Below are 550,393 nucleotides of genomic sequence, written 5' to 3'. Positions count from 1 at the left end.
CAGCAGGGCAGGGGCCGGGTCTCGTGGTGAGGAGGCCAAGGCAGGGAGGTTTCTGCAAGAGGCAGACGCCTGGAGCGGAGAGATGGTCTGTGCAGAGTACATTCGTGGCAAACGAATGCCTGGCGCCTGCTGAGAGTTGGCAGGGTGCGGTCCCTTCACACGCCACGGTCGGGCATTGCCGGCCCCTGCACATGGGGCGATGGTCCCTGCCCCTCCTCGTCCAGTCAGCACTGCAGGGCATGGCAGCCCAGTCGCATGGCTTAGGCTCAGACCCAGAGGGCCAGTAGGGATTTGCCTAAAAAAGAAGTGCAAAAGTTGGTCTAGTCTGTGCCAAGAGGCTGCTGCAGACTGGAAAGAAAGTGCATTTGCAGGTCTCCTCACTCTGAGGGAACAGCTGGGGGGAGGAAGCCGTACACAAGAACCGTGCAGAGTTATCATTGCTTCTGTCTGGGGAAATCTCTCGTGCAGCTACAGCCCCCTTGCCAGGCTGACAGGGACGGGGCAGGAGGAGTACAGTTATTAGGGAGGTTTAATCAGAGTCCCAGCGTTCAGACTAATCAGGTGTTTGCCCAGCACCTGGCCCTACCGTGTGCTGCAAATCGAGACCCCTCAGCACCTCCCAGGACTGAGCCCAGAGGATCAGTGTTCTCTCTCCCTCGTTCCTGTGGTTGATCCAGCTAAACGCGATAAATCACAGTGAACAAGGCCGACCCACTCTGCACCGGGCTCTGCCTTCTCCGTGTGAGAGAATGGCTGATCGCTCCCGCCAGAAGAAAGTCTCCAGCCGCGCGCCCTCGTGACACACGTTGTGGGAGGCAGCTCTCGCGGCATGGGAAACGGTGAGCAAGTGCCCGTGTCAGAGCACAACACGGTGTAATTCAGAACCACCTCCTTACATCGTTATTGGTGGTGCAAATCCAAGCTGGCCCCAGGAGAACAGAGCAACACGTCCCAGCTGGGAGTCCCCACTCCTGACTGACTGGTGCGGGGGATACCCATCCTGGCTGCCAGGGGCTGCACATGGACACAGCACAGGCCAGGGGCTCATTCCAGGAGGAAAGAGAAAAGTCAGTCATCCCAGCTGCACAGATCATTGCACAGAGCACCCCTCCAGAGCATCACATGCATCGTCCATCGTGGCCCCCACATGGTAAAGGAGACGAGTATTGGACAGTGCACTAAAATCATTGCCCTGGAACTACTTTTTAAATAGAGCAATTGAATTGTTTTGGGTTTTTTTAATGTAAATGTGCAGGAGGTGAGGTAATAATCATGGGTTTAGAGCAAGGCAGCTTGTAAAACTAAGCAGTGACTTATAGGAAGTTGGTGTATTTAAGTGGGTTGGGACTGAATGGGCACGTCTACATGAGACTCCAAATGCGCAGTAAACTAATTCATCATGGCAAAAGGCGTGTTAGTCTACTCTGCATTACCATCGTTTAAAAGGCATGCGCCAGGGCCACTGCGCAGCAGCGCTGGTTACTGCACATGGATTTAGTACCTGGTAATACAGGTACTTAAACTCAATGCACCGTAACTCTGGTGCATTAATGAATGTGTAGACATGCCCAATGAGGAGTCAGGGATCCTAGATCTGCCTGCAGTCTGATCTCTCCCTGGGCAGATCACAGCATTGCCTTGTGCCCCAGCTTCTGCAGCACTGAGATGGGGATAATACTGACCTCTCTCTGTGAAGGGATGTGAGATACGCAGATGAAAAGCACTATGAGACACTAATGAATGGGTTTTTGAACACACATGCATGCCCACTGTGTTTAAAAAAACAGACATAGATTCCCAGAGGGAAAATGTTGTCAATTTGAAGCTAGGACTATAAATATGTCAGTAATTTAAGGGCTGTGCAGCATTTAAAAACCCAACTTTGAACTGAAACGTGATGTTTGGATGCCTGCTAACCCAAGGGATGTTCAAAGGTGAAAATCCTTGTTGTGTGTTGGGACTGCTGTAGTGACTAGCATGGGGCAGCAGGACACTGTACGAGCCACCCAAAAGTACTGGCGGTGCCTGGAATAGGGATAGGGTGCAGTTTTCAGGATGCTGCTGTCACAGAGTCACCCTTTCTGTTACCTTGGTTTACTCCTGTTGTAACAGTGCTTTGGGGTCAGGGTCTTGGTTTGCTTTTACACTGTGCAAAAATTGTTTCTTGACATCTCATCGATAGTTATTAAATGCATAGGAGAAGGTATATTAAAAAAACCCAAAAAATATTTGAACTCCCAAAATCAAGCATGCTCTGCTTTTAATGATTTCCCTTGTTCAGTCTCTTTGCCTCTCTTGTCTGAAGGTTTTTAAAGAGGAAAACCACTTGCATGAAAGTCTCACAGAACAAACTGTTCTTGTGAAGGGAGAGAGTCAACTTCAGTAGGTAATGATCAGGGCAGAAGGGAGTCATGGGTGCCCGGCACTTCCGAAAATTGGGTCATTTATTTTAGAGGTCTGAATGTGGAGCGAGATGTTTAACTTTCAGGTTTGAACACACTGGCCTTAATTGTTTTTAAATGAAAGTTTAGATTCTGCAGAAGCGGGTGGCTCTTTCTGAGGAAAGCTTCCTTTCCCATCTGTCCCTGTTGCAGTGAGCAAGGTTTTTTCCCAGTCTCTGTTTAAAACCCCAGAACCAAACACTGAAGAGCATAGCATGCTATGTTGCTGCTCATGGATATGTTAAACCTTGACTACTTGAGCAACTCTGCCAAGGATCCTTGCAGGAGGGGTTAGCCAGGCAGCTGGTGATGTTTTAAGTTAGGTCCATTGCGGTCTGTGCAGAAGAGTACAGGCTGCTAAATGCAAAGGTGATCTTGGTGTGAGGTATCTGCAAATTGCAGGTGGCTCTCCATAGTACAAAGCTTACCAGGTTTTAAAATCTCCAGTTTCCACCTTGAAGGCTGGATCCTGGGAGAGCTAGGGACACTGGAGGGGTCTGCTATTATTTATCTGTAGTGTGAAAATGCCTTGGGGGCTACCCACGGACCTGGACCCTTGTGTGCTGGGTGCTGGGCAAAGCTGGACCAAGAGGTCTGTCCCCTGGAGCTTGCAGTGTTTGGGTGCATGTACCAAGCATCACAGGAACATGGAGATTTGTCTGCCTTGTCAAGGGAAGGGGACAGGAGGACAGTCCTGGGTGGTCCCCCAGCTGTGCTTCCAGGTGCTCAGACCGTGGACACCTGTTCAAGCCCTGTTCAGCACTTTGCAGAGGTTTGCAGAGATGAAATCCTGGTGTGGCAATTCTCCTGTAGCACTTCCCACGTGATCTCTCTGACATTTCCAGCCTTGCAGAGGCATGGCAGTGGATGCGTGACTTGGCCATGAGCCCCCTTTGGGGTCACTGAGGTCAGGGAAGGTTGCACGTGATTTTGCAGTCAACCTGATGGCATTTGGAACAATGCATTTACTGTTGGGAGTCAGGTTCACCCTTTTATCTGTGGCAAATACTTGTAAAAGAACTTCAGCCTGTGGATCACTGTTTTCATACAAAAAGGTAAAGGCAAATGGTGTTTTCCTGACCAGTCCAGTCATAGTGTAGGGTTCCCTTCCTAGTGCTTTTCCAGGCTTATAAATTCCTTATTGTTTGGAAAAATATTTGGATATTCCACTTAGCTTTTCATCCCTTTCTCCCTAGTCCAAGCTTGGAATTCCTAAGCTATCCCCCCCACCATTTGGAAGCAGCGCCCCTCAAATAGTGGCCACCCCTCCTAGCTTCTCAAGCTGTGATTTTGGGAGATTGCACAGGCAACAAAAGGCAGCTCCAGAAAGAGGCAAGTGGACCGGGTTCCCACAATAGTCTCTGGCCCTCCCTCTTGAAAAGTGAAGAACTAGAGGGAAGACCAAAGGCATGATGCAATGCGGAGTCTTATAAGAAGCCCCAAAATTCAGGAGAGCATCTCTGTGCCAAGGTGGTGGGCTCCATAGAGCAGGGACCACTTCTATTTGTACAGCCCCAAGCACAGTGCCTGGGCTCAGCAAAGAATAATAATGTGATGCAGCATTTTAGGTGGAAGAGATCGGGGAGTCCCATTGAGTGTCTCCTGAATGCACCCCTCTTCCTCTGGATTTCCTGCATGGGATCACGCTCTGCTCCTGCGGCATGCCTTACTTACAGTTCCCCAAGGAATCAGGAGCATAGTTAATTTGCCAGCATGCTTCCGCTGCCCAGGCAAAAATAAAGACATTGCCTCCCCTCCCCCTGCCCTGGAGGGCTCAGTGCCTGTGTTTGCAATTGCTTTTGTTTTTAGGTTCCCTTCCTGGTCTTGGGCGCCTCAGCTCTCTGAGAAAGGCAGGCAACCTACAAGCATGGGGTTCTCTTCACATGGAAAACCAGGACACGTGTCCAGATACCTCTCCTGTAATAGTCAGCTTCGGGAACAGCTCCCAGCAGGAAGCAAATGGGAATTTCCTGGACTGAAGTCCTTCTGGCCATATGTGACTTTTTTAAAGCAGCCACTCGCACATTCATGTTCTTCTGGGTCCCATCTGGAGCCTAAGTGGAAAATTGTGCTCCCAGCCGTACTTTCAGACATGAAAATCAATAGCGTGGAATGGCAGGGAAGGATACTCCGTGCACGGCGTGGAGCAGCGCGGCGAGCAGGCGAGACAAAGGGTGTCCTGAGGGCTTTAGGGCTGCGCAGGCGCTGTGCGGTTTGTGGGCTGTTAGTAACACAGCAAAGAGGCCGTGGTGGGCTGTGCGGGGACAGAAGCTGGATGAGCTTCTGTGGCTTCCCCCAGCAGAACCCAAAGGCATCGATCGGGCGAAGCGAGGTAGTGATTGTCGTTTGCTAAACTGTCCCCCGCAGGGAACCGCATTCACCGTTGGCTCTTCTGCGTTCTGCCCACCCGAAATGGCCTTTGCCACTCCCGGCTCCTGAGAAGTTTTGGCCCTTCGTGGGTTTGTAACCACGAGCTACAAAACTCTTTCTTTTTTGCCAGGAATGTGAGATGTCCTCCCAGAATGGGACTGGCCTTGGCCCGGGATATGCAGTGCCTAGCCTGGCCCAGTGCCCAGTTCAGTGTTTCCTATCTCACAGCTGATCCGGCTACCTCGAGGAGCTTCATACAGCCAAAAAGGAGAGGTGCCCAGCTTGACACCGGGCGCTCCCAGGACCTTACCGCTGTAATACTCTTCTTCTTCCATGTGCGGGAGGAGTTTTGCAGGAGCATTTGCAAATGGCCCTGTTTGCCGGAGCCATTGGAATTAGCTTGCATAAAAAGCCATTGTTTTGCAGCAAATAGTCATGGCTGCAGGAGAGATCAGAAAGCATCTGAAAAAATCTAATTAACTCCCTCCTGCTTCGTTCTCATGATCAGAGCCTTCCAGAGTCAGACCAGCGTCTCGGTCCTTTTGATTAAGTGCAAACAAGGAGTTAGACGTTCAGAAACGACAGAAATGCCACACGAAAACGTAGGAGCAGCCGTTAGGGATCTCGCTAATGCTGCTGCCTCTGACAGTGGCCACTACAGAGCCGGCTGCTTCAAAGGAAAGTACAAGAAACTCTGAAGTGCACAGCAGAGTGATCATACGTCCCTCGGGAACGTAGATTCATAGGTTTAGGCCAGAAGAGAATATTTTGACGATTTAGTCTGACCTCCTGCGTAGCGCAGGCCAGGCAACATTACCCAGCCATTTTGGTAATAGTCCATAATTCAGCAGGAAATCCCACCAAGCCCCCACCATGACAGGTTTCTGATGCCCTGAGGCAGATTTGATGTCCCTTCCTTCCAAAACCCTTGTTTCTTTTTTAAATATTTACTGTTGTTCACGCAGGCATGGGAGCCATGTTTTAAATCCTGCTAAACTCGTGGCCTTGCTGCTACCTTGTGGCGACGAGCGTCATGCAGTTGTGCACGCTGAAAAGTAATGTTCTTTACCCGTTTTGTATTTGTGACCTTTCGCATCTCGTTGAATGTTCCTTTGTTCCTGCATTGTGGAAACGGGTGAATGTGAGTGTTATGAAAACATGTTTCCAGTCTCCCTGCTCCCGGCCATTCATTGCTTTGCAGGGTTGATGCTGAGAGGGGAGGATCATTTCCATTCTTACTGAACCTGTCGCTTTGGAAGAAGTGGGGTGAAGGCAACCCATTCTTGGGGGCGCGGTGTCCAAGGGGAGACTAACGATGTGGTGGAAACAAATGTGCAAAAGCTGTGTTTGAAGACAGCAGCAAGGGGGGCCTGGTAGAGTAGGCGTATTGTCCTGTGCACGGGACCAGCATCAAGGCCAGAGGGGTTGCACAGGGCTCGAACTTGGGAGGAACTTTCCGAACTCTGTCCTTTGGTTAAAACAGGACATGTTTTGTGAGGAGAGTGGTCTTGTGGGAAACACCTATTGTCCCTTTTACTGCTACCTAGTCCCAATCAAACCAGCTTGTCTTACTGGAAGCAAAGGCACACACGTGCTCTTCAGAGAACCCCCCAGCCTGTTTGTGGCCAGGACATACTGGGCAGGTGGGGGGCAGGGAGGTGAGGGGGCAGATGGGTCTGGCTAACAGTGGTCATTGCAGCGAGGCCTCCCCGTGCCAGGTCACATAGCCCCTGAGACACTGGAGATGTCCGAGCTGGGGGTGGCAGGGCATGGCCTTGTCTGTGGCTCTCTGGGCCTCACCATGGGAAACGCTGTCACATCGCCAGCAAATTCATTCTCTTGGGGGTGTTTGGCAGATTTTTGTGACCGGGTGCATGCAAGAAGAGCATGTTGCAGAGCTGCTTTTGCAACCTCTTCCCCGGCAGGCATGGCAGAGGGCCTGGGTGAGAGCGGCAGGGCCTCGGGCACGACCACTCCTCCCAGGCTGGGGTCATGGCCGCCCCGCTCCTGCTGGACAGCTCCCCACCGGCCTCGCTCTGGCCCCGCGCTGCCGCTCCGGCCCCTCGGACGGACGAGAGGTCCCGGGGACGGACGGGAGCCGACAGCGCAGGGGCTGCTCCCTGCGCTCGCTCCGGTTTCGTCGTCTGGACTCTGAGCCGAGAGCAGAGCCCCGGTGATTCCCTGAGACAGCGAGTGCAGGAGCTGGAAAAGACCGTCCTGGCCCGGCGCAGTCGCTGGGTCAAGATCTTCCACCTGGGCCTGCTCCCGTTCACCGCCTGGACGTTGCGGGGCATCGTCTCCCAGGCGCTCACTTCTCCCCTCGGTGCTTCTCTCTCCCCCCTGGGCCCTGCCCTGCCCAGGGACGCCGCTGGGCCGCCCCTCGTCGCTCTTACTGATCGCACCCTGCCCGCATTCGCGCCCGGGGGCTCGTGCCCGTCTGCGCTGGCCGCGTCTGGCAGCGCGTTCCCCAAGCTGTGGTTTCTGAAGGCAGCGACGGGCAAAGCAGCTGCACTGGCCACAGCCATCTCCCACCCAGCGTCTGGACCGGCCCTGCCTCCCTCCTCCAGCTTGCGTGGCGAGACGTGACTCGGTCCGGCCGCGTGCCAGCAGCCGAGGGTGCCTGGGGAAGGGAGCTGCGTGGTGGAAATCAGAGAAGCTGTTTGTTTGAGGGGAAAGGAGAGGGCTGGGAAGGGGCCAGGTGGCAGAGACAGCTCGAAAGCAGGCGCAGGAACCAAGCGGGACCCGCTCGGACAGTGCAGCCGTGGGAAAGAGCGGGGCTTTGCAGTGCCTGGGGAGACGGAGAGGCCTGTGGTCCTGAGGGGACTGAGCATGGCCGCAGTTGGGATGCTGCACCTGGGGCTCGCCCAGCTGGGACACGCTGCAGGCTGGGCAATAGCAGCTCTGGGCCATGTCCCCGACCTCCGGGATACTGCGGCCTGGTGCCAGCCTCGCCCGTGCAATGGTGCTGAGGAGCAAGGGAGAGGCCATCTCTCCGCATGCTCACATGGGCCATGCACGCGTCAGGGGACTGATGCTTGCAGCTCCCTTTCCCCAGAGTCTGGGGACCGGCCCCACCGCCCCCACCACCATTTCCCAAGGAGAAGAAGCTTGGGCAGGTCACAGCAGACGTCCCTCATGGAGCCGGGCCTGGGTCGCACAGCGGCTCGCTTGTGAGCTCTGGTTGCTGGACCGTGCGATGGTGCTGCCTCTCACCATCTGTTGCTAGCTCCTTTCTCTCTCTCCTGTCTGCCAGGCTCGCTGTAGCCTGGGTTTCAGCTAAGATACCTGTCTTGATGCTGGCACAGGTCCTGGAGAGCATCCTTCCCTTCCTCCCTTGCTTTCCCACAGCCTCAAGGCTCCCCGTGACACCAGCAGTGGCTTGGCCCTGCCCATAGAAATCTTGCCAGGTCTGGGGGAGATGCCGTGCCCACACGTCAGGGGCTGCGAGGAGCATCCATCCAAGGGGAGTGGGAGCCCAGGTACAGGGATGGTGCCTCTCTTATTTCCCTGAGCCATCGTTGTGGAGCTAATTTCACAATCAGCTGGGTTTCTGGCAGGCGAGTCTTGAGGAGAGTGGCGGGGGGCTTTGCAGCTCTGTGTCCCGGTGTCCAGATGTGTGACACTCCGGTTTTTGTCTCCATGTCTCACACAGGCCAACCCCGCTCCCATTATTGTGAACACGGACTCGCTGGAACAAGGGCTCTCGGTAAGTCTCCTGCTTTCCTTTGATCTTCATTTTCTTGTGCAAAAACGGTGGGTTAACTCTTCCTGACCCAACAGCAGAAACACTTCTGTGTCAGGAGGAAGTGTCAGCCAAGCCATTGGAGGGGACTCAGTGGAGTGAAGGTGGGCAGGGGGTGGAGAGGACCGAGCGCTCCCCCCGGCAGGTTGAGCACGCCTGGTGGGCAGCGCAGCATCGGGTCTCAGGTGCAGGAGCTGGGGCCTGGGAACCCACGGGGCTGTGTCCTTGCTCACCCCCATTGTGTGGAAGGGTTTGGCTGGAACCTCCCCCACATTTATCCTGGCTGGCCGTGCCCCCCCCAGGGCTTCACGTCACTCCACGCTCCTGGCCCCTGGCAGAAGGGCCTGTGCCCCTCAGGACAGCGGCCGTGCCCACCCAGGCATTTTGCACTGTAACCGGAGCTGGGCTTGGACTGAAGCCCTGCGTGGCCCGGTGGGGCGGCAGAGCTCGTGAGACGCGGCTTCTGTCTGAACAAATAACGTCAGGCAGCCAGAGTCGGAGGCGAGTGTGAGCGTTTACAAGCACAAAGCATTTGGCACTTTTCATTCTGCTTAAAGATACCCCTCGTGGGTTTGTTGCAGTGACAGATCATGAGCTGCGGCAGCCCTCTCCGTGTGCTTCCACGCGGGCCCCTGAAGGAGAGGGAGAAGGGTGGGCTGCTGCGAGCACCTGGATTTCTGCAGTGCCGGTTGCCTCGGCACGGGGCGCTCGCGTCTTGCCCAGCTGGATGCTGTGCCGACACTGCCGGCAGTGTGGAAGCTGTGCCTATTTCTCCTGGGGTCCAGCAATGTGCACCCAGCATCATCCTGGGTGCTGGGAGAGCCCGTGCACACGGCAGGGCACGGTAGTGCTGGGGCCCGAGGGGAGGGTAGCTTGCACGCTGCACATAGGTATCTCACATGCCTGCCCTGCTTGGTGGCACCAAGTATTCCAAGGTCACACTCAAAGGATTTCTGTGTCCAGGCCTTGCAGTGCCAGCCAGGGCCTGCGAGCATCCCCAGCTCATCGGGGGAAAGCTGAACAAGAGCTGCCCACCCAGCTGTGCGGCCTCTTGCTCTCAAGCCCCTCCACAGACATCACATAAGAGTCTTCCTGTAAGGTGCACTCCTGCCAGGGGACCACCGCGTCCTCACACCTCACACAAGTGAGGACAGTTGTCCTCATACAAGTCTCTCTCAACCCTGCTAGCCTGGGGTAATCCTTTTAGAGGGAGCCGCTTGGGACACGCTGCATCCATGCAGCACCATCAAAGCAGCAATATTCTCCCAGAGCCTCAAAATGGCTTTTCATGTTGCCATTAAACTAATTATAATCCAAGTCCCGTTCCTGAAGGCGCGTGTCCAGCCAGCAGCACATTTTGAGGGTCCAAAGCTGGTAGAGCCATTACCTCCAATGTGAGCACGATTTGTCCATCTTCTCTCATTCAGTATCCTAATGCTGAGGAAGGTCCAAACTCCTCACCTGAAGAGGTTAGAGTCCTTTGTGCACAAGCGTAACAACTCCTGCATGGGCCGGTGTCTTTCATACACTACGCACAAGAGTCATGAACTGTGCAGCTCACACATAGAGATGTTTTGTGTCCCTATTCTCTGGGGGTGCAGCTCCATTGCTGCCCAGCACAAGAAATCAGTGTGAAATTAGCTCCACAACCCAGACGACGGCTCATGGAGCACTTGGCGGGTGCCGTACTGACACCAAGCTGGTTGCAAGGCGCTGGCTGAGAGGACAGGACTGTTTAGGATATGAGAAGAGGAATTTGTTTGTGCTGCTTCCCTTGTTCCCTTATTTGACTTACTGAATTACATTAAAAGACAGCTCCAGATACTTTATGTATTTTCCAGCTGGTGCTGTAGTGTCCGTGTAAGCCCCGGCTGTGGTGGGCACTAGCACAAAGCTGCTGTGTGTGACTGGGAGCAGGGAGGGCTCAGGGACAGTCGCCCGAGAGAGGCATCACCCACTCTGCGAGTTGCGGGGGTCCTCTCTTGAAGGTGGTCACCCATGAGCAGAGGCGAGGAGGGCTGCAGAATATGTTGTGTGCAGTAAGGTCAGTTCTGGCTCTTGAGGTGACATCTTATGGTACGCCCATGAGCATTTAACAGCATTGGGAATTGCACTGAAACTCTCAAGCTTGTTTCACGTGTATAACAAAGGGACTGGCCTATGAGTCAAACGCTGTCCTATTGTCCCAGCTACGGAGGAGTGAACACCTTGGCTCGTAATTAATGCCCTTTGGTAAACTGCCCTGAGTAAGCTCCCTTACTGGAGCCTGAAACAGGGCTATAAATATAGCATTTCCTTGCCTTGTGTATAAGGCCAAATATGAGGTGTGGAGCATGCAGTGTAACAGGGAGAGAACATGTGACTGCAGATGAGTCGGTGGGTTTTGGTAACACATCGGGAAGCTTTATTTCCAAAGCACAGGTGAAGAGAGAACACACTTGATCAACCTTATATGGGACCCCAGATGCCCCCTCCTCGACGGAGCAAAGGCCTGGCTTGACCCTACAGCTGATAACCCAGCCTTTGGTTTCGGACCAGAAACTCAGTGGCTCCAGCCACAAACCTACCTGGTGAGGCAGAATGGGTACTTGGAAGTCAAGGCTGTGCATGTGACGTGCCTGTCCTTCATTCCCCAGCCTCAGTGCCCACACGGGTTTCAAGCTCACAGGAAATTATAACACAGTACGATATTATAGCAAAGGAAGAGCCTGCAACTGGATCATTTTCTTCCTAGCAGCATTATAGAGACAGGCTCATCTAAAGAGGCATGGGAGGCCTTTTCCTTAGAGCCTGCCCCCAAGTTTGTTTGAGTCGTCCCTCGTGCCTGTGCTCCTGGGGAAGAGGAGAAAGCAACCCGCGTCCTGTTTAGAAATGTGGTGCGTGCGATTCCTGGTGAGACTCTGCCTGGAAGCACCTCCCGGTGTGGCAGAGCTGCCCCGGGTGACACTGCAGTGGTCTCTGTATGTAGCATTAATTTCCTCAGCAAGTACTTTCACTTGCCGACATTCACCACCCCTCATGTTGCTTAATCAGTTGGCATGTTTAGTGGGGAATCGAAATGTCCCATTTTTGGCTTCAGAGAAGAAAAGCCAGCCTGGTCATGTGCTTTCTCGGATCAAGCCTGCAGACCCGATGAAAAGCACTGTTACCTGCCAAAGCTGAGACAAGGCTTATCATTTCAGTCTGGGTGTTTGTCCACACCTTAAAATGATGGCACAGTCCGGAGCACATGCTTACACTTTCACACTCCCAGGTGAGTCCCCAGGCTGGAGCAGCAGCCTGGTGCTAGGGATTGGGCTCCAGATGCCTGGCTCAGCAGAGCTCCCGAATCTGCACTCCCTTTACAAACGGTCCTTGCTCTAGCCCTGATTGTGGCAAAGAAAACCGTGCCACATGTGAACAGAGGGTACCTGATGTAGTGACGTCCATCTCGGTTCACGTAGAGCTTGCAACAGCTCTGAAAAGTAGATTCACGCACAGCCTGTCCTGTTTGCTCTGCAGCCACATGATGGGCATTTGAGTGTCATTTTAGATGACATTTATCAGGGGAGGACAGCAGGGAATTGGGGATGCACCCCAGGGAGTAGCTAGGAATAATGAGTGCAAACTAGTGGAGAGTAGACGTAGGTTAGACATTAGGAAGGAATTTTTTACAATGGGGTGGCCAGAGTCTGGAACGGGCTGCCAAGAGAGGTGGTGCCGTTACCTAGCATGGAGGTCTTCAATAACCTGGCTGGGGTCGTCTGACCTCGGTCCTCTTTCCTGCCGGGGCAGAGGGTCAGACACGGTGATCCATTGGGTCCCTTCTGACTCTACAGTCTATGAATCTATGACTCTAAGTGTTTCTTCAACCCAAGCGTGTAAGAAGGAGAGGGATGATCATGTTATGCAAAGCTGGTCAGTCTCTTGTGAGCGGGCGCTTGTTTTGATGCCTCAGCTGGGTAAGGCTTGATGTCCAGGTGGAGCTGGGGAGAGTTGACCCTGGGTTGGGACTAGGGTGGCAGCAGACAGCTGTTATACGTGGGGACCCTGGGGAAGGATGGGATGCGCCTGGAGTCACAGCACAAAGTCAGCGACAGAGCTCAGGAGTTACGTCTCCTGGGAAACAGCAACACTAAAGGAGACTTGAAGGTGAAATCAAATAGCGTATCAGACCTGAGTGTGCCAGTCAGCATGGCACCAGGCGCTCGTTAGGCTGTGCTCGTGGAGGGATTGGACGAGGATGGTGGAGTGGCCCTCTACCAGCTCTGCTGTGACTGCACCTGGGACACAAGGTCCTGGTATTAGCACCTTGTTCCCAGGGCGGTCCGATGGATGAGACCAAGTCTCTTGTGAGCCAGATCCCCTCTGCCCCTTGGCAAGCGCGGCTGCTGACTCCAGGATGAGCCTGGCCATGGGCACCAGCTAGCGACGCCGGGGCCAAGCATGAACACAAAGGAAGGAAAGGAAAGTCATCATGTCAAACAAGGGGGTAGCAAATGGAGCAGACAGTTTCGTTCTCCACCCACTGCCTGGCTAACCCAAGTGCTAGGTGCTGTGTGCTTCCCACAGATGGATTTTGCCCTGGCCGAAGAGCTGGAGAATCAGTCTTCCTGCCTCCAAACGTGTGTTTCGGTGGTCTGTTGTCTTAGTTACGTGGCTCGTTCTCCGTGCCCATACAGCTGCCTTATGCAATTACTTGACATGCTATCATGTGAATTTGGGATGTACGGTCAAAGCTGAAGTAAAGCTTCTGGGAAATATCCCAGTGTCTGGGCATGATGGGGATGTTTGAGATGCACTGGGAGCTGGGAAAGCTCAAGCGTTACACCATTTCCAAGAGGGAACAGCCCTGGACTCGTGGGCCCGGCAATCACGTTTGAATTAGCCAGAGCATGTGTCCGCTGCAAGGAGGAGGAGGAGGAAGAGGAGGAGGAGTGCCATGGAACTGAAGTAGGAAAAGATGAGGTTGAACATCAGGGAAAGGCTCAAGAGCACGACATGTATGAGGCCTCGGCAGCCTCCCCCAGGGAAGGGGAGCGAGCCCCACAGCTTGTGGCATTTAGTACTGGAATGAGCAAAGCGCAGCAGGAGAGGGAGGGTGGCCTTGCATTCTCTGTGCCCTGCAGCAGTCGGGGAAGTGTGCGTCTGTCCTTTCTATGCTGCCTCCCACGCAGCTCTGCCCATGCGGCCTGAGGCAGTGGCAGAAGAGCAGCTCCCGTGCACAAAGCAGGAGTGGATGGTGGGGAGTGCCGGCAGAGGGACAGAGGCAAAGCCGGCTCTACGAAGGTTTGCCTGCAGAGCTGCATCAGCTCGGGGTATGCAGCGATTATACTCGCTTGCTGAAACAGCTGCATTGGCAACCCCCAGTATAGATGCAGCTGTGGTGGCACAAGGGCTCTTGTGTCGGCTTGGCTGCTTTTGTCTGGGGAGGCAGCATAGCTTTGCCAGCAGAAAGCTCCCTTTGGGCCACGTGCTGCATCTGCACGAGGGGATCTTCTGGGGGGGCTCCAGCAACAGAGACGCTGCAGAGCGAACAGTGTCCTGTGCTGCGCTGTGTACCTGTGCGGGCGGTTTCCTATGCGGGAGACCGCTGCACTTCATCTGGGAGCTGTTCATCTCCCCAGCATTGCTTCTCCCTGGGGAGCTTTTGTTCCCCTTGTTCTCAGGGTCAAGAGTTGATTGTCTGGAAAGGCTCATGGTCACTTCATTAGTGCGAAGCGTCTCCCTCCTCTGCTTGGTTTCTTGTTTCGTGTGTTCCCTGTTATTGTCCTGCCCACCCCCTAACATTTGCATGTCCTTTGCTAGCACCAAGCTGCTCCGACTGTCTGATCTCCTGTGAGAGTCTGTCCTTGCCATGAAGTCTGTCCTTCCGTAGGCTTCATCCTGAGGGCTAGAAGGGGTATGTATGTCTCTTCCTGAGGAGTAGGTTTCTTTCTGATTGCCCGTGGCCTGTGTGCCCGAGCTCTGTGCCCGTGACCTAGCTATTGAGCTCTATCACATGGCAAGCAAGCCCTTTTGCAGTGGGCTCTCCAGGAGCGTTTGCCATCGTTAGTCTATGAAAACAAAGGTTATTGGTCTCTGCTTGGTCTGTATGCCACTGACTCACAATGCAGCTGAGGGGTTGGCAGAGGTTTCTGCACGCCCGGGTGGTAGCTGCAGCTACGTGGCATGTCTGTGTGATCGGGGGTCTGCATGCTGCTTGCCTCTGGGATGCTGACATTTAATGCTGCGCAGTGCCAGCAGACGCGCTGGGGAGAAGGGCAGAGGAAAAGGCATGTGGAAACTCAGGTGACCGGGCAGCGAGCCGTGAGGGAGTTGAGATGTCGTGGGCTAGGAGGAGAGGTCACCGCAGTCCAGAAACTTAATCATGCTGGTGATGGGGGAGCCAGTCTGTGAAGGAGGAGCAGAACAAAGAGCTGACACCAGTTTCTGGATTTTGCATTAGTCAGTGTGGTGGGAGTGGGAGGAGGAGAAGGGAAACGATGTTAGTCGGAGAGGCCACAGAAGGGGAGATGATGATCTCACATTCAGAAGGAGCCTTTAGTGCTTGGATTCACCCATGCACTGGAACCGCTTCCCCCGTGAGCGCTGTGCCGCCCTGCCTGTAATGCAAGGAGGCAGCTGCGCAACAGCTGCACGGCGGTTCAGAGGAGGAGCTGAAACTGCAGCGGGGCAAGGAAGCCAGTCCAGCCGCAGTCCTGGGCTGGCGTCTGCACGAGCACCTCCGCTCCATTCGGGAGCCTGCCCTTTCCTTAGAGGTCTCCGTTCAGAACCTGGTCCAGCCCCAGTCTGTTGCGCGAGTGGGATTAGCAGGGTTCATCGCTGCAGATAAAGGAGCCAACGAGCTGGTGACCACAGGCAGAGCTGCGGATGGCAGCACAGATGGGCATTGTATACGCCGCATCTCGCCCTGTGTGATGCAAGGAGGTCCGGGAGCACCAAGGAAGTTGCTGCAGCATTCCCAGCTCTGAAATGAGTACAGTGTACCCTAGAGCAAGGGGTAGGTTTCACTAGCCATGATAGCCATCACCATATTTCCCCAAGCCATGCTCCAAAATGCCTCTGATGGCATAAACACGACCCGCAGTAAGCTGTGGCAGCACCTGGCCAGGATGGGGCCACCCACAGCTAATGGGTCCCCCAGGTACACATGGCCCTGGACGGAGCTGGGGAGGTTGATGAGGCTGTAAATAGCCTCTGAGCGTATGCTTGAACCAGATGAAGTCTGCAAAGCCTGGACATGCCATTGCTGAAGCCTGGAACCGACGTGTTCAGAGCTACAGATAATGGGGTATTAAGTTCCTATTTCCTGTCCTGCTTCCAGACTAGGCAGAGTGCAGAGGCATGCACAGGTCTCTGAGGCAAGTGTGCAGGCCTTGGGGGCCACAGGAATCTGCAGGGATCCATCTGGCGGGAATTTGGGATATGCAGCCCAGGATATGAATTGAGCTGTTCAGGGATCTCATGAAGTGCACTGAGGCCCTCCAACACAGAGGAGAAAGTGCAGCTTGCTCAGAGGGTGAGCTCCCCCATCCCTCTCTCCAAAGACAAAGAAACCTGCATGCTCCTGAGGAGCATGCTCGGGCTGCAGGAATGGCAGCTCAGATGTCCTGGAAGTACCAACCCCTCCAGATGCCCCAGCGGGGAAGCCCTGCTAACCCTGCAGAGACCTTCTTTAGATCTGGAAGAATTCCCCACTGTTCCCACCAAGGGAGCCGTCACTGACATCCATCGGGGTGCTGAGGCAGGTCCTCAGATCCTGCGATGAAGGGGTCCGGTTAGCTCAGGCTCTCTGCAGTTACCCTGCCGCATAACAAGAATAGGGGCCTGATTGCAAGGTGCCGCTTCGGGGGTGCAGCCTTATAGTCACTGCAAGGGCAGCGAGTATCCTTGGCCTCTCAGAGGGCTGGGGGAAACTTTCATCTCCAGCTTCAAATCCCTTTGGTCCATGCCCTTCTACGGGTCCACAAGAGCCATCACCTGCTTGAGCTGCTGGGGATGGGCCTGGAAATAAGGAGCATCACCCATGTGGATCTCACTTGGGATCTGCATGCTCAGGCTTCCTTCACCTCCTCCTCTTTACACAGCATTTCCACCAGGATGTGACTCTGAGAACGGCTGCGACAGGCAGTACTCACATGAAGGACCCAGTACTTGACATTCAGCAACCTTCAGGAATCAGTAGATTAGGAAAGAGGGACGCTCCTAGAATTGGATTTTTTTTTTTTATCAAAAAGCAAAAAGCAATGCAAAAAGCCTAACACTAGGATTTTCTGTCTCTAAGGCAGCTGATGAATTCTCATTCGTCTCCGCTTGCTCGGATCCTAGCTCTCTCACCATGGCTTCTGCTACAGGAAAGCCAAAAGTGGCCTAGCCCTCTCTGTGCCGTCAGACAGAAACCAGGCAATGCTGGAAGAAAATGTTCATCACTCACATCTGACATTTCAGGCACAAACGCTGCTGGTCATGTCCGGCTGCCACTGTTGCTTGTGAGAGAGGATGGCAGTTTGAGCCCAGCCTTACCCGCAAGCAGAGGCAGCCAACTCAAACACTGAATAACAAGCTAATTGGTGGTTGAGTGCGGTGCCAAGGCTCCTGCAGTTCATCGGGTGAGTTTTCTAGAGCAGCTCAAGCGGCCCAGAGACCTCAGCTTGAGCCCCGGGCATGCCAGGGAGGGGGCTGTTTAGGAGGTGGCAAGAGCCACGGGTCTCCCCAGTTTCAGGCCGTGATGGAAGTTGAGCAAGAGCCCCCAACACAGGGGTGCAGGCTCAGCTCTCCGAAGCCCTGGAGCGTATAGAAACCAGACATCTGCAGAAGGATCGACCCTCACCTCCTCTGAGCAGCAAGAGTGAGGGGACCATGCCATGGGGAACCAGCCATGAGCCTCTTCTGCTGCTGCATCCTCTGCCAAGCAGTTGCACAGAGAAGATTTAAGGCAGGCGAAGAGCGGCGCTGCCAAGGGAATGGAAATGATGCCTTGCTTCTGTGAACCTGCAGTTCTGCACATAAATTACCCCCCTGCTTTCCCTCTGCTCCAGCACGGCTGGTACCAGGCAATTACCATTATTATCTCCAAGAGCAGCACGGCACAGTGACAGCAGCCAGAACCCGCTCCTTCCTCTTCTGCTATCACGGCCATCCTCCTCCTCGCGCTGCTGGACCTGCCAAGTCCCACACGACAGGCAGACTGTGAAGGTGAGGACCTGGCACAAGGCAGATGAGAAAAGGAGCCGTGGAAGGAAGTAGGAATAGCCTGAAGGTTATTCCCTTAGTATAAATAACATTTGCTGCTCCCCAGTTTTCATGGTTCAAGCTTTCGTATTTTTTGACCGTGAACTGGACCTAAGACAAGCCGTGTTCGGGGTGAGTCTGAATGCCGCTCCCTCTAAAATGTGCCTCTGAGGACTGATAGCTCATAGCCCCTTATCAATGAGTTTTATTCTTATTCCAGTTACATCGTGGAGTTGGGCCAACCCTGCAGGACAAGTCGTGTGGCTCTTTGGGTGCCTCATTCAGTAACTTTGCTTTGGCTGCGTTCACAGCCGCTTTGTGTTTGCTTGCCATGAGACTTCTATTGAGGAAGTTTTTTGGCAAAAATGTCCAAGAAGCAGTGAATCTGATGTGAATATTACAGAGTAGTTGCATTTAAAGTTAAGCTGTGGCTATTCACATGTACCCAATCAGAGCGCAGAATCAGCACAGTGCAAGCTCTGTATCCAATCGAAATGACCAGCACATCTCCCATTTTGGGCTCCAGAGCGCTTGCACTACGCTTTTTGCATGCAGCCTATAGAGCGTCCACTAATGGCCCCTGAAATACAAGTGTTCACCAATGCATAAGCTGCACGTGGGCCATTACTGAACGGAGAAAGCAGCTTGGGACAGAGGAACCGCACATCTGGATTGATTCAAGGTCCACCTGGTCCAAGACCCTGCCTGAGAATTGCCAGCAACAGTTATTTCAAGAAGTAAGAACCCCAAAGTAGAGGAATGCGGGATATGCCTACGTAAGCCCAATGCTGGTCTCTAATAGGAAGAGAAAAGCCAGGCCCCTGAAGTTTAGGGTGTAATCCCTTCCAAAACTGTTGTCAGAGTCATTTCTGGTAACTCTAGATATCCTCAGTGTCCGTACTTATGTTGAATCCCTTCAGGGACTGTGCTAAAACCTTGGCCTCAACAGCATGAGGATCACAGTATCCTGTGATACCGGGAACATCATGCGGCAATGACTTCCACGTTGCAGCTGCGGTGTGTAAGAACAGACTCTGTTTATCATTACAATTCACTGATTTCCCCTTGTTCTGGAGTTATGGGCCTGATGATCACTTCTCTGTACCACCCAGTATTGCATAGACTGATTGCATCCCCTTGTAACCTCGCTCTCTCCTTTCCAGGTAAACAGTCCTAGTCATCTGAATCTCTCTTCCTGTTATATCCATCCAGGCCCTCAGCATTTTTACTGCCCTCCTCCAATCCTGCAATATTGTTGTGGAGGTGCAGCAATTGGTATGGCACTCGGTAACCAGATGGGGCTGAACTGTGCATTTATATAGTGTCATTATAATAGTTTCCCTACTATTCTCCATCCTGTTCCTTGTGCTTCCTAATATCCTGTTTGCTTTTGTGGCCAGCTAATTTAGTGGAATAAATTATACTCTAAAGTATTCAGTCACCAGAAGAAGTTCATGTTACTAAAGCAGTTGGAAGATGTGAGCTGTTAGAGACATGCTAAGTGTTGTTGTGTATAGGTCTTTTTACAATTCACTGTACCATTTGATTTACTTCAATAGTATCATGCAGCAGGGAATTCCAGAGGTTAATTATATGCTGTATAACAAAGGCATGTCCTTTTGTGTGGTTTAATTGTACTCCTTTTAAGTCATATGAAAGAAACGAGGGTAAAGGGTCTAATCTAAGGTGCATTAAAGCCAGTGTGTCCTGCCATTGCTTTCTGTGGGCTTTGAATCAGGCCCAAAGAATGACACAGAGCATTTAATTTGAGGGATGCAAGTGGAGGATCGCACTCGAGGGTTTCCGTTATGAAGCCAAGGACGCTGGGCCTGATTCCCTCTTGCTCGTGGCCAGGACTGACCTGTGAGCTGGGCAGAGGTTTAACTCCCCGTCTCTCTCTCGCCAGGTGAATGGCAGCGATGGGATGTTTAAGTACGAGGAGATCGTCCTGGAAAGGGTAAGTGAGACGCCGGTGTTTTCCGACGCGCATTGCTCTGAGCCACGCTCTTTGTGCCGAGCATGTGGGTTTCCTTCTGCAGGAGAGCAGAGCGTCAGCACAGGCTGAAAAGCAGCCTTTTGACTGTGCGCTGCGTGTTTCCCACAGCGATCTCCCACTCACCCGCCCACCCGCACAGCTGGCCTCCTGACACATGCATGCATGCACACAGGATGCATGGGGTTTCTCGCATGCTCGCACATGCTCACACACGAGTAGGCAATGTCTCTCTCCCCCTCTCTCTTCCACACCCACACGCTCCATATGATGGAAGATAGGTGGGTCTCTTTCACACTCACCCCGCACATACACGCCCCCAGCACGGCTGAGGGAGGTGGGGCTGCTCTGTCTCCCGCACGTGCTCAGCTACAGGATGGAGAGTAGGGGGGTCTGAAGATCAGCAAACAGGCCCACGGAGTTGGCCGTGCTCTCTTCCAGCCTGTTAGCCCGCTGTGTATCACGTCTAGGTATGCAGCACGGTGATCCTGAACTGCAGAGACAGGCTTTCTAGTAACTGGGTCGGAACAAGGGGAATCTCTGCTTGGGCCTTTTCCTTGTCTCTCTGAGATACCGCCAAAGTAGGGCTGATGGCATGCACTGTACAGACAAAGACTAAAATTAGCTCCCACATAGGAGCTTGTACGAGGACGAGCTGGAGGTTTCAGCAGAATGTGTCTCTCTGCCACATGCTAATCCCGTACGTCTTCTGCCCGGCTGAGTCAGGCTTGCTACTGGTCCTGAGTGGGAGAGCAGGCACGGAGGCATGGACCTGAGCTCCTGTCAGGTGGGGAGAGGATGAGCAGGAGTGGCTAAGGGAGACTGTCCTCGTGCAAGCCAGGGATGGGCCTGGGTGGGCTCTCGGGGCCAGGCGACCGTCACAGAGGGGTGGGAGATTTGACTCCAGCCGGTCACGCAGGAGGCCTGAGTCTGCCTGCAGATATGCAGCAGCTTTGCAGAAGCCAGAGGGCTCTGGCCTCATGCCCTGAAGCAGGACGGTGCATAAGTGCAGCAGGGCTGCGCCCCAACAGAACAACACAGGGCTGGAGGCAGGCTGGCAGGTTATTTGGCACGTGCTTTTGGAGCGCCTGCCAGATTTGGTGTGCACAGGGCTCTCTGCTCCTAACTTATGGGGGGCTGGGAGTCTTTCTGGGCTTGTGGTGCACCACAGGAGCGTGCTTGTGGGCACTTGTAGGTTTGACCTCTATTGTGTGACTGCGATGGTGGGGGCTGCACTCCATGGCCCACCTGGTCTGAGCCATCCCCGTTTCTTCTAACCACCCTGTTTGCAGGCGGCTCTGAGGCTGGGCAAGGCTGGTTTCTGCTTGGTTTTGATGCAGCATCGTGGCGCTCCTGGGCCTGGCAGAAAGGGTGGCACGCGGCAGGCCGGTCCCAATGCCAGGCTGGCCAGAACAGCGCCAACTTTCCAGCTGTTGCTAGATGTGTGCTGTGTCTTCCAGGGAGGTGGCACAATCTGGGTTTTGTCCCCAGGGCTCTGACTGTCGCAGTGAACTCTAGGGTTGTTGGTTGTAGCCGTGTTGGTCTAAGGACACAGGCAGACAAGTCTCTTTAGGTAAATGTCATTTCTTTTATTAGACCAACTAAATAGGTGGGGAAATTGTTCTTTGCTATTTCGTTGGTCTAATATGCAGTGAACTCTGGTGCTCCGGTTTATCTGAGGGTTAAGCCTTTATAGGCAAAGGACAGAGAGGTTTCCTTGTACGGGAGCGTCCAAATCAGAGACCCATAGGGAAGGGGGCTGGAGGGACTGAACCCTCCAAAGTGAAGTCGCGCTCCCTGGTTATTCCCCATAGACAGCCCCTGGCCCTGTTGGTCTGAGGGGCTGTTCGTAGATGGAGCCTTCAGCCTGCACCTTCCCGCTGACTTTATGATTTGAGATGCGGCCGTGTGGCGTTAGGTCGCATCCCTGCTGTTAGGCTTCAAAATGGAGCCACGTGCAATAACTGGGATGGGCTAGAGGTGATGCTGCCCTGACAGCTGCCCCTGTTTGCCTTTGGCTGAGAACCCACCAATGCACTGGTCTAGAAAGCACCCAGCCCTATGGTGAGGGACAAGAAGGCCCTCAGGAGCTCAGCGGGACCCTTCCCAGACCCCGAGGGCCCCAGGCCTAGACCAGGACCCCCCAGCGCCGTGCGCCAGACCGTTACAGAACAAGACAGTCCCTGCCTCAAAGAGCTTACAATCCAAGCAGGAGACAAGAGGCAGCAGATGGACAGACAGATGGAGAAGCTCTGTGTTGCAGGCCCATGGTGCCTGAGCCCTCACGTGGATCAGCAGTTGTTAGATTTCTGGTGTGATTTTTTCTGTCAGGCAAGGCACATTGGCTGTCAGATCCTCAGGGTAGATGTAGATTTATGGAGCACAAGAAATTCCCCTTTTCTCCCTGCTTCCTCCCAGCCAAGCTCAGAAAACAAGACTCAGCCCCCACGCGTTTCAGAGCCTTTCCACCGCTTTTGGCCCAGCTGACCCTGGGAAGCCACTGTCACACCCCAGAGACGTTGCAGGATCACACTTAGATTGCATCAGTTGTTCCTCCTCAATTGCACTGAGAAACAGAAAGGCACCTGCTGCTTCATGTCCTGGGCAGAGACTGTGAAACAGGCTGGACTAAGATGCCAGCCGTGCAGCGGGGACATCCTGCTCTGCACCTCCTGCACTTCACGTTCCTGTCGCCCTCTTTCAGCTCTCCAGCCAAATAACCAAGGCAGTGACAACCCACCCTCTTTTCCCCTGTAGCCAGTGAGAAGGGGTCCCCTTTCTGCCAGACACAGATTTAGCCACAGCATCCCATGCACTATAAGCCTAAAAGACTGGTCATTGTAATTGCGGCCTCCTTGCAAAGGCTGCGGTTGGATCACAAGGCAGCAGTGTGCAAGTTCCCCCATGGGCTCTGGGGCCAGAATTTACTGTGTTGTCGCGTACCATTCAGCCTCGCGGTTAGGAAATCCCTGGAACGGTGTTATAAGAAAACATCCAAGTGGTGCTGCAGCTCTTCAAACAACAGCCAAGGAAGCCCTTCCCACGTAGAAAGCCTGGTTGCTGTCAGGGCCTGTGTCTGCTCAGGCTCGGAAAGGAGGCTGTGGGAGCAGCACCTTCCACTTGCCTTTTGTCTGCCCAAAGGAAGCCAAATGGTTCGGCTGACAACATTTGTCAGCTCACATCAAGAGTTGCCCCAGCACAGCCAAACAGAGCTAATGACTGGAGTGCTGGGACATCATGTCTGAGTCGAAGAGCAACCTGCTTCTTCGCTGGCACAAGATTACCAGGGGAACATGCGTGAGCTAGCAATGGAGGTGTCTCCAAGTGACAGCAAATAGCTTTCTCCAGGCTGAACATAAAGCAGCGTGAATCCACCGAGAGAATAACCTCAGGTCAGGACAACGAGCTTGTATCATCCGGTGCCTTCTCGCCACGTGCCAGACATGGGCCCCAGCCCACAGAGCCTCACCGAGTGCAGCAAGGAGGCACGTTTCCGTGCTTCCTGGGATGTCTTATTTATTTATAGGGTGGCATCCTAGAAATGGCTGGAAATCATAAGCAGTGTTATCTCTTAGAAATCAGCTGCTCCCCTTTCCTCAACTCTCTGTGAGTGCAAAGAAAAAGCACTTTTTCAATCAGTCCAGAAAATCTGCCATGTCTGGAAGAGATTAACCCTTTCCTAGGGAAATAAAGATTTTACCAGCTCTGATCTCAATGTATTATGACACCCACATGAACAAGAGGACTTAATTCATGTCTGGGTTTATCTCCATCAAACAGAAGTACAAGGCAAAGCTACACTGAAATGAACAGTGTTGGTTTTATAATCCCCAAGATGGCAATTAAAGATCACCTCTCATTCATAGATTTCATACCTCGATGCTGCCTGCTGATGTCATCTGCCTTCTAGTCATGTCAGCCTGTCCAGGTTTTCTATCCAGAATGTGTTTGCAACTTCTTTAGTATCTCATGCTGCTTTCAGACTGCCTTATTGAGCAAGCTGGACAAATTCACTTCATTTCTCTGTGATTCAGTTCCTGCCTCTGGAAAATGGGATAATGATGATAAGATACTTGCCTACCTCACAAGGCTGTTGTGAGACCGTGTCTCACAAGATGCATAATATCATGGCTTTGTCATAGAGCTCACTCCGCCGTCTGAAGAGGTGGGGCACGTGCTGAGCTTAGTTCTGTATCGTGGTGAGACGTAGACGAGTCCCAGGGGATGCAAAAGAGAAGGCATTACAGTGCACATGTCCTCTTCTGGAGGAGGCGCTGCTGGGCGCTGCTTGCATTCAGATAAAGCCTCTGACTTTATTAATTTGTTAGATTTATAAGGGCGGCTTACAGTAAAAAGGAACATAATGTATAAAAGCAAATAACGTATACAATAACATCTAAACTTCTACAACAGAAACCCCCAGACAATGTGCCCCTGTTTATTTTACCTGACCACGTCACAGGAGGCTGCCCAAGCACAGCCTTGTTAAGGGAAACTCTAGCAAGCCTCCATATCCTGTTGAGGGGAGAGCTTGTGCTCCTCTCCTGTCCGAGCCACGCACCTCGGGCCAAGCCCAGATGCTGCAGCAGCTACGGTGCCCCAAGGAGAGACCATGCAAGGGGGCCTGCTCTCCCCAGGAGGTGGATGATGCTCTAACACTAGGTAGCAGTGAGAGCCACCGCTGCAGCCTTCAGCTCAGGGGATGCACGAGCCACCATGGAGCAAATTTCTTTGTGTTTTGTTTTTCCCCAGGGTAACTCCGGCCTTGGCTTCAGCATTGCAGGAGGTATCGACAACCCTCATATTCCAGATGATCCAGGTATTTTCATCACCAAAATCATCCCTGGTGGAGCTGCAGCTATGGACGGCCGTCTAGGGTGAGTGTCCAGGGACAGGTCAGGACCGATGGGCAACAGTGCAGCTCTGTGGGGCAAAGGGATGGGATTGGGAGGTGGGCTGCGTGCGAGACCAGGGCCGGAGCAACAAGAGGGCGGCAGGTGGGGATGGAAGAGCGTGGGGCGATGCCAGCGTGCGGGCAGGACTCCACATCTGAGAGGCCAGGGCAAGGCTGGGGAACAAGCTCAGGGGCTGGCAGCCTCCCAGGAGAACGGTGCAGCGCGGTCAGCAGGGAGGAGAGCCATGAACAGAGCATCTTTGCCCGTTGTTAGTCCCGCTTCACCAGGAATAGGAGATCCAGCCCCACTGCTGCCAGGGCTGGGGTCCAGCCCTCTTTCACCTCTCTGCCTGTCAGGGATCAGTGCCCTGCCCCTGGTGAGGGGTGGCCCCTCTCCGTCACACGCCTACCCCTTGCAGTTGCACTTGGGGTCTGGGTGCCTTCCACACGGCAGCCCTACCCACAGATGCAGCATCAGGGTGCAGCATGCTTGTGCTGCGCCTTGGCTCAGAGAGAGCAGGGAGGTCTGTGTTGAGAGCGCAGTTCCCTGTGGGCCTGCAAAGAGCTTTGTGGCCCTGACTCAGAGCAGCTGGGGAGGCCATGGGGTCCCTGGGATTCCCAAGGGGAGGCTGCAGATGCCCTAGGAGGGGCGCACTGGACGTGGGGGCTCACCAGCAACCTGCCCACCGCTGCAGGGTGAACGACTGTGTCCTGAGAGTGAATGATGTGGACGTCTCCGAGGTGGTGCACAGCAAAGCCGTGGAGGCGCTGAAGGAGGCCGGCCCCGTGGTCCGGCTCGTGGTGCGGCGGAGGCAGCCCCCACCAGAGACCATCATGGAGGTTAACCTGATGAAAGGACCCAAAGGTGAAACCTCTTCCATTGGCCCTGTAATGAGATCGGCCCCCGGCAGCCTGGGCTGAGAGAGTGCAGCTCTGACCGCGGCGCGGCCACATTGCCGGGGGGGTGAGGGAGCCTTGCAGCTCCCTCGCACCACCTGAACAGCCCGTGGGTCCAGCCATGCACGAGGGCACACAGGCACCTCTGGACACCCCCGTGCACCGGGGCCAGACCTCCCCAGCTTCTCCCATGCCTGCATCCCAGGACCCCTGGGTCTCTCCCCAAACCCAGGTCATGCCACTCGTCAGCTTCTCTGTGGGCCTGGAGCCCACTGGCCTTGCCCTGTGCCCAGGGTAGGAGCTCTTACCAGCCCCAGCCTGCAGCCGGGATATGGGGGCTGCTGGCTCCTCTCTGAGCACGTCCCTGTCCCCAGGCCGGAGGAAGAGCCTGATGATGTGAAAGGAGGGGCCGAGGGAAAGGAGCCCATCGGGGGTGTACGGCACCCCTGGTCCTCACTGTCAGGTAGCTCTTGCTCCCTGCACACTTCCTCTGGCCTGGCTTTCTTTGCTCTCCCCTCATCCCCTCTTGCTTCCCCCGCAGGACTAGGCTTCAGCATCGCGGGTGGAATTGGGAACCAGCACATCCCAGGAGACAACAGCATCTACATCACCAAGATCATCGAGGGAGGGGCTGCCCAGAAGGACGGCCGGCTGCAGATCGGGGACCGGCTGCTTGCGGTGAGCACACACCCCTTCACGCGGGCTCTGGAAGCCAGCCACAGGCAGCAAAGACGCCAGGGAGTGCTGTGAGCATGGGAGGCACCGCCTGGCACCGGCCCTGGTTCCCTGTGCTGCCTGGGCTGCCCATTGCTCCAGTGCCCCTTCCCACCATCTGGGAAGCATTAGCTCTTCCTTTCTATGGCCAGGGTCCTGTCTCTTCCATTGCAAGGGTATGGAGGGGATGTGGGGAAGGAGTGGGAGGGTAGTTCATGCTCCCTGCAGCTAGACTGTCGGTGGGACAGAGGACTGCTACCGCGGAGCCCATCAGAGCAGGGCAGCGGGGATGAAGGACCGGCAAAAGCTGCTTCACAACACTGGAGCAGCACGGAGGAGCTGCTCCTGGCTACAGAGCCTGGAATTGCTGGCTGTCAATGCCACTGCTATTTGTGCTGGGCCTTCGCAGGCCAGGGTGATTTGTTGACAGGCCTGGTGCCACAGACACCAAGCCCTTTGCTACTGGGACATGATGGTCAAGATCTGACGTGCAGCAGAGCCAGGGATCCCCCAGCTCCCTTGGGCTGGGAAGGGCCCACGCTTTGGGCCCTGAACAACCAGGCTGGCTTGAGGATGATGGTGTTTCTGTGCTGTGGGATAGCACCTGCATGCTGCACCGAGCTGACCACGTGCATGCTTGGGGTGGCCCCGGGAGGAGTTTCTACGGTGTGAAGACAAATAAGTACCTGGCGTTTGAAAGGACATTGAATATGACATTCTTGTGGGATGCTGCTGAGGAAACAGACCCCAGCTGTCTCTGGAGCTCGGACGCGCCCAGGATATGTCGTTTAACTTCCACTCAGGACCGTGTCACCTCTCATTTCACCGGGATCTATTCATGAAGCAAAGAGGGAATGTATTAAATCAGTTCCCTGGCCCCCCGTAGTGCAGACCAGGGGGATTAGGTAGCATGTGTTATGCAGACAAGGGTGTACTAGTCCCATTGAAGAAGGCATTGGAAAGACCCCTTTAGGACACTGTAATGTTCAAGCAGATAAGCTGGAACGGGGTCACCGAAGGGCCATGAAGATGGTGAAGGGAAAGGAGACTTTTTCTGATGAAAGAAGATTAAAGGAGCTGGGCTTGTTGAGCTCCGCAGAAGAGAGGTCAGAAGGGAATGTGCTTACCCCATACGAGTACTCCCGGGCACAGACAGGGAAGGAGAAGAGCTCTTTAGGGTAGAAAAAAGCCCTGGCTACAAACCAGGTACAGACAAATTCAGACAGGAATTGGGAAAAGGTTTCTAAGTGTCAGGTGTGACATTTCAGAAGCGCCCTCCAAGCACAGTGCTGGGCAAGGAGCCAAAGTCGCATCCCTTGCACACACTTCCAGGTGTGTGCAAGGGATGAAGCAATGGTGCAGGAGGTTGTGGGGGTGGGATGGTGCGGTAGCAATCCCGTGGGTGTGGGGAGCAGGGCCTGTCTTGCCCCTTGGTAAACTGTTGCAGGGGATGGACTCGATGGCCAGGCTTGCGTTCCTCTGCCCCGGTGCCTCTGTCCCGTCTCCTTGCCCCTCCTCACACCCCTCCCACCGCGTCTCTCCTGCAGGTGAATAACACAAACCTGCAAGATGTGCGGCATGAGGAGGCGGTGGCCGCCTTGAAAAACACTTCGGACATGGTGTACCTGAAAGTGGCCAAGCCCGGCAACGTCCACCTCAACGACATGTATGCGCCCCCCGACTACGCCAGCAGTACGTAGTCCGCAGCCAGGCCTGCCCAGCCAAGAAGCCAAGCCTGGCCACAGCCACGGGAGGGGAAGGCCAGGGAGCCCGCGGGGGGCGGGGGGCGTGGCTGGCGGCTGGCAAGGAGGATGCAGTGGCGCAAAGGGAGAGCGGCACATGGGATCCGGGAAGGGGGGCCGGGCTTCGCAGCGAGAGCCCCGGGAGGTGGGGGGCTGAGCCCAAGCACCCAGTTGTGTCGGGGCCACCTGTAGTTTTGCTATGTAGAGGTTAGATAACGGGGGTCTATAGGATGGCTCAGTGGGGCTGATCCTGCCTCCGGCAGGGGCGGCACTGGATGACCCCTGCGGGTCCCTTGCAGCCGCACGGACCTGGCACTTCATGAAAGGTGCACTAGCGACGGGGGCTCAGGGAGCTTGCTCTCTCGGTCCCAGGCCAGCACCGCTGGGTGGGCTCTGGGATTTCAGCTCCTGATTTTGTCTTTTCCTTTCCCTGCAGCCTTCTCAGCCCTGGCCGATAACCACATAAGCCATAACTCCAGTCTGGGTTACCTGGGCGGCGTTGAGAACAAGCCTGCCTACCCAGCCCCCCCGCAGGTGACCCCATCCAGGTACTCGCCCATCCCTCGACACATGATTGGGGAGGAGGACTTCACCAGGTGAGTTGGGGCCACAGGGCGCTAAGCTTTCTCGCCCAGCACAAAGCCCCTGTTTATCTTCAAATGTCCGTGGGACAGCTGCAGCTCCCTTAGGCTACGCACGGCTCTCTCCATGGAGCTCAGTGCCCCTATACCAAGCGAGATGCAGGGTCAGCGGAGGCAGCCGTGCAGGGGTCCTGATCACTCCGTTTCCCCCCTCTTTCCCATTCCCTCTTTTCCCCGTGCTCCTCTCTTTCTCTTTGAACTGTCCTGGGACTTGCGCGCCCACATGTTCCTGCTTCTGGATTTTTCATTTACTTCTTTTGAAATCTGAGTTGCTTTGTGCTCTCATGGTGGTGCCCAGCAAAGGTGACAGACCTGCCTCCCGCTCTGCCATGGGGCCAGCGCTGGATCCCCTGGAGGTGATACTATGGTCCTTGGTGATGTTAGTGGTGGAGAAGCACTGGCAGCCTGTGTGCACCTCTTCTTCCTGGGCCATGCGTGCACTTCTGCTCTGTGAGCCCTGATTTTAAGGAATCCTTTATGGAATCAGCTGCCTGAATTCATTTCAGGGGGTTCATGGAGTGGGGGCTCAGGCAAAGCACATCTCTTTATTGACTTGTATTGCCCTGGCATCTGAAACCCAACTGGTATGGGGGCTGTGCTGTGCCTTGTGCGACCTTTGCTGGGGCCTGTCACTACTGGAGTGGTTGCAGCAGCCAAGGCTCAGGTTATTGCAAGCTGTTTCCTGCTTTCTGTCTTCTCCACGAGTAGCAGCTCCTACGTTCTCAGGCCAATGATGGCAGCTTCAAAACCATACGATGCTTATGGCTTTCAGATCATGCAGTGATGTTCTGCCCTTGGCTCTGCCAAGGTAATTGCAGTCCCTGTAGTGAGAGTACAGCAGCACCCACTCCCCATGCGGCTGAAAGCTGCAATTTTGGGGTGTCCATTACCAGCGGCACAGTCAGGTTGTTTTATCGGGGCAGGTTGCTCTCATCGCCACCTGGGCTGTGTGTGCATCAGCTGCTGTCATTTGGGGGAACAGAAAGAGGCTAAATCAGCCTCTCTGCTCCTCTCCACCCTCCTCCCCTCTGCCCCTGAGCACAACAGGCAAGAGACACGTGCGGGGTCTGGCTGCCGGCATGGTGCTGTGCCGGTTCCTGGCCGCTAGAGGATGTTACTACATTCTTCAGAGGATGTTGGGCGAGAGCACAGACATGCGAGAGGCTCTGGGGATGCCCTGATGGAGAAACACTGAGCGAGAGTGACACGCCAGTGCCGGCTGCTGCTTCCCAGGCCTGGCCCAGATTCTCCAAGCTTTGATCCGCAGCATGTTGCTGTGTTCCGGGCTCTGCCTAAGCGAGCCGCCTCCCTGGGCTGTGCCAGTTTCTCTCCATCTCTGTGAGCCAGCCTTCAGCGCTGGCAGCCCCCACGTCCCTCTCAGCAACCCTCGGAGCACCCGCATCATGCCCCTGCTCTGCAGCACTGTGCACGGCTTCTTCCTCACCTCCTCTAGCAGGAAGGGAAGGCAACATCGCCAAATGCACACTGTGTGTGCATGAAACCTGCGGGCAGCGAGAGCACCCTGCGGCACCCAACGTCTGCACAGAGGCCAGTGCAGTCTTCGAGGGCACTTCACAGCTGCATGACAAGACATCGCCTCTCCACCAAACAGCAGTGTCAGAAGAGGATTGCTAGCCCTTTCCTGCCAGCCATCGGGGTCTGAGTCAGCCCTGACCGCGTGGCCCAGGCTGGGGCTGGGGCGCAGCCCTGCAGCAAGTGGCACCGCTCCAGTCGAGTTAGAAATGACCCTTAGAGCCCACCGTGCTGCTAGAGGCATCTCTGCCCCGACCCCTTGTAGGTATTAATGATCCCCTTGTATCATCTTGAATGTGAGGCTGTAACGTCATACTGAGAATCCACCCCCAGGGGTAGCTTCCTGCCCCTCCCCCAGGGGTGTAAGAGAAGATTCCTGATCATCATTCTGGCCTGTTGCACTGAACAAAAGACATCCTTCCTTATCCTCCTTTTCTGAACTCTTGTCTGAGTCCTTATAGCGTGGCCACAGCCAGAGCATCCTGCACCTTCCTTGCAAGCATCTGGTACCAGCCATCGTGTGAGCGGATGCTGGACTCATCACCGGGCTCTGGGCTAAGGCAGAACAGCCATTTGTTTGTTCCTGTTTTCATTTTCTCATGCACGGGGAGCAGTGCAGCCAGCCCAGGCTGCCATCTGCTCACAGGCCTGGCACTGCAGTTCAGAGATCTGGTCTGCTCCTGGTCACTTGGAGAGCTACCATCCGAAGGTGACTCCCAGGGCACACAACGCTTCATACTGGGATCAGCGGCGGACCACCAGCAGCGCTGTCCTGCAGAAGCAGTGACCATCATCCAGTGAGTTGCACTGGAGATGGGGGCTCTGAGGAGACAAGGAACAGAATGAAGAGGCCTTTCCAGCCCCCAGAGAAGAAATGGACTCTGATGGCATGGAAAATCCTGAAAGAGTTTTCCTTTCTAATGCTGGTGAGCAAGACACAAGGCAGGGCTGCGGTGACATGGCCAGATCTCCACTTGCAGCTTATCGTCTGCAGCACGATCTCCCTGGCAAGCCAGCCTCCAATGAGCAGGAGAAACAGCTTTTGTATGTACCATTGCAGAAAGTCTTGTGGCCTGAAGCCTAGTGCAGGGGTCAGTTCAGAGCTGCTCTTTGCACTGCATAGACAAAAAACTAGAGAAGACCCAGATGGGGAAGGCACCAGTTTGTTCTGGGGAGCAGTCTCCTTCCTGCAAGCTGAGCACGTGGCTAGGGATTAAGGCTGCTGCCGCTTGGAGCTGTGGGGCAAGTCTCCTTCCCAGTGGCTCCACAGCAGCAAGGGACCCCCTGGCTTCTGCAGCACCCGCTGCCTCTGGGGGCCAGGGCAAATGGGGCCAGAGCCACCCCTCCCTTCTCCCAGGCAAAGCCTCCAGGCCTGGGAGGGAGGATACTGGAGTGTCTGGGGACTGTGGTCCCTGCACCTGCAAAGGCAGCTCAGGGCAGGCACTGCCTTGCTTAGCAGTTGTTTTGCCCCACCCATGCTCTCTGCCCAGCTCCCCATGGGCAGCCTCGCTGCCTTCCAGCTCCTCCACACTCATTTCCAGCAGGCCTCAGGCTCGGCCCCTCCATGCTGATGAGTTCCCCAGGGCCCCTACTTGCCAGCACAGAGCTGGACGTCAGAGGAAGGGGACTGGGGCAAGCCGTGCAGGCTGGGGTGGAGCGAGAGTGCAGATGGCAGGCTGGGGGGCACCGGTTGACGGCGATGCCGTTAGACATTGCAGGCGTAGTGTGTCTATCTGCGAGCACATGCACCCGACGGCTCCTTTGAAAGCTCCTTGGGTGTCATGCGCTGGCAGACTGGTCCCTGCAGCAGGCACGAGGCTGCCCTGACAGACACCCTCAGCATGTGGTGCTCACCGCTATTGGCCAGGCCAGAGGACAGAGGCTGATGCACCATCCTCCTGCTTTGCCTGGGCAGACAGCTGTGCAAGAGCCCCAGCAGAGCACTTCAGAGTGCCGTTATTTGCCCCTTGAGTGACTTCATGAGCAGCCTGGTGGGTGCAGAGCCCCAGACTGCGTGCACCAGTCTGCACAGGCAGTGTGAGCCAAGGCACCTTTGGCCAGTGAGCTGCAGCCTGCACGTGGAGCTTCAGCCGGACGCACCTGTCGTCCTGGGGGTGCAGGTGGTGCTTTGTCGCCCCGCCGTTCTGTGTGTCAGAGAGGGGCTACAAAGCTGCCGGCGAGTCCGTGCTGGCAGCAGGGACTAGGAGAGTGGGGCCATCATCTCGGGGTGCTCCGAGTCCATCCGGCCTTCCCTCTGCAGCCCCTCGCTTCGGCTCAAACGACGTTGGCTTTGCCTGCCAGGGAGGAACGAGTTAAGCCTGTGAGGCCTCGGCGGAGTGAAGTGCGTGCTGAAGTCTGCGTCCTCTCCGCGCTTCTATAAAAAAGCTGGAGCCAGGCTGAAGACGCTGAGTGCCCTGTGCACCACCGGGAGAGACGGCAGAGATAAACAGAGCTGGGGGAGCAAAGCCGAGAGCATTCAGGACATTCCTCTCTGCACTTCCCCGCGAGGAACAGCAGCCAGGCCGCGAGCCGTGAGCAGAGCGGGTAGCTCTGCAATGTTCACCGTCAATGTCTCGTCGTCCATGCCCTGCAAGGGACACCCAGCATCCTTCTCTCCCTCCAGACAGCAGCCAGACCCCCGGAGGCACTGTGACCAGAGGTACCGTACCGCCGTGCCGCTATGTTAGCTCCGGTACAGCTGCGGGCAGGGAGAAGGGACCGGGGGTCTGGCAGCGAGCAGTGGGGAGGTTTCTGCACCTTTGTGCATGGCGGAGGTGACTCTGGCACTGGCCAGAAGTCCTTGCTGTCCGGGCTTGAGATGGTCCAGGGTGCTCGCTGTGACCTCTGGGCTCGTATTTAAGGGCAGAGAGGGTGTGTGCTGTTCGCATTCACCCCCATGGGCTGGAACTGGGCACGGATGTTTGTGTCATGGTGGTGCAAGGTCTCTGTGTCCCGGAGCAGGCGTCTGCAGCTCTGGGCCCTGGTGGGGAGCTTCATGGCACTGAGGAGCCCTCGCTGCAGCTGAGACCATGGTGCCTACTTGTCTGGTGTAAAGCCGTGGTGCACAGGGCTGCCAGGCTGCAGGTTCAGCCATCAGAAGGGGTAAATGCTTGAGTGGACATGCTTGTTTAGCTGCCACAGCCAGAGCTCGTAGCCATACGGCGAAGCCATATGTAGCCGAGACTGGAGGAAGGCAGCCTGACCCCCTCTGTGCAGGCCTGGGATGAGAGGGGCAAAGCCGGGAGAGCCAGACTTTCCTATGGGGCACCCAGCACTTTCTGCTTCTCTCCTCCTCCTCTTGCTCTTCTATAAGGCCCCTCTCACTGAGTAGCGCTCACCCCAAGGGACCAAGGAAGCTCTTTCAGCTGGTGGTCCGTGCCCCTTGCTGCACATTGCTGCCAGGACGCCCGTATCAGTGACGGGGCTACAACCTGTCCCAGGTGCATCTGTCCTGTGGGGCTCATGCAAGAGCTTCTCTGCAATGCTGCCTCCCAGCCGCCCTAGCCGCATGGCGGGTTGCCCAAGCTGCAACTGTCCGTGATCCCAGCGTAGTTCCCAGCCCAAATTCTTCCCTTCCCCAGCTGCGAATAAGTCTGTGAATACCCACGCTTAGAATAAAAAAGGGGTCCGCACTTCCATTTGAAAAATGTTAGGGGTCCATCACAGGCAACTAGTAGGGTGGTCAGCGGGGGCACATGCCCCACTGAGATCGGCCCCCAACTCGGCGTTGCTCAGGACGGGGCAGTTTTTTTGCTGCGTGGGCCAGCAGTGTGTTGGGGGGGGCACTAAGCCATGGCACAGAAATATAGGAGTGGATATAGGGCTTTTGGCTAGGCCCCAGGCCCACCCACAAATTGTGCCCCCCCAGACTCCGGAAGCACCAGTTGCCCCTGGGGTCCGCACATGCATAAAGGTTGAAAAGCACTGGGGCAGTTGAACTCTGACACATCTCGGCATTTGCTGTACAGTCATTCCAGTTAATGCCTAGTATTTTCATGGGTGTTTGAAGTTATTTAGACATCTGTATCTTTTGGTGAGTTGCCAGCTTTCACGTCCACATATTCAAGTAGAAATAGCATTTGGACTGAGATGTGGAGTTTGGCCTTTCTAAAGTAGACGTTCAGAGGCCAAATCTTGTTTAAGCTGATCACCCGGCCAAGTCGTGACGTAATTGCCTCCTAGACATCCCCGCAGGGTTGCATGTTGTTGCCAAGGTATATTAATCGACTTACCACGTGTATTCCTCTGCCTTTGAACGCAGGGCTGGAGTTGGAACAGGCAGGCGTTCTCATTAGGCTTGATTTCTTTTCGCCCCTGTATTTTCGTGATGCTGGACAGGTTTTTCATTCTGGCGGTTTAAACTGTAACTTAGAAGCACCGTTTCATCAGCAAACAATCAAGATCTTGTAGCATGCTGTTTTAAAGCCATGAGACAGCACTTTCTCTTGCTGTGACATCAGTGACAGGCAAACAGAAATGGCCAAAGGGAGCATCCCTGTTTGGCACAAGTGCTTGTGCCCAGGTCTGTGCATGCTCTAAGTGTGCAAACAGTGCCCTGATGATAGGAATTGTTACTGCTGGTTCACTATCAGGCCTCCAGGCACTCGTGAGTGGCTGTGCTGGAGGCTGTCACATGCTGTCTTCAAAAATGCAAAGTGTACTGTGCGGGTCACCTCACCTGATGCTGTCTTTAACGATTACTCCTAGTCTGATGACCTCCCTGCCTCCCCGCTCGCTCGCTGCCAGCCAGGAGCACGTTGCCCAGGCTACAGCTTTTGCTGAGCCCTATTGCAGAGCGCTGCTCTGGAGGCAAAGTCCTTCCTCCCCAGCGCCGTCCCTCTGCGCACAAAGAGGCCTGTTCAGCCAGTCACTGAGCTCCACATTCCTCCAGCCTTTTGCCCAGGTCTCGTGACCTGGGCTGGTGCAACTCCCAGCACCTGCTCTGTGATTCGTCAACCTCCTTGTTACTGGCTGACAAGCGAGCGAGTGGCGAGAGGCTGAGCTCAGGATGCAGGAGGAGATTCCAGCCCTGCCGGATTCCAGGTGTGGCAGAAAGCTCCCTGCCTCCTGCACACCTGGAGAGCACTGCAGCCAGGGCACTGCGCGCAGCTTCCCTGGACTCTAAATGTCTGATGTCTCTTCACCCAGAGAGCCCCGGAAAATCATCCTGCACAAAGGCTCCACGGGACTGGGCTTCAACATCGTTGGTGGCGAGGATGGAGAGGGGATCTTTGTCTCCTTTATCCTGGCCGGAGGCCCTGCCGACCTCAGTGGGGAGCTGCGGAGAGGAGACCGCATCCTTTCGGTGAGTCCCATCGCTGCTGGGGGCCCTCAGCCAGCTGCAGAGCTCATGTGTTGAGGCTGCAGTCACCTGTCCAACAGCAAATGGCCCTGCTGGCATTTGTAGGGCCCCTGTCCCCTCAGGTCACCTCCTGTAGGGTGAGTCCCTAGTAACAACCAAGTTCTCACCAGTGTGGGCACAAACCTGTCTGGCTTTTTCCACAGCAAAATGAGACTGGGCCCACACTGGATGTCACCCCCGTTTCCCTGCTCACACGGGTGTCACCCCGGCTGTAGCAGTACCTCGCCGCCCTGGTGCAGAGCTAGGGCAGGGCGACTCAGCTACCAGGCTGTGCTGTTATAATCCCAGTGGCCAAGCAGGACAGAAGAAAGCAAAGCGCTGCCGAAACCTCTGAAAACAGGCCTGGCGGGGTCACCACATGTGCGTTTTTCATTCCCCAGCCCTTTGGGTGCACATGGGGCTTGCACCATGAAGACAAAGCGAGCGGGCCAGCAGAACCAAAGTGCTTGTCAGAGCTGCAAGTCAGAGGAGCCAGGCACAGCCCGCTGCACAGTGCGCAGCAGCATGGGGAGTCCTGAGTTTAGTTTGCTTATGCCCTTGCCTGCTGGCATGTCTTCCTTCCAGGGGCCAAATGCTGAGCTCTTGCTAAATTAATCTAGCCGGGCTGGATTTAGCTGAAGAGCGTTTCAGTTTCAGGCATAAGGAGTTAATGCTTGAGCGCAGGTGAACAGACTGGTCTGGGTTGGCCCAGGGTGGTTGCTGCTTCCTTTGACTTTAACACTTTGTCACCAGAGAAATGTTCATCTCAAGTTCTGACGTGAACAGACTTAGATCAAAAGTTACTGATTTGCCCATGGCTAAGGAAGGATTTTATTCCTTTTCAATTCACGGGCAGATTTGCTAGGCAAGAACATTTTACCTCTAGAGACCTGGGTTCAAACCCAGATGGAGTCTCAGGAGAAAGCAGCTTTTAATGAAGTCCCGAGTGCACACTTGTTCATAGGATACAATCACAGTAACTGGCACGAGTGGAACTGGCCCCAGGCTGGAGTAGATGGGGACCTGCAGGTCAGGACTGAAGGGCATCAGCACAGGTGGAAACGGGGCCCCAGAGAGGAGCAGCAAAGGATACCTCAGCAGTGCCAGGAGCGAGAAAGCTCTCGCTCGGGCTATGCTAGCTATTACTGATTTTCTAGCTCGGCTGGATTTCGAACTGCTGGGAGCCCTTGGGAGATGCCGTGGAGTCAGGCTGGAAAGCCACAGTGCCAGATTCAGAGACATTTAACTGTGCAGCTGCCAAGGTTCATCTGGAGCTTGTCTTAGTGCCAGAAAGATAACCCGATGCAGCTGAGAGCTCGGCATGGTCCAAAGGGTGACTCCATCTCATTGCCTGGACTGTGTGGTCAGCCTCCGACGAAGGAGGGCTGGTACCTCCTCCTGGGCAGCACATGGGGATGAGGTGGAGGCCCCGAATCACCTGGTGTAGCAGACTGTGAGCATACCCAGAGCCGAGCCAGTGCGTGTGCAGTCTCCGCAGGGGCTATTTGCAGCAGTTGCCTCTTCAATTCCTGCCAGGAGAAGGTGGCGGAAAGAAGGACCAGTGGATCCTTCATGCAGGCATGCGCCCCTGGCTGTGCAGGGCAGTGTCTTCCCCATGCACCTTTCTCCACTATCAGTCTGCTCATGGAGGGTCCGAGCGTGGCTGGTGATCCTGGCTGGGATGAGCTCTGGGGCAATATATAAATAGGAAGGCATTGCAAAGGGCAAGACACGAACTGGGATCCTAGCACCTCTGGGCAGCATCAGCTTGAGGGAAGGGGCCTCTGAGCATGCAACAGCCAGGGCAGAGGCTGGAAGTGGAGGGGGAAGGGGGCTGGGCTGGTGAACTAAAGCCCAATGCTGTCGCTTTGTTTCTGGTCAGGTAAACGGGGTGAACCTCCGCAATGCGACTCATGAGCAGGCGGCCGCAGCCCTGAAGCGGGCGGGACAGACGGTGACCATCATCGCCCAGTACAGGCCTGAAGGTAGGAGACAGCTGAAACCAGCCCCTCCAGGCACCTCTTCCTGCCCTGCCCCAGCCATGGCCTCATATCTCCCCATGGGATGCTCACTGCACCTGCCTCCTCCTCGTCACCTTATTGTGGCTCTCGCTGTTGGACATGGAGCCTGGGATCCTGGATCTAACAGCTCCTTGGCTGAACAGATCCGCGCTCGGGGAGCCGGGGCAAGGCTAGCGGAGCCCGTGTAGCTCCCCGCTGCCTCACTGCCACCCTAGTGGGAGGCGGACACTGCGCTCACACAGACGCTCCCCAAGCCCCGTCCTTTCCCCCACAGAGCAGCAGTTCCCAATCCACAGTACGCAGGCAGCCTGTCAGTGGTCCACGTTCACAGATTTATTATAATGACTTTATATGACAAAAAATCGCTGGTGGTACTTAAGGTTGTATCGTTGTAAAGTGGTGGTGCGCAATTGTCTTGAGTTTGGGAACTGCTGCCGTAGAGGGACCCAGCAGCCTGCTCAAGCGCTGGCTGCTCGTATCTGCACCCGCCGCCCTCGGTGCCTCGGACAAACTGCGGCAGACCCGGGGAGAGAGGCCAGCCCTGGAGCGGTGCTGTGCGCTGGCTGGGGCTGGGGGGAGGGTTGTCTGTGGCAGTCCCGCTCCTCGGGAAACTTTCATGGGATACCACGGGGGATGTTTGCGGGACTCCTTGCAACTCTTTGACTGCTCTTTCAGCTCCCCAGCAAGTGGGCAGATAAAAGGGAGTCAACAATAAATCCCTGTTGACTTTCTCTTCACCGTCTAGGGATGTACTTGGTAGCCGTGTTGGTCGGAGGCAAAAAGAAATGCAAAACCCTAGAACCCTTGGATATCTTTTATTAGACCAACTGAGAAACTGCAAAAAAAAAGATATTTTTCTGCAAGCTTTTGGGCTCACACGCCCTTCCTCAGGCTGAGGGAAAGCTAAGGATGGTAAAAAGTCCCCAGGACGGATTTCCAGCTTCAGCTTCCTCTGTGCAAAAATGAAGTTTATTTCTTTCATATGGGGACTTTATACCATCTTTAACTTTCTGTGACCTTTCTTGAAAGCTTGCAGAAAAATATCATTTTCTTTGCAGTTTCTCAGTTGGCCTAATAAAAGGTATCATCTCTGAACCAAGAGGTCTAGATTTTTGCATTTCTTCACCATTTAGTATTTTGTAATGCTTCTCCTGCCCCCTCTCAAGCGTCTCTCTTCTGAGCTGAACAGGCTGGCCTGGCTGGGAAGCCCCCTCCGCACCCTATCATCCTTGCTGTTCTTCTGTGCACCCCCAGCTCATCTGTGTCCTGGTGAGGTGTGGGACCGGAGCTGGGCATGGGACTCGAGGCATGGACGCACCATGGATTTATCAGGGGCATCGTGGCGCAGTCGTTGTGTGTATAGACGGTGTCCATAAATGCTGGGCTAAGCCCCCGGGGGGAGAGTGCTGCTGCAGCCGGGACAGCCCAGGAACTGTGCCAGGGCCAGGATTTCTTCTGGTGACACCTGGCCTAGAGGAGGAGGCCTGGCACAGGACCCGGCGTACGCACCCCCCTCGGGGAATCGCTCTGGTGCGTCCCCGAGATGGTGCCAAGACCCCGGTGGACAACTGCAGTCGCGCTCTGGGGATGTGAAGCATGGGGGATCTCCGAGCCCAGAGGGGCCTAGCTGGGCGATGTAGACGCAGCGGTCCCCGTGGACTGGGTGCTGCACGGCTCCCTGCTGAAGCCTGCCGCGAGGCCTGGGGGGCAGTGTCGCGGGGATGTCCCGAGGGCAGAGCAACCAGATGCCGGCTGTGTCCAGACCTGCTTGGAGGGAGAGCGCAGGGGGACAGGGCCCAGGCTGCAGACAGAGCGCGAGCAATGGGTCGGGCTGCAGCAGGGAAAGTTGAGGCAGCATGGGCGGGAGCGCGCACGGAGTACCCTAGGGCAGCGTGCGCATGAATGGCCTGGGGGCGGGGCTTGGCATGCAAACGACGTGGACGCGGATAGGCCGAGCGCGGGCGGGGCGGGGCGCGGGCCCCGATTGGCGCGCGGGGCGGGGCCGGCGCCCGGATTGGCTGGGGCGGCGCCGGGGTGGGGCCTGCTGCTCCCGCCCGTCCGGCTACACCGCTTTGTGTGCGGGGTGGGGGCGTCGCGGGGCAACGTGCAGGTGAGGGGGGGGCGTCGCGGGGCAACGCGCAGGTGAGGCGGGGGGGCGTCGTGGGGCAACGCGTAGGTGGGGGACGGGGCGGGGAAACGCACAGGTGGGCGGGCGGGGCCCCCCCCGACCCGGGCCTGCGGCCACAGGCCCCACGTCGCCCCGGCGCGGGGAGCGGCCCAGCACTGTGACCAGGGCCGCGAGGTGCCACTGCAGCCGAGGTGACACCCGGGGTGGGCGAGCGTGGGGAAACGGGGGTGACACGCGGGGTGGGCGAGCGTGGGGAAATGAGGGTGACACCTGGGGTGGGCAGGGAAACGGGGGTGACACCCGGGGTGGGCGAGCGTGGGGAAACGGGGGTGACACCCGGGGTGGGCGAGCGTGGGGAAACGGGGGTGACACCCGGGGTGGGCGAGCGTGGGGAAATGAGGGTGACACCTGGGGTGGGCAGGGAAACGGGGGTGACACCCGGGGTGGGCGAGCGTGGGGAAACGGGGGTGACACCCGGGGTGGGCGAGCGTGGGGAAATGAGGGTGACACCTGGGGTGGGCAGGGAAACGGGGGTGACACCCGGGGTGGGCGAGTGTGCGCCTGCGCCCTGGCAAGCAAGGGTCGTGCATGTGAGCAAGTGTGCAACGGCTGCCTGGGGAGAGCACGTGCGGTGGCACGGTCAGCGTGGCAGGCGGGTGGGCGGACCTGACCCTGATCCGGATTGGTGCTGCGGCACCGCACAAGGCACTGTCCTGCTTGGCGCCGGCGCGCTCGTCCCTTGTGGCCAAGAGCACTTCCCCGGTAGCCCGTGAGCTCTGCGCGGCGTTGCCCGCCATGTCGGGCAGGAGCCGCCCTGGGCAGTGCGTCCGGTTGCCAGGAAGTGGCTCGCGGGTTTGTTTCGGGAGGTGGCGACAGCGCTGCCGGAGGTGGCGCGGTGGGGCTTGCCCTGGTGTGGCAGAGGGAGGTCGGCGCCATGCCCCTCCACCCCTCGCTGTCTCTTCTCTGTCGGTGCAGTCATGCCGCAGCGTGGCCGTGTATGGACTCCCCGTGCGTGTCAGGTGTGACCAGGCGTGCTCGCGCCTCTCCCTGGCCCTGCGCTGCCAGGTGAGAGCGTGCCAGAGCCCTCAGGTCTGGGTGGTGCCTAGTCTTGTGGGGTAACCCAGCGTCCCCGCCTGGCGTGGAGAATTAGGCCTGAGGCTCACGACGCCCTGTGCAGATGAAGGGTCTTTCTGAGAGGGGGCAGCGGGTGTGGGATTTGCAAGCTGTGAGCAGCTGTCACCCTGCGGAGCTGGGTGTGGACAGGGCCTGTGTTTCGAGAGGGGTGGTGCAGGCATCCCCTGCTCTCGAGCCGGGTGCCAGAGCTGTGCGGAGCAAAGAGAAGGGGTTGCAGGTGTCACTGACCCCTCCTCCACCCCCCAAACCATTGCGGACTCTGGTGGTAGGGCGGGCTGGCGGCCGCGGTGAAATCTGGGGCCTGTGTGCTGGGGCTTCTTCGTATCTGACTGACGTGGAGATCCTGTCCGGGTTGGCCCTTGCTGCCTTGATTGGAAGCAGAGTCTGCCTGTCGGAGACCGAGTCGGGCTGCCCCAGGCTTGTTCCTGTGATGGAAGCAATCAAGTTGATGCGTGCTGGAGCCAGCTGCAGGTCGGCTGCCGGGTCCTGTGCAGAGGTGACGCTGCCGGGGGGGGCGTGCACACAGGGGAGGAGCGGGACCTGCTGAGTGTGGGGCTGCAGGGCTTGGTGACAGGCTTGCCAGGGAATCATCCTCCAGGCTGCCGGAGTCGGGGGTCCGCGGTGCAGCTCCGCTGGGTTCTTGTCTGCAGGCAGCTCCCAAGGGGAAAGCCTTTGGGAAGGCATGGGTTGCAGGGATGGGGCAGATGTCTTGATGTCTTGCAAAGGGCCCCAGGAGGCTGCAGGACTGCGCCTTGCACAGCTTCAGCAGCATCCTTGGAAGATGCTAATTAAACCTTGTTTTTAAAAGGCACAGATTTGCCTTTAATTGCCTTGCAAAGGTATTAGCAGCTAGCCTGTACTGCCTCAGCCTCTCCTGTGCCAGGCTGCGTAGCACCTCTTTGCCAAAGCCACTCATCCAGCATCCCTGCAGATGGGGAACGAGGAGGCTTTGCACATCCCTAGGAAAGGCAGGTGTTTAGTTTCCTACCCACATGTTCCTTGGGGTCTGGGGCTTAAATATTGACCCGCTGGACAGAGTTGGAGCTCTTCTGCAGCAGCTCACATGCGGTCTGCCCCAGAAGCAGGCCACCCTGACTGACGGTCGTGCTGGTCTCAGGTGTGTAGGCTCTTGGCGTTTGTGGCCCTTTGGGCAGCGTTGCCCCGCTCTGTGTTGTGACTTCAGGATGCAGATTCCTATCCTCAGTTTACACGTTGTTCCCTGTCCTTGACTCCTTGTGTTGCATTGTGCCTGAGGATGAATGGGAGCACTCGCTCTCTCTGGCCTCTCTCTTCGTGGTGAAAGCTTTCAGCCTTCCCTAGACCTTGTCTTTTTCTTAATATGTCTTTGTCCAGGTGAGCACCCTGCCAGTCCTTCACATGCTCTTGCTTCTCCCCCTACCAGGCCCAGCTGCGAGGGAGGTGGACGGCTGTTTTAGGGGTGTGCGTCCAGGAGTCGTCTGTGTTCCTGTATTTCAGGCTCCATTTGTAAAGCAAGTTTGACAGAAATGAGCAGTGTGGGCTGAGCATTTCTTGCATGTAGCAAAAGGCAGAGAGCAGTCTCTTGACCTCTTTTTGCCTTTGGCTCAGAAATCACTGGGGTTCATAGCACGTGGAGTTCCTGTGCTGTCACGTGACTTCATAGCATGATGGCTTCAGGCGCACGTGTGCCTTAACGCCCGTTTGACTGATCTGAAGTCGTCATGGCAAGAAGCTGTGGCATTCTCGGAGCAAATATAGTGCCCGGCATTGAAGGGGCGAACAAAGCGCTGGGGAAGGTGGACAGTTGCGATGAACCTGTACATTGAATGCAGTAGGTACGCGTTTAACCTGGTAGTGCATGTCCATGAAAGGAACTGGCAGAAATTAATTATTAGTTAAGAGGTGAAAGCTGCAAATGTAGCCTGGGCATATCAGCTGCTTGTTATTGCCAGATAGAAGTGCACGTCAGCTCCACAGCATGCCCTTGTGTGCGGAAGCTCGGCCATCAGCAGGGGCGGTGTAGGTCTCATCTAGGAGCACGGGTTTATGGATTGTTAACATGGAGAAGCTGGTGCATGGCAAATCCCCACCCCTTTTACCTTGCGATTGCTAATTTGAGTGCTTGTGCTCTTATCTGCCCAGCCCTTGTGAATAAAGGAGAGGCTTTTTGCTGGGGCTCTGATAAATCAGTGCATGCTGTTTAATAGTGCTCAGGCTGGCTCCCAGAAGCTTCTGGGTCAGAGTGGAGACTTAGTGACTTGCCTGAATCTCCACAGCTTCTGCCCTCTTAATATCTTCCACATAGTCAGGGGAGAGAAGCCAAGATAAACTGAGAAAGAATAGCAGCCATGTTAGTCTGAAGTCAGAAGGCAGGGCAGGGTGGCACCTTAGAAACTAATTCAGAAAGGCATACATTTCCATAGGCAACAGCGTCTTTCATCAGGTGCTAACAGGTGTTAGCACAGACTAGGTAGGCTGCTGCCTACTTTCAAAGCTTACGCCTTTCTGAATAAGATAGTCTCTGAGGTGCCACCCCATCCCGCCTTCTGCACGAAGGAGTGGCAAGGCAGATGGACTGGTACCAGTTCCTTCTCCCTCCTGGGCACCAGCTGGCCTGGCGCAGAGGTTTCTGCAAGCCGTCTAAGCAAAAGCAGCCCTTCCCTGCAGTGGTCTGTGTTGACCTGAGTCCCTTGTTTCAGTTTCTTGTCTGGTGAGCGTTGCCATCCACTGGCACCAGCACCGTGATTTTGATGATGGCATAAGCTTCCAGGAAGGGGCAGGGTGCCCTCTTCTCTGTCATCATTCTTCTGGCTGATCTCAGCAGGGAAACCTGAAGGGCTGTTGTGACTTTTAAGAAAGTTGCACAGCTGGATCCAGGCTCCTCTGCCCACGCCCAGGGAGCAGAGGCGTGCCGTGGGTTGAAGCAGGGAGGGAGTGACTGCAGTGAACTAAGGTGCCTTGAAACCAAGGACATCCTGGTAGTGCGAGGCAGAGAGATTCCTTCTGGAGTGGCTCCTTCAGCCCTCGTGGGGAGCCCGCGGGTCCCTGCTCCCAAAGCAGGCGTTCCTTCGGCAGAGCTGGCTGCGCTGCTCTCTGCAAGCCCCTGCCACTTTCCCAAGCAGGTCCCCCTGCTGTCCCCACCATACTTGGTGCTGTCTGTTAGAAACTGGCACTGGGGACCTCTCGGGTATTGTGACTTGGGATGATTTGCAGTCACGTTCTTCCACTGGATCTTGGGCCTTCGGAGCACGACCCATGGTGCAGGGCTCCCTTCCAGTTCCTGATGCCGCGGCCCAGAAGCACCCTTCCCCTGTGCTCACCTCCCTCTTTGATGGTTGCTTTCTCTCCTTTGGCTGGAGAAAGCCATCCGAGGCTTCCTTTCCAGTGACCCTAGCAAACCCCCAAGACAGGGGCTAGAGCAAGAAAGTAGCCCCTGTTTGGTGGCAGATGCCTTTGGGGTTTAGCAGAGAGGCCTGGTTTGTCAGGTCCAAGGGGCCCTCTCTTGCCTGACCAGTCCCAAGGTTACAAAGCACAGCACTGTCAATCCAGAGTGGGCAGCAGGGTGGAGATCCTGGCTCCGTCACCGTCTCACGGCTGGCTGTGTCCAGAGGCACAGCTGACCGCCACCTCCGTGCCACCTGCAGCTGGACCACGGGATGCTCGGCAAAGCATTTGGCAGATCTGACTCTGAGCAGGCAGGACTCGTACTCGGCCTTTGCAGCCAGCAGGCCACGTAGGCTCCTGCCCCGGCTCCATGCACCAGGAGCAGGGCCTCTCATAGTCACAACTCCTGCAAGGGCGTGGGGCAGTTGTGTGCTGGGGATCGCTCTTTCCGGGGCTGTTGGGTTACTACCCAGCTGCCTTCTGCCTCGGTTGACTGCGTGCCTTTACCATAGAAAGAGCAACTGGCTCGGGGCACGGGGCTCACAATAAACACAAGCCTAGGAGGAATTATTTCACTGTGAGGCCGGCAAGGCAGATGCAGACAATAGCCTCTTGGATCCGAGAGCTTCGCCGTCTCGGCACCCAAATCCATTTGGTTTCTGCAGAGAGTTCAAAGCTCAGGGATTTCTTGGACGGTGGCAGGTCAGGGGAGTGCTCCTCCATGTCGTTGTGAGACCCGTGGCAGCATCTGGCATGACCCCTGGCTTCCCTGCTCCTGGCAGAGGGAATGATCACCGGGCAGAAGTGCTTTTCTGTGGTGATGGGCTAGTGGAAATAATGAGCTGCAGCCTCTGAGCCCAGGGCATGGGACCCAGCTCCCAAACAACACAGTCCATGCAGCTGTCCCACCACAGCACTGAGGTAGAGGTAACATTTGCCCTGCTCAGAGGAGACGGGGACTTGAGCAGAGGTGGATCTGACCTCTCCAGAGCTTACCTGCCAACAACAGGTGAAAGGAGACCCTGACTGCAGGCACCCCGTGTGCCCTTCCTGCTGTGCCATGCCAGCCATATTCTCCCCACAGAGGGACACAGCCCCCATCTGCCTCTTGGCTTCCAGCGCTCTTCATAGCCCAAGCAAAACTTCCCAGGGAAGTCCTGGGGTTGGAGCAGATTGGTGGTTGCAGCAGGAATGCCAGGCTCTGCTGGGCTGGGTGACCCGGGCCTTGCGGGGAGTCAGCAGCTCTGGCCCGGCATGCCCTGCTGTTCTGCTGGCTCAGCTGTGTCAGCCGGGTGTGCCTCCTGCCCTCCGCCCAGGCAGCACAGCCCCTGCCGCCAGAGCCGGGTACAGACCCTGTGCTCACACAGCTCCCTCCCCTCGAGGCACTGGCTCCGACCATCCCAGCAAAAGGCCAATGCCTGATGGGAGTCTCTGCAGCACCTGCTCTGGTCTTGCTCCAAGCGTAGGCAACATCTCGTGTCTCTCGAGGAGAGGCCAGCTCCCAGTGTGTCCGGAGCAGCCGCGGTGCCCACGTGCTCCGGGGGAAGGCACATGGGGTGTGTGGGTCTGCAGGGGGACAGTGGCTGCCTGCCCCTGGGAGAAGGAGTTGGTGATCCCCACCCCTGCTAACGAGCTGCTCCCTGCTGCTGGTGGTTAAACTTAAACCTGCTCCCATTCCTCCAACCTTTTCTTGCTGCAGGTGCCGGGAGCTCAGCTTCTCTCCAGCTGAGATCGGTTGGCGGGGAGAGGGCATTTGTTCCAGGAAGGGACCCTTGGGCATCTTGGGACAGCCTGTGCGATAGGCAGGTGCTGGACTCCTCCAATAACGCCAGCCGTGATCTAGCCAGAGGCATCTCCTCTGAGATGAAGGAGGATCCCATTTCATCCCGCACTCCAAACGGCGCCAGGCTGAGCGGCCAGAGGGGTGCCAGCTGGGGACTGGACTGGGAGGCCACGTGCAACCTGCAGGTTGTGTCCAGCCGGTGCAGCCAGGGCCTCTCACATGCTGGGTCAGGGGTGCTGCTACCTCACATGAAAGGCTCTCATGCAGAGAACGCTTCCCACTGCCACCTTGTTTGTATTGGTGTAGCTCAGTGGTGCTCAGCCTCTAGCCTGCGGGCCTCATCCAGCCCTCAGAGCTCCCTGTGGGTCCAGAAATCTGGCAGGGGTGAGGAGACAATTAACACTGCCACCACTCCCTCACTGCTGAATTTCCAAACCCGTGGGCCAGCTGGCACGGTCCTACACACAGGGCCGGGGCTGCAGCCAGAGCTGCGCTGGCCCATGTGCCAGCTTGGACCCACAGCCCCTTTCCTCTTGCACCTCTGTTGTCTGTAGCTGAGTGAAAACCGTCTGTCTGGGGAGAATCTCGTTTCCTTTGTCCCATCGGTTCCTGCCCAGCTGTTGCTGAGATAGGGGCTATTTAAAAATTGTGGTTTTCATTCTTGCATCCTTTCCTAAGGAAACTGTGGTTGCCTTTTAAAGGCACTGCACAAGAACGGTCTCCCCTACAGCAGCAGGGCATGCCGGATGGGGCTGCCAGACTGCTAGCTGAGCACGCGGGCAGGTTTTGACCCCAGTCATCTCCTTTTGGGCATCACACAGGGAAGAGCGACCCAACTGGGGCTCCCTGCCCCACTTGGACCTAGCACTGCCTATTTCCCTCCCCTTCCCCGCTGCCAAGAGCAGTCTGGTGCGGCAGCTAACGTGGTCGCTGGCTGCGATCTGCACAGGTGTGCACGGCGTTCAGCCCCACTGACAACGTGGGCTGGGAGGTTGTTACAGGTGCAAGAAACATGTTTCTTGTTTTTAAAACCCGAGCAGCTGAGGAGCTGTTCAGAGAGCGTGGTTTCAGTGGTGAGCACACACGCTTGAACTATAAGTGACGCTAGCTGTGGCCCTATGTACCGGCATGTTGGGGCGTGCTCTCTGATTACATGCTCATGGGCTGCTTTTTTCTACCAGGACCTCATCTCATGGCACCCACCTGGTGCTTCTCTGCCAAGTGCTGGACCTTGCAACTGCAGTGCCACATTTTCCAGGACCCTGCGTCTTTGGGGGGTGTTCATCTAACATACAAACTCTGAGACTTCAAACCAGTGGAGCCGGGGGCGTGGGAAGGTGATGGGATAAAGGGCAGGAAATGGTTTCTGTCTTCAGCTCTTGAAAGTTTTGTGCCCGACTTTTGCACATCTCTGCAGCTGACATGGCTGGCAGTTGAAAGCTGATTTTTGGCAGGAAAATAGCTCTCGCTGAGGAGAGGTATTGTGGAGCCTTCTGACGACAATTGAGCTTGATTTGCTTGAGTGAGGTGTCTTTAGAAAGTGCCTGCTGTACACACCAAGCCTGTTCACATGGGGCTCTTGGTGAGGCGTGGAGTGCGCAGCAGAGGAGAGCAGCTTTGTGCCGCGGCGGGGGCATTGGCTGCCAGCTGGAGAGGTGAGCCACGGCCGTGGGCTTGGACCGAAGGCAGGGAGGGGCAGAGGGAAGCTGTTCCTGGCTATACGGGAGAGGATCTTCTTCGTGCGGGTTTCTGAGGCGGGCAGGGCCGGTGGTCAGCTGATGCCTGGTCTGAACAGTGGAGTTTGGAGGCACCATAGTTGTGGCTTTGGGAGCCTCCAGTCAGCTTGAGGCCTGCACTGTGAGGCACACTTCGGCTCCTTTCTGTGACTTTTGGTTTAGGAAAAGCCACTCTGGAAATGCAGCACAAGGACACTTAGGAGCAAAGGCTGCACAGTTAACTTGGGCATTTCCTGACTTTCCAGCACTTCAGGTTGTGTCATTCCAGCCCTGGGGTTTTGTGAAATGCAGCACACCATGCCTTTGCCGGCAACCTTTGCTACATGCACATAGTGTCTCCGCTCTGTGCGCCAGCCCGTCCATCCACAGAAGCTTTTTGTAGGAAAGAGTGGCCCGTTCCTCCCAGCGTTGTGCAGCGTTCCTGGCGCTGAGTGCAGATTCGGGGCCCAGGGACTCCCCAGAGCCGTGCTAGTTGCCCACCCGTACAGCTCAGCTTGGGAAGATGTCATGAGTGATGGGAGCAAAAACCGTGGACAAATGTCCCCATCCTCAGCCTGCTTCCTGTGTGTGACAGCTTGTCGCCTCACACGTTCCAGTTTCCCCTGCACAGTCATTTTCTCCTGCTGCCTGCGCAGGGGCCTCACGGCAGAGGCGAGAGATGAGCCTTTTCAATAGGGGAATCATCTGTAAAAGCTGAGGGGGCCGGGGGCTCTCTTGGGACCTGCTGTGCCTGTGGAGTCTGTCTTTGCTAAGAGAAGGGGGCGATGCCCAGGTCTGGAGCTGGAGATGTGTTGCAACAGGGTGCCTCAGTGATGGATGCAAATCCAGGGATTTTGGGAGCACGGATAGATCCAAGTGGGGATGACCTGACCTTTGGCTCTTCCTGACTCGTGAGTGTTTAATTGTCTGGTGGCTGCTGCTTTCTGCCAGGACCGTGGTGCTTGTAAGAAGGAAGCCCTCATAGCGAAAGTGAAGCTTGTCAGGCATGCAGTAGCATCCAGGCTGAATGCTGGCTCCCCAGGCTTCTCACATACTGTCTTTGCGCCACAAGCTGCCAGTGGGATAGGTGCCAGCCAGGCAGGTGGGCAGTGGGTCGGCTCTTGTGACCTCCGGGCACTCGGGCCAAAGGAACATCCTTGCTCTTGGTGATCGGTTCGCTCCCGCCGAGCCCTGCCCCCAGCCCTTGCACCCCATCTGCAGAGGGATGTGGCTCATGTGGAAGCGGTGAGGATAGGAAGCTGCATTTGGTGGCAGCCTTTTTGGGGAGACAGGAGCAAGTGTCACTTGTTTGGCCTCTCCCTGGGCCTGTTGCTGAGGAGCCGGTGACTGCAACAGTCCAGGCCAGGGAGCAGAGCTGGGTCCAGGAATGCGGTGGGCATGTGCCCTTGCCCCGCGTGCACCTCTCCCAAAAGGTGTGTGAGGCCCCAGGCTCCCCCCGTACCCACGTGGAGCTCACCTCGCCTGCTGCACTTCACAGGCAGCTTGGCAGCACATTGGGCCTGGTTGTGCCAAGGCAGTGTCTCGCTCCTCCTCCCCGGATCCGCTTCCTGCCCGGAGGCGCAGCTGTCGTGCATGTCAGCCTGCATTGGCGGTGCACGGTAATGGGGCAGGCGGGTGGGGGCCTTGGGAAGCAAGAGCAGGGCTTGCTGTGGCCGGCATATCCCCTGTCCGCTGGAGCACCCGCTGGGCCAGGGCCGAGCTTGCCTGAGTGCGTGCATGTCCCTGCTGCCTGCCTGGGGGTGCAATTTTGTGTCTGCTCTGTTACCCCGGGGTCAGTGATCTCCTGTCCTTATTGCCCAGGGAGATATGCCCCTTGCCCCCCTTGCCACAGAGCTGGAGCCATGGCTCTAGGGCTCCCTGCCGTCTCGGGCACCAGCTCAGTGCAGCCATTTGTTTTGCAGCAGAGAAAGCAGCACCCGAGCAAACTTTCTCCCAGCTGCTTCTAATAATCGAAAACTGTCCCCACCCTCTGCCTTTGTCCCCAACCTTTCCACCCAGCTGAAGGTCAGGCGAGGGAGCTGGGAGGAGCTCCAGGTGCTGGAAACTCCCCACTCCGTGGGATGCTGCCTGCAGCTCGCTGCAGGGTCCGAGCTGCCGGGTCTCGCTGGCTTCCCTGGAGCTTCCCTCCACCAGCGAGGGGCTATTCAGCTTGCTGCACAGCTTTTGGGGTGCACAACGCACGGCAAAGCTTCCAGGTCCTTCCTGCTGCCTCCTCAGAGCCCAGCCTTGCCTCTGTTGTTCCTGAGCCCCTTCCGCACCCACCCTGCATGTCCTTCCATGCACGGATCAGGCTGAGGGGCGGCTTTCAGCACCTGTGAGGCCCTTGGAGCTACCAAAGAGCCCAGCTCCCTGCTCGTGTATATGCTGAAGCTCAGGGAGCTCACCAGGCCCTCTGGCCACAGTTCCTTTTGTCTCGGCGCCTTGGTATCCGTGCACTTCTGTGAGCTGGAAGCGCGTTGCTCCTCTTCCCTCTTAAAGGCTCTGGTAAAGGACCCTTGTTGCTGCTGGGCAGGAGGGTGGTGAGAGTGTGGGAGGAGATGGGCTGGGCTGGTGCTGCCTTGCGGAGAGGACTGTGCTGCCCCCAGCTCTGGCACCACGGGCTGACTCCCCAGGACATCCACTTCAGAAGGCTTGCTCCCCTCAACACAGCGCCCCACACCGAAGAAGCACCCAGTGTGCAGAGCCTGCGGCACCCGGTCTGGGAGCAGTCCAGCTTGTGCACACGTGGGCACTGGCTGGCAGCTCTGAGCAGAGTAGCCGTGCAGGGCAGCAGTGCGTGGGCACAGGGTGGTTTCCCTCCTGTCACTGAGGGGGAGCGCACAAGGTGTAGGGCTCTTTCCCCTGCCTGAAGAGCTCTTTGCCACAGTAGCTGGAGTGCAGTGGTGCCGAGCCCTGCTCTGCACCCAACCCGGCACTTCAAGCCCCGTATCAAAGCAGGTCAGTGGCTGTGGCTCAGTCTGCTGCACCATCCAGTGAGGGGGTCACAGGCGCATTGGCTGTTTGGTGAAGCCAGGATGTAACAGCCTGTGATATGGGGTTGTCAGGCCTGCCCCTGCCCTCTGCTAACCACCTGTCTCTCTGCAGAGTACAGCCGCTTCGAGTCAAAGATCCACGACCTGCGAGAACAAATGATGAACAGCAGCATGAGCTCTGGCTCCGGCTCACTCCGGACCAGTGAGAAGAGATCCCTCTACGTCCGGTAAGGCACATCTTTCCCCTCCCCGTGGGTTCCTCTGCCTCTGCTAAGCTGGGGGTGGCCAGGGGTCCCCTTGACTGCAGGGAGGGGAGGGTCTCACCCCGAGATTTTCCATTGAGCACCCCCACACTGCAGCTGACCCCTCCAGTGACATGGGGCCCATCTCTTCCTTTTTACAGCTGAATTTTGCTCTGCCTACACTCTGGGAACACGTTGCAGGTGGGGGCACCTCTCCAGTACAAACATGTGTACACACGTGTGCAAGGCCCCTGCCAGGATGGGCTTGTGCTGGGCAGAGGTCCTCCCAGACTGAGCCTCCACCTGGGAGCACTTATCCCAGGGCCACCTCTGAGCAGAACATCTTTGCCTTGCTCCCCCCACCATAGGGAGCATTTGGAAATAAAAGGGCCACCAGGGGATGGGGAATTTGCCATCAAGACTGCCTGGGACCAGCAATGCCCTAAGCAGGGAGGATCAGGAACTTTGTGGTAGGGACGTGTGGTCAGGCACCTCGTGGCTGCACCTTCCCAGAGCTGTGGTCAGGTGCAGGGCTGTCTGAGCTGGCTCCTATCTCCCTCTCCAAGCCCCTGAGGCTGGGTCCGGCTAGAGGGGAGACGAGCTCTGCTGGATTATTGTTTCAGTCCTGGGCCAGGCCCACGGGTCAGAGCCATGCTGGGGTCCCCACTGGTCAGAGCAAGGCAGTGATGAAGCTGCATCCGATGTCCAGGGATCCTTGCCTTGCTGCTTCAGCCCCTTCCTTCCCCGCCCCACACAGATCCTCCCCCACTTCCACTCCAACCCCTGTGTGCCAGTACCGGTCCTTGCTGTACTGGGTACCGGGCCATGCAGGTACTGGGTGCTTTCTCCTCAGCCAGCAGCTGCGTGTGTAGCTAAGAAGTGATTGCAACTTGCTAATTAAAATGAGTCACGGGGTAGGGGGGTGGGCAAGCGTCCCAGCAGGGCGGCTGACAGCTGTGTACTGAAAGCTGCCTGGAGAGGGACAAGATTGCAAGGCCTTTTTTTTTCTTGGCTCTGTCCGCGTCCTGCACCAGAAGAGGCCCCTGCAAAGGGAACCCAGGGCCAGGGCTGCTAGGTTGTGCTCTGATGTCCATGTTTTTGGTGGGCTCCGGCACTGGAGCTCTGCTGTGGGCCCTGCGTGTGGCCCTGTGTCAGCCTCTCGTCAGCGTGCCCCATGCCCTCATCTGACATCCCACAAACAAACTTCCAAGTGGAGGAGCACAGGTGGCCCCAGGTGGATCTGACTCTGGTCCCTAAATCCAGCCTTGCTGGGCTGGCTCCTTGCAGACTCCCTGCACCACTGGGCATTTCTGTGTACTGTGTAATGCAGAACGGGCCTGGCAGGGGCCAGGCAGTGGAGATGCCCCTGTTGATGCTGCCATCAGATGGCCTGGGGGTCGGGCTTCAGGGCTGGGCTGGGCTGGGCTGCACAGGCCTTCAGGAGCCCAGGTATGTCTGGTCACTGCAGGGAGCTGCTCTCATGAGCAGATGGTAAGAGCTGGTGCTTTGACAGGATCCTATGCTTGTTGGTACCAGAGGTGCTTCTTTCTGCCCCCAGAGCTGAGGAGCTCCCTCCCCTTCCATGGCAGGCACCTGCCTCTGGTGGGCGTGGGGCTGACATTTGCACCACATCCGCTCACGTTGCCTGGCTCGTGCCCTCCGCACGCTCTCGCGCAGGGACATGTCACTGAACCAGGCCCATCCCTCTGCTTTAACAGTGCTCTGGGCACAGCAGCTCTTCAGAGCCTGTCCAAAAATCCCTTCCAGCCCAGCTGCCCCGTCAGGCCCTCTCCTGCCTGCCATTCACCAGCCCCACCCCCTTCAAGCCCTAGTCTGTGACAGGGCTCCTGTGGCCCAGGACCATGCTCCAGAGCCACCTTGCACCTATCTTGGAGAGCTCCGCCCCGGGCTTGTGGGGTGGGGTAGTTTCGAGCACAATTTAGCTGAAACTGGTTGAGCTGTTCTGGGGACGGGACAGCAATTGCCGGGCTCGCTGCCAAGCTGCCTTAGTCAGTCCTCCAGGCAGGCACACGACTGTGACGTCAGGTGGGGAGCCCCTGCCAGCAGGAAGCAAGTGCCTGCCCCAGGGCTGGGCACGCCTGCATTTTTTTGGCTGCCAGATGCTGCTGGTCGCCTGTGCACCAGTGACCACTCTCTCCAGAGCTTGTCCGGACACGCCGCAGTGTAACACATGCTGCAGGCCCTCCTGTTCCTGCCCCAACTCAGGGCACCGTCCCCCCTGCTGTGACAAGTCTCCCAGGCCTGGCCAGTCCGGGGACCCTGCTGTGTGCAAGGCTCCCTCCCTCCTCCTTTTCTCCGAGTGCTGCTGAGAAAGCTCTCGCCTCCCTGCAGCAGTGGGCTGTGGCCTGGCTTGTAGCCACAGCACCCTTCCTGTGTCTAGACTCCAAGAGCCCGCGAGGTGGCTGCTGTTAGCCACCAGCAGCACAGCCCCTGTTCCATGTCCAGTCTGGTGGTGACAGGCATGCTCTGTTTGCAGCCTCTTCCAGCAGCCAGCGCTGAGCCCTGATCCACACCCCAAGTTGCCAAGAGGAGTTCCTGCAGGCCCCGTACAGCTGTGCGGACCCAGCCTGGAGCGTGGTCCTCTGCCGTGGCCTCGCTGTCAGGGTGCAGGCGTGTTGTTTCTTTGGCTTCCCAGGGTCATATGCAGCACAGGATGGTTGTTGGATCTCAAGGGCACTTGGAGCTAGATGCTGTGGTGACAAACAGGAGCAGTGCAGGGAGGGAGTTGAACATGGAGCGGGTCTCTGAGGACCTCGGGATGCTGCTTGTGGCAAGCCGGCAGGTGTAGGTCCCCAGGAGCTCTGTGCCATAGAGAGCTGCCTGGCAAGGTGCTCGTAGCTGCTCATCTGGAGGCTTGTCGGAGCATCCAACCCAGTGTGGGCATGGTCAGAGAGTCGGATCCCAGGAGCCATTCTTCACACGGGCCTGGCTTCAGGCTGGGCTTCTGCGGTGTGGCCGCCTTTCCAGCACCAGTGCTAGGAGAGAGGGACAGTTCAGTCCCGGGGCTGGGGAGGCTTCCACTTAGTTAGTGGGCATTGGGAACCAGTGGATCAAGGCTAGGCTGGCACACAGAGCCAGCCCTGTGCCCCCACGCCTCTGCTGGGCTGTGGCTTGTGCGCAGTGAACCAAGCCGCATGGCAGACTGGAGCTAAGCACTGCTGAGGCCTGTGCTTGCTTTGGAGTAAACCTGCTTGACCAGTTCCCTTGGTGCCTGCCGCATCTTCCTGTTCCTGGCGGCTCTGCTCGCTCTGCCGCGCTGGCTTCAGTGAAGCGGGTGCAGAAAGGCCCTGTGGAGTCAAGGCTCCAGCACGGAGCTGTTGGGAGAGAGTTGTACAGCTGAGAGCTGAGCAGGCTCTGAGCTGCTGGTGCTTCGGCACTGTCAGGAGTGAGGATGCCGCAGTTCAGTCTTGGCTCATGGTGCCAGGCGAGCCAGTGGCTTTCTCCCTTGCAGCCATGCTGGCGCAGCTGGGGGCTGCCCTCCTGGCCACCGCCGTGTTGGAATCATCATCGTCGCGGGGTCCCACCTTGTTGCAGCCAACCTGGGGCCACAGCTTGGATGCAGACGGGCTCTTCGGGGCTGCGGTCTATGCAGGAACAGGGCAGACATCTCCATCCAAACCAGGAAACAAACTTCCAAGCCAGTGTTGTACGAGAGGATGGTGAAGATGCTGCTGTGCTGGTTGCAGAGCCACAATTAGAGGGACTTCATCAGCTTAAAAATGGGTAACATCTGCCCTTACTGTTGCAAAGGTCCCTTCTCAGCAGCGACGAGATGGGACAGAGAATTTCTCTCTGCAGCAGCTTGTCTGTGCGGGATGGCTGCAGCCTCCAGCCCCAGTCATGCCTTCTCCATTCAGTCGGTTTCTCTTGCAAGTCCCCTGCATGGAGAAGAGGCACGGGGGCAGGTTGGCTGGACCGGGAGCTCTGAAACAGACCCCACTTCAAGCTGCTGCTGTCCTTCAGTGGCTTTGCTGGAAGCCCCTGGTTTCAGCCCCCATTACCTGAAGGATGAGAGAGTTTCTTCAGAGCCTGGAGGTGATGGCTCGCACAGTCGAAAGTGCCTTCCTCTGCCCCAAGCAGGCTCGTGGCCGCTTTGCCGGTCCCTCGGGGCTAGTTCAGACCAGGTGCGCTGGAGCAGAGCTGTTGCTGGCTGAGCACCGTTCGTGCGGGGCACTAGGGCTCTGTGCTGCCTCCTCGCTTCTGCAAACCCGGCTCCGTGGGTCAGTCAGTCAGCAAGAGAAGCAGCGAGTGGCCCTGAGATGCCGCGTAGAGACGGCCTGAGGGGAAGCTGAGCAGAGCAAAGTGTCTGCGGGGCAGCCGCTGCAGAGCGGGTCTGCCTTGCAGCCCAGGGTGCTGCTACAGGCGGGAGGGAGTCTGCAGGCCCTGGGCAGTGTGTGTGTCGGGGGATTGCATATAAGGGTCTTAGAATTGATGTTAACCAGCTTCCCTGAGCTAGGGTGATGGAGGGCGGTGCTGTGGGCACTCAGCACGCTGTCTCTGCTCTGCCATGGTACATGGTGCTTTTGGTCGCTGTTTCCTCGCCATGAATTTGTTGCAAAGGGACATTTCCTTGCAGCGAACACAGGTCTCGCTGCTTTTACATTTGAGGTCATTTAAAGCCCAGCGGTATATGGAGCTGCTCCACAGATAAGGCTGCAGCTCGTGTGCTATTAAAAGCCTCCTGTTCAGCTGCCTCACAGCTTGCCGGAAGCTTGTGATTCCTCTCCTTTAGAAGAAAATTTACAGACAAGTCTGTGGTGCATTGAAGTTTATGGTGACAGATGTCATGAAAGACAAAGTTACTCCTGTACTGTAAATTGAATTGTAATGTAAACTGTGAGCAGGAGAAGCAACAGCTATGGGCCAGGGGCTTAAACATTCAGATACATTCTCAGTTTACAGTGTCTGAAATAAAACCCGTGTGTGCACAAAGTATCACGGTGTAAGCACTAAACATGGCCTCTGCTCTGTGTCGGCGGAGCTGCCTGCTGGCCAGCCCCAGGGAGCAAGGTTGTAGTTCAGCCACGTCACTAGAAACATTTTAAATCACTGCCAACCGGTGTCATGTTAATCCAGTCTGCAGCCCTAGTAATCCCATCTCCCTTCCTGGCTGGATAAGAAACCTGTTAGCCTGGCCTGATGAGCAGCGCTGCTCTGCACTCTCGCCCCCATGTAGGCAGTGCATTGGGGGCACTTGGCCTGGAAGGCAAGGCGCCGACTCCTGTGCAGGGGGCAGATCAGGAAAGGACACTGGCATTTTCCTGTCTGCCCAGCTGTTGACCTGCTGCCTCCTCATGGGCTGCAGGGAGGAAGACTGCAACGTTTCAGGAAGGCATGTGCGGACTGGCATGGAGGGTGTATCTGGGTGGTCGTGGGTACAGTGAGCCGTGGGACTGTGGGGGCTGTGTGTAGAGGGAGGGTGGTGGATGGAGGCAGCCTGGACTGGAAATGTTCAGGGTGCAGATTTGCTGCCTGAGCGGTGACAGCAGGTCAGCAGCAAAGGGCACTCGCAGGTGACAGCCTGCAGCAGTGTCCCGGCTGTCCTGTGAATGGCAGCCGCTGACTGTAGCACGTGCACGAGCTGCAGCCAACAGGGCCGGGCATGCACGTTTGGTCTGCTAGGGTGGGGCTCAGGGAGTGCAGAGGCTGCCACACTAGAGACCCGCTTCCCACAGAACCCAGGACTAGGGGTCTGGGAAGCCATGGGGCATTTGGGATCTAATCCTTCTCATCCATCTCTGGGCCTCATCCCCTGCTGTATAGGGAGGACACAGTATTGGTGAGACCATTTTGGATTATGCTAGAGCGAAGGGGTTATTGCAGCCTCCAGCTGGGTGGTGCAGGGGCAGTGGACGTGGCTCTCTGCAGGGGCTGGTGGCACACTGGGCTGGTCCCTCAGGTGGGAGGGGACTTGCAGCAGACAAGAGGACCTGAGCCAGGCACGTGGCTCCCCCCGGCCAGGTCCCCTGCAGGCACGTGGCCCAGCCTTGGCAGGATAGTGGGATGCGTTGTTGCCTGCCTGGCTGCCCTGCTCTGACCCACCTTCCCCCCTGGCTGTGTCCAGCAAAGCTACTTCTCACATCCCTGTTTTCTGCTCCTTTGCAGAGCGCTGTTTGACTACGACCGGACCCGGGACAGCTGCCTGCCCAGCCAGGGGCTCAGCTTCTCCTATGGGGACATTCTGCACGTCATCAATGCCTCTGACGATGAGTGGTGGCAGGCGAGACTAGTGACGCCGCATGGGGAGAGCGAGCAGATTGGGGTCATCCCCAGCAAGAAGAGGTGAGTGTCCAGACCCCGCTCCTAACCCTGGCCATGCTCCAGGGTTTGGCTTGACAGCAGGGCCTGGTAGTGAGAGCCGTCCGTACCAGCGGTTCCATTAACAGCCCCAACTTGCAGGTGTGAGCGCAAGAGCCCCAGCTCGCCTTGAAGGAAGCTGGGTCCACCCCCCCGCCTGGGTGCAGGGTCACAGGAGTAGAGTAGGAAGGCTGTTCATAGGGTTCCTGCAGCAAGACCCTCCTGAACAGAAAGGGGTAGTGGGCCACCCCAGAGCCCCGCTCGCTGGGGCAGGAGCACACAGGCCTATTCCAGCAGGCACATGTCCAGCTCTGGGGGTGAAAATCAGCACAGCCCATTCCCTGCCCCTTGTGCTGCCCAGGACTGTCTGTGTCTGCCAGCCAAGCCCCGTTGAGCACAAAACTTCAGACCTCGGGGAAAAGAGGAACCAGCCGACCACAAGCTGTGTCTGTGGGTTCTGCGGGTTTTGTGTTGAAGCAGAAGCAGATTCTGGGCACGTGAGAAGGGAGCAGGCACTTCCCTCCCATCCGCCACCTGGCCCGTGCTTCGGTACCTGCAGGGCCGATGTGGGCACAGGTGGTCTCTGCTGCAGCAGGAGCTGGCCAGGTTTGGAGGGAGATGGGCAGGATCCTTCCAGGCTGGGGATGTTTGGGAACAGTGACGTGCAGGCCTGAAAGTAGCTTCATCCCAGTGGAGTTGGTTCCCTTGGGCTCCAGCTGGGGAAAGGCTTCTGCGTCCTCACCTGACCCCTCCTAGAGGGGCCAAGTTTTCTGTGCTCCCTGCAACATGCCTGTCCCTCCCGCCTCATGCCTGCCCTACGCTCTGGCAGGGCTTGTGCCAGACCCGCTCTTAGGGCTGCTAGGGCCAGTGAGGCTCTTGGCATTGGTTGCAAACCTGCAACAGGCCAGTTGTTCTAATCCATCTCTGACTGCAGGCCCCAGGGCCTCCAGCGCTGTGTCCCTGCCTGCAGGTCTGTCTCCTGGGAACTCTGGGCCGCAGGGCTGGCTGTGACCCCAGCGGTACAGAGGCGACTCTTTGCAGGCTCGCACGGAGCACGGCAAGGTGAGGAGCTGCTGTGCAGGCACTAGCAGGTTTTCTTTCTCAACTTTTAACCAGGGTGGAAAAGAAGGAGAGGGCGCGATTGAAAACGGTCAAGTTCCACGCCCGGACCGGGATGATCGAGTCCAACAGGGTAAGCGCCAGAGCCGGGTGGGGGGCGGGCGGGCTGGGCTGAGGCTGTTCCGAGAAGGGCAGGCAGAGTCAAGCCCAGTGCTGTAATGCTCCCCGCTTGGGCATTGCAGCCAGCAAGAGCAGTTGTGTGTGAGGTGGACCCATTGCGGCAGAGCCCCTCCCTGCGCGCTGGGTCTGAGTGAAGATCTACGAGACGGCAGTTAGGAGCAGCCTGACGGGGTCGCGCAACACTGGCGCTTGCAGCAGACTTCCCTGCCGTGCTGCCGGTGACCCCGCCGGCGGGTGGTGAGGGCCTGGGTCGTGAGGGAGCACGGCCCTCTGCAGACCCTGGCTGGTGGGAGCCGGCCTCACGCAGCGTGTACAGGCAGCTTGAACTGGGCTGACGTGGAAGACCCAAGCCGTGCTGGCTCCCCCTGTGGCAGGCAGGGCATGGGCTCCCCGTGCGGACTGGACGGTCGACTACCCTACATCCCTGCAACACATTTTTTTCTCTGCACTTAATTTTTCTCCTGCATTATAGTCTCCATGTAATCTCCATGATTTCATTTGCGGGGCATGGCCCCAACCCCCAGCTCCTCATCGTCTCTTCATTTTTAATTTCCCTTGCATGCGTTAAACGCCATTGTTTTTTCTGTCCTCCCTTCCATCTCCATGTTCTTCACAGTCGATCAAAACGAAACGTAAAAAGAGTTTCCGCCTCTCACGAAAGTTCCCATTTTACAAGAGCAAAGAGAACCTGGCCCAGGAGAGCAGCGGACAGGAACGTAAGTAGCAGCCGGCCAGACAGGAGCAGCCGGCCGCACTGCCCCGATTTCCGGGGCCTGCTCACAGCAGACACGGTGCATGGCTTCGGCCTGCAGTCCCCTGCGCCAGGCTGAGCCCAGCCATCAGACAGCACTCACCTGGGCTTTCTTGCGCACGGGACCTGTCTGAGACTGCTTCTCTGCCTCTGACTGCACCTCCCCCAGTCCCCCGGGCTTCCCGCTACGTGCAAGCGGCTCCTTGAGCACAGGAGAGCCCAGGCTGGAGCATTGCCCGTTGTTCTCGGGAACCCTGCCCTCTCCTCCACAGCCGGGCAGGCCCTGGGAGGGCAGTGCGCAGGGCAGGCTTGGCCTGCTGCCACCAAGGATGATGTTAGGGATAGGTTGGAAACCCAAGCGTTCAGGGCAAGGAGAAGCCCCTTGAAGCTCAGCCAGTGTCCTCCTCACCGCTCCTCTCTGCCTACCTCATCCCTCCACTGCTGCTAACCTCCCCGCCGCAGAGTGGGCTGCCCCAGTCGTGTCTGTCCAGCCCCAGCTCTCGTGTGTGTGGTGTTTTCATCCTTTCACTGCTCTCAGCCCTCGCCTCCATTCTGCTCTGCTTTCCTCTGCTCCTCCCTGACGTGCCCTGGGCTCTGCCTTCCTCCGGTGCCCCAGGCTGCCGCCTCCGCAGAACACGGAGCAGGGCGTGCGGATGCCCCAGGGAGCCCAGCTGCGTGTCCCTGCCACCTCGCTCTGAGCAGCCCGCTGCCACAGCACATCTTGGGGCTTCTTGGCTCGGGTGCATGACCCTGGTTGCAGGCAGGGGAGAGGTCCCGCTGCTAGCAGCAGCATCGGGCTCCCGGTTGGAGGGGTTTGTGCTAGGCTGAGAGGGCAGCTGCTCTTCCCCCTCCCACTCGCTCCGTGGCGCAGGAGCTGGGCCATGAGCTGCTTGAGGTCCCAGCAACTAAGGGGCTGAGCCGTGGTCCAGAGATGGAGCCTACTGAGAGCCGTGGAGGGGGTGCCTGGGCTGGGCTGGGGTCCAAGGAGCCTGACCAGACCACAGGGGCCTGTGAATGCTGTGGGTGCCAGCCTATGCTCGTGGACAGACAGGTGCCCCGGTCGTGGAGTGAGCTCAGTAGCCACCCTGCGGGTGGTGTCTGATGCTGGACAATTGCAGTGCTCCCAGGTCTGGCATCAGGGCTACGAACCGTAGAGATGCCTCTGAGCAAAGCAGCTGTTGCCGGCTCCTGGCAGACCCCTGTGTGGGGCTGCTTGCAGTGCCGTAGTGAGGGCACAGACCCCGGTTTCCAGGCTCTGTCTCGGGCTGCAACCAGTGGGCTGCAGACCCAGTGCCATCTGCCAAGGGTGTGCACTGCCTGTGCGCCAGCACGGCTGTCTGGTACCGAGCTCCGCGTCTGGCTGTGGCCGCAGCCTGCAGGAGCGTTTGCTGCAGGAGCCAAAGGGATGGGACTTCTGCCTTCCCATGGCAAGGGGGAGGGAGAGGAGGGGCAGCTGCTGAACCAGGGCACTGCACACCTGGGGTTTGCTCGCTGCCCAGTCCGGGTCTCACCAGCATGCGGCGCTGAGCCAGGAGCAGGGTCTGGGCTGCCGTCTCGTTGCCTGTGCGGGGCTGGGGATGGAGCCGTGTGGAGTGGGAGAGCTTTCCTCGCAGGCCTTACGTGGCGTTCAGGGCCGGGGCAGGCCCCACACGGGCGCAGCGGTCCTGGTGCTCCTGCTCCAGGCCGGGGACTTGGGCTGTGGCCCGTGGGGAGGCCCCGAGGCTGCCGTGGCCAAGAGAGGGCACTTGTGGGGCCGGACGCCTGTGGACAGGGGTTTGTCACTTCACTTGCAGCTGCGGCTCTCGACTGCCCTGTCACTAATGCTCACTTGGCTCTGTCTTCTTCCTCTCCCTGTCTCTGCCTCCCTTGCCTCCCCCTCTCTGTTTCTCTTCCCCCCTTCTTGCTGTCTGTGAAATCAGGACTTCCCTGGGTTAAGTGACGATTATTATGGAGCAAAGAACCTGAGTAAGTCCCCTTTGCGTGCGCATGGCCCGTCATGGTCCCCGTCCGGCCGTGTCCCGGGGAGGTAGGGCTCCCGACTTTGCTCCGGCTCCGAGGCTTCTCCGCCTGGGGCGTTAGGGGAGGGGGAACGGCCCTCCACCTGCTCAGCAGGAGAGCGGGAGTCCCCTCGCCGGAGGCCAGGTCCTGCCCAGGCCCTTCCCCCTTCAGGGCTCCAGGCTGAGCCTCACTGGCCCCTCAGGCTCAGAGCTGGCATGGACCTGGCTGGCTGTGCCAGCGCAGAGGCCTCCCCATGCTGCCCATATCATGGCAGATGCTGCCCTGTGATCGAGGCCGACCCCCCCCCCAAGCTATGGCTCCCAGGGCTTGGCTGTGACGCTTTGACGCCAGCCGGGCGGAGGCGTGCAGCCCTGCGCTGTGGGACCTCTGCAAAGCGCGTGTAGCGAGGCTGCTGGCTGGCGAGGCTTGTGCAGCCTCTGGACTGCAGCTCCCAGGTGGCAAGGGCCCACATGCCCAGGCTCTGTGCACATCTTGCTGGGCACTGGAGGCAGCGGCCAACTTGATACGGCCGTTCCTGCGCACCCCAAGACCTTGGGAGCAGGCCACAGGGGGAACAGCCCCGTAGGGAGCAGGGCGCCACAGTGCTGGAAACGGTGTAAAGGAGCCATGCCCTGAACTCTGCCGCGTCCTGTCAGTGTCTCCGTCCGTCTCCCCTGTCCATTATGTCTGCCCTCAGCAGGTCACGCTGCCCTCGCTCCGGCCTCCCACACGGTGCCCGCATGGGGCGAATCCCTCACGGGGCCACAGCCACGGCCACTGCTGGCACCCTGTTCCCGGTGCAGATATTCTGTCCCTGGCACGGCGCCGGCGGAGGCCACCCACGGCAGGGGTGGAGCCTGGAGCTGAGCTCTCCCTCGTCCCGTGTCCTGTCCCCCGGTCTCCCCACAGGTTCTGCCTGGGCAAGGGCTGGGCTGGGGCTGCTGGCTTGGCCAGGGCTCTGCCCCGTCATGCTCCTTGCTAGGGATAGACGAGCAGGGGCTGCCCCAGGGCTGCAGAGGGAGGGAGCCTGCCCCAGCCCCGTGAAGCAGGGCATGCACGAGCCTCGTCCTGCGCAGGCCCAGCATGCTGTGGGAGGTTTGTGCAGCGCCTGTGTCCTGCAGCCACGAGCCCTCAGTGGTGGTCTGTCCCCTCCTGGCCACCTCCCGGGGAGCTCCTGGCCCTGCTGGTTCTGACCCAGGTCTCTTGTTGGTTTGCAGAGGGTGTGACGTCCAACACCAGTGACAGTGAGAGCAGCTCCAGTAAGTGTCCATCTTCTCCGTGCCGACTGTTTCCCTCCCTCCTGTCCCACTGGCATGTCCTGCTCAGAATTCAACGCCTCTGGGGCCTACAAGGCTGGGCAGTGCTGTGGCCAGCTCCCTCCGGCACGTGCTGTCTGCCAGCCTTGGCCCAAGGGGCCTCAGCGAGTGCTGTGACCTGGTTTCCCCCTGGCTCTTCCCCAGCAGCAGGACCCCACCCAGGGCTCTGACTGCCAGAGCTGCGCTGGCTTCTCCTGACCTCAAGCAGCTCCTGCCAGGTCTCGGCATGCATGCTGCTGAAGAAAGGAGTCGTGACTCCTGCGAATCCTTGGCTGCCCCTAGAGCAGAGGCCTCAGCTGTGGCCTGGGGCTGCTGTGCCAGCAGCATTTGGGCACCTGATGGTTGCATCCCACTCATGTCCCTGGTCTGACTGCATCCTGGGTGGACACAAGCGCGCGGGCTGGGGCTGGACGGGAGAGCGTGGAACCCGCAGCACTCCTTGCACCACTGGAGGCTGCAGGTGCCAGGCAAGGCAGTGCCCGCTCTGGAGCGCGCGTGTGATGGGCAGGAGCAAAGCTAACTGGCTGTCCACATGGGCAGCACATGGCTGGCTGTGGGAGAGCCCTGATGGGTGCATGGGGGTGCGAGTGGCTCGTGGGCCAGCCGTGGTGATGCAGCCTGCGGGGCAGCCCTTTAGGGGTGGGGTGCTGCTTTAAGCTGGGACGCAGCCTCTGGCTCCACTGTGCCCAGGCTCTGCCAGCCGGGAGGGGCAGCCCCGACTGCTCGCAGCGCTGGGGTGTCTGGTAGCCCAGGCTGGAGCGGTGGAAGGGCAGGCGTTCACCTGCTTCCCCCGGTCTGTTGCAGAAGGACAAGAGGACACGATTCTGTCGTACGAACCAGTGACGCGGCAAGAAAGTAAGTGCAGGAGGCAGTGTTGCCATGCCATGTCCACGGCACCTCCCCCCGCCACAAACCCTGCACTCCCTATGTGAGCTGGAGCCTGCCAGGCTGCTGCTCCCTGCCCAGCCCAGCCGGTGCCCACCAAAAGCCAGCGTGCCTGGCTGCCTGCTCCCACACAGGCTGCTGGCGGGGAAGGAGGCCCTGCCAAAGCTGCCAGTGGTTCCTGTCCCCCCTGGTTGTGGCTGAGTCTTGTCCCCAGCCTGTGAAATGAGGGCTGAAGCTGTAACCCCAGGCCTGTGGCACCTTCACCTGCCCGGCCCCCACACACTTCCCCCAGCTTCCTCCTGCACCAAGCTGCTTCCCTGGCCTCAGTCTGCCCATCTGTCCCAGTCTCCAGTCCTTGCCCCTGCATGCTCATGCCCGACAGGTCCCTGGATGGGACTGCAACTTCCTTCCTGGCCAAGCACTGTTGCGTTGCTGGTGCTTGGTTTAAAGGACATTCCAGGTGGTTTCCCCGAGCTCCCGGCTGGTTCCTCCTCCAGCTGCAGCATGTCACAGCCTCAGAGCCACAGCCCGGGAAGGGGCATTGCTCCCACGAGCCCTGGTGCAACATGCATAGATGCTGCAGCCAGGAGACCAGGCCCCAGCCCTTGGCCAGGGCTATGGCTTTGGCAGCGTGTGGAGAGGGGGCACCACCTCCAAACCTGAGTGGCTCACACCCACGAGTGTCCTGCAGCCCCTCATGCCCGTGTCAGTGGCAGGTGCCCCGAACCCAGAAGCCGCAGCCTGGCCCCTTGCACATCCAGGCATGGCCGTGGGCAGCTCCTGGGTCCATCAGCAGGGCTCAGGGTGTGGGTTTTGCTCCCAGTTCATTACGCGCGGCCAGTGATCATCCTGGGGCCGACGAAGGACCGGATCAACGATGACCTCATCTCTGAGTTCCCGCACAAGTTTGGCTCCTGCGTGCCGCGTGAGTCAGGGGTCTTCCTTGTGGGGTGGGAGGGACATTTGGAAGGGGCCTGCCTGTGGCCCCAGCAGCCAGGTGGTGGTGGTGATGAAGCCTGCCCTCTCTTCCAGACACCACCAGGCCGCGGCGCGAGAACGAGGTGGACGGGCAGGACTATCACTTCGTCGTGTCCCGGGAGCAGATGGAGAAGGACATTCAGGACAACAAGTTCATCGAAGCCGGGCAGTTCAACGACAACCTCTACGGGACCAGCATCCAGTCGGTGCGGGCCGTGGCAGAGAGAGTGAGTGAAACGCCCTCTGGCACGAGAGCCCCACGGTCCCTTCTCTGCAGCAGTCCCCGCTGCGTGGAGAGACCAGCCTGCCTGCTGGCCACGTGGCTGAAGCAGAGCCCTCTTGCTGCTCAGTGCCTGCCTGCGGCTCCCTCCACGGGCACAAGGCCAGCTGCCAAGCCACTGGGCCTCTCGAGCCACCGTCAGCAGCCTCAGCCCAGTCTTCCCTGGGCAGTGGGGCACAGCTGCTTGCCCAGTGAAGACAGGAGCAGACGTTTTGTGTGCCCAGAGCACGGCAGAGCCTGGGTAGTGGAGATGGCTGCAGTCCTTTGCCTCGGGCACTGCCACGGTACCCCATTGGCACAGATGCCACGTCCTGTCCCCTAGCCCTGGCCCCGTCCCCATCCCCTGGAGAAGTGAGCAAGGTCAAACGTGGGGGATTGACCCAGGCCTCTTTCACCCTTGCAGGGAAAGCACTGCATCCTGGATGTGTCTGGCAATGCCATCAAGAGGTTGCAGCAAGCACAGCTTTATCCTATTGCCATTTTCATCAAGCCAAAATCCATTGAAGCGCTCATGTAAGTGAAGCCACCTGTCAGCCACCTCCCCTCTGTGACCGTGAGGTCCTGCATCCCTGCCTCTCCAGCTTAGAAAGTGGTGTCGCTGTTGCTCCAGCATCAGCTCTTGGGTCTCATGACTTTTGGTGCGGGTGCCTCCCCTTCCCCACATGCAGCTGTGGTCGTGTGGAAAGGGCCAGGCCTGGATGACATTGTCTCCTCTTGTTGTGATCTTGGGCCCTGATCCGTGTGCTTCTGAGGGCTCAGGGCCTGCAGTCGGGGAAGCCACCACTGGGGAATGGATCTGTCAGGCAGGGAATAGATCAGGACAGGCATATTGAGCACAGGCAAGAAGCCTCCTGCGTGCCTGTCGGAGACCCTGCATGGCACTGGCCAAGCAGGAGGTTCTGGCTAGAGATGAGACTGGAGCTCAAGAGCTCTTGAAGTCGGGGTGGTCGCTCCAGACTGCTATGTGACACTGTCTAGGGCAGTCCCAGTTCCTGCAGCTGGGTTGGGTGGCTCAGGGCAGCAGGAAGTGCAGGGCGCAGATTCATCATCTTGCCTCCTGCCCCGACGGGGTGAGCCCATGTGACGTGGGGCTGGGCTGGAGTGGGGGGCAGGCAGTTCGTTGTTTTGCCTGCTTTAAATGAAAGAGTTTGTGGCTCTTCCTTCCCTGTCACTAGGGAGATGAACCGGAGGCAGACGTACGAGCAAGCCAACAAGGTCTTTGACAAAGCCATGAAACTGGAGCAGGAGTTCGGGGAGTATTTCACAGGTGAGAGCTCCTGGGCCAGCTCTTCCCCCTCCTGCACCGGCAGTGCTGACTACACCCATGTGCTTTGGTGTTGTGGGAAACCATCCACCCGCATGGAAACAAAAGCAGTCAGAAGGGGAGTCTGTCACCATGCATCACGGCTGGGCGCTCCAGGGATTTGGGATAAGGGTGATCTGCCCGGAGAGGAGGGGGCAGCCAGGCAGGGCTTCGAGTGCAAGGAGGCTGCACAGGGAAGGGCAACAGAGAAGTGAAAGCATGTTGGTGCGCAGAGGGCTTCCTTCGGCTGTCTCACCGGGCCAGGGCCAGGCCATGCCCAAAGGAGAGGGTGACTTCAGAGAGAGGCTCTGGCTGTAACTGGTGACTCCAGTGGCTGTGTTTCTGAAGAGCCCTTGTGGGCAGCGTGGCTGATATAAGCAGCCTCCTGCCTCCACCCCTGGACAGGGGTGGCTGTCCATATGGCTCAGGGCTGGGAGCAGGCACCCGTGAGGATTTGGGACTTGGCAGTGCTCACCGCAGTGCATAGTCTGGAAAGCTGCAGGCAGGTGCGATGGCACGGACACAGAGCTGGCCTCCTTCAAAGGAAAGGGAAGCAGCGCTGCACAGCCGTCCCCGCTGCCCCAGGCCCTCTGCCAGGCAAGGCAGGGGCCAAGTTGTGGCACAGCAGGAGCAGGAGAGCAAAAACATTGTTCCCTGGAGGTGAAGGGAACTGGGCTTGCTTTGTCCGTGGAGTGGCCATGAGCTGCCCAAGGAAGCTGAAGCACACCAGGCCTTCAGCGATGCAGCTGATTCTGTTGGTCCTGGGTGGGTAACGGAGTCTGCCTGGCCTGGGAGACCCGAGACACGGGTGGGAGCTGGGGGACTAGGGTGGGAAATAACCTGTGGGAGGCGGAAAGCAAGGAGCACCCAAAGGGGCAAGCACTGCTGAGGCCTGTTGGGGAGGGAGCCTCATTCGCCAGGCGGCAATAGCAGGAGGCCTGGAGCGTGTGGGGCCAGCAGGGCGGGGTCTGGGGCTCTGCTGCAGGGTCAGTGCCTGGGAGCCAGGAGGAGATGGGCAGGTTCAAAGAGAAGCAGCAAAGCGGTCCAAGGGCCTGAGCAGCTCAGCTTCAGGGAGATTGACTGAGCTGAGCGTGCCCAGCCGAGCCTGGAGACAGAGCAGCTCTCCAGCCAGCAGAGGCAGAGGGAAAGGGGCCGACTGGGTGGGGAGAAGGGCCCAGTTGAGGACTCCTGTAGCAGGAAGCAGTGGGAGCTGGAAACCAGAGCCTGCTGTGACTAGAGCTCCAAACCCGAGACTGGAGCAGGCTGCCTGGAGACAGGGAGGAGCCTCCAGCCCTGGGAATGCTCCGGAGCTGGTTGGACGGACTGCGGTGGGCTGGGGTGGCCGGGGACGGCCCTGTTGTGAGCGCTAGGCAACCTGGAGAGGGTCCCTTCCAGCCCAGCTCTCCCAGGGTCCTGTAGCATGTGTTCAGGACCCAGGGCCTGGCTGGGGGGGGGCAACAGGTGACTGACCAAGTGTGCCCAGCCTGCCCCCAGCCTCTGGCAGTGGTGCCCTGATGCTGGGGAAACTCAGTGTGGCATCAGCCAGAGGCCACGGGGTCGTGGCTGGTCCCTTGCAGCCTGTGCAACTCCCACGCCCTCCCCAGGCATGAAGTTATCTCCGGGGTCTCGCTGGGCTCCACAAGAAGAGCTCTTGACCAAAGCGAGCTGAAAAGCCGATGAGCTAGTTCCTTGGCGAGAGTCAAGCCAGGGCCTGGTGCATGCGCGATCTCGCCACCTGAGCTCTGCCTGGTTCTCACCCTCCGCCTCCCGAGAGCGCCTACGTGCTCTAACCTGCCTTGGGCTAGTCGACAGCTCCATGGGCTGCTGGTGCCCATGCCCCGGCCCTGCCCTTCTCCTCCGGCTGTCCCACTCCAGTAGCTGGCGAAGGCCCTGAGCCGGCCTGTGGCCGGTGCGGCGTGGCACTGCCCGGCGCTCACAGGCTTCTTCTTTCCTCTTCCAGCCATCGTACAGGGAGACTCTCTCGAGGAGATTTACAACAAAATCAAACAGATCATTGAGGACCAGTCTGGGCACTACATCTGGGTCCCATCCCCTGAGAAACTTTGAAGACTTCCCCCATCTCCTTCCTTGTAAGCAGAAGATCTCTGAAATCCCACCCCCGCCCACGCCCTCTGCCCCATGGGGGGGACACGAATACTCCTCCTGCCCCTTTTTTAGATCGTCGCAAAATTGAGTTTTCTAGTCCTGTTTCTTTTTGTTGGGATGAAGTGATCTCATTCATCATGTGACTGTTCCCACCATCCCTGCATGGACCTCCCCACTGCGCCATTAGAGACGGATGAGAACCCATTCAAGAATGGTTTTTTTATTCTTATTACTATTATTATTAATGAAACCAAGCAGCGAGATGGGCCAAGGAGGCTGAGGACTAATGTAAAGAACGACCGAAACCGGGCTGCGGCACTGAGAGAGGAGTGGAGCTTCCCGGGCATTTCTCCATGTGCGTCTGTCACTGTCGTGCAGCCCTGACCAGCGCAACACAAAGGCAACAGAAAGCATTTTATTTATCTGTATATGTAATTTATATATAATATATAGAGAGATATTATATATATATTATATATATGTGGACTAGCAAACAGGAGGGACCTCCTAAATGGTACTGTTTTATTGCTAGGATGCATCCAGTTGTCCCAGGCACTGCGTAAGGGAGTCCGCTCTGGTCAGGAAGAGATTGAACCGGGACCAGGTGCTCTGAATGATTCTCACATCGGGTCCGTCTTTCACGAGCCAGTGCCCAGGGCTGGAGGGCAGGGCAGAGACGAGGATGTGTGCGCAGAGGGGGCCACAGGTCTAGAACCACATGAGCATCAGTGGCTGATCTGAGACTGGGAGAGAAGACTAAGCAAGAGGCTGCTGAGCGAAAGTGTGGATGCTAGTACATATTAAATTGCACATTGTTTTACAGGCCACCTGATGATGTGTTTGCATGAGAGGTTTCCTTTTTGTTCTATTTTTTTAAGCGGATGTTAAACCAAAACCATGTTGTGTTGCTGTGTCGGCTTTTTCATGACTGAGTTTCTCATGTTAATAATGAACTGAACGGGTATAAAGTCCATTTTTTAACTTATTTTTTAAGATGGCTCCACTGTAAATAGAACCTGGGCCCAGGCCATCGCAGGCCAGGAGCTCTCTGCAGCTCACGTGAGATGGACTGGCCGACTGCTCCGTGCCCCTTGGGGAACGCCTGGCACCTCGGGCAGACCCTGGCCCGGGGGCAGCAGGCAGGCAGGCTGGCCCGCTGTCCTTCGCGGGGGGCACTTGAACCCCTGGGAGTTAGGAGCAGGCCCCAGCTGTGCCTGGGACATGCTCAGAGCTCCTCAGGTCTGTCCAGGGATTCAAAGCAGCCTAAATTCTAGAAGCAACTGAAAACCTCCCTCCCTCCCTGCCTGCCACAGCCTAGAGTCAGGGCTGTTTCTCCTGAAGGCAGCGGTGACCTTCATGGAACCGCCACCTTTGTGGTAGCGCAGCCGTATCCCCTCTGCGCCCCTGGGACTCGGGCCGCGGCAGCTATGCAGGCGTTCACCCCTCGTCCCTCTCAAAGCCTCTCTGCCTACGTCCTGGTTCTCCAAGTAGGATCCCGCCCTCCCTAGCCATGCTTTCTAAAACCAGATGCAGGAGTTGGAGTGTAAGCAGGGAAACATCCACTGCCACAGGCGTGAAACCTGGCACGAGGAGCAAGGAACAGGTGCTGCTGAGGAAGCTCAGGCATCTGTTTGAACGTGGCTCCATCAGAGGAGAATATGCCAGCTCATCCAAGGGGAAACCCCACAAAGCACTTGGGAACAGTCTGCACTGTTCACATCTCGGCAGTGCAAGGTCCCCTTTGGTAGGGAAACTGTAAATACTTTTTTCACAGCCACATGCCCCAGCAGGACAAAGACAGTCACCCACCACAGCATTGGCAGGTATGTTCCTCTTCCCCAGGTAGGGGCAGGTGGAGCCAGTTCCTTGCCTAGCCAGTAGGGTTGGCCAGGGGTGGCTTCCACATAGCACCAAGAGGACACCGTCCACCTGTGCCCAGCGCCAGCTGCGTCACTCACTGCCGGGCCTCTGCAGGGTGCAGGCACACCGCAGTGAGCGAGAAGCACCTGCTTGTGTGGCAGTCATCTGTGTCGTGAGAGGAGTTCGGATGGGCTTCAGCCACCAGCTGAGACTGGAAGCACAACTGTGCAGACTGCACCAGCAGTGTCATGGTGGCAGAGGCAAAGCAGCGGTGCCTGCTGTCAAGCTGGAGTCTCCCCATGGAGCGAGCCTGGGCAGGGGCCTGGCGTTTGCTCTTCCTGGGCTCTGCTCCAGTGGCCCCACACTGGATGCCACCAGCCTCACACCAGAGACAGGGAGGTGGTGAAGCAGCAGACGCTCTCCAGGGCTAGTCTCACAGGTCTAGCTCCTTTTCTTTTTCTGATAGCCTGTGTCCCTCTCCTCTAGTCCCATGGAGAGATAGCTGAAAGTATCCGATCAATCATGACAACACTAGTTGGTTGCCAGTGTTTCTTCCAAGGAGACGTATATTTTTAATAAACAGAGTTACAAAGACGTCCGTCTCAGAGCCCTTCTTGCAGAAATCGCACGGCATACCAGCTCCTGTCCTGCCCTGGGCTCCTCCTAGCAACTGAAGGGTTAAAATCAGGTGCCGTAGTGGAAGGTGGGCACTGAAGACCACCCCTTGCACCTCTGGGTGTCTGGTGCCCTCGTAACCAGGCCCTGGCACTCCCTGGGTTAGTGGTTGCAGGCCTTGCAAACATGGGGGTGGTTAGGGATTGTACCGAGCAGCTACAGTGGCCCAGTGAGCTTGCCATGGTGAGCCGCAGCGGCCTGCAGGCTGGGTGACCAGGAGATGCAACTGTCCTATGCCCAGGGGAGGGATTGAGGACTCCAATGGCGTATGCTGTCAGCCTAGCAGGAAAGAGCCTGGGTCTTTGCCTAACAGGAATGTGAGGCAGGGGCAGGTAGGGCTTACATGCTTGTTTGTACAGTATGTGGGGGACAGGAAATTGCAGCAAAAGTTTTCTTTTGCTCAGAGATGGGGGGGGGGTGCAACATTTCCCTCCTGTGACACATAGGGCCCTGCCCAATGCTGCAAGAGTTTGCATCTCTAATCTTCTGTAACGCAGGGCTGCTTGGTCCTCCAAGCAGCCTCCAAGTGTGCCGTGCTGCATTGCCCTTCACCCCCACTGGTGGGACTGACCACTCTGCTGTGGAGCCAGAACTCTACTATTCCTCCACCCTCTGGTTGGCACTTCATATCAATGCACCCTTGGACTTGGGGTGACAGTGGACAAGAAGCTGGATAGGAGCCAGCAGTGTGCCCATGTTGCCCATCGGTAGGAGCACTGCCAGATCGAGGGCAGTGATTCTTCCCTCTATTCTGCACAGGGGAGGCCACATCTGGAGTCTTGTGTCCAGCTGTGGGCCCCACTACAGAAAGGATGTGGACACATTGGAGAGAGTCCAGTGGAGGGCAGTGAAAATGGTTGTGGGGCTGGGGGACAGGACTGGTGAGGAAAGGCTGAGGGGACTGGGCTGATTGAATCTGGAGAAGAGAAGACCCAGGGGGATTGAAGAGCAGCCGTCACCTCCCTGCACGGGGGCTGCAAAGAGGATGGAGCTAGACTGTTCTCAGTGGGAGCAGGTGACAGGACAAGGAGCAATGGGCTCAGGCTGCAGCAAGGGAAGTTGAGGTTGGATATACGGAAAACCTCTCTCACGAGTAGGGTAGTAAAACACTAGAATGGGTTACCTAAATTGGTAGTGGTGTCTCCATCCTTGGAGATTTTGAAGACCTGGGTAGACAAAGCCTGGCTGGGATGATGTAGTTGGGGCTGGTCTCGGTGTGAGCAGGGGGCTGGATAGATGTGACCTCCTGAGCTCCCTTCCCACCCTCACTGTCTATGACTCTGATTCTGTATGTCCAATAGACACATCTAACAACCAGCTGCACCCTTGCTTCCCCCACACCCCACCCACAACACAGCCCGCAGTCCCTCACCTTCCGTCCAGAAAGCCTGCTCGGAGCCGTCCCCCGACCCCTCTCAAATCAGTGACACGCTGCAGAGGTCCAGCCCCTGCAGGTGATTGACATTTCCTGAGAAAAGGGAAATCAGAAAGTGTTTCCTGCTTCCCCAAAAACCCCTTCCTAGAGGCTGGGTGCTAGCACTGCCCCCCAACATGGTTGCACACCAGGTCCCAGTGATGTTAGGCAACAGTTCAACTCTGATGTGCAGTTTAGCCATGAAGCAGACCCCTACAGGCCTCTTCAACTGGGACAAAAGCGTGCGTGGAACAGCAAGGACCATGTCTTGCGCCAGGTCAGTGCTAAACACTCTGTGACACAGGCAGGCTGGCTCCTCCAAGCATCGCACACTGCATTGCTCCCTGCCACCAGCACATGCTGCTGCACAGGCCACTCTGGTACCTAGCCAGAACACTAGTCCCTGCTCCCCATTTTTCCTTTTTGTTGGCATTTTTTTTATATTGGTGCGCTCCCTTGCACTGCTTGGGCAAGAAAAGCAGCCATGCCAACCACCATCCATGCCCTCACTCCTGCCCTGACTGCAAGCCAGGATCATCTCAAGAAAGCATAGCTCCAAGTACTCTGCTCTCTACCTACCACCCCCTCCCCTTCCAGTCTGGCACACCATAGTCCTCAGGCACTTGCAGGCTGTTAAAGCTGCTTGAACACAGGCTGCAGAAAGCGGAAAAGTGACCATGGCTCAACCACAGCTCCAGTGCTTAGGTGCACATAATAGCATAGCTGGGTTGGGGGAATCACTGTAAATGCAGAGGCGACTGAGACTCAGGCAGATGCTGTCTGCCCATTTAACCCACTGGCTGCACAGCATGGAAATCCAGATTTTCATGTGCCAAGGCATGTTGGTAAACGCTGTCCTAGAAGGCAGGCACATGTGCACAACATGGCAAAGGGCTGCAACTGCACCTGGGCTGGCCTGTGCAATGCAGAACAACATTTAGGGCACTAAGATGACCGCAGCACACTGTGGAAGTGGGTTGCAAAGAGCCCAAAGACAGCTCCAAACCTGCATCATGCTTTCCTTAGCCTATGCACAAACCACCAGGTCCCAGGTTAGGCACCCTCTTAAAGCCAGCCGAGGGACCTGTGTGGGGCCAGGGAGAGAGTCACATGGCTTGTCTCCTGAGTGCTGTGCTCTAAAGAAACAGGTCCTGCATTCCAGTCCTGCCACTTCCTAGTGCCTGAACTGAAAGACAGAAGAGCTCTGCCACTACTCCTGTCCTGCTGCTGCCTCGGGACAAAGCCAAGTCCAGCACTGTGCACAAGCACCGGGAACTGCAGCTACAAAGCTCTGTCACCACTGCTGAGGCACCAGCAACTCTCAGCAGCTGGCTGCCACCTGTTCAACTGCTACATTCGGTTGCAGGCTGAATCTCCCCACTTGTGTTTCTATCTAGGCCTGTCTGGGCTTCAGTGTTGCAAGCAGTGACTACTTTAGCACATTATATTCAGTGCCCCCACAGCAGCACTCACTGGTACTTCAGCTGCTTGAGTGCAAGAGAAGGAGCACCTGTTCTCTCCTGGAATGAAGTGATTGATCATGGCTATCTTGGCAGAGTGCCAGCATTCCTCACTGCACTGAAATGGACTGAAAAACTAAACAATCCAGCAAGCATTAATACAGAGACAACGGCAGCAGCCAGTGGACATGTATGGTCTTAGAACTCTTTTATTGCTCACAGTGTCACCTCCTATGGAAATCAGACGTTTGAACTACCCCTCTTCTCTAAAACAGCAACCCCACCTCATAAAGAATGCATACGTCTACTTCCTCTTACTCAGCAGCTCTAAAAAGGTGCTCAAGTGATGGAGAAAAAACATTGCATTTCTCCAGAAGACATGCCCCAAAACCATACACAACTTAGAAACAGCCAGTGGAAAGGCCTCAATCCTGTGCCCAGAACTCACGTGCCATCACAGAGCTGGCAGCCACCAGCCAGGAGACTCTTCCGATGATGCTGGTGCCCTCATCTGCCAGGGTTGTGGTGGGCATCATTCTTCATTTGGAAGAAACCCCTTTGCTCTGTCCAACTTATCCAGCACCTCGCTGTAGAGACCAATCATCTGGAGGACACAACCATTGACAGACCTCTGAGCACAGAAGGAAGCAAGAAACTCAGGCACTCAATTAGGAAAGAAGAGTTGTGCGAGGAGCAGGCAAACTACAGCGTGTTCCAGATTGGAAATCCATGCTGCTCTATGCAGTCTGTGACAATTAAAGCCTGCTGTCACTCTAATGCTGCACCCACTCGTGTCAGTGCATCTGTGCAGAGATAAGGTGCTTCCTTCCCCATAGCTCACAGGTGCATCCACTCTGAAGGGCCTCACTGGTGTAACTTCCAGTCCCTAAATCAACCAGCCCCTGCCTGAAGCCACTGTGGGGCTGCACATTGTCTGACTGTATGTACCAACAAGGACAGATCCTGGTGCAGCAGGGACAGGCAGCTCCGTGGGTGTCAGGCCCAAGCAGGAGCATGGCAGCCCAGAAGGGGTTGGTCACATGAAGGGCAAAGAACAGCCATGTTCCTCTGTGCAGAGATGCCAGTAGGGCTGAAGCAGGCCTGGTCTCTGCCTGGCAGCTGTACTGGTTTCACTAGGCGTGGGTTGTTTGAAATGATCTTGGTCATGTCTGTCGCTTGTTGTTAGCAGCCAGATTTAAGCCAGCGTAAGAGTGCCTGCACCAGCAGTGCTCACACTGCCCTTCCTGAGCCACAATTATCAAAGGGTTGGGGGTTTCTGAGAGCCTTGGGCATGTCCTTCCTGCATCATGAAAACGCAGCACAGCTCTGCACTGTGGCTTTTCCTCTTGAACAGGACCGTGTTTGCCGTGATCCACAGAGGCTGCATAGGCTGCAGTGGTGATGCTCGGTTATCACTGAGTGCTTGCTCATGCAGCTCCTGAGGCAGTCAGGACTGAGCATCCCTTGACTACAGTCACACTGGCTTAATTAAAGCAATGTGACATTGCACCTTAAGCAAAACATGCCAATTCTGTGTTTCAAAGAGCCCTATGCTTTCCTCTTAACTGTTCAGTGTCTGCACTCAGTGCAGAACAGCCCCCCCACCCATCTCTTCCAGGTAGAGGTGCGGTGCCTCTTATGAGTGTGAGGGTAGGAAGTGAGCAGTATTTCCCACAGCTGCCTGCTATGGCTAGAAAGCGCTCATTAGCGGGCTGAGATGTTCAGATAAGTGACGGGCAATTTTCTTAGAACTGGAGAGGCTTTGGGAAGCAGGCTCCCAGTCTCAGCAGGCAGGCAGTGGTTGGGGGAAAGGGCAGTTGTGTCAAGTTCAAACTGTGTCTTTCAGACTCCATAGGGACCTGTATTGTGGGACCAGAAGGGACACTGCTATCCTGTAGCACACTGCCAGAGAAGGTCATTTTCATGCATCTTCTTTGCCCAAACTCCCTCCCCAGATCAGTTTCTGGCCTGCCAGAGAAGTGCAAGGCTCCTCATGCTGAGGACAACTCTTCAGCATGGCCACACAAACCACCTGTGCCAGAGCAGAGGGCAGCTGTCCTCACGGATGTGGTGGTGTGCCTGCAGAGCATCACCTGAGCAGGCAGCCATAGCACAGCCTCCATGGCATGACCAATGTGGGACCCTGAGGCCTCGGACAAGAGGTGTGCAGAGACCAATGCTTCTTCAGAAACAGCCACGCCCACCACGATCGCTGAGTGGCCATCTGCACAGGATGACCAGGACTTCCAGCTCTTCTTTCTGCCTAAACCCCCCATCCATCACTGCTCCACCTCCTCTTGGGTTTGAAAGCTGGGGCAGCTGCTCTGAATCATACTGCCAAACTTACATCCATAAAACCCATGCTGTTAAGCAGCGAGACCCAGACCTGCAAAGGTATTTAGGTGCCTCATCTATCCATTACACTCTGTAGAAGTTAGGTGCCTAAATGCTCTTGAGAATCTGGGCCCCTGCCTCCTTCAGCTTGTCCAGTCCTTTTGGAAAAGCTCTTTCCACAACACCCTCATCCTTCTGCAGCTCAGCTCTGCCTTATGCTTGTACTCACTTACATTGCTCTCATAGCTGCTCTTCAGGGATCCCAAGTGATGGAGGAAGCGCATTCCCAGCCCACACCACTGCTCAGCTTCCTTGTATTTACCACTGCTGTACTGAAATATCCCTGTATTCCAGGCTCTGGTCATCAGCCAAAGGATCTCCACCTCAGGGTAATTGTCCTGAAGAAGCGAGAGAAAGAAGCAAGGCGGAGAATTAGGAGAGCTGTCACTACAAACCTGCCTGAAGCAGTTACCTGAGCTCCCTTCCCCTGGACAGCCAAATGCCAGAATGCCCCCTGCTTGCCCCATAGCTCACCATTCATCCACACCACATCCAAGCTGCTGGCTGCCAGCACGGAGGCAGAAGGATTTATTTGGGCACTGCTAGCGCACACCCTGGGAGAAAGACTTGACAAGAGACCTGCAAAGTACCTGCGCTGAATACACAGTAGGGTATTTGGTGGGGGCTGGCAGGAGTGAGGCTGCATGCTTCAAATCATTTGCAGAAGGAAAGAAAATTTCACTCTTGACTAAGGGATTTTCCACCTTTGGGAGGATGCTGTGATGCTGAACAAGGAGAATATTGTGCAATTTGTTTTCACTCATGGAACTGTAAGGACAAATCCTGAGTCAGTTCCTCAGTTTCAACTGTCTGCCCTATCCAAGAAATACTTCAGGTCTGCCAGGAAAGGACAGACCGTGGTGGGGGGAAACAAGGCCTGAGCTAAAGAAAGACTTCACTCTCCAGTAGACCAGTCCCCATGGAAACACGACACAAAAGACTAAAGGCAGTGCAGCAAGGATAGACAGCAGGGAGACCTAGTTTCAGGTCATTTAAAAATACAGTAATTTAATAAACACACAAAGAAATTTAACAAACAGAGCTGACTCAAGAACAACACTGCAAGCCAAATTTCACTCAGCTTCAAACTGATCTGGCATGACAAGCTGCATCTGCAAAGGCAGATGGTGCTTTAAGCACAGGAGAGGAATACTCTGGCTCTGAAAATGTCTAAAGCCCTGAAAATTTGGCCTTAGGAGTCCAAGAAGCCCCTTGACAAAAAAATTCACAGCCATCCAAAAAGCTGGTGGCTTTGAGGTGCTCACACAGCATCCATCTGCAAAAATGTCTGACCCGTATCAGAGCCACAGCACACTCAGGTGAGTCTGATGACTGCTCTCATTCTGGTGAGGATTTTTAAGGGCACTCAAGTTCATGCCTAATCTCTTGTTTTTCTGTTCAACTTACTGTGCTGCTTACAGTGCTCAGCGCATCTTCAAAGTAACCCCATGCCTCTTCCAGTATACAAGCATCTGCATCTATCACTCCAGATGGCAGAGAAAGGTGAATCAAACTGTGCAAACATTTGCTGGGAATAAAAGCAGACCAAAAGAGGAAACGTATTCAGTGCCATATGAAAAACACATCTTTGATTGATCTGTAAAGCAACCGTGAACAGAACAAATAGCTGAGTTTTGACATCAGCAATGCTACAAGCCATCTCTATGGTTACCAATCTGGCGTCTGCGCTCCACTGCAATGCACCCTACCCATTCCTGAAATCAAAAAGAGATTCTCCGGTGTCTGATCTCATCTCTGCTGCCTATGTGGGGTGGGTGGGGGTACATCAGAGGCAGCAACTACTGGCCTGTGACTCGTTTTCTAGGCTCCAGGGTAATACAGCTAAGTAAATAATGTATTTTTAGGCGATGCCACAACTAAAAGCAAGGGAAGAGCTACTCCAGCCTACTACATGGGAATAACCATATAGGGTCCTGCCTGTCTTCCTATCCTTTAAAATGAAGGAAAACAGCAGCACCCGTGCACGATGAAGCTGTTTTTCCTCCTCAGTGAGAAGGGAAAAGGCAGCTTCTCAATGGTAACTCAACCTTGAGATTGGCAGTGAGCGACTCAGAGCATTGCCAGGCAGTTCAGAACAGGGATTCCACTTACAGGGACATGTGCACAGCAAGGATACCAGGAGGTATTTCAGATTTCATATGCAGCAGCTACTATGGAGCCAGGGGCTCACTAACACTGTGCCATGCGTGTGTGTGGTCTTCTTTTGGCAATCCCTCACAGTCAAGGATGATTGCTTTCCATGACTGTCTTATCTCTGGGTCGGAAGACGGCTGACAATGCCAATCTGAGATGGACAGACTCCATTGCAAGTCAGGCACGTGTTTCCATGCAGGGTGGGTGGCTCTGGATTCTTGAAGCAAAGTGGTATGTATGACAACTAACTCCCAGCATTTGAAGCCTTCCTCCGAGCTCAGATTTTTTTTCCCCCACAGCTCATGTGCTGAAGAGTGACCTCTGGAAAGCAGTCTCATCACAGGATAAAGCCAGAGTGGTAACTTGTTCCTATCTGTACCCAATATTCCTCAAAGGCTTAATCTCCACTGTGAACATCAGTCATGTTAGGAAGCAAGTTACCTAAACAGACTTTAACAACCACAGTGATACTTGCTGCTACTGCATTATCCATCTGCAGTAGCAAATTTTGGGCCCTGGCTGTTTTGTACTGGCAGACAATTCAATGACATGGAGTTAAGATATTTTCTACGGTAATTGACTGATTTATAAAATGGGTGCAAACTCTGCTCCTCTTGAGCTGAAGTAGCCAAAACTGCAACTACCTCAAGCATTTCGTTGTTGCCCTGCCACCAACCAGAAGCTCCTGGCTTACATCTTGCCTGGTCATTACAGACTAGACTTTTAGGATGTAGGTGCCTAATGCACTTGTGATTTCAGTGAGAGTAAGGCATAAAAAACCTTCATAAATTCAGCACAGCCTGTCCTCTTCCTGCCAAGGTCCACGGCTTTTTTCATTTCTTTTTTTTCTTGAAATCTGGAACATCTTTAGTCCGAAGCTTATCATCCTGAATTGCATGATCTAACATGGAGGGGCAGGCATCATCTCTCCTACAACTAAGGAACCACCAAGAGGTCTGAATGGAACAAGCCACTTACCAGTCCCCTTCCAAGAGCCTCTTAGGCCAACCCCAACCCACTGACACCTTTTTAAAGTGCAGCTGGGCTACCAGTCACCTAGGCTACCAGTCAAATAGCATTTAGCAACATGTTAAGAGACTTCAGCCTATTACCATAGTTACCATATTTTTTTTATAAGACTAGATCCCAACCTAGACAAAGCTAAATGGGAGATTCCCTCTCTGCCTGCTGTAGGCCTGCAGCACAGGAACCAGACCTCCCCAGGTAGCATCACAGTGCTGAGTTCAACCTACCCACTGAACACACAGGCTTAATCACTCAATCGTCAGCATTTCCTATAATCCCCATGTGCCCCAAATTATAGATGTTCTCCCACAATTCACTGGGACATAAATAAGCAGCAGTGCATATTCCCGAAGCACCAAGAGCTATGAGATGCACCATTAACACATATGGTGAATGCAGCAAAAGTGAGAACACCATCACTTGAGTGTGGCTCTGCACTGTGGCAACTCATTAGGCTAACCCACCTGCTGATCACCAGAGCTAGCTCTGCCAGCAGACAGTGTGCTGAGGACCTAAGCCTGAACCCCTTGGTAATGCAAACACCTTCTCTGAAGTCAGAATAAACTAAGACATAATCACTGTGCTTGTTGTTCCTAATCCAGTACTGAAAGCAGTGCCAGGTACCTCACAGGCATAGTAAAAACACGCCCCAACCTTACAAGACTAAAAGTAGAGAGACCAGGGAAAGGGATCTAACATGCAGTTATGATGACTGAGTCCCACCTGTCTTTCTTCCTGCCAGACCCTTGTGAATATGGTCTGACACGCATCAGCACATTCCCAGCCTCAAACAGACACAGCAATTCCTGTGAACACTCACCTGATTCTCACACCATCCACAGCTTCTTGTTTCTTATGTATGCTCAGCGCATTCTTGAGGGCCTTCTTGCACACCGAGGGATAATGAGCTGGCGGCTCCATTGCTAAAGCTTGGAAAACAAAAGGATACAGAAAAGCAGAGAGAAATCACCAAAGCCAGACCTCCGTCACAAGCCACTGCAAAGCTACAATAGCCTCCCTTACGATAAATACAGCAACATGGAAACTGTTCCCGTCCCAGAGGCCTGATCTGTGCTGATGATTGCAAGTGCAGGGCACAAGACAGATGGTTTTACCGAGTTCTGGTCATAAGCAAGATCAGTGATGGTTGCAGAGCTTAAGAAAACAGGTTAAATAATTAATGAGTGCTCCCACGACAATCTGCTTGTGCAGCCACACACAAAATATCAGAGGGTCCAACAAATAAGATCAACTCTCTGTTGCTTTTGTTGCATGTATTTGACAACGCTGGACAGCACAGGACCAGATTCACAAGGGGAACAACATTTAGATGCCCAAAGCCAGGCCCCTTAAGGGTTAGGCCCCTAACTTGAGGCTGGAGGGAGGTGCCCATCTCCACAGCCATGAGCCTTGCTCCAAAGGTACACACTAACCACCCCAGGATAGTACTTTCTTTCTAACAAGAAAAAAATGAAAACGCTTTGCCCTCATAAAGCAGCTGGGTTTGGGACATCTGCCTGAGCTATGGGAAACTGAGTTTCACATCCTTCCTCTGCCTCCTCCAAAGGTTTCCCATCTCCAAGAGCATCCCAACCACTGGTTACAGGGTTTTCTAAGGCAAGCCTTTCTCAGCCTCTTCTCTGAAGCTGCTGTCCTTCGTATCAATACTCAGTCAGGTGACTCCCTGGCATGCTGGCTGGCACACTCACCTGGGAGATGCACGTTCCAGTCCCTGTTACAATGAACAGCTTCAGCAGGGGGATTCTAAGTGTCCCACCTGGGAATGCCCATGAAGCAGCTCCTTGAGCACTCTGCTAGCAGGGCAGAGACCTGGGGTCAAAGCACTGCCCCAGGTTAGGCAGAGGGGATTGGAGCTTGGTTCTCCAAGTCCAGATGCCCGGGTATGAAGTGCTGGCATGACAACCTTGCTGCATCCAGACCAGTGATGTATCATTGTGGCTCTAAATTTCTTTCACCTTCCTCACAGCTCATTCCAGATGTTCAGTCTAGAGAAGCGGTGGCTGGAGGTTTCTGGTGAGGCCTTGGTGAACTACAGAAAATTCCATTCATCAGCTGCTCCACAACTTTAATCTTCACGAGGCTGAATGTCTGTCTTAAGTGTTTGCACTAACTCAACCACAAATTGTTCGACTGGATGCAGGAATCGCTAGGAAACATCTTCTGGCCTGTGTTAGGCCCTAATGTCCCCTTCCTACCTTATAATCTAGGGAAAGGCCTCAGGTTCCTGAGGTAAAAGGAGTCCCTAAGGACAGTGTCACCCCCATATACAGCACTCAATGCTGACATATCCAAATACAAAGATTTCTGGCTACTCCTGAGTCCCCAAAAATACCTCCCCACCCAGGACAAGTTACATCGTTACATCCAGATTTTACTCGGCACAAGAGATCCTACCCACTACAAATTACAACATAAAACACAACCATGACCAAGTTCTTTAAAATGACCCTAAGAACTGTGAAAGAACAAGCATGGCCCTTACAAGCAATGGTTTCCAGCGTCTTGCTCTCTACTTGCGGCAGGTCCCACACAGATTCCAGAAGGCTCTCCAGGGCTGGATCATTCAGTTTGGCTCTTGCTTCAAACTCATAAAGGAGAAGCAATGTGTCAGTTGGGTCTTTGGAGAAATCTCCTAGAGGAGAGACAGCACTGCCTATAATTACTCATTTCATTAAAGCCAGCTGATGAAACTGAAAGGGACAGCTTCGCCTTTGGTTCACACAAGAGCCCTAAATCAAGGCACCAGAACTTAGTATTAAGGAACATAAACTATGTGGTTTACAGGTCATGTAGAACTATGTGAGTATTTGTAATACACAGACTAAACTCCTGAAATCTTTTTCAGCATAATGCAGGGTGGATTCTTTGGGAACCCGATTGTCTGTAGCTGTTTCAAAGTCCAGGGCAGAAATCTCAAGTGGATAATCCTCAGGAAGTTGCCAAGTACACAATCATTTCACAGGCAGAAAACGCCTTACTGACAGGTAAGTGACATTTAATTTTGATATGCTGACAGGATGCGATTGTGAAACAGGTTCTTTCATGCTTTCACAAAAGGAAGAACTTTGATAAATGGATTCTGTCCTAAAAGATGCATGTACTAATCTCATAAACAGCAGATTTTTTACCCAAGATTAAGCATTAAGCAGTACAATTCTTCCACTTGTGAAATGGGTTTTGGAGTAGGCAGGAGTGAGAGATGGCCTTTGAACAAGGGCTCTCTAACTACTGCTCCTATGAAAAATGTTGTTCTTAAGTAGGGAAATAGGTCAGGAATGCCCTTCTACATTAAAAAAGTCATCGTCTGTCAGAGAGTTCATAGCTTACACAACAGATGTTGCACTGAGCAAATTAATGAGCGCTTCAAAATACTGTTCTACATTTTGAGAGAGTAATATACAGGCATACCTCGGAGATATTGTGGGTTCGGTTCCAGACCACCGCAATAAAGCGAATATCGCAATAAAGCGAGTCACGCAAATTTTTTGGTTTCCCAGTGCATATAAAAGTTATGTTTACACTATACTGTAGTCTATTAAGTGTGCAATAGCATTATGTCTAAAAAAAGCAATGTACATACCTTAATTAAAAAATACTTTATTGCTAAAAAATGCTAACCATCATCTGAGCCTTCAGCGAGTCGTAATCTTTTTGCTGGTGGAGGGTCACTTGAACACTTAGAGGCCATTGTAGGGTTATTAATTGGCCTAATTTCAATATTGTTGCGTCTCAGGGAATAGGGAGGCCCGAGGAGAGGGAGAGAGACGGGGGAATGGCCGGTCGGTGGAGCAGTCAGAACACACACAACATTTATCGATTAAGTTCGCCGTCTTATATGGGCGCGGTTCGTGGCGCCCCAAAACAATTACAATAGTAACATCAAAGAACACAGATCACCATAACAAATATAATAATAATGAAAAAGTTTGAAATATTGCGAGAATTACCAAAATGTGACACAGACACACGAAGCGAGCAAATGCTGTTGGAAAAATGGCACCAATAGACTTGCTTGATGCAGGGTTGCCACAAACCTTCAATTTGTAAAAAACGCAGTATCTGCGAAGCGCAATAAAACGAGGTATGCCTGTACTAGCAAAAAGGCCTCTAAATAGTAAGAAAAGGAAAGTGAGAGGAAGGCTAGCAGCACCTTCCTTAGACTCTGTTGCCAGGATACCACAACCTTATGAAGAAAACTGAAAAATAGATTGCTGTTTGCATATTTAATGTAATTAGACTGAAGATTTATCTAACAGCAGCACAGAGCAGAGGACAGGAACCATCTTTCCTGGCTGGGACAGGCAGCACAACATTGGTGGTGAGATTACCCTCCCTACATGGCCCTCCAGAACTATTCAGACATGGCATCCTGCTTGATCCCCTGCTCCTCAGCATGGCATTTCCTGGCAGAGGGCCTCATTAGGCCTGGCAGCAGGCCTTGCCCTGTAGGCAAGTGAGATTATATAGCAGTGCTCCTGGGGGCTATACACTGAATTCAAAATAGCAGTACTGTGAAAATGGACAAAAGTCTCCAGAACAAACATGCCCATGTCCCTCTGGAGAGGGAGTTGGGAGCGGGGCTTAGGAGTCTGGGAGCTCAGGTGGTGTTTTCGTCTATCCTCCCAGTCTCGGGCTATGGGCTGAGGAGGGAGAGGAGGATCCACGTAGTGAACCAAAGACTGCGGAGCTGGTGTCATCGGGAAGGCTTTGGCTTCCATGACCACAGCCCGCTCTTTGGAGAGAGGCAGCGAGCTGCTGGGAAGAGATGGCCTCCACTTCTCCCCCCTGGGGAGGAGGCTCTTCTCAGCCAGGCTGGCTGACCTGCTCCACCGGGCTTTAAACTAAGCCCGCTGGGGGATAGGGGGACTGCTGCCCCTGCTGGCCCGCTGAGCAACCCTTGCAAAGCCAACAGACCAAGGCACTTAAGGGAGCCCACGCCTGCTCCAGCCCTGGCACAATCTGTGGGCAAGGCAAGAGCCCCCAAGGGCACACTTGCCTGCCTGTACACTAATGCCAGGAGCCTGGGTAACAACCAGGACAAGCTCGTCCTCCTGCTCAGTGCAAAGAAATATGATGTCATTGGGATAACGAAGACCTGGTGGGACTCCACCCATGACTGGACCACGGGTATAGAGGGCTATACCCTGTACAGGAGGGATCGTGTTGACAAAAAGGGTGGGGGTGTAGCTCTCTATGTGAAGGAAAGCTACATGTCCCTGCAAGCTGATGTTGGCGACCAGCATGGACACCCTCTGGGTAAAAATTCGTGGGGAATTCGGCACAAGGGACACAACGGTGGGAGTCTACTACAGACCTCCCACTCAAAGTCCCGAGCTTGACCAGGAGTTCGCCCGGGAACTGACTGAGGCCGCTTGCTCCAGGACCTTGGTTGTCATGGGTGACTTCAATTACCCGGACATCTCGTGGGAAGATCACTCAGCTAAATCTGAGCGGGCGCAAAGCTTTCTCTCGTGCGTGGATGACCTCTACCTGACTCAAGAAGTCTATGGGACAACGAGAGGCAAAGCGCTGCTTGACCTGGTACTGGCTACGGGGGACGACCTAATCGGCGACCTAGTGATCCATGGGAAGCTGGGTGACAGCGACCACGAGCCGATCACCTTCACCATCCGCCGTAAAGCTGGCAAGTCAGTCAGCAACACAGAAGTGCTTGACTTCAGAAAAGCCGACTTTGACAAGCTCAAGAGGCTAGTCGGTCAGGCCCTCAGGGACCATGACCCCAGGGAGATGGGAGTTCAAGAAGAGTGGTTGCTTCTCAAGGAAGCGATCCTCAGTGCACAAGCTAAATCTATTCCAACACAGAGGATAGGCAGCAAGAAGGCACAGCAGCCCCCCTGGCTCTCCAGGGACCTAGTGGACCTCCTGCGGCTAATAAGGAAAGCCTACAAGGATGGAGGACAGGATTCACCTCCAAGGAGGATTATTCTGCACTGGTCCGGTCCTGCAGGGAGCAAACCAGGAAAGCCAAGGCTGCAACTGAACTCCAATTAGCTTCAAGCATCAAAGACAACAAAAAGTCCTTTTTCAGATATGTGGGGAGCCAGAGGAAAAGCAAGGGCAATGTTGGACCCCTGCTAAACCAGATGGGGCAACTGGCAACTGACGCCTAGGAAAAAGCCAACCTATTAAATGGGTACTTTGCGTCAGTCTTTCATCAGTCCCATGGGACGCCCATGCCTGCTATGGGACAGGGAAATCTGGGTGAGGGGGATCCCCTACCCTCCATAAATGCTGACCTCATGAAGGAACACCTTGAGAAGCTGGATACCTTCAAGTCAGCCGGCCCTGACAACCTGCACCCCAGGGTACTCAAGGAGCTGGCGAGCGTCATAGCCCAGCCCCTGGCACGGGTCTTTGAAAACTCCTGGCGCTCTGGTGTAGTGCCCGAAGACGGGAAGAAGGCCAATGTGGTGCCGATCTTCAAGAAAGGGAGGAGAGTGGATCCGGCTAACTACAGGCCCACTAGCCTGACTTCTATCCTGGGGAAGATCTTAGAAAAGTTTATTAAGGAGGCCATCCTTGATGGACTGGCCCAGGCTAACATCCTAAGGGATAGACAGCATGGGTTTGTTGCGGGTAGGTCTTGTTTCACCAATCTCATTTCCTTCTATGACCAGGTGACCTATCACCTGGACGAGGGAGAAGAGATTGATGTCATATATCTTGACTTCAAAAAAGCTTTTGATCTGGTATCCCACGATCACCTCTTGGCCAAACTGGCCAGTTGTGGCCTTGGCTCCACCACGATCCGCTGGCTGGGAAATTGCCTCTGTGGTCGGACCCAGAGGGTTGTGATGGATGGCAGTCACTCATCGTGGTGCCCTGTGACCAGTGGGGTCCCTCAAGGCTCTGTCCTGGGACCCATCCTGTTCAACATCTTCATTAACGATGTGGACATTGGAGTTAGGAGTGGACTGGCCAAGTTCACCGATGACACCAAACTTTGGGGCAAAGCATCCATGCCAGAAGATAGGCGGGTGATCCAGGCTGACCTGGACAAGCTCAGCAAATGGGCAGATGAGAACCTGATGGTGTTTAACACCAAAAAATGCAAGGTTCTCCACCTTGGGAGGAAAAACCTGCAGCAGCCTTATAGGCTCGGCAGTGCTACGTTGCATAGCACTACAGAAGAAAGAGACTTGGGGGTCATCATTGACCACAAGATGAACATGAGCCTCCAATGCGATGCTGCAGCTAATAAAGTGACCAAAACGCTGGCTTGCATCCATAGATGCTTCTCGAGCAAATCCCGGGACGTCATTCTCCCCTTGTACTCGGCCTTGGTGAGGCCGCAGCTGGAGTACTGCCTCCAGTTTTGGGCTCCACAATTCAAAAAGGATGTGGAGAAGCTTGAGAGAGTCCAGAGGAGAGCCACGCGCATGATCAGAGGTCAGGAAAACAGATCTTACGATGACAGAGCTGAGAGCCATGGGACTCTTTAGCCTGGAAAAGCGCAGGCTCGGGGTGATCTGATGGCCACCTATAGGTTTATCAGGGGTGACCACCAGGATCTGGGGGAACGTTTGTTCACCAGAGCGCCCCAAGGGATGATGAGGTTGAACGGTCACAAACTCTTGCAAGACCATTTCAGGCTGGACATAAGGAAGAATTTCTTTACTGTCCGAGCCCCCAAGGTCTGGAACAGTCTGCCCAGCGGAGGTGGTTCAAGCACCCACATTGAACACCTTCAAGAGTAAATTGGATGCTTATCTTGCTGGGATCCTATGACCCCAGCTGACTTCCTGCCCTTTGGGCAGGGGGCTGGACTCGATCTCCTGAGGTCTCTTCCAGCCCTGATGTCTATGAAATCTATGAAAGGGAGAACGGTCACCATCCCAGAGGTAACAGGATTGCTAGCACTGGCCACTGATCTGAGTGCATTTTTTTTTTTTTAAATGTGATCTAATCTTTCCCTCCTGCAAAAGGCTGTTCTGCCATCAGTTCTAATCACTCTCATTTCACTCACTCCAGAACTGGCTGCTAGCTTCAAGGATCTCTCATCCCTTTAGAGCAGGGCTCTGAGACAGAAACAGGGCTGCAGCCCTTCAATGAAAGGCTGCCTGAGTCATCCGAGCGCGCTCTTGTCCATCCTGCTAGACTGCAGCTTTCTGTATGCCAATGAACCACTTACGCACAGCACAAAACCCCACTGAGGGAACATGCACACACGGGCACGTACCTGCTCTCACGGCTCTCTACTGGTTTTATTTCAATCCCCGTCTCCAGTTCAAGCTTCTTACCTGCCTGGAAGGGTCAACACAATCCCCCTTGGCTGCGTTTCAGACTTTCAGCCTCACTGGGAACACTCCTCTCTTTTTCCAGCTCTATCACTCATCTTTTTTCTTTCCTCTATGCCTGAAAAAACACTCCTAACATCACCACACTAGGCATCCTCCATCTAAATCACCCAACCCCCATCCTAAAATTCACTTCTGACACAGCACAGCACTCTACCCATAGAGACCAGCTGTACCACCACACACTTGCAGCTGACAACATATACAAATGGACATTGTGCTTTTAACTTCCCTCCGGACCCTAGCACAAGTTTGTGGTGTTATTTTGCTCCTTCACTGAGGATGAATTCCAAGAGACAGGGCCCAAATGCTGTTGTTCTGCACAAGGTGCAGCACAAAGATTGTATATGCATTATTTTGGGATGCTTTGGACAGGAATGGTCCTGCCTTGAGCAGGGGGCTGGGCTAGATGATGTCATGAGATCCCTTCCAGTCCTACTTTTCTAGGATTTATTTCTTTTCTACACCATCCTCTTCAGAAAAGGCTCAGGGCTGTTTACAGTAAAGAGAAATCATAAAATTAATAAGGAGAAGCAGTAACATTTTCAAGCCAAGGAAGGTACTCCACCTGAGTTGTATTCTCCTCCTCCTGCTGCTTCTTTCTGAGGCTTAGTTATGATGCAGAATCACCTGATCTCCACTAAGCTTTCTGCAGACTCTCTCCAGAACAACAAGCATAATAATAATAATAATAATAATAATAATAATAATAATATTACCTAGCATTTAAGTAGTGCGTGCTTACAGCACTTTGCACCAATTAATACATATCACCATCACTATTTTACAGATGGGAAACTAAAGCAAGAAGTGATGGTGTAACACATCCAAGCTCACACAGCGAGTCAGCAGTGGAATAGACTACCCGGGGAAGCATGTAATCTCCATCATTGGAGGCTTTCAAGAAGAGACTGGAGTAGCAATCCATAAGGAATGATAGAGCCTCATGGAATCATAGAAAAGTACAGCTGGAAGGGACCTCCAGGGGCAGGATCAACCCCCTGCCAGAGGCACAATCAGCCCTATCCAAACCATCCTATACAATCCATAATCTAAACTGTACGTAAGACAACCCTCAATTCTGGCCAACACAGACCTAACACCCTAACCTACCACAGGTAAAGCAGGGGAGCCATGGCAGTCAATGTCCTGCTTCTATGAAATGCTGACAATATATGCTTAAGATATCTCAGGTAGACACCAACTCTCTCCTACAGAAGGTATAACCTCCCACAATCCATACCAGTCTGACCATGGGGTAAAATTCTTTCCCGACTCTGATGGTGATTAGTCTGACCCTGAGCAGAGGAGTAAGATCATCTAGCCAGGAGCTTCCACCTTTGGTCCCAGCAGGAACATTGGCACACCCCAGTCAAAGTCCCCAACCTTGGCTCTAGCCAAGACCCAATGCCTCTGAGAGCAACTTAAAAACACCCTGACACCTGTAGCAGAAAAGGGAGGGCAAGAGCAACCAGCAAAGCACAGCACTATGGGAAAGCCCCATGGCTACCACTATGGGTAGGACATAGGCATCACTACACCTAGATCCTCCCCAACCAGTGGCTGGCCAACCTCTTCTTAATCACCTCCAGTGATGGAAAGTCCACAGCTTCCCCAGCATCTAGTCCGATGCCTCACTATTCCCACAGCGAAGAAGTTTTTTCCAGATACCCAATCTAAACTTATTTGCATCACCTTCAAGCCATTGGTCTGCATTCTCCTCTCTGCAGCAAGAGAGAAAAGGTGCTTTCCCTCCTCTCTATGGCAGCCTTTCAAGTATTTGAAGACTGATGTCATGTCCCCTCTTAAGTGCCTTTTCTGCAAGCTGAACATACCCAGCTCCTTCAGCCTCTTCTCAAAGGATTCACCTTCCAAGCCTCTGATCATCTTTGCTGCTGCCTCTGGATGCTTTCAACTTCTCCATATCCATTTTAAAATGTGGAACCCAGAACTGTGCATTGTATCCAGGTGAGGCCTAACCAATGCCAAGCAGAGAGGCATGATCACCTCCCATGTCCTGCACCTGATGCTTCTATTGATGCAGCCCAAAACCACATTCACCTTTTGTGTGGCTGCGTCACACTGCAAATTCCTATTCAGTCTGTGATCTACCAAGACTCCCAAGTCCTTTTCCACAGAGCTGCCATCCATCCAGGTGTCCCCCATTTTGTATTTGTGTTTTTGCTTATTCTTGCCACAATGCAGCACCTTGCATTTATCCACCTTGAACTTCATCCTGTTAGCTCCAGTGTCAAGATCTGTCTGAACTGCACTCACATCCTCCAACATGTTCACAATCTTTCCCAGCTTTGTGTCATCCACAGGCTTGCTCAAGAAGCTTCCTATGCCAGCATACAAATCGTTAACAGACATGTTGAATGGCACCAGGTCAAGGACAGGCCCCTGTGGAACTCCACTTGAAACCTCCTGCCATTCTGTCATGGACCACTAATAATTACCCTTTGCTTGCAGCTATTGAGCCAGTTATCTATGAACCTTGTAGCAGTTTTGTCCATCCCACATTTCTCCAGTTTGTTTGTGAGAAGGTCACGAGGGACCTTGTCAAAAGCTTGGCTGAAGTCCAGATGCAAGATATCCACAACATGCCCTTCATCCACCCAAGCAGCTACTTTGTCAAAGAAGGAGATCGGGTTTGTCTGACATGAATTGTTTTTCATAAATCCATGCTGGCTGCCTGTAATCAGCCCTTCCTCCTCCAGATGCTTGCAAATGGTCTTCCTTAGGATCTGCTCCAGTAATTTCCCAGATACTGAGGTGAGGCTAACTAGTCTGTAGTTCCCTGGGTTCTCCTCCTCACCTTTTTTTTAGCGAGGGGCACCATGATGGCACTTTTCCAGTCCTCTAATAATCTTGTCCATCTCCCAGTACTACATGAAGATCTCCTCTGCCAATTCCTTTAGAACCCTGGGATGAAGTTCAGCTGGAGATCAGGAGAAATGCTCCGCAGTCCAGAGGAGGCAGAAACTGGAGAATTAAGCAGGACTCTACAACTGGCTTGGCTCTGATGGATTAAAAGAGCTGGGATAAGTTTATGGAGGGTATAGGATGACAAAGGGGAATTCTGGCTTTCTGATGGGTCACATGTGGAGTTGTGTTTACAGTCCCCATGCTGCAGTGCAGAGTGGAGGGTGTTTGGTTTTCCCAGGTTTCTGGGCTTTGTTGGTTGCCACCTGGGACCAAGAAAATATGTTTCTCTTGTTGCTAAAAATGTCATGGGGCTTATTCCATCTTCCTCAGAAGTACTGGTTGCTGGGTACAGATAAGGATGAGTATTTTAATTGGGGTGTGTCAATGGCCCTGTTTGTTAATTTATTTGCATACGCATGCGCACACATGTGTTTGTATGTATGTGATTTACATGCTGTTTTTCCAAACAAAGGCTTGGGGAGGCTTACAGCTAGGGAAACAGAACAGCTTTAAAAGATAACTAAAGTAAATAAAACAAAATAACAGAGCAGAGACCCACTAAACAACAGCTGGACCCAATTCTGGTTGCTAAATGCCAGCCCAAATAGAAAAGTCTTGAAGTGCTTTTGAAAAATGTCCAGCCTGAGGCTCTGGTGAGGCTCAAGAGGGAAGGGAGGGATTTCCAGTTCCAGTTCTGTTAGGACTGAAAAACCAGGAGGCTCCTGGCTAAAGGCTCTTGCCCATCTGTTCAGCAGTGCAGTGCAGGAAGCAGAGGGTGTCTGGGGCTATGCTTGGGCACAATGCATCAGCAGGGGGCAGGGTGGCCATGGTGCAGCAGTGTGGGGATTCACAGGCACAAATTTCAGTGGCAGGGGCAGCTGCACAGGTGTGCAATACAGTGGTGGAGGTGGATATATAGTGCAGTGATGTGGACAAGCAATGCAGCACCAGGGGCAGACATATGGGTGTGCAGTAGAGCAGTGGGGGCACTTGTGCAGTGTACGGAGTGGAGGCCCAGAGCTCACCCTGGTGTGACCTGTGTGGCCCTTGCTGGTGCAGCCTGCAGGGAGTGGAAGTTAGACAGCCCTGAGTTAGAAAGGGACAATCCTGCCATGAGCTGGGGGCTGGACTCGATGACTTCTGCAGACCCTCTCAGCCTGACTTTCCAAGATTCCAACACCTGAGCAGGGAGCAGGAAGCAAACAGGATTTCCTCTAACGCAAAGCTGAGCTTGCAGACACTTAAACAGGGAAACTTCCAGTCAGTAGAGCAAAGTCTAGAGGACACTGTCCAGAGATGGTTTTAAAATGAACATTACAACAGCCTAGTGGTCCCACTGTATTTCTGGGGTACCAATACTTACAACCATTTTGAATAGAAGCCTCAGCAGGAATCTGCCAAGTTGGAGAGTCTGAAGTAGAAAGCTGGCTATATTTCAGGGTGGTGCAGGACCCATTAATTAGAGCACCGAAGAATATGACTGGGTTTTGTAGAATGCCTGTCCTTAGACATGAAAAAATAATCTTGAAGACTTTCAGAGAAAAGAGGACATTTCAATGCACAACACCAAAAATCTATTCTTCAGTGCTCTTCAGGTAAGAGGCATTAAACAGAAGGAGCCAAAATCAGCTGTGACAGAAGCAGGTAACATTCACAGTGCTGCAACTACAGTTCTGTGCATGCATGCTAGCAAAAGATGTCATTGCGAACAATGCCACCGATTGTTACAGCTTAATACACAGGAAGCCATTTTACTTAAGGCATCTGCGAGCCTAGACAAATGTTTGCTTTCTTGGTACGGCAAAAAATTATACTGGAACCAAAGACTGGAAGGGACCTCCTGGGTCAATGCTATTGTAGACAACCATATCACATAATCCCTTATGCAAACTGATCCAGCTCCATTTTAAATGTAATTAGGGGCTTTTTGCCCCCACCCCGCCCCATGCTTTTTTTGGGAAACTGTTTCAGAAAGTCATTAATTTGATGATTAGAAACCTCCTGTTAAATTTCCTCTCGGCCAGTTTATATACATTTGTTCTTGTGACAATGCTCCCCTTTAGCTTAAATAGTACTTTTCCCTCCCAGGTGTTTACTTCTTGATGTATTTATGGATAGCAATGATATTTCCTCTCAATCTTCAGTTTGCAACACAAACTGGATCCAGCAAAGGATCCAAGAGTACAAAGACTGAGTTTGTACCTGTTGAGACACCTGAACCCAAAGCAATTAGTCAACCATGAATCAGTGAATTTGAAACCCCGGCCTTTCTAGGTGTGTAGCTATGACCATTGAACACTTGGCCTATTGTGCCATTAGCTAAACCAGGAAATCTGGGTCTCTTTTCTCCTGTTAAACGGAACAGTGCATGAATCAGCGAATCATAGAATGGATTGTAGGAAGGCAGAGAATCATAGGAAGGCAGAGTGGACCTTGTTTTTGAAACCTGGGCCTTTTTGTGCAGAGTCATCTTTTAGAACTCTGTTTGGGTTTAAATAGGATTAAGTGACATCCAGACGATGAAAAAGCAACAAAGATGCTCTAAGAACTGCTACTCCAATATACTTGAAAGCATTTGTTTCTTTGCTCACCTGTTGGCTTCAGAGCTTTCCAGATATCCCTGCATGCCTGGATGTGCTGAAGAGCCTGAGTCAGAAGCTCAATCTACTTTGCAAAATTAATACATTGTTTTTAGGTCATGTTTTCTGAAAGGCAACATGCACATTACTCCACAGTGAAGTGCAGTACAGTAGGCCTCAAGAGTAAATTATCAGTGGAGAATCAGGCTAATCCTAACGCACCATCTGCTGCCAGATTTCTTTTCCTCTTCTTTTTTTTTTTAAAGATCTCTACACCTGAGTCAAAGCTTCAGGTTTCCTTCATGCTTAAGGGTCTAGCAGTCTAGGCACAGAGAAGACAGACTTTGTTGGATGTAACTTATTTTAACCATGAGCCACAAAATGTTGCTATCAAATGCCGCAAGGCACTTAATCTTATAAAAAGCTAAACTGTCTGTGCAATGCTCTGCAGACTGACTGTCTAGAAAGCAAGAGACTGGTACAAGCTTCATATCAGAAACTGAACCAACATCTCTGGCACAGCACTAGCACAACATCTCAACATCTCTGGCACCGTCATTTTCATTGGAACCAGAAACTAAATCAAGGGCATAGCAAGTAACATAGGCCATTATCATCTACAGTTGTACCAGAAATCAAACCCAGAATTCAGGGTGGTAACACAAAGGCAAAAGGTATCTGGCACCAAACAGACATACTAAAGAAAGAAAAGGGTACAAGCTGAAGACCAGGGAAGGCAACTGGCAGCTCTGGTTGTCCTGCATGGCTGGTCTCTCAATCCTTATGACAGAAACACAAGATTGTAGAGATGTCAGCTAGGGGCAATGCTCGCAACAGAGATGTGGTTTTTAAGAAAGCAACACATCTCTGCACACTGTTCTCAAAGGAAGAGAGCAGTCCCCCACCTTTCCTCCACAACATTCGCCTGAAGGGTGTGTATATGTATCAGGAAAAAAAATAATGAAATATCTGTGCCCTTTCTGACATGCATATGACTAACCTCAAGTTCAGCAACTACATAACCCTATTGTCAAAGTCCCTGTCTGCCAGTCGCACCTCCTTCACAATCCTTCAATAATTTACTGTAGATTACAATTTTTTGGGCAATGACACTGGCCTACACTTTCAGCTGGTGTAAATCCATTTAGCTCTGCTGAAGTCAATGTGACCAATTATCTCCAGTCCAGGATCTTGTATTTGTCTGCAAAGCCCCATATGTATTTGTTTTAATTACACTGTGAAAAAATCCCAGGCCTATATTTTCAAGCTCAGTTCCTAAGGGAAACAACTGAGATTTTACCACCAAAAGAAGCAGTACAACTGAAAATCATTTGTACACACGACCCATCTTTACAGGATATAAAAACAGCTAGTGCAGCCTCTCTACCTGTTCAGCAAGTGCTGTGTTTTGTCTCCCCATTTCCAAACCAATTGCAGCAGCCATTAGCAGACATGTCTTCTGGGCAATCAGAACAGCTTTATCAGGATGGCAGAACTGAGAAAACTGAAACACAAATGAACAGTGAGAATTCTGCCCGGTCACTACCAGTAAGCAGCAAAAGAAAGTATTTCCTATTGCAGGGGTGAAGAGAGACGTTTATTTATCATTTCTATGTTTCCTTCAGTTGCAAGTTTTCCAGGGGCTTAACTACCACTTCCTTCCCCCCTACTCTTATTTTATTTATTTACAGTAAATTATTTTATTCCACTTGGAGAGCATGGATTATGTCACCACTATGTTGGAGCTGATCTTTCTGTGGCTTTGCGTTTAGTCCCAGGTTTGTACTGCAGCAGTAGCAGAAACAGTGACAGTACAGTTAAAGAACACGTTAGAAGTATGCTTAATCATTTGTGTGTTCTTTCTGTACTGTTAACTCTCTCCTTTTCTCACGGACAGACACCAATTGTCCCACTGCTCTAAAAAGAACTGAAATTATTACCACTGCTGCTTGTTTTACAGGAGCACTGCACAAGCTTCAAATATTCTACTGCCTTGTGAAAGTGGCAGCCATTATTTTAAACATATCTCAAATCTGCAAAATCCTTGCTCCCAAAAGCTGATAGTTCAAGTCTGCCAAGTCTCACGCTTCCCAGGGGTGACTCCTTGATATTAAGACAGTTTTAAGTTTTAAGACCTGTCTGCTTCAAGTACCAGGGACCATACTTTGATTTGCCTTCCTAATATAAGCACAGAACACGTTATGTATATAACAACTTTAAATACTTAAAAAAATATCAATAATCCTGAACAAAAACTCCCTTCTTTGGAAAGGGCAACACAGAAAGAACAAACCCCACAGGACAGGGGATAATCACATGGCTTAATGTGATTCCAGAAGGTGGTCATTACTACCATGATCAGGGCCACATAAGAACCTAACAAAAACAGAATTCAAACATGTGATCCACTGAGTATTTTGAAATCTTCCTAAATTAATCCCAGCCTGCTGTCCCTACAAGTGAAAGCTAGGGTATGGGAAAACAAACACAGGACAGTTACTTAAAAGAGGATGAGTTTCTACTGAGCTTCTGTTACTCCGCAGTAATTGCCCATGTGCCCACTCTAACCCAGTAAGTGGAAGCTAAGCCGTGGTCAGCTGCTCATATTCCTTGGATGGTCAAGCTACCACAATTCAGTTACCAACAACTGCAAGTAGCAGGGGCCAGTAGTGATTGCTCTGGAGCAGCTGACATGCAGAAAATCATCCTCCCCTTTAACTCACTGTCATGTGTTCATTTTTAAATATCCAGTGGCTTTTAAATATCCAATGAAAACTAAAGTCTGTGGGGGCTCTGTCAATTATGTCCCCAACAGGGACTTGTGATCAGAGCTTCCATAGCTCATGTCTGGGTGCCCTGCCATCTAATGGACTCTGCAAACCTGAGCTACCTCTTTCCTGATTAATGCATGGGGAGACTTAGATGCATAAAACAGGACCCTGGCATGGCAGCAGGACCCTGCATACCAGATCCAACCACAGCATGACATCACTTGCCAAATACAGCCCCAGTGAGACCCCTTACCAGTGCAGTCTTGCAGGCATGGCCATGTCATCTAGACAAGTGGTTTCCAAAGTGGGGTGCACAAGATGATCCAGTGGGATGCAGGAAGAAAATATTAGAACGTCTATTTATATAGGCAGGGGTGCGCGATCAAAAAAGTTTGGAGACCACTAATCTAGACCATGGGGCTCCCTGTGCATCTAGGCATCTGGCAGCAGGGAAGCAGTGGACCTGAGGGAAGCCCTATAGGCCAGATGACATGGCTCCCACAGCCAGAGGTTAAGCACCACTGATTTAAAATGACATTGAAAATGAGGTTTAATGACTCTGGAGTCCCGCTACTATGAAGGAGTATAAAATGCACAATGTTATAGGAATTCTGCGTGCAGGTGCAGTAGGGGCAGTTTCCTATGTAACAACGTTGCATCAACTCCAAACTAACCAAATATCAGTAATCAACTGATTTTAAAAAAATGCCCTTCGGTTCCAAGTTTTTCATCCCACATTTTAAATGACTGTTTTAAAGTATGACAGTAATTCTTAAACCATGCACTGTGGCCAATCCAAAGTGAAGGTCTTTAAAGAAACACCATACATATCTGGCTGGAGCTTGCAACAAAACCAGTTGCACTATACCATCCCTCATACCACAGGCAACATCAGGAAAAAAAATGCATACCTTGAAAGACAGTATGAAGAAATCTCTCATTGTTCCTGGGCAGTTCTTGAACTGTACAGCCAAGTTCCAAGCTCATAAAATGAATAAACAGGAGAAGAGAATAAAGAACTTCAACTTGCTATAGGCTATGCCCATAAAACCTCAAGGAGGAGGCAGTTAAGGTTCACTGTTAAGTTTTAAACAATGTAACTATCAAGGGCTCATTTAATACCAGCTGAGAATACTGTTTGCGCTTTCCTATTAATACAAGTTATTCATGCTGTCAAAACCTTTATTTCAGTAAGTAATTATTCCTTTGCTATATCTATTCACACCAAGACAAAGGGTGAGGAGCCAGATTTCAGCCTAAATCATGATGGTTTAAAGTCAGAATAACTTCTTCAACTTTAAAAACCTTGTATAAAGTTGTAAATAAGATGACAATAAAGTTTACAATACCATTAAAGATGACTACTTCAGACCAGTCTCCACAGTTTCTGCTTTGATAGGTTCACTCAGAGAAGAATTAGGCACACAACTCTCATTAGTATTAATTAGTGATATATGCCTCTAGATGGTTATGTAGTACCCATCACTGTGGAATTTTAATATCTAAGGGCTCATCTACACATCACCCTATAGTGACAGTGACACACTACAATTGACGTATGGCATGCTCTGGCCAGCTACATCGTTGTAGTGGCGCACTCCCCAGGTATAGCATGCTGCTACAGCGCTGTAGCAGTGAAATTTACAAAAGCACTGTGCTTTAGTACTTCCAAAACCATGGCGCCATAGCAATGTCGCCATACGACGATGTGTAGATGCACCCTAAGTGGTCTAATTAGGAGCTCAGGTTCTACAACAATTTTTCAGATTCTGCCCTACATGCTACGTCCTTCCCTGGGATATGCTTTCTCAGTATGCATAAGAAGCTTGTCCTGTGAGCCAAAACTTTGCTGCAGGAAAATTCAGATATCACCAAAGGCCGGTTACCTCCATATTTGAGCCTTCTATTCCCAACTTCTGTTTCTCCCCTTCTATTATGTAACATCTTGTAATACGACCACAGTAAGGATGGCCATACCTATGAAGGTCAGTGCATCACAGGTGACTTATACACCTGATTTGGAACATATTCTTCTGGCATGTGCCCTGAAACGAAGTACAGCTCTGAAAACCTATTTCATTGCATGAGCATAGGGTTTTCTTTATACCTGTAAACAATATATGCCAATCCTCCCATCTCCAAATAGGCCAAATAAAGGCAGCATCTTACTGCTAAATCAAACGATACACATTTTACTACTAACTGTTGTTATTACTCTAGATTAGAGGCACCTTATTACCTGCAGACAACTCTGGACACACTAAGAAGTATGCTAGGAATGAAGTTCCAGAGACACAATGTGAATAGGGCTTGTAAAAATTACATGTGAGGTGTACTTTCCATTGGAAAGAGCTTTATTTGTTAAGACTTTCAATTTCTTTTTAAGTTTCACTTCCCAGGGTTAAAGAAGAATCCTAATCTAGGGCTCCTGATTTAAGGGTATGAGCAAGATAATTCCTATGGTCAACAGAGATAAGATCTCCTCTGTATGCCATACAAGAACATGCATTTCAGCTGCATAATCTGCTCTTGTCCAGCTTGCACTTGACAGTGCTCCACTTCTGAGTATACAAACTAACTCATTCAGTTGAAGCAGCAGCAACTACTATTCCTGTCCTGTCCTCCTGACCTAGGAGCAGTGTTGCTGTGGTACAGGATCTTAATAGTGAAAAAAGTTAAATAAGAACAAAAGCAGGGACTATTCAGAGCTCTGTCAGGGACAGAATATTCTTGGGGTTGGTGGGAATAATTATATTGGTTCTTACCTACTGGATGACATTGTTTTTGTGCCATTCTTCTCCTGATAATTATCACCATACAACCCAGACATGACTGCCTGACAGTATCTGAATAAACTGTATGCAGAAGGGGAATTTCAGGAACAGGTTGGAAAGGGAATTCCGAAAGGCACTGGAGAGTAATCAAATCTATCCCATCATTTCCTTCTCTCTTTGTGTCTAACAGAGATGGGTCCAGTGGCTCTGTTTAGCCTTTGGGTATGTCACTTACCCACTTTTCTAAACCAGTGAGTGACCTGGGTCCTTAGTTCCAGTGTCAGGTGGCTCCCTTCTGTGAAAGGCTCAGCAAGCTTCTGATGTGCTGCAGAAATGTGGCATTAAATACATAAGCAGCTCTTCCTGAGCAGAACAAATGTATTTCCTACATCCTACATTAACAGTAACACACAACATGCGTTTCCAAATGGCTGACATAACACAGGATGGGAGGTGGCACTTACTACCTTGACCTAAGATACTTGAATGACTAGAGAGATCTTATAGAAAACATTAAAATGTGCCCAAAGTAGCATCTGCAGTTGAATATGTAGGGCTGTTACAGAGGACTGATAAACAAGATGCAACAACCTCCTTTACATTAAGGCTGAATGCAGTTGGGATCAATCTAATGGGGTAAGAAAATGCTACCTTCAGCCTTCTGGGATATTGTTCTTGTTCCTCTTAACAGAGCTCTTCATTCTTTTCCCTACCATTTCCCTTCCCAGGCACTACAAGAGTAAAGGCTGGCTCTCATGAGCTTCTTTATCCAAGACAGAAAAAGAAGATTGAAAGCAACATAGTACAAGTAAATTGCTGTCCCCTGGAGAAGAGTGTTTTGAAAACAAGCAACAAAAACATTCTAGTGCAGGAAGCAAGGGATTCACATTTGCTTAAGAGGTAGGAAAGGGGAGTATATATTGGAAGTGAGCATTAACTTCCAATTTCTCATAGCAATTTTCCTTTTTCCTTCTGTGGAAGCTCCTGCTTTCCTATGAAAGATGCTGTTTTGGCTCCTGCTAATGCAAAGTGAGCAGAGAACTGCTACTTCAAGCTATCTCAGTCTGGAGACCCTGGCCCTGTCAGTATTATTGGGCCCCAAGCAGCTGCTTTGACTATATGTATAATTCTTGCTTCCTAAAGGGAACTGCTTAGAAGGAGGGAGCCTTCTGTCTGAGGAAAGCAGCTAACACTGTACAGGTGCTAAGTGAAGATTTTTCAGTACTACCCTGCAAGCTTTCCAGAGTGGAAGCCCACAGCACTAACTGTACATGTTCACAGATGAACACAAAGCAGAAAGTGTAAATTAAACAGCTACCTACCCAAGGTCAAATAAGTCAGAAGTGTGTCCAGATCTTTAATTCTAGAATGGAGGAAAAACCAGATTTATAGAAATGCAAGACTCTAGAACTCTTGGTTCAGGGACGATACCTTTTATTTTGGTTCAGAGATGATAGGATGTTATAGAACACTTGTCTACTTGGTCTAATATAACAGAATACAGTAACTCCCAGTTTTGTTAAAACCCACAGAGTTGCAAGCTGTGGAGTAGGAGTGCTGCAGCCCTCATTGTGCTGTATATTTGCAGCACTGTAGGCCCATGGTAGAAGCACTGCAACACACCCTTAGCAGATAGGCTGCAGACTCAACTCACAGTGTCACTGGCAGAGTCTTGTTTCAGTGCTGCACCAAAAGTAATGTGTATGCCATTAACACCTCCTTTGGTGCAGAGCAAACAAATGAGCCCAGTCTAAGTAGGCCCATGGGCCAAGCTTAGTGTGGCCATCATAGAGGACATTCCAGTTTTCTGCTACTCTGTCCTCTACTGATATAAAACTGAACACCTTTATGTCCTCTATTTTTCTCTTGGGTTTTAACAAGAGCGTCCAGTTTTGTATCAGTAGAGGACAGAGGACAACCGGGCTGTTCTCTATGATGGTCACCCTAATCAAGCCCCACAGCTGGGACTCTTCAGTTCTTGAGCTTATGAGAACACAGCATCCAAATGTGAAGTGCCTGGAGTCTACCATAGAAGGCTACATTGTTCCCATCCTAGCATCAACTTGAGACACCAGCAGCCTCAGAGGAGCTCCCTGATTCACATTCCTTGCTGAGGACTAACTTAATGCTCAGTTGGCATTCAGCTAACGGGACAGAGCAGTATCTGGGGGACAAGTTACAAAAGATCAAGGCAAGGTCACACCTGAGGCCAGCGGTTCAAGTCTAGAAGTTTAGCTTGAATAAGGACATGTTGTAAGAAAATAAACACCACATAGCCCTCATACTAAGCGGCTAGCTGCAGCAGGGAAATGTACTGGCAAATGGACTCACCTCTTCTCTTCAGGCTCTGCTATGACCTTTGACAAGACAAGACGAATCAAACACCTACATGAAGAATACAGAAAATAAAACTTAAAAATTACATCTCCATGAAAATCATCTGCCCTAAAGGTCCAAGGGATCCCAGGCCATCAGTCCAAGACACCCACTGATAAAAACAGGCGATCTGACTAGGATTAAGATTTCATAGATTTCATAGACATTAGGGCTGGAAGGGACCTCGGGAGATCATCGAGTCCAGCCCCCTGCCCAAAGGGCAGGAAGTCAGCTGGGGTCATACGATCCCAGCAAGATAAGCATCCAATTTACTCTTGAAGGTGTTCAATGTAGGTGCTTGAACCACCTCCGCTGGCAGACTGTTCCAGACCTTGGGGGATCGGACAGGAAAGAAATTCTTCCTTATGTCCAGCCTGAAACGGTCTTGCAGGAGTTTGTGACCGTTCGACCTCGTCATCCCTTGGGGCGCTCTGGTGAACAGACGTTCCTCCAGATCCTGGTGGTCACCCCTGATAAACTTATAGGTGGCCATCAAATCACCCCTGAGCCTACGCTTTTCCAGGCTAAAGAGTCCCATGGCTCTCAGCCTGTCATCGTAAGATCTGTTTTCCTGACCTCTGGTCATGCGCGTGGCTCTCCTCCGGACTCTCTCAAGCTTCTCCACATCCTTTTTGAATTGTGGAGCCCAAAACTGGAGGCAGTACTCCAGCTGCGGCCTCACCAAGGCCGAGTACAAGGGGAGAATGACGTCCCGGGATTTGCTCGAGAAGCATCTATGGATGCAAGCCAGCGTTTTGGTCGCTTTACTAGCCGCAGCATCGCATTGGAGGCTCATGTTCATCTTGTGGTCAATGATGACCCCCAAGTCTCTTTCTTCTGTAGTGCTATGCAACGTAGCACTGCCGAGCCTATAAGGCTGCTGCAGGTTTTTCCTCCCAAGGTGGAGAACCTTGCATTTTTCGGTGTTAAACACCATCAGGTTTTCATCCGCCCATTTGCTGAGCTTGTCCAGGTCAGCCTGGATCACCCGCCTATCTTCTGGCGTGGATGCTTTGCCCCAAAGTTTTGGTGTCATCGGCAAACTTGGCCAGTCCACTCCTGACTCCAATGTCCACATCGTTAATGAAGATGTTGAATAGGATAGGTCCCAGGACAGAGCCTTGAGGGACCCCACTGGTCACAGGGCACCACGATGAGTGACTGCCATCCATCACAACACTCTGGGTCCGACCACGGAGCCAGTTTCCCAGCCAGCGGATCGTGGTGGAGCCAAGGCCACAGCCAGTTTGGCCAAGAGGTGATCGTGGGATACCAGATCAAAGGCTTTTTTGAAGTCAAGATATATGACATCAATCTCTTCTCCCTTGTCCAGGTGATAGGTCACCTGGTCATAGAAGGAAATGAGATTGGTGAAACAAGACCTACGCGCAACAAACCCATGCTGGCTATCCCTTAGGATGTTAGCCTGGGCCAGTCCATCAAGGATGGCCTCCTTAATAAACTTTTCTAAGATCTTCCCCAGGATAGAAGTCAGGCTGATGGGCCTGTAGTTAGCCAGATCCACTCTCCTCCCTTTCTTGAAGATCGGCACCACATTGGCCTTCTTCCAGTCTTCGGGCACTACACCAGAGCGCCAGGAGTTTTCAAAGATCTGTGCCAGGGGCTGGGCTATGATGCTCGCCAGCTCCTTGAGTACCCTGGGGTGCAGATTGTCAGGGCCGGCTGACTTGAAGGTATCCAGCTTCTCAAGGTGTTCCTTCACGACGTCAGCGTTGATGGAGGGTACGGGATCCCCCTCACCCAGATCTCCCTGTCCCATAGCTGGCATGGGCGTCCCATGGGACTGATGAAAGACTGACGCAAAGTACCTATTTAATAGGTTGGCTTTTTCCTGGGCGTCAGTTGTCAGTTGCCCCATCTGGTTTAGCAGGGGTCCAACATTGCCCTTGCTTTTCCTCTGGCTCCCCACATATCTGAAAAAGGACTTTTTGTTGTCCTTGATGCTTGAAGCTAGTTGGAGTTCAGTTGCAGCCTTGGCTTTCCTGGTTTGCTCCCTGCAGCACTGGACCAGTGCAGAATAATCCTCCTTGGAGGTGAATCCCGTCCTCCATCCTTTGTAGGCTTTCCTTTTTAGCCACAGGAGGTTTGCTAGGTCCCTAGAGAGCCAGGGGGGCTGCTGTGCCTTCTTGCTGCCTTTCCTCCATGTTGGAACAGATTTAGCTTGTGCATTGAGGATCGCTTCCTTGAGAAGCAACCACTCTTCTTGAACTCCCATCTCCCTGGGGTCACGGTCCCTGAGGGCCTAACCGACAAGCCTCTTGAGCTTGTCAAAGTCGGCTTTTCTGAAGTCAAAGACTTCTGTGTTGCTGACTGACTTGCCAGCTTTACGGCGGATGGTGAAGGTGATCGGCTCGTGGTCGCTGTCACCCAGCTTCCCATCAATCACTAGGTCGCCAATTAGGTCTTCCCCCGCAGCCAGTACCAGGTCGAGCAGCACTTTGCCTCTCCTTGTCCCAAAGACTTCTTGAGTCAGGTAGAGGTCATCCACGCACGAGAGAAAGCTTTGCGACCGCTCGGATTTTGCTGAGTGATCTTCCCAGGAGATGTCCGGGTAATTGAAGTCACCCAATCAACAAATCTCACGTCTCAAACTAAATCAGGGCTAAGCTGGCTTAAGTAAACAGAAAAGGAAATATGTTCATCTTATTATTTATTCTACTCTGCTTGAATAATGCATTTCAATGACACATTACTTAGTCATTTAAAGCCCAGGTTCAGGGGCTAAAAATCAGAGAGGCTTCATCATGAACTGGGCCTTTTCACCTGTGGGGATCATGAGCTGCAAGTCAAATGCATTTGTTGCACTTTCATTAATGTTGCTGGTCATTCATCCACATCATCATGAATCCAGAGCAACTGACAGCTTCTGCTTAGGACAGGTCTCAGACAAGCCCAGCTGAAAGTGCCATAGTTCAAAACAGGGCTACAGCTGCAGAATCACGAAGTGGCCAGGACTGTGCAAGCAGACGAGCTGCTGCCTAGCCCTGAGGTGTTGATATTTGGGTAACTGCATACATCTCCCACTCCTTTCTTCACTTTATCAACACACTTTATCATGGACATCCGATGTAACACAGAAATACAGTATGAATCCCCCACCCTTATGGATAGGTTAGTACCTCAAGTACTTACTTTAAAGCTATAAACACTTGCTGGCAGTCTTGTGAGTTCTGAGATAAATACTCCAAAGCTTTTATAGCAGCAGCATGTTGTTCATTCTGAAAACAAGAAGCAGATTTTCTAAAAGCTTTGCTAACCCTTAGACTACCTCCCTCACCAGGAAATGTCAGCTGGGCTGCTGTGGTCTTTACATGGAGGAAAGGCAAAAGGACTCTGCAGCAGAAACACTCTCAGATGCAAGGAAAAATCCCCTTGTGAAAAGTCCTGAGTCCCACACACAATCACTGCATGGACAGAACAGGATCCACAGTCTGATGAAGCCATCAGTACCTGGAATGCTGTGAACAAAGTCCCAGCAGACAAGCAACAAGAGCCAATAACTGTTCATTTAGAGCATGCACTAGTCAGTCACTACCTATAAACAACCAAAAGAGACAAGAGACTTATCATAGTCTTTCAGTCTTGCCCAGTCCAGTCTGACTTCTTTAAGCACTATGGCTGCTAACAGACACAGAAAAAAAACCCCAAAAAAGTGCTTTACTTTCAGCTCAGCGTCTCCCCGCACCAAGTGCAGAACATGCCCAGAAGAGGCATCATGTTAGTCTGACCAGGCTCACCCACAGTCTATGTAGCTCACATGCTTCACTGGGGCTTTGGGGTGCTTTTATCGAATAGCTGATTGAATCAGCTATTAAATAAAAGTGCCAGAAAGTCCCACTGAAGCATGCAAGGTATATGGTCACAGGGTCAAACTGACGTGCCTCATCTGGAAAGGAGCTGGGTTTTTATTTTTCTATGTCTGTGAGTACCCTATGAGTAGGAAGTTTCCCCTTCTAAATCTAACATCTTCATTAATCAAGATGCAATAGCCCCCCAAAATTAAAAAATCTGTAGCCAGTAGCTGACACAATTCCTAAGAAAGCACCTGATTACAATTTCTAAATACTAACATCTGTACCTTAAAAAAAATCTTTGTAAGGTTTTTTTTTAATTTTTCTTTAGTGGAAAAAACTTCCACTCCATTTTATCTGGTATACTCATGCCCATGCTGTGAGGTCTTCTTTACTGTATCACAGAGCAAAAAGAGACTATAAATAGAACAGGCTGCAACTACTGCACTTATACGCAAATAAAGCATAAAAACTAGGAGAAAGCTATGCTCTAACTACCTCTAATGCAATCTGGGCAGCTAAACTCAAAAGGCTGGTTGCTGTACTTCCATCTGCCAACAGCTTGTCTTCGTGCTGGGCTGGCTCTTCTGCTAGCTTCCCCATTGAAACAATTGCCTCCACCGCTGAAATATACACAAAGAAAAATGGTGAGTAGGATTTCTCACAGAAGCTGAGGTGATGGCTGTACTCTGCTGTTTTAACATTAATATTGTATCAGCTGATTATCATGAGACCACCCAGGAATAGTAGTACAAGGTCTGATAGCTGGGGATGACCAGTCCTTGTAAGTTTGCATGCTGGGGAAGCACACACTGCTTCTGTAAGATTTGCTGCAGAGTTCATTGCTCTGTGGGGCCCTCCTAGAGAGAACCGATGGTCCCCAGACTCTGCCCCTTTTGTCTCTACAGACAACATCCTGATTTTTAACATTTCCTCCAACTATTTCTGTTCTTTTATATTTTGTGTTGAAGTAGTAGAATGACACCCCCACTATCCTGAGTATTGTACTAATATGTAGTAAGAGACTACTAAAGCCTCATGTATTTCACACTCTAAGACAAGTTAAGATGAAACATGGGGGTAACAAACAGACAGCCAGTAAAACAGGGACAGCATCACATGGCTGTGTGGAAGTTGCATGCACAATCTGTAAAACAAAGGATCATTCGTTTCTTAGGTAAAGCTATAAAAATAATAAATGTTAACAGTGACCTGCTGGCACCTGCTTAGCCATTATTGGGGCACAGGCCCAACTGAGAAAAATGGTGCAGGTGTCAACCATGAGAGAGAGAAGAGATGTCAGGAACCAAGCAGGAGGTTGAGCAGGTCAGTTTTGGCTATATTGACACAAAACATCCAAAAGAAGATATTAGAGACAGGACAAGATATCATCAGACAGGAGAAAACAAATCAAAGGCAGAGGGACAAATACATAAATCAAAATCAAGATGGTAGCTCAATCTACGTGAATGGATGACATCCTCTAAAGTCATCTGCCAGAAGACCTCTTCAGAATAGCAGGAGAGGAAAAAATGAAAATATCAAAATAATTGCCAGAGAGGTACAAAGAGAATCACATAAGACTAGAATAGCTATCAAGAAAAGAGAGAATAATCAATTGTTTCAAAAGTAACAGAGAGATCAAGGAAGACAGAGAGACAACAGAGAAGTCGACATTTGGCCAAACTGAAGTGATCACACTTTGGTAAAAGCCATGTCAATGGAGTAAAGGAAAACAGTCTGGTTGGAGAGGATCGTGGATGAAGCAGGACAGAAGGTCACAGTAAGAGATACAGACAGCATATCCAGGGATGAAGGAAACTGGGAGACAACTGAAGAAGCACGGTAAAACTAATGCCCATTTTCCTCAGTGGGGCCTGTGCTCTGATAATGGCTAAGAAGGTGCCAGCAGGTCACTGTTAACATTATTTTTATAGCTTTACCTAAGAAACAAATGATCCTTTGTTCTGAGAGACCAAAGCAGTAAAACTGCAAAATAATCAATTGTTCATATTTACATAGGACAATTAAACCTGATTATTTCTACCTTTGTCAGCGTTACCCTCCAAGACTGCAATCTTATACACATTGAACTGAGTAAAGATGCTCCTAGGATCACACTTCTCTGCTTCCTTCACTGCCTCTTTAGCCTGTTCACAGAAAAGAATAGCAAGACTTTTCTTCAGTTATGACAAATCACTAACACATTGTAGGAAGGGTGAACTGAACAGAGATAGCACATTCCTAATGATTATACTGTGGTTACTTGTATAGTTCCCCAGCTGAGCTTGGTGCATGGGAAGTTATTTTAACAGTTAACTGCAAGTTTTTAACCATGAAGGTCTTGTTTCTGACTGGAATTTAACTTCAAGCTTCCAGTCACTGAAGCTTGTTATGTGCCTTGCTTGAACAGCATGTTTACAGCACAATTCTGACTGCCATTGCACAATGTTTTAAAGAGCTGTTGTTAAAATGTCTTAGAAATGTGTGAGGTATTAATTTTCAAATTTTCCCAATTCAGCCAAATCAAAACTAGTTATAACTGGAAACTGGCAAGGTAGCTCTTCTAAGTCATGGCTGTGTCCCTGCCAAATGTCCTATTTCCCTCAGATACTCTGGCTAAAAAAGAAGCAGGAAGAAAATATACGTTTTTCTCTTCCCTTCTTCACAAACAGTCAAATGGTTTTTTGCCTGAACTTTCACTTTCAAGCAGGGATCAGATCTTAAACGTGATTGTTGTGGGGAACTCAAAACCAGTTTAAAATGTAAACAACGTAGCAATTTTACTAGTAGTTGGCACTATGCTCTAGCTCTAATAAACTGGCTCTGCACACTGTGTTTAACAAATTTACAGTACAATTTTTAAAACAGCAGTTTTTTTCAATCCAAATTTAGTGGTGCAATTAAGCCAGCATTTCACATATACAATTCCCACTTGTAGCTCTCCCCAAATCAGAGGCCAGGGATTCCAGTACACTCTTAATTATTTTCCCAGCATCTTAACTCTTTCAGTTTCAATCAATTCTTAGATCTTAGATCTATGGATTTAACTTCACAGGCCACCACTGACCGCACCTCAGAGCACCATCTGCTCCTTCATAATTGGCTCTATTAACCACCAAGAGTTAACAGAGGACAAACAGAACTTCCAGCCCCATCTAGTGGCTTTGTAAAGCAAGTGCCCAAGATGGTGTGTGAAGTTAGAAAAAAATGGGGTTGGTTTTATGACCTGCATATTTGGAGTTTAAAGATTTTTAGGTTTGGATGAAGATACTAGCTGGGAGTCTCCCGAGTCTTGCTAGCTGTTACGCCAAGAGGCACTCATTTCATTTGCTTTTCTTGGTCTTTACAGTGGTCTCTACTATGCAAACTTCAGTTCAATCATTTTGTTATTGAAATTGCTTGTAATTAAGAGGTCTGATGACCGGCTTTACATAAAACAATCTATTCGCAACTAACTCCAAGGTGGCCTTGCTATAACAATAGCTTTTCCACCATATTAGGCTCAATCCTTTTGCTCTTTGAAGCCCCCCTCTACCTGCCCATTCGCATTGCTTCCTGACTGAATGCTGTCAATGATGCAGTCAGGATGTTTAATCTTTCTAACAGTAGCCTCTTTGAAAAAATATTCTATCACAATGCCCTCAATAAATGATCTAACAAATAATAGCCAGGGCAAGTAGCAACTGGGATACTTGTGCTCTTCTATTTTAAATGTGTTTTAGTATCAAAAACACTGTATGATCAAGATATAGCCAGCCTCCACTTTTACCACTTTATTTATCTGCTGGATACCTTCTACTTCCTCAATCCTTTGCCTAGCTAGACTGGAAACTATTAATGACAGAAGCCATGCTTTCCTTTTATCAGTATAGCACCCAGCAGCAGCCATGCAAAGGCATGTAAAAGAAAAGTACATTTGTTCCTTGAAGACAGACTTGAAGTAACTGAATCATGGAAAGTTATATGAAAGTCAGAAAAAGTTAAAAATGGAATTAATCCAAGCAAAAATGCCTAAGGATAATACCCAAATACTGTACTGAGATCATGGCTGGTAAACAAAGAATGCACCTTCCTCTCACCCACAGCCCGATAACTTCAGAGGACAGTCCCTTAACTCTTCACTGAGCTCTGTCTTGTGCTTCAGCATTTATAATCTGTAGATTTTCACCATACAGTACCATTGTTATGTCATCTAGCCAGAGGAGCATGGTCTGCCTCTTGTTCTGCTGCCCTCTACCAGGCTGAGCACAACCTTTAGCAGGTGATCATCTCCATCTGGCAGATGTCACAAAACAGCCAGAGCTGCTTCTTCATTGTTGTGTCCTCAAATGTCTCTTTTGCACTGATTCTTTGTGATCATCTAATTTCTGACATGTTCCCGCTAGCTGACCACAAACAATAGTACATAAAATTTCACTTCAAAGGTCAGCATCTTCATGTGTGGGTCTCCTTGATGATCCATGCCTTTGCCACATACAGCAGAAGTGCAAACATGTACAGCTTGAACAGCTGGATTTCTATGCCATGGGAGAGTCTGCTGTCCCTCCAACCAGTATCAGGCCATCTAAGGTACCCTGAACCAGAAATATTGTCCTAACTGCTGTTCCAGCTGATGTGGATTCCCAGGTAAATGGAGTTGTCCATGATGACACCTTGCACCTACCTATTTTAATGCCTGCATAAGTCTCTTCCCTTCTCCTGTAGCAGACAGCTGATTCAGTCCTCCTATGAAGGGCATCCACCTGGTTCTAAAAACCCTTATTCTCTGCATCCAGCAGATCAGCGTTATCAGTGAACTTCAGGTTGTTGACCCCCTAGCTAAGTACCTTTACCCTGAGGCTTTCAGTCATTGTGATTACATTAAGTCAAGACAAGAAATCAATGGATCAAAATTGGTGAGTCATAAGCTTGACTGAGCTAGTGAGCAAAATACTGAGAGAATGGGCTGTTCTACCCCTCACTTTTTTGCGGTTCAGCAATTGATAGGACACAGGAGAATAAGTCCATTGGAAGGAGAGAGGTCTACTACCACAGCTACCACCCACACTGTGTCCTGAGCACTGGGGACCCACCACAACACCACTGGGCCACATCCAGACAGCTCCTGAAGAGATGGACAAGACAAAGAGAACACTGATGACATTGCCAACTGCATCAGCTCTGGCTGAGCCCAGAAAACAACCAGGAAAGTGAAACTTGCATTCCTGCTGTTACCTCCTCCCTCAGGCCTCCTTTTCCTTCCCTACCTTATTTCTTCTATCTCTTCTTTTTTTCCTTCTGCTTAACAAGATATTGACTTAGACAAAACTGCATATTTTGCAATGTAGGGCTGAGCCAATGACCAGCAAGAAAGCAAAGAACAATACCTTAAGCAACCTGACCCTGCTACAAGCTTGTCAAGTTTTAGAATAGCTGATAAGACTTTGCATAGACTATCCTTCTCCAACAGGGAGGTTTGCAAGTGGGAGTCAGCCCCAGAAACAGAACCTAGGTTTTCTATCCTTGCTGCGTTTCCATGCTCTTCCCCCCTCGTGTTTTTCTTGTTCTGTCTTCCACAAAGCAGGATGAGAGTCCTACAACAGTTCCCATCTCAACCAACTTTCTCATTCCCTAAAAAGGACTGTTTATGACACCTTTAATACCATCTATCAGAAATGCAGATTTCCCTATAAAGAAAAGGGGCAAAGGGGACGATGTTAAAATGAAAGCCTTATAGTATACTTTATTTCAAATGCTTTACTTATTCTTCCTTCCTTCTGTATTTTTAATGAAAGGTTACAAAGATTTTAATGATGATTGCTTATCCATGACTAAGCAGGCTGAGGGCTCTCTACTCCAGTTCCCAAACCTTGAGGAACTGTTTAACACTGTAAAATGAATGGGTCACATGGGCCCACTTAGTCCACTGAAAGAAGAGTCCAAGAAGAGTGGTTGTTCCTTAAGGAGACGATCCTCCAAGCCCAAAGGGAGGTAATCCCAATGCAGATCAAACAGGGCAGGAGGGCACAAAAGCCCCCAGGGCTCACCAAAAGCACACAGGAACATCTTCTGGCTAAAAGGGAGGTGGCCATCACCAGGGAGGACTATACCGCAGTTGCTCGGGGCTGAAGGGGGGCAGTCAGGAAGGCCAAGGTGGAGATGGAACTGGGACTAGCAACCCGGACCAAGGACAACAAGAAGTCCTTTTTTAAATACATAGGGGTTAAAAAGAAGGTACCAGGTAACATGGGGCCTCTGCAAGACACGCTAGGAAATCTGGTCATCTGGAGGGACTGGATGTATTCAAGTCAGCTGGTCTGGACGATCTCCACCCTAGAGTACTAAGGGAATTGGCTGAGGTCATTGCAGGACCCCTGGCATGGCTTTACGAGCACTGGTGGTGCTCTGGTGTGGTGCCAGAGGACTGGAAGAGGGCCAACGTAGTTCCCGTCTTCAAAAAGTGGAAGAAGGAGAACCCAGGAGACTATAGGCCAGTTAGTCTTACCTCGATCCTGGGCAAGCTTTTTGAGAAAATTATTCTGGCGCATATCCACGAGGGGCCAGCAGGGGAGGTCATGCTTAGGGGCAACCGACACAGGTTCATTAGTGGCAGGTCCTGTCAGACCAACCTGGTGGTCTTCTATGACCAGGTCACAAAATCCTTAGACACAGGTGTAGCAGTGGACGTAGTCTTCCTGGACTTTAGGAAGGCCATCGACACTGTCTCTCACCCCGTTCTCATTAAAAAACTAGGGGACTGTAGCATCTACACCTACACAGTCAAATGGGTCACTAACTGGCTGGAGGGAGCACCTAGAGAGTGGTGGTAGACGGGTCATTTTCGACCTGGAGGGATGTAGGCAGTGAGGTTCCACAGGACTCAGTCCTTGGGCCCGCACTGTTCAACATCTTCATCAGCAACTTGGACAAGGGGGTAAAAAGCACCCTGCTCAAATTTGTTGATGACACTAAGATGTGGGGGGAAGTGGGCACGTTAGAAGGGAGGAATAGGCTGCAATTGGACCTAGACAGGTTACAGGGGTGGGCGGATGAGAACAGGATGGGTTTCAACACTGACAAGTGGGGAGGAAAAACCAACAGCAGACCTACACGCTGGGGAACTCCCTTCTCACCAGTGCAGAGGCAAAAAAGGATCTTGGAGTCATCATCGATGCCAAAATGAACATGGACCGACAGTGTGGGGATGCAGTCAGGAGGGCCAACCACACCTTGTCATGCATCCACAGATGCATCTCGAGCAGGTCCAAGGAGGTGATCCTCCCCCTCTATGTGACACTGGTCAGGCCGCAGCTGAAGTACTGCATCCAGTTCTGGGCACCGCACTTCAGGAGGGATATGGGCAACATGGAGAGGGTCCAAAGGAGGGCCACTCACATGATCAGGGGGGCAGCAGGGCAGACCCTATAAGAAGAGGCTACAGGACCTGAACCTGTTCAGCCTCCACAAGAGAGGGCTGAGGGGGGGATCTAGTGGCCTATTACAAACTAGTCAGGGGGGACCAGCAGGCATTGAGGGAGTCCCTGTTTCCCCAAGCACTCCCAGGAGTGACTAGAAATAATGGTCACAAGCTGGCAGAGGGTAGATTCAGACTAGACATCAGGAGGCATTACTTCACTGTCAGGGCGGCTAGGATCTGGAACCAACTTCCAAGAGAAGTGGTGCTGGCTCCTACCCTGGGGGTCTTTAAGAGGAGGCTAGATGTACACCTTGCTGGGGTCATTTGACCCCAGTACTCTTTCCTGCCATGGCAGGGGGTCAGACTTGATGATCTGCTTAGGTCCCTTCCGACCCTACAAACTATGAAACTCTGAAACTATAATACAAAACTTTATTTTAAAACATTAGCATTGACTGCTGGGGTAATCCTGCACCTCTGGAAATGACTTCGCCCTTTCAGAATTTTTAATCAAGGCCCAATGGCACTGCTATATGAATGAATGAATAAATGAATGAAGTACCTGCTCAAGTTGTTTCAGATGAAGATAGCAGGAAGCTATGTTCCTCTGCAGCTTAGCCAAATTCTGATCTATCTGCCCAGATGAATAGAAGCTGAGAGAATAGTTGTACCACTGAAGAGCTTCAGGGTAGTTTTTTGCCTAGAAAATTAAAAACAAACAAAAAAGCCCAATGATGTCTAAATTATATTTTCCTAAGCTAAATTACAGACTTCAGAGGGACCAAAATATTCAGATAATCATACGTTAAATATAACCACCATTTCTAATGTAACCTTTTCCACTCAAACAGCACCAAATGATCCAGTAAAAAGATGGGTTCATTTGTAGAGAGTTGACACAAATAGGAAACAGAATCAGTGCCTCAAGAAAGAAATGGTCCCCTTATGATGCACAGCAAGTAATGGAATGGGAGGTAAAGGCAACTTTTGCCCAATAAAGAATTGCCCCTGTATTTCACTAGAAGTGGGTGGCTGTCCAGTGTACTTGAGGCAGCAGCTGGTAACATGCAGTTCTTTTTGGGGTACTGTGTTCATCACAAACATCCTTGTGCAAGAAAATAAATAGTTCTGGCCACTCCAACCAATCCTCAGTTTTTTTGCCATCACAATCTTGACAATACTATGTGCCACAGTAGTAGGGTCATGGAATATGCGTGTGCATAATACACCTTAAAGAACTATAATTTGAATATAGGTAAGTAACAGTTTTTCCTTCTGTACATGCCTGTTCATCTATATTAAGTAATTCCTAAACAATGCTCCTCAGGCAGTGGGAATTTAGTGTCCTCGTAAATGACTGAATTGTCTTTCCACAGTTTGTTTGAGGCACAGTGTTGAACAAACATATGATCAGGGGATCATTTAGCTGTTCTGAAAATCCCCATAATTGGAACATTCCTCAGGAAGGTCACACAGCTACCTAAGCTCTAATGGAATGAACAACAGTTTTTTTCTTCCTGGAGCTGCTATATTTACCACTATGTTACAGCATTTCGTTACTAAGTAAATCCAATTTGAAATAATTTTGGGTTGAAGCACCTTGTCTTTTCCTCATTTCTTCAGGTTTAAACTGCCAGAGGACAGAGAAGGGAGGGACTGAGCAGATAAGGAACAAAGGCAGAACAGAGTGACTGGGCAAGAAGAGTAGAACTAGATGTGGACTCAGGAGGGTAAGAAACCAGGAATGGAGAAGAAAACTAGAACTTAAACCAAGCATGGAGAAGGCCTGCTGAGCAAGCAGACAGGAACTAGAATAAGAAGCCAAGAACTAGAAACTGGGTCTAGGTAGACAAGAACAGGACTGGGTCCATGAGCCAAGTGTGAGGAAGAGATGGGACTGGACCAGAATCAGATTGGAGGAGATGGGGAAGAAGGGCTCAAACTCTGGGTAAGAGGCAGAAGAATCTGTGCTTATTAGAATACAGACCCCTCTAGATCCTGAGAGGGACCTAGAGTCTGCAGTCTCACAAGTCAGCTAAATGATCCCCTGATCATATGTTTGTTCAACAGTTTCACAGACCCTACCAACTATGAAACTATGAAGTTTCTGCTTCTGCAAACAGCTGTAAAATCCACTGGCAAGGTAAATGTACCATCCCCCTCATGCTAGTCCACAGAAAAGGATGAAACCTGCTACTGATGTGAGTTACTCTATTACTTCAAGTGGCAGGAACTTGTGTGATGAATCTGAGGATTCCAGTCTTGTTAACAGCCCATCTTATATCATCCTGAAGCTACATGATGGAATTTTTGCATTCTTCAGTTTGTTTTTTTACAAGCCTTGAAAATGACATAAGATGCTATCTTACAAAACGTTTTCATGATTGCAAAGTCAAGAAACTAAGTTTCCTCATGTAATATGATCAGAGCCATCAATTATATGACTGACTGCTCCTTCTTAATTACACAGATATATATGCAGTAGGACCCTGCCTCATTCACTGCTCAGAACAGACCTGCTTTGAAATTAATCAGGGTTTACAGGTTGGGTGACTTGTCTGCAGGACCCCTCTGCCTCTTCTGTGTTGAATGGAAGCCAATGTGTCGTAACTTAACCCCCAGTGAAAGAGGGGTTAGCTGCCACAATTTCACTTTCATTCACCACAGAGTAAGTATGGACACATGTGCAGTTCCAGAGAGCAGTTGACAAGCTGACAATCCTTGGTTATTTCATGATAACTCTCTGGGCTGCACAGGCATTATTAAAAAATCCATTTTCACCTGTCCCTGTAATGTTCTGTTTCTAAAAGTGGGGTTTAAAGAATTATGAGCCCTTTAAAATTCACTTAAACTCAGGGACACAAACAAAACTTCTACCTTCTTGCACAAAAATGAATGCACCTGTCAGAAGTATCATCTGGGAAGCTGAGGCACTGAGCAAAAAAGGCAGCAGATGCCCAGGCTGCTAAAGGAAAAATATTTCTCTGCATAGCCTATAATTAATCAAAGGAATTCAATGCCACAAAACATCACTAAGTCCAAGAGTTTTTTACAATTCAAAAAAAGAATTGGATATTTATATGACTAATGCAAACATCCACCATTACCTTACATAAGCTAAAGGAAAAAAATCCTCATTAGTCCGTCACCAACTGATAGGGGTTAGGAAAGTGACTATCCACAGGCAGATTATTTGATAAGTGAATTATTTATTATAAGGTTCCTATACCCTCTTCTGAATCATCAGGTAGTGATGGACTTATCAGCTAAATTTCACAGGACAGTAATACTCCTGAGCAAAATTCCTAAAACAAGACCCCACTCCGGTTGCTAAATGTGATGTAAAAGAGTAAGCTGCTACCTAGAAATAAAGCAAACTCCAGTTGGAGCAGAAAATTTAGGATTATTTATCTCCAACCAGGAACAGACACAACACACAAGAAACAAGCCAAGAAAAGTAACCCACTTGTCTTTAAGAAAAGAACAAAGTTCCCATCTAGACCCAAACCTCATAGTTCTTGGCAGCTCTGTCCCACAGAATGATGTGCAGCTGGTTCAGTGTTTCAGCTGACAGTTGTTTTCCTGTGTAGTGACCTGAAAAGAGCGAGAGACACCTTAGAATTATCTGAGGACGACAGCCCATGCTGACAGCTACACTCACAAACAATGTGGGCAAACATGTAGCAAGAGCTCCAGCCAAGGAGGTAGTGACTTGTAGCTCTGCCATCTCTGAGAGCAGTGGTCTCCAAAGTGGGATGCACGCACCCCAGGGAGTGCACAAGACGATCCACTGGGGTGCAGGAAGAAAATATTAGAACTTCTATTTCTATAAATATACATATATTGGGGGTGCATGCTCAACATTTTTTTTTTTTTTACTGATAGGGGGTGTGCGCTCAAAAATTTTTTACTGATAGGGGTGCACGATCAAAAAAGTTTGGAGACCACTGTCCTAGAGCATGGGTGGGCAAAATATGGCCTGCAGGCCAGATTTATCCCAGGAGGCCCTTCTATCCAGCCCATGGGGACCCTCAAAAAAACTACTACCAGCCCCTCTGAAAGCTGACAGGAAGTGGGCTTTCAGAGGTCATGCACCATCAGACCAGATGGGCTCTGTGCTTTCACCTCCATGGGCTTCCAGCATTCCAGCTGGGACCCCCATGGGGATGCACTGAGCGTGATGGCGTGTGAATGGACAGTTGGTGAGTGGGGAGGGGAGCTCCTGCCTGCAGGAGGGAGCGGGCGCGTGTCAGGTGTGTAGGTGGATGTGGGGATGTGTGTGGGACCAGACCGGGTTGGCTCCATGCCTCTACATGGGGATGCCAGCACTCTAGCAGGGAGCCATATGAGGTAGCCTGGAGCTCACCTGGCCAAATGGCACACAGCTCCCTGTAGCACCCAGTCTGTACACCATCAGGCCAGGCAGGCTCTGTGCCTCCAAATGTGGCTCCCTGCTGGAGTCCTGAAAGCCCCACATGGAGGCAGGGGGTGAAAACAGCCCAATGGCATGCAGCTCCCACCTGCAGTGCTGGGAACACCACATGCTGGCATGCAGCCAGCCTGGTCTGGTTTGAAGGTGCGCACTAGTCGGCCAGGTGGGCTCCATGCTGCCATGTGTAGTTGCTGGGACTCAGCCAGAGCCACATGCCACCAGCAGGCTTTGCCTGGCACAGGCCATGAGCACCCCAAGGGCCCACCGCCTGCTGTTCCTCCTGCTGCCGCCAGAAGCAGCTGTGCATCATGGGGGGCAGAGGCCCACACACAACCCCACACCCACTTACACCCATAAACCATTCCCCCACAAATCCCACACACACAAATACCCCACACTCCCATAAACCCCCCCCCACAATATATAAGACTTTATTTTGAGCTATTAAGAGACTTTATTTTGAGCTATAACGCAATCACCTCTATAAACTATGCAAACACATATAAATCAGGATATATATATATATATATTCTAATAAAATTAAATTATGCTATAGTGGATGTTTGATTTTTAGTATATGATCTTTTGGGGGTTTCAAGATGGCAAACACTTTTGGAGCACTTTTGGGGGCAAGGGAGGGAACGTCTAGTGGCAAAGGTCAGAGATTAGGGGTGGGACTTCCAGTCCCAAGATGGCAATCAGGGGGCAGGGAACCTGTCAAGGGGCGGGGCTACCCTTGTGGCCCTGACAGCTCACCAAAACTCGCTAAGTGGCCCTCCAGACAAAATAACTGCCCACCCCTGTTTCAGAGGAAAAACACAGCATCTCGCACACACGTATTACCATTTTTTAACTTAAAACCCCAAATTAAGCTCCTAACATTGTAGTTAGGCCTCTAAATAAAAAGTGACTTCCTTCTCTACAGTGGTGAACAGTCAAAGAGAATAATGGGAGATACAGATGCTAAGTACATGTATTCAGGTTCATTATGGTGTCTAACAAGGATTTGCACTCCATGCATTTTAACAAATAAAGGTCTAGTCTGTGACACATGCCTCCACACTGCGCAGAAATGTCAGTATGTCCTTTCTCTCTTACTAGTCATCCTCACTACAGATGGACTTAACAACTGCACTGATATCAATAGCTTCAAGTTGCAGTGTTTTAACTAACTTGTGTCACAGCAGGATTGTGGAAACAACAGTCAGCTTGTAACTGTGCTGCTCACTACCTAGCAGCAGTGTCCCCCGCCCTTTTAAATCAGCTAAAATGTATGTTTGCCCCCAGCCTAAATCATGGAGAAGGGCCTGTGCTAGAAATAAATCTAGTCCTGTTATTGTTGCTATTCTTTACAAGTCAGAGACAGCCTGCGAGAGAGAAAGTAAGAGAAACAGGGAATAAAGGATGGAGGAAAGTAGGGGGTAATGAGAGGGAAGAGAGAGATTCAATATTTAAGCCAGTTCATCCCTGTCTTCAGCAAATGACAGCAGGCAGTGGACAGACACAAACCAGTAATGAGGTCTTCGATCTTTTGCTTGGCAAGTGGCTCCCTCATTCTTTGCAACAGGAACTCGATGTGGAGCAGGATGACCTTTTCAAGGTCAGGCGAGGATTCGAATCGCCCAGCAACGGACTTCAGAAAATCAAAACCCACCAACTCCCTGTTCACAAAGATGCATTTATGAAAGAGCTATTAGCTTTCTCCTCTGGGAACTAACATATACACCCACAGAATACATTTCTCACTCAGATTACTTCTCACAAAAAAGAATCCAGATATCCTAACTCAATTGTTCTCCAGTTCTTTAATTCTGTGGAGCAACTAATTAGAGAAAGATACCCTTCCTACGTCAAGTATCCCATGCCACCTGCCTGACTGAAAATACTCCCTTTTGAAGATGACAAGGAAAGAGACCACACACCCCACATGTTCCACAGATCAGTGTGAGAACTGGCTCTTTAACCAGTAACCATTCATTTGGCCCCAGGATAAATCTGTTGTGTTAAACCATGTGTTAAACCATGAACACATACATTTAAAAAATATTCAAAGACTAATTAAAGCCCACAAAATAATGAAAGCTAGAAGTAAAGTTAAAACACTATTCTGAATAGCTTTATATATTCACAACCAGAAACAAAAAGTGAAAATAGAGGAAACGGAGCTTCCTGACTTGCAGCCATTTCTTATCATCCAGACACTTACATTTTTTGTTTCCAAAGCTGTATGCAGCAAGATCAGTATTTCAAAACCTTCAGTTTTTTATTTAGACCATTGGGAATCTTATTTGCAACTCTGCTATCACATGTGGACTCAGAGTTTAGCCCTGTGCTCAGTACATCATCGGAAGGAACTAGAAGCACTATGTGGTAATGTGCTCAAACCCTGAAAGAAGGGAGCAGTTTGCAACACCCGCATAAGAATCATGCCTGTTGTCACAGGGCCCATTAAGGCAAATGCCAAAAGATATAGCCTTGCAGACTAAGTGCTAATCCCTAGTGAGGCCCTTAATAGAGTGGCTAGACAGTGACCAACTGCTCAGGTCCACAAGTTAATACTGAACTGGTTACAACATAGAGTTGGAGGCTGCTGAGTAATTCCAGCCAAGGATTTTGTTTTGTTCCTGGCTGACAACCAAACCTGGGCAACCTGCTTTGTGCCCCACCTGCTCAGCTATCAATTGCAACAACGCAGCAACAGGAGCCAACAAGACAACGTCATTGGTGCATCTGAGATCTCAAAGCAGAACAGTGTTTGACGTAACATCACCAACACCCACGTCTCTTAGCACAGGTGTGGCCAACCCAAGGCATGCGTGTGTGGTACATGGCAGATCAGGAAGGGGATGGGCAGCATAGCTACAGATCAGGCAGGAAGCAAGGAGAGCAGCAGACTGGGCAGGGGACACAGGGCAGGAAGCAGAACAGCAGATTGGGCATGGGAAGGAGACTGAAGTAGCACTCTGGGAGGAATTTGTGATGCATCTGCTGAAAAGGCCAACCCCCAACGTTGTAGCTTATCCTTCAATCAGTCTCAATATTAAACAGTGACACTGGTGAGATACAGCCTTGCTGAACTCCTGTGGAAATAGAATCATGCCTTGTATCGACTACCTCAAACAGACCTTTTCTATCAACAGCATCATCTTTCCAGGGACACTGTCACCGCATCATATTCCACAAGCTCTCCCTATACCACTGATTCTCAACCAGGGTGCCAGGGTACCCTGAAGTGTTACCAGATACTTGAAGGGTGTCATGGGGTATGAGATAAACAGATAAGCCAGACTCAGACTTGCCTATGCCTGGATGATCCCCCACCCCTACTGCCCACCGGCCTGAGTAAGGAGGTAAGCACTGCAATGTATAAATTATTTTTTGAAATTGGGTGCCACTCAATTCACAGAAGTTATGGAAGTGTGCCTTGAGTCCAAAAAAGGTTGAGAACCACTATTCTATACACTGAATCAAAGATCTGAAAAAGGTCTATAAAAAGTGTTGTGGGTTGCTTATATAAAATTCAGCCAGCTACTCAGATAACTGCACCCTGTCATGCACCTACAGATGCACTGCAAGCAGGTCCATGGAGGTGACCCTTCCCCTCTGTGCGGCACTGGTCAGGCCGCAGTAAGAGTATTGCATCCAGTTCTGGGCACCGCACTTCAAGAGGGATGTGGCTAGCATCAAGAGGGTCCAGAGGAGGGCCACTCACATGCAGTTTGTGTAGTAATGTTGTAGAAGTGCATTTCACTGTGACTTAAATATAAATGTTATACTGACTTCTGTTCTCCTAGCCAACATTTGTAGCCCAGTATCTCAGATAAAGTAGGGATTTCAGTTTTGTTTTGAATTGAGACAGGCTTTACCATGCAGCAGGAAAGAAGAACATAGCAGAAAATGATGGATTTCTCAATACTGTGAACCTTCACAGACAGGTTAAGAAATGTAAAATTGAATGAAGCTATCAGGCCATTATCCTCATGTGCTGAAGGCCAAGTTTCATGTTTGTTTGGAGTAGTTGCTTCGACAGGTTACAGGGGTGGGTGGATGACAATAGAATGGGATTCAACACAGACAAGTGCAAGGTGATGCACCTGGGGAGGAACAACCGGCACCATACCTACAGGTTTGGGAACTCCCTTCTCGTCAGTACAGAGGCAGAAAAGGATCCTGGAGTCGTCATTGATTCCAAGATGAACATGAGCCGGCAGTGTGGGGATGCAGTCAGGAAGGCCAACCGCACCTTGTCATACATCCACAGATGCATCTGAAATAGGTCCAAGGAGGTGATACTCCCCCCTCTATGTGGCACTGGTCAGGCTGCGGCTAGAGTACTGTGTCCAGTTCTGGGCGCCGCACTTCAAGAGGGATGTGGACAACACGGAGAGGGTCCAGAGGAGGGCCACTTGCATGATCAGGGGGCAGCAAGGCAGACCCTATGAGAAGAGGCTACAGGACCTGAACCTGTTCAGCCTCCACAAGAGAAGGCCGAGGAGGGATCTTGTGGCCTGTTATAAACTAGTCAGGGGGGATCAGCAGGCACTGGGGAAGTCCCTGTTCCCCCATGCACTACCAGGAGTGACCAGGAATAACGGTCACAAGCTGGCAGAGGGTAGATTTAGGCTAGATATCAGGAGGCGCGACTTCATTGTGAGGGTGGCTAGGATCTGGAACCAACTTCCAAGAGAAGTGGTGCTGGCTCCTACCCTGGGGGTCTTTAAGAGGAGGTTAGATGTACTTGCTGGGGTCATTTGACCCCAGTACTCCTTCCTGCCATGGCAGGGGGTCAGACTTGATGATCTGCTCAGGTCCCTTCCGACCCTAGAAACTATGAAACATAGTTAAAGGGCAGTTGGTCAGGCCCTACAAAGAAAGGCTAAAGGGCCTGAATCTATTCAGCCTCGACAAGAGAAGGCTGAGAGGGGATCTGGTGGCCGTTTACAAACTCACCAAGAGGGAACCAGTGGGAATTGGGGGAGGCTCTGTTCCCCCAGGCACCACCCAGGGTTATTAGGAATAATGGCCACGAATTGTTAGAGAAAAGGTTCAGGTTGGACATCAGGAGGCATTACTTTACGGTTAGGGCTGCCAGGCTCTGAAATGGACTCCCAATGGAGGTGGTACTCTCTCCTAGCTTGGGGGTCTTCAAGAGGAGGCTGGATAGATATTTGGCTAGGGTATTATGACCCCAGCAGTCATTCCTGGCTGGGACAGGGGGTCGGACCTGATGATCTGTTTAGGTCCCTTCCAACCCTAAGCACTATGAACTAAGTGTATCAAGATAAAGATCCAGCCGACAGCAGGAGAGGGTCTAAAGCTGTACACAGTATCTTGGCTATTGTCATGGAATGCATCACAGATTCAGGATATGAATCTAGAAGTGATACCACGTGCACTCGAATACAAGACAGCCCTGGATATAGGACGGCCCCCAATAATTAGATTCTATATATGGAAAATGTATAAATTTGTTATAATTTCCAGGTATAGAATCTAAGTACTGGAGGATTGTCTTGAATCCCCTCTCCCACTGCTAAAGCAGGGAAAGCAGTGGCTGAGAGTGGGAGAGAAGTATGTGTGTGGGGGGGGTCAGGTGGCCCCTTTGCCCTCTGCCCCACCCACTTTTCCCCCTGCAGCCTTTCTGCCCCCACCAGCCACCTGTACCCCCCACCCCCAGCTCCGCAGTCTCTGCCTCTTCCCCCCCTGCTCCCCTCATTCTGCCCTTTGTCCCCCTGCTCTCTGCAGTTTCTGCCTCTTCCCTTCTCCCTGCTCCCCTTTCTCATCAGACTCAGGCTGTGTCTGGGAGCACTGCACGTGGAAGCTCAGCCCTTGTCCTGCTATGCAGCAGTGTTGTGTTGGCAATGCTACTTCATCCTGGGAAAGACCCCAGCCCAAGCTGGAGACAAGAAGCTGCAGAAGGTAAGCGGAGTGAGGACAGGAGGCTGCTGTGGATCCAACCTGGGCTCAGGGCCAGACTCAGATCCACAGTAGCTGCCTGCTCTCCCCTCTGCTTTGTAGATGAATATAAGACAATGGACTTTTTTCCCTACTCTAATTGTGAGGGTTGTCTTATATTTGAGTAAAAATTAAAATGTCCTCAAGCTGACACAGCTCAGAGAACAGTATAAAGAGATTGGAAGAACTGTCCCAAAAAGCCTTTGTTAGTCCATCTTAGCTTTTTTGCTGTCTGCCAGAGGTCTACCTCTGGCCCTGCTTTTTCAGGCATGCTTTCAATGAACAGCTGGGAAAACAAGCGAAACAAATGCCAGACATAACCTTCAAACATAAGCTTCAAGTTTCATAATTTGAACACAATAAAATATCACCCTACTCTTCTGAGCCACCAATACACCCCATCAGTGTCTGAAGACATGTGCCAGATGAGCAACAAACGCAAGTTATTGTAAACCAAAATATCCCGCAGTCCATTGCACAATAGTGCTGCCAAATCTGAGAAGTAGGCAGACTTGACAAGAGAAATTTGTAAAGAAAATTTAAAGCAGGCCCTAAACAAGAGTATCACATCACCTGAAAAAGCCCCCATCATTACAGGGGCTTGGATTGCTCGCTCTTTCTGAGCAGCGGTTGGACAACTTGGAGGGAAACTGGTAGGCAGCCAGTCACAGTCTCATAATTCAAATCCTGCTGACACCCACCAGCACAAGCTACAGCTAAATGGAGAGAATCATATTCATGCCAACAGAAAACAAGACATACCATGTCTCCCTCCCAGGACGCTCCATGGCATGGCATGCTCTTGACATGCACGGCCCTAACCCACCTATGCTGGGAAGTAGGGTGGCTGGCTGGTACAGGAGATGGCACACCCTGCTCTACCAGTTTCCACTAGCAAAAAGTTCTCTTGCCTGTGAAAAACTCTCCAGTGGCTTTGTCTGGCAGTTAGTGCACAGTGCAAAGAGACTTTAACAAACCAGAGAATACCACCCATCTCTCCATATACATAAAATATTTTAAAGTTTTTTAAAAAAAGCTAAAAATCACAGTGAATAACCTCTCCATCTCTAAAAGGAGATGTGGTTCTAAAGACTTGTAAATTGCAAGTTTTTCATAAACTAGCCTTAATGCTTTATATTGTTTGAAAATTTCAGTCATGGCACCTCTTTACTTGTTCACTGTTATTTGATGGTAAACATTATTTCAAATAGCGTGTTATTTCAATGTGTTTTCCCTCTGATACAGGGGATAAGAAGGTTCCGCTACCTGTTGTGTTCTAGCAGCATCTTAGCAGTGTTCAAGCAGAAATCTAAAGATACCTCATGATGTATAATTTCAGCAACAGCTAGAAAGAGGGAACAGTAAAGATTACTGACACACCAAGGAAAATGAACTGCTCACTCATGTCCCTTGCCTTCTCATTCTTCATGTTTTCACTTTTGTTTCTAATTTGGTACTAAATGAAGAGTTTCAAGCTGACAGCTCTGGGACATAAATCCTCAGTCTACTCAGAACGAGAGCAGAACAGGCAGCAATAGTGTAAGCTTCCTCTTTATGTTTCTCCCTGAAACTGTGCCTCATCCTTTACCAGGAAGGACTATTTTAGTAACTGACACCAGGTTCACTCTTCACTGCTTACACTGCTGCATCTGTCCTATCTCTTAGTTCTCACAAGCTCTAGGGTTTGTCCTCCCTGGAGAAACGCGTTTACACTCTCAATCGACTACAAAATACGTTTTTCTTCCAACTCAAAATTTCATTGCAGCAATGTTCCCATGATGCTATAGTAATATCGAACAGATTTCCACATCACACATACCCTAAAACCAAACTGTGACATTCGGCAAATTAAGTCCCTTTCACCTGAAGTAGACTGTGCGGTGATTTTGCTCCTGCCCTAACAACATTTAGCTTTGTTTCTTGGGCATGGAATATTACAATCCTGTTCTGAATCAAACACAGAACTGTGATACCTGTACTGAGGTCTTCATCAGCTGCTCCACTTTTCAGAAGGATTTGAATTTTCAAGAAAAACCCAGCTGGATGCAAATTCTCCTGCACTTTAAGAAACAAAAGCATTATTTTGGACAGCCAAATTGTTTATGAACTCAAAGAACAATTTTAGCTAGATCCTATTAGAGTCCTCGCAACATATAGTACTGTCCAGTCTAAGCTTAAGTTTCTGAAGTGATAGGGCCATAAATAATAAGTGTAACCTTTCCTCCTAGAAGGTGATAATTACTCATGACAAACTGGATGTCTATATTTTTATTCTGTTTCTTAATTTTATGCTACCAAAAAGATTCTGAGGACAACTCAAAATCAAAACACAAATCTGATGTAGCTGGATCCACTCAAACATCTTCAAGCACTTCCAAACAGCAGCAGAGAGGGCCTGAAAGTCTGCAGTGAAGCCAAACTAGCTTGTCCCCGCCTGTGCTTTAAGTCAGGTCTTCTGATGCTCAGTCCTGTGCCTTTTTCCACTATGTCAAGCTCCCTCCAACCAATTAGTAATTCTGACTCTAACATGCTTACAGAACCAGACAGCTCAAACAACAATGACAGAATGTGCATGAAATGACTTTGGAACACTGGGGAGGATTATTATTTTCACAAGAGTTGCAAAATGCCACAGCTTCACTAGTACTCAGAGCTGCCATAATTCATAAGCCCGGTGAAATATTCTGTGAAAATAGTAAACGCGACTAAATCCGAAATACTCAGTGATGATGTTGGGATTTTGGTGCCATGCAATTTTAATCATAATGAAGGAATTACAGAAATTCCCTTAACACTGTAATGCACAGAAACAGTGAAAACAGTATCCTACAGTCCTGTGCAATTCAGAAGCCAACATAAAATTTCCTTCATAGTTTTCCACATCATTGATAATACACTCAGAAAAGGATGGACAGGGGCACTAGTCAGAATGGCAGATTCAAATCCATGCTCCTCCACAGATTTCCTGAAGTAAGTCACTTAGTCTTTTTCTGTGCCTCTGTAAGATGAAGATGAAGAGTACTTCCCTTCCTCACTAAAGTGTTGTAAGGGAGGGAAGACTGTACGGAAGACTGAAAAGCACTCAGTACTATGGTAATAAGTACCATATGAAAACCTAAATAGAGCACTCACCACCTTGATCTTTCCAGAATATTCGCTCACAACAAACTTGGATTTCAGATTTTAGTTACAATCAAAAGCACTTTAAACTTATAAATCCTTTTTTAAGCAAAAGATAATGAAAATGATGGTTTAATGGTAAATGATAGTTAACCAAAGACAAATGCTACCATGATTTAATTTGTACCAATTAATCTGATGGGACAGAAGCATGAAATTAACTGACAAAGAGAATTTCTACAAGTCCAATGTTTTATTGTTTCCCAGTCTGGCATCTGAAAAGCCAGGTTTCCAAATCTCACATGAACCGCTACTGAAGTCCACTTAACACATGCAGCTTTCTTGGGTATATGCCAGAAAAATGCCAGCCACATCATCATCAACAGGAGTCCATTACAGATGGAAATACACAGCAGGAACAGATGCATAACTTGTAAACTCAGCAGTGCTGCTTTATAGCAAGAGCCACCAGCACAATATGAGCTTGTGAATATGGCAACTGATGTAAAGAAAATACAGCTATTACTCAATGTCAAAGCTACCTCTGATGCAACTCCCCCGATTTCAACTGAGACACTCTAGTGATTAATTTATCACATTCCATTATTAGGCAAACAGACCAGAAAGAGGTTAGCTATTGTGTGGATTAGACATTACAGGAAGTTACGACCTTGTTAGCCAAGCTTATAGCCTGCAGAGCCTTGTCTTGATACACCTTGCAATCCCATTCCAAGTAGACAGTGGCTAATAAACGCAGCACTTTAGCCTAGAAAAAAGGACAAAATGTATATTTAAGCAGAATAACCATGAATGGCACCTGAATACTGCACAAAGGGCTGAAAAATGAGAAGCTGGAACATAAATGTTTGGACAAGAAGTTCTATAGGCCAAAGGCCTGCCCTTTTACTAATTGGCTGTATAACGTATTGTTCCTTGATTGAGGATGATAAGGACTACATAAATAATTGCATCCATGTATTTTCCCAGGCTGTCTTGACAAGGGATGCTGGTGGCTAAGTCTGACCTACACTTGACCTTTTTCCTAGTGAAGATTCAGAGAACCTTTAGCTCAATTTACTTGGTCAAGTTCTGTGTTGATCTGCCCTAAGGAAAAGGCTGAATTTAGGTCAGGCTCTGCTAATACATATTCACAATATCTGACTTTCCATGACCACTTTTCCCAGTAAACACAAAGCTTCTTGGTGTCATAGAAAAAGGCTAACGGCCAAATGGCAAAAAAATTAGTACATCATTGAATCTGACCTCCTGTATACCAAGTACCATTAAGTTTCATGCAGCTCCTCCTATAGTGAGCCCAATCCCTCTAGTTATTTAAACCAATTCAATCCTCAGAAAAAAAAAATTCTGTGCATGACAGGCAGAGAAGAGGAGAACTGGGTACGTGTTTACACGTGCTGATTTAAGGCATATTAGCCATTTTTAAGGCTCATTAAGGGCACGGGTCTAAACATGCACACCCTTAAGGCACCTTAAAATCACAATTTTAGGCTATTCACACCTAAATTTGATACCTGCAAAAGCAGGTATCAAATTTAAGCACAAATAACTAAAGCACCTTAATGTACATGGAGCTGCACTAAGGCACATTAATGCTCTGTATGTCAAATGATTTGGGATTAACTTTAGTTCCAAGTCAGTCCACACACCTCATTAATATGCCTTAGTGTGTGCAGGTATAGATGCATGTCTAAATCGCCTTGATGTGCATTAGACAAATGCATATTAAGTTTAGGTGCACATAAAAGCATGTGTAGACATGTCCTGGGTGAAATATACCCAGATAATCCTAGCCAGCAAATCAAGCCTTTATATTTCGGAAGAACTGGGAAAATGCAAAAGTCTCCATGTATGGGACCTGCAGGGAACTTCAACCCTGGCCCCAAATCTGGTTATCAGAATGATGCTGAACACCTGAGCAAAATACACCAGGTAGGCATCTGAAAAAAACAATTCACCCTGGAGCATCAGTCCATCCCATCCAATATTCTAATCTCCTATGTGGCTGACCTCACTCCCCACTACACACATACATACACACACACGCATGTGCACACACTGAATTTTGCCAACTGGGCAACAAGGGAGATAATTCTTCCTGACCCCTGCATACAAGTAGTCAAAACCCTGAGCATAATATGTAGTTATAATCATTGCCTTTATGCCAAGCCTCAAATCTTAAGTATGTTGATGGAAATACAGGAAACCCTGCTCTCCGCAAGGCCCATGACTCACAGATTCCAGAGCCAAATGGACAACCATGGCTATGCATCCCCAGTTCTCACATAAAAAGGCCTTAATGTTTGTCCCAGAAATTAAATTAAAGCATCTCATGTAGAAATGCATATGCTTTTATCTTACAAACTGTAAGCAGTGGTAGTTCACCATCTTCCCTGGTATCCAGTTTTAGAGCTACCCTCATTTCTGGGAAACACGTTCTGATATTACACTTGAATTTGCTGCACTTTATCTTCCCACCACTGGCATTTGTTATGCTTTTGTCAGCAATTTTGTCAGCAAGGCTGAAAAGTCCTCCTCTATCATCCCTTTCCATACGCAGTTCCAATACACAATACAGGTCATCAAGTAACCTCCCAAATGTCTCTCCAATAACAAAAATAAGTTGAACTTTAAGCTTTATCCTATAAAGGCTTGCTTTCTAGGACAGGGTCCATTTTTATGGCTCTCCTTTGATGTCCCCATTATTTCCAGATTCTTCCTGAAGTGTGGATACCACAGCTGGACACAGTACTCTAATAGCAGTCATACAAGTGCTCTGGGTTCTGCTGTAATTCTTCTCCAAAGATGCTAGCTGGTATAGAGTGTCAATGTACTAACATTTTATCTGTATAAAAACCTGAATGCAAATATGATTAAGGCTGTAATTTCAATTTCTGCTCTCTCTGACTGCACCTGGGATCTGATGAAGTATCAATTGAAAGATGCTTCAATACTGCAGACTAGCTATCAGGAATTTTTGAAAATCATGACTGAGATCCTCTGGTGCAGTTGTGCACGCTCCAGACAGGCTTTGTGGAGACAATGTGTGCTACACAGTAAGGTTAAAATGATGACAGTATTTACATCTTCCTACTGATACGTTAGTAGTTCAGAAGCTTCTAACTATATATATGTCTCACCTGCATTTTTTGCCCAGTAGAGTATCTCTTATCCATCTTCCCAATTTCATAGCTCTGGCTACCATTGATAAAGGAAAACTAGAATCAGAAAAAATCAGGCAGCAATGGGGCTAGATGATATGGTTCCATATCTCTGACACCCCTAATATATTACAGACATACAAAAAAATTACCATGACTAAGAAAGAGTGGGCCTTTACTGCAGGTCAGCTGTACTCCAGTAACTGCCCACTTGCATGATCTTGCCTGGCAGCACTTGGAAACTAACTCATGGTAGCCTACTGACTTAATGAAAGAGGAGGAAGCTATCATGGTTTTTGCTTTTACATACCATACAGTAAGAATGTGCACAAGGGCATCTACTACAGACTAGGCATTTTGTGGTAAAGCCCTGTGACTTAAATCAGTCTTTGTGGACCTTTATACTCCAATTTTAGTTAAGTTCCAAATATTGCCTGAACCGCTTCCCACTTTTAAGGTAGGTAAAGACAGCCATTCTGACTTGACAGATGAAAAAACTAAGACACAGAGGATCAAGTAATATTGGCCAAGATTACAGTTAAGTCAGCAGCAGAGCCAGAAACAGAACCTAGAATACTTGATTCCCAGTATTTTCCAAAAATCCTAAACACAGCACAGAAGGGCTTGGAGATTAACACCAGAGAAGTAAAGCTCCATTCAAGTGGTACATGAATGGTACAAAGAGAGAACTAGGGATTTAAAAACAAAAACAGTCCTGCTGGGAATCTGTTTCCAGATCTGATAGTATTCTCATTATGAGATAACTTTATCCCCACTAGAGGGTGCCAAATCGTTCTATCCAGAAAATGTTAGTATTTTGTGGAAGACTGATTTCATACTCAGATTTTCTCAGGGGCATTTTTCTGCACTCAGCGCCCCTTCTATTGCAAGAAAGAGAACAAGCAGTGCTCAAACCATCGGCCTTAATTAAGACTGTACACTGCTACATACCTTCCCTGATTCCACATATACAGCTTTAATGTTTGGGACTAGAAGGAACACCATCAACTCGAGTTTCTAATTTTCTGAGGAAGATTTTTCCTATTAGCCTGAATTTTCCTTTTCTTCTTTAATCTTCATACATTACTTCCCTGCACCTTAACTTACCCACTTCTGAAACCTCCTTTCCCACCACAGAGTTTACATACCATAAGTATTTGTAGGTAGTTAGCATGTTTTCATTTAGCCACAATAGACAGATGTAACTCACTTAATCTTTCATCCCAATAAATCCAGTTCCTTAATAATTTTTGTTGCTATTTTCTGGATCTTCTCTAGTTTGTCAACAATGTGATAACTCAAAGTCACTTGTGACAGCAGGTGGGCAGAAAAGGTATCCAAGCCTGCTATGGAGCTGCTCTGTGCCAGTGAATGTGACAGAGCTCTAGAGCAAGGAGAACTAACACATGAAACAAGGTAACTTTCACCAATAACATAATTAGGGCTTATGGTTAGGCATCTCCTTTCAAAAAAAAAAATCAAAGACTATTTACAGCAAATAGATGTAATACTGGCAAAACAGAAATTTTCAGCATTTTTTCAACACTTTCATTTCCCTTCAAATGTATGTAATACCATTGCATTATGAAAGGCACAATAGCTGGAAACAGTCCTCCTGCATCAGGTTCTCTTTGCATCTCTAAGCAGTCTGCTTGCAACTAAGAAGAACAATTAATATAACTTCTACATGCAACGAGGCCCCTTTTAGAAACATGAAAATCCATGTGAAGCAGTGGCCTGCAAGTAAGGCAACAGAATATAAATTTAAGAATGTGCCTGTAAATGGAGAGTTACCAGCATAAAGCTCTGCTTTGACTGGCACCTAGAGTGTTAAACTAATTAATTTCATACCAGAGCTGGTTGAAAATTCTCAATTTTTGTGAATTTTTTTTTTTAATGAGAATTTTTATTTTTAAAAAGTTTTTCATTGTTTTCCATTTTTTATTAAATCCCAAAACTAAAAATATTTTGGGTTTCCCTTTTTCTACTCTTCAGCCACATTTTTTTTTCTTCTCAGAAATAGGCCTTTCACATAGTTTTTCTTTTCACATTACCTGAGCCAGAAGGAGCTCTGTTCATATCTCTTCTGCTCATATGTTTCCACTCCAAAGTTATAGCAAAGGATGGACAGGTAACAAGTCTGCAAATAAAAACTATGTTTTTTCTGTTCTTGAAGGAGCTTATTGAGATCTATGGCAGCTCAGTTGCAGACACAGTTAAAACACCTTTTATATCAAAGCTATATCCACTACTGTTGGAGCGGATTTTGTAGGTAGGTGAAGGAACACGACTAAAATTGGAGTCTTGATCTATGAAAAAATAAAAGCAACATAAATAAGTCTCCCAAGGTCATACAGAACAGCAGAACTGGTCAAGCATACTGTAGCTCACATGCATCATTGAAAAAGAACTGGAAAGAAATAAGAGAGAAAATTAGGATACAAAAGGAAAAAATGGAGAACTAGAAGTGAATTTTAAAAAAATAACAAAACCTGTCCAAAAGCATGGCACAAGAATGTCCCGAAGCCAAAAGAGGTGTTTTTAAAAGACTGAATGAAGAAGGCAACAACTCCTCCACAATATCCACAATAGTTTTTTGGTTTTTTTCAGAACTAGGAAGGACGGGGGAGGCAGAGTATAAAGGAGGAAGAAAGGGGGTGATTTTCTTTTGGATTAAAGCAGGAACCATTGTTCTGCATGATTTAGGGAGATACAGTCTTATGTGATTACTCAGACCACTGCTGCTTCACCAGCTTCTTTGTGAGGAAGGTGCCTGTCCACGAAAATCTCTCCTCAGTATTATCTGCACATGTTATCAGCTAATCAGAGTGAGAACAAAAAATCAAGTGCAAATAAACTGTTAGCATTTGCAAAACTTCATTTTTGGAATAACTTCTTCTCCCAGCTTTAAACACTGCCTCTTGTAAGTGCTATGTAGGAACCCAAAGGAATCTCTCCAGTGAAGCCAACAGCACCACCATATAAAATCCTATCCTGCTACACACAAATCTCTTTCTGATCTCCCTGCACCCAGGCATGAAAAGTACAGGTCACCTACCAATGTACAAGTAGAGAATGGTCACTTATGGAAGCAGACTCCAAAATGCTTCACAACATTCAGGAAAACTGTGATTTTCAGCCTCAAAAGATAATTTAACTTGTTGAGAACCCCGCAGGTACAGTGTCCAGCAAGGTAGGATCCCTCATGTAACCCTAAAGCAGTGGTTCTCAAGCATTTCCTACTCAATGCACCCCATAGAAAATGCCAGCTTTTAGTTTTCATTTTTGTTTTCACTACAGAAAAATAATTGAAAAAATATTCTGTTGCAAATAACTCAGAAAGATCATAGGTGAGAATGTTTTCAATACTACAGATTCCTATGTGGAACCTCTCGGTTTATCTTGAGAGACAGAAGACACGGTACACCTACATCTTACAAACTAAATTATAGATGTATTGCATTCGGTATATTAGCATGCAATTATATATTATACAAGCGTTATATATGAGAAATACTAGCACTTACTCTACAAGGTACAAATCTACCTGCCTTCTATCTTACCTCAGACTAACGTGGCTACTTACCTCTCTTTATCTTGTGAACAGTGTTTACACACCTAACAGTACTAACACCACATGGTGCCCTGCAGCACCCCTGAAAGGATTTCAAGGTACCCCAGGGTGTCACAACACCTGGTTGAAAAATCACTGCTCTGGAGGCATACATCTTCTCCACTAACATGCTTGGAACAGAGAAGTTGCAAGCATTAATTAAAAGCTGCTTCTCAGATGAATGGCTGAATAGTTGGCTGGCTATATCAGCCATATCACTAGCTCTTCCCACCAGCAACAATCCTCTAAACTACAAGTGATTGATGCACTCCTGAGATTTCATCCTGTAGGTCAAAATAACAGCTTGCTCCTTCTTTCTCTCTCATCCGTCCAATTACTATTATTTCCTACTTAAAATAAATGCAAATCACATCTTTTATGAAGAGAAACTCTTTTCCTCTCTGCTTCAATGCCTGTGGTTTGTGAATTGTGAATTCCTCAGACACCAGGTTTAACATTATTTAATGGAGGAGTTTAGTTGGAAAGCATGCAACTCATTTCAAATGAAATGAATAGTAGCAACACAAAGACCCTAGTGAGTCATGGTAACAATTCAGCCAAGGACTGCAGCTTTGCCTTTGCTATAAGAATGAAAGTAGAACCTCCTCAAGTGAGTTACCAGCACTCAGATACTCTGACTGGGTTGGGGTGAAGACTGCAGAAACCAATTAAATCCTAGCCAATTACAATATGTACAATACTGCATTTCACTTCCCAATGTTTTATTTCAGCTTTCTCCCATCACTTCAGACTTTATCACCTACTTAATAAAAAGGAACAAAACATCACAAATGTATTTCAAATATGGAATTAAGAAAGGGTACTGCTAAAATACACAAAAGTAAAAAGAACAATCACGGTATGAAACAATCTGATGTCAACCAACTAGGGTTCTACCTCTGCAAAGAAACTATAAAATAAAGAAGAACATTGCTGCATATAAACAAGCTCCAATTAGATATTTGTCTGTGCCATAAGAACACCGCAGAAAAAACAACTCGATACATATGAAAGTGGAGGGTGCAGATCAGGACTGAAAGTTGGGGCATGCAAACAAACTAACCTGAAGTAAACTAGAATGCAAATATATGGGGCATGACCTAAGATACAGAAGCTGCTGGCATGTGTATTATCTTACACTAGCCAAATGTGAGCTAGTTCACCCCAGGTCTTGAATAGCCTGCCATCGGAAGTGGTTCAAGCACCTGCACTGAACGCCTTCAAGAGAAAATTGGATGCTTATCTTGCTGGGATCCTATGACCCCAGCTCACTTCCTGCCCTTCAGGCAAGGGGCTGGACTCGATCTTCCAAGGTCCTTTCCAGCCCTAATGTCTATGAAATCTATGTCCGCTGATGGGCCAGCTACCTTACAATTACAATGGGGAAGAAGCATGCAACTCTGGCAGCTACTACGGTAGCTGACATGCTGTAAGGTCATACCTTAGCTTACATTATATTTAGAAGCATTTCTGCCTCTGCTATCTAATTTGTCTTCATTCCTTATTAACAAGGTAATTTGCAAAAAAATAGGATTATAGCAGACTAGAAGTTTGCCTGGTCCTGCTTCTTATTCCTCACCTAATTTATAACTGTGTTGGACATCACAATTTGTTGCTGAAGAAGTAACTGTAATATCAGGTGAGAGATAAGCAGCAAGAGCCCTTATTCTCCTGTTTTATGACCAGTGGAATTGTGTAACATGAAAATGGTCAGGATTATTTGCATATTTTCTATTTTATTTATAAAATAAGCAGCAGGGGCTCAGAGGGAGCCAGTCCCAATGCAAACCAAAGGGTGCAAGAGTGCTAAAAAGGTCCCTTGGCTCAGTAACGGCATCCAGGAGGCCCTGAGGGCAAAAACAGTGGCATACAATCAGTGGAAGCAAGGGGCTATCACCAAGGAAGATTATACCTCTGTTGCTCGTGATTGCAGGGAGGCGGTTAGGAAGGCCAAGGCAGAGACAAAGCTAGGGCTGGCGACCAGAATTAAGGATAACAAAAAGTCCTTTTTCAACTACAAAGGGAGTAAGAAGAAGGCACCAAGTAATGTGGGGCCCCTACAGGACAGGCTTGGCAATCCAGCTATTGCAGTAAAGGAAAAAGCTGATCTCTTCAACAAGTTCTTTGCCTCCATATTTCTGAGCATTCTGAGCACGGACCGGGACAACTCCCCCACTAGGATTACGGACAGGCGCAGGGGACACAACGCCATGCCTAGGGCCAGGGATGATCTAGTTAGGGAACTTCTGGAGGGGCTGGACATGTTTAAATCAGCAGGTCTGGATGCTCTTCATCCGAGGGCACTGAGGGAATTGGCAGAGTTCATAGCAGGACCCCTGGCATGGCTGTATGAGTGATCGTGGTGCTCTGGCCAGGTACCAGAGGACTGGAAAAGGGCCAATGTGGTCTCCATTTGCAAGACGGGGAGAAAGGAGGACCTGGGTAACTACAGGCCAGTTCGTTTCACCTCAGTCCTTGGGAAGACCTTTGAGAAAATTATCAAAGAGCACATCTGCAGGGGCCCAGCATGGGACATAATTCTCAAGAGCAACCAATACGGGTTCACTGCAGGCAGATCCTGCCTGACTAACCTTGTTTCCTTTTACGACCAGGTCAACAAGTCCTCGGCTGCAGGCATCGAGGTGGATGCTGTCTATCTGTAGTGGCTGAATAGATTCACCTATTCAGCCTCCACAAGAGAAGACTGAGAGGGGATCTGATGGCCATCTATAAACTCACCAGGGGGGACCAGCGGAAAGTAGGTGAGGTTCTGTTCCCCTGGGCACCACTGGGGATAACAAGAAAAAATGGCTACAAATTGATTGAGAGTAGGTTCAGGCTTGATATCAGGAGGCATTACTTTATGGTTAGGGCTGCCAGGCTCTGGAATGGGCTCCCAAGGGAGGTGGTGCTCTCCCCTACCTTGGGGGTCTTCAGGAGGAGGTTGGATAGATATCTGGCTGGGGTATTATGATCCCAGCATGCGTTCCTACCCAGGGTAGGGGTCGGACTTGATGATCTGTTCAGGTCCCTTCCAACCCTAGAAACTATGAAACTATATTTAGAGAAAATAAAGCTGGTATTTTCATGTACATATCTTTAACAATGCATAACAAACAAGGAAGAGGCACAGAATAGATGCACATGGAACAGTCTCACAGTGGTTTTCAGAAGTTCACACAGCATCAGTTGCTTGGTAATACATTAAACAAGAAATGAGACATTTTCAAACTTTTGGAAAGGCACAGGAAAAGTGATTTTACTGACCTCTTTTGGCAGCCTCATTAACATGTCCTTGCAGCGCTGCACACACATCACTGACTTTTGAAAATCCCCTTGAGCAATAGCCTAAGAAAGCAACAGATGTGCCAACAAACTGTTAAACAATTTGTCTTCAAAAATCATTTAGTACATATCCTGCTTCTCTAAGAAAGTGTATCATGAGAAAACTTTACTTAACATCCTGCTAGCAAGTTTTCTTATATAGTAGCACAAGGTCATTTTATAAAAACATGAAGAGACACTCTCCTACCCCAAGATTAGTGTGAACAGCAAGGACTAACATGATAATTTCCTTCAAATGCTAAAACTGCATTTTTGATGCAAAAATATCCAGACAAATCTGCGCAAAATCATTATTAGATTGCTTTATAAATCACAAGATTTTTCTATGTATATTTGGGATGTCTCATTTGCTTTTCACTCTTTAGAGTACATTCATGACTAATTTTAATGTTTTTCTCTTTAAAAGATTTTTTTTAATTAAAGCTGATTCTCACCTCTTTGAGAACACCATAAAAATATCATGAGACTCAGATTATATGCCATCTTCCTCACAAGGTCTCAGGGCATCTTACAGAAGACAGCAAATTTATAAACCAGATGAAGAAAACAAAGCAGGAAAAACAAAATAACTTGTAAAAGTAACAGGTTATTAAGATAATTTATAAAACAAAAACCTAAACAATAATCCAGTTTAGCCTTGCTTGCTAAACACCTGCTCAGACAGTACAGTCTTACAGCACTTCCTGAAGATGTCCGGGCTCAGGCTCTGGTAAGCTGCAAAAGGATGGGGTTCCAGAGCTGAGGGGCAACTATCAAAAACAACCTCCCACTTGTTTGTGAACTTGGCACATTCATGGTACTTGCAGAAGGATGTCCTTACCTGACTGTTGGGATTACGATATGCCATAAGGGAGAAGGTAGTCCCTTAGGTACACAAGCCACTTAAGGCCTTGTCAATCAAAACCAGCACATTGAATTACATCCAGAAAGCTGCTGGGAGTCAATGCAGACTCTGAAGCACTGGAGTTATGGGCTCCCAGTGACCCACCCCACCATCAGAAGGTAGGCTGCTATATTCTGTACCAGCTGCACCTTACAGGCACTCATCAAGGACAGGCCCACATATATGCCATAACTGATAAAATGATGAGAGTTAGCAACATTGCTGTTAAAAGCCTTACACTACAACACCATGTGTGCATGTGCCTAAATGCAAAACATTTATTTCAAGATCACCATCTAATGAATGCATGAGTGGGCAAACTGTGGCACAGGTGCCACAAATGACATGGGCACTGACCAAATGACATCAGGGAGGGGACGGGCAATGCTGTGGCAGAAAAGGCAGAAAGCAAAGCAGCAAATCAAGCAGGGAGTACAGGGAAAGAGAGAGGAAAGTAGAGGACCGGATCAGGCAAGGAGCACAGAACTGGGAGAAGAAACTAGAGCAGAAAATCAGGCAGGGGAAGAGGACTGGAGTGGCACTTAGGAGGATGCAGGGTTAATCTGTGGCATGCCTGCCAAAATGGTTTGCCCCCATTGGTCTAGTGGTTTGTAAGAGTACTAGAATTTGTTGTAATGTTCATGAGTTTGTAGGTTCAATCAAATTATTATGCACTGCAAATGCCTTCCTGTGTACAGCTTTTTATCAGTCACCTCTTAAATAATGGTACTTCAGTATTATTCAGCTACTCCTTAGATAGTGGTACTTGAGCTGCAGAATACTGGCACAAAGATGAATAGCTGTGAACTAACCAATATTCATAAAAATATGCTGTTCGACCATGGATTCTAGGGGACCCAGGTTCCAAAGTAACCTCACATATCTTGCTTCTTCAGATAATGCAACACAGAGCTTCGTTGAGTATACTTAATTTAAGACTCAAAAAGATAAAAAGATAAAGACCCCCTGCTAGCCAAATCAAAGAGAAACAAGTTTTTAAGAGAATATCTAAACAATACTGCAGAGAAGATTATGATAAATTAGCAGAGATACCCATCTAAAGGGAACATTAAGAATATTTACATAATTGCAACATTAAGGGCACAGATCAAATCTGGGACTTTACAGCAAAGCAAAGCTAAGAAAACTTTTTTTTTCATTTGATGACTAGAGTTCACACTGCTAACAAGTGGGTCAGAGCTCTCCTTTCACCATCCAATCACTCCAAGGCTGGTGACACACACAAAAAACCGGTCAGGACACGTACTGATTCAGCCTGGTAAGACAGCACTTTGAACAGGTCCTTCTCCACATCAGCTTTGTGCACATGTATATCCGCTTCCCCATTACTCCTCTTCACTAATCTGGTGTACAGGTTTTCTATACTCTGGAAAACAAAGCAATCATCCAGGGAGCTGTTACTCACCTGTGAAACGTACAAACAGGCACATTTGCAAGAGACTGAAAATAGGCAGAAACTTACTTTTATAGCAATCTCAAGAAAACCGTCACCAAGGACAGCTTTTCCAATATCCACCCACCCTTTTCCTGTCTTCATGGTCATCTAAAAAATAAAAATAAAATATGTCTTCTGAAAATTCATCAACTTCCAAACCAGTTGATGCTGGCTGTCATCATGTCCGTACGTGTACTTAATGCTGAGGCCTTTACAATTAATTTAACAATTGCCTCTCTTTGTATACAGTTCCATTCATTTTGATGCTACACAAGAAGATTTACAGATTTCATTAGGATGCTGAAACAAAATGTCAATTAACTTTTTAACATTTTATTGGACTGATACCAGAAAGGTAGTGCAAGACCTGATATGTGCAAGACCTCAGAAGCTCCTTTTCACACTACAGGATGAACTGTTCATTATGGGTTTACTAAAGAAGGCAAAATTCATAACAGCATTCCTAAAAACTCCTCGCCGTGGTGGGAGAACCAGATGTCCTTACGATGATATAAGCCCACCCCTAGCATTTCCTCAGAAATTCAAGGTATGTATTTCACTCATTTTCCTGAATGACACTACTACCTGCAAATACCATTCCAAGATTTCCATTTGTGATCCACTGCTCTACTTATGTTCATATTATTTAGCTACTTACCAGGATCTGCCTTCGCACAGTTTCTTCCGAGGAACTGTTATCTTCACACAGCAATGCTAGCCTACAAGCAACATGGCGCACTGCAAGAAAACAATGTATACACATAACTGGCAGGGGCACTTATCCCCTTTCAGTCCTTATGAAGGTAAAAACTAAGAGAAGTTACTTCTTCACCAATAAGAAGTGATAATTTATTGGCAAACGTAACCTACCAAAAGCCTACCTACCTAAGCAATGTTGTGTGTGTCGACTGTTCTACATAACTACAGTAAACTGGAAGTCAGCACAAGAGCTTAGTATTGACATTCTCGAGCGCAGGTCTCTGAGTGTAAATCTGCTATGGATTACCAGTTCCACTCCAGGCAACATCCAAGACCAAACCTGTATGGAAGTGCGCTACTGACAACAACCACCTGTAAAAATTTATCCTCTGCAAACTATGTAAAGTAATATTTGTTCATGCCATATGAGACTTGAGCCTGTTCCAACTACAGTCAACACACATTTCACCCTTCACTTCCATGAGGGTAGAATTAGACTCCATGTATGCAAGACCAGAAGACCCCAGCCCCTACATGGGTATAAACTCTGGAGAAGACTTCATTGAAGTTGAAGTCTTCTGGAGAACACTTCAACCTCATTCTGCATTGGATGCAGAACATTCTGATGGCCACGAGGCTTGTGCTGTAAAGCAGCCCCAACCTTAGTTATGCCAAAAGTACCATCAGAAGACAGTGCAGACCATACCTAGAACAGGAAACTATCCATAACAGTGGACACTGAATTACACCACAATTGTATCTGTTATTATTATTATTGCTAAAAGTAGCAGCATGTTTTGCAATGTATCAAACACATGAAAACACAACATCTGCTGATTAGAGCTTAGTAACTATGAGTATGTAGGACCTGTTCTGCCTCAGTTAGAAGGTGGCCAAATCTAGAACAGCATATACTAGTGCAATACTGGAGCATTGGTTCAGTACTGACCAGACAAATGTGTTACTTACCAAATTACATAGATTCCTGCACCACTAATTCTCTGGGTAGGTCTCCCCATTCAAGGGCTGACCCTGATTAAAGGAGACCTACAAAAATAGGATTGGTACACTTTTTGTTTCTTTATGACGTAAAAAAAAGCCTGAAAGTTCTTTATTTATTTTTCTTATATTTATATAATAGTTTCAGGTCTTATCTATCATGTGAGACTTTTGTAGTACCTGGAAAATTTATGATATTATAATATTGTAAGAGATACAAGATAGAAAACTTCACCAGCAAAGACAGTATGTGAATTTTAGCCAGGCTGTTTAAAGCTGCACTTAAAATGTATTTTTCTTAATACTTTCTTATAAAAAAAATGATTAATGACCACTTGGGATTTTAGTGACAATGCAAGTGCTTAAATTAACTCATCCTGAAAATTCCAAAATCCCCTCCAGCTAAACAAAAGCAGACAAGATTAGCATCCTTTATATTTCTGAAGTGAAAAGATGCTCTGTTTATTTTTACATCTTTCTATATGAGAAAGAAGTAATGAAAAAAATGACAACTCAATTTTTTTTTTTAATATTTTGAAGGTCTCCCTTAACTATGATACAAGATCTGAGGAAAATATATCTTGCACCAGTCACAAATTTTATGCAAAGCTCCTTCCCTCCCCTTTGCCTTGGACCATCCCTCCCTGTAGTATGTTTACAACTCATAGTCTAAAAGTAAAGCTCCTAGGGCAGAAACAGTGGAACAGATAGAATCACAGAGCTGGAAGGGACCTCAAGGGTTATCTAATGTGCAAATTCAGGATTCACCATTCCTAAAATATCCTAGACAGATCCAGCTTCTTCCTAAAAAACCCCAAGGAAAGAGATATTACCACAGATCCAGCTTCTTCCTAAAAAACCCCAAGGAAGGAGATATTACCACTTCCCTGGGCAGTTTGTTCCATCTTTCTACTGCTGTACAGTCAGGGTTTTATTTTCCCTTGATGTTTAATTTAAACGTTTTGCTGCAGTTTTAAAAAAATTACTGCCTTGAACCATTTTTCTCCATCTTCTTTATGGCATGCTTTCATATATTTGAAAACTGCTATCATGACCTTTGCTCGATCTCCTTTTCCCCAAATTAACCATACACCTAGTTCCCTCATTCATCATAGGGCTTGCTTCCAATCCCTTTATTATCCTCATCATTCCACTCTGAATCTTCTTTGGTTTCTCTACATTTTTTCGTAAATCTGAACACAGTTCTCTAGCTGAAGCCTAACCAATGCTGAGTAAAACAGCACTTCTTGTGTCTGGCACACAATTCCTCTGTTAATGCAACCCAAAATGGCATTATTTTTTTTTTTTTGCAACAGTATCATATTGCTGATTCTTGTTGAATTTGTGATCCAAGACCATCCCCAGCTCTTTCCTGATACAGCTACTGGCAAGCCAGTTATCCCCATTCTGGACGTGGGTGTTTGTTTTTTCTTCCTAGGTGTAGCATCTGACATCTGCCTTTGATGCATTTCATTTTGTCGTCTATAACTCATCGATTTGAATTTTAATCCTATCTTCCAAAGTGTCCACAACCCCTTCCAGTTTTATGACATCTGAAAATTTGATCTGTATTCTCTCTACTCATTAATCCAAGTTGCTAAACAAAACGTTAAAATAACAATACTCAAAAAAGGTCCCTATGAAAGCCCACCTGAGACCTCCTACCAGTCTAACATGGGATTAATTCAACATTTGCTTGCAGTTATTCAACCAGTTATAAACCCACTTAACATGAATTCTGTCTAGCGTACATTTCTCCAGCTTATCAAAATGGCACGTGGGACTGTCTCAAAAGGCTTATCCACTAAACCTCTTTCCCCTGCTAAAGAAATGAAACATTTTGATTTGGCAGGATTTGTTCTTAAAAAAAACCATGTTTGCTTTGATTTGCTAGCACCCCTTCATTCTCCAAACATTTACAAATTAAATATTTTATAATTTCCTATACTAATTGAAATAAGGCTAACTACAGAGCCTTCTGGTCTCCCCTTTTAAAGACAGTCAATATGATAGCCTTTCGCTAGCTATCTTAAGACCTCACGTCATCTTCACGTTCGCAAATATTATTGCCAATGGCCTTAAGAAATCGCCATCTAGTTTCTCCAGCAACCTGTGGTCCCAAATACCAGCATAGAAAGCAGGAGAGGATGGGGGTACCAAGAGAGTTTAAAGCCTACTTCTCCTGCCTGCCAGTACTGGTGCTATTATAGGACAGGGCCATTAGCTCACATCAAGTAAGAGCAAAATATCCTTAGGGTTTGCTTAAACAATTTTTACTATACTAGTTTGTATCAATATACCTCCACAGTCTAGATGTTTATCCTGGTATGAATTATTTCCAGAAACAAAGCCACTGCTTAACAGAGCATGGGACAGTGCAGATCACAGCTTCTTTCCTCTGGTCATAGCTGATAACAGCTTCTTTCCTTTTTACCAGCAGCAAGGAAGAAGGCTAATATAAGAGCTGGAATATGAACTCTGTATCACCAGTGAAACATTCTTGAAGTGAAATTATCCTTCTTGAACTGATTACCTAAAATAGCTGCATGGTGCCTTGCCTATTCTTGTCAGAAAAGATACATGCATGTTTATTACATAAAAAGTTAAGGACAAGTACCATCAGAAAGCTTTTTCATTTCACTCTGGACTATAAAAGAACTGAAGTCTAAGACATACATACATACATTTAGCTCTTTGCTCATCATTGATAACTGATCCCATTCGCTTGGTCACAGCCCAGTTCCACAGGTTTACTGAACATTCTTCAACCTAGGAGAGGAAGGAAAATTCACTCAGAATAGAATTCACTTTTGGTCTGCTTTTAAGGCTTACTTGAATTTACTGTTAGAAACACAGCCATCTTTCCTGTATGACATCTCAAAGAATCTGTGTAAGTATGTATGTTTATTTATTTTAAAGCAGAGGCAAAAGCTAAGAGACTCTTGAGAAACTATTACATGAACTAACTGGCTCCAGAAATGAATCTACAATAGTGATTTGAATAAAACAGGCATAAGATATGGACAACATGAACTCTATTGTGCTAAAAACAAGGATGATACTGTATAATTATGATAATTTCAGATTTTCAGCTAGCATGAGTTACACATTCTAGTTTCAAAAGTATTTCATAGCATGTTAAGATACTAGTTCACATCTGAGCTTTTGTGGGCTTTTCTATAATAAAATAAATTAGGTAAATATTTATGCCTAAATAAATCAGAAGAGTGTTATGACTAGAAACTAAAATGATCTAATCAGACATATGATAGATGGCAGCATACCCTATCACTACATATGCCTTCTTTTCATCAGTGCTTTCAGTCACAATTTAAAATTGTACAGAATATGAAATTCTGTATGTGAAATGCTAGACATGAGAAACATTCAAAGTCCTTGTTTTGTTTCATTAAAGCATCTTCTTGAAAAGATTTCTTTTCATCTGTCACTTCACTCAATTGTCTTTACATGCATTTCTGACAAGTCCTTTCCTGACCCTCTCAATCTACGACTTGACCTGACCCATCTGTCTAGGCTGAAATCTCACAAGCGGGTAAGATGTGTGCAATAGCACATTCACTGCTACTGACAAACAACTAACTTACTGGGATCTTTCAAAGCCTAATAAGGATGTTAAAAAAATTGCAAAGGGTTTAAGAAAGCTCCAAAAATGACTTCGGGTCTAAAGACCTGCCTTATAATTCAAAGCTCAAGGATGTTAATTTATTTACCAGTAGTTTATACAAAAGAAGATTAAAAGCCAACTTCACTGGGGTATGCAAGTTCCTCCATGGAAGGTTTCCAACAGTACAGGATTCTTTTAACCTAGCACAGGGAACAGTAGCTTGTAGCCTGCGGGCCAGGTCTCATTTGGCAGTAGGGGCTCTCCCTGTGCTGTGCCACAGTTGGCTGGCAGGAAGAAGTGGCAGAGGCAGTCTGGTCCTAAAGCTCACACACTTAAGCGGAGTCATTCCAGTCCACTGGAAAACATTTCCAACCCCTGATCTAGCAGGCAAAGCTAAGACAAGAGACAACAGCTAAAAACTGAACCTAGACAAATTCAGACTTGAAGCATGGTGCAAATTCCAAAGGGGGAAAAAAACCCTTGGAACAGCATAGCAGGAAATGTGACGGATTTCCATCATTTTGAGTCTTGAACTCGAGAGTGGGCATTTTCCTAAAAACATGGTTTAGCACAACCAGGAGTTACAGTCTCGATACAATAGCTGGGTAAAATTGTATGGCACATGTTATGTAAGAGGTCAGGTTACATGGGGGATAATAACGGTTCCTTCTGGCTTTGGATTATAGAAATCTATGAACCTAACAGGAAAAACATATTTATATAAAATATTTCTGAAGCAAAAGTTTCACTAGCAGCTTGCTTAGGTAACAGGCATCCAAAAGATAGCATGTTATAAGAAGGAGCAGAGCTGCAGCTGGAAACAACCAAGATGCCTTCACCTCCCTTATGTACATCATTGCAAAATAGGGCTGGAGGAGTTTGCAAGGGTCAACCTCTACATGTAAGAGGTTGACCCATGAATGCTACTCCTGAATCATGTATATCTGATGCTTATCCAATTTCTTGAGAACTTCCAATGAAGAAGTTCACAAAATCTTTGTGTGCTAACATTCCCAGCAAGATTTTGACAGGGATATTTAAAAATGGAAGAAGTTTGAATCTTTATTTGTAAATCATCCTTAAGTGGGATTTTGGAGGAGGGGAAAAGCCAAGACCTAAATGTATAAGCTTTTACACAATTATCTCCTTTATTTCGATTAGGTGTGAACTATAAGTAATCAAAAAGCCAAGACTCCAAAAGTATTAACTCATTTACAATGCATCTACAGTTTATCATTTAGGTGGAGATTTAAACTTATGACTAGTAATCACTAATCAATGTGAAGCACGGAAAAGATTTTTACTAAGAAAACTTCAGTGTTTTTATATTGCGATTTTGGAGTGTTTGTATTTACAATTTTAACATTTTCATTAGTCTTTTCTACATTTACTTTAATATTGTGCTTTTTTTAGTCTTTTTGCAGTGTTAGATTCAAAAGTAAAGAGTCACAGCATTTCATTCATGTGTCAGTAATGTGGAAATTTAAATAATGACATTTTGCCTCAGAATTTAAAAAAAAAATACGTGTAATTTTGAAGGACAGGTGGAATCCCCCACTTGCCAGTTGCTAATGTTTACTATTTTAACATTTACATTATTTTTTTTAGAAACACCTCTACTTTCTTCAAATGTGCTAATGGAAAAATAGAAATGTTATAATGTAAGCTCTATAGTTATACAAAACATAAGTAAAACATGCAAAAATGTAAGTGTTCTCACTGATTCTCAGTACTATGATGACTCATTATCTGCACCAGCCAATGAGCATTCAAACTGCAGTAAGTACTGCTCGCCCCCACCTTGGCTGTAAGAATAGACTGTTTTTAAATATCCAGCTTTGGGATCCAACAGTCCCTGGCCTTCTACCTCAGCCTTCTGAATCTCATCCTCTGCCTCCTTATCCACGTTTTCTATTTCAGAGAATAGTTTGTCAATGATCTCAGGAACGTTGGATGGGGCATCTCTCTTCAACAGCTCTTGAACAAGCTCTGAAAAATAAGGCACATGAGGCAGAAACTGAGTGAGCACCTTACAAATGTTACGAGTAGCACATCATCTCTGAACAAGTCTGTACAAGCAAAACCCATCGGTTTACATTTTCTCCATATTTTCCTGTCTAATAAAAAAGCACAAAATGAAGGAGCCCAAGAGAAGTTGAACAAAGTAACTCCTGAGAAACAACTCTATCCTAAATAAAATTTATTTTAGCTAAGGCATAAGGCTATATTCTGCTAAACTGCAGCAGTGAAATCTACATTTGTCAAAGGAACTAAACATAAGCACAAGAGTGCAAAATGTGGCACATCTTATCTGCGAATAAAATGTCTGCTTCCCCCAAATCTTTTGTTCCCTCTTAAACAACTTTTATTCTTGGGCCCTCTGAAAGTATAATGTACAAAACCTGTATACAGGAACTTTGATACTGGTAAGTCAATGCCAGTGCTTCCTTTGAGGATAAAAGAACAACCTGCCACCACAGATTCTAGAATCCTAAAGCCCCCATGCAACTTTATAAAAACAGAGAAAACTGCTAAATCTTTAAATTCCTGCCCTCAGCTTAAAAGGAAAAAGTCGGACTTGATGAGGTGCTCTCTTAACCACTCACAGCATGTGGACGGAATGAGGTTGCTTTAGTGAGTTTAGTGGGTACAGCCCTTACAACGGCAGCTGGAAACTCCTCCTCAGAGCAGTTTAGGGGACCAAATAAAACCTTTTTGCCCTCCCTTGTCTCAAATTCCATAGTTTTTCACATGCTAGCTTAAATATCTACCCTCAGTTGGGCAGCCAGTAGCAGCACTACACAGTACAGACATAAGAGCCCAGCACCTTGCTAACAAAAACCCTGACTCAGGTTCAGGACCAAAATGAATCCCTCCCACACCTCTGCCCTATTCACTAAGGATGTTTGTTTTACTCAAGTCAGTGGAAAGCTCCCTGTAATCTCTGGCAAGAGAGAATAGTTTTAAGTTCCAAAAACATCAAAAACAATACCTTAAAAAGACAAAACAAGTTTTGTCCAAGTCTCTTAACTGATGAACTCAGGAACATACACGGCTCTGCAGCCATTCTGTGAGTTTCACAGGTTAACGTATTACATATTGTCCTAACAAAAATGAATCTGTGGACTACATTTCCTTTCCTGTAATTCTAGCACGCCAGAACTAATCAAGCATTACTTTTAATTGCAAGTTACGTAACATAACGTGCCTTTTTCCTTGATCTGGAACAAGTTATCAAGTACAGGCATACCGCGGAGATATTGCAGGTTCAGTTCCAGACCACCGCAATAAAGCGAGTCACACAAATTTTTTGGTTTCCCAGTGCATATAAAAGTTATGTTTACACTATACTGTAGTCTATTAAGTGTGCAATAGCATTATATCTAAAAAAAACAATGTACATACCTTAATTAAAAAATACTTTATTGCTAAAAAATGCTAACCATCATCTGAGCCTTCAGCGAGTCGTAATCTTTTTGCTGGTGGAGGGTCACTTGAACACTTAGAGGCCATTGTAGGGTTATTAATTGGCCTAATTTCAATATTGTTGTGTCTCAGGGAATAAGGAGGCCCGAGGAGAGGGAGAGAGACGGGGGAACGGCCGGTCGGTGGAGCAGTCAGAACACACACAACATTTATCGATTAAGTTCGCCGTCTTATATGGGCGCGGTTCGTGGCGCCCCAAAACAATTACAACAGTAACATCAAAGATCACAGATCACCATAACAAATATAATAATAATGAAAAAGTTTGAAATATTGCAAGAATTACCAAAATGTGACACAGAGACACGAAGCGAGCAAATGCTGTTGGAAAAATGGCACCGATCGACTTGCTCGACGCAGGGTTGCCACAAACCTTCAATTTATAAAAAACGCAATATCTGCGAAGCGCAATAAAGCGAAGCGCAATAAAACGAGGTATGCCTGTACCTATTTTAGCCTACAAAACCAAAACAAATACAAGTTGCTATTTCCTCTGCAGCCCTGTGCTCAGCTCTACTGGGTACAGGGCTAGACACGGCCTTCACGTCCAATGTTATGCGTTGGTCGCTAAGCTTTTGGTTTAGGGCCAGAAATATTTCACCCGGGGCCCTGGTAGTCGGAGACATCCCACTTCATGGCTCATCTGCCCCTGACGACTCATTCTCTTCCTGGTGGCCCAGCTCCAAGGCAAAGCAGCTCGGCACCACTGAACAGCCAAACTTCCCAGACTGTAGCCATTGCACAACACGGATGTGCGCCATGTTTGTTGAGGAGGCTGCTGACTCTATCAGATCCGGCCTACTCTCAGGAAGGCCACCACGCCCAGTACAGCGACTTCAGGGAGATAGATGCACGTTACTGTGACACTGAAAAACCCCACAGGCCTCCTGTCTAAACCAGATGCAACTTTTAATACTGATTATAACAAGCACCTGATTGTTCATTTCCCGGGCAACTCTCCTGGACGCTTGTATCATAGTTTGTAAGGTCAGAAGGGACCTGAGCAGATCATCAAGTCCAACCCCCTGCCATGGCAGGAAAGAGTACTGGGGTCAAATGACCCCAGCAAGGTGTACATCTAGCCTCCTCTTAAAGACCCCCAGGGTAGGAGCCAGCACCACTTCTCTTGGAAGTTAGTTCCAGATCCTAGCCGCCCTGACAGTCAAGTAGCGCCTCCTAATGTCTAGTCTGAATCTGCCCTCTGCCAGCTTGTGACCGTTATTCCTGGTCACTCCTGGCGGTGCTCGGGGGAACAGGGACTCCCCCAGTGCCTGCTGGTCCCCCCTGACTAGTTTGTAACAGGCCACAAGATCCCCCTCAGCCTTCTCTTATGGAGGCTGAACAGGCTCAGGACCCGTCGCCTCTCCTCGTAGGGCCTGCCCTGCTGCCCCCTGATCATGCGAGCGGCCTCCTCTGGACCCTCTTCATGTTGTCCACATTCCTCCTGAAGTGCGGCGCCCAGAACTGGACGCGGTACTCCAACTGCAGCCTGACCAGTGTCACATATCGAATTCGAGGCAATCCTGGAGCACAAAGCTGCGGTGGCACAGGAGCGTCACTGGAGCAGAGACAACGCAGGAGGTGCAGGAGTGTTTCTCAGGGGAGCTCTTGCTTTTCTCGGAGGCAGGAGGCGGGGCGGGCAAGGCCGCGGGCACAGCACAGGGCAGAGCAGCGCTGCGCTGGCTGGCGAAGAGGGGCAAGGTGGAGAAGTGGGGTGGGAAGAGCCTGCAGCAGACCAGCCCATCCCACTGCCCTCAGCGAGCAGGGCCCCTCACCCCACCATACCAGGCCACAAACCCTCACCAGGGAAGGGCAGGGAGGCACTACCTTGCAGGGCAAGGAGGCACGGGGCACCCGCCATGCCGCAGCACCAGGCTGCTCGGGCCTGCCCCACGCAAGAGGCAGCTCCTGGGCTTGCGCCTGCCACACCAAACCTCGCACCTCAGCAGCTGGGCGCGCAGGGCATGCCGGGACGGTAGCCTGACTTTCCCGCCTGGCGCAAAACTACAGCTCCCAACGCCCGCCGCGGCCTCGCACGCCCACTTCCGGCGTGGCGGAGCAGAGCCCTGTGCGGCGATTGGTTGGCGGGCAGGACCTTCCTCCAATGGGGGCGCCGCCCCGCCTCTCCCCAGGGAGTGGCGGACGCTGAGCCCAATGGGGTCGGCGTGCGGGCGAGCGGGGGAGGGGTGGTTCCGGCGGCACCGCGCCGGGGCTAGAAGGGCGGGGGGAGTCGGCGCGTGCGGCGGCGCCATGTCGGGGCTGCTGAGCACTTCGCTGGGTGGCCTTAGCAGTGATTCCTACTGTGACATCAGCCAATACCGCGACCAGCACTTCCGGGTGCGCCCGGGGGGACGTGGGGCCTGGATTGGGGGCTGTGGGCGAGGGGTTAGAGTATGGGTGGGGGATGGGGGGTAGCCGGCCCGCGCTGACGCCCGCTGTGCCCTCAGGGGAGCCGGTACCTGCAGGAGAAATCGCTGAAGGCGTCGTCGACACTGTACGTGGGGAACCTGTCCTTCTACACCACGGAGGAGCAGATCCAGGAGCTCTTCTCCAAGTGCGGTGATGTCAAGCGCATCGTCATGGGTCTGGACAAGATCAAGAAGACGCCATGCGGCTTCTGCTTCGTGGAGTATCCTGCAGTCACCACGTGGGGGGCTTCGAGGGCACAGTGCTGAGGCGCTGTCTCCACAGTCACGCAGTGCCGCTGCGCGGTGCCCTCTTCTAGGGGCTTCTCGGCGGGCCCTTGTTTCCCCTCTTTGGTGTCTTGGCCCTTTCTGTGTACATTGGGGCTAGATGGGACTGCTGCGATATCCATGTGGGTTCCTTGCCGGTGTGGTCTGTGACTGACTGGGCCAGTGGAGGGACCCGTGGTGTTGCTCCCAGGCCTGGCAGGCAGCTGTCATAGTAGTGCCCGTGCATGGCACGCATCGCAGTGCGTGTAATCACCAAGCCATGCAATAGCGTCTTCAGCAGCCGCATGCGGCTCCCGTGGCACACGGGGAGGTAAACTAGGAGCCTCATACAAACGGCTCAGAGCGGGTCTGATGCAGCTTGAAGTCCTGTGTACAAATTCAGCACACACTGTCCCAGAAACGAGTACATCTAGCACCCTGAGGGCAGGTTTGACCTGCTGATATGGCCTTTGCCTGAATCAGGGGACCGCTTGCTGTTTCTTTCACTGCACCAGAGCTGAGACACAAAAGTGCAGCCTCTTGCTGCACTGGGAGGGAACTAGAACCGGTCATGTTTGGGTCTTGAGTTGAAAGTCAGGGTTCCTCCATGTTGAATAAAATTACTCTCTACCTCCCTACCCAGCAGAACAGCATCTTGTATTTTCCTTATAAGTTATTCCAGGTATTACACAAGAGTGGAAGCTGAACATGCAATGAGATTTATTAATGGCACACGTCTGGATGACCGCATTATCCGGACAGACTGGGACGCAGGGTTTAAGGAGGGCCGGCAGTATGGGAGAGGAAAAACGGGAGGACAGGTAAGCAACAGACCAACTTCAGTCTAGTACATGGCTCCCCGGGGCTCAGTTGGGTGCTGCTCACAATGACTGAGCCAACACAAAGCAAGAGTAATGCAGTGTAGACCCAATAACTGGATTAAAGCCAGTCAAACTGGTTTAGTACCTGATGCTGGACTGGAGAAAGTGATTGACAGTTGCTGCTGCTGAAGAGCTGGGTTCCTGGCTCCTGATGGCACAAAGTGAATGTTGCTCTGCTCTCAATAAGATACAGATGAACCTACCTCAAGCAGGGGGCTTGCCCTAGGTATGGACCCCCCTGATGGTCTTGCCAGCCCTGTGTTTTTGTTGTGCGGTTGCAAGGGCAGTCTTGTCCGAGGAAATGTGCCACTGGGAAGATGACATTCATTCCCAAATTTCAGAGGGTTCAACCTTGACAACCAATAAAGCCAGACTGCAAAGCCAAACTGAACAGTGTTTGGGCTGTTTTGTATTGCTTTGACATTCAAAACAGCCCCACATTTGTCCTGTCCCTGCTGTGATGGGTTGTTATCAAGCTGGTTGAAAGACATGCACTTGCACTCTGCCTTTCAGCCCACCAACTGCTGGAGTGAAGTGGAGAGGAAGCTGGCTCCTAAAACTGTTGTGACATGTAAATAGGTACAGGATGTTAATGCCTCCTCTTGCTCTGCCCCCAGGTGCGAGATGAGTACCGGACAGACTACGACGTGGGAAGAGGTGGCTTTGGCAAAATCATCCAGATGCAAAAGGCGAATCAGCAGACTATGATCTACTAAGTGCTTCATCTGTCCTAGCACAGAGAAGGGCACTATTCCTCCATAGATAACCCTGTCCTTTCCCTGTGGACTGGGGTGGGGAGCAAGGTCCAGGTTCCAGGACGAAGTGATCGTCCTTAGACTGGCTGTCTACATTTGCTCATTCCCTTTCCCTTTGGGATAGAGAGGCTGTTCCCCGCTGATGCAGGGCAGCAAGGGAATAGTGTGGCCAGCTCTGCAGGATTCTCTTTAAGGATAAGTGCAGCATGGCACCCAGACCCTGGCAGCAACTCACTCCTCATGCTCTCTCTGACACAGCTGGCTGCCTCCAAGCTGTTCTTCCAGCCACTGTTGTTTCCCTAAAGTTCAAGCTTTGAGAACTCATCAGCCATCAAAGCTGTCTCACCTGCCCGTGCACGGGCAGGAGTTTCAAGTCTACCGTTTACATTGTCTCCTGCTGTTTTAAAGCACTGTTGCTGGCTTGGGTTAGAGAAGCACAATCAGACTGTACTGGCCAATGCAAGTGGTGCCTGCACTTCTAGCCCTGGGCTCAGTCAGACCTGCAGAGTCCCTGTCCTTGCCATGCCCTTGGCACTGCCTAGGTGGGGCACAGTCTCCCAGTTACTGTGTGGTTTTTGTTTAAGTGTCTTTTGGGTTTTTTAAATAAACGTTTAGTCCTGTCACTGCAGTCTGTGCTCTGGTGCTGTTGTACCTGTGATGGGGGGTGGGGGACACACATCCTGCATGGTAAGGGATGGATACCTGCATTTGTCTGCTGCCTCCATCCAGTTCTTCCTGCTTCGTGCCCTGGTCAGATGCAACAGGCAGGGAGCACAGATGCAGACTGTGGAGGATGCTGCCCTCCAGCACCAGGCTGTCTGGGCCCAAATGCTGGCTGCAGGGCAGGGAAGGCAGGAATGCACAGTAAGAACAAGCGTGGGGTTGTGTTGTGGGGAAGGGGGTCAGTCTGTCCAGCCTGGTCAGAGCAGACTGCAGAGGAAGTGCTTGGGAAGGTGCACCTGGGTGAAAGCAAAAAATAGACTGGGCTGAGGGAGTGTGAGAGAAGGAGTGAATCAGCTGGGACAGAGCTATGTGACACATGTTGCTCTTCCCACCTTGTCCCACTGTGCTGTGGGAGATTTCTTCTCCAAGCAGAGGTGTGGGCCAGCTCAGTGCCGGGGCAAAGACCTGCATCTCTCGGATGAGCTTCCAGAGCAGGGCCCAACTGCGTTGTCTGCCTGGTAGCTGGTGCTGGTACTTCTAGTTGTGTTAGCCTGTAGTCATGCTAAGCTAGAGAAAAGCAGGATGGGAGAAAGAGGCCTCACAACCACTGGAGGATCCAATGAGGAAGGAACAAAATAAACACTAACGAGAGAAAAGACACTGAAGGGAGCACGAAAACAGCAGCTAAAAACTGGAGGACAAATGTAAAAAGTAAGAACTCACTCATGAGACCAACTAAACCAAAGTGCAGGGGAAAACCCAAGGGGAGATGAATATCTCCACAATGAGATGCAAACGGCGGGAAACAGGGTTGTGCCCATGTAAGCAGGGCTTGGGAGATTGAGGGGAGCGGGAACAAAGTAACGTGTCTCTACCCATCGAGGACAAGCTTCATGAAGCTGGTCTCACCATTCATCGGACCGTATGGGCCCTGTCTGCGGACAATAAACCCTTCTGCACTTCTGGCACTGGACGCAGATCAGTCATTTTTTTCCACGCTGCCAGCGGAACCTGGGAGATGGTTCCGGGTGCCAGCCCTCCAGAAGGAGAGCCCCGCAGCGGGCACATCAACCGCAGCTGCAACCAGGCGCCCCCGAGAAAACACTCCACACGCAGTAGGATGGGGCTGGGGGGGCTGAGCCGTGTCCAGACTGGGCAGTGGGGCTGACAGCCCCCTGGCTTCTCTGGGAGAACAGGTCCCTGCCAGCAGACCAACGCTCGCCTCCTGCGTGACCCGGGCCCAAGTGGCTTGCTCTGCTATGCATTAGCCTTAGGGACCTTCTCAGGCAGCGAGCTGGTAGCTGGAGCCTGTGGGCCCAGTCGGTGTTGGGGCGCCAGCAGGGAGCAGGGCTGCGGCCCAGCTCTGCCTCCCCCTCCCCAGCCCGTGCAGGCAGCGCCGTCTCAGAGCCTGGCGCAGCCAGGGGACATTCTGTGCCCAGAGACGCCCGTCTCCAGGGCTGCCATTCAGACACTGCTCGCCCCACATAATGCACTGGAGCATAGGAAGCCCTTTGTCCCCGCAGGGCAGGGCCTGCCAAGGCTGGGCGGTGCAGGCACCGGGCCCCGGACACAGTCAGTGCAGCTCAGCAGCGGGCATGCAGGCCGGACGGGGTGCACGGAGCAACACGGGGTCCCTTCTCCAAGGCTGAGGGCCAGGCACTGTTCGAAGATGCTTGGTGCCTGCTACCTTCAGCCAGGGGCAAAGTCTCCATCCAGACCCCAGGGGAGCAGAGTCCTGGCATTGCCTCAGCCAGCAAAGTGCTCACATGGCAAAGCTGGCTGAGCGCCGCAGGCTGCAGAGATGGCTGGGCCCCAAGGTCATGTTCCCATGGCCAAGAGGAGAGGAGGTACAGCCTGCTGTTTGCTGCTGCCCTCTGGCCAGCGTCTCCTGGGCTGGATCCCTGGCACCTACAGGCCCTGCTCCCCGAGGCACTTGCCAAGGAGGGACAAAGCACAACAGCGCAGCAGCCTAACGGGCACAATATGGGCAGCAAAGTGGAGCCTCTTCCCTGCCACATATTGGCATGGGTAGGGCTAGCATGGCTCCATTAGGGCTAGTCCTAGAGCCTGTCCCTTACCGCAGGGCCACAAGGCCAGCCCCTGGGCTCCAGCGAGCACCTCACTCATGCCCAGCGCCTCAGCAGCTGCCCCAGCTCCATGGTCCAGTGAGCATGTGCTGTCCGGACACTGTCCATGTAGGCCAGGGAGACCTGGGCAGAAGTATCAAAGGGGGAGCCCAGCAGGAAGCAGGGCCCATGGCAAGAGAACTGCCCAGGCCAGGTCACACCTGAGGCACAAGCTCCCAGTGCTGGTTCCCTTTCTCCCGCCTCTGAATGCCTCTGCCATCATCTCAGAGGGAAGGCAGTGAGCAGAGCAACCTCCCTGGGCAGAAGCGAGCATCTCACAGGCCCCTTGGAGATGTGATCCAACCGGCACCTGCCCCTGCCTCCTGCCTGGGGCCAGGGACTGAATAGGGGCTTGAGTGGACCTGGGGGCCTGCGCCTGCCTCTCCCCAGGGGCCGTGTCCTGAACAAGGCTGCACCAGAACCCATCTCCCACCCCACCGGACGAGCTTCCTGCCATGCTGCTCCCTGCACACGGCTCCCCCCTGCCCAGCGGCCTCTGCCCAAGAGGAGGTGGCACAGAAGTAGGAACCGAGGTTTACAAAAAAACAAAAACAAAAAAGTCAAATTTATTTGTACAAAGGCTGACAAATGCACAGATTCTACCAAGGATGTAGGACGCGGAAGGGCTGCTGTCCGCGCCGGAGGTAGGTTGGGGAGGTCCAGCACCTAGTAGCTGATCCACGACAAGACTCACACCGAGCAAGGCAGCCCCTAGCCACGCATCAGACAATAAATTAACTATGCTATGTACAGAGGGTCCGAGCAGAAAGAAGCGGCACTCTGGGCAGAGGCGGACAGGTGTGTCAGCACCCCAGGCAGGGGAGGCTGACAGGCCACAGGCCTGGGTACTGGCCCTTCCCGTCCCGCTCCTCAGCCACAGCAGAAACACCTCCATTGCCGTCCTTTTCCTTGAGGGAAGCATGAGCGTCCCAGAGTTGTGCTTCCCTGGCTGTGGACTGGCCAGGCCGAGCAGGGCCCAGGAGCATCACCAGCTTGGCACCCTGCACGGTAGGGAGGAGGCGGGGAGGGCGAGGGTCTATAGAGTCCAGAGGAAGACTGGGACACCCCGAACCTCCCTGTAGTTCAGACCGTGTGGTCCAGAGACTTCTCTGTGCTGGAGGTGCCAGTACCATGGGAAGAGGCCTGGTGTACCCTGTGCGCCTCGACACTGTTCCGAATGCCGTAGCTGAAATAGATGGCAAAGCCTGCAAGAGAGAACGGCGGCCCTGAACAGCAGCCCGCAGGGATCGCGATGGCAGCTGCAGCCCATGCGCCCAGTGCTCACTTCCTACCCCCAAGCACAACTCCTGCCTGCAGGAATCTGCCATCCATGGCACGGGCACATACAAGAGCAGTCCATGAGCTCCCAGCCCGGGGCTCAGGAGGGGCTGGTGAAGCACAGAGGACCCAGCCAGGGATGCCCAGCCTCACCCCTGGGGACCCAGATCTCTGCCCCCACCAGGCTCTCCAGAAGCAGGGCCCCTCCAGGCACCTGAGCAAAGCACAGCCCCAGCAGCTCCTCGGTGCTGGGGCACAATGTCAAGACTAGCATCAGCTGCCCAGGCCTCACCTATGAGCATCCAGACACCGAAGCGGGCCCAGGTCCCAGGGCTCAGCTGCATCATGAGATACACGTTGATGAAGATGCTGAAGAGCGGGAGGAGCGGCAGGCCAGGCACCTGGGGGGAAGAGGCCAGGTCAGTGGGGGTGGGGGCTGGACACCTGCCCTTGCCGTGCTACAAGGCAGAGGGAGCCCCAGCACAGCCATCCGGGAGGACAACTTTAGGAGAGGCCCCGGGACCCAGCCACCAACAGAACATGGCACAGCCCCAGCTGTTCTTGCTGCAGCACCTGCAGCTCCCAGGCAGACCCAGCTCCTGTGCTTACTTTGAAGGTGAGCCGGGCGTCGCTCTCTGGCTGCCTCCAGATGATGATGGTGGGGACCAGAATGATGGCGACAAGGACGACGCAGACTGTGATCCAGATCACACTGCCGCTCAGTAGCAAGTCCATGGTCTGGGCCAGGACCACGCAGAGGATGGTGATCAGCACAGCTGCAAGAGACACGGCAGAAGTTGTTGAGCTGTCGGTCACTGCCTGCTCCTGCAGCCCGTGGACAGAGCCACAGCAGTGGGCAGGCCCATGATCTTCCCTGCTGGATTTCACGGGGCCACGTGCCCGTGTGCAGCCCCTGATGGCAGCCGGACCCCCTCAGAACAGGCCAGCTGCAGAGCCCGGGGAGCCGCGGCCACCTGCATGCCAGCTCCCTTCTCACACCGAGACAGAGCCCCTTCCTCCCAGAGCCAGGCTGGGCCCCCTCCCATTTCCCATTCCCCCTCCCGGGTGCTGCTGGATGCAGCTCCCGGCGTCCTCACCAATGACCGACGTGCTGATGTAGACGATCTGCCCAGACAGTTTGGTGGGTGTCCTGCAGTGGGGGCTGATGAGGCTGCGCAGGCTGCACTCCTCGCTCAGGTCAGTAGAGCTCATGTCCGGGTCCATCATCACCTTCTCCTCCTCCTGCTTGTGCAGCTCCACCATCTCCAGGCTCTTTGAGGAGCTCAGCTGGTTCGGCTGGTACCTGGACAGGACGCACACCAGTGGGTGGCTGTGTCTTGGGGCAGACCCCACAGCACAGACTTGGGTGGGCAGTGCCAGGTGGGTGTGGGCACATGGGGGCCCACTGGGGAACCAAGAGCCCCACAGTTCACGCTACAGCCCACCCCAACACAGGGTAGCCCCAGCCTGTTGTTCTCGGGCTGCCTGCCCCAGCACTGCTCTCACGGGTGCAGGGGGAATTCATGCGAGGGGGATGTTACTAGTCCGAATCTATCCAGCCTCACCCACGATACCAGCACACAGCCCCCAGCCCTCCTCTCCGAGTGACAGCTGGGGGCACCCAAACCTCAGCTGCAACATTACTGGGGATGGTGAGCCCACTCCTACCTTGCGGCAGGGCCAACCCCAGCTGTTATAATCCACCCCAGCATCGTCCTCCGTCTGATGGGAGCCCCTACACCCGGCCCTGCCCCCCCAGGACCCTCAGGGCCATTCATTTCTAGGCACATGGCTTCCACATACCCAGGCCACGAGGCTGGAGCGCAGGGCCACGCACCGCGCGCAGAAGGGGAGCACTGTAGGCAGGCACCTACCTGAGGATGAGCACACACACGGCAACCAGGGAGTAGGCCAGCAGCGTGCCGATTGACATGAGGTCCACCAGGTCCTTCAGCTCAAACAGGAAGGCCATCAGAGCTGCACACACAGGACATGGTGTAAGCCCACAACCAGTCTCACCCTCAAAAGGGGGGTGAGGTGCAGGCAGGGGCTGGGAGGAGACAGAGCCGCTTACCAGCAACGATCCCCGACACGACAGTGGCCATCAGGGGTGTTTTTGTCCGTGGGTGCACCTTGGAGAGGAACCGGAACAGCAGCCTGTCCTCGGCCATGGCATAGATCACCCGTGGCATGGGGAACATGGAGCCCAGCAGGCTGCGGGAAGGAGAGGGGGTTGCCTCTGTCAGTCGCCAGCCCTGCACCAACCTGTCGCTGACCTGCCTGCAGCCTCCGAGGCTGCGATGTAAAAGATTGGCCGATCCTCTATCCCCAGGGGCATCAACACCACAATTTCCATGGGGAAGCACCTTGGACCTGCCACAAGCACTCAGTAGCTCCTGATGTCCTTATCCTCCAAGGACGTGTCCAACCCCTTGGTGAACCTGGCTGAACTCTCAGCTCCTGGTGGCCACGAGTCCACCCTTGAATGCTAAGGTGAAAAAGCTTCCTTGCTAGAGAGGAGGCCACTGCTGCCCCGTTGCAAGGTCTCTCTCCCCTCCAGGGAGCTCTGGGAGCCAGGGCACGTCCAGGCCAGGCCTGCATGTGCCAGCTGACCCTCTGTGGAGTCAGATCTGACTCCTGCCCACAATGCACATGGTAACAAGAGGCTCCCACCAAACATGAGCTTTGAGCCGCTGGGCCGGCTGTGGGTGCCCAGGCCCTGCCGTGGTGCTGGCAGGAACATAGGAGCTCTGGCCGTGGGTCCATCTCGAACGAGGGGCCAGCCAGGGATAGGAGGAGTGGGCAGTTCCTCCTGGAGCACAGGGCTGACAAGCACACCCAGCGCCCGATAGCACTGGCACGGGCCTGGGGCCCAGCACCGCGTCACACGAAGGCGTGACCTTGGGGGCTAGCGCTCCAGCGGGGAGGCATGCACACTGCACGTGCCGCTCCCCACGTGGCTGGCTGCCTGCTCTCCCCCGCTAGGGCCACAGCAAGAGTCGTGGGGGCCGCAGGTACTGCTTTTAGGGCCACGGTTGGTCTAACCGAGTCGGGTGCAATTGCTTTTGGACCATGGGAGGAAGCTTCTCCCTAGCCAGCCAGCCAGCCCTCCCATGGATCCGCACTGGCCTGGCACAAGCAGCCCCATGCACCCCCCCGCCCAGCAGGGCTCTAGTGGCCAAGCCCCGGCCTCACCTGGTGGAGAGTGCACAGAGGGACCCGACGGCGACAACGTAGCGGGCCGGCTCCCAGCCCACGGCTTTGAAGGCTTCCGGCAGGGGACTTTCCTTGTTGAGGAGGTAGTAGGGCACCATGAGGGTCAGAGCAGCAGAGACCCCGAAGTAGGCCACAAAGCAGATCAGCAGGGACACGATGATCCCGATGGGGATGGACCGCTGCGGGTTCTTGGCCTCCTCGCCTGCGGAGGGGAGCGGGGGAAGTGTCAGCCCAGCCTGGCCCTGCCTCGCACCCCCAGGGCCGGGTGGCAGGGCCCAAAACCAGGGCCAGGAGCTCCAGGTGAGCAGGTTCCTCTGGAGCTTGGCAGTGGCATTGTCATTTAGACGCCATCTGGGTGGGAAAGCAGACTCCAGCTCCCACCAAGTGGCGGGACACCAAGCAGGCAGAGGCCACTCCTGGGTGGAGGATGTCACCCCCTGGGGAGCTCCCCATGTTTGGTGCTTCGTGGACTGTGGGCAGTGCAGGGAAGACCCCTCACCCAGGCTCCCGGCAGAGCCTCCGCGACGCTGCTTTACCTGTCGTGGCGATGCAGTCGAAGCCCACGAAGGCATAGAAGCACGTGGCGGCTCCAGCGAGGATCCCTTGGAACCCAAAGGGCATGAACCCCCCCAAGCCCGGGGGGCCAATGCTGAAAGGGAAACAGCCTGGTCAGTGCCGCAGCATCAACCCTGTCCGTCTGCAGGGGTAGGACCAGCCCAAGGCCCACCTGCACCCATGCCACCATCGAGAGTATTTGGCTAGTGCCAGCATCTGCACGCAGCCACGTTGCTGGCAGCGGGCAGGCGCCAGGCAGCGCTGCTGTCCAGAGCAGACAGGCCACGCTGCCCCAGCCCCAGGGCTCAGGACCCGGGTGTGAGATGGGCAGCTCCGAGCAAAGCCGGCCCCGTACCCTGGTCGAGGCCAGCTGTGGCGAGGCCGGGCAGGCAGTCCCTGTAGGACGGGGCACGGGCAGAGCGCTCCTCACCTGGCATCCTCATTGCTGGCTTTGACACTGTCATTAAGATAGTTCTTCTCGGAGAGTTGCCAGTTCTTGACATCCCCCTTCACGAAGCCGGAGATGATGACGAAGCTCAGGACCACCAGGTTCACGGCAGTGAAAATTTTATTCACCAGAGCCGACTCGCTCACCCCAAACGCCAGCAGGCCTGAGGAAGCGAGACACAGAGCTGGCACCAGAGGGACAAGGCTGCCCCTACCCCCTCGCCCAGGCGCCCGCCAGCTCCGGCACTCACCCGTGAGCAGGAAGACCAGGATCAAGGCAAAGAAGTCTGGGTGCTCCGAGAAGACGCCCCCCACACTGCCCATGGAGGTGCGGTTCTTGAAAAAGATGGAGATGTGGTTGCCGATGATGTTGTCGAAAGCAGAGCTCCACGCTCGGGCTACGCTGGCCGTTCCTGGGGACCGAGAGGGAAGTCGCCATCAGTCAGGAAGTCTGCCCCCTTCCCCCGGGGCAGGTCCCGCAGCTCCCTCGCACTGCGCTGCCCCCGGACCTGGAGACTGCAAGTGCCACCCGCAGCCCTTGCCCCGCACAGCCCCATGCCACCCCCGTGGTGCAGCCCAGAGCTGGGCTGCAGCGCACGCACCGATGACGTAGGAGAGAATGAGGTTCCAGCCGGTCGTGAAGGCCCAGATCTCCCCCACAGTGACGAAGCTGTAGAGATAGGCAGAGCCCGTCTTCGGCACCCGGGCCCCGAACTCCGCATAGCAGAGCCCGGCCAGCACAGACGACAGTGCCGCGACGAGGAAGCAGAGGACGATGGAGGGGCCGGCCTTCTCCTTGGCCACCTCCCCGGCCAGCACGTACACCCCGGCGCCCAGCGTGCTGCCTACGCCCAGGGCGATCAGGTCCAGGGTGGAGAGGCAGCGGGCAAACCGCGTCTCCTCGGAGCTGAGATCCAGGGCGCGGCGGCGGATCAGCTTCTTCCCGAAACTGGCCATTTTTGTCTGAAACATCTTCTCCACTGGCAGGAGGCGTCAGACTACTCGCAGCACCTGGAAGACAGGCAAACGCAGCCTTGTCAGGACAGCCTGGGTCCACCTAGAGACCGCAGGGAGCTCGCGAGCCAGGCAAGGCAAGGGAGCGAAGAGCACCCGGGGGCCCGGGACAGCTACTGCCCAGCAAGGAAAGCCCCAGGCTCTGCGAGAGCCCACTGAGCTGAGAGCTACCTGGCTGCCAGGGCAGGGCAGAGCAGAGCAGTCCGCTTTCCAGCTCTCCACCCACCACCGGCATTCCCTGCACGGCGCGGGCGAAGAGCCCCAAGCAGTCTGTGATGTGCGATTCCTGGGAAGACGAGCCCAGCGCTGTTTGCTATGGCAACCCGAGTCTCCGCACCCCACCCCGCTCGGGGCTGCAGGGAGGTGCTGGGACCTGCTCGCCATCCGACACGTCCTACGCAGCCAGGTGCAACTTGGCCCGGACTCGACTCCGTGCCGACTCTTACGGCGCTTTGGGGCAAGAACATCCCAGGGTGTTCTGCCAGGTCGGACAGATAATTGGCGTGGGTGAGTCACCAGGTAGCAGAGGCGCCCGGACCTGCATCGGCGCCTGCATCCCATTCCCAAGACACTGCGCACACAAGTGCAGCATGTGAACACGTGCTACAGGCATGGGGACACGGCGCCACGTTGCCTGCCTGCTCACGCGTCGGGCCTGGGCAGCTCCCGGCCTGCACGGCAGCCCCAAGTGCCCAGAGCTCGCTTGCCAGGCCTTGCTCCGCACGGAGACCGCCCGGATGCTGGCGGTGGATGCCGATCTGGCCGGGGGGGTCAGCTGCGTGCAAGCGGGGCATGCAGTGGGCAGGAGACCCATGGCTGGAGAAAGCCGACAGCAGAGTTCAGTCCCTTTCCTGCACGCTCCGAACAGTCTCTGCCTTTTCTCCTCTTGCTCCAGGGGCAGCAAGACACGCGGCGCTTCGGGACTCCACGCGGCCGGGCGGAGGTGCCTGGCTCCAGCTGCCAGTTTTGTACCCCGGTTCCCCTACCACAGGGCGTGGTAGGGACCTAGCACTGACAAGCCAGACGGCCTGAGCGATGCCTCCAAGCAGACTGCAAGCCTGTCCCTGGACATGCGCACCCCTCCCCCAAACACCAATGCCCCCCCGCAGCTCTCAAACCACCTCCCACAGGGATTCAAAGCTTCCCACACGGCACTGAGCAGATGTTTTATGGAGAGCAGGTTTCCAAACAACTCCACCCGCTTAGCAATGGCAGGACACGCCGAACTACCACCCCGAGAGGCTGCTTTCCCCCAGCCGTGTCACCGCAGCTCGCCAGTCCAGCTGGATCGAGAGCCGGAGACAGACACTGCCATGAGCTCACTGCCGCTCCCAGCCCAGCCGCTGCAAAGCCTGCCGTGCACCAGCGCTAGCTCCCCCACCCAACCCCACCCCGCTGCACGTCCTCGGCTCCACACCTGCCGTCTGGAGAAGTGGACGCAAGTGCCTCCAGCTCCCCCGTCACAGGCACGTCCACTGCGTTGTCTAGGGCACGCAAAAAAGCCCAATCATTTGCTGCCTCTCCAGGGCACTCCAGATGTGCAAGAGTTGTTCTGGTACGATATGGGGCCAGCCAGATGCCAACTAGGCTCATACCCTTGCCTCCACGCATGGGGATGCTGACGGGCAGTACAGCTGGGACCCTCAGCTAGGTCGCTCTCAGCTGCCAAGCCACCAGCGAAGCCAGTGCCCAGGACGAATCCCAGCAGCGACCCCCAGCACTACAGATTCACCCCAGGCTCGATGTTTGCTGCTGGGCCCTGGGTAAAGGTGCGTCCATTTTGCACTACTGGCCGAGCCCTGTGGAGCAGCAGAAGCCAGGCGTTACAGCCTGGAGGTGCATTGCTGGGACCAGGGTATAAAGGAGCTGGTTAAAGCTTCGAGGGCTGATTTGTGTCTGGCAGAGCTAAGCTAACCCAACCCAGCCCCACTACAGCCGGCGTGCCAGGGAACGGCTCTGGGCACCGCATGGCCCGTGTAGTGGGGAATCCAACCCTAGCCCGGGAAGGGCTGATGCCGCGTGCCGAGGGGCACCCCTGGAGCGTGCCCGAGGGGAGCCCTCTTGGCAGTGCCACGGGGAGCAAGGAGGCACATTCTGGGCAAGTTTTGCCCTCCGCTGCGAAGAGACATGCCATTCAGACAGTCCCAAGCACGCCCTGCTCAGTAGCTTCCACCCACGCGGAAGAAGTCCTGTCTAGACACTACAGCAACAGCTCGGCTGGCGTTCTGCTGTGCGAACTGCTGGCTTGTGGCTGGTGGCTTGCAGGCCTGGAGCCCCCTGTCTCTGGAGCAGGCCACTGAGGACAGGAACAAAGCCATCCTCCCCTCTGCCCTGCCGAAATCCGCTGCCCCCTGCGATCAGGTGGGCCGCGTGCCGGCAGCCCCCCTCCTGGAGCGCACAGGCAGAACCCACATCCAGTGCCACGTAGCGAAAGCAGCCAGAAAGCCCCTCCCCGGCCCCGGGCTGCCAGCAAGAGCCGGGCCAGGAAACGTTGCAGCAGTGTAAGAGGCTCAGGAGGTCTTAGTGTGCCGGAATAGGAAGCTTTACACAAAGCCTACGCCTGACGCAGCACACAGGGGCCTTCGACAACCCGGCACAGGTCTGGGCAGAGAAGTCTCCAGGTCGCCCCCCAAAGCTGGCAGCATCTGCCCGGGCCAGACGGGACCGGACCGGACCGGACTGTCCGGCCATTAGCTCCCCCCGACCCCAGCGCCGGCCCTGCCGCCCGCTCGGGAGAAGCTTGTGCAGAAACCCGCGGAGAGCACCGGGGTCCCTGGCATCCGTCCTGCCCCCGGGCCAGGGCAGCGGGGGTGCAGGCGAGAGCGCTGCTCCCTGGGCAATGAATCGAGCAGACCCGCTCTTCGCAGGAAGCGCGGCTGCTCCCTCAGACCGGCACTTTCTATTAAGAGCCAGTAAACGGCTCCCGGGGCCCGGGGAGAAGGTCCGGTGGGTTCGCCCCTCTCCTCCGGCGACAGCCCGAGGGCGGGAGCACGGGACAAGCCCCCCGCCGCCAGGCGCGGCAGCACCGTCACGGCTCCTGCCCGCGCGCGCAGGGACCGCGGTGCCCCCGGCAGCCCGCCGCGGCTGCTGGCCGGCCTCCGGCTCCCGACGGGGTCCGCGACGGAGCGCCGCGCGGGCCAGGCGCGCCCGCAGCTGGGGCGCGGAGGCGCGACGCACGCGCCGCGGCGGGCCGAGGGCAGCGGCTGGAGGCCCCTCTGGCGCCCGTGACGACCCGTGCGGGCTCCGTCCCCGGCCGCGCAGCCCCGACGTGGGGCAGGGCCGGGGCCGCGCGGCGCGGCGCGGGGAGACGGGGCGGCTCTGGCGGGCAGCGCTCGGCCCCGGCGCGGACACACGTGGCCGGCCCCGCCCTCCGCGGCTGGCTGATGCAACCGCGAGTCCCGCTTGCGCGTCCGGCCCGAGCCCCGGCCCGGCCCCCCGCGCCCCAGCCCGCGGGCACTCACCGCGTGCGGCCGGGTCTCGTCGCGCGGGCCGGGGCTGTGCGGGCCGGGGCTGTGCGGGCGGCGGCGGCGGCGCTGGCGGGAGATGAATGAAGCGGCTCCCGCGCGCGCGGATCTTGTACGGGAAGAGCCAGGCCCCGCCCCCCGGCCCCGCCTTCCCCTGGGGCCGAGCCCCGCCCCGCCCCGCTCCGCCCCGGCTTGGCCCCAGCGGCCGCGGCGCGACGCCCGGGCCGGGCGGGACAGCGGGCGGGCCCGCAGCGAGCAGGGCGCCTGCCGGGCACCGGAGCCGAGGGGCGGGCGAGGCGCGCTGGGGCGCAGGGGCACGCGAGCTGCCGGGCCGCACGGGGCCGCGCAGCCGGGGCCCGGCCCGGGCACCTCCGGAGCGACGGCACGCGGAGCCCGGGACGCCGCAACTCGCGGCATTTCCCGCTCGCGACACTGCGCGGGGGCTGCGCAGGGCACAGGAAGAGCCTGCAACCCCGGGCAGTCTGGGCCCTGACTCAAGCAGACGAGGACACAGGGCGCAGCCCCCCCTGCCACAGCCCGGAAAGTCCACACTGAGCAAGAGGCTCACGCGGCTCCCGAGGGATTGCGCCAGGCCTGGCCCGGTGCCCAGCCCACCAGCCCAGTGCAAGCAGCGTCCTGGTGCCGTCACCCCGCGGGGCAGGGCAGCCTGTCTGGAGCCCAGCCAGCAGCCGTGGGCCAGATGCTGGCCCTTCCCTGCAGCTCCAGCGCTGGGTCGCGGGGCTGGCCCGTGGGGGCCAGCGCCGGGCCTGCAGGAAGCAGAAGCAGAAGCAGGGGAGCCGTGCGGTGCGGAAGCGCGGGCCGGCTTCCAGCAAAGGAAGCGCGTCCGTCCCCACGCGGCCGGCACACGGAAACTCCGCGGCGCAGCCCGGGCGGTGACGCAGGCTCGCTCTCGCGCTGCGGGGGAGGCACGGGTGACGAAAGCCTGGCCTGGCCCCAGGAGGCCTCGCTCACAGCGCCCGGGAAGGACGCCGGCCAGAGCCCTGGGCCGCGCCGCAGCTGGGCACGCAGTGCTGGAAGGGCCCACCCTGCCAGGGTCCAGAAGCGGAGCACCGGGCTGGGCAGTGGCGCCTGGAAAGAGGCACACGGACGTGGTGCAAAGTGCCCTGGGCTAGGCCTGCCCAGCGTCCCCCTCTCCCAGCTCAGCACCCCTGGCTGCGGGTGGGGGTGGGGGTGGGCAGAGGGGGCCGCGGCTCCCAGCCCAGCACAGGGCGCGCTGCACCGGGTGCTGCACACGTCTGCGCAGGGGGCGGCAGTCCCTGCGCCCCTCCCCCCCGCACCCGGCTCCCCTCTCCCCCAGACACGTTGGAGCCGCTCAGCGAAGCTGTAGACACAAGACCAGCCAAGGGGCCCATAAACCAAGCTGGAAACAACCGGCTGCAGACCAGCGCTGCTCGGAGATGGCCAAGGATGGAGGCAAGGATCCTCCTGTCCGAAAGCTTCCTCTTCCGAGGACGCCAGCACTCGGTGCCCGGCAGCCCTGGGGCGGGGGGAGCTGGGCTAGCCCCGCTGAGCTACAGGAAGCTAAAGGCACCACGGGGAGAGCAGTGCCGGAGCAAGCCCTTGGTCGCGGTGGGCCGGGGCCAGGAGAGTCAGGAGGCTCAGCACCCCGGTGCCTGCTCCCCTCTCCTCCCGCCACGTCCCCCGGTGCAGGGGACCGCTGTGCCGCGCTGTCGAGTAGCTGTCGGGCTGGGGCTGGCGGGTCACTTTGGGGCCTCTCACTGACCAGCACCTGGGCGGCAGCCCCACGGCCCGGGAGCGTGGTGCTGCACACGGGGGAGCACAGATGCTCCCGCCTCGCGTTCCTGCCCCGCCCCGAGGGGCATCCGGCTGGTGGGGGCAGCAGCCCAGGGAGAGATGCACCAAATAGACCAAGAGGCATGAACTGTCCTGAGCCACAGCTCAGCGCCGAGCGAGCCAGCGCAGCCCTGACCCGCAGGCTCGTTACAGCAGCCGGGGCCAGTTCTCACCCGAGCTTCTCCTTGGGGAAGGCTGCGAGTCCTGGCAGGAGCCGTGGAGCAGCTCTCAGACGCGGCGGGGCCCCTTGCTTCACAGCAGCTGTTACCAGGCTGAGGCCTCGTCCCTGCCAGGAGGGAGGAACGGGCAGCGGCCAGCAGTGCAGCCAGGGTGGCTTCCAGCCCAGGAGAGGACGAAGCTCTGTGGTCAAGGAAGCGGGACTGGGCCTAGTTTGGGATTTCCCCGGATGCAGCAGCGCTGGCCCAGAGCTGCCTGGCACGCACCCCTGGATTGCCCCATCCCTGCTTCTCTGCTAATTACCAGCCACTGTCCCGACCAGCCTCCCAGAACGGGCTGCACTGACGAACCAGATGGCAAACAAGCACTCCAGGTCAGTGTGGCAGACAAAGGACCCTCAAAGGACTTGACGGGCTGAGCCCAACGCTGGGAGGCGAGAGCAGGGTCCAGAGCTCTCCCAGGCTGCTCAGTCTTCCACGGGCCACGCAGGAACCGGCTGCAGGGTCTGCCAGGGCCCAAGCCAGACACGCCGCTCCCTCGGACAGTGCAAGTGGCCTGGCACAGCGGTCACGCAGCCCTGGACTTGCAACAAGCACAGCGACATGGGGGGAGGAAGTTACGGCTGGCGGGAAGCCTTTTCCTGGCATTCTTGCACCTCCGTCTCGGTCTTTCAAGTGCTGTTTGCTCACGCCCATGTCTGCAGGCTCCCTGGCACTCGGACTCCGTGGAAGTGGAGCTGCTCGGCGGGGGACTGACCCGTGCAGCGGGCTGCTGGCTGCTGATCAACCATTCCCCGCCCCGGCCACAGCCCTGTCCCCCACTGGGGAGGAGACGCCAGGTCAGCCAGCGCTGGGGCAGGGTCCTCGCCCCTTCCCGCAGCCCCAGGGAGCCCGGGCCAGGCCCAGCAGCTGGGGGAGGCTGGAGCCCTGGCTCAGGGACGCGTCCCCAGGGAGGCGCCCCGTCCGTCCCCAGAGGCAGGGCCCGGCGGGCTCCAGGGGCCCCGGCTGCCAGCAGCGCATTGCACAGCCCGCAGCTCTGTTGCCATGGCAGCCGCAGGGATGCCAGGCGGTGCAGCTGCTGCCCTGGCACTGGGGAGGAGCTGCGCCTTGCTCCAGGTGATGACGGTGGGGACCAGAGTAGGCGCGAGCGAGCCCTGGCCACAGGCCCCGTGGCTTTGAGCAGCTGGGGTCACCTCGGTTCCCCAGCCTGCCATTGACAACGTGGTTATTGAAGGCACCAGGGACCCTGGCCATGGCCCTGCAGGCACGCCGCGCAAGCCCGGAGATGCCTTCAGCTGCAAGACTGCACCTGTCGCCGTGCGCTGCGACTACAGCCAGGTTTCTGCAGAGGTGCCAGCTGGAGAAATCCCTTTATTTGACCAGCTTCAGGGCGCGCCAAGCTCCCGCATTTCCAAAAACCACGTGTTTGGCCAAGCACGTGGGACATGGGGACAGAGGGCAGTGGAGGGAAAACCCCAGCCCAGGCCCCGGCAGAGGCTCCACAATGCTGCTAAGCCCGTCGTGGCGATGCAGTCGAAGCCCACGTGGGTGTAGAAGCCAAAGGGCCCGAACTCCCCAAGCCCAGGGAGCCGAGGCTGAAAGGGAAAGGGCCTGGTCAGTGTCACAGCATCTCTGCCAGCATCAGCCCCATCCGCCCACAGAGGTGGGAGCAGCCCACAGCGTCCTGCCCAACGCCACCGTCGAGTGTCTTTGGCTCCTGCAAGCATCAGCGTGCGGCTGCACTGCTCCTGGCAGACGCACCTGGCAACACCGCCGTGCGGAGCAGGCAGGCCGCGTTCCCCCAGTCGCAGGGCTCGGCCCTGGGTGCGAACGGTTGCTTCAGCCTTTCCCCACAACAACGTGCTGTCACACGCGCAGAGGAAATACCAGATGTAGGTGCTTCCTCTCCCAGCCCCAGGTGCTGCAGGAGGCGGGAAATGGGGCTGGGCGCTCCACCACGCCAGCAGCGATGGAACGAAATCAAACGGCGCAGCCCAGGCACCAGTCCAGGACGCCCTGGGGAGGGACGGCTCCCCGCGGAGAAGGGGAAGCGGCTGCTGCAGGCAGCGTCGGGCTGCTGTGATGTAGCTTCGCCCACGTGCTGGGCCCATCCTGTGCCTGCCTCCATAGACGGGAACCCGGCTAGATCCTGGCGGACGCAGGAGGCATCCCCACAATGGCCATGTGGCCCCAGGGACGGCTCTCCGGGCTGCAGCCAGTCACTACAGCTGCCACCAGCACACTTGCCCAGCACCCTGGGGAGCATGGGCACCCAGGCCCTGGAGGTGGCAGGAGGGGCAGGGTCCCCACGGAGCTTGTTGTGCCCTGCCACAGCGCCTGGGCCCATGGCTGCTGCCCTGCAGGGCCTGTCATGGGTGGCCAATGCTGCTGGCAGCTGGGGTCAGAGAACAGCTGCGGTGCCACAGCCTCTGCCAGCATCAGCCCCATCTGTCCATGGGGGTGGGAGCAGCCCCCGGCACCGTGGTGCTCTGCTCCGTCTGTGTCTTCCTGTGGTCTTGTGGAGCACAGCGCAGCTGGACAGAGCTCAGGCTAGTGACCTGGTGCACAGGAAGCCTGGCCTTACAGGGGGAGGAAGCAGAGAGGGAACTTGGCCTGCAGCCCGCAGGGAGACATCCTTGAACAAGAGAGAAGGGAGCTGCAGAAGTGCTGCACAGGATGCCAGGGAGTGAAGGGGAGGGCACTCACACAAGATGTAGTAAGAGTGTGCATGCACACGCACCCACATGCATACACTTTTCATATTTAACCCATTTTGCAAAAAGACTAAACATTACGAAGCTGATTTAAGTAAAGCAGGAGCTATTAGGGAAACACAGGCAAGTTATAATAAAAGAAAACAAGATCAAAAAAGCCCCAAGCCCAAAATCAAACAAAACATTTCTTAAGCAGCACTTGGAGGCGAGCGAGAAGCGCCCTCCTGGTCTGTGTGCAGGCAGGACGGAGACGCTCCGGCGCTCTGGGGCCAGGGCACAAGGCTGATGCTGCAGGACCCGTCCCGTTCGGCCCCCACGCTCCTCACGCTTACTCTGACATGTCCCACCCCTCGCTCGGCCCACAGCTCCCGGCGGCTCCAGCCACGGCAGCACCACGTCCAGACCGGAACAAGCATCCGAAGAGCTGGAGAGCAAAAGCTGCTGCATTGCTTCCCTGTGGCTGGTGCAGCCACGTTGCTGGGCCCACCGCCGCTTCTAGGAGTCTCCTCCACTTCAGCACAGGGTCTGATCTGGGCCCCTAGTTTTAGGAGCCATTTCACCACCTCCTCTCTCTCCCTGCTCCTGGGTAACAGCCAGCATCCTTCGCTATGGCCACAGCTCCTCAAGTAATGTCCCCTCCAGAAGCACGCCTGATGCTGCCAACCTGCACTGACAGGTACCTGCACCCCAGAGATGACCATAGCCCGGCGCCCCCAAACCATCTGCCCTGCAGAACGGGCAGGACACTCGAAACCAGCCGTGACACCCCACATTCCCGTTTGCAGGTCCCGGTGCTGGGTCTGCAACAGCCCGTTGTGCTGGAGCGACTCCAGCCCCTCAGCGCTCGGCCCAGGACCCGTCGCGCCAGCACTGTGCTCTTGTCCTTGTCGGGGGAGCCCAGGGCAGCGAGGCAGCAGGCCTGGAGCCTTGTGCGCTGCTGCAGCCCCGCTGTGACCCAACCGGGACCGAAAGCAGATAATGCTCAATTCCTGCCAGCCTCGGTGCAAAAGATGTGAATGTCAAGGATCCTGGCCCCCAAGCCCTGCCCTGTGCCCAGCCTGACACCTCTCTAGAGACCTTCCTGGGGGCTGCGCCGCCCCCCTCCACTCACTTGGGGCACTTTTGCCAAGTGTCCAGCCAGGCCGTGGGAGTTGGCATTGAGTGGAGCCCACCGGTAAGTCAGCAAGCCAGTCCCACACTGAAGTCAGAGCCAGCAGCTCCTTATGGCACTGCTCCGAACTTGTGCCTGGACATGGAAACAGCAGTGCCAGGAGCCGGACTCTGTGAGTCACTCCCTCAGTGCGAAGCTGGTGAGGTGCCCGCAGACAGGAGCGGAAACCCCCACGTCTGCACTGCCCTGGATTCCCATCAAGAGCTGCTTGGAAAGGCCCAGACTTGGCCCAGACGCCCCACCCTGGTGCCGCGCGGTGAAGGCGCTCCCTGCGGCCTCACTTCTCCTGCCAGGGAGGCACTACCCCCTCCTCCTGCACTGCAATCAGGGCTCTGGGCCAGCCAGGCCCCCCAGGCTCAGCCCTGCCCCTCATGCCCAGCACGGCCCACCCCACAGCCAGCTCGCGGGCGCTCCATCCCGCACCCCAGCCCACCGTCTTCCAGCAAACGCTTGCGCTGCTGTGACCCAGCACCCGTGCCTGGGGCTCTGCCCTGCACCTGGGCAGCAGACACAGGTACTGCAGACCCTTTGGGCTGGTCCCTGTGCCAGGCAGCAGCAGCAGCACAGCCTTGCTGGGATGCACCCAAGCCAGCTCCCTCAGGGCAGGAGCCAGGCCACGCACCAGCTGCCACCGCTGTGGGAGAGGGGAGCACCCTGGGGCCCACACCGGCACAGGCCCATGGCTCTGCAGCAGACACCACGTGCGCAGGGCTGCAGGCGCTTCCCAGGGCAGGCCTCCGTGACCACCGCACACCCCCCCTGCAGCCAGCATGCAGCAGACGAGGGCTGGAGGAGCTGCCTCCAGCTAGGACCGGGGGCAGCTGGTGGGGAAGACCGCACCCAGCCCCATCCCTGCACCTGCAGCAGTGCCCAGAGGCACAACCGCAGCCCCAGGGGTTGCAGCCTTGCCCCACATGGGCCCCAACTGGACAGCACTGGCAGAGGCAAGGTGACCAGGGGGCAGGAGGAAGAGACATTAATCTTTATTAAATATGACCAATAAAAGCAGTTCCCAGGCCCTGCACAGGATGCAAGGCCTGCACTGAGGCTGTCCCATGGGCAAGGGGCAGCAGCAGCTGCTGGCAGGTGAAAGCACTGGGCAGAGCCCTCCGGCCACTGTCGTTCCACCGCGACTCCATCACGCCTCGAGCCTGCATCCTTCAGCCACAGAGCCTGGAGCCAGCACAGGCATCAGACATGGGAAGCCCTGGAAGGAGCCCCCCCATGTGCCTGGGCCATAGGAGGGGCACCACCCCCCACCCAGGGACACAGGCAGGAGGCCACACAGCACAACACAACACTGTGACCTCCCCCCACACGGGGCTCAGCACCTGCAGGGATAGGGACAAGGAAGGCGTAAAACCCCAGTGCCACCGCCTGCCCCAGGGGCCACGTAGCTTGGTCCGAGCAGGCCCATGTCTGTCTGCGTAGGCAGGCAGGCAGGCACGGCCAGGGGAGGCAGTGTGCCTGGGGCATGGTCTGGGGGTCGGGAGGGGCTCAGAGGGAAGGCCTCAGGGAACACCTGGCTACAGCAACAGGCAGCGCGGTGGGTCTGGCTCTGCCCCAGCCCTGGCTGAGCCAGTCTCAAGCCCAGCCTGGGCCCTCGGAGGCTCTGGAGGAGGTGGGAGTGCAGCCCTGGAGCACCCAGGACAGGCTCCCTGCCACACCAGGGCCACCTACCTGCTGCTCCCAGCTGAGCTTGGAGGTCGGCAATGACCCTACGATAGGCCTGGCACTGGGCATCCTTCTCCGCTGCGGAAGGAGCAGGAGGTCAGCCCGTGCTCGGGTGCCGGTTTGCAGCTCATCCCACAGGGCCAGCGACAGCAACGTACCTAGCTCAGTCCTGGCTCCTTCTAGCTCCCTCTGGACCCTCTGCAGCTCGCTCCGTGCCAGCTCCAGTTCATTCTGTGCTTGCTCCAGCTCTCGGTGTAGCAGGTTGCCTGGGGACTGACAGGGGCGCACTGAGACCCTGGCAGGCTGGGGGCTTGCCAGGGGCTCATGCAGGGCTGCACGTGGGCCACAGCCCTGCTGAGACAGACCCAGGCAGCTTTGCAGCCACTGGCCACTGCAGGCTGGGTCCTGGGGCCCCAGCACCTCCCGCCCCAAGCCTGGAGGCACCGCCATTACCTGCATGGGGGCAGCTGCGCCCATGCCCCGAGGAGCCGCATGGGGAGAGCTGCGGAGCACAGCCACGGGACCCCTGCACGTGGGGCCCTGGGCAGCATCACCTAGGAAGAGACACGCAGTGTGGGGCTGAGGGCCCCGGGCTGGGGCTGCCCTACACCCCCTGCTCCAGCCACATCCCCAGGCGCTGCTCCCGCCTCCCCTGCACATGGGCACGTAGGGGAGGGGTCCCAGGTCCAGGCCCCACATGGGTCATGGCTGCACACGCAGGTTGGACATGCCTGTGGAGGTGCTGCCCCCTGCTGGGGAGTGGCTGCCTCCGCACCACCTCTTCCTCTCCCCCGCGGGTCAGGCCCAGAGCCAGGGAGCCCCAGGCCCGCCGAGCGGGGAGCAGCGACCCCGCACTCACCCATGTTGGAAGAGGCCTCTGCTGCCCCGGGCCCAGAGCTGCCATCTGCAAGCGCAGGCTCCTGCTGGGCCCCACAGCCTTGCGCCTCTGTGCCCGCACAAGCATTTAGGAAGAGAAAGTGAAGGGCGTCAGGGGGTCACCAGGCAGAGACAGACCAGGAAGGGGACTCCAGGCAGCCCCAGGCTGTGCAGCCCAGGGCCTGGCTGCTCCCCCCGACACCGCAGGAGGCTGGGACCCAGGCCTGGCTCCCCAGCTGCAGCACCTCCCCACCCCAGCCCCAGGCTCCCACTGGCCCTGCCTGGCACGGGAGCAACAGGTGCCAGGAAGCCCCCAAGGACGCAGAGACGGGGAGCAGAGCTCTGCCACCCACCTTCGCCCAGCCGGACTCGCTTGCAAGGAGGCAGGCTCCTGGGGGAGGCGCTGGCTTTGGCAGGCGGCCGCAGTCGGGAGCGCGGTGCCACAGCTGTGGCCGGCACAGGCCCAGCGACAGCCCTCCGCGGAGGCAGCCTGCTCCGGGCAGCCTTGGCAGCGGCTGAGAAAACAGGAGCAAGCACTGGGCCAGGGAAGACCCAGCTGGCCAGCAGGGCATGTGCCTGGCGCCCCAGCTGGGGCCAACCACCCCCCCAGACGCACCTTGCACGTGGCTGGCAGAGTATGTGGTGTTGATTCCTGGAGCTTTGTCTTGGGGGCTGGATGTGGCCCCCAGGGGTGGGGGGGCTCCAGCAGCGAGCGGCGGGTTGCCGGGGCCTGGCTTCATGAGCTGCCGCTTGCTACCTGGGGGAGGAGACGAGAACTTCACAGCCCCGAGGGCAGCGGCTGCCTGAGCCAACAGGCCTTGGGCACAGCCGGAGCCGGCTCACCTGGGCGAGGTGGGAGTCCAGTCCCAGGAGCCCTGGCCCCTTTGCTGGATCCAGGTAGCTCCATCCCCGTGGGAGCCTGCAAGCCCCCGGGGCCAGCTCTGCTACCGCCCAGCCCCGGGAGCCTGGAGGGGGGCCGCAGGCCCGTGGAACACTTCCCAACGCCGAGCAGCCTGGCACTGCTCTGCTTCGCCGCGGTGCCAGCCGGGACCTGCAGCCGGAGATGAAGCACCTGGGTCAGAACCTGCTGCAGGACCTAGACTCCTGCTCCAGGATGCGACTGGGATTTTAGGGATGCTCAGCGCCCCCAAGCCCGTGCCCCGTCTCTGCCAAGGAAAGCTGGCAGCCGCGCAGCATCCTGGGCAAGGGGCGCATGCTGCAGCCGCCGGCCCCTCTCACCTGCACAGGAGGCTGGGCCTCGGTCTGCGATCCCAGAGGCACGTCCCTAGTGCCAACTGGCTGCTGCAGCGAGAGCCGGAGGCTGCTCAGGGACACACGGCTCAGGTACCCACGGCTCAGGTACCCTGCCAAGGCACAGCCTCTGCCCGCAGGGGCCCTGCGGGAGCTGCAGGATGCGGGGGCCAGGGCCTGCAGCGCTGTCGGGATGCTGCAAGCCACAACTCTCAGCCTGGCTGGAGCTGCACCCTTGGCAGTGTCGTTACTGCCAGCAGGCTCCTTCCCCCTGGGGGAGGCAGGAGGTGCAGGCAGGTGCTCGGGCCCTGCTGTGCTGTGGGTGCTGTCGGCTGGGCCGGGTTGCACTGGGTCACCCAGGACAGCGGTGGTGGAGCCACGCGGGTCCCTCAGCTCCGAGTCGTCCCCGAGCACGCTGCCCTGGGCTGCATCCAGGACAGCAGCAGTGGAGCTACGCGGGCCCCTGGGCTCTGGGTCGTCCCCAGGCAGGCTGCACTGGGCTGTGTCCAAGACAGCGGTGGTGGAGCCGTGTGGGTCCCCCAGCTCCGAGTCATCCCCGAGCACGCTGCCCTGGGCTGCATCCAGGACAGCGGTGGTGGAGCTGCTTGGGTCCCTGGGCTCTGGGTCATCCCTGAGCACGCTGCGCTGAGCTACATCCAGGAAGAAGGTGGTGGAGCCATGGGGGTCCCTCAGCGAGCTGCCCTGGGCTGCGCCTGGGTCAGCAGCAGTGGAGCCACAGGGCTCCCTGGGCCCCAGGTAGTCTGCAAGCAGGCTGCATCGAGCCATGCCTGGGACAGCAGTGGTGGAGCTGCATGGGTCCCCGGGCTCTGGGTTGTCCCCGAGCAGGCTGCCTTGGGCTGCATCCAGAAAGAAGGTGGTGGAGCCGTGGGGGTCTCTCAGCTCCAAGTCGTCCCTCCGCAGGCTGCCCTGGGCTGCGCCTGGGACAGCGGTGGTGGAGCCGCGCGGGTCCCTGGGCCCCGGGCCGTCCGCGAGCAGGCTGCGCCGAGCCGCATCCAGGAAGAAGGTGGCAGAGCTGCGCAGGTCCCCAGGCTGCGGGCCGGCTGCGAGCAGGCTGCGCGGGGCCAGGGCGCGGGCGAAGGTGAAGCGCGCGGGCGGCGTCAGGGGGGTGGAGGTGAGGAAGGAGCTGGAGCACAGGGACAGGCAGCTCGAGGTCTCGTCGGGCGCGGCCCCCGCGCTGCGCTCCAGCTCGCCCGGGCCGGGGCCTAGCAGCATCCAGGGGGAGCCCGGCGGGGTGCGGGGGCCGGGCGCGGCGGGCTCGGGCCCGGCGCGCGGCAGCACGAAGGTGAGGTCGGGGGCCGGCGCCTGCGGGCTGTGGGGCCCGGGGCGGACGAGGCTGGGGCTGGCGGGCGGCGGCGGCTCCGCCTCGATGGTGGACACGTCGCGGCCCCGCAGGAGCGCGCGGACCTCGGCCGCGAAGAAGCTGCGGAACAGCGGCGGCGGCGGCTCCTCCCGCGACCCGGCCATGGCGCCCGGCGGCCGCCCGCACTCCTGCACGCTGCGTGCGGGTAGGCGCCGGCGGCCCCGCCTCGCTTTCATACGCCGCTCGCGCCGCCATTGGCCGCTCGCTCACCAATCAGCGGCCTGGGTCCCCCTGTACCAACGCGACTCCGGCGCTCGCACAGGGGGTTGGCCAATGAGGACGCGAGCTGGCTCCTGGCCAATGGGAGCGCCGGGCTCCTCCCCACCCGGAAGTGGGCGCCCGGCGCCGCAGCGCGCGGGCGCTGTCCACGCCGGGGGCGGGTGTTTCCCGCGGCCGCGAGGCCCCGGCCCGCGACGGGGGCGCCCAGCCCCTTCCCCAGCCGGGCGCTACTCCCGCCTGGCCGCGCAAGCCGGGTGGCTAGAGCCTGCGGAGCAGGGGCCGGGAGGTAGCGCTGCTTCTTCCCGTGCCGTTATCGCCCGTCCCGCCGGGGACTCAGACCCCCGCCGGTCCCGAGCCGGATAGACCCTGTAGCGACCCCGCGCTTATTTTTTTCACGCGGTAACTTCACACGTTTGTTTTATAACATGCAAATAAGCACAGTTCGGCCCCTCCCCCCCCTCCATGCCTGCGCGTTACTCCGGCCCTGCCGGGGGACTCTCATGCCAGCCAGTTCCCCATGCCTGCTCCCGGCTAGCTCGGGCAGCCTGCGGGGCGTTGCAGCACAGCCGTTCACAGGACAGACTGCCCAATCCGCCGCGCCCCAGCACGTGCACCTCCCAGCACCCCTGCCTTCGTGAGAACCCCTCAGGGACGGACGTACGCAGCATGGCTTCACAGTGGTTTAATATGAACAGAACTCAGACATGACAGCAGACAGTAGATTGAAGACAGTTGCTGAATTAAAGCCCCGCAGCAGGATATATACACAGAAGAAAGAGCCTTCAATCTCCCAGCACTTGTGCATGGACGAGGGAGTTTAGAAACATGACCGATGGGGAAGGCAGCAGGTTGCTTCCAACAGCGAGCAAGGACAGGCTGGAAACGCGACTCCATCCCAAAGCAGCACCTGGGCAGGGCGGAGGGGAGCACAGCCTCAGTCAGCCTCAGCCTCGGACCCCTCCTCGGCCTGTGTCAGTCGGAGCCACTCCTGGCTGCCAGGACTGGACTCCTGCCATGCTGCATCCGCAACAGCCCAGGGAGCCGCTCCCACCGGCCTGTGTCAGCGACACTCCGGGTTCCCGGCCCTGCCCCCCCGACTGCACCAGAATTCCTGCCCCGGTCCCACCACCACACCCCAGGAAGGGGGGCCCTGGGTGAACAGCTCAGCGGATGAGCTCCCCAGCAGGAGCCTGGGCATCCCCACGGCCAGGTCAGGTCACTGCAGATCAGTACAAAAGGCAGAAGCCTCCTCTGTCCAGAGCCAAGATACCCGCTGCCCCTCCAGGTCCCCCTCTGCACAAGGGTCCCCCATCCACAGCAAGCAACTGACTTTGGAGAGCAGAGGCAAGTACACCAAGAAGCAAATCCATGAAGGGACCGGCTCGCAGCCTTCTCTACCCTCTGAGGAAAGTGCTTTTAAAGAGCTGCCTGAATAGTCCATGTCTTTGTGCTCACACTAGTAAGTGCCTGGCCTCAAAGCTATCGCAGGGTGGGGGAGCAGCAGCGAGCCACAGGGAGGGGCAACAACCTGGGTACCTTGCAACTGGTAGCACTTCTAGTGCTAATTTGGATCCAGCAACTCCTGCCCCAGACTGACTGCAAGAACGTTCCCGAGGGGGGCAAGCAACAGTCAGCACCACTTAGTCTGGGAGTAGCAGTGCCCCACTCACCCTGCCAGGCCCCCCACCCCCCAAGAAGTGCAAGGAAGAAGCCAAGCCTGAGGCAATCAATGCAAGAAGCAGCCAAGACAAGTCTGCTGACCGAGTGCTGCAAAGCCTGACTAGACCCCCCCTGCACCGGGCCAAGCCTCGGCACGCTCTCAACTCCTTAGCTACACGTGCGTGCAGCCTCAGCAGCCCAGGCCCAGCCCAACCCCTTTCCAAACATACTGGACTGCTCCATGAGAGCTCAGATGATGGAGACATCCCCAAAGCTGCCAGCAGCGTAGGAGAGCGCACGGGGTGGGGGAGGGATGAGCCCCGCTGTGCTGAGCAGGCCTGCGAGGCAGGAGACCTGGAGCAGGGAGTAGTGCAGAATCCTGGGCCTCAGGACTCCTGGGCAGCGGAAGAGGGAGGGTTCATGCAGGAGAGGAGGCATGGGATGGGCAAGGACCAGCTGCCTGCCCCAGCACCGGTGTTTCCGGGTAAGCTTTACTAACTCCCCAGCGCCTGCTGCCACGGCTGACCGGTGACAATCACTGTTCTGCTCAGTTTCCTTTACAAATGCTCAGGGCTGCGTGGACAGGGAGGCGAAGGTCACTTTGGAGCCTTCTGTGAGGGGAGAGGGGCAGCTTCCGTACACCGCAATAACACCTCTTGCCAGTCCCGTCACACACCTACTCGCTCCTGCCACCACAGATGCACTGCATGCGTCTTCACACCTTCAGGCCCAAATCAAAGCCCAGCAGGTCGACACTGCTGCCAGATACGAAAAAGAGAAAAAAAATACTGGAGAAACTGGGAAGAGGTTCAGAGAGAAGCTGGGTCAGAGGAGACAGATTTAGTGTAAAAATAAATGTCATTTCTGCAGGAGGGAAGGTGGAATGGAGGAAGACAGATTGCCAGGCTCTCCTACTGACGGACTTTCCCTGGGACGTAGTTCCTGTCGATGGTCTCCTCCTGCAGGAACATGTGTAAGCAGCGCTCGTTCTGTGCCAGAGGGTGTCCGGCGATTCTGCAAGGGAACCGGGAGCGGAGGTTAGTGCCTGCCCAGCCCAGGCCTCATCCCATGCTGTGGGAAGCAAGGACGCACTTGCCGCCTTTGCCTGCAAGGGAGGAGGTCCCACTCCCATCTTGTTAGGGAGGGGGGAGATGCAAAACAGAGCCTCGCTGTGGGTCTGATCCTACCCACACGGACGCAGCACCCAGTCAGTCATGCCAGGGCCCTGCGCCACGTTCCAGCTCCTCCTTCCCCTCCCTGCAGCCTCAGCGCCAGCACAAGAGGCAGAAAGGCCCAGGGGCCTGCGTTGCTCAGCGCCCCGCTGGAGCCGGGCGCCAGGTCCCAGCCAGCAGCTCATGCTCCAGTGGCATGCAACGCAGCCCCCAACACAGGGAAGGGGCAATAAGCAGCAGTAATCCCTTCAGAGCTGCGCTGCAGCGAGGGCAGAAGGTCACGACCCCCGCAGCAGCAGACCCCAGCCACATCCCCTGCTGGCTCGTGATGCTTACTTGTTAATAAACTGTTCTAGGCCCTGCCTCCTCTCCTCGATGAAAGACTCCTCAAAGATCCCCTCGTCACCCCGGAACGGGAGCTGTCGTTTCAAGGCTTTCCCAGGCAGCGGGGGCACTACAATCTGGAAGCACGCGCCCACGTCAGCGACGGCCGAGCCCGCGCCCGCAGGAGGCAGCCCGAGGCCGGCGGCTACCCCGCGGGCCAGGGAACCCCTCCGCAGCCCAGAGGAGGATGGCCGGGCGGGGCACTCACCTTGCTGTCTCGCTCTAGCTCGTTCTTCAGCCACTCGAAGTCGCTGTATCGCCTCCGCACGCACGACTCCTTCAGCTTGAAGATGGGCAGGTTTGTCTGCAAGGCAGAGGCACGGTTACCGGCGCCAGGGCCCCGGGCTGCAGGCGGGTGCCGGCACAGGGCCTGCTGCAGCCCGGGAGCAGGAAGCGGCCGCCCCGGCCGGGTCTGCACCGGCTCAGACCGCCCGGCCTGTCGGGAGGCACCTGGCGGCGCCGGCCTCGGCGCTGAGGGGGTGCGCGGGGGCAGCTCGGCCCCGCGAGCGGCCCCGGCCGTGCTCCGCGCGCCCACAGCGCCCGGCGACCGAGCGAGCAGCCCCCGGCCCCGGCCCCGGCCCCGGCCCCGGCGCGGCGCGGCCCGCACCCACCCGCATGCGCAGCTCGTAGCTGGTGTAGCGCGCGCGGCCCACGCCCACGGTCTGCGGGTTGAAAATGTCGATCTCGAGGAAGTTGCTGGGCGGCCCGTAGGCGTCCGTCAGGTCCTGCGGCTTCGCGTTCAGGCGCCGGGTGTCGGCCACCGCCGCCTCCGACATGGTGCCGCCGCCGCCGCCGCCGCACAGCCCCGCCCCGCCCCGCGCCGCCCCGCCCCGCGACCCGCCGCGCCGCCCAGGCAGGTTCCGGGGCGCCCGGCGCCGGCCCCGCAACGCGCATGGCTGCGCCCCGCCCGGCCCCGCACAACCGCCGCCCGCATTCAGCGGCCGGGGCGCCGAGCGCCGCCGCCCCGGAACCTGCGCGCGGCCCGGCCCGGCCCGAGCCAGCGGCACTTGCGCGCCAGCACCGCGGCGTGCCCGGCCCGGCCCGCTTCACCCGCCGCCCCGGAACGTGGGTAGCGAAGAGGGGGGTGTGTACATACACCCCGCCCCGCCCCGCCCGGCGCTGGGACCCCATGACAGGGTGGGGCCTTGCACTCGCTGCACAGCGCGGTGATACAGGCACAGAGAAGCCCGACAGCGGCATCGCTTTGGTGCGTTCCTGGTTTGGACGCTCTTGGCACAGCACGGCCCCGTGCCAGTCCCCACCTCCCTAGACTGGCGGGCAGGCAAGGACAGGGAGCGCCCTCATGCTCCTATGAACCTTCCAGGCGGAAGCGCCATCAGTCCAAACCGTGCACAGCTGGGTTACCGGGCGCCTGTACTGGCTGAGCCTAGCAGCAAGCAGGCAGGGAGGAAAACCAGAAGGAAGGAAGAAGAAAGGCTCCGTTTAAAGCAGCCTTTAGCAAACACTGGAGCACCCTTACAGAAGAATGGCAGGGTTGGCCTGGCTCCCTGTGCAACCTCCCGGACCAGTGGTGGCAGGCAGAGGCCTGGGAACCGGCAGCCAACCGGGCTGTGGTGGCATAGGAAGTTGTGCTCTTTTTCTGGGGGAAAAGGGAATGGTTGGGGAACCAGACAGACACTGGGATGCACTGAGACCGTCTGAAGGATTTGCAAACCCCTTGCCAGAGGTCAGGCCTGATGGACATGAATGGACACTGTTGTTGTAAAGCCTTTCCTCTCCAGGCTCTGTGAGAAGTGGGAATAAACAGGGCTTTGGGTCTAAGGCAGCTCTGTGGTCACAGGCTTCTGCAGGAGGAACTTCAGGCATTGAAAACAGCTGGGTGGGGGCGAGGGGAGCGAGTCTGATGGGCACAGAGGATGCCCCAGCCCAAGGCACAGCCTGGGAGTGCGAGACATGTGGAATCCCACCCTGGACGGGGAATGACCTTGGGGGGTTGGCGGGGAAGAGGTGCAGGTGCTCCTGGAGCTGAATGGTTATGAAGTGTCTTCAGTCTTCCAGGCAGCAATTGTGCAGAGGGACATAGTGCTGCACAAGGAGCAGGACTGTGCCTTGGACAGACACAAGCCTGGAACAGTCCCCTTCACTGGCTTTCAAAGGTCTCTGGACCCACGCATGTGACATGGCTGCAGAGCACACGTAAAAACATAGGTGGGTTCCATCCGGAACAGCACAGCCTGCAGCCCCTAAGAACCGGCCATCTCTGGGCTGTGCTGCCCAGCTCCTTTTCCAATGCTCCCCCACATCTGCAGGGAGGCTCCGCGGCGCCTGGGGAAGCTGCAGTTTCCAGACCTCCAGGGGTTGGTTTTCCTCACTGCTGCTGCTAATACTGTTATTACTTGCTGTTTCTATAGTAACGTGTACATCAGGGCGGAAGACTCCTACAAAAGGCAACCGGTCTCATGCATCCTCATGCTGTCCTCAAAAGAGCAGAAAGCGGGAATGAGGCCCCTAATCTGTGAGGTATTTTGAACAGCAATCATGGTTTTTTTGCATACTCTCCTCAGCTTCTAGTTCTCCTCCTTCCCTGCCACTGTGTACAGGGGTGGCATTTGGAGTCTGAATGATAATCCGTCTTTCAACATGGGCAGCTCAGGAGGGAGCGGAGGATGTGGTTATGGAGCCTCCATTTCCTCTCTGCTCCCCTCCAGAGAGGGACTTGCCATGCACTTCCTGTGGCTGCCTCATCCTCCTCATCTCTACCTGCCATATGGTTTTGCAGCTGGAACAAACAACAGGCCTGCGGGAAGCCTGGTGCGTGCCACGTCATGGTGTGTACCGCTTTCCCGGTGCTGTGATGAGGACTGAGCCGCTCAGTGCAGGGCATGCCCTGACTCAGTGGTGGTGTCACGCAGCCCCTGCACATGCTTTGGGCACAAGTAACATGAGTTGCACACGCCAGGCCTCACACAAGGTCTGAAAAGCATTGCCCAGCTTCGAGCACACATTTGGTCTCTGTTTAAGGAAGAACAACACTGATAAAAGCCTTCCCGTTCAAAAACCTCGCGTTTTAGGCTGTATTTGGCGACGTTGTTAAAATGTGTTGAGACCCCCGGATATCACTGTTCTACAACCACTGCCGGCCCCCGTAGGGCCCTCGCCTGCCCGTAGTCATGGCGGCACCGGGCTGGCTTCATCCGGCCAACTGCAGCAGGCGCCAGCCATATTGGATACGGGCAGGCTGGTGGGGGCGGGCCTCGCTGCATTTTGGGGCGGCGAGTGCAGACGTCTCCAAGGCGCGGAGGCGCGCAGGAAGCGCAGCCAGCGGAGCGAGGCAGCTCGGCCTTGGGCGCAGCCTACTGGGGGGGAAAGGGTGAGTGACGCAACGCCTGTTTGGGAGGAAGTCGGGGGTGTTATGTAAGGCACGCATCCGGCACCCGCCGCGGAGCATCCCGGGAGCTGTAGTCCCCCTCCACACCAACCCTGCCACGATGCCTTTCCGTGCCCCCGCCTCGCCCCGCCCCCTTTGCCGCGTGGGGGCCGACGGGAAGCCGAGTCCTGGTGTCAGCGCGGCGAGAGGGGCCTGGCGCGTTGGGAACTTCCCGTCCCAGCATGCCCTGCGCACGCATGCGCAGACGCCGCGGGCCGTGGTAAACAGAGCCGTGAGGCGACGGCGGCCGGGCCGCGACGGGCATGAGGCGGCGTTGAGGGGCCATGGCGGCGGCGGGGCTGGACCTCGAGCTCGACCCCGACTTTGCGCCGCAGACCCGGCCGCGCTCCTGCACCTGGCCCCTGCCGCGGCCCGAGCTCGCGGGCGCGCAGCCTGCGGCCGAGCCCGAGCCCGAGGCGGCGGGGCCCGGGGCGGCGGCGGCGGCGGCGGCGGGGCCCGGGGAGGCGGCGGCGGCGGCGGCGGCGGGGCCCGGGGCGGCGGCGGGGCCCGGGCGGGCCGAGGCGGCGCGGGCGGCGCGCAAGGGCGGCTCTCGCCGCAACGCGTGGGGCAACCAGTCGTACGCCGAGCTGATCAGCCAAGCCATCGACAGCGCGCCCGACAAGCGCCTCACGCTGGCGCAGATCTACGAGTGGATGGTGCGCTCCGTGCCCTACTTCAAGGACAAGGGCGACAGCAACAGCTCGGCCGGCTGGAAGGTACAGCAGGCGAGCAGGCTGCCCCCTGCCTCACACCGGGGCTCCCCGCCCGGGGCTGTTCTGCGCTGGAGCCCTTCCCAGGGTGCAGCCTGGCTGGCCGTTCTGGGAGCAGGGCCTGGGACCTGACGGGGTCAGCATTGCGGGGCGAGTCCCCAGTGCTCGGTGCCTGTGCTCCCGGGATGCCTGGGGCTGGTGCTTGTTTGCAGTCAGATGGCATGTCTTGTCCTGCAACAGGAGATGGGCACAGCTGTGCTAGGTGCGGCGTGGGCTTGCGGTGCTTGTGCTGCCCACAGCAGCCCCTGCTCTGAGTACTGGCACAGCAAGGTCGGGCCGACAGACAGTTGTGCCCAAGGCACGGCCTGCTGCAGTGGCTTCCCCAGGAGCCAGGGCAGTGGCGAGAGGTTTGCCATTCTGCAGGGCCTTGTGGCTGGTTGTGCCTGCTCAGATACCCTGTGGATAGGCACGGACGAGCCCTGGAGAGGATGAGGCAGCTCTTACTGCTGCAGGGAAGAGCAGGGTTTTGCAGCTGTGCTCCTGGCAGCATGTGGAGCAGGTCTGAACTCTTTCCCGTGCGGTTGGTGCTGTTGTGCTGTTCTGTTTGTCCCCTTCCCCAGGTGTGTAGTGGCTGGCTGGAGAGGCCAAGTAGCTTAACTGAAAACCAGGAATTCCCCCTGTGAGTGTTTTCAATCCTAGCAGAATCAAATTGGCACATAGCTGTTGTGGGAGGTTTGGCCAGCATGTGTTGCTGTGCACACCTGGACATGTTTCCTCTCCCTCGGGTAGCTTGGGTTCATCTGAAGGGAAGTTTTTCAGCCCCCATAGTAAAGGCAGGGTGTCCTGACCTACCCCCCGGCTGCAGCAAACTACATGCAGTCATTTTGGCTAATAGCGGTGGAGCTGATGATGGTGATTCCCTGCTCTCGGTGTTGCCCATTGGACAAAGAGTGTCTGCGTGTTCTGTAGGCAGTGACCAACAGGATTTTGTATGGAGCAGAGTCCCATCAAGTTCTCCACCAGATGTAACTTTAAAGCAATTTTCTTGGCCTCTGGCTAATTGTGAAAGAGAAACATCTGCACTGCAACCTTTTCAGCCAGCTGCATCCAAGTCTTGGAGTAAATAGGTGAAGCTCGCAGACAGAGTAACATGGGACGAGGCATTTTGAAGTCTTGTACAAGGCATGTGCTGCCCTGGTGTATAGTGTCGAGAGTGGGCCCTCAGTAGCTGTTCCACTGCTCTATTTGGAGGCAGCTGGCAACACTTCCACTTAAAAGGTACTGGGGAGATTGAAGTCTAATGAAAAATTGTGACTTCAGCCACTCGTTAGGTAATGGAATCCTACAAGGGAAGCAGGCTGTGTTAGTGGGGTGGCAGACAGATTCATGCATGTCACGTGAATGGGTCTGGGAACAAGCAGAGGTCTCCTTGCTGCCCTGGCGTTGCCGCTGTGGATCTTGGGGGCAGCTCCCTTTCCAGCACTGCTGCCTGTGAATGAGCCAATTCAGATGGGCTTCTTACTGGTCCGGACTCCAGCAGGGTCAAAGCAGGAACTTCCTGGGGGAGTTGTGGGTTACCACAGCTTGGACTGATTGAAATCATCGGTTTGAATCTTGGCTGGAGCTTTGTACCCTTTGGGTGCATTCTCCTAAAGAGAGAGTTAGTCTTGTGCAGTGCAGTGACCTGGGGGGCAGGCTGTAACTGCATTTTGCTCAGCTAGTAATTGTTGAACTTACAGTTGCTCAGGTTCTTATTTATTGCTAGACTATGGCGAATGGCATTTTTCTCGTTTACTATCTGTCTAGCTATGTTTAAAGGCAGGTGAAATTTAAATAAATTCACAAACGTTGGAAGAGTAAATTTATCAAAGCATGTTTAGCATTTACAGCTAAGCAATTAAACCAAGGAAATATTAGTGGCAATTGGGTGATTGATCGGGTCATATGTCCTTCAGATTTTTTAGAACGAGTGGATCTCGGGGTCTTGTTACCTTGCTCTTCATAGGGTGAAATAAACATACGTTACTACTTTTTGCACTTCTAAACTTGGTATTGAACAGAACTGATTGAATAAACTAAATGACGGAAAGTGTCCTCTGGGGCAACAGACAAGGCCACTGTTGGTAGAGCTGTGTAGGCACTTTTAACCAACACTGGTCAAGGTGCTCAGCCAAAAACTTTGGTAAGTTCAGTCATTTCCTTTAAAGGTTGGGCAGAACTATGCTGCTAAAATACTTTTATTTAATAGCTTATTAAATCTTGTCTGTAACATTGGCTCTCAGTTTCCAATTGAAAGTACATTTTGTATTCTTAAAGTAAAAGTTGATTTTTTTTTTTAAGTTAGCCTGCGTAACAATGATAACACTTCATAATCTTTCATTGTTACATCATAATCTCTTAGTACCTGTTTTATGGCACCATACAGTTGAGAGCAATTATAGATGTTCCATGCGGTGAGGGTGTAACTCGTGTGAATTCTGGTGAATATAAGCTTTTTGGGGGAGGGAGGAGGTACTCCTTGCTCTTGAGTGGCTTTGAAATGAGATGGATTTGCTGGCTGTGCAGTTTGCCTTGTCTCTACAATAATCCAGCTCTAATGTTAAGAATTAACTGAGGTGAAAAGGTAGGAGCGTTCCAGCAGGGTGGGTGTCAGTGGAGTTCTCTATAGTTCTCTCCTCAGCACTTTACAAGCTGCTTTATAGTCTGGGAATCAGTTTTTCTGGCTGCAGATGGTTTATCAGGATTAAGGCCCTTGGATAAGACTATTCTCTATTCAGTAGAAATGGGTAAGCACCCTTGAGGGACTCCATGGCAGGGGTGTGAGGCCGCTGAGAGCTGTCTCCTTCACTGTGCACAAGACGGGTGATGTCAGGGAGGTGCAGGGGTCCCATCATTCCTGGGCAAAACACTCAGTGTATTCCCCCCAGAAAGACTTTTGAGATGCTTCCTGATAGTCCTAGAATACACTTTGACAGTGCTCAGAGACTTCCCTGGGAGCAAGAAACAGGCCTCTTCCCTTCCCTGTTGTGTGTGGAATCGCTCAGTCCTTGTCAGTAAGGACCCTGTTTCTTATGCGCAAAGCCAAACGACGCCGTGTGCTGCTGTTGTCATAGACCAACTGAGTCCAAATGACAAGCTGTTCCAAGCATTGTTTGATGCTCCTGTGCTGCCAATCCAGATGGGTTGATCTTAATGCCCCAGTGCGATATTTGAGATTTTTTTGTAAAATAAAAATCACTGGATGCACCCCTGCCTGAGGTGAGATCCTGGGAAGATGGGTAGGTGGCTCTTATACCCCCAAGGGATGACAAAATCGAACGGTCGCAAACTCCGCCACGACCGATTCAGGCTGGATATAAGGAAGAACTTCTTTACTGTCTGAGCCCCCATGGTTTGGAGTAGACTGCCACTAGAGGTGTTCATGCACCCACTTTGAATGCCTTCAAGACACATTTGGATGCTTATCTTGCTGGGATCCTCTGATCCCTGCTGACTTTCTGCCCCTGGGGCAGGGGGCTGGACTCTGATCCTCCAGGGTCCCTTCCAGCCCTAATATCTGTGAAATCTATGATACTTACTGCAGCGGTTCTCAGCCCTGTTAGACTTGAGCCCTGCTCGGAACATACAAGCTCCTGGCTTTCACTCTTTTTTTGACTACAGAAAAATAATAGAGCAATTCTGCTGCTGCAGTTAGCTCTGACTGCAGCTGGTCAGAATATTTTTGATACTGTGGGTTCCTAATAGAAATCTCTGGGTTTCTTCTGAATCTCATCTGGGTGGGTAGGTGTTTGCACATTTAACAGTGCTATTCTGGTGTGGCCCCCTGAAAAGGATGCTCTGGCACCGTGTCTGAGGATCACTGTCTTAGTGACTTGTGCCTGTTATTAGTCAGCATCTTACTATGAAGTGTCACATTCAGTCCTGCAAGCATGCATTGCACTGTATAACCTGAGGTAGGTGGTAGCTGGTAACTGGGTTCCCAGGTGACCTGGGAGGTAGGCTGTCATAATGTTGTGCCCAGTGCCTGTGACTGGAGCTGGCTTCCATCCCCATAGTGTCTAAGCCCCTGTGAAGTGGGAGGAGAGACTTGCCCCTCTTAGAACGGAGAGTGGCTGATGTGAAGGATGACCGATGTGTGCCTGCCCTTGTGTCAGAGTGCTGGGCAGCTTGGCTTTCCTGTGGCCATCTGGTGCTTCTTTCTGAAAGGAAACTTGCTTCTTCCTCTATAGTTTCCTGCTGTAGATGAGAGCTGGGGTGTCAGTTGTGCAGGGCACCCTTACAAGTGACTTCCAGTTTGGTGAACGTAAGATGTAGGTTTATCTTGGTACAGCCGGAAAGCTCCCTCAGCCTGCTGAGGATCGACCGGATATCTTCTGTTAGCGCAGGGTGCCGAGGGAGAACAATTGTCTTGGGCCGTGGACATGTTCATACTGTGCAGTAAAGAGGATTCGTGCAGCCTTGTTCATCAGGTTCCTGAGCTGCCAAGTCAGGCTGGTAGAATAGCACTGCTTCTGGGGAGTGCTGGTCAAGGCCCAAGGTAGTAGGAAGGGCTTGGACAGGAGTTGGTTTGCTCCAGCATGGGGACATCTCTTGGTGGGAAGACTTTGCCTGTATGTTGAATCCTGGCCTCTGATGATGCTAGTTTCATGGCCTCGTTGGGAACAAGCTAGAAATGCTTCTCAGCCTCCATCCGCTGAGGCATAGCTCACAAAGGACCAAAGGAACATAGCCACATAGCCGAAGGAAATGGAAACTTAAATGCTGCTTTTGTGCTGAGCAAAGCTTAATTTTGGCTGACTTTGAGCCCAGATTTATACGTTGGGGTTAGGGTGGAAGAAGGTGCCTCAGCCAGGGCTTGAGCCCATTCAGGCAGCCGGGAATCACTGGCACCCAAGGCGGAAGGGGCCTTGCTCTGGTTTGAGGCTTCTGTCAATAAGAGCCTGGGCTGTCTGAATGCCCAGCAGCTCTAAGGTACAGGGTGTAGCCAAGTCCCTGTTGAACCTTCCTGTCAACAGAGTGAAGCACTGCATGTTCTACATGAAGTCAGCCCTGCTTTTTGCTGTACCTTGGAAGTGTTGTTTAATGGACAGAGCCGGAGAAAGTGGCCAGCTCCCAGCCAGCCACTGTTCCCTGTCCTCAGCATTCCAATACCTGCCTGTGAACTCAAGTAGTTGTTGCCTTTTTGGGTCTGCAGGTGGACAGTGTTGTGTGTCATGCTGCTAAAAGGTGTTTTCTAGAAGAATGAGGCATGGCTGAAGAGCTCTGCGGGAAGTGATCCATCTATTTCTGTCTCTTGCAGCTGTCCTGGGCTAAGTTGCTGGGATTTTGTTCTCCTGTCCCCTGCATTTCCAAATGCATTGTTTGTGCAAGCTGGAGGCAGGAGCAGGGCTGGCTGCTCCAGTGAACCTACTGCCTAGATGGATAACTTGGAGGTAGTAATCAACAAAACCCACATGACTGTTTCTTGCCTGCCATAAGGCAGGGGGCAGTGAAAGAACTCAAGAGGACATGTTCTTCCATGCTGATTTGGCTGGCTGACAGCTTTTCACCCCTCCCCGTGACTTGGAGGAGGGGACTAAGATGAAAGACATTGAGAGATGTAACTTATAAGGGGAGTGGGTAGTGGAAGCTGGTTAGGGCAGGCTTGTGGGGTGGGAGAAAGGCAAGTGGGTGGGGAAGTAATGGAGGGAGGGGACAGATTTGCAAGTATAGAACAAGCCAGTATCTCTTGAGCCCATCTGGGAGGGAGTGCTTTCCCACCACTGTGAGCAGCACTGGTGCAGAGATGTTGGTGTCGCTTCTGTGTCTCCTACTTTGCTTGTGAAAGAAGCTGCTTCTCTGGAAGGAGGGCAGAGTCTAGACTGCCCCTGAGAGGCTGGTGCTGTCCATCCCAGTGGTCGGTGCCTGCCCAGCCTCACTGGCTTTTTGGGAAGCACTTAAAATTCCTCTCGCTCTCCCCTACAGCAGGCAAGATCATCAGGCACAGCATCATGGTGAATCCCGTAGCTGCTGTGCCTGTCCTGGGGGAGAGGGCTCCTGGGTAGCACATTAGAGTCGTGCCTCTGGAGCAGGGACACCTGTTTGCTCTGCGCAACGTAACTGACTCTGCAGAATCTCTCCACGCAAGCTGCCGTCCCCAGAGCTTCGGCAACTGGTGACTGGCCAAGACAGACGCTGGCAGGTGTGTGCAAGGAAGGTGTCCTCTCTGCACAGCCCCTTGAGGAATGCCTCTGCAAACTGGAAATGCAGCATGCACGGGGGTCCCTTCTGGGCTTGCTGGGGGGCAGCAAGGAGTCACAGGGGGAGCATCAGTGGTCTGAGTGGCCAGTGTTTTCAGTTGGCAGAAGTCCTTAAGCGGGCCAGTTGGCCTCTGTAGTTTGCAGCAAGAATTTGGGATTTCCCAGGAGAAAGATCCTGGAGTTGGGAGCTGCTCTTGCCAGTCCCAGTTCAGAGCCAGGCAAGTACAGAGCTGTGCAGATAACTGTTCCCTGTTTGTCTTGCTCTGTACAACTTGTTCTTGGCTTGTCCCCGAATGCTTCATTAGCACAGGGCATGCCTTGCTGCAGAGCTGTACAGCTGCTTCAGACTGGGCACAGAGTCTCTGCTCCTCCCTAATTGCAGTGCACTGACTTGGGGAAAGGCCTGCTGGGTGTGGGCTTGCTGCTCTTGGCTGGTGACGGTTCTGTGCCCTTCGTAACCCTGACTTCGCCCCAGACGCTCAGTGTTGAATGCGCTGTCCTGCCTGGATGGACCTCAGGTCTACTATGGCAGCCCCGGGTTTCAGCTGTGTGGTCTCATGGCTCTCTGCTTGAGAAATGAAACTGCTCTTGCATCTGGAATTGCCCCATCCTGCCACCCATTCTTGTGGTTGATCTGTCTGCTCGTGTACTCAAGGGGGGTGCTGTGCTGTGAAGTCCCAGGGATCAGAGCCTGACTGGGGCATGTGTCAGTCCCAGCTATAGACAGAGTTGTCTGTCTTGTACAACAACATGTGGATTCATGCAGTGTCACAGCCTTCACGTTCTTTTCAGTGCTTTAGAGTGGGAAATCCCTGAGCTGTGGTTGCCTCTGCCACCTTTGCACTGTCCTCTGCAGGTGTCAGTCATTCAGGTTTCTGTGTCCAGAGAGCTGGGGTAGGCACTGGAGACGTCATATCTAGGAAGTGACACAGCACAAGGGACCCGCTTTAATCTTGCTACTTGCCTAGTGTGGCAAGTTAGTAACAGTGAGCTTTCACCCTACTGATAGCCAGTGGGGAGCACCCACCTCAAAGCAAATGCTCCTGCCCCCCACCAGAACCCTGCACTGAGCTCTGAGTTCCTCTGTGCTTCCAGTGTCCTATGGGCAGATCACTTACTGGCTGCCACGGGGGATTGCCCAGAGCCCTTGGTGGGGTGTGGTTTTCAGAAGTGGGGAGGGTACTTTGCCACTCAGGGCACCCACCTGGTCTATCCATTCTGTCTGTCAGCTCCATCTCTCTTACTATAGGAGTAAAACAGCTGTAACTTTTAAATCCGTCTCATTCAAGCTAGGAAGAGGCATTGTATTTGTCCCTGGATAAGTTGTGCCTATTTTAGCCCAGAATTAAAATATCCTGGAATTTGTGTGTACACGCATCACCCTTCTAATTGGGTTCAGTGAGCAGCTGAATGTAGCATTGCCATTAACTAAGCAATGCAATCCCAGGATAATTGTATAGATGTACTTTGTAATATCCCTGGATAAACAAATACTTCCTCTTATCAGGGAAACTTTTTTAGGATTTATCCTGGGACAAATGTAATGTCTGTTTGTAGCTCCAGACTTAAATTTCCAACAGCGAAGATATATTTATACCAGCATAGGAGCATGCAAAACACCCAAACCTTGTTGTATCTAAGCAGCTTAAACCAATATAACTGTAATGTCGAGCTATACCTTAAATCCAGATCATTGATGCAGAGTCTGGTCGGTCAGAGTTTGCTTAGGACAGAACTTCAGCATGTGGATCATCATGACTGTGAAGCATGAGCAATTGCTGAGCTTCTGGGAAGGCTGCTCTGGGTAGAGGCCAAGTCTTGGAGGAGAGTGGGGTCCTGCCCCTTGCAGTATGGTCCTCTGTTATGTTTGGTCCCATGTCTGCCTCACTTTGGGGTGCAGCAGGGGGCTGAGGGGAGATTTGTGCATGGGGCAGAACTTTCCCAGAACCCAGCCTGGCTGGGAGGCATCTGAGGAGGTTGACCTAGAACTGGGAGGAAAGAGAAGGAACCATGCTGGGAGGTGGGGTGATGAAAGGGATAAGAGGAGCACTGCTAGCTCTGTTCCAAGGGCCTGGTTATGTAGTTATAGCAAAGGGCTGGTGTATTTTGCTCTAGCTGCAGGCAGCTAGGGGTGCCCTTAGAGCTCCACCTGGGTTCCTGGCAGACCGATGAATGAATGCCAGACTCCTGTAGGGAAGGATGGGGCTGTGAGTGGAAATGCTGCTGACACTGTCCCTTCTTTCTTTCAGAACTCCATCAGACACAACCTCTCCCTGCACAGCAAGTTCATTAAAGTGCATAATGAAGCCACGGGGAAGAGTTCTTGGTGGATGCTTAATCCAGAAGGTGGCAAAAGTGGGAAGGCTCCGAGGAGGAGAGCTGCCTCCATGGACAACAGCACCAAACTGTCCAAGGTTAGAGGCAAGAAGAAGGCCTCAGTGCAAACAGCTCCAGAGACTACTGCTGAGAGTCCTAGCTCCCAGTTCCCAAAGTGGCCTGGAAGCCCCTCAAGGAGTAATGAGGACTCTGATGTATGGACCAGTTTCCGGCCTCGAACCAGCTCGAATGCAAGCACCGCTAGTACCAGGCGCTCTCCTATCCTGCCTGAGCGGGACGATCTCCCGGACGAGGAGCTTCTTCCATCTCTAGTGTTCTCCAGTGCATCCAGCAACGTCCCGCCCACCGTGACTGAGGAGCTCGAACTCATTGATGGGTTAAACCTGATATCACCCAGTTCTTCCATGCTGCCCACCCAGCAGTCTGTCTCGAGTGGTCCGATCCAAAGAGATTCCAGTTTCTCTCTACGGACTCGGAATACAGTTGGCCCAGCCTCTACTTTTGGCAACTCTCTGTTTAACCCTGTTGATGTATCTCTGCAGAGTCCTGTGAGCCGCTTCTCCGGCCCTCAGACCCTGGAAGCTCTCCTGACATCCAACTCTCCACCTCCCAGTGATGTGATGATGACTCAGGTGGATCCAATACTCCCTCAGACCGGAAGCAGGCTGAACAACCCGACTCTCCTGCTTCTAGGCGGACAGGCCACCCAGAACAAGATGGGCCCGGTCGACCCACGAGGAAAGCCTTCAGAGCAACAGCCAGAGTCTGGTGCTGGTGCTCTGACACCCACACTTCCCATGGTAGCATGTCCTGAGACCACAGCCAACTTGGCAACTTTGAAGGCTCCTGCCCAGCTGGGCACTCCACCACTTCTCCCTTCTGGTAGCCCTGCCCCCTTGGGAGCGACCCAGGACAGGCTGCCCACCGACCTGGACCTTGACATGTACATGGAGAACCTTGAATGTGACATGGATTACATAATCAACAGTGACCTCATGGATGGAGAGGGCTTGGACTTTAACTTTGAACCCATTCTGTCTACTCCCAGCTACCCCAGCACCTCGCAGGCCTCCAACCATACTTGGGTACCAAGTTAACTTCAGGAGTACAAAAAGGTAGGTGAGCTCCCCTGCTTGCTTTGTAGGGGCACAGCATGCTGCACCAGCTTGAATATACCATTCCCTTTTCAGCTCCTGACTGGTGAAGTGTAGGCACAAAGTGCCAGGACCCTGTTTAATTGCCATGCTGTCAACTGTCTCAGTGAAGCACGGTAATGATTGAATTCATGGAGAGCCCTTTGTTACTAGAGGCAGCTACCTTCAGACAGCAGCCTAACCCTGAGTACAAATGCAGAACCCTCCTGTGTGGGGAAGGTGACACTGTAGGCAAGGAGTGGTGTCAGAGCCAGTCCCACTGAAGTTCCAGTTCTGCAAAAGTCTGAAGAGGTATGTGATCCTGTCCCTCCCTCTATCATGCTGGGGTATTAGCTCTAGAATGCACATTGTTCCATCACTGATACCTTCAGCAGATGGAACAGGAGAGAAGGGAAGAGTTGGGAGTTACAGCAGGGAAGACGGTACAAAGAAAAAGTGGAGAGTAAGTGCAGACGAGGGGAAGAGGTAGGTGAACCCTGAGCACAGTGTGCCTGGGTGGGTGCGTATCTTCCTGCTGAGCTGCTCCCCAGCTGAAAGCAAACATCCAGTGCTGTGAGATAGGAAGATGAGAATGCAGGAATGTGACCAATCTCTTGCAGGTCTGGACATTTGGCAGCAAGCAAACAGCATTAATGATGCCACTGCTCCCCTTCCACCAGATTAGAGACCTGTGGGGAGCCCCATGGGCCAGAGGACACAGCTTCATGAATTGGAGTTTGAGCCCCACTGATTTAAAGCTCCAAAGCAAGGCTTTGTGCAGACTGACTGGCCCCAGCCCCTTTGTATATCTCCTGCCCTGTCAAGTCCTGCTCATGGCCCCTCCCTGCTGGTCTGCACTTCTCTCCTTGTTGTTCGTACACAGGCTGGGTTTGGATTTCCTGGAGCGGTCTGCAGCCGCCAGGGGAAGTCTCCTGTCCCTCTGTGTAGCGGTTGTCCCTGCCTGGCAGAGTTCTCCCAGTCTTTGAGTTCTCCCCGCACCACTGGCCCCTGTGGCTCAAAGGAGTCCCAAGCACACAGTGGAGGTGTGTGGCTCACTCTCCTGAGCTGCCTCTGCTCCCATGGCTGCCAGCAGGCTGGCACTCTGAGTGGTGCTTGAGGAAGCGTTTCCTGTAAGACTTAATGAGGAATACGCAATCAAACACATCCACTTACTTGTATCATGTGCAAAGAAGGCTCCTTGGTGTAGCTGAGCAGGCTCTGTCCAGTGCCCTAGTGCCTGCCAACTTGTTCTCAGTCCAGCAGGCTTCTCCACCTGTACTTTGTCTTGGTGCTGCCTGATGGAACAGCAGTTTCCTTCTTCCTGCTGTCTCCCCCAGGAGCATTCTCCCATCTGTCTGCCCTGCCATGGGGCCTCTTCCTTCTGCTCCTTTGCAAGCACAAGACCCCAGGTGGCTCTTTTGTCATCTTGTCTTGCACTTGCCCATGTGGAGAAGGCAGTCAGGCAGGCTCTTTCCCTTTCCTCCTCCTGCCCCCAGTGTGGAGAGGGCAGATGGGTGGGCTTCTGCCCTGCCAAGTATCCTTTGACTCATCCAGAGACCCACACATTCCATCTCGCGCTGCTTGCGGCTCCATTTTCCTGACCATTGTTCTCAGATCTGTGCCCAGAGGCTCCCTCAGGCCCAGAACTAACCACTTGCTTTGCTTTTCTTCCTAGTGTCCTTCAGGGTTTGACTGTTGGGTTCTGACTTCGCTTCCCACCCCCAGCAGAGTCTGAAAAGAATGGAACGCATTGGAGACGCATTCCTGCGCACTGCCCCAGGCAGAAAGGGCTGCCTGCTGGGTGCCAGGGGCAACAGGAAGAGTTCTAGCAAATCCTGTCATGTGCCACTTCTTCCAAAATCCTGCCCCTGCCCTGGTCCTTCTGCAGAAGAGGAGTCCTGGGAAGAACCTTGGCCGGAGGCCTTTGTGCCAGACTGCAACGTTTCCCATGCAGAAGGTGGGGTTTGCTGGAGGCACATACCAGTGACTGCCTTAACTCTGCCACGGTGGCAGGTCAGTGGGGCCTGCTCTGTCCTCACCTTGCCTTTGGGGTGGAGTAACTGGACTCTTTCCCTCAGCCACTGGCCCACACTTGGTACCCCATAGACTTGCAGAGAAATTGGAAGGTGCTGCAGGGTGGGAAAAGGGCATGTTGGATGTGTTGGAAATTGCTTCGGTGTGACCCACTTCCCTCTGCACCCTGTTATGCTTTGGAAGGGACAGGGCCCTGCAGGGAGGGGTGCTCTCCTTCGTGCACCTGTACAGAATTGAGGCATGCCAGTTTATTTTCACTGTGCCAACTGGCCCCTATTGAATGAGTAGCGTGGTCTAGAGAAGTTGCTCTGTCCTCAGCGCTGAGTAGATACATGGGTGCTAATAGTCACTGCTGGAACACCAAACATCTTGAGTCTGTTCCTGGGCTGCCTTGTTACAGCAGCCAGAATTTGAAGCCTGGGTGTGGCCTTAACAGAGCCCTGGTTGCTTTTCAGAAGGGCATTTTCTATAGATGACATATTTTTTTACTAATCTGGGGGCTTTCTATGACAAATTTTAGGCCAATATAAGTGTCTCCATTAGGCACGTTGGTCATCTCTCTCCCTGATGGAAGGGGCCGACTGCAGATTTGCCTTTCAGAGCTGTGCTGAGAACACACTTTTGACATTTGATCATGTGTGTAACTGGGTGGAAAGGAACTGGCAGACCCATGCTGTCTGGAACCGCTGGGGGGGCATTGTACATTACTTGTGATCCATGTGCAAAACTGCCTGCAGATTGATTAGAAGCTTTTCTAAACCTTTTTACACTCTCTCTTTTTCTCTCTCTCTCTCTCTCTCTCTCTAACTGAGGAATCATGCAATTATTGGGTAAAACCATGCTTTATCCCATGGATATTAGATGAACACTACAGAGGGGTGGAGACAAGCCTGCTGTGGCTGGGCCACAGCTGAGCATCCAGTGGAAGGTGAGGGTGGCAGGTTGCCGCAGTGCATGTGGGAGTTGCCACGTACCCACAAACATGCTCTGAATGTGGCTGCAGCAGGCCAGCCTCTTGGGGTGCTTGGTCACTCCCACCTTAGCCTTTCTTAAACTTGTGTGCTTGGCTGAGCCTTGGTGGGGATTAAGCCCTAGAGTAGCAGGGTGGCAGCTGAGGTCTCAGGCTTAGGTTCCCTGCCCCGCTGATGAGGAGGGCTGGGCTAGGCCAGGCCCCTTGTCCTCACCGATGTCCTGTCTTGTGCTTGTGGCCTGGTTGTTGTGGTTCCCATTGCTTTCTCCTCGTGTTGCTGAAGTTGTGCTCCTGCTTGCCCATGCTCACCTCCTAGGCAGATCTCTGGGATGTGACAGGGCTGTGCCCCATCTTGTCCTTGTGCGTGTGGGGGAAGGAGCTGAGGAGCCAGAGGGATGAGGTGTGCTATCCAATGGCTTCCCATCGGGCTTTGGGTGGTGCAGTGGCAGGAGTGGAGGGGGGTGTTTCTTTGCTGGGTCTGTCAAGCTTGTTCATGGGGACAGTCAGTGACCTCCTTTGGTGTGTGGCTAATGGGTGCTCCCGCCAGGAGGTGCTGTGAGGTTGTTCCACATTCCCTTCTCGTCTGCTATGTGCACTTTCAAGGGCCCCTCTGGTACTCCTGGGGACCAGAGCAGCACAGTATGGTCAGGTGCCTGAGACGAGGCCCCTCCAACCGACTGCCTTTACCTTCTCCAGCATAAGGTGCTGAGGTGGCAGTCCAGAAACTGCATGCTGGTGCCATCTGCACTCCACACTTGGGTTCACCTGCAGAACCTGTCCGTGTGCCCCTGACTATCCTCTTGTGGGATGCAGGCCTGGCCCCTGGGCAGCTGCCCCAAACCTGCAGCTAGAACAGCTGGTGAATGGGGATCCCTTCCTGCTGGCACCTGTCCTCTGGGCAAGCCAGCAGCTGAGGCCCTAGTTGCAAAGGCAAGTGGGTCCTGTGGTGTTGCTTGTACCAGCATGCCAGATGTAGTGCAGGCTAGGCCGTGAGTAGCCAGGTCTGCAGTGTCTGCTTCCAGCCTCTCAGCCTGGCCCAATCCTTGTGCAGGAGCGTGGTGGTGCCCAACTGCTCTGTGGGCCCAGGCCAATGTGTACAGCTCGGGGTAGACCTCAGCCACTGGCGCTCAGGTTCACCCAGGGGGCTGCCGGTATGTGCCTGTGCACTTGTGTGTCTGGCCCATCCCTAGCAGGGCCCTCGCTTTCCCTCCCTGCAGCAGTGCTGGAGAGGAGAGCTTTGCATCAGAGCCCTGAATGCTCCCTTTCCCAGAGGCAGTGGAAGTGCCGCCAAGTTGCAGATGCTCTAGGGTTGGCTGCTGGCACCGCCCCCTTCCACAGTCCAAAAACCAATCTCCAGGCTGCTCCACTGAGGGCTGGCAGTGCTACTGCAGCCCTGCCTGTGCTGTCACATCTGGCACGGCGCAGACACCTCCCCAAGACATGTTCCTACACCTGTCTTAGCAGAGGTCCTGGGCAGCCTGGGTCTCTGGGGCAGAGGATTGTTCAGGGTTTGCTTGTCACCTCCTTGGGGTAATGCTGCAGGGAAATGGAAAGTAAGGGCGCAGGCTCTGCACCACCAAGCTGATGATTCAGCCAGGCCACCTGCCTCCTGTGCTGGCAGGAAGAGATGGGCAGACTGGGATAGGTCCACGGTGGGTGGAAAGGAGGAGGTGAGGGTGCAGCTTGATCCCACACTGCCCCTGTGCTTTGGTGTGAGGTGGGGAAGGGGGGCAGTGGCTCTGGAGGGGGCTGGGGGGAACTCCAGACATGAGGAGTTGTACCGTCCAGCTGTGCATTTCCTCTGCCTTGGCCAGGTTGGGCTCTGGTGGGGCACTGATTACTCCAAGCCTGGTGGTGTGGAACATGGTGCCTGCACCATGCCAACCGTGTGCTGTCTGCCTGCAGAGCTCGTGAGAGTCCAACCCATGGCCTTTGCATGCACCTGGGTTGATCTGGGTGTGGGGGCAGCTGCCTGGGGCCATCAGTGGCCCCTGTCTCACAGGAGAGGAGCAGCCAAAGTTGGTTGGGGTTCCATGGATATGTGGAAGTGCACAGCGCCCCTTTGTCCCCGCTTGCGTGTAGAGCAGCGGCCAAGCCATTGTGACAGCAGGGGAGCGTTCTGGAGCCTGGGTGCAGCCCTTAGTGATGTGCATGCTGGAATAGGTCGTGCTAATCAGCTGTTCCAAAGGAAATGCCTAGAAAGCTCTTATTTAGGTCACCGCTCCTTTGTTTTCTTATTTAGTTGCTTATTTATAGTACTGCTGGAATGCTGCTGGGTGGGGGTGGCTGGAGGGGGCCTGGGACAGCTGGCGTGCCCTGCTAGTGGCCACAGCAGCTGGGGCCTGAGCCTCAGGCACTTCTTCCTGATCATGGGGCAGTGTGGGGTTGGACCCAAGCCAGGGGCCAGAGTGCAGATGTCATGGGGTCCTGTCCTCATTCAGCTGTGGAGGGATGCTTTGCAAGTCTGATGTCAGCTAGAAGACATGACTTCCCATGGGTGGGGAGGCCCCCTGAGCAGGGCAGCCCAGCACCACCCCTCGCCCACGGTGCCCAGGGCTGTAGGAAGCAAGGGCCTCTCTGGAGCTGAGTGCGTTCTAACCCGGGGGAGAAAGTCCAGGCAGTCTGGCTCGGTCCTTGCGCTTGTGGCCATGGTGGGGGTTGAGAGAGGTGCTGCCATGGGGCTGAGGGAGCAGAGAGGTGCAAGGGGAAAGCTGCTTCCTGCAGGGTGGTGGTCACAGTGCTAGACATGTCTCCATGAGGCCTGGGGCCCCTTGCTGGTGCTCAGTCTCCAGGTGCAGTTCTAGGTGGGGCAGAGGCTGGGCCTGGTGTCCTGGGAGGGAGTTGGGAGATGGTCCTGTGAACTGGCTGTTGCTGTGGCACAGCCCACACCCAATCCCCATGGCCCTGGCTGGCTTTCCTTGCTGGTGTGGGGCCAATGGCACTTGCTGGCACAGGTCTCTCACCCACCCATTCCTCAGAGTTCCTCCTGTCCCACCAGCTTTGTTCGCTCTCACGGTGTAACCGAATGTCACTGCGCTTTGTTACCACCGGTGCTACAAGGCTGTAGAACATGCTAGACTAGGGCAGGAACGTCTGACAAATAAACCTGTAATCCTCTGCTCCATGTCCCGTGTGTTTGTGCCCAACGCAGCTTCCAGCCTGCAGCCAGGGCTATCCATCGCCTTCCCCCCCACCAGGCCAGGCTCCAGTAGCTCCCGTGTGTGTCTGCATCTCCAGAGGCTTTACCCTGTTGGAGCTCAAGAGGTGCTTATCCAGTCAGCCTTTCCATGACACAACCTGCCAGCAGCCCCTGTGCGCTGTGGTCCTCTCTTCTGGCGCAGCCTGCATTAACAGGGGAAATGCAGTGGTAGGAGCAGAGAGGGGCTGTACACAGCAGCTGCCATTTGCTGGGGCTGCATCCTGCTTGTGTATTTGGGCTCAGAAACTTCAGCAAAGGAAACAAGAACCTGGCTGTGGGGTAAGCAGTGAGTAGAAGTACCTGGTGCAGATGAGGGGGGGGCCCTATGGGAAACCACCTCCCTGGTCATGGGCCCTTGGCGGGGTGCTGCAGGCTATGGGTTGTGGCATTTCTAGGAAGGCAAGCATATTGCAGGTGAGGGGCTGCACAGCCTAGCTAAGGGGAGCTTGCACCAGGGGACTGCAAGCACTGGGGTCACCAGGTTAGAAGGGAGGTGAGCTGTGGGGGAATGCATCAGCACGTAAATAACTGCTGCATGAGAGGGGAGAGGAAAACCCCGGGGGTTGTGGAGTGTAAGATAAGGAAGAGCAAGACAGGAGAAGGAAATGTTTAATTTGTGGCTGGTGGGCAGGGGGTCTTGTGGCCGCATGGCATGATCCAGGCCAAGAACCGTGCCCTGTCCCACTGCTGATGGGATTGTTTGGTGTTGTGAGTTGAGGCCACAGCATCCTGCCTCAGCCCAAGCCTCATTGCAGTTCAGGGTCATCCAGGAGTCCTTGGAGCAAGTGGTCCCATGTACACTGCTGCAGTGTCGTGCTGCTGTTCTCGAGCACTGGAGAAAGACTGGCCTGGACCACCTAGGGACTTGCCAAAGCCAGCAGAGCTGTTGTGCCTGATGCCTGAGGGTATGTGGAGACCTGCCTTCCCTCTAGCACCTCACCTGGGGCTGGGGCCTCTGCATCCAAGCTTTGTCCCAGGTTCAAGAGCAAGCCGTGGCTTGGGAGGTGGACCCCGGCTCTGGGGGGCAGCTGCCTTCTGTCCCAGCCACTGGGCAGTCTGCCCCAGACGGTGGCCTTCACAGGTGCCTGGAATGGGAGACCCTTGCTCCCGCTAACCAGTAACATTGCTGGTGGGGGGAGGCTCTGGCATTGGGCCCTGTGGCTGCAGCTCCTGGGGGGCAGCAGGGCTGGAGGTGCTGTAACACAACCCCCAGGATGCACACAGGGGGAGGCCGTTGCTTCCCGCAAAAGTGGGATGTGTAGTTCCCTCCCATGGCAGGCAGGGCAGGCTCCTGAGGCCAATGCCAGGTCCCTGCAGGAGGCGATGGCCTGTTCAGTCCTGGATGTTCCTGTACAGTTGATGCTTGTTCTGGGCACTGGAGCGAGACCCTCCCAAGCTGGCCAGGCCCTGCCAAGAGCACGGGACCCAAGTGTGGGCCTGGAGCCGGGGTTGAATCCACCATGCTGCTGCCCCAGACCACAAGCTGTCGCTCTGTGGACCAACGCAGCTGCAGAGGGGATGTGGTGTCCATCACCTTGAGTGGGAGAGCCAGCTGCCCTGTCACACCTTGCTGTAGCTAGCAGCATGTGTAGCCCAGGAGACTGCTGGTAAAGCCAGGGCCTGGCAAGCAGCCCTGGCACTGCCTTCTGGGGAGGGTTGGGGCATGCCAAGCCATGTACCCCTGCCCTACAGGGCAGCAGCGCACCATTCTCCCTGGGCCCATCTGTCTGGTCCCAACTCAGGAAAGTAGGCAACTAGCAGCTGGGGCTGGAGGGGGTAGGGAGCACTTGCCCCGGTCCCAGAGACCTGCTGTGGCTCTGCCCACAAGTGTCAGCCCCCTGGTTCTGGGCAAGGCCTGACTGGGCACAGACCAGCACCAGCCTAATCTATGCAGTACCCAAACCGATGCCCATAAAGTAGGATGAGAGGGGACTGGATCCTGCAGTGCTTTTCATCTCTGCATGCACAGAGGCCGAGAGCAGGTGTTTCCTGCTGCACCAGGCTTGCTGGCTCGTGTTGTGGGGGGGTGGGGGGTGGCTCTCTTGCCTGCTCTGTGAGCCAGGAAACTGCAGGACGATGCCTGCTCCAGTTGCTTGCTGCTGCAGGAACCAGCCAGGGCTGTCTGGGGCAGGAAGGGGACTGGGCTCCAGCCAGGTGAGTGAACGCTGGCAGACCAGGCTGAGGCCAGCCTGGAGCTGCTGTAGGTAAGTGGCTGCTATGCCCCCAGCCCCCTGGTACCAAGCAGAGGGGCCAAACTGCCCCAAGAAGGCAGCAAGGCCACAGCCCATGTCAAACATAATGATATTTATAGCAAAAATAGGCTTTTTCTGTAGCTTCCAGACACGCAGTTTTCTTCACACACGTACGCAGTAAACAGGTTGACTGAAGCAGCGTGCAGGCAGGCCTTGCCGCCCTCCCTCACAGTCCAGGGGCAGGACCTGGCCAGTGCCCCTGGAGCCAAGCTGGGGGCCCAGAGCAGCACCTGACCGAAGAGGGGACATGCCTGTGGCAGAGGGGCTGGACAGCTCTGGGCTGCCCTGCACCGCCCCTGGCTGGTGGTCCCACTTGCCTCAGCTCTCAGGGCTCGTCCAGGCAGGAGCAGGCCTCACTGGCATGGAGCAGCCAGCCAGGCCCGGGCCCAGCTCCCAGGAGAATGTGCCCTCCCTGATCCTGCACTCACCCTCTGCCTCTCAGCACCAAGGAAGCGCAGCAGAAACCTGCAGAAGGGACCTCAGTTTCCCCCCCTGCTACAGCCTCCACCAGGAACCGCAGCCACCCTCCCTGCCTGCCCTGGGACTAGGCAGTGCCGGCCACCCCCCAGCCACGGGCTCAGTGTGGAGTAGGCCCAGCCAGCAGCTCCCTCTGCCCCAAGAAGGGTTTGGCACAGGAGTGAGGGCAGGGGGCTGCACTGGCAGGGGAGGGAGGGGGCAGCCTGCCACCCAGCCCAAGGCTTGGGAGGGGCTGAGCTCCCCGAAGCAGATTGGAGCCAGCCTCTCCCCTGCCACCGGCCGCAGCGTGCCTATTGCTTGGCCCTGCGCCCACGATGTTCTGCAGGAAGAAGCTTCATCCCCAGGGAGGCACCAGATCAGCACAGTGGGAGGGCCTAGGCTCATGGCTTGGCCTGTTGCTGCCCATCGGAGCTGGCTCCAGCAGCCCTGGAGGATGGGGTGCAGCTTTGGCATCCCTCCCTGCCACAGCCAGGACTCTCCTCACAGCTTGGTCATTGCACATCACGGGCCATGCACTGTGGCCCACAGGGAAAAGGAAAGTCAGTCTGGTAACCGGAGCAGACAGTGCGCCCTGCCCCGCGCTGGCCAGCCGTTTGCGCGGGCGGGCGCCGGTCCAGCTAGATCATGTACTGGGTGATGGCGCGCAGCGCATACAGCAGCTCCGCCTGCATCCGGGCTTCCAGGATGAGCAGGTTCACATGGACCTGTGGAGGCAAGACAGCCTGAACCCCAGCAGCAGGTGACCCCAATCATGCGCCCTGGACTGTGGCTCCCCCCAGCCTGCTCCAGCATCCACGACCTTCCCCAGGAAGCTTTGTCACCAGGGAGGCGCCAGGCCAGCATCTTCCTAGACTGCACAGACATTCAGGCTGGAAGGGACCTTGTAAGATCATCAGGTCCAGCCTCCTGCCCCAGAGGCAGGAAGTCAGCTGGGGTCAAAGGATCTTAGCAAGGTAAACATCCAAATGTTTCTTGGGTCCCTGATGCCAGAAAGCTCCTGCCTGCTGGAGGGCTGTGTGGCCTAGGCCTGCGCCACACACCGCTTGCCCCAGGGAAGTGGTGGTGGGGAGGCAAGGAGCCAGCCCTGCTGCCCAGAGACTGTTTGCTGGCCAAGGTTGCATGTGCTCCCCCCTGCCCGCACCTTCTCACTGTGCTTGAACTGCTTCCAGAAGCGGTCAAACGTCTCAGGATTTGTCTTCTCGGGGTAGCACGTCACAGTTTTGATGTACACCTTGAGCGCCCGCTCCAGGAGCTGGTTCACTTCGGCATAGTCGTAGTCATCGTACCTGCAGGAAGCCGGGGTACGTCAGAGGCAGCTCCTGCCCAGCCCCGGATGCCATGGTCACACAGGGCAAACGCCCTTACCCTGGGCACGAGCGGTGTGAGCTGGGGGCAGCAGCGGTTGTTAAAGGTGCTACCAGCAGCTGGTGCCACCCACTTGGGCTCGTGATGCTGATGCAGCAAAGTGACCCCTGTGTGGGGAGAGCAATGGGGTGCCTAGCTGCTTCACCAGCCAACTCAGGGCAAGCCTGATCATGCTCCAAGCCTGTCTCTGACATCTGGGCAGGGCTTTGCTGGCCCCAGGAATCAGGCCAGACTCCTGCAGCACATCATCATGCCCAGGCTTGTTCCCCAGTCCATGGACCCCCTCCCTCCCCTCAATCTGGGCAGGGCCAGGCCAGGCTACCTAATCCCGAACATGCAGTGAATGTAGTTCCAGATGCCACGCTTGAAGGCCGACGGCTCGCAGCCCTGCCGCTTGGCCACGACACTGCCGCGCAGCCCATCTACGGTGCGGAACTTCTCGTCCAGGAGGTGCCCGATGTCGGAGTAGAGCCTGTTCACCAGTGAGAAGCCGTGGTCCTCCCAGGAGTAGTCCTGCCCCCAAGTGACATGCGTCAGCCCCAGGGAGACCCTGGCCAGGGCCCACCTGCTCCAGCTCCAGCTCCCGCTCCCCACAGCCTGGGAGCCTTCCCACGCCCAGCAGCTGCTGCTGCCTTCAGGGAGGTGCCTGGACACGGCAGCCTGATCCCGCTGCTGGCGCGTGGCTCTGGCCTGCAGGGCCCAGGAGCAGGACTCCAGCACCAGGGCCGGTCACTCCAACTCGCTCCTTGCCTGACCCTGTGACACGGGGAGGCCTTTCTGGTGACTGCTGCACAGCCCAGGGCCTGATGCCACCTCCTGCTGCCACACACAGCCCTCCCTGCCCTAGCGCTCACCTGGACTCTGAAGATCTGTGTGTGATCCTCATCGCGCCGGGCAAAGTCCTGGTACGCGAAGTCGGGGTCCTGCAGGTAGCAGGAGAGGTCTGAGGTGCTGACAGCTTCCCCGTGCAAGTCTGAGGGAGACAGAGACCCAGGCACATTGGGACGGAGCTGCTGCCAGGCCAGGCTGTAGTGACCTCTCGACCCTCCACTGCCACTGGACAGAAGCAGAGCCCGTGGCTCCCAGGGCACTGGGCCGTGGCAGTGTCGCACTGGCGCAGGCCTGTGCCCAGCCTGTTCTCGGGGGCTTCCAGCATGTGGATTTTGCAGCAAGCGAGCCCTCCCTGTTGTGGGGGGCAGGCAGGGGGCCGCACGTGTGGGCTGCTCCCAGGATTCCCTGCTGCTGGGCTCTGGCCTGCCCCCTCTCACCTTCCTCCCTGTCTGGCTGGGGCAGCCTCGTCTCCTCCCTGCCCTCGGCCTCTGGGTGGATCTTCTGGGCACGGTCCCGCAGCGACCCCAGCTCCACGCAGGAGTCCAGGGACTGCGCGGGGGGAGACAGAGTGGAATCAGCGCAGCTCCATGGATACCCAGGCCCCTGGCATGGTCATGGGGGGGGTGGGTGCAGGGGGCTGCCCAGGGCTCACCCGCTTGCGGTTGATGCGCAACAGCTCCTGGCTGCAGCCATTGCCACTGCCAGCCTCGCAGAAGCACTGGTTCCCGGGTGAGGTGGGTGCTGGCACAGCCCGGCCATCCGGCCGCTCGTCCTGCCCACAGCCGCACCCGAAGACGAAGCTGGCCAGCGCGTGGCAATGCGCCAGGAGCACCACGGCGTGGACCAGCTCGGCCAGAGACCAGCTCTGCTCACTGATCTTCAGAAGCTTCTGTGGGGGCAGGGGCACACGGACAGACTGACGCCACAGCAGGGCATGGCCACCCCCTCCCCCCGGGCTTCCCCGCCTGCCCTTCACCCACCCGCTGCTCACCTCAATGTGCTCCTTGCTGACCAGCCAGGGCCGGTGCGCCAGGATCTTGTTGATTTCATTGAGGTTGCGGAGCTTGGGGGGGGTGAAGGCCAGGCCCCGCAGCCACTGGGGGTCCCCCCCCATGCGCAGGAACTGCAGCACGTGCAGATTTACCAGGTAGTGGCACTGGTGCCGGGCAGCTGCCTGCAAGAGCCGGTCCAAGCCTCAGCACCCCAGCTAAGGATGCCCAGGCTGAGGCCTGTGCCTGTCACGCAGCCACCAGCAGCAGCATGAGGCTCCACCCCAGCCGAAACTGGGTGCAAGCCCCAGGTGCTGCCTGTGCACCCAGCAGGGCACGGCCAGGCAGGCGGCGGGGCACTGCCCGGGGACGCACCATGATGGCGATGTAGTGCCGGCAGGCGAAGGGCAGCGGGCCGTCCATGTGCAGCAGGTAGTGCTGTGTCTTAAGGAAGCTGTCCAGGTACTGCGGGTGGTAGCCCATCTGCTGCGTCACGGCCTCCGCACGGCCCCGGCTGGCCAGCGCCTTCACGAACAGGAACTGGGGCCGGTCAGGGTCGCTGCTGGTCATCTTCCCCACCTGTCAGGACAGCCACGTCAGAGTTGGCGGCTCCCGTGGGACCTGCCCCTCCACACCTCGGCCCCAGCAGGACACGCGCCTGTGATGCAGTTCATCCCAGTGCCCCAAAGTGGTGCCCAGGGCAGGCCCAGCTTTCCTGGGGCCAGCCCTTCCCATCCGGCTGCCGGGACTGGGACGAGAGGCCCAGCTAGGGGTTCCTTGCTGGGGTCCCTGGTGCCCCAGTCCAGGAAGCCGCGGTTTCTTCCCTGCCTGCTTCTCTTGGGCATGGCTCGTGCCCCGAATGCACCAGGCCAGTGCCACAGGGACCTCCCCTGCCCTTCCCCACACGAGCAGCAGCCACTGGCAAGACTGGCACAAGCAGGAGGGTGCATGCCCAGAGCTTCCCTGCACCCTGTGCAGCCAGAGGCCCCAGCACAGGACCCTGATTGTGCATAACTAGGCAAGGACTGCATGCCCCCACGTGCCTGGCCCACGCAAGAGCTCCTTCCACGGTGCCCCTACCCAAGCCAGAGGCAGGACGGAGCCGGACGCAGCCGACGCGCTGTCTCCGGAGACTGCGCGTAAGCTCCAGCGCAGCGCCCCTGGTCCAGTCCCTCCAGCAGGGAGGATCAGGACGCACCGGGGACCAAGCAGTGCAGAGGCCAGCGCCCCGCAGGGCCTGCCCAGGAGCCTTCAGCAGAGGCTGCTCTCGAGCCGGCAGCACGAGGCCACTGCCAGGGCACCTGCACAGAGCTCAGGGCAGCGCCCAGCCCTGCGTGCCCACAGGCCCAGACGCAGCTCCCAGCTCCCCTCGCCAGGGTCCCAGGCCCAGGGGCAGCACCCGCCGCGCCAATGACCCCAGCCAGGCTCGGTGGTGGCACCCGGGGTGGCCGCCTGCCCGCCTGCCCGCGCGCGCAGCGAGGAGAGGAAGGAAGCCCGCAGGCGTCTGGCTGGTCGTGGCACCTGCCCACCTTCCTGCACCCGCACCAGCCGGCGTCCCCTGCCAGCCCCAGCGCCTGCCCCCGGCTGGGGGAGCAGCTCAGGGCAAGGCCGGCTCCGCGGGGGGAGCGTGCCCTACAGAAGGCCGCGGGGTACTGGGGGTCCCCATGCACCGAGCCCCCGCAGCAGCGGGCAGTGAGCGCGGAGCTGCCCCTGGCTCCGGCCGACCGGGACAAGCGGCGACCCCAGCCCACCGAGCCCCCCCGCAGTTGCAGGGGCCCCCGCCCCGGGTGGCAGCCTGCGGCCCCGACGGGGCCCGTCCGGCTCGCCCCGCACGGCCCCGCGGCCGAGCCCCATTGTCCGGCGGTGCGGGGCGGGCGCGGAGCGCCCCTGGCGGCCCGCGCGGGCGCTACAGGAGCAGAGAGAAAAACAAGTTTGATTGGCAGTGCCTGCGCATCCCGCACCGCACCGCACCGCACCGCCCTGCGCCACGCCGCGCGGCGGCGCGCCGGGCCGGGCCGGCCGTGGGGCGCGGGCCGGGCCCCGCTGCGGCAGCGCGGGCGGGCGCGGAGGTGCGAGGCTGCGGGCTGCTCCTCCCGCGGCGCGGCGCAGGCCCTGCCTACCTGCCGCTGGCGCTGGCACGGGGCGCCCGGCGGGTGCTCGGCGCTGTGCGGGCACAGGAGCATGGCGCCCCCGGCTCCCGCGCCGAACCGAGCCGAGCCGCGCTCCCTCCGCTCCCCGCGCCGAGCCGCGCCGGCCGCCAGCGCAGGGCCCGGGGGCGGGGCCGACCGGCGCCGCGGCCAATGGGCGGACCCGGGGGCGCGGCCGCCCCGGGGCGCGGCCAATGGGCGTGCGGGGGCGGGGCCCGGGGACCGCACGCGGGCGCGAGGGGAAAGTTACCTGCCCGTCACGCGCCGCCCCGCCGGCCCTGCGGGGGGCGGGGCCAGGTGCCGCGTGCGGGGCGGGGCGGGGCTTACTGGCCTTGCGCGGGGCGCGAAGTTTATTGGCAGTGCGGGGGCGGGGCGGGCGCTCACTGCGCGGCGCGGTGCTTGTCCCTCCTGCCGGGCTCCTGGCGCGCCCGCGGGGGCGGCCCGGCTCTGCGCGGGGCGCCCTCCTCCTCGGCGGCGGCTGCGGGTCCCGGGCCCGCCCGCGCGCCCGCCCGGCCCTGCGGGGACAGGACGGCAGGGGCCAGGCCGGGGTGCGGGTGCAGCGGGTGCCGGGCGCGGCCCGCGCCGTGCCCCGCAAGGGCTCACCAGGATCTGCGACGGCGCCAGGCCCAGCAGCGCGTCCAGCGGCGCCGCGCGTTTGCCGTCGGGGCCGCGGCTCAGCTTGAGGCGGCTCTTCTCCAGCAGCTCGCACTGGGCGCGCAGGGCCTCTGCGGGGCGGCGCGGGGTGAGGGCTGGCACCGCGCCGCGGGGGGGGGACATGGCCGGGCCCCACGTACCCAGCAGCTCCGGCTCCGGGTCCGCGAGCAGCGGGACGAAGGCGCGGTACGAGGTCTCCTGCTTGGTCCCTGCGAGAGCGGGGCCGTGGGCGAGGGGCGGGGCGGAGCGGGCGCGGGGCGGGCGGGCGCGCGGGCGGGGGGCGCACCTGGGGCCCCGCGCTGCAGGCGGCAGACGTGGTAGGTGCCCCGCGGGGCGAGGAACTTGGCGGCGCGGTCGCCGGGCGCCTTGGGCAGGAAGAGCAGCTTGAGCGCGCCCAGCTCGTCGCACAGGTCGATGGGCTCTGCGGGGCGGCGGCGGCTCAGCACGGCCCCGGCCCCCGCCCGCCCGCCCCGCGCGGCCCGCGGCGCTCACCGGCGGGCGGCAGCCCCAGGCGGGCGCGCACGTACTGCAGCAGCAGCGGCACGGGGCAGTCGGGGTTGGCCAGGAACTGCCGCCGGTCTGCGGGGACGCGGAGCTGCGTGGGGCGGCCCGGGCCGGGCCCCGCACCCCGCCCGGCCCGCCCCGCCCCGCCCCGCACCCCCGTGCCGGATGCAGATGAACATCTTGCCGCTGCCGGGGCGGCGCGGCCCGGCCCCGGGACCCCAGCTGTTGTGACGTCAGCTGGCCCGGCTCCAGCGGTTGTGACGTCACCGGCGCTGGGCTGCGCTGTGGGCACCGGCCGAGCGCCCGCCCCAGGACAGACGGGTGAGCCGGCTCCCGAGGTAACTCCCTTTATTCCCTGGAAACCGGGGGGGGGGGGGGTCCTCCCGCCATGCGTGTGGGCACGGGAAGGTGTGGGGCATGCAGGCAGGGCGCGAGGCGCTGCTGGGCTGGGGGCAGGGCACAGGCATGGGGGGTCTGGGCTGGGGGCAGGGCACGGGGGTCCGGGGCCACAAGGTGTTGGGCACTGGCTTGGGGCAGGGCGTGGGGGGGGTGTTGGGAGCTGGGCAGGGGTTGGGGGCAGCCTGCTGGTGCCTTCACAGGCCCCCAAAGTCCTTCTTTAAAGGAAGGGGCCCAGATCTATCGGCAGCGGGCTCCTGGCCCTCCTTGGGGAGCAGCTCGCTGACGTGGCAGATGCTCTCGCTGTAGTTGGGTGTGAAGCTCTCCACCATGTCCTTGGGCACGCCGGCCCACTCCTGCAGAACACGCCGGGGCGTGAGCGAGGCTGGCCCGGTGCCCCCCCAAGCCCCCGCCCCCCCGGCTCCATGCACTCCAGGGAGCTGCGCCCTGCCCGTGAGGGGCGGCTGCGCTGGCCCAGCCTGCTTCAGCCCTGCCCACCTCGCGCGTCTGACCCAGCCGCGGGGGCAGGCGGGGGTCTGCGTTCCCCAGGTGCCACGGGCGCTGGCCACCTCCCCTACCTGGAAGTTGCCCTTGTGGGTGTTGAAGAGCTCGTCGAAGGTTTTGCTGGGGTTGGGCACCTGGGGCATGAAGACGATCCACACTCTGCAATGGGAGACGCAGTCAGTGGGGAGCCCCTGCCCCCTGCTCCCCACAGACATGGCCCCAGGCACGCGCGCTCTTCCCAGCCCACGTACTCACCTCTCCATGCGGACTAGCATCACGACGAGCATCAGCAGCACCACGCCGGAGACCACTGGGATCAGGACCGTCCGCACCCAGTACCGCTCCCCAGCAGAGTCTGCGGGGGCAGGCCAGGGTCAGCCTGGCCTTGCTAACTGGTGGGCAGGTGGGCCGCACCAGCGTGGGCAGGGCCGGGCCCAGGGGGCCTGGATGGGCAGGAGGGAGCCTGGGGGCGGTGGGGACTGGGCTGCACCTCCCCCCGGCAGTGAGGGGTGACCCACCTGGTCAGAGGGATGGGGGGCTGGGGGCAGGCAGCAAGCTGCTGACCGGGGGGTGCTGTGGCTGTGGGCATCTCCACAGCCTCTGGCACCAGGGCCTGTGCGGTGACCCCTGGCACGGCCCCATGTCCCTCCCGCCACAGGCGCCCCCAGCACTCACCGTGGGCCATTGCGTTGCCCCAGTACACAGGGACGCTCCACTCGCTCCAGAGCTGCGTGGAGCCACAGTACTGGCTGATCTTGCTGCGCACGTGGAAGGTGTACTTCTTCTCCTCGTCAATGCTGGGGAAGGAGAACAGCTCACCGCTCACCCTGTGCACCTGCAGAGACACGCAGGTCTGGGGTCCGGGTGGCACGTGGGTGCGGGGAGGCTGCAGCACGGAGCTCCGCCTCTGCGGTGTGGGGAGATGGGCTTGGCCACGGTCCCTCCAGTCCCCCTTCCCAGGGCCCGGGCTTGGCCCGCTCCCCCCACCTTGACATCGCTCCCGGGTGGGAGGTGAGGGGCCCAGGCGGCAGCTTTACCATCCAGTCCGTGTCCTTGTTGCTCTTGTAGCGCACAGCATACTCCACGCAGTGTGGTTTGGGGTATGGCGTCTGCCAGCTCAGCTGCAGCTGATGGTTGCTCATGTTCTGGAGCGTGAGGTTCACCGGCGGGTCGGGCTTCACTGCAGCGAGCACACGCGGGGTCTTGGTGGGCCACCAAACACCCCCACCCCAGAGCCGACCTGCAGCTTGGGCCAGCGCCAGGGCATGGCCTGGAAACCTTCCCCTGCCCACGGACACAGGGAGCCCGTGCCCATACCCTGACCCTGTGTGCTCCCCGATCCCCAAGCGTCCGGCTGTTGCTCGGTGGTGCAGCATCCCTGCTGCGTCCTGACCCCAGGGCTGGGCTGGGACAGGAGCTGAGGTCCAGCCAGAACATAACCCCTCACCCTGGCTGTTTGGGCTGCGGGGTCAGGAGGAGACCTGGGCTCTGCCCAGAGCTCGCACCTCACCCCAAGGGTCCTGCAGGGCAGTGGAGGCCCTTGGGGAGACCTCCCGGGGCAGAAGCTGGTCATACCAAGGTCCTGGAGCTTCATGTCGTAGGTGGGGATGACATGGGTCCTGCTGCCAAGGCTTGCGTTGATGTGGACCCGGAAGGTCTGGAACCACGTGATCTCACTGTCGTCGAACCAGCAGCCTATGTTGATGCCGTTGTGCTGCAGGTAACGCCGGCACTCGGTCGCCACTGGCTGATGCTGGTACCTGCACAGCGATGGGCAGGTGAGAAGGAGACCCACGCGCTCCTGGCGGGGGCCGGGTCAGGGGTCTGACCAGGGAAGCAGTTCTCTACGGCTCTGGCCAGGCAGCAAGGGGCCCCAGCAGCTCCCTGCGACCAGTGCATCTGCTTCAGGGCTGCCCCGTGGAAGGGCAGGAACCGGCTCAACGGACACCCAGACCTCACGGGCGAGGACTGCATTAACATGGGACTACGTAAAGGGTGCTGGTACTACAGGAAGACAGAAGAGGACCACAGGAGAGAAATAGCAGAGCTCACCCAGGGGCAAGGGGTCTGGCATAGACTGTCTCAGAGGCAGGCTGTCTGGGGAAGGCTGAGTGAGAGGAGGGGGATGGAGATGGGTGCAAGGTGCAAACTGTGTAACCGGTTTTTAATGGTTTAACTGTCAAAGTGTGCTTTGATCTGCCAAGTGAACCACAAAGGCTGCTTAGCAGAGCATTGAAGATGAAGTTATATATATTTTTTTTAAAAAAGGATGGGCAGGTGGGTCCCCTGCACACTGCCACCAGCCCCACTGCCCCCAGGGCACAAGCTGTCCTCCCCTGGGCCATGCACCGTGGGGCTGCCCTGTGGGCGTCCTGCACCAGATGCTCAAGGGCTGAGCCAGGGGCATGTGTGGCCTGGGGGCGGCTGCCAGCACCGTGCAGGCAGAGCCTGGGGGACGCCCGCGGCCACAGGACTGGGCTGCAGGGGCTGTGGCAGGCCGCCCTGGCCGGAGCTCTTGCAAAAGGCAGGGGTGGGGGCAGGGACATACCAGTAGTAGAGCGAGTAGTTGGCAACCGGCTGGTCCTCCTGGTTGCCCCACATGCAGGTCATGTACTTGTCGTTGAAGACCACGCACTTCACGCCTGCAGGACGGGTGTGAAGTGAGCGGAGCAGAGCGGGGTGGCTGAGCTGGCAGCCTGGGGCCCTGGCGACCTGCAGGCCCCCCAGCCACCACAGCAAGCTCCCAGCTGGGGCAGCACAGGCCCCAGAGCCCCCAGAGAAGGCTGCACCCCCTGGCTGGGGGATGGGCTGAGCGGGCCGGGGGCTGACCCTGCCACCCACCCACCGTGCTGTCCCACCCGCACTAATCGTGCTGTGTGCCCAGGGCAGATGCCAGCCAGGCCCCGCACAGGCTGGGGGCTGTGGCAAGCTCAGGAGAGCCCAGCTGAAGGATGGGGCGAGATGCTCCAGGGGCCAAAAGGCATCTTACACGGGCAGCCCGTCCGCGCGGGCTCCATGGGGCTGGACAGGCTGGAGCAGGCCGTGCCAGCACTGCGCTGTAGCAATGGCCACGGCCCACGTAGGAGACCTGCTGATGTGCAGCAAGGTGGGTTTGTGCTCTGGGGTCGCTCTGCCCCCCCGGAGCCCCCAACCCTGCACAACAGACTTCATCCTGACACGTCCCGCAGTCCACCCTCTCCTGCGGCATGGCCATGCCCTGCAAGCTTGGTCCAGAGCTTCCTGTTGCCTCAGCTCTGCTGGGGCAAGGCCGGAGCGGGCCGGACCTCGGCTGGCGGCTGCACAGGCAGCCCAGTGCTGACTGGCGCAGGTCACTGCCAGACCGCTCTCCAGAGCCCTGGGGTGAAAACGCCCGGCTTCGGCTGCTGCTCGCTGCGGGGCCTGGGTGGAGGAGGGGGCGAATGCAGCCCCAGGGTGCCTGGAGCAACCCAACACGGCGGCTTGTGCTGCCAGTGTGGCTGGGTTCAGGGCAGAGGAGAGGAGGTGTTCTGGGGTGCCGGGGAGCTCCTAAAGGCAACTCTCTCGTGCATGGGGACTGGGAGATGGGCACCATGTGGGCACAGGCTGGGGTGAAGCTGAGGTGCCCACGCGCTCCATCGACTGCAGCCTGCACCGCGCTGGGCAGCTCAGCTCTGTACCGAACCAGGCCTCCGTCTTCCTGGCTGCATGGCACTGCACAGCCCTGGGATGCCAGGTCCCGGGTAGCCACAGCCCCGGTGCTGCTGCTCGCGCAGACAGGGCTGGGCCCCAGCCTTGCACGCGCCGCAAGCCGATGGGCGGGCAGTTGCCTGGAGCCCGTCTCCCTCTGCTCCCCACAGCCCAGCCCTCGCGCCCTGCCCCGGGCCACACGTCTGCCTTGTCCAGCCAGTGGCCCGGGGACTCTTCAGCCACCCCCACTGGCTGCTCAAGCTCCCCTCCAGGCCTCTCGTCCTCTCCGCGAACCACGTGGCTGGTCGAGGCCGCACGGCACCACAACCCCTGGCAGCCGCACTATTCCCCCGCAGGCACGATGGCATTTGTGCCAGCAGCCAGGCACAGCTGGAGAGCCGTGGTCGGATCTGCCCACGCCGCCACGCTCACCTTCAGCACTTCGGGGTGGCCCCAAGGGCCGTCCACCCTGAGACAAGCTGACCAGAGAGCTGGCTTCACACTGCTCCTGACCCTGGGAGCCACCTTTCCTAGGAGGACACTTAGAAAGGACAGAGGCAGAAGCAGGCTAGCGAGGAGGAGCTTGCACTCAGTGCCTCAGGCCCGCTGACTCCAGCCCCGCGAGCGCAGCGGAACTGAATCCGGCCGGCCGACGTGCTGCTCCCAGCTGTGAAGCGAGGGTAGGGGCTGCGCAGAAGCCAGAGACGTCCTGAGCCGTTCCTATGCCTGCCCCAGCCCTGCTGCTGCTGGGCCGGGGCCTGCCGGGTGCTACCCGCGGGCAGGGGAAGTTCCCGGGGCCCGACCCTGCATGACGTGTCCACTGAGTCCTGCGGCTTCCTGGACAAGAGGCTGCAGAGGCTGCCTCGGCGCTGACGCGAGCGTGGGCTGGAGCAGACTCATGCCGAGGCGGCTCTGCCGCTGCAGCCGTGCGCCTCTGTCCAGATTGCTATCAGGCCCCCACATCCTGCCGCCCCCTCGCCCCCGCCCCCCCACAAGGGGCTCCCGTCGCGCTCCCACGACCAGCTGCGTGCAGGCGGCCAGGAGCCAGCCTGCCCAGCACGGGCCTGGCACCCGCAGGGCCTGTGCTTCGGCACATCCCCACAATGCACGGGCGAGGGATGGGCCGACGGGTTTGCGGTGGGGAGAATCAGTGATGAGACGAGCCCACGGCCACTTGCCCAGGGCTCTCTGCCGTGCCAGAGCAGGGGGAGGCAGGCACAAAATGGCAGTGGGATGAGATGCACTGGTGGGCGTAGGGCATCCGTGTGCCGGGAAGGCCGGGCAGACCCGAGCTGGGCCATGCTACCCTGCAGGCACTGACCCCCCGTGCATCCAGGTGATCAGTGACCACAGCGGGCTCCTGGGCACGGACAAGCAGAGCCAGGCCACGGTGGTGGCTGGTAGAAGCAGCAGCTGTTGCCGAGGGGAAGGGCATTGAAAGGAACAACATGGGGCCCAGGAGTGGGAATGGGGCTTCAATCAGGAAGGGGCTGCTCAGCCGCCCCAGGCGGGCTGAGCCAATGCCAGCTAGGCCCGGCCTAAGGGACGAGGTTTGGCTGGACTGCGGTGCTTGTGGCCACTGGGCAATGCCTGCAACGGCTCAGGGGGAAGAAGCGGGTGGCTCCAGCTGGTCCCGAGCCCTAGCGCCTGAAGCAGCAGCAACACTGCTTGGCACCTGCACAGCCCCTGCCGGGTCAGACTCGCCAGCCTGGGGCAGTCCAAGGGCATCTCAGCACCCCCAGCCAAGGCGGCGATTGCAGGGGTGCGTGGGCAGCTGTTCGGCTCAATGCATTTGGGGCCAGAGCAGCCTGGGGAGATGCCACAGGTTGACATTGCCAGGAGGAGCCAGACCCTGATTTTCACACAGCCTCACCCGCTGTCCCAGACACCGCTGCCCGGGGGGCCCGTGCCGGTGCTACATACTGCCCCAGAGACAGGAGCCGGGGCTGGAGACGCGCTGGCAGGGATATCACCCTGCCCTGCCCCAGAGAGGCGACCCACCTGGTGCCCCGCAGGCAGCCGGCCGGCCACGGTGGCATCACGCTCGCTGCTGCAAGCTGCTACGAGCCGGACGCCCAAGGGAGGCAACGTGCAGGATGTGGCGGATGCAGCTGCCCATTGCCCTGTCTGCCACACACCCAGCCCTCCTCTGTGGGCCCAAAGCTGGGTGGGGGCCGGCCCCCAGGGCAGCCAGACCAGACCCCACCAGGCAGCGAGAGACCCAGAGCCCTGCCGCGCGGTCCGTGGGCATGTGCTCACCCCGACACATGCCCTGCGTTCCTGGCCCGTCCCGGGACGGGTCGAGGCCGCACGCACTTCCTTTCCCGGCAGGGCTTGGATGGGAGGAGCTGATCCGAGAGCAGCTATTACCTTGTGAGCCGGGGGCGGCCGTGCCCGGCTGGCCAAGGCCACAGAGCAGCAGCACCACCAGGATCATGCCTGCGGCCTCCTGCGCTGCCAGGAAGGCGCCGCGCCGCATCTGGAGGGACGGGAGCAGCCCCAGCCGCCTGCGTCGCTGCCTCGAGCCCGGCGCTGTCGCTGCGAAGCAGGAACTGCCGCACGCCCGTGACTCACCACTTCCTGTGGAAACCCCAGCCTGCCACAGGGCCCCACGGCAGCTCTGGTGCGCCACAGCTCGGGCACCAGAGAGCAAGGGCCGGCCGGGCCAGACGGGCGGGGCAGACCCATGGCCCTGGGGCATGAACACAGCCATGATGGAGGCAGCTGGTTGGCCACGCCATGGCCCCTCAGGCTGGGCCCTGCACAGACCCTGGCCCTCCCCACCAGCCTGGGCATGGGACGCAGCCACCAGGCACCAGTGTGGACACGGGGTGTAGGCCCAGATGTGGGACACAGGGTATAACCCTGCCACCAGTGCAGGCACCCATGGCCAGGCCACAGGCGCGTGACCGGGCATAGGCACGTGGACACATGGCATGGGCCCAGACAGGAGCAGGGGTCACTGTGGACATGGGGCGTGGCCGGGGGACGGCCCCGCCCCAGCACACGTGGCCTCCAGGACACGACCCGGCCCGAGCGCGGCGCCAGGAGAGGCCGCATGGGGGCGCGGCCGGGCGGCTCCGGCGGCGCTCGGCATTTTCCGTGACAGCGAGTGCTGTTCGGCTCTTTCCGTGGCCGCCGTGGCCGGCTCCGGCGGCGCTCAGCCATTTCCGGCGGCGCTCGGCATTTTCCGTGACAGCGAGTGCCATTCGGCTCTTTCTGTGGCCGCCGTGGCCGGCTCGAGCAGCTCCGGGGGCGCTCGGCCGTTTCCGGCAACGCTCGGGAATTTCCGTGACCTCCGAGGCCGGCTCGGGTCCTTCCGGCAGCCCTCGGCCGTTTCCGGCGGCGCTCGGCCCGGCGGAGCCGTGTTGTGGCCGTCCCCCCACCCCCCCCGCCATGGCGGCCTTCGGTATCCTCAGCTACGAACACCGGCCCCTCAAGCGGCCGCGCCTGGGCCCGCCTGACGTCTACCCGCAGGACCCCAAGCAGAAGGAGGTGGGGCCGGCCCGGGGGGCCACGCCCCGTGGGGGGCCACTCCCTGTGCCTGGGGGCCCGCGAGGGGGGGTCACACCCTGCGTCTGGGGGGGGTGGGCCTGTCAGCGGGTCACGTGTCTGGACCCCGTGGGGGGGGGGGGCACGCCCCTGTCTGGGGGGGTTGGGAGGGGCTTCACTCTGTCCCTGGGGTCCTGGGGGTCACGTCCATGTTTGGGGGGGGGTTGGGGAGGCTGCAATCTGTCCCTGGGGTTGTGGGGGTCATGCCCGTGTCTGGGGGGTGGGGCTGGAGGGGCTGCAGTCTGTCCCCAGGGTTGTGGGGGTCATGCCCATGTCTGGGGGGGGCTGCAGTTTGTCCCTAGGATTGTGGGGGGTCACGCCTCTGTCTGGGGGGGATGCATTCTGTTCCTGGGGTTGTGGAGGGTCACACCTGTGTCTTTGGGGGGCTGCAGTCTGTCCCTGGGGTTGTGGGGGTCACACCTGTGTCTGGGGGGGCTGGGGGTGGTGACCTGTGTCTGGGGCCATAGGGGGAGTTGTGGCCCAGTTGCTGGGGGTGGTGGGGGTCCCGCCCTGTGCTGGGAGAGCCATGCAGGCCCATGGCCGTGTCAGTCCCCAGCACTGCCCTGTCCTGTCCCCCAGGATGAGCTGACAGCCCTGAACGTGAAGCAGGGCTTCAACAACCAGCCGGCCGTGTCTGGCGACGAGCATGGCAGCGCCAAGAATGTCAACTTCAACCCCGCCAAGGTGATCCTGGGTTGCACCAGAAAGGGGGCAGCATGTGGCCAGGGCTGGGCAGGTGACCCTGTGGCTAGGTCCCGAGGGTAGTGGGCTGCAAGTCCCCCTCCCTGTAGCTAGATCCGGCATCCGTCCCCTCAGCAGGGTTCAGATGGCCCCACGCTGGAGCACCAGGGCTCGCTTGTAAGGGCAAAGGAAGAGGGAGGTGGAAAGGCCGGTAGCGGGGACCTGGTTCAGTTTCAGTCTGGCTACGGTGCTGCCATGGCAGAGGATCATCTTTGCTTTTAGGAGATAAGCATCTGGTGGGTCAGCCCTGGGAGCTTTAGAACAGGCCCGTGCCTCAGTTTCCCCATCTCTAGTCCTGGCCTGTGACAGTCTGGTGTGTAAGGCAGGGAATCCCCGTCTGTTTCTCCTGGCTGAGTTCCTGTCCCAGACTTATTACATGAGCTTTAGGAAGCTGAGTGGAGTTAGCTGCCACTCTGGCCAGTTCTGCAGGTGCTATTGACTGTCTTCTCCCTCTCAGATCAGCTCCAATTTCAGCAGCATTATCGCAGAGAAGCTGCGCTGCAACACGCTGCCAGACACAGGAAGGCGGAAGCCTCAGGTGAACCAGAAGGATAACTTCTGGCTGGTGACAGCACGCTCTCAAAGCGCTATAAACAATTGGTTCACAGACCTGGCTGGGACTAAGCCCCTCACTCACCTGGCTAAAAAGGTATGTGTGGAGGATGCTGCCAGCAAGTGCTTCCCCGTGTGTGTGGCACATCTGAAGCTAGGCAGCAAAGAGGTTTGCTCCCTCTCCCTGGGATGCAGTGTCCCGGGCTGCGCTGCTCATGTTCTCTGCATCTGCTAAATGAAAGCTCCTCATCACTTGGTCAGGGACCGGACTCAGATTTCCCTTGCAGCTTGTGACACAAAGATTTTGTTTGTGTTTTGGTGGCTGTTAGCTGATCTGCTGCTGCTGCTTTTACTTGGTATCATGTTTAAATGAGGGAAGCTCTTGCTGCTCTGCTTTTTTCAAGCTGTGGCAGTTGCAAGACTAGCTAGTAGGCTGAGTGACTTCCCAGTTTTCTCTTGTAAAAGGCAGGCTGCAGCTATGGAAAAGCTCTGTGCACTGGCTAGGCCAGCACCAAGGTATGGAGTATTTCTGTGCTCCGGGTAGGACACTTGGATGATGGAGTTAGGAATGTTTTGGGGACTGGAAGAGGAAGAAAAGTTATTAGCGTGTTGTTAGAGAGGCCTAACAAGAGGCAGACCTGGAGAAGGCTTGCGGAGGTGTGTTGTCAAGTGGGGCCTGGGTGCCTGCTGGAAACTGTGGTGCTGCAGCAGGTGTGTGTGTGGGGCAAGGCCTGCAGGTTGTCTGGCCCCCTGGCAGGGGAATAGTCGGTCTTCCCCATTGTTGCGTGCCTTTGTCTTTGGTGCTTGCATATTTCTTTGTTCATAATTCATCCTCCCATGGTGCCTGTGTGTGTGATTAGCTTGGCTCTGTCCAGGGTGTCCAATTCCTGCCAGCATGCTGAAATGCAGTTCTGGTGCTGCTGTTTCTGACCTGGGTGCATTCCATGTGCTGGTGCCTTGGGTTGTGTGGCATGTACTGTGTGCAGTCATCTGGGCATCTGGCTTTAGTGTGCATGGCTTGCAGTGCTCCTTCATGAGCCCTCAGGTGTCCTCTTTTCCCCTCTGCTCTGTCTCAGGTACCCATCTTTAGTAAGAAGGAGGAGGTCTTTGGCTACTTAGCAAAATACACTGTTCCAGTAATGCGCGCAGCCTGGCTGATCAAAATGACTTGTGCCTACTACGCTGCCATCACGGAAACCAAGGTGAAAAAGCGACATGTCATCGATCCCTTTATTGGTAAGTGCTTTTGGCAGAGCTCTGGATGTGTTCCTGCCAGGCACCTCACCCCAGCCTGCTGCTGTTTGGCAGCTGGACAGTAAACATCAGTAAGGAAAGAGCCCCTTGGGCCCCTTCGCACTCGCCAGGAAGGGCTGGGCCAGGTTTGCTCCCAGTTGGAGAATTCCTAGTGCTGTCCCTGCACGCCTGTGCCCCGACAGCTCCGTTGGCAGGTGATTCTATAGGAAAATCCTTCTTGCTGCCAGGGAATGTTTCCTGATGGCTTCTGCTTCCCCTTTGTGATTCGTTCTCATGGCTCTGGTTATGTCCTTGTGTACCATGTAGCTCTGTCCCTCCTTGGTGTGTATAACTGCCCAGTGTTTTGCAGACTCTCCCATCCGTCTATTAGTAACCCCAGCCCATCCATCTAGCTTGGCTGGGCTATTTCTTCCTATAGGTTAGCTGCGTTTTCCTCAGCAGAATCCCAGTCTGTTATTCCCTGTCCATATATCCAGCCTGTCAGGGCCCGTCCAGATCATGCTTGTGGCCTCATTGGAGTTCTAGCATCTCCCTTGTTGGTGCTGGCTAGGAACGTCCATCTGTGTGGTGTTATACTGCTGCCAATCACCACAGGATCCAAATTCATTTTCAAATCTACAGCAGTAGTGGACACCACGGGGTATCTCCCCATCTCTTTGGGATAGAAGCTACATGCAGGTTCTCTAGTCTGCCTTCTGGGTCAGTTGATTTTACAGGTGGTGTTGTTCCAGACAGGACCCACTTGAGAGTTTTCTCCCATCTCATGTCTGTCTTGTCCTGGACTTTGCAGTCTGCTGGGCCCCAGGGGGCTTGACTGCTTTGCCACTTTGCGAACAAAGCATCGTCTTTTGTGCAGCTGGGTTTAAACCATTTGGTTTGGAAGTTAGGCTCAGGCCTTCAACCAATATGTGCAACTGCTAGGAGTCAGCAAGGGAGAAGGAACATCACAAATGGATGGCTGACCCCTCTCCTGTCAGTCATGAGGATGCCAAACTGGGCTGATTGGGAGGTCCTTCCTTCCCATTGCTGAGACTTCAGGGAAGAGTTTTTCTTTCAAACAAGCAAAGACACATGTACAACGTTTCCTGTGTGTTCTGTGTTGAAGATCCAATTGATAGCACAGTCTGAAACCTGCACCCATAACTCCTCACCCCCTCCAGGCCAGGCTGGTTCTCTGCCTCTTGCTTCCTCTATGTTCTTTCTTCTTTGGCTTTCTCCCACCAGCCTGGTCCTTCTCTCTCCCATTCCCCTCCCTGCGTCCCATTGTACTCACTGGTCATCTGTCATCTTCCTCCCAGAGTGGACCCAGATCATCACCAAGTACCTGTCAGAGCAGCTGCAGAAGATTGCTGAGTTCTATAGGCAGCTTCCAGGGCAGAGCTGCGGGTCGCCATCAGGGCCCATGCCGCAGGAGGTGGAGCAGGCTCTGAAGCAGTGGGACTACAATGAGAAACTGGCCATGTTCATGTTCCAGGTGAGCCACTGAAGGGAACAGCTAGTCAGGCCAGTTGGGGTTTCCAGGGGATACATGAAATTTAGGCATCACCTATCTGCAGGACATCGTGTGTCCCTGGGTGGCCCAGAAGGGCAAGGTACAGCCTTGGGCCCGGCTGCTAGAATTGGGGTGGGGTATGTGTGTGTGTGAAGAGCAGCGTAAGTCTCTGGGACCAATCCCATTAGCTGACAGAGAGCAGCAGCTGTTGCTGCACCCTGCCTGTGTGAGTGACTCCAGAATGCTCTCTGCCCTACCCTCTCACTGGTGCGTCTGCCTGCAGGATGGGATGCTAGACCGCCATGAGTTCCTGACCTGGGTACTTGAGTGCTTCGAGAAGATACGGTCAGGGGAAGATGAGTTCCTGAAAATGCTTTTGCCCCTGCTGCTGCGGGTGAGCACAGTGCCCCTCACACCAGGAGAGTCCAATGGAAGCAGGACTGCCTTGCTGCGCTTAGCCATTACTGTATCTGGGCACTATCCCTCCTCTGAGCTTTTGGCTACTGCTGGGGGATGCTGTTCATGTCCTGTAGTGGCAGAGACTCCTGCCCAGCTTCTTCATCACGTAGATCTGCAGTTCCTTGTATTGCTTCTGCCCCACCCCAGCAGCTGGCCCATTGACGGTGTTCAGTGTTCTCCCTGCATGGCATTGGCTTTTGGCTCCTGGGGCTGGTTGCAGCCACAGCAAGGCCTGGGAAGCCTGGGGCTAGATGCACTAAGGTCCTTGGAGATGTTGCCCTGGGTGCTGTGAGAACAGCTGGTGCCTGCAGGCCACCGGGATGATGTTTGTCCCGAGAGGCCAGGGCAGCAGGGGAGCCCAGCCCTGTGCAAGACCATGGCCCTCAGTGAGGTGCTGCTGTCCGGTGGGTGGCTCTGGGCAGGTGCTGGGGCTCCTTAGCATTGCTTAGAATTGGAACTGTTTTCCTTCTCCCTCCAGTACTCTGGTGAGTTTGTGCAGTCTGCCTACCTGTCCAGGCGCCTGGCCTACTTCTGCACACGCCGGCTCGCCATGCAGCTCGACGGGGCGGGGGGGCATCCACCCCACATCCTCTCCACACAGACGGGAAACGCCCTCCCTTCCACTCCCACCCCTCAGCCGGCGACTGGCAACCCTCCCCCCAGCCCCTTCAGTGACTTGCTGCTCTGCCCCCAGCACCGCCCTGTGGTGTACGGCCTCAGCTGCATCCTGCAGGTAGGCCTGGGAAGTTCGTGGTGCAGCCATCTGATGCTTGGGTGGGTCTGCAGCTGACGTGGTGTCTAAGGTGTTAGCGACATCTCCTAGGACCCAGCAGCTCTCAAAGCGCATCTGTCATGGGGCTCAGCACCCAGGGGACTGTGCCTGGGAGCCCTGCAAGGATTGATTCTCAGCCAGGGAAGTGCTGTTCGGCCTGTTATCCCCTCCATCCAAGATCACTAGTAGGATGCTGCAGTCAGAAGAGCCACCTGCATTTCGGGAAGGATGTTGGACAGATGGAGACAAATAGGCGACTCAAGGAGCTCAGGCTGCTTATCTGACTGGAAAGTCTGTTGATAGGAAGAGGACTTGGTTGCGGACTAGGAAGAATGTGCCTGGAGGTAGCAGGAGTCTGGGAGGCAAGGCAGAACTAGATTCATAAGCTGAAGTTGAGTCTAGACGAGCCATTAAAAACAGCTGAGCAGGAGACATGGGGTTCTGCATCCCTCCAAGGCCTCATGGTAGCATCTGACACCTTTCTCAATGACCTGCTCTCACTGAGTCAGGAGTTACAGATGTGGTTTGGGGCCTACTTGGGGCAGAAGATTTCACTGAGTGAGGTGGGAGGTCACCTGTAGAGAGCCAGACTGGAACCATGCAGCTCTGAGTAAGAAGCCCTCGGGCTCTGGGGTTTTGGCCCCGTGCTCTCACCCAGTGTCTGGCTGAACAACTAGTGCAAGGCCAGCAGGAGGAGCTTGCACGCTCATGCATGGCCTGGGGGACTGGCACCCGCTCGCTTGGGTGTGGCATCCTGCCAGGCTGCTGGCAGGCCTGCAGGGTTATCCTTGGCCACTTCCCTGTCTAGCCAAGAACAGCAAGGCAGCAAATGCTGGATGTCCCTGCCACGAGTGGCCTGTGCCCAGCCCATTCCCCTGCCTTGAGACTTTGGGATATGAAGGGTCTGTGTTTGCATGGGGTGGTGGGGTCTGGACAGCATGGTGACAGCAGCCAGCTGTTTGAAGAGTCATCTGGCAGGCAGCTGCGTGCAGAGGTGATGGGAGTGCCTATGCTTTGTTTGCTGCAGAGCATCATCCTGTGCTGCCCAAGTGCCCTGGTCTGGCATTACTCTTTGACTGATAGTAGGATAAAGACTGGCTCTCCCCTGGACCATCTGCCTATTGCCCCCTCCAACTTGCCCATGCCTGGGGGCACGTCAGCCTTCACGCAGCAGGTGAGCAGCTCTCAGAGGAGGTCCTGGGGTCTGCTTCTTGCTGAGCAACTGCCCAGACCAAGCAGTTGTGGCAGAGGGGTGCAAGTGGCAGCTCCCTTTTGCTGCTCCAAGCCGCGTCCTTGTGCCCCTGTAGAGGGGCAGGCTCTTTACCCCAGGCAGCGGCAGAGCTGACCTGCCCTGTGTTAGCTGGCAGCTCCTTGCACCGCAGCTCCGTCCTGCCCCCGCTTCTCCCTGTTTAAGGAACTCCCTCGCCTTCAGGTTCGGGCCAAGCTACGGGAGATCGAGCAGCAGATAAAAGAGCGTGGCCAGGCAGTGGAGGTCCGCTGGTCATTTGACAAGTGCCAGGAGACCACTGCAGGTAACTCAGTGTTAGCTGTGCAGCCCCTGGCCCCATTCCCTGGAGCAAGTGTGTTGCCCCCAGGAGCTTAGTACCTGGCCGTCCTCTCAGACTTGCCTGCTGGAGAGGTTTCTGGTGGCCAGAGGGAGGGAGTGCAGAGGGATCCATCCCATTCCCTTGCTCAGCCTCCTGTTGGGACCAGTTCTCCCAGCCACAGCTTCGGTCCCCATGGTGCTCCCAGGTGCCCAGATGCTTATGTCCCTCAGGCTTTATTCCCTTGTCTTCCCTCTGCTGCCCCAGGATTCACTATTGGCCGTGTCCTGCACACCCTGGAAGTTCTGGATAGTCACAGCTTTGAGAGATCTGACTTTAGCAACTCTCTGGATTCCTTGTACAACAGGATATTTGGTCTGGGACCGAGCAAAGACAGTCATGAGGTAGGTCAAAGAGGCACAAGCCCAGAGAGCAGCTCCAGTCTCTGCCTGGGGCTGGAGGGATTTTGGTTTCTTTTATAAGGTGTTGCTGTATAAGTACATGAGCAGCCTGCACTGGTCCTGTGGGTTCCAGACCTTGGGCTGCTCTGGGAAGCTGCGAGCTGTTGGTCCCAGCTCTGCTGCTGCAGCTGAGCAGCACTCATTGTGCTCCAATGTCTAGGACCATGTGGGAGAGGAGTTTTCAGTTCAATGCCAACCCCCAAAGCAGGAGCTGGGCAGGCTTGGTGCTGGTATAGCAACCTGCTAGATGCACTGCCTGGTGTGCTGAGCAGCCCCAGCCTGGTCTGTGAGGGCCAGATGAGTTTCCTGCTGAGGGTCCTGCCTTGAGGGTTACCTGGGGATGAGAGACCTGCTGCACCTGAGCACATGGCCTGACTGACATGTGGGGATGCACATGGGAGCTTTGGCTGGGTGCGTCCTCCATGAATTGGGAAGACGGGAGCGTGGCAGATGGTGGGCCAGTTCCCAGTGCATTTGGTTTGTAGGTGGTCAGCTGCTTGCTGTGTGCCGGCTGCCCGAGCCAGCTCATGGCTCGGCCCAGCATTGCATTTGTGTCCGAGCAGATCTCCCCTGATGATGATGCAGTAGTGGCCTTGCTGTGTGAGTGGGCAGTCAGCTACAAGCGCTCTGGGCGCCACCGGGCCATGGTGGTGGCCAAGCTGCTGGAGAAGCGTCAAGCAGAGATAGAGGCTGAGGTGAGTGTCCGCTCTGGGTGCCAGGAGTAGTGACGCAGTGAAAAGAGGGTAGGTAGCTGCCTGTTCCCACACTTAAAGAGCTCTACTGAGGGCCCCTAAGCTGTGCAGGAAACTGATGTCTCCTCAGCTGATGGGTGGAGGCTGGCGGGCTGCAGTAAAAAAGGTGGAGGCTGGCTGCCATGCGAAGCTCATGGGCACTAGTGCTGTTAGTATTGTGAGCTTGCCCTGGAGTGTGAGCACTCAGAAGTGCTAAGTTCCTTGGAGGTGTGCACCATGGCTCGCAGGGAGGCTCTGAGGAGTGGGTTTCTTGGGGGTGTGTTGCATGTGTATATACATGCACACACGTGGGGAGGGGAGTCTCCAAGCAGTGGGGTCTGTTCCTGGGCATGGGGTATGGTGTTTCTGCCCTAGGGCAGCTGTCTGTACTTATCTGTCCCTGCAGAGGTGTGGGGATTCTGAAGTTGTGGATGAGAAGGGCTCCATCTCCTCAGGCTCACTCTCGGCAGCCAGTGCCCCTGTCTTCCAGGAGGTCCTCATGCAGTTCCTGGACACTCAGGCTCCTATGCTAAGTATGCAGTGAGAACCTGGGACTGTCTGTGTTTTTCCCTCTCCTGCAACCCTGCCATGGCCTGCCCCTCATGCCCTGGATGCAGTGACCGTGCTTCCCTGCTCCCTCAGAAGTGAGGAGTGGGCAGCCTGGAGAGTCAGATATGGGAAGGTCACAGAAGCCTTACACTAGGAGACGTGCAGGCTCAAGCCCAAATGCATGTAAATGGCCTAGAATGAATGGGGATGGGAAATTTGAAGGTGGTGCTAGCAGAGAGTCTGAAACTGCCTCCCCTTAGCTTGGGAGGAGCCTCCAGGTGGAGCTTGCTTGGGATTTGAAAGGGCCCTTGGGGTCATTGCCCATGACAGTTGGGCACCGGGTCCTTTCCAATCCTGAGACTGCCTGGAGAGGAGCCTGGATTTGCAGCCGCCACCTCTGCATGGGACTCCTAGCCTCCCAGGGAGGCTGCCTTTTGCAGCCCTATGGTCAGCCCCCTCTCTTGGGACAGGGGCTGGCAGTGGCAGTGCTGCTTGGAGCAGCACTGGAGGGGGAGCTCTGACAGCTGCCGCTGCCTCACCTGCCCTGCTTTGCCCTGCCCTGCCCTCAGCGGACCCCGGAAACGAGAACGAGAAGGTGGAGTTCTTCAACCTGGTGCTGCTGTTCTGTGAGCTGATTCGGCATGACGTCTTCTCCCATAACATCTACATGTGCACGCTCATCTCCCGTGGTGACCTTGCCATGGACTCGCATGGGCCCCGACCCCCTTCGCCCTTTGATGATCCTGCTGAGGAACATGACAGGAAGGAGGCAGAGGGCAGCAGCGGCATCAAGCTGGAGGTGAAGCCCCTGCGCAGCTTCCTGGAGGATTTGGAGCCCCTGTGCAGCAGGCACATCAGTATGGCTGCTGCACTCCCTGTCCCGGGGCTAAGCCTGCATGCTTCAGCCCAGATGCAAAGGGTTAAGTTCCAAGTCACTGCCGAGGGCCAGTAGCAGGGAGTTGTCAGCGTCCGTGAGCTTGGGGACCTGGGACATGTGCAGCCACAGCAGCATGTCCCAGCCTGCTCTGTCTGGAAGGCCAAAGGGGATGAGCAGTGAGACAGGGGCTCATGCTGCCAGGAGTTGTGGCTCTTGGGAAGCACTGAGGGCCGCAGAGCTGGTAGCAAGCCCAGCCCTGCCGGAGGAAGCTCTGGGCTGTTACAGGCTTCCTAGAAGAGACCTGAGATCTGACGGTTCTCTGTGTGTGGCCCTAGGATACTGGCCTCTCTGAGTCCATGGACATTGACCAAAACTCCAGCGTGCTGTTTGATGACATGGAGAAGACAGACTTCTCGGTATGTTCCCACTCCCCTCTCTCCCCATGCTCCGTGAGTGGCTTATTGCTCAGGGTGGCTGGGAGACAGTGCAGAGCATGGGGGCTGGAATGGCTACACGATGGTGGAACTGGAGCATGAGCAGGCAGCTGTTCTGCTGCCTCAAGCAAGTGGCTTTCCCCTGCCTTAGTTACCCGTGTCCCATGGTGTGGACAGTGGTTAAGGTTTGTTCAGGGCTTTTAGGGAGACTCTCCTGGAGTGCAAGGAATGGAGAGCCCTAGGAAGCTCCTCCAGCCCTTTCTACTATCGTAGGAATAGGTGCTTGTGGAGCAAGTGACGTGCCTATGGTGCCTGGGCTTCTACTTCCTCCCAGGGACTCAGTGCCTTTTTTCTGGCTCTGGTGGTTGTCCCCAGAGTCCTGGCCTGCAGTTCCTGGTTTCTTTGTCCAAGGTCATCAAGAGCTGCATTTGTGAGCAGAAAGGAGTTGGGATGTAGAGGCTAGGCTTGGGAGCAGGGGCTTGTGGGGGCAAACAGGTATCTCCTTGCTTTCCCGCCCCGGAGTATCAGGCTGCATCTAGATTCCCTCCTATATGGCTGTTTCTCATCTCCTCTCATCTCTCCCTAGATGTTCTCTCCTCCAATGCACTGCGAATCCAAGGCCAGCCCTTCTCCAGAGAAGCCAGACCCTGAGAAGGAAACCAAGCCCCTGCTGAAGGAGAAGTGTGCAGAAGGAACGCTTGCATCCCTGTATGATCAACCCCGGCACATCCAGTATGCAACCCACTTTCCCATCCCTCAGGTAGGAGACGTACACAGCCCCCCAGGTACCAGGCTTGCACGGTTTCTGGTCCCTATTTGGCATCTCACCTGTTTCCCTGCTGCACTTCAGTCCAAGCATGGAACTAACTGATGTACCCAATGCTCTGCAGCATCAGCTCTGAGTGTATATAGGGCACAGTCCTGCTTGCCTTGACTGCTACATGCTCTTTGGCTTTAAGGGGGCTCCTGGGATGGCTCCTTGCTTCTTTGTCCCACAGGGTTGCCTCCCAGCTGGACCCTTTCATGGGAAGGAGGCCTGGACATGGGGCAAGGGGTGCCTGGTATGATGACAGCTAATACTGCTGTCTCTGGGTTCCCAGGAGGAGTCGTGCAGTCATGAATGTAACCAGCGGCTGGTGGTCTTGTTTGGGGTGGGTAAGCAGCGCGACGATGCCCGACACGCCATCAAGAAAATAACCAAAGACATTCTGAAGGTGTTAAACAGGAAGAGCACTGCAGAGACAAGTGAGTGCATCTCAGGCCTGTCTAGCTGCCTGGCACCGCAGCTTGGGCCCAGGCTGTTGGCCCTGTCCTGTCTGCCATGTGCTGGTCTCTTGCCTGTCCTGGACATGCTTAATTCCCGCTAATGATGAGCAGCAGGCAGGAGAAGGAGCCAGTTAAAGGGATGCTGACACCTGAGAACCAGTCAGCTTCAGACAAGGGGCTGAGCCACCTCAGGTCTTGAGCAAGCCCAGCCTGCACCTGAGCCTCTGCAGACTTGCTCTCCTTTTTTAAAACCTCCTCCCTCTCCTGTTGCTATGAGACCCCTCCACAGGGCGTGGGGGTGCTTTCTGGCTGACTGCAGGGGAAGCAGTGACACTGATTAGATGCAGCAGGCTTTTGTGCCCAGGAAGCCTGCCAAGCTGGGGACAGGGTGCAGCTTAGTGCAGCAGCGCAGACATCCCCAGAATGACATCAGTTCCCCTTGGCTGAGGATTTGGCCTGCATTTCTCTCATTCCTGTCAGTGCAGAGTTTCCAAAGAGTTTGATAACAGCAGCAGACATGTACGATTTTTGAGCTGAGAGGGCTCCTTTGAAAGGAGAGCAGAGATGCTCTGGAGACCAAGTCAAAGGCCTCCAGCTGACCTCTCTAGACTTGGCCTCAGGCTCCCATGGAAAGCCCCTGCACTGGGCATCTAAACTAGGCGTGGTCAGAATGCCTAGCTTGGAGGCTTCCCCCTCCCTGACTGTCATTCCTAACTGGGGATTCCTCGTCTTCAGACCCATGCCTTACACCTGTGAGGGGTGCTTTACAGCTTACAGGGGTCCCTGCCAAGCCATTGGCAGGTGCATGCAGCTGGTTCATGGGTTGGCCTTGTGTCTTGGGAAGGCAATCTGATCGTGGCTTCTGGGGTCTCTCCACTTGAGCAGGCGGGGAGGAAGGCCAGAAGAGGAAGAGGAGCAAGCCAGAAGCATTTCCAACAGCTGAGGATATCTTTGCTAAGTTCCAGCACCTTTCTCACTTTGACCAGCACCAAGTCACCTCTCAGGTATGGTGCTGGCAGAGAATTCCTGTCAGCTTGCCCCTGGCTGTGCCAACCCGGTGCATTGCTGAGGGCAGGCTCCTGTGAGGGAGCAACATGGGTCTGCTGAGCAGACCTCTGCAGCAGCAGGCACTCCTTCATGCTCTCTGCTCGCAGGTATCTCGCAACGTCTTGGAGCAGATCACCAGTTTTGCCTTGGGGATGTCGTACCACCTGCCTCTTGTGCAGCACGTGCAGTTTATCTTTGACCTGATGGAGTATTCCCTCAACATCAGTGGCCTCATTGACTTTGCCATCCAGGTGAGCCAGGGGCCCAGGCTCTGCCCTCGGGCAGGTTTCCCCACTTGGGATCCAAAGCATCTGCCACGTCAGCACTGGGGCTAAGGCAGGGCGGTGAGTGCAGGCCTGGTGTGTCCCTAGCGTGTTCAGACTCAACCCAGCCCACTGGGTCAGACTGTCTTCCAGGAGGTTTGCTGCAGTTGGAGATTGAACCGTGCTCAGTCAGGGGTCAGCTGATCCTGATCAGCGGTGTACCCAGGAAGCCATGTGCCCATGTCTTGCCCAGCTTGCAGCTCCCCTATTGGCACTCCTTGCAACCTTTGACTGGCTGATGCCAGCCCCACTTGCTGCCTCTGGCTGGCAAACCTCTGGCTTCACTGGAGCCTCTTCCTCTGGCTGGTGCCCTGATGCCCACAGTCCCTGTGGCGTAGCTGTGGTGCTGCCCATACTGGACCTGTACACAGGGTCTGATAGGGCTCTTTGTCCTTGGGTGCAGCTGCTGAATGAGCTGAGCGTGGTGGAGGCAGAGCTGCTGCTGAAATCCTCTGACCTGGTTGGCAGCTACACCACCAGCCTGTGCCTGTGCATCGTGGCCGTGCTGCGGCACTACCACTCCTGCCTTATCCTCAACCAGGACCAGATGGCCCAGGTCTTTGAAGGGTAAGGGAGCCAGCTGTGCAAAGGGCCTTCCCCTTCAGGCAGAGGGGAAGCCTCAGCTCTGCGGGGCTGCAAGGAGTGGGGGGCAGTGCTCCTGCAAGTAACATGCCCTTGCTAAATCCACGGTGCGTCCACACCTTGAATCCAACAGCCAGCTCTGGTCCCCCCATCTCTGACACCTTAGAAAGGAATAGAACAGCTGGAAAAGGTCCAGAGATGGGCAAGAAGCATGATCAATGGTATGGAAGGGCTTCCATATGAGGAGAGACTAAAGAGGCCAGGCTTGTTCAGTTTTTAGAAGAGAGGCACTTGATGGGGCAACAGGAGGAGGGTTTACAAAGTACTGAATGATGAAGAGGATGGGGCATCAGTAGCTACTGAGCATGGGAGCGGGAGATACAGCTTCCAAATCAGAACTTGGTCAGATCCAGTTTACTCTCCCTTTTGGCATCCGCTCTCTTTCATTGTGGCACAAGATACTGGGCAAGATAAACCTACCATCTGACCCAGTAAATAGCAATTCTTATGTACTTATGTCACCGTTTGGGGCCTGTGGAGGCAGGGATGTCATCTCTGGGCCTGGGCTGGGTGCTGTCCTGTGCTGTGCCATGTACTGCAGTGCTTCTCTCTGTAGTCTGTGTGGGGTGGTGAAGCATGGTATGAACCGCTCAGACGGCTCTTCTGCGGAGCGCTGCATCCTGGCCTACCTCTACGACCTGTACACCTCCTGCAGCCACCTCAAAAGCAAATTTGGGGAGCTCTTCAGGTGAGATGGGGTGGGCACAGTGGGTGTTCTCCTGGGAGTTTGGGGCTGCAGCTTTGGTTTTGGTTTTGCCAGTGCTCATCCCAGCAGCTTGCTGTTGCCTTGGTCCTGTCCAGCAGGGTGCCCTGCCCCAGCTCTCCTGGGGCATGCAGGTGCCAGCCTACTTGCTGTCTCAGTGCCTGGCTGGCAACTTCCACTGAAGTGGGCTGCACTGAGCATAGAAATCACTGGCAATCCAGCCTGGTTCCAAGTGCCCTTCTGGTAGCTGCTGGCAGAGGATGAGTGCTCAGAAAGGAGCCTACCTAAAGCTGTAGCGCATGAGCTGGAGTCCTGGCACCACGGGGCAGGTGGTGGGGCAGGGGGATCCATCCTTGTGCTTCAGCCGATGCACAAGAGGGTGGAGGAGATGTCCCTGCAGGAGCCTCTGACCTGCCCTTCTTGCCCCTCCCCTGCCAGTGACTTCTGCTCCAAGGTGAAGAACACAATTTACTGTAATGTGGAGCCATCAGACTCCAACATGCTGTGGGAGCCTGAGTTCATGATCGAGACCATAGAGAACCCATCCGCGCAGAACTTCACCTACACCAACCTGGGCAAAAGCCTCAATGAGAACCCGGCCAACCGCTACAGCTTTGTGTGCAATGCCCTCATGCACGTGTGTGTAGGGCACCACGACCCTGACCGGTGAGGTGCAGCACAGGCAGGGCTGAGGCAGTGGTTCTGTGTGGGGTGGAGATTAGGGGCAGTCCCAGGTCTCAGGAACTTCAGAGTGGTGGGGGAGGGAGCCACAGACCCCTGCTCCCCAGCTAGGAGTGGAGGGAGAGGGCGAGTAGGGGGAGCTGGCGCTGTGCTGGTGAGGAGACTGTTTGTGGCTCCTCCTCCCTGTAGCGTCAACGACATTGCCATCCTGTGCGCGGAGCTGACTGGCTACTGCAAGTCACTGAGCGCTGAGTGGCTGGGTGTGCTCAAGGCTCTGTGCTGCTCCTCCAACAATGGCACTTGTGGCTTCAACGATCTCCTCTGCAACGTCGACGTGAGTGCCAGGCATAGCCAGGGAATGGAGGGGCAGAGAGAGCCCTGTCATGCTGGGGTCTAGGTGGGGGCTATGGCACAGTCACTGGTTGTGCTCCTCTTTCTTCCCCAGGTCAGCGACTTGTCCTTCCACGATTCCTTGGCCACCTTTGTCGCCATTCTTATTGCTCGCCAGTGCTTGCTGCTGGAGGACCTGATCCGCTGTGCAGCCATCCCCTCACTCCTCAATGCTGGTGAGTGTGGCTCTGCAGAGAGGAACTGCTCCTCAGAGCACAAGCCTGAGTCCTGAGACATCTCACTGGGGAGCAGGCTGCCTCCCACAGGCATGTCCTGCACTGGCATAGCAAAATGGCCTCTGAAAGGAGCCCTCACTGCCTGAGCATGGGGCCCTGGCCCTACCCCTCTGACACTCAGTCTCCTGTAGTCCTGCCCTGTCTGGCCAGGCACCAAGCACGGGGCATGGTTCCGCCTGGTTCCCCTGAGCCTGCAGCTAGGGAGCATGCCAGCACCCACCTTGCCCAGCAGCTTTGCTTCAGAATTGCAGCTTCCATCTGAGGAGCATTTCTGGCCCTTGGAACCCTAGGCAGGTGGTCCAGCCTGTAACCAGGGACCAGGGCTGTGCTGGCTGCCAGCACCTGCAGCCAGTCTGGGACAAGAACTCCCAAGAGGCACACAGGACCTTTTTATAGTGTCTGTGTGCCCTCTCCAGCAGGCTCCTAGTGCTGGACCCTAGCGCTGCCCCATTGCTGTCTGTGTCATTGGCTCTCCCTGCTGCCCATCTAGCCATCTCTTGGGCCTGGATTCCCAAGCCCCTGCTCAGACTCAGCTGAGCACCTGGCACTTTGGGCACCGTGTGTGGCCTATCAGAGCCAAGCACGTACAGAGAGCAGAGCCTGACACCTCCAAGCGTAGTCCTGGTTGGCATTGGCGCAGAGGCTGCAGATTGCCCTCTGCGTCTGGCACCAGAGAGAGGCTACTAAAGCCTCTCTAGCTGCCCCTCTGCTCTGCAGGCTCTTGCCATGGCACTGGTGTTTGCTGCCTGGAGCAGACCTGCAGTTGATGTTGCCTGTGATGGGTCTCTTTGCTTTGTGCAGCCTGCAGTGAACAGGACTCTGAGCCAGGGGCCCGTCTGACCTGCCGGATCTTGCTCCACCTGTTTAAGACGCCGCAGCTGAACCCATGCCAGCAGGACGGCAGTAAGTGAGCTGGACACAGGAGCAGTTGTCCTGATTTTGGGGCAGCCTGCATTTCCCAGCCCCAAGAGGAGGAGCTGGTGATGCTGTGATAGAGCCCTGGCCTTGCCATGGGCACAGCAGCCCTAGGTGTCCTGCAGGGGCCCCATGTCCAAGGCCAGCGGTGAGCAGAGACTGTGCCCATGGAGCCTGGGCACCCATGGAGCGGGCCAAATGTCCTTCCTGTTTGTGTCCCGGCATGGTTAACCAGGCATGCTGGGAAGGGGATGCTTTTCCTCCAGTGCCAGCATCTGGGTCCCACGGTAGGGAGGATGCTGGCTGGTGCAGCCGGTGTGGCTGCACACTGAAGAATGTGCTGGCCAAGTCTTCTGCTGCCTCCTATCACAGTGCCAAAATGTGCTACCACAAAGGGCTGTATTGCCTGTACCCTGGCTGGGTCCAGGCTCCCTCCTCCCTGCCTCGTACACAGTTTCCTTAGTCTCTGTAGCCCACTGTGCAGATGTCCAGAGCCTTTCTTTTGCTTCCCCCACACTTCGGCCTTGTGCTGTCTGTCAGCCACCACGCTTGGAGCCCGCTGCTCCACCTTCAAGGCAGTGGCATTTAACTGCCTCCCAGTGAAATGGCAGATCCAGGACCCCTCTCCAGCACTATGCTGCACTCGTAGCCCATCATTTGGGAAGCTTGGGGGATGGGTGTGACCCTTCTTCATCTTCACTGTGCAGACAAGTCCACAGTGGGCATCCGGTCCTCCTGTGACCGCCACTTGCTGGCAGCCTCCCAGAACCGCATCGTGGACGGAGCAGTCTTCGCGGTGCTGAAAGCTGTGTTCGTGCTGGGTAGGTTCCTGATGCTAGCCTGGACTCCGGGAGAACAGGGTGTAGCTCTGCACTTCAGGGACCTGCAGAGCATTGCCTGCACAGTGACTGTGTGGCAGGGCTCGGCAGGGTCAGTGAGGGGCTGAGTCTGGCCCATGAGGGGCTCCCTGGCTGGGGTGCAGTCAGTTGTGTGGCAAGGGGTAGGACAGGTCTGGTAATTATAGCAAGTCATCAGGTGACCCTTCACCTCTTGCTTTCAGGGGATGCGGAGCTGAAAGGCTCCGGCTTCTCCCACCCAGGAGGGGTGGATGACCTCATGGATGATGAGCTTGGTGCCAAGAAGCCTGGTGGCCGGGCAGTGTCCATAGAGACAGCCAGCCTGGACGTGTATGCCAAGTATGTCCTGAGGAGCATCTGCCAGCAGGTAGGTCTGCCCAGCCCCGGAGGCAGGCTCTGCTAGCCCCACCTGGCCAGGTGCAGGGAGCTCTCTTCTGCCTTTTCAGACCAGCAGGGCACACCTTGCACAGGCTAGTGTTGGGACCTGCAAATTGCTGCAGGAGGGAATTCAGAGGAAGCAAACCCACATTTGGAGGTTGGGGAGTGGGCACTGGACATCCCACAGTGCTCTGGTGCCACTGCCGGGTTCCTCCCCTGTCCAGAAGGCTGGAGCCCCAGAAGCCTGCACTAGCAAGCAGAGTAATAGTGTTCTGTACCAGGCCATTGAGTCTCAGCCAGGAAGCTGAGCAGCCAGGGCAGCCCCATTAGGACATGCAGAACTTCCAGGACATCCCCTGGTATCCTCACTCCCCTGGCTGCCCTGCCATCTCTGCCCCAGCCCTGAACTCTTCCTGCCACCCTCATCTGCAGGAGGTGAGTCTAGAGCATGGCAGGCCTAGCAGGGGCAAGAGGCATTCCCCCTGCACTCATCCTAGGGCAAATGGAAGAGCAGCAGCTCTTAGTGCACCTGAGCCTTGTGCTTAGCATGTTGGATCAATTGAATTTTTGGTGGGAGATTCTGTCTTCTCCGCTGCTTGGGCACATGCTGACAACTTCCTCAGGGAAAGCACGAGAAATGCTGTTGTGTTAAATGGAGCTTTAAGTTTGCCACAGCCGAGCCTGACCTGCATGTCAGGAAGCTGACAAGCTATTGTGACACCTGTGAGGCTACTGCATGTTGCTTCTAGGATGAGACTTGAAGCAGTAAAGCTGCAGCCCTGGGGATGTGCAGTCCACTAGCTGAGCTCCGAGTCAGCTCTGAGCTCTGCTTCCTGTGATATGCTGCAGGATGGCAGGCTGCAGGTTTCTGCCCCTTTGTTTCAGAGGGTGGGCATGATCTGGCAACTCCTCATCTGGTCCATTTCCAGGGTGGCTGTAGAAGATGCAGTGTGTCTGGCCTGTCCTGAGTTCAGCGCTCCCTTGTGCCTCGGAGATAGGGGGCTGCAACTTGTCCTAAAACAAACCGCTGCAGTCTGGAGCTGCTATTGCCATTTGCTGTATGTGACAGACTGGGGAACGAGGCCCTGAGGCCATGTGTGGCATCACCCTGTGGATGGGAAGGAAGGAGGGTAGTAGTTGGAAGCCTGCCTTCTGTTCAGTTGCTGTGTTGGCCTCATGACTGGAATGCTGTGATGTGTTAATTGGCTCATCGTGAACCAGTGCTGGGCACCTGGGTAATAAACATGAAGAATTGGAATTGCTCATTTGCGAAGGTAAAAGTGCTCTGGGTAGTTTTGCAGAACCCCGGTGGGAAGAGAGACATGATGTGAAACATTGAAATTACAGGTCGGAGCCGGTCTGGGATGGATGAAGGGGCTGGAAGGGCAGCGGGAGAAGCGGTCTGCCAGAAGTACTGTGCCCTGTTTCAGTCACTGATACTCAGAAGCAAATGAGCTCAATTGCTTTGAGATGAGTGTTCTCACAGGTGATGCAGGACAGGATGCTGGCTGCTTTCTGCTATAACCCAGCAAATTTTGCTAGCAAACAGGATGGCTGGCTCCTTAAGTTACCTGCCTTTGGTGCGTAAGTAAACACTTAAGGGGCATGCAGGTTGAGTGATATGGTAGAATCCGGTGTATGGAGATGTCCTTGGCATTGTATGTACCACAGACCAGGATCTCTCAAGCTCAGAGAGCAATACGTTCCATGTGAGGGAGTTACTGCTCTCGGGCCTTGTCTTGAGGTGCAAGAAGGAATCACTCGCAGAAGTCAAAGCTAGGTGTTTGGTTTTAGGTGATCGTGACTTGATGACGTTTGCTGGCAAAGGGAATGACGGCTGAACCTGCCCTTTGTCTGGAACTGGTGCTTTAAACAGGTCAATTTCATAGAACATGGATGAGCCAAATCAGGTGGGAGGGATCAGTCATGTTTTTCTGCTGAAATCCTCATTGAACTGGTTAAGAACATCTGTGTTGTTCCAGTCCCCAGAACCATGACACAGAGAGCATTAGCGAGCAGAAGCAGACTCTTTTGGCAGGGGAGTGAAAGTGGCTGTCTGTATAAAGCAGTGGTGTTGGTGGTTAGTAGGTGGCAGTGGACCATTGGTAATGGTAATGCAGAGAAGGTAGATATGCTCAATAAGTGCACACCTGCTCTGCATTTGCCAAGATCCGAATGTAGAAACCCTCCGAGGAGGAGCTGTGGTCCTTGCTTGTGGTGCTGCAGGAGGATGCTGCTCCAGGGCCACTAAGGCTAGCGGTGTTTCGATTGGCTGATCTGGACAGCCTGCACCCAGGAGCCCTCGAGTCGTTGCAGGAGAAGCTCTCTGGGCTGCTAGTGTTGGTTTCCAGTGAGTCTTGAACACAGGGGAAGCTCCAGAGGACTAAGAGGAGGAGGATGTGGTGTCAAGTATTTTAGAAAGACCTGGATCATTACAGGTGGGCAGAAGAGGGAATGGTTCATGGAAGGGGACTCCACTGAGCTGCAGGTGGCCTCTGGATGTTCACAGGGAGCTTCTTCCCACATGAGACGCAGCCCCAATGGTGCACGTTGGATTGTCAAGTGAGTGGGCGGATGGAAACTGGCAGGGTGCACTCCTGCCTGCTGATCAAGGTGGCCCAAATGGACTCAGGAGTGCAGACAGCTGTTGCTGTTGTTGTGTGGGGCATAATGGAAGGCTTCAGGGATAGGGTCTGTGTGATTGCAGCAGCGGCAAAGCTATGGATGGGGATCCACAGGGCAGGGCCATGCATCTGAGACAAGGCAGTTCAGTGAGAGCTGGGACAGGAGCGTGGGCTGCATGGGCAGCTGGGAAAGCCAGGTGGAGAGAGGCTGCGCAGGAAGTCTGCCAGATTTAGATGTAGCCTGGCTGCGAGGAGTTAGAGAGGGTGGAAGATGACAGGTAGGACAGGGATGTCCTGGTGACCAAGAGGAGGGTGTGGGGAGAACGGCTCTGTTGGAGCCATGGGGAGCTGGAGGTTATGATTCCTGAGGAGCTGCCAGATGGAGCGACCCAGACTTTAATCTGGATCGGAGGAGACAGGCCTGGAGCAGAGGCAAGCCTGCACAGTGGCATCATTGGGACAGGGGTTGATCTCGTCCACAAGCACAAATCCACCCAGAAACCGGCTGGGAGGGGGTGGGAGGAAAATGTGGAGGAGAAGGAGACCAAAGACAAGTGTGCATGCGTGTATGTGTGGTGAGAGGACTCCCTCAAGGGGCATAGAGACCCAGAACAAAACTTGGGCCCAGAAGCCAAGGGAAGAGAGAGAGGATGCTGAGGGTAAAGGGGCTGGAGCACCTCTGCCGAGCTCTGGTGGCAGTGGGCCTGGGTGTGTGAGGGGAATCCAGGTGCATGCAGAGCAGGACGCAGAGGTGAAACCTGCTTCTCTTATGCTGAAGGGGGCTCTGTCGTCACCAACAGGCATTCAACCAGGAGGGGCTCTCGGGCCTCACAGATAGGCAAGACAAGGTGCAGCCAGGAGCGGCAGCTGGGCAAACTTGGATGGAGCACACCTGGCAGTGAGGGCACTTAGCCACAGGGCCTGTTTGCCAAGCGTGCAGGGGTCTCTTTCCCCGTCAGTTTTTAAATCAAGGTGGGAAAGAGAAGCCATAGCTGCAGCAACGGGCTTTGAGAAAGGTAGCCCTGGGCACTGCCTCGGGCTGTGCTGGCTGCACATGAGGCCTGGCCAGAGGGGCTGTGGGATCCAGGAGCCCAGCAGAACATCTGGCTGGCACAGCGGATGCAGGGCTGGCTCCTGGCCAGGACTTGTTGGATGCCAGCTGTGCTGGCTGTTGTCTGCCACTCTGGAGGAGGAAGGGGCTTCTGGGTGCAGCTGCGTGTGTGGGAGGCCTGTGTGGATTTGGCCATACAACCTTGCCTGGTGCTGCGTGGAGATACCTGCCCCCCCACCCCTGAGATGACGGAGGTGTGGGTGCCGCCTGGTGCATGGTCAGCTGCCACTACCCTGCCTGCTCCCATTCCTTCACAGGAGTGGGTGGGTGAGCGGTGCCTAAAGTCCCTGTGTGAGGACAGCAACGATCTGCAGGACCCAGTTTTGAGCAGCATCCAGGCTCAGCGGCTCATGCAGCTCATCTGCTACCCGCACCGGCTGCTGGACAGTGAAGAGGGTGAGAACCCGCAGCGGCAGAGGATCAAGCGCATCCTACAGGTGCGGTCCTGCCCAGTGCAGCAGGATGCTGCTGTGAGCTCCATGACTGAGCCATGTGGCATGTTCGCCTTTAGGGCTTGGGGTAGGGCGGTCACCAGTCTGAAGCATGCGCATATGTTTCAGAACCTGGACCAGTGGACAATGCGGCAGTCCTCGCTGGAGCTGCAGCTCATGATCAAGCAGACAGCCAACAACGTGAGTCCCTGTCAGGGCAGGTGGGTGACAGTGGGCTGGGTCCCTTGGGGCCACCCATGTCTTAAGTGGCTGCTGCACAGGACTTGGGCAGGGCATGACTGGCAGCGGGAGTATGGGCATGGTGCATAGACAACAGGAGCTGCAGGCAAGGAGCTTTGCTTGCCAGATTTGTGCCCAGGCCACTGGGTCAGCAGGTACTCGAAAGGGAAGCACTGTTGCCCATGGACTCACCCCTTTCCCTCAACAGGAGATGAACTCCCTGCTGGAGAACATTGCCAAGGCCACCATAGAGGTGTTCCAGCAGTCAGCAGAGACCAGCTCTGGCAGCTCCACGGGCAGTGCAGCTGGCAGCCTGGGCAGCTCTGCCAGCGCTGTGCCTGCCAGTACCAAGTCCAAGGCCATTCTCAGGTAGGGCTGTCCAGCCTAGTGCTGCCAGCAGGGCCCTTCTGGGGCTTCTGGATGGCAGCGTGGGCCACTTGCACTTCTTGTCCTGTGTCCAGCTCCCTGGAGAGGTCGGGCGTGTGGCTGGTGGCCCCTCTCATTGCCAAGCTGCCCACATCGGTGCAGGGGCACGTGCTGAAAGCCGCAGGGGAGGAACTGGAGAAGGGACAGCACCTGGGATCCTCGTCCCGCAAGGAGCGGGATCGTCAGAAGCAGAAGAGGTGAGTGCTGGAGGGTGGGCAGGCAGTCCCTGCTGCACTGTGCTGAGCTGCCTGGGGCAACCATGCCTGCCAGCCAGCCCATCTGCATGTCTTTCATGCTTGCCTCCTCTCCAGCATGTCCCTGCTGAGCCAGCAGCCCTTCCTGTCACTGGTGCTGACATGCCTGAAGGGGCAGGATGAGCAGCGGGAAGGCCTCCTCACCTCACTCTACAGCCAGGTACAGCAGGTAGGTACCTTCCAGCCCCTTGGGTGGGTGCAGCAGCAGGACACCAGTCCCTGTGGATGTGCCCCAGGCAAGGTCATAGTTTCATAGGGTCCTCGCCTGGCATGGAGACTTGGGCATTTAGGGTGATGCAGGATACCCTGTCTCTCCCTCCCGAGTGGGATATCAGCAGGCATCCCCTGGGCTTCCCCTGGCCCAGTGTCCAGTGGAAAGGAGTGGTGGGTGGGGGTGGGAGGGAAGCAACGCAGTGGCAGTGGCTCCCTCTGAAGTGCCAGGCCCAGCTTGAAATCCTGCCTTGTTCTGACCCTCCTAGATCATAGAGAAGTCGGGCTGGAAGGAACCTCCAGAGGTCCCATCCAGTCCTTGAGGCAGGATCCTCCCTGTCCAAACCAGCCCAGGCAAATCTATAACCTAACTCTTCATCAAACCACACGGTCAGCCCTGACACAGCACCAGATGTAATACCCTCCTGCCACAGGGAAAGTAGGGGGACTGTGGTGTCCAGTGCCCTACTTCTATGAAAGGTTGTTAAAGCACGCTCGAGAGACCCCAGGTAGAGGTCGTGCCCCTGCTGCAGAGGAAGGCAAAACCTCCCAGTCCAGACCAGTCTGACCGGGGGCGAAATTCCTTCCTGCCCTCAGATTGTCACGAACTGGCGGGAGGATCAGTACCAGGATGACTGCAAAGCCAAGCAGCTGATGCACGAGGCCCTGAAACTGCGACTGAATCTGGTAAGCAGCAGGTGATCGAGGGACCAGCAGGGCTGAGCTGTGAGGGAACAGGGGCAGGCAGTAAATTGGGGGAGGAAAGACCTTCTTCCCAGGAGCAAGGATATGTGTGTGGGGAGGGTGTGCAGTGGAGACTTCTGGGCGCGCAAGGGAAGGGGTCCTAGTCCAGCCCGCTTCCTCCTTTGATGCTGGAGGGCTCTCCCAGTGGATCTGACAGACCCTTCTGTCCCAGGTGGGGGGCATGTTTGACACGGTTCAGCGCAGCACACAGCAGACAACAGAGTGGGCCGTGCTCCTCCTTGACATCATTAGCAGTGGCACTGTGGACATGCAGTCAAACAAGTAAGTGTCTCCAGGGCCAGTGAGTGCAGGGCACCACCTGCCATGGTTCTGTCCCTAGGAGGTGCATGCAGATCCCTGCTGCCAGAGCCCTGGGAGACCACCATGCAGGGGGAAGTAGCATGTGGGTGGTGGAATGGCAATGTGGCTAACCACCTCCCCAGGCACAGCCAGGGCCACCCCCATCCCATGGCTGTAGGGAGCCCTGAGCTCAGTGTGACCAGAAGGGCAGTCGACCTGCAGGGCTGATGTCAGAGCTGGAGCCTGCAGGGACTGAGCAGTGAGCAGAGCCCAGGGAAGCACTGGAGAGGGGTTGGAGGATGAGTAACAGTGAGGCAGTGCAGGGCCTTTCCTTTGCAGCTCTCATGCCCGGGGGTGCTGCAGGAGGGGTGTTGCTAGGGTGCTGGGGGCCTAGCCAGAGCAGTCTGTACTGAACCTGGGCCTTTGTCCAACCCCCAGTGAGCTCTTCACCACGGTGTTGGACATGCTGAGCGTCCTCATTAACGGCACCCTGGCGGCAGACATGTCCAGCATTTCCCAGGGCAGCATGGAAGAGAACAAACGGGCTTACATGAACCTGGTCAAGAAACTCCGGGTGAGGAAGCCAGGCCTGTGTCAGTGTGGCAGGTGGGGCAGGGGGCACAGCCCTGTCGAGTGGGGGGCGCCAAAGGGCGTGATTGGCACGGTGGTGGGAGCATTGCGGGGCATTTTGCAGCGCTGTCCAAATGGTTTTTGAAGCCCCTGTATCTCTGCAGAAGGAGCTGGGGGACCGGCAGTCCGACAGCTTGGAGAAGGTGCGGCAGCTGCTCCCCCTGCCCAAGCAGACGCGCGACGTCATCACGTGCGAGCCTCAGGGCTCCCTCATTGACACCAAGGGCAACAAGATCGCCGGGTTTGACTCCATCTTCAAGAAGGAGGTCAGTGGCTGTGCCAGGGGCCCATGCTACTGCCTGGAGGGTTGTTTCCTGTGCCCCGTGCTTGTGGTGCTGTGGCCTGGGCTAACTGGTACTAGGAAACTACGTGCTGTGACCATGCCAGGAGAGGGCAGGGTTGGCACCTGCTTGAGGGCTCTCGGGTGCAGCCTGTGGGCTCTCATGGATCCTCCTCTTCTCTTGGCAGGGCTTGCAGGTCTCCACGAAGCAGAAGATTTCCCCCTGGGACCTGTTTGAGGGCCTGAAGCACTCAGCTCCCCTCTCCTGGGGTTGGTTTGGCACCGTGCGGGTAGATCGTAAGGTGTCCAGGTTTGAGGAGCAGCAGAGGCTTCTGCTATATCACACACACCTGAAGCCCAAGCCCCGCAGCTACTACTTGGAGCCACTGCCGCTGCCCCCTGAGGAGGAGGAGCCCCCCACACCCGTGGCCCTGGAGCCTGAGAAGAAGGCCGTTGAGCCAGTCAAGGCCGACAAAGCCAGCTCCAATCCTGCTGCCTCCACAGAGGAGCGTAAGAAGAAACAGAAAAGCAAGAAGCGCAACCAGTCTGCTAACAAAAGCGAGGTACCATGCCCTGTCCCTGGAGCAGGGAGCCATGCCTTCCCTTTCCAAGAGCTGGGTTGCTTCTGCCTTCCTGGTGCTGGAAGTTCCCAAGGTTCACTGCACCTGCCCCATCCTTGCTGGAAAGGAGCCTGCAGCAGTGCTGAGCAGTGCCTGGCCCTTAAGTCCTGGAGGCCCCTCACCCCCCTTCCTTCCTTCCTTCCACAGGACTTCATGCTGGGCCCCGGGCGGGTCCCCTATGGCGTTGGCATGCCCACTGACCTCCTGCACCACCAGGCAGGGAGCTCCATGTCCCGACTTGCCTATGGGCAGTCGCCAGTGGGGCTGTATGCCCAGAACCAGCCTCTGCCAGCAGGTACGTGGGCCTGGATCCCTTCTGCCTTGTGCTCTTCCATGTCTGAGGCCTGCTCCATCTTGCTGGGGCTGCAGGAACACAGTTGCCTTGGGGCAGGGTGTGTCTGCCAAGATTAGCATGGCAGGCTCCTGCAGTGAGATTGTCCCGTTGCAGGGGGCCCTCGGTTGGACACCTCCTACCGGCCAGTGCGGATGCCCTTGGGGAAGCTGGTGCAGACCCGGACCTCATACAGCGCAGTGCTGCCCTCTGCCATGGGCAGCATGATGGGGATTGACCCTTCCTACAAGCCAACAGCCTACAGGCAGCAGCCACCAGTGCCCCAGGGGCAGCTGCTGCGCCAACAGCTCCAAGCTAAGCTGGTAAGTAGGAGCTGGTTGTGGCCAGGGGTGTGGCCCTGCACTGGGTACCCCTGCCCCCAGCGGGCCCTGGGTGTGCACTGCTCCATTTCCTTTCCCCAGAGCCCTTTGCCCCTTGCCTTGCCCTTGGCTGTACAGTGCCTGTCAGGATGGGCCAAAGCACATTCTGGGCACCAGGGCCCTGCGTCCCTGTCACTCCCAGCGGGGCCAGCTGAGCAGGGGCTGTTGACGGGGATGAGCTGGTGGGTGCGGGGAGGTCCCAGGGTTTTCCAGACCAGCTATGTATGGGAGGGGGTGGGGATGGCTCTGCGGCTCTGTAGAGAAGGTAGGAGGAAGAGTGGCCCAAAGACAGGAGAGGGCAGCCAGCTTGGCCTTGTAATTCTGGGGCCAGCCCAGAAGCTGGTCCGAGCTCAGCATTGGGCCCTGTCTGGGGGCTGCCAGGAGAAGCCCCTGGTGGATACACCCCGGTCCCAGCCTCCTGAGCAGAGCATCTCCTGCATTTCCAGCAGGGCCAAGGGATCCTGGGGCAGCCACAGGTGCGCCCGATGGCCCCCACCCCATCCTATGGAGCCCTCCAGCCCTCCCAGGTGAGCATGGTGCCTCTCGGGGAGGCTACAACCTGTACTGTGGGCAGGGCACAAGTTCTCGCTGCCCAGCCCAGAGCTGGCATCCCCTGGGGCCCTGTGTCCATGTGGTGTGAGCTCCTGGGCAGGAGGGTGGTGTCCCCGTGAGAGCCCAGCCCCAAGCGTGGTGGCCTTGTGCCCCAGGGTGGTATGGCAGAGGCTGCTGCCCCCTTCCTAACAGGACTTGCTCTCCCCATAGGGGTACACACCCTATGTCTCACACATTGGCCTCCAGCAGCACCCCTCACAGTCCGGCACCATGGTGCCACCTGCCTACTCCAACCCACCCTACCAGAACTCCCACCCTGGCTCGACCCCAGCCCTCGTGGACCCCATTCGCCAGATGCAGCAGAGGCCAAGTGGCTACGTGCACCAGCAGGCCCCTGGCTATGGGCACACCCTGAGCAGCGCACAGAGGTACCCCCAGCCTGCCACCCCAGGTGTTGTCAGGGTCCCCAGGGAGCTTCCTATCATCTGCCCAGCAGCCCTTGCAGAGAGGGGCTGTGGGAAGCCTGCTTCCAAACCCAATGCTGTGGGGCTGCAGGGCTGGGACTGGTGCCCTTGAGCTGAGGTCCTTGACCAGCTCCTTGTCAGTCTCCCATGGAAGGGGTTGTGATGCCTAGAATCATAGCAAAGCAGTGCTGGAAGGGACTTCCAGAGGTCATAATGCAAGGCGAGAGATGGGCGTAAGCCTAGGGACGAGGGGCAAAATGAACAGGGAACCATCGTGGTTTTGGACCTGTCTGGCAGATTGTCCCTGGGGTGGGGCTAGGGGCTGGTTCCTGCCAGAAGCCCCTGGGGGAGACGGGCAGTGCCCCTCCATTCCCCACTGGGCCAATGGATGCAGCTGGGATTGGCCCTGAGGGGTGGGGCAGGGACCTGGGCTAGGCTGGTTCAGGAACCCAGAGCAGCCTGCCTCAGGTGCTCCCAGCTGAGCAGCATAGCGTGGCTGGTCCTGGTGCCTGGGGTTCCCTGGAGCACAAAGCTGGGCCCAGGCTGGAGCTCCTTCCAGGGGCAGTCTCTGATCCCAGCCCCTCACTCCCTAGGTTTCCACACCAGTCACTGCAGCAGGCACCCATGATAGGCGGCATGAACCACATGAGCACACAGGGGGTCCCCACCGGGATCCGGCCCAGCCAGATGCTCCCTGACCAGCAGCAGCAGCAGCAGCAGCAGCAGTACCTGAGGCAGCAGCAGCAGCAGCAGATGCTGCGGGTGAGTGGGGCCCGCTGCACCGTCCTGCCTTTCCTCATCACTGGGAAGCCAGATGTGGGGCAGGGGAAAGGGTAGGCTGCACATCCCCAGTGCCTTGCAGCACCTGCTAGGGACAGCTCCAGCACTCCGGCATGATCTTCTGAGTGCAAGTCTCCCCTCTCTGTTCCCTGCTGGAGCCCTGCTTGGTCAGTGGCAACCCCCAGTTATACAGAAGACAGGGGCAGGCAGGTAGGAAGGTCCCCCCACCCCTGCCTTCCTGGTGCCACTGAGCTCTCGATGCTGGCAGGCCTGGCTCACAGATCAGTCCCACCATGGCTATTAACAGAACCCCGCCTGACAGGTATGTCCCTGCTGCAAGCATAGACAAGCCCTTGGTGGTGTTCAGCATGAAGTGTCCAGAGGAGGCTTTGGCACAGCTTTCAGCATTGCCTTTGGCAGCTGTCCTCAGCCAAGAGAGCTGGTGGTTAATGTGCCCTCTGCCATCCAGCCTGTGCATTTGCTCCCCTCAATGGTCTCTTGTGTGAGCTGTAGAGCAGCCAGTGCTGTATTCATCCTCGGGAAGCCATCCAATGTAGTTCTGGGTCCACAGGAGCTCACCAGGTGCGGTAGTGGAGAGTCGCTCTCCTCCGGATTTTACAGGACACACATGAATAATAGATGCATGGGCCAGATGGCACAGGGACGTTGGCATTAACACAACTGCTTCTTGAAGAGAAGCCCATGGAAAATTGCAGGGGAGCATTAAGTGAAAGAATAGACTTTCTGAGCTGTTGAGCTCCAGTGAGTCGTGGTCTCCATTTGCCATGAAGGAATGCAGGTCGTGGACGCCTCTGAACTCACTTGGGGGTTTTGTCCTTGTGCTTAAGTGGGTCCAGAATTCTCCCCACCAATGCTCTCAGTAGGCCCACTGGACTCTGGCTGTGGGGCCAGTGGCAGCACAGAGGCAGAATAGCTCTGCAGCTGGGGTCAAGGTGATGGACAGGGCAGGCAGTCTGGGCTATATAATGAGCATAGGACAAGACGGGCAGGGCCTGACGGCCGCTGAGCCCAGACGGCAGCCGACTCTGGCAGTTCGAAAGCCTTGCTGTTCTGGGTGTCCCTGGCTCTTCTTGTGCCAGCCAGGCCCTTCTGCCCAAAGAGCTTTCCTCCCTCCCTGCTGCTTGCACCCCATCTCTGCTGGTGCATCTGGGAAATGCAGTAGCATCCCCTGCAGCCATTGCGCAGACTCTCCATCCTCCTAAATGTCCTGACAGTGCTTCACGTTGCTCTGAGTCAAGTCCCCTTTCCTTGCTGGAGGCAACCAAATGCCCGCAGCTTTCCAGAGAGGACTTTCCATACCCTGCACCATGGCAGCCCCAGCCCTGTTTCTGCTGGAGATGCCCAACCACCCCCAGTAATGGCTCGGGGTTCCCTGAGATTAGCCAGTGCCCGGGCTTCCTCCTCTGGCCTTACTAGCTGCCCTCACCCACCCGCTCGCATGGGTTCTGGTCACTTCTGTCTCAGAGGCCTTGTGTTTCATGGAGCTCATGTCAGCTGTGTTGGCCCTGCTGCGGCCTCCCTGGGACTCGGCAAGCGTCAGGTGGGCTTGAGAGGCCACGGGCAGCCCCCCACCGCAGGTGGTGGCAGGTCCTCCCCCAAGTCCGCTGTCCTGTTGGGTGCCCTGACAGTCCCTGGGCTTCTGTCCTTGCAGCAGCAGCAGCCACAGCAGCAACCGCAGCAGCCGCAGCAGCAGCCACAGCAGCAACCGCAGCAGCAACCACAGCCACAGCCGCAGCCACAGGTGCCCTCAGTGGCTCAGCCGCAGGCGCAGGGCCAGCCCCCGGGGCTGGGGATGCAGCCACTACCTCCTCAGCAGCCCATTGTAAGTGCTGGCATGTGCCCCCCATGACGTCCTCCTGCCCGCTGTGCCCAGGCAAGACCCCTGGCCCTGCATGACTCACCCTTCTCTCTCTAGTTCCAGCGCCAAGGCCTCCAGCAGACGCAGCAACAGCAGCAGACGGCTGCACTGGTCCGACAGCTTCAGCAGCAGCTCTCCAGTAAGATTTAGCTTCCCAGGCCCCTCCTCTGCCCTTGTCCCTGCCCCCGCCTAGTGCCCTGTTCCTGGAAGTGGTGCATGCATGGGGATCACAAGCGCAGGCTGGCTCCCAGGTCTGTCTGGTGCCGCAGGTATTTATGGAGGCAAGGCTGCTGCAGACAGGGCCTGGGCTGTCTGTGCAGGGCAGCTCTCCCAGAGGGGTCAGAGCTGCCTCCCTTGGGATCTCACTAAGTGGGTGTGGCTGCCTTGGCGGTTGTTGGCTTCTGCTGGGCATGGGTTTTCCTGCAGCTTCTGCCAGCTAGCGCATTCATGGGGCCTCCTGTCTGTGGCCTGCCCAGCGTGAGACCTCCTTGCTGGCACTACCCCTCAGGTGGCTGAGCCCTGCAGGTGCAGGGCAGCCCCCAAGCTCCTCGCTTGTCTAGGTGCATGCAGCACCAGTGATTTGATCTCATGAGAACAGCAGTGCACCTGCTTGGCGCGAGCCACATCCTACACGGAGGCCGTGCACAAGCCAGAGCGCGCTGCCCTCACCCCAGGCAGGCTCCCCCTTCAGTGGGGCCCAGCCTGCCGGAACCCTCTTCCCCATCACCACATCTCTATGCAAGCAGCCAGGCAGATGGCAACTCCAGCTCAATACCGTGCAGCCAGCAAATGCCACTCTCGAGGGTGGGACAGGGCCCAGACAGCGAGAACAGGCAGGGCATGCAGGCGCCTGGTCGTGGGCCTGCTGCTTCTGGCCCTACTCTCTGGCCTGGGCCATGGCAGGGGTGGATGGGGCACTCGGCTGCAGCTGCTGAGTGGGGTGGAGGCTGCCCTGCTCCACTCACCGCGCTGCCTGGCTCGCCCGCCACACACAGTTCAGGCCCCAGCAGGTCGGCTGTGCACTCTTGGGTTCCGGCCCTTCCCGGCCAGCCTGTCCCAGAGGTGGGTCTGCCCCAGACCTGACCCCCTTGGTTTGAGGGGGGCTCTAAGGCAGCCAGGAGGGCACCGGGGCAACCCCCACAGCAGCTTGGTGCCCCTGAGCCACGCATGCTGGGCTCCATAGGGCAGCCCCAAGCCTCAGACTTGGGAGTCCAAGCACGTGTCTGGGGACTGTGGCCGTGCTGGCCTCCAGGCTTCCTGGCAGTGGTGCCCAGGGGCACAAGGCTCACGGGTACAGCCCCCATCCACACAGCTGCCTTCTGCGCCTGGAGCCACTGTGCTGACTTGGGCGCTGGGCCGCAGAAACCCAGGCCCCTTGCCCTCCCAGGCCAGGACCTACGTGACCCTCTGACCGTCTGATCCACAGATACGCAGCCCCAGCAGAGCAACAACCCCTTCGGACGCTACTGAGCCACAGCCCTGGGGGAGGAGCCCCGTGGGGGCAGGCCGTGCCCAGGACCACCTGCCGGCGCTTGCGCTGCCCGTGCCCCTCGGGCCGGCGCTGCGCGTAGGGCGGAAGTTCGTGCTGCAGCGCGCTGTGGCGCCCGGGCCGCACCTGGCCAAGCCTCCCTCCCACCTGGCTTCAGTTTTTACTGAGTTTTTAGTATTTTTGGTAAAGCGATGACCAAGACATTGTAAAATTTTGTACTTTATTTATACCGGATGGAGCCTGTACTGCAGACGTCTCGACAAATACAGAGCTTACTTTGCAGCCGTCGTGTCCTGAGCCAGGGCCCCTTCGTCGCTGTCGGCGCGGGGCGGGCCCGGCGCCACGGGGAGGCGGGCGCGCCCCCGCGGGCAGCTGCCGGTGCTGCCGGGGCTGGAGGCGGCGGCGGCGGGCGCCCGGGGCACGGAGCAGGGGCCGGCGGGGCGGGGCGGGGCGGGGCGGGCAGGCGGCCCCGGGGAGGAGCGGCGCTGCCGGCGGGGGGCGGGGCGGAGCCGGCGCCGAAGGGGTTAGTGCGCGGGCGGCCCTTCCCCCGCGCGTCCCCGCACTGCGCGCGCCGCGCGCTCCCGGGTGCGCGGGGTCGCGAGGGCGGAGCAGCTCCAGCGGCCGCGCCGGCACCGCAGCCCCGCGCCCGCACGGACACCCACCCGGCCCGCCAGCGGCGCCGCCCGGACACCCGCACCGCCCGGCCCCGCGCGTGAGTGTCCCCCGCCCCGCGGGGCCTGTCCCGGCGGGGGGCGGCGCGCTCCGTGCAGCCGGTTACCATGGCGACCGCGCGAGCGGGGGGTTGCGCGGCGCCCGCGCCCCCGGCCCCCGCGCCGCGCCGCGCCGCGCCCCGATGCCGGCCGGGCCCGGCCGCGCTTCATTGGCATGCGGGGCCCGTCGCGGCCGCACGTGCCGCCCGGCCTGGGCTGGGCGCCGCCGCGCCGGCCCGGCCTCCCTGCGCCGTGCCCGCGGCCGGGGGGGGCGGCGATGGCCGGGCCGGGCCGGCCGCGCCCGTGCTGGGTCGCCCCGGGAGCCAGGTCGGCGTGGTCGCGGCAGCCGGGGCTCTGGCAAGCGCCTGCGTGGGACCCAGCCGTGGCACCGAGACGTGGGCAGCTTCTCCGGGGAGGGCAGGGGCACCGCTCGGTTTGGCGGTGACGGACGCTGCGCTGCGCCGCGGCCTGGCTGCGGCCACGGAGGCCTCTGTTCCGAGCAGGGGATGCTCCTCCGCCCCGCCTGGCACGGGGCGCCCGGGCGCAGGGCCCAGCCTGGCGCGGTGGAGGCCGCGTGGTCCCAGGCGCCGCCACGGTGCCGCGTCAGAGCAGGGCGAGGCACGGAGAGCGCCATGCGGCTGGACAGGCCCGCACGGGGCTGGGAGTCTTTCCCTGTGTGCGGCGTGGGTCTGGCCTGCGGTTCGGGTGGCCAGGGGAGCGTGAGGAGCTGTGTCGTGTCCTAGCACCGTGGGTCTGGCGTGGTTGCGTGGCTGCAAGGCATGGCCGGCGTGTGCAGGGCGGTCCCAGCCGCTGGTGCTTGGTGGTGCCAGTGGGAGCGAGAGGAGCGGTTCCAGGCTTGGGCCGTGCTAGGCCCGGCGGGAGGAGGCACCTGCATTGGCAGGACAGCAGGAGATGTTTAGCAAGGTGCTGGCCACAGCAGGCCCGCTATCCTCCAGCAGGTAGGCTCTGTGGCCTGGGCGTCTGCACCCCGCCGGGGCCTGGGGCACTTCCTCTGCCCGGGCTGGGCGTCTCGGCTGCAGCTGCTCCTTCTCCCCGGGTCTTTGCTCTGTGGCCAGGGCTGCCACGGGACCCGGCAGGCAGCATAGGACACCTATGCCCGGCTGCAAGGGCACGCTGGTCTGCGATGTGCCCATGCATGGCTGTGCTTCAGCTGTCCCGGGGTCGAGGAGCAGCCAAGGGAGGCTGGAGGCTTTCCCAGCTGCGCCAGGGCGGGAGCTGCTTGGGGAGGCAACGAGGCAGGAAGCATGGGCATATCCTCCCAGAACGGGTCAAGGTCTCTGCAGCCTCATCCCCCAGCCCCGTGGCCAGAGCACCGCTCATGCAACCGCAACCGCGCTCTGGCCTGTGGACATCACCCCCGAGTGCCACCACGCGCCAGCTCGAGCTGCACGTGCGGACCTACCGCTGGCCTCTCGCATGTGCAGTTGCCATGGCTACGTGCACGGCTGGGGCGTGTGGCTGGCACCGGATTCCAGAGCGCTCGTGGGGTGGCCGTCCCCTGTGGTGCAGTGGCAGGCGTGTGCAGTGACCCGATGCGTCCGGGGGGGTGAGAGCCCTGGGCCATCTCCACCCACGAGCGGGCAGGAGGGCGATGGACCATGTTGTGGGGGCCCCTGAGTGCCAGCTCCCAGGTGCACCTGGCTCCAGGGTCACCCAGGAGAGTGACGTCAGCATCGCAGAGCCACAGAGACCAACGTGGCCATCAACCCACGCTGCTGCTTGGGGCTCTGGGGTGCAGGGGTCCACGGAGGTGCCCTGCTCTTATGCGGGTGGTGGAGACTCGGTCTCCTGCGTGGGCCGCCCCGTCCCCATGCCATCCAGACTGGTCCAGTTGTGCGGTCCCTGGTGTACAGTGTCTTGGCCGTGCGCCCCAGGCAATCCGAGCCCTGTCTGCTTGCTGTGATGTGTCACGTTCCCTAGCTGTGGCCCCCATTTCTGGAGGCTGCTCTTGCTCGTGGGCTGTGGTGGGCAGCATCTTCCAGGCCTTGTTGGGAGCGTGGCACCTAGGCAGTAGCCCACGGGTCTGCCTAGGTGAGAGGGGCAGGGTCCTGGGTGCAGGCCGACGTCCCCCAGCTGGGCACCACATGCTGCGGCGCAGAGCTGCCCTCCCTGGAGCAGCACTGGGGTCACTGCTGCCCATCTCCTGCTTGGCTCTGGGCACGGGACCGTTGTGAGGGCACCGTCTGTCCCGTGACCCTGGCCTGTCTTGCACACATGTCCCCTGCCGTGCAGCGTGTGGGGCAGGGCAGGCCTGTATGGGGGGCTTGGGGCTGGGCCAAGGGCTGCTCCTGCTAGAGACGGCCCCGTCCCTGAGTGAGCCATGGCGGAAGGTGGCCAGAGCTCCTCCCAGCCGCGTGAACCTGACTGCCCTGGCAGGGCCTGGCATGCGACTCGGTGCTCGCACAGGGGCCGGAGGTAGAGCCGCGGGCCTGGCAGACCCGGCTGGCAGCATGACCGCAGTCAGCAGAGTCTGCTGTGGCCTGGGCCTGGCTACTGAGCTGTGCTGGGTACACGAGGCAGCCTGCCCGGCACCTGGGCCGGGTGCTGGAGCTCGGGGCACAGTTGCCTGCCTGCAAGTGCGGAGCAGCTCCGGCTTGCTGAAGCACGGGCTGCCCCTGTGCCTGAGGACTGAGCGGGGCGGGGCGCTGGGCTTGTCTCCCGGGGAGGTGGGAGTGCTGGGCCTGGGCAGGAGGCCCCAGGCGGGGCGGCGAGGCGAGCCCCTCCCCAGGCAGAGGCAGAGGGGAGGGGGAGGAGGGGAGAGACGGCAGGGAGACTCCCCCGCCACCTGCGTCTCGCTCAAGGGCACACGCGTGTGAAATGCAATTTGCAGCTGAGCGGCGGCTGGCAGGGCCTGCCCCGCGTGTCCTGCTGCTCGCGCCGCTGACGTCACCGCAGCCCCGCGCCGGCTGCTGCAGGACTCGTCTGTGCGAGGGCTTGCCGCGTGCGGGGTGGTGGGCACTGGGCTGCGGTGCTGACTCCCCGAGGCCCCTGGCAGGCTCTGCCTGTCGCACGCTCTCCTCGCAGCCCTGGGCCTGGGGCTGAATGTGCAGCTGCCAGCCGGCTGGCGCGCACTGAGCCCTGCCAACCCGAGCCCTCTGTGGCGCCCTGGCCCTCAGAGCTGGGAGCGGGGCCCATGCTCCTGGCCCTGCCGCACAGGGGGAAGCAGGCAGGCTCCGCCTGTGCTGCGGCCAGGTGTAACAGTCCCCTTGCTGCCCAGAGCCAGAGCTTCCCATCAGCACCCTCGTCCCCTGTTGTCCTGGGGCTGGGGGCGGCCTTCCCGGTTCCACCACGCAGTGAGAGCAGGCCTGTGCTCTCCTCGCGCGGCCGCCATCTCCGGGGCTGCCCCCTGGCCCTAGCCCCAGGTCGAGCGGGCTGTGGCAGGTGGGGCATGTGCCCACGTGAGCACAACAGGAGGGACCCCAGGGCCATGCGCTGGGCACAGCCTGTCCCAGGTCTGACACTGGGAAGCGTGAGGCCAGACGACTCATGGGCCCCGTGGGGGCCTGGTACAGGGTCAGGAGCTGCAGAGCGTGAACTCCTGCTCTCAGCCGGGGGCTGCAGCTCGGGGGGGTGAGCCAGGGTGCTGCTGTCGGAGGGTCCAGGCCTGGAAACTCTGGAGGGGCCTGGTCGTTGGGCTGGGGTCTGTGGTGCTGGATGGGTGCCCACTGCTGGACCAGCACAAGCCTGCTGGGCACAGGATGCCCTCTGACCTTTAGTGTGTGACCCCCCAGGAGGGCTCCTATGTTTAGGACTAGCCAGAGCTCCCCTTCTGCAACATCAGGGCAGCCTGCTCAGGGAGCCCAGACGCACTGAGCTGCCAAGCACCTCGGGTGACGACCCCAGAGCAGGTGACCAAGGTGCCCCCCACCTGCCCTGCCCCTCTGCTGAGATGGGGGAAGGAGAGCAAGGGCCCTGCCTGGGCAGCTGTGGCCTGCAAAGCCCAAGCACTGCCCGTGCAAGCTGTCCTTTGGGTCCGTGCTTGGCTCGTGGCAGTGGCAGGGATCTGACTGGCCTGATGAAGCAAGGGAGCCCCTGATTGTGGGCAAGGATAGGTGCCACAGGAGGGGAGGTGGTCGTCACACGAGCGTGCTCTGTGCACACTGCTGTTACAGAAGCTGGGCATGTGCCAGCTTCACACGTGCAGCCGGTTAGTACCATATCTGAGCATGGCACCCTTACAGCAGTCTGGCCCCATGTACGTGTTGTGCTCTGCGATGCCTGCGGGCTTGCCCGTGAGTCCGGACCTCCGGTGCTTGGTGTTGTGGAGGCAGGGGCGGTGGCTGGAGTGGACAGCCATCTGGTGTACGGGGCATGGGCAGACATGCAGTGTGCTGGGGCATGGGCATGTGGTGTATCGGGGCATAGGCAGGCATGTGGTATGCTGGGGTATGGGTGGGCATGCAGTGTGCCAGGGCTTGTGCAAGATGTGGGTATGGGCATGAGCAGGCATCTTTGCAGTGTGGACAGATGTGGCATGCTGGTGGGGGTGTGGGCGTCTGCTGTGCAGGGCATGGGCCGTGGTGTGCCAGGGTTTGGGGAGTTTCCAGGCTCTGCCTCCAACCCTGTGTTGCTGCCTTTGCTCTTGCCCCAACCAGCCTGGGTGTAGCCCCAGGGAGGAAAAGGCTGCCCTGGCAGCACCCGGCACAGTCCAGAGAGGGAACCATCCCCCTCCACCTCTCCGCAGCTGGCCAAGGAGCCCAGAGCATGCCCGGCAGGCCGGGCATGCGTGCCCTGGAGCTCTGCCCCGTGGTGCTGTGGGCAGCAGGGGCCTGGGAGCTGCCTGCAAGAGGCGAGTGCCCTGGCACGGGGCCTCTGCCGTGGCAGACGGACGTGGGGGCAGCACCTCCCTGCCCGGGCACTGGGGCTGCGCTCCCTGGCAGTGCTGAAGGGACAGCTCCCACCTGTGCAGCGGAGCGCCGGCCGGCTGGGCTTGCCCCGGGAGCGCACGGGCAGGGCCTCTGCTGGAGGCTTGCCGTGGCGTGGAGGGCCCAGGGCTGGCCGCAAGCCGGGCTGGGTCCCCACCTCACCCTCTTGCGGGTGGCTGCAGGGAAGTGCCTGCTCTCGGCTGATCCTAGGGGCTGCGTGGCCTGGGTCAGAGCGCCAGCCTGGCCCGAGTGCATGGTGCTCCTGGGAGGGTTTGCTTCCACACGCCGCATCTCTGCTCCCTGGCAGTGCAGGCTGGCACTAGTTGTGGTGGGCTCAGTGCCCTGGCTGGGGTCCTGGGGTCACAAGAGCCTCAGCCATGTCTGGCCCCGGCCCCAGCTCCAGCCCTGGCCTCAGGGTGGGAGCGACTGTCCTGCCTGATGGCAGAGGCCAGGAGGCTGGGGCATGCCGAGGCATCAAGGGGTCCCTTGGCAAGCTGAGATCCTCTGAGCCTCTGCAGGCAGGGGGAGGCTGCAGGGCCCACACCCCAGGCTGGCCTCCCCAGAGACCTGGGAAGACGGTTCGCAGGGGAGACTCAGGGCAGCTTGGCCTGCAGGAAGCACCCCTGCATGCACCATCGGTGCAGCCCCTGGGGCAGGAGCACCCGTGCTTTGGTCTTCCCACGTTGCATTATGCTGGGGCAGGTGGGGCCGGGCTGGGAGCCAGGCTCGGGGTGGGGCAAGATCACCCGTCCGTCTATTCCCGGCTGTTCTGAGAGCTGCCCCCATGGGGAAGCGTGGGCAGCATGTGGCCATATGCAGACACAAAGACGTGCCTCATGCCCATGCCAGGGCAAGGGGAGGCTCAGAAGCCCCTTGTCCCTGGGGAAATGCTGTGTTCCCTCTTCCTGCTGTGTCTGAGCAGTCTCCATCCTGGACCATCAGTGCTGGGACCATGAGACTGATCTGCAGGGTGTGGGAGCTGCAGTAGCTGGGGGAGGCGGGTTTTGCATGTGCCTGGGGGATGTGCTGCTGGGCCCTGTGCTAGCGGGGGCTCTGGCCCGGGTGTGCTGTGTGGCTGCAGACCAGGTCAGGTGGCATCTCCTCGCTGGCTGGGGCTGGCAGGTCCCCATGGGTGGTGCTGTGTTTGGCATGGGCAGGGGACCCTCCTGGGGGTGCTTCTGACAGAGGGACCAGGCCTGCAGGCGGTTCAGAAGCTTCCTGCACCCATGACACCTGCGCTGGGCTCGCCCTGCTTCCAGCCACGTTGTGGTCCCAGCTGGGCCCGGGGCCAGCCTGGTGGCACTGAAGGGCCAGTAGACATGTGGCATCTTGCTGCTGCTGGCACCAGAGCCGCTGTCACCTGAGGAGCTGCCCCCGTGGCTGAAGCACAGAGTGTCTGGCAGAGGAGTGGACGGCTCCTTGCCCAGCAAGGCAGCTGGCTGCTTTGGGCAGGGCACGGGTCCCAGGCTGGCGCCGGGTCTGCCACTGCAGTTGTAGAGCTGCTACATCCTTTCCCCGGACTGCGGGCAGGAGGGCCTGTCCCTGGGGCAGGGGGCTGCAGTGTGGAGTCGAGAGGGTCCCGGTTACGTGGTGCAGACAGAGCCATTGGCAGCTGCCCAGGGCTCGTTCGCCAGGACTGGTGTGGATGCCTCCGGTGCCTGTGCGGCCAAGCACAGCCATGTTTCTGGAGGGCAGCCCGGCTTCAGTTCCTGGCAACAGGAAGTGTTGGCCTTCCTTCCTGAAGGCAGGCAGTAGGGGAATGGCGGCCATCTTCACTGAGGGCAGCTCCTGGCCTCAGCTCTGCTGGTTCTCCAGGGAGACAGCAGTCATCTTTTCCTGCGACAGCGTGGGCGAGGTACCCCATGTCTGCAACGGGGCTGGGACTCGCCTGCAGAGCCATAGCAGGACCCCGCTCAGCCGCAGATCCGCCCGCAGCGTGCTCATTGCAAGCAGAGCCCCCACGGGTGGTGCCAGGCTTCTCACGGGCAGCGGGACGGCATGCTTGTTGGAAGGGTGGAGCCGCGCCGTCTGCGCACGAGCTGGCCCGCGGTGGAGTCTGAGCAGAGGCAGGGCAGGCACCAGCCCCGTGGGGGAGGCGCGTCACGGCTGCGCTGACGGTTGGAGCCGAGCGCCCAGTCCCGGCCATCGCAGGCTGCTGGTCCCAAGGTGGTGGGACGCAGTCAGGGCCCCCGAGAGCGCCAGATGCCCTGGAGCGATGCAGCAGATGGAGAAACAACGAGCACGGCTGCAGCAGTCGGCGCCATCCAACCGGCGGCTGGTGCCGGCACACGGGGTCGCGGAGCCTCGCATCTACCCCTCACTCCAGGGGTTCAGGCTTCAGATGTCCATCTCGGCATCCTCGTGCGGTGCCTCATCCTGGCACTGACGATGCCTCTGCTCCTCCGTGGCCGCCTGGGATCTCCATGGTGGCTAAAGCTGTCCCAAGCCCTGGCCAGGAGTCCTGACAGCCGCGGCTCGGGGGGCGGGAAGGGCTGGGCAGCTCATGCTGACGGCGGCTGTGCTGCCCGGGGGAGCTGAGCTTATGGCTGCTCCGGGCTCCCCTGCAGGTGAAGTGCGCACTAACGAGCTGGCTCTCATTTGCTGTTGGCTCAGTGGTGTTGAGGGCTTTGCCACAAGACTGGTGCCAGTGAAGGGAGCCCAGCCGGGGCCTCGGGCTCCTTTGGTGTTCGGGGAGCAGGTGCAGTCACAGACCCCGTACCCCAGAGCCTGCTTGGGGGCTGCTTGTGAGGCTCCCTTGGCGAGTGCAGTTGGCAGCACCCACGGCCAGTGAGTTCGAGCAGCCCATGGACATGAAGAGCGACCACGCTCCCTGCAGGCCTTGTTTGGGTGCAGCCCAGGCCGTCTGAGCAGTGGCGCCAGATATGGGGACAGAGCCGAGCCACGCTGGGATGGCCCTCCTGTCCTGGGGGAGTGGGCTCTGTGCAGTCAGAGGGCAGGGCAGGGCCTGCTGGGGGCACAGGTGGGTCCTGGGGAACGTGGCTGGCAAAGCGGGGCTCAGAGGCTCTCTGCAGCCCTGCTGCCCCCGGGTCTGCCCTCCTGGGGCTGCAGCTGTGTGGGAGGCTCGTGTGCCAGGATGGGCCTGGCGGTCCCTGCAGTGCGGTGGGGGCAGGGTGGGGGGTGCATGTCTTTGGCGTCACCCAGTGCGGCAGCCCCGGGCCTGCCAGGGTCCGGCATGGTCCCGCTGTGGGGCTGCGGCTGTGTTCCCCGGTGCTCTCAAGGCACTTGCGTGCCAGCACGTCCAGGCCCGTTGCGCTGCCTGGGCTTGCGCTGGGGACCAGCCAACGTGCAGCCATGTGGGATGCTCTGGCCAGCCTGGGGCCTCCTGCCGGTGCCCAGTGCGTGGCGGTAGAGCCAAGCCGTCAGCCCCCTCTGAGCTGGGGACGGCCAGTCTGGGCGGGGCCGTGGTGCAGGCAGCCTGGCCTGGACCCCCTTGTCGCCTCCAGGGTGGGTGGGTGGGTGGGTGGGCAGGCACTGGGGTGGTCCCAGGGCCGAGCCTGCAGCCAAGGACCTCCCTCTGCCCACGTCCCTGCAGCAGCAGTGGAGGAGCCGAGGGGGAGGGTGCCGTTACATAAGGACCGGAGGCAGCGGCAGAGCAGAGCAAGCGGCATGGAGCAGGGGGAGGGGACGGCGGAGCTGCAAATCCCAGTGCCTCCTGCCTGGCCTCCCGGGCGCAGGATGACAGCTTGGTGACACACACCTGGGCCCTCGCCTCACCCGCGTGGGTGGCTCTTTGCAGGCCAGCGTGGGTGGCCGGGGACACGTGGGCTCCTTGCTTCCCTGCTGTGGCACTGGCCACACGCCAGCCCCGCTGGCACCGGCGCTGCCCCACGCTCCCCACTGCAGCTGTCCTGCCGCCCCGGGCGCAGCGCCCGCCTGTGGGGGCAGCTCCGGCAGGCAGCAGCCGAGGGGCTGAGCAGCAGGCAGAGAAGTGCTGGGGGAGTGTGGGGCCTGAGCCAGCCCTGGATGCAGGGCGGCCTGGTGCGGCTGGGGATGGCCGTGGCAGGGCAGGTGCCGCGCCCCAGCCCCAACAGCTGCCTGTGTTTCCCACGCCCCCACGCAGCGCGCCAGGCACGGGAGAGGTCAGTCTGTGCGGAGCACAGGCCTGAGCGGGGCACGGCCTGGCCACACTGGGGCAGGGTGGGGTGGGGGTCTCCACCTGCACCCCACGCTGGCTGCGGGTCACGGGGGAGAGCATGGGGCAGCTGGACACAGCGTGACACGTCCAAGGCAGGCAGGGTCATGGCACTAGGTGCCCAGCATATCAGGCTAGAGCCCGAGCTGAGTGCCACCTCTCCTGTCCTTGGCGGGCCCAGTGGGGGCTCCCCAGGGCTCGTCTTCATCCCCGTGAGGCTGCCGCATCCCTTCTGTTGGCACCGCCTGCCCATGTGTCTGTCTGCACGTGCCTCTCTGTGTGCTTCTGCAGTCCCCTGCCCACGGGTCATCCCATGCACATTCGGGTGTGCAGTCCCTGCCCAGCCCTGGGGTGCAGGTTGCTGGTCGTGCTGCTCTGCATTCGCAGCCCCTTGCATCTGCCACCCTGGGTGCTGGGCGCCGCCCCCTCCTGTCCACGGCACGTGGAGGTGCAGGGCCTGGTCCTGTTGCATGCCTTGCTGTGGCCTAGCACCCCCACACCCCTGGTGCCCAGCCAGGCTGGGGGCTGGAGCAGAGCAGGAGACCATTGGGATGGTTAGGCGTTCCCCAGCCACTCGCCGGGCATGGGCTGGTGCAGGTCTGTGTGGCAGACATCCCTGGGCAGGGGCCGCTGGTGCTCACCGTGGCTGCTGATTGTCCCCTTCTCTCCACAGAGCCGTGGATCCCAGCTGTGCAGCTCTTCCCGAAGGTGCTCAGCAGCCGGTGGCCCCGTGGGTCTGAAGAGGCAGCCGGCTGCCCCCAGATCACTGCAGCCGTCCTGCTACCCTCGTGGGAAGTGCCCGCCTGCACAGCCCCCCCTCGTCCCCCCAGCGGCGCGGGCGGGTGGTGCTGCCCCGCACCTGGCCGCAATGGGGACTCGCTGAGCCGTGGACGCAGGCTTCCTGTCGCGTGTGGTGCTGCTCCGCACAGACGATGTGGCTGGCTCCGCGCCAAGGCCCCGCCGCGTCCCCCGGACTTCCCGCGCCTGAGCTGGCGGCGGGCCGGGGCCTGCGCCTCGTGCTGGGCGTGCTGAGCCTGGCCGTGGTCGTGGCGCGCCTGGAGGGGCAGGCCTACTCTCCCACCGTCAACACGCGCTACGGGAAGCTACGCGGCGTGCGGGTGCCGCTGCCCAGCGAGATCCTGGGGCCCGTGGACCAGTACCTGGGTGTGCCCTACGCAGCGCCGCCCGTCGGCGACAAGCGGTTCATGCCCCCCGAGCCGCCTGCGTCCTGGTCAGGCATCCGCAACGCCACGCACTTCTCGCCCGTCTGCCCCCAGAACATCCACAGCGCCGTGCCCGAGATCATGCTGCCCATCTGGTTCACCTCCAACCTGGACATCGTGGCCACCTACATCCAGGACCCCAATGAGGACTGCCTGTACCTCAACATCTACATCCCCACTGAGGACGGTGAGTGCCGGTGGCCGGGTCCCGGGACGTGGGTCTGCTGCATGCGGCCGCCGTGGCACCTGCAGCATGGTCTGTGTGTGGACGCGCGCGCTTCCTCTGCCCACGCCGCTTGCCCCCGCTGCCGCCCCTGTCTCGTGCTCTCCCTGCCCCTGCCTCCCCCGCCCGCCATGGCTTCCTCACGGCTCCTCTCTCGTCTTGCTCAGCCTGGACCGGGCTCTGACCACAGATCTGGCGCTGCCGCAGGTGGCCTGGCCGCGTGCGCCGGCCTGGGGCGGGCTGCCACCGGTGCGGAGGAACACTCCCGCTCGCTCGCTGGCTCTGCTGGGATGGGGCCCAGGGAGCGGGGCTGGCTGCTCGCTCCAGCCGGGGACCCCAGCGCAGCGCAGGGCAGGGCACCCGGGGCACCGTGCTGACTGGCGCTGGGCAGGGTGGGCAGGGGCGGGGGCACCGGGACCAGCCCCTTTGTGGTGAGGCGGGGCGGGCGAGCCGGGCGCCTCCTCTCTAACCTTCTCTCCTGCAGCAGGGCTCCAGCCAGGACAGTAAGTAGCAGACGAGGAGGCCGCCCCTCTCCGGGCCGCGACCGCCTCACTACAGGGGAGCTGGGGGTCCGGCGGGCCGTGCCGCCCGGCGCCATCCCACCCAGCGCAGGGCTGAGTGTTCCTCCTGCGGCCGGCGCCCCCACCCCGCCCTGCCCCGCCCCTTGGTCGCCCGGGGCGCGGTCGTGCGTACGTGCATGCCCGCTGTGGCCCGTGGAGCCTCTGTTATTTTGTAGTCTTTTATTCATTTTACAGTAAAGCGGATTTCCAAGGAATGCGCCCGAAAGCCCAACAAGAAAATATGTAGGAAAGGAGGTAGGTAGCAAGCCGGCCCAGAGAGGAGAGAGAGAGAGGGAGACAGGGGCCCTCGGCTGCCCGGCCTGCCACGAGCTCCTCAGCCTTCCTGCACCTGCAGCGCGGCCCCCGCCCGCCCGCCCTGCTCCGAGGGGCCTCCTGGCCGTCCCGGCTGCGTGACGCTCCCTCGCCAGGGCGGGGTCGGCTCTGCCGCCACGGCGGGGCCAGGTGCGTTCCCAGGCCGTCTCCACCCGCCGCTCGCAGGGACAGGAGCCGGGGCCCGGGGACGGGAACGGGGTGAACCGAGGGGCCTCGACATCTGTGCAGCCTGCTTGCCCTGGGTGCCCGCCCGGGCGTGCCTGTGCCTGGGGGTCCCCAACATAGCGCCTGGGTCCTGCCGGCAGTGCTGGAGCCCGCCCCCCTGCGCCTACACGCGGGTGCCGGCCCTGCCTGCCCCGGCACCCAGGCTGTCTGCCCTTGGGCCCAGCCAGGCTCCGGGCTCGTGTGACCCAGCCTGGTCACACACCGCCTGTGCTCTGCACCCCGCCAGCCTGCCCAGAGCCTGCATCCGCGGCAGGGCTAGGACCGTCTGGGTCCCGTGCCGAGGGGTTGTTCCCACCACGGTGCAGGGAGAGTCCCGGGAGCTCCTGGAGCCGTGCTTGTCCCAGCTGCCCGGCCTGCAGCCACTGGCCGGTGCAGTGCAGGCCCTGGGCCCAGGCCACAGCTGCTCCCCTGACAGCCGCAGGGACAGGACAGCTTTTCCCAAAGGCTGGGGTGAGCGGGGTGATGTGCATGGCCCTGTGCAGCTGCCGCGCGCGAGGGCCGGTCGTGCCCTCGGGCACCTGGTGGGTGGCAGGCAGGTCGCAGCACCTTCTCCCCATGCAGGTGGGCTTGGCGTGGGGCAGGTCCCCCTGGTGCCGCTAGTGCCGTGGTTGGCTGCTTTGCTCTTCCCCCCCGGTGCTGGGCTGGCTCTTCCCTCAGTCTCCCAGCACCGGGGCGGCACACTAGCAAGTCTCTCCCGTGCCTCCCAAGCAGGCAGGCAGCCTCCTCTCAGGCGGCAGCAGCTCCTGGTCCTGAGCAAGCCCCTTGTGAGCCCTTCTTCCTGCTGCGCCAGCCTCCACTGCCTGCCAGGCATGCCCCTGCCCAGGGGAGCTGCTGTGTGCCACGGGACCCAGTGCAGGGGGGCTGAGCGGGGGTGCAGGGCTGGCTTCCCCTGCAACGCTGCCTGTCACAGACCAGGGGATTGTGCACGGCTGTTGGTGAGCAAGGCCCTGCTGGGCATGTCCAGACCCGGTGGGCTAGCACCAGGGCAGGGCCAGGATGCAGGCGTGGGACATGTGCCTGAGCCCGGGAGGGCAGGCGACAGGCCACATGACCCCAAGCCTCCCACAGAGACACTTGGGGGCTGGTAAAGGCATATTGCTCCTGCACCAGGTCCCCCAGCCCGACGCTGACCTCTGCCGCGCCCACGATGTGCTGTGCTGCGAGCGTTGTTCTGTGATCGGAAACAGACGCAACCCCTGCTCAGGCAGGGGGACATGGCAGCCATGCCCGTGGAGGAGGGAGAGCGCCTCCGCTCTGGCTGCGGGGAGCGCGGCACAAGCAGTGGCTCTCAGCTGCAGCACACCAGGTTGACACGAGTTCAGGGAAACGTCACTACAGCGCAGGGAGGCCATGGGGTAGGCGCCAGGAAAGCTGCAGGTTCTCCGTCACTGGGGGCGTGAAAGAGCTTGGACAGGCGCAGGGCAGGGGTGATCTAGGCATCGTGCTGCCTGTGCTTTGCTGTGGGGATCTCCCAGGCGTCCCGGCTTTGCTGGCTGCCACATGGGACCAGGAGGGAATTCCTTCCCCTCTTGCTGCTACCTTTGTCAGGGGGTTTCGAAGCCTTCCCCAGAGGCGCTGTGAGCTGCTGCAGCCCAGGCTGGGCCTGGGACTGTGCCAGTGCTCCTGCCGGGACCCACCCCACAGGGTCCTGCCTAGAGGGTCTGTCCCCTGCACTCGGGCTGAGACCGATGCCAGATTTGGGGTCCGAAAAGAATTTCCCCCGGTCAGACTGGTCCAGGCTGGGGAGGGAGGAGCCTGCACGGCCTCTTGCTGGAATTGCTCGAGCATCCTTGTGGCCGCAGGTTTGGGTGCAATGTCTGTGCTGTGCCAGGGTTGGCCGCAGAGTTATGAAGAGGTTAGATGATGGGTGTGCCTGGCCTGGTGGCAGAGGCTGCGCTAGCGACCGACGGGGTCCCTGCCAGCCCCCCCACGGCTCTGGGATTCTGTACTGCGCTTCATATGGGAGCAGCAAGCAAGGTGCTGGCGGGGCTGGGCCCGTGCGAGGTCCTGGAGGGATGGGCCGGCTGAGCCAGACCGTGCCCCCGGTTCTGATCCACCCTTGGCCTGGGCCTCGCAGCCAGGGTCGCTGCCCTGGGGGCGCAGAGGCTGCAGGTGAAGCCTGGCACAGGTGAGGCGAGTGCTGGGGCAGCGGCTGTGTCCCACGCAGGGCTGCGTCTGCAGGCAGCACCGCAGCCCCCATGCTACTGGCTCTGAGAGTGCCAGGAGCACTGGGGAGGGAAAACTGTCCCTGTCCCTTGCCTGCAGCCTCAGCACCAGCCTCTCCTGCCCGCTTTGGCATGCAGCCTCCCCCCCACAGCTGGGTCTTTTGCTGCAGGCTGTGACCAGACAGGCAGGCTCTGCCCTGCTCTGGAGCCTCCTTGGGGGATCTGGCCTCCACCATTGCATGTGCCGTTCCCGCAGTTGAAGGGCAAGTGCTCAGGGGTGCCGGCCCTTGCGGGGACAGTGGGGTGCCTGGGCCAGCCGCACGCAGCCAGGGGCCTGGGGCTTGCTGGGCTTCCCACGTGTCCCAGGGCTGCAGGAGCTCTAGGCCACGCACATAACCGGGCGGGTGTCGATGCATTCCTAGCGAGGCGTGAATGCAGGCCAGTGTGTGGGGAAGGCCAGGGCTCTGGACCCATCCACCTGCAGTCTGGGGTCTCACCCCCACCCCCAGAGCCTGCCCTGCCTTCTGCACTGCAGGCGCCCGGGTTCACCCGAGTCAAGGAGGGAAGCACGGAGCAGGCCGCTGGCTCGGGCAACTCGTAGCACGGTACCGGGCAGCCTGCGTGTCCTTGCTGCACGGGGTGCCTGGGCCTTGCTCCTCTTGGTGTGAAGGTGGGGACTGCCAAGCTTCCCCCTGTGCCAGTTGAGCCCTCCTGGCACCAGGCTCCCCTGGCGGGGCCGCGGCATCCCCTGCTCCGGGCTGTGGGCCCCGTGCGGAGCTGAGGACTCCCCCTGCCCCAGTGTCACCAAGCGGCGCGCCTGTGCTCTGCACTGGCTCACCGCAGGATGCTTGCGTGTGCTACCAGCACACGGGGCTCTCCGTACGCACCTGCCTGCCCTGTGCAGCCGGTCCCAGCAAGCTGCTGGCTGCAGGCGCCTGGCCCCTGCAACCTGCTCGGCACCAGCAACGACTGCAGCCCCCGGGCCAGCACGGCATTTGGAGCCCGCCGCGTCGGCTGCCGTCTGCAGGGCAGGGGCTGCTGGGGCAGAGGGCGTCTGCAGCCAGGGCTCGAGGCAGGGACTGAGCCGGCACGGGGTGGCAGGCAGAGGGAGTTGTGGCCCAGGTGTCAGGGTGGGGTGGGCAGGTTGTGGAGCTGGCCTGGCTGGGGGTCCCTGGTCTCACAGGGGCCCTGCGCTGGCTGGAGCATGGGGGGAGGCTTCTCCCTGCCCTGCTGGGCTGACCGCCCCCTCTCCCTGTGCTGGGCGAGGTGCCTGTGGGGGCAGAGGCAGCCCCAGGGCAGTTTGGGGAGCATTAATCTGGTCTCGGCCCAGAGCAGGGACTGTGGTCAGGCAGGGGGAGCTGGGGCGGAGACATCCAACCCGTCTGCCTGTTGGTGCCTGGCTCCCTTTGACCCCACTGCCCGGCACGGGGCGGGGGAGAGCAGGTCCTGCTGATGCAGCGCAGGACGCCCAGGGGCTCCGGTCGTAGGCCGTGTGCCCTGGGCTGCACGAGGTGCGAGGGAGCTCGGGCACTTGCTGCCCCCACCCATGCACCGCGCATGCAGGCAGGCAGCCCACTGAGCAGGCCCAGCACCTGCAGCAGCAGTCGTGGGGGGGTGGGCACGTGCCAGCTGCTTGCACATGGGCCTCCTGGTGCTCCGTGCCCGAGAGACGCGGCACCACCTGCTTGCAGCCCGGAGGTCGGGGCCTGGGCAGCCAGTGCCTGGGGAACGAAGGCACTTCTGGCCTGAAGTGGGGGCATGCAACGCGATGCTCGGGTCCTGACCGCGCGAACCCGTGCAGCCGGCCACGCTCTGCCCCAGCACTGGCTGAGCACCGTCTGTGGCGCAGGGGCAGCACGCGGCGCTCCAGAAGGCGAGGCAGCCACAAGGGCGCACGGGAGGCGGGCACGTGGGCAGATGCCTGGGTAGGCCTGCATGCGGCAGGCTCCACGGCCCTCCTGCTTGCGTCCAGAGTGGCCCCAGCCCATGGCTCCTGCCCCTTCCCCAGGCCACGGCCCAGGTGTGCAGGCCCTGCAGGCGAGGGGCCCGGGCGGGCCAGAGCCCGGGCAGCCGGAGAGGTGCCGTGTGCGGAGCCCGGCGGGCGGGCGGCGGCCCCGTCCCTGCTGTCTCGCTCTCTTTGAATTCTCTTGTTTTGTGTTCTGTTTTCCTTTCCTGTTCTGTCTCCTCGTGTTTGGTCCCTAGGAGCCAGCGCTAAGAAACAGGGCGAGGACTTAGCCGATAATGACGGGGACGAAGACGAAGGTATTTCTGTGCTCGAGGCTGCTGCTGCTGCATGACGCGCAAAGCCAGCCGCGTGCTCGCCGCTGGCGGCCGCCCGGAGCCCCGTCTGTCTGTCTGTCTGTCTGTCTCATGGGGCTGCACAGCTGCACGGGGCGGGCAGGCGGGCTGCGCAGGGCACGGGGGCGCTCGCTCCGTGGCCCCGTCTCCCCAGGGCAGCTTGCAGGCCCCCGCCGCTCTTCCTTCCCGCCAGCCCAGGCTGCAGGGAAGCATGGCAGCTTGTGTGCAGGCGTGGCGCAGGCCCCGACACCGCACCCAGCCCGGCCTGGCCCGGCTCACCTCCACCCCCTTTTCGACCCAGCAGTGCCTGCGGTGAGCGGACACCCCCCTCCTATCCCCACCACTGCCACCCCCCTCGCCCTGCACAGCGTGGAGAGCAGGACCCGCCAGCCTAGGCAGCAAAGCACGGTCCAACCTGGGGCTGCCCACCTGGCTTGCACTCCCGCTGCCTCCTGTGCTTGGCTGTGCCGTGCCGTGCTGCAGGGGCTGGCAGCACAGCCGGGTCTGGTACCGTGCTGACATCGGCGCTAGTGCTCCAGGCTCCAGTAGCCAGCTGGAGGGCCGTGCTGGCCATGCACTTGGCTGCCAGGGGGTGTCCCAGGGCCAGCCCATGCATCATGGCGTGCAGGGGCTCCTGCGCTGTTGCTGCCGGGTGCACCTCCCTCAGGCATCACGCCCAAGACAGCCGCCGGCACTGGTCAGGGTGCAGTTCTCGGGGCGGGGACCACTGTGTGCAGGCGTGCTGCTGTACAGAGCTGACCGGTGAGGTCCCCCTGGAGCTGGGAGCTGGGCACCGGGAGGGGAGCGGGCAGGGCAGGACCCCTCCGGCACATGGCTGTAATTCTCCGAGGGAGAAGGTGCAGTTGCTGAGGCCTGGCTGCCAGGCTGGCTGGTGCTGCCCTTGTGGCACTTGTCCTCGTGGATGGTGGCACCGGTGGGATCCGCGAGGTGAAGGCACGGGGGTGCCCTAGGAGCAGGGACCAGCCGGGGATCTCCTCCGGACTCTGCAGCAGCTCAGCTGGGCCCGGGCCTCCAGGGGCGCTCGGCCCTGACGCCAGGGCTGCAACTGCCCCGGGAACGGCTGGCAGGCAGCAAAGGCTGGGGGTGGGCCAGGGGCTGCAGGAGGCGCGAGCCCACAGCACTCCTGGCGAGGCCCAGAGGCAGCAGGGCTGGATGAACGCTGCGGGCAGGGCACGACGTTGGCATTCGAGCCAGGCCAGGCTGGGCAGAGGTGACCAGGCAGGGGCAGGCCTGGGGCCATCCCCGGTGTGAGTTACTCCCGAGCAGGAGGGGAACGCAGCCCTTGGGCGGTGCAGGGCCAGGCCGGGCACTTTGGGCTGCGCTGGCTCGGAGCAGGCCGTGGTGCCAGGGCTGGATGGGCCTCGGGCAGCTTGAGCTGGGTCTGGGCCCGGGCTGCTGAGCAGTGCGGTTGGGCTCGGGCTATGCACGGCGGTGTAGCAAGCACGCGGGCTCCCATGAGCACAGCTCCAGCACAGGCCCGGCCCCAGCACTGCCGGGGGGCCTGGGGGCTGGTCCAGAGCTGGGAGCCGGGCGGCATGGGATGCCAAGGCATGGGCCCCCCCGGCAGGCATGGTTTCACTTGGGAAGCCTCAAGCACCTGCTCCTCGGCCCCCACTCTCCCCAGTCCTGTCCTGTGACCCCATGTCCCGGGCACCGGCCATCACCTCTGGTGCATGCACGCGTGGCGAGGCCTGCGGACATGCAGGCAGTGCTGGGACACATGTTCCCAGGCACGTCCTGCCGTGCTCCTGGGCGCCGGTGTGCACGGGCCGCAGGCGGCCCAGTGGCCGTGGGGCCCAGGGGGCCACGGTGCCCGGCGGGCAGCGCAGGGCCGGGCCGCTGTGCTGAGACGTGGCGCACTCCTGCCTCTGGCGCTGGGGACCTCTGCCCCCTTCCTGGCACAGCCCAGACCCCTGTGCTGGACCCCAGGGCCCGCAGCGGGAGCCCGGAGCAGGGGGCCCTCGCAGCCCCAGCCCCAGCACCCCTCCTCCACAGGCTGCAGCCGCAGGCCACTGGCTTGTGCTTGGCTGGGGCCGGGGCCCAAGAGAGGTTCATGAGCAGACGAGAGGGAGCCTGAGCCTGGTGTTCCCCAGCCCCTTCAGCCCCTGCCTGTGCCTAATCCTCCTCCTCCCACTGCCTTTTCACCCCATCCCCGCTCCGGTCCCACCTAGGTGCCCCATTCCCTGCCCTGTCTGTCTGCCCATTGCTGCGGCGTCGGTGCCGGGCACCGGCCACGTGTGGTGCAGGCTGGTTCCTCGTGTCCTCAGGCGGTCAGACACCTGAGCCCCTGCACCCCTGCTTCCTCGTCCTGCACGCCCCCACTCGCCAGGGCTGGGCCAGCTGCCAGGGCGCCACGGGGCAGGCCCGGGACCCGGGGCAGCATCGCCGCGTCCGCTCAGCCCCAGCCACCCCCTCCCACCACGGCACTGGCAGGGCAAGGCGGGGGGAGGAGGCTGTTCCCAGGGCAGGGGGAGGAGGCCTGGGGGGCTCGGGCCATGACACTGCCCCCCCTCCACGGCAGGGACAGCGCAGAGCAGAGCTGGCCTCTTGCCCCCGGTCCTGGCAGCTGGCACTGCCCCGGCCATGGCGTGGCGGGTGCCATGTGTAACCCCATCTCCTTGCAGACATCCGGGACAGCGGGGCCAAGCCTGTGATGGTCTACATCCATGGTGGCTCCTACATGGAAGGCACCGGCAACATGATTGACGGCAGTGTCCTGGCCAGCTACGGCAACGTCATCGTCATCACCCTCAACTACCGCGTCGGTGTGCTAGGTACCAGCCGGGCTGGGCAGGGCAGGGCAGGGCAGGGCAGGGCGTGCCGTGAGGTCCCAGCCCCGGGCAGGGCTGCCGGGCCAGGGCATCTGGAGTTGCTCCCACTGGGGCTCTGCTTCCTGCTCTCCCCTGACAGGGACCCGCACTCAGTGGGGCCGGGAGCCTGGGCCTGCCAGGGCAGCTGGTTTCGGGGCCCAGGGCAAGTGGCTCAGGCTAGAGTCCTGCTGCCCTGTGTGCGCCCCTGCAACCCCGGGCCAGGCTCAGCGGTGCCCACCGCAGTCGGGGACCCTCGCAGATGCTGCAGGCCGTTGGGCCGTGCACGAGGGCTGGAGGAGGCAGCAGAGCCCTCAGGCTCGTGCCTTGCTGCTGACAGGCTCTGCGTGGCCCCCAGGGTTCCTGAGCACGGGGGACCAGGCCGCCAAGGGGAACTACGGGCTGCTGGACCAGATCCAGGCGCTGCGCTGGGTCAGTGAGAACATTGCCTTCTTCGGTGGGGACCCCCTGCGCATCACTGTCTTCGGCTCTGGCATTGGCGCCTCCTGCGTCAGCCTGCTCACCCTGTCCCACCACTCTGAAGGTAGGTGCGCTCTGCTCCACTGGGCACGGAGCAGGAGGAACAGATGAGGGCCCCCTGGGCTGGTGGGCAGGGGCAGGGGCAGAGCCACAACCTGGCTCTGTCCTGCCCTGGGCAGTGCTCTGCCGGCCATGCTGCACGCAGGGAGCGCGTGACACTGCTGGGGAGTGCAGACTGGCAGAAGGAGTCGGTTGTGTCCAGCGGTGCATGGCGTGTACCGCCGCATGCCATCCTGCAAAGCCCTAGAGAGACGGGGCCAGGTTCTGTGTCCAGTCTGATACCCGGTCCGGGAGCGATGATCTCGGCAGTGCAGAGGCGATGGCCGGGTTGGCTCAGCAGGGCAGGGCCAGGCTCCCAAGAGCAGGCTGTGCTGTGAGATGGGCTGTGCAACACGGGGCAGGGAGGGCAGGGTCAGCCCAAGGGCCAGTGACACAAGCTGGGGCTGGAGCCAGCTGGCAGCTGCCAGGGGTCAGAGCAGCAGGGTGCTGAGCCGGACTCTGGGGCAAACCCGTGTGGCGCAGTCTCTGTGCAAGGGCCTGTGCAACGTGGTGTCTGCTAGGGCCCAGCCATTCTCTTTGCCCCTGTAGCCCCATGTCAAACCCTGCAGCTCTACACCAAGCACTTCCTGCAGCTAGCTTGGCCCAAGCTGTCCTGGCCTGTCCCAAGGGTCCTGCAGGACCAGGCTCTGTAAGGGTATTGGTTCTCCTGGGATGGGCTGTGCAGACGTGGCGCAGCTGGAGGCACCCAGCGCTCGCCCTGGGGTCTCCGTGAGGTGGCTGGAGCCCCTTGGAGAAGGGTCTGGGAGTCTTGGGAGATCGCAGATTTGATAGGAGTCTGCAGTGTGATGCAGCCACACACAAGGCAGTTTTGGGAGATATCGGCAGTTGCATCAGGTGCAGGACATGGGAGGTGGTCATCTGCCTCTCTACTTGGCATTGGTTAGGCCTCATCTGGACACTGCGCGCAGTTCTGGGCTCTACATTTTGAAAAGGACGTGGAGAAGTTGGAGAGGGTCCAGAGGCAGCAACAAAGATGATCCAGGGCTTGGAAAGCAAGTCATAGAGGAGAGGCTGAAGGAGCTGGGCATGTTCAGCTTGTGGAGAAGGCACTTAAGAGGGTTCATGACAGCAGTCTTCAAGTACTTGAAGGGCTGCCATAAAAAAAGAGGGAAAGCACCTTTTCTGTCTTGCTGCAGAGAGGAGGATGCAGATCAGGTACTTGAAGTTGCAACGAAGGAGGGTTAGACTGGAGATCAGGAGAAACTTCAGTGCAGGGATAGCCAGGCGGTGGAGTAGACGCCAGGGAAGCAGTGGACTCTTGATCATGGAGGTGTCGAGAGGCGCTTGGACAGCCACTGGTTGGGGTGATCCAGGCGTCGGGATGCCTGTGTCCTACCATGGGGGTTCCCCAGGCTTTTGGGCTTTGCTGGCTGCACGTGGGGCTGGGAGACAATTCTTTCCCCTCCTGTTGCTCCAGGTATCAAGGTTTTTTTGAGTCTCGTCCAGAGGCGCTGATGCTGCTGCGGTCCAGGCTGAGGATGGGGCTGGGCTGTGCCAGTGCTGCTGCTGGCACCAACGGCACAGGTTCCTGGCTAGAGGGTCTTGCCCCTGTGTTCAGGGTCAGACCAATGCCGGATTTGGGGTCAGGAAGGAACTTTACCACCTGACCAGATGGGGGGGTGGGATTTGCCTTCCTCAGTAGCGGGGCATGGCCTTTTTGTGGGATCACTCGAGTGTCTATTAACAACCTTTCACAGTAGCAGGACGCTGGCCACCGTGGTCCCCTGCTTTCCCCATGGCAGGTGTGGGCATGATGTCTGGTGCTGCATCAGGGCTGACCGTGTAATGTTGCTAGTTGCTGGACACAGAGTTTGCACTCGGCTGATCCTGCCTCATGCAGGGGTTGGCCCCCGGAGGTCCCTGGCACCCCCATGGCTCCAGGATTCCCCGTGAGCGGCAGACAGTTCCTGTCCTCTCAGGAGAGATCCCCAGGGCTGGCTGACATGGGGATGGGCCACTCCGGTCTGGCCTGTCTTTGCTGGGCATTTCCGGGGTCCCCCAGTGCTGGCTGGCAGGGGGCATGCTCCCCTCAAGCAGTCATAGGCAGGGCACATGCAGGGCAGGAGTTACACAGGTTGGCTGTTTCCACACACGTGTGCGTGGGCCAGGGGCAGGGCTGTGTCAAGCAGCACTGCCTCCATGCTGGTGTACGAGACATGCACCCTGGGCACGTAGCATGAGAGCTGTACACAGGTAGTGGGGGGAGCCCAGTGCCCCAGGAGCCATGTGCACAGTGTGTGGGCAGCCTGCCTGGGGCTGGTGAGCACGCGGGCTCCCTGGCATGGAGCATCCTGGGGGCAGATTGGTGCCTGGGGGCTGGACTGGGCCCCAGGGCCCTGCTGCAGGCTGCCTCCTGCCAGGCACTGACACCCACCTGGGATACTGCTCCCGCCCCTGCTTCCCAGAGCTTGCGTGTGCCCAGCGCACTCGCAGCTGCAGCAGGGGAGGGTGTGCCGCACACTGGAGGAGCATGGCAGGGCCTGCGCCATCTGCATCCCATGCCTTCATCTGTCACTGCCAAGCTCTTTCCCAAGACACCCATGATGTGTCTGCTCTTTCCAGCTGCCCTGGGCAGAAGCAACCCTGCAGAGCCCGAGGGCTGGGCAGTGGCGGGGCAGTGGCTGGGGCTCACGGACCTCCAGGGCAGGGGGTGCTGTGACTGACCAGGCCTCAAACACGTGGATGTGACCGGGTAGAGGCCTGCTCCCGGGCACTGCCACGGCCAGCTGCAGAGAAGGTGGATTCCCTGCTGCCGGGGCCAGGCAGAGAGCCGTAGGCTGCCCGCCAGCGGTGCCCGTGCTGGGCAGGTGGGGCTGGACCTGGCGCCCCGGGGGCCCCTGGATGGCTCCGGGAGCAGCATGGCGCCGAGCGCGGCAGCAGTGAGGTCCAGCCGCGTGGGACGTGCTCCGTCTGCCAGCCTGCTCGCGACCTCGCGCGGGCCGGGCTGGCGTGGAGGCTGTGCGCGGGCGTGGGCCCAGCCGGCGCGCGGAGCCCCGGCGCTCCCCGTCCCGTCCCGTCCCGTCCCGTCCATCCCCAGCACTGTTTCCGGAGCCCTTTGTATTCTGCACAAGCCCCATTGAGGCGGCGCTGGAGCCTGGCCACGCATTCCTGTGCCCGGGCCAGGGCCTTTGTGGCCCGGCTCCGCAGGGCGCGCGCCCGCCCCCCCGCGCTCCCGCGCAGAAAGGCCCCTTTGTGCCCCGGCTGGCGTGTTCCTGCCAGGCGGCCTTGGCACGGAGCGGGCCCAGCTGGGCAGGAAGCAGGGGTAGCCAGGGGAAGCCCTCACAAAGCACCTCAGTGGGATGCGCAGGGTTAAGCGGCGCTGGCAGCATTAACCCTCAGGCTGCCAGTCTGCTGCTCACCCAGGGGCTACCCCCCCCCACCAGGATCCTGAGGCCTCCTGGACATAGGCGCAGCGTGGGCAGAGCTGCTCCCTGCCTGGCGCCAGTGCCTGCTTGCGAGAGGCACACAACTTGGGGGCAGTAGTGGGGCCGGGTGGCCCAAGCAATGGGCCCATTGCCCCCCTGCACCCTGGGGTGCCCATGCTTCCTCGGCCCACATGTCTCCAATGCCATCTAGACCTGGATGTGTGGCCCCGTGCAGCCTGGCTCCGGCTGCGCACCAGCAGCCCCCAGAAAGCATGCGCTTCTTGCAGCCTGGCGCTCCCAGAGGCTCCTGCTGCCCCCGCCCCGTGACCTGTGCACACTGTGCTGGGCTCCGGTGCTGGGAGAAGGGACCCCCCAGCTTGCCTTACGGGGCCCAGCCAAGGGTGCCAGTGAAAGAGGCAGGCAGTGCCCCATCCCTGCCTCCACTTCTGCTCCAGGGGCATTTTCTGAGGCCCAGCTTTCGCTCTCGGGGGATGCTCCTCCACGTATATGGGGCTCTGACCGGCTGCATGGACTGGGGAGCTAGCTAGAGCTGGCCATGCTGCGCCAGGACCTGGCTGTGCTCTGGCTCTCACCCCGTGGGCTGCTTTGTGTCTCGCTGCAGGGCTGTTCCAGAGGGCCATCATCCAGAGCGGCTCGGCGCTCTCCAGCTGGGCCGTGAACTACCAGCCAGTGAAGTACACGAGCATGCTGGCAGACAAGGTGGGCTGCAATGTGCTGGACACGGTGGACATGGTGGACTGTCTGCGCCAAAAGAGTGCCAAGGAGCTGGTGGAGCAGGACATCCAGCCGGCACGCTACCATGTGGCCTTCGGCCCCGTCATCGACGGCGACGTGATCCCTGATGACCCCGAGATCCTGATGGAGCAGGGCGAGTTCCTCAACTACGACATCATGCTGGGCGTGAACCAGGGAGAGGGGCTGAAGTTTGTGGAGGGGGTGGTGGACCCCGAGGATGGTGTCTCAGGCAGCGACTTCGACTACTCTGTCTCTAACTTTGTGGACAACCTGTATGGATACCCTGAGGGCAAGGACACGCTGCGGGAGACCATCAAGTTCATGTACACAGACTGGGCTGACCGCGACAACCCTGAGACACGCCGCAAGACCCTGGTGGCCCTCTTCACCGACCACCAGTGGGTGGAGCCCTCGGTGGTGACGGCCGACCTGCACGCCCGCTACGGCTCCCCCACCTACTTCTATGCCTTCTATCACCACTGCCAGAGCCTCATGAAGCCCGCCTGGTCCGACGCGGCGCACGGCGACGAGGTGCCTTATGTCTTCGGCATCCCTATGATCGGCCCCACTGACCTCTTCCCCTGCAACTTCTCCAAGAACGACATCATGCTCAGTGCTGTCGTTATGACCTACTGGACCAACTTTGCCAAGACAGGGTGAGCAGTGTTTGGTCTCCGTGCCAGGCATGGGCAGGTGCTTGCAGGCTCCATGCTGGGTGTGGGCAGGCACACGTGGGCTCCATGCTGGGGCGTGTGCAAAGCATGTGTGGGCAACTGCAGGCTCCTTGCTGAGATATATGTGCACGTATGCAGAAAGGACACTGGGGCACACGTGCGCTCCAAGCCAGGGACCTTGGGTGTGTGCAGACTCTGCACTGGGACGTGTGGGTGTGTGCAGGGTCCACACCTGGGTGTGCAGGTGTGGGTGGGCTCATGAGGGGTTGTGTGGGTGCATGTGGCACCAGGGCATGTATGGGCTCTGTGCCGAGTCCTGTGGGTGTGTGTGGCACCAGGGCATGTGGCCCTGTGCCAGGGCTTATGGGAGCAACCCTGAGGCAGTCAGCCAATCTGTGTCCATGTGTGTCCCCTCAAGCTGACATGCATGTGTGTGTGTGCTGCCCTGAGCCCATCTGTCTGTGCACACTCACCTCCCTGATCCCAGCCACCAGGTTACGTGCCCCCACCTGACCTGGCCTGGCCTCCCCTCATCGCCCGTGTGGGCCAGGCTCCTCCCTGGGCCCAGCATGTGGGTCCTGCCTGCCTGTGTCCTGCCGAGCACTATGGAGGCTCTGGCGTGCTCAGGCAGGTGGGGTTGATACCGGGCGTAGCTTAGCCTTGCTTCTGGGCAGCCCAAGCCCTGCCCCCCGGCTCTCAGTGGTGGGCAGGTTCCTGCCAGCCCCGGCTGCTGCTTGCCCTGGCCAGGCACCGCCTGTGTGAGTTGAGTGAGCATCTCTGCCCCGGGCATGTGCCCCACAGCCCCCGCTCAGGGCACAGCCCTGTCCCCGCTGCAGCTTCTCCTGCTCACCTGTGCTGCCCCGTGCCTCACAGGTGCTTCCATCCCACGGCCCCTCCAGCCTGGGCAGCTCTCTGAGCCCATCATGAAGCCCCCACGGTTTCCTTGTGCCTCTGCTGCGATGCTGCAGGACACCGGCTACAGCTCCACTGCCAGCACGGACCCCATTGCCACTCAGCGTCCCTGTGCTCCCTCCTCCCTCCATCCGTCTGCCCATCAGTCGGTCTGTCTGTGTCCAGCTGTTGCCTCCTGTCTGCTTAGGCTGAGAGTGCCAGAGCCCTGGCTGCCTCCCAGCTGTCCAGCACCAGCCGGAGCAGGGCTGTTGTGCTCGGGGGTCCCTGGACTCAGTAGCAGCACAGACGGCATTGGCAGGGTGGGTCACGGGCACCGGCAAGGGCAACGTGTCATCACCTGCCCCCTCCCCGCTAACCCTGTCCCACCCTGTGTGCACAGGGACCCCAACAAGCCAGTGCCCCAGGACACCAAGTTCATCCACACCAAGGCCAACCGCTTCGAGGAGGTGGCCTGGTCCAAGTACAACCCTCGAGACCAGCTGTACCTGCACATCGGGCTGAAGCCACGGGTGCGCGACCACTACCGCGCCACCAAGGTGGCCTTCTGGAAGCACCTGGTGCCGCACCTGTACAATCTGCACGACATGTTCCACTACACGTCCACCACCACCAAGGTGCCGCCACCTGACGCCACGCAGAACGCCCACATCACCCGCCGGCCCAACGGCAAGGCCTGGACCACCAAGCGTCCTGCCCTGTCCCCCGCCTACAACAGTGAGGACGGCAAGGAGCCATGGAGCCCAGAGCAGGAGGCCGGGACCCTGCTGATTGAGAACCCACGCGACTACTCCACCGAGCTGAGCGTCACCATTGCCGTGGGCGCCTCCCTCCTCTTCCTCAACGTCCTGGCCTTCGCTGCCCTCTACTACCGCAAGGACAAGCGCCGGCAGGACACACACCGCCAGCCCAGCCCCCAGCGCAGTGCTGCCAACGACATGGCCCACACGCCCGAGGAGGAGATCCCCTCCCTGCAGGCCAGCCAGGCACACCGCGAGTGCGAGCCAGTGCCCGTGCCAGCCCATGATGCCCTGCGCCTGGCCGCGCTGCCTGACTACACGCTGACCCTGCGCCGCTCGCCAGACGACATCCCGCTCATGACGCCCAACACCATCACCATGATCCCCAACTCCCTGGTGGGGCTGCAGACCCTGCACCCCTACAACACCTTCGCCACTGGCTTCAACAGCACCGGGCTCCCCCACTCACACTCCACCACCAGGGTATAGCTCCCCAGCCGCCCGCCCACCTGCCCGCACACGCACACACACGCACGCACACGCACGCTCGCTCACAGCGGACGCTGGGGCCGGGGTGGGGGCCCGGGCACTCCGACAGCGCATGGACAGGCTTGTCCAGCCCAGAGGGCAGAGCAGAGCCCCAGCTGGCGCACTGCAGACAGCATGCGGGGGACGACTGGTGCCACCCCCTGCTCCTTCCTCCATTTGTTTTTTATTTCTCCAAGTGCTTTGACTCTCCTGCGCTGATGCCGGGGTTGTGGGGCCCAGCCAGAGCCGCACAGCAGGACTGACCCCAGGGCAGGGGCACGGCCCTTATGCCCCGCTCCCTGCTAGGGAGCCCTGGCCACGCCAGCAGCAAGACGGACGCACGCGAGGGGCTGCAGAGCCTCTGCCTTGGCCCGCGGTCCATTGGCCTCCAGGGGCTGCACCTCATGCCAGGCAGCGGCCCTGCCTGGCACATGGGGCTGCCCAGCGCCCCTGGTCACCTCTTGCCACGGGAGCCCGGGGGCGCCAGAAACTCGCCATCATCCAAAGTGCCGTGGAACACGCGCCCGCACTTTGCCGAGCCGCAGCGGCCGGGCAGGAGCTAGGGGAGCCGTGCCCGCCCCGGGCTGGCCCCTGCCTGCTGTGCGCTGCAGAGAACCTTTTTCGTGCGGGCGTTTCTCTTTGCAGAGACGTTTTTTAAGCAGATCTTTAGTTCTTTACACACTAACGGAGTCGCCGCGTTTTGTCCTTTGTAAAGATTTTAAACCAAGTGTTCTTGATATAAAATAAAAAAGCCAGTTAGAATCCCAGCGTGTGTGGCCCCGGCATCCCCGAGCCCGGCAGCACGTGCCCCCAGGCCCTGCCTGACCTTTTGTATTTTTTATATTCTCCCTCTTCTCTCATGCCGCGTACACCAGCTGGGCACTACGTGCCATACAGCCCATCCGTGACTGCCCCCGCCCTGCCCTGCCCAACTGCCTTCCTGCCCCCACTCCCCAGGGCCACGTGCTCGCTGGTCCTACCTTTGCTCCTTGCCCTTCCAGTGAGTGCCGCCCCTGCTGCACTGACACTGCTCAGCTGAGCCCTCCCGTGCCACCCTCAGGCCCCAGCCCTGCTCCCTGCTGCCCAGGTCCATGCCCCCCTGCCTGCTCTGCCCTGTGCCCTCCACGCCCCCCGCCTCCCTGGGGTCTTGCAGCCAGCCACCTCAGGGGCGAACCCGTGAGCAAACCCGGGGGCCCAAGGCAGCCCACTTTGGAGCAGTGCCAGGGCAGCATGCGAGGGGCCAGGGGGAGGCAGCGTGTCCAGGTTGGTCTCGGCTGGTCCCTTCTGGGCCTCTGCCCTTGGCGAGCAGGCCCTGTGCTTGGGGTCCTCTGGCCAGAGCCCAGTCCCAGTGGGTGGAGCTAGCCTGCAGCATGGCAGGAAAGGGTGGGCAGGGCTGCGGGGCGCAGGGGCTGCAGCTCGGGAGTGAGGGGCACTGCGGGGTGGGGGCTGGCGCTGGCTGAGGTGGGGAGGGCTGTGGCTCGGGGGCAGTGGGGGTGGGGAGCCCAGGGCAGGGGTGCAGCCTGAGGCCCTGGAGCAGTGCTACAGGGCTGTGTGGTCAGGGGCAGTCGTGCTGCACGGCCTCCTCTGGCACGGGATCGGGCTTCCGGGGTCTCCACAGCGGTATCACAGGGTCACCGCACTGGCGGCCGGCAGGGGCAGGAGGGGCCTGATCCTGAGCCCCAGTCCATGGCCAGCAAGGCTGCTCCCCTCCACCGCAGGGCGGCCACATGCCCAGCACCTGCCCCCAGCTGGGGTAGGCGAGCCCCAAGCCAGGGTAAGGCTGGGGGGTGTTGCTCCCCCGCCCCAGGGCCGGGACTGGGCGGTGCAGATGGCAGAATGTATTTGTACCCGTCACCCCAGCGAGTAACCTGCTCCAATAAAACTGATATTTTTATGTGTGGTCTCCTGTGAGATGCCTGGCATTGGGGCAGGGGAGGATGCCTGGGTCTGGGGGAAAGGGCTGTGCTCCTGAGTCCTCGGGGGCTGTGACCCCCAAGCAAGCGCCCACCCGTGGGAACGCCCAGCCAGGGGCCGTGCAGTGGGTGTCTCACTAGATGCAGCACCGGGGCAGCTGAGGGCACCTATTCCATAAGCAGGGCTTCCCAGCTGCGAGCTCCCACCCAGCAGTGCCCTGCCTGTGCCAGCCAGTCTGTTGCTTCCTCAGGTCCCACATGCGCAAGTTGGTGCTGCCCAAAGAGCCTGGCAACTGTGCCCCCCCCCTCCCTGGCAGGGCACCGGCCCCTGTGGTGCTGTCAGAGGGGCAGTGCCCCGGGCCCAGAGCTGCACCGTGGTGCAGGGCCTGTGCCACTGGCAGCACCAAGCCAGGCCTCTGCAGCCCCCCTGGGACCAGACCCACCCCAGTAACAGGCACCCCAGGCTGGGACGTGCACCCCTGTGACCCTGACCCCAGTGCCCCACTGCCTCCCTGTGCAGGCCCAGGCCCCCACCCCCACCTCACCCCACCCCCACCCATCTCTCCTTCCTTGCCAACCAGAAAAGCTGCTGGTTTCATTTCTTTTTAATGTAATTGCAAATGGGGTTTCCATGGAAACCAGGCATGGGGCCTGAATCGCCTCCAGCGCGCAGGCCCGATGAGCTGGAGCCAGGCCTGGGTGAAACGTGTGTTGGGGGGGCATGAGCCCCTGCTTTGCCCACGCCTAGGGCTTGCCAGGCGCCCCCAGGCAGCCACGGGGCAGCCGGGACGCAGCGGTGGCCCGGCTGCTGGCCGTACCCGGGGGCCGCCTGAGCTGGCGCCCCCTGGGGGCCGGTGCTGCAGCCTGGCTGAGGCCCTGCCGGGCCGGGGTGCGTGCGGCAGGCGGAGGGAGGGGCGCCCTCGGCCGTGCTCCCAGGCTGGGGCTCTGCCAGGGATGCCCGGTCCCGGGGGGGCTGTGCCCCGCTGCTGTGCTGCCCCCGGGCCTTGGCCGGGGGTGATGCTGCCCGCCTCCCTCTCCCCCCGGACATGACTGTGCAGCTGGCGCTGCGGACCAGGCTGCCGCTGGGACCGTGCTGGGCCCCGCAGCGGGTGCGGGCAGGGGCCCGGGGGCCGCTCTGCTGCCTCGTCCGCGGCTCCGGCTTCCGCGGGGCCCGGCTGCGCGGCCGGCGGGTCTCGGCCCGGAGTCGACGGGCCAGGCCGCCCCGGCGCGGTGGCGACAGCGGGCGCGGGGGCGGGGCCGGGAGCCCAGAGCAGCCCCTCAGTCGCGCAGCGCCCCCTGCGGGATGCGCGGTCTGGTCGCGCCTCTCGGGCCGGCCTGCGGGAGAGCGGCGCCGGGAGGTGACGTCAGCCCTGTCGGGATCCGGTTGCCATGGAAACCGCCAGGCCGGGCAGCTCGGCGGCTCCGACCGTCCCGCGTCCCGCGCGGTCCCAGCCGCCGCCGGCCGCCAGAGCGGGGCGGGGCAGCTGCTCGCGGGCTGCGGGCGCCCCCGGGACCGGCCCCGCACGGCCGCTCCCGCGCGCCAGCCGGGCCGGGGCCCCGGGGACCGTCCGTCCCGTCAGTCGCGGGGCGCAGGCGGCCGCGGGCAGCGCCGGGCGCGTGGGGCTGTCCGGGCCGCGGGGAGGGCGGCGGCTCCGTGGCACGTGGGTGCGCGGGGCACGGCCCGCCCTGGCGTCCGCAGCTCCGCGCCCCCGGCCAGACGCGCGGCGGAGCCTCTGCCCGCTGCCGGCACGGGCTAGGGCCGGGTCGGGCTGGGCCGGGGGCTCCTGTGGGTGCTGCCGCTCCGAGCCGCGGGACATCGCCCCCGCCGCGCCCCCGCGTACCCGGCGGCCCCCTAACGCGCCCCCGATCCCGCCCGGCCCCGCAGCCCTGGTGCCCGCAGGGCCGCCCGCGCCCGGTCCTTGCTGCTTCCGCGCTGCAGCCGGCGGCCCCGGGGCTCGTGCGGGGAAAGACGGGGCTCGGCCCCGGCGGGGAGCTGGGCTGGCGCGAAGCCCCCGGACCCGCAGCGGCCGACACCGGGCACGACCAGCTGCTGCTGCCGGGCCGGGGGTATGAGGCGAGCCCGGCCCCGGCGAGCTGCGGGAGGGCTCCGGCCCCGCCATGGCCGAGGGAGCCGCGGCCTGGCGGCTGGACGGGGCGGACGCCCGCGCGGCACCGGGAAGGTGCTGGCGGGCGCAGGCGGCTGCCGGGGGCCAGAGGGCACCGGGGCGCTGGTGCCGCCGCTTCCTGCTGACTCAGCCGCGCTTATCGGCCCCGCCCGCCCCGCCCGCCTGCACCCGCGGGATGCGACGGAGCCCCCGGGCCGGCCCGGGAGCGGCCCTCGGGGGCGGCTGCGCTTCCCCCGCAGCGGGGCTCGCCCAGAGGCGGCGCCGGCCCCGGCCCGCGACCGAGCGGCCGCCCGCACAGCCTCTGCCTCGGCTCCGCGGGCCCCGGGCCGGGCCGGGCCGGTTAATGCTTTACAGCCGGTGCCCGAGCGGCAGTTCCCTTCACGCTGGTCCCGGGCTGGCCCTGCAGGTAGACACAGCTCAGAGCACTGCTGTGGGGAAGCTCACAGCACTGGGCTGGCTCTGCTCTCCTCTCGCAGTGGCTCTGGGGCGGGGCCGCTGGGGGTCCTGGCCCTGCCTGGCATCAACCGCTGCCCTGGGTGGCCTGGCCTGGCGTGTCTGGGCAGCCCCGGAGGTGTGGCCAGCCCAGGTGCATAGGGGACAGTGGGGCTGGCACAGGATGGACACACCTGACAGTGTTTACTTGGACGTGAGCAAGCCCTGGACAGAGCCAGCGCCTGCCTCGCGGGCGGGAGGGGCCGGGCGGGGAGCAGGGAGGTATAAAGTCCGAGCCCGCAGGAGCCAGCCCTCCCCGGGAGACAGCAGCTCAGCGCCTGCCAGCCCCACTTGCAGAGGTGAGTGGGCTCCACCACGGCTGGCCGCCTCCCCCAGCCACATGCCCCTGCCCGGGTGCATGCTCCATGCACTACCCCCTAGCCCCCACCTAGAGGAAGTGCCCCTGTCCCCCCGGGGGAGGGAGAGCCCCCTGCCCCCCAGCCCCTGCCCCAGGCCCGAGGGGAACTAGGAGGGGAGGTGCTCTGGGGGCTGGTGCCGAGCGCCAGGCCCGTGCTGGCAGAGGTGCCAGGCCATAGTAGACGCCTGTTGGAGCTGCGGGTGGACTTAAGGGTAGTGTGACCGCCTGTGCCCTGCACTCCCGGTCTGGGCCTAGGCGCAGCCTGGGTTCGGGGTCTGGGTCAGCTGCATAACTGGTTTCGTCTCTCCCGTGGGCGAGTCCCGGGCCCCGGCCCCTGCGGCCCCCGCCAGCGCTGCGGTATCGATCGCAGGAGGACGATATGTGCCTGGCTGCAGCGCAGCTGCCTGCTTCCCCATCAAGGCCCACAGCGACCTTTGCCCCCTCCTCCTCACTGGCTCCAAAGCGCCTGTGGCCTCTGGTCTGAGCCCCTGCACGAGGCTGCTCCCAGGTCCGTCCAACGGGCTCAAGAGGCATCGCAGCCCAGGCCTGTGGCCGGCCCCGGCCAGGGCCCAGGTCCCAGTCTGCCCAGAGCCTGCAGCCCTGGCATGGGAGCGCCCCGCCCATGGAGGACCCCGGGAAAACATCATGGCAGGGGCATCTGTGGCACTGAGGAGCAGTCCCCGGGCTGGCTTGGGGCAGTGTCCTGGGGAGATGGCGGAACCAGCTGCAGGCCGGGGGCCGCGGGCACAGGCAAGGGGCTGCTCGGAGGGAGCGTCTCGCTCCAGTGCCCATCGGGCTCTTTGTTCCAGCTCCTTGTGAGCACCCGAGGTTGGCAGAGCTGCTGCCCCACCTTGCACAAGCACCTGGGATCTTCCTGCCTCCTGGCCAGGGTACAAGCCCTCCCCGGTGCCTCTTGCAGGTGTGGGGAAATCAAGGACGAAGCAGCTGTGCCAGCAGGCCAGGTCACATCCACGGCCACAGCATGGAGCTGAGCTGCGGCAGGCGGGGGCAACATCACTGCTGCCAGCCAGGGCTTGGGCTTGTAGGCAGCAGGTAGAGGTGAGCGGGGGCCAGGCATGTGCCACAGCCCCTCTTGCAAGAGGGGAGCTCCCTACCCCACATGCTGGGAGCTCCCCAGATGCTCCTGCCACCCAGGGGCAGCCTAATTAGGCAGGCGTGGGATGCTCAGCTTTGCCCATGAGCTCTGCCAAGCAGCCTGAGGGCAGCCCCATTGCAACAGCGCCCGTCATGGGGGCAGCAGGAAGCTGTGGCCACCTCAGAGCAGGTTAGCTGCCCTGCTCTCTCCTGCCCGGCTGTGCTGAGCTCTGCCCCGTGGCGCCAGCATTACGGCTGCCTGGTGCCAGGCATCCCGGCGGCGGGGAGCCCAGGGAGCGGCACCCCAGGGGCCTGGCTAGTGTCACCAGGGCTCTGTGGGCAGCCGCTCCTTGCCCCCCGCAGTGGCCTGTGAGGCTGTAGCCATCACTGCGGTCACCCCAAGACGGGAGGCAGGGGCAGGACTCAGCACCAGACCTGTGGCTGCCTGGGGACTGCAGAGCTGGGTTGTGCCCCACAGCTGGGCTGCCCTCCACATGCGTATGGGGGGGCTGTGCTGTGGCCGCAGGTGCCTGCGAGGGCTCCGGGGTGGCCGAGGTGGTCAGCAGCTGCTCTGGGCGCGTGGGCTCATCTTTGGTCAAACCTGCTGTTCCTGCCACACCAGGACTCTCCTGTGCGTATGTGGGGACCGAGGATTTTGGCTGTGCTGGACTCACGTTCCTGCTGGGACTTAATGTTGGAGACACCTGGGCAGAGGGTCTTGCTCCTCTGCTCAGGGTCAGACAACCACCAGAATTGGGGTCAGGAAGGATTCCCCCCGGTCGGATTGCCATGGGCTTGGTGGGGGGTTGCCTCCTCCTGTAACGAGCACAGCCTCCCTCTGGGATCGCTGAGGTGTATATTAACCACCTTTTACAGAAGCTGGCTGGGGGCTATGAACGGCGCTGTGTCAGGGTGGCTGGTAGCACTCCTAGATTACGGATTTGGGTGGGGTGGTTTGGACAGGGCTGATCCTGCCTCAGGCAGGAGTTGGACTAGACATACCTTCAGCCCTGCCTCTGATTTCCAGAGCACATACTAACAGTCGTTTACAGCAGCGGGATGTTGGCTGCTGTGGCCCCCCTGCTTCCCTGTGGCAGGCTCAGGTGATGTCAAGACGTGCTGTGTCCAGGTTGAGGGCAGTGTTACAAAGACCGTGGATTTGTCTGGGGTGCTTTGGGCAGGGATGATCCTGCCTTGGGCAGGAGTTTGGCTGGATGTGACCTCTGGAGCTTCCTGCCAGCCCCACTTTACGACAGCCTGTGGACCCCCGCACCCTTGGCAGCCTCAGGGCAGGCCCAGGAAGATGGGGCTCACCAGCCAGCGACTCAGTCCCAGTGCTGACTACCTGCTTCTGCAGATCGGCAGCAAGGCCCTGGCCTGCCAGAGGGGGTTTCCAGACAGCACGGGTGACCCAGGCCAAGCCCATGGGGATGCTGTGAATGCCCTGGCCCCTGGCTGCCCGTGTCCCCACCAGCACAGTTGTTGCAACGTGAGTTGGGCGCAAACTCAGCCTGCAGCGAGGCTAAAACTGGTGTCGGCTCCACCAGAATGAGGTGGGGCCCAAGCCCTGCACCCCGCTGTTGACACCTGATTTGGCTTGGCACCCCCTGCGGCTGACGCCCGGCCCGCACCCTGCCTCCGGAGCGATAAGGCGACCATGGATATTGATCTTTAGGGAGACTCTTGGCCTGGTTTATTCATCAGTGCACGAGCACACCCAGCACTGCACCGCACCCGAGACAGGAATGCCTCTGTGCCAGGGCACCGCAGCCACTGGTTGCTCACTGGTTTGGGCACTGCCCTCAACTCTGGAAGGAGCCTGGAAGCCCCTGGCTCGTCAAGCAGCATCTGGACCATGGGGTGCCGCAGATATGACCTTGGACACAGGCCTGAGCTGGCTGAGATTCCCCACAGCATGGCACTTGGCGACGCTGGCAGCACTGCCCACTTGCCCAGGGGACCCCCTGCGTGGGAGGGAGCAGCTCGAGCTCACTGCTTTGCAGCAGGGCACTGTGTGCCCCACTGTTGGGCTGCCCACCATGCTCTGGCCTTTAGCACTGTTCTGCCCGGAGCTGGCCCAGCCCCAGCCCCAGCCCCAGGAGACTGCTGCTCCCTGGTCACCCAAATCCTGCCTGAGTGCTGCTGCCCCATCTCTTTGAGGCGTGGCCCTGCCCCCCAGGCGCTCGCTCTCCATCCCCTGAGCCCTGGCCCAGATTTGGGGCTGGGACTGCTGCCCTGCACCCACTTTCTCCTGTGGGTTTCCAGATTCAGGACGTTACTGGCATACATCCTAAGGACGCCTGTCTGCAAGCAGCTGGCAGAGGAAAGGCTGATCAGGAGCAGCCAGCAGGGATTTGGTAAGAACAAATCGCACCAAGGACATCCCAGCGCCATCTTTGACCAAGTAGCCAACTGTGTGAATGAAGGGAACACGGTGGATATCACGTATCTGGACTTTTGACAAGTTCTGCACGACCGTCTCACAAAGTTGGAGAAATGTGGGCTGGACAGAACTACTACAATGTGGATGGACAACTGGCTCAATAGGTGCAAGCAAAGGGCAATTATCAGGGGTCCCTGTCAGGATGGCTGGTTTCAGGCAGAGCCTCACAGAGCCGTGTCCTAGGCCTGGTGCTTTGCTAATGATTTGGATGCTGGAAAAGAACGAGCTTCCTGAGCAAAGCTGCAGGCAACACCTGGAAGGCCTGTGAACACACTGGAGGTGAATTGAGATGGCTCTCAACAGATAGGAAAGCTGTTCTGGAGCCCAAAGGACGAAGATCAGTGGTGACAAGTGCAAGGTGCTGCAGCCTGGGGGGAGAAATCAAAACACAAATACAGGCTGTCACAGGAGGACAGGCTGAGACACAGGCAGGTTCATGCTGTGGAAAAGGCGCTTTAAGCGGGGACATGACAGCAGTCTTCATGCACCTGAGGGGCTGCCCTGAACGAGAGACAACCTGTTCCCCCTTGCCACAGAGAGCAGGAAGCATGGCCGTGACTTGAAGGTGCAGCAACGTATGTTCAGATTAGGCAGACAAATTCTGCCAAGTGGCCCCTATGGTTCACTTGGCAGATCAAAGCACACTTTGACAGTTAAACCATTAAAAACCGGTTACACAGTTTGCACCTTGCACCCATGCACCTGTGCACCCATCTCCATAGCTGTGTTTCCACCCACTGCCTTCATCAGAGGGTCTGCCCCCCCCGTGAAACAGTCTGTGCCAGACTCCTCTCCACCAGATGAGCTCTGCCATTTCTTTCCCATGGTCCTCTTCTGTCTTCCTGTAGTACCAGTACATTTCACTTAGTCCCATTTTAATACAGTCCTCGACTGTGGGGTCTGAGTGTCTGTTTATGAGCAGGTTGGAGGTAAAGTTTACACACACACACACACACACACACACACACACAATTAAATATTTTTGCAAAAAAAAAAAAAAAAGACCAAAATAGACTCGCTGTCAGAGCAGCCGCAGTGGAGCAGATACCTCAGGACATGGCAACGTCTCCAAGAGATTTTTAAGAGTGGGTTGGGTAAGTGCTGGTCAGGGAAGCTCTAGGATAGGACAATGGGGGCTAACATCCTGGCAGGCCGGCCACAGATTAGCCCCGCACCAGTCCCTCCAGTGCCTTTCTTTCACCTGATCTGCTGCTCTGCTTTCTGCGCTCTGTCCTGTCTGCCCCCTCCCCAGTCTGTATGTGCTACATGGGCTGCTCTGCCACTCCTGGTGCGTGCGGCTGCTGGCTCCCTGAGCTAGGAGCAGCAGTGCCTGGGTGCACTGTAGGGAGCAGCAGGAGACCCCATGTCCCGGTTGCTTGGGGACGCCCGAGAGAAGAGTGCCACGGCTGAGAACAGGGAGAGGCTGGAGAAGAAGCATGATGCACCCCCGGCACTGCTGCAAACCGGAGCTGAGGAGCTGGGTAAGGATGACAGAAATCTTCAAAGACTTGACACGCTGCGGAGAGGAGGATGTGGACCAACAGCTTGAAGTTGCAGTGAAGTAAGTTTAGACTGAAGAAGCTCACCTGGATGGCCACTGGTGGAGCAGTGAGGCACTGGCATAGACGCCAGGGAAGCTGTGGCCCCTTCGCCACTGGAGGGGTGGAAGAGGAGTTTGGATAGCCACTGGTTCAGGATGATCCAGGTGTGGGGATGCCTCTGCTCCACTCTGGGTATTTCTCAAGTGTCCAGACTGCTGGTTGCTGCTGCCCTCCCCTTTCTGCTACACATCAGGTGTCTGAAAGCCGTCTGCAGAGGCCCTGGGTGTTGGCTGCCCCCGGCTGGGACTTTGACTGGGCTGAGCCAGTGCTTGTGCGGGAGCTCCTGGCTGGAGGCTCTCGCCCCGCTGCCCGTGGCCGGAGCGGGGCGTGCCGGGCTCAGGGGCTCTGGCCAGGTCGCAGCCGCCGGACGCCCCGCAGGCCGGCAAGGGGCCCGGGGGGCGTGGGGGGGGCTCTCCCCCGACGCCGCGGCGGGTCGGAGCGGCCGGGCCGCGGGCTTTCCCCCGGGGCGCAGCCTCCCCGCCCGGCCCCGCGGCAGCCTCCGGCTCCGCCGCCCCGTCCGTGCCGCCGCCCCCGCGAGCGGCGCGGGTCGCTGCCCGGCTGGCTCCTCCCCGGGGCCGGGGGGCCGGGGCCGGGCGGGGGCGAAGGGGCTTCCGGGTCCAGCCGCGACGAGCCGGCGGGCCGAGGCGGGGAGCGGCGCCGCGGGCAGGTACCGGCGCGGGGCGGCTCCGCGCTGCCGCTGGCCCGGGAGGTCCGTGCCCGGGGCCGGGGCCGGGCTGTCCTCGCGCCTCCTGCCAGGCCCGCGCCGCGGGCACGGGGCTGGGCGCGTGGCGGGCTCCTGCCTCGGCTGCGAGGTCTCTGCAGGCCCCGGGCGTCCTCCCTGGCCAGCGGGACGTCCGACGGCCGGTGTGCGGGCACCTGATGTCCCTGCCGCGGGGCAGCGGCCAGCCGGGAGCTGTGGGCTTCCCGGTGCTCAGCCACCGGCCCCGGGCCCGGAGGGCCCCAGCGTGCAGCCACTGGCGCCAGGCAGCGTCACGGCCAGGGCGGCCTGGTCCTGGGGCAGCCCCGACCCCGACCCTGATCCCCGCGGGCACCGGCCGCGTGGCGGGGCATGTCCTGCCAGGTGCCCAGCACCTCTCGTGCGCCGGGCTGGGAGGAAGAGAGGCCTGAGTGCTCGTGGGAGGCAGCCTGTGCTGGGCTGCTCGGGGCCAGGCTCCCCCAGCTCGCGGCCGGACGCTGCTGGGCAGGGGCCCCGCGGACGGAGCGGCGTGGGGCGCTGAGGCGGGCGCGAGCGGGGCGGCAGTGCCGGGCCAGGTGGGAGCGGGCGCGGGGTGGACAGCCGGGAATGCAGGACACAGGGACTTTGTTCAGCAGGGGTGGGCGGAAGTCAGGGCGCTTGGTCTGAATGCAAAGTGTGTTGTTCAGGGCCCCATAAAGGCCCAATTGTATGTAAATAGTTTATAAAGCAGCATATGACTTCCCAGAGCAGGGCAGTGCAGACAGAGACGAGGGCAGGCTGCGCGGGGGGCTGCGCCGGGCTCACGCCTGCCTGGAGCCATGAGACTTTAGAGGGCCCCGCTGGGCAGCTCGAGAAGCAGCGCGGCTCACTGCAAGGTAACTGTCCAGGCCAGGGACCCTGCTGCCCCTGCCCCGCAGGACCCGTGCCCAAGGCGCGCGCGGCTGCTGGCAGGGAGGGGAGGAGGGTTCCCTGGGCGCGTGGCTACAGGCTGGCAATGCCGAGGGGAGCAGCGTTCCCCTGGCTGTGCTGCCGGCTCTGTGGGGGGCTGCAGGCTGGGTCGCACGCTTCCAGCGGCGGGGCCCTGGAGGCCTTCGGTGATCATGGCTTGGGCAGGGTCCAGCAGGAGCACAGGGATGGTGCCCAGGAGCGTGGGTGGGCAGATGCCCAGGGGCATGGCTGCTCCGGGAGGGGCTGGCAGGGCCAGGGAGGCTGCCCTCACGCATGAGTCCCCCCACTTCTGCGTGCCCAGGCAGTACGGACAGGCCCAGGCACAGGGACAGGCCAGTGGCTCATGGCCCAAGGGCCCCACGGCAGGGCACAAACCACCAGGTGCCGGGTGGATCAGGCGCGGCCCCCGCTGGGGCCACTGCTGGCTCAGCCCCAGGCAGGGCCCAGTCAGAGGCCCTCAGCGCTCCCGAGTACTCTGCCCGTGAGGGCATGGCTGGGGGTCAGAGCTTGGGGCAGGGTAAGAGAGTCCCTCAGAGCGTCCCAACAAGTGTGGGGAGCAGCTGCCCTGGGGCCAGGGCTGAGAGCCCACCACGGTTGGCAGGCCCCGGTCCCGCAGCAAGAGCCTGCTTGGAGCAGGGGTGGGGCGCAGGTGCAGCTGGAGAGGCTACACAGCCTCCCTTGGGTCCCAGGTGTGTGGGTGAACCAAGCCCCTGTGCCACTAAGGACTCCCACCAGCACTGGTTGTCCCGGCCAGGGCTGCACTCAGGGTTGCCAGGCTCTGCCCCCCACGCGCTCGGCTCCACTGGGCCATGGCCACAGTGCCCAAAACACTGGGTGCAGCTGCGGGGCTTGGAGGCTGTGTAGGGCAAGGGCTTTGGGGAGGAGGCTGGGGAGCGGCTTGGTCACAAGGCAGCAGTGAGAGCTGATGCCACAGACAGTGATGGGGCAGCCCCAGGTCCAGCGCGAGGAGCCTGCTGAGGGGAGTGAGGGGCAGGGACACACAAGGCAGGGGCACACAAGGAGCCTGTGGCTCCTGCCCGTCCCAGGCTGGCTGCGGGTACTGGCAGCTGGCATAGGCTTGGCATAGCAGCCGTGGGCAGGGTTTGGGTTTTGGTTTTCTTCACAAGCACGGGTGCTGGAAACAGTCCCGGAGGCTGAAGCATTGCAGCCCCAGGTCTGCCAAGGGCCCGTGCACACCCGCAGGGGTCTGCCCTCACCACTGGTGCCCCTTTGTCCCTGTTCTTGGGCCCCCGCTGCCCGGGCAGTGACAGGCTGCTACTCTCTCTTGCAGGCGTGAGGAAGGATGAACTGGGCCGGCTTGTATGCGGTGCTGAGCGGCGTGAACCGCCACTCGACGGCCATTGGGCGCATCTGGCTCTCGGTCATCTTCATCTTCCGCATCATGGTGCTGGTGGTGGCAGCCGAGAGCGTGTGGGGTGACGAGCGCTCGGCCTTCACCTGCAACACGCAGCAGCCGGGCTGTAACAGTGTCTGCTATGACCACTTCTTCCCCATCTCCCATGTGCGCCTGTGGGCCCTGCAGCTCATCCTGGTCACCACGCCAGCCCTGCTCGTGGCCATGCACGTGGCCTACCAGCAGCACCAGGAGAAGAAGCTGCTGCTGCTGACGGGCCATGGTGACCCCAAGCATCTGGAGGAGGTCAAGAAGCACAAGATGCGCATCTCAGGTGCGCTGTGGTGGACCTACGTCAGCAGTGTGGCCTTCCGGCTCCTCTTCGAGGCTGCCTTCATGTACATCTTCTACATGCTCTATCCTGGCTACCAGATGGTGCGGCTGGTCAAGTGCGAGGCCTACCCCTGCCCCAACACGGTCGACTGTTTCATCTCCCGGCCCACCGAGAAGACCGTCTTCACCGTCTTCATGCTGACCGCATCGGCCATCTGCATTGTGCTCAACCTGGCTGAGCTGGTCTATCTGGTGGTGCGTGCCTGTGCCCGCCGCGCCCACCACAGCAGCAACCCCTCCTCAGCCAAGAGCTCCTTCTATGGCCACAAGCTCTCGTCCGAGTACAAGCAGAACGAGATTAACCAGCTGCTCACGGAGCAGGACGGCTCCCTCAAGGACATGCTGCGACGCAACCCGGGCCTGCAGGAAAAGGGCGACCGTTGCTCTGCCTGCTAGAGGTGCTGCCAGCCCCCGGGACCATGATGCCACCTGCACCCCCATTGCCACGGGCACCCATGTGTGGCCATGCCAGCCTAACCTGGGGCCATGCCTCCACTGGGGCCAGCAGACAGGTTGGTGTAGGCGGCCGTGGCCCTGGAAGTCTGCATCCACGTGCAATGTCCACCCCCCCAGCCCCTGCTCCCCCTCCCCCTCCCCCCACCCTGCCAGCAGCACCCACTAGGGAAGGACGACCCTGAGGCCTGGAGCTCCCAGCCCTTGAGGGCACTTGGGCGAGGGGTGATGTGAATGGGGGTAGGTCTGGGTGCACAGAGGAACAGGTCTGCACTGTTCCCATTAAAGCTGCGTTCTCAGGCACTACCTTGCCCTGTCTTCCATGGGTCTGGGAAAGCTCAGGAGCTGTGTGCAGGGTCCCTGGGCCCAGTCCTGGTGTGCCCCCCAGCACCTCACCAGTGCTGCAGGGTGCTTGGGCCAGCATGCGGCCGTGAGGGGGATTGCCCATGGCTGGCTCAGTGGGCACAGGACAGGTGGGCAGGGCTGCTGCTTCTGTAAGTTGGCTCCCATCTCGTACCATGTCACCTCTGGCTGCACATGCACATCCCCCCCGGCGCTGCCTCTCCTCTGCAGGCTCCATCCCAGCACCAGAGCCCACAATGGGGAGTGAGGGGCGGCAGGGGGAGGCTGCTCCCTGCGGCGCGGGGGCCGCAGTGCTGAGGCTCTGGGGGCTGAGAGTGGGCATGAGCAGCCTGTTCACAGCCGCAGGAAGCGCGGTCATGGGTGTGACAGCCCTGCGACCACCTGTGGGGCATGGGCGCTGCCCTGTGCCCTGCTGCTGCCCCCCCGCTTGTCCCCTGGGGCCAGGGGCCTTGCACAGGCCAGGCACCCCATCTCCTGCGCTGGGTGCATGGCCCTGGGATGAGCAGGTGCCCAGGGCCACACGAGCCCTCAGCCCAGGCCAGCGAGGCAGGGCAGCCTCCAGGCCCCCATGGCCCTGCTCAGTGCAGCTGGGCAGCAGCCTGGGCAGTGCCCGCATCGCAGCAGCAGGAGCCAGTGCCTGCCAAGGGCACCACATGCTGCCTGACCCAGTAGCCAGCAGGCTTTTTAGAGCAGGGTCAGGTCAGAACTAGCATGGGGCCAAGTGCCCACGTTGCTGTTGGCGGTGGGGAGGCCAGAGCAGTGTGGCTCCCACGCATGCAGCCTCCTGCACTGCCAAGCCAGACGGGTGGACAGTGGGATGCATGTGCCTGCTCACCATCCACCCCAACACCCTCACCCAGGGCCCAGCCACACACTGGGCTGGCCGGGCACAACTGCTCGTGGGCCAAGGGGCAGCTGGAGGGCGGCACAACACATTCCAGGTGCACCCAGGATCAGTGCTGGTGCTAGTGTGCCCTAGCCCTGCAGCCCCCCCGCCCAGCCCCACAGATGGCCTTGCACCTTCCCCCCTGGCCCCTGCCTGCCCCCACGCCAGCCTGAGCAGGAGCAGCATGGGGCTGGCTGTTGCAGAGGTGCCCCACAGGAGGCCTGGTGCCCCCTGCCCCACCTCCAAGCCTGGTCCAGACCAGAGTCCCCAGCGCAGCCCAAGCTGCTGTGCGTGAGCACAGGCTGCACTGGGTGCTGGAGCGATGGCTATGGCACAGCCTCCCCTGCACTAGGATGGCAGGTGCCGGGGCTGGGGGAGCGGCTCTGGGGGCAGGTGGGTCTGGGGCGGGTAACAGGGACAGTGTGGCTGCACTGTGGCGAGGCTGTGGCACCTCTGGAGCCGGTTTCTCTTGCAGGGGCGGGCACCAGCAGCCAGGGTGCAGCAATGGGCAACTGGAGCCTGCTGGGGTGGCCACTGGAGCGGACACAGGAGCTCTCCACGGCCACGGGCCAGGTGTGGCTCACCGCGCGCTTTGTGTTCTGCATCCCGGCGCTGGACGCAGCAGCCGGGTGGGCCTGGGTGGGCGAGGCGGCCAGCTTTGCCTGCAACACGCAGCAGCCGAGTGGGCCTGGGTGGGCGAGGCGGCCAGCTTTGCCTGCAACACGCAGCAGCTGGGCTGCCAGAGCACCTGCTACGGTGCCACCTTCCCTCTGTCCCAGCTGTGCTTCTGGGCACCGCAGATCATCCTCGTCTCCACGCCCAGCCTCGTCTACCTGGGCCACAGCCTGCAGCTGGCAGAGCCAAAGGGGCTGGGGCCGCAGTGCTGGGGGCTGGGGCAGGGCACCGGGGGCATGCCAAGGGCCCGACTGCGCACCTGGGCTGGCACCGTGGTGTGCAAGGCGCTGCTGGAGGCGGCCTTCAGGGCAGGGCAGCGCGCACGCTACGGCTGCCAGCTGCGGCCCCTCTCCTGCTGCAGCCGCTGGCCCTGCCACGGCACTGTCCACCGCGACCTGCTGCAGACCACCAAGAGCCTGTCTTTGCGCTGGCCTGTCCCTGCTGCTCACTCTGGTCAACCTGTGCCACCTGGGCCTCACTGGAGCCCCGCAGGGGCCCACGGCCAGCAGCCCCCAGGCAGCCGCGAGGCCCCCAGGGCTCTGCCGGCCCAGCTTCATGTTGCCTGATAAGCGAGATGGGTACAGCCCCCCGGCCCGGCTGCGCTTCCCTGGCCCTGCCCCTCTGGTGCCAGCCTGCCCCTGTGGCTGCTAGGGTGCCCAGGCGGCACAGTGGCAAGAACAGCTGCCCGGTCCCGGTCCCAGGGGAGCGAGTGGCCCCAGCGCTGGGCAGCACCCCCTGCAACCCGGCCCATTCAACACCCGTGCTGGCGCTGCGCTGGCTGGCTGGGTGTCGGGGTGCAGCGCTTCACCCCGCAGACCTGCCCCAGGCCTTGCCGTATGCACAGCCCGCTGCGTTTCCATGGTTACCCTTTGGTCTCCAGGTTTCTTTGCCAGGAAATGCTGGTCCCGTTGTGCAGCTCCAGGGCCAGGCTGTGAAGCACCGACAGCCCTGCTGCAGCCAGGCAGGCCACGAGTGCGGTGCAGGGCGATCCCCTCGAAGAGCCCCCCTGCAGCCAGGGTCAGCCCCGCACCACGGTCCTGGCAGCCCTGCCGCTGGGCCCAGGCCAAGTGAGGGAGCCTCATTGCACTGGGCGCGTCCCAGGTGCGGGGGTCAATCTCCACTGCCCCTCCTGCCCTGCTGCTGGATGCACCCTGCCTGGCACGCCCCCCAAGCTGGGCAGGGACTGGGGAGACACCAGGCAGGGCTGGCTGTGAGCGAGGACTGGCCCTTTGCTCCCACCCGGGATCCGGCACTGCGGGACCCCAGCAGTGCTGGGGTGTCCTCCACAGCTCCCTCTTATGCCCCCCAGCCAGAGGCACCTGCACTGCACAGTTAGCAAGTGGTGAACACACGCACGGGGTGTGCGAGGCTGGCTGTGCCAACCCCACAGGGAGCTCAGCTACCCCTGGCATCACTGCAGAGCAAGGCGCTGGGGCTCCTCTAGGCCCAGGGAGCCCCAAGTCACAGGGACCAGGGCTGGTGCTGGCACTGCCTCCGCCCGGCCGCCACGGGGGCCCACTTCAGCATGGACGGAGGGTAGGTGTGACGCCCCGTGGGATGGAGCAGCAGCCCATGCCCCACACCAGGCGGCTACAGACCCAGGCTGCAGCGGGCGGTTTGTAGGGAGGGGGCCAGGGCACCATGCTGGGGGGAGCTGGGGCTGTAGGTGGGTGACCCCCTGGCTTGAGCAGGCCAGTGTCAGCCATGCTTGGGCCACAGCCGTGGGAGGCGAGCTCCGGGGCGCAGTGGCAGGAGCGGTCTCGCTGCTGCTCAGCTGGGCTGTGCCGTGCACCCAGTCAGTCCCCTCCGGCCCAGCAGAACCAGCCCAGCAGACCCAGGTTTCTGCGTCTTTATTGAAATGAATGGTTCCAGACACAGGGTTCGTCCTAGCGCCCCGTTATCACTACGACAAGACCGGTGAGTGCTTACGCTTGACATGGACACAGAGGACAGGGCCCACCAGGCCCAGGACAATATGTACAGGCTCGTCAGGCAGTGCCGAGCCCCACTGACAGCTCGGAGGATTTCAAACACCACAAAGGGGTGGGAGCTGGGGCAGCAAAGCAGGGGCTGAGCAAGCGGAGCCAGGAGCCACCACCTGCTTGCAGAGTGCAGGCCAGGGGCTTGGGCCAACATGGCTAGCAGGGAGAGAGGGGTGGAGAGGTGGGCAGCCGGAGCCTGCTGCTCCAGCTCCGGGCATGCGAGGGGGTCTGATCCCCTGATCCAGCAGGTGCAGGGCATCCCTGCTCCCCCTGGGCAAGGGGGTGCCATCAGCCCCCAGCTGGCCTGCAGAATGCCCACCTGTGCCCCCAGGCTGCACGCAGAGGAGGGGGCTCCGTGTCACAGAAGGAGGCAACAAGCTGGAGAAAACAGCCGGGCTCTGGCCAAGGCGTGCCCTGCCAGCACCCGCTGCCCTGGCCGGTAAGGCTCCATGCCCACAGCCCCCAGCCCCAGAGAGGCCCCTGCTTCCTTCACCCCAGCTGGGCTGCCCCAGGCTCTGGGTCAAACCCCTCTCCTGTCCAGCAGAACCAGGCCAGCCTCACCTTGCAGAGCCCATCTCTGGGCCCCACATTTGGGGCAGGGCTCTTGTCCCCAGCTGGGAGCTTGGCACTCTGGCAGCGAGCAACCCAGGGGCCAAGAGCCTCCAGCAGAGGCTGCTGGGCCCAGCCCAGCCTCCCACCCCTCGGCTGGCCTTGGCCTCTCCACCGTGGCAGCCACATGACACATTGGGGGGTACGGAGGAAAGGAGCCAGGTTGGGAACAGCCGCGTGGAGCTGCCTGCTGCAGCCCTGGCACAGTCAACGGGGGTGGTGCCAAGGCAGGGTTGTCAGCAGCATGTCCTTGGGCTCTCGGCTCCCCTGGGCCCGCAGCCACTGGGAAGACAGGAAGGGGCAGGGCAGGACCCTGCTGCAGCCAGGCCCAGGCTGGGAGGCAGCGTGCAGGTAGGGCTTGGATGCTAGGGCCCACTGGGGCCTCGGCCCTAGCACGAGGCAGGGATGTCTCAGTCTGATACAGATAAGCAGGACAGCGCCCTGGTCTCTGGGGCAGGGAGCAGCGCCAGCCCCATGCCAGGCCACCCCACTCACATCCCCACGGGGGGGTGGGCGGCAAGAGCCAGGGGGACGTGGCTTCCCCGCACAGAGCGGACAGAGCACCGTGGGCCGGGCTCAGTCCATGTCGTCATCCAGGCCGCCGGCCCGGCTGTGCTCCTCGTAGATCTCGCGCACAGCCAGGAGGCGGTTCAGCATGCTCTCCAGCATGCTCCGGTCCATGGGGATGACAGAGTACCAGAGCGGCGACTCCGCGATGCACGACCGCTCCGGCTGCAGGTAGAACACGTCGCTCCGGTTCCGCAGGCTCTCGGGACTGCAGCAAGAGGGGAGTGGCAGGGTGAGGCCTGGCTCTGGCCCCCTGTACAGGCCCTGCCTCTCCCTACCTGCCCCAGGGCCCAAGACCTGGCTGACCAGAACCTGCCCCCACCCCACCCCACTCAGGGCACGCTGAGCCCTGGCTTCCCCAGCTGCTCCCTATCCATTGTCAGGAGCAAAGGAGGTGGCAGAGGCATGGATGAGCGTTCAGGGCACCCTCTGCCTCCTGCAGAGCAAGGACCCAGCAGCTGGGTGTGGGCTTCTCTTCTGGGGCCCTGGACAGGCTCCGTGGTGCAGGGACAGCAGGAGGGCACAGGTCACCCCCACCACCCCAGCAGGAGGGGAGATGAGCTCTCTGCCCCCATGGGCAGCATTGCACAGGCCCTGGCAGGAAGGTCAGGGCTGGGGCAAGCAGGCTGTGTGCTGCAGGGCAGGCCGGGGTGTGGGGGACAGCGAGGGCCAGGGCAGCAGGGCCTCACCATTTGGAGAGATAGAATTCGTAGAACTTGACGGGACAGCGGAGTGGGTTCATCCGGTTCTCGCGCTGCTCCAGGATGGGCATCTCCTCCTCTCGCTTTCGCTTCCCCAGGCCTCCACCTGCGGGGGGAGAGGCTGGAGTCAGGGCTGGGCTGGGCTGGGCCAGGATGGGCAAGGGGGCTGGGGTGGGGGCTGGGGCCATGGTCCAACGCCTACCTCGGCCTTTCTTCTGCTTGGCAGGGGCGAAGTAGCGGATGCTGATGACCTTGGTGGTGCCTCGCGGCGTGGTGCACTTACGGGCCTGGCGCACCACATTGGTGAAGGAGAGCTGCATGTGCTCGTCTGCTGTCTGCAGCCCAAAGAACTTGGTGTTGAAGAACATGAGGGTGTTGAGCAGCACGAAGGGCGAGTACACACCCAGCTGCTTGCACTCCCACAGGTGCTCCTCCTCCACACGTGAGAACACCGTGTCTGTGGACAGAGAACCAGTCACTCGCTGTCCCACAGTAGGGCTTGAAATGGCCCAGCCCAGTGCAGCAGCACAAGGCTGGAAGTACTCAGCCCCTCGCTGCGGGGCAGGGAGGACAGGGAAGTGTAGGCATGGGCAGATGTGGGGAGTTCTGCCGCTGTCGTTCTCATCCTGGCTGACTGACACCAGCCCCACAGCCCTGCCGCAAGCCACAGCATGTGACACTAATCCTACAGCCAACCACGAAGACAGCTGGGAGGTGACCGCACATGGGGCAGAGAGGGCAGAGGTAGAGAGAGGGATGAAGCCATGGGCAGGATGGATACACACACCCATTCTTGCCACCACATGGCAGGTGAGTGGACTGCCAGCACTGCAAGTCTGGGCCAGGTGGCACAACCACTGGCTTGGCACACGTGGAAAGGGCCCAGACCATGAGGGATGGGATGGCCACTGGCCAGGATGGACAGAGGTGCCTGGACAGGAGCTGGGCACCTGGGCAAGTTTAACTCCCGCATAACTCTGGGAACTAGCACAGCGGAGCCAGCCAGTGAGGCCACAGTGCTCTGGGCTGGGAACTGCAGAGGCCAAAGCATGGCAGCTGCGTGCTGGGGCACTGCTCCGCCGGGTGGTTTCCAGCCAGGTCGTACACGCAGCCAGAACTCCATCACCAGCCCCCTGCGCACTGCAAGCACAAGGCACTGAGGACCTATGGGCTGGCTCTGGTGCCAGACCCCAGCAGCATGGCGGCTGCCTCCCCACAGCAGGAAGGCAGAGGGTCAGGGCAGGCTAACCCTTGGCAGAGGGTCAGGGCAGACTTGTGCCTTGGTTGTAGGCCCCTGGACCACCAGTCTTGCTTCTCAGCCAGGCTGGTGGTCCAGGGGCCCATGGCCAAGGCACAGGCCTGTCCTAAGGGTGCTGCCCACCTAGGGCCAGGTCCAGCCCGGCCCATGCACAGCCCTGCAACACGTACTGTTGGGCAGGATTGTGGGCTGCCAGCCGCTCAGGGACTTGTTCAGCTCCTGCACAAAAGTCAGGTAGTAGAGGTCCGTAAAGATGTTCACCATGCGGTTGTTCTCCAGCAGGTACTAGAGGGAAGGGAGCACAGGTCAGGCCATGCAGAGGGACCTGAACAGCCACCCTCCTGAGGCTGCAGGGCTCCCAGCCTCAGGAAAGGGCCTGGCCTGAAGGTCCCTCTGATGGGGTTGGAGGGGCTACAGGCTGGGAGGCCACCTCACCTGCTGGATGCCCAGGCAGAGGTAGTAGATGCTGTCCGGCTCGTAGCGCTCACCGTTGGGCCGCGTTATCTCCTTGACAAACTGAGCGAGGCCGTAGTTGAGCTCAGCTGCTGTGCAGGCCAGGATGTCCTCCTTGATGCGCATGGGCTTGGCTGTGGGGAAAGCAGCACTGGTCTCAGCCACAGGGAGCACAGAACTGCCCCAGGCCCTGGTGCTGGTGCTGGAACGGGCCTGGCACAGGCTGGTTTCCGCAGCTCCTGCAACAGCGTCCTGAGGCCCAGCAGTGCCACAGCCCCTGCCTGCCCTGAGCAGGGCACTTACGCCCAAAGCGCAGCTCCTCCGCCTTGCTGGTCTCGCCACCTGCATACTTGGCCTGCACCCAGTACTTCCAGGCGTTGACGCCATATGAGTAGTTCAGTGCCGTGCAGCCGGGCTGGCTGCTCATGGAATCCCGGGAGCAACTTTCGGACAGCACCAGCCGTTTCTGACCCTACAGAGCAGCACATAGGAGGGCTGAGCATGCTGCCACTGTGGCAGACACTGCCCTTCCCAGCACCCCAGGCATTGCGCCTTCCTGCTTATCACAGCTGCAGCCCATGCCCACGCTCAGGGGACTGCTCCAAGGCACTGGACCCTGGCTTAGGGCACAACTATGCTTCCAGCTGGGAACAGAGGCTTCCCCTGAGGCCTGCAGGGCCAGTCCAGTGCCGGGGCTGTGCTGGCACCATAAGGTGCAAGTACGGGTGCCCCACAGGCTGGTGTTGGGTTCCACTACTGCAGACAAGCAGTGCCCCTGTGAAGGAAGCTGGCTCCAGTGCACGTGGGTGCAGCAGGGGGCTGAGGAGGAAGTTCCATGCGTGGTCCTGCTCCCTCTGTGGCATGGCTCCAGTCCCCAAAAGAAGTTGCAGGCTGGGTCCCAAGCAGGCAGCACCCACTGAGCTGCTGGCAGCTCCATCCTGGACAGTCACTCACCTTCCGGACAGCGCGCGGCAGGTCCTGGTCCGTGGACACGTCATCTGGTCCCACCAGGCCGCAGTCAAAGAGGAAGTCCACACTGGGGTTGATGTCCAGGGGGTCTGGGGGGAACAAAGAGCACAGCAGGATTTAGGGTCAAGAGGTGGCATCATCACTGGGGTGCCCCAGGGGCAGGTTTGGAGCACCCTCTGCCACCCACAACTACCTCCCCAGCTCCCTGCCCATGGAGCCCTGGGCACATGGACACTGCCCATCCAGGCCTCCTGCCCCTGCTTGCTTCCAACATCTGCCCTGGGCTTGGTCTGCTCCTTGCTCTGATGCCAGCAAGAATGGCACAGTCCAGCGCCTGCTGGCTCTGGTGCAGCTGGTCACTGGTTGCACTGGCACCCAGCATAGCTTGGTGCCCCAGCTGAGTGGTCATGCTGACTCTGAGGGATGCTACTGCTCCTTGCAGCCACGCTCCTGCCCGTGCCTTTTAGCAGCTAGTCTCTCCTGACCAGACCCCATGCTGGGGGAGCTCTGCACTTAGGCAACGGGCACAGCTGCCTTCACCCTCTTCCCTGCTGGTCTCCTTCCTGCAGACTGGGTTGTCAGCCTCCCCTGCATCCTGGTCACAGTTCCTGCTAAGTGGTGTCTCCTCCCACTCTGTGCCCCTCGGGGGCTGCTCCAGGTTCTGCCCAGGCCCTGGCGACTCCCCGACACTGGAGCAGATGCTCCACACCCACTTCCTCCTGGGTCTCTGGCTCCCGACATGCCAACTCCACATCCCTCTCCACTCTCCAGCTCTTCTCGCCTGCAGCCCCGTGCCTTCCCTGTACCCAACGGCCCACGCATCCCCTTTGAAGGGGGAATGCCTATAGCCAGGTCTCTCCTGTGAGCCCAGCCTCTCCCACAATGGACCTGAACCACCCCTGCCCAGCACTTACTCTTCGGGAAGTCGGCCTCCAGATCCTGGCCAGGCTCATCCAGCACGTTTGCCATCTTAACAGCCATGGCCAGCACGTCGTCCCTAGCTGGCCCAAAGAGGTCGCAGTCTTCCAGCAGGCCCTCGGCACTCTGGTTACTTACCAGGTCTGCAAACAAGGAAGCCATTCAAGAGCCCGCATGAGACGTACCTCCCCCCCGCCCCGCAAATGCCGTGCTGCAGGTGGGATCATCAGGCTCTGGCCAGCCACAGCCCTGTGCCACGTGCTGGCTCCAGGTGGCAGCGCTAGTCACAGCCAGGCTTCCCTGGGATGGCACTGGGGCTGCTTCCCTGAGCCTCTCAGGCACAGCCTGAGCCAGCAAGACTTATTCACAGTAGGTGCTGGGGCAGGTGGACCCTGAAGTCCACGTGCACACTCCTGGGCTGGTGTCTGCCCAGGAGAGCGCCACTGCAGGACAGGACCTTGGGGCAGCCAGCCAGAGCCTTGGCAGTCATGGCCTGCACTACAGGCTCTATCAGACAGAGCTGGAGGTCACTATCCTGCTAGAGCATGGCTCTCCAAGCACATGCTGGTCACAGAGCATGGTTGCTCAGCTACGGCTAACAACGGCTTGGCCCACGCCTGACTCTGCAGAGCCAAACCTGGGAAGCGGGCTTGGCTTCAGGAGCAGCGGGGCCCCCTGGCCAGCTCTGGGGAGGGACTCCCAAGCCCGAGGCAGGGTGGAACATACCACACAGGTCCGAGGAGGCCTTATCCAGCTCCTCTGCCTCTGCGATCATCTCTGCCATGGCCAGGATGTCAGCCTCCAGGGGGTTGGATGGGATCTTCACCTTCAGCTCCTCAATGGTCTCCACGATCTTATCCGTGCTCTCCAGCGTGGTGGGCAGGAACATTGGCACAGGCACCTGGGACCAGTGCGATGTCAGGCAGGGTCAGAGGGGCTTTTGACAAGTGGAAAACCCTGGCCCTACTCCCTGCTGCTGGCAACAGGGCGGAGAGAGCAGGTGCTTACAGAGTGGACTGGGAGAAGGAGCATCACTTACCGGGACAGGCATGGAGAAAGGCACGGGTACTTTCTGGCAGTACATATGCATAGGCACAGGCACAAAGATCGGGACTGGGACCGGCAGCACAATCACCTGGGGCTTCCAATCTGCCTCTGTTGGGGGTAGACCGCAATCAGTATCCTGGCAGCAGGGCGGGCACAGGGGCTGTCAGTCATGCTCAGCCCCGCAGGCGTGGCTGGCAGGGTCCTCCACACACCATCCTCCCTGGCACGGCACAGGGGGCTGGCCCACGCTGCTGGCACCCGCTCCCCTAGCTCAGCCCAGGTGGAGCAGCGGAGAGTCAGGCTGTGGGCTGCTGCTGCGGCCGCCAAGCCCTCCCCACAGAGCGCTCCCACTGGGTTGGGACTGACCGCCCTGCAGCCCTGAGACCGCCGGAGAGCTGCAGGATCTGGACTCTGGTACAATCACAAGAGCCCTGAAGGCTTCCTGGTCTGGCAGAGCCCTTTGCCAGCTCACATAGTTCCCACGCACCCAGGGCCCTGGCAGCCAGCTGTACGCACGACAGGGAAGGCTGACCCCCCAGATGTAGGGTGAGAACTGATCGGAGCTGGGAAGGCCCAGCTTGGTCTCCCCCGGGGCATTAGCTGGGGTGTGGCAGGGCTGGCAGGGGGCTGGGAGTTGTAGAGATGAGCAGCAGATGTGCGGCAAGAGAAGCAAGTGGTGTGGAGACTGGGCCACCTCTCCATGCTCTCTGAGAAAGGTGCAGGCCTCTCCCTGGGCAGCTGCCAGCCTTGTGCTGGCCCCACTATGCCCCGTGAGTCCACTCCCAGCAACCCATAGTGCCCGACACCCCCCGAACCCACACCGTGCCAGTCCCAGAAGCCAGGCTCCAGCACCCAGCACAGCCCCAACGGCACCACCACACTCACCCGTCTGACACCCCTTGGATTTCATTTCGATCTTGCAGGACACACCACGGTTCTGCATCAGGGGCTTGCACATGGCAGCTTTGTTTTTCCGAGGCGTGGCCGGAACTGGTGGTGGGGGTGGTGGGGGAGCAGACACCTGGGCGGACAAGGCTTTTGCAGACACCTGAAATAACCCAGAAAGGGGCTGCTGGTGTCTGGCTCCAATCAAGACCGCCTCTAGCCAGTGGACGCTCCTAGCCCCCGGGGCCGGGTGATTCCTGGAAGCTGTGGCAGGCGGTGCCCACCTTTGCGGTGCTGCCTGGCCCAGACCAGTGCAGCACAACGCCAGGCCCAGACCCCTTGCTGCTCTCCCTGATGCTGGGGCAGGCACCTGCTGCAGGTCATGGCTAGACCTGGCCAAGGGAGTGCTAAGCCCAGGGGCTGGTGACACCCGAGTGGCAAGCCCACCTTGTCAGGCAAGAAGGAGCTCTGGCCCACAGCCACCAGGACTGAGCTGTCAGGCCAGAGCAGGGAAAGATGGCACCTGCGCAAACATCAAGGATCTATAAGCAAGTCCACAGCCCAGGCCTGGTTGTCAACCCATGTCTGCGCACGGGGCTTGGCCACTCCCCACCACCAGCACCAAGACCGCCGTGCTGCCCCCAGCCCAACCTAGGTCTCGCTCCTGGGGTAAGGCGCACTGTCCCCACCCCGCAACCCCTGGGCCCTCCCTGGGCACCCCCGTGCACACACCCTCAGGACATCCGCCCCCTATTCAAGACTCACCGTGTTTGTCTCTGCTTTCTGCTGCGAAGAGGCAGGTGGCTTTGGCTCTGGGGTCTGACCTGGAAGGCAAAGAGAGAGTCATCAGCCCCAGCTGCGTGCTCCACTCCTGTGTGGGTGCCTGCAGGCTGGCAGGGCCACGGCTGGGCCTGGACGTGGCTGCAGACCTGGGCCAGCAAGGCAGGGTCTCTGATCAGAGCCCAGGCCAGTCCCAGGAGAGGCGACTAGTTGCCAGAACGTCCCTCACCTGAGCAGCTCAGAGGGCCCTGGGCCTTGGCTGTCCTGTCACTCCCGCTGCCTCTGCTCTCCCCTGCACCCCACCCCACGTGCCTGGCCTACCATCTCCCCAGCCTGCTGCAGTACAGCCCTGTTCACAGGGGCCCAGGCTTCACCCCAGCTCCTCCAGTGGAGGCCAGGGGCCTGACTAGAGCCGTATCCCTTCTCCCTGCTGCTGGCCAGGGAACACCTCTGCAGAGTGCTTTGAAACCTGGAGCAGAAAGGTGCTGGAGGGGACCTTGCAGCCCCCTCTGCACCAAGAGCGAGGCTGGCTCTGGGCTGCAGACAGCCCAGCTGAGGGTCCACTCCCGCAAACACAAGTGTATCAGGCAGAGACAGCACTGAGCTTCTCCTGGCCTCGACCATCTGCTCCAACCTTGTGTTCGGCATGGAGGACTGGTCCACGGGACCGCCCAGGACAGAGCTGAACTGCAAGCACCGTGCCTTCACCCCACGCAGGTCGGACAGCAGGCCCCTGGGGAGTGCCTCCACCCTGCTGGCACAGGGACAAGCACTGCAGAGAGCCTGTGTCATCGGACTGCAGCAACAAGGGTCACCACGACACCCGTCTCCTCTCCCCCTAGGCTGGGCTCCAAGAGCAGCTTTCTTGGGAGCCTGGACCCCACAGAGGAAATGCAGGGAAAGCCGCAGGTACATGCAAGGGAGACAAGCTCAGAGCCCCTGGATCAACCCCAATGAGGGCAAGGGAGTGAGTCCTGGCTGGGTCCAGCGTAGGCTGCAGCCACCCCAGCAGCAGAAGCTGCCAGTCTCCAGGGACCCAGCACTCATGTCCATCCTCTGCAGACAAGAACCCGCCTGCCTCTCAGAGCTGCGCCCGAGTGGGCGATGCCAGGGCTATGGGGCATACCAGCAGCAACGGTCATCTCTGCGGCAGGAAGACTACTGGCCCCGGAAAGCCGTTCCCCCGGCCCACGTGCTAAAGGGCCAAACCAAGTGCTGCTCCGTCAGCTGCGATGGGACTGGCTCCTGGGTTACAAGGATCTTGGGGTCCTAGCTCCCACACCAGGTTTCAGCTGCCAGTGGACAGCCATGGCCAGAGCATTCATTTAGGCAGCTCACATGCCATGAACCTGGTTGGCGGGGCCGGCAGCGGGGAGCAGGACCCACCAGAGCCAGAACTCCTTGGGAGGCTTTGTACAGAGCTGACGCAGGCGGCTCCCACCGGACACCAGTCACAGCAGACTGGTGGCCAGAGCCCCAGGCCTCTCACTAACCACAGTGGATCAGTTCCCGAGCTGCTCTGCAGCCAGAAGCTGCAGGGCCAAAGAAATGAAGTACGCTGGGGTGCCAAGGGGCTAGAGACCAGTAACCAGTGGGAGCCTATGCCAAAGTGAATTGAGCTTGCTGGGTAAGTGCCTTCTGGTTTCCAGGGCCACAGGCAACGTTGGGGTTTGCCTGTTCATGGCCTCACCTGCAGCCATGCCCAGAAACAGGGCTGTTAGGTGGGGCCCTTAGTGCCACGGCAGGCCCTCCTTTATGGCCGAGTCTGGCCTAATGCCTCTGGATCCCACGGAAGCAGTATTAGCTTCAAGACTCTGGGCAAGCAGCAGCACACGCGATGGAGGCCAGGTCCATTTGAAATCCAGTCCCTGGTATTTTCACCTCCCTCATGGTCATCTGCCAGGAGGCCTGGGCAGCTCCAAACTCCCACTGAAGTCACGTGGAAGGACTTGATCAGGGCAGAGCCTCTTGCAGCTGGACTCTGCCTGTTCCTGGCACAGAGCAGGGCTTGCTGGGCAGATGGCGTGACAGCTATCCTGCAAGACGCTGTAGAGGGCTTGCATCCAGAGCAGGAGATGAGCCACCCTCCAAGAAATCCCCCAGGCAGTGCAGCTCGCTCACAAGCGCTTCTCCTGCAACTCCAGTGCAGGGAAGATGAGCAAGCAGCCCAGGGTGAGCGCTCAGAGACCTCCCGAGTCCTTGCATCCTGGTGACGGGGCCGGCAGGCAAGGAAGGTCCTTCAGCGCTGTCACGTCTTCAGGGTAAACATGCACCCTATACTGAGGAAGCAGCCTTGCAACATCCAGCCCTTCTCAGGAGGCCCACATGCTCCTCGCCTGCACAGCCCCAGACTGCTGCTGAGTCCAGGCAAGCTGCATACTAGCCACCTGAAGGAGGAAAAGCAGCCAGCCACCCTGAGGATGGATGGACAGCCCTGGGTGAACAACCTGACAGAGCCCGGAGCCTCCAGGCTTGTCTGAGGCGCAACAGGAGCCTTGCCTGGGGCCAAGGGGCACGGGCAATGGCTGCCTGGCAGTGGCACTGGTGCAGGCATTCCTGAGCATGGGAGGCCTCCTGGGCAAGTTCAGTACAGGGGGCTGCAGGGGCTTCAGCACACCAGGCCGTTCCACCAGACTGTGTAGAGCAGCCGCGTGCCCCTCTGGCTCAGCCGGCCCAGGACGCAGCAGAGGCAGCGCAGGTGCTGGGAAGCAGCGAATGCTGTGCTATTCCATTGGTGGGAGAACTGGGTGGTTTTGCCTGGATGGATCCTTGGCCTCCGGACGCCTCAGGACTGGCAGTGCCACGTGCTTTATCCAGGTTCCCAGAGCTGCTGGGTCCTTGCCCTTCTCCTGGGGCCCCAGTACAGAGCCTCTGAGGCCTTCCTGTCTTCACCCCTGACAGGGCAGGCTGCACCCACACCCCCTTGCTGCTCCAGCACAGGACAGACAGGTGGCCGAGGCCATGCGCAGGCACCTTGCTAGTTGCCAGGAGTGTAATTCTTGCCACAGCCGCTTGCTGAGCAAGCTGCCCAGCTGTCCTGCTGGTTCCTGGGGCCATGGGTGATGCTGGGTTCAGCCCATTCACATTCCTGCCTCCAGGCAACAGGTTCTCTTTCTGCCACAGCAGGCTGTCCCTGGTCCAGCTGAGCTGGGCTTAATGCCTCCTGGGTCCCAAGCAGTGGCTTCCCCAAGGTCACTGGGTGTGGGGCAGCCCACATGGCTGATGCTGAGTCCATATCTGGTGCATGTCTGGCAGGAGGCCTGGACAACTTCTGAACCTGCACTAAAGCTAGGGGAGGTGGCTGGGCCCAGAGGGCCCAGTAAAGCAAGGCCAAGTCTAGCATCCCACAGATGGGCTATGCTGCCAGCATCTTCCAGCCGTGGGATCCCAAAGCACTGCGATTGCCCACGACCAGCACTGCCAGCAAGGAATGAACAGGCAAGAGAGCCCCTTTGCTAGCAGGATGGCAGGGAGGGCATGCCCCAGCCACAGGGAAAGCAGCTCCTGCCTTCCCGTGACCTTGCACAGGCTCAATGCTCCAATTTTGTTTGGAGGGAAGAAAAGCACCTGCTGCAGCTCAACATGCCCGTCTGCCCTAGGGGACCACCTGAAGAGCCCCACATATAGCATCACCAGCACCACCTCCTGCAGCACCTCGGCTTTGCTTTGAGGTCTCCCATCCAAGCACTGACCTGGCCCAATCCTGCTTAGCTTATGAGCTCAGAGAAGGTCACAGCTCAGAGGTGGTGCAGGGCTGCAGGTGGATTGGCAAGTCCAACCATGCTGTCCCCTAACCCTGTAAATGGAGCTCTCGGCTGGCAACAGGCGGTAAGAGGATGGAGTCACCCATTAAATCCCTGAGTATCCTCGCTAAGAGCGAGAACTACAGGTAGCACGCTGGCACCGGCTCCTCCCGTCTGGGCCCTGTGTGTCATAGAACCATAGACGTTAGAGATGGAGATGCCCCGAGAGGTCCCACTCAGTCCTTCCCCCCGGGGGCCAGTGCAGGATTGTTCCCTAGCGTCCTGTCCAGTCCCAGCCATGGGAGCCTCCACCCTGCTGTGTCTGGGGTGGAGCCCTGCAGGTCCCCCCCTCCCTCCTACTCACTGTTCAGCAGGCTCTCGGGCCCCTTCTGCGTGTCCAGGTTAGGCTGGTTCTGTTGATTGTAAAACCGCAGCAGACACTGCTGGTTGCAGAAGTGTTTGATTTGCCCCCGCCAGTGGATGGTTTCCAGTAGCTTCCCCTGACGCTTGCAGGCGTGGCACCGAGCTGCCTAAAGCCCGGATCGCAGGAGAGAAAATCAGGTCACTAGCCGCCCTCACTCCGGGCGCAACGCAGACGTGCTCCAGCGGGATGGGAGTGCACGGCAGAGTGCTGCGAGCTTCCCCCCAGCCATGCCCAGGGCTACAGCATGCTGGCATTCTCCACGACGGCACTGGCCACGGATCCAGCCCTGTCAGGTCTGCAGTGTGGTGCTCTGGCAGCATCAGCTGGGGACTTCAACCATGTGAGCTCCCTCACAGCAGTGTCCCGTCAGTGCAAGCTCCCCACAGCAACACCCACTGCTCTGGATGAGGCACCTACAACAGCTCTGGCAGGCAGCTGCCAGTGCCAATACTGACCTTGAAGTACCACAGTAAGTATTTGCTTTTGCAGTCTTCACTGCAGAAGTCCCACGTGCTGCCTTCCAGCTGCTCGGTGACTGCCCGCTGGCAGGTCTGGGAACAGTAGGTGCAGGTGATGCAACACAGGCCCAGGTTCTTGGTGAAATCCTGTTTGTAAAGAAGCACACACCCTGCGGAGAAACAATAGGAGTGAAACCTTCCCAGGATGTACTGGGGGCTCCCTGACCCAAACAAGACTGGCAGCCAGGTCTGCGAGACACAACAGAACGCACTGTAGTAACAATCCTGCACTGGCCCCTGGGGCTGGGACAAGATGAGACCTCATGGGGACTTGCCATCTCTCACCTCTATGGTTCTAGGAAGAGTCTGACTCCACACAGACGCCTCCAACCTCCTGTGTGCAGGAACCTGGCAGGCAGAGCAAGGCCGGGCCGGGCCAGCCCAGGCGCAGTGTAGATGTGTGTGCTGACAGGAGGAGCGGAGCTGCCACCTGCTGTCTCCCCCAGCCCCAGAGAGAGAAAAGCAATGAGAAACCCCTCCCCACGGACAGGACGTATGGCAAGGCCTCGGCCCCAGGTCCTGGCCGGACAGTGACCCATCTCCGATGCATCTTCCCTTCAGCGCGCAGCAAGGCCCTGCCCCAGGTGGCAGCTGCACAGTCTCCCCAAGGTCTGCAGCCAGGCCCCCACCCTCCCCAGCCGCAGGGCTGGCAGAAGGAGCCCGCTTCGCGCGCGTCTTCCCTGGGTACCTTCGCTGCAGAAGTTCTTCTCCACGCCAGAGAAACGGATCTTCTCATGCAACAGCTTCTCCTGCTTGCAGTGCTCACACTGGGACACCACGCCCCGCAGCCTCTTGAAGTCCTCACAGCAGTCCCTGCAGCAGAACTGATACACCTTATCCTGCCAAACAGAGTGCAGCCCAGGTCAGCTGTGCCAGCCCAGGGTGCCAAGGGGAACCGTGGGCTCCCGGCACAGAGCCCAAGCAGCAAGGCATCCTCCTTGGGCTGCAGGGCAGATGCCAGCCCTGCATGTCCTGAACACCCGAACAGTACAGCTCAGGGTGGTGCCTCCCACCCATAGCTGGGCCAGTTAATTCAGAGCAGCATGCTGCCACTGCCCAATGGCACTACCCCTTCCACCTCCTCTTCTGATCAGAGCAAGGAATCTAACCAAGGCTCTGCTGTCCCTCCTCACCTGCCAGTCAAGGATTTCTGGCTTCCCACTGAAGAGGTTGTGGCAGTAATGACAACTCAGGTGAATGCCCCCTTCCGGGCTGGTGTGCTGTAGGGAACAAAGGCAGAGAGCTCCAGAGTACAGAGCACGTGGAGAACAGAGCATGCCCCCTCTACCCACCAGCAGGTGCCCGCTTGTCCAGACCTACAGCATCCACTACCCAGCCTCAAGCCTGGCCACACAAAGCTCTTATTGTCAGAACGGCCCATGTGTTCATATACCCAGAGCTCCCGTACATCACAGGCTTGAGAATTCATGCCGTCTCCTCTGCACGAAGCTCAGTCACTTGTGCTTGGCTAAAGCATGACGTCCATGCAGGCATCTGGGCTGGAGCTAAAGGCACGAGAGGGGGAGAATCCACCCTTTGGCCCAGGGTTCAATTGCCTTCGTGATTACTTGGGTGTGATGTTTAAGTTGAATTGCTGTTGTTTTAGCTTCCAGCCACTGGTTCTTGTTCTGTCCATCTTGCCAAGTTCAAGAGCCTTCTGATACCTGGTATTTCCTTCTTGGGACAGTGCTTATACCTGGTAATCAAGCCACCTCTTCCTTGACACACCAGAACAAATTGTGCTCTTGAAGTCATTCAGGATTCTTCCACCCCACGGGTTGTTGCCGTGGCTCTTCCCTGCGCCTGCTCCACATTTTCACCATCTTCCAAACGGCCTTGGATGCCGATGGGCACACAGCATTTGAAAACTGGTCTCACCAGTGCTGCACAGCACTGGCACGTCCCCCCTGCTCCTGCTCACTGCCCTCTTATTCATACGTCTGAGGTCTGCATTTGCCCTTTTAGGTATAATGGTGCATGGGGCTGGGGTGCAGCTGGTTGAAAAGGCTCTCCTCCTCACAGCCTTTTCAGAACCCTGCTTTCCAGTTTCTTTCTGCAAGTGTCTCTGCCTGTTTTGCTCCTGGGCAGCATCAGGTCAGGTGCTGGTGGGACTTGGCCTTTGACAAGACTTAAAAACATTGAGTACGAGTGAGTCCAGATGACCAAACAATCCAGACTGCTCCATACTGCTGCCGTCCCTGATCATCACTCACTTCTCCCCCCATCTCCGAGTCACCTGCAGATGTTGATCAGTCATGATTTGATATTTGTTCCTACACCACTGCAAGGATGTTGAATGGCCTAAGGTGGATTGCTGTGGAACCACTTTACGATTCCTCCTTAACATCTCTCTTCTGAAACTCATCAGCCAGTCCACACACACACACACACACACACACACACACAGGTGCTTCAATGGCACACGTGTGTTCGTCTTGATCAGAACACGGAGCACTAAGAGACAGTATCTACAGATATTAAATCTGTGCTGTTGCTGTTACCAAGCACATTTTTGATTTCAGAGGAGAGGACACCACAGTCTATTTCCCAAAACACCACATTGGCTGGCATTCAATTAATCTTTCTCCTTTAATTCTTTATTGACTGAATTTCTACTCAGACTTTTCATTCTGTTGCTCAGGACTGACCTTACATAATGGCCTACCATGACTTGGACCCCTTTGCGCCCTTTTGGAACAATAGCACAACAAGGCCGTTCCTCCAGTTTCCTTTGAAGGTGAAGGAAATTCTAGATGTTTGGAAAATGAATATCAACAGGTCAAAGATCCCAGCCCCATCTTTCAGGGCCATCAGGTACAAGTTATCTGGTGCCTTTAAATGATCAGAAAACACCTTCCAGTGTGCTCAGATGAACACCTTCCACAGCTGCTAAAGAAATGAGAAAGGATTTCATTTCTACCCTGTCCTTCACACTCAGTCCTGACCCCACGGTATGTGCTTGCTGACTGGGAAGCTCCTGACCCCACAGCATATGCTTGCTGACTGGGGAGCTCCTGCTACACCTCCACAGAAACACACCATGCAAGTTACCACCCGAGCCTCAAGCTGCCACAGGCTGCAGCCACACGGGCACATTACAACCGACTTCCACTCACACCCAGCCCTGGGGCAGAGCAGGACACTCCAACCAGATGAAGCTCTGACCACGATCCAGTGCCCTAGCATGTCTTTCCTGTATGCTCTCCCTGTGGGAAACTGAGGAAGCTTCAGCCTCTGCTGGGACAGGTGGAGGAAGGGAGCTCTGGAGTATCTCAGTACCTGAAATTTGGTCCAGCAGCTGGGGCTGCAGAACTGGTACACGACCTGGTCTGTCTTGTTGTAATAGCAGGGCTCGGACAGGCTCTTTCTGCAGAAGCTGCAGGGTCTAGGGGGACCTGGCGAGTCAGAGAGGAGATGGTGAGTGCAGCAGCCTGAGAGGCCAGTGCTAGGCTGCTTGTTCCCAAGCCCATGTGCTCTCACCCCCAGGTCTGTCTGTGGGTACAATGCTCATACACTGCAGTGACAGCTGAACTCCAGGAAAGCTCTCCAAGGCTAGATGCACTGTCCCAGGGGACAAGAGCTGACCCCTGTGAGGGAGTGGTGCAGCTCTGGCTTGCCTGGGAAAGCAGCCTGCAGTTCCCATGCCAGCTCAGTGGCAACAGGAGCCTCATGCATGCACCAGTCTTGCCAGGGCCACTGTTGTCTTCTCCAGTGGACAGGACTGTGCCAGGGCTCCCTGGTATATCTGAGCAGGGAGTGCACCAGAGGACAGGCCCCAAGCTTCTGCAAAGAGCCTGGGTGGCCAGAGCAGCTGCGACACCGGCTTTCCCTGCACTCCAGTTTGGGAGTGGGGGGATAGGGATGGCCTCCTCAGATCTAGGCTCCTTCTACCCCATAGTGTGTGACACTGCCCCCTCCACTCCTCGTGACCTGGGGCTGTGGAGCTGGGGGAGTTCTTACCAACAAGGCCCGACTGCTTCACTTTGTGGGAGGTGGTACAGCAGATGGAGCAGAAGAGGCCCGTGCGCCCCGACCGGTCCACATTGGGCAGCATGTCAAAGTTCTTGCACAGCGTCTTGCACCACATGCAAGGGTACACGCGGGTGTTCTTCTGCAAGCACAGAGAAGAGCTGCTGCTACAGAGGCCCCAGCGTGCTTGTCCCCTTCCATTCCTTCTACCCTCAAGGCAGCTTTTCTCCAGTACCCAACCCAGGACACCCGAGGTGAAAGCCTGGGTTGCTCCATACACCCACAGCTTGCAGGTCCCCACAGATAGGGATGGAGCAGCAGCTCGTACTACTGGGCAGCCTGTGCTTGCCTCCAGACTCTGGAAGTCCACCTGGAGTCCAGACTAGCACAGGCATGCAGGTGCTCTGGGCGGACACCAGAGCCAGCAGGAAGGAGCTGGGGGTCAAAGAGGACCTGGGCTAGTTACATGAACTCTACACTACATGAGGAGTGCAGGACTGAACCAGCTCCGGACCCTGGAGACCTCGGGAGTCGCCGCTGGCTAAATGACTGGGCTGGAGGTGCCCAGCTCACATTACACGACCGAACCTGCTTTCCATGCCAGCTCATCCCATCCAACACTGAGGCCTGCTGGAGCTCGGAGACAGGCCTGAAGTCTGCAGTTCCAGCAGAGCCAAGTCTCGGTGCATCAACACTGTTTGCTCTGGAGGGACTGCAGATCTGCCGTGAAGCTTTGGCAGGTTCAGGTGCAGTAGCCGGGGCTATTCAGTGCTGTCTGCTGTCAGAGGGAGCTCTGGTGCTGAGCGAGGGAGGTTGGCAGAAGGCCTGAGAAGGGGATGCATTCACAGACACATTCCCCCTACCCCACCCAACGTACTCACCTTCTTGTAGCTGTTGAGACAAGCCGAGTTGCAGAAGCGCTTCTGCTGGCCTTCGTGGAAGAGGTACTCAAGTGGCAGCCCCTTGTTGTAGATGTAGAGCCCGCAGTTGTCACAGCAATTGGTCTTCAGCCCCTTGGTGGCTCGGAACTTGGTGAAGCAGGCGTCGCTGCAGATGCGGTGAATCACGTTCCCGTTGCTGACCTCGTGCTGGATCTGCACAGACACTGGCACCAGTCACCCCTCAGGCTGGGCTGGCAGAGCCTCCCTCCACACATGCGAGGCACCCTGCAAGGCCTAGCCCCCAAGCCTGCCTGTCCCTCCAGAAAGGCAGGCTACTGCTCCAGGTGGGGAAGCCGAATGCCAGGGGGAAGCATGGGGGCAGCTGGAGGGGAGCAGCGCAGAAGCTGCATCTTTGGGCGAGTCTTCCTCAACCCCAGGTTCCAGCCATCTGAAGAGGAGCCCATATCTGCTCGTAGGCAGGAGCCTGAATCCCAGGCTGACACCCTGAAGCAGCGCCAAGTGAGGCAGGTGCTGGCAGGTCCCAGCATATGGCTCCGAGAGAAGGACCAAGGTCCCGTAACCGGAATGGGAGGCTCACAGGGATCTGGCCAACTCAGGCAGTGGCACAAATTCCAGCTCCAGCCGCAGAGAGAGCAGGCAGCTTTGGAGCCCGCTGAGCCAAGCACTAGCAGTCCTGGAGTTCCTTTACCTCACCAGGCTTGTGACACACGCTGCAGCGGCTGGTGTCGGAGGCTTCTGCAGGCTGAGGTGCCGGCCTCTGCTGCTGGGCCTCGTACAGAGAGAGGCAAGCCGAGGTGCAGAACTCGTGGAAAGAGCCACCTGAGCCGATCTGGGCCACAACGGAGTCCTTGGTGTTCCAGATCTCCCTGGCGGAGAGGGCAGAAGCTGTCAGTGCAGGCACATGTCTGCTCCAGCACATGGGAGAGACAGCTGCAGTGCAAGAAGAGCTGTCCTTCCCGCCAGGACAGCAGGGAGAAACAGTGGGCAAGGACACAGAGTGGGCGGAAGCCAAGTGGAGCAGGACAGGGCTACTAAAGGGAGAGAGGGCAGGGGATTGAGAACAGGAAAGGGCATGGAGGGGAGCGGAGCCTGCTATGCATAAGGGGGGTAGGACAGGGCCTGGGAAGCACCTGGATGTGCAGATGGAATGAGACCATGCAGACAGATGGGGCAGGGGTGAGAGGGGCATAAAGGCAAGTAAGCAGGGACCACAAGAGCCGGGGCAGGGGTAGGCTAGATGGCCAATGTGGCTGTGGAGATGGGGCCGAAGGCACAGTGCGGGGAAGCAATCACATACTTTTTGCAGAAGGTGCAGATTTTCTTGCCAGGAGGTTTCTTGGAGAAAGTGGTGAGGCAGGAGCTGGAGCAGAAGAGCTGAGGGAGCCCCTTGCGCTGGTATGCCGTCTGCCCCTTCTGCAGTGGGGTGCGGCAGTGGGCACAGGTCATCTTAGTGACGGTGGAGCGGGCGGCGCGCTGGGCCATCTGCGTGCGCAGGGACATGCGGGTCGAGCGCCGCGTGCGGAATGGAACAAAGTCCTCATCATTGGGATCATCTACCATCGCGTCCGAGTCCTCGTCGGACACTGGAACTGAACGGGGAAAGGGGGAAGCTGTGAGGAGCCTGGAGACGCATGGTGCCCACAGACAACTGGGCAGGTCCTGGGGCTGGCCTCTAATAACAGGCAGCCTCTAATAACACATCTCCTCTCTGTGCAGATGAGCACAGAATCACAGGGCTGCAGGCCCTGCCTCTTGGACACTAGGGCCAGACACATCTCCTCAGAAAGGCCCTGCAATGAAGAGTCTCCGGACCCCTGCTGGCATGGCGGCAAAGACAGACAGCCCCGACAGGACAGGCTGCCCCAGCTGGGCAGGGGGCACTAGGGAGGAGTTGTTTCCAGGGATGTATCCCCAGAGGATGCTTCATTGGTGCTTTGCATGGGGAGGCCCTGGATAGGCAAATGGAACTGAGATTACACCGACAGACCGTGCACAATCCCAGGGGAAGGTCAGGACCAACATCCCTGTGTGCAGATGGAAAACTGTGTGGCAGAGATTTGCCTTGGGGTGACAGGGCAGTCAGTGCCCAAGCTCTTGGGACTTTCCCCTAGGTCTGCTCACAGCACCTCTGCCCCACTCATTAGCCTTCTGCTCCCAAGCTAAGCCCAGGCCCTGGCCCAGGCCGAGCCACTTACTGCTTTCAGAGGAGTTCACAGTTTCAGGCCTCGCTGCCTCCGACCTCCTGGCTCGTTCGCTTCTCTTCTGCTCCTAGAAGACACCCAGAGAACATGCAGATTAGCCACCGAGGACAGTGCCCAGGGATCTCCAGGGTCCTGGCTGCATTCCCCTGAAACTGTGCTGAGGCCAGGCCAAGGTCCTAGCCAGGGCTAGCCATGTGGGGATGCTGATGGGACCACTAGGGACGGTGCCCTGGCAACAGCATGGAAGTAACAGACTGAGGCCACATGCACAGCACAGAGGGGGCCTCTGGGCCATGCTCTGCAACAGGAAGCGGGCAAGCTCCTTCCTACCGGAACTGGACATGGCACAGACAGCCAGTCAGTGTCCCTCACTGGGGCTTGGTCATGGAGAGGGTGCTCTGGGAGCTCACAGACACAGGCACCAAGCTACGCTGCTCACCTTCTCAGTTGGCTGCTCGTTCCCCTTCCCGGTCAGGCCATCTCCTGCAATGGAAACACAGAAGAGACCTGAACCCTTTCTTTGATTCTTTCCAGCAAAGGGGAAGCACCCAGTACAGAGGAGCTGCCCTCCTGGCCTCTCTGCACACCCTGGAGAGACCACAAGTCCCACAGATGAGGCGGCTTTGCACAGGAAGGCCTGGACATGGCACCACGCTTTGGGAAGATCCCTAGACCCAGCATGAGCCAGTACGCTGCTGGGGGAAGGCAGCTTTTGGGAGATGGGAACAAGGGATACTGGGCAGCCATGGCCAGAGCTTCTATATTTCTAGGGTTGAGCTCACAGCCCTGAAGCCAAATCTTCTCTTTGAAAGCACCAGGCAGATTCAGCTGCATCAGGGACACGTGCCTTGCTCCCTGCAGAGGGGGGCAGGGATGGTAGGCCCCACCTATTGGAAACGTCCCTCCCAACACTGCACAGCCCCAGCACTTCAGTGTTCGTGCAAGGGAAGTGGCCCATAAGCCATTGGTGACCCACCACTGACCCATCCCAGGGGCCTCAGAGCCACCAGGAGCACAGACAAACAGAGAAGGTCCCACAGGCAGGGAGCACACTCACCTACATGCAGGGCCCTGACTGCCACAGCTTCCAGGCCCACCTTTTAGGGGCTGCTTCAGAAAGTGTGTCAGCAAACAACACCAACTGCCACTGGGCAAGATGGAGCTAGGCACAGCCCCATGGCCTGAAGCGGTGGCAGCAGCTGCCTGCCAGGGATCTCACAAAAGCCCAAGCCCTGCGTGCAAGCATCCACCCACCTGCTGCTGGCTGCTGTGTGGCATCCTGGGTTGTTGGTGTGCCACTCTCCTGCTGCAGCGAGGGTTTGCCACCCTCGCTGCCTTCTTCCCCCTGGCCATCGCCAACGTGGTCTGGGGGCAGGGCTGGCACGTTGCTATCTGGGCTCTGCTCCGTTCCCTCTTCTGATGCTGGCCCTTCCTTCTGTGTGGTGGAGCTTTTCTTTGGGGCCTTCAATCTGGTCTTCTTTACCTGCTTCAGTCCTGGCTGCAGTGGAGTTGCTGGCACAGCCGAGGGTTGGGTGGTGCTTTCCTCTGCAGGAGTGCTGCTCTGCTCCCCGGGGTCAGGAGCAGGTGCCTGGGGCGACTCTGGGGCACCACCATCGCTCAGCACAGGAGCAGGTGTGGCACTATCCTCCTCTAAGTCCCCAGGATCGGTTTTGGGCTCCCCATCCTCTTCCTTCCATGTCTCTGCAGCCAGGTCTGCTTGAGCCAATGCAGAGGAGCCCCCAGGCTCGCTGGCCATGTCCTGGGATGAATGGGCCTTGTACAGCCCCTCCAGGTCCTCAGACTTGTTTAAACCCATCAAGTCAGCAGCTTTGTCCAGGTCATCCAAAACCCCGGGTTTCTCCAGCACATCCAGGACACTGGGCTGATCTAGATCAAGGCTGTTTGGTTTGCTTAGGTCGGCCAGACTGTCTGATTTCACCAGAAGATCCAAGTCCCTCTCTGAAGTCACTGGCTTGGACTGCTCCCACTCCATCTCAGGGGGCTGCAGGGCTGAGACTGGCTGGGTAGCAGCAGCAGTCTGGGAGGCCAGGAGATCCTCCCCAAACTCCATGTCAGCAGGGAGATCGCCAATAAGTGGCTTATCTGGCAGAGAAAGGGGGTCCAAAGAGCCAGGAAACTCACTGGAATCCATTGAGAACAACAGGTGACAACTGGGAACAAGAAAGATTTGTCAGTGAGTGAGAAATGCAGCATCACACACCTCTCTTCTACCCCAGCAGTAAGGTGAGGCCCCAGACACCCAGCACTGACCAGGCTGTAAGCAACCAGACCCCTCCATTTGCAGGACAGGGGGCCACAGGCTTCCGAGCAGGAGAGCTGCCTCAGTCCCTGCCTAGTCAGTAAGCCCTTGGGAACTTCCCAGCGTGCATCCATGCCCCGCTGTGGCTGGAAGCCCCCGCAGGCTGAGTAATTGCACTCACAGCAGAGCAAGGCAGCAGGCTAGCACAAGTCACTCGCATGGCTCCTCAGAGGGCTCAGGCAGTTGCTGAGCTAGCAGCAGGATTGCTCCCCTGAATGCTGCTCCTGTTTCAGGAGCCTGGCCTACCTTGTCCCTCTGGAGGGCTCTCACCAACCTACCCACGTTACCATTTAATCCAGCGGTGCTCAACCATTTGGCCCCGCAGGCCAGGTGAGTGGCACAGAGTCGGTCTGCGGCCTGGATTGGGCCTGGTATAGCTTTGGCTGCCCCCTGTACACCCAGACCAGGCCCTGCACCAGCCCTGTGGGCTGGGATTAGTCCTTGCATGCCAGGATCAAGCCCTGGTGCCCTGCATCACCCCTGGATCAGGCCTGTACCACCCGGGGTCCCCGATGTAGTGCACAGGGCTATGCTATCAGACCCACAGGGCTCCTCACAGCTCTGAAACCATGGTGGCAGGGGAACGGTCACTGCTTTCCACTGGTAAGTTTTCAGGCCCGTGGGGAGCCCCGCAGGCTGGATGACAGCTGCGTGGGCTGAATCTACCCTGCAGACGAGGGGCTGAACACCCCTAGTTTAAACTGGGAAAGTTGGTCGTCACACCAGATGACAAAGCTAACTTATCTAACAACTTTGCCTCCATTTTCCTGAGCAGGGACTGGATCAGCCCCCCCACCAGCCCCCCTCAGGCCCCAGGGGAGGCGCACCCAGGCCAAGGGTCAGGGAGGATTGCGTCAGGGAACGTCTGGAGGGACTGGACATGTTCAAATTGGCTGGTCTGGATGATCTCCACCACCGAGTGCTGAGGGAATTGGCTGAGATCATTGCGGGACCCCTGGCACGGCTGTACGAGCACTCGTGGTGCTCTGGTGTGGGGCCAGAGGGCTGGAAGAGGGTCAATGTGGTTCCCATCTTCAAAAAGGGAGGGAGGAGGACCCAGGGAACTATAGGCCAGTCAGTCTTACCTCAGTCCTGGGCAAGCTTTTTGAGAGAGTAATCCTGGCCCATGTCCATGAGGGGCCGGGGGGAGATGATGCTTAGGGGCAACCAACATGGGTTCGTTAGTGGCAGGTCCTGTCAGACCAACCTGGTGGCCTCTACGACCAGGTCACCAAATCCTTAGATGCAGGGACTGCGGTGTCCACACCCACACAGTCAGATGTGTCACCAACTGGCGGGAGGGCCGCACCCAGAGAGCGGTGGTGGACGGGTCATGTTCGACCTGGAAGGACGTGGGCAGTGGGGTCCCCCAGGGCTCGGTCCTCGGGCCCGCACTGTTCAACATCTTCATCAGTGACTTGGATGAGGGGGTAAAAAGCACCTTGTTCAAATTCGCAGACGACACTAAGATGTGGGGGGGATGTGGGCATGCCAGATGGGAGGAAAAGGCTGCAATCGGACCTAGACAGGTTACAGGGGTAGACGGACGAGAACAGGATGGGATTCAACACTGACAAGTGCAAGGTACTGCACCCGGGGAGGAAGAGCCAGCACCATACCCACAGGCTGGAGAACTCCCCTCTTGTCAGGGCAGAGGCAGAAAAGGATCTTGGAGTCATCATTGACACCAAGATGAACATGGGCCGGCAGTGTGGGGAGGCGGTCAGGAAGGCCAACTGCACCTTGCCCTGCATCCACAGATGCATCTTGAGCAGGTCCAGGGAGGTGATCCTCCCCCTCTGTGCGGCACTGGTCAGGCTGCAGCTGGAGTACTGCGTCCAGGTCTGGGTGCCGCACTGCAGGAGGGATGTGGACAGTATCGAGAGGGTCCAGAGGAGGCCACTCGCATGGTCAGGGGACAACAGGGCAGGCCCTACGAGGAGAGGCGACGGGACCTGAAACTGTTCAGCCTCCACAAGAGAAGGCTGAGGAGGGATCTAGTGGCCTGTTACAAACTAGTCAGGGGGGATCAGCAGGCATTGGGGGAGTCCCTGTTCCCCCGAGCACGACCAGGAGTGACCAGGAATAACAGTCACAAGCTGGCAGAGGGTAGGTTTAGGTTAGATATCAGGAGGCGCGACTTCACAGTCAGGGCGGCTAGGGTCTGGAACCAACTTCCAAGAGAAGTGGTGCTGGCTCCTACCCTGGGGGTCTTTAAGAGGAGGCTAGATGTACACCTTGCTGGGGTCGTTTGACCCCAATGCTCTTTCCTGCCATGGCAGGGGGTCGGATTTGATGATCTGCTCAGGTCCCTTCCAACCCTAGAAACTATGAAACAATCACCTCCCAGCAACCTTGTGGGCCAGGCAGCCTGCACCTTTAATACAGACTGTCCCCAAGGGCCAAGAGTTGAATCGCTCAGGGAGACATGGTGCCATGCTGGGGGTGCAAGAAACTTGAGGTGCGTCAGTCTGCAGGGGTGGGACACTAGCAATTAAGGGCAGGATGGTAGCACATACAGCACTCACAGCAGAGCAAGGCAGCAGGAAAGGAAACAAAAGCATAGATTTGAATCAGGAGGAAATACCTTGAAAAACCCTGGGAGGGAGAGAGCTAAGGAGACCGGAGGCTGTGGGGAGGAAAAGCAGACAGCAAAGCAGGCACGAGTCTGCAATGCAACATCAAGAGAAATGGTCAGTGTAATCTGGGATTGCACGGCCTTGCTCAGGGAAAAGGCAACCGCTAATTCTGCTGACACTGGGTTGTGCTGGTGCCTTGCTGGCAGAGAGATTGAAGGGTGGAGGTCAAAGAGCCATTAAAGGGCTGGAGCCTGTTGAGAGCTGAAGGCACGTGCACACATTTCAGGTAACCAAAACACACCCAGCAGCTGCATCAGGGAGCCAGTGCGCAGCAGGGGCAGGAATGGGGCACAGCCAGCAGCACCTGGGCAGGACCACTGAGCGCAGCCCCATCCACACTGGGCGCTTCAGAGGAAGGCGTGGAAACCACAGCAGCAGGCACGGCTCCTGCTGGCTCCCTGGGAAGGAGCGTTCCAGTTGCACCAGGCAGAAGCTGGCTGCGGCCCTCCCAGCACATGTAAGCCACACTCTGAACACCCTCCTCAGCCAGATAACTAGCTAGACCAGAGGTGGGCAAAATGCGGCCTGCCAAGCCATTCTATCTGTCCCACAGGGCCCCTAAAAAATCTAGAAAATTAATATTTATCTGCCCTTGGGTGCCTGTCATCGGCCCTCGATGGCTTGCCAAAACTCACTAAGCGGCCCTCCGCCTGAAATAAATGCCCACCCCTGAGCTAGATGCTTCCCAGAGCCTGCCAAGTGCTAAGCCTTACCACCACACTGTGGCAATGGGCCTCACAGGCAATCACATGGCAGGAAGAAGCTTTTTTCCTCTGCAGTTTTCAATTTCCCACCTTTGGAGATCAGGCACCCCCTAGGTCACATGTTGCAGGGAAGAGGAGCTCCTGGTTTCAGCACTGAATGGACAGGCACCCTACCACCTATTCTGCTTCTTTCAAAAAAAGGCAAAAAAATCTTTGTTTTCCACAATATCTCCTTAAGGGAAGCTGTAAAAGCTCCATCACCAGACTACATAAGATGACAGCAGAGACAAGGCAGCTCTTTCTTTCCAGACTTGCCTCCTGCAGAAGCAGCTACAAGCTCCTGGTAGCCAATATAGCAACCTTTACCCTGTTCCACAGCTCTTCTGACAGTATGGTCCCTACAGTTACTGCGCATAAGAGCAAAGAATGGGGGCTGGTTTATTCCGGTGACCTCCGTTAGAGCTGGTACTCGTCACACAGGTCAGTTGTGCAGATGCCAATGTTTCATTCTCACAGCTGGAAGGGCATGGAGCCTATTCTGAATTCCTCTAGAGACTCATTTTATATGGAGAGTAGGTGACCCTGTCAAATGAACAAGTTATGTTACTAGTCACACAACTCTCAACTCCATCAGAGAAAATAAACTGGGGCAACAAGAAACTACAAAATAACTCTCTCTGCTGAAGAAGGTTGCCATGCAAGATGATAAAGGGCATGGCAAGAACTTAGCAGCCACTTTTCCCCACCCTGCTGCCAGAATCAAAACTAGGCTTAGCTGGAACAACACAGGAAATCCCTGCAGTCTGTAGAGCTGACCCACATCAGCAGGAGGTAGGTCCTACCTGGAGGTACCATCTCAAACGTGCTTCAGCAGGGCGCGGAGAGGAGAAAAATCGCAGAGAAAAGCTGCAGAGCTGCCAGGAGGCATGAACTGTGCCGAGACACTGCTTCCAAGAAGAGGAACAATTTTTTAACCCCTGAAAATACTCCCTATCAGGACTTCCACTCCAGGGAAACATGAAGCTAGACCATCACGGCAGTGAGCAGCAACAGGTTCAGCCCCAACCACATGAATAAGGAAAGGGTTTATTTGATGTATGCAGCAAAACACGAAGACACATTTCCAACTCAAGCACATCAACAGGTGCCATGTGCAAGCCCAGAGAGGGGGGCACATGCACACACAGACATATACACATTCATGCACATACACCCCTTTTATTTTTTTTGCTGGCCAAGGCCTCATTTGATGGCTAGTTTGATCTTCCTAGATACAGAAGCATGTTCTGAAGCACAAGATGCCAGTGAGGACTCCCTCCATTAGAACTCAAGCAATAATCCCATGCAGATGCTTGGAGGGAGGACAGCATGCCAGCCTTGCTGCTGTCCACTGCAGAATCACCCCCAAGGCAGCAAGGGGCACTTGGCTTCAGACTGAGTCTGCCTTAACACAACTTTCTCATTTTAAGCAATCAGGACACAGCAACACAAAACACGAGACACCCATGCAGACAGGCTCTGCCCTGTAGCAGTGACCCGTGTACTGGCATCCAAAGGAATGAGTGTTACATGAACTTTCTCAGGCTTCAGTTGTTCTAGACAAAGTCCAAGGTTTTTAGAATGTGGAAAGCAGATTCACTGAGATGGGCCTATGGACAGCAAAGGTAACTGGCAGGATGACTGGTCCGTTAAGTGGCTCTGCACTGCCACTACCATGGGAAGAACCCAGGGGTTGAGAGGCGCACAGCATCCTTGTTAGACATGGCACAAAGTGGACCAGCTGCTGGAGCATGTTGCTCCCACTACAAGATTAGCCCTGCTCCCCTTCAGCACATTTGGCAGGACTGTGCCAATACCATGTGACACAGGGGTATTTTAGTGGGCATGGGTGTTTAAGCCCTGCATAAGTCTGATGACAAAGGGCCACAGAGACGGACAGAGTCTGCCTTTTACACATTCATAACAGATTACAATGGATGCCCAATGTCTCTGGATGGAGCTGGTTCTGTAGGTTGGACTCAGGCAGGTGAAGCCATTGAGCAGTTTGTATGTAAAGGGTCTCGCTGAATTTTGCCGCAAACCTTTCCCACTTGGAGCTACAAGTCCTTAATGTAGTCGGCCTTCAAGAGATCAGGACACAAGCTGTTCAACAGAGACATGTCTACAGATGTCTGCCTGTCTGCAGCCAGGCTGTCAGGGACAGGATTCCCAGGATGGGTTAAGAACAGTGGTCAACTTTTCTAGACTCTGGGCACCCCCCCCCCAGTTGCCCCTCAAAATGCCAACTTTGAGCTTTCACTCATTTTTAACAATGGACAAATTGGAGCAATTATTCTGTTGCAAAGAAATCGGGCTACAACAGTTCAGAATGTTTTTGACCTCATGGGTTCCTATTTGAGATCTCTGGGTTTATCTTTTGAATTGCATGTACGCAGATGTTTGCAGACCTCAGTGCCAAGACCACATGGTACCCTAAGAAGAATCACAGCACCCCGATTGAGAACTGCCAGGGCAGAGCATTGCTTTCCGGAGTTCTGCATGCTGTTCTGGGAGGAATGCCTGTGGCTGTTTGCAACACAGCAGACCTCTTGCCCTCACGTACCAGGACATGCTCATTCTTTCAGCTAGGCATGTAATGTAATATCTTGGATCCCGCCCTAGGCCAGGGAGGCTTTGAGGTGAGATATATCTGCCATGGCTCCCAGTGCCCTGATTGTTTTTTGGCTGGGACACTGGGTAGTTTATAAAAACCCCACTGACCCTACAAGCCCAGGGGATACATCCTCTGCCCTGCCATGCCACCTGGAGCAGTGTCACTCATGACGTAGCTGAGCAAACAGACTGGGATCAAAGATGCAAAGATTGGGATCCCACAGATATTATCCAGCAGCTAACGAGGATATAGAGCACTGAACATGCCAGCCCACAAAGGGGGTTAGTGCTCTGCTATGACAAATCAGATGGCCTCCCCAAGCACTGCAAGTGCAGGATCCAGAGTACATCATCAGATCATTCCTCTACCAGAGGCTGATGGCCCCTTGGGTAACTGTCCTACTGATTCAGAGCCCTGAAATCTAGGCTGGGCTGCAGACTCCTCACCTTTCTCACCAACAGGATGCATCTGAATTAAGGAAGCAGTAAACATCATCCACTAATGTAGGGGTGGCCAATCTGCAGCACAGGGGCCACAAGTGGCATGGGCAGCCTCTGCATGTGGCACGGTGTACCTTAGGGAAAGGCAGGCAGCACAGTGCTAGACAGTGTAGGGAGCAGAAGGCAAAGCAACAGATCAGACAGGGAATCAGGAAAGGGCGCAAAAAAAACCAAACAGCAGACCAGGCAGGGGAAGGGGACTGGCATGGCACTCAGGGAGGGTTCAGGGCTTAACTTGTGGCACATCTGAGAAAAAGGTTGGCCACTGTGCTAAATGTTTTTTAAAAATCAGTGGTCCAGAGAACTTGCACCCAAGAGTTTCATAAGAATTGGTCAAGCAGCTCTCTGGAAAAAGTGTTAAACTTGAAATACTAGGACATTTCCAGAGAAATAAAAGAAAATTTCCCCCTCAAATGCTACTGTTTTAGAGTCCCAAGTTTGCATTACACCTGGGAGGACTGCAACTCCAGCTCGGTGCCTGCAGAACACCAAAGCCATAGCCACTGGGGCTACACAACCGCTCCTTGGCAATATGAAGAGATGATGCAGTAACCTTTGATGACGCTCCCTATCACTTCAGGTCCTCCTCCACAATGAACATTAGGGAAGTACCTTGTAGTCTGCCTCCCAGGCCTGGATTAATGACCTTTGCTTAGATAGTTTTAGTTCCATTATTACTACTAATGAAGTTTGCAGAGGACATATATATTGGGTTAGCAGAAAATATGGAGGAGAGATAGAAGACTGTTAGAGTGATCTGGATCATGGGTACAAGCAAACTACACAAAATGTAATACTAAATGTATAGTTTTCCATCAAGGATGAATGAATGGATGTCATGCTCACACGATGGGAGACTGCACTTGGAAAGCAGTGAGATTCTGCAAAAGTTGAGGAAAGGGCACTGTAGATATCCAAAAGGTTAGAAAGACAGAGTAAGGTGGCACCTTGCAGACCAAGGATGGCCAACCTGTGGCACAGGCAGCCTCTGTGAGGAGCATGCAGCAGATCGGGGAGGGGACCTGCAGCAAAGTGGCAGCTGTGCAGGAGGCAGAAAGCAGAGCAGCATGTTGGGCAGGGGAAGGGGACTGGAGCGGCACTCGGGGAGGATAAGGGGCTAATTTGCAGCCTGACTTCTACCATTAGAAACTGTGACCTAGAAATATTGTAGCTAGACATATTCCTAGTAGAAATAATGCAGATTTCTAACAGCGAGTAATTAACCACTGAAAAAACTGACAGGAATGTGGGGGATTTGCCATCTCTAAGCCTGTCAGTGCTGGATGCCTTTCTCCAAAACCTCCTCTAGCAGGAGCCACAGGTGACTCTGGCTGGCATTACAGAGGGCCTGCTTAGGTGAGCAAGCTCTCTGTTCCATCTTTGAACCTAGAAATCGGTCCTCTGGCTCAGTGGGGAGCACCCTTTTTGAAAGACAGGCTGCAAATTAGGCCGACAGCCTCCGTGTGCCACTCTGACCCCTTTCCTCTGCTGCTCTGCTTTCTGCCCCATCTGCTGCTGTGCTGCCAGTCTCTTCCCTGACCTGCTCCATGTCACACACAGAAGCTGCCCCTGCCACAGTTTGGCCACCCCTGCTCTAGTTCATGGAGTCTGCACAGCTGCCCCAATGCCAGGCTCTCTCTTGCTCCGGCCTTGGCAGCTGCACTTATCTAAACCCTGGAGACCCACTACAAAGAAGGTATGAGATTATATCCCATAGTTATAGAGAGAAGTGAGCTGGCAGGGACTTCCTGAGGTCAGCTAGTCCAACCCCCTGCCCAAGGCAGGAACTGCTCAACTGCAACGGCTTTCTGCCGGCACAGCTCACTGGGTGACCAGCACTACTCCTCGCCCAGTTGTGGTGGACTCGGGGCTTTGCATCTCAGAGTTCATGGGGAGAAGCGAGCAAGACAGAGCCTGGTCTATTCAACGTACAGCGTGCTTCCTTTATGCACGTGCAGCAGCCCAGAGCAGTGACGCAGGACATCCAGGATCTCAACCCAAGAGTAGAGCCTCGCTCCCAGAAACATCTGCCTCAAGGACTGACCAGAGATCAAGGCAGGCAGTAAACCATTCTGCTGCCGTGCAGCTTTCTGTCAACAAACCAGGGCCTCTCCTACCTGAAGCCCCACTCACAAAGCAAACAGTACCTCTTCCATGACATGCCAAGGCTCCTGCTACCTTCCAAAACAGTGTCATCATCCCCACGCCAAAGACACATGCAGGGCACAAGCACCAAGCTGAGGGGTGCAGAGCACCCCAGGTATTGACACACTCCATGCTCCCAGGGTGCCACAGCACCTGCTGGAAAAAGAGTAGGTCGAAGTTCTGGACAGGCCAGAGTGACAAAGCAAGTGCCAAGGGCCTCGCCTTATTCGGAGAGCCAGACTGCTGCTGTGAGGCTCCCGAGCTGGCCAAGCAGCTGGACATCTGGAAGCCCTTCAGGCTTTCTGACCCCAGAGAGCAATAAGCGATTCCCGGTCCTCTTGGGAGCCAGCACCACAGGCAAGAATCCTGCACAGGTGGCATTTCCAGAGCAGGTCTTCGAGAGCTTGGCCAGCACCTGCTGCCCAGGCCACCCGCATGCCCCCAATGCCAAGCACAGGGAGACGCCTCCTCTGCAGCCACCAGGGCCCTTCACCAGCACAGGCGGCAAGGGAGCAGGCCAGACTCAGCTCCACAGCCACAGCCTCTCCCCGCCCGGGAGCTCAGCGCTGCAGGTAGCAGCCGCTTGGCCGGACATCTCCGCCGGGGCACAGCCGATCTCACCCCCGCAACCGGGGGACAGCCCAGCGCTCTGACGCCTCGACACGGACGGGACCCGAGGCCGCTGCAGCCACAACGGCTGGTTCTGGCCCCGCGCCCAAGCCCCTGGGCTGGGAGGGGCCTGCAGGGCGCACGTGGCCGTCTCTGCCCGAGGCAGGACCAGCCCCAGCCTCAGTCCCGGCGCTGCGCGGAGCTGGAAGCTCAGGCCCGCGCCGGGCAGGGGCAGGGGCAGGGGCCGCCGGGCGAGCGCCTCCTGCAGCCGCCCCGCGCAGCGCCGGGACTGCCTGCCCCGCCCCACCCCGGCCGCGCGGGGGCGGCGCCCGCTGCGCGCTATGTCGAGGCGGTCGCGCGGGGCGGGGCGGAGCGGTGCCGCGCGGGCGTCACGGGGGAGCCGGGACCCGCGAGGCCTGGCCCCGATGCGCCGCCGCAGCGGGGAGCGCGGCACCACGGGCGCCCGCACCCCCGCGGAACCGGCCCACGCGCGGCCCGGCAGCGCCCCGCACCCCGCGTGCACGTGCCAGCTCCGCCCCCGCCACGCACGACCCGTGGGGGCAGGGGGCCCCCCCGCTGCCCCGCCCTTGCGGGGGCCGCACCCCCAGTGGCGCAGCGTCCCGCCCCCGGGGGCGCTCGCTCCGCCCCGCGTGGGGCCACCGCGCCCGCCCCGCCCCGCCCCCCGCACACGGGGCCGGCCCCGCCCCCCTCCCAGGAGCGCAGTGGCGGGCGCCGCGGCCGGCCCCGCCCCCCTCGGTTCGCAGTGCACGGGGCCCGCCCGGCCCGCCCCGCACCTGGCTCCCGGTGCCGCCTGCTCGCCCCGGCGCCAAGGCGGGTCGCGGCCCCTTTAAATGGAGGCGCCGCTCGGAGCCCTCAGCGCGCTGCAGCCCGCGGGGGGGCGGGGGAGGCTCCCCATTGGCTGCGGCGACCGGGGGGCGGCTCCCCATTGGCTGCGGTGGGGCTCGGGCTCGCGAGACTCGCTTGCGCGCGGCAGCCTGGAAAACGCGGAGCGGAGCGCGCGGCCCGGAGTGGAGCGTGGCGCGGGGCCCGCGGGGCGGCCCGGAAAACATGGCGGCGGAGTGCAGCGGGGCCGGGAGCGGGAGTGGGAACGTGAGCCCCCGACAGGCAGGGCTGTATGCGGGGGTGTGTACGGAGCCCCACCCGGCACCGCGCCCTCGCCGCAAGCTGCCCGTCACGCGCGAAGCGGGGCCGCCGCGCCACCGGCACCGGGCCCCGCGCCGCCACCCCCGGGGGCCCCTGGGGCCGTGACGGGGCGGCCCTGCCCAGCCCCGCCGCCCCGCGCAGGACCGGGGGCGGGTCCCGGCCCGACCCTACCTGCGCCACTGGCGCGGGCCCGGCGCGGCGCGGTGCGGTGCGGTCCGGCCCGGCCGCCGCCTCCCGGAGCTCCGCGTCTCCCCGGGGCGGTGAGTGACAGCGCGGCCGGGCGGGGCTTCGCGGGGCCCGGGACGCGGCACCGCCCCCGGGATGGGCTGCGCCGCCCGGACCCCCGGGTCGCCCCGCCCCGCCCCGGTACCCCCGGCAGCCCGCGCCCCGCCCCGCGATCCCCAGCAACCCCCCCCCGCCCCGCCCCCCAGCTCCTCTCCCCGGGACGCCCCCGCGCCCCCCCCGTCGCACCACGCCCCCGCCCCGGGACCCCCAGCTCCTCGCCCCAGGACGCCCCCGCGGTCACCCGCGCCTCCCCCCGCCGCCCCGCTCGTACCACGCCCCCGCCCGAGACCCCCGCACCCGCGCCGGGCCCCCTAGCTGCTCGCCTTGGCTCCCCCCCTCGCACCACGCCCCCGCCTCGGGACGCCCCCATCTCCCCGCGGCTCAGCCCCCCGGGACACCCGCACGGGCACTCCGCGGCCCGCCCGCACCCACCCCGGGGCGCTCCGCCAGGATCCGCGGGCCGGGCCCGCGCCGCCTGCGGCCCCTCCTGCCCACGGCCCCCACCCGCGACGCGGCCTGCGCCGCCGCCCCACGCACAGTGCGTCCCTGCCCCCCCCCGCACACCCGCGGCTCCCCCGTGCGCGGACTGGCTGGCACAGCTCCACCCTGCCCCGGCTCTGCCTCCCCACAAGCCCTCTTCCCCCCACATGCTATAGCCCCTCCCTGCCCTCAGGGCCTCTGCTCCTTCTCCCCATTTTCCTGCTACCCCAGGGGCTCCCTTCTCCCCCTCCTTGCCCCCGAGGGCCCTGCCCCATCCAGTTCCTCCCCAGGAGTCCTGCCCCCCCATGCTCTATTTCCCCCCTTTCCCAAGCCCCTTGCTGCTCCCAAAGGACTCTGCCCCTGCCCTGCACCCAGGGGCTCCAGTACACCCCCCCACATGCTCTAGCTCCCCCCCCCTCCCCCTTTGCCCCCAGGGGCTCCTCTGCTATGCCCCAGGGGCTCTGCTCCCCCCCCCCGTTCTAGATCTTCCCTCCCGGAGCTCCAGTGCTGGCCCCCGGGGCTCTGCCTCCCCCCAATCACAGGGAGAGCCTGAAAACTCACCCGCTGTTCCTGCAGATTGCACTCACCCAGCCCAGAGACCAGCTAGCCTGATTGCCCCCACGCAGGTAGCCCAGGGAAGCCCCCAGCATCCATTGCCAAAGCCCTCCTGCCCCTGTCCCCACCAGGCAACAGGCTTAAGAGCCTGCCTGCTTTGCTGTCCCACGCGGTGCTTTTCTGTATCCCTACTTCCAACTACCTCTCCTGCCCTTCTCTCTTCTCCCCAGTCTCTACCTGCCCCCAGCCCGTGCCTCTGCCCAGGACCCCACCCCACAGTGCAGCCAGGTCTTCTCCATCCCCTCCCCTGGGAACACCTCGGCCCCTTCCACACTCTTACAGCTGCCCTGGACCTGCTGCCCTCCATCCTCCACAGGTTTCACCTCCCCCCACCACCACCTGCTCCTTCCACCCCTCCCCCCTCGTCCAGGCTCCGGCAGACCGCTGGAGTGGGGGAAGGGCCGAGCCGCAGGCTTGGAGCACAGCAAGGCAAGGAAATGGGACGTGTAGGAGGAAGGGGGCTCACAGCTGAAGCACAAGGCAAGCCGCAGCACATGGGGCAAAGGGCCATGCAAAGTTCTGGGCATGGCAAAGCACCCACTGCTGTAGCAGCTGAAGCTGAGGGAAAGACGGGGCTCCAGACTAGCCAGGAGGAAAGTGGAAGGCTGCTGTGATCCCAACAGCCTGCCTGGCTTGCTTGCACCTTGTGCTGTGGAATTTCTTCCTCCACGCCCTGGCTGGGCATCGGCCACCCCTGGGGGCTCAAAGGGGCCCTCCTTCTCCAGCTCAAGCACCTAGGAGGCTGCCAGTCAGCGCTGCTGAGGCCAGGGCAGATGGCTCTGAGGTGGCAGCAATGAACAGGTAATGTGCATGTGCAAGCAGGGCACCCCTGTCTTCCTGACTGCTGCTGCAATGTAAATGCTAAGAGAGACTCCAGAAAACAATGTTAAAATGCTATGAAGGCTGCATGGTTGAAAACTTGAAAATTAGAAAGTGCCTGTGCTTTCTTGTGCTCCTAGGGACCATTGGCACCCAGCAGGGCCTCAAGGAGCAGGAGCAGCCTTTGGGAGACTGAGGAGAGGGGAGAGGAGGTAAGCTGCTCTGGCTGAGAGGTGGAGGGCCAGGGTAGAGCCTGTCACGGGCTTCTTCTAGGGCAAGGATCTAGAGCCACCTCTGACCAGAACTGGCTCATCTCAGGCTGTACCTGCACATGCAACAACTGGAAACCAGTGCTGAAAGAGCCAGGACTTGGGGGGCTTCCTGCCAGTTTGCATGTTATTTATTTAGTCTTAGTACAGTATATTAAAAGCTTAGCTCCATTTAATGGTGTTAATTCCTGAGGCTCCCATAGAGCTATCTTGAGCATGCTGATGGGTAAGATGGGAAAGAAACTGGTCACCAGTGGGGCTGAGAGGCATGGAGGGAGGCAGGGCTATGCCAGGGATCAGTCTGATGCCTGTCAGCATCTCCTTTGCACAGGTTCATACCTCTTCCCCCCAATTCTGAGTAATCCTGCTGTTCCTGAGGTGCAGATGACAATTGCATCCGAGCAGGAAGCCTGGCCTGGTCTCATCTCATGGATCCTCCTGGTGTGCACTGTGGGAAATCTCTCTAGCTTCAGAACTGGAACAGACTATGCATTTAAGTTCACATAAACTATGAAACTATGAATATTTTCTGTGAAGTGTATAAAGATGGACAGCCATCTTGCTCAAAAACTGACTCCTAGTGCTTGCCCACATCAGAGCTGCAGGTGCATCTGGAGACGACCTGTGTTGGTTCTGAGGAGGGGGCTAGACTCCTTATTGGCTTGAGCCTCAAACACACCCATTGTTTGCATCCCATTGTAAAACGCTCCTGGGCGGTGAGATGAGCCCAAGGCTATGAGAGCCTCCTTATTTGTGCCTGGGCAGGCTGAAGCAGAGGCACTGGGAAGTGGCATACACCTAGCTCCCTTTTCAGCAGTGCATGGATGTGGCACCCAGCTGGTCTGGGAAGGGACAGACACGGCTCTTCTAGGCAACTTGCCTACTTGGGGCTGGAGTCTCCAGTCACATGCCAGTGGTCAGCAACATGTCCCATGTGTCACAAGCCCAGACTTAGCCACCCTGTCAAGGTGGCTAAAAGCATGAGGGGAGGGAGGAGGTGGGGGGAGGGAGGTTTTCAAGAGCAGCCAGCTTGGACCCAACTCAGGTCCTGCTGGGGTGACTGGAAGCTGTACTACTGGCTTCAGCTGGAGCAGCTGGGCTGAGATGGGCCTGAGCCGCGAGCGGTCGTGGGGCAGCAGAAAGCAGCACAGGGAAGGCTGAAAAGCCACCTGGGGGCATGGCCAAAGCTGGTCCAGCCTCAGCCAGTGCAGCGCCACGGCCGCCGGCCGGGAAGCCGGAGTGGGCGGTGGGCTAAGGGCGGCCCGGCGCTCGCAGCCGGTCGGTCCTGCCCTCATTCACTGCCGCAGTTGTAAGTACGGGCACTTCGCTTCCCTGCTGCCCCCGAGACGAAGACGGCAAGAGCAGCGCAGCTGCCACCGGCTCGTCCCCCGCAGCCGGCGCCGCTCCCAGCTCGGCCCCGGGCGCCGCACAAGCTGCCCTCGGCCAGGCCGGTCCGACCCGCTCCTGCGGGGCTTTGTAGCGAGGAGTCCCGCACGCCGAGCCGGGCCAGGGCCCCGGCCAGCGTCTGCTCGCCCGGGGGGCCGGCACAGCACCCGCTGCGAGGCCCGGAGCGCCTGCACCGGCCGCGCACGAGCCGGGCCGCAGGGGTCTGCGCATGCGCACCCGCCTCCGGGCCGAGCGAGGCCGCGCTCCTTTGTCCCCTTCGCGCCTCTCACCCAAGCTTGAGAGCTCGGGCGGTGATTGGCAGCGCGTTTCGCGGGCCGCGAGGCCGGTTCGGCCAATAGGCTTCGGCAGGAGGTGCCGCCCCGGGCTCAGCCCCGCCTCACCCCCGAACAGCCTCTAACGAGCAGGGCGGATAGCCACTGAGCGCGGGGCGGGCGCAGTAGCGCGGCCAATGGGCGCGCGGCGGGGGCGGGCCGGCGGCGCGCGGCTAGGTTGTGCGGTTTCCGGCCGCGCGCGCGCGCTTCTTTCTGTAGGCCGCTCCGAGGCGAGGAGGCCGCGACCCGCTGCGGGCGGGGGCCGCTCGGTGAGGGGCGGCCGGGCCGGGGCCGGTGGCGGGCGCGGGCGCTGCGGGGCCGCTCGGTGAGGCCGGGCGGGGGGCGGGCGCTGCGGAGCCGCTCGTTGAGGCCGGGGCCTGCGGGGTTGTTCCGCCAAGGCCGGGCCAGGGCAGCCTCGCGGGTCTCGCGCTGCACCGCTGCCTCCCGCCGGGGCCGAAGCTCCTGCGCGAGCGCTTCGCTGGCGGCGCCGGCCCTCGCCCCCGCGCCCTGCCGCGTGTCCTCGTCGTCCTGCCCCGCCCGTACAGCCGGGGCGTGTATGTGGGCCGGAGCGAGGCTGCTCTGCGGGCGCCGCCCGAGCGACTTGGCGCGCAGCGTCCGGGTGCTGCTTCTCTGCCGCCGAGCCCGGCGGGCTGCAACACGCTTCACCCTGGGCTCGTCCTCCTGCTCGTGGCGACGCTCGGTGGAGCTGCCGTGGTCCTGGGGCTGCATTGCCGGTGCTGGGCGGACACTTGTGGCTGGTGGGGGCCGGGCTGAAAACCAGCAGTGGACTGGGTGCCTGTGCTTGCTCTGTCCGGGGTGCTATTTCTGATCCTTAGATCTGAGGCTGGGCTCTGGATGGCATGCGTAGCGCCATGCGTAGCGGGGATGCGTGGCTTACCCATACAGTACCTAACTGGGTATGTTTTTGTTTTCAGGTTGGAAAAATGCAGGGTAATAAAGGCTTTAACATGGATAAACAGAACCACACTCCAAGAAAACAGCATCAGCAACATCAGCAACCACCGATTCCTGCCAACGGGCAACAGACCAACAGCCAGAGTGAGTTGTGGGGTTGGACGGTGTTGTTTTGGGGGCTTTACATGTCCTCAAGTCTGTGACGGGTATTTCACCTCAGACTGTCACATTTTCTTGGTGAAATAGGTCTTTGACGTGGTACTTCAGAGTTTTCTTTGGATTGTCCTCAGCTGCCCGTCCTTACTTGTGGGACTGGGATTTAGGAATGTTATTATCCTAATTGTGGTGGGCTCACGCAATCCCTTGCATTATTCTTTTCCAAAAAGACAGTCAAACTTTTCACTTCTTTGGAGGTGGGGTAAATTGTGTCACACTGCTGTCCCAGGGACGCCCCAAGCCCCTCTCCACTGTTCTGCTTGTTTTCAGGGAGCAGACTAGATCTTTGCCGTTGGGATAACCCTGCCCCCAGCAGATCTTCGTCTCCTTAGGTCCTGTTCAGACCTTCTAGCTCCAGCACGGGAAAATTGTCCAGCTTGCAGAGTTAGCATCTCTGATTTGAAAAATATTATAAATCTGCTGTTTTCATATAAACAAAATACTTGTAAAATTGTTAGTTGCTCTGGTTATTGCTCTTCCCACATGCTGTCTGTAAGGTATAGGAAAATAGGGATGGAAGGGACTTTGTGTGGTCATCTAGTCCAGCCCCCTGCTTGGAGCAGGATCATGTCAGACTAAACTGTTCCAGCCAAGTGTCTGTGTAACTAGGTCTTGAAAGTGTCCAGGGGTGAAGATTCTGTAACTTTTCCAAGTAGCCTGTTCTGATGCTTGACTACCTTCACAGTCAAGAAGTTTTTCCTGGTCTCCAACCTATGTTTCGTCTGCTGCAGCTCGAGGCCATTACTCCTAGTCCTTTTCCCTGTGGCTGCAGCGAAAAGCCCACCTCCATCATCTATAAAGTATGCTTTAACTATTTGAAGACCGTTCAAATCTCTTCAACCTAAATAACACTAGTGTTTTCAGCTTTTCCTCCTAAGTCTTGCTTCTGAGGCCCCTAATTATTTTTTTTCTCTCTTTCCCCTGGACCCTTTCCAATCTGCCCACGTCTTTCTAGAAGTGAGAGGCCAAAAACTGGACACAGCCTCAGCCTCTCTTTTCGATAGAAAACAGTCCCTCAGTGAGTCTTGTCAGTGTTTCCAGTGACCAGCTTCCCTGTTGGCACGAACAGCTGTGGGGGCAGGACTCATTCTTAAGGTGTGGATGTCCCTTAGATGCTCTTTTCCCCATCAGGCATCTCTTGAATACCTTACTGCTTTCCTCTGTCTTTATTTCTCTGCCCAGTCCTTTGGGGGGAAGTAAGGGGGAGCAGGTGTCTTCTATCAATGATGTCTTCCTGCCTGGGGGGGTGCTTTTTTTCCTGACAGTGGCCCTTCCCCTTGGAATGTTCTGTTCTGTGTTTGGGGCTAGCACTTCTCAACCTATGGGCTAAGTTAACCTTTACCCAGTGGTGTTGACAGCTTTGGATTGGTGAAATTGTGATGATAATTTGGACCTCAAGGAGTGGGGTTTAATGGCCTGCGGGGTTGGGGAGTTATGGAGGAACGGGGTGTCTTATTCAGAAGCATGACAGGAGGGATTAGAGCTCCATTTGCTTGGGGAGGTGGCTGATTACATAAATTAATCTATTTAATATTAACACTGTGCTTTGGGAAAAGTCTAAGTGCCAAGTAATTTCTTGTGTTCTGCTTTTCTTGTATTTCCCTTCATTGCCTTACCTGTCATCTGTTGTGGGCCATGCCACCTGATTGTCTAGATCCTGACTGCATTTTGGACTAGACCTCTCCTATTTTGTATTGGTTGTATTCTCTCTGTGCTGTTGGTGTAGGTGGAACCTTTTCTAAGGAGAAGTACAAATGCCATCAGCTTCACTACACCAAGTAAAATTCCTTTACAGTCCTATTACCCATTTTGCCCTTTTAGTGGGAGGCTGTTTCCCTGGTCTCAGCATCATGTCCCTTTGAGTGTGGAATAAGGTGGCTGGCCAGTCTTTGCTTGACTGGAGAAGTAGGACTCTGATATTCATGGTAAGATCATCTCAGAATGACTGGCCTATATCTTGGCATCCTTTGGTTTGATCCACTAAGTACAGGATAGTGGCCATAAGAGATCTCTAACGTCAAGCTTCTGTTAGCATATTTCTGTACCTGATGGCTGATCTCTAAATACATCTTTGTGAGGCTGGCTTGGACCAATTCTGAAGTCGGATGACTTCCCATGTTTCTCTCACTACTATTTGGGAACCTTCGTGCTTCCTCCTTCACTGTGCTTTGATTCATGTATTATTAATTTGTTGGTGCATTGATTCTATTCTAGCTGCTCAGTGTTGTATAAGTATAGACTGAAAAACTTGCAGTTGTTGCTGAGGTCCCATCTGTGGCTTTCTTGCCATTCTCACCATTCCAGTATCCTTGCCAGCGTGGAAGCATGTTCTGGAACCTGGGTCCCATCTCTTGCTTTTCCAGGCTGTATATGGAAGATGTTATCTGTGTCTTTATGCAGTGTTTAATGTGATATAATAAGGCTTATCGCCACTGGGCATTATTTCCCTCAGATGAAGGTCTGACAATTGACCTGAAGAATTTTCGGAAACCTGGTGAAAAGACCTTCACCCAGAGGAGCCGTCTGTTTGTGGGGAACCTGCCCCCAGATATTACAGAGGAGGAGATGAGGAAGTTATTTGAGAAATATGGAAAGGCAGGTGAAGTCTTCATACACAAGGACAAAGGCTTTGGCTTTATTAGGCTGGTGAGTGGTTACTGCTACTTAAGGGATGTCCTCTGGTACTAGGGAATGATGCTTGTTGGAAGTACAGATGAAGCTTAGATATCTTGTTAGTCCAGCCTGTTCTCACTAAGCAGGTGTTTTTAATTTTGGTGGAATGTAATATGGGGTCAACTTGAGCAGGTGGTGTAGGTGGAACATTTCTGAGGGGGAAGTACAAATGCCATCAGATTCACTACACCAAGTGAAGTTTGTTTATAATCCCATTACCCACTTCTTATGCAAGTCCTTTTACAGTCCTGTCCTAGCTGGAGAGAAAGTAAGTGCAAATTAGCTTTTGGAGGTGGACCTTAAATTAATTGAATATACCAGGATATCTGTAGGAGCAAGACAGGGACATCAGCCTTTCAGAAGAATAGGGAGAGTGCTTCTATGGCTTTAAGAGTCCCTGGGTTATGGCATGTTTCCATAGCACTAAGTGAAATAGTTGCTGAGACCTACGCTTTTCCATGGGCAGGAGTGAGGCTGGGACCTGTTAGACTCAGGTGTTCACACTCTGAGGAAGGAGGGGACTTAGTGCCAAAGGTTGATTGACCACTTCTCCCAGCTATACAGTTGGCTCAGTCAAAGATACCTCCTGCGGGGTCCCCCCCCCAACATTTTTCACATGACTCACCTTGCCTGCTACAGTGCCTAAGAGTCCATTTCTGGGTTTTGGTGGTAATGTATATGATTTTTCAAAATGTAGGCCCTAGACTCTTGCTCTTGGAGCCTGTGCAATACAGTAGGGATAGTGTACTCCCAGGTTGTATACTGAATCTAATCTAGGCCAGCCTTAAGCCTGTTTGATCCAGCTCTGTCTTGGAGAAAACTGGCAATCAGTCATTCACTAGCTGCACAGTGCAAATCATATGGGTAGAAAGGGTAGGTCTGTGTTTGAGCCCTTGGGCTGGGGCTTATTCCTGTCTCTGAGAACCCTTTGTCTGACCCTGGGAATTTGCATTTTCATGTGTGCCTCTGTTTCCCCATCTGTAATATGGGAATAGTAATGACCTGTCTCACAGGTGCTCATCTTTGGGAGTGGTAAAGCCCATAGCAGCAGTATTTATAAATAAATACAGTTAAATGATACAGTGTGACCTGTCTTTGTCCGGAGTCCTTTCTTGCTCTGATACCTTGTCACCTTTTTTGTTCATGGGAAATTAACCTTTGTGTGACACCTAAGAACAAAGATTCTTATGTTTTTAATATTTTTTTAAATTTTACAGCATAATATTAGTCCAGCAATTGTAAATCAATAAAGGAATCTCAGATGCACAGAGTTGGAAGGGGTTTTGTGGGGGAGGTTGCTTGAGGAAGAAATCAAATCTTTTTAAAGGCTTCTGCTGTTGGAGGTGGGGAAAGACCACCCCAGCAGTGTCATGACATTCCAGTTGGCAAAGGGAGGTATGGAGCTGGGCCTGTGTACTTGAGTTTTTTGTAAGAGTGTTGATTTAAATTTATAACAGTTAAGGAGAATGGAGCAGTTTTGACCGGTTCCTTTCAACTGAGATGGAAAGGGCAGGTTGGTGAGAAGCTGGAGAACAAATTTACAAGGTGGCATTGTAAAGTCCCCTGGCACAACTTTATGAGCACTTGTGGTGCTCCGGTGAGGTACCGGAGGACTGGAAGAGGGCCAATGTGGTCCCCATCTTCAAAAAAGGCAGGAAGGAGGACCCGGGAAACTATAGGCCGGTTAGTCTTACCTTGATCCTAGGCAAGCTGTTTGAGAAAATTATGCTGGCACACATCCAGGAGGGGCCAGCAGGGGACTGCATGCTTAGGGGCAACTAACATAGGTTCATCAGTGGCAGGTCCTGTCAGACCAACCTGGTGGCCTTTTACGATCAGATCACCAGATCATTAGACGCAGGGGTAGCAGTGGATATAGTCTTCCTGGACTTCTGGAAGGCTTTCGACACTGTCTCTCATCCCGTTCTCATTAAGAAACTGGGGGGCTGTGGTGTAGATACCCACACAGTCAAATGGGTTGCCAGCTGGCTGGAGCGCCGCACCCAGAGGGTGGTAGTGGATGGGTCCTTCTCAACCTGGAAGGACGTGGGCAGTGGGGTCCAGCAGGGCTCAGTCCTCGGGCCCGCGCTGTTTAACATCTTCATCAGTGATTTGGACGAGGGGGTAAAGGATCTGGGGGTCATCACTGACTCCAAGATAACATGGGCCGGCAGCGTGGAGAGGCAGTTAGGAAGGCCAACCGCACCTTGTCCTGCATCCACAGATGCATCTCGAGCAGGTCCAAAGAGGTGATCCTCCCCCTCTATGCGGCGCTGGTCAGGCCGCAGCTGGAGTCCTGCGTCCAGTTCTGGGCGCTGCACTTCAAGAGGGATGTGGACAGCATGGAGAGGGTCCAGAGGAGGCCACTCGTATGATCAGGGGACAACAGGGCAGGCCCTATGAAGAGAGGCTACAGGACCTGAACCTGTTCAGCCTCCACAAGAGAAGGCTGAGGGGGGATCTTGTGGCCTGTTATAAATTAGTCAGGGGGGATCAGCAGGCATTGGGAGAGTCCCTGTTCCCCCGAGCATGACCAGGAGTGACCAGGAATAACAGTCACAAGCTGGCAGAGGGTAGGTTTAGGTTAGATATCAGGAGGCGTGACTTCACGGTCAGGGCGGCTAGGGTCTGGAACCAACTTCCAAGAGAAGTGGTGTTGGCTCCTACCCTGGGGGTGTTTAAGAGGAGGTTAGATGCACATCTTGCTGGGGTCGTTTGACCCCAGTATTCTTTCCTGCCATGGCAGGGGGTCGGACTAGATCTGCTTAGGTCCCTTCCGACCCTAGAAACTATGAAACTATTTAACACTAGTTTAAATAAAGCTAGATTCAGATAATATTTTCTCATTTTGAAAGGTACCTGCCTTTGTAATCTCATGTATTGAGCATTTCCTATGTCAGTCATTAAACTAGGCTACTGAGAAAAACATGGGGAAGTGCAGCTCTGATTTTGCTTCCCTCTGTTAATCCTAACAGTCTTGTGCACTAACTTTAGTTCTTGTAACCTTCCTTTAAGTATTGCGCGTTGATACCTGCCTTCTTTTCTCCCTCCAAGCTCCGTACATGTCCACTGAATGAGTGCAACTCTGACACCTTGGAAAACGGTCAGAGAACTTTTGTTTTGTTTGTTTGTTTCATGTTACTAGGGCATCCTTCATGGCACTATAAAGTAGGGTTTGTCCGGGAGGAAGGCTGGTCTTCAGGCCCTCTCCTCTGTTTCTGTGCCTTTCTTTGTGTCTCCATGCTGCATCAAGTTTTAATGGCCACTTTCTTATCTTCAGGAAACTCGCACTCTGGCAGAGATTGCAAAAGTGGAACTTGACAACATGCCTCTGCGTGGGAAACAGCTAAGAGTGCGTTTTGCCTGCCACAGTGCATCACTGACCGTCAGAAACCTGCCTCAGTTTGTGTCAAATGAGCTCCTTGAGGAGGCCTTCTCGATATTTGGCCAGGTGGAGAGGGCTGTGGTAATTGTGGATGACAGAGGAAGATCTTCTGGGAAAGGCATTGTGGAGTTCTCAGGGAAGCCAGCTGCCAGAAAAGCCCTGGATAGATGTAGCGAAGGGTCTTTCTTGCTAACTACGTAAGTCTGGAGGCAAAAAGTGTGTCTCTGGTGTGTTCATAGCGTGAGAGAAGGTGCTGGAATAGGTGTGATATGGAGTGGTGAGTGCTATATACCTTACCATGAAGAATCCTAGTGATTCTATATGCCATGCCTGGACCATATTTTAAACCCTCCAAAAACTGTGCACAAGAAGCATGTCTGGAAACCACCTGTGGGGTCGATGTGCTAATTTGCGAGCTGCTGTTGTATATATGTTCATATTGGCAAAGCCTCCCAAAACAGGCCTAAAGGGGCAGAAGCTTATTTTAGGGGCTGTCCTTCCTGCCTTTAACAAAGTTAGGCAATGAATAAGACTTAAGTATGTTGGCTGTTCCGTCTGGATTCCCTCACGGGCGAGTGTAGAAACAGCTTTTACTTGCAGTAAATACTTCTGCAGTGGAATCTTGTACCCACTTCCTGTGCCTTGGCAAGTCTTAGGGTGGTAGCAGAGCATTTTTGGGAGGGTCTAACTCAGGAGGGCCCTTTTTTCCATTGGTTCGACAGCAACTGAGGCCTGTCACTAATGAACCCCTGCCACAGCTCTGCTCTGGCCGTACCACCCACTGGGGAGACCTGCAGGCAGCAGCTGCGGCTTGGGCACTGCTGCGGGGGGCAGGGCACTGCAGATCCAGGGTCCTGCCCTGCCCACAATTCTGATGCTCCCTGCCCAGGCCTGATGCACCCCCCTGTCTGGGCAGCACCCACAGCCCTGCCCAACTCCCCTCCCTCCCTCATTATGGGGGCCTCAATCCCATCCCCTACTCCCAGCTTACCTTCAGGGAGCTGCTCTGCAGGCTACTTGGCTGCCACATGCATGTATGCACATGCACATGGAACCCTCTTTCTGACTGCCTTCCTCCTGCTCCCCCTGGCCCCTTGCAGGCTGAAACTGCCAATGTACGGGGGGAAACCCACTGTTTTCTGCATTTTTCTCCTTAAAATGTGAAAATCTGCATTTTGCCATGTTTTTTCATGGTGAATGGAAAACCCGGATCCCTGCTAGTGACACTAAAGGTGTCATGCTTTGGGGAGACTTAAAGAGAAAACTTTTTTGCCCTTTTTCGGGGTGAACAATCAGTATATTGTGCACGTGAGGTAGCAAGACAGTAAAAGCATAGGGTGAGTTGTGCTTAATCTCTTAAGTGCTAGCTTTATTTTTGTCGCTACCACTGTCTTACCCTTTTCTGGAGGAGTTGGAGATGGCATCGTAAATTCAACTAGTAGATGACTTGGGTGCCTTCAGTTTCAGAAAGCAGCTAGCTTTGTTCATTTGGGGAGAGGTGGGCACGCTAGAAGGGAAGGACAGGCTACAGCTAGATCTGGACAGGTTACAGGGGTGGGTGGATGTCAATACTGAATCCCTTCCTATTCTCAAGTGCAGGGTACTGCACCTAGGGAGAAAGAATCAGCAGCATACCTATAGGCTGGGGAACTCCCTTTTCGTCATCACAGAGTCAGAAAAAGATCTTGGCGTCATTAGTGACTCAAAGATGAACATGGACCGCCAACGTGGGGAAGCGGTCAGGAAGGCCAACCGCACCTTGTCATGCATCCACAGATGCATCACGAGCAAGTCCAAGGAGGTGATCGTTCCCCTCTGTGATACTGGTCAGGCTGCAGTTGGAGTACTGTGTCCAGTTCTGGGCACCGCACTTCAGGAGGGATGTGGACAACAGGGAGAGGGTCTAGAGGAGGGCCACCCGCATGGTCAGGGCAGGTCATATGAGGAGAGGTGACGGGACCTGAACTTGTTCAGCCTCCACAAGAGAAGGCTGAGAGGGGATCTGGTGGCTGTATAAACTTACCAGTGGGGGATGGGAGAGTCCCTGTTCCCCCAAGCACTACCAGCAGTAACTAGGAATAATGGCCACAAGTTAATTGAGAGTAGGTTCAGGCTAGACATCAGGAGGCACTACTTCACAGTCAGGGTGGGTAGGATCTGGAACCAACTTCCAAGGGAAGTGGTGCTTGCTCCTGCCCTGGGGGTCTTCCAAAAGAGGCTAGATAATCACCTTGCTGGGGTCATTTGACCCCAGTACTCTTTCCTGCTCATGGCAGAGGGTCGGACGTGATGATCTGCTCAGGTCCCTTCTGACCCTACCAACTATGAAACTGCGTGTGTGTTGTCTCGTGTGCCTCTCCCCCCCCCCCCCCCCCCCGGTGAATGTCTGGGAATGACCAGTAGTCAACTTGGCACACTTCATCCAGGCAGCTGTTTTGAGGGGTAGTGGTGGGGAGGTTGGGAGGGGGCAGCATTGAGTAGGTGTTTCAGAATCTTCTCTTTATTTATGTCCTGCTTTTTTGGTATCTAAGGATATAGGTACACTGACTCTGGTCTGTTTACTCCATTTCCAGCACTGAGGCATTCCCATTGGCATGTTTTTGGGTAAGAAGGAAATTGGAGTAAGCGCAAGTAGGCAGTGCCTTTTTTTTCAGCGGCAGCCTGGATCCAGTGTAGCTCTGCCCTACCGTTAGCTGATCTAGGTTTCACAAATGCATACTTTAAAGGAAGGCACTGAGGAAACCATGTCAGGGTGGCAATAATTTAAACCCAGACCCTTGCAATGTATGACTTGGAGCAGGTGAGAAGTTGGCTTCCACTTGTATTTTCTCTCTGTCATGACGTTCAGTGCTATTCTTTGGTCTGGCCACTCTGAATATGAGTAGAGAATGTATCGTTCTAAATATTAGGGTCAGAGGGCAAGTGGAAGCTGGTCTGCAGTACAAGCCAGTGTCCGTGTAGTACTGAAAATGCATGGTCTCTCTCCTTTCAGGTTTCCTCGGCCTGTCACTGTGGAGCCCATGGACCAGTATGATGATGAGGAGGGACTGCCAGAGAAATTGGTCATCAAAAACCAGCAGTATCACAAGTATGTGCCTGCCTGAGGGAGGGAGCCCGGTGTTAGCTGTGAACTATAGGCTAGTAATTGCTGCGTTAATCATAGAATGGGTGGGTGATCATAGGGTAGGAAAAGCCTCACCATGCTGCTTTTGTAGATATGATTTCATCCCAGGAAGCAGAATACCATATTTGTCCTTTGCTGGGGAAGGCAATACTTTTAGGCTATTGCCATGCATGATTATCAGTGTCTCTTTATGGACTTATCTGGCCACAGTAGCTGGTTATCTGAACAACTCAGATGTGAGCTAAATGAATGTCCTATCTCATTACATGGATGAGGGCTGAGGCACAGACTTTGACTTGCTCAGGGTCACGAAGGGAATCTAGAGTACGAGCTCAACACCCGGCTCATGGGTCAGCTTTTGCCTGCGGAGCCATGTCATCTGGCCTGCCAGGCTTACCATGAGCCTGAAAATTTGGTGATGGAGCAGTGGCAGTGTTAATTGGTGCTCCCCTGCTGCCAAATTTGTGGATCTGTGGTGAGCCTGAAGATTGGATAGCATGGCTCTGTTTACTAGGTTGGGTGATCAGTGCAGTGCAAGGCTGGATCTGGCTTGTGGACTGGCCCACACCACTCACCTGGCCTACCACTGGTGTAAAGGAAGCAGGGCGTTGGACCTTGATGCTCAGAGTCCCAAGTTGGGGCCCAACCTTTCTTTCTAGCAAGGCTGTAAGAAGTAAGTTTTATGGCACTAAGTAGTAAAGGCCCTATTCAGACAAACCTGCCCTGAAGTTTCTGTAACTTCAAGTGGCCATCACAGGAACAGAGGCAGGATGTGATTAAACTGATTGACTCTGCTTTGTTTTGTGAACGCTTCACTGAGTCGAGACTTGTAGAAGCAGGGAAGCCAATGCCTGCAAAATCAGGTCTTTGAGTTTTAGGAGCTGTGTAGAATAAGGACAAGGCTTGTCATCATGGGTCGAGTGAAAAGGGAGTATGTTTGGCATACTTCTACAATGGATCAGATGTAAAACAGGAACATCGAATCATAGAAAATTATAGAATGTTCCTCTTCTATTCTCCCTTTTGCTATTCTCGCTAACTATTGCATGCCTGTAGAAAGCACTACCTGGGTCCAGGCAGCAGGTTTCTGCAAGTAGTTTACACCTTCAGAAGAGAGTACTTGCATTGGTAAAGGGGCAGGAGTGACTGATCTTCCCTCGATTTCTCCCTTTTGAGGAACCATAGTGATGTTCTCTGGAGATTTGACATGATGGTACTTCAGACAGAAAAAGCACCTTTTAATTCAGTTTAGTGGGGATTCTCTTCCTTGTCCATGCTGACAGGACGGCAGGTCTCTAGATAAGAGATCTGAAGTGTTATCGAGCTGTCCTTTCTAAATGCTAACTATGCTGTTTCATTCATTCACACCCTGTAAATCCTGCACTGGTACAGTCTCTGCTCAGACATCCAATAACTTCTCCTCTCTACCAGGGAGCGTGAGCAGCCTCCTCGGTTTGCACAGCCTGGCACCTTTGAGTATGAGTATGCCATGCGTTGGAAGGCTTTGATAGAGATGGAGAAGCAGCAGCAAGAACAAGTAGACCGTAACATCAAGGAAGCACGAGAGAAGCTAGAGATGGAGATGGAAGCAGCTCGCCACGAGCACCAAGTTATGCTTATGCGGCAAGGTGAGAGCCAAGACCCGGCAGTCAGAGAGCAATAAAATGCTGACACAAGGCTCTTGGTAGGATCTTCTCTGAGAGCCAGGAATGTCCGTTTGACACTAGTTAGGCCACAACGTGACTGACTGACCAACTTGTCAGACGGTCATTGATGAAGTCAATGGAGTTACAGCACTGAAGAACTAGCTTCTCTTCTATCACCTCTTTAAGGTGGCATACAGTGCCAAGTAGAAACCAAGTCATAAAATGAGATTCAGGCATGGAAGTGGGACATAACATTGCTGCATCTCTCGTCTGCAGACAGAAGGAACAGCAGTTGACCAGGGTGGGGATTTTGACTTTTGCTGTCACCTTTTCCAGATTTAATGAGACGTCAGGAAGAACTGAGGAGAATGGAGGAACTGCATAACCAGGAAGTGCAGAAACGTAAACAGCTGGAACTCAGGTAAGGGGCAGCACTGAATTCAGCAAGCCCACCCTGGAGGGGTTCGGCCACTCTTGCTCAGAACTGTTGGGTGCACCAGTTGGGCAGGACTTGTAGTGGCCATCATTTTGGTCATCTTTGTCCAAGTGCAAGTGTTTTTAGGGTGGAGGATTTTGGGGTCTATACCAATGACCCTGAGAGTCAGTGACTAGTATTTATTCTTTCCCTGATAGACCTTGATTTGGCTGCTTGACTTCCGGGGCAAATGCAAAAGCCAGTGATCCTGAGCTCCGGAGTTGTTGGTGGGAATATCTCTGTCTTAGCTTTTGCCTTCCTAATCTCCAGATCGCTTTTGGAAGCTTTCACACAGGTCTCCCGTTCCATTTCTGCTGTGTTGTTTGATTCTTGGACATTTTGTGAAATGCTAGGAGCCATTGCTCTGTGGAACGTGGCTTGAGAACCACCTGGCTAGTGTTTCCCAGTTCCATGTAGATAGTCGTTCTGTAGGAGCTGCTAGATACTTGGGCCTAATATAAATGGGCCCTTTTCTAATAAACTCATTAGAATTGGAATAGATTGGAAATTGCTCAGTGCTCACAGAAGTTACTGTTTTTTATATTGAGAAGCCTAACCTTGCACTGGCTGGGCAGGACAGTGTCCTTATATATACTGTCAGGCAGCTGCATACTCTAGCGCTTCACACTGATGCAGAGAATTTGGCTTAGGCTGTGCTGAGTCTCTGGAATGCTCTCCTTGCAGGCAGGAGGAAGAACGCAGGCGCCGTGAGGAGGAAATGAGGAGGCAGCAGGAGGAGATGATGAGGCGTCAGCAGGAGGGCTTTAAAGGGAATTTTCCTGATGCGGTATGAGTTCTTCCTGCCTTCACTTCCTGTCTTGGTGCTGCTAGTGAGATGCTGCCCAGATGCAGTGCAGGAGCTTCTGTCAAGTGTTCAGTATATTGACTGTGCGACAGTTACTAATCTGTTCTGCTTCAGATTACTGAGCGCTTGCAGCCTTAACTTCATTTTAGTATAGAATTAAACATACAGAAATTCACCAACTGCCAGGAAATATGCTTTCTTCCCACTGTCCAGGTAGAACCCACAGTGTGTCACTTTGCTCTGCAGAAGAGCACATGCTAACTAGTCCTATTCTCTGAGCAACAGTTGACATGCAGTTCCTTATTATGATTTGCATACCTGGCTATGATAGCACTATCTTGAAGGCAGGTGCGTTGTCCTGTCAGTTTGAACATTACTGACTTGAGGGACTTTGCAGGCCTGGCAATGTGATTGTCATTGAGAATAAATGTTGGTCAAGTTATCACCTGCTAGTATTTGATACCTCAGCTTTTCCCAGTTCTTAGAGTAGGAAACATTTGTGATAACTGACTTTAAAAAAGAAGTGATAATTCAGTGATAAGGCTGGATATTTCATGAATCAACAGGGCTGCAAAAAAACTACTGGGAATCAGTGACTCAGTTCCTGTCCTGGCATTTTGTATATCAGGTATCACAGTTGCATTCCAGAAACCACTTGATTTTAGTCTCTTATTTCTGATAACAATGGGAGCGAGGAATTGAAATCATTGCCATGCCATAGAAGGGTTTGGTATCTCCTTTCCCATTGTATCATATAGAAGGATTGTCAAAGATTAGGCTGGTAGACTTTGTCCATTCTACTTGAAGTGTTTGTGGCCTGCTTGGTATCCAAATTCATATGATGTTTCTGTCCCTTTTGTCCCATTTAGTTTCATCCACTATAAGCTCCTTGAGAGAGGCCACGTTCTGGGTGCTTTTCAGTTTTACCCATATTTTTGGTAATTGGTAATAGATAAATTTGTGCAGCCCCCCCCCAGTGTGAACACACTTATAGTGGTATAAAGGTGACAGTCTTTCCCACATTAGAAGGTTACATTGATTTTAATAATCTTGGTATCGAGTCACTGTTACTTTGGACCAATATCATGCATAGCTTGTACTATATTTAAATAGGTACAAAAGTGTGTTTATGGAGTACCTGTGTTAAAACTTGTAGCGGTTCCAGAAAAGATGAAATGCTTTATTCTGGATAAACTAAGTCTGTTGGTATATTTATGCAAATGACTACAGGCCCATTTATTTTTTTAAAAGTCAGCATTTTCAGATTTTACCCCACTTCCGCATGCTTAGGTAGAGCAGGGTATGGCACTCCTTCCTTTTTCTTGTCTTTGTGTGAGAAGGTATTTTGCAGAATTCATAGATTTGTTGAAATCTGGCAGGGCTGCACTGTGGGTGCTTCTGCTCTAGCCTTGAATTTGCGACCTCTGACCTGTCAATTGCATGCCTTAACACCTGTGCCACCCCAGACGGGTCTGTAAGAGGAGGGGAAGCAGCTGCAGGAGGAAAAAGTTGGGGTGGCACCTGGAGGACCAATTCAAGGCAAACTGATAATGAGATTCTATACCTAGAATATTATAACAAATTTATAAATGTTCTATCTATAGCATCTTATTACTGGGGAGTTGTCTTATATGCAGGGTCATGTCATATTTGAGTAAATATGGTATGTCTCTACGGAAGCTTTATAGGCTAGGTGTAAATGTGTTCACTGGACCTGATCAGCAGGGATTCTGGTTTTCTCTGATTTAAAAAAAAAAAATCCCAATTTTCAGATTTAAAAAAGTAACCCCAAATCCACATTTTTCCATGATTAAAATGAAACACCACTAATGTATAGGTGTGTGTATGTGTGTATACACCCCCCTCATACCTACATATACACATACATCTATATATATACACACACACACACATTTATATATATGTATGGGGGTGTGTATAGGTATGTGTATGGGGTGTGTGCCTACGTGTATAGGTGTGTGTATGTGTATAGAGGGGTATATTGTGTGTGGATATGTATAGGGGGTGTGTGTGGATATGTATGGGGGGTGTGTGTATGTGTATAGAGGGCATGTGTGGGGGGTGCACGTGTGTGTATATATGTATCGACGTGCGCGTGCGTGTGTGTATGTATAGATGTACGTGTGTGTATATGAATGAACAACATCAGTTCAGATTTTTTATTGGTCCCAGATGTACAGAGGAAATAGAATTAAACTTACTTTTTAAGCTCCTTTTTGGGAGTTGGGACTGCCAGTAGACAAAGGAGGCACTGTTGGATTTGTAGCAGAGTAGCTCCTGCTTTTACAAATACAGGCAACCAACGCTTAGCACTCTTAATTGGTTCTGGAAAAAATGAGCATTAAGTGATTCATAGATTCGCAGATACCAGGTTGGAAGGGACCTGAGCAGATCATCAAGTCTGATCCCCTGCCCTGGGCAGGAATGAATACTGGACTTATATGACCCCTGGTAAGTTTACGGTAATATGACCCCAGCTAGGTAATTATCAAACCTCCTTTTAAAGGCCCCTAAGGTAGGAGCCAGCACCACTTCCCTTAGAAGCTGGTTCCAGATCCTAGCCACCCTAACAGTGAAGTAGCGCCTCTTAATGTCTAATCTGAATCTGCCCTCTGCCAATTTGTGACCCATTGTTCCTTGTTACTCCGGGAGGTGCTCGGGGGAACAGGGTCTCACCCATTCCCCTCTGGTCCCCCCGGTAAGTTTATAGATGGCCACTAGATCCCCTCAGCCTTCTCTTGTGAAGGCTGAACAGGTTCAGGTCTCATAGCCTCTCCTTGTAGGGCCTGCCCTGCTACCACCTGATCATGCGAGTGGCCTCCTCTGGACCCTCTCAATGCTGGCCACATCGCTCCTGAAGTGCAGTGCCCAGAACTGGACGCAGTACTCGGCCTGAGCAGTGTCACACAGAGGGGGGTGGATCACCTCCTTGGACCCGCTCATGATGCATCTGTGGATGCACGACAAGGTGCGGTTGGCTTTGCTGACTGTGTCCTCACATTGGCGGCCCATGTTCATTTTAGAATTGATAATGACTACCAAGATCTCTTTCTGCCACTGTGCTTTAGAGGGTGGACCTGTGCTAAGTGAAACTCATTTCCCCATAGGAATGATTATAAATAGAGATAATTGGGTACCACCATTTCTCATCGCTGCCTCTCCCTACTCCCCTACCTGCCCGCTGGCTGCTCCAGCCTCATGTGCCAGTCCAGGCCCATGCTCCTGTCCCACCCTGGGACCCTGCCAGCCCAGGCACCGGTGTGGCCCCTGCACTCATGGCCAGCCCCCACTCGCTGCTTCTCACTGCTGCTGCCTCTTCTCACCTCCTCGGCCACTCTGGCCCCACGCTCCTGCTCTCCCACCCCTCCCACTTGCTGCCACTCACCCCACTTGCTGCCACCGCCACTGCTTCTCCCCACCTGCCTGCTGAAACTCGCTGATTCCACTGAGTGCTGTGAAACTGGCTGAGCACTCAGCGGAATTGGGCATGAATTTTAAATGAGCACTATAGCGAAATAGTGCTAACCGAAACTGTTAAGCGGAGGTTGCCTGTACAGTGGTGTCCTCCTGCTCGACAGCATTAATAAAAAAGGAGTGTCTTGCTAGCTATAATCTCTCTGTAGGGGACACAACAGTTGTGTCACTTCTTGGCCTGTGGGCTCAGATTGGCATTTTTTGTGCATCTGCATTCCTTTCCATAAGTACACTTTCCTGACCTTGCTGATATGGTATTGCAGCTGCTTCTGACAGACCTCTCTACTAAGGCACTGGCTCTTCTTTATGTCAATGCTCTTGCTTAAATATGCACATGTTACTTTGTATCTGATGTTGGATGTTGTGCAATGCTTGTGACTGACTGTCTTGCAGAATAAATTATGTGAAGTGAGGTCCTGTTTGAATAGTTAAAAGAGTAGGTTAAGTCTTTCTTCAGGGCTTGTCCTAAAAGTATCTGTTTCCAGGTCTTCACTGATGAGCTCACTGAGGTTCTGGCTTTGTCAAGTTATGTAAGAAATATCTGTAATGCTGTAATGTAAAAATAGGTGCCTCTTTTTCAGAGGGAACCACCAGACATGCGGATGGGACAAATGGGCATGGGAGGTAAGAGTTTTCTGACTTTCTTTCTTCTGTTTCTTTGTATATTTAGTTCCCCTCTTTCTAGACTGAAATGCTCCAAGAACAGGTCTAATTACTGGCTCCGTGTTTAGTGTACTTGGAAACTTGCTGTCCATTTTGTTGGTGGCTGTTCTCGTACTATGTTCTACAGAAAGTTAGTTTTAAGAGCATTTAGCATTTACGTTGGATTGAGTGAGGTGTATTTGGCAAGACGTGAAAGAAGTTAGACGTAAATGAGGTAATAGTATGTGTGGATAGCGCAGCTCCTTCAGCAGCAGATTCGGGTGAAATTGCCAGAAGGCCTGTAAGGAAGTCAGGACTACCAAGCACACTTATCTCTAGATTATAGACTGCTATAACATGCAAGACTGAACTAAGCAACAAAGTCCAGGCAGGTAAGAAGTACAACCCCATGATGGCATTTTGGTGTTGGTTTTGCAGCATCAAGTTTTGGCCCCTGAGACAGAAGTATTAGGTGGCTAACAGATGCTGAAATACGATTATGACCCTTGGAACACCTCTTGCTGTCCAGACTGATTTTTGAGAAGGGGAGTACCCACTAGCACATTTGTAAGGCTGCCTGGTTGTGGATTCGGTCTTGGACGTGCTTCTGCAGGAAGGCTGCATGGGCCATGTGTCTGTCCAGTGTAATGGGGGGTGGTCCTTATTAGGTCTGTCAGGAATATTCTTCAATTTCTTTCAGGTGCCATTGGCATGAACAATAGAGGCACCATGGGTGGCACCAATGTCCCAGCTGGTGCACCCCCGGCAGCTGGTCCTGGAGCCATGATACCTGATGGGGCCATGGGGATGGTAATGTATCTGCAGCATTGCCTTTCTAGCTACTGTCTCCCTGCGCCCTTTCTAAGTGAAGGGTGTTTTGCTTTCAGTGTTAAGGGCTGTGGCATTAAGGTCAAGACCTGTTTGCCATGATATACCTGATCTTTGCTTTTTTACAGGTCTTCACAAGTCTGTCTTGACATAAGACTTGCTGCACAGTTCTGAAGTGATTAAGCCTTGCTTGTTTGCTCTCATACCTGTAGAATTACCAGTTCTAAAAATTCACTTGAAAGGGATTCTAGCATGTGACCACTTAATAAAGGGGAAGGCATGTTTGGGAAGCTGTTAGTTGAACTCGAGTGTCTGGAGATCAGATTTCTGGCAGTCTGTATGTCTTGGCTTTTCAGTTGCTCTGCACAGCAGAGAACAGTGGAAACCCCCTTACAGCTTGCGTTATGGCTTAGACAGTAGTGAGCAAAGAACAACTAGAAACCTAGGCTTGTTTGTTTTTAACTCCTGTGTGGTAGTAGCCTATCCAAAATATAAGACTGTGGTTTGGGGGAAGTGGAGAGGCTTTTGCTGACTTCTTTGTGGGGCAAGAGGGGGAGAGAGAATCAAACAAGAGCATGAATAAATTCTCTATGAGAGTAGAAAGGACTCTGATTGCATAATCTGCTGCTGGTAGAATCTGTCCTCCTTTCCACAATACCCCCTGCAAGGATCAGGTGCCTGTGAGATTTTCATCCCTTGCCATACTACCCTGTTTTACTTTACAGTTAGGGCTGCCAGGCTCTGGAATGGACTCCCAAGGGAGGGTGGTGCTCTGTCTAACCTTGGGGGTCTTCAAGAGGAGGCTGGACAGATATTTGGCTGAGGTGTTATGACCCTGCACTCGTTCCTGCCTGGGCAAGGGGTCAGACCTGATGATCTGTTTAGGTCCCTTCCAACCCTAAGGACTATGAAACTATGTAAGCTAGAGTGGGGCTGGTGAGGGACCATCAGGGCTCCACAGTGAGTGTCACATCCACATACCACCCTGACTTTGCTCCCCTCCCCAGCTATCCATAAATGACCTGGTAAAATGTGGTCTCTTCTCAGGTATTGCTTCTTGCACTGCCAATGCATGTCACCTTAAACGGTTCACAATTCAAAATCCCAAAGAAATGCCACATACAGACTTTGAATTTAAAGTGTGTACCAGCATTGGAAAGTTAGCGCATACCACCCAGTAGCAATTTAGAAGTAAAGCTGAAAGAAACCCATAGCGTAACTCTGCTTCTGTAGCAGTGTCGCAAGGAACTTCTTACCACTCCTTAAGTTTTTTATCTTAGCACTAACTGTGAAGTAGAATGCTTTGCTGCGAGTGAAATGAAAATGTGCCTGCACCACCTTTTGCCTTTATTTCATTGCATAATGCAACTAGATCACAAAAAAACTCGTGTTGCACGGTGCCTGGGTGTTACTACCTTGGCAATTGTATAAATGCATTATTGTTGCCAAACAAGATGTCTACAGCCTTTTTGTCTTGGTATTTTAAAGTTCTTAGGAACATGCTGCATGGAACAAATGGTTGTAGGCTTAGGTTGCTGTAGAGGCGCAGTTAAATTCTTTGTTGAGTGTCTAAACTGCAGTTCAAAGCTTCTAGTTGTTAATGTTGCTTAACTTTAATGGAGTCTTTATATGGAGTATGTTCTTGGAAAGCAAAAGGGTGGAAATGGCGGTGACAAGCTAGACATTTACCTAGCTGTGTTTGCTTCGCAGAAGACCATGGCTTCCTTCCATGTATTGCTCCCATCTCTTCTACAGGCCACTCCTCCTGCCTGAGGAGCACTATTATGGCTACAGCCTGTGTCTTTCAAATGAGTTAACTTTTGGATTCCAAATCAGGCTAAAAATTTGACATGGCAAATAAGCCAATTTGTCCTATAAAGCTTGCAAGCTAAGCCTGGAGTAGTGGCTGTTAGGGGAGGCACTGGGATGGTAAAGTCCATGCCATTGCTTTGGTTGCCAGAGACACATGTTGCTGTATTATAAGATGATTTGGGGTAGATAAAGAGTGGGATAGGAAGGGATGAGGTTGGTGGATTGGATCAGGGGAAGAGAATGGATCCAGTGGGGGTGGGGGGATAACATGGCAGGGACATATTGAAAGGGAAGGTATTTAGGCAACTTAGTAAAATGAAAATGGCCAAAAGGAAGTCAGGTGCTGTCTAATATTCGGTGCCTTTTCTGGTTGCTTTGGAGTCTGAATTTACTTACACTGGCCGTGTGGTTGGTACTGGAAGTGGCTGGGGCTGCTGCTTAAAGTAGTGGGGAGAGAAGGGCTGTCTCTCACCCACTCTGGTGCTAATGGGGTTTCCATCTTGCCCCATGGTAACATATCTTGCAGGACAGAATCAAGGCTTCTCCAGAAAACTTCTGTGTGGGAGGAGGGAAAGGATGGACTGCTGCTGTTTTGCTACCTGTATTTGTGTATAAATCCTCTGTGACACTCCCAGCATGTATGAGGGTACAAAAGCCTCTGCTCACTCTCTTCACAAAGCTTAATGATAATTTGGGCTAAGTGTCCTTGCTAGGTGTTCAGTTTGGGGAAGCACAGTGGAATCATGAAGTTCTGCTTCCTAACTGCATTTTTCTTGCGTTCCACTGCAAACCTATAGGTTTGGGTAACAGTTCTGCCATATGCCTGTTAGAATTGCAGACGCAGAGGTGGATTTTGTGGGGAAGCAGATTTGTTCCTATGACACAGTTGTGCGCCTGTTGGTCCAGTCTTGGTTTGGGAGACCCTTCAGCAAATCTGGGAGAAGTGTTTGCCCCACAGGGGCATCTGAAGTTGCTGGCTTCCAATGGTCTTGTCTGGAGCTGATAGGTCACTTGGGGCTGTGGAGTCCTGATGGGACTCGGGTCAACTGGAACTGCTTCTAACTTAAGTCTTTTCTCCTTTCTGCCTGTTCTGTGCTCTCACCCTGTCCAAGACTCCACCACCGCCTGCTGATCGCTTTGGCCAGGGCAGCGCAATGGAAGGACTTGGAACTATGGGAGGAAACCCGCCTGGCTTCAACAGAGGAAATCCTGGGGGGGAATTTGGTCCTAACAAACGTCGCAGATACTAATAGGATTAAGCTACCCCCTACCAACACCCCAAAGAGGAAAGGAATCTTGGCAGGCCATGCAGGGTTCTACTTGGGTGGGGGGAGATTCTTCACAGTAGTTTAATTAGGGCCTGCCTCGGCAAAGCCACTCTAGGGACGGGGAGTGCAGTCTGACTGGTAAAGGTTCTAGTAAATTTTGTGTGGTGCATTCCTATAATTTCAATGTGAAAATGACATGGGAGGTTTCAATAGCTGTGCAGTAAAAGTAAGACCTGGCTAGGACCCTGATGCCTTTACCATTCCAAGTTTCCTGTATGCAGCCACAGCCCTGAGACTAACTTAGATACAGTTGAAGTATTTCATAGCTTTCTTCTAGCCCAATACAGCTCCTCCGGGAGCACAGGCAAGTCTCTGGAGCATTAAGGGAGCACCCAGATATTTTGCAGACCCTAGTGACTCTGTAAATTTATATAGCTTCAAATGGCCCATCATGTAGTGAAACAGAAGGGTTTTATGTTCTTTTTTTAACTTGTAGTTTTTACTTTTTCTCTGGACCATCTCTTTCTTTAAAGTAGTTGCCCATCGTGTGCAGCCTGAATGGCTGGAAGGCTCTTGTTTGGATGGATCTTTTGGTATGTGTTGTACCGCTGTTTATTTTTACTGGTAGTAAAGTACAATCTATTGGACAAAAATACTGTATCTCATGCTGAAGACTTAACTGAAACAATTGTTTGTATAATCTTAACCTTGCCTGTCTTTTGTGTAGAAGTACTACAAGATTTTCATTTAGTGTAAACTGTTTGAACATGAGCTGTAATTGTCCCACTAACAAGTTTGAGTTTGTCTGAGGAATGTTACAGGAATGCATTATTAAAGTGGATTTTAAGCCTTTTTTATCTTGTGTGCAGTCTCTTCTGTTCCTGATTTTGAAGCTTCTGGGTATGTGCAGATTAAGGTAAATAAGCCCTCAGCTATTAGAGCAGAGTGCATTGGTCCACTTGCCTTCTGGAAGTAGCCACAACATGTAGGCACTGTTGTATAACCCTGAGGGTTCTCCAGTAGAATTCTCCTTGGTGTGTGTTGGCTTTCTATTTACAGAAACTTTGGCATGTTTGGAGCCTTTCAACTTCACAATTTTGCCGATGTGCCTGCGGTAAGTTAGGGGAACTGTTTGTGCATCTACGTGTGTGTTTGCAGTTGCAGAGTAAATTACTCCACACTGAGCTCCGTGTGGCCCCGTTTGGCTGCTGCTAGTATTTGAGAGAGCTAGTTCAGAGAGCCCAGGTATCTCTGTTCTACCCTGCAGTTACTGCTGTGGCTACAGTGCAGGCCTTCCCTAAAACTCTCCACAGGAAGTGGCATAACCACAACTGTCAGTTTGTTGCCCCAAGTATAGACTTTACAAGAAAAGCTTCTGCTAAGATGTGATACAAGGTGGAGGCTGGAGTCTTCCAGGACATTGTGCTCTCAGGGTTAAATCCTTGTTCTTCTTTGTTGGGTGGGGAATAAATGGGTCTGTTTCAGCAAGGAATCCTTCAGGTGGGGGAAAGAAGTGGGCAGTATGAGATCACATGTCATTGGTGTACAGAGTAAGGAGAGATCAGGACAGTTAGTGCCTGGCCTAATGGAGGCAGTGGGGACACTGTTTGCTTTGCGTTGTGGAAGATTGATGGAGGAGTCAAGCTAGGAGCTCTAGTGAAGATGTACAGAATTCCCAGGGTACAAGTCATTTTGTTTCAAGGAAATAAGCCAGTCCCTGATGACTTGGTTAGCAAGAAAACTTTCCTGAGGCAGGTTATGCTAACCACTATTGCGTGGCTTCTTGTACTCTCCTCTGAAATGTTTGGTAGCAATTACACAGGGTTCTGAGGTAGATGGTCCCCTAGTCATCTAGGAGAGAGGGCTGTGTAGTGACAGCATGGTCTAGGGAGATGCCTGTATTCAGCCGTGGTAGTAGTAGGGTTGCTGTTTTCTCTTGTTGGGTGACTGTGGCACAGGATGTTGGCAGGTGTGCTAACTGACCTTGCCTTTGCTCTTGTGAGGACATTGGGATTGGAGTTTGCTGTGGATCTGTCCCGCTTGTAGCTAGAGGGAGTGCAGCCTGAAGCCCCGGTGTGTGATCAGTATCTCCTACAGTTTCTGACTTAACAACGTGTAGAGCAAATGGCCTCCGGAGCCAAGACTGGTTGTTTGGGTTGTCAGGATAACTGTTCTCCCTCCCTTCCCCCCACTTCTCAGCTTGTTTGTGGCTGAGGAGCTGAAGCAGATGGGAGCTTGTTAGGAAAGCAGGGACAGACCTGACAGTTAGCTGTGCTCTGATCCTTCCCTTATCCACATAATAATTCATGATAAGGATTGGGCTGGCTAGCCTCTTTTCTAAGAGTTAAAGGGTAAAAACAGGGTTTGTGAGGATGGCAGGGAAGGGGAGTGACTTTGCACAGCTCAAAGTTCATCTTTGTAAGACAGATTAGAGGAAAGGGTGTTGGGGGGAGAGTGTGACAGCAGCACGTCAAAAACTGCTCTGGTATGTATGTTTCTGAAGTAGCTTCATTTTTGTTTGAATGCCTGTTTTTTAATGCAAGGTAGAAGGGCAAACTAAAAAGCTCTGCCATGGGCTCTTGTAAGAGAACAGTCAGGAAAGCCTGTTGCAAAGGTGGGGGGTGTTCAGATCCACTGTAGTGAGAAGAAGCAGTAATAGGTGGTATTGTGGGGGACACGTGTCTGAGGGTACTGTGCCTCAGATGGAGCTTGAGCACAGATTGCCCCATACCATATGCAGCTTTGTTTTTTGTGAAGGTTCTCTAAACTTCAGGTTTATGTGAATGGGAAGGCAGCAGCTTCCATAGGGCTCACATTTTTAACTTAAGCTTAGCTATGCAACTTCTGCAAAGAGGCCTTCCAAGACACGGGATTCTAAAGAGCCTTTTTGTTTGTAATTAAGCTAAAATCAATCCATGTGCAAAAGAGACCAGAGCATACTATACCTTTCAAGGTATCAACAGTTACACAACTGGATATTGCAGATGCAGCATTTTGACTTGTCTGGACCATATACATGGCTGTTCCATTACCTTCATATTTGACTAGTTCTTCTATTCTAAACTGATACCATATACGAGGGCTTTTTGTACTGGGCATTGACTACTTTTCTTGTTCAGAAACTACCAAGTTGCTTTATATAACTCTTTTGAACACTGATGAATGCATAGCAGACGTGTGTGTGTAAATCTACAGAACTAACTTAAATAATATTGTGACAAGCAAAGGAACAGGCATTACTTTCCCTTCTCCTTTTTGCTTTATAGCAGAGCTGTCCAACCTCTGAGTAGTCAGGTCCCCCCTCTGCCATATGTTTCCCCGCTCTCCTTGCCAGGCCCTATGAGCTGCACCGTGCCACTGTGGCTTACCCTGGGGCTGGGGCAGGAATTAGAAGTGGGAGCTGGGAGCAATGCAGAGAGTGATGCTTGGGTGGGAACCCATAGGCCACAAGTTAACCTCTTCTGGGCTGTATGCCATTTGGACAGCCGTGCTTTATGGCATATTAAAGCCTCCACCTTTCATTGCGTTCTCTTCGACCACCTGTAACTTGGTTGCATCCCTACCCATACTTTCTTCTGGATTGTAAAAACAAGGAAACTCAGGCTGTTTTCCTACTTACTGTGTTTAATCTTTCTCTCTCCTAGCAAATGCTTGTTTCAGTTGAGCTTTGGAGTGGCCACATGTTCACTTTGAGTGGTGCCTCCAGCAGTGGGTTTCCATGCTTGGTTTTCTTTGCCAATGAGACAAGCAGAGCTTGGGGATGAGGAGTCTTGCTTGTCAGAGGAATAAACTCTAGCCTACTTTCTGTTTAGGACTGAAGTTTCAAATTCTTGTGGAAGAGCATTATGTGTGTTTCTGGAGAGAGAGCCACCAAAGTAAAGAGTTTCCAGTGCTGCCTTGCCAGTTGAGTTTGGGGGTGGGGGTGTCTCAAGTCACAGGCAAAAGGAGTTTGTTGTGGCACAGAGTTCCTCAGCTTTGGTTTTGAGTCTTTAGTACTGATGTGTCTTTTAAGTCTGTCTTGTGCTTGTTATACTACTTAAGGTATGGAAGGAAGAATAAACTACATCTCCTGGTACCAAGGCAGCGGGGTTTGTCTTGAGACTACTGATTTGATATTGGCTGTTGGTAGCAGCTCAGCATCCGTTACCTTGCACTCCCCCATGCCAGATTTTTCTCATGTCTGATACCTGTCACCCTAAGCAGATGTATCCAGATTCTTTTGGCCTTGTTTGCAGGTGCCAAATGCCAACTCCAGGCCTTGACTGCCTGTGTCCAATCTGTGCTACTTATCATAGAATCATAGAAGTTGGGTCGAAGGGACCTTGTAGGATCTTCAAGTCCGACCCCCTGCCTGGGCAGGAGGAAAAAACTGGGCTCAAATGATCCCAGCTAGGTAGGCATCAAGCCTCCTCTTAAAGACCCTCAGGGTAGGAGCCAGCACCTGGAAGCCTTGGAACCCTTGGAAGTTGGTTCCAGATCCTAGCCGCCCTGACTGTGAAGTAGTTTTTATGGATGTCTAATCTAAACCTCCTTTCCAACAACTTGTGGCCATTATTCCTTGTTATATGGGGAGGGGGGCGGCGCTCGGGGAAACAAGGTCTCTCCCAGACCCTTCTGGTCCCCCCAGTGTTTATAGACCGTCACCAGGTCCCCCCTCAGCCTTCGCTTGTGAAGGCTGAACAGTTTCAGGTCCCGCAGTCTCTCCTCGTAGGGTCTGCCCTGTTGTCCCCGGATCATGCGGGTGGCCTCCTCTGGACCCTCTCAATGTTGTCCACATCCCTCCTGAAGTGCGGTGCCCAGAACTGGACGCAGTACTCCAGCTGCAGCCTGACCAGTGTTGCACAGGGGGGGAGGATCACCTCCTTGGCCCTGCTTGAGATGCACCTGTGGATGCACGACAAGGTCCAGTTAGCCCTGTTAATCGTGACCTCGCATTGTTGGCCCATGTTCATCTTGGAGTCAGTAATGACTCCAAGATCCCTTTCTGCCTCTGTGCTCTCAAGAAGGGAGTTTCCTGTCCTATAAGTGTGCTGCTGGTTGCTACTGCCCACGTGCAGCACCCTGCACTTGTCAGTATTGAAATGCATCCTGTTTTTGTTAGCCCACCCTTGTAACCTATCCAGGTCTTGCTGCAGTCTTTCCCTCCCTACTAGCGTGCTCACCTCACCCCAAATTTTGGTATCATCAGCGAATTTAAACAGGTTGCTTTTCACCCCGTCGTCCAAATTGCTGATAAAGAAATTGAACAGCGCAGGCCCAAGGACCGAGCCCTGGGGGACTCCACTGCCCACTTCTCCCCAGGTCTAATATGACCTGTCCACCACCAACCTCTGAGTGCGTCCCTTCAGCCAATCTACAATCCATCTCACTGTGTAGGCATCAATGCCACAGTCACCTCGTTTTTTAATGAGGATGGGGTGGGAGACGGTGTCAAAGGCCTTGCTGAAGTCCAGAAAGACTATGTCCATGGCGACACCTGCATCTAGTACTTTTGTGACCTGATCATAAAAGGCAGTCAGGTTGGTTTGACATGATCTGCCCCTAATGAAACGGAGCTGGTTGTCCTTGAGCATCATCTCTGAGGCTGGCCCATCGCAATGTGCTCCTTGATGATCTTCTCAAAGAGTTTCCCTAGGATTGAGGTAAGACTGGTGGGCCTGGGTCCTCCTTCCTCCCTTTTTTAAAGATGGGGACCACGTTGGCTATCTTCCAATCATCTGGCACCTGGCCTGAGCACCACAAGCGCTCGTAAAGCCGTGCCAAGGGCCCTGCAATAACCCCTGCTAGCTCCCTCAACACCCTGGGGTGGAGAACATCTGGACCCGCTGATTTGAACATGTCCGACCCCTCCTGAAGCTCTCTAACCCGGTCTGCCCCAACCTGAGGTCTGGCGGCGTTCCCCTCGAAGTCCATCTTGCATCACGGCGGGGAAGTCCCGGTCCCTGCCCAAGAAAATGGAGGTGAAGAATTGGTTAAAGAGGTCTGCTTTCTCCTCTGGCGCAACCACCAGGTTTCCCAGAGGATCTTGCAGGGGCCCCACATTTCCCAGTGCTTTCTTCATCCTCCCTATATATTTGAAAAAGGAATTTTTGTTTTCTTTGATTTTGGACACAAGTCCTAGCTCTATGTCTACCTTAGCTTTCCTGACAGCCCCCCTACAGGCCCAAGCAGAGGAGGTATACTCCTTTTGAGAGAGCACCCCCCTTCCACCGGTTGTATGCCACCTTTTTGGCAATCAGGCATTCCCGTAGAGTCTAGCTTGCCCCCGAGAAGGAGGGCAGTAACCCTGCATGCGAGGGACCAAGTGGCCGAAAGAACATGGCAGCCACCCAAAAAGAGGGGGTCTCCCCACTGCAGTACCCATACTTATGTAGGTAGCTGTTGTGGGCCAATTTGCCCTTGCTGCCACCCTGGCCTTGTCTTCTTCCTTGGAGCTGAGTAGGAAACTCTCCACATCTTGGGTCTCTCCCAGCTCACCAGTCTCTCTAGGGATCCAGTGGCCTCTGTCCCTGTAGAGCTGGCTTTCAGAGTTGAGACAGGATTACGGCATTGCCTAAAGAAGCATGCTTTCTCTGGGTTGGGTGGGTCATGGCAATGACCTTTTTTGTGGGAGCCCTCCTTAGCACTGGGTTCTGAGACCCATCTTCTCTCTAGTGCTGTCGAATTTCACCAAGTGCCTATTCTTGATGGTAGTACAGGGGAGATCAGGTACAAATGTCTGTTCTTACGTGGTAAAAGAATGCTGTCTTGTACAGGAGTTCCTCTACCCTTAGAGCTCTCTTAATTGTTTCAGTCTGTGGGCTGGGAAATCTCAAAGGTCTGTCTCCAGACACAGGTTTGTGGTTCCAGGTATGTGAAGGCCCATCTTAAATAAGGTAGGTTTCAAACTGGGCTGAGGGCATCCCAAGATATCAGCCAAGCTCTGCTGGAAGCCATGACCATGGAGCCATTTGTCCTGGTTGCTCCCCTGTGAGACTCAGCAGGTTCTTGAAAGGGTGAGAACAGCATAGAGCTGTATCCTGCTGACATGAAGTATTAGGTCAATGTATGTACCTTATGTTCTTGGGAAGTCCAGATAAGAAACATTCCTTCCTTTTTCTATCTGCTGTGCTAGTCATCTAGGATTGGAACTTATCAATTTATAATTCTTGAGCCGCAGGATACAGAACTAGTATGCAAATAAGTATCCTTGAGCTGAGTGGCTCTCTGAGTGCCCTGCTAGAAGAGTGTTAATTCTCATATACTGTTATCCATATGACTTCCTTATATGGGGCTTTCTGCTGCCCAGGTGGTGCAAGAAAATACTTCTCCCTACTGGGCCCCAGAGACAGGTCTCACTGATTTTCAGCAGCCCAGTTGTATTCTTTCTGCCATCTTCCCAGTGATGGATTACTCTCATGATCAGCATATTTCATTTGAATCTGTGGTTCGAGCTGTTTCTCTTGCGTCTGTATCCTACACTTTGTCCTTTCTGTAGCCTTGGGTTTTACCCCGAATGGCCGCCTGTCATAGATGTCTTTCTGAGATGTCAAGGCATCCGTGCCTGTATTCCTGTCAACCTGGGCTCTCAAAAAGTTGTATACATTGTCCCAGTCTTGGGTGTTTTTTGTATGTTTCATAGTTTCATATGTGAAGAAGGATGTGCTCTCATTCCCAAACAAAATGTTGCCTCCTTTTGAGGTTTGTCAAGGCTCAACATGCAAAAACCACCCTGCCAAGAGTGGCTCCTTACCAGTACAACTAAGTGATGTCTTTCATCAAGTTACATTGGAGGCCTTTGTGCACGCACCCCTGGGGGAGGCATGTAGGGCATGTGCCCCCTGGACTGTGCTCAGGGTGAGGGTGGGCTGCCTGCTGTGGCCTCAGGACCAGAGGCTGCACCAGCCTCTTCTCAGTGACAGGGCTGTACTCAGGGCAGGGCAGGTGGCAGAGCTGGGAAGGATGCTTATGGTGGATTTTGGGGTGGCTCTAGCCCACCCTGTAGCCTTCCCCTCTCCCAGTGCTGCCACCGCCTGCCCTAAGCCCAGCCCTACCCCCCGTTGGGAAGAGGCTGATGCAGTCCTTGGCCCTGAGCCTGCAGCAGGCAGCCTGCCCTTGCCTTATACACAGATCTGGGGGGCACATGCTCCCCCCATATCTCCCCCAGGGGTGAGCGCAATGATGGGGAGCCCCCGCACTGCGTTCCTGGCCGCGTGCATGCATGCAGCATTTTTCAGTAATTATTAGGTACTCCAGCCAAAAAAAGCCAATTGTCAGTAATGTTAATTTTCCTTTTATTGGTGCTGATATGATATACAACTGATGTATCTACACCTCTAGTAATGGCTGTATTTTGTATGCACTATATTGAATACAGAAAAAAAAAGTATTCCTTTCTGTATTCTCATCCTAAGTCCAAAAGTCTAATTTCTAAAAGTACTTCATATGCCTCAAATGTATAAATTGTTTATTCCCATCTTCTTCCTGCCGTGCAGCCATTGGGGAAGAAACTGCAGGGTGGAGCCAGCCAGAAGCTGAGATCAGTACAGCATCTGCAGGAATGACTAGCAATGCTCAAACTGCAGTCTGAGTTTTCTCTCTGAAGGCTCCCCTGTGCTAACCAGCTGCTTTCTTCAACTCTTTTTTTCCTTAGTTTCCAGCTCCTTCCTTTCCTTTCCTTCAACTTTATATCTAATGTATCACCACTGAAACAATTAAAATAGTCAGAAATACATGGAATGTGTTAGCATGACATCTGCTGTATTGCATAGTTAGCTCTGCTTATATGTTCTACCTTTTTTTTCCAGGCTGTACCTGTGTTATCTATTTACATTGTAAACTCTTCAGGATAGGCACTTTCTTATTCTGTGTTGTTACAGTGCCTGGCACAGTGAGGCCCCATTCTTAGTATGCTGACTCTGGTAGTAAATCTGCCAGAGTCATGCAAGATAGCCTCTTAGAGACTAACTGGTTCAGTGGCATGATCTTTTGTAGGCAATAGCTTTATCAAATGCCGTTTGAAGAGAAACTAGAGGCCACCCTGTGCTACTTCTTTCTGATTATTGCAGGCTAACATGGATTACTGTCTCTGTCTTCAGATCTAGTCATGTACAGGACCAAACCTGTCCAAGGTTTCTGAGACTTTAGGTGCATACAGGGGATAGGCCATGACTGTCCAAAGGAATCAGACTGCATGTTTGCAACTTGGTAGGTGTCTGAAAACCTAGAGGTAACCAGATGTGCTGAGGTAGGCCTGGGGCAGCTCCCAGAGCAGCTTTCACATGACCTGTATCATGGACTGTTGCAAGCTTGTTATCTAAAACTCTATACATATTTTAAGTCACTTCCTCACTCACTGTTTCTTGAAATCAGTTTTGACCTGGCATATGAAACTGATTCTTGCTTTAGTAAATCTGTCCTTGTCCCCTGAGCATGTCCTTCCTTGGGATGCCACTGCTGGGCACAATCCCACAAGAAGGAGCATGCACAGGATGCTTAAAGACCTAGAAGTGCCTTGTCAGGTGTCCTTAGCATGGAGCCTCTGCATGGTCCTACTCCCTACCACATGCCCCAAGTACCTGGAAGGATCAGAGGGGCAGTGGGGGCTATTCTTGCCATGTCTTTGGAGTCTCTGAGGTAGGAGAGAGAACCAGAAAAGCTGTCCACACAGTCTGCAAAGCACTGGCCTTTTGCAAAGCTGTGGAGCATGCAAGCAGTGTTCACCAGCTTCTCTCTGCTCTGCTTTCATCTCACCATTCTGTCTTTGTAAGCCAGGCCTTACCAACCCTGCAGCATCCTTGGCTTTTAAGCATAGGTGGAGAAAAATATAGAGCCAGGAACCCAGGTATCAGGTCCCTTGAATAACATGGTATGCAACAAACCTAATCCTAAAATCTGGAGCACAGTGAAGTGGGGTGGGGGCAGCATATCTTGTCACTTAACTGTATAACTCTATATTTCTCGCTACGTCATGGCTGTTTTTTCCCTTAAGTATTTTACGAGTTGCCTTTATCAGTTTTTGTTTTTTGGTGGGTTTTTTTTTAAAGCTGCGCAAGGTTACCTGCCCCATGTCACCTCTCTTTATTGACTGCATTGTTAACTTTTCAAAGAACCCTGTCAGGTTATAAGGGTTATGCTGGTTCAACCCTGTTATATCGTCCTGTATCTCACCTAGATAGTGCCATTGGTTTCCTGTGGTCCTGTATTCACCTTACATTCCTATTCACCTAAGACAGCTGCTGTTCAAGGCTGCACCTCCTGTATCAAGGTCATGGTATGTCTGTCTCCTTTGGAGCCTTTGGCTCAATACTACCTGTTCCTAGGGATCATGTCTCTTTGCTTAGGGGCAAGATGTTGGGGGCTAGAGAAGGAGAGTAGTAGGGCCAGTTTCTCATGAAAAGCGTCTCTGGAGAGCTGAGGGCATGGGGATCTGTGCTTTATTCTGAACGTGGGCGCAGCCCCCAGTTTTCTGTACTAAAAGTAACTGTGAGGGTTCCTGTAGCCACTCTGCCTAGGAGAGGGGAGTAGAGAGTCCTTAGTCCTGCCTTGAAAGAACTTCTGTCTGCCTCAGCCACAGAACTGTTGGAAAGGGTGGAATGAAACCATGGGCAGATGCATGCTGAGCTGCCTGCTAGAGAGTGAGACACAAGAGCCTGCATCAGCAAGAGGAGAAGAGGGGGCAGGGGGTATTGTCATCTCCCCAGAGAGAGGTGATCTGAGAGGAGCATCAGCCCCACATATTCCTGGTCTCTGTGCAGAGCTAATGCTGACTGCAAAGACTGAAGAGCCATTCACTTAGCCTTATTTTTCATTATGGCATTGGAGGTGGCTGCTATTCCTTTCCCTTCCGGACAGAGTTAGGTCTCCAAAATCCTGATCCAGATTTGCTCCACTTATTAGATATAGAATTGCTGGTGGGGCAGCTTCTTTAAACCAGAAACACTACTGGCTTTGAGAGGAGCTTGATCGAGTTATGAACAGGATTGTATGACGTTGCGAGTGCGCTAGCAGGAGTCCAGGAAACCCCATCCACTCCTGTGCTTTATACACAGTTGCCAGAAGGTTGAGCTGCAACCAGGATGCCATTTCCTACACTGGTTGTCCCTTGCCTAGGGCCTGCCTTACTAGGCCTCATCTCAGGTCCATCTAAAACAGTGCCTGTCTCCCAACAGCAGCTAACACCAGCTGCCTTAGGGGAGAGCTAAGGACCCTGCGTAAGGCAGAGGTGGAATCATTTGCACCCATTGGGTTCTTCCTGGCCCCTATTGGAGAGTGTCTTAAGCCCTGAAGCATGATGTACGCCCTGGCAGCATTTATTAGTATTAGCTCTGCTAATTAGTGCTGAACACTTCTTTCCACTTTTCAAATTCTCTTTGAACCCAGCGGACGTGCTGGCCTCAGTGAGTCCCACAGTTTAATCCCATGTGCAAAATTTGCACTCTCAAACCCCATTTCTAAGAGAGGCACCCTTTGGAAAATGCCAGCTCTTTAGTTTCACTAATTTTGGGGCTACAGAAAAAAATGGAGCAATTCTTTTGTTGCAGAAAACTCAGGAAGACCATAACAGAGCAGAATGTATTAAGCAGTCTGGATTCCTATTTAAAGTCTCTGGGTTTATCTTGTGAATCGTGTTTATACACCCCACCAGTACTAATATCATGTCCCACCCGAAAGGATTTCAAGGCATCCTGGGATGCTGTGGCACCCTGGTAGAGAATCACTGCTCTTACCTGTTTTGAGTTTGCTGAACATGTTCAGTGTCGTTGAATTGCTCCTTGTGTGACGAGATGAGAGCAGGAGTTCTCCCTGCTTTCTGCAGACATTCGTTATTTGATATATGTCTATATGATCTCTCACCTCTCTTCTTTCTACGTAAACAATCTCAAGCCTTACAGCTTCTCTTCACAAGAGCTTTTTCAGGTTCCTATTCATTCTCCTTGCCCTCTTCTGAACTCCCTCTAATTCTTTAACATCTTTTCTCTGCAGTATCAGAAGGGTGGAAGATTTATCTTTCTTGTGCCCAGGATCCAGTAATAAACACAGAGGGTTTAAGTTCTTGGAACTATGTGGGATGTATGTTCTTGGAACTATGTGGGGAGAAAGGGAGGCATCTTATCCATGTTGGTGGTTGCTGTGAAGTAAAAGGTAGAAGCATAAGTGTGCTGGCAGCTTTTATGCAAGCAGCCAGAAGAGCATGCTTTCCATACGCAACTGGGTAAGGAACAGTAATTGAGTCAAATCAGGAAGGCAAGAAAGGGCATCTTCTAATGCAGAGGATAAGCTGCCGACTGTGATCATACTGATTTCCCATTCCTGAGTATTGTCCAAGTGGAGGAGTACTTCTCTGACCTGTGCAGCCTTGGAACTAAACCAACCTGTATTGGATCTGCTCAAGAAGCGTGTAAGGACCAGTCCCAGCTTTGGTAACACACTTTACAACCTGCAGCTCTCTCTTACTAGACATTGCAAACAGCAGCTCTGGAATCTTTGCTGCTGTTCGTGTTTGTGTTCAAGTGAAATTTTACATGATTTCTGTCAAAGGAGAAGATGAGACGGCTAATACAATTATCACACTGATCTCTAACAAGAAAAGGAGTAATTATCCAAGTCAAATATAGTGAAAGGCGAAACTGTAGGAGAAGTGCTGGGCTAGCAGAAGCAAACTGGTGTGCTTTTGCAGCGCACAATTTTGATGGATGCAAAATGGTTTCAGAAAATGCTGTGAATCTCTGGAGACCACAGCTTTGTTCAGAATTTTTTTTAGTTCCTGGTCAACAAAGCACAAATGATTGTGTTTCATGAAGAAAAGGAGAAGGAACTGTTTTCTAATGTGATTAAATGAATGGTGTACTCTGACTTCATACAGTTTTCACCTCGGTCAACCCATCTCTCAGAGATTACAAAGAAATAGAGCCCAGAAAAAGGGCTAGAACAGAGGTCAGAAAACCTTTCAGATGATGAAAGATTAAAAAGGTTAGGACTGATTAGTTTGGGGGGAGACAAGTGAGACTGGATTTGATGAACTATGTACAAATGATAATTTGCGATTTTGGGGGCGGAGTTCACTATGGCATTCCTGTCTACCTCCACTGAGCAAAACAGAAGAATGGAAAGACCATGAAATTAAAGACGACCAGTGTTGAAGTGATGAAAGGAAATCCATTAAAAACACTGCACGGCCTTTAAAATTGCCATTGCCATATGATAGGAACTAACAGCTTAATAGCATTTAAAAAGGTGAAAGGTTTTGTGAATAAAGAACGTCCATAGATGCATAATTGTCATTGACGGTTTCTTCTGAAACATCAGGTGCTGGCAGCTGTTGCAGACGGGGCCCTGCACTAGGGAGACCACAGGCCCATGTGAGAGTGGCAGTCCCATGGTCTTGGTTTTGCCGTGCTGAGACATGAATTGGTGTGGCACGCTCGACTGTTGTGGACTGGGCTAAACTGGGCGTGCCCAACCCCCAGCGTGGACCAGATCTGGCCACGGGCTGATGTCATCCAACTTACAGGCCTCTCCCAGGCCTGAGAATCTGACAGCAGCGGAGCCAATTGCCACTGCCCTGCGGTCCTGTTTGTTGACTTGGGGAGCCCTGTGGGCAGCTTGCTAGATTGAGCATGCAGGGCCTGATCCGGCCTGCAGACAGGCCCTGCGCCTCTTAGATCCAACTGGCCAGTGGCTTAAAGCATTCCAGGAGGGAGGAAGACTGAAACATTGCTGCTTCTACTGAGTTTAGAACAGCGGTGGGCAAAATGCGGCCCAGGGGCCGGATGCAGCCTGCTAGGCCATTCTGTCTCGCCCACGGGAACCCTAAAAAATTTAGAAAATTAATATTTATCTGCCCTGGGCTGCCTGCCATGCAGCCATTGATGGCTTGCCAAAACTCAGTAAGCGGCCCTCTGCCCAAAATAATTGCCCGCCCCTGGTTTAGAACCATCCCCTGTGACCCACAGACCTGAAGTGTGCTTTTCCTCATGGAATGCTTAATTTAATTTTTTGGGCCTTCCTGTAGGCCATTCACTGCTAGAGCTGAGATCCCATACTAGAGGGCCCCCTGATTTCTTCTGCTTTTACCACAGAGTTAGAGAAGGCCAGTTCCCAGCAAGCAGAGATCCACAAATGCACACCTTGCTTGCCTTCATAGATGCATTTAAATGTCTGTGCGTGATTGAAGGAAAAGCGCCTGCACAGACCTTAGGCCTTCTGAGAGAGCTTGGGCCAGAAAGAAATTACAACTGTGATGTGTCTCAGCTCAGAAATCATCCTGACTACTCACCCACTTCCCACTTTCCCAGCATCAGAAATCCATCTTTGGCCCGCATGGTGATTATGACTTTACCTTCAGCACCTCTGATATCAGCCATGTGACATGACCCAGTTTTGCTCTCTCCTCGTGGCTGTGCTGCTTCCTCATGTCACTTTGTAGAAATTCACCTCTTACACTGCCTCCAGAAGAGTTGCGTTTTAATCATATGGAAATTTATCCTCCTTTGAGTGACTTCGTGTTGGAGCCCAAAGCCACCAGAATCAGGATTCTGGCTGTAGCTTGCCCAAAGGCTCAGAGAAATGGAGTATCTTGACTGGTCAGTATTGGAATTAGAAAATCAGAGCTGGGTCACGTGACCCAGAGGTGCCCTTAACTGGTCTACGGAGGGCTGGCAAGCTGCTTCACCTGTTCTGCTTTGCCTGCCAACTCATGTTAAAGGAAGCCAGAAGTCTGTTAAACGCTTTCCTAATATTGCTCTTCCAATCTGCGACTTTGGAATCCCTTCTGGGGGTAGTATTTGGCTGCCAGAGGGAAGGAAAGTGGGTCCTGACTAGGGGAGCAAGTATCCACTAGATGCTAAAATGACTAGTCCACAAGCCAGCGCAAGGCTTTTCCCTGAAGTAGGATGTCTCAGGCTGAACTCCTGCATGCACAGGTGTCTTTGTTCTCCATTCCTCAGGGCGGTGAGTAGATTTTTGCACGTTCTGCCATGTTCTTGTCTCTGGTTCCTTTGTGTTATCGTTATCGGCATGCTCCTTTAATTCCGGCCATCAACTCGTCTGGCTCCCACAGGAATTCCCAGTTGGACTGTGTAGAAGCTGGTATACTCTGGGAAGGTAAGGTAATCCAGTCTCCACATCTGCTGATCCTCATTTTGCACTTCCCTTGCTTTTTTGTAAGTGAGCTTTCTTTGATAAGCAAAGGCAGGCAGCCAGAGAGGACCGCTGGGTATGTCCTGTGCTGACCCTCATTCACACCAGTGCTTCTGCAGCCTCTGCTCCTTCACTGCACTTGGCAGGGTTCATCAGAGCAGTCCTTCCTGCACGTATCCACTGATGCACCACTCGCCCTATCTGTTTCTTTTGACAGTATGGTGTTTTTTTTTTTTTTGCTTCCTTTGCTGTAAGGCACACACACTAACTCAGGCTTCATATCCTCATGGAGGTTGAGGTGACAGCAGTTGTAGGGCAGCATTCAGCAGGAGTACAAGTCATGAACTAAAGGAGAAGGGTGTAACCCTGAAACATTGAACTCATAGTCAAAGGGGCAGTAAGCTCCACCAGCCATGGGCTCTGTCCACAAGCTTCTGCTTGTACATTAGCCACAGTCTAAATCTCTCCAGCTGGGCTGGGGTTATGGATGTCCCAACGCGCTGGCACGGCCGCAGCCATTGACTTCACTGATTTGTTTTATGATTGAAATATGGCTGAGAGGGATTGAATTACTTAGAGGTAGGTATGAGCCTGGAACAACTTTGCTGCTCCATTAAATGTGTCACTAGAGCAGTGATTCTCAACCAGGATGGTGGGGCATCCAGGGGTGTCTCAAGATGATTTAAAGGGTGCTTCAAGGTGTGAGGAGATAAGTGCATACTCAGGCTCTCCCTGCCTTGCCTGTGCTCTGCTCCCACTGGCTGGCCCCTGTGCAAGGAAGTAATAAGTTAGTTTTTGAAATGGGGTGCTGCTCAATTCACAGAAGTTATGGAGGGGGCCTTGAGTCTATCAAGGGGTGCCTCAGATCTAAAGCGGTTGAGAACCACTGCTCTAGAGGGATGCATCACAGTTGGCCCTTTCTTACCTCCCCTTGGTGTGATGCTTTGGGGGAAACTGGCTGCTGGGATATATGGTAGCTAATTTCTTATTCAGGATTGTCAGATTCCTCTAACCCGTTCCTTCCATGTTCCCCTGTACATTGGCTCTGTGGAGAGAGAAGGGGTTTCTTTGAAGGAGCCTGAATGATGGTGGGTAGTCTGGACTGAACAGCTGTAACCTGGAGTCAGACTGGGCATCACAGCAGTCCAGTCTGTATCTTGAAAGTCCCCAAGGTCAGTTGTGCCTGGATGCCGAGTATACAGAAACTGCCACATGAAACTTGCTTCTTCCAAGTTGCGCAAACATGCCCACAGGTTCTCTGAAGTGGGCTGAGGGCATCTTAGCTTGGGCTGTTTAATTAGCCCATTTAAACTGTGCTCCCTTTGTGAAACTTGTAGATTTTACAGATTCCAGCTGCATATAGATACGTTGTTTTCACTGGGCCTAGCGTTTGATAAAGTCAAAAGCCTGCAGGGACCAAGGGGTCTTTATACAAGTGCTAGAGCAGCAGTATGTATGGAGTCCATGTTTTTGTACCTCTTGCACTGAGTCACAGTAGAAGTTGGTTCAGAACTATATAACTGAGGAAAATCAGAGAGATTCTTTTCTAACAAGATTTAAACCTGCAAACTGTTATTTGTGGTGCTCTAACAGTGTTCCTGCTTCTCAGGGGTGGGTCAGGGCCACGGGAGGGCTCCCCTTCAGGGCATGGAGAAAAACCATTCAGAAAAAAATCTTTCCTGCTGCAGCTGAAGATGCAGCACAGGCATGGCCTGGAGGAGTGTCACGTGTCCCAGAAGGTCTCAGTCTTGGGAGATGGGGAATGCTGCACAAATCTGTGTAAGCAGAATCCGGGTTTAATGCAGTCTGGTGGAGGACCTTCCATTGTGCCCTGACTTGACAGCCCTTCCCAGCCCCCTAGCTGGCATGCTCTTCCACACCCAGAAACCCCAACACCTAGCACTGTCTTCCTGTGCCCCACACCTCAGTGCTTCCACTGTCCCAGTACCACCCCTGATCCTGGCTCTCCAGGGAGGAGCAGTGTTGAACATGCCCTGAGCCCAGCTAGGGTGTTTCTTCCCTTGCCTGCGCTGCTGCTCCAGCCCTAATCCACCATGGACAGAACTGAACAGGACCACTCTATCTCCCATTCCAGATCTTCACACCTGCCCAAGTGTCTCTACTCCTGACCCCAGAAATAGCCGCTTTTGCCCTGTTCCATGTGACCCCGGTCTTGCCTGTCCAGCCCAATTTGCACCCCCACAACCTTTCCCCTAGCCATTACAGCTTTCAGTTCCCTACAGCTTTTCCCAAATCTCTCTGCCCCCAGTGCCCTCCCATCTCGCTGTACACTAGTGTCTTCCCAAACCTTCCTAGCCCTGTGCCACTTACAGGTGCTGACTATTACACCTGTTATGGGGAAGCCTTCGCCTTCTGACTCCAAGGGGACCTAGAACACCAGCTACGGGGAGGGATCTACAGCAGGGTGTTCATGGTGCTCCCTTCTGCTGTCTCAGACCAACCTCTCCATGCTCCATTGAGCTGCCAGTATCTTTGATTTCCAGCCTAGCGCCTGCCCCAGGGCCCAGCGTGGCCCCATTTGCTGTGATGTCCGCAGGAGAAGCCAAGTGCCACCCACTGGTGCAGGCACTGATTCACCTCGCTGCAGGGGCAGCAGGTAAGTGTGGGCCACGGGGACCCGTCTTGGAAGGTGGGGGCGGTTAAGAGAACCACGGGGGAGCTTGTCAGGACTCCCCAGATGGCCAGGGAAGAGCGGGAGCTCCAAGACCAGTGCACGGCCAAGCCCCGGAGAACGGACCATGAGCTGTAGGCAGCAGGGATTGAACCCGACTCCCCAGAGAGGAGGCAGGCCCAGGCTCAAGAGCAGACTGAGCTCCTCAGGTGGGACAGGGGGCGGGGACAACGGGGGCTCCCACACAGGACCTGAGCACTGCGGGGTCTGGGGCCTGGCATGTGGCCAGCACTGAGGGGCTGGGGCTGGGATGTGTTGTGTGAATGGCTGGGATTGGGCAAGTGGCTGGCGCTGAGGGGCCAGGGCTGGGATTTGTCATGTGAGGGGTTGGTATTTTGGGGCTGGGCCCTATGGTGCAAGTGACTGGCACTGAGGGGCTGGGGCTGGGCCCTGTGGGATGACTGGTCAGTACAGAGGGGCTGGGATGGGTGGGTTGAGTGGGCAACACTGAGGGGCTGGGACTGGGCACTATGGGTTGAGTGGCTGGCACTGAGGAGCGGTGTTGCCAAGTCTCTCAAAAAAGAAAAGCAGCGCTGCCTTTAAAAACAAGCCCAACCCATTTTGGGGAGAGGTGGGGGTGGGCGTGCTTATCAACCCATGACTCAAAAAATAAAAGCGACTTAAAAAAACAAACTCAATTCTGCTTATTATAAATGGATTTGGCAACACTGCTGAGGTGCTGGGAGTGCACGGCGAGCACTGAGGGGTGTCTCTCTGCAGGGGGTGTGGCATGCGTGGTGAGTGGGCAGCCTTTTGACACAATCAAGGTGAAGATGCAGACCTTCCCCACCATGTACCGGGGCTTCTTTGACTGCTCGATCAGGACGTACCAGCAGGAGGGGCTCCGTGGGCTGTACCAGGGGACCCTGCCAGCCCTGCTGGCCAATGTGGCAGAGAACGCCGTGCTGTTTGCTTGCTATGGGTTCTGCCAGCAGCTGGTCAGGCAGCTCTTTGGCTTGGGCAGCATGCAGGAGCTGAGGTATGGGTGTCTCCCAGGGCTCTTGGGCGTGGGGTACACCGCAGTCAGGGGTCTGTGGGGTGATGGAACAGGGGCACTCAGGTGCTGGTTGGGATGCCCCCATTTTGGGAGGTTTGTGACTTGGTTACTCCTTTGGTGAGTGGCCTTTTGCAATGGGCAATGTGAGGCCCTGCAATCTCCTCCTCAGTTGGGCGTGATGAAGCCCCATACCTCCTGTAGGGTGGATGCTGCAGGAAGTGAGCTCCTTCCACTATATGTGTGTCCCGTGTCCTCTCATGTCAGTGACCTGCACAGTGCGCTGGCTGGCTCCTTCTCCTCTGTCTTTTCCTCCATGGTCCTGTGCCCCACTGAGCTGGTGAAGTGCCGCATGCAGGCTTTGCATGAGATGAAAGTAACTGGGCGGGCAGCGATATCCTGTCACAGGTACAAGTCCAGCCTCCCCTGGGGAAGTGGGTGGATGTGTTTACAGACAAACAAGAGGGTCTCAGGCCCTTCTGGCTGGGAAAGCAGCAGCCAAAATGCTTCCCCTCTGCTGAATCACAGCGTGCTGAACAAAGGCAGTGCAGACGTGGCCTTTCCAAGGGTGTCTCCTGGCCAGGGCCCTGCAACTAGCTTTCATCCTTCCTGGCCAGGCTGCAAGCACTGTGGGTCTTCATGAGACAATCTAACCCCAGCCTTTCTGGACCCTGAACAGGCAGCCTCCTCCTTTCCTGGGCATGCTGTACTGTGGCAAGGGTCATGAGTAGCTCCCATGTCGCAGCACAGAGCGCTGGTGCTGCAATTCCCTGGCTCCCTTGTCCTTCAGTCTGTTTTTTGTCCATATTTCCAAGGAATAGATTGGGAGGACCATTTGCATGTCCATGGGAAGGGGACGGGGGGTTTGGTTTGCTTGAAGCACATCCAGTCCGTACTGGGCACCAGACTCATCCAGGGTTCAGAGCTACAGAGTGCCGTGCTGGGCCAGGTCATGCACACAGCTTGGCATTGGTGGCTTCTCTCTCAGATGGCTTGCTCTCATTCTCTCTTGCAGCTCGACCTGGGCTGTGGTGAAAGCCATCTTTCACTCCGAAGGCCTGCTGGGCTTTTTCCAGGGTCTGACCAGTACATGGCTGCGGGAGGTACCTGGCTACTTCTTCTTCTTTGGCGGCTATGAAGTCAGTAGAAGCTTCTTCACTCAGGCTGGGAAGGTCAAGGAAGATCTGGGTAAACAGCACTGGGGACGGGGGAAATAGGGAGATCTGCCCTCCAGGTGCTCTGCAGGGAATCAGGAGAGTGGAAGGAGCCGGGCCATTCGGTTGCCTTCACAAAGATGTAGTGAGCCAGTGTTAGTCCCAGTCACTGGGATCTCTGTCAAAGGGGTGAGAGGGACAAGAACATGTGTTCAAGCCATCAGCTGCAAATGATGACAGAAGCAGCAGCACCTCGTGGGTTAGGACAAGAACAGCAAGGTTAGGCCAAGCGGAGACCCTGGGTCCCGGAAGGGAATGCCAGATCACTTGGAGGAAGAAAGGACGTGTCTGGAGTGACTATTTTGTGTCACAGTCTTGGGTCCATCCCCCTTCGTTCCTGGGTCTTTATTATTTAGAAGGTCACCCCTTGGCAGCTGACCGGCATTTGGGGCCTTGCTCTAGGAGATGGAAAAATTAATTATGAGTTATTTCTTAGGGCAGACCCTTTTCTTACAAAGAAAGCATGCAGGTTTCTCTGGCCTGAAATCTGAACCTGTTCTCCAGCCAGCTGCCCTATGCTCTAGGAGCTCTGCCTGGGCCCCCTGGGGCCATGCTACGAGCACTCTGCCTCTGGCTTGCACTGTTCCACTGCCCAGTGCCCCAGGGCCTGGCTTTCAGACTAGCTCAGGAAGTCCCTGCTTTTGTTCTCAGTTCGTTCTTGCTTGGGACCTCTCATGCAGCCCTGTGCCTTGGGTGATGGCTTCTCTTGTGTCAGCTACCTCGCTCTAACAAGATTAAATTCCCTTACCTTAAAGGAAAGGTTGTTTCTTGTGCAAGAGCTGGGGTGCGACTCCTGGTGACATGGGCCAGTTTCTGGTGGATTTCTTCATCTTCACACTGAGGCCTGTCCCTCTGTTGGGTTTCAGGTCCCATCCCTCTCACAGTGAGTGGCGGGGTTGGGGGCGCCTGTTTCTGGCTGGCTGTTTATCCCATTGACTCGGTGAAGTCGCGGATCCAGGTGCTGTCCATGGCGGGGCGGCAGGATGGCTTCTTGCTCTCCTTACTGCACATTTTGAGGACAGAAGGTGAGTGACCCTGACAGCCACAGTCCCCAAGTCCACTTCCAGGGCTCCTATGTGGGAGTCCCTTTGAGGACAGCTAGGAGGAGGTCTCTAGTGGCCCTGTGGTGGAGTCTCCTGGCTTGGGCCATGGCCAACTCCTTACCAGAAGCTCTGTTTGCCCAGCCTGAGGATGGAGCATTCTTGTGACTGTGACGTTGGTGTTGTAGGTTTTGTGCCTCTTTACTGCGGACTGATGCCCACAGTGATACGTGCAGTCCCTTCCAACGGAGCTCTCTTCCTTGCATATGAAGTCACCAGGAAAAGGCTAATGGAGCTGCTTGACAGGACAGCCTGAAATTGGAGGTCAAAGCCTTACCCCAGGAGGGGCATCAGGACAACTGTATATGAGACTTGTCTTGAGCTGACAAGGCCAAATCCATGTGTGAAGTTTCTCAGGGTGCTGGGTGGGGACAGACAGCTGCGACTATCATCAGAAGAGCCATGTGACCTGCTCAGCCATTTCAGTGCGGCAGCGATTGGGCTCACCCCTAGACAGCGCAGCCATGCACCCTTTGACCTAGGCTGCTGCTTTCTCTAAGGCATGTGCTGTTCAGTCTGTTGAGAACAAGGCTACTGTGTTCAACTGTGCTCTGGAGTGAGAGAACTGCAATGCTCCTGCTGGCTTCAGCAGCTTGTGCAAAATGTTTTTCCTTGTGTAAATAACAAAGCTAATCTTCCTGAGTGTTTGTGGGAATTCAATAAAATCTCAGCTTGGAGAGGGCTTCTGTGTTTTTCCAGGGGCTGATGGGACCCTGAGAATAGGCAGTCTCCAGAGGACGGGGGACCTGGCAGTGCAGCCTGGAGAGTATTTGGAGCTGAGCCTGGCCTGATTGCTCTCTTGGTGATGCTGTGGAAGGGCCCAGTGATGTCCATGGAATATGCTCTGTGCTGGATCTTGTGGAACCCTGTACAAAAAGGTTATGAATACCCAGATATGTGCTATTTATCTGCTGATGTCTGTGTAGCCCACAGTCACCCTTTCTCACTGGACCAGCCATACCTGGTCAGCTGCTCCAAGAATGTGGTAGGCACTCTCCAGAATGTCTTCTCCACCGCTCTTCTGCAACCTGTGCTTTCTTCTGTAATGTCTAGACCTTCTCTGGGTCCTAGACAAACATTTCCATATGCTGGGGAGATGAGAAACAGGGTCATTTACTGGGAATGTGCTTTTACCTATGAGTAGATGCTTTAGTTGAGTGATTCTCAGCCAGGGTGCTGTGGCACCCTCGGGTGTCCTGAGATCCCTTCAAGGGTGTTGTGGAGTGCTAGCATTGTTAGGTGTGCAAACATGATCTGCAAGATAATTCTGGAGATTCCAGATCTGAATCCGTAGCGATTAGAAACAGCACAGCCAGGTTCAGCAAGGGACTTGACAGATTCATGCATGATCAATCTATTATTGGCTATTTAGCAAAACAGGTGGAGATGTTTCCTTTGGCTTCTCTCATCCAATAATTGTGGATGCCAGGGAGACATCACTCTAGATCTGTCCAGTTCAATGCTCTTCCTCTAGTATCTAGTCCTGCCACTGCTGGAGACAGGATACTGGGCTAGATGCACCATTGGTCTGAGCCAGTCTGGCACTGCTGACATTCTTGTGTAAAAACATTGTGTCCTGTTGTGGTCTCTCAGAGTTCTTTCTGACAGAATTATTGCTGTTTTTTTCAATAGTTGAAAAATAAGTGAAAACTAAGAGATGGCATTTTTGAGGGTGTCTGGAGTCTAACAAAGGGGTGCCTTGCGTCTACAGAGGTTGAGAACCACTGCATTAGTTTATTGTCTCAGAAACCAGCCCCTCCCTGTCGTGGTGAGGAATTAGAGAAAGATGCAATTAGAAAATGTAAATGTAAATGTGGGTGCTACCCAAGCACCAGCATCTGAAGTAGGCCTGTGGGTGGGTCCTTTGTGAGTCTGTCCGGTTAGTTAGTAGGGGTGTTCTCTATACAGCATCCTGTGCTGCAGTGTGCATCTCTGGACACCAGCCCCTTTGTATGGTTGGTATTCAGAGGTGGCCTGGCCAGATTCCTCCGTAGACTCACAGCTGTACTTTCAGGCAAAGATCTTTCAAGCAGATGGTGAGGCAGGAGTGAAAGCCCACTTAATTTTGCAGATTTCTGGGCAGGTGGTTGCTGGAGCAGCCATGTTGCTGTAAGCAGAGTGAACAGCCTGGAATCGTTGCATGCAGCAAGGAAAGCTTGGAAGGCATCCTGCTGAGCATGGTTTCACTGCAGGCTCCTGGCTGAAGTTTGTGCCTTGCATGGAGGCACAGAAGTCAGGTGATAAATTTGGCCGCCTCCTCGGTTGGTGGTGTTCCTTTCCCCTTCTGTTGCTGCTCTGCCTCTTTGCTTTCTGGATGGGGAGGCAGAACAGAAATGCCTGCTTAGAGTGACAGACAGGTTGAGCCAGCTGCTGAGCCTGCATGCCCATCTTTGGGCTGCTCTCTGGTTGCCAAAGACCCCCCACCTCCCAGGGCTGCCTCTAAAGATAGACAAATCCCCTTTCTCCTCCCCCTCTCTCTGCTTTGCTGGAAGCTTCGCCACAGATGCTGGGTGGTGAACAATCAGTTTCAGTTAATTGCTGCTGGAGGCGGGGGTGTGATTTGCAGTCATTTCAGCCACTGGGCAGGAGTTGAGATCCTTGTGTGTGACCCACAGAAATGGCTTTGCTGTGTTACAATAAGGGCTGTGGGCAAAGGTTTGACCTGGATAAGAACTCCCAGGGTAAGTGGATTTGTTTTGCAGGCATTAGGCAAGCTGAGATTTATGCCCTTTTCCCTCTGCTTGTTCTGGAGGTCCCTTTGCCTTGTACCAGGTAACGGAAACTAAACCATTGGGGTTTCTGGAACTTGGTGAGCTGGGTCCCTGCTGATGTCAGGTCAGCTGCCTGTGGCGAAACAGCCGTTTCCAACTGTAGAATGGGATTTGCATTCTGAGCTGTGGCCGTCTAAGCCCCACCACTGAACTGCATGTGGAGAGAAGCCTGATGTTAATCGCAGGGTGCCATTATGGTAACCTGGGGTTCTTGGACAGACCATAAATGACCTGCCCCCACTCCCAGCTATCTCTGGAAGCATTTTCCCAGGCCACTACTACTCTGGTGCGTTTTCCAGGGCCAGGTCCCCTTTTGACCGGGGGGGGTCTCTGTTGTGTGCATCTGTGGGCTAGATGTGGTTGGTGGATGCCAGGTAGGTTCTCTCCCATAGACCAGTCCTTTCCAGCCTGGACTGGTTTTCCTGAGGCCTCGAGCAATCCCTTTGGTCCCTGGGGCTGGAGGGAAGGAAAGCCAGGGGTGTCTGCAGGAGCAGTGACTGCTCAGGAGGACCTTCCTGTTAGGGCCAAAATGTAGACATGAGAAAGAGGAACACCAGTCCCCAAATCCGCCTGCCTGGACCAATAGGTCAAGGGAAGCAGCAGAGGGAGCAAGTGATGCACTGTGGAATCTGATAGTCCAATGCTAGGGAAACAAGCATCTTGCTGGGCTGGTATGGGCTTCAAGACAAGTGGAGCACCTGTGGGGCAGTTCCCAGGTGTTTGGACCTGGCAGGAGGCACTGGGGGAGCTGGGCAGGAGCACTGGGATTTCTGGGCCTTGCTAGGATTCCTTGTGAAATGCTGACTGCTTTGTCTCTGCTCATAGGTTCCTGTGTGTACCACCCAGGCGTCCCCATATTCCACGATGCCCTGAAGGTGAGCGAGGCAGTTGAGGCGGCTGCTGGCCTGAGTTGTATGTGCTGGGAACACCTCATGGGGCACAGGTCCGAGGAAGGGGCTGCTGGGCACGCAGTGGGTGTTCTTGCACACAATTTGGAGCCCCCTGGGACATTCAACACCTGATCCTGTGTGCGTTCCCCTTGTGCGTAGGGCTGGTCTTGTTGCAAGAAAAGAACCACCGACTTTTCAGAATTCCTTTCCATTAAGGTATGTGACATCCCCCTGTCTGGCTTAGACAGCTGATGTGTCTGTCCACAGAAACAAAACCCCCAAATCCTCTGTCTGCTTGAGCCCAGCCCTGCCTGCCCAGCTTCCCCAGTTGCAGGAGCGTCAAACTCAGTTCCATTGGACAGTTACATTCGCTGCTTTTCAGATGCCTGTGGGCCACAGCTGGGATTTCATGTGGGCAGCCCCAGCAGCATCATGGGAAGAAGCCCTGCTACAGTGGCCAGAGCTCTGGCTGCAGTGGCAGGCTTCCCACAGTGGCAGTCAATACCTCTATGAGAGTTACCGTGAGCAGCTCCAACAGCACCAGGGGCTGAAGCCCTGCCACCATGATGAGCAGCAGAAAAGTCCATGGGCCAGATGACCCTGCCTCTCAGACTGGATCCAGCTCATGGGCCCTATGTCTAACACCCCTTCCCTATTCCAGGCCAGTCCAGCTGGATAAATAGGGAGTCACTGCAGGATGGCACTACCTGTCCTCCACCCCAGGACCTCTGTAGGCACCTGGTGCTGTGGAGCTGCTGGTACCAAGCTCATCTGACAGGATGAGAGGCCCCAAGCTGTGAGGGCATCTGTCATATGACTTGACTGCAGCAGCAGGGTGCAAGTCTCTGCTGTTTGTAGCCACTGCCCATCGAAAGATCAGGGACAGAATTAGTAAGATGCATCTCCTGGCTACTGGGCGCGGGGGGCTTCAGGAGCAGCCTGGCCACAAGCTTCAGGGTGAAGGGGTCAAAACTTGCATCAGGCTTTTCTCTGTCGCTTCCCTTCAGGGCTGTACCAAGGGCTGTCACAGCAGTGAGAAGCCTCCTGAGCCCTTCAGCCAAGTGGGGACATCTGACAAGCTGGTGGCCAAGCTAGGCAGGGAACTCATTGTCCAAGGACCAAAGTCAGCAGAGAAGATGCAGCGGGAAAGGCCCAGGTGAACCGGTTGGCTCCTTGCCCAAGAAGGTTTGCAGGGAGCATTTGCCCCTGCTACCTCTGGGCAGGGACGGGCACAGCTGGCCTCAGCATGGCATTAAAAACAGCCTCTTTATGCTGAATTTCTTTTGCAGCTCTGATGAGCTGAGACAGCAGCTGCCACTTAAAGTGTCCAGGTCTCTGGAGCAGGTGTTGGAGAAACTGAATCTGACCTCTGAAGACCAGCCCCCAAAGGGGGGCTTCTCATGCCAGGGTGAGAAGGTGGAACTGGGTCTGACAAGGTGCCGTGGGGCTGTGCATTGCAGGAAGCACAGAGGACCCACAACTCTCAGGCTGTATGTGCCATGCATACAGCCTCCAGGCTAGTGGGGAGGTGGGAGAGGGATGTGAGCAGGGATGCAGGGCAAGGGCGGTGGTGTGAGCTCCTAGGAACAGCAGCTACAGCTAGGGGCAGTGGGCAGAGGTCTGGGATGATTGTCTTGAGCCTGGGGAGTGAAGATCTCTACTGTGTATGTTGACTGCAGCAGAGGCTGTCCCAGAGGTGAGAACTGGAGCCCCTTGCCAGAACCCCGGCTGCAAGGTGGTGAGTTGGCCATGTGACGTTCTGTGTCTGGTCAGTGCATTTGGGGTGCCAGGGTGTCTTTCCAGAGGAAGTCAGTGTCATTGTCTGTGTGGAACTGACAGCATACAGAGGGCAGCAACTTGCCCAGCATTGCAGAGGGAAGTTGAGAGCCTAGGTCTTCAGAGTCCATTCCTGTGCTCTGTCCACTAGGCCATGTTCAAACATCCCTCTGAGTCCCTGCTACTCAGCAGCTACTAAAAAAGCATCCAGGAAAGTGTCTGGACACTTATCTCAGCCCCAGCCCCATCACAGACCATGGAGCTTCTGTCAGTTGACTTTCCCTGGGAGGGAGTGGGGAAGGGACAGCCTACTACAGCCTCTGAGCAGTGCTAGCCTCAATTGTGCACTTACTTATCTTCTGTGTTCTGCTGCAAGCTCTGCTGACCCATCTCTGCTGCTTGCCCTGCAGATGTACCGGGGGCCGGAGAGTGACAAGGAGGCTTGTACTTTCCACCCAGGAGTTCCTGTCTTCCATGAGGGGTAAGCAGTGTTCTTCTGAGTCTGTTTCTTAGACTGATATGAAGCCCTGAGCTACCCTGGAGGCGGATGCATGCATTGAACTTCTCTTGCAAGGAGGGTCCTTCAGGCAAGCAGGAGCTTGCTCTGCAGGGCCCTTCCAGCTGTACCTCCTCTGATGCCAGGGCAGGCCCTGTTGGTTGTCATCATGGCCTGGCTCATTTCACACAAATGGCTTGCAGGTGACCAGGCACCTTGCTGGAGCTCAGTGGGTCAGCTTGGAGATACAAACCCCAGGGATGGTGGCTGAGCTGCTCACGTCTTCCAGCCCCACCTGTTTATAACCCTGAAGCTCTAGAGGTTCCCTCTGCCCTGGAGTCCTTTGTCCCCTGGGCAGTCCTGGGTCAGTCCCTCCCTGGGTCACTCCCTAGGATGAAGTACTGGAGTTGCTGTGGAATTAAAACTACAGACTTCAGTGCATTTCTGGAGCAGCGGGGCTGCAGCACTGGGATGCATGCCTGGACAAACAAACAGGTAAGCAGGGCTCCTGAAAGTGCACAAGCCAAGGCTCACACGATGCTGAGCGTGTGACAAGGCGTTCTGAATTGTCTGCTCAGTGCAGGGCCAGTGAGGTCTTGAGGTGCTCGCAGGCAGCAAGTGCACGTGGGCCGTAGCTGAGGCCATTCCCAGTGTGCCCCTGTGCGCACGCACTCAGCCTCCTATTCCACAATCAAGCAGCACAGGCTGAAGCACCACTGTTTCAGGAAGCAGCTTGTACCTGTCTCTAGGAAGTGAGAATTGGCCCCTGGCCCCTGGTGCACAACATACAGGCCCTGGTGTGCTGGTGGCTTGCGTCAGTAACCAACTTTTCTCCTCACCAGGACAAGAAGCTGGTGTCTTGTCGACAGGACTGGCATCAGACCAGCAGCCAAGTGGTGGTGACCGTTTATGCCAAGAACCCTCTTCCAGCACTCAGCTTTGTGAAGGCCAATCGCACGGTGGTAGGTGGAGTCCCAGACAAACTGGCTGGGACGTACAGAACACTTAACCAGCTGCCTGCTCCCCCATGCTCACAGCCACAGGCAAGGCGTGCAAGGCTGGCACAGCCAGGCATCTTTGGTGCCATCCAGACGCTCCATGCTGCAGTAACATCCTGGAGCAGTGGCTTGCATGCTGCCCAGATTTCTGGGCTGATGCCCATGGAAAGACAAGATAGTGGCTCCTCTGCCTCAGTCCATCTGACTTCTTTACTTGCTCCCCAGAGACCTGCCATTGGCCCTGGTGTTTGTGGGGTAATCCTGCTATAGACAATACCCCATTTCTTAGGAAAGGGGCAAGATGGCATGCCCGGCTACCTGTGCTGAGGCCGTTGGCTGTCTCAGGCAACAGCTATCATAGGACGTGACTGCCCTGACGGAGGAGGATCTGGGTTCTGCAGGGTTGCCTGAAAGGGGCTTGGCTGATTTCTCTAGCTTGCATTCTCCTGGGGTCTGTTGTGCAGAGTCCCAGCCCCAAGGGCAGCTCCATCACTGTTTCCCTTTGCAGCCAGGCTTGTTAGGGCAGTAGGCAAGGGGTGCTATGCAGAAGCCTACTGCTCTCAGTTGGCCAAGGCAACTGAAATTTGTGTCTGCCTCTGACAGAGTTATGGAAAGGCAGTGAATGTGCTAACTGCATTGTCTTGAGTTAGACACCCGCACTAAGGGATATTCAAGGCTTCTGGCAGTCACAGGCTGGCGAGACAAGGAGCTGAAGACATGTGGCTCTGGTTAACACTGTGTCTAGTTAAGTGCTTTGATTGGCTACTATTAATGGGATGAGGCTGCCACTTCTTGGACATTATCTAGGGTCACTGAAGGAACAAGCCTGAACACTGAAAGCTGCCACTGTTCCCAGGGATCCACTGTGGCACCATTGGGCCTTCACCATCTTGAGAAACATCCTGACCAGACAGAGCCAGAGGAAGGGGCATGGCTGCCCCTACCAATTGCAGCTAGCCTCTTGCTGTTCTTTTCTTTCCATTCTCTCTCTCTGGGCTGCTTTGTCTTAGTGTTGCTATCCAACTGCCAGCCCATGGGCCACACCTGGCTTGTGAGGGGTTATGTTGTAGCCCCACAGACCCTGCCCAGCCACCATTCCCCACATCAGTAGCCAGTCTCTGGGCTCCCCATCTCTCCTCTGGCTTTTGTTGCCTGCTTCTGCCCTAGGGGGTGAGGCAATGCAGCATGGCACAGCCCAGGTTGCTGAGGGTGATTCAGGGCCTACATAGGTGTGGGGGGTGGGGTGGCAGCCAGGTGGCATGCAGCTCAGGGGGCCCATTGCTTGCCTCGGTGTGGCTGGTGGGGTGCAGACTGGGGCATTCAGCTACTGTCCTAGAAGCTGGAGTCCTAGTTTTAGAGGAAAGAGGGTCAGAATCTAGCAGCCATAGCACCTCACCTCCTCAGCTATGCTCTTGCTCTCCTCAGTGCCCTCCAGAAGACTGGAAAGTAAAGCAGTGACAGTTTTAGCAGCATCTTCCCTTGCATTATGCTCTAGAATGTCTCATCACCCTGATGGAAGCCTTGGCTCTTGGTATCAGCAGGTTGCTGCCAGGGCCAGATCTGCACTACCCTGCATCATGTGCTGGGTTACAGGTGCCTGGCATGGCCTCAGGAGGGCTGCAGGATGCGTGCTCCACACCGTCTCCTGGTTGCACCTGTTTCCCAACAAAGGCAATGTATGGGTGGGATTTGGCACTGCAAAGAATGTTGGCCCCAGCCACCTCGGTACAGCTAGTTGCCCTGAAACTCCATGAAGGCTGGAGGTGTGGGCAGTGTGGTTGGCATCTGCATGGGCAGTGCCTGGTCCTCCGGCGCTTTCCCCATCCTACAACTCAGCGATGTCCACACCAGGTGCCTACCTCTGTTCCTGATTTGCTGACTCAAGTTGCCACTCCCCCACCACGAAGATAAGTAATAGTAAAGTGTAATGAGCAGGCAGAGAGGGGAGACTGGGCACCCTTTGTCACCCTCTTAAGTGCAGGAACAAGGAGGGGGCTGTTATGGGCGTTAGCAGTCATTTTACCTATGTTCTTATTCCCTCACAAATGCCCCCATGGACTTCAGATTGCCAGGCTGCAAGCCCCTCCCTTGCAACCCACAAATACAAGGCAGCGAGCAGCTTAAGTTATTCCACATCCATCCATCAGTGTTTCATTCCTTGGCTTCTCCTCTTGGCTTCCCTTCCCTGCTTTTGCAGACTGCATGCAGGGTCTTGCTTGTGAGGTTGGGTGGGGACAGATTTTATACCTAGAAACCGTCAGTGTGTGAGGGCCATTATGGGGAGTTGTGAAATGGGGGCCCAGACTGTGCTGTCCCTGCAGCTAAGTCTGAGAGACACCCCGCTGCTGTGTGTGTTCTTGCTTGCTCTTCTCTTTCAGCTTGAGGTCCGTATCACCTTCGAAGGGAACAGGGTTTTCCAGGCAGAGCTGGATCTCTGGGGGGTAAGGCTCCTGCAGATCAGATCTCAGTACTCCAGCAGACTGCATCTAGGCTGGGGCCAGAGAAACAGCTGGTCCCCCAGCAGAGCAGAGCACATGCATAAGCTCTCACAGGGCTTGGACTGAGCTGAAACCCCCAGGGAAAGTCGCTTGTGCCCAGGGCCTGAGCTCAGCCCCGTTCCCTGCCTGCCTTATTCCACTTGGATGCAGATGTTAGTTTTGCTGCACGGGAGGCTGAGGCCACGCAGTCTCCGTGTCACTACCCTACCGCTTTTCTCTTTTGTCCCTTTCCCCTGTGCTGCCTCCCAGCTACACTGACACCATGCTCATGACAGCCAGAGTTTCCAAGGGCTGTGTTGGATGGGTAGTTGCTAGCTAGCAGGCAGGGAGTTGGGCATCATTCCTGTTTCACAGGCAGGGAAGTGATGGCCTGAGGCTGTGATCAGACCTGCACCAGGCTGCGTGGCAAGTCCAAGATAGCCAAGGGTAGGAAGCAGTGCTCCACCATGCCTCCCTGTTCTTCTGACAGGCAGCCTGAGCTCCCTCTTCCGTGGTACCAATCTGCCGTGTTGCTGCGCCATCCTAAGCAGGCAGTGCCCTCCACCCCATAGCCACTTCTGCCACCTTTGTCCCATCCTCCTCCTGCAGCATCTCCTCCAGGCACTTTTTAAAAAAGCAAATGTTTTTACTGCTGGTTTTGCAAGGCCCTTTGAAGGAAGAGACCCTTCCCTGCACAGGTGATGGCTCCTAGCCAACTGTGCCTGGCTGCTGAGCACATGCCAGGCAGTGACCAGCCTCCCCCTGCTCTCCCTAGGTCATTGAGGTGGAGAAGAGCTTTGTCAACATGGTGCCCACCAAGGTAGAGATCACTCTGAGCAAGGCCAGCCCCATGCCATGGGGCAAACTGGAGCATCCCCACAACAGGTCCCAGGTTGGAGGGGAGCAGCCTGAAAAACATGCAGTGGAAGCAGAAGCACCACAAGGAGCTCACTGGGAAGACTCCGATGACACCTTGAGCTGGTCTGAGGAGGAAGATGAGGAGGGGGTGGAAGGAGCAGCAAGCAAATGAGGCTTGGGTTGCTTCTCCTTAGGAGGGATTGGGCCAGCTCCTTCCTAGGATGAGTGGGGAGCCCAGCTCCATCTCCAGAGGATCTGACAGCTTCCTGAAGATGCAGGCCCAGCTCTGAATGTCTATCTGCTTGTGGGGGGAGCTTGGGCTTCGCTTTCTTTCATCCCTCTGGCCCCTGCTGGGCTTTCAGCACAGGCAAGATGAACGGGAGGAGCAGGCAAGGAACCTGCCTCGGACAAACTACCCCAGGTCCTGCCCTCCCTGCGTGACTCTGCCTGATCCCTTGTGCTGAGAGGCAGGATTAGACCCGGAGCCCAGCTGCATTGTCCAGCGCTGATTTCCCACTGGAAAGCGCAGCTTGTGGCTCTGGTACCTGTTCCCAGCCTGTCATCTCCTCCCCCCCTGTGCTACAGCTCTGGACCTGGCGCGCAGGGACTGGCTCTTCCACCTCCCGGGGCAGGAAGTGACAAGGCCCTGGATTCCTCTCTGTTCTGCTCCTGTCATTAAATGCAGTTGGGCTGCCCAGGACCTGTGTCTGTGCTTTGCTTTTCTTAAAGGGGTGGGGGGGGCAGCCTGGGACCAGGGTGGGCTGGGGGTGTGGAGCCCCCTGGGCTGGTGGGTGCCAAAGCCCCACTGCAGGCAGCCCCTGCCGCTGCCTGGCCGAGGGGGCTGGCTTGGTGCCGCCTGGTCCAGCCTCACCAGGGCACAGAGCCAATTCCGCTTCACCTCAGCTGCGGCCGCAGGAAGAGGAGCCGGGCCGGGCCGTGGATCCCGGCGGGCTCTTAACAGAGAAAAACATCGTCTGGCTCTCGGCAGGGAGCCGCGCGCGTCTCCCATGACTCCTCCCACCCCATCGCAGAAGAGCCCAAGTTATCGGGCAAATACGGTAATCATCGCACACCCGGCCATACTGCCCCGGTCACTAGACTGCGCCGCCCGCGCCTGCGCAGTGCAGCGCTCGGGACCGCTGGGGTGGGACCGCGTCTGCGCAATGCAGGTCGGGGGGGGCGCGGAATAGACCGCACCTGCGCAGTGCGGAGCTCGGGCCCAGACCTAGAAAGACCTCAAGACCACACGGGACGAGCGGGCCGCGCGCGCCTGCGCCATGCGGGCTCGTGTACGGGGCTACGCCTACGTAAGGTGGTGCCCGGGGGCCGCTGGGGCGGGGTTGCGCCTGCGTAATGCGGGGCCTGGGGCCAGGGGAGGTGAGATCGCACCTGCGCAGTGAGAGGCCCGAGGGGCCACCGGGGTGGGGCACGCCTGCGCACACAGGACGAGCTGGCCGGGCGCGCTTGCGCAGTGCGGAGTCGAGGAGGGCGCTGGGGCGGGGCCACACCTGCGCACACAGGGCGAGCGCGCCTGCGCAGTGCGGAATCGGGGGTGGGGGGCGCCAGGAGGGGCTGCGCCTGCGCGCACAACATGAGTGGGCCAGCCGCGCCTGCGCAGTGTGGGGTTGGGGGGTGCCGGGTCGGGGCCGCGCCTGCGCACACAGGCTGGGTGCGCCTGCGCAGTGTGGGGCTTGGGGGCGGTCCCCGAAGTCGGTGGCAGCAGCCGGGCGCAGCGCGAAGAGCCGCGGGCAAATGTGAGCATGGCCCCGCCCCCTTCCCGGACAGGCCCGGCCCCGCGGGCGGCGGTTTCCCTTCCTCGGCGCCGCCGCCCGACTCCTAGGCCCGGCCCGCTGGCGCCTCCCCGCGGGGTGTGCAGCCGCCCGGCCCCGGCGCGATTGCTGCAGTGCAGGCCCGGCGGAGCTGGGGGAGTGCGGGGGTGCCGGGGTCGTCTCGGACGGAGCCAGGGTCTGGCTCCGTAGGGCTGGGCTGGGCTGGGCTGGGGTCGTGGGGCAGCTCCTCCTCGGGCAGGGCAGCGTTGGAGGCTCCGCGGGCGCCTCCCGCTGGAGCCTCCTGTGCCTGCCCGGCCCCATGGCCGGGCGCAGTCCCGGCCCCACGGGCGCAGACGTTGCGAGCCGCCCCGCGCGGAGCACGTGGGGAGGCCGGGCGGGGCCGAGGAATCTGCGAGTCCCTCCGACAGTCCGGCTGCCCCGGGCCCGGCGTGTCCCAGCGGCCCCTCCCAGATCATTGCTTTGCAAAACTCATTCCAGCTTTGCATAAAACTGACTCTTGTCTCGACTCTGATGCTTCTCAGCTTGTCTCGCTTGCCTGTCGTTCATGTCAGCTAGCACGTGCCCGTGTGAACTTCCTTTGGGAAGTTTCTAGGCTGTTTGGTTTCTTAGTAGCTGTGTGCACAACATGAACTTGAGTTGTAAGTGGAGAGAGAAAGAAAGACAGGATAAATGTAATAGCTTCCTGAAGAGCAGCATAGAGGGTGATCCCAAGAAAGCAGGTTGCAAGGTTGTTTGGCCAAGCGGTTTCTGAATATACAGCCCCCAATGTGCCTTGCTCATAAGATGTTTTAAGGTCTCCCAGCATTTTGATGCTTTATTTGGAAGTCTGTAGAAGCTGTAGCAATGCTGGGTACGTAGAGGCATAGCCAGGTGATGGGCACAGTGAGAGAAGGGGATGGGATGGGAGTGGGTGAAGGGAGAAAGGGTTTTATGACACAGCTGTACAGTAACAAATGGTGCATACAGGGGTCTTAGCAAAGAAGAAGGAGCTCCGTCATCAGCAGACATTTGACAGGGGCTCAAGAGGCAGCACATCAGGTGAATTGAAAGTGGTGGTTGCCACTAATTTCAATGGGGAACTTGTACCCAGAACCACAGGCAAAACTTGGCTAATTTAGGGCCCATTTAGGCATCCTGAGGCCTGCTATTTGCTATGGGTCAGTTCCCCACTGGGGGGGGGGAGGTGCCAGCTTCTCATTGGCACCTGCTGGATGCTTTTCTTCCCACCCCAGAGCCTGGCTGGTGTCTGCAGCCGGTCAGGACAGGCCGCAAGGCACGTGACCTCTGGCAGCACTGGGAGTGGAGGAAGTGGCTTCCAGGGCTCAGAGGGCCTGCACTGGAAGTAGGGATCCTTCTCCTGTTTGAGGAGGGTCTAGGCATAGTGGTGCTATGTTTGTTATGGGTATTTTCTGTGCTTCTGGGTGTTGCTAGTTGTCCCTGCCCCTGCTTTCTGCTACATGAGTACATGAGTCTGCGTGTTTTTAATCCTTTCTCAGAGGCATTGGGTGTTGGCTGCAGCCAAGGCCGGGGACTTTGACTGGGGTGTGCCAATGCTTCTGCTGGGACCAAAGGTGGAGGCTCCTGGTTAGAGGGTTCTTGCCCCTCTGCTCAGGGTCAGACTGATACCGTATTTGGGGTCAAGAAGGAATTTTACCCCATGGTCAGACTGGGATGGATGGGGGAGCGTGCCTTCCTCTGAAGCAGTGGCAGGCCTCTACTCACAACCTCTTGAGCATATATTAACAACATGTCATAGAAGCAGGATGTTGGCTACCATGGTTCCCCTGCTTTACCTGTGACAGGTTGGTTTGTTAGGTCTGTGTTGTGCAGGATTGATGGTAGTCTTACGTAGTTTAGATTATGGCTATATGGGATGTTTGGATGGGGCTGATCATGCCTTAAGACTAGACATGATGTCTGCAGGTCCCTTCCAGCCCTGCTGCTCTGGTTTTTCATAACCTTTCATGTCTTTATGTCCCACCAAGTTGACAAGAACCATGGTGGTTCAAGGCAGACCTCAGAGCTATAGGAAATGCTTGGTTAGAAAGAGCAATGGGCATGATGGAAGGAACGTTGGAGCAGGATGGGGCATCTGAGTGTTTGCAGGATGTGGGGGTTTGCAGTGCTGCATTGGGGAGTTGCCTGGGAACAGTTAGTGCAGTGAGAGATGAGTTCAGAGCACAGACAAAGTTCTCACATGTCCTACTATGGTTGGCTCCCCCTGGAAAATGGTCCCTACTACTTCTGTGCTCCTTCCTGCACTGTTACAGCATCATTTTCAAAGCTCAAGTCTGCTTCTGTCTGTGGAGGGAAGGATCAAGGTTGCACTGAGCAGGCAGAGAAGGACAAGGTGCTGTGATTAGGTGGAGTCAAAGTGCATTTTCCCAGCATGGCAGCCTTTCTCAAGTAACCAAGACAATTTTAACTTCCTATATTATTAAACTTGCAGTTAATAACAATTCGGCTGTTTTAGAACCTCTTGTCCAATGATCTTCATAGTTTCATAGTTGGTAGGGTCAGAAGGGACCTGAGCAGATCATCAAGTCCGACCCCCCTGCCATGGTAGGAAGAGTACTGTGGTCAAATGACTCTGGCAAGGTGTTCATCTAGCCTCCTCTTAAAGACCCCCAGGGTAGGAGCCAGCACCACTTCTCTTGGAAGCTGGTTCCAGATCCTAGCTGCCCTGACCGTGAAGTCTCCTGATATCTAGTCTGAACCTACGCTCTGCCAGCTTGTGACCGTTATTCCTGGTCACTCCTGGAAGTGCTCAGGGGAACAGGGACTCCCCCAGTGCCTGCTGGTCCCCTCTGACTATTCGTAAACGGCACTAGATCTTTCCCCTCAGCCTTCTCTTGTGGAGGCTGAACAGGTTCAGCAGGGGGCAGGAGGACGGGCCTGTCCTGCTGCCCCCCTGACCATGCGAGTGGCCTCCTCCGGACCCTCTCCATATTGCCCACATCCCTCCTGAAGTGCGGCGCCCAGAACTGGACGCAGTACTCCAGCTGCGGCCTGACCAGTGCCGCATAGAGGGGGAGGATCACCTCTTTGGACCTGCTCGAGATGCATCTGTGGATGCATGACAAGGTACGTACGGTTGGACTTCCTGACTGCCTCCCCACACTGAAGGCCCGTGTTCATTTTGGCATCAATAATGACTCCAAGATCCTTTTCTGTATCTGCACTGATGAGAAGGGAGTTCCCCAGCCTGTTAGTATGGTGCTGGGTCTTCCTCCCCAGGTGCAGTACCCGCACTTATCAGTGTTGAAACCCATCCTGTTCTCATTAGGTCCGATTGTAGCCTATTCCTCACTTCTCCCCACATCTTAGTGTCATCTGCGAATTTGAACAAGGTGCTTTTTACCCCCCATCCAAGTTGCTGATGAAGATGTTGAACAGTGCAGGCGCAAGGACCGAGCCCTGGGCGACCCCACTGCCCACATCCCTCCAAGTGGAATAAGACCCGTCCACCACCACTCTGGGTGCAGCCCTCCATCCAGTTAATGACCCATCTGACTGTAGGTATCAACACCGCAGTCTCCTAGTTTTTTATTGAGAATGGGGTGAGAGACAGTGTCAAAGCCCTTCCTAAAGTCCAGAAAGACTATGTCCACTGCTACCCCTGCATCTAAGGATTTTGTGACCTAGTCATAGAAGACCACCAGGTTGGTCTGACAGGACCTGCTTCGAATGAACCCGTGTTGGTTGCCCCTATGCATAATCTCCCCTGCTTGCCCCTCGCGAACATGCGCCAGGATAATTCTCTCAAAAATCTTACCCGGGACTGAGGTAAGGCTAGCAGGGCTATAGTTTCCTGGATCCTCTTTCCTTCCTTTATTGGAAATGGGAACCAATCTTGCTCCTTTAAAAATAAATAATGAATTAAACTGTCCAGCATCTTGGCAAGGCAGATTTTACAGATGGCAGATTGAGGAACAGAGAATGTGACTTGCTTGAGGTCCTGTAGGAAGTTTGGGGTATAGCTAGAAGTGGAACCCAGGAGTTCTGGCTCCCAGCCTGCTGCTCGGCTTATTCGGGGGCTGCTGCTTTCTGATAGCCATGTTTAATTAAACGCCTCAGAATACCTGTGACAGGACACCCCTGCTCATGGACTCGTGTCCTTGCAGGTAGTTAAGGGAAATTCCTGATTTAATAATTTGTAGCTTTTGGTTCCAGTGAGGTGCATCTTAACCTTCTCTGCAATGGAAAAAGACATTTCTTGCAGCCCTGTTTGTGAGCTCCTGTCCAGTCATAGCCAGTGAAAGGACATCTTGGTGTTGCTCCATTACCTCTCAGCTGCACAGCTTCTTGTTGGTGAAGTCAGCTCAACTTGCTGCTTTGTTAGTGCCCTTTCTGTTAGAAATGTTCAAAGTCTAAATAACAAAACATTGGTGTTCAGGCATCACAAACTCTGTGCCTTGAGGTAGGTACTAGCTCTCTTGATAGGGCTTTATTTTTTTCCTTGCAGTCATTAGGGATTCAGCTGCTGCTTTGGGACTTGGGTCCCACAGTGTCTGATGGGTGAATGGACTTCTGGCTTGGACTAGTGACTCTTGTGCTCTTGGGTCTGTCTTTGCCTCTCTTGCTTTAGAGGTGAGGAGTAGGGAGAGAGCAGTTCAGTAGTTTGTTGTTTTTTTTAAATAAAAAAACCAACATTTAGGGATTGTGGTCCTCTAAGTACAAGCCTGACAGCATATGGTTTATGGTTTGATTGAAGTACCTGGACCTAGATGATGATGATGTCCCTCAGGTTTTGGATAGATAGCCCAAGAGCTTTGCATATGTCAGATAGAGAATTAACCAAAAGATCTTTAAATACTCCATGATCTGAAGTGCTCCAGAACAGAGTCATTGCTGGTAGCCGGGACTGTCCGAGCACTTGATCCAGTGAGACGGGCCCTGAAGCTCCTTTGTAGCAGTCTTCAAAATGTCTCTACCTCTGTTCAAACAAAAGGTGGGTAGTTTGGACCTTTCTGTTTGAGCCAGCTCTTGTGGGGAAACCAGCTACAAAACTGCTTTTCATCTCTTGCCTACTGCTTCTCCTTCCTCCTCACAGTTTAGCCTGTCTGTGGTACTTTCCAGACCTAGAGGGAAGCTGATGAAAGAGGGTGGTTCAGCAGGACAAATGTCAATGTGCTCAGCGCAGGGATTCCTTCCACGAAGCTGCCAGTGAGTTTTCATCTCACTTACATTCGGGGCTGGGGACCCGCTCACACTGAATGAAAGGGTATGAAGGAAAGCTGCCAAAGTTCCCAGATGGCAGTTTCACAGTACTGTTTCTGTTCAGAGCCAAAATTCTCACGGTAGAAAAGGGAGATGCTAGCAGCAGTGTTGCAAGAGCTGAGCCATAAGAGCACTAGTAACTCCAGCCACTAAAGAAAGAACCAAAGCAAGGAAGAACAGTGTATAAAGGCAAGCCTTAACTCTGTCATAAGAGAACCCAGGAGCCATTCCCTTTCCCAATAATCATCTCCACTCCCTTAAGTTATACCATAGAACTAAAACCCTTGCTCTCAAGGGGTTAGTTATGGAGAAGAAAGCATCCTTCTTGGGAGAATGTCTTGAATAAGCATCACCTGGTCAGGATGTCCCAAGGGCTCTTTTACAATGCCAGCTGCAAACTGTTATTTTTTTTGTCAGCAAACCCTAGCAGAAAGGGGGTAAGGTAAGATGATTCCTTTGACCAAGCTTTCTCAGTCTTCTTGTGCTGGGGTTTCACAAATGTGTGAACTCTCTGCAAATGAACTCCCTCTTTTCCTCCACTCATCACAGTTGTAGTTCAACACTAGAAATGATTTGAATCTTTTCATATGACCTGCGACAATTGTCAGAAAAACAGCCCAGTGATGTGAAAAAATTATAGGCAAATACTTCCCATTAAGTAGCCAGGGTAGGTTCTCCAAGTTAACGATGCCATAAAACTTGCAATTAGGTCAGAATGAGAACAACCCTCCAGACAGCATCTCAACAAGATGACTTGCATATTCCAGGGGATATCCTGGGTTGAAGGAGCTGAAAGTCTGTTTGAAGCTGACGACAGTGACTTCCTGAGAAGGGTGTTGACCCATACTAACACACCTTGTTTTTTCTAATGCTTAGAGTGCAGAAGGTAGAAAAAACTTTAAAATCTCGTTGATTCTCATTTTGGTTCCATTTTGTTCTGCCAGTGATGTCAGGCTTGATATCCCTTGAAATTCAACGTTAATTGGGCCCACCACTCCTAAAAGGTTGCCAGCCCTTGTTTTAAAGCACAGATTTACGGGTACTGGTACCAAAGTGAAGTTTTTTTTTTCTGCTCCCTAGCTATTCAGTTAGCATCACAGGTAAATTGGGCATACTTTGGGTATCATCTTATTACGTACCAAATTTTAAAGCAACTTGTATTCAGCTAATAAGTAGGGGTGCAGCAATAAAGACTTTCTTGGCTGATACCAGTAACTAATTATTCACCAGGAATGTCGGCTGATACCAATCCAATAACTGATTTACAGGAATGCAGCTGGGCAGCATGGAGAGCAGTGCCCTGCAGGTAAGTCTGTGGAGGTGAAGGCGCATTGCTGGCAGAGGGGTGCAGATCGAGGCCCCTGCAGTGAGGGAGTGGGGCTGGGGCTGAGGCCAGGGCAGGGCAGGGCAGCAAATGTGACCCCAAGGCTGGGGCAGGAGACGTGGGTGGCTCATCCAGGGGATCAGCATCCTGGTGCTTAAAAATGGTGGTGGGGGCACTTGAATTAAAGGTCATCGAATGCCCCAGGGTCCCATTCATCACTCTGCCCTGCTCCTTCCATCACTGTGGGGGCCTCAGTCTGCCCATATCCACCTATGCCCCTTTGCCTCTACAGACTTACTTGCAGGTTGCTGCTTTCCACACTGCCTGGCTGCGTTCATGTGCAGTGCATTCGTGTGGCTTCACATATGCATGCAGTGTCTGGGGGCCGCATGTGGAAGGCGTGTTATATTGATTGGTACATTATGGGCTATAACGGCTCAAAAAAGCCCGATCTCCTATAATGTGAATTTTCTATTTATCAGTGTGATCTAATATAGTGCTGATATATCGGTGCACTGCTACTGATAAGTCTATTTTATTGAGGTGTGTGCAACACTGCACACAGAAAGTATGTAGCCAGGACTCTAATGTACCAGCTCGCATTCTCCAAATCTCAGTACTTCTGCCACAGAATTTATTGCTTTTGCTTGCCACTGGCAATAAAAATTGGCGGTAGTTGGTGACAGGGGTGAGTAGTAGCATTAACCCCTGGCTGCTGGCAGGCAATAGGGCCCACCAACTGATTGGAGCTTGAGACCCCTGTTGTAAAATATAGATCCTTTTGGGCAAACAAGAACCCACATGACTAGTGGTCTCTGTGAAAGACCCTATGAGGAGAGGTTGAGAGATCTGGATCTTTTCAGCCTATACAAAAGACGGCTGAGGGGTGAGTGACCTTGTGGGCGCCTATACATTTATCAGGGGAGGACAGCAGGGAATTGGGGATACGCTGCTTTCCAGAGTGCCCCAGGGAGTAACTATGAATAATGGGTGCAAAATAGTGGAGAGTAGATTTAGGTCAGACATTAGGAAGACATTTTTTACAATAAGGGTGGCCGGAGTCTGGAACGGGCTTCCAAGAGAGGTGGTGCTGTCAACAGGAGGCTTGACAATCACCTGGCTGAGGTCATCTGACCTCAGTCCTCTTTCCTGCCAGGGACAGGGGGTTGGATACAATCCACTGGGTCCCTTCTGACTCTGTAATCTATGAATAGCACTTCTGTCCTCTCACCTGTAGCCCCAAAGAATCCAATAAAGACCCTGCCCTGCAGAAGAAACAAGGATGCCACTGTGCTCTGACCATTTTAATGCCATGGAATGTGTGAGGAAACTTAGGCCTAGATGGCTCTAGACTTTAGTTGAGATTTGTCTTCTTTCCCAAGTGAAACTTTTTTGATTGACAGACCTACATTTAGCGCCATCAGCCCCACTCCATAAAGTTACCAGGTCAAACTCTAGCAGGAACCAAGAAACTTCAGATTTGCATCTATCTCACAACCTTACAGCCTGCCTCAGCAGTGTCAGTGACACAGTCCAGCAGCCTGCCTGCCAGTCGGAGGTGTTGATTTCTTCATGTCGGAATACGAAGGTCGGTATCCTTCCTCAGGTGCATCCTGTCCACCCCTGCTGACCTGAATACATCTAACCTGTCTAATCGCTAGCCTTTTCTTCTGATATGCTAGGCTGCTTATCTCCTCCTCTGTGCCCTTAAACTAGTACAGCCAGCTCTGCTGAACTCCCTTCCCTGTAGACTTGCCTCCCTGGGAGAGCCTGCCCACCAGTTCCCTGAGTTTTGTTGAAGTCTGCTTTTCTGAAGTCCAGTGTCTTTATTCTGCTGCCAGCCTGCTTTCTTTCCCTCCCTCTGTCCCTTAGGGCAGGGGTCAGTAACCTATGACCTGTGGGTCAGATCTGGCTTACAGATGAGGGGCATCTGCAGCATTCAGCAACAGGGATTTGGGCAGCAGTTGGCAACCTTTCTAGGCTGCTGGCCAGAGTGACTCAGTTTAGGTCAAAGGTAGTTGGGTGCTAGGACCCAGCTGAAGCTGATGTTTTCCCCCCATCATGGCAGAAGAGTGCCCACAGGTGAAATCCCGTGTTGCCAAAGCGGGCTGGATCCAGTGGCTCTGCAGACTGGCCCTCTGCATTAGATTCTTGAATCCCACCATGTCATCACAGTCACCCAAGTTACCTTCCTCCTTCACATTCTCAACCAAATTCTTCTCCGTGAGCAAAAAATTGAGAAGAGTTTCCCGCCTAGTTGGCTTCTTTGCCCTCTGGCAAGGATTTTTTTTTTTTTTTTTTTTTTGGCAGTAGCTTTGATTGGACCAGCTCCATAGTTAGGAAAGATGTTAGGCAGGCTTTCGTGCATAAAGTGCCTTGTCTTGAGACTCATGAAACCAGAGGAAGGGCATTCTGTGTTTGAAGACTAGTCTAATATGTCTTCCAGGTAGATAGCTCATCCATTAAAAAAAATATGACCCCAAAAATCCTTGCCACTTGAATATTTCGTGGACCACTGAGACTGAAGCACTCCAGCCTGTATTCTGTTTTGTCACTGTTGAGTTAGTCACTGTTTAGGTTTGTGGGAGAGAGGCCTTTGGTATTGGAACAAAGGCCAGCGTCAAAGGCAGGAATAAGTCTTGTAAACTATCTGAAGCCTCTCCCTTCTCAAGAGAGCAAAGACCTGGACTGATAGAGTTGGTTGTAGTTCTATCTTTGGGTGTCCTGTGTTGTGGTATTAAACAATACGCCTGGTACATTGTCATTCTGAACCTTTGCTGTCGTGCTGAACTCCCTACTACCCTAATACCTGGGGACTGACTGACATCGTGATTGCGCAGTTTCTGCAGAAATTGTGAATTTAGGCATGCTCTGTGAAAAAGCATGAGCTCACTGAAAACCCAAACTTACAGGCAAGCAGAGAAGCCCTGTGGTCTTGGAGTGGGGCTGGTAGGGCACCACAGGGGTGCTCAAAGCAGGAGGTTCAGGGTTGGGGGCAGGACACGGATGGAGCCGGCCGCAGGGGCTGGCAGTGTCATGAAGTCCTGACAGGTGGGCTGGTGGCAGCAAGGCACAGGGCAGTAGCAGCTCATCCCCCCCCCTCCCCCCCCCCCCCCAGCCCGGGGCCCTGTGCTCCAAGACTTCGGGGCTTCTCTGCTTGCTGGTCCATTTTTTTTATTTTTCCAGCAAGCCTGACAAAAGTGCAAAGTTTACACTTGGGGATGGCCTGAAACCACAGTTTCAGTGCCCTGATGAAGCCTGGAGAAGCCATTAATGCATGCTTAATAACATATGGATTAATGGTTTCCTTGGGCTTAACTGGGGTAATTAAGATGAGGTTTCAGGCCATGTGGCAGTCTCTGGGGAGGGGTGGGACTGCTGGGGTTCCTTGTGCTCAATCCACAAAAATGTTGGCTGGCCCCGGGTTCTAGCTGTGAAATTGGCTGGCTGCCGCCTTGAGTTTGGTAGACCCCTTCACATATCTTACATAAGCAGGAAAATTTCATGTTGACATAACACTGTTGATGACAGAGCAAGATGTAACTTCTAACTGTGCTCAGCTTGCTAACACAGCATCAGTCAAGACTGAAAACTTATAACGTTTAGAGCCTTAACTAACTATATTGATACAAAATGTGCTTCAGCTTCCAAGTTTCGTCTGGGTTCTTCACAGCAAAGAATCTCACATGCAATTTCATACTTCATGCTGTAGTCTTTTAAAATTAATTAGAAGAAACTGTAGATTAGCAAATAGTCATAGGGGATTCTTTGTGACAGTTGTGAGGGGGTGTGGTGTGCATAAATTAGCCTGGCACCCTCCTTAAGTGCCACTCTGATCTTCCCCCATCTGATCTGCTCTGCTTTCTGCTTCTGTGCCCATGCTTCCTGCCCAGTTTGCTGCTCTGGTTTCTGCTTCCTGCTGTATCTGCCCGTGTGTTGCCTGTGCCCTCCCTGATCTCTTGTGTGCCACCCCTGTGTGCTGCAGGTTGGCCATCCCTGATTTAACCAGTCATAATTAACTTTTTAGTTTATCACTGCAAACTGGCACACAATTTAAGCAGTTCACAAAGGACAGTAATAAACACTTATTATTGATTTTCTAATGCCAGATTAGGCTGTTTCTGTTTCACTTGTGTTATAATACAAATTCTGGTGCAGTCTTAATAATGTAGATGGGCTGTATGTCAGCTGTTGCCACATGAAAGAGAGATCTGGGAGTCACTGTGGACAGTTCACTAAAAACATCAGCTCAGTGCTCAACCGCTCTCAAAAAAGCAAACAGAAATGTTAGGGATTATCAAGGAAATTGTAAACAATGGAAAGTATTAATATGCTGCTTTATAAATCCATGTGTCCACACCTTGAATACTGTGCCCAGTTTTGGTCCTCACACCTCGGAAAGGATATAAAAGAACTAGAGAAAGTTCAGAGAAGGGCAACAAGAAAGATTAGGGGTAAGGAGGGGTTTGCATATGAAGAGAGACTAAAGAGGCCAGGCCAGTTCAGTTTGGAAGAGAGACACTTGAGGGGGGACATGATAAGGGTTTACAAAATACTAAATGGTGAAGAGAAAGTAAATAGGGATTTATTATTTGCAGTCCCCTGCAATACAAGAACTAGGGGTCATAGCATGAAGCTAACAGGCAGTAAGTTTAAAACGTGGAAGTGTGTTTGGAGTGTTGTTAGTTTTGAGGGCTAGCACAACTATCAGGAACATAAGGATTGCCATTGCCACGTGGAAGTGTTCACACAGTGTGTAATTAAAGTGTGGAACTTGTTGCCACCAGATGTGGTTGAAGCTGACAATTTAGCCAGATTCAGAAAGGGATTGGATGGATGTAGCTATGGAGCATTGGAGTGAGGGACATAGCCTTGGAATTAGAACTTCGTGGACCTTAAATGTTGGAGGCTGCAAGTGAGAGTGCAACAGTGGTGGGGAAACCCCCCCCGGTCATATCCAATTTGCTCTCCCTTTCTGCATCTACTCTCTGCCACTGTGGACACAGGGTACTGGCCAAGATGGATCTATGGTTTGACCCAGTAAATGGCAATTCTCATGTTCTTGATAGCTGTGCTAGCCCTCAAAAATAACAATGCTCCAAACACAATTCTGCTTCTGGATGGTTTCTGTCTGACTTAGTGGCTTTTTAAATCTGCTGGAGCGAACATGCCATTTCATATTTACTCTAGCCCTGAACTGGATTCTGGTTGCTGTGTTTGAGCAGTTAGGTGCATATTTCACAGTTTCTGCTAGTAGTAGTTGGGGTCCTTAGCATAGGGCTGTGGCTAGAAATTAACTTGAAAGATTTATATTATTAAATAAATTACCCTTTTCAAGTTCAGAGAGATTTCATAGATTTCATAGACATCAGGGCTGGAAGGGACCTCGGGAGATCATCGAGTCCAGCCCCCTGCCCAAAGGGCAGGAAGTCAGCTGGGGTCATAGGATCCCAGCAAGATAAGCATCCAATTTACTCTTGAAGGTGTTCAATGTAGGTGCTTGAACCACCTCCAATGGCAGACTGTTCCAGACCTTGGGGGCTCGGACAGTAAAGAAATTCTTCCTTATGTCCAGCCTGAAACGGTCTTGCAGGAGTTTGTGACCGTTCGACCTCGTCATCCCTTGGGGCGCTCTGGTGAACAGACGTTCCCCGAGATCCTGGTGGTCACCCCTGATAAACTTATAGGTGGCCATCAGATCACCCCTGAGCCTGCGCTTTTCCAGGCTAAAGAGTCCCGTGGCTCTCAGCCTGTCATCGTAAGATCTGTTTTCCTGACCTCTGATCATGCACGTGGCTCTCCTCTGGACTCTCTCAAGCTTCTCCACATCCTTTTTGAATTGTGGAGCCCAAAACTGGACGCGGTACTCCAGCTGCGGCCTCACCAAGGCCGAGTACAAGGGGAGAATGACGTCCCGGGATTTGCTCGAGAAGCATCTATGGATGCACGCTAGCATTTTGGTCGCTTTACTAGCCGCAGCATCGCATTGCAGGCTCATGTTCATCTTGTGGTCAATGATGACCCCCAAGTCTCTTTCTTCTGTAGTGCTAACCAACGTAGCACTGCCGAGCCTATAAGGGTGCTGCAGGTTTTTCCTCCCAAGGTGGAGAACCTTGCATTTTTCGGTGTTAAACACCATCAGGTTCTCGTCTGCCCATTTGCTGAGCTTGTCCAGGTCAGCCTGGATCACCCGCCTATCTTCTGGCGTGGATGCTTTGCCCCAAAGTTTGGTGTCATCGGCGAACTTGGCCAGTCCACTCCTAACTCCAACGTCCACATCGTTAATGAAGATGTTGAACAGTATGGGTCCCAGGACAGAGCCTTGAGGGACCCCACTGGTCACAGGGCACCACGATGAGTGACTGCCATCAATCACAACCCTCTGGGTCCGACCACGAAGCCAATTTCCCAGCCAGCGGATCGTGGTGGAGCCAAGGCCACAACTGGGCAGTTTGGCCAAGAGGTGATCATGGGATACCAGATCAAAAGCTTTTTTGAAGTCAAGATATATGACATCAATCTCTTCTCCCTCGTCCAGGTGACAGGTCACCTGGTCATAGAAGGAAATGAGATTGGTCAAACAAGACCTACCCGCAACAAACCCGTGCTGGCTATCCCTTAGGATGTTAGCCTGGGCCAGTCCCTCAAGGATGGCCTCCTTAATAAACTTTTCTAAGATCTTCCCCAGGATAGAAGTCAGGCTAATGGGCCTGTAGTTAGCCGGATCCACTCTCCTCCCTTTCTTGAAGATCAGCACCACATTGGCCTTCTTCCCGTCTTCGGGCACTACACCAGAGCGCCAGGAGTTTTCAAAGACCCGTGCCAGGGGCTGGGCTATGACGCTCGCCAGCTCCTTGAGTACCCTGGGGTGCAGGTTGTCAGGGCCGGCTGACTTGAAGGTATCCAGCTTCTTAAGGTGTTCCTTCACGACGTCAGCGTTGATGGAGGGTAGGGGATCCCCCTCACCTAGATTTCCCTGTCCCATAGCAGGCATGGGCATCCCGTGTGACTGATGAAAGACTGACGCAAAGTACCTATTTAATAGGTTGGCTTTTTCCTGGGCGTCAGTTGTCAGTTGCCCCATCTGGTTTAGCAGGGGTCCAACATTGCCCTTGCTTTTCCTCCGGCTCCCCACATATCTGAAAAAGGACTTTTTGTTGTCCTTGATGCCTGAAGCTAGTTGGAGTTCAGTTGCAGCCTTGGCTTTCCTGGTTTGGTCCCTGCAGGACCGGACCAGCGTGGAGTAATCCTCCTTGGAGGTGAATCCCGTCCTCCATCCTTTGTAGGCTTTCCTTTTTAGCCGCAGTAGGTCCGCTAGGTCTCTGGAGAGCCAGGGGGGCTGCTGTGCCTTCTTGCTGCCTTTCTTCCGTGTTGGAATAGATTTAGCTTGTGCATTGAGGATCGCTTCCTTGAGAAGCAACCACTCTTCTTGAACTCCCATCTCCCTGGGGTCATGGTCCCTGAGGGCCTGACCGACTAACCTCTTGAGCTTGTCAAAGTCGGCTTTTCTGAAGTCGAGGACTTCTGTGTTGCTGACTGACTTGCCAGCTTTATGGCGGATGGTGAAGGTGATCAGCTCGTGGTCGCTGTCACCCAGCTTCCCATGGATCACTAGGTTGCCGATTAGGTCGTCCCCCGTAGCCAGTACCAGGTCAAGCAGCGCTTTGCCTCTCGTTGTCCCATAGACTTCTTGAGTCAGGTAGAGGTCATCCACGCACGAGAGAAAGCTTTGCGCCCGCTCAGATTTAGCTGAGTGATCTTCCCACGAGATGTCCGGGTAATTGAAGTCACCCATGACAACCAAGGTCCTGGAGCAAGCGGCCTCAGTCAGTTCCCGGGCGAACTCTTGGTCAAGCTCGGGACTTTGAGTGGGAGGTCTGTAGTAGACTCCCACCGTTGTGTCCCGTGCCGAATTCCCCACGAATTTTTACCCAGAGGGTCTCTAGGTGTCCATGCCGGTCGCCAACATCAGCTTGCAGGGACATGTAGCTTTCCTTCACATAGAGAGCTACACCGCCGCCCCTTTTGCCAACATGATCCCTCCTGTATAGGGTATAGCCCTCTATACCCGTGGTCCAGTCATGGGTGGAGTCCCACCAGGTCTCCGTTATCCCAATGACATCATATTTCTGTTATTTCCTCTCTGATCCTCCTGCGTGTTACTGAAAAAGATTTTCTGCTATGTTACTATTGCTATATATGAGTAGCAAATGTGTGTGCAGTTTGAAGGATTCCAAGTGTGTGCACCAGTATGACTAGGAATGTACTGTAATTACCTGATAACATTTGTTTTGTTTTGTTTGTTACTTATTTCATGTTAACACAAAGTATGCGTGTGCGCTTGGGCTTGGGGGTGAGGGGTGGGGAGAGGAACCAAAAGACCAGATTATGTAGGCAAGATATCAAGAAAGACAGAGGCGTGACGGTGGAGCTGGAAAAAGGAAAGGGTTGGCAGAAAAAGAATGTTATGACTTTTGTAGAAAGTGATTGATGTGTGTTCATTTTAATGTGCTCTCACTGCTGTTGTGGCTTCTGAGCTGCTGATTTTTCTGGAATGTATAATGTAGTTGCTGTTTTAATTGTTTCTCTCTGGATTGGAAGCTCCAACTTGCCTTTGGTTTGAGAACTGAGTTAAAGCTGACAAGCAAAGGCATTTGGGTGGAGAAGCAGATGCAGGCAACAGGTTCCTTCTTGTTCTGACTAGCAACAGAATTGTCAGCATGCAAATATGCAGGCAACTTCAGCACCTGTGAGGAGAAAGCAGGAGCCTTATGCTCTGTAAAGCCATTATTGAAAAGGGTAGGAATCAAATGAAAAGGGAAAAGAATGATTTGGGTTGAGGATTGCTGCTTGGTCATGAGGCTCTCATCCTTGATGCTCTGAGGGATGGGTGGTTGGAGGGTCTTGGTATTAGCTTGAGGAATAAATCTATAACTTGCCATGGAAGTTTATTTCATTGCTGAACTCGGATGCTGTTTCTGTTTTCCTGTTGCTAAACATAGGCTCTCTCTGTTGCCATTCAAGCTCATTCATTCCTGCTTGTCCTGTCAGTGACTAGTGAGAATAATCTGTCCTTGGCTTCTTTAGAACAGTTCTTTGTGCATTCATAGACTGTGATCCCACTTCTCTCTACTTGTATGTCAAAGAACAATGTGTTCAGCTAGCTTTGTAGGTACTGTATTCTGAACCTTTTATTGGTGTTCCTTGAATTTTCTCCAGTTCTCTGGGGTCCGAGTGGTATTGAATAGAGTGAATTAATTACTTGTTTTATACATGGGATCCCTAGAGTTCAGTCGTACATTTGCCTCTTCAAGGAATTGTTTAATTTTTTTAAACATTGATTCCTAGGGGTTTCTGTGTTACTGTGCCTTAGACCAGAGATGTCAGACTTACGGCCCATGCAGCCGTGTTGTGTGGCCTGTGGAGTTTGTAGAAGGGTTAGGGATTCAAGGGCAGAGCAGGCAAGGCCTGTCAGTAAAATCTGGGGCATGGACCCCCATTGGACACATGTTGGCACTTGCATAAAAACAGTCAGGAGGTGGCTGGTTGCTACCGGACTGCTTGGCTTCTATGGTCTATCACCTTTTCTTCACTCTGTTGCATCTCAGGTGTGGGTTCCTTAGTCGGGGCCTGTGCCTCCTTGCATGTGTAGGTACTCCCAACCTTTTATTAAGTGTTTGAAAGCACGGGCATTGGAGAAGCCTGTTAAGCATTGTCTTTTAAAATTTTGGTATGTGAATGATCTTGGTCTAACTTTTTCTCTTGCTTTGTGTAGGAGTCTCCGTTTTGGGTAAAGAATGCAGACAATAAAGTGCGTAGTTGTTGGAGATGGCGCAGTGGGAAAAACCTGTCTGCTCATCAGCTACACCACCAATGCCTTCCCTGAAGAGTATATCCCCACTGTGTTTGACAACTATAGTGCCCAGATGACTGTTGATGGCCGGACAGTTAGCCTGAATCTCTGGGACACTGCAGGCCAGGAGGAGTATGATCGTCTGCGTACCCTCTCATACCCCCAAACCAATGTATTTGTCATTTGTTTCTCCATTGGAAGTCCCTCTTCTTATGCAAATGTGAGGCACAAATGGCATCCTGAAGTCTCTCACCACTGTCCTAATGTTCCAATCCTTTTAGTTGGCACCAAGAGAGACTTACGAAGTGATTTGGAAACGGTGAAAAAGCTGAAGGAGCAAAGCTTGACTCCCACTACCCCGCAGCAGGGAACATCACTAGCCAAACAGATTGGAGCAGTCAAGTACTTGGAATGCTCAGCTCTGAACCAAGATGGTGTTCGAGAAGTATTTGCTGAAGCTGTGCGTGCCGTTTTGTACCCAGTTACAAAGAAAAACACAAAAAAGTGTCTCCTGTTGTAGTTACTTACAGTGGTAGACGTTTGAGATGGAATAAAGACTGGCTGGCATCGTGGAGGGTTCCTTCCTTTTTAATTGAAGATATGCATCTTGCACTAACAGCTCTAAAGAAACAGTTTATGCAAAGAATATTCTTGCAGTTTTCTTACTGCTTCAGGGAAACTGAGACAATGAGTTTGTTCCAACCTAGTGAGAGCATGGTCAAACACTTATTCATCTTCTAGAGTTCCGGAGTCTTCAACTTCTCCAGTCTTTGGTTGGCTTCTGTTCTTTTCCGTGGAGGAGCAAGATAAGGGGACTTCTTCAAAGCCAAACGTTTCTTTCTATACTAGACAAACTTCAGTTATTGACCTGGCTGAAAGACAGATGTTGACAATTCTTCTTTAAGTGTAGTTGCTGCTTTTTCTAGCTTTTTTTTTTTTTCACTGATCAACTTGATTGTCCAGATGGAAGTGTGGCTTTCTAATTATTGCTTTAATTTGACAAAAAGTTTGAAAAATATTTGTCAAAATTCAGAAATGCCTTCAATATTGCTGAGACTCACTTTATAGTGAAGGATGTGATCATATATATGAAACTTAATGAAAACCAGGCATATTTAATTCAGTGGTCCAGACATGAGGAATACCTGACATGGTTTTATTAACTTTATTAGCATCTTTCAGTCTGTGGCATTCTTAATGACAGTGTAATTCAAAGGAATGATTTTCTTTTGCGTTGGAATAGAGAGGTGAGGGGAAAACTTAAATGCAAATCTGTCATAGCCTTCTCAGTTGTGTTAAGGTTTCTCTTCCCCTTCAAAAGAAACTTTAAATTCTGAGTTCTCAGACTGCTTGGGGTAATTGGTATGACACTCCTCAAAACAAACACTGGCTCATTCCCTTTCCTTTGGTGAATTCTGGAGGCTTGGCAGGAGCCTGTTTGCTCTCGAGGAACTAATTTCTTTTGTCTTGACTGTAACTAGAGTCCCCTGCATCACTGCATCAGTTTTCATGGCAAATGCCCTTCTTTCTTCTTGGCAAGATGCTAAATGAGACCAATGAAATTTCCTCTGTGAACTGGAACCAGGAAGTGGATTTAATAGTGGTTCCAGCTAAATTGGTCTTTGTTGTTTGGGCGGTCACCTTGGCTCTAGCATGCCTAAAAAATTCCCTGTGCTAGCTAGTTGAATTTTATAATCCATTAAGCATTTAACTAGAGCTTCAGTTAATTTTTTTGTAGCCCATTGTGAGTGAAGCCAAGAGCCAAAAACTGGAAGCATGCTGTTTTATTCACTTGAGATCAGAAGAAAAGTGGCAGTGTGAAACGTCTGTTGAGGGCTAGGGTCACTCTGGATAGCTGATCTGGGAAGTGGTGTGCTTCAGAAGAGACTTTGTATTAACCCAGTGGTGCTAGGACCGAGTTTTTGCCTCTTGAAATCAGGAGTTGTGCTCCTTGCAGCCTAAATGAGTTGTTTGGGTCTCATTTTTACTAACAACTTACCCATGCAAAGGTTTGTTGGATTTGTCCTGGATGGAACGAGCCCTCATCTCTCTGCCTGGCAAGATGCGGCAATTGGGCACTAAGAAACTAATATATTAAAAATAATATTAGCCTTGGCTCTTCTGCTGTAGAAGCACAAGATGGCTATGAATATGGCCCTGCCTGTGTCCTGAAAGCTCTCAGTAAGGAGGGATGTGCCTTTCTCTGGTTGGTGTGCTGATCCTGCCTTGACTTATAGTCTCAGTGTGTCTGATGGCTATGTTAGTTCTAGATAGTAATTTAGCAAATTGCACTCCAAGAGAATAAATTACAAATTATGGTTGACCCAAAGTGCCATATGACTAGCTAATGAAATCATATAGTTTCCCAAGAATGGTTCAAACAGATACCAAATGAACTGTATAGCATGATTTCTGCAGAAACCTGAACACTTCTGCACACCATTCTTCTGTTTTTCACCAAGTGCCATTGACTGGAAAGTCTTTGCACCTTTTGCACTTGTGGAGGAAGTGTTGTTCCAAGCATGGCCTATAAGCCGGAGCCCTGCAAGCTGCAATGTAATACAAGAACCTCAGTGATATTAGTCATTTGCTCCCTGCCTTCAGTTTAGCAGTCAGGTCTTTAGCCGGACCTTGACTTGCAAGCAACAATAATTCTGTGCCTTGTACTTAGACTTTTGTCTTTTGTGGGTAAACTTCAGTAATAGAGTGAATAGATTTTAACCAATAAGCCCTGTTCAAGCTTGGCCTAGATTCAGAATTTTGCACTGGTGTTTACCTTGATAGATTTTAATTGTATCTATTTAAATCAGTGAAAACCCATGGCCTTTCTTTAATGAAAGATTAACTTAAAGTGCATCTGGGTTAGAGGTGTGCACTGCTCTAAATGGATCACTTTTAAATAGAATCGGTGCAATCTTTAAATCAGCTGCACAAGCCCAATTTTGTGCTGAAGGGCATGCTAGTTTTTGGGTTTTTTTTAAGTCTTAAGTGATTTATGGACTGAAATATACCACTGTAGCCACTCTGGTCCTGTGGAACTGGGTGGTGAAGGAGGGTGAGCATAGCAAGTCCCAGGAGCAGATACTGCTGCATGCATTCTTTTCCACAGCTCAGTGTGTCCATTCTGGTGTTAACTGGAGGAGGATCCTGGTGATGTAGAAAGCTACTGCTTAGGCAGTTGGCCTGGAATTGCGGTATCCCCATCTCTTTAATCAACTAAGCAAGCCACTCCACACAGGATTTAAGAGATTAATATAACAATGGTGAATGTAAAATAGAGGTGACCTTTGAACAGAGCAACTTGGAAAGCTTTTCACTGTCTTCATAGTACCTCATTAATAGAAGCTGGTCACAATACCTTGCATTACTGTATGTTTTCTGCCAAGAGAAGCAAATCCTGCTGGTCTGACAGTTCATGTGCTTCAGCACCTGGTCCCTGAGCGGGGGATTCCTTGTGCTCGCACTCCAGAGCTCAGGTGTCCTCTCCCAGTCCTGACTTCCGTAACACATGTATTGTTACTAGTATTGTAACTAGTGCACAGCGTTTCTCTGGGCTCCTTTCTTGCCCCATTTTTGTGTCAGCTGGTAACAGATGGCAATTTAGTGGCTCCCTGAAGAACTGGTTTGGTTTTGACAAGGTTCAAAAGAGATGCCGATATTGAGGAGAACAGCTGAGAAATCTTGTACAATTTTCCTAATTTTTTGGATGGGAATATAGTTAATGTAACAAGTCAGTCTCTTCCGTACTATTAGATGTTTTTCTCCTTCTGGCTAAATAGTCGTTTATTTTAAGGCAAAAGGTTTTTAGTTCAGCCCTTATGTATCGAGCGGAGGAGTTCAGACGTGACGCTTCACGTTGGAAAGGCGCTCTTCAGCGTAGGGCTGGAGCTCTGCATGGGATTCGTGCCAGACCGGCCGCGCCGTGCCTGGCCTCCGTGCTGCGGAGGGCCCCCGGGCGGGAGCCGTGGCAGCTCGGCTTATGCTTCAGCGAGCTCGTACCGCAGCGAGCAGCGCGAAGGGATTGTTGTAACTGGTGCAGACTGTAACTGTAATAAAGCTTCGTCATCTCTCGGGCTCAGCGCCTCGTTCCGCTTTCTCAGTCATTACCATGTTAGCGGCGGTACCCCCCGCTGTGGCTCGCAGCCTCGGGGGCAACGGGCAGGGGATTGTCGGAGGCGGGAGGCCGCGGGCCCGGCCCCTGGGGGTGTGCGGGGCGGGAAGTGCGGGCCCGGCCCCTGCACTCCCGAGGAGGCTACATAGCCCTGAGAGCGCATGTGTGGAAGAAGCGGGCTGCCCGCTCGCCTCATGCTTGGGGGTGTGGCCGCTCCGCCTCCTGGGGCGCTCTGGGCAGCGCTCCTCTCTATGGTGCTTTCCGGCGCCCTGCTTCCACTTCCTGTGTGCGGCCTGGGCCGGGAGCGCCGCCGCAGCAGCGGGGGCCGCCGCGATGTCGGACTCGGAGAGCGACGAGGAGGCGGAGGGCGGCGCCGGGCCCTTCTCCCTGGCCGGCTTCCTCTTCGGGAATATCAACGAGGCGGGGCAGCTCGAGGGCGACAGCGTCCTCGACAAGGTGAGCGGCCGCCCGGTCCCCGGGGGCTGTCTGGGGTGGGAGGGCCGGGCCGGGCCGGGCATTGCCAACGCGGGGCCGGTCTCCCGCTGCAGGAATGTAAGAAGCACTTGGCCGGGCTGGGCGCGCTGGGGCTGGGCAGTCTCATCACGGAGCTCACGGCCAGCGAGGAGGACGGCAGCGAGGCGGACGGGCCGCAGCTGGACGAGGAAGGTGAGGCCGGTGGGGACTGCCCCTCCGTACCGGGCAGCGACCCACCGGCAGCCGCCTCGCGGTGGCCCTTGGGCCCATTCTCCCTGCTATCTTCCCCAGTCTGGGCCCCGGCCCGGGCCTGCCTTTGCTGCAGGCTGGCCCAAACCCAGTACTCGGCTCCTTCCCTCCCTCCCTCCCTCCGGAGGCTGGCCCCACTCCCACAGTGCTGAGCTGTGTCCTGAGCAAGACTGGCCTGTTTTTTCACATAAGAAAGCCATGGGAGGCGGGCCTCTCACATGGTGAACAGTGTCTTGTTTCCACTCAAATAAGCCCCTTTATGTGGCCCTTGCCCATGCTGTGACGGGTTGTGGAGAGACAGGCTGATTAAACAGACAGGGCTTCCATCTGCAGTAGTGAAGATCTGGGTTATGTTTCCAACTGGAGTCACCTTTCTGCGGGGTGTGAGCCTTCCCTGACTTTTGTCTGTGGGGGGACGGGATTACTAACATCAATCAGGAGATTCTTCAATCAGGAGTTTGGCTCGTGGTCGTCTTAGGACAGTGACCGTACCATTGTTTGTCAAATGTGAATAGATCTTGGCAGGTCATTGAAGGGAACCTACAGACTCCATACCCTAGTCTTTCCCAGGCCAAAGGTGTTGAGGAGCTCTTGTGGGGTGGGGTTGCTCCAGTTCACTTATAAAAAGGAGTCTCCATAGGGGTTGGGGAGAAGGTATGCTGAGGGCAAGATCCACAGGATAAAGTCACATGGAGGAAATGTGACCGCTGCATTGGGGTATGACTCTCTTGTGTGACTGTTGTCTTCTCCTTAGGCTGGGTTAAGAGCACAGAGGATGCCGTCGATTACTCTGATATCAGCGAGATGGCGGAAGATGAGAGCCGCAGATTCAGGCAGGCAATGGGCAACCTGCAGCTGAGTCGGAGACCAGGTGCTTGGGGTTGACGGTTAATGATGCATTTGAAACGAACTGGCCTTGGCTGTTGTGCTTGTGATTGACAGTGGTGTGTCTGCAATATGTTATCCTGGCATTTGCTTTTCCTGCTTCAGCATCCTGTTGCAAACTGTTAGCTATCTATCTGCCACAGCATTGGAAAGCTGTCAGCAGGAGTGAAATTTCAGTCCCTTTCTTCACATGTAGATTTATTTCTCCAAAACAGTACCATTCAAGGCATGCCAACCAGAAAACAGCTCAGTGTCAGTTTTCCCTGATCCTGGAGTCTTCTGCAAAAGCTTACGTGCGGATCTGTCTTTTAACTTGGGTTGCAAAGGCTGGGGTGCCCTGCAGGCACGGGCTTGATTCCTCCTTCTGTCAGCCGAGACACCTGATCAGTCATATAGGGGGCTCCAACATAGGCCCCCCACCTATCAATTGAACCTGCCTGCTTTCCCCTACCTCTGCCTCTAGCATTCTGCTTATCCTTAAGAACAGACTGTTCAGTTGACTCTTTCTTGATTGTTTAGATGAAGATGAGGATGATTATGATGCAGATTGTGAAGATATTGATTCCAAGCTGATGCCACCACCACCACCCCCTCCAGTGCCAGTAAAGAAAGAAGAGGAGAAGGATGCAGTTGCTCCTGGTGAGTAAGGAATATCGTCTTGTCTTTAAAATGGTTGAGAGAATCAGATTTTTGGGGGTTACAGAACGTAACATATCAAAGGCTAATATTTCCAGGCAATGCGTCAGTGCATTTACATTTATTTCATGCTTGGAATTTTGTTAGAGATCCATCTAGTGCAGGGCTGGGCAAGATACAGCTCTTAATTGATCCTATCCTGCCTACTGGCAGCCTGAGGAGGGAGGGCTGTGCCCTGCATGGCTCCATTCTGTCATGGCTGGATCGTGCAGACATCTCTGCTGTCCCCCCCGTGGTCGCTTTGCAGTCCTGGCACTGTGGCCACCAACAAGTGAGCCCTCATGGAACAATGTAGAATGCAGCATGCTGAGTAGCTGTCCCACCAACCTGCTGCTCTAAGCCACTGCCACACCACTAGGAAGCGAGTCTCTATGAGGCTTGGCAGTGAAGGGGAGGGGAGGAGAGAGGAAAGAAGGGGGCTTGGTCCCTGGGCAGCTGCCCCCAACTTTCTCAGTGTGGCTTGGCAGTGGCTCATTGTGGTGGGAGGGCAGGATGGCTACTTGGCACCCCCCTACCCTTCAGTAGCTCACCAAAACTCCTTAAGTGGTCTGCTGGCCAAATAATTCCCCTCCTCCCCCTTCAATCTAGTGTTTTGGAGTTGAAGAGGGGTCTGGCTAGGCATGCAGTGAGATGGTGTTGCCTAGGACTGGCCCTTCCTTGAAATACAGGTTAAAGTTGTCATGTTCTCAACAAGCGTTGAGATTATGAAGATTTATAAATAAGCCTTTGAGCTGCTTTTCCATCTTGCTTTTGCTCTTTCTCTGCTGTAGGGCTGGAAGGGAAGACTAAACTGGATGGGACTTGGTAACTGTGACATTTAGTGGCTTTGTTACTACATGCTCTGAGAGAGAGCCACCTGTGCACTGCTGCTTTGAGGACTGTGCTCGGGAGCAGGGGTGGAACTTTTTTAATGAGTTGCTTGCTTTCTTGTAGCATCTGAGGAAAGAGATGGCATAATTCTGCCCTCCATCATTGCTTCTTCCTCTGCTGCCTCTGAGAAGGTGGATTTTAGCAGCAGCTCTGATTCCGAGTCAGAGATGGGACCCCAAGAGGCCAGGCAGACAGAATCCAAGGAAGGCAAACTCACTCTGCCTCTCGCAGGAATCATGCAGCGGGATGCCACCAAACAGTTGCCAAGCGTTACTGAGCTTTTCCCTGAATTCCGGCCAGGCAAGGTATTGTATGTAAAGGGAAAGTGGTGGGAAGTGTCTGCCCTGCAGTCATGCTCATGAATGTTGTAAATATGTGCTGGTCCAGAGGTCCTAGGCAATTTTGTGTCTCTGTCTTATTTCTCCCTTACCCTGTGCAGGATAGAAGTTGCTGTGTTGTGCTTTTCCTGCTGTCTATAGGTATCTCTTAGGGAGAGTTGCATGTAATTTGGGTTCTGATCTAATCTTTTGCTCTGCAATAGGTCTTTTCTGCTTTACTTTAAAAACAGTTTATGCTTGGGGAGTGACTATCTTTCTCCAGATTACAGGCAAAACAGAGGTTATACTTTCTGCCCTGCCTACCTGTTTGTCATTTTCTTTCCCGAATATCTCTGCTCTTCCTCCTATGCTGCCTCTAACATGGGCAGACAAGGTTCTTTGGATGAATCTGATAACTTTTTTATTAGACCAACTTAAATAGTTGGAAAAAAAAATTTAAGCCAGCTTTTGGGTTTAGAAACCCTTCGTAAGGCTGAGGAAGTGCCTGCAGTTGGTGTGTGCTCTTCCTGGATGGAATGAAAAGTAAAGAAGCCAGAGGCTGCCTACAAGATGGGCACAGTCAGTGAAGAAGTAAATTGAGGAGTCAGGCTGGGTGTTGGAGGAGAGAAGGGGGATGAATAGTGGAGAGGTACCTGGGGAGTTGGATGTTGGGCAGGCTATAATGTGTCATAAATCCAATGTCTATATTTAGTCCATGATTTTTAGTATCCAGGAGAATGATGAAGTGGCGTTCATAGGCTCATCTCTGGGAAGTGTTTTGTAAGTTTCCTTTGAGGATCAGGACAGAGATTGGTGAGAGAGTGGTTTTCTTGTGAGAAATGTGCCCCCACAGGTAATTGGGTATTCTTGTCTTTGATAGATTTCCAGTGTGCGTTCATTCTGGTGTGCAGTTGTTGTTTGGTCTCTCCTACGTATCTTCCATCGGGGCGTTTGGTGCATTGGATGAGATGTATTACCTTTCTGGAGGTACAGCTGTAAGATCCGGGAATGCTGATGGCTATGTTGTGGGGTTTAGTAATTGTAGGGGTGGTGGAAATGTGTTGGCAAGTTTTGCATTTCTTGTCATGGCATGCTCTGGATCCATTCTGCGTATTCTGGGCCTGAAGAATTTTGCTTCTGGTGATGAGGTTAGCGAGGCTTAGTGCATGTTTGAAGGCTAGGATGGGTGGCTCTGGGACGATCTCTTTAAGAATAAGGTCTCTTTCTAATATGGGTTGGAGTTGTTTGAGGATTTTTTGTATGGGTTTGAGGGAGGGGTGATATGTCATGACCAGGGGGGTTTTCTTCTGTACTGCAGCAATTCTTCATGTGGTATCTGGGTGGCTCTTTCAAATGTGTGATCTCTCTCTCTCTCTCTCTCTCTGGAGGAGTGTCCTTGTTGGGTGAAAGCCTTTTTAAGGTTGGTGAGGTGACAATCCCGGGTGTTCTCCTCTGTGCAAATTCGGTGGTATCTGAGGGCTTGGCTATATATAGCAGCTTTTTTGGCGTGTTTAGGGTGACTGCTGGTTCTGTGCAGGTATGTATGTTAGTCTGTGGGTTTCTTGTATAATGTGGTCTGTATTTTATCATTCTGGATGCTGATCATCCTGTCTAAAAAGGAGATGTTGGTGCTGGAGTATTCAAGAGCTAGTCAGATATGTAAGGCAGGCTTGGATGCCATCCTGGTGTGGGATGCTGGTAATGTCCCTGGTGGCTAGGAGGGTGTTGCTGGGAAGGTGGTCTATGTTTTCAAGTTTCCATAGAAAGTCTGTAGTGTCTTGGACAAAACTTGCTTTTTGGGTGACAAGCGGTTTTAGGATTGATTCAACTTAACCTGATATTTCCTCAGTTAGGGTCTGTTGGTTGGATATGATAGGTCTGCCAGGGTTCTCTTGTGGATTTTAGGGAGCATGCAAAAAGTCCCCAGGTTAGGCAGTGGGGGGATCAAGGTCTATAGTTTTTCATGTAGACCTGATGGAAAAGATTTGATAGTATTGTTGAGTTTCATGATGAAAAGGGAAGTAGGATCTTCTTGTAGGTCTGTGTAGTAGGTGGTGTTGGAGAGTTGTCTGTTGGCTTTGTTTATGTAGTCTTCACGGTTTAGGATGACTATGGCTTCTTTATGTGCTGGTTTTATTACTATTTGGTGGTTAGATCTTAAAGATTCTATGGCCTTTCTGGTAGAGAGAGGTTGTTATGGTGGCATGTGTTGTTGATTATTTCATTGTTCATTCTTTCCCTGAAGCAGTCAATGTAGTGGTCAAGGGTTAGGGTTTTGTCTGCTGTGGGGTGTCCGATCTGATGTTTTTTGGGGGTTTTTGGAGGTTGATCTTTTCCTCAATGTTGTCAAAGGATGAATTGTTGGGAGTGGATTCAGTTTGGTCGTGGAAATATTTCTTGAGGCAGAGGCATTGGAAGAATTCTTCTAGTTCTCCACATTAAAGTATTTTATTAGGGTATTTTTCTGGTGAAAATAAAAATAACTGTCCATTCTAGTTTTTAAATGTGCCAAGAAACTGGTATTCCATCATTGATATTGAGAAGTCTATTGCCCAGCATCATACAAATTGCTGGCAGGAAGATATTTCTTCCAGATTCAAGATGAAATTCTTCTTTTCCCAATCTTATCCCTGTTGGCCCTAGTTATATTGGAGGATTATTGGAGTTACGTTGGAGGATTGAGCCAAAAGAAATCTCATGAAATTCAACAAGGACAAGTGTAAAGTCCCACGCTTAGGACAGAACAATCCCATGGGACTGGCTGAGGGCTGACTGGCCAGGCAGCAGCTCTGCAGAAAAGGGCCTGGGGGTGACGGTGAACAAGAAGTTGGATATGAGTCAACAGTGTCTCCTTGCTGCCAAGACAGCTAATGGTGTCCTGGGCTGCATTGGTAGGAGTGTTGCCAGTAGATAGAGGGAAGTGATTCTTCCTCTCTCTTCAGCACTGGTGAGGCCGCATCTGGAGTACTGTGTCCAGTTTTGGGACCCTTTCTACAAAAAGGATGTGGACAAGTTGAAGAGAGTCCAGCGGAGGGCAGTGAAAATAGTTCAGGGGCTAGGGCACACGATATGTGTGAAGAGGCTGAGGGACCTGGGCTAATTTAGTCTGGAGAAGAGAAGACTGAGGGGGCGGGATTTGATAGCAGCCTTCAACTCCCTGCAGGGGGGCTGCAAAGAGGATGGAGCTGGGCTGTTCTCAGTGGGGGCAGATGACAGGGCAAAGTACAATGGGCTCAAATTGCAGCAAGGGAGTTTTAGGTTGGATATTAGGAAAAACTTTCTCATGGGGGTAGGGGTGGGAGTGGTGAAGCACTGAAACAAGTTACCTAGAGAGGTGTTGAAATCTCTATCCTTGGAGGCTTTTAAGGTCTGGCTCAACCAAGCCCTGGCTGGGATGATGTAACTGGGGCTGGTCCTGCTTTGAGCAGAGGGGATTGGACTAGATGTGACTTCCTGAGGTCCCTTCTAACCCTCATTTTCTATGATTCTGTGTGTGTTAACAGTGGTGGTCAATAATGGCTGAAGCTGTAACAAAGGTTGCCAGATTCTTCCATCGATTACTCCTTTTTCAGTTGTTTACAATTTTGCCATTGTCAGGGCCTTGGGGGTCATGATTGACCACAAGATGAATACGAGCTGCCAATGTGATACTGCAGCTGGTAAAGCGAGCAAAGCTCTGGCTTGCATCCATAGATGCTTCCCAAGCAAATCCCAGGATGTCATCTTCCCACTGTACTTGGCCTTGGTGAGGCTGCAGCTGGAGTACTGCAGGTAATTCTGGGCTCCACAATTTTAAAAGGGTGTGGAGAAGCTTGAGAGAGTCCAGAGGAGCCATGCGCATGATCAGAGGGCAGGAAAACAGGCTTATGATGAGAAGCTGAGAGCCATGGGACTCTTCAGCCTGGAAAAGTGCAGGCTCAGAGGGGACCTGGTGGCTGCCTACAAGTATGTAAGGGGTGTACATCAGGTTCTGGGGGAATGCCTGTTCACCGGAGCACCCCAAGGGATGACAAGGTCAAATGGTCACAAACTCTTCCAAGACCGTTTCAGGCTGGACATAAGGAAGAACTTCTGTACTGTCTGAGCACCCAAAGCCTGGAACAGACAGCCTCCAGAGGTGGTGCAAGCACCTACTCTGGACTCCTTTAAGAGACATTTGGATGTTTATCTTGGTGGGATCCTTTGACCCCAGGTGACTTCCTGCCCCGGGGGTAGGGGGCTGGACTCGATGGTCTCCCGAGGTCCCTTCTAGCCCTAATGGCTATGAAATCTAGGTGAACGGTCACATAACGTCTGTGCAAAAAGGAGCAAAGTTAAAGTAGAATGGAGAACATGAATTCCATCGTTCCCTGATTACGGCTAGATTTTAAAACTTTACTTAAAGTGCAGAAAACATCATTCTTAAATAATTCAGCAACTTCTTTGGTTTTTACTCGCTTTAAATATTTCTGGATTCTGGTATGTCTGATATTACTGTCCCCTCCTAGTAGTTGCTTAGAATGGTTTTGACTGTGTACCATATAAGCTGTAGAGTTCCCATGTCTGTTGTTTCTTCCATCCTTCTAAATCCCTCCAGTTGGTTGGTGCCTTTCTAGTAAGAGGTTGCTCGGAATGCTCGGAATGAAGACAACCTTTTCCAGTTGTTGGTGGGCCCTTGCTCTGTCAAAATAGCCGTGTTTTTCTTCTGTTGATGGTTTGCAGGTATTGGATTCGTAGAGTGAAATCTTTTTGAGGATTAAATTAAGATATAGCCAAGTCACACTAGATTCAAGAGAAAAGTCACACTAAGGTCCTGCACTCAACCATGCTGCCCCAGTGCATAAATAACTCCTGCTCACATTGTTAGTGGCTTGTGGCTTACTCCTGTGACCCTTCTGTTTTCCTAGGTGCTGCGTTTCCTTCGCCTCTTTGGCCCTGGGAAGAATGTTCCATCTGTTTGGCGTAGTGCTCGCCGGAAACGCAAGAAGAAGCACCGGGAGCTAACTCAAGAAGTGCAGATCCAGGAGGGTGAAGCCACGGCTGAGGCAGGAGCAGAAGGAAGGTCACCCTGGGAATATGAGTTTGCTCCTCCTCCTCCTCCTGAGCAGTGCCTTTCAGATGATGAGGTGGGGAGTCTGAAATCTAGGAAGGGCCTGACTAGCAAATGGAGCACTCTTCACCCCATAGGTGACCCCCTGCCCCATCCCAAGAGCATTTGGGTGAAAGCTGGCTTGGCTTCCATTTTCTATTTTGCAGAGGCCCTGTGTTCATTCTGTTAGGCAAGAGGCAGTATTTTGCCTTTTATGGTATAGCCGTGGGGATTCCCTGAATTGTTAGTGGCCTTATCCTGGCATTCTCTACGGCAGCACTTAAGGTTGAAAAGGTTTCTGTAGGAAACGCTTCATGGAGAAAAAGACAGAAAACTTGCAAGAACTGCCTCTTGTTACCAGCTCTGGCAACAGTGGCCGATGGATTCCCTTTTCTCATGCTGCTCTAGATCACTATGATGGCACCTGTGGAGTCCAAGTTTTCCCAGTCAACGGGCGATATAGACAAAGTGACTGATACGAAGCCCAAGGTGGCTGAATGGCGTTATGGGCCTGCCCAGCTCTGGTATGACATGTTGGGGATCCCAGAGGACGGCAGCGGGTTTGACTATGGTTTCAAACTAAAAGACAGAAAGAAGGACCAGGAGACTAAAGGACAGGGTGGTGAGCAGGTGAGAGGTGCACATGCTTGGGATGAGGGGCTGGCTGGCAAATGGTGGCGGTCAGTCATGTTGGAAAAGGCATGGGGTGAAGGTGTTGTGGAGCGTGGCAGCGAAGAGAAGAAGCTTCAGTGGATGGATGACTAAGGCTGGGAGACAACTTAGTGGAGGAAGGGTAGTGGGGAGCAGGGTGCACTGTAGAGTGGGGTGGGGGTGAAGGGATCATACAGTGGAGGAAATGGGGAGTTTTAAATTCTTTCTTTTAGTCCTGGAACGTTTTTCATCTGCAGGATGCAGGGTTGATGCTGGAGAAGGATGACCTACTGGCTGATGAGCACTTCCTCATGGTGACACAGCTGCAGTGGGAGGATGATGTGATCTGGAACGGGGAGGACGTCAAGCACAAAGGGACTAAGACACAGCGAGCAAGCCTGGCAGGCTGGCTGCCATCCAGCATGACCAGGAATGCCACTGCCTACAATGCCCAGCAAGGTGTGTGGTAGTGACCTCCCACCTTCTCACTGCTGCAATCCAGTGAGGCAGAGTGCAGGGTGGGATGCTGAGGCCCAGGCCTCTTGTTAGTCTTCTTGTAAAGAAGCTATACTTTTGCTGTTAGAAAAGAGCACATGCCAGCCCAGCTAAGCATCTGCCGCCTCCTCTTCTGTAATCAGAGTGAGTGGGGTGCCCGTCTCGCTCAGCACCACCCTGATGCTATACTGGTGACTCCATTCTGTTTGAATTTATGGGAGTTCCAAGATCCTTCTGCCACACAAGTAAATAGCTGTCTGTCCCTTGGGGACCAGGTGTATTTTCTATATCAATTCTCCAACCAGAAGACTTTTTAAAGAGGAGGCTCTTGCATTGCTTTTGAAACAATGTCTCCCAAATTTCTGTCAGAGGTAGGGCCCTTTTTACATTTAAACTGAAAATGCAGAATTGTTATTATTCATGATGGTTTGTTTCACCTTTGCAGAGACATGTCAGTGGGTCTCAGATGATGCCAGATTTTCCATTTTTATATGTTGGTGCTAGCCTGCTTCCTGAGCACACCCAACTGTATTCTTTTGTCACTGTGGGCAATCATGAAAGCAAATGAGGTAGCACGAGACGAGAGAAGAATTCAGGGGTCTGTGAGACAAGGGAAGATGGGCAGAGATGTTGGTGTGCAAGGAGAAGTGAGGCTGTGTTTGGGGAGCGTCAGAAATTGGGAGCAGGCTTTTGCTGTGTTGTGCAGACTGCTCCCCCTAGCAGTGATGGAGTCCTAGCTGACTGCTTCACCAGGCTGTAGTGCCATGCAGAGCTGTGAAGGCTGACTGGGACAGGAAGGATGAACTGTTCTATAGTGGGAGGGTAGCAGGTCATCAAGGCCCTGGCGGTAGAAGGAAGCCTGGGTGGTTGGTAAGTGTGTGACTGTTGATAGCTAAAGGGCTGCCAATGCTCCCAGCAGTAGCACCCTTGTACTCTTGTGTCTTGAGCTTCTAACACTCCCAGTTTGCTCCTGTACATCAGACATCAGTGCTGCAGGGAGCATGAGGCTTTATGGGGGAGGGAATTCAAAAGGAGGGTGTAGATGGAGCTGTGGCATAGTAGAGAGGCAGAAGAACCATCCATGCTCCCCGGAAAGAAAAGGCAGGCCAGCACCTTCTAGAGCTCTTTTCCTGATCTGGTATGGGAACAAGCGTTTCAGACCAGAACTTCATGTGACATTTGACTGAAGGGAGGAGAAGTGCTTTTAGCTTCTGCCACTGTATCTTAGCCGTGACCTTGTATTTTTCACATACAGGTAACTTACTGCAGACTGTCAGTGCTCTTGTCAGCAATGTTTGAGCAGTGACTGAATTGGGTTGTGGAGAAATGTGACATGCATGCTGGCAGGACAGGGTGGCTGGTGGGTGAGGAATTGCATACTCTGCACAAGGGACAGGCAGGATATAAGACCTGCTATACTGTGTCAGGCCAAAGTCCATCAAGCCCAGGGTTTGATCAGCTTCACTGGCAAGTAGCAGGTGTTTTAGAGGAAGGGTATAAGATGTGGCTTATTTGTACAGCAGGATGATCCCTGTCCTACCCTCCCTGTTACCAGAAGCCCTAGTTTTAGGGGTGTCTTGAGTGTGGGATTACTTGTGTTTAATATGGGCCTGTCCTTCAGAAATCAATTTCTAATCCCTTTGTCAACCCGGTTCTGCTATTGGCCTCCACACTGTCCTGTGGCAGTTAGTCCCATAAGTTAATTGTGCACTGTGTAAAACATTGGGGGCCAACCTTTTTGGCAGGGGTGCCACCGCGCACCCTCCCCAAGCGCCACTCTGCTTTCCTTTTTCTGCCCGATTTGCTCTGCTTCTTGCCCTGTGCTCCCTGCCCCATTTGCTGCTTTGCTTTCTGTTTCCTGCCACATCTGCTTCTGTGTTGCCTGTCCCCTCCCCAATCAGCCACAGGCAGTGTCTGGCACGTGTGCTGCAGATGGGTGATCCCTGGTGTAAAAAATACTTCCTTTTTTGTTTTAAACCTGCTGCCTGGTGAAGCTGCAGTGTGAGATGAAGAATCTGACTCCACTCAGACTGAGGAGGTGGCAGCTGGGAAAACTGCTTCAGTTTCTGCTCTCTCTTGAGATAGGGTGCCCAAAATTGAACACATGACTTATCCTGACTTGTAAGAACACTTCATTATAGAATGGTCCAGTATGTTGCAATATAATGATTTTGTTTGCTTTCTTAGTCAACTTTGCACATTAAGTGGGTTTTTTGAACTGAGCTTATCAAAATAACAGTCAAGTTGCACCCTGTCTGGTACTGATATCCCCTCTCTGAATTAAAGGCTGCTTGGCTTGGAGTGGAAAGAGTACAGTATTTCATTCCTTTCAGCACTGCAGAGCTTCCAGCTAGCAGCAGCCATTTTGCTGCAGTATAATGTTTTTTGGGATTGCAGTCATAATGCTAAGGTTCCCCCAGGGCAGATGCTGGGAGTTGTTCTCCACTGAGCTTTGAATTGTGGTTTAGCAGGTGGCAGAAATGCCTTAATGTTGTGTGTTCTCTTCTACAGGCCTGAACCGTAGTGGCTCTTTGCTCAATCCACCCATTCCACTTTCACAGAAACCCAGCATTGCAGGGGTTCTGGGCATCGCAAAGAGCAAAGAGAAGCAGCCCCCTGAGCAACAAGGTAACAGGGCTTGGGTCTGTCAGTGGCAGGGTATGAGAGACTGGGCTCCGTGTCAAGGGTGGGAGGGTCCTGCAGTGATCCTGACCTGTGGGTCAGAGCTGTGTCCTGCTGACTTCCAAATCCTGTGCAGAGCCTCTCTCTGTGGAAGAACATAAGTACCAGACTGGGTCATACCAGTGGTGCATGTTGTCCAGTATCCTGTTTGCAGCTGTGGCAGGACTAGGTTTAGAGGGAGAGCACTGAGCTGGATGTCTGTAGAGCACTGCTGCTCAACCTTTTATGCCTTGCAGGCAGATGAATGGTACAGAGCCAGCACACAGACCAGATTAGGACTCATGATGTCTCTGTCCAGGCCCCAGTTGGTTTCACACCACCCAGATTGGCACTGTGTGCCCTGTCTAGTGTGCAGGGCTATGTTATCTGTCCTGTGGGACTCCCCACAGGTTCAGAAATTTGGCAGCAGGGTGTTGCAATTAGCTATCACTGCTACCCTGCCGCCAAATTTTCAGACTGCGGTGAGACGTGTGCCAGATCTGGCCTGTGGGCCACGGGTTGAGCACCACGGAACTAGAGCAGGGGTGGGCAAAATATGGCCTGTGGGCCAGATCTGGCCTATGAAGGGGCTTTGTCCGGCCTGCGACAGGTCCTTTGGTCCCGCCTGGCCCAGGCACCATACTGCCATGATGTGTTCTGCCTCCCCCTTTCTAGGCAGCTGTGTCTAGGCAGCCCAGGTGGCAGCAGCTCCTTCCAGCTGCTGCTGCTGCTGGCTGCAGCCTTGTGGTACTGGCAGGGACCCACGCACAGCCCCGATCCACCTTGTGTCTGCTGTGGATTTGCTTGCTCACACTGAACAGGTGCAGCAGTGGCAGCACTGGTGGGGCAGAAGTGTGCTTGGCACGAGGGCAAGTGGACCCTTCGCCTCACCGCTGGCCAGCACTTCCTGAAGCAACCAGGCTCCAGGTGGCTGCTGCAGGAAGTGCTGGGCAGCAGTTGGGGGCGGGGAGGGTTTCCCCCCACGGCGCCAGTGCTGAGCACACTTGTGCCCCACTGGTGCTGCTGTTTCTGTAGCTGTTCATAACGAGCAGGTGAGTCTGCAGCAAGTGCAGGGCGGGTTGGAGCTCTGCCTGTATCTCCGCCAGTACCATGGGGCTAGGGCCAGCAGCTGCTGCTGCCTAGAAAGGCAGTCCAGCTGCGGAGCTGCCCCAGCCCCTCTGTGTGCCCATACAGTGGCAGGACCTGCCACAGCTGGTTGTTGCAGAGCAGGCACGAGGTGGCCCAGGTTGGGACTGTGCACACATCTGGATGATTTTGCTCTTGCCAGAAGAGCAGGCTGCGGTGGGGCTGGGGCTGTGTGCTCTTGGCAGTGGCAGGGAGGTGCCACAGGGCACGTTGGCTCCAGGCTGTTGTGGGGTGGGGGCCAGTGCAGTGGGCTTCTATGTATATCCTACCATACCCACAAACCCTCCTCCCCCCACCCGCCACACACATACTGCATCCACCCGCACCCTCCACACATGAACCCCTCCCGTATACCTATGTGCCTTTGGAGTGAGCCCCGCTCACTGCTGCCTGCGCGCACCCCACAAGCCCCATACCCACCCACCCACCCTTCACCACATACATACACAACCACACTCACGCCCGCAGGTGTCGCCCACAAACCCCATACACCACCACCTCCACATCCCATGCAATATACAAGTGTAAGACTTCATTTTGAGCTGGTATGCAGTCACTTCCATATACACAATGCAAACGCACACAAATCAGGTCAAAAATATTTTTTTTAAATAAAATTAAAATACGTTATTGTGGATTTTTTATTTTTTTGTATCTAATTTGGGTTTTTTTCGATTTCAAGATGGCAAACCCCCTTCCCAAAAGAAGTATTTCTGGGGCAAGGGGAGGGACTTCTGCTGGCAGAGGGCAGGGTTTAGAGGGTGGGACTTCGGTCCCAAGATGGTGACCTGGGGGCAGGGCACCTGTTGGGGGTGGGGGGGCCTACCGTCGTGGCCCTTGACAGCTTGCTAAAACTCGTTATGCAGCCATCCAGCCAAAATAATTGCCTGTCCCTGATCTAGGGTGATCCAGGGGCTCCCAACCTTTCTACGTTGTGGCTTGGCAAACTGCGGACCGGAAGTCACGGCAGACTGGCAAACTGCAGACCAGCAGTGACCAGCATACTGTGGGCAGGCAGCCAACCCTTTTTTATACTCAATATACTCAGTATAAGAAAGGGTTGGCTGCCAGTCCTCAGTATGACGGTCATTTCCAGTCCGTGGTTTGCCGATCCACGGTCATTTCTCTCCTGCAGACTGGTACTGGGCCATAGTCCAGTGGGTTGGGAACCACTGGCCTATTCAAACCCCCCGTACCCCCCGATAACCACCATTATTGGTTCAGAGGTACCAGAGAATTCATCCAGCGATTTATCCAGTCCCTCTTTGAACCTGGCTGTGCTATCTGCTTCTACCACTCACTGGCAGTGAATTCCATGAGCTAATGACATGTTGTGTAAAAGGTGTTTTCCCTTGTGGCAAGTTTAAAACTAACTACTTGGGTTCACAGACTTCATGATTTCACTTCTGTTATATCCCCCTCAGCCTTCTCCTTTCCAAACTGAAGAGTCCTAGGTTTTTTACCTTTTCCTGGTATGGCCACTGCTCCATGCCCCAATCATTTTGGCAGCCCTTCTCTATCTTTTCTAATTCTATATCCTGTTTAAGATGGGCCCAGAGCACAATGTAGCCAAGATGTGGGTGCATTTATGGACTGGTGCAATGGCATGGGGGATGTTCTCTGTTTTGCTTTCTATTCCCTTAATGATGCCCAACATGTTATTGGCTTTTTTTTGGTTGCTGCTACACACTGAGCTGATGTTTTTATAGAGCTGTACGCAGTGACTGCAAGGTTTCCTTTCTGAGTCATAACAGCTAGTTCAGAACCCAGCACTGTGTATATTGAGTTGAAGTGTTGATTTTCCCCAGGTGCGTTACCTTGCACTTGTCAGCACTGAAGTTCATCTGCCACTTTTTTGCCCACTTGCTTAGCTTGGTGAGACCTTTCTGTGGCTCTTCTCCATCCGCTTGGGGCTTGACTGCCCAGAATAATTAGGCATTGTCTACAAACTTGGAGAGAACAGTGTACTCCCCCATTTCAAGGTCATTGATGAAAATGTTGAACAAAATTGAGGCCAGCACAAATCCCAGTGGGACCCCACTTTTGACTTCCTTGCATCCTGAAATGTCACTGAAGTGCCCTATCCTTTGCTTACTACCATTTAATTAGCTTGCAGTTCATGAAAGAATCTTCCCTCCAATCCCATGGTATCACAGGGTTTTTTTTTCGGTTTTTTTTAAAGCCTTTGAGGGGTCTTGTCGAATGTTTTTTTGAAAGTCCAAATAATATTCTGTCACCTGGATCCCCCTTGTCCATGTGCTTGTTGACACCCCCAAAGAACTCCAGTGGGTTGGTAAGGCAGGGTTTCTCTTTACAAAAAGCTTGCTCTCAGAGCACAAAACCCATTTCTCTTAGAGAATCGCCTTTGGCCTCATCAAGCAAAGCCCCTGGGAGCTCTTCAGGAATATTTTTTTTCAGGTGTGCTTGTGCTGACTATAGTGCAAAGTTCTGTTTGGTTTGCTTTGCCGTTGGGAGGCCCAAACCCAAGAGCCTCAAAGGAGGGATGATCAGAGAGAACTGATGTGGGGCAGGGGTACTGAGTTGGGAATCTACAAGGATCCTTGCTGTAGAGTGCAGAGCCCTCAAAAATCTCATCTCGCTGTCTTTGCAGTTACTCTAGATGAAGATAAACCCTGGTACTCCATTTTCCCTATTGATAATGAGGAGTTGGTATATGGCCGCTGGGAAGACAATATCATTTGGGATGATCAGGCAATGGAAACATGCTTGGATCCTCCAGTATTGACGCTTGATCCGAATGATGAGAACATCATCCTGGGTACGTTTATGGCATTAGCCCATTGTGTCTGTTTATCTCGCTTTTCCTTGTTTCACCCTTGTGTATCTATCTTCAGGTCAGCTAGGATGAGTAAGGAATGAAGACTACGTGTTGGTGGGTGGCGGATGCTAATGGGAACATGGGTGGTGTAGAATACCTTGGGCTTGTTCTAGAGGGATGAAAGTGGAAGCATGGGACTATAGTTGTACTTCAGGGACTTTTTAGCATTATTTTGGGGGTAGACTTGTCTCCTGTTTAAAGATTTCTGAAGACTTTTCACAAATGATTCCAGAGCTGTCAAGAGATAACTGAAAACTGTAATTGATAGCCCTGATAACTGTGGTATGTGCGCTTCTAATGCCACATTTGAACCATGAGTTGAAAGCAAAAGCAAACCAAAGCACATTTAATAAATGAAAGGCTGAGGCAGAAATTACATTTGTCGCATGATTGGCCCCTTGAAATTGCTGTACCCAGACAGAAGAATGGTTGCAGAGCCCTCTGATTGCAGGACAAATTAACTCTCATTGTATGAGGATTTGAATGAAGCTACTCCTAAGTGGAATGACTTAGTTAATTTCTGTCTGCTCACTCCAGCAGCTGTCTCTGGATGGGAGGGTGAGAAGGCAGGGGAGGGAAGTCCCTTCCGGGGGTTTCTCAGCTCCACTGGAATGGTGGGAGGGCAGTGCATTGGAGCCCCTCAGCTTGGAGGGGGTGTCCAGTTAACCTGCCCCCTCCCTTATCCAACAGGGCTGAGAGAACCCTAGAACAGCCTCTCTCTTCTGCCTTCTACCCCTTCCCATCCAGAGAGTGTGGAGCCTGGGGAAGATGCAGCCTGTCTCCATGGATTGGCTCCAAATTGGAACCGATCCTCTGCCCTCCTGATCCAATGGCTAATGCCTGTTGGATTGGGAGGATAGCTCTTACTCATGGCAGTTTTTATGAATCACCATGAATTAAATCCCAGGAGCTGCGCTTCAGTCCGCACCTAAAATGATTCTGCCTCCTTGTGTCTTTCCTCCTAAATGGTAGCTGCCCTAGGCTTACTTTTGAGGGAACAAAGAGAAGGAAACTATAGCCTGCCTTGTCATTGTCCCTTGCAGAACCCTCAAGCACCTCAGAGACTCTGAGAACCGTCCCTTAGGTTGCAAAAACTACATTAAGAAGCAGGGTTTCTTCTATAGGATGGGCCTTTTTGCTATTTCACTACATGTTGGGCTCCATGAATCTTCTCTGAAAGAATGTAAATCAGCTCTGGCATTTGTTTGAAAGATCCTGAAAGAGCAGCTCTTTGTGCTCTGGGAGGTTCATTCCTTGCAGTGTCAAAGTTGATTTTTATGGTGGGAAGTAGTAGGATCCTTTCGGGAGATGAACAAATGGTAAGAGGTTTTCAGAAGCAGTTCTCATTTCTTTATACATGAGAAATTGTGCTAATGGTATGGGAATCCTAGGAGCAGTGTTGCGACTGTTCTGTGTGTTCTATATTCTTCTTATAGAAATTCCTGATGAAAAGGAAGAGATGACTTTGAATTCACCCTCCAAGGAGAACAAGAAGGAATCTTCTTTGAAGAAGAGTCGGATCCTGTTGGGGAAAACAGGTGTCATCAAGGAAGAACCACAACAGGTCAGCATGAGACTTGGGATTTGTGGCTAGGAGTGAGCTGGGAAGAACAATTCTGATTCATAGTTTGCTTTTTTTTTTTTTTTTTAATGGTGTTAAATCAGAATATGTCTCAGCCGGAGGTGAAGGATCCCTGGAACCTCTCCAATGATGAGTTTTACTATCCCAAACAGCAGGGCCTTCGAGGAACTTTTGGAGGCAATATCATCCAGGTACTAGCCAGCATTCCCTCTAAGTTGCGTGTGTGGATGGCTGTGCACAATAAAAAATGATGCTGCACAATAACTTTTTAATGCCATGTGCATAGTGGCGTACCGACAGGGTGGGGGGCAGTAGCGGGCCATGGGCCCCCGGACGCTGGCCTGGGGGGGGGAGAAGGGGGAGAACGCCCAGTGCCATAGCAAGGGGGTGCCAACGCTTCCCCCGCTACCGCTGCTGGCTTGACGTCCGGCCGCCTGCCACCTGCCCCGACCCGGCCACAGGCTGCTGCGGGAGGTGAGGAGGGGCAGGCACGCTGAGATACCCGCACACTCCCAGCCAGGATTGCTCACGGATCACTAAACCTTAGAGGGAACATTGATAGTAGCAATGTGATGCTGGATGCAGAGTGGAAGGAACAATGTTTCATCCTCAGTAGAAACCTGTTGTGGTTTGGAGCTGCCTGCACAGAGGTGCTCAGGAGAATCTGTCTGAATTGTATTTAGATGTGAATTCCAAACAGATTTGAGTGTCCACACAGGAAGTTAATGCTGTGTAACTAAAGCAGTTAGTTTGGGTAAATATTCCTGAGTGTCCACACGTACACAAGCCCTTAACAGACTCTGTGCCCGCAGAATCACTGAAGTAAATCACCCTGATGTACCTCTCTCAGATTTTCATTGTTCAGCCAATGATCTGTTTCCTTCTTCTCAGACTCCAGGATTGTTACATTTCCTGTGTTCTGTCAATAAAGTAGTACCTCCCTAATTGTACCATGCCAGTCCTACCCTGAGTTAAACAAATCCATCTGTTTAGAGCAAGGGTGGGCAAAATACAGCCCATGGGCTGGATCTGGCCCTCCAACTAATTGGATCCAGCCTGCAACAGGTGCCCACCAATTGATTGCATCTGGCCCATGGTGCTCCTTATGGGGTTGAGCCCTGCCTGGGGCAGCCTGTGCCATATTCCCACCTGCCCCTGGCCAGTACGCACAGCTTCCCAGTGGGGCTGCTCTTGGTGTGGCTGCAGCTGCCAGGATACTGCTTGGCTTCCTCCTCCGGCCCCTGCTGTGATGGTCCAGACAACGGGCAGTGAGGGGAAGCTGTGGGGATGTGTGCTGGGCAGCAGGTTCCCTGCCAAGTCAGGGTGGGAGGGAAACTTAAGCTGAGCAGTTTCCACTCTACTCAAAAGAGCATAAATCAAAAATTATTTTTTGAAACAAATCTGTTATAATAGATAGTTGACTTTTTTTAGTATACAATTTGTTTTTATTTATAATTTATTAAAATGATATCTTCCGATAGATTTTGTGTGCAGCCCTCTACAGCTTGCCAAAACTGGTTTAGCAGCCCTCCAGCTGAAATGATTACCCACCCCTGGTTTAGAGTAATTTTTTCTAGATCTTAGGATGTTGATACCCTATTTTTGTTGCTAATGAGACCATTTCATCTGATGTGGAGATTATTAGATGTTAGTTAGACATTAGTACATTAGTCACCCCATGTCTATAGAAAGGCAAAGTTGTGATTTGGGTCATAAGATCCCAGCTAGTTTCCCAGAAATGCAGGGAAAATGTATGCATTCCTAAAAGTCCTCTTTCTCTCATATGCATGGTGGAGGCTGGAGCGTGGCATCTGTATTGAGCTCAATGTCCTGAGTCTGTGTTTCTGTCTTGGACCAGCATTCTATCCCTGCAGTGGAGCTTCGCCAGCCATTCTTCCCCACTCATATGGGTCCTATGAAGCTTCGACAATTTCATCGCCCTCCGCTGAAAAAATACTCTTTTGGGGCCTTGTCCCAGCCGGGACCCCATGCTGTGCAACCACTGCTGAAACATATTAAGAAGAAAGCCAAGGTAAAGCCCAAGGAAATCAAGATCCTACCATGGCAGATATTTGGCTGCTTGTTTCCCTGATGACATCTCTTGCCCCACACACAGATGAGAGAGCAGGAACGGCAGGCTTCAGGAGGCGGCGAGATGTTTTTCATGCGCACACCGCAGGACTTGACTGGCAAGGATGGTGACCTCATTCTGGCTGAGTACAGTGAGGAAAATGCCCCTTTAATGATGCAGGTTGGCATGGCAACAAAGATAAAGAATTACTACAAACGGGTAAGTACAAAGTTTATTGTTCAGGCACCGTTTCCTGTCTGTTGTTGGGTGCTGACTGCACCTGCTTTGCTTTTTACAGAAACCTGGCAAGGATCCTGGAGCCCCAGACTGCAAATATGGAGAGACTGTTTACTGTCACACATCTCCCTTCCTGGGATCCCTGCACCCAGGCCAGTTACTGCAGGTGAGGTGGAGGTGTGGGGGGGAGGGCAGGGGCTGGTCTTGATCTTTCTGGATCTACCAGCCAGCTGTAGAGGGTGGCAAAGCTCTGTGGTGGAAATCTCCCTTTCAGTCCATTTGTCCCTAGGTTGGAAGGGCCCTTGGGAAGTCATGTAGTCCACCCCTTTGCTCCAAGGAAGGATCAACACTACCTAAGCAGTTTCTAACCTGTTCTTAACTTCCAGCATGGAGATTCTTCCACCTCCGTGGGTGTGAGCTACTCTAGCCCTTAACTGTCCCTGCTTTCTTAATGTGCTTAATGGTTTTAGTTTATGAGAGGTTGGGGTGAGTGTGCTGTAGTTCTCTTTGGATAAATGTCTGCCTGTAAATGCAGGAGACTGGACTCAGTGGCACAGGAGACTCCCATCTCTCTGGTCTTATTTTCCTAAGCTAAATTACTGTCATTTTCATCCACATTCCAGCAACTGAGCTTAAAAATTGGAAGACCTACCAGATGCCAGTTATTGCAAGAGGGACTCATCCGTGTCTGCTGGTTAACTGGGCTAGAAGCTGTCATTGAGAAAACTGTGGTTGCAGTAGGATGAGGAAAGATTGGAGAGTCTTAGACCCCAGTACTGTAGTGAGAACCACCTGGTGACGGAACTTGTGACAAATTGTATTGTTGACATGTCTGGCTAACATTTGACTGGTTTTGCTGTAGCAGCCTTGTGGGCCTGCAGTGTATGAAAAGAAAGTTGGCAAAAGATCTGGGCAGGGAAGCAAGATGCAGGCATGCAGATTTTAAACCATGATCCCCTGGGCCAAGAGTTAAGCCATGTGCTGTTTTCAGAATAAATCCCCCTGCCCAGTCCATTCCCTAGATCTTTCTCCAGCTTGATGCCCGTGTCACACTTCTCCCTCTCTCCAGGCAGATGTGCAGCTCATTCAGAAGACAGACATTTGTATACAAGTAGCAGACCTAGGCAGTTGGCTCTCTATGGGCAAGTAGGCCTTCAGGAAGCAAATGGGGAAATAAGAGTGGCTTGTGGGGGTCCCAATCCATGCAAGGGTAAGGTTTGGAGAAGTCTAACAAGTGAAGTGACAAAACTGGTGTTGTAGATAGAGATGTTGGGTGGGAGGGGGAGTGGTGGTATATAAAGATAAATAGGGAAGGGGTTCAGCTTGCTTTCCTTTATTTTCATGACACTGAGTCTGTTCCCATCTGTCTTCCCCTCTGAGCTCCTTTTTCTCTATGCAGTCTTACTTCCTCAGTATCTGAGTATGATGTTCTGTCCTTGCTTCTCACTGGAACTTCTCCACTTTCAAGCTTTGCACTTACCTGCCTCGTCCCCAGGCTTGGAATCATCTCCCTTTTCTGTCTGCCAAGTGCCTTTTCTGTTACTACTTCAAAATTCCTCCCGAAAGCCCAGTCTAAGGAATTTTTTGCATTTTGTTTTCGGATCTTCCCGTATCTTAATTAGTCCATGTCTTTGCCCTGAAGCAGGGCACATGTCTCCTTTTTGTACATGTTTATATATCATGCATTTAATGTTTATGGGGACTATAAGGATGACTATCTTGCTGATCCTTTTTCAAGACTTTTGTTTGTTGCAAAATCTCTGATGCCTGATTTTCAAACTTTGGTTTATTTCTTTGTTAGGCATTTGAAAACAACCTCTTTCGGGCTCCTATCTATCTGCATAAGATGCCAGAAACTGATTTCCTCATAATTCGGACCCGACAAGGCTATTACGTTCGGGAACTGGTGGACATCTTTGTTGTTGGTCAGGAGTGCCCTCTTTTTGAAGTTCCAGGTCCTAACTCTAAACGGGCTAATACTCACATCAGAGATTTTCTTCAGGTATGTCCTAGATGTGTCATTTCAGTAAGTAATCCTCGGAGAGAGTGCATGAGCTGGGCTCAGGCTTATTAGGAGAGCCCTGCACTGTGGCGCTCTTTGTCTGTGCTATGCCTGCGTGAGAACACAGTATAAAAGACACTTTAGTTAAGTAATTTTATTTAATCAATTACCTATCAAGTTCTCATGGCTCTTTGCATTGTTGTTCTTTAGGTAAAGTTCAGCTTGGGAGACTTATTATCAACATAAGTTTTAAATCCCTCTTTGGCTAATTGGCGGGGGGGAAAGCAAGAAATTATACAATGCAAAATAAATATGGTTATTTCCAGACTCTGGAATAGACTCTTAGAGGGGGTGGTGTAGGCACCTACCTTGGAGATCTTCAAAAGGAGACTGGATGCATACCTTGCTGGAATTATTTTGGCCACGTGTGCATCAGCTGATTGGGGCTCCTCTGTGTGCTTGAGGCTGGGAGCACTCAGCAGCTGACTGCTGCTCACAGCTTTCAGGACACAGCGGCGTCAAGGGATTCAGTGTGGTTCCCAGCCTCAGGGGCACAATCAGCTGCCTCTCCCAGCCTCCAGGGTGCATTGGAGCCTGGAAATGCAGCTCTGCACTCCAGCCTTGGGTGTATCTGAATGTTTAACTCCTATGGGAAGTTTAGGTTCAATATGAGGCAAAACTTTCTCAGGAGGAGGGTGGTGAAGCACTGGAATGGGCTACCTAGAGAGGTGGTAGAATCTCCATCTGTGGAGGCTTTTAAGGCCTGGGTAGACAAAGCCCTGGCTGGGATGATCTAGTTGGGGTCGATCCTGCTTTGAGCAGGCAGTTGGATTAGATGTGATTTCCTGAGGTCCCTTCCAACCTTAATTTTCTGTGATTGTGTGTGCTTGGAGACCTGCTGTGCCATAGTGGCTGGGAGTAGCAGCTGATCAGAGCTCCCATGTATCGTGGCAGGAAGCACGATTGTTGGAATTGTCTATTGGATCCCATGGTGCCTTTAACTGAATGTCTGCTGGGACTTGTGTCCATGCATATTGTGTGCTTTCTCAGTTTAGGCAGGTCATGTTAAGGTATTTCCAAAATGATACGGCTTATTGTCTGTTCTGTTGTGGTATTGGACAAAGTATTCAGGATATCTTGTAGTTTTTGGGTTCTGTTTAACAATCTGCTTATGCAAGTTCCTTTCCATAGCCTTCCCCCCCCTCCCCCCACCCCTTATGGCATACCTTTTGGTTAGCTTTGCATACCTCTGCTTTCTGTAAACTGATCTTTCTGTCAGTACTGTCAGCATAAATGTCCCACAGAAGGTTCCTTATAATTTAGGTAGTCCTTCCATATAATCTCCTTACACTTTTGATGTGTTTTTTATTCTAGTAATTCATTATGAAGAAACATTAAAAGTGTTTGTCAATGCCAATAACATGTAACAGTTTCATAGTAGCTAGGGTCAGGAGGGACCTGAACAGATCATCTAGCCTGACCCCCATTATTTATTAGGTGAGATGATAATATATGTCTCTTGCCTTGTATCTTAAGCTGGTATCAGTGTGCTATGCCTCTCGCTTGATCCTGAACATTTTGGCTGGATTTCCTTTAAAAAATGTTCAGTTCTCAACAGCTGCTCAATATGTAAATTGAGCATATCACCTTTTTAAATAAATAACTTCATTATACCTTTTGTTAATTTGGGGTTCTTTTATTGATTACATTTCTAACACACAAACCATCAGTTGAACTATTTTCATTACTTATCAGGTTACTCCATCAGGAAAGCTTTCTTAAATTTCAGGCAGTTATCCTATTGCCTTTTTTTATTTTATGTAGAACTGACACCTTTTAGGACCTATCGCATTTCGGCAGCACATATACTAAAATTGACACCTTTTTAGGACCTATTGCGTTTGATACCTTTAATGTACTATGCATCTCCTTGTATTATAAAGTGCTTAGTATACTAATTAGAAAAGGTAAGAAGTTGCTTCATCATCAGATAACGGTATCTTGTTACATTTTCTAGCTTGTTGTTGCTATTGCATAACCATAAACTTCCTGTGGAATGCAGAGGCAAGGATTTCTTAGGGTGATATCTTTTAATTATTGTTTCGAATCACCCTAATAAATCCTTGCCTCTTCCATCATTTCTGCACCTGACTACAACATCACTCTTATACTATCTGGGACACGGAAGCATCTTTGCCTCATTAATTTGACAAACGCTTTGGAAGCCCAGATTTGAATGTAACCTGTAATCGCTGGTGTATATGCTGTTAACTGCACAAACATGATTACAGTTAAAGAATACTAGTATTGCAATGGCCAGCGTGTGGAAGTTGAGTCCAGGATTTAGCCACCTTGTGTGTGTACACTATAATAAAATGTTTAGATTCATGATTTGATCACATACATTTTTTCTATTTGACACCTTTGTCATTTGGTGCCCACAAACTTCAGAGCTCATTTAATGAGCAATAAATCAATATTTTGTTTTAATCTTTTTTTAGTGCATGGCCTCTAAGCATATTTAATTAATACTATTCAAGTCCCTCACTGAAGACGGCATTTTTCATTGACTCTTGATCTTTTCTTTGGTGCTTCTTGTTAAGTTTGAGTATCATAAATATTGATGAATGTATTTTCATAATAACCCTGGAATGTGCAGAGGTTTTGTATCCCCATTTTACAAAACTGGCATTGAAGAGAATAAGGTAAAACATTTCCATTAATTTTTGGTATCTCATTTAGAGTATGTAGGAACCTTTTTTTTACCCTTTGAGTAGTTAGCAGTTGATGGGTTCGTAGCACAGCTTCCATTGACTTCTGTGCTATTAGTGATGGCTAAGCACTTTTGTAAATCAGGTGCCAGCATATTAGTTTGAGACATAGGAAATCGGGAACATATGGATGACCAGATGTGAGAGAACCTTGTAGCAGAGGCAGGGATAGAATCCAGTTCTTTGGGACTATCTATACTTTCCCCAGAGCCTGATGAAGGGCCTTTGAGCCCGAAAGCTTGCCTGAAAGGATAATTATTTTGCCATTTCCCAGTTAGTCTAATAAAAGGTATCATTTTGGAGCCAAGAGTTCTAGATTTTTGTAGTTCTTTGGGACAGCATTCATATACTTTGCCCAGGAAACTACTTTACAGACAGTAGCCTCGTTAACTGCAAACCTGGTTCATCTCCCGAGTGCGCTTCCATCCTAGGTAGCGAATGAAACAAAAGACTTATAGGAAAAAATATAGCATGCGCTTATATAATTGCGGCATATCACTGCATGGGTACAAAAGGGCCAGATCAAGGCAGCAAAGGTAATATTAATTCTTGCATTTTTGAGTTTATGAATGCATGACTTTGCTGCATTAAGAAACATCCAAGTTGCAGTATTTGTGACTAATATCCCAAATGTTTAAAAAAACATCCAGAAGAACAGGAATTGTTTTTTCCTTGCATGTTTCATTAGCAAGAGAGAGCCTTTAGATTAACAGTTTGACATTTGCTAATGGAGCAACTGATTGCAGTATCTGGATTGTGGTCCAACAGTTATGCTGAGCATGAGGTGTAAGCTTTGCCAGTGGGTTTCACAGAGATTTTTGACACAGTGTAGCCAGGAAAAGATCTGTACTGGTTAGAGATGCTTCTCCCTTATAGCCTGCTTTGGGTCTGTGTCTCTTCAGCTGTTCCCCATGCACCCTGTTCTAGTCTTAGACTCTCCCTCTCTGAGCCTCTGTTTCAAGCGTCCCACCTTCTGTTGTTATCTGTCTTTTTTTCTCATTATGTCCCAAACTGTCTCCCAGTATTGACACTTCCTCTTTCCTAGTTCTTCCTTCTGTGGTGCCTGCACTTGATTTGAGTCATGTTGCTTTGTTCCTTCCAGGTGCTGGGAGCTAGTAAAACTGGCTGGCATTGATAGATGAGATTTGTGCCAGCACCACACAATGGAAAGATAGCTGCTAGGAAGTTCTACTCAATTCCTGCAGTTATGGATTGGAGCACACCTAATGTGGGCAGTCTTCTTAGGGAATTTAGCTGTTAGGCTAACAGGTCCCTACTTGGCATGTGTAAACTGATTATTTTCAGAGGCTTATAGTTTGCCCAAATTGGGGTGCCTCTTCATGGGAAGAGTAAAAACTTACCGTATTTACATAAGACCCCCCCCAATTATTAGGATTCTGTACATAGAAAATTTATAAATTTGTTCTAATTTTCCATCTATAGAATCTAAATCCTAGATTCATAGATTGTAAGGGTCTGAAAGGGACCTTGCAAGATCATCGGCTCCAGCCCTTGTGCGCTAGGCAGAAAGAAAACCGGGGCCAGGTGATTTTTTTTAAAGGGTCATCTTAAATTTGTCCCTATTACTACTGCAGCAGGGAAAGCAGTGGTAGGAGGGGGCAGGCAGTGTGGAGGATGGGGGGAGAAGGGCAGGCAGCTTGCTTCTGCCCCACTTCTTCCCAACTCCTCTCCCATGCCACTTCTGCCCCCTGCAGCCTCAGGCCTCCTTGAAACCCCCATCTCACTTGGCTCTAGAGCCGCTGCCCCTCCTGCCTGTTACCACTTACCTTTGCTGTGGTGCTGGCAGGCTCCATCTCCATGGGTCGAGGGCTTGAAGCTGTGGTGTGGGAGAGGCAGGATTAAGCATACATTGTTAAAATTTTGGCAAAGCAGCCAAAAATGCGCTTTTACGGGAAATTTCAGGAAGCCTAAAAGAAATAACGTTGCTAGCACTGCCTGTAATAAAATTAAGCGAGCTGTTTCTTCACTACAGAAATCATACCAGGATTTTTCTGGCTTGGTTTTCTAGGTTTTCATTTATCGCTTGTTCTGGAAGAGCAGAGACCGGCCTCGAAGAATTCGCATGGAAGATATCAAAAAGGCATTTCCTTCTCACTCCGAGAGCAGCATTCGAAAGCGATTGAAACTCTGTGCTGACTTCAAACGTACAGGTCAGTTAGAGAATTCCACGTAGAGAACTATTTGCCCATCAGGGTCACCTTCTCTGTCTGCTGTTCCCTTTTTCTCTTGCAGGAAACTGTGGAAAGCCAACCTCTTTCTAGAAGGATACTCTATATATACTTTCATTTGCTTAAAATGTGAATTATGGAACATCTGCCATGTGAGAACAGGCTGAAAAGGGCTTGAGTTCTTCAGCATGGGGGAGATGATGGAGGGGATATGATACAGTCATGAACTATGTGAATAAGGAAGTAATATTACTGTGTCTCACAATACACATTCTAGGACATACCTGGTGAATACATCCACCAGTAGGTTTAAACCACACAAACCAAAGTACCTTTTTATGTAATGCATAATTAATATGTAGAACTTTACCATACAATGCTAATAACATAACCCAGGGGTTGTCAACCTGGGCACACGTACCCCTGGGGGCACTTAGGAAGGCCCCAGGGGGTACGTGGTGGAGGTGCAGAGAAGCGGGAGCACTTGGGAAGCAGTGCTCTGGACTGCTGCTGGAGGCCCCAAGGGTTACGTGGCAGTGGTGGCACGCAGCAGCACGTGCCACTGCTTCCTGAGTACCCCCATTTCTCACACCTCCACCGTGTACTCCCTGGGCCCTACCACTCTGGAGGTGCGGAGAAGTGGGGGTACTCAGCTGTCAGCACTGTGCTCCCCCCCCCCCCCATATTAAAAAAGGTTGAAAACCCCTGGCATAACCCGTCTCAAAAAAGGATTAGGTGTGTTTAAGGGAAAGACTAATCCAAACACAAATGCAGAATGGGAAATATAACTGGCTCAATGGCAGCATTGCTAAGAAAGGTTAGACGTTTTGGTGGATCACAGACTCGTCATGTGACAGCTTCTTCAACATAGCATTATATCTAAGACATGGGAGGTGATTGCCATTTCATGGAGCCACTGGTTAGGCTTCACCCAGTGTACTGTATACAGTTTTGGGCTGTCGGGAAGGATGTGGAGAAGATTTCATAGACATTAGGGCTGGAAGGGACCTCGGGAGATCATCGAGTCCAGCCCCCTGCCCAAAGGGCAGGAAGTCAGCTGGGGTCATAGGATCCCAGCAAGTTAAGCATCCAATTTACTCTTGAAGATGTTCAGTGTAGGTGCTTGAACCACCTCCGCTGGGCAGACTGTTCCAGACCTTGGGGGCTAGGACAGTAAAGAAATTCTTTCTTATATCCAGCCTGAAACGGTCTTGCAGGAGTTTGTGACCGTTCGACCTCGTCATCCCTTGGGGCGCTCTGGTGAACAGACGTTCCCCGAGATCCTGGTGGTCACCCCGATAAACTTATAGGAGGCCATCAGATCACCCCTGAGCCTGCGCTTTTCCAGGCTAAAGAGTCCCATGGCTCTCAGCCTGTCATCGTAAGATCTGTTTTCCTGACCTCTGATCATGCGCGTGGCTCTCCTCTGGACTCTCTCAAGCTTCTCCACATCCTTTTTGAATTGTGGAGCCCAAAACTGGACGCGGTACTCCAGCTGCGGCCTCACCAAGGCCGAGTACAAGGGGAGAATGACGTCCCGGGATTTGCTCGAGAAGCATCTATGGATGCACGCCAGCATTTTGGTCGCTTTACTAGCCGCAGCATCGCATTGGAGGCTCATGTTCATCTTGTGGTCAATGATGACCCCCAAGTCTCTTTCTTCTGTAGTGCTAACCAACGTAGCACTGCCGAGCCTATAAGGGTGCTGCAGGTTTTTCCTCCCAAGGTGGAGAACCTTGCATTTTTCGGTGTTAAACACCATCAGGTTCTCGTCTGCCCATTTGCTGAGCTTGTCCAGGTCAGCCTGGATCACCCGCCTATCTTCTGGCGTGGATGCTTTGCCCCAAAGTTTGGTGTCATCGGCGAACTTGGCCAGTCCACTCCTAACTCCAACGTCCACATTGTTAATGAAGATGTTGAACAGTATGGGTCCCAGGACAGAGCCTTGAGGGACCCCACTGGTCACAGGGCACCACGATGAGTGACTGCCATCAGTCACAACCCTCTGGGTCCGACCACGAAGCCAATTTCCCAGCCAGCGGATCGTGGTGGAGCCAAGGCCACAACTGGGCAGTTTGGCCAAGAGGTGATCATGGGATACCAGATCAAAAGCTTTTTTGAAGTCAAGATATATGACATCAATCTCTTCTCCCTCGTCCAGGTGACAGGTCACCTGGTCATAGAAGGAAATGAGATTGGTCAAACAAGACCTACCCGCAACAAACCCGTGCTGGCTATCCCTTAGGATGTTAGCCTGGGCCAGTCCCTCAAGGATGGCCTCCTTAATAAACTTTTCTAAGATCTTCCCCAGGATGGAAGTCAGGCTAATGGGCCTGTAGTTAGCCGGATCCACTCTCCTCCCTTTCTTGAAGATCGGCACCACATTGGCCTTCTTCCCGTCTTCGGGCACTACACCAGAGCGCCAGGAGTTTTCAAAGACCCGTGCCAGGGGCTGGGCTATGACGCTCGCCAGCTCCTTGAGTACCCTGGGGTGCAGATTGTCAGGGCCGGCTGACTTGAAGGTGTCCAGCTTCTTAAGGTGTTCCTTCACGACGTCAGCGTTGATGGAGGGTAGGGGATCCCCATCACCTGCATCTCCCTGTCCCATAGCAGGCATGGGCGTCCTGTGGGACTGATGAAAGACTGACGCGAAGTACCCATTTAATAGGTTGGCTTTTTCCTGGGCGTCAGTTGTCAGTTGCCCCATCTGGTTTAGCAGGGGTCCAACATTGCCCTTGCTTTTCCTCCGGCTCCCCACATATCTGAAAAAGGACTTTTTGTTGTCCTTGATGCCTGAAGCTAGTTGGAGTTCAGTTGCAGCCTTGGCTTTCCTGGTTTGGTCCCTGCAGGACCGGACCAGCGTGGAGTAATCCTCCTTGGAGGTGAATCCCGTCCTCCATCCTTTGTAGGCTTTCCTTTTTAGCCACAGTAGGTCCGCTAGGTCTCTGGAGAGCCAGGGGGGCTGCTGTGCCTTCTTGCTGCCTTTCCTCCGTGTTGGAATAGATTTAGCTTGTGCATTGAGGATCGCTTCCTTGAGAAGCAACCACTCTTCTTGAACTCCCAACTCCCTGGGGTCATGGTCCCTGAGGGCCTGACCGACTAGCCTCTTGAGCTTGTCAAAGTCGGCTTTTCTGAAGTCAAGGACTTCTGTGTTGCTGACTGACTTGCCAGCTTTACGGCGGATGGTGAAGGTGATCAGCTCGTGGTCGCTGTCACCCAGCTTCCCATGGATCACTAGGTTGCCGATTAGGTCGTCCCCCGTAGCCAGTACCAGGTCAAGCAGCGCTTTGCCTCTCGTTGTCCCATAGACTTCTTGAGTCAGGTAGAGGTCATCCACGCACGAGAGAAAGCTTTGCGCCCGCTCAGATTTAGCTGAGCGATCTTCCCACGAGATGTCCGGGTAATTGAAGTCACCCATGACAACCAAGGTCCTGGAGCAAGCGGCCTCAGTCAGTTCCCGGGCGAAGTCCTGGTCAAGCTTGGGACTTTGAGTGGGAGGTCTGTAGTAGACTCCCACCGTTGTGTCCCCTGTGCCGAATTCCCCACGAATTTTTACCCAGAGGGTCTCTAGGTGTCCATGCTGGTCGCCAACATCAGCTTGCAGGGACATGTAGCTTTCCTTCACATAGAGAGCTTCACCCCCGCCCCTTTTGTCAGCACGATCCCTCCTGTACAGGGTATAGCCCTCTATACCCGTGGTCCAGTCATGGGTGGAGTCCCACCAGGTCTTCATTATCCCAATGACATCATATTTCTTTGCACTGAGCAGGAGGATGAGCTCGTCCTGCTTGTTGCTCAGGCTCCTGGCATTAGTGTACAGGCAGGCAAGTGTGCCCTTGGGGGCTCTTGCCTTGCCCACAGATTGTGCCAGGGCTGGGGCAGGGGTGGGCTCCCTTAAGTGCCTTGGTCCGCTGGCTTTGCAAGGGCCGTTCAGCGGGCCAGCAGGGGCAGTAGTCCCCCCATCCCTCAGCAGGCTTAGTTTAAAGCCCGGTGGAGCAGGTCAGCCAGCCTGGCTGAGAAGAGCCTCCTCCCCAGGGGGAGAGGTGGAGGCCATCTCTTCCCAGCAGCTCGCTGCCTCTCTCTCTCCAAAGAGTGGGCTGTGGTCATGGAAGCCAAAGCCTTCCCGATAACACCAGCGCCGCAGTCTTTGGTTCACCGCATGGATCCTCCTCTCCCTCCTCAGCCCATAGCCCGAGACTGGGAGGATCGACAAAAACACCACCTGAGCTCCCAGACCCCTAAGCCCCGCTCCCAACTCCCTGTAGCGCCTCATGACCTGGCTGGGGGTGCTCCGAGCCATGTCATTGGTGCCCACATGAATCAGGAGCATGGGGTAGTGGTCTGTGGGCCGGAGGAGCTCTGGGATCCTCTCCGCAATGTCTCGGATGCGGGCCCCTGGGAAGCAGCAGACTTCCCGGGCTAAGGGGTCGGGGCGGCAGATTGCCCCCTCAGTGCCCCGCAGGATGGAGTCTCCCACAACAAACACTTTACGCTCTGTCTTGGGGAGAGCGGGGCCAGTAGCTGCAGTCGAGCCTGGGCTGCCTGCGGGAGCTGGCAACTGCGTGGGCTCTGCTGGGGCTGCAAGAGGTGCGAACCTGTTGCTATGCTCCAGCGGGGCGGGGCCTTGGTGCGGCGGGCCTTGGGGCCCTTGACCACCTCGGTCCATGCCCCTGACTGGGCAGAGTGGGAGGTCCCAGAGTCCTCCTTAGTTGCGGAGGTGAAGTAGGTGGATAACAAATGATCAGGAACTTGGGAGACAAGCTTTATGAGAAGAGGTTGAGAGAATCGGGCATGTTTGGCTTGGGGAAAAGGCAAGTAAGTGTCGGGGAGGGCACAATAGCAGTCTTCAAATATCTGAAAAGCTGCAGTAAAAAATGGAGTACATTTTATTATTTGCTGCAGGATGCAAAGCAGTGTTTTGGGGTTTTGGTTTTTTTTTTAGTGCAGCAAAATAAATTTAGATTAGATAGCAGGAGAAATATTCTTACTGTTAGAACAGTGGGGCAGTGGGACAGACTGCCCTGGGAAGTTGTGGAATCTTTTTTCTTGGAGGCTGGATCAGCATTGTATCAGCATTGCTCAGGGATGATTCCTGTGTTTGTGCAGGGGATTGAACTGGGTAACCCTTAAGGTTCTTTCCAGCCCTATGATTCTGTGGAGGATTGGTTCCTTGGGGCCATCAAATGTGGCAGTTAGGATCTGCATGTGGTCCGAAAGAAAGCAGGTGAGCATCGTATCTAAGGGACTCCAGGTGAATCCATTCCAATCCGGCTGTTAATTCCTGTGTCCTTCTGTTAACTGCTTTGTTTATTCCTATTGATATCTTCATCCCACCTTTTTGTCTCTTAGCGGTGTCCCCTTTCTTTTGCATTTAAGTTCCTCTCTATTTTAAATATTTTTCTTTCTGCCAGTCCATTCATAGTATCTGACCAACTAGGCTGTGAGGCAGGGTGAAGCTCTAAGGTACCACTTGCCCTGCTTTCTGCTTGGTCCTGAGAGAAGTTCTTGGTGTGTTAGAGGCATAGTATATCTTACCATCGAGTACAAGTTCTGGCAGTCTGAGTCAGGCACATACCATGCAGGAAATTATACTACTTTTGTTCTTTCACCTTGTAGGGGGTGAGTTCTACTTTTCACCAGCCAGGCCCCTCCAGGCAACCATCTAAGATAGGAGTGATGCCGTTTGGATATAGCTCATGTATTGCGTGGGATGCTGTATTGAATATGAAACTGATATTGTGAGGAAGGAGTGGGGATAGGTCAGTGATTTTTATCTAGGAAGTTTTGATCACAAAAGCAAAGGAAAGGAAATGAAATGAAACAACCAACCTGACTCTCAACCTAATGATACATCTTGAAGGCAGTGGACTTGCATTTGTTCTGCCTGTGGTTGTTGCAGTTAGGTTCTGAGAACTGCAATGTAGCCAAGATGATGTCATCTGGCACCAGCAGAAATGTCCCCAGTGTTGGATCACTCTTTTTCAGGGATGGACTCAAATTGGTGGGTGTTGAAACCAGACTTCAGATTACCAACAGAGGAGGAGATCAGAGCAATGGTGTCACCGGAACAGTGCTGTGCCTATTACAGCATGATTTCAGCAGAGCAGCGACTGAAAGTGAGCATTGCTTGCCGGCAGTATATACCAGTGACTAGATAAGTTGCTGGCAAGTAGCCCTTTTTAGAGGATGAAGTACGGGGGCCACCTAGGCTGGGGCAAACTTTGCCAGGCAGTAGAGTATAGCATTTGAGAGACAGCTAGTGTTAGATTCCTTTTCTTTCCTGTTTCTTTAGCCTGTCCCTCAACTGATTTTTCCTGAAGAATTGCCCATTAGTGAGGAGAGAACCCAGAAATTACCAAAGAAAGTAGAGGCCTGCTTGCCCTTGCAGCTCTTTGTACAGCTCATTGGCTGGCATGTGATCAGGCTGGGCTTGCTCTGAAAGGAGTTGGTAATCTTTTGATGTCAAGAGCGCAGTCTCTGTCTTCAGAGTTTGTTCAGATGCCAGTCAGTGTTTCAGCCTTTTAGTTCTTTTGTGGGGGGGTTCTTTGTCCATTGCATGCCCTGAATTCACACAGCAGTACCTGTGTAAGGCACTGGCTGACTTTCTGCTAGAGAATTTTCAGGTTCACAATATTCTGCTTTCCCTGTCCGTGCTGGCTCATTTAATAAAGTGGGTGGGGGATGTGATTTTTCTTTACAGGATGCTGGTTATGGCGAAAAATCCTTCTTTGCCCCAGAGGAAGAGAATGAAGAGGACTTTCAGATGAAGATTGATGATGAGGTACTGCCTAGGCAAAGCATGGAAAGGCTTAGACACGTGCCAATTTGTAAGGATGTCTAGCAGTTTAAATACACAGGGCTCAGTGTATCAATCAGTTATGTGTCATTTTTGGGAAAATAGACCGTTGCAACAGGTAATTCAGTCTTGGTTTCCTTGAATATTTTTATAGAATCATAGAAAAGTCAGGCTGGATGGGCTCTCGGGTCATGTAGTCCAACCTCCTGCCCCAGGCAATGTTGTTCTTGTGTAACCATCATAATCATAGACACGTGATAATCTAAGCTCTTCTTAAACCTTGTGAATAACCTTTGCCTGTAGACACCATGCACAGTACCCCACTCCATCAAAAAAGACCACCCTCCAAAAAAAAAAACAAAAAACACAATTGCCTTAACTTGGCAATGGTAAAATAAGCTGAGGAGGATACTACTAGCATCCTGCCCGCTACAAACTACTACTTGTCCTTGTAGAAAGATATATCATCCTCTGATGCAGAGGAAGGCAAAACCCTCCATGGTCCATGCCAGTAACACTGGGACAAAATTCCATTCTGATCCCAAATGTGAAACTGTGAGTTGTGGGGTGGTGTCTACTAGTGATCAAAACGTCACTATCTAGTTGTTGATACCTAGGGCTGCTCCTGGAGATCTGTCTACCCAGAGACCATCAGAATAGCTATGCTTACTCTCCTGCTAGTGTACAGGTTTGTGGTCAGATATAGGCATGGGACAGAGTCTCTCCTCAGTGACCAGACTGTGGTGTAGGCTTGGGAGGAGTGGGGAAGATCAGAAGGAAAGCACCATGAAAAGAGGTTGTGGAAAAGCTAAAGTTTTGGGATATGGAGAACAGACCACATGGGGCTTGCTCAGCACTTAATTACCAGGATGAAAGGAGGCTTACAAATATGCAACACTGGTCAGGCCACAGCTAGAGTACTGTGTCCAGTTCTGTGCGTCCCACTTCAGGAGGGATGTGGACAACATGGAGAGGGTCCAGAGAAGGGCCACCCGAATGATCCGGGGACAACAGGGCAGACCCTACAAGGAGAGACTGCGGGACCTGAACCTGTTCAAACTCCGCAAGAGAGGGCTGAGGGGGGACCTGGTGACCATCTATAAACTCACTAGGGGGGACCAGAAGGGTTTGGGAGAGACCTTGTTTCCCCTAGCGCGCCCCGGCATAACAAGGAATAACGGCCACAAGTTGTTGGAGAGGAGGTTTAGATTAGACAGCCGTAAGAACTACTTCACAGTGAGGGTGGCTAGGATCTGGAACCAACTTCCAAGGGAAGTGGTGCTGGTTCCTACCCTGGGGGTCTTTAAGAGGAGGCTTGATGCCTACCTAGCTGGGATCATTTGAGCCCAGTTTTTTCTCCTGCCCAGGCAGGGGCTCGGACTTGTAGATCTACATGGTCCTTTCCGACCCGACTTCTATGATTGTATGAATATGCAAGGTGAAAATGGTGGCTTGATGTGATTCTGGTATTGTCTCTGAGAGAGCCTGATGCAGGCATCAGGGTGAGTTTGATGGGACATGATGTCGGGTTTAGGAAGGGTGTGGTATTGAGGTTGGCCAGTGCAGCAGGAGGAGAACCAGGGGTCCGGTGGAACCAGACAGTCTCGTTTGCCCAGGTACATCTCGGGGGAGTAAAGAGCTGGGAGGAAGCAGCAGAGGTGGTGATACAGGTGTGGAGTGTTCAGCATATTGGGGAATGCTGGTGCATCTGTTCATTACACATTGTATGATCCCAGGTCTTTCTGCTGTCAGCAAGGACAGCTCAGATGTGCTTTGGTGATTGTCAGTCTTGTCTGTAAAACTCTGTAACTTATGTTAGAAAACTTTATTAAGACTGTTTAATTTGCTTGAGTCTTTAGTGGGACCAAAAATGAAAAGGACCGGGGTGTCTTTCTGCGAAGTGGCAGAGGCATGATGTAATGTTCTTCTCCTTTCTGGCAGGTGCGCACAGCTCCTTGGAACACCACGCGAGCCTTCATTGCTGCGATGAAGGGGAAGTGTCTTTTGGAAGTGACTGGGGTAGCAGATCCTACAGGGTGTGGTGAAGGATTCTCTTATGTAAAGATCCCAAACAAGCCAACCCAACAGAAGGTAAATCTATGCCCAAGGCTGGAGTGGGACCAGAAAGGGTAGCTGGAAACCTAGGCCAGTTGGGCTTGGGTAGAGAGGTGATGTCAGGGTATAAGTACAGGAAATGCTGGCACATGTGGGGAGATTCACAGCAGTGTTCTTCTTGGAGCAGGATGATAAGGAGCCACAACCAGTGAAGAAGACGGTGACAGGGACAGATGCTGATCTCCGGCGTCTTTCTCTGAAAAATGCCAAACAGCTCTTGCGTAAATTTGGAGTTCCTGAAGAAGAGGTGAGTGAACCTGCAATAGCTAATGTTTGAAGCTGGGATCAAGGGAGTGGAGGCCAGACTTACATACAGAAAGAGCTCCACTTTTCTGGCTGCAGATATTCCTTCCCCTGAAGCCCTTTCCACTCTGTCTTTTCTCAGATTAAGAAGCTGTCCCGTTGGGAAGTGATTGATGTGGTGCGCACAATGTCCACAGAGCAGGCTCGCTCAGGGGAGGGGCCTATGAGTAAATTTGCCCGTGGATCTCGGTTCTCAGTGGCAGAACATCAGGAGAGATACAAAGAGGAGTGTCAGCGTATCTTTGACTTGCAGAATAAGTAAGTTCATATCAGTTGCTTGCCGCTTCTGGCCAGGAGCTCAGGATCCTTTGCTTTTTTGCTTTATGTGCCTTATGGATAAAGACCTACCTAATTGGCGGCGGAAGTGGGCTGCGCACTGGCTTTTTTAATCTTACATGTTCCTCTGCTTCCCCCCTGTGCCATTTGGCAGAAAGGTTCTGCTGCTCGTTCCTGATGGGCAGGGAGTTGAAAACCGTGGTTTTAAATTTGGTGCTGTTTTGCCTTCCGGCTGGTCAGCAACAAGCAGCAGGGTCCCTCAGCCAATCAACTATGGGGGTGTATGCGCGGGGGGGGAGGAAAATGCAGGATTAAAGGAACTGCTGTGTGGCCCACTTCCGCTGTGATTTTGGTGGTCCCTGTTTATGGTCTTTGAATGCCTGAGACTGCCATGTTGCAAGATAAATGTTGATTCATCTGCCTGAGACCTGTTAACAAAGCACTCAGGAGGAGGGCTTGATATTTTTTTTTTTATGTATTCACGGTCACAAATGTTTTGGGAAAGACCAGAAATGGCAGTCTGACAGTCCAGCCTGATGAGTGTTATGAGCTAACACAGTGTTCCACAGAGCAGCAGCCTACAGGTCTATTTTCCTTCTTTCTAGGGCAGTAGTTTGATAATTCTTTGCCCTTTCTCTCTTTGTGGCTACTACTGGCTTCCCATCCTGCTCTGTTACTGCTGCCTTCAATGTTCACACCTCCATCCAAAGTCCTGGCTCAGGAGCCAGGATCAAATTGGGTGGGGGCACTGAGTTTGTGCTGCTTTGAGGACAGGGGCTGCAGGAGTGATGAGGGGGGAGAAATGAGTGACTATCATAAGGTATGGGTGTCTGTTTCAGTCCTTTGAATTCTGGCTGCTGTTTTGGGAGTGGGTGAGGGGTGCTGTTGTTAAACTGCTCTCACTTCTGGCACACTGTTCTTGTGGGAAGAATTGTAGAGAAGTGGACTTTCAGAGGTCATCTAGCCAAGGTCATCCCTGTACAAATTCATGCTCTAACTTATTAGGAAGACTCCAGTCAACCGGGGGACTGTGGTGCCCAATGTCCTGCTGTGGCAAGGTTGTTAAAATTATGCTCGAGAGAACCAAGGAAGAGGGCCATGCCCCCTGCTACAGAGAAAGGCAAAACCTCTTGCAGTCCATACCAGTCTGACAGGTGTTAACATTCCTTCCTGACCCCAGATAAGGCAGTTGGTCTGACCCTGAGTGGAAGGGCAAGAACTAGCCAGGAGCCTCTGGCTTTGGTTCCAGCAGGAGTATTGGCACAGCCCATTCAAAATCCCCAGCCTTGGCTACAGCCAACAAACACTCAGTGCTTCTGAGGAAGCAGGGAAAAAACTCTGACCTGTAGAAGCAGAAAGGGGAAAAAGTTATTTCCTGGCCCTCAACTTGTATAGGGTGTGATCTACCCAGATTCCCAGTTCCTACTCCATAGTGCTGTCCATGGCATGGGGTTAATGGCAAAGCCCTTGTGGCTTTTGAGGTAATTGACTCTGAAGGTATTTCATGTTTCAGAGTTTTGGAATCAACTGAGATCTTATCAACAGACACGGATAGCAGCTCAGCTGAGGACAGTGACTTTGAGGAGATGGGAAAGAATATTGAGAATATGTTACAGAACAAGAAAACAAGTTCACAGCTGTCCCGAGAGAGAGAGGAGCAAGAGAGGAAGGAGTTGCAGAGGATGCTTCTGGGAGAAGACAGCGGCAATGACAAGGAGAGGAGCAAAAAGGATAGGAGAGACAAAAAAGGATTGTGTGAGTAACTGCTATGAGGGGAGTGCATTTCAGAGGGTCTGTTGCATTTGTTGGTGCACGGGGTGGTGTGGAGCTTGGGTCTGGTCCTGTCCCCACATGTCTGGCTGGGTGCTTCAAAGGAAGGTGTAAAAAGCTCATAATGATTCTGTAGTTACGCATATTTGGGGTGGTTCCTGACTAGCTGCAAGCAGTCAGTGGTGATTAGTGTATGGCTTAGAGCTGGAAGAGATCTTTTGTGGTCCCTTTCTCACTGGCTTTTATAATCCTGTTTTTAGAAGAAAGTAGTCAAGCTTGGTCTGAGTCTGTTCAGGAATGCCTGGTATTGCTTGTACAAGGTCCTATTAGTCTTGCCTGCTTTCTCTAGGACTTTGCTTAGAAGTAGGATGGCATTTAGCCATTCAAAGAGACTTATTTTAACTGATTATAACACCCTGGAGACTTTCATAGCACAGAGAATGTGTTGGCCATGTTTGATCGTCCATATCTGTCATAAAGCCTGTGTTGTATCAGTGCAGTCTTAGCACCTGTCCCACACTGCTTCATCAGAAAACAGCATCCAGAATGCATTCGTGCTTTTGAGGGCTTTTCACACTGCAGACTGGCACTGTACCCCGGCACATCTCCTTCTGAACCACAAATGTGCTTTCTAGCAGCAGAGTTTTTTTCAGATCAACATTGTTTTGCTCAGAACAGCTATAACAACTTGGACACTGCTGAATCTGTTACAGATTGCTCTGCCAACATAAGCAGGGAACTCAGATTAAGAGTAAGGCACTCAGTTTTAATAATGAGAGTACTGAGCCACTGAAGCGTCTTACCAAAGGATATGTTGTAAAGATTTGCTGCTGTTTGGTGTCTTTCTGGAAGACATCCAGTTTCTAAAGATGCTCTGTCTCAACCCGAAGTTATGCGTTTTGGTGAAGGAAATCCTATGGTTTATGTTTATGCAAGAGGTCAGACTAGATGATTTTATTAATACTGTTAGGCCTTAAAAATGTAAATCTATGAAACATGCTCCGGTTAAAAGCAATGTAGTCCCATCAGTGCAAGTCTGTAGTGCTGCCCACACTTCTCTCACACCTGACAATTAAGAGCACTAGCTGTGTTACCTGTGAAGCTGCTCCTTTGTCAGATGCAGTCACGCTTCACCTCTGCCACCACTGCTGTCCTTGGGCAAGCACCAGAGCTGCTCCAGCTGCAGGCTGCAGCTGCGTGGATGCCAGTGGACAGTAGTGGCAGCAGATGGATTCCTCTTCCTGCATCTACTTTCTGCCACAACACCACATCCTCCACAGGGTGGGAACAGGCACTGAGAGAACAGCTCTGCCTGTGGCATTGTTGCCACCACAATACCCAGTTGACAAAGGCATGCAGGGAGCCGCAGAGCCTCTCCTGCCCTCCTCCCACTTGGAGCTGTGAGGAATGGCTGTGTGGCCAGCCAGGCTTGGCCAGGGACAGCCATGGTAACACACAGATTCCTTTTTCTTACACCTGCTCCTGGCTAGGGGTGGCATCTAAATGAGGGTGGGGAAGGGAGTAGGCATTAGAAAGAGCAACCTGCATGCTGCTCCAGCTGAGCCCAGTTGCCTATGCAGCCACTCTCCACAGCCCCCAGCTGGAGCAGGGCAGAAGTGGCACTGAGGCTCCCCCCATGCCCAGGACAGCAGCTGGTGGCCCCCCACCCCTTCACGTGCCTGGTCTGTGCCCAGTTCTCCGGTGTTCCCTGCCAGCCTGGGGACTTCAGTTGTGCCTCACCCTCATCCTCCCATAGTCTGGGCAGTGTACTGCACCCCCCCCCCCCCCGAGTAAATCCTGCCACTAGCCCAGCAGGCTAGGTGGAGCAGCACTGTGGGCAGTATTTGGCCTGTGGGCATCCCTGGCTCTAAGTGGTTCTATCTTTGTCTGGTTTTTGCTCCTGATATATTTATAGACAGCAGTATTGTTCCACCCTCGGACAGAGTTTTGCCAGACCAACAAGTCAGCTTCTAGTCGCTTATCTCTTGTAATTTAGGCTCTCCATCTTCACCTCCATCCTCACCCCTAATAGTCTTATTAACGTGGGTGGCTAGAATTGCACCCAGTATTCCAAATTAAATTTTGCCAATGCTTCATACACTGGCAGGGATGTAGGTTGTAGCTGTGTTGGTCTCGGGACATAGGCAGATAAGGTGCTTTTGGTGAATATGATATCTTTTATTAGACCAATTTAAATAGTTGGAAAAAAAAATTAGCAAGCTTTTGGGTTTAAAAACCCCTTGTCAGGCTGAGGAAGTCTCTGCAGTTGGCGTGTGTTCCTTCTGGATTCATTCCATCCAGGAAGAGCACACACCAACTGCAGAGACTTCCTCAGCCTGACAAGGGGTTTTTAAACCCGAAAGCTTGCTAAAATAATTTTTTCCAACTATTTAAGTTGGTCTAATAAAAGATATCATATTCACCCAAATAACCTTGTCATACAGTGGCATTAATTCTTACTTATCTCTTCTGGAAATATCTTGCTTAATCATTCCAAGCATTATATTTGCCCTTCTAGGGCCTCACCACATTTGGTGGTTCATAATCATCCTTAGTGTGTGTGTCAGTCTCCTCCTCTGTTGTTTCCAACTGATGAGTTCCCAGCTTATAGCCTTGATTCCTGTCATTAAACCCTAAGAATGTGAACTTGCACTTTGCACTGTCCCACAGCAGCCCATTTCTTTTATTCCAGTCCTTGAGGTCCCTTAGTTCTTCCTGCCTGGGTCCCTTGTCTTCTTCCTTTTCTGCATTGACCATGACTCCCTGTTTTGTCACCAGTAAGTTTCCTTAACATGTGTTAGCTGCTTGTGCCAAGGCCATTAACAGAAATATTAAATAAGGTCAGCTTCTTGAGGAACTTGAATAGTAACGCCCCTCCCCCCCGGGCACGTCTGATGGTTGTGTCATGTTGAAGAGTATTCTCTCATCTCCTCTTGAGCCAGTTCTTTACCCACCATACAGTTCTTATATCAATGTTCTGCAGATGTGGTTACAGACCCCATAACTTAGTTGTCCCTGAATCTTCTGACAGAGCTTCCTCTATGTATGAAATCTTGTGGGCCTTGCTGAGCCAATAGGCATCCCTTTTGGCAGGGGTGGGGGGTGAGCAATGATGATTTCACATGAATACTACATCTTTAAGCAGGAACACAGTTCTGCTCATCTGCCCTTACTTTTGTCAATGATGGGTTGGTGTTGTCTCTTGAGCTCTTTGTACCAAACTTCCTTGCTGTTGCAAGATGCTGAAATAACCTGTCTTGCAGCATCGGCTTCAGGCACTTCAGCAGGCTCTCACAAAGATGATGATACCGCTTCAGTAACCAGTCTCAACTCCTCTGCCACTGGCCGTCGGCTCAAAATCTATCGCACGTTCCGAGATGAAGATGGGAAAGAATACGTGCGGTGTGAGACGGTTCGGAAGCCCTCTGTCATTGATGCCTACTGCCGGATACGGACTACCAAAGATGAAGAGTTCATGTAAGGTCCTAGGACATCGTTCCTTTATTTACCTAAGAATGTTGTTGGGATTGCTTGTGGTTCCTGGGCTGGGAGGTGGATCTCGTTCCATTGACCCTGGTCCTCAGGAGCCTGAGCTCTGAAGTGATCTCTGCTCCTACCAATGGAACTGAATATATTAAATCCCAAGCCATCATGAAAAGCACTAGATAGTGATGCTCAGACCATGCCTCCCAAGTCATAAGTGGCTCTTTGATTCACCTTTGTCTTTTCACAGGAAAAGTTGTCAAAGCTTGTTGTGTTTAACTGTGCACTGGATATGTCTCTTCTGCTATAGTAATACAGCACCATGTGCTCTCTACCTCTGTCTCTTGTGTGCAATGTTAACTAGTGTATTGTAGCTCTTTCCATTTGAACTGGAGTGTTTGCCACAAATCCCTCTGAGGTTTACATGTTGGGGATTTGCATTAACTTTGACCTAGTCAGGATGGACTGTTATTGCTTTAAGGCTCTGTTAGTTGGCTGCATTGACTCCTCCAGGGGGGTCCTGTTGTAGGACTCAAGTCCAGAAACAGTGGGTTGCTAGAATGGTGCGTGGCCAAGTACAGACCCAGATGGAAAACTTTGTGTTGTAGACGGAAATTTGCCCTCTTTGATGAGCAGCACCGGGAGGAAATGCGGAAGGAGCGACGCAGGATCCAAGAGCAGCTGCGCCGGCTCAAACGAAATCAGGAAAAGGAAAAACTCAAAGGTCCCCCAGAGAAGAAGCCCAAGAAGATGAAGGAGCGGCCAGATCTGAAGGTAATGAGAAACATCAGATGAACGGAAAAATCTTTCCTGAGGAAGCAAAACCAACTGGAAACATTCTGACAAACCATCTCTGTAGAGAATTAGGGTAGAAGGCCTGTGGGTAGGTTCTGACAGCACAGGTGGGGAAGTGCACCTCAGCTGGCACCATGCCTAACTGTTCTGTAAAATAGTTCAGAATACTCCTTGTGCATTGGTACTGTTGCCAGTGCTTCCACAGTATTGCTAAAGGCAGTTGGCATGGTGTGTGCAATAGCCCTTCTGTTCTGCTCTGATATGTACTGGTCCTTTTCACATTTGTCGTCTGGAGCTAGTGTCAGGTCCATGAGAAGTTGGAGCCTTACCTCTTTTTTCTGGATGCTTTTGCTTGTAATGATTTGCTGTAATTTTATTTGGCTCAGTACTGGGGTATCTAGATGAAAGGCAATGGTTTGTGATGTATCAGAGATCAGACTACATATTCTTATTGGTTTCTTCTAGTTCTAAGCTCTGTGGTGACAACGTTTTTCATTGTGCTTGTCTTTGTAGTTGAAATGTGGAGCTTGTGGTGCGATTGGGCACATGAGGACTAATAAATTCTGTCCACTCTACTACCAAACAAACGCTCCACCCTCCAACCCCGTTGCCATGACAGAGGAGCAGGAAGAGGAGCTGGAAAAGACAGTCATCCACAATGACAATGAAGAGCTCATCAAAGTGGAGGGGACCAAAATTGTCCTGGGAAAGCAACTGATTGAGAGGTAGGGTGGGAGTGGAGGCCAGGTTGGGTGCTGAGAAGGGTCATGGCCTGCAGGGGCTGTAGTCGCAGGAATAGTGTGGTTGTGGCATTGTTAACGATGCAGTAATTCAGTTCTGACAATGGCTTCACAGTGGACAGGGTCAGAGGCATCTTAAGGGGCAAGCAGTCTTGGTGGTGAAAGAGGGGAAGGAAATAGAAGTACTCTTGTTTACTTTTTTTCTAGTGCAGATGAGGTTCGCAGAAAATCTTTGGTCTTGAAGTTCCCTAAACAGCAGCTTCCTCCAAAGAAGAAGCGGCGAGTAGGAACCACTGTTCACTGTGATTACTTGAATGTGAGTCCAGGTGTCATTGAAATGAGTGTAGCCTCTTTATGTTTTGTTGTCCATAATGGCATATTGCTGCATTGTCTTGTGCATCCATAGAACAGCATGTGAGGTGGGTATCTATCCTTTAGTTTATCAGTAAACTAAACTTGCAGAGAACTTGTTTAGATTTGTGTTTTGTGTCTTGAAAATACATTAGCTTACTGGTTTTATTTGATTTTTCTCAGCGGCCTCACAAGTCTATCCATCGGCGACGAACAGACCCCATGGTAACTCTGTCGTCTATCCTGGAAGGCATCATCAATGACATGAGGGATCTTCCCAATGTAAGTTTAGGCCTTGCGAACTAAGGTCTATGCTCTGGTAGCATGATAGGGACTGGGTTGTCCAGCAGAGACCTGAGGCTTATGCAACATCTTTTTCTCTAGCTCTCTCTTTACTCCCACTTCCAGGTCTAGTCAGGCAAGCATCCTGTGCTGTTTTATGTTTCCCTCAAGTTTCCACATTGTTGTGCTGCATATGGTCTTTAGTAAGAAGAACTGTATCTTGCTGGTGGTGTAGGTAGTGTGATAGCTTGGTCTTTTGGGATCAGGGAAAGCAGTTAACGCTTTTTGGCATTGAAAGGCTATGCATCTCTTCTTGACTTTCCCTTACTATCATTTGGACGAAAGTGCATATGTGTTGGGGGTGGGGAGAAGAGGGAGAGTAAGTTTTGAGAAGGGAGTTTATGTTCTTGTTACTCTGTCTGCCATCTATCACTAAATGTACAAACTATTTGCCTTTGTCTCTACCAAAGCAATGAGCAGAGGACTAATTCCTAATGTGAATCCTAAGTGTTCTCATTAAACTTCAGAAATAACATCCCATTGCACTTTGGTTCTCTCCTCTAAGCTGCTTCCAAAATTGAACAATACTACATTGGTTTATTTTTGTTGTATCCCTGAAGGATTTATCTTTGTAATGCTAAGGAGCAGAGGATTTTTGACTCCTTTTAAAATAAACATTTAGGATTTGTCTATAAGGGAAGTTAGTTTCAGTTCAGACGGAGCATAAGTTTATAGAAGAATAGCCCTTCCTGATTGACTCCCTGTATGGAAAGCCTATTCTGGAATAATAAATCCTTATTTTGAATGTATTTTATGTATTTTGGAAGTAAAGTAACCTAACTGGGAAGCTGTAAATAGCTATTCTGGGATAACTTTCCCTGTGAACAAGACTTTAGAATCAAGAGCACAATTATAGAATAAAACCATGAGGGAAAACTGTGCAGCAGTTGTATAATTGTGTGTAGAGCCTTGGATAGACCTATTGCTTCATTATTCCTGTTTTAAGGTTTTGATTTGGAAAGGATTTCAAGCTGTTTGCCGAAATTTATGCAAATATGAGCTTAAAGTTAATCTCCTAAATCCTTAATTGTGATCTCATAACACTGACTTTGGTGCTGAAAGTGCTATGTGCCTGGTAACTGCTGCTGAGATGGATAGAGGCTTTGCCAGCTGCTTTTCCCCTGTGATAATAGTTGACTAAACTGTGACAGATAACCTAGAGAGACAATGCCAGAGTCACATGATCTCCATTTGTAGCTGGGTGGGACAAAGACACAGTTTCTCTCAAACGCTTGTGAAGTGCTGCCTGTCTTACTTGTAGAAATTAAATTTAAGATGATGAGGTTAACATCATGTGAATGGAGGAACTTTTTCTTTTTGGCATCTGTAGACGTACCCCTTTCACACACCCGTTAACCCAAAAGTTGTCAAAGATTACTACAAGATCATCACACGGCCAATGGATCTACAGACCCTGCGTGAGAATGTCCGCAAGCGCCAGTATCCATCCCGGGAAGAGTTTCGAGAACACGTGGAACTGATTGTGAAGAATAGTGCCATGTACAATGGTAGGAGGCTTCCTGAAACAACTTCTCTTTTGCTGTTTTGGTGCTGTGGTGCATGGGAGGGAATTGCACTCTGCAGGGAAAAGGTGAACTGGCTAACTGTTGAAATGGCTAGGGTGAAAATAAGGGGTTTGGTTTTTTTCTTCCTCAAATGTATCAGGAGTTCAATAAATGTGAGCTGGCGCATGAGTGGATGAGAAGAATTGACTAAAATCTAGCTGTGATCACCAAGATGAATGCCTTGGTTAGTGAGGGTATAATGAACACTTGTCATTAGGGGTCAGATTGGGGTGAGGTGACTTGGTGATGGCACCATGTCGGATTGCTTAGAATCCAAGCACTGGTGAAGCCTAAATGAGGTGAGATTGTTTCATGACAATTTATACTATCATCCTTCTCTCTCATTTTGTACTCAGACTTGTGGTAGTGGTACAGTGTTGGTGCTCACACTTACAGTAGTGTGCATCAGAGTTGGTGAATCCCTCAAAGTGAATGGGGACAGTTCTCACTCTGAGCTGTTATTTCATCCACTGCAGATTTTAGGCTTAATAGTGAGTTGCATCTGTGTTTTTTTTTTTTTCCATTTTTGTTTTGTTTTGTTTTGTTTTTTTTAATGTTTCCCTCCCAGCCAGAAGGACCAGAAACGTATTTCATTAAAACATTATCTTTTATACCATAATGTGCAGCTGCAGGTGAAAGTGGATGCAAATAAAATGCACTATGGCTATGTATAGATATTCAACTCCTACTAGGCGAATCACTGTTCTCCTGGTAAAAATCACAAGTGTAAAGACACTTGAGCTTTTTCTCCCAGAGCATAAATGTTAAGTCAGTTTCATAGATTTCATAGACAATCAGGGCTGGAAGGGACCTCGGGAGATTGAGTCCAGCCCCCTGCCCTGGGAGACTTTCTTTTAGGAGACTGAATGTCTGCATGCTTTCCCTCAGCTTGAGGCATGGAGCCAGGGGAAGAGGCTCCCATACCTTCCAAAGACGGTGGTCACTGTTCTAGAGAAGGTCCAGGGAGCAGCTGCTCCTACCCATTCCATAAGTCAGGAAGGGGGTGGGGAGCAACCACCAGCTACTCCCCATTGGCTTCTTACAGCTTCCAGTGTGAGAAGCAGGCAGGGGCTTTGCCATACCACTCCCTTTGGGGAATGGTTGCTAGACACTAAGAGCAAAGTGGCAGGGAGCAATGCTGTCTCCTGCCTACTTTCCCACCTCCATCTTTTTCCCACATCCCCTCCACTACCCCCACAGCTGCTCATTAAGGGGAAGTTGCCCAGGGGGAAAATGAGCTGGGGAAAGTCTCCCCAAGCTTGGCTCTGGACTGCACTGACTTTTAAATCTTAAGCTGACAATGCAAGGTGGATAATGGTGACACTAGTGCTGTGACAGTGATTCCCCCCCAGCCCCCAAAACTGCAAGAGAGACCAGGTCGCATCACTGAACTTATATATTTGCAGGACCAAAGCACTCACTGACCCAGATATCTCAATCCATGCTGGACCTCTGTGATGAAAAACTGCGAGAGGCAAGTCTTGTTACATTATTCCTGTGGGAACAGAGGGAAGCAGTGAGAAGGAAGGGTATAGGGCTAGGGATGTGGGAAGGCAGGTAAGAGTTTAGGAGGGGAGTGGGAAGAATGAATGGGGTGGGAATCCCTTCTTTTCTGGCTGCTTGTATGAAGTTTTTTCTCATGGAGTAGTTATCTCACAATTTTACCTTGGGTTCTTTCTCAAAGATTTGGTGCTTTTTTCCTGTCCCCTACTTAACATGAGCTTTTTGGGGTGGGCTGTTGCACAGTTTTGTGGGTACGTCTCTCTAATTAGCCAGGTGATACCTGCCTTTTCATTTTGGTGATGTTGAGGGATCAGTTATTGATATCCCTTAATTTCATTTCAGAAAGAAGATAAACTGGCTCGTTTAGAGAAAGCAATTAATCCCCTCCTGGATGATGATGACCAAGTGGCCTTTTCCTTCATTTTGGATAACATTGTCACTCAGAAGATGATGGCAGTTCCAGATGTATGTGACTGAAGTAGGGGTGTGTGAGTGTGTGCATGTGAGAGAGACTGAGTGAGAGCAAGGTGAGGGAGCACTCAAGCAGGTATGTAGCGGTACTGCCAAGCTTGGAGGCTGGACAAATGAATTTTCAGTGGATGGAGAGATATATACACCAATGATGGTGGTTCACATGCCAGGTATTTGTTTCCATTTTAATGGCTTTTGTCACAAAAAGTTACAACATAACCAAGAAGGGCTGTGTCAGGATGTCCTCCTGAGATTTGGTGATCCACACATATCTCTTCACTTTATTCCTTTCTTTGTTGTTTAAAGCACAGGGCTTGGAGCTGAGACAGATTCTAATCCCAGCTCTGCTACTTGCAGCCTGTACTGTTAGTTAACTTGCTGTTTGTGCTGCTTCGAGTCTGGCAGTTGTCACCTTAAGACTGATTCCCACTGACAGATGTTTTTGCAAATGTAGAATACATTTGTAAAAATGTAAAAGGAATAGTACCTAGGTGGTACTAATAAAAGATACCAGATATACCAAAAGAACCTTGTCTGCCAACGGAATAGTACTGCATTTACTCAAGTACAAAACATCTCCCCAATTTTTCATATAGTTAATTGGGCAGAGCCCCAGCAGAGTTGCCAGTGCTTCAAGCCATGGTGACCCTGTACCTCAGCATTTCTGTGTGTCTGTGTCTGTGTGTACTGCAATTACCATCCCCACCCCACAAAGGATCCATGGTCTGACGAGCCCTGCACTCGTGATGGAATCAAGTGTTCCTTTAGAATCATAGGAAGTTAGGGCTGGGAGGGACCTCATGATGTCACATCTAGTCCAACCCCCTGCTCAAAACAGGACCAGCCCAACTAGATCATCCCAGCCACAGCTTTGTTTAGCCAGGTTTTGAAAACATCTGTTCTTGTCATGAGTCCTGGGATCCTCCAAAAACATATATGCAGATGAGGTGCAGGGCAGTCTGGTCTGACTCCATATCATATAGGGCAGGAGTACACTAATCATATGTGACAGGCTGAGAGAGGGGGAGACAAGAATTTTAGGTGAATTATTTGGGGCTCTGGTTGGTGATGTTTACCAGACATCTCAAGCTGGTGCAGGAAACAGGAATAATTGAAAATGTGAAAGAAAGGCGCAGCTCAACTGTGGGAAAGAAGAGGAAGTCAAAATGTAGTGGCTCACCATGACTTGAGAGAGAGTCACTGCTGAGGGGGACTGAGCACAATGGGCACTACCATATATCTTATTCAGATGGGGTGCACTGGCCTATGTTTGTGGTAGATTCCCATCAGTATATTAAATGTAGCATTTGGCAGCAAGGGGAGTGTGTCAGAGCTGGCTCTGGTGTTCCTTGTCCTGACTTGATATTGCAGTACCTTCATGGCCAGTACCAGTTCCCTGTGGAATGAACACCTGTCTGTGGTTTGTTCACCCCACGACTCCCTGCCCCCCGACACACACGCGCACACACGTGCGCACACACGTTCATGTAAGCATGTTTGCCTAAGATGAGCGATGTATTTTTTTATAGTCATGCGTAGCACTGGCTGCTTCTAATCAGCATCATAGTTGATTTCCATTTTTGAGAACATGCTACTTGGGGCATCAGTTTAATGATAGACAACATATTTAATGAGGTTTCACTATATACAAATGTAAGACAAAGGGCAAACCTTGTCCTGTATTTGAATAAATATGGTAACAGCACTTTGTACATATTGTAGATAGTTCTTTTCATGTCTGGATTTCAGGATACTTTGTGAAGGCAAGGATAAACTTATAGGTGGCAGCTAAACACAAAACGACTCTAGAAGTAATTAGTCCACATGCAAAGTTGCATAAATTTAATTGATGTGAAATCATACTGTTAGTTAAATAAATACAGCTCTGTGTAGAACCACGTTTTCAAGTCACTGGTCTACTTGTGTTGTGCATGCAGATAGGGTAGTTTTAAGATTTGCATACCACATTAGAGCACTTGCTAACACAAAGAGATGCCAGGCCACCTTATTTCTTCTCAGACTTTGCCATATGTTTCCTGGTGGCTGCTCTTTCATCAGGCAAGTATTCCTTGCTGAAGTTGATTTAGTATTAGGAATATTCCTGTTCTTCCATAAAACACCCTACTGGTAGTTGCTTGAGGGTATAGAATTAGCTGTTTTTGCTCCATTAAGACTATGGGGAATTAATGCTCCTGATAGTCCTCCTAGTTGCAATTTTGAAGTTAACAGTGAAATGAAATAGCAAAGCCTGGTGTGTGTGAGCTGGTTTGCATGTTTTCCTGCCTTTAACTATTCTTCTTTTTTAATAGGTATTGAAGGACATAACCTGAAAATTAACATATTTTGTAGTTCTGTCAGTCCTCTGTTTCTTTGATTCCTGCTGAGGCTAAACAGTTGGAAGCTGGAATTACTATGAAAAACATTTCCTTTCTGGTCAATCTATATACCTCCTCCTGAAGATTACTTTGGGAGACTTTTGACCTAGATCTAACAGTTTTTTACAAGGAATTGTCCTCAGTTACTCTGTTTTATTTCCTGCAGTCTTGGCCATTTCATCATCCAGTTAATAAAAAGTTTGTTCCAGATTATTATAAGGTGATTGCCAATCCAATGGATTTGGAGACTATTCGAAAGGTATGTACTTGGCATTGAGAACCCTTTAAGAAAGTGTTTATGTTTGTGTTACTTACCATCTAATCTCTTCCAGAATATTTCCAAGCACAAGTATCAGAACAGAGAGACCTTTCTGGATGATGTTAACCTCATTCTTGCCAACAGCATTAAGTATAATGGTAAGCAGTGTTTAATATCCCCAGTCCTTGTCTTTTCCTGAAATCAGTGCATCGAACCATCACTGAAGCTTACAATCCTGCAGTATGTGTTACTGAGCACCCTTCAGTGGCCAGGGCAGCATCTAGATTAGTTAGATGAGAGAAGAACTGATCTGGAAACTGTACATAGTCTTTCTGTTAACTCTGTTAGTTTCCACAGATTTTGTGGGACTTCCACATAAGGAATGGAAGTAATTCAAGATACTTTCATAAAATCACTTAATTTGAGTAGATTTAGGATTTTAAAATGACTTGGGGCTTTCTTCCCCCCCCCCCTTTTTTTTTTTTTAATGATAAATGCCATGTTGACAGCATTCTTTTAAATTTCTGCATTGGGTAAGTATCAGGCAATAGAATAGTTTCCAAAGGGACGTGAGTAGTAGAAGTCCCACACTTAAATTCGTACAACTTTAGGATAGGATCAGTTACCCCCACTGCGCTGGGCTGGGTCAAGCCCTCCTTTCCATTCCCCCTCATTGCAACAAATCACCAAAACTTCTGAAGTGGCCCTCCAGCCCAAATAATTGCCCACCCCTGTACTAAATGGTTCTGGGTAGTCAAATACTGAGATGACAGACAGGAGGTGCAGAAAAGTCTTGGCCAGCTGAATGAGCAGGCAGAAAAAAACAGTAGATGCACTTCAGTGTTGACAAGTGCAAGCATGGGGGAAAGTAATTTGAAGTGAATACAGTGCTGCATTCAGAATTAGCTATTATGAAGGGGGATATGGTAGAGGTCTGTAAAACCATGAAGTGTGAGAACAAAATGAATAAGAAACTGTTTTTAAACAGGTCTCACAGGACTAGAATTAGGGGATGTCCAGTGAAATGAATAGGAGATAAGTTTAAACCTAACAAGAGAGAGTGCTTTTTACATAGTGCATAACTAATTTGTAGAATTCATTACCACAGGAAGTTATAGAGGCAGAGAGTATAGCCAGGTTCAAAAAGGACTGGACAAATTCATGGTTGATGGATGTTAATTAAACTATTAAACAGGAGTTGGGGATTTTCTACTGTCTGTAAATCAATGGTGGTGGATACCAGGGAGGGTATGATAGGGCATACATCAGTCCAGATATTTCCTGCTCGTATGCTGTCCCACAAAAAGTATCTGCTACTGCCAGTGTTGGAGGTGGGATACAGGGCTAAATGCACCATTCACATAACCTAGTATGAAATTCCTACCGTCCACCGTTTTGAGGTGCTCTTCATCTCAGCTGCTGGAAAATTTGCTTTTTAAATGTTCTTCCAAATATAAAAGGCTAGCATGGAAAGGCCTCTTATTTGGGTGGCTTGAACACATTGGTGCTTCAGTTCTTGAGGCATCACTGATATGTTGGACAGCTTGAGGTGTGGTTCTTGTTGCAGGACCTGACAGTCAGTACACAAAAACGGCTCAGGAAATAGTGAACATCTGTTACCAGACGCTGGCTGAGGTACGTTGCCTGCTCTGCTGTGAAGTCTGAGTAATGCATTTTTGGTTTTCTACAATCTTGATGCATGTTTCTCTTCTTAGTATGATGAGCACTTGACACAGCTGGAAAGAGACATCTCTACTGCTAAAGAAGCAGCACTGGAGGAGGCAGATTTAGAAAGTCTTGACCCTATGACTCCCGGTCCCTACACACCTCAGGCAAGTGTAACAAAGCAAGATTGTGCTGTTCCTATATGTCATTAATGGCTTGATCCACAGGAACCTCTTGTTGCTGGTCCCTGTTTCTTGCAGCAGTTACTGATGCATGGCTGTTTGATCATCTGGGCCATTTCCAAAAGTCAGAGCAGGATTATTGTTTACGGCGCACACCGGAACGCATGTCCAGCCTAGTACTAAATAGAGTAGGCTGCTTCTAAATGCACTTGAAGAGAATATTCCACACCTGAGTGCGTCTGTCAGGAGGCTGCTGCATTTATCTCTTGCTTTTCATTAATGATATTACTCATTGTTAGAACCACATGTACCTCCTTGAATTAATCTCTTAAGACCCCTAGTTTATGGGGTGTGCGCCCCCATATTTAGTTGTTGTTTAGTCGAGCCTTATACATAAAACTCTTTCAATTTGTCCTCGTAAGCCAGTCCTTTCAGCCTCCTGAATTCTTCTTTTTGAATGAATTCTGGATACCTGAAACAGGAAGAGCTATAGCCCCAAACACAAGCAACTTACAATGCTGGTTACAAACTGAGATATGTGAGTGGAGGGGTTTAACTGAGAGCCGATTGGCAGTGTTGGGGCTGTCAGTAATAGTAGTCAGAGATGGGCAGAGAAGACTGAAAAAGACATGAGTCAGCAAGAAAAGCACTACTAACATGACCCTGAGATTTTTGGGTAGAGTGCTGGCTGGAAAGAAGCTTAAAACTGAGTGGAGAAACTGCCTCTCATTTGTGTCGTACAGTGTTGAAAGAAGTGTGGTGGTATTCTTTGCATTCCTGTTTGTTCAGATGTTTTACCCTCAGCTTTTCCACCTAATGAAAACAACCCTTTTGAATCCTGCAAAACCCTTGATTTTACTGTTTTGTGCCAAAGACGTCTACAAGCAGATCATGTTCTCTGAGCGTGTTGACAGCCTAGGTCTATGCCTAATGTAGTCTGATATTTCTTTGCCAAGCTTTGATTACTTGGGCTGAAAATTTCCATGTTGAATTTTTTTAAAAGCATCAGCAAAAAGAATTCAGCTTTTTCTAAGAACTAGATTTGGAAGAATGTGTATTACTTTGCCCATATTGAAAAAAATTCACAGCTAGTTGGCTGAAAGTTCAGATGCCTCCATGCTCTGTAACAAGGACTTGACTTAAAATGTAATGGTGGCGGAGGGTCATCCTGGGTCATCAGTGACTTGGATGAGGGGGTAGAAAGCACCCTGTTCAAGTTTGCTGATGACACTAAGATGTGGGGGGATGTGGGTGCACTAGAAGGGTGCAATAGGCTACAAGCTGACCTTGACAGGTTGCAACGGTGGGCGGATGAGAATAGGATGGGGTTTAACACTGATAAGTGCAAGGTGTTGCACATGGGGAGGAAGAACCGGCACCACACTTACAGGTTGGGGAACTCCCCTCTTGCCAGCACGGAGACGGAAAAGGATCTTGGAGTCGTCATTGACTCCACGATGAACATGGGCCGGCAGTGTGGGGAGGCAGTCAAGAAGGCCAACCGTACCCTGTCATGCATCCACAGATGCATCTCGAGCAGGTCCAGGGAGGTGATCCTCCCCCTCCATGCGGCACTGGTCAGGCCGCAGCTGGAGTACTGCGTCCAGTTCTGGGCGCCACACTTCAAGAGGGACGTGGACGATATGGAAAGAGTCCAGAGGAGGGCCACTCGTATGATCAGGGGTCAGCAGGGCAGGCCTTATGAGGAGAGGCTACGGGACCTGAACCTGTTTAGCCTCCACAAGAGAAGGTTAAGGGGGGACCTTGTGGCCTGCTACAAACTGGTCAGGGGGGATCAGCAGGTATTGGGGGAGTGCCTGTTCCCCCGTGCGCTGCCAGGAGTGACCAGGAATAACGGTCACAAGCTGGCGGAGGGTAGGTTTAGATTAGATATTAGGAGGCGCTACTTCACAGTCAGGGTGGCTAGGGCCTGGAACCGGCTTCCAGGGGAAGTGGTGCAGGCTCCTAGCCTAGGGATTTTTAAAAGGAAGTTAGATGAGCACCTTGCCGGGGTCATCTGACCCCGGTGCTCTTTCCTGCCAAGGCAGGGGGTCAGACTAGATGATCTTCCTAGGTCCCTTCTGACTCTAGCTACTATGAAACTATGGTATCATGGGTGTATCTTTTGCTGTTCCTCTGGAAAACATGCCTAAGTTGGGTCGAGTTCATAAGTCTTGGGGGAAAAAAAAATCTGTCCTCATATGCTCAGTGGACATTGTTTTAGAGAATTTAGCTGCTATGTGTTGAAGAGTGCTGCATGGTCTAAGCAGGACTCTCCCTGCAGTTGGTTTTTCCTGCTGCAGATAAGTAGCTTCTTTCTTTACGTGGATCGAATTGACTATATGTGGAACATTGCATCTAGTTCTGGGCACTGCAATACTAGGAAAATGGAAGGATAGAGTAAGTTTGGTGATTTGAGTTAAGGGCCTGTACAGATTACTCTAAAAAGGAAGTTAAACATTCAAGTTAGGTGAAGCCATTGGGGTGTGTATGGAGTAATTGGAGATAATGGACCACAAGTGTTCTTTGGGTATCTAGTCCAAAACAGGGAATAGGAATGATTGCAGATAACAGGGAAGGAGATTTAATTAGGAGTGATGGATGGATTTAAGAGGGGAGCATATTTAGGCTAAACAGGGGTCACTTCCTGACAGTGGGTAATCTCAGGTTGTGGAACTGTCTATAAAGGAAGTTGCTGAAGTCCCAGTTATTGAAACATTTAAAACAAGATTAGATGGTATGTGTACAGCTGAGAACCATTCTGTTTAGTCAGTGAAGGAGAGAGAAAATGCCACCTGTCTTCATATCTAATATAATCTCCACAACAGTTTATTTCTGTTTTCTGAATCTGTCCACTTTGTAATAAGATTATTCCTATAGAAGGACGTAACAAGTTGTGGGTTCTTTACCATTTTTAGTTCAATTTTTTTTCTTTTTCCTAGGAGAACATTATTATTTCTGATTATTATAGAGTGTTTTTATACTGAGAGCTAAACACATGCATTTTTGAGGGTAGTGAAGTTCCAGTCATGCTTTCCTCCTGAGGTCTTCTAGTCTTGATTTGGCTTTTGAGAAGTTTTTGTCTCCTGTTTCCTCATGTACTTTAGCCACCAGACTTGTATGATACCAACACTTCCCTCAGTATGTCACGTGATGCTTCTGTCTATCAAGATGAGAGCAATTTGTCTGCTATGGATACTCCTACCACTACCCCAGAGAAGCGGGGAGCCCAGGTCAGATTTCCCCCATTCTTTGGTAGAGAGCTAGGTCGAATAAGTGCCTTTTTCTAAGGAGGCAATTACTCTGTGGGACCCAGGAGGGAAACAAAATATATAGCTTTCACCTGGAGATGGAAAGCCTTTGAGAAAATGGCATGCTTTCCTTCCTTGTGGTCATTGTAAATGAGACAGAAAAACTGGAAAGAGGCAGGTGTGTGCAAGGCCACTGGCAAAATATGTTTCTCTGTGGCTGTGAAGAGGAAAAAGCGATAGGGGACTGGACTGTCTAGGACCAGGGGACTTCATTTGCTGTAGTGCTAGGAGAAATGATAACCTGGTCAGTCCTGCTGAGTCAGTGCCTCTTTAGTTTTGAATACGGTAAAGGAAGAGTAATTTTCATGGGGTGGAAGATGATCGTTATTTTATTGTGATGAAATGCACAAGAGGACACATTTGTTGCCACCATCTTATAGTTTAAAAGATGACAGTGGGGGAAGAAGTGGGGATTAAGGATCACAATGTATTTCCAAATTGGTTAGGGTGATACTGGGAGCAAGTTTTGCTAGGTTGTTTATTTTTGCTGGGTTTGTTTCCCTAATAGGGGCTAAAGATGGAGTGAGGGAGGATGAAGAGAAGGACAATGGAAAACCTGGGTATGAAGGGGGAAGAGGGCATTGAGGAGGAAGAAAGAGAGGGCAAATGACAAGAGCAGAAAGAGTGAGAATGGCAACAGAGCAACTGATGGAACAGGCAAGGAAAAAAGTTCAGTGCAGAATGCAGTATCACTCATATCTGGGGTTTTAAAATGCCTCCTAGTAAGTAGTATCTGCACCTCTGGGGACAGAATCTGTGCATGTTTTCCCATGCATGTGGCTGCAGCTGTAAGCTGCTGAACCAGCCTACTGACTTGGAGGAAATGACGTCCAACCACGAGTCCTCCTAGGACAAATTGCCCATCCTGTAATAGCTAGGAAGTAGAGAGGAATGCCTGCCTCGCTTTCTTGTGACCTCCTTAGAGAAGAGTGTAGCAGAAGCAGCCAGGAAACAGATTTGGTTAGGTCTTGAAGTTCTTAGGAAAAAGAGTCCCTGTTCCCAGGGTATATTTTTATTGTGGTCTGGATGTCAGTCAGACTCCTTCTTCTGACACTAGTGCCTCCCTCAACTGTGTTGCTATTTGTGTTCCTCATTCAGATGCGCCAGGGACGAGGTAGGCTGGGCGAGGAAGACTCTGACGTAGATATTGAAGGGTTTGATGAGGATGATGATGGGAAACCTAAGACTCCAGCCCCAGTGAGTATATTTTCAGAAATCCCATCTGTAGTCCACGTTGTTGATCTGCATCCTCATAGTAGAAGACTCCATAGTGCAGGGCAAGTCTGCTGGGTCTGGTACCCTGAGTGACAGCAGAATTCACAGCAGTGATTAATGAGATTTATCTGTGGTCATGAAACAGTCAGCACAAAAACAAATGACTTGAATGTATTGTTCATTTAATTGTGTCAATTAGTAAGCATGTACCAGCTTATGTGACTCTTTTTTGACCTGTGCCATTCCTGTTGTGTGTGACATAGGAAGTTGAAGATGCAGATGGTGACCTTGCTGATGAAGAAGAAGGCTCAGCTCAGCAGCCTCAGGCCAGCGTTCTATATGAAGATCTGCTCATGTCAGATGGAGAAGATGATGATGATGATGATGATGGGAGTGACGAAGAAGGCGATAATCCTTTCTCATGTATGTTAGGGTCTTGATGTTACAGGTCTGAGCAGGAAACGGTTGTTCCCATCCCAGCCAACCCCCATGTCCTTTGATCACTGTAGCATATACTCTAGCCTGGGATAGTCGGTATTCAGGGTACTGAGGTGACAAGACCAGATGTTTACAGCCCAATTACCTACTAGATAATGAGAGCAAGAAGCAAGTTGCATGAATTTTGGGTGTAGGCCAAGATAAAGTGGAGTAGAAGTGAAATGTGTGGACTCAGGAAACAGAAGCTTAGGCAGGATCTGACGTTTCTGGTTGATAGGGGAGCTCTGAAGGATGGAAGGGAAAAGACTGAGGCTCAGGTGTGTTGCTGGGGTAATGTGGAGCTGGACTGGGCCAATGGTGTAATGAAAAAACAAGTGTGATTTAGATGGGAAACGGACTTTCTTGCTGTTGAAGCTTTTGGCTGTTAAAACGGGACTGAGAATTAGGTCATTCAAAAGAGGTCAAAATTAATTGGCAAGTCTCTTTGTTGCACAGCTATCCAGCTAAGTGAGAGTGGCAGCGATTCGGACGTGGAGTCCAATGCAGTGAGGCCCAAGCAGCCTCATGTCCTCCAAGAGAACACACGTATGGGCATGGACAATGAAGAAAGTATGATGTCCTATGAGGGAGATGCTGGGGAGACATCTCATGTGATGGAGGACAGTAATATCAGGTAATCAAAGCTGAGTGGTAAAAAAGCACTATCTGCTGGAGAACTAATTCATTCCTATCATAAAATCATAGAGCTAAATTGTTCCTCTTTGTTACTTTTTTAAGGCAGTGGTTCTCAACCTTTTTTGGACCAGGGCCCATTTGTAACATCCATGGCCAGTCTGGACCCAGTGCCCCATACTCCTATCCCCGGCCCCCCCACCCCGCCCAAGTGTGTGGGATGTGTGGAGGGCCCCAAGCAGTCCCTTACAGGCTGGAACTCTGCCAGCCTGCAAAGGAAAAGCCATGGTTTCCCATGTTTTTTCCCCTTTAAAGGAGAATCCACTTTTAAAGTTGGTTGATTCATTTTTAAAGTTTGTTCATGACCCTTTCATAGATTCTTGCGACCCACTTTTGGGTTGTGACCCACAGGTTGAGAAACACTGTTCTAAGGCACTTACCTTCTGCCCCTACTAGGAGAGCAGAAGTAGAGAAGACTAGATCATGCTGGCGTTTAACTCTTTAATAAAAGAGTAACCATGTTGCTGTAACCACTTTGTTACTCTTTTATTAATATAATTTTAAGAATAATTTGAATTTAATGTTCTTGCTGCTGTGAACTTGGTTCTGCTGTTTGTACCTCAACAAATTGGTCTTGGCTCCACCACGATCCGCTGGCTGGGAAATTGGCTTCGTGGTCGGACCCAGAGGGTTGTGATTGATGGCAGTCAATCATCATGGTGCCCTGTAACCAGTGGGGTCCCTCAAGGCTCTGTCCTGGGACCCATACTGTTCAACATCTTCATTAACGATGTGGACATTGGAGTTAGGAGTGGACTGGCCAAGTTCGCCGATGACACCAAACTTTGGGGCAAAGCATCCATGCCAGAAGATAGGCGGGTGATCCAGGCTGACCTGGACAAGCTCAGCAAATGGGCAGACGAGAACCTGATGGTGTTTAACACCGAAAAATGCAAGGTTCTCCACCTTGGGAGGAAAAACCTGCAGCACCCTTATAGGCTCGGCAGTGCTACGTTGGTTAGCACTACAGAAGAAAAAGACTTGGGGGTCATCATTGACCACAAGATGAACATGAGCCTCCAATGCGATGCTGTGGCTAGTAAAGCGACCAAAATGCTGGCGTGCATCCATAGATGCTTCTCGAGCAAATCCTGGGACATCATTCTCCCTTTGTACTCGGCCTTGGTGAGGCCGCAGCTGGAGTTTTGGGCTCCACAATTCAAAAAGGATGTGGAGAAGCTTGAGAGAGTCCAGAGGAGAGCCACGCGCATGATCAGAGGTCAGGAAAACAGATCTTACGATGACAGGCTGAGAGCCATGGGACTCTTTAGCCTGGAAAAGCGCAGGCTCAGGGGTGATCTGATGGCCACCTATAAGTTTATCAGGGGTGACCACCAGGATCTCGGGGAACGTCTGTTCACCAGAGCGCCCCAAGGGATGACGAGGTCGAACGGTCACAAACTCCTGCAAGACCGTTTCAGGCTGGACATAAGGAAGAATTTCTTTACTGTCCGAGCCCCCAAGGTCTGGAACAGTCTGCCATTGGAGGTGGTTCAAGCACCTACATTGAACACCTTCAAGAGTAAATTGGATGCTTATCTTGCTGGGATCCTATGACCCCAGCTGACTTCCTGCCCTTTGGGCAGGGGGCTGGACTCGATGATCTCCCGAGGTCCCTTCCAGCCCTAATGTCTATGAAATCTATGAAATTGAAAAAACCCAAAACCCCACTAATTACATAGAAAAGAAAAACGTGGTAACTCAAGGTCAGATGATTTGTAGCTTTAACACTCTACTTTTGTGTACTGCCTGGCCTCTGCCAGACGCGCAGGTAAAGGTGCAATAGGATCCAGTGCACAATCCACACAATTGCGCTTTCTGCTATGCCACACATGCCTTCACACCTTATTGCTGATTCAGGGGGAGCCCAGGATCATGATCCCAGGCTCTCCCTGCCCTGGCAAGTAGCAAGTGTAATGTGTGGCAAGGGCCTCTGTTAAAGAGCAGAAAACTCACTTGTGGACAGTCTTAGACTATATTAAATGCTATTATTGTGGAAAGAGTTGATTTTTAGGAGATGAATTTTAGGTCCTCAGATTCTGTTTAACTTGATGCTTTTTCCCTTTTAAAGGACAAACTGATAAAGGCAATATGAATGTCAAAAGATAGCAAGTGTACACAGCGCATCTTTTGATAGCAATTCGTTTGCCTGAAAACCGGATGCATGGTGTATAGCTTGCCCCTTGTAGACCCCATATTTTTGTCTTGGCCTGGCTTTCTTCTAGCCCAGCAGTCAGCAAACTTTTTAAGCTTCAGGCTGAAATGACCCAGCTTGGGTGGGTGCTAGAAGCAGTAGCACTGGTTGGATCTACTACCAAATACCACCAAAGCCCCACATCCATGGGCCAGATCAAGTGGTTTCATGGGCTGGGCCCAGCCCATGGGCCGTAGGTTGCTGCTCCTTCCTCTAGCTGTTCTGTGGAGTTGAGAGGCTGGATGCTCTTTTTCCCATCATACTATTCAAGGAGCAGGAAGGGAAGGGATTCCTAGAGAGCAAAAGTTCTTAGACGGGGAATTTTTTTACTAGTAGAGAAAATGAGACCTGCTCTTGTATGGTCATTTTTGCTTTCATCATTGGGGACCATGGAAGAGTGTTAGTGTAAATGAACAGTCAGAAACGTTAATGTAGTAAGATTTCATTTTTTTCTTTCAGTTATGGCAGCTATGAGGAACCAGATCCAAAGTCTAACACACGAGATACCAGTTTTAGCAGCATTGGAGGCTATGAAGTCTCGGAAGAGGAGGAAGAGGAGGAGGAAGAACAGCGTTGTGGGCCCAGTGTGCTAAGCCAGGTTCATCTGTCTGAGGATGAGGAGGACAGTGAGGAATTTCATTCCATTGCAGGAGACAGTGACCTGGACTCAGATGAATGAGCTTCCCAGACATCCTCTGTTGCTACGGGATATATGTGCTCATGGTTCACAGGTGTCCCGTGTGCCCTTTCAGACTCATGGACAATGCAGTATGGGATGCTCATTTGAAGCACCTGTTTTTTCTTGGATAGAACTTCTATTTTAATGAGAAGTCTGTTTACTATTGTACATTATCTTATGCATTCATCTAAACTGAGAATGACAAACTTCGGAAAAAGTCCTCTCCTGACATCGCAGAACAGCTGTGGCGGTCGTCTGTTACCGGAGTCAGCTCAAGATTCCAGTGTTCTGACTTGTGCCTCCTTGTTCTTTCCAGAGACAAAATATCCTTGCAAATATTAACAAGGTGGAAATTTAGGTTTTGGTGCGGTTTGTTTAATCGGCCTTTACACATCTGTCAAAAAATAAATATCTGAAAGTATCCTCTAAAAGAAATCTGACTAAACTTTTGTTAAAACAAAATACATGCATGGCCTGCGTATCTTTTCAGAACTGTTGCCACGCTCCTGAGAGAGAACAAGCCGTGTGCCCTGCCCGGGCTCTGGGTCTCTCCGGAGCCATGTTTTTCCCGAGTGGTGTATGTTAGATCAGGTCTTTTCTGAACTTTCTCGCTCGCGTGGTTGCTATGGCTGGACTTCCTTAACTGCCAACCTTCGTCTTCCTCCATGAAGAAGAGAAACTCCACGCAGGGGGGTTGGAAAGCTGCCGGAGGAGCCGGACTGCCGGGGCAAGGCGCAATGGGCTCTAGTGGCATAAGGGAAGTTGAGGTTGGACATTAGGAAAAACTTTCTTGCGGCGGGGGGGGGGGGTGAAGCAGTGGGCCAGGTCACCGTTGTTGAGGTGTTTAGGAGCCGGCCCGGAGGATGCGGTTGAGTCTGGTTCTCCTCTGCCAGCGGCGCTGGGGGTTCAAGCAGAGCCGCCGCCCGCCCTAGGAGCCAGGGTCGCCGGAGCTCCGCGCTCGGGCCACCCCACCCTGATCGGGGCCCAGACAGAGGAGATGTGACGCTCCCAGCAGGCCCCGCGCGGCAGTGACGCATCCGGATGTGGCCGCGGGCACCATGTGCGGAAGGGCGGCGCATGCGCGCTGAGGTCGGGATGTCGCAATGGGCCGGCGGAAGGACACGGGAGCAAAGGTCCTACCGCTGCTGAGTCCTCGCGCTGCCCACTTGGACACCGGCGCGGCGGAAGCGGCAAGGCTGGTCCGGGAGGGATTTGGAAAGTGCCGCGCGGGACGCCGAGTGTAGCTTGTGCTGTGTCCGGACGCACTATTTTGGTTGCCGAGCTAGATCCGGCCGAGTCGCGCGGCCGTCTGCGTCCGCGGCCGCCATTTCGCATCGCGCGGAGCGCTGCAACCGGAGCCGCCGGACCCCCCCCCCCCGCCATGGCGACCTCCGTGGGCAGCGTGGCCGACAGCACAGGTACGGCCGTGCGCCGCCGGCAGCGCCTCGCCGGGCCGGGCCGGACGTCTGCCTGCCCCCCCGCGCTTCCTGGGGCCCGGCTGGAGCCCGCGGAACTTTCCAGAAGGTGCCGAGGGGCCGCGGCCCGGCCCGGCCCCGCGCCGCCGCCTCGGGCCCGGGGCCCGCCTGCGCCTCCCCCCCGCGGTCGCCGTGCACTTGTCCCGGTGGCGGGGTCGTGCTGACCCCGAAACCGCCCCAGGCCGCGGCGCTAGCTCGGGGCTGCCCTTGCTTTGGCCGGCGCCGCGAGGACGGGCCGGGGCCGGGCGAGCCTTGCCGCCTTGTGTGCCTCGTCTCCGCTCCCCGCGAGCTCTGTTTCAGCAGCGGGGCAGCCCCCCGGCGCTGCTATGGGCGAGGCGGCCGCTCCGCTCTCGGGATCCGTCCAGAGAGGATCGGCTCACAGGGCCAGAGTTGAAGGTCTTCGTTCTCTGGATCTTGCCTCATTGTGGCTGCTTATTTTTGCAAAGGAGACAAAAGTCAGCCATGAGGGGACGTTTCATCTGTTTTTTACTAAAAAAAAACTTTCTTCACAGATAAAAGTAGAGCATCTTGATTTTGTTTCCATATATCTGTTGCTGTCTTCCTATTCCATTTTTCATCTTAATGTTGCACTTGACTTTTCAGGTTAAGTATTATAAGGCAATGCTTATTTCTTATCAGAATACCATGTATGGCCAGTCATCTGGGAGGTTGATACACTGTTCGCTTATATTGAGAGAGATACCGAAGGAGGAAGGTGGCTTGTTTTGCATCAGCTTCATTTTCTTTGTGGTTTTGCATCTTCAGCAATAGGGGATTGCGAGAGAACTTTAAATAACATACTGGATACCAACCATCTAAAGGATGACGTCTGGGTCAGCGGTAGCAAGGAGAGAACGAGGAAGGTTATTATGACAGTGATTTAAGTGAGCCGTCATTCCCCTCTCAGCTCAAGGTCCTAAGAATGGTGATGTCCAGGGATCCTTCTCAGGAAATCTGGCCTTCGTAGGGGGCCTGCGGCGGGTAGATCCAATAGGAAATGGGGTTTCACTCGCCCTTAATTTTTGTTTTTCCCTGGTATAGTTCTAGGCCCATCCTCTTAACATTTTCCCAAGCTGTGCAGACTTCACTGTACCTGTAGTTTGGCAAAGCACGAACAGCAGGAGATGCGCTGGAGTTGTTTCCGGTTTTGGAAAAATAGAGTTCATTTCATCTCCATGTACAAAGCATCTCCTTCCCCACCATTTACCGCTAGAAAGCTCCTTTTAATAGAGGTAAACAAAAACCATCAGTTTGAAATAGTTGATTATAAATGGCTTCAGATACTATGCCTGATGCCCTTTGCAATGCCCTGCCCCCACCCACTGTCCACTTAACAATGTGTCCTATTTGTATGTGAATAGCTGCACACATGTAGGGAAAATGGACTTGCTGGAATTTCTGTAGTATATAAATGCTTTGCTGAAATACTGCACACTGAGGTCTCTTGAAACAACAACCAAGTTAAGATAGGAATGTTTACTGGGGTAACTGACACTGAAATGCCAAAAGTAAACAGCAGAAATAAAAATGTTGTGTAAACTTTTGTTCCCTATAATCTTAAAGCAAAAGTCCAGAAGTAAGGGAAGAGGCTGGGGACCTGGATGAAAACCTAGTAAGGGGAAGCAATTACAGAAGCCATAGCAATGTTTGGGGGTGGGGAGAAGATAGGATAGACAGGTACCAGAAATATTCATCCACTAGTGTGAGAAGTATGGGAGCAAACAGGAAGTGTTTGAGGTCCTAGTACAAACACAGAATTAAGATGTAATTGGGATTATGGAGATGTGGTGGGATAGTTCCCAAGACTAGAATACTGCCATGGTTGAGTATCACTTGTTCAGGAAGGACCGGTGAGGGAAGAAAGGAGGAGGCGTACATGTCTCTGGAAATGTGGCACAAACTGGCGGGGAGCTGTTGCAAGCCTTTAGATGAGAGTCACGAGAGAACAGCAGGGTGGGATGTCATGGTGGGTGTTGGTTACAGGCCTCTAAAACCAGGAGGTTCCAAATCGCAGGACATGTTTCTCATGGGTGCTTGAATAGTTGGTATCTCTGCTGAGAGGGAAGCACAGCAATGCATCAGCAGTCCATCAAATTGCTGCAGTTTTGGGGATAACTTTTTGATACAGATAGTAAAGGGGCCAACTAGGGGAAGCTGTTCTTGACTTGCTGCTCACAAGCAGAGGGATTGGTGGTGAAGGTGGAACGTAACTTGGGTGACAGCATCCATGAAATGATGGAGTTAAAGGATCCTAAGTGGAGGAAGGAAGGAGAACGGCAGACTAAGGACACTGGGGTTTAACAGGAACTGGAGAACAGGATCCCCTGGGAAGCAAATATAAGGAGAAAAGAAGTCGAGAGCTGGCTGTACTTTAAGGAAACCCTCTTAAGAGCCTGAGAGCAAGCAATCCCAATGCGATGGAAGAATGGAGCGTGAAACAGGAAACCGGCCTGACTAGAGTACAGTCTCTTTGCTCAGTTGAACTTGAAAAGGAATCCTGTAAAAAATGCAAACATGGTCGTAGTACTAGGAAAGAGTATAAGAGTATTGCACAGGCATGCAGGGAGAAAATTAGGAAGGTTGAGGCACAATTTGGGATGCAGCTGTCAAGGGACATAGAAGGCAGTAAAAAGTGTGTCCAAAGTAAGACGAAGACTGGAGAAATCATAGGTCCCTTGCAGAAAGCAGTCTAGCTATGGAGGATGTAGGGAAGGCTGAAGTAGTTAATGCTTTTTTTACTTAAGTCTTTACAGGTAGGGGCAGCCATCAAATGATGAGTACTGTTGGCAACAGATAAGGAAGGAGATAAACAGCCTAGAGCAGGGGTGGGCAAATCTAGCCCATGGTGGACTCCATTTCCCAGCAGCCCCATGCAACGGTAGCTTCTGGCTGCTGCTGCCAAACCCAGCCCATCCTTCCCAGGTCCACTGCTGGGGTGGGACCTGCGCAGCTGGGAATGGGGCTGCGGCCAGGAGTGAGACGGGCGAGTGGAGCCAGGGACACCATGGGATCTGGGTGGGGGAGGGGGAAAGCAGGGCAGAGCTGCAGTCTGCCCGCATGGCCCTGCAATGAGCATGGGTTGCGTAGGCAGCAGATTGTGGCTCTGTCCCTGTGCTGTCAGCACTGCAAGATCCCAGCCCTGGAGCAGCTTCTGCCCACACTGCTCCATGGAGACGGGCTGGGAGCAGCACAGGCAGGGACTGCTGGGAAATGGAGTCCAGCTGCTGCCTGGATCTGCCATTTTGTCCATCTCTGGCCTAGAGCAATGGCAGAATAGGTTGGGGATTATTTGGAGAAGCTGCTAGACCAACGGTGACCAAACTGGCTTGCTGGCATGGTACTTGTGGCTCTCTGGAAATTGGCTGAAGCCCTGCCCACTTCTCCCTGAGTCGGCTGCAGGGGGCAGCACAGCCTGGCATCTCCTGCCACTGGCTTTCCTTGTGGGGAGTGCACTAGAGGAAATTTAGGTTGGAGATTGGGAGGATGTTTCCGACTATAAGCATGCTCAAGTGTTGGAACAGGCTGTCTAGAAAAGTTGTGGAAACTCTGTCCTTGCATGTTTTTAAGACCAGGTTGGACAGACATTTGGCTGGGATCGTTTAGTCTGGGGTGATCCTGCCTTGAGCTAGGGATTGAACTGGATGACCTTGTGAGGTCGCTTCTGGCGCTGCCTTACTATGATCCTGAGAGTCATAATGATAATACAGTATCTTCCAAGGGAGCTTAAACTTACCAGGGCAAACTTTCTCTAGGATGAGTGGATTGATTAATCTCTGCTTAACAGTATAGTGTCTGTGTTCAGTCTAGAAGTCTTTTCTGTGTCAGGTAACTGCCTTTGGTTTTAATGGCCAAGTAGACTTGTGTGATATTTGTCTCGGGCACCTGTATTTAAAAAATAAATAAATAAATAAATCCCACTTTCTAGCCTAAGTAACCACTTAAAATTAATAGCATATATTCTGGGGCATAAAATACACCACTGTATGAAGTACCAGCTGTGCGGGAAAAACTTTCAGTTGTATTTAATTTTTGTCAACAGTTATTAGTTATTACAGTTTGTGTTACATTAGTGGCACATATAGCACCTTCATTGTAGACTTTCCTCAGGGAGGGGACAGAATATGCTTTATGCACTGGAAAATGTAATAAGTATTTACTTACTCCTTTCTTTGAAGGCCTGAGAGAACACTGACTATAGTGCACGCTGCAAGACAGTAGGGACAAATTTATTTGTTTTAACGTAGTTTGTATTTCTGTTCTGTGTTATTTCTTGAGTTCTTTGCATGAAATCCAGATATACTGTTCCTTCTGTTTTGTTTAGCTATCTGTTAAAATTGGAAGCTCTTCTTACGTTATAAACAGGGTTTAGCTTTAGGTAAGAGGATAAGCACGTTCAACCTGTGCTCATAACAAGGTTCCACCTTTGAAAAGGAAATGAAATATTGCCAAAGTCCCTTTAAAAGAATTCCTTTGTGTCGTATCCGTAAATCTGTTTTCCAATTTGGTAGTTTGTATCTTCTTTATTTTTTCTGACTCTTACAAAAGGGGAAGCAGGGGATGGTGTCTGAAGTGCTTTTGAAAATAAGCGATCCTGTTCATGTTGTAGATTGTAAACTCTTGCATGCTTTCCGGCAGAGTGAGAAGGAAATTGTCTATTGTGAACTAAACATGTATGTTAATGCTAGAAAATTCCTTAAACTAGGCTGCGCTCAGGATATAGACATTTAATGCGTCAGGCACTAGTCCTTTATGTAGTTTCAAACATTTTCATCCTTTAATTTTATACACCATATTTTTACATCTTTTTTGTTTCCATTTTCTAACTTTTTGTTTTCCCCCCTTAAATGTTTTGGTGATTCTCCAGAACCAACGAAACGTATGCTTTCCTTCCAAGGGTTAGCGGAGTTGGCTCATCGTGAATATCAGGCAGGAGACTTTGAAGCAGCTGAGAGACATTGCATGCAGCTTTGGCGACAAGAGCCTGATAATACTGGCGTGCTTTTGTTACTGTCGTCCATTCACTTCCAGTGTCGCAGGCTGGACAGGTAGGGACTTGAAATGTGTCTTCATATCTTTGTGTTGTCCATATACTGCTTATGAAAAGAGAATTCTGCTGCACAGCTGTGAGAAATGATGTTCTAACTTCCATTTTATTTGAACTTTTATTTGTGTTGCTTCTTTATGATGGAGAGGATCAGCGTACTAGTCATAATCTTGTTCTACTGGACTTTTTCTTAATGGTGAAAAGGTCCTCAGTTTGCAGTTGTAGGCTCTGTAGATCTGCCCCCTCCCTTTGCTTCTCCAGTGTTTCAGAGGCTACGTGAATGAAAGTTAGAAGAGGTTTTTCGACTGCTCTGAAAAGGCAGACTAAGGAACCTTGAAACAGTTTTATTAAGCTGTCTTAAAGCTTTGCTTTTGTGCCTAAAGTAAATGAACAGGGTAGACATATATTCCTTTAAATGGATTGCTTTGTTTGTCACTGGTTGTGTTGGAGTGATGTTGTAGCCATCATGGTCAAGGAAATATGTGAGGGGCAAGGATTTTTGTGCATGATAACTTTTTATTCGACCAACTGCATGGCTGGGATAGACTTCAACAGGCTTTCAAATGTAGTACATTCTTCTTTGGGTCACGTTTGTGCCTGAAATTTATACCTTTCCCGAAAACATATTTGTGAAAATCCCTTGGTTCCTGGAAGTTGACCGAGTGCTGTACTCTGATCTTGCCTTTCTGTGTAGCCTTTAAGTATTGGAAAAATTGCTAACTGTTGTTGAAACATCGCTTTTGTGTGCTTTGGGTGCAGTTGTTTACATTTTGTCTCTGGAGTTAATGTTACAAGCATTTCATCACCCTAATGCCTGGGATTCATTTTACATAACTTATCTAAAGTGTAAAAATATTTCTCAGGTACAGGGAGGAGAAACGCATTCTATACTTAATTCTCCTTGCTGTGTTACCTCCTAAAAGGAAAGCAGGGAGCATGTTAATTAAGGCTTCTGGCACACATTCAGTTGAAGGGGCAAGTGGAGCTGTTCTCATATTGCAAGAGTTGCATTTTCTGCCTTGCACGTGTGGCATGGCAGGACACGACACATGGTTTTGCAATTGGGGATCTCATTAATTACTACTTGCTGGTTCCCCCTTACGCTATCAAGTAGTAAGGCAAGTGCCTAGTGAACTGATGTGAATCAGCTGATTGTTATCTCAGCCCCTGGACCTCATTGGAGCTGGTTCAAGATTCCAGTACAGTCCCAAGACTGAGACTGGGATTAAGTTCATTACAAGTCCCAGCTGTAGGACTGTATTGAGGCCAGCCCCAGAGCCCAGCCATGCAGCCTATCTTAGGCTCCATAGCGGAAACCTTGCTACACATTCAGTATAAGGTGCAGTGGACATCAGCCACAGAATATTACGCACATTTTGCTCTAGAACAGATTCCATTTTCAAGATTGTTTGGAAACTTGGGTTTAGTTGTTTTATGTTTTTGGCTGTAAATCCCAGTCACTGGAAAACAAAATTGTTTTTGTGTTAACCTGTTTAATTTTCTCCAGGTCTGCTCACTTCAGCACTTTGGCTATTAAACAAAACCCATTGTTGGCCGAAGCCTACTCGAATCTAGGAAATGTGTACAAGGAACGTGGGCAGCTGCAAGAAGCTATCGAGCATTACAGGCATGCGCTGCGTCTCAAACCAGATTTCATTGATGGCTATATTAATTTGGCTGCTGCACTGGTAGCTGCTGGTGATATGGAAGGAGCAGTACAGGCCTATGTGTCTGCCCTTCAGTACAATCCTGTAAGTAACACTGTTTATGGAATTCACTTTTTTTAACCTAACCTTCAAGAAGGTTTGATACTTCATGACAGATTTCTGTCTGCTTTTGGATTATGCAAGTGCTCATAGAGCAATGAATGATGCATACTGGGCTGTAATTCTTAAAACTCTTTTACTTGTAATTCTTGAAAGGTAATTTCATCCTTTGTTTGAGTTGTCTATGAATGCATTCCTCTTGGAATTCTGTAATACTGCTAGTTCTGTGCTTGTCTTTGTAATTGGTTTAACAAAGACAGGAATATGGGTGTCCCCCCTCTGCCCTGCCACTTGCACTTGTCTCATCTGAACTCACCTTGATATTTTTGACCTAATTGGAAGAAATCAGTAAGGGAATGAGGAGACATTGATGTCTGGTTTGAGAACTGGGAAAATTGCACTACTATTTAACTTTTGGAAACCTTTTAAATTATACTTTGCAATAGTTCTAAGGTTCTTTGGAACCTTTACATGTAGTTATTTGTAATAAGGGAAAGTAGCAAGTAATGCTGTTGTTGCTTATTAGATTGGTGTTATTTTGCTGCTTTCTTATAGCAAAAAGTATTTTTATTTCAGCTAAGAGTGCTCATTACTGGTTTCCAGTATAAAAGAGTTGGCAAACATGTAGCCATTTGAGTAACTAGGCTTAAACTTGATGTTGAAATATCTAGCGGGGTTAGTCTTGCCTCAATCCTGGGTAAGCTTTTTGAGAGAATTATTCTGGCACATGTCCATGAGGGGCCAGCAGGGGAGATTATACTTGGGGGCAACCAACACGGGTTCATTCGAGGCAGGTCCTGTCAGACCAACCTGGTGGTCTTCTATGACCAGGTCACCAAATCCTTAGATGCCGGGGTAGCAGTAGACATAGTCTTCCTGGACTTCCGGAAGGCGCTCGACACTCTCTCTCACCCTGTTCTCAGTAAGAAACTGGGGGGACTGTGGTGTCGACACCTACAGGGTCAAATGGATCACCAACTGGCTGGAGGGCCGCACCCGGAGAGTGGCGGTGGGCGGGTCATTTTCGACCTGGAGGGATGTGGGCAGTGGGGTTCCGCAGGGCTCAGTCCAAGGGGCTGCACTGTTCAACATCTTCATCAGCGACTTGGACGAGGGGGCAAAAAGCACCCTGTTCAAATTTGCTGATGATACCAAGGTATGGGGGGATGTGGGCACGCTAGAAGGGAGGAATAGGCTGCAATCGGACCTAGACAGGTTACAGGGGTGGGCAGATGAGAACAGGATGGGATTCAACACTGACAAGTGCAAGGTGCTGCACCTGGGGAGGAAGAACCAGCAGCATACCGACAGCCTGGGGAACTCCCTTCTCGTCAGCGCAGAGGCAGAAAAGGATCTTGGAGTCATCATTGATGCCAAGATGAACATGGGCTGGCAGTGGGGCCGCGGTCAGGAAGGCCAACCGCACCTTGTCATGCATCCACAGATGCATCTCGAGCAGATCCAAGGAGGTGATCCTCCCCCTCTATGTGACACTGGTCAGGCCGCAGCTGGAGTACTGCGTCCAGTTCTGGGCGTCCCACTTCAGGAAGGATGTGGACAACATGGAGGGGGTCCAGAGGAGGCCACTCGCATGATTGGGGCAGGAGGGCAGGCCTTATGGGGAGAGGCTCAGGAACCTGAACCTATTCTTACTCCACAAGAGAAGACTGAGGGGGGGATCTAGTGGCCTGTTACAAACCAGTCAGAGGGGACCAGCAGGCATTGGGGGCATCCCTGTTCTCCCGAGCACTCACAGGAGTGACTAGGAATAACGGTCATAAGCCGGCAGAGGGTAGATTTAGGCTAGGTATCAGGAGGCGCGACTTCACGGTCAGGGCAGCTAGGATCTGGAACCAACTTCCAAGAGAAGTGGTGCTGGCTCCTACCCTGGGGATCTTTAAGAGGAGGCTAGACAAACACCTTGCTGGGGTCGTTCAACCCAAGTTCTCTCTCCTGTCATGGTAGGGGGTTGGACTTGATGATCTGCTCAGGTCCCTTCCAACCCTACTAACTATGAAACTATGACAGTCCCTTACGTTGGCAAATAAAAACCTAGGATTCTTCTCAGATGGCCTAGCTATGAACTCGCATCCTCTTGCGATATGCAGTTAGCGTCAGTATTCTGTATTTTAACTTTTGTGAGTAGGCCCAAGCTTAGCATGAGTTTCAGAGTCGTCACTTAGATGAAAGTGTCTGTGTGCAATGCTGAAACTGTAGCAATAAGCTGTGTTTGAAGTTTGCTAATCATGGCTTTCTTGATATGCAGTTGCTGTTCTGGGCTTATTTTGTTCTGGCAAAATCATGTTGGATTATTCACTCTCTTTTATTTAACCTGAACTATGCTTGTCAAGTGTGTTGCATAGCACAAATCGCTGCATAAAGACAGGAGTTTAATTGGATGCTGGTTCTTTCTCTACTGGTATCGCTGTGGTAGTCAAATGTGTGATAAAGCATTTGCAGTGGACCCTTGTAGTGTTATGGGTAGATCTTTTGCCTTTAAACTCTTTTCATTGGTAGACTAAAACAAAATGAATAGAGGGAGGTAAGAATCTCTGTACTGCGTGTTCTCTACCATTCCACACGAACAAATCGAAGTAGCGAGACTGTGACTCCATCTTATTTCACTAGTTAGACTTAAGTTTTGTCATTGTGTGCTGAGATTTCAGAAATTGTAAGCCCAGGTGCTTCTCAGGGGTGCTGCCAGATACTATTTAATAATGTAGATTTATATGACTTGTCCTATTACAAGGCTGAGTAATTTCTTTTACTGAGGGTTCATCACAAGAGTTATTCCTCCATCCTCTTGCTTCTTCCTTCTGCTACCAGTATAGTAATGCTGCAGTCTTCTGAGTCATAGTTCCAGTTAAAAGTGAAAGCAAGATGGTGACAAACAGCAAAACAGAGAGCTCGCAAAGTAGGTGAAATGAGACAGCCCTCGGAATGAACAAAGAAAAGAAACTGTGCTATAGAGAACAAGTTGCTGTCTGATTAGGTATTTGAACAAATCAAGCAATTGTTAGGGTGCAGTTTAAGATAACAAGCCTTGAGAACACAGCTAGATGCCCATCTCAAAAAGAAGGAAAATCTCCATTCTTTTGGTGAAGTGTGGAAGATGCTGGTCAAGCAAAAATGAAACTAAAAGCTTGGTTAGAATTTTCCTGTTTTATTTTTCCCACTAGGAATGTTATGATTATGATTACCCACTATATCAATGATCTTAGATGTAGAAAAAAGCTATTAAGTCTGATTTAATTGGTTGCCAAGGATGCTGAATAAGTACTGTGGAATTAACAGAATGACAGGGTCTTTTGCAAGATCTCCGTATTCTCAAGTACAGCTGCTGACAGCCTTACTTTGATTTTTCAGGACTTGTACTGTGTTCGTAGTGACCTGGGGAACCTGCTTAAAGCCCTGGGTCGCTTGGAAGAAGCCAAGGTAGGTGTTCAGTAGAATACATTTAAACATCAGTGTTTTTGAAAACTAGAACTTTGCACCGTCTTCAGATCTGCGCTGATCTACAAACAGTCCGAGAAACTTCTGAAAACTGAAGGCACTGAATTGCCCCAGAGTAGTTGCAGGGCAAGATATGACATGACCATGTTCAATGTTTTTAAAACAAGAAATGGAACATTACTGATTCCTTCTGCTGAAGTTGACTATCTGTTACCATTCTGAAGTGTTGGGCAGGGGCTCCACCATGCTCTTATCTGGAAATAAATAACACGCCTTCAAATCTGAGGCTTGCCTGCTGATGCCAAGCAGAGAGCCTCTTTAGCTCAAGATCCCTATACGATGCAGGTGCTATTGAAAATGCTGCTCTTCTAAAGTCCTTTGTGGCTTGTAAGTGGAGAAGAATTTTATCCAAATGTTACCCTGTAATATTGGCATTTAAAGATTTTATTCTTTAACCTTTTCCCTCACCTTTTTATAGTGGAAGAAAGGCTAGTAAGTGATTCTGTCTTCAGTACTTGGTTCCCCAAATAACTTGTTTTTTAAATGCTTTCTTCCAAAAAAAGGAATCAGAAGGACAAAGCTGGTTTGTTTGGGAAATGAACTGATCGAAAGAAAACTTGCTAAAGTGGAAAGGTGGCTTCTAGCAGTCTGCATTTACCAAACTGCCAATTTGAACATCAAAATGGGTTTAAAGCTCTTGGCATATTAAAACTCTGATTGTAAAATGAAATTGTCATGTTACAAGCCACCTTACGCGTCCGCGCTGCAGGGGTGAGGAGTGTGGAGAAACCAGGATGACTCTGGACTCCCAGTCTGTCACTCCAAGCCCCACGCGCATGCTAACAAGTGGAGTGTATGAACAGCGTAGCTGTCTGTTTGGCTGCAGTACCAGCTGGGGAGGGGTATTACTTTTAAGTACCATCTGTTAATGGGGTAATAGAAGTGCTGGTTCAAAGTTCATAAATTCTGACAACTTGAATGGATATTTTCACAGACCAGCATAACTCAGTGCTTGAATCTGAGCTGCAAATATTCTTAAATAGCAAATCATAAATTACAATTTTTTTTTTATAACAAGACACTTGGTTCTCAGCCCAGCAAGCGGACAGCTAACATGAATTGCACTTCGCTGCAGCTTTAGTGTGACTGGTATAGGCCAAGACACTGCGCCTGCCTTAGGTTGCTGACTTCTTTGTTTCAGAGCTCTGGAGACACCTAGCTTGAAAGTGTTATTTTGTTTTTTGTGAGAACTCATTAAACAAGAAAAATACCTTGAGTAAATTGCAATGTATTTCTTTGGTTATCAGTGCATTTGAAAGATCAAGCCAGCAAGTTCCTTACTGTTTGAACTAAAATTTAATTTCTTTATAGAACTTTCAGAGCCTTTCTTCCAAAAAAAAAAAAAAAAAAAAAAAGCCTTGCTGTATGCAGTTGCCCTGATTAACCCTCTCCCTTCTGCATGACTCCCATGTTACAGACAGATTGTCCTCATTTCCATGTGTTAGACATGTCCAAAGAATTGCAATTGCTTTGTTGAACTTTTACTAATGATCTTGTTTTATTTTCTCTCTTGTTTTTGGTTTTTTCACCACTGATATTGTATTTAGAAGGTTTCAGGTGGGTGAAACCTCCTATTCCATGCGTAAGGTGCCTCGCTGAAGGGAGCTCGAGGCCTGGATCTAGGGCAGACACACACCTCCTCCTCCTCTTCCAGCAAGGAACGCACCGAAAAGTCACATGATGAGAAATATGGTAACGGGTTTGTAACTGCCACAGCAAAACCATTTGCCTCCATGCCTGAATCTTCTGTCTTGTGGCTTCAGAAACAGCTTAAAATATTTTATTTACAACCATGTAATGTAAGAATGTTTTATACTACTAGCCACAATTCTTTCAAAGAAATAAAGTAAAGTAAAGTAAAATGTTAAAAAGGAAAAGAAAAAGAAATAATTGGCGATAGTTAATAGTAAAAGCTTCTAACTCTTCTGGTTGTTCATTTTTTCCTTTTTTTCTTCTTTGTTTGGATTGCAGCGTTCTGCTCTTCTGATGATGCGCTGTGATCCTGCAGTAGCGCAAAGGCTGCGCAGCGGTAATGCGCATTGCGTGCGATCAAGCCCTTGTGAACGGTTGACTCGATAATTAATCTCTGATTGGGTAGCTGCTGAAGCTCCAGGCTGTAGCCTTTTGGATAAAATCGGGTTGTAACATGTTTAGCATCCAGATGTCAAATTTAATATGGGAGTTTCTACATGCACCGGTCTGGTAGATTAACGATTCTGGTTGGCCGTTCACTGTATCTAGGGGCATTATACGTAGCACAGCAATTTGCAGCGATAGCGTGGCGGCGTGCTGTTAGGATGCGCCAGCGATTTCTTGCGCTTGCATTACAGGGACCTAAACCTTCATGCAATCCTGTCATTTGAGGTTTTGAGGCTGATGGTAGCCTAGCAAATAAATATTGATGAGGAGGTGGAGAGTAGGACATAACATCCATGTTTCATTTGACCTTTGATAGTAAGGACAGCTGAATATTCAAGAGTGGCTGCCATGCTTTTTCAATAGTCTGTTTCTAGATTTTGTTTTAAAACTATTTGTTTACTTTGAAGTATTTTTTTTTCCTCATTTTGACGTAAGATGTTTGTTCAGGGGAGAGCATGTAGCTGGTGGAGAATATTTTGATATATCCTAGATAATGAAAGAGGCTAGAATGAGAGATGATTTAGCAAGAAGAATGCCCTTATAAACGTAGTGCATTTCTGATGTGAATTAGTCTCTGAAGGGATGTTACCTAAAGATCAGCGTAACTGAAAAATGGTGGGCTTGCACCTGGGTTTTGGTTTGCGCTGGCGCAGGATCAGCAGCTGTTTACAGCGCATTAGTTTTGGCGCAAGCTAGCCTATACTGCAGGGTCACTTTTGGCTGGTTGGAGAAGGAATATTGACAATTACTTTTTCTCGTTTTTTTTGTTCTTTTCTTTTCTTTTTTTTACAAATATTCCCCTTCCCTTGTATCTATCGTTAACTGTTCCAAGGCCTGTTATTTGAAAGCAATAGAGACTCAACCAAACTTTGCGGTAGCATGGAGTAATCTTGGCTGCGTTTTTAATGCTCAAGGAGAAATTTGGCTTGCCATTCATCATTTTGAAAAGGTAACTGTTTAAGCCTGTCATTTTTCTGTAGTGTATTCTAATGAGTATTGTCTACCTAGTAATAAGCACCTTACTGGTTGATAGAAATATTTGAGTCTATACCTGTAATTCTTTGGGTAGTTACTTACTAGCATAAAACCCCTCATACTTATCCTTACTCGCATGTAAGGATTCCCAGATGCTATTGAAGGGGAGGTGGAACAGTCCTGCTCTGGAAGTAGATGGCAAAAGTGACTTGGCTTTTCCCATCCCTAATTCTTATGGGGAAAAAACTGCTTTATTCAGTTAATTTCTAAAATGCAATCTTAATGTTCTTCAGGTACTAAGCAATGTTTGCTAGAACAATTTTAGAATGTTAAATTGGCTTTTGACAGGGAGATGTATCCAAATATTTACCTCTTATTGAGCAGCTAAAGAAAACAATGTCATATATTGTACCTCTTTCTCTAGGGTGCTAACTTCTTTAGAGTAACATCTATAATTCCTGTTCTTGCTCATATGTGATACCTCCTAATTTAATATAATCTGAAACGTTAATGCTCTTCTTTTGAGATCCTTAATGATCTAAAATCAGGTGATACTAAGCTACGTGTTGTTTTCCTAGTTCCCAAGACTTTTTAGGTTGTTTTTAATCCTCTGATGCTTTTATAGAGAATAGGAATGGAAGATATCAAGTTCATATAACACTTCTTGTAACAAAACTAGTAAGAATGGTGAAAGTATCTGACAGACTAAACTTACGTAAAATCGCATCTTCAGTCTTATTCTTTATTCTTTTGAACTTTGCCAAATGATGGGCAACTGAAAAGGCTAGGACTTTTCAGTTTGGAAAAGAGAAGACTGAGAGGGGATGTGTGATAGAGGTCTATAAAATCCTGAAGGGTATAGATAAAACAAATGGGTAACTGTTATTCACCCAGTCCCAGAATACAAAAAGTGGCATCCACTCAAGTGATCGGGAGGCAGGTCTGAAATGCATCAAAAAGTACTTTTTCACATAGGTAACTTGTGGAACTCGTGACCACTTGAGGTTGTACAAGCAGACAGTATCACCAGGTTCAAAAAGGGATTAGACAAATTTGTGGAGGACTGGTTCTTTGGGAGCTAATAAATAGAACAGTTGGGGATATAGATCTACTGACATCCCTAAATCCTTCATAGCTGGTGTCAGGGGCAGGTTACTCTAGACTTGCCCTGTTCACATAGTTTCCCTCTGAAGCATCTACCATTTGTCACTGTCAGAGACAGAATGCTAGAACGGATGGAACGTTGGTCTGACTCAGTATGGCACTTAGGGTAAGCTTCCTGCTAACCTAGGAGGGGGAGATAGTTCTTCACTTGCATCTATGGTCCCTTCATCTCTTACTCTGGATGTTGCAAAATAAATGCTCTGTCCAGGTTGAAGATTCACAGCAGAAAACTACTAAAGCAGACTTACCAGTGGGGTGAAATGGACCGAGTTTTACATGAAGTATTAGGAAGATTGTATTAGCTTGACCAAATTACCTGTTTCAGATTAAACTGGATTGTCTGCTGGAATTCATGCACGCTGATATTACTATCACCCTAGTTCAAGTGGACCTAGCAGCTGTTCTGGCTTTTCACATGCCAGTCATGGATGGTGCACGTTCTGTCACTCAACATCCATCAGGTTTCTCAGGAAACTGACCACTGTTTTTCCCTGTGATGAACCTGTTTCCACAGTGGGGTTAAATCCAGCCTCATTGATAAAGAGGGTACCTTTGAGCTCATGGCAACAAGATCTTTTCTGTTGATCTCTGATGGAATTGTTTGGGCAAGAAGAGATGGTAGGATCTGAGCCTTCATGGCAGATTCCCACTGTTTATCGTGAAAAGGGATCCCTGAGTTGGCATATCAGCTTGCCACTGGTCTTTGTTTTTCTGTGTGTGTCATTGTCCCATCCCATGAAATATACCTACAGTGAGACTGTGGATGTGGAGAATATCTCTCAAAGAACTCCAGTAACAAGCAAGTAACTTCCTTTTCTCAAAACAGGGAGAGATCATTGGTCTGCTGAGCTGGGGTAAAACAGTTGACCTAAAATGCAATTCATCTTTGGGGCATTAAGAGAAAGTGGTGGGAAAAACATTTGAGTGTAGAAAGGTATTCATACGTGTGTTCTTGTAAGGTATTCAGTTCCAAATTTTCCTAGTTTTACTGTTGGTAAAACCATAGTTGCTTTCCAGCATTGATATATAAACCTGTTCAGCCTCCACAAGAGAAGGCTGAGGCGGGATCTAGTGGCCGTTTACAAACTAGTCAGGGGGGACCAGCAGGCGTTGGGGGAGTCTCTGTTCCCCCGAGCACGACCAGGAGTGACTAGAAATAACGGTCACAAGCTGGCAGAGGGTAGATGCAGGCTAGACATTAGGAGGCGCTACTTGACTGTCAGGGTGGCTAGGATCTGGAACTAACTTCCAAGAGAAGTGGTGCTGGCTCCTACCCTGGGGCGTCTTTAAGAGGAGGCTAGATGAACACCTTGCTGGTGTCGTTTGACCCCAGTACTTTTTTCTGGGGTCGGACTTGATGATCTGCTCGGGTCCCTTCCGACACTACCGACTATGAAACTATAAAGATGAAGTATTAGTTTCTTGCCCAGTGATCACAAACAGTTGGGATATTGTGGGAAGAGGAAGGTTACAGAAACTGAGATTTGTGTAAACCAGCTTCATTAGGTATCTTTTTGATGTGCATGAACTTTGGAAAGAACCTAGTTCACAGACATAGGTGGAGTTGGGTAAAAGATGGTTTTATTATTACTGCTTAGTCTGGTGTAAATCAGACTTCATGTTTGATAGTGTCAATATAGCACTTTTCAACAGGAAGCAGTGGGATGAATTGTGTAGATTATTATTACTTTGAATTGTTCTTGCTTGTTGGTTTGTTTGTGGGATTCTTTCAGGATTGTTTATGCTGTGGGGGGTTGCATTTCTATTTTAACTTTTGGGTTTTTTAGGGGCTGACATTTTAGAGTAGAAGCACTGAACATGGTGCGTAAGTTACTTTTCTTTAAAATTCTGCAGGCTGTAACACTTGACCCAAATTTTCTGGATGCTTATATCAATCTGGGGAATGTTCTGAAGGAGGCAAGGATATTTGACAGGTAAGCAGATGGCATCTAAGAGCTTTTCCTCCAGCATTTCCTCCAACCATTATCCGAATATATGTTACATTCTTGATTTTTTTTTTCCTTCTCAATTGTTGCCTGAATAAATTATCACTTAACATGAAGTAAATGTCCTTGGAATACGTGCTTGGAGCTTTCACTGCCCTGGGATATATAAATGAACATTGCCCTGACCAGCCTTCACTTCTTTCTTATCATTGCAAAAAGTGAAATACTTACCTGTACTGTTGCTATATTGCTTGAGAAGTTTTCAGCTTCTCACCTATAATTTTACTAGGAAAGTATATGTAGTTAGATTATTTGCCAACAGTCTTTTTGTCCACTAGACCTATGTTTTTTCAGGCTTTCATAATATATAATTTAATCTTTTCATTATAGATACTTTTTGTACATGGCTGAAGATACTCCTTTGGTTTTAAGTTGTACTTCATGTATAATGGCTCCCTGTGTGATAATAAGTATGTTCTGCATTTCTGCAAGAGAGAGACCAAGTACAGCCTTGTGCTGTGTGAGAGATCCTGGGTCTTTAACTGGACAGGTAGAACTATAGAGTTAACAGGAGTAAAGTGGCTCAGTTTTAGTCCAGAAGCTATCGCAATGGTGTATTGTGCATGCTAGCTGTTTAGGAGCTAGTAGGAATCTCAGTGTCAACAAGACGTATCCTGTAAGACATGCTTTTAGATAGGCTGAGCTGCAAGTTTCAGAAAAGTCTCCCTTCTGACATGCAGGACAGGTATCTGAGGTTCATTCTTTTATCCATGCAGTCTTACTTTAGATTTAATCTTGGAATGTTCAGTTCTCAGAGAGGCTTTTCCAGTCATTAAAGTAAGGCTTCTTAGAGTGAACTCTTAGGTTGTTTGTGGGTTGTTCCTTATTTTTCGTGACACAAAGATTCATGCCATCTTGTTTGAAAGAATGGTTAATTAGCATGGTAACTCCTTCTTGTAAGATGTTTGCCTTCATACTTCCTTGTTCTTGCCACCTTTCTGCACTGTTTCAGTCTTGCTGAAGGAAGCATTTGGGGTAGGTCTCTATGACAGTATAGTGCCATGCGGAGATAGAATCATAGAAAATGAAGGTTGAAAGGTACCTTGGGAGGTCAGTTAGTTTAACTCCCGTGTCAAAGTAGGGCCATCCCCAACTAGATCATCCCAGCCAAGGTTTTGTCTAGCTGGGCCTTAAAAACCTCCAAGGATGGAGGGTAACCCATTCCAGTGCTTCCCCACCCTCCAAGTAAGAATTCTTCCTAATATCCAATCCAAACTCCCCTTGCTGCAACTTGAGCCCATTGCTCCTTGTTTTGTCACCTGCCACCACTGAAAACAGTCCCGCTCCATCCTCTCTGGAACCGCCCTTCAGGGAATTGAAGGCTGCTATTCAGTAGCCCCAGGTCCCTCAGCCTCTCATCAGTCGAGTGCTGAGCTATCCCAGCATAGTTACAGGAAGCACTGCAGTTGCATCAGTGTGCCACAGCTCCTGGAGGGACTAACTCTGCTGAGAAACTAGCTGAGCTGTCATGTAAACAGAGCCTGAGTGATCAACAAATGTGTTTTATGTGCTCACCCCCAGATTTGGGACTGTGACTACCAAGGCTGGGTGCACTTGTAGCTGTAATGTGTGCTGCTTCTCAGGAAATTTCATGCTTAGGTGCTGAGCATAAACATTTCATCTAGGGTGTGTATTTGTAGAAAGGGTCATCCTGAAGAGCCCAGTTGGAAGGGGGGATTGGATGTTTCCCTTTAGATAAGTGCTGAGGAACAGTGTCTTTCTCCTGCATGTTTTGAACTGCTGTTTTAAAGTTGGAATAAATAACTTGTTGTCTTAGTTGAGTTTTATGGTTTTGATTTCTGTACTGTCCTCTTTCTTGTTTCCAATAGTTGTTACTTTTGCACAGTAGAAGAGGCTTTTTTCATGTCTTCAGTTAAAAAGCAGTAGAGGTCACAAACACTATTCTCTTCTGTGCATGTCGTTTATGACTGAGATGAAGGTACAAGTAATTGTGTGCTGTCGTATGTTAGCCATATAAATGTTAACTGCACTTCTCATTACAGAGCTGTAGCAGCTTATCTACGAGCCCTGAGTCTGAGTCCTAATCATGCAGTTGTGCATGGCAACTTGGCTTGTGTGTATTATGAGCAGGGACTGATCGATCTGGCAATAGACACCTACCGTCGAGCTATTGAGCTGCAGCCACATTTTCCTGATGCATACTGTAATCTGGCCAATGCTCTGAAGGAGAAAGGCAGTGTAAGTATTTCTATTTCATTTTAGTCTGCTATTTATGTAAAGTTTTGCTGATGCTTGTTTTAGGACCCCAAGTGATAATGAACATTGATAAGGTGGAAAGCTGTCTTTTAATATTTGGTTGGTTTGTTTATAAACTTGTAGGAAAATAATAGGAACAAAGTCTTCTCATCAGAGCTGTTTAAATATGGGCATTTGTAATAATGCCAGTCTCACAAACAGTGTTTTCACAAACGTAACCATATCAAACAGTATTTCCATTGCTTGCTTAATTTACTCAATATTTCATAGTAATAAAAATGGAATTTTGTTCAAGGTGGCTGAAGCAGAGGAATGTTACAATACAGCTCTTCGCCTGTGTCCCACACATGCAGACTCTCTCAATAACCTGGCAAACATCAAGCGGGAACAGGGGAACATTGAGGAGGCTGTCCGCCTTTACCGCAAAGCTCTTGAGGTATGTTTGAATGTGACGATAAAGAATTAGCATACAGGTATGTAGCTCAGAATCTGTAAGGCATAGATCATTCTTGTTGGTAAAGAAGCAGATAAAGCTGGTGATTCTTCTGGTGAAAGCTGAATGATATGCCAAGGAGAGCACAAAGTAAACATTTTGTAATGCGGTGTGTTTGGCAGATCTAAGGGGCAAGCTTAGCTGTCTGTGTGGTTGTCTTGCAGGTGTTTCCAGAGTTTGCTGCTGCCCATTCAAACTTGGCAAGTGTTCTGCAGCAGCAAGGAAAGCTACAGGAGGCTTTGATGCACTACAAAGAGGCTATTAGGTAAGAGTTTGCATTTAATGGTCCCAAAGACTGGTAACAGGAACATTGTATAGATGCACAGGAAATGGCTTAATGCTGCAATTTGTAGTTTATGCAGTGTTATGCAAACCTTGTAACTGGACAGTTACTCAAATGGGATTTCCTGGAGTGACAGCTCTTGTGTTCGTGTTTTTCTCAATTTTAGAATCAGCCCCACATTTGCAGATGCCTACTCTAATATGGGAAATACTTTAAAGGAGATGCAGGATGTTCAGGGAGCCTTACAGTGTTACACCCGTGCCATCCAGATAAATCCTGCTTTTGCTGATGCACACAGCAACTTAGCCTCTATTCATAAGGTATAACTGTATTCGTGGTTGACTTCATAATTCAGTAATGCATTTGGCAAATTATCCTTCAGTCTGTTTTTGCCTGCTGACTACTTCCTCTATGTTTGTAGGATTCAGGAAATATACCAGAGGCCATTGCTTCTTATCGCACTGCTCTGAAACTAAAGCCTGATTTTCCGGATGCATATTGCAACTTGGCCCACTGTTTGCAGGTGAGGAGAAGGGCTGCAACTAATTCTTAGGAGTTACACTGATTGCATATACCAAGACTGTCCATGTCAAACAGCCAGTGTATCATACTGTTTTAAAGAGGAGACACAAATCTTAAATTAGAAGATAATTTTGCAGTCGTTTCTCTTCTGGAGAAGTGCTTGCTTGCTTCATTGAGCTGCAGTAATGTCAACCCTGTCAGTTATTAGGGTAGCTGAGGCTTGCAGTTAAATACAAAAAATTGTGAAATACCTTATTTCCATGTAACGGAGAAACATGGATCCATCCTACTTGAATGTAAACAGAATTGAACAAATCTCTGTTTTAAATTTATGCCAACCCAGGGCTTTCTTTTCCCTTTCTAGATTGTCTGTGACTGGACAGACTATGATGAAAGAATGAAAAAGTTGGTTAGTATTGTAGCTGATCAGTTGGAGAAGAACAGATTGCCTTCTGTCCACCCTCATCACAGCATGCTATACCCACTTTCTCACAGCTTCAGGAAGGCTATTGCTGAGAGACATGGAAATCTCTGTTTGGACAAGGTAGGAGCTTTTGTGTGGTTTGGTGCTGGTAGCCTGTGGGCCTCATGTGGCCCCTGAGGGTTAAATTTCAGCTCCTGGGTTCCCACGCAGCCACTGCTTTCCCCTATTGCTCTGGCTGCTCCATACTACGTGCCCCTGACCAAGGGGCAGTGCAGCATGGTACAGTTTGCAGGGGTTGGGGAGGTCATAGCCCAGGCTGCTGGAGCGGCAGAGGAGCTCACTGTGGGGGAGTCAAAGGTGAGCCTAGGTGCCTAGAGGCATGTGGAGTGCAGCGGGGGGGACACCTGTATGTATGGTGCAGTGGGGCAGAGTAACGGAAGCAATACAGGGACCTTGGTTCCTGCTGGTGTGGCCCTTGGTAATGTGGCCTGGGGGTGGGGGTGCAGCCTCCAGCTGCTTCAAAGTTGGACAACCCTAGTTCAGCCCACATGAACAGTGAAGTTTGCAGTCCTCCATAAGTTCAGAAACCAACCAGTGACAGCTGTCAAAACTTTGAGAGTCAGACACACAAATGTCGTTGAGTTGAATAGAGGCCCTTTCTTTGCTTGGCCAGCTGATTCTGATGTCCTGCTGTGTGACGTGTGGGAGTTTGCCCCTTTGTTATGATGCTTGCATGATTTGAAATTTAAAACATTTAATGTTTTATTTTCATAATGGTTTGAATATGAGGTAAGACAAGTTGTGGGCACATCTGAAGGCCTTAGACATTCAGGAAGGGGTCTGTTTTTAGTGTTCTGCATGGTATTTATAGGTTTATGATGTCACTAAATGTTTTGGGAATTTTATTGGTAGATCAATGTCCTTCACAAGCCACCATATGAACATCCAAAGGACTTGAAGACTAGTGAAAACAGACTTCGTATTGGCTATGTGAGCTCTGATTTTGGCAACCATCCAACCTCCCACCTAATGCAGTCAATCCCAGGCATGCATAACCCAGACAAATTTGAGGTAAGTACTGTAAATAGCCCACTGGCATCTTAATTAACTGACAGGTGTTGCATAGGTAGCTTAAGGTAGGGAAAGTGCTCATGTTTGGGGAAAGCCAAACAAATATTTCTTGTGGCAGGTTTGCTGTAGACTCTTTTAGGAAGATTTTTTTTTTTTTTTACCACAAAAGGCAGGTCCTCTTCCCCTTTATTTATAAAGTGGAATTGAGGGAGTAAGAAGTTCACGCCGTCCTTGGAGATACTAGCAGTAGGGGCTGTGAAGAACAGCAGCAGAAAGGAAGTATCTGATACTTTGGTGTCTGTTTTTTCTAATGGAATCTTCCCCTGTAATCAGTTTATTTTTTTGCTCTTTCTGTTTGGCTGGATAATCTGTTTTTATCCAGATTAGGATAACTGGTAGTACTGCTGAATGGTAACTATGCATCAGTCTGCTGAAATCTGTTGCAACCGTATATTTTTATCTGCTGCGTATCCTTATGAATAGTATCAGGAGCTCATAACCTTCTTCCTGGGATATCTGAATCGCTGCTGAACTGCATCCACCTAAGGCAGGGGTGGGCAAAATATGGCCCGCGGACTGGATTCAGCCCACCTGCCTGGGTACTGCTTGGCTCCCCGCACCTCCATTGGCTGTGCTGCTCCAGGAAGCAGGTACCGTGGGGAAGCAACAGTGGCTGTGGGATGCGTGCCAGGCACCATATGCCCAGCCAGATAGGAAAACTGCAGCCAAATGGCTTCTGCCCCAGCACACAAGGCTCTGGCTCCAACTTCTGGCCACCTTCCATCCACATGTGAGCTGGAGCACTGTGCTGGGGCCAGGAGCTACTTGGCTGCAGCTTTCCCCCTGCCTGGCTGGGGGTGTGGTGCTTGGCTTGTGTCCCCATAGCCATAGAGAAGTGTGGTGGGGGAAGCCAAGCAGCCCATGCGCGGCTCCACTAGGAGCAGCCCTACTGGGAAGCTGTGCAGCTGGTTGGAATGAGGCATGGCCTGCCCCAGGTGGGGGTGGGTGGGGCTTGACCCCCTACAGAATGCTGTAAGGCAGCCACAGGCCAGAGTCAGGAATAGGGGCAGCGGACCACGCTTGCACAACACTGCCTGGGGCAGCTCTGCTGCACGTGGCTTCCCCTCATATACAATAGTAAGACTTTATTTTGAGCTATTATGTAGTTGTCTTTTTCTTTTGGCTTTTTTAATGTGTATATTTTTTTTTATCTATAATTTGTTGTTGGATGATTTTGTGTGTGGCCCTCAACTGTTATCTTTTATTAGACCAACAAGATTTTTGCAAAAAAAAAAGGCCTGTAATTGCTCTAAAATAGGTAGTTTTCTGGGATCATGTTAGTTTTGTGGTAACACTAAGAACAAAGCAGAATGAAGGAAATATTGATACTTGATACAGCAGCTAAGTGTTAAATGTGAATCTGTTCCTAATTCTGTTCCAAAGTTAATCTGTGACTGAAGAAATACCTTAAACCCAAGGGTGTCAAATACCTGTGGGCCATTGGAAGTGCAGTGAAACAGAATTTGGGGTCCCTGGACACCAGTAGACATGACTGTTGGTGGTAGCTCCCTACTGAACACAACTCTGTGTAGCTCTGTGCCATCAGTCCTGGGCAGTTGTGCAGAGCTGTTTGGATGATAGCATGGAACTTTGGCTGGGCATGCAGCAGTGCAGAGCTTTAGTTGGGTAGCAGTGTGGATCTGCGTTGAAGCAGCCCCTGCTTTTAGGCATGTCTGTGTCTATACTGCTGTGTGCCCCTAGCTCTGTTTCCATGCCACTGCCCAAGCATGGCTCTGTGCATCCGCCCACGCCAGACTTTGTTCCGCTGCCCAGCTAGAGCTCTGTACTGTCACGTGCTCTTGGTTCTTCTCTGACATGTGCCTCTAGCTCTGTGCTGTGTGAATACAGCTCTGTGTAGCCACGCAACCCTGCTTGAATGCAGCTTCACAGATCTGGCCCGAGAGGAGCCTCTCTAGTTTGGATTTGGCCTGGAGTGAGTTTGACATCCTTGCCTTAAATTCTCTTCAGAATTGATTAGTCCCCTAATTTTTTTAAGCCTTTCATCTAAAGTAGTTTGGTTTTGGTTTTTGTTTAGTTGGGTTTTTTTGGTTTTCTCAAATACTTAATATACTAGATCAGTCTAAATTGCCTGACATGTCCCTTAAATCATAACATTCTCTTTTGTCCAAAACACGATCAGTGCAACTTGTCAGTCATTTCATTCTACGCTGGGGTAGGCAACTCCTGTCACGGATACCTGAGCATGTCACACACAGGCATTTTGTTTGGCATGTGCCTTAGGGACGACAGTGGTGAGGGGGTCGGGGCTATGCTGCTGCTGCTGCTGCTGCTGCTGCTGCAAGGGTTGGGTGCCTTGTCACTCCCACGCCATCTGCTCATGGCATGCTAACATCTTGCAAGTCGAAGTTGTGGGTGTTTTTGGTACTCTGCCCAAAAACATTGTGATCCCCTGATCCATACCTTTTCACATCTTCAGAATGCTTATTCCATGCATCCTTTTTCTCTTTTATTGAGTCCTAGTAGTACTTGTAACTCTCACATTTCCTTCTTGATGTAGAAGTGCAGAAGCTATTGCACCTTTCAAATAAGCCCATGATGAAAAATCTCAGACCCCAATGTTGACCTCTGTATACCTTCCTGACAGAAGCTGCTTGCTTAAATGGTTTATAAGTTGCTACATTTGAAAATAATCACTTTGTTCTCACAAAATATCCATGTTGGCTGGAAGGGATTATAACCTTTTCTAGAGTGACCGTATTCCAAAGTCCACCAAAGAAAATTTAAATCTTTATATAGATATTGAATCCACTAGTTCTTACTAAAGTGTGTTCCTTGCCTTCCATCTAATCAGACTTGTATACATTGGCTGTGTTTGAATCCATGGTTAGGAAGTGTTGAATTTACTAAGGACCTGTAGTTTGCATATGCTATTACCCTTTTGCTTGTACCCAGTCCCTCCAGCCTCTAATTGCTCTGTTTGGCTGGACGACTTGGGGCTAAGTATACTGTCAATCCAGAACCAAGCCCAGTAATGCAGTTGTCATACCTGCAAAGTCTGTGGTGTTTGTTCAGAGTTTTCCTAGAATACTTATTTAGGGCTTTCAAAGCCAGTACTTGTACATGAAGTCAGAATTACCCTCATGCCTAATAAAATTAAATCTCGTTCCAAATTACTCTGTGGATGACCATCACTTGGTATAATTAAGCCGCATTAATGGTGAAATTTCAGTCACTAGTCCGAGTTGAAATCTTTACGCTAACTTGAGATGCTCTGTCCCCTAGGTTTTCTGTTATGCTCTCAGTCCTGATGATGGCACGAACTTCCGGGTAAAGGTGATGGCTGAAGCAAACCACTTCATTGATCTGTCTCAGGTTAGTTCTTTTGTTTGTTGGGTTCTTGGTATGTTTTTTTTTTTAAATGGTTGGTTGGCTCAACCTGTGTGAATCTGTGAAAGGGTACTGGCCACAGTTTGTTTTTTGAATCGCAGATTGAGTGGCAAGTATGATCTACAAACGCGAAAATTTTGAGGAGTTAAATCCTAGTTTTATAGTTATTCTAGAAATGGTAGTCATCTGAAGGGTGTGTGCATGTCCATGCTGGAATGGCTTAGTAATGCTGGTGGGCAAATGAGAGATGTTATGAGTTTTGAAAATAGTCATACCTACATAGGAGGAATAAGTTGAACAGTATCATTGAATTGGAGAATCACAGAAGAGTAGGACTGGAAGGGGCCTCCAGAGATAATTAGTCCAACCCATTGCTTGAGGCCTTTTGAGTCTCTTTCCTCCACGGCAGATACCAGCTTTTTATTTAGTGCAGACGAAAGGACATTCTGGGAAGAAACGTTACATGACATACCTATATGTAGGTCACAATTGCTGACCCATCCTCACTTTGCTGCCTTTGCTCCTTGAAGGACACCTAAGCTGTAGACAAAAACAAAACAAAACCACACCACAAAATCCTACACACTAAACACCCATGCTTGGGCTGGTGTGCACACTCGCACATAGCACAGTCTCCTGCTCCCTGGCTCCCTCTTACAGCAGACTTCACTGGCAAACTCTTCTATTTGCTGCCCTCTGTTACCTGTTTTCTCTGTTCTCTGGGGGCTGCCTTTTTATAAGGCTGTCTAGCCTGGCTCTGTGTCTCAGTTAGCTAAACCAGCCCCCGTCATTCAGCCAGGCTGGGGGGCAGGGGGAAACACGCCACAGAAAAACCATGTACCAGACAGTAGGCAAACTCTCAAACACCAGTCAGACATCAAAAGTGACTAGTTCCCAGAAAAATCTTCTCATGGAAGTCCTACTATTGAGCTACTTATCTCAGAGCAACTGTGCTCTGCCTACTGCTCTGCTTATTGGTGTGTAGGAGGCTCCATGCCTCCCACAGTGAGGATCCTATACAAACCCAGTTTGATTTTGTGGTATCAGCAGCTGCCCTTGTGAGTGGTAAGACGAGGCAGAAGCGACCCAGCTCTAAAACTGCTGCCAGACAAATTGAGTCCCTGGCAAAAGCACCTAAGCCCGCTGGGATTTTTAAGCCTTGTGAGCACCAGTGTCAACTGGTCAGTATCATGACTTGACCAGTCTGGAGAGCAAGGGGAAGTTTCATTGAAGGCAGCAGTGGGGGCCTTGAAGAGCCTTCCTTGCATGGAAAATGAGAAAAAAAAATGCTTTTAAGGACTACGTACAAGAGAGGTGGCAAGATTTAGAAATGATCGTCATTTTGGACCTGGTGAGAGCCAAGTTGGATACCTAGACTGTTGATCTAAATGACTGGGAGGATGTTTGGGAGTACACAGGGAAGATTAGGGAAAAGTGTTGGGGAGATGAGATTTCTGGCTTCATTTTGGCCACATTGAATTAAAATGGAGAGCTGAATGCCTACAAAAATGCTGGCAAGACTAGCTAAATGGGAGGTGCCAGCCTCTGGCCCATGAAGCCTTGGTAGGAAATTTGGTGGTGGGGGAGCAGTGGCAATTAATACTGCTTCCTTTCCTCCCCCCTCAGATTCCCAAGACCTGTACAGCCTTTCCCCATCCCCATGGCTGACTTGGGACCAAGCCACCCCCACCCCTTTCCCCTGGACAGCCGGGTCAGGGCTGAGCCGCCCCCCTATGGGCACTAGATCAGGACCATGGGCACTGCACATCTGGTGCACTGGGCTAACCTACTAGATCTAATCCTAAGGATATGCCTCTCTGCTAGGGAGCTTATGAAGCATTTTACTCTGGGACTTGGTGCCAGTATTTTTGTCAGGCCCGCATGGAAAATCTCCCATTTGTTGTTGGTTGTCTAACCAGACAAGTCTGTTTTTGGTACAGGTTCCCCAGCCCAGAATGGATGCATCAACAGTCATCATGAGATGGAAACAGAGCACTGATATCACCTCCCTTAAGGCATTATAGTTTCATAGTTGTTAGGGGCTGGAAGGGACCCTACAGATGATTGGGTCCAGCTCCCCTGCACTTGGGCAGAAACCCCGGCCAGATGGGCATCAAGATGCTCTTTGAAGATCGCCAGGGTGGGTGACTACCACCTTTGGGGGGAGCTTGTTCCAAGCCCTCGGCATTTGACTTGTAAAGAAGTTTTTCCTTATGTCTAGCCTGAAGCGATCTTCAGTCAGTTTGTGCCTGTTATTTCTTGTTCTCCCCTGGGAGGCCTTGGTGAATAGATGCTCCCCCCAGGCCCTGATGTACTTGTAGGCTGCCACCAAGTCCCCTCTGAGTCTTCTCTTCTGCAGGCTGAGCCAGTCCCAAGTCTTTCAGCTTCCTTGTATAACCTGGTCTCAAGGCCTGTAATCATGTGTGTAACCCTCCTTTGGATTCTCGAGCGTCTCCACATCCTGAAGTGCCATGTCCAGAACTGGATGTAGTACTCCAGCTCTGTGGTCTCACCAAGATGGAGAGGAGCATGAGGATGACATCCTTAGTCCTGCTTGAGATGCCTCCATAGATGCATGCCAGTGTTTGATTAGCTCTACCAGTTATGGCATTGCATTGGTAGCTCATGTTCATTTGGTTGTCTCTGACATCCAGGTCTCGTTCAGTTGTGGTGCTGGCAAGCATAGCTCTGCTGAGCTTGTATGTGTGTTATGAATTATTTCTCCCCAGACAGAGCACTTTACATTTCTCCGTATTGAGCGACATCAGGTTGAGGTCTGCCCACCTCGCAAGCCTGTCCAGGTTTGGCCTGTATTGCCAGCCTGTCTTCGAGTGTGACCATGCTCCCATGTAGTTTGGTGTCGTCAAAAAAAACTTTCATTTTTTCATAGCTTGTAGGGTCGGAAGGGACCTGAGCAGATCAGCGAGTCCGACCCCTGCCATGGCAGAAAAGAGTACTGGGGTCAAACGACCCCAGCAAGGTGTTTGTCTAGCCTTGTCTTAAAGACCCCCAGGGTGGGAGCCAGCACCACTTCTCTTGGAAGTTGGTTCCAGATCCTAGCCACCCTGACAGTGAAGTTGCGCCTCCTGACGTCTAGTCTGAATCTACACTCTGCCAGCTTGTGACCGTTATTCCTAGTCACTCCTGGTAGTGCTCAGGGGAACAAGAACTCCCCCAGTGCCTGCTGGTCCCCTCTGACTAGTTTGTAACAGGCCACTAGATCCCCCCTCAGTCTTCTCTTGTGGAGGCTGAACAGGTTCAGGTCCCTGAGCCTCTCTTTGTATGGCCTGCCCTGCTTCCCCTTGATCATAAGAGTGGCCTCCTCTGGACCCTCTCCATGCTGTCCACATCCCTCTCAAAGTGTGGCGCCCAGAACTGGACGCAGTACTCCAGCTGTGGCCTGACCAGTGTTGCCTAGAGGGGGAGGATCACCTCCTTGGACCTGCTCGAGATGCACCTGTGGATGCATGACAAGGTGCGGTTGGCCTTCCTGACCGCGGCTCCACACTGCCGGCCCATGTTGATCTTGGCATCAGTGATGATTCCAAGATCCTTTTCTGCCTCTGCGCTGATGAGAAGGGAGTTCCCCAGGCTGTCGGTATGCTGCTGGTTCTTCCTCCCCAGGTGTAGCACCTTGCACTCATCAGTGTTGAATCCCATTCTAGTCTCGTCCACCCACCCCTGTAACCTGTCTAGGTCCGATTGCAGCCTGTTCTTTCCTTCTAGCATGCTGAGGTCCCCCCACATCTTAGTGTCGTCAGCAAATTTGAGCAGGGTGCTTTTTACCCCCTCGTCCAAGTCGCTGATGAAGATGTTGAACAGTGCGGGCCCGAGGACTGAGCCCTGCGGAACCCCACTGCCCACATCCCTCCAGGTCAAAAATGACCCGTCCACCACCACTCTCTAAGTGTGGCCTTCCAGCCACTTAGCGACCCATTTGGCCGTGTGGGTGTCGACGCCACAGTCCCCCAGTTTATCAGTGAGAATGGGGTGAGAGACGGTGTCGAAGGCCTTCTTAAAGTCCAGAAAGACTATGTCCACTGCTACCCCGGCATTTAAGGATTTGGTGACCTGGTCATAGAAGGCCACCAGGTTGCTCTGACAGGACCTGCCTCTAATGAACCTGTGTTGGTTGCCCCTAAGCATAACCTCCCCCGCTGGCCCCTCGTGGACATGTGCCAGGATAATTCTCTCAACCTTACTCAGGGTTGAAGTAAGACTAACATTGCCATTTCACTTTTAATATCTGAATCCAAATTGTTGGTGAACATGTTGACAAGCACCAATCTGAGTACTGAACCCTTAGGGACGCCACTGGTCACCTTCTGCCATTATGACTTCATCTCTGGGTCCTGTCACGGTGCTGGTTACCTAGCCACCGGACCGTAAAGTAGCTGAGGCCACATTTTCCCAATTTTACCTTGAGGACATTGTGAGAGACCAGTCAGAGGCCTTTTGGAAGTCCACGTTTATGACATCAACCTTATTTCCCTTATCTGGGTGGCAAGTTACATGATTGTAGAAGAAAATGAGGTTGGTCTGGCATGATCTGCCCATAACAAAGCTATGTTGGCTATCCTTCAGAATATCGCCTTCTGTTAGTCTGTCTGTAATGGATTCCTTGATAATTTTCTCCAGGATTTTACCAGGGATTGAGGTCAAACTGATTGGCCTGTAACTTTCTAGGCCCTCCTTTCTCCCTTTTTTAAAGGTTGGCACTACATTGGCTTTCTTCCAGTCTTCTGGGACCTGTCCTGGGCGCCATGAGTCTTCATATAACTTGGCCATAGGTCGTGCATTGACATTGGCCGGTTCTTTTAGCACTCTTGCATGTAGTTCATCTGGTCCTGCTGTCTTGTAGAAGATATTTAGCCTTTGTAGGTGCTACCCCACAAGATCTGCACCCGCTATGGTGGTCACCCCCATCATGGTCATCCTGTATCCTGTCAAGTAAGCTAACACCCTTGGACTAGTGGAATTCTGACGTGAAGTGTTCGTTCAGGAGTTTGTCCTGAGTGTCGGTTATCAGTCGTTCCTTATCGTTCATCAGGGGTCCTATGCTTCCTTTGTTCTTTTTCTGACTCCCTACATATCTGAAGAAGGACTTTTTGTTGTCCTTGATTCCAGTTGCCAGTTTTGTACAGGTTTCCCTCGCTTTATGCTGTACCTGCATTCCTGGAAAATGATGCGCAACTCAGATTTGCATAAAGGGAACCCACTTTACAATGTAACAGATAGGGATACGTTCCAAGACCTTGACTAACCCCCTCCCCCCCCCCCCCAAATGTAGGGGAGAGCACTACCTGCCTTGGAAGCCCATTCCAGATTTTGGCAGCCTTACCATAAAGAAGTTCTTCCTGATGTCTAACTTAAATCTGTGCTCTGTCAGTTTGTGGCCATTGTTCATAGTTTCCCCAAGTGGTGCCCTGGTAAACAGAACATCTCCTATTCCTTGCTGTGTGTCTGTCCATCCCGCGCACCCGCCCCACCCCCGCTCAATGAATTTATAGGCTGCCACAAGATCACCTCTTGGCCTTCTCTTGTGGAGGCTGAAGAGATCCAGGGTCCCCAATCTCTCCTCATAGGGTTTTGCCTGCAGGAGCCTAACCATATGAGTGGCCCTCCTCTGAACCCTCTCAAGGTGTCTTGAAGTGTGGCACCCAAAACTGGATGCAGTACTCCAAGTGCAGCCTGACCAGTGCCACGTAGATGGGAAGTATCATCTTCTTGGACCTGTTTGTCATGCACCTGCTAATGCAGGATAAAGTGCTGTTAGCTTTCCTGATCGCTGTCACATTGACAACTCATGTTCATCTTGGAGTCAGCACTGACTCCAAGATCCCTTTCTGCTGCCAGGCTGCTAAGAAGGTCCTCCCCCTGCCTGTAAGCTTACTGATGAATGTGCTTGTCGTGCTTGTTTTGTAATATTCAGCCACGATGTGCCTGTTCTGCAATATTCTGCTCATGGAAATATGCTCTCTGTCTGGAGTTCTTTGTCGCATAAGAAGTAGTTCTGCTCCTCATTTGCACTGCTTGAGAGGACAGTTCTTCAGTCTTTTAATAATTGACTCCTCAGTCTACCTTCCTGTGTTGCATTGCTCACTTGAATCCCACAAGTCAGGAGTATGCAGAGCCTGCCTTGAGAAACTTCTGTACCATAGTAACTGCTTCCTCAAGAGAGGTCTGTATTCATTTGTGCTACCTTAGTAGGTACTCTGAGATGTTTGTGTTCATTCCCATTACCTTATCTATTGCTGTAGTCATAGAACTTCATTATGGTTGGCACTGTGCAAATAGAGTACAAAATGTCCTTGCCGCAGAGAGTATACAAAGTGTAAGATAAGACGTAATAATTTGAAATGGATAAGCGCACAAGAAAAGGGTGAAATGGTATGGTCAGCATGTTTGGCAGGAACAATATTATAGAAGCATGCCCTTGTTGGGTATTTTGTAGCTATTACAGCAGAAAAGTATAATCTTGTATATATTGTTAGCAGTTCCCAGTCATGTGTGGTCAGTCAGGTATAGTGTGGGAGAAAGCACAAGGGTGGAAGATGAAGTGCTGGCATTTGTCTTAACTAACATAAGGGTTGGGTGAGCTTGGCTAAACTTTGCCCTGTTGGTGCAGTATTAAATAAGTGACGTCACTGTGTTTTTGTGGGGTTTTTTGTTTCTTTTTTTTGGGGCGGGGGGGAGGGAATGGAGACTAAGTTTAGGTATGAGACACGTAAGCTAGGTATACATATCACCTGAGACAAATTGTTGGTTGGTGTTTTTCTGTACTTCAGACACATTGGTAATAATAATGTTGAATCTCACTGCTAAAGAGCTAAACAATGAGTAACTCGTAATGTTTGGTTTTGTTTTCATTACTTCAGATTCCATGCAATGGAAAAGCAGCAGATCGCATCCACCAGGATGGTATACACATCCTCATCAACATGAATGGCTACACTAAGGGAGCACGAAATGAACTATTTGCACTCAGACCAGCACCAATTCAGGTAGTAGAATCAGTGTATGGAGAGCTTCCCGTGTCCCAGAAATAAGATTAAATTTTCCCCTGGAATATGTTGGTCCCTCCAGAGCAAGACCTATAAGTAGAATACCGATATTTGCTTCACTTTCTAGTATAGGTCCTTTTGAGTCTTATCTGGTGAATAATGTCTGAAAGAAGAAAAAACCCAACAACAAATGGGGTTCCTGAATACTCCATTAATATTTCATATGGCTAAGAACAAACAAGATTTGAGTACATTTTATCATGCTTTTTGGTAGGGCACCTTTGTTTTTGCTTCATTATAGCCTGGAGAATTTGTCTTGAGCAAAAACCATTTCCCATAGGTTGAGTACATGGTTGTGAAACATGAGCAGGTCCAAGAAGGTGATCCTCCCCCTTTATGTGACATTGGTCAGGCCACAGTTGGAGTACTGTGTCCAGTTCTAGGCGCCGCACTTCAGCAGGGATGTAGACAGCATTGAGAGGGTCCATAGGAGGGCCACTCGCATAGTCAGGGGGCAGCAGGGAAGTCCCTATGAGGAGAGGCTATGGGACTTGAACCTGTTCAGCTGCCACAAGAGAAGGCTGAGAGGGGAATCTAGTGGCCATCTGTAAACTTACTAGGGGGGACCAGCGGGGAATGGGAGAGTCCCTGTTCTCCCGAGCACTACCAGGAGTAACTAGGAATATGGCCACAAGTTGATGGAGAGTAGGTGCAGGCTAGATGTCAGGAGGCACAGTCAGGGTGGCTGGGATCTGGAACCAACTTCCAAGGGAAGTGGTGCTTGCTCCTACCCTGGGGATCTTCCAAAGGAGGCTAGATAATCACCTAGCCGGGGTCATTTGACCCCAGTAGTCTTTCCTGCCCATGGCAGGGGGTCAGACTTGATGATCTGCTCAGGTCCCTTCTGACCCTACCAACTATGAAACTGTATTTTCTGATTGACAGGGATCCTGTTTTTCTCTGAATAAAAAAAATCCCAAATTCTGTGATTTTAAAAAAGTAACCCAAAATCCACATTTTTCTGTGATTTAAAATGCAACATTACTTGTATTTATTAGTGGTGTTGCATTTTAATCACAGAAAAATGTGGATTTTGGGTTACTTTTTCAAATCAGAAAATTTGGGACTTTTTTTAAATGCAGAGTCCCCATAGTGATAAAGCAGCATCAAGCAAATTTAAAAAAAAAAAAAGAATAATAATTTGAACATGCTGATGGAGAACCTTTCATGTTTATATGCAAGCCTTCCGTGTTCAAATTAAAATAATTAATACCAATACACCTTGAAAGATTACTGGTAATAGGAAACCTTAATAGTGGGGATATCCAAGGCAGTGAAATTTTAAAAATAAACAAAAGCTTTTGGTGAGCTGGCAGTGTTGTATGCATTTAACATCTTGTGGATGTTTATTGTGCCGATTCAGCAATATGAGAGACTAACATCATGCTGAATTTCTGCATATTGTACAGTTGTGTGTGAGATCTATTGCAGTTGAAATTACAATCTCACTTTGCCTTATTTTGTAGGCAATGTGGCTGGGGTACCCTGGAACCAGTGGGGCCCTGTTTATGGATTACATTATTACAGACAAAGAAACTTCCCCAGTTGAGGTGGCTGAGCAGTACTCTGAAAAACTGGCTTATATGCCGAACACTTTCTTTATTGGAGACCATGCCAACATGTTCCCTCATCTGAAGGTAGGTGGAAAGTGCAGGACTGGGATAGCAAACAGTGATAAGAATCTTTTATAGGGTCTTGTATTTAGTAGAATGCAGGGGTGCACTGATAGAGATTCATGGGGCTGATATTGAGAGCTGATTTTTAAGGAGGCATATCGGCTGAAAGTGATCAGATTTCTGATACAACTGTGTGTAGCTGGTAGGTCTGTTGTGTGGTGGAGCGGGGGGGGCAGATCAACACCCCCCACGGTGAGGGAAGGGAGTGGGGCAGGGGCATATTGCCTAGGCGGGGCAGGACGCATGAAAGAGCCGCAGCTTGGCGGGGGGCGCAGCTCCTGCTGCTGCTTGCACCGTGGGGGAGCTGGGGACATTGGCCCTTGGATCTGTGCAGGGCGGGCTGGAGCTGGGGCTATGCCGGACTTTTCTCAGTAGGAGCTGGGTTTGGGAGCTATGGCGAAATTTGGGGTGGCTAAGGCTTCCCCCCCTTCCCCCATAGCGTCCTCCCAGTGCAGCCCTGGCTCCAGCCCACAGCTGCCGCCTGCCCGCCCTGCCCTCCACAGATCTGGGGGCACATACCCCCTCTCCTCTCCATCCTTCTCTCCCCCTTCCCCCGTGCCCTCCCGGGGTCAGTCGGTCGGTCAGTCTCGATGAGCTGCGGCTCCATCCTGTGCCCCACCCCTCCCTCACTGTGAGGGGGGGGTTTGATCTACCCCCCTCCCATGCTCCTTCCACCACAACAGATCTACCAGCTGCAAACAGCTCTCCACATTGCTGAGCTCTGCTTCTTGCCACCTATGTGTTGCTCCGCGGCTGCACGCACCCCGTTATTTATTGACCAAATTATTGGCCGCATCGGGCCAATTTTGAGATGCAGCCAGTTTTCTCTGTATTGGTGCTGATCTGATATTGGACCAATTAATTGGTGCACTGCTAGTAGAATATGCTGGTAAAGAGCTCTTGTAACTTATTTAAAAGAAACTTTTTTTTTCATTTTCTACAGAAAAAAGCAGTCATTGACTTCAAATCCAATGGTCATATTTACGATAACAGAATTGTTTTGAATGGCATTGATCTGAAGGCATTTCTTGATAGTTTGCCTGATGTCAAAATTGTTAAGGTAAGAATTCTGCTTCTATGTATTCTGTCTCAGTGGACTGAGCACAGTGTTTTCTCTCTAATGAATCATGCTTGATTTCCCTTAGATGAAATGTCCTGATAGTGGAGACAACGCAGATAGCAGTGCAGCTCTCAGTATGCCAGTCATTCCTATGAACACAATTGCAGAAGCTGTGATTGAGATGATTAATCGTGGACAAATTCAGATAACAATCAATGGATTCAATATTAGCAATGGACTAGCCACTACGCAGGTGAGGCAAAGAAAGGCACTACCTTTTTCCCATTAAATCTTTTGTTAAAACGTCATTATGAGAAAAGAGCCCAGGCTCCAGACTAATGTCTTCATGATTCCCTTTAAGAAAATAAATTATTGGGGTGTACAGATATAAAGAAAATTTGCTGTATCAGATAGTGGCCTGACAGGGCCGATAATGTGGTCAATAAATGCTCGTGCTGCGCGCAGCCGCTGCACTCGGGTAGTGAGGAGTGCAGCCGGCAGTGTGGAGAGCTGCTTCCAGCTGGCCAGTCGATTTGTGGTAGAATGGGAAGGGGGGAAGGGACATTTGTGGGGGGAGTGTGCAGATCAGTGCCCCCTGTGGTGAGGGCAGGGACAGGCATTGCCCAGGGTGGGGGAGTGGCTCCTGCTGCTGCTTGCACCCCAGAAGGGCACAGGAGGAGGAGTTGTGCCTCCGTATCTGCACAGGGTGGGACATGCTGCAGCCGGGGCTGTGTAGGGCTCTTTTTGGCGGGTACCGAGTTTGGATCAGGCACTGGTGGCTCTGGGAGGATGCTGCATCCACCCCAGATTTCACCACAGCTCAGCTCCCAGTGCTACCACAGCCCCGCCCAGCTCAGTGCCCTGTCTCCACCCATGTGCTGGGAAGAGCCGGGGCAGTGCCGGGTGGCTGGCGGTGGCAGCACTGGGAGCCGAGCTGCGGTGAAATTTGGGGTGGATCCAGCATCCTCCAAACACTGCCGGTGCCTGCTCCGAGCCCAGCCTCTGCCTAGAAGAGCCCCGGGCAGCCCCGGCTGCAGCCTGTCCTGCCCTGCATAAATATGGGGGCAGCTCCCCCCATGCTTTGAGGTTTTGTGTTCTTCTCCTAATATCTGACCTCAGCTTCCCTTGCTGTACCCGGAGCCCATTGCTCTTTGTTCTGTGATCTGTCACTGCTGAGAACGGTCCAGCTCCATCCTCTCTGGAACTGCCCTTCAGGTAGTTGAAGGCTCCTGCTACATCCCTGCTCAATCTTCACTTCTCCAGACTAAAGAAGCCCAGGTCCCTCAGCCTCTCCTCACAAGTTGTTTTGAAATTTTCTTCAGTGCATCTCTGTCTGAGAGTCATATAACTGAAGGGATACGATCCTTTGGGCACAGAAGGAGACTATTTCGATGTGGGGGGAAAGGGGCCAAGAGGCTTCCTTGGCTGACCAGAGAAATCCAGAACAGCCGAAGGACAAAAAGGGGGGCATATAAGCAGTGGAAACAGAGATTACTAAAGAGAAGTGTACTTCCTCAGCTTGCAGTTGTAGGGAGGCAGTTAGAAAGGCCAAAGCTACCATGGAGCTGAGGATGGCATCTTAAGTTAAGGATAACAAAAAATTGTTTTTCAGATATATAGGGAGTAAAAGGAAGGGCCAGGGTGGAATAGAACCACTACTGAATGGGCAAAAGCAATTGGTGACAGACAGGGAGGACAAGACTCAACTCCTCAGTGAGTTCTTTGCCTCAGTCTTCCTAAACGAGGGGCAAGAGAAGTCTCAGTGGGCAGCAGATGGGCGCCAGACTACCAAGCATTGACCCTGAGATGTTTGTAGAGTCACTTGAAAGGACTGAATGTGTTTAAGTCGGCAGGCCCGGATGAGCTCCATCTGAGGGTATGGAAGGCACTGGCTGATACCATTGCACAGTCACTGGGAAGAATATCTGAGCACTCGTGGGACATGGGACAGGTCCCGGAGGACTGGAAAAGGGCCAGTGTGATCCCTATTTTCAAGAAGGGGAGGAAGGAGGATCCAGGCAACTATAGGCCAGTCAGTCTCACCTCCATCTTTGGCAAAGTCTTTGAAAAGATTATTAAGGCTCATATATGTGAGAGCCCAGCAGGAAAAATTATGCTGAGGGGAAATGTAGTCTTTCTGGACTTCAGCAAGGCCTTCGACACAGACTTTTACCCTGTTCTCAGTAAACTGGGGGTGAAAGTGCTCGGTAGCACGGAAGCAGCAAGGAATCTCGGAGTCCTAGTGGACTCCCAGATGAACATGAGTCGTTCGTGTGACGAAGTCATCAGAAAAGCTAACTGTACTTCATCATGCATCTGTAGATGCATGACAACAGAACCAAGGAGGTGATACTTCCCCCCTATCAGGCGCTGGTCAGACCGTAGTTGGAATACTGCGTGCAGTTTTGGGTGCCACATTTCAAGAGGGATGTGGATAACCTGGAGAGGGTCCAGAGAAGGGCCACTCGTATGGTTAAGGGCTTGCAGGCCAAGCCCTACGAGGAGAGACTAGGGCACCTGGACCTCTTCCGCCTCCGCAAGAGAAGGTTGAGAGGCGACCTTGTGACTGCCTATAAATTTATCATGGTGTGCAGAAGGGAATTGGTGTGGCTCTGCTCACCAAGGCGCCCCTGGGGGTCACAAGAAATAATGGCCATAAGCTAGCAGAGCAGATTTAGACTAACTGTGAAGAAGTCCCTCCTAATGTCCAGAGTGGCCAAGGTCTGGAATGGGCTCCCAAGGGAGGTGGTGCTCTCCCCTACCCTGGGGGTCTTCAAGAGGAGGTTGGATGGGCATCTGGCTGGGGTCATCTGAACCCAGCACTCTATGCGGGGGGTCGGACTCGATGATCTATTGAGGTTCCTTCCGACCCTAACATCTATGATATAACTTGATTATGCTAGTCCTTTGCAAAGGAAAATATTACAAAATGAGATGTCTGCATATGCAGGCCAGCCCTGATTGAACTCTGATTGTCAATAAAACAACATTTTTCAGTTAGGTTGACTAAACATAACTTAATCAAAAATAATGTATTTAGTCAAGATACTGTAAAAATATTTTAAGGGATTTTTAGAACATTTGATCACCGGCTAGAGAACCTGCACTGACCTGCAACCTCAGTCTATTACGCAACTCGGGAAACGTTCCTTTGAACCCACAAGGAGAGTATTTGGTTTATTTTTTTCAATTTAGACAGCCTCTATTATAGCTAGTGCATCTACTTGAGCTGTGAGAGAGGTGTAGACTCGCCTGGCCTGGTCCTCTATCCCTAGTAATCTTTCACAAAGTTGTCTTTTGTTCTGAAATTTTTCCATAAAAGTATAACATTTGACTGGAATCCGTTCATAAATTGCTAATAACTTCCCTAGTTCTTGTTCTTACCGGGGGCGGGGGGACACGGATGGGGACTGAACTATATCTTGCATGCTGAGCGAGCAGTAGCTTCTAGTGCAGGGTTGTCCAGCTTCTGAATGCCTGCTGAGCTGTATGGTGGATACCCCCCCATGCACCCCCTGTCATCCTGTGACATGGCCCCCACACTGTGCTTCATAGCATCCCTGGGTGGCCTTGAGCCACACGCTTTGTTGGCCCTGTAGACCTTTCTAAGTAGGAGGGTAGTAAAGTATTGAAACAGGCTACCCAAAGAGGTTGTGGAATCTCCATCCTTGGAGGTTTTTAAGAGCTGGCTAGACTAAGCTTTGGCTGGGATGATGTAGTTGGGGCTGGTCCTGCTTTGAGCAGGGGGTTGGACTAGATGCGACCCCCTGAGCTCCCTTCCGATTCTCATTTTCTATGATTCTGACGGGAGCAGGAATTTGGGGATGGGTTGAGTGGGGGTAGTAGGGTCCACTGGCAAAATCCAGGGTGTGGAGCACCACTGGGGACAGGGAGACATAAGGCCTGAGGGGAAGGGAGGCATAGGGCCAGTGACAATAGCATTTAACCTCTGTGGCATCCTGACAGTACTGGACCCTGGTTTTGTTCTGACATTAGCCATCAATAGCTACCATTTCAAGTTCACAGATTATTGTTGTATAGTGCTCCCATTTAGAGCAGATGCAGTTTCAGTTAGTATTAGTACCATTGTTTGAGTTAAGGCCTCTTTGTCCCACCGTCCAGAGGGAAGAATGCTTCTCCAAACTCCCAACGATATGAATGTTTGGGTACAGGTGAGTGACCCCCTCAAATTAAAAATGTATGCCTGGGAAGGGATCACTGCATCCTGCCTGTCTGCTCCATTGACGTAACCAGATCATCTAAACCCATTCACAGACTTAACTGGTTTTGCTCCGTTATTCTATGCAAAAGGTATTCCAGAACAACACTCTTCCGACGTTTATAAGCTTTCTGCTTTGCAGCCAATATTTACCCATTTGTTCTTGTTCCATAACTGTCCTTAAGCGTTTAATAGCTCGTCTTACTTCCTCACTATTACCCCCCCAAGGAATTTATGGATATCATTTGTGTTCTTTTCGTTTTGTTACGTTATACAAGCTGAGTTGCCATCGTTCTTCTGACCATCCCTGCAGCCCTTTTCTGTGCCTGTTACAGTTAGACGTTCATTTGAAGGGGGAAGGGGATGAGGGAACTGGGCATGATCAGAATTGTGCACAGTACTCAAGATTAGTTTCACTAATCCTTTTGTACAGCAGCGTTCACATTTCTCAATCTTTTTGGAAATTCCATGTTTGACCTACGCTAAGGTACCCTTCTGATAATGGCAGCACACTTGGTGGCTTATAAGTGGCCTGTGATTGGCAAAATACATTTAGACTTTTCTTCTTAAGGCTTTCGCCCCAGTTTATAGGCAGAATGCTTATTAGTTCTAAAGTGCAGGACCTGTTAAATGAATCTTTATTCCTTAATGTCATTTTCTTTGAGTATTATTTTACTCCTCTATTGTATTGATGATACCTCCTAAATTTGTCTCATCAAATTTCATTAGTACACACCTGTATTGATTTTTGAGGTTCTTAGTGAACATGCTTGTATAAGACCAAGACCAGTCTTTGTCAAAGTCTGATAATGATCTCTCTATCCAATTTCTTACCTGTTTTGCGGATTTGTCAGTCCGTTTTCTCCAGCTTAACTAACTTCCCATGAAATAGCAGCATACTTAACTGAAATCCAAATCTATTCCACCTCATTTCCTTTCTCAATAAATGTGCTTGATCTGTGCGTGCCACTCCCTCTGTCCTCGGAGTTCTAGTTTCAGCTTTAGCTGCTAGAGGTAATGGAAGGAACTGAGGCGGGCAGTGGCGTGCCACCTTTCGTAGCTATGTCCTCTGAATACTTGGGACTGCACATTAAGCAAAGGGCGTGCAACTGCTCAGACGTATCGTCTGTACATTCTAAGAGTGTAAATAGTCGTTTTGCGGATGGGTGGGTAACCTTACTTGCCCTTGTATTTAACAAAGTTGCCTGAGTAAAATTTTATGATGCTATAAAATGTTTTAATGAACTGTTTTGAGTAGACACCCTGTGGTCTGAGCTAGCTTCAGACTATTTTAATACTCTAATAACTGACATTTTTGTGTTCTCTGTAGATCAACAATAAGGCAGCAACTGGGGAAGAAGTTCCACGTACCATCATTGTTACCACACGTTCTCAGTATGGATTACCAGAGGATGCTGTTGTGTACTGCAACTTTAACCAGCTGTATAAGATTGATCCTTCTACTTTACAAATGTGGGCTAATGTGAGTAGCTATATGTTTGTTTGTCATGAAGTATCAGGTCAGATCGCTAGAATTTGGCTGTTGTCTTGTCTACAGGAATAGTTTTACCATGAACCACAGGCCTCTAAAGTAGTCTGCATTGAGTTCAGAAAAAATTATGCACCTGACTTCTTGGGAATATTTATGTGGTTTGAAAGAAGCCCGTATCCTATGAACAGTCTTCTGTGCGGGGGGGGGGGGCGTGTAGGGTGTTAATGGGACTAGAACCCTTTTAGGTCTGATTTAAAATAGATACATGTGGCTAATTGGTAAAAATCATCATTTCTTTGACAAGCTTTTTAATGGTCTGCATGTGGCAAGTTTTTAATTCTGTTGGCGCAGTGACCTTTATAGCCTTGTCAGAAGGTGATGTTTCTGAAAGCTTTTTCTGTTTTCTTCCTGCCTTGTGTTTAGATTCTTAAGAGAGTTCCAAACAGCGTGTTATGGCTCTTGCGTTTCCCAGCTGTAGGAGAACCCAATATCCAACAATATGCCCAGAACCTGGGCCTTTCCCAGAATCGAATCATCTTCTCTCCTGTCGCACCAAAAGAGGAACATGTGAGAAGGGGCCAGCTGGCTGATGTTTGTCTAGACACTCCACTTTGTAATGGGCATACTACCGGGATGGATGTACTCTGGGCTGGGACTCCCATGGTCACTATGCCAGGTAATGTGTCAGGAAAGCAAAACTGTTGAACTATATGATGGCTGGTTATGCTGAATGCAGTTATAGATTTGCAGCTCCTGTTTCTGATGTTGGTTTTCTTAATAAAAATGCTTAGTGTGTTGAGTTCATGGACAAATATAAATTCACCTTCTTTCTGTGCTACGAGATGAATTCATGTGCAGCCTAATTCCATTATACCCTACTTAGTGGTTGGGTTTGGTTATACTTCATAAGTAGCATTTTGTAGTGACAGCCCCTTCTGTGCATATCCTTGGCGAGGAAGGAGAGAAATAATTTTATTTAATGGACATGTTAAGAATCAGAAAGTTTTGATGCTGTGTTCTTTATTTTACAGGAGAGACTCTTGCGTCACGAGTTGCTGCATCCCAGCTTACTTGCCTCGGTTGTCTTGAGCTTATTGCAAAGAGTAGACAGGAATATGAGGATATTGCTGTAAAACTGGGAACTGACCTAGAATAGTAAGTAGGTTCATTTTGTGGAATGAGTAGAAGATGCCATGTGGAGTTTAGTGAACATTAGCAATCAAAATGGAATAAACTCCTGTCAGCACCTAAAGTAGCAGACTAATTTTTAACCGTTAAAATAACAACTGGCTGGCCTCCAGGAGTTAAAGCCAGTAAGGGGATTCAGTAGTGAGGATGGAAGGTCTGAACCTTACTAATGTGTGAGGCTGGGCCACGATTCTGCTTACTCTGTTGTTGGGAAAGAGTCTCAGTACATGGTTTTAGTAGAAGGCTGGATGGGGAGGACAAGTAGAAGGTTTGCTTTGTTGCACAGAATCCGGAATTGTATGTTGCAGACAGTGGGTAGGAAGTGATGAGAGTTTTTGCCTACACCTGGATGAGTCGTGGGTCTCCTGTAAAGCACAGTTTACAGTTGTTCTCCGTAATGCACGCTACATGTTTGTATCACAAGTGCTGGCTAATCTGTAGCAGTCTCCAGGAAAAGTGTTCCACACCTGAAGATGGGGAGACCAGGAAGTGATGGGCAGAACTGAAAGAATAATGTCCTGACTCCTAAGCTTATACTTTCTGCTTTAGTTCATACTGCCTTTCAGAAGCTCGTTTTATCAATTAACGGTCTTTAGGTTTGTGAATGGGAGTGCACACATACATACTGAACCAAGGCATCTTAGGAAATTGTCGGTTTCTTCTTTGACCGAGCGGAGAACTGTAGAATAATTGGATGAGTCTTCTGCCTGGAGACTATAAATCACTTTCTGTGCTTAGTGATGGATGCACTAACACGGTGGACTTCTTGTAGAAAAATTTGGAACAAGTATGTTCATTTCCAGTTTAGAGAGAAGCTAGAATGAAATAAGAGAGATATTTCCAGTCTGGGGTGCTGTTTTATGGAGCTGAGTTGGATTGGTGATGCTGGTTAATGATGTTCTAGCCATACTTAAGACACAGTGGCCGTAGCATTTTTAGCTAAAGTGAGAAGTTGAGTTTATTCCTTTGGCAGACAAGAATGCCAGTGAAGATGAGCTGTTAGGGCAAGAATGTGGATTCTGGAAGCTTGGGAATAACACATCTGCTAAAAATGAGTTTTGGGAATTCAAAGTTAGGTAACCGTTTACTAAACCCAGCATGTTCCTACATTGTCACTATTTATGACTGTTGTATCCCTTTCTGTAGCCTGAAGAAAATTCGTGGTAAAGTCTGGAAGCAGAGAATATCCAGTCCTTTGTTCAACACAAAACAGTACACGATGGACCTGGAACGACTTTACCTTCAGATGTGGGATCACTATGCTGCTGGCAACAAACCAGACCATATGATCAAGCCGGTAGAGACAAGTGAATCTGCATGAGACTGCCCACGTGGAACTCTCCAGGAACTGAGCCTTACCAACTCCTTTTTAAAGGGTGGGGGAGCTCCAGACTGTGCATTTCTACTTAATCTGCCTGGTACTCTGTGGCTGAAATGATACATGGTGGTGATTAGAGCACAGCCAGACATATTACTTGCATGATAGGAAGAGATTCTATAAAGACTGGGACCCTTTTATTCAATGCGGGAACTGAGCTGTGCACATGTGCTGTATGTAGGCAAGACCTGATGCGTGGTGGGAAAAGTGTGAACTGCCCAACCAATTGTGATTTTTCATGGATTGAGTCAGTCGTCCAATGAATTATTTCTCTCCTCTGTGGATTGGGAATTGGAGCTTTTTAATGTTTGATTACAGGTATTCCTGTTGGTATATGTGTGGTTTTCCCATGACAAGATTTTCAGCTAGTATATGTTGCACCCTGCATTAATTTTTCAACTGTGCAGACTGAAAGGGCGTATTTGCTGGTGTAGTCTTTTTTTTATAGGTTTTATAAACCACTTGAGCCTATATCAGCCTTTTAATGTTTGACCTCTGTTTTTGGAGCTTTCTGTATTGTGTTGATTTAGATGAGGACTCAGTGCGTTTCACGTGGGTTTTTTGTTTTTTTTAAGCTTCCCTGTAACAACTAATTGGCTTCGTGATGGCAGCTCCTATTCTGTTGAAAAACCAAATTTGAGTTCAAATTAATGCCCCTTCTCCCTCCTCTGCCCTCCAGAGTGTTTGAAGTAAACAAACCTGGTGCCAAATAAACCCTTCAGGAATGATCGTTAATTATGTATAGTGGCACAGTCTTGGGTACTGTAGCAAGGCCTTTTCTCTTTTTTTTTTTCTTTCTTTTTTTTTTTTTAAATAAAGCTTTGATTTGCCCAGTTTGATCTACTTGACCAACGTTTCGCTTTTACGACCCTTTCCATGCTGCTTTCAAAACCTAGTGTTCTGAGCTGCTGTCTTTTGACTTCATGTCTATAGGTGGCTTTAAATATTTTAATTTATTTCAGCAGAAATGTTATTCCAGGTAAGTATAGATTTTCATCAACTAATTAATCATCTGCCTTCAGTATGTCTGTAATGTTAAAACATATTTCAAATCTAAAGCTCTAAAGGGCTTATGTACATACTTAATTTTTGCAGTATTTTAGGGCCTTACAGAGGCTACCTTTTTTACTTTCCTTTCCTGTAGTGTCCCAACTTCATCACGCTATGTGGTAATGTGGAGGCTGTGGTCTTGTATGTAAACTGAATAATGAGTTTTTTGTATTGAATAAGCAGGAACAAAAACCTAATTCGTAAAGCTCCACGGAGGGTCACGGACTGCAGTTTAAAACCAGTGTCAGTCTTGCTAGCTGTACTACATACTGCTGCTCAGTTACAGGTAACAAATTTGTCTGCTACTAGTGCTGCACTGGAGAGTTGTATTCTTTCGCTGCTTTGGTGCACCTTTCATCTAGTCTCAAATGATGCTTGAATATGTCCTAACGGGTGAATTCTTAAGTCTCCACACATTGGTTTTCTGGTAGAATCTTATTCGTGGCTACAATATGAGCAAGACATCTTGGTCACAAGTCTCAAAGGAAAGTTTGCACATTGATCAGTTGTACTATTTTATTGCAAGTTGCCTGTGCCATACCTGGGATTTCTTTTCTTTTCCCCCCCCCCTTTTTTTTAACAAGCTTAAGGCAGTAAAGGTGACTGCATCCTAAGGGCTGCTGTTGCACGTTACTGACCCCGGTTTGGAGTAGGCTGTATTGTGTCCATTCTGAACGTGGATGCTGTATCCCCTGAACACTTGAGCCTCCAGTTCACTCTTAGGCAAACCGGCGATCCCTGCCGCAGGGTATAGCTGCTCACTTGGCTTTGCTGACTGTAACAGGCTTGTTTCCACGCAAATGTCTGATTTTAAAAAAGAAAAAAACACCATAAATACAGATAAAGATCTCACTGGAGAGTGTGTGTACGTGTGTCCATGCTGCAGGCGCCCCCATACGCTCTTCTCCCCAGGCTGCAGCGGTGGAGGCGGGGCGGGAGGGAAATCGGTCGTCCCCTGGGCCCTCCTACAGGCTCCCGCTGCAGGACGGTGCCAACGCGGAGCCCCGTGCGGGCCGGGCCGTAACAGCCGTCGGCGGGGCGGGGCGACCACGGCTTCCCGCTGCGACTGCGGACACCGTGGCCCGGGTTCCGACGGGGACAGGGACGGGATCAGAGACCTGCTCGGAAGCGATCGGCCACTCGCGGCCGCTGGCCGCGCATGCGCCCCGCCTGCCGGAAGTCCTTCCCGCGACCCGGAAATACTTGGGGCTGCGGCGCGGAGTTTGAATGTGGCGGCGACGCGCTGCGGACGCGAAGGTGAGCGGGGGCAGAGCATTGCGCTGCCTGGGCTGCGGCGGCATCACGTCCGCGCCCAGCCTGGAGCAGCGGCCCCGGGGCTGCCCCGCCGTGCAGGCCTGGCCTCCTGGAGCGGAGCCGCCTTCCCTGGACTCGGCGCCGCAGTGGCCTGGCCTCCTGCTTCTGCCGGCGACCCCTGCCCGCGCCGGGGCTCTCCTTTTTGTAGAAGCCGCTCGGGCCGAGTTAGTTTTCTGGAAAAAAGAAACTTTGTGCGCCGGCAGAGAGGCGGTAGTCCGTCAGCCGCACCTCCGCGTGCACCTGGCGGCGCGCAGGGCCGGGGCCCCTGGGGGCGGCGGCGGCGGCCCCTGGCTCTGTGCATCTCGCTGCTGCGCTCGCTCCTGGGTCAGCCCAGCCGGCTCCACGGTGCGGGTTTGCCCAGCGCCCGCCCAGACCTGCCCCGCCTCCCAGGCAGCCCCGAGTTAGGAGGGAAACGTATGAATGTAATTACCGCTTGACCTTTACGCTCCAGGCCACGAACTCAGAGGCGGTAAAGCCTGAAGAACAGGCCGTTATGATCCTCTAGTCGCGGGGGTTGGCAGATTTGGTGCTTGTGATCTGGGGCTATCATGGGCTGCCAATTCCTGCTGCAGCCCCCCAGCCACTTGTTACTTTCTGCTTACCTGTGCAAATAGTAATGCTGATTCCTGTCCCAAAAGGCAGACTCCCACATAGAATTGAAAGGAAAGCTGATCTTCATTTGAAGATTCTCAGTGATAGGAGTTCAAGCAAGATGCAATAAGGGCTCTTGGCAGACAAGGTTCTTTGGATAAATTAGATATCTTTTTAGTAGACTAACTAAACAGTTGGAAAACTTGTTCTTCTTGAGCTTTTGGGCACAAACACCCTTCTTCAGGCTTAGGGAGAGTCTGCTGGTGTTTTCTGTGATCTGGGTGGAACAGAAATGCAGGTCTGAAAATGTAAATGAATGGCACAGAGGCAATGGGAAATGGTAGGTGGGGGCAAAGGGGGAAATGTTGACCTGGTGACAGAATGTAGCTCGTCAGTTTCATTTCAAAACAATCAAGCACTTGAAACAAAATATAAACAACCCACAAACAAACTAACCCTCCAGTTATAGCTTATGGGGGCTATGCTAGGGGTCATGCTGTCGTAACTTGGACACTTAAGTGCATTATGGTCTCTATTGCTAAGGTACCTTTCTCATTGCGTCTCCAGGCTTGCTCTGGTAAGGCTAACGCTGCACCTGTTGTCTGCTTAGGAGACATCTGTTGTGGAGTTTCATAAAGCAGTTGTGTTGAATTCAACACGTGCGTTTCCTCAGTGCTGCTCGTTGGAGTTGGCCTCTGGTCCTCAGCTTGACAAAGGCTTTCTGTTAGGAAGTTGGGAACTCCACAGCCAATCTTCCATCAGTATTTTTCTCTTCTTTTGTAGACTCGTTCCCTGCCTACTTTGTTCTCAGTTTTGTAAGAGCTCTTGTTAGCAAATAAAAATGTAGGACTCTGGACTAGCCCAGGGTTTGACACAACACCTCATCTGATGAGTGACAAAAAGGCTTTATTTACTACAAGTATTTAAAATCAAGTCAAGTGAGCCCGAACCCAGTCAGAGCCCAGTAATTATCTATAAGGTGATGATTTCTCACTGACTTCTTGAGTACATCGGGCATATAAGCAACTGGTCTTAGAGGTTTCTTACTCTTGAAGCGTGCGTGCTGTTTTACTGCATTTTTATACCCTTAATTTAGCGTTTTCAAAGCATTCTTTTAGTTGTGTAAATCAGGAGAGAGTCCCAAACAGTCATTGACAGGAAAAACCTGCTCATTACTGGTTATCAGAAAATTCTAATTTGACTGAGTTGCCTCTTGTTCCTGAAGAAGGTTTGGAACATATCAAGAAACTGATTAACAGCTAGTAAAAACATAGTAAATCAGGAGGAGACATCTATTACATATGGAGAATTGTCTCTTCCTGCACATAAACACAAGTAAGTAACAAGAGAAATATTTACCATATTAATTAATCAAGGCTAGACATTTCATTTGGTTACACACCAGACAACTAAAAGTCTGCATGAAATCATCCTGAATATAGCAAGAAAGGCTGGAAGAGAGACTTTGTTATTCCTTCTTAGCTGGCCTAGCCATGAACTCGCATCCTCTTGTATTATGCGATTAGCATCAGTATTCTGTATTTTGACTTTTGTGAGTAGGCCCAAGCTTGGCATGAGTTTCAGAGTCATAACTCTTGGACTCAGCTATTACTTGTTTTGTGTAAGTTCAGACTGCTGTGAAGTAGTGCTTGTTGTGTCCCAATATCTGTGTTTCTCAACTGTTCTTTGCTGTTTTTGTTTGCAGGTAAAAAGAACAAAAAGAAAATGTCTGCAGAATGCCAGAGCAAAAAGGGTCAAAGGTAAGAAGGCTTTGATTAACAGAAAAAAGAAAAATCCTGAATAGCTTTTCTCACCTGTTTTTAAAATTTTCTCTCTACACGTGACAAAGTAGTTAACATGTATTAGCTATATTGCTGCTTGTTTGCAGATTTGCTTTTGTATAGACCAGTGGTTCTCAATGTTTTTGAACTCTCAGCCCTCTCCATAACATCGGTGAATTGAGTGGCACCCAATTCAAAAAACCTAATTTCTTATATTATAGTTCTGTGGCAGGGCACTTGATGTGCCTACCACTTGAAGGGGTCAGGCAATCTGTTGAGCCACGGGCAGGTGGGCATCCAGCTGACCCAGGGGTGTGGCAGGGCTTGATCAAAGAAATCACCTGAGTGAAGGAGGTTGAAGGAGGTCTGGTTGTAGATCAGGTATAAGCCCAGACCCTGAGAGCTTTTTCTTAATCTTGTTGATTGGTGACTAGTTAAGGAGGTTACTTTGCAATTAATTGATAACCTTTGCACTACAGTTGGCCTTTTGATAATTGGGGGGGAATACCTTTTATCTATTAACACTAACAAACTGAAGAATGGTGGGGTAGGGACAGAGTGCTACCTCCCGGGGAGCAGGGGGGTAGTTTGCATGGCTGGCTGTTGCCACTCCACATCTGGTCCTGTGCCCCCTGCCCCTCCCCCTGCATCTGCCTGGCCTGCTCCACTGTAGCCACACCCTGCCAGTCATTCTTGACACAGCACTGGCTGGAGATGTGCCCCGCAAGAGCCTTGCGGACAGACAGATGGACTAAGCCATTTTATATATAGAACTTACCAATGCCATGTGATGTCATATTTCACAAGACACACATATTTATGGCCTTTTTTTGCACTAAGAATGTAAAAGTTTAAATGGTAATTATATTCTTTTTTACTGTTTACCTCCCAACTTGGTGCTGCTTGCTGTCAGCAGAGTGGCTCCAGCTGGGGCTGCTTGGATCCAGACTGTCATGGCAGGGAGATAACTAGCGGTTACCTGGGGGAGTGGAGCTGGGCAAAGTTGTGCAACGGAGCCACTGGGGCTAAAACAGGAGTGAACGCAATGGCAGGCTGTATGGAGCCAGGTGCATTCTCCCCCATAGCACCCACAGGGGTTCCTGCCTACCAGAACAACTGCACTGCACCCATGCGGTGCCAGCCTGCCAGTGCCCGGAACCCTGGGCAATGCCTCCCTCCTGTCCACGTCCCGGGCTCCAGCAGCTGCTGCTTAGCAAGGACCTGCAGCAGCAGCTCTCCCAGCCCAGGGGTGTGTGGTGGATGGGTGTGCTGTGCAGGATTGCACCTGAGGCATCCACCTGCAGGCTGAGTACTCTGTGCTAGGAGCCCGCTTCCGCCAAGCGAGAGCAGTGTGGTACTGGGCCGGCTGCTGGCTGCATTCGAATGGGGAATGTACAGGGAAACCCCGGTGAGAGTCCTGGCTCTGTGCAACCCCGCACCACCTGATGGCAGCTCTGCCAGTGCTTGCTGCTGTTTTGAGTCTTGTCAACTGTACCATACAACTTTGCCTGGGTCTGCTCCCCCAAGTAACTGGTAGTTACCTCCCTCCCTTCTGCAACAGCTGTGTGATGCTGCAGCACAGATCCGTGCCATCTCCCAGGCAGCCCCTGCCAGAGCTTCTCCCCCAACAGCGGACCCTACCACCCTGCGCTGGTGCTGCTGCCTGCCTGCTCCTGCACACTTGCCACGTAGAGCCTGCTGTGGCCATGGGTTTCAGTCTCGGCTGGCAGCGGAACTCGCTACAATCCCACATATCACCCTTGGCCCCAGCTTGCCTTGTCATCTTGCTTCTCTGTCACTGGGCCATATAACCAATATAATTAGACAGGTATTTTTTAGACAATACTTGCATCCCCATTTTGCTCTTAAAGTTCACGTATTAAATACAGATGTTATCCATAATTGATTGAAATTATGGCTGCTTGGCATCATCCTTCAAGGTTTTAGAGCTGATGGGTTTCAACCTCTCATAGTTCATTTTGATTTATGGAATGGAAGAGAGCTTTGAATGGACTAGTTGAATAAACTAAAATGAAAGCAGCATTGTTTTTGAACCTTAAAGATTTCCAATATCAAGAGTTAGTTTAGCAAACGATACCTGACAAGTCAATAACCTTCTCCAGGTTATGGTTTGACTTTTTTTAAAACAGCCACAGCAATTATGTACTGTTTACACATTTAAATGAAGTAAAAATAGTCAAAGGTAGGTTACAGCTTGCTTATGTTTTCATGACTTCACATTTTATTTTAAACCTGTTCTATTTTTAGAAAAAGTAATTTAATTTAAATTAAAAAAAAAAAAGAACACAGTTGGCAAGCACCCCAGTATTTTGAAGTGTTCATGGAATGCTACGCATGTTTCTTAGGCAGGCAAGGTTCTTTGGGTAGATGTGATATCTTTTATTGGACCAACTGAGTAGCTGGAAAGAAGTTCTTTGGAAGCTTTTGGGCACAAACACCGTTTTTCAGGCATAGGGGGTCTTTGCTATTCTGAGATCTCCAGGGACTGAAAGAAGCTAAAAGTGTGACAAGAGGTCAGTGAGAGTGTAATTAGGTGGAAATGAACAGGTAGAGGAGGGAGGGGAGGAGGCAATCTCTCTCTAATTTCCACAGACGGACATGTGAAAGGCTTGTAAAAGTTTACACTAGGGGTGTACTGATAGGGATTTTTGAGGCCGATACCAACAGCCAATATTTAAGGAGGCATATCAACTGATACTGATCCGATACAGTTCCTGCAACAGGTAAGTCTGGTGTGGTAAGAGAAGGGGTGGGTGGAGGGGGAAGGGAAGGTGCATAGAGGGGGCAAATCAAGGCCCCGCTGTGAGGGAGGGAGGGCTGGGGCAGGGGCAAGCCCTGCCTAGTCAGGAAGGGCTGGCCAGGGACGAAGCCACAAGTCCTCTGGGGGGGGCGTGGCATGGAGCAGGGTTTATCTGGGGGGCGTGGAGGGAGGTGGAGGTGGCTCCCACCACCACACGGGGCTTCCTCCAGCGGCTCATCCACCAGCTCCCACCACTGCTGTTGTCACTTGTCTGGGAGGGCACAGTGCCCCTGGATCTGTGCTGAGCGGGGCAGGTTGGGGCCAGGGCTGTTCCTCATGAAGCCTGGGATGCCCAGGCAGGGCACAGGGTGGGCTGTGGTGCTGCTGGGAGTGGAGAGCTATGATGGGGTTACAGCAAATACTGGGGTGGCTGCAGCTCTGCCCCCCTCTCCCCCATAGCCCCCTCCTAGCGGTGCTGCCCCATGCCCCACCTGGCCCAGGCTCTGTTGGGAACTTCCCCGCCCCAATCCACCCTGTGCAGATCCGTGGCCTATTCCTGGTGGAGCCTGGGCTGGGTAGGGCATGGAGTGGCACTGCTGGGAGGGGGCTGCAGCCACCCCAAAATTCGCTGTAGCCCCCTGGTCCTACTGGCGTTTCCACCTGCCCTGCACCCGGCCCAGATTCTGCTGGTAACAGGCCTGGCCCCAGCCTGCCTGGTGCAGATCTGGGGGCACATGCCCCCTGGTGTCCTCCTAGACAAGTGACAGCAGCAGTGGTAGGAGCCAATGGGCGAGTTGCATGTGGCAGCAGGAGCCACCTCCCCCTCCCCTATCAACCCCGGACAAGCCCTGCTCCATCCTGCATCCCCGGACAAGCTGAGGCTTTGTCCCCTGTCCACCCCGCCTGGGCATCACTTGCTTCAGCCCCTGCTTCCATCCCTCCTGCACAGCAGGGCCTAGATCTGCCTCCTGCACCATGCCCCTTCCCCCCCTTTTCCCCCATACATTCCAGCTGGAGGCAGCTCTCCATGCTGCAGGCTGTCTCTTCAGTGCTTACGTGCTGCGCTGTGCCCATGCCCAGCATGGACATTTATTGGCCAATTAAGGCCAATATAGATCATTTTCCTTACATTGGTACTGATCCAATATCAGACTGATGTATCGGTGTACTTCTAGTTTACACATAGGCTTTGAAGGAAGCAAGGGGGTTGCTGGAGGCTGTTAATGAGAGAAATGAGTTCTTGTGGGGATTGTAAATGGGTTAACAGCTATTTGAGTTTTATTTTAACTTGTCAAAGGTGTCTAGACTACTGGGCTATCTGATAAGGAACCAGAGTGAGACATTTCCTTAGGTGCAGATGGCAAAGAGAAAACTGTTCCCCCATCAAAGAACGGGTGCAGATTTTCTGTGAGGAGCAGACTACAATGTTAAGTTACCATCAGATGAAAGCCTTCTTTAAGACGCCAAATGTTCCATAATAAAGCATTGTCTTTCTATTGCTTTCTTATTTCTTTCTTTCTATTTGCTTTCTACTTGAAAATTAATACCTGGCCAGAATGACTGAGTATAGCAAAAACATTGTTTGTTTGTTTTAATCTATTCATCAGTCTTGAATTGTGAGAACTTCTGGGGAGTTCTGATCCTGATCTGTGTTGGATTTGTCACATTTCTCACACCTGTTTTCATATTTTATTTTTCAGCTGTAGTCTGACCATTTCATCTAGTGATGATGAAGAATTTGAAATGTGTGAGTATAGACTGGGTAGAATTCTTGCTGGCTGTATGAGCAAGTGAAGGAAGGTATATTGTTCCTAGCTATGGAAATATATTTTCTAAACTTTTGGATTTTTTTTCTTTAAATACAGTAAGTTAGGCTTTGCAACAAGAACACCCCCTCTCTTCTCCCCAAATCATACTGAAGATGCACATGCATCTTAGGCACTGAGTTGAGAGACTTTGTCCTTAGGAGTACCTATGTGAATATGCATCATCCCTGTGGTCTATACAAGGGGTGTGAAAGTATGGTATATGCTTCCTGCCTTGAAGTTCTACTCAACTGCATTTTGGTATGAGGGAGTATTTTTTCTTGTCCTTAAGACTTAATATTTCTGCCTCGAAATCTGCTTTTTAATTCTTTGTAGCTAGTGGTTTGTTTTCTGGCACTATTGCCTATTGGCCATCTTTTATGGGTTGGGAAATCTACTAGGTCAGCAAACTTTCTCTTGGGAAAGCCATCTTTTATTGAAGATGGCCTTTTTTGAACTGCCAGGCTTTAAGTATTGTCTTTCTTCTAACAAGACCATCCCCCAGAACAGGCATTGCAAATGCCTTCTTTGCCTGGGTGTATTCTGTGTTTTAGGGAAGTGTTCAATTAGCAAATCATTCAACTCCTTGATCCCAAAAGACTGGGAGGTGGGGCTCCAGGTTTACCTTCTTAAATCTGCGCAGCCTGGAATGCAAGACCTCCCTGAATGCCCTGATTAGTCTAAGAGCTCCCTGCTCCAAGGATGTCTTTCAGTGAGACCTAAAATAAGGTGAACCTTCAATGGGAGTTCCAAATTGAGGGTTCTTCCAAGAATTGTGTTCCCTGCTGCTCTGTATCGCTTGGAGTTGTTGCAGCCGCAAGTGGTCTCTGAAAAATCTCAAAAGTACTTCCCTACTACAAACTTGTGCTGCATCCTACCCTCTATACCCTCTTCCTAGGGTCCTATGATTCTTGCAGTTCTGTGATTTAAGAACAAACTGATGGCAGGTAGCATTTACCACCCTTTAATGCCCTCCATATAAAACAAAAGGAGTAGGGTGCATTTGTGTTATATGTGTATTGCTAGGCAAAAAGCCCCTTGGAATGGATGTACAAGGCATACGTACCCATAATCTAATGTGCATGGGGACAACTTCTCCAAGCAGTCAGTTGTGATATCTGAGCAGTTGTTTTTCAGGTTTTATGACAGAACAGGCATTGAAAGATAATGGAGAGAGGAGTCAAACATTTTCTGCTCTGAACAGCTGCTGTTTTGAATTAAGACACAAAATAAAATGTATGTTTTAGGGATCCTGTATGCTATTTATAATTTAAAAGTAACATGGGTTAAGTCCTTGTATGTACTCCCTGCACAGAATAGGATTCTTTTAGAAAGTTAAGCTCTCTGATTTAATTGCAATGTTCTGATTTAGTTTTATCTAGAATGAAGACTCCAAAATCCCTGGCACATCAAGTCCCAAAGAAGCAAAATGACAGGTAGATGTTAGTCCTGTAGAAAAGTATATAACTTAAGGGGGGAAAAAATTATTAATGGGGACATTTTGGTTGCCATGTATAAGTTTGCAGTGTTGGGGTTTTTAAAATAAAATTTAAATGTGGAAAACTGAATTAGAGCCTCTCTTCTGTACATAGGGCAGTATTGTGGTTAGGAGCTTTGAGAGCACTCATACCATGAGCTCATTCATGGAGATATATTAGTTCAGTCACTTTTCTCTACCTCTTCTCCTCCTTTGTTGATGAGATGGGGATGAATATCTCATTAGACCTAACTTGCTGATTTTGTTACACTATAAAATTATGCCAATATAACCCTGAAAAATTTTGGAGGTACCCATGGTGACAAGCATTGCAATAGATAACTGGGAAGTTTTACCTATGCTAGGACAAGAATAGTAGCAATCATCCTGTTTCTGCTTATAGCTTCTTTTGTCTCATTTTATTTTTACAGTTTGAGCAACTTCATTGTTGACTCCAGGGAGGACTTTTTCTCAGATTTGAGAAGAAAAGGAGGTACAAATAAGAAGGGCAAATAACTCTCGATCCACAGAGGGGATGACCGTTTAGCTGGGTAGAATGAACAAATGCTCATTGTTCCAAGCTCATAATGCTTCTTAAAGAGATGGAAGTAAATTTGAAAATGTCTGGTTTCTCTTTAGGGCAGGGGTGTCAAAGAGTTCACAGGTTGGATCTGGCCTATGGAGCTCCATAATCGGATGCTGTCCCTGGGCCTGAGCCAGTCTACATGCTGCTGGCCTAGCCCTGTGTGCAGGATCTGGCACACGTGCTGCCTGTAGTGCCTGGTCCAGCTGGTCCAAGGTCTGCATTACACAGGACTTCTGCCCTGGTGGCCCTGGAACTGCACCACACCTAACGACTGCTCTGGGACTCACGGCTCCTGGCCAGGCCAGTCTGGAATGTGTTGCATACAGCACTCATGCTAGCCAGTCCAGGACTGGACTGCATCCAGTGCCCACAGATGCTACAGCACAGGTCCCAGACTGACTGGAGCAGGTGACATGCAGTTCCAGACCTGGGAGTGGGCCGATTGTGGGCCAGGGTGCCGCTGGCACTGGAATCAGCATGGCGGGGTGGGGAGTGTGGTCTGTGGGCCTGATCCAACCCAAGGAGCATCCCTATACTACTCATCCAGCCAGTGGGACCAAATGAGTTTGACACCCCTGCTTTAAAGGCAATATACAGTGATATGATGTGTCAACTTCTCTTCCTTTCTGTTGGATTACTTCTCTCTCCTTCCTCTGCTTCCTGTTCCTACATCTGGTGTTGCTGTTTTTCTCCCTCCCTTCCAATTATGCCAGTTAAAAAAATGGGCTGTCTCTCTCTCAACTCTCTTCAATTCTGTTTGCTTTTAATTAAAAGGAAACCTGGCTGCCAAAGGCAGCCCTTCTCCCATTCCCTGCACTGCCTATTCAAATAGCTTATTTAAGGAATAGAACTGACATTAATAAATATTATGTTAAAACAAAGTCAAACATACATAGCTGCAGAAACTTTTATCAAGAGTGCAACTGTGATGGTGTTTGCTAGACTCATCATGCCCCTCTAGGGTCCATGGATATGTGTCCTTTGGCTATTTGTCAGTTGCATTGTTTCTAGATAATGTGGACGTAAGTGTAAACATGCATGGAAATCTTATGATATTTCTCTGTGTAGGGGTCTCGTGTTCCAAAGCATCTGGCAGATTGATATTAAAACAAAAGCTGATGTCTTTGAAGTTAAATTAGTGGGTTGCTTATATTTATCTTTTAAATTGCAGCGCTGAAAGATGTTTGGGCTGGAGAGAAACCAATAGCTAGAGGAAAGGAAAATGCTTGCTATAGGGAACAGCTGCGTTTGGAGTTTTTAAGTGACAGTGACACTGAAGATTCTGTTTTTATAAAAAGTACGTGGCGGGACCGCCACCAACAGAGTGGAGAGAAGGGGTTGAAGAAGAAACTGAGACGCACAAAACAACCTCCTTCTCGCATACAAAAAGATCTTGCTTTTTCTAAATATAATCTGAGTCCATCTGTGGATGAGAAGCAGCAAGGTTGTGAGAATCCAGAGGACAAAATACAAACCTTAGCATTGCAACAAAATGCGACAGTAGAATCGGACAGCTCAGAAGATGAATTTGAATCCTTAATAGAGCGGATAAAAAAGCGAAGCACACCTCTGACTCCACGTTCACCCATGAACAAAACCACAGTCTGTCAACCAGGTACCAGAGGTAGGAGAAAGCCATTCTTTATTGTCTTAATCCTCTTAATTTAGCAAGTAGTGTGCAAATGGGCAGCAGGACTTCCTTATACTCTTCTTCATAAAGGGTTGTTATATGTAAATCACACCTAAAGTCCTTTCAGACCTGTCTCTGAAACAAATTATACACTTAACCATTTTCTTTTTTTGCCTGTATTTGGCCCATCATATTTAACCTTTGGATTATGTAGTGTTCTGCTGCTTTGTAGTCAGTCCCTTAATTCCTTATTCTTTGGTAGAAATGCCTAATATTTGGTTCATTTAGGTTTGTAATCTTTTTGTTTATGCTTGTAGAACTGGAAAACTTCAAGTCTCCCTGTGAAAGCATACAGCAGGCTGTTCAGAGGGAGAGAGTCCAGAGACAAAACTCAGAATCTTTGCTGAAAGATGCTTCCAGATTAATGCCTTTTATGAGACTTCCTGAGATTGTGTCACTTAATTACGTGCATCCATCCCTATCCGAGAAAAGGTAAACCTTTCTTTGTGCTTGTCACGTTTTCGGAGAACAAAAAAAAAAGCAACTTGAATTCAATTCTGAGGCAAAGTACAGCTATTATGTTCTCACCCGTACTTCCTGTTTGTCATGCTTGAAAGAAACAGATAAAAAAAACTGTGTTCCCTTAATGCTTGTACTAACTACTGTTTTAAAAAGCTTTTTTTTTTTTTTTTTTTCTGTACTCTAGCTTAAGGCTCTGAAATCTTTGATGTGTATAAGGTGGAACTTGTTTCCAACTAAAAGTAATGGACTTATTTTGCAATTTTAAAGTTGCTCTTAAAAACAGCTTATATAGTTCCATGAGTTTCAAATAGTTTATATTCATAAATACTGGTCATGTCCACGTGGGATGTTTATTGCGCAATGGACTAATTAGACGCACTGTAGACACTGAGGCATCCCTATTAGGCTGGAGTAAACTAGTATACTCTGCAGCAGGATAGTACTTGTAAACACAAGTGCTATCCTGGCGCAGAGTAAAAAACTCTGCAGCAGTGCACGTGTAGATGCTAGAGAGCTGACTGGAGCACGAGAGTAACGCTGCATTGGGCCGCTCTGGCCTGGCTCAACATGCTGTGATTCCTGGCATGCATGCAGCCGTGTGTCCAGTAGCTTATTGCTGCGCATTAATGGGCGCGTGTAGGCACACACACAATGTACTTGTGGCATTACAATTTATGATGACATGGGGCATGTGCACAACCTTTGAACTAATGTAGGGATATGAGTACATGTTGCTATGAGGGCTGTCACGCTGACATGCTCAAAACATGCTACTCTTCCATGGATGAGACTTTGGGGCTTTGCATCAGGAGTATGTCTACTTGAGATCAGAATCTTCCAAACAGTGGTGACTGAGCCACATCACATAGTCGGTCCTCGTGCCACCCCCGACCCATCCTCATGAAGGCCCAGAGCATTTGCAGCGTTTTTGGTTTAGACTCTCCCTATGCCTGAAGAAGGGTGTTTGTGCCCAAAAGCTTGCAAAGAAGTGTGTTCCAACTACTCAGTTGGACTAATGAAAGATATTACATGTACCCAGAGAAGCTTGTGTGCAAGAACATGTCGTATTTCAGGTCCCTCTGCTTGGGGCAACAAGACTGAATAAGCAGTGTTTGCTTTCTATCCTTTAAAGCAGGGGTATCAAACATACAGCATGTAGAACCCTGCCATCCAGCCCTTGGTGCTGCCCCAGGGTCTGATCAGACCCCTTGGGACACAGTGTGCTCCAGTGGTGTGGGGCTAGACCTCAGGCTGGATCAGGTCCATTGACCCGCTTCCCCTGGAATCTCTGACTCTAAAACCGCATCTCCAGGTTGGGGCCAGAGTTGGAACTGCAGCAGCAACCTGCTCCACTCCCTCCATTTGTATTTGAATCTAAGATGAGGGGTCCCTGCCATATTGTATAAGGTAAATAACCATTCCTTTCTAGAAAACTTATGTGATGGGTTAACTTTTTTGGTACTACTTTTCTTGCAGATCAAATCTTTGTCTAGTGGCTGGCTGTTTCTTACAAGATCTCTCAAAACCAACATCTCAATATGTGAAGGATTTCAGGAAAAAAAAGGAGGTGTTGACAGAGAAACTCTACAGCCTTTATAACAGCACCATCTTTGAGCAAAAGGTAGTCATATACACACACTTCAGTTACAGAACAAATAAAACCCATGGATTCTATGCTACTTATAATTCTGTGTGTGAAATGATGGCTCTTTTCTTCTAGCTCCTTATCTCAAAATCAGCTGAAATTCAGTTTTCTAGCAAGTGTCTTATGTTTGAGTGAGGTCAAAAGATGAATTGTTTTGTAAAGCAATTTTCTATAGCTGTAGTGCAGAGATTTTTCTAACTTGTCCAGCTCAGCTTATACTTAAGTATCTTCCAGAACACAAGAAGTGGCATACTGGGTCACACCAATGGTCCATCTAGTCCAGCATCCTGCCTTTGACAGTGACAGGACTGGATGCTTTAGAGGGAGACCACTGAACTGGGTATGTGTAGAATGATCTGTCCTCTGTTCATCACCCTGCCTGGCCTCCACCATCATTTGTTTAGTTTAGAGCAGGGTGGCAGCAAAATTTGGAGTGGATGTAGCATCCTCCCAGCACTGCTGGCACCAGCTCTGAGCCCAGCCCCCGCCGAGAAGAGCCTGGCTGCAGCCCGCCCCATGCAGATCTGGGTGGGGGAGGGAGCATGCTCCCTCGTGCCTTCCCAGGGTCCAAGCAGTGGTGGGAACCACCTCTTCCCATGGCTCTGGCCCCCCGCCCCCCTCCCTCACAGTGGGAGTCATTGATCTGCTCCCCCCCCCCCCCCCCCGACACTCCTTCCCTCTCCTTCCGTCTCACCGGACTTAACGTGCCTCCTTAAATATTGGGTCTTGGTATTGGCCCCCAAAATCTCATCCCTGCATTAGTATGCTTTTGGGACTCAAAAAAAAAAAACAAAGCCAGAAAAACATGCACCCAGTGTATACACCCGCTAATACTAGTTTGCTTGCTTACGGGAGCAACAGTAACTTGGCTTTAAAGCACTGAGGCCTGGAGGAATGATCACAGTTGGGAAGACCTAAATTCTAGTCGCAGGTTGGCACTGACTTGGGTGCTGACAGTGGGCAAATTGCATTGTTCTGAACCTCAGCTTTCCCCAGTCATAAAATGGCAGTAATATCCAGTTGTCTCAGAGGGCAACTGCATATTTCTTACTGTGTAGTTAAAACTGTGTTTTGGACCTGCAAAGTGATAGATAACTGTGTAGTGGTATTATTTGGTATAAATTTAAAAAAAAAGTATCAAATTTGTTACCGCATTTGTTGCATTTTTACTGCAAGACTAACTTGTGATCACATCACATACTTGTGAAATTGAATGAGTTCCTTGCTTGCTTAGAAAAGCAATTGGGATAGAAATATATTTAGGCTGCTTTTGGGAGGCTTTTGTGCCTGAGGAAGCTTTTGATTCTTGTATGTCCAGTTTTTTGGATTGCCATCATCTTTGTGGCATTGGAATGTGATTTCTTGCTCTTTGTGGCAGTATGCCCTGATCAGATCAGGTTTAAGCTGCCTGCTTAAAAAAAGCTGGAACCAACCTGATCAGCCAGTTCTCTGTAGACCAATAGCCTGGCTCAGAGTTTTGGAACTTGTAATCTCAAGAGCTGCGTGCAGCAGCACTAGAGTCTGAAAGGAAGGTCCTTCTCGGGTGTTTTGGAACAAGACAAGGTCAGATTGAAGAACTTGATCAGTTTGTTAGTCTTCATGTTGAGAGAACTGTTTTTTGGGTTTTTTTAAGGTTTAAAAAGAAGCCTCAATAAACTGGAGAGTATAGGTTATGAAGGTTGCACTTAAACTTGATAGTTAAGCCTGTGAAAAAATCTTGTAAGCACCATTAACCAGCTGGTTTCATCTCCCTATTCAGTCTCCTAGGACAGGCTTTAGCCTCTGTGGAACATTTAGAGAATATAGGATGCTGCCCTCATCAAGGGTTTGACAGCCTGGTTTAGTGATGGGAAGAGTCTCCTCTGAGCACTTGGAGAAGAGATTGTCAACATGGCCAGGGGCAACGGCTAGTTTTAGAGATGTTAACTCTTACTTCTTTTTCTCTTCAGTTGAGCTATGTGGCTGACTGTTTCACTGCTATTTTGTTTTTGCTTAAAACTGCTTTCAAGCAGCTGCTTCATGCGGTCTATCTCAAGAGAGAGCAAAGTCTTCCAACCTCCAAAGAGGTGGGGAAGGCAAAAGGAGTTTCTTAAATCTTGCCTCCCCCCAGATCTCAGTCCTAATGTGCATGGATAAACACCTTTTGCTTATGGCTGTGATAGCGCACACCAGGGAAAAGCCTGAGGAAGAGATGTTTGTTGGGAGAGCGCAGATGACATGCACCATTTCATTATTTTTCTCTCAGTTACCAGAGAAAATGGAAATCAGCTGGAATAAAAAGATGCGGAAGACAGCAGGGTACTGTGTAACTGGGCAAACAAAAGGTCCCGAGTTGCAGCGCTATGCTCGGATAGAGCTCTCTGAAAAAGTTTGTGACTCTGCAGGTAAGGAAGGAAAGAAGGATATTGAACTTAATTGCTTTACTGGGCGGGTTCTAGGCTAGGATGCAGAGACATGGGTTTTATTTATTGTCCTGGCACAAAGTTTGTAAGAACTTAAATAAGTTGGTCTTTTTTTTTTTTAGTTCACCATTCATAAGATGGGAATAATAGCATTGTCCTGTTGTGAGGATACAAGTACATTAAATATTGCAAAGCATGTTGAAATCTGTTTACGAAAAGCATTATATGAGGGCCTGGTCTTTATTTATTTATTAACGATAATGATTTTATGGGCATCATGATTCAAAGTGCATTTCTAAGAGTTTTAAAGGCTGTGCTTTATTGCAGGTGCTCCTCGAGAACTGAGTTTGTTCACTATAGCTAAACACACTTTTTTCAGAAGATGTGGAGTCACAATTGAGGCTGATTAGGGAAAAAGCCCTACTCTCAATACTATATTAATTGTTCTCAGTTGACTGTCTAAAATGCTTCAGTTACCTCTGAATGAATGAACTTTATTGATAGATCATTAAAACAATCATGCTGTACTACAGCGTAAAAGCTTGGGTAGGGCAAAGTTCAACTGAAAATCATCTTAAATCAGTAGCAACACAACTGTCATCAGGCATGTGTACCCAGGGCATCTTTACATGTGCTCCACGGGGGGGAGCGCTTGAATCAGAGTGGCCCTCGGGAGGCACTCTAATTAAAGCACCCACAGCGTCTTGCATGTTCAGCTTGCCGCGGTTCAAAATGACGGTGGGAACACTAACTAAAGCTTGTTCAGTGACCTTTAGTTAAAGTGCCTTTGCTGCCATTTTGAAGCATGGGACATTGAATAGATGTTATGCTGAGGCTGCTGGAGCATGCTAATTGGCATGCTCCAGCCAACTCCATCGAGTCTGCTCTGACGCATACTAATTAGAATGTGTTGGGCACATGTGTAGGTGCTCACAGTATCTACATTGCATAACTATGGCTTTAAAATGAAGAGATCACAACTATGGACCTGGGGTGATGGTCTGGGAAAAAGAAAGCTGTGCAGGGAAGGTATCTTTACATCATGGAGGATATTTGCTGAGGAAGGCTTTAAACTAGGTTTGTGGAGAATGATGACAAATAATGACTGAAGTACAATTAGGATCTAAGGATTAAGGCTGGGCAAAGAGGCTTAGCTGTTGAAAAAAGGGGGAAAACTAATGGGGTTAAGATGAGAGGGAGAAAAAAAACATCAGGAAAATCCGCAAAGTAGCTTTGATTCCTATATTCCAATAAAAGCATGAGGATTGAGCAGAATGAACTGGAAGTTGTTTTACATGGAGTAGGTGTCGTGGAGAACTCACATGGTTAGAATATCAGTACTAGAGGGGGTATAGTTTGATTTAGAAGGACTGGTTTGAGGGGTTAAAAAGAGGAGACATTACACTGTTTTGTCCAGAATGCATGTGCTTGCTCTGATGTCCTAGGGGAAGTGAGCAAGAGAGCAGTTGTGAGTGCATTTGGGTGAAGATTAGAGGGTAAAGAAAAGTAACCTGGGTTGACTACAGACCACCAAATCAGGAAGGACTGAATAAGGCATTCTTCAAACAGAATATCTGTAAATATGTAAATTAGTAACAATGGGGCATTTAACTTTCCTGATACCTGTTGGAAGAAAGATGCAGAAAAACATACAATTTCTAACAAGTTCTTAATCTACACAGCAACATTGTTTTAGAAAACTTCCTAACATTAAAAACAGGAGGACAGTGGAGTAAGTTGTCTAGAGAAGTTGTATAAATTTTCAAGAAAAGGCTGAATGGGCACCTGGGTGGGGTGGTATAGGAACAACATGTCTGGTGGCTGTTACGGTACTGGAAAGAGACCTTGAAATCATTATACAGATGGCTCTCTAAAAGTGTTGGCTTGATTTATGTAGTAGTACCTAAAAAAACCCAACCAAACAAACAAAAAAAACACCTGTTGAGAGCATTGTTAAGAATGGAACAGAAGACAAAATGGAGAACATCATCATGCCACTACACAAATCTGTAAATGCACCTACGTGTTGGCTACTGTGTACAGTTCTGGACCCCACAGCCCCAAAAGGATGTAGTAAAATTAGAAAAGGTACCGAGAAAGTCTGCCAGAATGATTGGGTCATGGAGCAATGGCCATACCAGGGAAGGGTAAATAAGCCAGGACTCTTCAGTTTGGAAAGGAGAATGCTGAGGGGGAAATGATAGTGGTCTATACAATCATGAAGCATGTGGACCAAGTGGATAGGGAACTGTTATTCACCAAGTCCCACAATATTAAGGGGCATCTGCTGACATGAGTGGGTGACAGGTTTAAAGCTAACGTGATAAAGTACTTTTTCAAGCAACACATAGTTAACTTGTGGAATTCAAGTTCCATGGAGGTGGTAGAGACAGATGCTACGCTCAAATTCAAAGAGGGACAAGACATTCCTGGATCATAGATCTGTTAACAGCTGTTGAACAGAATGGTTGGAGATGTTTCCTCTGGCACCTCTAAACCAATAATGGTGGATGTCAGGGAGAGTATTGAATGGGGAATGGAACATTCTAGATCTGTTAGGTTCATGGTTCTCTCTCTACCATCCACTTCTGGATCCTGGGCTAGATGGGCCATTGGTCCGACCCAGTGTGGCACTTTTCTTAGGTTTGTCCAACATTTGTGCAAGGGTCAGGCAAGATGACCCTTGTTCCATCCAGCCCTATGATTCTAAGAAGTCACCCTCTTATCACCCCAGAGACACTGAGGACAGCAGGGGATGACGTGCCCTCTGACTTGGAGGGAATAGTGTGTGGAAAATCTTGCGTTAAGCAGTCTGTGCAATTTTTATCAGAGTGAAGACTTTATCTGGCATTGGTGACAGTGGTGTCATCCACTAGGGATGGCAAGCAACTTAATTTTTTCCCCCTCTTCTCTTTCCCCAAGACCGGCTTCGAGACACACTGATCCATGAGGTTTGTCATGCAGCCACGTGGATTATCAATGGAATTCGAGATGGACATGGACCGATTTGGAGATTTTATGCTAAGAAATCAACAGTAATTCATCCAGAGCTGCCAATGGTGACACGATGCCACAGCTATGAGATTAAATACAAATTCACTTATGAGTGTTCTGTGTGCAAAGCCACGTGAGTAGTCATTGTTTGCTCCCATTTGCCTGGGATCATCTATTAACTTTCTTTACCTCCCCAATCCAACAACTAACTAACTGTCTATTTTAAAACTAGATCTTTTAAAATTATTTGCAGTTGGCACTGGAATGGACTGAATTTGTCTGTATTACTTCACCTGTTTTGTCCTAAAACCATAAAGAGCCTCACATTGATCCCCTACCAATCTCTCTTCCAGTTTCCTTATGAGACTTCAATTTCCCTGCTGCTTATTATTTATCGCCATCGTTGTTGTTCTTATTAGCATCATAATTACTTAACGGCTTCTTTGAGAACAAAATGTTGGGGGGAGGTAAGACCAGATATTTAAGGGGAGCAGTCTGGACCACAATGAGTTTTTGAAGATTTGTAGGGTAACTCCCAGAAGGGACCATTTCAGTTCCATGGCCTGACTTCTTTAGTCTGTTAATCAAAATATTGCCTACTGATTTCTGCATACAGTCTAGAGTAGCAACCAAATGGGACCAAAGTTGCTGGAGATGAGTCCCTCTTGGCCACTACTTATAGATTTAAAATTTTGCAGCTCTGTCTAAAAATGCTACACGTGGCCAGTTTCAAAATAGTTAAGTTAATTTTGTGCAGTGCTGTTCTCCATGAGAGCAGAGGTTTTTCCTTTGGGCATTCAGACTTTCCATTTTGCTTACATCTTGGGATCCAGATATCTTCTCCAGGACTCACCTCCCACAGACAAAGTAATATTAGGAAGGTATTGTGGTAGTTGGATAAAAACTAAAATTTTATGTTGCCATGAGGCAAAGGGTATCACTTGAATTTCCAACTCTAACAGAGCAGTGTTAGTGAAAGAGTTACTGATCACTTACAAGCTTGTGTAGACTTGCTGGTGAGAGACTGCTGTAGCTATGTGAAGAGCTTGTATATAACTTGTAAGTGGCACTCTGCTTCCTGTGTGCTTAGGTAGTAGATGGGGATAATGGTTACACATTGAGATTTTATTGTTGTAGTTGCTAACAGGGCTTGTCAGAGAGAACCCATATGACCTTTTTTAGCACGACAGTAGTTTTTGTAATTTAAAGAGGAAAAAACCCGGGGTAGGGGCGGTTTACAGGCAATTGTTAAGCTGAATATGAGCCAAGAATGTGCCCTTGTTGCAAAGAAGGCTAACGGCATACCATAGGGGTGCACCGATAAAGAATTTTTGGGCTGATACCAGTGGCTGCCCAGCTGCAGTCCTGGCTATGTGCGCACTGCGGCCGTGCACGCACGTGGCATTTACTGGTGACATTACTGACCACATCGGCCAAAAAAAGACTATTGCAGATAATGTCCATTTTACTTTTATCAGTGCCAATATGCATTGGTAGGAACGTTGGCAGCAGATTGAGGGAGATGATTCTTCCCCTCTGTTCTGCACTGCTGAGGACACATCTGGAGTCCTGTGTCAACAGAAAAGGATGGGGACAAATTGGAGAGAGTCCAGCAGAGGGCAATGAAAATAGTGAGGGGGCTATGACTTGTGAGGTGAGGCTGAGGGCCTGTATACCCTTTATGCTGTGCCACACTGCACCATCCCCCGGGTAGGCACAGAACACAAGCTGAAGGATGGGGGATGCCTGGAGACTGCAGCTGCTGCTACTACAGCCACAGCGATTTGCTGCATGGCAGCCTGGCAGGAGCCCAGGGGATGCCCCAACAGTTCTCATGGGGCAGAGCAGCTAGGCATGCAGCTTGTGTGGTTAATTGAACGCAACCCTTAGAGTGGCCCTGAACATATTTACAGACATGCTTAGAACACTTAACCTGCACACAAATAGAGACTGCTGTTCTTAACTGTAGCAGAAAATATTAGAAGACTAACTTACACTGCTGGTCTGAAGCTTGGGGAACTCTCCTACCACTATTGCCTGATATCAGGGTGTGGGTCTCCTCTTGTGCCTCAGGCTGGATCTAGACCACAGGCTCCTTGTGAGCTGGATCCAGCTGGCAGCTCCAGCTTTGGCACAGGACAAATAACTATGCTCTGGCTCCTGCTTTGGGCCCTGTGCCAGAACTGAAGCAGCATGTTTCAGGACACGGTGGCTGTGGTGGCAGCCCCAGCATGGGGCAGTGGTGGGGCTGGCAGCCAAGGACATAAGGCCACAGCAACAGCCACAGCTGAAACAGCCCAAGGGCAACCAAAGCTGTATCAATCCTCATTTGGTCTCCTGTCACTGAGTGTCATGTCGTCCCCACCCCTGGGCTTAAGGGCCCCAGATTCTACGGCAGGCTACACCCCCAACTTCTGGTGGCCCACCTGTAGGCTAGTAGGCCCAACTGAGCCGTTCTGTTAGCTGGATCAGGCCTGTCGGTGCTAGGTTTGACACCCCTGGTGAAATGCCATTATATAATCACTTTACATTTTCTTTCTTCTATTTTAGGATTGGGCGTCACTCCAAGTCGCTGGACACGGAGCGTTTTGTGTGTGCACACTGTCAGGGGCAGCTAGTCTTGTGTCAGTCGAGCAGGAAGGATGGTACTCCTGTGCGAACACAGCTAACTCCGTTTGCAAAGTACGTGAAAGAAAACTATGGGTCTACCAAGAAAAAGCAGCATGCTTTGAGCCATGCAGAGGTCATGCGGAAGCTAAGTGCTGACTTTGCTTCAAAGACCAGGCTCCTAGATTCTTAAATGTATCTGAGCTGTGTGCTTTCAGTGTGACAGGAGTTTGTAGCATTAGAAAAAGCAGACCGGTCTAGCTGGCTACAATTTAGTTTCTAATTTGGAAGGGTTGCAGCAGGGATTCAATGAATTGTTGGGTTTTTTGTTGTTGTTTGTGTCCCAGCTTGTAAGGTGCCAGAAGTCTTTAAGGTCTGAGCTAGTTGCATTCGAAGAACGGGATTCAAAATATTGGTGGAAATAATATCCTTGTATACAGATTAGATATTTATCTTTCCTTTATTTGGCAGAATTTTCTTCTAGGAAGGAGCAGTTTTTTTGCCCCTACTCATCAGTAGTTCCTTGCACGATTCTCCTGTTTCACTCAGGTGGCTGTTAGTGAAACACTTCTGTCTCCTTAAGGCGTTAAGACGTGTTTGGACCTGCATCCATTGCTGTAGAATGTTCTGGGGGGGGGTCGGATGCATCTGTTTAGTTAAGTGTTGTTGTAACTGACCTCTAAACACCTGGATTTCATAGAGGGCCAATGGAAGTTAAGGAGGGGGAAACTCATTTAGAACCTAAGTATTTTAACCAGGTTTGAGAGAGATTCCAGAAGCAGTTAACTTGGGCTGAGAGAGAGGGAAGGTCTTAAATCTAGGTCAAATATTTTGCAGTTACAGATTTGTGATACCTTTTTTTTGGGTCGGGGGGGGTTGGATAACCAGTGTGTGTACTGTAAATAATGTGTTCAGGTGATTATATCAGTTTTGTAAGTTTTATTCAATTATTAATAAAACAAATTTTGTATCATACTGATGGTTACGGTTAATGAAATTAATTTCTCTATAAGTCCCAGTGCCTGTTTTCTCTTTTGCTGCCCCTGGGTGGGCTAAGGGGTTCCCCAAGGAGTATTTGCTTATGGACTTAGGCTGAAACCCCTCTACAGAGCACCCTGCAAAGTGCTTCTGTAGAAATTTACTAACAAAATCATAAATAATAGTGTAGCAGGCTCAGTGCTTCAAGGACAGGCTGATAAGACACAGGCCTCATTGCCTTGAAGTCTGAAGCAGAGATACAGCCCCCCCATTAGTTAACACGCAGCCAAAAACCAGTTTTGAAACAATTAAGAGTTTTCCCACACTGACCTAACATCTTGTTTTCCTTCACAGTGGAAAATTCCCACCTGCGCGCGCATGTTGTCTGTAAACTATAAATCGCCTCTAACAGTTTTATTTGGGGCCTCTGAGTTCACTCAGAGTGCCCAGCATGCTAAATAAATTTTGAGATTGACAGCGACTCTGTGTCTTTGGGAATAGCTCCGCAAGGGGTCACAAACTCCTCAACACTTCCAGGTCTGCAGCAGTGAAAGGCGAATGGGGTAAGGCACAGAGGTGAGGTGATGGCTCCCTGTTGCCCTCTGTGAGCTCCCAGGAAACACTTTGGGGGGGGGGGCATGGTCAAGTAGGTCACAGGGCAGTACAACCATTTTTCCATGCCTGAGCTTTAGCCATGGGGTTTGGGTGCAGGTTTTCATTCCCTGGGTGACATGAGCCAGGGGCAACTTTTATGGTATGGTTGATTTTGAAATGCAGAGGAGCAGGGACCAGGATGCACGGGTGCCAGAGTCGGGCTGTAAACCAGCTGAGTGTTGCCTGCGTGTTTGTGGTAGGATCCTTGTCCGGGACAGGACACAGGGGGGACTTCCGCTTCTGGCTCGGGGGAGCAGCCTGCCGGGATGCTTTACTTCCCCTGACCCGCAGCCCTCCGCCGCCGTTTGTCTTGTGCTGCCCGCAGCCCCCGGCTCCCTGTTCTCGTCCCCGCGGAAATGGGCGGTCCCAGGCGCGCCTCCCGTGACGGAACCGGCAGCCCGCGGCTGGGGGGATGTCCCTGGGGAGCGCTGCAGGGTCGCGATCAGAAGTGCGTGTTCCCGTTGGCCGCCTTGAGACGAGCGGCGATTGGCTGGAAGGGCTGTATGGGCGGAGTCGGGGAGACTCCACCCTTTCTCTCTCTGATTGGCCTCTACCGCTGGAGGCTAGTCTGGGAGGAAGCCGCCTCCTCGGGCACTCTGGCTGTTGGGATTGGTGCGAAGGGTGCAGCGCTCTGCGTGCTGATTGGTTCGACTCCGGCGGGGTGCGGAGCTGCGGGGGGGGGGCGGACCCCGAAGGCCGCGTGCCCCGCTTCTGGCCCAAGGGTGGTTCTGGCCCGAGGTGTAGCGTTGCTAGCAAGAGTTGTGCGCTGTTTCCCTGTTTCAGAGAGGGGAAGAAAGGTTGCTGTTCAGTAAGAACTGGAAGACATCCGTTGTAGTGGAGAGTAGGGGCTCCTTGCTTTCAAATAAGTGCCGATCTTATTCGGAGCCCACGTCCTTGTCACTACAGAAATGTATGTGCAGATGTGTATGCAGTGCGTGTGCTGTGAGAGCGGTTCCCCCCCTCGCCGTTGTCCCGGCTCCGCGCCCGGCTGCAGGGGCGGGAGGACACGTGGAGCTGCTTCTGTCCCTGCCCCGTCCGCTGGCTGCGGTGCCCGGCCTGAGCCGCCGCGGGGCAGCGCCGAGCGCGCGCTCCTTCGCACCCCGGTGCGGCGCCGGGCGCCTTTGTTTTCTAAGGCACGGCCCCGGGGCGCTGTGTGCGCGGTGCCTCAGCCCGGCCGCTCCTTCCCCATGGTGGCGGGACGCTGCTCCGCGCCGCCTGCCCCTGGCCCCGCTGCTCGGCCTGGCCTCGTTCCGCAGTGGCGGCGCGGGAGGGCCCGGGGGTGTCGGCGGGGTTGTGGGGGCTGCGTGGAAACATGCCTGCGAGCCGGGACGTGGAGCTGTGTGGGCACGGGCGGTGTCTGCATGGAAATCCCCCGTTTTGGTTGGTGAGTTGGGAACCTCTTTTGTGGCAGTGCGTCATTTTTTGGGTGGGAAGTTGGTCATTTAGTCTGGTGATTTGGAGGCGTTTCTTTGGAAATATTTGGGGAAATATGGTGACATTGGGAGACATCTCTGGGGATTTGGGTTCTTTATTTGGAAATGTGATTTTGTGGGGAAAAATTGGTAATTGTGTGTGGTGACATAGTGCCTTTTTCCAAAACAGTGATTTTTGTGTGGAAAAGTGGTGGTTTGGGAACTGTTTGTGGAAATATGGTGATTTTGTGTGTGGAAACAGTGTGGTAATTGTAGGTGATTTGGGAACGTTTTGTGTAACTGGTGTGTTGTGGGACATGTGGAATATTTTGTGTTCATTGGGTAAGTGTGTGGAAATATGCTTGTGTAGTGAGAGGGAAATGGTGTGGGGATTTTTAAAGGTTTTTTGTGGACACGTGTGTGCCTGTGTTTGGGTACATGGTGGTTTTTGTGTGGAAAACTGGCCATTTTGTGTGGCTCCTGCTCCGGACCGCCCACCCATGATGAGCACTGGCAGCAGTCCTCACACTGGCTGGGCCATTCTTGCTGCAGCCACCTGGAGCCTGCACCCAGGTTGCCCTGCTGCACCTCTGCCACCGCCACTGCTGTGTCCAGGCTGTTTGCCGGGGCAGAGGAGATGCAGGGCAGCCTGGGCGTGGGCTCTGAGTGGCTGCAGCAAAAAGGGTCCAGCAGCAGGGGAGGAACAGCTATTCCTTTTCACCGAGCAGCAGCTTCTGCTCAGCTGCTGCTGCTGGTGCCATTAGTCAGCGTGGGTGGGTGAGTCCAGAGCAGGGTCGGGGCTGTGCACACGGGTTCTGGCCGGTCCACTACACTCGCCTGAGTCCAGAGCTGGTGTGGGGCGGGCCAGGATCGGGGCTGTGTGCGCGGGAACCTGCCACTAGTATGGTGCTGGGGTCGGTGGCAGTGGCAGCTGGAAGGAGCTACCTCTGTCCGGGCTGCCTAGAAAGGCAGTACAGGCACAGCCCTGCTGCGTTCCCAGGGATGGCAGGGTGTGGCACAGGCTGGACGGTGCCTGGGCCGGGCAGGACCGAGGAACAGACAACGTCCTTCCACATGCTGGATCTGGCCCGTGGGCAGTATTTTGCGCACCCCTCATGTAAGCAGATGCATATGTTACATCCAGGATGGCTGGAGAAGTAGAAGATAAGCCAAAGCAAGTTCTTCCAAGAAATATATACTGGTCTGTTGGGATATTAGTGGTCGGGCACTTTAGCCAAGCAAAGCCACATACAGCAACGAGTACACAGGCATACTCAGTACCGGGTGGGAAGGTGCCACAGCCCCGTGCCATCTGTCCTTCAGGTGTGAGGCCAGTTCCAGAATTCCACATCTCTACCTTTGTGCGGGAGTTTTGTAGTCGTCAGGTTCAAATGTTTGTATTCCAACCTGTTTCTCTGAGGTAGGGAGCTCTTGGCCAGTAGAGTGGAGAGCAGGGAAACCAAGTCAAGGCCTGGGACCATTATTGTTTCCTGAGGTCGGCTCATTAGCATTGCATGTGATTACTGGCCTATACATCCCAACTCCCTCAATTTCTCTTGCATGCTACTCATGGCATTTCAGACTCAACTGCTTCTGGGATCAGAGTATTGGGAGGGAGGAGTAATGTAGCGTAGCAGAAGAATGGTGAGTGTTCAGGACTCCCTAAGAAGCTTCACTTTAGACTCGAGCAGACGCTTGGTACTATAGCAGTGATGGAATGTGGTTCCGCATCGAGGGGCCTCATTTGTCCACTAAGTATAATCATTCCAGATAAAAATTCCCACGTGTTTTTCTGAGAGTATGAATGGGGAAGGAATACATAGGTTTTTTGGTGGTTTTGGGTTTTTACCTTTTTAGCCAGTAGCAGTAAATTTCAGCTCGGATTTCCTTGGCTGATCTCAGCATATCCAGTGACACATTTGTGACTGTGACAGGGCACGAAGTCTGCCCCATCACAGAACTCCGGGGGAGTGAAGGAAAACAGAAAACTTACCTTAGCAACCAGCCCCAGGAGAGAAAGGGGTGCGGATACTGGAATGGAGGAGGAGATGAAAATATAAACAAAGGCAGCATGTGCTGTGAGAGAGTTAGCAGACAGTCTGAAAGATTTAAAGGGAAAGTAACCCAGAATTAGCTTTGAAAAAGAGAAGAAAGCGACCCAGAAGAACTAGGGAGTGACTACAAGAGATAGATAACAGACGGCAGAGAGAAGGGAATGTAAGAAGGATCCTGCAGAGAGACTTACTTGGGAAGCTGAAGCGAGGTAACGAAGGAGACCTCTGGGTTGGTGAGTCTGATACCTGAAGACATCGGGTAACATTCCAGAGACTTAACAAAGTAAGAGAAAGGAATGAGAGTGTATGAAGTTTAACAAAGAGAAGAGAACCCCACATTTTGATATCAGTAATAAATACAAGGTGGCATAGAGTTGCCGTTTGCTTGGGACCTGTGCAGAGGAGAACGGGGCAAGCAGCCAAGAAATTGAGAGCTCTCAAAGAGAGAGGGAACTAAATATATCTAAAACCTTAGTGATCTAAGAAAGACATAATAGTTGCGCAGAAGAGTTATTTTTGTTGAACCCCAGACACTATATCTTCTTCATCTCTCAGGACTGTGTTTATTTCTGTACCTTATTCCATCAAAGTCGTGGCGGGTGAGAAATAAAGTGAATTAACCAGTTCCTATTAAAACGAGATGGTGATTTAGTTTGCAGGCGAAGCTTAACTCTCACAGTGACCCTTACTGCTTGACGTCTGGAGTTTACAAGATGACTTTTCTTTATACAGTTTCAGCTGTGTGAGATGAACATAGAGGGTTTTTTAATCAGTGATGCATGTTATCAAGGACCAGGTACTGTTCAATTTTTTGAGAGGCAAGGTTACAGTTCTTTCAAGGTGGGGACAGTTTTGCAAGTTTAGAGACAACAAATGGCTACTTATCCAGAATGCTTGCTTACTACTAGGGATCCTGCTTTTCTCTGGGGAAAAAACCCCCAAAATCTCTGAATAAACCCCCCAAAATCCACCTTTTTTTCCTTGATTAAAGGGAAATGCCTCTTCTCTCTCTCATTGAACAGGTTTTACTGATATCTTTACAGTGTTAAAGCCACTTGGAATCTTACCAGTGCCTCAATCATTATAATAAATTCTAAATATTTTGGCATTTACTTTTGGGTTTTTATCATTAAGTATCAGAGTTCCCTCTGCCCCCCTTTGGTTACCAGTATGTGTGTCCCCCTGCATGACTTTGTTGCACTGTGCAGTCGTGATACGCTGGTCCCCTGCCCGTCCCATTGCCCCTCCCTCTCAAGCTACAGTTCTCCACCCTGCTGGTGCCCCTCACTCCCCACCCGCAGCCCCTGACCCAGGCCTGCTGGTGCCCCTCGTCCACCCCAGAAGCTCCCAGCCCTGCTGGTGCCACTCTGTCCATGCGCAACCCTGTGGCCATTTCCATGCTGGTCAATCCCCACCCATGGCCCCCTAGCCTGCCAGTGCCCCTCAATTGCCAAGCACAGCCCCTTGGGCTCTGGCAGTGCCCCTCACTCCCCACCCACAGCCATGTGCCCCCCCCCAGCTGCTATGGTTACTGGACTAGGGATCTGGATGCAGCAGGTGGCAGCTGCTGCAGCCCGAGTGGGGAGTGGAGCGCAGCTCCCCTTTTCCTGGATGGCACGACCTGAGGAGAGCCTGTGAAGGGTGGTGCGTGTCCATGGGCTACCTGCTATGGCCTTGGGCACCTCACCCTGTTGCTCTTCCCCTGGGGTTTCTGCGGCCCAGTAGGCAGGACCTGGCATGGAAGTAGAGAGCAGGGCAGAGGGAACATTGGTGCCACCTCTGTGAGTCCCACGCTACAATGGTGAAGCACCCTGTGCTCACCGAGCAGCACCAAGGGGAAGAACTCTGCTGCCACCCTTGCTGCTGTCTGGCAGGCAGGGGGCAACTTGCTATGGTGGCACAGGGCTCATGGTGGTGGCCCTGTACTGCCCTGCTGTGTCAGGTCTTGCCTACTGGGCCACAGAGGTTCGGGGGAGAGGTCAGCTGGGTGGGAAGACCAAGCCTGCAGCGGGCAGCCCGCCCCCATTGTGCATAAATCTGAGGGGTATGTGCCCCCCATTACCCCCCTGGCGTGTGTGCAGTGGCAGGGAGTCAAGCGCCTTCCCCACTCCTTGCCTGAGCCCTGTCGCTGTGCATTGCAGCCCTAAGCCCCATGCATTGCTACAACTAGGCAGCAGCCCCAGCCCTGCCCAAGTCCCTCACTCCCTAATTATGGGTGCCTCAATTCCCCACCCTACCTGACTTATGTGTGGGGAGGTGCTCTCCAGCCTGTGGGCGGGTGTGTGCATGTGTACATGCACACAGCACCCCTTGCTGACTGCCTCCTGTTCCCCTAAGCACCTTGCAGGGTGGAACTCTGCCAGCCTGCAAGGAGAAACCCACTGTTTCTCATGCTATTCACCTTTAAAAGAGAAAAGCTGGATTTTTCTCATTTAAAGGAGAAAAACCAGGTTTTTTAATTCCTTAAGATGACAAATGGTGGGTTTTACTGCATTTTTCCATGGTGAATGGAAAACCTGGGTCCTTTCGGATTACACTTTTTGTACGTGAAATGAAGATGCAATGACATTTCATAGTGATGCTCCAGTTCCTCTTAGGAAGTAAAGGATTACAACCCCCCAAATGGGATAAAGAGGTTAGAGACAGGGCCATAACCTGCCCTTTTACTGATCACACCTCAAAGCATAAGAAGAAACCCTTTGTGGAAGAAATCAAACTTTGCATTGTGGTTGAATCAGAACTGACAGAGCCAGCTTTTCTTTATTTAGGGCTATACTGTGATCACAGGGAGAATTCCATACAGCAAGGGGAATCACCCACCTGTCTGTTTCAAAGGAATCTTCTGACACTATAAGTTTACAAGCATATTTCTATTTAAGACAGAGACAGGAAAAAAAATAGAACCTTGGAGAAACAGAACGATAGTAAACTGCACACAGACATGCAGGCAGTTTAAATAAATAAAACATCTGTGCACGGGGTAATATATCAAGACATAACAAGGCATGCAGGATTCCTTATCTCAGAACATGTAACTGAAGTAAGCAATATCAGCACTTCTGGTCTTTGTCTGTTTTCCTAGTTGAGCAGGCCAGAAGCCTGACCAAATCCACTACCACACCTTCATGCTATGCCTGCCTAGTGACCTGCCACACCACAATACAGATTACCACGTCTATCAACTGGGGGAGAAATGCAGGAGGAGCCTAAGAGCAGGTTGTCTCCACTTTGCAAAGGTCTTTGTAAAGTTTTCATCTGTCTTTATACCTAATTTTTTCTATGAGGTTTTTTAAAATTGATATTCTGATAGGTGTCACGCAGACTTGTTTTGCTGCAACTTTGGGAACGAGACTGAACCCACTTTCCTGTGCACTTGGGTGATGCCAATGAGCTGGGGCCTGTGTCCCTGGGAAAAATACAACTCTGGATGGGAGGAGCACTGCTCATCTCTTTTCCTGCCTGCCTGGGAATGCTTCTTGCCCTGTTGTGTTTGTTTTACTCTGCTCTTTAAGCCTATTTTAATTTCCAGCAGGGTCATAAAACCAAATGCTAGTTGGTGCTCCTAGCTACTATTTCCCACTGTTTCAGAAAGCAGTTACTTGCTCATGGTTTTGTCTAGTATTAAAAGCTTGAGAAACAGATTCTTATTGCAATTCCTTAGGCTGTTGCTTGTGATGCAAGTGTAGGCTCATTGCTTCTTCACTGTACGCTGGCTTAAGCACACGTCATTCCTAAGTTAGGCTTCTGGTAGGTTTGTAGTGTGCAGTAGTCAGTGTGGTCTGTCTTGCATTGCCCATATCCTCAGCCTACACAGGGGGGGAATCTGCCTGCAGCCTTTCCCATCACCACCTGCTTAACATCCCTGCCTCTACATGTTCTGCATTTAAGGAGCTGTTGTGTCCCAGTGCTCCTGTTCCCTGGTGCTTCCCCTGGGTACCCACCCTATCTCCTGTATGTTCAGGAGGACTGGTTTAAGGAGATGCACAGAGGGCCCCACAGAAGTCCTGTGTGGTCATGGGTTAACAATGGAGACTTGCAGCCGTGTGTTACTGTTGGTGGAGTGTGGCATGTGTGAGCTGCAGCTGTCAGAGGAATGCTTTGGAGGGAACCAAAATTGTTCTGCTCCCCCCTACTGAGCTTTACAGGGTGATATCTGTGAGACGGCACATCCCCTGTCCAAACCTGAGCCTGCTGAGCAGGGGAACTGGCATGGCAGGGGGGCCAAGATACCCGGCTGACAGCCCATAGTTTCTAGGGTTGGAAGGGACCTGAGCAGATCATCTAGTCTGACCCCCTGCCATGGCAGGAAAGAGTACTGGGGTCAAACGACCCCAGCAAGATGTGCATCTAACCTCCCCTTAAACACCCCCAGGGTAGGAGTCTGCACCACTTCTCTTGGAAGTTGGTTCCAGACCCTAGCCGCCCTGACCGTGAAGTCGCCTCCTGATATCTAACCTAAACCTACCCTCTGCCAGCTTGTGACCGTGATTCCTGGTCACTCCTGGCGGTGCTCGGGGGAACAGGGACTCCCCCAATGCCTGCTGGTCCCCCCCGACTAGTTTGTAACAGGCCACTAGATCCCCCCCTCAGCCTTCTCTTGTGGAGGCTGAACAGGTTCCGGTCCCATTGCCTCTCCCCGTAGAGCCTGCCCTGCTGCCCCCTGACCATGCGAGTGGCCTCCTCTGGACCCTCTTCATGCTGTCGACATCCCTCTTGAAGTGCGGTGCCCAGAACTGGACGCAGTACTCCAGCTGCGGCCTGACCAGTGCCGCAGAGAGGGGGAGGATCACCTCCTTGGACCTGCTCGAGATGCATCTGTGGATGCATGACAAGGTGCGGTCGGCCTTACTGACCGCGTCCCCACACTGCTGGCCCATGTTCATCTTGGAGTCAGTGATGACCCCAGGATCCTTTTCCACCTCCGTGCTGACAAGAGGGGAGTTCCCTAACCTGTAGGTATGGTGCCGGTTGTTCCCCCCGAGGTGCATCACCTTGCACTTGTCTGTGTTGAAACCCGTCCTATTCTTGCCCGCCCACCCTCGTAACCTGTCAAGGTCTGATTGTAACCTGTTGCATCCTTCCAGTGTGCCCATGTCCCCCCATATCTTCGTGTCATCAGCAAATTTGAACAAGGTGCTTTTTACCCCATTGTCCAAATCACTGATGAAGATGTTGAACAGTGCGGGCCCAAGGACCGAGCCCTGGGGGACCCCACTGCCCATGTCCTTCCAGGCTGAGAAGGACCCATCCACTACCACCCTCTGGTAGTGTGAGTGGACGGCTGTAATGGAAGTGCTCAGTGTGGCCTGTCAAAGTTGAACAAAAACCTGTCAAGTCTCCCATGTAGCTTGTCATGAGGACACGAAAAAGAAAAGGATGTGATCAGGGGCCCATGTTAGAGTCTTACTGCATTGGTCAGCAATTGGGAGTGAGGGGGCTGCAAGTCCCTCCTTTACTGTGCCTCTGCTGACTGTCATTGTTAAAGGGCCAGGGTTGGGGGCAGGGGCATTCTTGGCTGCTTGGCCAAGTGCCTGGGGGAAGAGGGAGGAGAGGTTCAGGGGGTCAGAGGTCAAAGTTGGGTGAGGGTTCAGCAACCCCAGACTGCCCAGGTCTCCCTCTGCATCCCCCAGGGCTGGGCTATGTGCTGCTGGCAGTGACTTTGACTGGAGTGATTGGCAGGCACTTTTAAGCAATCTGCGCTGCTTGGGAGATATGGGCTGTGACACCTTGGTGTTTTGGACTGTGGGAAGAAAGCAGAAAGCCTTGTAGTACAGGCTGCAGTTGTGGGACTGCCCCCTGTTTTTGAGACACACCCCCTGCCCCCGGGACCTTATTTCTTGCATGTCCATGCAGGATAGTGGGGTGGGGGAGGGAAGGAAGAGGCATGGATGAGACTTGCATTTTTCATTCAGCAAATTTCAGTAAGTCATGTTAGTACTAGTAATATTATCCCTGTTCTGATTCTAACTATTACTATTGTTTGTTTCCCCATGCACTTTGCCAACAAAGCATCTGGCAGCTCCCAGTAAGAAAAGGAAGTTTCCAGACAGGTGACAGAAGAAGGAAACCAAATGATTTAAGTATGCAGGTGGTGATGTTGTTGTTGTTGTGAAGGTCTAGGAACCATGGGAGAGGTTGAAATTTTTGTGATGTCTTGTGTGGCACCAACAGCCTGGTTTGGACAGACAGAAGCAAGGTTTTAGGCATCACAGTTCCCTTTTTCAGTCCCGCTTCCTTGCCAGCATCCTGTCATACCCCAAATATTGCCTGTGTCTATGCCATCTTAGAGTCGGTCTGGTAAAAGAGGGGTCAAAAAACCTGTGGTCCGGATGCAGCCTGTGAAGAAACCGGTTCTAGCCCGTAGCAGTCCGACTGAGGAGCCACACGCTCCGATCGTGACGGCGGCAGGGACGTCCCCGGCGGCCTGTTGCCACTGGGTTCAGTTTGTTTTCTCTTTGCTGCAGCAGAAGCAGCCTCCTCAGGGTCCCGGCCCCTGCCTTTTCCTTATGAGTCCCTTCACAGCCCACGGAGATGACCGGGGAGCAACCCGCCACGTCAGCAGCGGTGCACGATGGCAAAAGAACGGCCGTTCCCTGCAACAAAAGATCACGCCTAACTCCTAGCGCGCAGAGCAGAGCATCAACGCAAAGCGAGATGCTCGTGGGTAGGTCAGCCTGGCCTTGCTGCTGCTGCTACGAGTGCCCAAGGAGGGAGGCGTTGGAACAATTTGTCAGGTTTTCCCTCAATTGCTCTACGATGGGAGGGGAGCACTAATGACCACATGGGCTAGCAGGACACTTGGGTTTTCAGAAGGGGATGGCTGGAGAAAGTCTGTGGCCAGCAATAGGAGCACAAGGCTGCCCAACCGGCCTGGGGAACACGGGGCTCTTTCCTAAGCCAGGAGTGGCAGGACTTGCCCAGCTTTGCCAAGTGAATGCTGTACCTGCGTACTGTATGTGCCTACCTTGTCTTTTGCTGCCCTCTCCCTCCCTTCATGAGCACAGGGGCAGCCTTTCTTACGCACCTCTCACTGCTACTTCAAAGCAGTGGTTCTCACCCTTTTTCACAGTAGGACCCCCACTATCCCGGTCCCCGATTCAGAGAGTCTCTCCCTCCCTCTCCTGCTCCTTTATGCTGTCCCCGGGCAGTGTTGCAACATTTCCCTCAAACTTGTGACCCTTTAAAACCTTGTTGCAAAGGAATGTCTCACATATCTCCAGCTCTGCATCTCTCCACCTTCATATATCTACAGCGCTCCATATCTACCCCTCTGAATATCTCCCGGTCTGAGTATCTCCAGCTTTATATATCTCCCTTATATATATCTCCAGCTCTGCTTATCTCCACCTTCATATATCTATAGCTCTCTATATCTACCCCTCTGAATATCTCCCGGTCTGAATATCTCCACCTTTATATATCTCCCTTTCTATATATCTCCAGCCATGCATATCTCTACCTCCATATATTTACAGCTCTGTATATTTACCACTCTCAGTATCTCCAGCTTTGAATATCTCCAGCTGTATATATCTCCCTATCTATATTTCTCCAACTCTGAATATCTCCACCTTCATATATCTACAGCTCTCCATATCTACCACTGGGAATATATCCAGCACTGAATATCTCCAGCTTTATATATCTCCCTTTCCATATATCTACAGCTCTGCACATCTCCACCTTCATATATCTACAACTCTGCATATCTCCACCTTCATATATCTACAGCTCTGCATATCTCCCTTTCTACATATCTCCAGCTCTGCATATCTCCACCTTCATATATCTGTGCTCTGTATATCTACCACTCCATCTTTATATCTCTCCCTTTCTATATATCTTCAGCTGTGCATATCTCCACCTTTGTATATGCACAGCTCTCTACATCTACCACTGTGAATATCTCCAGGTCTGAATATCTCCAGTTTTATATATCTCCTTTTCCATTTATCTCCAGCTCTGCATATCTCCACCTTCATATATCTACAGCTCTCTATATCTACTACTCTGAATATCTCCTGGTCTAAATATCTCCAGCTCAATATATCTCGCTTTCCATTTATCCCCAGCTCTGCATATCTACACCTTCATATATCTACCACAATGAATGTCTCCTGGCCTGAATATCTCCGGCTTTATATATCGCCCTTCCTATAGATCTCCAGCTCTGCATATCTCCACCTTCGTATATCTACAGCTCTGTATATCTACCAGTCTGAATATCTACAGGTCTGAATATCTCTAGCTTTATTTATTTTCCTTTCTATATATCTCTAGCTCTGCATATCTCCACCTTCATGTATCTACAGCTCTCTTTATCTACCCCTCTGAATATCTCCAGGTCTGAATATCTCTAGCTTTATATATCTCCCTATCTATATATCTCCAGCTGTGCATAGCTCCACCTTCGTATATCTACAGCTCTCTATATCTGCCACTCTGAATATCTTCAGCTCTGAATATCTCCGGCTTGATATATCTCCCTCTATATATCTTCAGCTCTGGATATCTCCACGTTCATATATCTACAGCTTTCTATATCTACCGCTCTGAATATCTCCAGCTCTAAATATCTCCAGCTTTAAATATCTGCCTTTCTATAGATCTCCAGTTCCGCATATCTCAACCTTCATATATCTACAGCTCTGTATATCTACCACTCTGAATATCTCCAGCTCTGAAAATCTCCACCTTCATATATCTACAGTTCTCTATATCTATCCCTCTGAATATCTCCAGGTCTGAATATTTCCAGCTTTATATATCTCCCTCTCTATATATCTCCAGGTCTGCACATCTCCACCTTCATATAGCTACCACTCTGAATATCTCCAGCTCTGAACATCTCAAGCTTTATATATGCAGAGCTGGAGATATATAGATACGGAGATATCTCCAGCTTTATATATGTCCATATCTATATATGTCTAGCTCTGAATATCTCTAGCTTTATATGTCTCGCTTTCTATATAGCGGGCCTAAGATGTGCACGGTGGAAGAACAAACCGTCTAAGACACTTCAGCTCGTGAATATCTCCAGCTTTAAATAGCTGCCTTTCTATAGATCTTCAGTTCTGCATCTCTCCACCTTCATATTTCTACAGCTCTGCATATCTACCACTCTGAACATCTCCAGGTCTTAATCTCTCCACCTTTATATATCTACAGTTCTCTATATCTACCCCTCTGAATATCTCCAGGTCTGAATATCTCCAGCTTTAAATATCTGCCTTTCTATAGATCTCCAGTTCTGCATATCTGCACCTTCATGTATCTACAGCTCTGTATATCTACCACTCTGAACATCTCCAGCTTTATATATCTCCCTTTCTATATATCTCCAGATCTCCACCTTCATATTTCTACAGCTCTGTATCTCTACCACTCTGAACATCTCCAGCTCTAAACATCTCCAGCTTTATATATCTCTGTATGTATATATGTCCAGCTCTGAATATCTCTAGCTTTATATGTCTCACTTTGTATATAGCGGGCCTAAGATGTGCACGGTGGAAGAAGAAACCGTCTAAGACACTTCACCTCGTGGCCACTGCTTTTCTACGCAGAGAAGATTTGGCCTTGGGCCTTTGCTGTTGTGAGCTGGCTTCAGCTGTTCCTTGTCTAAAAGGAAAAATGGTCCCAAGAAAAATAAACTGCTTGTTTCAGACCTTCTTCTCTGAGTGCCTGTAGTGCCAGTCTGGCTGTTTGTAAGGGCAGGGAGGGAGGTTTTTCTCTAAGGGCGGGGAAGCCGCGTTGTCACGGTTGCAAGGAGTGTGGGGCTCCCCAGCTGCCTCCAGGTTTTCGTGAGTCCCTGCAGCCCCGCTGTGGTCCTGCCCCCCTTGCCTGGCGCATGCAGTGTCTGCAGGCTTTTAGCCTGCTCTACCCCTATCGTCCCTGAGGGGCCGCGCAGTCTTTCCTCGGGGCAGCCGTGGTTGACGTGCCGCTCGGCGGCCTGCGCCTGTCGCTTGTGCTCTCCTAGTGAAGTTCATGTCTTCATCTTCACAGCGGGAGCAGGGGCAGAGCTTTCCCCACTGGCCTCTGGGTTTGAGTGCCTGCCATGAAGCCCCTTTGTTGCCGGCACAAGGTGCCCAAGGGAGGCAACAACTGGGTTCGTTGCCTGGTGTGCGTCGCGCCAAATAAACACACTGGGGGAGAAGCAGAGAGATTTTATTTGAGCTCAAGTAAAAGGCACAGGGAGACTGTATTGTCTCAAATCCTGCACACCTAACCCTGCAACAGTGAGATCTTTATATCCCGGTCAGTTTCACTGTCAGTGATTTTCCACCCGCTAGCCCCCCTTTCCCTCCTCCTTTCTCTCTCCCAGCAGTGCCCTTGCATTCCACAGATAACAGTTTTAGCTCGCCTGCTTTCCAGAAGGACAGGAGATTTGCAGGCGCCAGAGAGAAAGGGTTGCAAAGGTTGGGCAAGGGGGGGCTTTGGCTCTTCTGAGCCTGGAGCAGAAGGACGTCCTCGACCCTTGCGGTCTTCCATCCCTCTGAGTTACCCAGGGTTATGCCCAGTGTCACCAACACCTTGACGAGCTGTGCTAGTCCTGTCACAGGCGCAGGGCTGCCCACATTGTGTGAAACACGGGGCTCTTGCAAAGCCCGTCCCGAGGCCCCCAGCGTCACTAGTCACTTGTTCCTGCGGGGGCCAGTGCCTAGGGCAGACTCCCAGCACAGTGGCCCCTTGCTGAGAGAAGCCCTTGGCTGCCAAAAGGAGGCCCGAGCTGTTGGTGGCGCCAGCACTGGCCCCGGCGCACTTCCCCGCCGGCTCCCCCGAGCCCCGCGGCCGCAGCCAGGAGCTTGCAGCGCGGGCTCCGGCCCGTCGGCGGACCAATCAGGGCAGAGAGCGCACGCGGCGGCCAATCAGGGCGCAGGACGCTGCAGCTCCCTCCCATGGAGCAGCCGACGCGGAAGCCCGAGCCCGAGCCCGCCCCGCCCCGCGCCGCAGGTCCCGCCCACACCCGGCCGTCGCCGCCGCCGGGGGGGAAGGGCGCGCCCACGTGCACGTTCCCGGGCGGCTCCGCCGGCTGCGCGTGCGCACGAAGCGGCCCCCGGCGCCGCCGCTCTCCGCGCAGCGGGCCGGGGCGGCGGGAAGCGGTGCCCGCAGGGACAGCCCGGCGGGCCCCGCGCAGCAGCGCGTCTTGTCCGCGGAGGCCCGAGACGCCACCAGCGCGACGTGGGCTGCGGGCGCCGCTGACAGGCAGACAATGACGTCATGGCCATGTCCCGGAAGTATGAAGAAAACGCGGCTCAGTGCTGCCCTCCGGTGGTGCGCCGCCAGCACTGCCGCCCCGAGGAGCGCCGCCACGGCGGGCACGGGAACGCGCTGCTCGGTGCTGCCCTCCTGTGGTGCCGGCGGGGCATCTCCGCTCGCTGTGAAGTAGTGTAGCATTGACAACAGGGAGCTGAAGTGACGGTGTTATTCAGTTGGTCATTCCTTGGAAAAATGTTCATTGTGCAGAGATGTATCCAGTACGGCTGTGAGTGTATACCAAGATTCACATAGTGTGTGTGTGTGTGTGCCCGCGCGTGCCCGCGCTTGTATAATAGACACCATTATTAAGACGGTTCCCTCTTTTCTTTCTGTCTCCCTCCGTGGCGCGACTGGTAGAGGTGTTCAGCTCTCATCTCTGCGTCTCACCGCAGACCAGGGACGAATTAGTGCAGGTCTGACAGGTGTCATTGGGCAGCCACACTTAGTGAGAAGAGAAACCCGCCTCCGTGCTGCCCTCCGGTGGTGCGCTCCGAGCGCTGCAGGCCGACGAGCGGCGCCGCGGAGGGCAGCGGACCGGCCGCTCGGTGCTGCCCTCCCGTGGCCGCCTCGGGGTATTGACGCAGCGCTGCTCAGAGCCGCCCTCCTGTGGCCGCGCCGAGCATTGCGGTGGAATGGCCGCTTGGGCGGGGTCAGGGCCCCTCCGCCCTTCTTCGCTCTGATTGGCTTGTGGCGGGGCAGGCGGGACCAGGAGGCCGGCCTCCTTGTTCACATTCTGATTGGCTGCGGGGAATGGTGGGTGGGAGCGCAAGCTTCTGTTCGCCCATTGGTCCGGTTGCGATCCGCACCGGCCCCGCTCAGCTGGTTGTCCGCCCGCTGAGCCCGGAGGCACCGTCCCGCTGCCGTGCAGGAAACCAGTCGGGCTCTTCTCGGAGGTGGGTGGTGAAGCGCCAAGCTGTTTGTCTGTCCCGGGGCCCCTTTCCTCCCCGCCCGCCGCCCGGGGGGCCTCCCTGTCTCCTGCATGTGCTTGTGTGTTCCTTTAAACCCCGCCTGCTCCGCGCGGGGAGGGCGGCACGAGCCGGCTTTGTTCCGCGTCGCTGTCTCCGGGCTCCCAGCCCCAGCCCCAGCCCCAGCCCCGCGTCTCCCCGCCGCAATCTCTATTTCTCCGTCTTCATATATCTCCAGCTTTAAATATCTGCCTTTCTATAGATCTCGTGTTCTGCATATCACCACCTGCATATATCTACAGCTCTCTATATCTACCGCTCTGAATCTCTCCAGCTCTAAATACCTACAGCTTTAAATACCTGCCTTTCTATAGATCTCTAGTTCTCCATATCTCTACGTGCATATATCTACAGCTCCCTATATCTACCGCTCTGAATCTCTCCAGCTCTAATTATCTCCAGGTTTCAATATCTGCCTTTCTATAGACCTCCAGTTCTGCATATCTCCACCTGTATATATCGGGAGCTCTGTATATCTACCAGTCTGAACATCTCCAGCTCTAAACATCTCCAGCTTTAAAAATCTACCTTGCTGCAGATCTCCAGTTCTCCATATCTCCACCTGCATATATCTAAAGCTCTCTATATCTACCACTCTGAGCATCTCCAGCTCTAAATATCTCCAGCCTTAAATACCTGCCTTTCTAGAGATCTCCAGTTCTGCACATCTCCACCTGCATATATCTACAGCTCTCTATATCTACTGCTCTGAATCTCTCCAGCTCTAAGTATCTCCAGGTTTGAATATCTGCCTTTCTATAGACCTTCTGTTTTGCATATCTCCACCTGTATATATCGGCACCTCTGTATATCTATGCTCTAAAAATCTCCAGCATTAAATATCTGCCTTTCTATAGATCTCCAGTTCTGCATATCTCAACCTTCATTTATCTACAGCTCTCTATATCTACCACTCCGAACATCTCCAGCTCTTAATATCTCCAGCTTCATATATCTACTGCTCTGAATACCTCCAGGTCTGAATATCTC

The 550,393-nt window shown here is 53.4% G+C and overlaps 24 protein-coding genes, 3 long non-coding RNA genes and 1 pseudogene across 71 annotated transcripts in view; 18 read left to right on the top strand and 10 right to left on the bottom strand.

The window, feature by feature from the left end:
- Window positions 1-70,522, top strand: part of DLG3 (discs large MAGUK scaffold protein 3) — a 120,755-nt gene extending 50,233 nt beyond the window's left edge. For 3 of the 8 annotated variants that reach the window (XM_090061739.1, XM_090061736.1, XM_090061741.1), the window contains 20 exons: window positions 8,464-8,517; window positions 19,673-19,723; window positions 24,512-24,636; window positions 25,349-25,518; window positions 26,092-26,228; window positions 27,812-27,956; window positions 28,443-28,602; window positions 35,329-35,485; window positions 37,404-37,506; window positions 50,771-50,885; window positions 57,027-57,203; window positions 58,335-58,410; window positions 59,074-59,173; window positions 62,424-62,465; window positions 63,327-63,377; window positions 64,231-64,332; window positions 64,440-64,612; window positions 65,069-65,178; window positions 65,841-65,932; window positions 67,929-70,522. In XM_090061739.1, coding sequence (XP_089917865.1) covers window positions 8,464-8,517; window positions 19,673-19,723; window positions 24,512-24,636; window positions 25,349-25,518; window positions 26,092-26,228; window positions 27,812-27,956; window positions 28,443-28,602; window positions 35,329-35,485; window positions 37,404-37,506; window positions 50,771-50,885; window positions 57,027-57,203; window positions 58,335-58,410; window positions 59,074-59,173; window positions 62,424-62,465; window positions 63,327-63,377; window positions 64,231-64,332; window positions 64,440-64,612; window positions 65,069-65,178; window positions 65,841-65,932; window positions 67,929-68,035 — 2,247 coding nt within the window. In that variant the 3' untranslated portion in view covers window positions 68,036-70,522. Of the gene's footprint in view, window positions 1-8,463; window positions 8,518-14,413; window positions 14,435-19,672; window positions 19,724-24,511; window positions 24,637-25,348; window positions 25,519-26,091; window positions 26,229-27,811; window positions 27,957-28,442; window positions 28,603-35,328; window positions 35,486-37,403; window positions 37,507-39,556; window positions 39,653-50,770; window positions 50,886-57,026; window positions 57,204-58,334; window positions 58,411-59,073; window positions 59,174-61,127; window positions 61,174-62,423; window positions 62,466-63,326; window positions 63,378-64,230; window positions 64,333-64,439; window positions 64,613-65,068; window positions 65,179-65,840; window positions 65,933-67,928 lie in introns of those variants that run through there. The other 5 variants (XM_090061740.1, XM_090061742.1, XM_090061737.1 and 2 more) reach the window with 4 other exon arrangements.
- On the bottom strand, window positions 24,554-35,321 carry LOC149857973 (uncharacterized). The gene is made up of 4 exons (XR_016444027.1): window positions 32,281-35,321; window positions 26,951-27,096; window positions 25,326-25,499; window positions 24,554-24,682 (listed from the first exon to the last, which is right to left on the bottom strand). It is a non-coding gene; the product is annotated as an uncharacterized LOC149857973 (long non-coding RNA).
- A 3,180-nt stretch (window positions 70,523-73,702) lies between the features above and the next one.
- On the bottom strand, window positions 73,703-148,826 carry TEX11 (testis expressed 11). Its single transcript, XM_090061115.1, has 29 exons — window positions 148,655-148,826; window positions 145,209-145,330; window positions 142,401-142,485; window positions 138,677-138,756; window positions 138,046-138,126; window positions 137,830-137,949; window positions 135,602-135,682; window positions 130,776-130,861; window positions 128,701-128,758; window positions 126,213-126,308; window positions 124,396-124,477; window positions 123,689-123,767; window positions 117,977-118,128; window positions 115,544-115,629; window positions 112,598-112,735; window positions 106,684-106,786; window positions 105,135-105,259; window positions 103,978-104,063; window positions 100,780-100,833; window positions 99,771-99,811; window positions 98,684-98,773; window positions 96,586-96,656; window positions 94,291-94,407; window positions 92,916-92,988; window positions 81,561-81,710; window positions 79,878-79,986; window positions 77,285-77,405; window positions 76,051-76,215; window positions 73,703-74,087 (listed from the first exon to the last, which is right to left on the bottom strand). The coding sequence occupies exons 1-29, from the start codon at window positions 148,686-148,688 to the stop codon at window positions 74,016-74,018; spliced, it is 2,757 nt and encodes a 918-aa protein (XP_089917241.1). The 5' UTR covers window positions 148,689-148,826; the 3' UTR covers window positions 73,703-74,015.
- A 190-nt stretch (window positions 148,827-149,016) lies between these two features.
- On the top strand, window positions 149,017-151,758 carry LOC149857970 (nuclear cap-binding protein subunit 2). The gene is made up of 4 exons (XM_090059872.1): window positions 149,017-149,164; window positions 149,275-149,456; window positions 150,182-150,320; window positions 150,998-151,758. The coding sequence occupies exons 1-4, from the start codon at window positions 149,078-149,080 to the stop codon at window positions 151,094-151,096; spliced, it is 507 nt and encodes a 168-aa protein (XP_089915998.1). The 5' UTR covers window positions 149,017-149,077; the 3' UTR covers window positions 151,097-151,758.
- A 2,700-nt stretch (window positions 151,759-154,458) lies between these two features.
- On the bottom strand, window positions 154,459-164,032 carry SLC7A3 (solute carrier family 7 member 3). Of its 2 annotated transcripts, none has more exons than XM_090060232.1 (12): window positions 163,896-164,032; window positions 160,023-160,431; window positions 159,672-159,833; window positions 159,404-159,584; window positions 158,955-159,067; window positions 158,398-158,620; window positions 157,277-157,416; window positions 157,077-157,179; window positions 156,300-156,505; window positions 155,812-155,978; window positions 155,495-155,603; window positions 154,459-155,129 (listed from the first exon to the last, which is right to left on the bottom strand). In XM_090060232.1, the coding sequence occupies exons 2-12, from the start codon at window positions 160,390-160,392 to the stop codon at window positions 155,008-155,010; spliced, it is 1,896 nt and encodes a 631-aa protein (XP_089916358.1). In that variant the 5' UTR covers window positions 160,393-160,431; window positions 163,896-164,032; the 3' UTR covers window positions 154,459-155,007. The 2 variants fall into 2 exon arrangements, with proteins under 2 accessions (XP_089916358.1, XP_089916359.1); XM_090060233.1 differs by lacking the exon at window positions 163,896-164,032 and adding an exon at window positions 161,852-161,984.
- A 6,733-nt stretch (window positions 164,033-170,765) lies between these two features.
- Window positions 170,766-175,127, bottom strand: LOC149857968 (uncharacterized). Of its 5 annotated transcripts, none has more exons than XM_090059932.1 (9): window positions 173,564-175,127; window positions 173,168-173,375; window positions 172,941-173,081; window positions 172,678-172,860; window positions 172,308-172,394; window positions 171,902-172,002; window positions 171,607-171,721; window positions 171,455-171,526; window positions 170,766-170,947 (listed from the first exon to the last, which is right to left on the bottom strand). In XM_090059932.1, exons 1-9 carry the CDS (start codon window positions 175,058-175,060, stop codon window positions 170,913-170,915), a joined length of 2,439 nt encoding a protein of 812 aa, XP_089916058.1. In that variant the 5' UTR covers window positions 175,061-175,127; the 3' UTR covers window positions 170,766-170,912. The 5 variants fall into 5 exon arrangements, 4 of the variants coding, with proteins under 4 accessions (XP_089916058.1, XP_089916056.1, XP_089916057.1 ...); XR_016443795.1 differs by having other exon boundaries at window positions 170,882-170,947; window positions 171,607-171,714; XM_090059930.1 differs by lacking the exon at window positions 170,766-170,947 and having other exon boundaries at window positions 170,964-171,526.
- Window positions 175,128-175,842: 715 nt separating this feature from the next.
- On the bottom strand, window positions 175,843-179,208 carry SNX12 (sorting nexin 12). Of its 2 annotated transcripts, XR_016443954.1 has the most exons (5): window positions 179,002-179,208; window positions 178,599-178,694; window positions 178,343-178,467; window positions 177,511-177,848; window positions 175,843-176,082 (listed from the first exon to the last, which is right to left on the bottom strand). XR_016443954.1 is itself a non-coding variant. In XM_090060970.1 (4 exons), the coding sequence occupies exons 1-4, from the start codon at window positions 179,164-179,166 to the stop codon at window positions 177,746-177,748; spliced, it is 489 nt and encodes a 162-aa protein (XP_089917096.1). In that variant the 5' UTR covers window positions 179,167-179,208; the 3' UTR covers window positions 175,843-177,745. The 2 variants fall into 2 exon arrangements, 1 of the variants encoding a protein (XP_089917096.1); XM_090060970.1 differs by having other exon boundaries at window positions 175,843-177,848.
- Window positions 179,209-181,980: 2,772 nt separating this feature from the next.
- Window positions 181,981-198,320, top strand: FOXO4 (forkhead box O4). The gene is made up of 3 exons (XM_090060268.1): window positions 181,981-182,494; window positions 190,977-192,179; window positions 193,873-198,320. Exons 1-2 carry the CDS (start codon window positions 182,063-182,065, stop codon window positions 192,159-192,161), a joined length of 1,617 nt encoding a protein of 538 aa, XP_089916394.1. The 5' UTR covers window positions 181,981-182,062; the 3' UTR covers window positions 192,162-192,179; window positions 193,873-198,320.
- Window positions 198,321-199,057: 737 nt separating this feature from the next.
- On the bottom strand, window positions 199,058-206,596 carry LOC149857965 (sestrin-3-like). Of its 2 annotated transcripts, none has more exons than XM_090059955.1 (9): window positions 206,435-206,596; window positions 204,690-204,893; window positions 204,317-204,499; window positions 203,978-204,241; window positions 203,763-203,874; window positions 203,349-203,467; window positions 202,817-203,007; window positions 202,271-202,415; window positions 199,058-201,833 (listed from the first exon to the last, which is right to left on the bottom strand). In XM_090059955.1, the coding sequence occupies exons 1-9, from the start codon at window positions 206,495-206,497 to the stop codon at window positions 201,747-201,749; spliced, it is 1,368 nt and encodes a 455-aa protein (XP_089916081.1). In that variant the 5' UTR covers window positions 206,498-206,596; the 3' UTR covers window positions 199,058-201,746. The 2 variants fall into 2 exon arrangements, with proteins under 2 accessions (XP_089916081.1, XP_089916082.1); XM_090059956.1 differs by having other exon boundaries at window positions 199,068-201,833; window positions 203,978-204,214; window positions 206,435-206,595.
- A 403-nt stretch (window positions 206,597-206,999) lies between these two features.
- C8HXorf65 (chromosome 8 CXorf65 homolog) lies at window positions 207,000-207,798 on the bottom strand. The gene is made up of 2 exons (XM_090060272.1): window positions 207,774-207,798; window positions 207,000-207,602 (listed from the first exon to the last, which is right to left on the bottom strand). Exons 1-2 carry the CDS (start codon window positions 207,796-207,798, stop codon window positions 207,136-207,138), a joined length of 492 nt encoding a protein of 163 aa, XP_089916398.1. The 3' UTR covers window positions 207,000-207,135.
- Window positions 207,799-208,075: 277 nt separating this feature from the next.
- Window positions 208,076-215,189, bottom strand: IL2RG (interleukin 2 receptor subunit gamma). 2 transcript variants are annotated; one of them, XM_090059954.1, is made up of 8 exons: window positions 214,556-215,185; window positions 211,068-211,161; window positions 210,095-210,279; window positions 209,557-209,699; window positions 209,195-209,354; window positions 208,775-208,874; window positions 208,594-208,678; window positions 208,076-208,371 (listed from the first exon to the last, which is right to left on the bottom strand). In XM_090059954.1, exons 1-8 carry the CDS (start codon window positions 215,121-215,123, stop codon window positions 208,213-208,215), a joined length of 1,494 nt encoding a protein of 497 aa, XP_089916080.1. In that variant the 5' UTR covers window positions 215,124-215,185; the 3' UTR covers window positions 208,076-208,212. The 2 variants fall into 2 exon arrangements, with proteins under 2 accessions (XP_089916080.1, XP_089916079.1); XM_090059953.1 differs by having other exon boundaries at window positions 208,076-208,678; window positions 214,556-215,189.
- On the top strand, window positions 208,761-210,759 carry LOC149857963 (uncharacterized). 4 transcript variants are annotated; one of them, XR_016443799.1, is made up of 4 exons: window positions 208,761-208,892; window positions 209,178-209,370; window positions 210,046-210,297; window positions 210,428-210,759. It is a non-coding gene; the product is annotated as an uncharacterized LOC149857963 (long non-coding RNA). The 4 variants fall into 4 exon arrangements; XR_016443798.1 differs by having other exon boundaries at window positions 208,782-208,914; XR_016443797.1 differs by having other exon boundaries at window positions 208,784-208,922; window positions 210,121-210,297.
- Window positions 215,190-215,526: 337 nt separating the features above from the next.
- Window positions 215,527-247,068, top strand: MED12 (mediator complex subunit 12). Its single transcript, XM_090059994.1, has 44 exons — window positions 215,527-215,680; window positions 216,317-216,421; window positions 216,936-217,127; window positions 218,107-218,266; window positions 219,583-219,758; window positions 220,060-220,170; window positions 220,714-220,968; window positions 222,035-222,181; window positions 222,440-222,539; window positions 222,819-222,955; window positions 223,576-223,707; window positions 224,150-224,276; window positions 224,862-225,091; window positions 225,505-225,585; window positions 226,190-226,363; window positions 226,704-226,848; window positions 227,755-227,873; window positions 228,024-228,167; window positions 228,643-228,806; window positions 229,438-229,569; window positions 230,023-230,250; window positions 230,455-230,599; window positions 230,711-230,831; window positions 231,693-231,794; window positions 232,514-232,627; window positions 232,867-233,030; window positions 237,034-237,213; window positions 237,337-237,408; window positions 237,656-237,816; window positions 237,909-238,070; window positions 238,185-238,296; window positions 238,935-239,024; window positions 239,254-239,363; window positions 239,820-239,955; window positions 240,116-240,277; window positions 240,480-240,854; window positions 241,059-241,206; window positions 241,360-241,565; window positions 242,069-242,149; window positions 242,385-242,602; window positions 243,232-243,400; window positions 245,091-245,261; window positions 245,355-245,436; window positions 246,724-247,068. The coding sequence occupies exons 1-44, from the start codon at window positions 215,582-215,584 to the stop codon at window positions 246,765-246,767; spliced, it is 6,483 nt and encodes a 2,160-aa protein (XP_089916120.1). The 5' UTR covers window positions 215,527-215,581; the 3' UTR covers window positions 246,768-247,068.
- Window positions 247,069-247,302: 234 nt separating this feature from the next.
- NLGN3 (neuroligin 3) lies at window positions 247,303-274,618 on the top strand. 7 transcript variants are annotated; one of them, XM_090059559.1, is made up of 8 exons: window positions 247,303-247,498; window positions 257,209-257,945; window positions 258,737-258,796; window positions 263,467-263,526; window positions 266,208-266,357; window positions 266,731-266,934; window positions 270,978-271,767; window positions 273,077-274,618. In XM_090059559.1, exons 2-8 carry the CDS (start codon window positions 257,468-257,470, stop codon window positions 273,921-273,923), a joined length of 2,589 nt encoding a protein of 862 aa, XP_089915685.1. In that variant the 5' UTR covers window positions 247,303-247,498; window positions 257,209-257,467; the 3' UTR covers window positions 273,924-274,618. The 7 variants fall into 7 exon arrangements, with proteins under 7 accessions (XP_089915685.1, XP_089915688.1, XP_089915687.1 ...); XM_090059561.1 differs by having other exon boundaries at window positions 247,305-247,498; window positions 266,749-266,934; XM_090059560.1 differs by lacking the exon at window positions 247,303-247,498 and adding an exon at window positions 256,103-256,121.
- Window positions 274,619-278,659: 4,041 nt separating this feature from the next.
- GJB1 (gap junction protein beta 1) lies at window positions 278,660-288,138 on the top strand. Of its 3 annotated transcripts, none has more exons than XM_090061642.1 (2): window positions 278,660-278,792; window positions 286,927-288,138. In XM_090061642.1, exon 2 carries the CDS (start codon window positions 286,939-286,941, stop codon window positions 287,776-287,778), a length of 840 nt encoding a protein of 279 aa, XP_089917768.1. In that variant the 5' UTR covers window positions 278,660-278,792; window positions 286,927-286,938; the 3' UTR covers window positions 287,779-288,138. The 3 variants fall into 3 exon arrangements, with proteins under 3 accessions (XP_089917768.1, XP_089917769.1, XP_089917770.1); XM_090061643.1 differs by lacking the exon at window positions 278,660-278,792 and adding an exon at window positions 284,277-284,657; XM_090061644.1 differs by lacking the exon at window positions 278,660-278,792 and adding an exon at window positions 284,788-285,562.
- Window positions 288,139-289,588: 1,450 nt separating this feature from the next.
- On the top strand, window positions 289,589-290,325 carry LOC149857958 (gap junction alpha-3 protein-like). The gene is made up of 2 exons (XM_090060259.1): window positions 289,589-289,732; window positions 289,786-290,325. Exons 1-2 carry the CDS (start codon window positions 289,589-289,591, stop codon window positions 290,323-290,325), a joined length of 684 nt encoding a protein of 227 aa, XP_089916385.1.
- Window positions 290,326-291,592: 1,267 nt separating this feature from the next.
- Window positions 291,593-324,720, bottom strand: ZMYM3 (zinc finger MYM-type containing 3). Of its 5 annotated transcripts, none has more exons than XM_090061629.1 (25): window positions 324,591-324,720; window positions 312,940-313,856; window positions 312,125-312,168; window positions 311,680-311,752; window positions 310,782-311,073; window positions 310,173-310,350; window positions 309,464-309,676; window positions 308,574-308,724; window positions 307,893-308,008; window positions 305,747-305,833; window positions 305,302-305,452; window positions 304,551-304,723; window positions 304,036-304,201; window positions 299,914-299,972; window positions 299,149-299,311; window positions 298,256-298,371; window positions 297,943-298,117; window positions 297,213-297,359; window positions 296,284-296,387; window positions 295,633-295,801; window positions 295,312-295,463; window positions 295,047-295,161; window positions 293,821-294,075; window positions 293,607-293,739; window positions 291,593-293,125 (listed from the first exon to the last, which is right to left on the bottom strand). In XM_090061629.1, exons 2-25 carry the CDS (start codon window positions 313,835-313,837, stop codon window positions 292,927-292,929), a joined length of 4,329 nt encoding a protein of 1,442 aa, XP_089917755.1. In that variant the 5' UTR covers window positions 313,838-313,856; window positions 324,591-324,720; the 3' UTR covers window positions 291,593-292,926. The 5 variants fall into 5 exon arrangements, with proteins under 5 accessions (XP_089917755.1, XP_089917756.1, XP_089917753.1 ...); XM_090061630.1 differs by lacking the exon at window positions 324,591-324,720 and adding an exon at window positions 324,050-324,158; XM_090061627.1 differs by lacking the exon at window positions 324,591-324,720 and adding an exon at window positions 315,091-315,514.
- Window positions 324,053-327,410, top strand: LOC149857956 (uncharacterized). The gene is made up of 3 exons (XM_090061645.1): window positions 324,053-324,679; window positions 326,759-326,830; window positions 327,219-327,410. The coding sequence occupies exons 1-3, from the start codon at window positions 324,107-324,109 to the stop codon at window positions 327,243-327,245; spliced, it is 672 nt and encodes a 223-aa protein (XP_089917771.1). The 5' UTR covers window positions 324,053-324,106; the 3' UTR covers window positions 327,246-327,410.
- A 1,337-nt stretch (window positions 327,411-328,747) lies between these two features.
- On the top strand, window positions 328,748-350,744 carry NONO (non-POU domain containing octamer binding). 2 transcript variants are annotated; one of them, XM_090061632.1, is made up of 11 exons: window positions 328,748-328,874; window positions 329,541-329,664; window positions 332,189-332,382; window positions 335,690-335,991; window positions 338,787-338,882; window positions 340,350-340,546; window positions 340,901-340,985; window positions 341,724-341,826; window positions 345,921-345,963; window positions 346,682-346,791; window positions 349,734-350,744. In XM_090061632.1, exons 2-11 carry the CDS (start codon window positions 329,550-329,552, stop codon window positions 349,869-349,871), a joined length of 1,383 nt encoding a protein of 460 aa, XP_089917758.1. In that variant the 5' UTR covers window positions 328,748-328,874; window positions 329,541-329,549; the 3' UTR covers window positions 349,872-350,744. The 2 variants fall into 2 exon arrangements, with proteins under 2 accessions (XP_089917758.1, XP_089917759.1); XM_090061633.1 differs by lacking the exon at window positions 328,748-328,874 and adding an exon at window positions 328,911-328,930.
- Window positions 350,739-371,272, top strand: LOC149857954 (mitochondrial ornithine transporter 1-like). 2 transcript variants are annotated; one of them, XM_090061640.1, is made up of 8 exons: window positions 350,739-350,805; window positions 350,949-351,003; window positions 367,514-367,626; window positions 368,422-368,680; window positions 368,963-369,103; window positions 369,711-369,883; window positions 370,776-370,934; window positions 371,138-371,272. In XM_090061640.1, the coding sequence occupies exons 2-8, from the start codon at window positions 350,993-350,995 to the stop codon at window positions 371,263-371,265; spliced, it is 984 nt and encodes a 327-aa protein (XP_089917766.1). In that variant the 5' UTR covers window positions 350,739-350,805; window positions 350,949-350,992; the 3' UTR covers window positions 371,266-371,272. The 2 variants fall into 2 exon arrangements, with proteins under 2 accessions (XP_089917766.1, XP_089917767.1); XM_090061641.1 differs by lacking the exons at window positions 350,739-350,805; window positions 368,963-369,103 and having other exon boundaries at window positions 350,873-351,003.
- Window positions 371,273-371,334: 62 nt separating this feature from the next.
- Window positions 371,335-381,975, top strand: ITGB1BP2 (integrin subunit beta 1 binding protein 2). 5 transcript variants are annotated; one of them, XM_090061635.1, is made up of 11 exons: window positions 371,354-373,690; window positions 374,606-374,655; window positions 374,830-374,886; window positions 375,678-375,826; window positions 375,960-376,078; window positions 376,353-376,408; window positions 376,857-376,927; window positions 377,335-377,437; window positions 377,785-377,904; window positions 380,319-380,381; window positions 381,193-381,975. In XM_090061635.1, exons 1-11 carry the CDS (start codon window positions 373,627-373,629, stop codon window positions 381,445-381,447), a joined length of 1,107 nt encoding a protein of 368 aa, XP_089917761.1. In that variant the 5' UTR covers window positions 371,354-373,626; the 3' UTR covers window positions 381,448-381,975. The 5 variants fall into 5 exon arrangements, with proteins under 5 accessions (XP_089917764.1, XP_089917762.1, XP_089917761.1 ...); XM_090061634.1 differs by having other exon boundaries at window positions 371,359-373,690; window positions 376,350-376,408; XM_090061638.1 differs by lacking the exon at window positions 375,678-375,826 and having other exon boundaries at window positions 371,335-373,690; window positions 374,606-374,723; window positions 376,350-376,408.
- Window positions 381,976-382,459: 484 nt separating this feature from the next.
- Window positions 382,460-403,537, top strand: LOC149857952 (rho-related GTP-binding protein RhoG-like). 4 transcript variants are annotated; one of them, XM_090061735.1, is made up of 2 exons: window positions 382,460-382,582; window positions 399,385-403,537. In XM_090061735.1, exon 2 carries the CDS (start codon window positions 399,407-399,409, stop codon window positions 399,980-399,982), a length of 576 nt encoding a protein of 191 aa, XP_089917861.1. In that variant the 5' UTR covers window positions 382,460-382,582; window positions 399,385-399,406; the 3' UTR covers window positions 399,983-403,537. The 4 variants fall into 4 exon arrangements, with proteins under 4 accessions (XP_089917861.1, XP_089917860.1, XP_089917858.1 ...); XM_090061734.1 differs by having other exon boundaries at window positions 382,508-382,587; XM_090061732.1 differs by lacking the exon at window positions 382,460-382,582 and adding an exon at window positions 382,921-383,029.
- A 302-nt stretch (window positions 403,538-403,839) lies between these two features.
- TAF1 (TATA-box binding protein associated factor 1) lies at window positions 403,840-464,771 on the top strand. Of its 3 annotated transcripts, XM_090061726.1 has the most exons (40): window positions 403,841-404,029; window positions 404,122-404,239; window positions 405,051-405,167; window positions 405,701-405,820; window positions 406,811-407,052; window positions 411,951-412,169; window positions 412,541-412,762; window positions 413,041-413,242; window positions 415,790-415,906; window positions 419,697-419,864; window positions 421,361-421,488; window positions 421,590-421,697; window positions 423,365-423,538; window positions 423,623-423,796; window positions 423,876-423,980; window positions 425,616-425,816; window positions 430,617-430,758; window positions 436,762-436,892; window positions 437,477-437,557; window positions 439,514-439,663; window positions 439,815-439,934; window positions 440,073-440,248; window positions 441,780-442,021; window positions 445,300-445,513; window positions 446,128-446,293; window positions 446,828-447,039; window positions 447,262-447,370; window positions 447,589-447,687; window positions 449,078-449,255; window positions 450,719-450,786; window positions 451,158-451,280; window positions 453,828-453,920; window positions 453,994-454,078; window positions 455,488-455,555; window positions 455,636-455,752; window positions 458,875-459,000; window positions 460,177-460,275; window positions 460,557-460,716; window positions 461,227-461,404; window positions 464,117-464,771. In XM_090061726.1, the coding sequence occupies exons 1-40, from the start codon at window positions 403,907-403,909 to the stop codon at window positions 464,334-464,336; spliced, it is 5,895 nt and encodes a 1,964-aa protein (XP_089917852.1). In that variant the 5' UTR covers window positions 403,841-403,906; the 3' UTR covers window positions 464,337-464,771. The 3 variants fall into 3 exon arrangements, with proteins under 3 accessions (XP_089917851.1, XP_089917852.1, XP_089917850.1); XM_090061725.1 differs by lacking the exon at window positions 458,875-459,000 and having other exon boundaries at window positions 403,840-404,029; window positions 439,812-439,934; XM_090061724.1 differs by lacking the exon at window positions 458,875-459,000.
- Window positions 407,742-408,670, bottom strand: LOC149857951 (uncharacterized; annotated as a pseudogene).
- Window positions 464,772-465,444: 673 nt separating the features above from the next.
- OGT (O-linked N-acetylglucosamine (GlcNAc) transferase) lies at window positions 465,445-509,752 on the top strand. 3 transcript variants are annotated; one of them, XM_090061728.1, is made up of 22 exons: window positions 465,447-465,754; window positions 470,706-470,856; window positions 472,363-472,606; window positions 475,988-476,056; window positions 479,106-479,222; window positions 482,267-482,346; window positions 484,422-484,617; window positions 484,931-485,071; window positions 485,293-485,393; window positions 485,578-485,731; window positions 485,833-485,934; window positions 486,298-486,477; window positions 487,270-487,428; window positions 490,732-490,821; window positions 497,715-497,840; window positions 499,367-499,537; window positions 500,520-500,636; window positions 500,722-500,889; window positions 506,186-506,338; window positions 506,771-507,023; window positions 507,379-507,502; window positions 508,682-509,752. In XM_090061728.1, exons 1-22 carry the CDS (start codon window positions 465,718-465,720, stop codon window positions 508,854-508,856), a joined length of 3,108 nt encoding a protein of 1,035 aa, XP_089917854.1. In that variant the 5' UTR covers window positions 465,447-465,717; the 3' UTR covers window positions 508,857-509,752. The 3 variants fall into 3 exon arrangements, with proteins under 3 accessions (XP_089917855.1, XP_089917854.1, XP_089917853.1); XM_090061727.1 differs by having other exon boundaries at window positions 470,676-470,856; XM_090061729.1 differs by lacking the exon at window positions 507,379-507,502 and having other exon boundaries at window positions 465,445-465,754; window positions 470,676-470,856; window positions 508,682-508,913.
- A 142-nt stretch (window positions 509,753-509,894) lies between these two features.
- GCNA (germ cell nuclear acidic peptidase) lies at window positions 509,895-533,603 on the top strand. 2 transcript variants are annotated; one of them, XM_090061730.1, is made up of 11 exons: window positions 509,895-511,220; window positions 513,574-513,628; window positions 518,111-518,157; window positions 519,588-519,651; window positions 520,124-520,185; window positions 521,450-521,902; window positions 522,226-522,400; window positions 523,907-524,051; window positions 526,321-526,459; window positions 529,400-529,604; window positions 532,022-533,603. In XM_090061730.1, exons 1-11 carry the CDS (start codon window positions 510,764-510,766, stop codon window positions 532,269-532,271), a joined length of 2,052 nt encoding a protein of 683 aa, XP_089917856.1. In that variant the 5' UTR covers window positions 509,895-510,763; the 3' UTR covers window positions 532,272-533,603. The 2 variants fall into 2 exon arrangements, with proteins under 2 accessions (XP_089917856.1, XP_089917857.1); XM_090061731.1 differs by lacking the exon at window positions 509,895-511,220 and adding an exon at window positions 513,155-513,203.
- Window positions 533,604-535,122: 1,519 nt separating this feature from the next.
- Window positions 535,123-546,846, top strand: LOC149857947 (uncharacterized). Its single transcript, XR_016443923.1, has 2 exons — window positions 535,123-543,840; window positions 546,670-546,846. It is a non-coding gene; the product is annotated as an uncharacterized LOC149857947 (long non-coding RNA).
- An 845-nt stretch (window positions 546,847-547,691) lies between these two features.
- On the top strand, window positions 547,692-550,374 carry LOC149857946 (uncharacterized). Its single transcript, XM_090060253.1, has 2 exons — window positions 547,692-547,740; window positions 547,877-550,374. The coding sequence occupies exons 1-2, from the start codon at window positions 547,692-547,694 to the stop codon at window positions 548,566-548,568; spliced, it is 741 nt and encodes a 246-aa protein (XP_089916379.1). The 3' UTR covers window positions 548,569-550,374.
- The last annotated feature ends 19 nt before the right edge of the window (window positions 550,375-550,393 follow it).

This window comes from Crocodylus siamensis, chromosome 8 (assembly GCF_052110815.1).
Source record: "Crocodylus siamensis isolate JL-2025a chromosome 8, ASM5211081v1, whole genome shotgun sequence".
NCBI classification, from domain to species: domain Eukaryota; kingdom Metazoa; phylum Chordata; order Crocodylia; family Crocodylidae; genus Crocodylus; species Crocodylus siamensis.
This window is presented reverse-complemented; position numbering and strand designations above follow the sequence as displayed.

What these genes read in the sequence shown, in the direction of transcription:
- LOC149857958 (XM_090060259.1), top strand. Translation starts at nt 289,589, where the DNA reads ATGGGCAACTGGAGCCTGCTGGGGTGGCCACTGGAGCGGACACAGGAG. An exon ending in GGTGGGCCTGGGTGGGCGAG is followed by an intron (nt 289,733 to 289,785) that starts GCGGCCAGCTTT and finishes TGGGTGGGCGAG; the next exon opens with GCGGCCAGCTTTGCCTGCAA.
- SNX12 (XM_090060970.1), bottom strand. Translation starts at nt 179,166, where the DNA reads ATGTCGGAGGCGGCGGTGGCCGACACCCGGCGCCTGAACGCGAAGCCG. An exon ending in GCTACGAGCTGCGCATGCGG is followed by an intron (nt 178,695 to 179,001) that starts GTGGGTGCGGGC and finishes TCTGCCTTGCAG; the next exon opens with ACAAACCTGCCCATCTTCAA. An exon ending in CTAGAACAGTTTATTAACAA is followed by an intron (nt 177,849 to 178,342) that starts GTAAGCATCACG and finishes GTTCCCTTGCAG; the next exon opens with AATCGCCGGACACCCTCTGG.
- LOC149857965 (XM_090059955.1), bottom strand. Translation starts at nt 206,497, where the DNA reads ATGCTCCTGTGCCCGCACAGCGCCGAGCACCCGCCGGGCGCCCCGTGC. An exon ending in CCAGCCAGACAGGGAGGAAG is followed by an intron (nt 203,468 to 203,762) that starts GTGAGAGGGGGC and finishes TGTCTCCCTCAG; the next exon opens with ACTTGCACGGGGAAGCTGTC. An exon ending in CACTGCATGTTCGGGATTAG is followed by an intron (nt 202,416 to 202,816) that starts GTAGCCTGGCCT and finishes GGCTTCCTGCAG; the next exon opens with GTACGATGACTACGACTATG.
- LOC149857970 (XM_090059872.1), top strand. Translation starts at nt 149,078, where the DNA reads ATGTCGGGGCTGCTGAGCACTTCGCTGGGTGGCCTTAGCAGTGATTCC. An exon ending in ACCGCGACCAGCACTTCCGG is followed by an intron (nt 149,165 to 149,274) that starts GTGCGCCCGGGG and finishes CTGTGCCCTCAG; the next exon opens with GGGAGCCGGTACCTGCAGGA. An exon ending in TGCGGCTTCTGCTTCGTGGA is followed by an intron (nt 149,457 to 150,181) that starts GTATCCTGCAGT and finishes AAGTTATTCCAG; the next exon opens with GTATTACACAAGAGTGGAAG.
- TEX11 (XM_090061115.1), bottom strand. Translation starts at nt 148,688, where the DNA reads ATGGCGGGTGCCCCGTGCCTCCTTGCCCTGCAAG. An exon ending in CAAGTGTTTATAGCTTTAAA is followed by an intron (nt 100,834 to 103,977) that starts GTAAGTACTTGA and finishes TTCTTCATGTAG; the next exon opens with GTGTTTGATTCGTCTTGTCT. An exon ending in GTGGATGGTGTGAGAATCAG is followed by an intron (nt 77,406 to 79,877) that starts GTGAGTGTTCAC and finishes TTTTATTCCCAG; the next exon opens with CAAATGTTTGCACAGTTTGA.
- SLC7A3 (XM_090060232.1), bottom strand. Translation starts at nt 160,392, where the DNA reads ATGTTTCAGACAAAAATGGCCAGTTTCGGGAAGAAGCTGATCCGCCGC. An exon ending in CCTGGTCTTCCTGCTCACGG is followed by an intron (nt 159,585 to 159,671) that starts GTGAGTGCCGGA and finishes TCGCTTCCTCAG; the next exon opens with GCCTGCTGGCGTTTGGGGTG. An exon ending in CGACTGCATCGCCACGACAG is followed by an intron (nt 158,621 to 158,954) that starts GTAAAGCAGCGT and finishes TCCCCTCCGCAG; the next exon opens with GCGAGGAGGCCAAGAACCCG.
- GCNA (XM_090061730.1), top strand. Translation starts at nt 510,764, where the DNA reads ATGTCTGATTTTAAAAAAGAAAAAAACACCATAAATACAGATAAAGAT. An exon ending in TGATGAAGAATTTGAAATGT is followed by an intron (nt 518,158 to 519,587) that starts GTGAGTATAGAC and finishes GTTCTGATTTAG; the next exon opens with TTTTATCTAGAATGAAGACT. An exon ending in CTGTCAACCAGGTACCAGAG is followed by an intron (nt 521,903 to 522,225) that starts GTAGGAGAAAGC and finishes TTATGCTTGTAG; the next exon opens with AACTGGAAAACTTCAAGTCT.
- IL2RG (XM_090059953.1), bottom strand. Translation starts at nt 215,123, where the DNA reads ATGCCATGTGTCCACGTGCCTATGCCCGGTCACGCGCCTGTGGCCTGG. An exon ending in AACTACTCGCTCTACTACTG is followed by an intron (nt 210,280 to 211,067) that starts GTATGTCCCTGC and finishes ATCGCTGTGCAG; the next exon opens with GTACCAGCATCAGCCAGTGG. An exon ending in ACAAGGACACGGACTGGATG is followed by an intron (nt 209,355 to 209,556) that starts GTAAAGCTGCCG and finishes GTGTCTCTGCAG; the next exon opens with GTGCACAGGGTGAGCGGTGA.
- OGT (XM_090061727.1), top strand. Translation starts at nt 465,718, where the DNA reads ATGGCGACCTCCGTGGGCAGCGTGGCCGACAGCACAG. An exon ending in GAGGCAAGGATATTTGACAG is followed by an intron (nt 482,347 to 484,421) that starts GTAAGCAGATGG and finishes TTCTCATTACAG; the next exon opens with AGCTGTAGCAGCTTATCTAC. An exon ending in GAAATCTCTGTTTGGACAAG is followed by an intron (nt 486,478 to 487,269) that starts GTAGGAGCTTTT and finishes TTTTATTGGTAG; the next exon opens with ATCAATGTCCTTCACAAGCC.
- ITGB1BP2 (XM_090061634.1), top strand. Translation starts at nt 373,627, where the DNA reads ATGGCTTTGCTGTGTTACAATAAGGGCTGTGGGCAAAGGTTTGACCTG. An exon ending in CAGAATTCCTTTCCATTAAG is followed by an intron (nt 374,887 to 375,677) that starts GTATGTGACATC and finishes GCTTCCCTTCAG; the next exon opens with GGCTGTACCAAGGGCTGTCA. An exon ending in ATGCAGCGGGAAAGGCCCAG is followed by an intron (nt 375,827 to 375,959) that starts GTGAACCGGTTG and finishes TTTCTTTTGCAG; the next exon opens with CTCTGATGAGCTGAGACAGC.
- TAF1 (XM_090061726.1), top strand. Translation starts at nt 403,907, where the DNA reads ATGTCGGACTCGGAGAGCGACGAGGAGGCGGAGGGCGGCGCCGGGCCC. An exon ending in GCAGCTGAGTCGGAGACCAG is followed by an intron (nt 405,168 to 405,700) that starts GTGCTTGGGGTT and finishes TTGATTGTTTAG; the next exon opens with ATGAAGATGAGGATGATTAT. An exon ending in TGCTGACTTCAAACGTACAG is followed by an intron (nt 430,759 to 436,761) that starts GTCAGTTAGAGA and finishes ACTCTTTTTCAG; the next exon opens with GGATGGACTCAAATTGGTGG.
- FOXO4 (XM_090060268.1), top strand. Translation starts at nt 182,063, where the DNA reads ATGGCGGCGGCGGGGCTGGACCTCGAGCTCGACCCCGACTTTGCGCCG. An exon ending in ACAGCTCGGCCGGCTGGAAG is followed by an intron (nt 182,495 to 190,976) that starts GTACAGCAGGCG and finishes TCTTTCTTTCAG; the next exon opens with AACTCCATCAGACACAACCT.
- GJB1 (XM_090061642.1), top strand. Translation starts at nt 286,939, where the DNA reads ATGAACTGGGCCGGCTTGTATGCGGTGCTGAGCGGCGTGAACCGCCAC.
- ZMYM3 (XM_090061627.1), bottom strand. Translation starts at nt 315,179, where the DNA reads ATGTTGGTTGCCCCTAAGCATCATCTCCCCCCGGCCCCTCATGGACAT. An exon ending in GCCCGAGAGCCTGCTGAACA is followed by an intron (nt 299,973 to 304,035) that starts GTGAGTAGGAGG and finishes TTTGCCTTCCAG; the next exon opens with GTCAGACCCCAGAGCCAAAG. An exon ending in CAAGCAGAAGAAAGGCCGAG is followed by an intron (nt 293,740 to 293,820) that starts GTAGGCGTTGGA and finishes CCCTGACTCCAG; the next exon opens with CCTCTCCCCCCGCAGGTGGA.
- LOC149857954 (XM_090061640.1), top strand. An exon ending in GGCAGCATGCAGGAGCTGAG is followed by an intron (nt 368,681 to 368,962) that starts GTATGGGTGTCT and finishes CTCTCATGTCAG; the next exon opens with TGACCTGCACAGTGCGCTGG. An exon ending in GCACATTTTGAGGACAGAAG is followed by an intron (nt 370,935 to 371,137) that starts GTGAGTGACCCT and finishes TTGGTGTTGTAG; the next exon opens with GTTTTGTGCCTCTTTACTGC.
- MED12 (XM_090059994.1), top strand. Translation starts at nt 215,582, where the DNA reads ATGGCGGCCTTCGGTATCCTCAGCTACGAACACCGGCCCCTCAAGCGG. An exon ending in CCCACTTTCCCATCCCTCAG is followed by an intron (nt 226,364 to 226,703) that starts GTAGGAGACGTA and finishes CTGGGTTCCCAG; the next exon opens with GAGGAGTCGTGCAGTCATGA. An exon ending in AGCAGCAGCAGATGCTGCGG is followed by an intron (nt 243,401 to 245,090) that starts GTGAGTGGGGCC and finishes CTGTCCTTGCAG; the next exon opens with CAGCAGCAGCCACAGCAGCA.
- LOC149857952 (XM_090061735.1), top strand. Translation starts at nt 399,407, where the DNA reads ATGCAGACAATAAAGTGCGTAGTTGTTGGAGATGGCGCAGTGGGAAAA.
- NLGN3 (XM_090059559.1), top strand. Translation starts at nt 257,468, where the DNA reads ATGTGGCTGGCTCCGCGCCAAGGCCCCGCCGCGTCCCCCGGACTTCCC. An exon ending in GAAAATATGTAGGAAAGGAG is followed by an intron (nt 258,797 to 263,466) that starts GTAGGTAGCAAG and finishes TTTGGTCCCTAG; the next exon opens with GAGCCAGCGCTAAGAAACAG. An exon ending in TGACGGGGACGAAGACGAAG is followed by an intron (nt 263,527 to 266,207) that starts GTATTTCTGTGC and finishes ATCTCCTTGCAG; the next exon opens with ACATCCGGGACAGCGGGGCC.
- C8HXorf65 (XM_090060272.1), bottom strand. Translation starts at nt 207,798, where the DNA reads ATGTTCATCTGCATCCGGCACGGGG. An exon ending in CATCTGCATCCGGCACGGGG is followed by an intron (nt 207,603 to 207,773) that starts GTGCGGGGCGGG and finishes CCCGCCGGTGAG; the next exon opens with CGCCGCGGGCCGCGCGGGGC.
- NONO (XM_090061632.1), top strand. Translation starts at nt 329,550, where the DNA reads ATGCAGGGTAATAAAGGCTTTAACATGGATAAACAGAACCACACTCCA. An exon ending in GCTTTGGCTTTATTAGGCTG is followed by an intron (nt 332,383 to 335,689) that starts GTGAGTGGTTAC and finishes TCTTATCTTCAG; the next exon opens with GAAACTCGCACTCTGGCAGA. An exon ending in CTGATGGGGCCATGGGGATG is followed by an intron (nt 346,792 to 349,733) that starts GTAATGTATCTG and finishes ACCCTGTCCAAG; the next exon opens with ACTCCACCACCGCCTGCTGA.
- LOC149857946 (XM_090060253.1), top strand. Translation starts at nt 547,692, where the DNA reads ATGCCCAGTGTCACCAACACCTTGACGAGCTGTGCTAGTCCTGTCACA. An exon ending in CTGTGCTAGTCCTGTCACAG is followed by an intron (nt 547,741 to 547,876) that starts GCGCAGGGCTGC and finishes CCCCTTGCTGAG; the next exon opens with AGAAGCCCTTGGCTGCCAAA.
- LOC149857968 (XM_090059930.1), bottom strand. Translation starts at nt 175,060, where the DNA reads ATGGCCGGGTCGCGGGAGGAGCCGCCGCCGCCGCTGTTCCGCAGCTTC. An exon ending in GCGAGTCCGGCTGGGCGAAG is followed by an intron (nt 172,395 to 172,677) that starts GTGGGTGGCAGA and finishes GTGCGGGCACAG; the next exon opens with AGGCGCAAGGCTGTGGGGCC. An exon ending in GCGCAGCTGCCCCCATGCAG is followed by an intron (nt 171,722 to 171,901) that starts GTAATGGCGGTG and finishes CGCCCCTGTCAG; the next exon opens with TCCCCAGGCAACCTGCTACA.
- LOC149857956 (XM_090061645.1), top strand. Translation starts at nt 324,107, where the DNA reads ATGGAGGCGCCGCTCGGAGCCCTCAGCGCGCTGCAGCCCGCGGGGGGG. An exon ending in CTCCGCGTCTCCCCGGGGCG is followed by an intron (nt 324,680 to 326,758) that starts GTGAGTGACAGC and finishes TTGTGCTCCTAG; the next exon opens with GGACCATTGGCACCCAGCAG. An exon ending in CTGAGGAGAGGGGAGAGGAG is followed by an intron (nt 326,831 to 327,218) that starts GTAAGCTGCTCT and finishes TCCTTTGCACAG; the next exon opens with GTTCATACCTCTTCCCCCCA.